Here is a 487,587-nt window from a genome sequence, read left to right as displayed (position 1 = left end):
AAGCTCCACATCATATGAACTGGGCTGGAAAGCACTTGTCATCCCCTGCAATCATCCATTTGTACGGATGGACCCAAGATATGCAAATGATTACATTTCTGTCTGTCTTTAACCTACGACTATTACTGATGTGTTCAAGCAACAGATAGAAATGATAGAAGCGCTTGTGCGTGTTTACCTGTGTGGGCATCAATCACTTTACAGTTGGAGTTCCGACGCAGCTGCTGCTTGCGAGGGGAGATTTATGCGGCTTGTGCATCAAATCATCAGACCTCTCCTGTAAAATATGATTTCATCAATAGGCCTGATCAATAGTGCATACAAGAATGTGTAATTATTACAGGGGTTCCATATCAATAAAAATGTCCTGTGGAACGTTGTGCAATAGGTTGCGGGGGTGGAGGTGAGTGGTTGTCATGGCCGTGAAATCTTTGGTGAGCTACGCCATGACGTCAAATCTTTGATGTGCTACAACAATCGGAAAAACGTTGGGTCAGAAGCCACCCAAATTGGGTGAAATAACGAACCGAGGGCTGGGTTATTTGGATCCACTGCATTGGGTCAAGGATTAAACCCATCAGATTGGGTCAAGATTTTGGTCCAACACAAGATAAAAATTACCTACACTGGTGAGTTGAAGCTAGCAAGAAATGCATTATAAGGTTATCAATAAAGATGTTTTCTAAAAAAATAATAATTTCATGACCAACATTTTCTGAGAAGAAGAAGCAACGTTCCCCTGTCAGGGGTTGCCAAAGCAAATCATTGGCATGATATATTGGGCACAGTTTTTGTACCAGATCCCCTTCCTGATGCAGCCAAACCATTTTCTGTGGACAGGCTGGCCTTCCTGACCAGGATCTGAACCCAGATCTCCCTGCCCCAAATCAGGAGGACAACCCACTGATCCATCCAGCCACCACCAATGTTTTCTAAGAATGTTGCATTAAATTTAGTTCTCCTTCAGTACACCTGTTCAAAATGGTGGCCACCTTCAACTCTGGGCCTAAATAAAGAAAACAACCTTGGACAAAAGCAACCCGATCTCAAAATCCACAACTACCCAGCGAGTGAGGTAGGAAACCAAAACAACAATTTTTAGCGTTAACTTATCAAGAACTGTAAGAATAGGTGGAAAAAAAGTTTGGCGAAATAAGATCCATTTTACCGGCCGACGACATGCGCCAGAGTGCGTGTAAAGAGCGTTCTCCTCAGTGAATTGTGTTTTCTTGCACCTCTGCAGACATTACAGATTATAAATGATTGAGGTGTGGATGGCTGTCTTTACTCGAGTGAGGATCATTTATCCCGAAGCAAGGCAATCCCAGAATGGAGGGAGGAATGTCAAAAAGAAATTTGCATGCGTAGTCACTTCCATATCCACGCGCGTACAGTACAGCAGCGAGAGGGAGAGCGCTGGAGAAAGTGAGAGAGAGAGAGGCAGGGACCAATGAGGCAGTTTATATCGGGATTTTGTCTCACAGCCGCGGCCTCCTGGGAGAGAGGGGTCTGCCAATAACACTTAAGAGACAGAGCAGGAAAAGTAAGTGCTTTTATTACAGCTCATCACTCATGTAATTTCTGGCAGCATTTGTGATTACAGATCAAGTGATTGACTAACTACACATTTGGCAGCTGAGTTATGAACCGGGTTGCCTACCGTTGCAGCCCAGGCAGACAGTGCGCGTCAGCTGTAACTCATCCCTCATCCCGGGGCGCTAAATCAAAGAGCGCACGGCCGCCGGAAGAGTTAAATCATAACATCATTTCTATTGTACATCTGTCAGAAATTAAACCTGCATGAACATCGTCTTGACCCTCATGTTGGCCCTGCATGGGGTGAAAAAGGTTGGCTGTGGAGGGGGGGGGGGTATCAATAGGGGCTGTGGTGGAGGTATTGATGAATGACAGGTCGGTGTGGGTGTGTGCGCGCAAAGGGTTGGTTGGGCTCACCCTGGGGTTAAGTTTAGAGCGCGGCTCAGGGTGTTTAATCGACAGCTCTCACCTTGAATCGATTGGCAAGGAGGCGCCGTGCAGGCCGCAGACATGATACACATAACCCACGCTCATTTACACACCAAAACAAACCGTAAGACCGCGGGATGAAGCGAAGGGACTTGCCTCAAAGTTATGTACTCTTGACAACTTGGTCAAGCCCCCTCGCTCACTGCAAAAACAGAGTCACAAAGCAGAGTCCTGCAAAAGGTTGGAGCTCATGAAAACCATATTGTTACCCTTACGACAACAATAGCTTTCGTTGCAGCATGTCTTGCTTTGTATTGCTCCAATAAGAAGTATAAAGTTGTTGGTACCCTTCCGATAAAGAAAGCAAATCCCACAATGGTTCTTTTGCCTCATGGACAGGTGCCAAAAAGCATCAGAGGCATCATAGGGATCGAATAACAAAAAAAATTCCACATATATTTTATGCCCAGTGAAATGCGTTGCTTGAGGAAAAAAAATAAAAAAATTAAGCCACCAAAATTCTTCATTCAATAGGGAATCACGTCAAAAACAAAGACACACCCTAAATAATTGTTTTTAAAGATTGAAAAAAAAATTAAACCTCCGCACATATTGTAATTAGCGAGTACCGGAGCGTTCGTATGCGGGGGGTCGACTGTACTGAAAATGACTGAATGAGTGATTGCACAAATGAGCTCTGACATACTGTATGTCACAATTGAATGCGACTAAAACTAAAAGTGAATAAAACGGATCCCAGGCTTGAGAAGAACATTCACCACAAGACCGACCAGCAGCTTTATTGCGATATGAAAGTTGATTGTTGCATGATAGTCAATAAAGCAACAGGATTGAAAACCAGTGAACTATTTGTTGAGTCATGCGCCACTTGTGGGAGGCTCACAGCGTTCATTCCGTCATTGAGGCACCACGCTTGGAAATACCGTACCGCAAAATGACAGTTCGGAGCCATTGTGCAGGATGTTTCTGTTCTGGGCAGAATATGTCGTACAAAGACGTACTTTGGACTAGCGGAGACAAATTTATGAAAAACAGAGCTGAACGACACTGAAATGAGACATTATAGCTTTCAAAAAATTACAAAAACAAAACAAAACAAAAACAACTACTGGGTCAAATAATGGTAATCAAAACTTCACTTTCAATGCTGTGGTGTTCCAAGGATTTATTATTACAATTTTATTATTATTATTTTATTTAAGAATCACATTTTTCCTAGAACAGCCTCATCATACTTGGACTTATCCCTGAAACAAATCAATTTCCTGAGCAGAGCTGTAGTAGCATGAGCATGTGATTCCTGCCACGGAGATGTGCGGCCTTGAAAGCACTCCACCGTGAGATGTCTTACAACTGGCCAAGATCTGGAGGGGGGGTAGCTGGGGTGTGGGTGGGGATAGGGGGGTGGGGGGGGGTTGTGATCGGGGGCTTGCACGTGTTTTTTTCGTAAACAGCATACTGTAAGCATGACAATGTCATCAGCGCACTTCAATTGACAGGAGGGCGAAATCAGTCATCTCAAGTGTGGTCAGTTTCACACCGGGCGGCTCCCGTAGACAGCTTGAAGTCTGTTTTTGATGAGGTCAGAGGTCACGAGTCATGACTGGGATGTTGGTCATAAGCGCCGTGCACCATTTGCCACATCAGCAGGAGCCGGGCGATTCTTTTTCCGGGTTGCCGTCCCCCATTTTGTCATTTTAGTGCGCGATTCGCTAATATTATCCGAGCGGCTTCTGTGCCGGTGGTGCTGTTGAGACGATTATTGGAACGCAGGCTGTATATCTTGATTTCAAATAGCACATGCAATTTGACATACTGTGAAGCTTCAAAGTTAAAACATGATATTTTTTCCAGATTGACTACTGGATGGCTGCCTATGCCGAATCTGGTTCTGTTCAAGGTTTTTTCTTCTTCTTTTTTTCCTGTTAGAAGAGAGTTTGTCCTCGCCGCTGTGGCTCGGTGATTGCCCACAGGGCGAAATTGTCAGGGTTTTGTCGAGAACGCAGTTAGCTCCACACAATAAGCACCCATAGAAGACTTCATTATGTTTTGGCATTGTTGGAAACCTAGAATTGATTTTAACATGACTCATCGATTCTTTGGGGCCGTCGCAAGAGAAAGTTCTGCGTGTTGGGCAGAGCTGAAAGGAAGGTGGAGAAAGAGCGTCCTCGGCTGGCGGAGATTCGAGGCCAGAGTGTAATCTCACACGCGAACCGTGACAAGAGGACGCGTTCCCATCTGCAGAACCCACACGTCTCCCAGGAGGTCTCGGTTTGGGCTGGAGAATGGGGCTCATGACAACTTGGGACAAAGTTGGGTTATCGCTTCCAGATTTTTGGACCGACGTCGACAGACATTTTTTTTCTCTTTTCCTGAAGAGACAAAGACATACAGAAAGCAGAAAAGGAATAAATCAATGTGACAGCAGACTTCATAGCGCTACGCCGCTTGGTTGGGTTTGCTGGATTTAGATGAAAACAGTCACATACTGTACGAGTGAACATTCAAACATTCTCAGCGGGATATCTTGACGACGGCACTGAAAATAATCTTGATCTGAAAGACCAACTGTGGCCAGCTTTCGACTATTCTGTCTTCTCCTGTTACAGTTAGTTGATTTTATGTCCTCGAAAATCGTAGCGGCACAGTTGAAGTCATACCTCAAGCCTGCCAAATAGTTCATACAGTGCCGTTTATTTAATCCTATCCAAGTGATTGAATACCGCCTCTAGGTGTACACAATCCCTTTGAAACACACCGAAGGGGAAGGGGCGATTCCCCTTTTGCTCAAGTGTCACAATTTATATGTGTGTGTGTGTGGGGGGGGGGTGTATTATTCAGGAATCGAAATGACATGATGCATATGCAAGGCATGACATGATTTACTGTACATATCTGAAAGTGTAGAGTTGAAGAAATATCGCTGATTAAGTTGCCTTAATTAGCGCACAGTAAAACTGTAATCGGTCTTGTTCAGGAGCTTAATCTCAAACCGGCTCTGTACATTGCTATCGGCTTTGCGAGTGACTGACTCATGACTCATCAGCTCTCGAAGAGAACATATGCACGATGTCTACGCAACACGGATGCATTGGCAGCAATACCATAGCAACTCAATCGTTTTTTTCTGAAGAATCCAAGTGTTTGCCTGGCGTCCATTGGTGGAGCTCAGAAAAAGTTTATGCAACGGCGTCGCAATAAATGACCCCATTTAGAAATCTTGATCCCAATTAGAAGGCTTCGGGCGTAAATAATTAAAGGGCTGCTTCTAGAACACAAATAATTTTACCATCCTGCATATGTATTTGCATATTCGTGCACATGCACCGCCACAATCTCAATCGCTAACTCTGCACGTTCACGCACAAGCGCACGATGCACTGGAAACAGACTTCTTAATGAAGCCTCCGCCGAGTGAAAGTAGAACAGAAATACATACTGGCCCATTTCCGCCTTTGGTTCGCCCTCCCCTGCACTCATCCCCCTCGCTTGTTCTTCTTCACCTTCTCCAAATCATTTGTTTGATTAATATTTCGTTGTCTTTGTCTTTTGTCTCAATGAGTTAAATCACAACCTCTCATTTACAGCTCCAGGCAAATACACTTGCGCAGACAAGCTTGCTGATGAGAGGGATGACTGAAAACATACGCGCAGAGCCGCGCTGTGGAAAATTTAAAATGTCTGTTGAGTGTCCTTTTTATGCGTGGTTATTTACATAAGAAAATGACAACGCGTGCATAAGAATGGCTGTGAAGCCAAATGGGGGGGAAGAACATGCGCACCGGAGCAGAGGCGAAACGAGACAGAGGGAGACGGGTGGAGAGAGTAAATCCAGTGACACTGAAGTGGGGAGCACTCAGGTGTGGTGAGAGGATTATACAAAACCCTGAGTATAAATGACAGTAAACACCTGAATGACAGAGAGACGAGGGGGTGCAGGAGCCTGGGTGAGCGCCGCAGTTTAGAGGTCCTTGAAGAGAACATCATCAACACTTTGATGCTTTAAAGGTGATACTTTAGTTCCAGGACTTGTGGTCCAAAAGATGTCTTTTAAATCGGAACGGCAAAGTTTTGAAGTAAGCCCAGAAGGACACGCATACGCTTTGCCAATCCAAAGGATTCTCTTGATGGACCCGTTGCACTTGGCGGTCATGAGGGGAGTTGGTTCTTTCTGGCCAGGAACTGTCAGATGCTCAGCGCATTGTGAAGAAGCACATTGTCGCGGTGAAGCAGACGTGAGTTGCCCTGCCACAACTATCGCCTCTTGTCATGCTCTGAACAAAGAAACGCCGCAGATGTCTTAGTAGATGCGCTGCTTGATCAGGCCTGGATGGTTTAAAGGGGACAACTTGTAGTTTGGGTTTGGCATATGTGTCTTTTGTGGCAGCAAAACTCAGGCACAAAAACAGACAAATGAAGCACGGAAAACAAAGTACCTGAATATCTTAAATGGGATTTTCTGTGTGAAATTGAAATGACTCCAAATGACAATTTCTGGTGAGTGGCTCATCACACACTCATGGAAAATTTTGTTCAAATCAAAGGAACGTTGACAACTTTTTTTTTTTTTTTTTTAACCCTGGAGAACCCAAATTTGGCCCCCATAAATTCTGCTACTCAAATGCCACCCTTAAATCCCAAAGGGTCATATTTGGCCCTAATCCTAAATGAGGATTAAAGCATTGAATTTTTGGAAAAACATATCTTTTGGTGTTCAGTGAACATATAGCAGTCATTTAATATACAATTCATAATTTTCCAAAGAAGAAAAGGGTTCTTGGGTTCTCCAGGGTTAAATATTTGATGCCATGTGTGGCTTGTCGCTCATAATTATAGGTATTTTCATCGGATGGTACAAACCCATCATAAAAGGTAAGACCTACTTCAAACAACACAAACAGGAAAAAAAAAAAACACAAAAAACAAAGCAACTTCGATGGGCAAGGACAACAAATGGAGAATCAGTTGGGGAGTCGGTCGGGGATTTCCAGAACAACTTTGCTCTATCAAGTCCAAGGAGCGTGAATACGGAATAAAGCGCAAGATAAGGTAGGTGTGTTTTATCTTACCTTGGCTGCTGCTTCATCTTTCTCTGGCAACAGGGAATTGCTGACGCGGTCTCCAAAATCGGTGTCACTTTCTGCATCAACGCAATCTCTGTCGTTCACGCTGCTGCCTGAAACACAAACACACCTAGTCAGTTTCAACGATCTTTTACTGTGTCGAGGCCCACGGATTCAAATGTAATAGATGTGAAGTGCTGCCGTATGTTGTGGTGGCTAACGGAAGATATGTGACGATCGTAACTTATACAAAGAAGAATCAGGGGACGTTTGTTGTTTTGGTGTCTTTTAAAGATTCACAATGGATCTGCTGTCCCAGAGAATCGGATTCTTTCAGAGCAAACCCTCTCCTTAACGTTTTGTAAAATTTGGCAAAGGAATTTTAAAAACGGTGCTAACACACACAAATAAAGCAGAAAACACAGCCAATTGAAGTTTTGAAATTGTCCCTTGGATTTGGTACATTTTGAAGCTTAATAATAACAGTAAAGAACTTGATATCAGGAAACATTGTATAGTTGTTTAAGTAGGGATAACATAGGGTTTAATTCCTGTTCCTCAAGGGGATATTTTCACAAGCGTTAAAAAAGGGCAGTCATAATAGGGAAATGCTGTCTTATTGTGAGTGAATCGAGCATTCAGAGACTGTCTCTAAGCAAACCCGAGGCATGGCAAACTGTATTTCATGCCGCATTGTCAACATGATCCAGCTATTTCTCGCATGGTATTTTTTTGTGCACCATTAGCAGCCGCGCCAACACATTTGCCTCCTCTGAAGGATGCTCAAATGTGATTTTAACCCTTTGGCTCGGGGTTAAATTCCTAAAGAGAGCCGAGCGTCTTGCTTCCGAAATCTGCTCTTAGTTTAATCCCTCACCTCTGGAGCCGTATCACTGTACATCGCCGACTCTACATGAAGCATGACCCTATTCCCCGCCATAACTCTCAGCCCCCCCCCCCCCCAACCACGACCCCCTCTCCCTCCGCCTTGCAGTCTTGGAAGATAGAGAAGCACAGGGGAAAGGCATGCCAAGGCGGAAGATACTTTTAAGCAAAGATTAAAGGTTTTCCTTTTTAATCAGTCATTTGGCAGCAATGTTAGCATTTCACCCCAGTGTGGCTCAGGATCAATTTTTAATGCTGTGGCGCAGCGAGCAGACAGGGTGATTGGCAGAGTGAGGAGCTATTTACAAAGGTTCTATTTACAAATTTTTCCATAGAAATACACTGAGGGCACAATTGACATCTCTCACAGAATATGAAATGAGCTCTTTCCCTGTACTCGCGTCGTCACGAGGCATGACCTCAGCCGTTCCCCCGATGATCACCGCTTCATGTGCGTGCCTGTGTGTTTTTCTCGTACGTCTCAAATGGAGGAATGATAAAGGAGAGACACCTCTCTTCAGTTGCATTGTGTTATACTGTTGGTGTCGCATTGTCAGCAGCCGGGTAGCTCGGTCAATCAAGTCAAGCGTAAACAAATGAGGAGAATATTCCCAATGGAATGCGCGAATGACAACAACAAAAAAATGATTTGATTGCATCGCTCCCTTACAGTTTCCCACGGCATGAAAGGTCAAGACTCCACGATAGCTAAACGTTTTTGGGGGAAAACATCCATCCATCCATTTTCCGAACCGCTTAATCCACACTAGGGTCGCGGGGGATACCGGAGCCTATCCCAGCCGTCTTCGGGCAGTAGGCGGGGGACACCCTGAATCGGTTGCCAGCCAATCGCAGGGCACACAGAGACGAACAACCATGCGCGCTCATACTCACACCTAGGGACAATTTTAGTGTGTTCAATCAGCCTGCCAGGCATGTTTTTGGAACGTGGGAGGAAACTGGAGCACCCGGAGAAAACCCACGCAGGCCCGGGGAGAACATGCAAACTCCACACAGGGAGGCCGGAGCTGGAATTGAACCCGGTACCTCAGCACTGTGAAGTCGACGTGCTAACCACTGGACTACCGGGCCGCCCTTGGGGGAAAACATTCCTGTTAAATTGAGGGGGGGGGGCAGGGGGGGGGGGGAATACAGATTTTTCAACTACAGTCATGTGTGAATTCCCACAAGCGGTATGCATATATTGTGAAAGTGTGGGAAATCATAAGAGACGTCAATAAATCTTGTCAGACTTCAGCTAAATGATAAACACCGCATGCTTTTTGCGATGCCACCACAGACGGGTGAAGGCCGATGGCAAATATGAACCCAAGTTCAAGTCCACAAGTTATGGTGAGCTATGTTTGACTCAATTATGAAAGTCAAATGACAACTGATATTAAATTGCGGATATGGTAAAGGAAATACTTTTATCCTAGATCGGATTGCTTCAATTTCCATGACTTACTACCGAGACTATTTCTTTGAGATCCCAACAATGCAGATTTCCACCAGCATCAAATCTTCTGAGAAGCAACAACTCTCACCATTTATCTATCTACATGTAGCGTAGCACAAATGGACGGATGCTATTCTCAGCATTTTTGGGAGGGGGTGTCGATGTACATTGAACAAAAATTTTCTTGAGCCGAACTCCAAGTGCAACAATCATGCTGTGTAGTCAGCATCTTGATATGCAAGACCTGTGAGGTGGATGCACTATCGCGGCAAAGGAGAAGTGCTCAGTAAAACAGATGTAGACAGACTAGTGAACAAAATTTGAGAGACTTAGGTCTTCGGTGATATAGAAACAAAGTTTTAGATCATTGAGTTCAGCCGGTGAAAAATGGCAACAAAAACATGCACTGCATTTATATTTTTGTGCAGTGCGCCGTCTATGACCGTGCTGCCCTCTGTTTAACACAAGCCAATTCAAACAGTATTCTGTGGTGAAAAGTTGACCTTGAACCAACCTCAAACCACAAAATGTGCTCAACGATCAGTCCTGTTACTGTATTTTACAAAGAGCCGGCTCAATAAGACATAGATTGTTTTATGACCTCGAATACGGATTTTGTTCAGGGGAAAATGCCAAGCATCCATTTGAAGGGTATACAATTTTACACGAAAAAGGGCAGATAATTGAGACCTTCAGCACCTCAGAAGTTCATGTTTATATAGATCTGACACGAGTGTTCCTCTCGATCGGCTGGTCCACAAATCCAACCTTGGACTACTCAGACTCTCTGTCAGTCCATCCAGCCATTCATCAATTCATTCACTCACACAGTCAACGAGCCCTCGAGCTGACCGACACACACAACATTGATCCAGTGATTGACCCTGCACCGGCGGATCAATACTCTCTTAAATGGCATCATTGTAGGCGCTTAGGCACAATAGCCGGGCATTGTTTGTGCACTTCATTTCCGAGGGAATCAAGGCTGTTTAGGGCTCTCACCCGCATCGGTGCTCCATTTTACTCTACTTACCTGTACATGACTGCAGCGGTGAAAAAAACGAGAGTGAGAGGGGAGGGAAAAGTATTTGAGCTCTTGGCGTTGCGCGCAGTGCTAGCAATCCATACAAGACTACATTTAATGAGTCAGAAACACTCAATACCTGTACCAGGAATAATGCACCACACATTTCAGAGAAACAGAATGACTTGAATCATTTCAGCAAATGTATATTATTATAATCGAATTAACTCAAAGGAGTAGCAGTCTCGCAGAGGCTGCGGAACCGATTGTGTCTTTGTGTGCATATCGAAATCCTTTTGGGGAGGTGCCGGGGCCAACATATTGGCATTAAATGACTGGAACTCTGACAAGCCTCGGAGCTCTGTCACTGTGGTTCACAGGTCTTGTTAGCCAAGGTGTCGGCATGGTGGAAATGATTGTGCCCGTGTGTGCTGGGCGGGAGGTTTTGTGGGGGGTGACTTTAGACAGCAGTCCTACCTCCACCTACTCACCTGACACCTGTAATGAAACTAAACAGGGGCAAGGTGATATGCTGTCTGTGTGTGTGTGTGTGTGTGTGTGTATGTGTACACCCCCCCACCCCCAAAAAAAGGAGCACAGGTGCTCCACGCTTGTTGGCGCCATCACCAATTTGTCGGAGCCTCCAGACAGAAGTAGGAGTAAGGTGATGGAGCTCGAGCTTGATAAACACAGAAGCCCGGCTTCGATTTCCCATCCAGTCCACTTTGAAAATACATGGCTCTTCCTGGACACTCTTGGCCATATGAAAAAGGAGGAGGCGGTGGATATAAGGGGGAGCAGAAGTAAAGAGGGGAGCGCCACAACAGAGAATTATGGTGTGATGGCCTTGCAGTGAGATGAATAAAATAATAGCCGTGAGGGGGAAGGTAAAGAGACAAAGTGATGAGTGGAGCACACGGTGGAGAATTTGGAGAAGAGATGAGCACTCTGGTGGTTCGGTTTTGTGTGCCGACTGTAAAGCGAGATCGACAGGAGGTCGAAATATAGATGCCTCAATGGAGGTGATGAGGATGGCGATAGGGAGGGGGTGCGTGTGAGCAGATTGGGAGTTCTAACTACATTAGATGGGTAGACAGACAATAGATAGGGCAAAATGAAAAAAAAATGATGGATTGGTGATAGCTGGAATTTTGGTTGGATGGATGGATGATCGGTCGGTGAGTAGGTACAGAAAGGTTAGAAGGATGAGCAGGCGGGTGGGTAGGTGCTATACTACAGATGGGCTGAACTTTTTAAAATAAACAAACAAATAAATAAATAAAAATGTAATGGCCCCTCCCCTATTTTTAATAAACACAAACAACTAATTCATCTATTTTACAATAAGCAATATCAGATTCATTATTCATAAAGGTGTTGGTGTTTTGGATTAGGTTTACGCTAAAATAAAAGCAACTGAACCGTGAATTAGTATAAAATAAAGTTTATCGACTTCAATTGGGGTTGTTGACTTATTAAAACACTTGGACGTGCAGTCTTTTAAGCGATCACCAAGACAACCAGCAAACAAGTGTGGCGAAAACATGAGCCAGTAAGTCATAAATCAGATTACAACAGTAATGAAACATATTTTAAATCTTTCTATCTTTCTCTCTCTTTGTGTGTGTGTGTGTCTATCTATCTATCTATATATACTGTGTGTGTGTGTGTATATATATATATATATATACACATACACACACACACACAGTATATATAGATAGATAGATAGACACACACACACACAATATATATATATATATATATATATACATATACACACACACACACACACACACACACAGTATATGTATCAATATATGTGTATGGATGAAGGCATTTGCATGGCTGGATGAAAGGCAAGCATATTTTTCTCCTTGCCACAGTATTGCCTTCCCTCCATTTATCCCATTCCTTGGAAACAACTTGCAGTGTTACGCCTTTCAGCTGATATCAGAAGTTTAAAGCCCCGCTCCGGTTGGGTGTCAGCGAAGGAGGTGGGGCACCGAACTACCCTCTGCCCCCCTGGAGAGTTAAGGAGATCACATTTGAACCCCCACCTCCCCGCCATCTTTAGCTCAACCCCACCCTACCGTTCCCCTCCCTCCTGCCTTAACACCAACATAAGAGGACAAGTGTGGGCTCTAAGCGCCAGTGATCAAACACGAGCGGCTGCTGGGTGCGTTCGGCTCAGGACGGTTGGCCTAATAGGATTGGAAGCCCCCAGGTGAGCCAAAGGACACCTCCAATCAGCCTGATTAGCCAAAGGCAGAGCGGTGTTTTTCCGCGCTGATGTAGTAAGCGAGTGACGCGCACTCCTAAAAGGATCACAGGGGTTGTGGAGAATATCAGAAAAGTTGCGAAGACACGGATGGCAGCTCGTGTCAAGTTTGGTGCAATGTTGGTATTAACAAATGACTTAATGGGCCGACATCATGCTAGCTTGAGCTTTGCACGCTGAACTATAGGCATAGATGTGACGGTATATACAACCGTTGGCACAACAGCGGTCTAATTTCTTATGAAATATCAGTTATTTTGATGGCTATTTTTAAAGTCTGGCACACTGGTACACAAGCTCTCCAAATGTGGCTGCCGTGCCCGTTTCACGGCATTGTCCTAAAGCCGGCCGCTAAGCGCACCACTCACAAAACAGTAAACACACAAAATAAAAAGGCTCTGTTGAATCTACTCTGAGGTGGCCCGGTGGTCGAGTGGTTAGTGCGTCAACCACATTATGCAGAAGTCATGGGTTTGATCCGCTGCGTTGGTTTTCTCCGGGTACTCCGGTTTCCTCCCACATTCCAAAAACATGCATGGCAGGCTGATTGAACGCTTTAAATTGTCCCTCGGTGTGAGTGTGAGCGCAGACGGTTGTTCGTGCGTGTGTGTGCCCTGCGATTGGCTGGCAACCGGTTCTGGGTGTCCCCCGCCTACTGCATGAAGACAGCTGGGATAGGCTCCAGCATGCCCAGAGACCCCTGTGAGGATAAAGCGGTTCAGAAAATGGATGGATGGATGAATTTGCTCCATTTTATTTCAAGAGGCTGCACAAAATAAAATCAACTGGATCCAGATCCATATTTTACATGGATGTCCAGTCTATTTAAAAAATGTACCTCATGAGAAACAAAAACAATTACCGTACGAGAGACTGGACAAGTGTCTGGCAAAGTAAAAGTTGTCCAGTGCATGTAAAATACACATTATAATTGGCACACATCAAACTGCTGGGTCCAACTGTGCAGTAATGACGCTTCCCTCTAAAATGAATTCTAATTTGATGAGTAGTGAAAGTGAATGAGGAGGGACTTCAGGGAGCAGAAAGCCTCATGTGAAGCTGTTTTCCGGATGAAGAGTGGCGGAGCATAATACACTAACCTTGATTTTTCATGTTTTTACTGAAGTGCAACACGTTTCACTTTAATCAACAAGAGACAAACACATAAGAGTACCGACCTAAAGTGAGTGCCATCACGTGCCAGGTACCGCAGGCCACATCGGACACCTGCAAACAAAAAATTCAATGTGACCTTACGTGGATAGTCATTCATGAATCCCGACAATCAAGAATCCTAGAGACCATCCACCCGTTTTTGTCTATATAGTGATGGCTGAATGTGAGGTATTAACTAGTCATACAATTTAATTATTGTCGTCTGAGTTCAGCTGGGATAAGCTCCAGCAACCCCCCGCCGCCCAGTTCAGGATAAGCAGAGTTGAAAATGGATGAATGGATGGTAAGATGGGTACGCTAGTATGCTAATAAGGGTAAAATAGCATGCATTCATTAAAACGTTGTGAACTTCAGTCTGAGCTCTGAAACTCCAGGCCTCAACATGAGTCCTTTTCAATGCTCCAGTTGTGTTCAACTGTTTTAGCAGAACTGGACATACTTTTATTCAAAGAAAAGCAAATCTCTGCCAGTTCGTCAGGTGAACACAATGACGTTTCCTCTTTGACTTTTTGGTCCCGAATGCATATAACAGACCGTGGCCCTCTGTGGGCTTTTCACCAACTTCTTCCCAACTTGACTCGAGAAGCAAATGCTTCCCACAGTGCGGACAAGGACTTTTTAAGTATTTCAACTCGAGTGTTGTGTGTTGGCTACCTTGCGCCTTGAAAGCGGGACAAGCCGTGGGATCCAAAATCCTTTTGTGTCCGGGATGCTCACGGAGCAAGCACCCACAGGGGATCCCCACCCCAGAGAAGAACCTCTCCACCTGCTGAGAACAAACATTCAGGCGCGCGCACACACACACACCGTGCCATCTTGCCACAGGGCGTTCGTGTCACGTTACCTCCCTCCCTCATCAGTGTGTCCCCACGTTGATTGCGGGTCTACTTATACAACCCACACAATTACTTGTACAGTAGAAATGGCACAGCTGAGGCCCTACAGGAATTCAGATGGCCGTCTACCTCAAATTAGCTCGTTCCCGATGCTTATAACTTGCCATTTCTTCCGAACTGGAGTAGAAACACTGACCTTGAATCGCAGCAGCTAAATGGAACGGAGAATTACACCGTCAGCTCGGTTTGCTTTAAAAGAGGGAGTTAATGTACGGCTCTGTACTGAGATGGTAACTCTCCTCCCGTGAGAGGGACACACGCGCGTTCACGGTTAGTTGAGTGGGGAAACATGCATGCACACACGCGCTATGTAATCTATGTTATCAACCAAAACCCAAGCATGCCACCATTCATCTCAGCGTGCCTATTTCCGCCTTCCACTAATACATTTTTTAGTAGCTACATGGAGGACTTTTAAATGATGGCGTACGATAAAACCTGACACGTGCGGCTCGGCTCCCCGAGCCCTTTCAGCGAATGTTAATGCAATAGCGTAAGCAATTTTCCAAAGTGGATTACAAATTTCACATTGAGGTTTTATAGCATATTACAATAACTTCACCACATCGAAATGTTCCGCTGCTTAATATGCTATTTTTCTCCTTCCTTTTAAAGACTCCTTTGCGAAAACCCTGCCAAGCCAGGGAGCAGGCTGGTTTGTGTGGTGGACGAGTCAATAATCTTTATGCGGTGGGTTTTAATTACAAGGAGATAACAGAGTATCCTCCTCAAGGCGAACCTCCATCAATCTCTATTCTGCATCGAGCAGTACGGAGCCACAGCGGGCACAAGCATGCACACTTTTTTATCTTTTAATCGCCGGGAAGCTACCCTCGCAAACACACGAGGCAACTGTTGCTCAGCGCCGCCTCCTCCTCTGCCTCCCCGCACACAATTGTCCACTTAAAGAAGCAACACATGCTTGCGCACACATTGACTGAGCGAGGGATGCAGGAACACACCTGCAAACTGGCAGGGTAATCCACCGAAAAAGGTTAAAGCCGATGTCTTCCCAAATGATGACAATCCAGGAGGTCACATCAGTCATTGCTAAGGTCAGGCTTCCCATAAAATGTCTTTGCTTTCATAATACTTCACCTAAAGTCATATGCCAACCATCCCCGTACCTCATGAGGTGAATTTCGACTTCAATCCTTTCTTTTTACTTGTCCTAATTCAGCTTTAGTTGAAAACAAATGCACATTTTGAACGGGTTTTCGCTCATCTTAACTTTTTAACTCACTGAAGTGGCAAGCATTGATACAGAACAGTACTTTCACTACTTTTTCTTTTGTTTATTTTTTATTTCACACAAAATACAGTGTCAAAAGTCAGTTATGATATTTTTAGCCCATATGCGACACGTATCAGATTTTTTCATGCGGTGGGGTGTAAACGGTACAATACACGTCACATCCAATTCTAACGTGGTGCCCCGCAATTAAATTAACCAGGGGGATGATTTTGACAAATGAAGGGGGAGACACAAAAAATGGGAACACCGCATATTTATCAAACAATATTGCTCCGTTTGCTCCATCAATACCTTAAAATGGGCTGCCGGGGGAACGCTTTAAATGCTCTCCCGCCAAATAGCGGAAATTACAATTAATCTGTGGATCCACTTTTCGTGACTTTTTTGGTGTTGAGATTTTTTTTGAATGTAAAACGCGCCTTGGCTTAATAAACGCGCGTAAATAAATGAAGTGATGACCAGAAACTTTGAGCCATGGGTATTCTGCGTCTTGCCGCTTTCGAAATGTGTTGCCAAAGAGAGGATTTGCAGATGCATGCACATGCTCCTGCTGGAAGCGTGTGGATGTGGTCCCATCAGTGTTTGCGTACATTTATGGAAGTGAGCAGTGCCGTCCATACCTGAAGTCATTTTGTATATCTGTGTTTATGCTTGCCGATATGATCCTGCCGTGTGTATGTGTTTGTTGTGTGTGTGTTTGTGTGTGTGAGTGAATGGGCGCTGTCAGGTGCTGCTGTGCGCTGCGCCAGCTGCATCTGGAGCCATCTGTGTCGAGGCTCTGTGGGAGTCGAGCGGATGACTTTAATGTACTTGAACCCCAGACAGACCTTTTTCCCAGACAGTCGTCAGTGTGAATGCAAGACAACTGGGCCCAGTCAAGCTGAACCGGCGGATCTGGGTGGTGAGCAGAAGACAGACGCTTTGGTTACACTGTAACCCCCCAGTCAGACTCACTGGGGAACCTCTGGCAACCAGACACACAAAACATGGGAATCTGTTACAACGATGCTCAAAGATTGTTTTTGTTGTTTGATGTGAGAGGACGCCGTTTCGACAAAGTGTCTCTCCTCGGACAAGTTTGGCATTTAACGTGATGCTTTTTGTCTACAAGCTCCCATTTTTTGCTGTATGAAAGTTGATGTTTTTACATAATAGCTCAAAAATAACAAATGGGAGAGACATTTTATATATACACACGTGTTGTTGTTTTTTTTCTTGCCTGATCTTGGTTGCACCGTTGCCAACTTCTCACCACGAACAACAATTTATGACCATTTATACAACAATGTTTAAATGGTCAAAATGGGGCAAGTTTATTTTATATTTATTTTTGGGTAGTTGATTGAAGGTCAAGTAGTAGCAACCTACATTTTCTGAACCATACTTAACGTCAGTCAGAGTTAGAGTTAGGCAAGTATCGATACAATGTATCGGTATCGGGTAGATACCAGCCTTATTTTAAGGTATAAGGATACCAGCACCAATATTTATGGCACAACCCCCCCTCCCCCCTTTTGTCATTGTGTTAAATGCAATTCAAAAGTACTAGAGGTATCGGTACTCTGTATTGGTGAGTACTCAAAGAGCAAATGTTGTTCTGAAAAAATGTGGTTTGGAACATCCCGAGTCAGCCTAATTTTAATGCCACAGCCCCAGGCAACATAATTGCTTGGGATTTGGAGATTGCTATGATATGCTGTGATGTTTTAACAGGCGTTATAGTCCTCAATGAATTATTTATGAAACATTTCCAATTGGTGAAACATTGAAATTGAATTTTCGGAATGAATGGCAATCGCAAGATCGCACAAAAGGGCGAGCCAAACAGCAGCGAGCGCACACCCGTGATTACCACCACAAAGCAGCGGCCCAGAAACAATATGATTAGTGAAGCACAAAATCAATTAATGCAGCTGCAGAATCAATAGGTGTCTCTCAGCATATATGTCCTGCAGTTAATTAATAAACAATAAAGACATTAAGCGACAGAGCATCAGACTGTGGCAACGACTGTCATCAGTCATGACGTGTGCACCGATGGCATCAGCAGGAAAGCGACGGGAAAACACTGACAGATATAAATGAGGCCAGAGTGAAATACTGAATACACCCACAGGCTAAGATGGTGTGACAATGTACACACACATCCAAGGGCGTGAGCGTGCATAAACTAACTAACTAACTAACAAAAGCGCTCATGCGTGAGCTACCCGATGCTTGGAAAACACCAAAACATACAGTGCGTGGTGAAAGACTTTCAACTCAGCCCTCTCTTGAAGCCAAGCATCTATAATATAATAATGCCAATGTCAACAGATTTGGACTTGTTAGTATTCATTTGGAACAAGCCCAGGGTTTGATGAGGCTTGAACTGTGTTGGAAAACGGCCCACAGCTATCTGTCATGCGTTTTGCTGTATTCTGCTGCCAGTCACAATAAAGACGACTTCATCCGACTCTATCTGAAATCGATCAAACGTTTTCCCGTTCCAAATGTAATAATGTTCAGTATTTATTACCATGAAGAAAGAGGTCTTCATTTAAGAAAATGCCTTCGATTGTTTGCCCCGGTTGAGAAATGCAATGTATCATATTTGGCGGTGTTCCTAGTCAGTACAGAATTTCCCTCTCTCATCCAGCTAAGCAAAATATTAGAAACAGCTCTCATGATGAAATTAGTGCAGCTCTAAAACAGCATTAAGCTCCGCCAGGGCAGATAAATAAACATTTTTGGATCAGAACTAACATGTATGCACAGCTCAAGTCCACAGGAAGCTTTGTCTATTCAGGCTGAGCTCTGTGACATCACTTTGAGCAGACAGCTGATCCATTTGTCACACAGCTGACATTTGGAACATAACTCTAGACCCACGGATGTATTTGTTTTAGGTTTATGGAAAGCATTACACACTGCCTTTCCGGTTAATTCAATAACCCGTGACGACAGCGATAACTGCCAGGTGCCTTTTTTTTTTTTAAACACCGTAATCTGACTCGTGGTACACGGGAGTTTCAAAGATCGCTCCCGTCACCTTATGCTGTGACACCGCTCCCGTATTTATTTTGGCCGTGGCGCGCGCACTCGACATCATTCAAATTCTTTCTCACCTCAATCATGTGACCCAGCGCCAGGCGACCGTCTTCTCAGTCTCAATAGTGGAGAAACAATGAGATTTCTATCCGTAACGCTATTACCGGCTTTAATGGAGTTAGAGTTGCCTCGGTGTATGTGGGGATGGCAGTGGAGAACTTTATTAGGTTTATGACCTTTTTGCTTTTGTCCCTTATTCTACTACGAGTGATACAAGCCCGCCTTTGAGCCCCAGTGAGAGGAAGGTTTCAGCTCCGAGAGGAAAAGTTCAAGATGGGCCAATCATCTAAATTCCACTTCAGCTCCAAACAAAGTGCTATCTTTCAAGACGTGGAACAGTTGTTATTAGTGCTTTCTTTCTTTTTTCAAATGTTGACTGGAGTGGTTTTCAGAGTGGCACTGTGCAGCTGATTACAGGGAGAGTCTTAATCAGGTGGCGCAGTCTGCTCGGGGGCCCCTGGGGCTCGCCGTGTGCTACATCCTGTCAGACTGCGCAGAGAAACAATCCATCATCGGGAGAGCTCGGAGACAGAGAAGCTTGGGCGCATGGGAGAGACGACGACGAGAAAGGGGGTTAGAAAGCGGGGCAAAGGAGCACGGGTAGAGGAAGAGAGGCAGGGAGCGGAGGTTTAAGGTAAGTCGACGAAGAGAGACACAAGGCCGAAGACTGAAAACTAACTCGGAGTTAGAAAGCTGCCCGAGAGACAATCAAGAATTCGGCGAGTAAAAGCTGGACAACAAACGGCCGCCATTTCAAAGTAACTGCGACACTTTTCACCTAAAGACATCTTCCTCATGGTGGCAATCGTCAAAGAAATCTCTTTTGGCGGTTGGTTCAAACGATAAACAGAAGGAAAAAGAATCGAGAGTCAGGGAGCGGAGGGACGGAGGTGGGCCGGCGTTTTACACCGTCTGGGCTCTGTCTGAGGCCGGTGTAATGATGCGGCTCTTTAGAGGACGTCGAAAATGAAAGGCCAGAACAATCCTCCGTGACAGGTGGGATCCTTTATATCTAACAGAGGAGAGATGGCGCAGAGCCGACACGCGCGCACGCCCACACGCACAGACACACGAGTACACTTCTGGCTATTTGCATTGAAAGAGCCACGCACACACAAACTGCAGTGAATTCCACGAGGGGAATTCGCCGCTCTGTCCATGTGAAGAAGAGGAGTTAAAATGGACAAAGAGCAGATCCCATCAAGGTGATTTATAGAATTGAAAAAGATGGGCTTTCTTGGCACACCATGAGGGATATTAAGTAGGGATCGCACACAGATCACCCCGCAAAACCTTTTCATCTTGATTCTGGAAAAAAAAGATCTTTCTCAACTCCCCCAGAAATGGGAGACGTCTGCGGATATTTATGTGCGAGAGCAAGAGACAGCCTTAATGATATGAAAAGAAAACTGGAATCTGCTTCAGTCCTGGAAGGGCCAAAAGTGAAGAGGGTTTGTATTAGCACTTGGCCAATCCCCCAAATGAAGACAACCCTGCCATTTGGGGGGGGGGGGGGGTACGAGAGGAAAAACAACGGCGTCAACTAATAGGGTATAAACAATTTAAGAGAAGTGACACAAACAAGGAGCAAGCTAAAAAGGGTGGGGAGGGGATAAGCAAGGGAGGGAGGGAAGGGAAGGGAAATCCGCATCTGACAAAAAGGGCTCAAGCATCATACATCAAGCACTTGTTACCTCTCCCGGTGCCTGTGATTGCACATGACTGCAAACAAGTCAGTGATAAAAATCTGAAGAAAGATGAGAGCGATCAGGCCGACTTTAAAGACCATCAATCACGGCCCCCGTAAGCTCCGATATTATTAGTTCAAGTAAAGCTGCACTCTTCCATTTTATGGACATCATAAAGGACTTTGGTGTAGGTGGGAGGGGGCGGGGGCAGGAGGGAAGGAGATCCCGCAGTGTTTCAACTAGGACTGGGATGGATGTGTTTGCAAAAGTGGACTGGATAGACGGACAGCGCTAAATGTCGTAACCCGAAAAGAACACACCTCTGTGGGGGAAGGAATGTGCGACGGGAGTGGAAGGACCCACTTTCAAGATGCAAAAAAAAGTACAGTGGAAAGGACTCTCCTCTTTTGGCAGGGTGATATTTCAATGTCTGCTCAGCATGTCAGGAAGTCTGACAACATGAAATGAGCTCGGGGCAACACATGAGAGAAGTTGTGTTTCCTTAGTACACAGACCGTAGGAATTGATTTGGGATTTGTACCGATAATATCATGTGATTAATATAAACCTGCAATATTTTGGGGACACTTAAAAATAAAAAGACTCAATCTGATGAGTGTGAAATAAATAAAATAAATTGGGACATTTTCGTGGCATAAATGTGCAGGGCTGCAAGATAATCGATCGGAATCAGAAATTTGGTTGTGGTTTGGAAAAAATGTGAGTGCATCACATTGGACCGAATCAAATTATTCAAATTTAAAATGATCAATACAGTTCGGGTCGTCTTTTATTGGCGTCACAAATCACTGACCGAAATGCCACATTTACCATACTGACAAATTCATTCCAATGTATGTAAAATGACAACAAGAAACTCATTGCATCATCATCCTCACTGAGCTGTATTATTTGGAATCCGATCGTAACTCTACAGACTCAAATGGACTTGCTTCGCTTTAAAGATCAAACGTCCTTGAATCGTATGGCAGCCCGTGTCCATGAAGACGGGAATCGAATCACCTTTTATTGGACCGATGCACACCCCAAATTGAAAATGTTAATTTTCGACTTACAAATCCAATATGTGAGTGTGCTGCGCTTTTTCGGAAGCACCGACATCATCCTAAAACATTTACAAAGTCGTGCGTTAACTTGCACCGGTTCTTAACCTCCGCAAGCTACTCACGGCAGCTCCGATTTGCACGTCACATTGTGGTGTCAATGATCAGCCAAAATGACTCCGTTTCGACCCTCAAAATTGTCAAATAAACATTCCATATAATGTCTGCAGTGACTTCATTACCACTTGTTGTTTCCTCTCAAAGGAAATTCTGACCGTTTTCTGATTCATGCACCGCCCCCCCGCCCCCAACTTTCTCTCTGCCTGCCCACCACTGAGGACATAAAGGCGAGCGTGAAGTCCATCACTGCCTGCTGAATAGCTGCCCTTTGTGCCTCTGAACGTCATTCACCAGCTGAAAGGACCCCAGAGCGCTCGCTGCCACTGCACCTCTGTGCGCTGCCTGCTTTAAAAGAGCGCCTATGCCCACTGCGACGTGGCTGAGAAACTTCACCTCGTTTCAACGAGTCTCAAAAACGAGCCACAACAACCATATACACCGTTTGGGAATGTCAATTATCCAGTCGCTCATTTTTGGAAACCTTTCCTACATGTTCACCAGTGATGTGGGTGGGATTGGTTGTTGAGAGTATCAACCACGCAGCCATCCTTCACCTAGCAAGTCCCAGAGGCCTGAGCTTGGTTTGTCCGGCCTGACAGTGGCACACCAGTGAACAAAAGGGCTGCCCTGGAATGTCAGCGGGTTCACATTTCACATGCAGATGCGTGACCCCAGAGCCCTTTTGAGGGAAGGTGTGCTTTAACCTCGCCGAGGAGGAGGAGGAGGAAGAGGAGGGGGAAACGGGGATCAAGAGGCACTTTAAGGGGAGCCTGAAATGGGGGAGGGGTACCAAAAAAAAAAAAAGTTTGCACTGCTTGCTTTTCCTCCTCCGATGCTAAAGTTTCTCGGCGTATCTCTGTAGCTCTCCCAAAGCTCTGCTGAATGGTGTTAAAACTCACTTAAAGAATAGCGTAATTGTCGCTATCCAGAAAAACTCGTCAAAAGCTGGCTCCTTTATGTGCGGTCTGTGATGCGCCCTCTCTCTTCCCCTACTTCCAAATACATAAAAGCATTAACTTTTTAAGTGCACACTTAGGGGTTTTTTTTTTCCCGAAATGGTTGAAAAGGCACAACGGGAGGGGTTACGTAAGGCATAGGAACAGCGAGCGCCACAAAAGAAACCAAAGTTACTGTCACATGCTCTCTGTAGGCCCAGCCAGGCACAGTTTCAACTCAAGGGCTTCACACTCCTTTAACATATTCTCCTTCCCTCGCTCTTCTCCGAGCGCGCTCTTTCCTTGTTCTCCGGCTCCCACTTTACTTTGTTTCTGATAGCTCGCGCATCAAAGGCATCAAGACCTTCTGCGAAAGCCTGAAAATTCCATGCACAGTTGTTTGTTTTGACCTGGAAGCCCTTTCCTAAAGCTACGACGCTCCAAATTGTAAAATATGGAAGAGGATAAGAACTAATTCTGGTACTAGCTTTGTTTTTGTTGTTTTTGTTTTGTTTCTTCAACGTGGTGAAGTGAATCGCTGACGAGGTGGGTAAAACTTTGGGGTATTTTTATCCCATCAATATATTCCATTTAAAACGTCACGACCAATGCAAGCATTTTGTGAAGTGAATGAACGAATGCCGTAAATTCAGCTGAATGAATTTTGGCTCCACATCATTGTGCAAAATGATAAGCACTGTTATTTGGACAGATTTAAGTATACCACTTTTTTTCCCCCTGCCAATCAATCGCCGACGGATCTTCTGCCCGTATTGACGGAATGCTGGCTCCCGATACATTTTGTTCTTTTTAAGATCCTATTATCTGTTTTCAAATCTTTAAATGGCCTCGCTCCACCTTACCTCTCTGAGCTCCTCTGACGCTACACCCCTGCCCGGCGCCTCAGGTCAGCGGACCAGACATTATTAGAGGTACCAAGAACTAAGCCTTTTCCATTGCTGGTCCCTCTCTTTGGAATGATCTCCCACTGAACATTCAGCCAGCTGCCCATCTTTAAAACTCATTTGTATTCTTTGGCTTTTGACTCAGACTTGATCTTAGTTTTACTGTTTTGTGCTTTCTACTGTCTTTGTTATTCATTTCTTGTTTTATTGTTGTATATATGATATTTGCCCCATGTACAGCACTTTGAATAAAGCGATGGCTGCTCTATAAATACAGTTGAGTTGAGTTGAGCTTGCGGATGCTTTCAACACTGTGTGTGAGATACTCTGCATTTAGCAGTTCTGCCATCTAATAGTTGAGGCATCTATAGCATCCGCAGGAAGGCCATAGGGAGCAATCCATAGACCTGCGTAGCCATGGCAACTAAACAAGGATAGGCTAGATGTCAGGCCAGCATGGCTAAATTACCCATTAGAGAAAGCAGGGCGGGGAGAAAGGGAATACTGGTCAGGGCACGAGAGGCTAATGGGGAGATAAGATGGCCAACATTTTGATGACAAACGCGCGTGCGCACATGCACACAACGATGTACGCTGTCATATGCACAGACTCATACAAGTAGAAACAAACAAACAAAAAAAACACAAGCGGGTAATCTTTGTACACACAAGGTATTTGCTGATAAGCGGTACAATGAATCAAAATGTGCACACAAGGACATAAAGTGAAGACAAAATGGTTTTAATAAAGACCCCCTCTTGGAGAGCTTGCTCACGAATGTGAGGAAGATGTATTTATAGGAAACCTCCCCGCGAGATCATCTGTGCTCAGTCTCATAGTCACGCATGCAAGTGTGGGTGTGCGCGCGTGCACATGGTCGAAATGTTGCGTTATTGCCTCATTCCTATCTTGTGCCGCAGAGGAGAAGACGTGGCGCGGGTATATGAAAAGCTAAAAGAAATACGGGCTCACTAATTCCCACCGCACTTAAAGACACTTTTGACCTACGCCGCACACCTAAAAGTTACACTAACATGCCCAAAGTGAGCTCCAAGCCGCATGCGCGGGGCCGTGCAACACATGCGGCAATCAGCCTTGCACAAACAGAGTCAAGCAGTCGGGCTCCTCCTGACTTTAATGCCGCGCATTCATTTGCAAGCGCCATAATTAGCGTCAGGCACACAGAGGCTGGTCCCGGGGGAGCGCTGTGATAACCGCTTCCCCTTCTATTAGGGCACTCATTCCAAGAGTGTCAGACATTGCACATCTTCATTGTGGGGCCCGCAGCACAGCAGCAGCGTAGCTACTGTTGAAGCAGGCAAGACGATGGGGACAAGGAGGCAGCGGGGGGGGGGGGGGGGGTTCAATGTTGAGAGTCCATCGGAAGGAAAAGAAAAGACAAATGCGGTTGCAAGACAAATAAAAGAGGAAGGGAGACAAAGGTGGTTGCACATTTTACAGCAGAGCGAAAGAAGAACAGGCTGGACAGAGGTAATGAATGTCGTTCTGAAATTGTTTTAGCCGCAAAGAGGTCTATTCTTACGCTATTATAAAGGAAACAATTTATCCCCACTGATCAGCCCTGTCTCCTTTCTCCTCGCTCTCTTTGATCTGCCAGCATATTGCCTTGATGTGTCCCATTCAATAGCGAATCTGGGGCAATTTTAATGCTTTTGTACCTCGCCACCGCTCCACTTCTCCCTCCCCGTTTAAAAATAGCTGTTAATTATAAGTGCAGTTTAAATGTCTCTAGTGACCCAGAAATGCAGGTTGGAGCCAGAAGAAGGGGCCTGAGCATCTCCAAGTTTCAAAAGTCTGACACGTTATTGCCCCCCCCCCCCCCCCCCCCTTTCGCCATGCATTCTTCAAACTCGTCGTTCACACCCCCCACCACACCAAAAATCCTTTGTCTTTTCTTTTCTCCCCTCCGCCTATGATTCTTCTTCTCCATCGCCTTAGTGTTCTTGCACTTTTCCACATCTCCATCTCATCCTCCTCTGCGCCGTTTGTTGAGCGAGTTGAGAGAGTGAGCAGGGCGAGATGACGAGGGATTTGGCACTTTTTCTCCAGCACACCAGAGAACTGCAGCAAGACATGGGAGACCATGACTGTGAAACCGCTGCAGTCTGCACATTGTGTGTGCGTGCGTGCGTCTTTGTATCTCTCTCCTCAACTTCCTCCTCTCATGGAGCTAGAGGAGTGGGATGTTGAAAGGAAAGGTGTGTGAAGGTGTGCTAAGGTAGCACGCGGCGCGACGCAGAGGCGCTGGTATACCTCTGGGGAAGAGAAAGGACCGTGCGGGGACCCGAGGTGTGCACCTGGGTGTGTGTGTGTGGGGGGGGGGGGCAGTGTTATAAATAAAGCATTAGCCTCTTGAAGGGAACAAAGATGTGAGGGGCTGTCTTTGCAGCTCTCTTTCTCCCCACTAACTCTAACTAACAGTAAACCCGCAGGCATGTACATGTACTGCTTTCATCGCTGAGGGGGTACATGTAACACGACAAAAAAGAGGAAAACTATGGGACTTTTTGTCAAAAGCTGGGCATTTTTGACTACTTGCTGTGATGCAGAACGGATTAAATGGCTGTTGCAAAGCGGGAATCAAATTGTTGGCTTCTATCCATCCAGCAAATGATTTGTCAACTTTAAAAACAAAACAAAACAACAAAACAAAAAAATAACAAACACACACACACACACACACTCATTGGACAGTAACAATTAAGAGGTCAACACAAAATACTACAACCTTTTATCCCCAGTTTACTCGTGTAAGTTTCTTTTAACACAGTAAAAGATTGAATTGTGCAACAATGATGGCAGGGAGTGGTCCAAAAATACACCGGACGTTCTGGGAAATTGACATATTTTCCCCAAATTCCCGATGGCCACCATCATATTTCCCACCAGTTATTAACGGTAAACCAGAAAATGAGTAAAGTTGCAGAAATGCTGTGTCATATTATGAGAGTGTACATAAACAAGCTCATGTGCCGACAGAGCATGTCCACTGTGGATTTGATAACGCCATTAATCCTAGCAAGGAAATTACTTCACTTCCTCTAAATGTGAGTAGTTTGTCATTCATTGATCAAAGCACATTTTAGGAGCATGCCCCTTTCGCGCCTTGCTATCAAAATTAGAGGGTGGGGGGGATATTTGGTTTTTATCTGCACTGCAACCCTACATGCACATAAACAAATCACTCATAATGCTGTGTGGCCATTCATGCGACATATAGCTATGCCCCTTGTTGTGGCTTGGCAATAAAAATGTGCACAAGGAGATGTGCTGACACAGTGCTGAGTCGGGTTTCACTCACTGATGGCAACTGAACACAAGGTGCATAAATGACAGCAATGTATTGCTTAGTTCATGGGTATGGCAGCATTGACTGAGCTCATAAAACAAGTGCTAATGTTAAGAGAGAGAGAGAGAGACAGAGAGAGAGAGAGGGGGGAGTAAATAAAGTGCTATCTAGTGTAAATTTGGGCTCCATTTTTAGACATCACTATCAACTAAAGAATTCACACAGTATCTTAAAAGGTTCACAGAACTCCGCTCGACATGTTCAGTTATGTCATAGATCAAGCTGCATTTGCTCTACGCTGTGTGTCAGAGAGGATCCAGGACTGGTGTCACCAAAGATATTCCAAATCCAAGCTACAGTTTCCCTTGGAAGTCATCCCCCCGGAGTGCAATGCACTTTCCCAGCCTTTTCTGCCACGTCTTGATGCATTCTTGCAGGAATCTTCTCGGCTCCTCCGCAGCTCCGTGGTCACAATTATCTTGATCTATTGCGGGCGTGCTTGGGAAGGGGTCCCCTTTCAGGGGCGGAGCTATGTGGAGCTACGCTTCAAGAAAAAGGGATTATCTAGTAAATTAAGTTCAGCACAGTCATGCTGGGCATCTTATCTGAATAATTTCTGTGTCTGCGCCTATCCTCTTGGTGACCGCCTTGAGTTCGAGAAAGAGGGAAAAGAAATCACACAGCCACATAAGGGAAGTTGGCAGGTTGGTCCAGCAGGGCAATGGTCTTCTTGGACAGGAACTGTCGGATGCTCAGGGCATTGTGAGAAGGCATGTTGTCATGATGAAGCAACCACGATACGATCTGCCACAAATCGTGGCTTTCTCGGGCATTGAACAGACCAAACAATGCCTACTTTAGAGGCTAAAACTGAGTTAGCCTAGCTAAAACGTAGTTTGGGTTTGAAATCCATCTTTTGTAACACCAGTCCTGGAACTTATCCGAGACATCTCATGTGTTTCTCACGAAAGTAAGTTGAATGTATTGTATTTTAAATCCCCAGGTTAAAAAAAAAGTCTGGACAAGAAGCCATCTTTTGTACATGACAGTACAGATTATCTTGTCTGTCAGAATAAACAATCACAACTTCATCAAGATTGTCAAGAAACACACAAATCCGGCGAGCCAGCCAGGTTTCGGTTAGCTTAAAGCGAAGCAAATGGCAACATGAAAGAAATTAGATGACTTTGTGATGATGGTGGTACGAGATAAGAGTTAATGACCTTGATAAGAGACCAGGGACGTGGACAGCCTGAGGAGAAGACGTGATGCGTTGCCGTGATGGCAATGTGGTAGTCCTGGTGACAAGAAGAGATGAAGAGGCCGCACTTCTTGGCTGGTGTTACACATCAGCACTGTTGTTTGCCACGGGAATCAAGCGCAATTGTATGTGTGTGTGTACTGAGCGAGGTCTGAAGGCGCCCCAGCTGAGGCCTTGCATGGTGACAGCGGGAGATAGGAATCTAATGAGATAAGGAATGTATGCAAATGAACCTGGCCACAGTTCATCCTAATCAGCTTAACGCGCAGATAGATATCAGCTTTTCAGAATTTAAAACAATCAACGCCGGATTTTTCATGCCGCGTATAAATACAAAGCACACCGACAAAACTATTCAGACGCGCGGATTATGAAGTCAAAATATCGGACGTGGATATATGTACAGTATGTCATACAATCATGATGGACATAATTTGATCGATACATATGTCAATAGGTACAATTTCACAGTTTACATGATATTTAAATTTTAACAATTGCAAAGACACATTCTCCGATTCCTCCTTTGTCATCTTAGGTTGAAGACACGTACAACAATGCAGACATTGGTAAGAAACGGAGAGCACCTTGCTCTAACTATTTTGGCTGATTGTGGTGGGCTGGTGCCCATCTTTTCTGGCTCACGTCCCACATAGCATTCATCTAATGAAAACCTGGCTGACTGACATGCTGGCTGTCTCATCACGGATCATTGCCAAAGGTTCCTCTTCCCCGCATCAAAGTCACTCTGCTCTAATGTAGCTTTTATCAATGGCCAAAAGAAAGCGAATCACTTCACTTAAAATTAGAAACAATCCACAAGACGAAAACGTGAAGCGAGGATGACTACACTTTAGGGAACTTATGATGGTAACAACCTGAGAAAGTATTATTATTACTGCTGTTTTGACTGAAAATGTCAAATATATATCCACCCATCCATCCATTTTTGAATCAGTTTATCCTCACAAGGGTCGCGGGCATCCTGGAGCCTCTCCCAGCTGTCTTGGGCAGTAGGCGGGGTACACCCTCAACCGGTTGCGAGCCAATCAGTTTCATGCATGAGAAATATGATTGGTACACAATTCACCTTCGTTCACAATACAAGTTGATTTATATATTTTTCTAGTTGCGATTGCCCTGAACACTTGAGCGGTCTCCGACTTTCTGACTCGACACAGTATCCTTTTTCTCTCTTACTGGGAAACATAAGTCGGTGTGCATGAGTTGTACAATGAGGATGATTTTCACCCAGTTCCTGCCCTGCCTCACCCTTTTTGGCTACCCCCCTTTGGCTCTCACCCCAGTCTCACCCCTCTCAAGTTCATCCCTCTCTCCTCTCGCTCTCTCAGCCAGCCTCTCATCACTTGTTCATCACGTCATAGCAGTTGGAGGCAGAGTCCCAGCTCCCATCAAAGAGACCAAGACTTGATATTTTTAGGCGAGGACTCGCTTTGAGCTGTCGCTCCACTGAGAATAAACCCTGTCCAAACACGAATGCCTTGTTACACAGAAGAGTGCATGAGATAAAAAGCTCCCCCTCAAGGGGTTAGCTGCACCATGACTGCACAGAAAGTGTACTCAGGCTGGAGACGCCGACACCTTCACTGCCCCCTTGCTGTCCTCTGGATGTGTGTCAACATAGTGAGCAGATTGGGCATGGGCACATGCCAGGGTATTCTGGGAAAGGCTCCAAAGAACATATTTGTTGAATAGGGAGGAGAGCAGAAATGGCCCAGCGCGTACAGGGTGGTGTGGCTATAAACATTGGGTGATGCAAGGGTGACACATTAGGTGGTGAGTTGAGTCGTTAGGTGAAGCTGAGGTTGAGGGTGGGGGGGAGCTGGATGGGGGGGGGACTCCTGTGTCAGGACTGAGTCATCACTTTGGAAAAGTGGATCCTGTCCCAACTGATTAGTACGAGTTACCATGCTGGTGTCTGGAACTCAGACGGCCTGCTGCAAAGATTTTTAACCTTGGAGGTTGACGGGATGAGGTTATGAGCATAAGGTGCCAAGGAAGATTTGTAAGGCAAGCTCTTTTTATGCCCCCTAGATCAATTTAGAGAGTGTAGTTTAGCAAAGTAAAACATCAGGTTAAAAAAAAACCAACACAATTTCTAAATGAATAAATGTGTGTGATCCACTATATCCACTTGTTGAAATAGTGTACTGTCTCTCTACAAGTGATCGCGTTCCATGTCGTGAGATTGACCTGCGACATGCCATAGTCCAATGTCAGGGGTCTTGCGGTGCCGGTGCTATTTCACACACCTTGTGGAAAATGACTCACTCTGGAATGAAACGTGACGTTTTAACAGTGACGGCTTTGATAGGGAGCCTCTGCTCTATTGTTACATTTTCTTTTAAAACACGATGCCTGTCAATATTTACAGTTTGCAGAAATGCATTTGTATGACCAAAAGCCAGGTGAGGAAATTTTGAATAACACACTGGTTCTCCTGTTGCTCCTGACATTGCATTAATGTAAATCTTTCCACGTGGGATGAATACATTCCAGCATTGTATTCTTAATCAGAGATTAAAAGAAAAATGGGCCTTAGACCCGTTACGGGTCCTGAACCCAAGTATGAGAAGGTTTGGTCTAAAATATCATTGAAATAACTTGCAACTGGAAAATCAAATCGACTTCTACGTTAAAGTTGACAAAGTTTGTTTTCATAATGTTGACAGAACTGTCAAGTCACACGGTGGCCATTCTGAAGTGGAGCGGGTTTCTTCCATAGCCCGCACCGTGACCTCTAAAGAAGGCGGGCAAAAAAACCCCCAAAACAAAACCCTAACCTACTTGACAAATGCCATCATGTGTAAAGTATGCTTTAGTGCCATTCCTTGTCATGGCGCTGCTGTTCCATTCTGAAAGTGAGGCGCATTCAAACACTTTCGCAAGGTCAGAAAAGCAACCAACTAATGGGATCGGACCAACCTTCCTCAATAAAACGCAAACACTTCTTTCACAAAACATCTACACAAAAAAAACAAAACCAGAAGCCAAAAAACCCCATCAGAAATGGCACACGTTTACACGCGGTGGCTTTTAAAACACACATGGCATATAAAACACATGAGCGTAGTCGGCGCACGAGCCGGTATGTGGAGGTCATGCGTCGCACATAAACTGGAAGCGGCACCTTGATGTAAATTCTTCCCCCTTGACAACTGAGGTTTCTCATAAGCTCCAGTAGTCTGCTGGTTACTGCATTCTCCGAGGGGCAGCCATGACATTATGTTCATTTAGTTGGGGGACTCTGACGTATGCGCAGTCATTTTGTGTAAATGCGTGAGTTTTAAAGGTAATGATGTATATCAATGGGGGGAGGGGAAGAAAAGAAAAAAATCATTTTCTGCCCATATCATAAAAATACACTTAACTGCATGAATTATGCTGAAAGGCACAACTTTATTTGCGCGTGTTTCTCCTTGCTATTGTGTGCATGTCTTTTTTATCCATCTGCATCAATCTCCTCCCCAATGAGAGACTACAAATAGACGTGCAAAGAGACTCAATCCCTGTTGCGTGCTTGCCTGGGGAGGCGGATTAGAACCAAATGGACAGCTTCATGCCACAGGGCTGGTCTTGATGCCACTGTAAGCTTGGTATTTCCTGCCCAATGGGAGCAATAATTAAGAGGGCGCACGGCAGGCCGCAGAGCCCGACTCCCTGCAACCTTTATTAGGCTTTTACTCAGCTTGGAAACAAGAGGCCATTGCAGGAAAAATAACATTATGCAGCCTGAAAAAAATGGGAAAAAATAAATCTACACATACTTGGATATATATGTTGTAGATCGGACAACGGTTTTAAAATAAGCCGTTCATTAAAGGTGTGCCTTATAATCCAAAGCGCCTTATAGTGCAGAAAATCTGATACTGATGTTTAATGTAATACAGCAGCAACAATCGACTGATATCCCACATAACATGCACATTTTATATAATTACATTACCACACAGTGTGGAAGACATCTTTTCTATCACTGCTGAGCCTTGAAGCTTAACTTCACCAAAGTGTTTGGAACAAATGTATGTTTGGGCATGTATGTTTGTAATGCCATATGTTACTGTCATAGTGTAACGACATTATTTTTGTAATGCATGACTCGAGACACGATGACACACCTGCCAGTATTAAGCGCCACTCAGAGTCAAGGGGTTACGAAGGTGCTTATACCTGGAACAGCCACTCCTTCTTCACCTCGGCTTTCACCGATTGTTTCACCGATGATTCATAAAGCGAGCCCTGCATGAAGCAGCGCAGGGGAGGGCAACAATTAGCATGTTGGTAAACAACTCCATCAGTAACGATCCCCTATTTCGCCTCAGCGCTTAGTTTGCCCCGCCCCGCCTGGGAGGGGGTACTTTGTCAGGGAAGGTGGAGATTGTTAGGCCACTTGAGTGCCACTTCAGAGTGCAGACAGGAGACAGCTGCTCTGTCAAAACTCCACTGGAGGATTTTTCCTCTTGTTTTTTTTTTTGTGTGTGTGTTACAGTACTTTCTCAAATTGCATACACTGATTTTTATCAACATTCAATTGAACAAAGCGGAATGAAACTTCATTACACTCTAACAAGTCACTTGCAGGTAGAGAACAGAGGTGACAGTGGGACAAAGAGCCCCTTCCAACTGTGGCCTACACATCTTTTCATCACTGTCTTTGTGAGGCTGTCAACCTGACGTTGGACGTGCGTGTGCATCAGTGTGTGTATATGTGTGTCGTGCTAAAGAGAGTGGATAGGGCAGGGGGTTCAGGGCAATGTAAAGTAATCCTTTAAGCGGGAGTCTTTAACTCTTTGAGAAAGTAAACAGCCGAGTAGTTGAGGGAGTATTATCATTGGGTAGTGTTACCGAACAGCAAGAGCGCCCTGGGGCACCGTGAGTGCCTGACTTGGGGGAAGCCATTTGTGTGCTCTTGTCTTTTTGTCTTTGAGTGGCACAACCCTTGACATCCCACCTTTATTGTGTGGACATTTCTCTTTGTGTGGACATTTTGCCAGGATGAGCTCCTTTCACCTCATTACACCAAGCGTGTGTGTGTGTGTCTGTATCTGAATTCATGTTCAATGTTGAGTGCAGTCTTGAACAACTATGCCAGAACACAAGCAGATGTCTCTTCACCGGGCTACCAAATTGAAAATACCACTGATTATGTCCCATTTCACTTAAAGGCCACTAACTGATGCATAATGCAATTTGTTTATATGTGCATGATTGGGCTTGTGTCCTTGAGTAGGTCTAAAAATGTGTGTGTGTTGTGTGTGTGCAGGCATGCGTAGCTGGCGTGTTAGTGTTTTGGGGTTAAGGGGGTAGTGGGGGGTAAGGATGACCCTGCACAGCTGACGGTCAGCCATGCAGGACAGAACAACACAATAACACTCTTGTTAACCAGGACATGGCATACCTCCCACCTGTTACCCCCAGAGCCACCCACAGGCAGACATATCCTTGCACATGAGGAGACATGAACCGGGTGCGCACTTTTTTTTTTTTTTTTAAGTACATGCATCCAGGTGCTTCCCCGTGATGGCTCATTTGTGTCCACTTCTTCCATCATTTAGCAGCACTGTCATTTATCTCCAAGGCTGTCAGAGAGGTTCTCATCGCTTAGCCTACTTCCTGTCTGCCTAAACAGGCCTCTCAAGCCAACATGTTTAGTCTGGAGAGCAGTGGAGAGGATGGAAATGGCGTCTTGACGCCCCAAAAAGTGGCCATCAACAACTATTACACACTGCTGGAGTGCTCTCGAGTTGTAACTTTTTTTTTGGGGGGGAAAGAAAATAAGCGAAGGCCTCCATTATACATGCAGGTTTTGCAATCTGTTTAAATTCATCATTCGACAATGCTATTATACTATTTATGTGTCCTTTGCCATCTATTGAATGCTTACCTTGTTTAGACAACAAAGCCATGGGAAGCAGAGTGTAGACTAAATCTATCAAATATTCAGACTCCTTAGCGAGTGAAAACATGAGTGAGTGGACTGGTGACACAGAGCAAATATTGGTTGATTGACCCCCAATGAAATTGGTGGCCATCATGAGGTGAGCAGAGATGATTTCTACTGGCTGCTGGAGACATGGGAACTTTATCTGTTAGAATACAGTGGAACACTTAAGGTCAAACACAATCTAACCTCGGATACAAGGGGGACCATTTTTTTCCCCAAGAAATATTAGAAATGAAAACCGTTACAAGGTTAAACTGCGGCCATCATAAAATCTTAATTGCTGTACAGATATGCTCGATACAATTGACAGTCTGTACAAATATGTTAATTGCTTTTAATTGGAAATCCACACAAATCTCATTCTCAACATGTTCAATGGGAAGGTGAGTCGCAGGTGTGCCTCACACGTCTCATTTTATTACATTGTCGTGAAAAAGTTCAGAGGCTAACCGCTGTTAACGTCAAAATGGAATAAAACAACACCTTGGGGGAATTCTAACGCTACTAAAAAAAAATTTTCTAATTGATTGAAGTTGACAGATCTTTCAATGGATATATTTATCAACATACAGTATATTGTTAAGAGTCGGTTTTATAATGAAAGTTTGGAGAACTCGAGTGAGTAACACGGTGGAAAAGATGCCGACAGAGTGTGCTTGTGTGTGACGAGCTTGGGAGCGCAAAATGGGGGAGTGAGCAAAAAAGCCAAAAACAAATTCACAATGCCAGCTCAACTTCCAAAAGTGCGAAAATCTCTACAAACCAATCAGCTCCAATAACAGGCAAGAGTGAATAGATGAGAAACAGAGTGGGCAGAGTAAGAGGCTGTGCGGGGGCCACAGAATGAACTGGCCTCCCCCATTCACTTTTGAATTTCCTCCACAGTCCCCTGCACACTGTTAATTACTGGCCAGGCATTCCCCTGCCAGCTTTTCACACACAACAAGCGCCTCATCCAGACCCACCGCTGGAATATGCCCGAAGCCCAAGGATCAAGACCAATTATGGCCCTAAGCTGGACCCATTTCTTTCTAGCCTACGGGGTGCGCAGAGGGTGTTAAACCGGGGAGACGAGGGGAGCAGAGGTGGTGGGAGGGTTCTTTTTCCCACAACATAAATGTCTCTGTTTACTTCTGGGTTGCATGCTGAGTTTACATTGAACGTTTTACTATATATCATATATATATATATATATATATATATATATATATATATATATATATATATAAGATAAGAAAACCTTTATTAGTCTCGCAATGGAGAAATTCCCAATTCACAGCAGCAAAGTTATGAAAGGAAGAAGTAGAACAACAAAATATAGGAGCTGCTGGAAAGGCAGCCACTCACGCGGCGCCATTTTGAAGTCAAAATAACAAAAATAACACAACACAACACATAGGACACAGACAGTCGTGCAATCTTCACCACTTTTCTGCATACACTTTGTTGTCTGAAGCAGTTATAGATGAAAGAGGAGAGGATCAAAGTGTCCTTTTACCAGTGGATCAGAGACGTCATGATGAAAATGTGCACACGTCTGCTACAAGCTAAGTTTTGAAAGCAAACACGAAGCTGTAGCGTCCATTGACGAAAAGAGATGAGTTCACTTCTCCTGTCCCACGTAATCCGCTTCAAACTCCAAGCCGCGACTCCCAGTTCCAAATCCGCATCGGCGCTCCGCGCTAACGCTCCTTTCTTCTCATCGTCGGCTCCTCAAGACTTACATCCATCCAGCCGCAGACCGTTCAACAGCACCGATCTCTCCGCTGAACAAAGCGGGGCTGTGAAAAATGCTGCCCATTACAGGCGCAAGACACAAGCGCCCCGGGACTGTCCAGCAACGACATATATATATATATATATATATGTGTATATATATATATATATACACACACACAGTATATATATGTATATACCACATAGCCGTGCTTCAAAACAGAAAGGCACACTGCAAACCTCAGGGTGAGGACTCAAGATCCCTTTTTATCCAGAACGTCTCGTCATAGAACCTGCAGTGATGATGGATAATCAATGAACAACCAAGGTATGACAAATGGATTCACACGGAGAGTGCAGCGGAAAAAAAAATGAGCAAGGGGGGTCAGAAAGTGGAAAGGGAAGTGGAGTGTTATGTTGCAAAAACAATCATCAAGCCTTCATGAAAATGTTGATTTTGTCTGCCTGCAGACCAACACACACACACACAAAAGCAATTGGGAATGAGTAGGTCGACCAACATACAATATGTGGACTGACTGCAGGTCGATCGACGCCTTGGCACACACTCAAGTGCACACTTCTGCACGCACACACACACATGCACAACTTGAAGCTCTAAGAAGTCATTAGTTTCCTACGTAAGGAAGCTAGCTGATGAAAGGTCATAAATGCAGCTATGTAAATAAAACAAATGAAAAAGCCCGAAATGGGAGGTGGTGTGAGGTGATGCTGAGGAGGAACGAAAGAGACCATCCGCTTTTTATTTGTGCTGCGCTCTTTATTTTCACCAAAGCAGGAGTAGTAGATGGCATTGCATAACCTTTCCACATGGCTGAAAATAATAACCAGCAGCAGTCTTCGGGCTCCGAGGTTTGGGGTGAAATATGCATTTAAAAAACGCACCGCAATGCAAAAAATGTCTTTTGGCATTTTTAATAATAGCACTCCCTGGTGTGATGCTGCCAATATGTTGCAGGTGGCCAAATATGGAAGACACATTCTTGTTATGACTCTTGGAACAGCATGACTACAGTCGTTTTTTTTTTTTAAGTTTTTGAGTTAAAAAGTACACACTTTACCTGTAGTTAAAGGATCGGCCAGTTTCCCCGTGCCATTGTGTCATGCTATCTACTTTAGCGACTTGTCACTTCCTAACACAAATGACCCTTTCGTGGAAATAATGACATCCTTCAATTGTTTTAGATGATGCATGTGTAGCATAACAGTTGTTTAAATGAAGACATTTAATCTACCGCTGCAATAAGAAGGTTAAATCAACTGACGCTGTAGATTATCTTTCGAAAGGCCTCATTTTGGAAAGATGATGTGATTCCAGTAAAACCATGATCTGTGTTCTGAACATGTAGACGTCATCTGGGGGCAGATGACAATGAACACAAAGTCTCCTGTGCATTGAAATTAATGAATCCAAAACATTGACACTTACTTGTTTTAACCATCTTAAAATGTCACCTGGATTTCCAATGTTAACATTTTCATTCCTTTGCAAACTGGATCACTGTTTCCCCCCCAGATTCTGATTTGGCGTATCAACAGCACCCATCCATTTTCTATTGCCCTTTTCCCCATCAGGGTCGCATGTGTGCTGCAGCCTATTCGTGCTGAGTTTAGGTGAGAGGACACATACAGACAAACAACCGCTGTGGCAGCCGTGGACAATTTAGAGCACAAGTGTCAAATTCAAGTGTCAAATCAGTATCCTTGTGGCCTTGCGGAGGTATATGTGTTGTACTGATAGCCAATAAAATGCAACAAATGACCTAAAATATGTCCGAGTCTAAGAGTTGGACCGTAGCTGAAGTCCGACGGCCAAGCAGAGCATTTACAGTGAAGAATGACAGTCGTCTTAGCCCCATGACAAGGCTCCACTTCCCATAGCGTGGCATTTAACATAAACAGATGAGCTAATCTCGACACCTGCCTCATTCCAGTAAATAAATAAGGCACAGACCCCCCCGCCCCATCCATCCACCCCCCACCAACCGATGTGCCTTTTCTTGTGCATGTCCATTCCTCTATCCCCTGCTGTGCCAATGCTCTCCATTTATTTCCCCTCTTCTCCATCAGTCGGTTAGAGGAAAAGTGGAAAAAACAGAAAAGGGCTCATATCATCAGCGGGCCAAAGGTGAGTCGCCTGGGGAGGCGGCAGGAATGAAATTCTCCCAGTCCCATTTTAGCAGCCATTCAAAGCACATTACTCCGGAGAAGGAGAAACTTATAAAGCCTCCTGCACTTGAGCACATTTCTGAGTGTTTACGGCACACAGAGAAGGGCTGCCGTTCCCATTGTTCAGTAATAGATTCCCAATTTGGGTCCTCCCCTTGACTCGCTCCTTCTATTTTGCTTTATCACTCCATCACCACCTTACTTAATTCCTATTTTCACTTGCTCTATCTATTTCTTTGTGGGCCCGCTGCCCCGCCCTCCCTCAACTGGCGGCAGGAGACCCACAGAGCCCGACCACAGAACATGTTTGTTTGGGTCGGCTGCTGTAGTAACAACGGTGTATTGATTCAGTGGGGAGGGCTGATGTCCTTGTTGATGCGACTTTCATGTCCATACCTTTTGCAGCAGTTTGCCGTATGATATCTGCAGAGGAACATGCGTTGGCTGTCGGCAAAGCTACGTCTGGACTGCATCACTTTTAATCCCATTTAAATTACGCTTAGTGTGTGGCAAAATGGGGCACTTCATTACACAGGTAGACGATGAGAAATTGGGATCAAACACTGTTCTGAAGATGTATGCAAAGATATAAAAAGATACTGTATATATATATATATATAAATATATATATGGTAATTGTAGAAGTCCTACTTCTTTTCCCATTAGTCACACCATTAATATATTAATATAACAGTGAGAGCATTTTGTAGGTAACCCAATTGAGTTCAGTCAAAAAGGTACGCCAACTAAACTAAAGGTGTGACTCTGCCGCCACCGCAGGAATTACAGAAACATTATCGAAGTCGAAGGGCGACTAAGAAATAATTTTGTTAAATTAGCTGATGTGTTGGGCACAATGGTGATCAAACACCTCCCAGCAATAATAAGAGACACCCAAGGCGAAGCCTTCAATTGTTCTTTGTAGCAAATGCTTTTTTTTTTTGGTTTTGCCTCGTGTGATAATTTGGATAAGGGCGAGTCAGGCACTAAGACGCAGATAACTGAGTCAAAGTGAATCAGTTTTCATATGAGGGTTCTGTAACATGAAGCTGCTCACGGGCTATGATTAACCTATGCACCACTCCTAATTTCACAACCAAGCGGTCATTGAATATGTTCTCAAAAGCTTTTAATTAGGTTACGATGTTACATTTTTTTTCCCTGCATTCCTCTTGGCTGCTTCGGGATAAGCGTATACCATAAATGCCCATTTCACAGCTATACATTTCCTTTTGAGCTAATTCTGTGTAACGGATTTACAGAGGTCATGACATGAAAATCAACATGTCAGTGCTTAGTCTCACGGTTACCATGTGAGGAAACATGACGAAAGGGTAGCGTTTTAAGGAGTGTCTGTTTTCGGAACCATTTAACACACGGTCATACAAAAGGTATAAAACTACATTCAGTGCAAAACTGACAAATCAAAGCAGAGTCTTGAAATTTAAATAACTTGAATTCATTAGTACAACCTTACACACATTTCATACTTCTTTGAATGGGGACACATTGCCACGTGACATGACTTCAATACTTCTCTTACGAAACAAATAGAGACGCGACGGAAACACAAATCTCACCGGTTAACAAAAATCTCAATGCCTTGTCAGAAGCTGTTTGAGGGAGCACAGCACAAACACCGGTGAATGTTTTTGGAAGCCTACGGTTTGGACTGGATGGCAAGCTGCCCATCAGTGACAGGCCCCGAGCCAGTGGACGGACTGATAGGATCTGGCAGGTGAGACCTGGCCTGGAGTCAGATCACGCTGGTCCAGCTGGGGCTAAGCAGCAGCCCGGCAAACAGCAGCACAGTGCAGGTGTGCTGACACAGACATAGATGTGACCCGCCATTGATGGAGTCGGACTGAATTTTGCTCGATTCAAATCACCTTATATTTGGGTAACGGGCACAGCGGGAAGTTCATAGATGTTCCAGAAACCTGCCTGTCCTTGCAAAAAGATCAATTCACACAAGTCTTGTTGGAAAACTAAATATGTTTGTCAACTGGATCTATCACTTTACGTGAGGGGCAGGTCTGGGGCTCAATTTTTCATTGATGTTGGCTTTTCTCAATTTCCCAAAATAGAGGATACAAAAGAGACTTAACACCCCCCGCTTTTTGAGACTATAGGGATGGGGGGTACTTTAATCAAGATTGTGTGCAAATGAAATGTCACGCCCTTTAATGTGAGAGCACTGTGGGAAATGTCGAAAGAAATGTCAAGTGGTTGCGGGGATGCGGGACCAGAGGGACCGATCTCATCCATGGTACAGTAGGCTGAGGGGCCACTGGGCATTCCCAACCTTAACCGTGAGGACAAGAAAAGTGAACATGAATTGGTTTGAACCTCAAAAACAAGTGCCTGGGCTCATTTACAAAATAACAAGAACGCACTACATTTTTTGGTGATGCATTCATAGCTTGAAGGGAAGTTCTCCATGTTCTGTTGGATGCGGTATGATACTTACGGGGCCTGACTAAACCCCTTTCAACTTAAGTCTTTTACAAAATTGCACTGACAATTTAGCCAGCTCTCTTATAAACTCGGAGGAGGGTCGTTTTGGGGACAGGTGAGATCAACACTTAACGGAAGAGAAAGTGAATGTTTACCATGATTGCTTCTGCAAACACCTTTAGTGGATAATATATAATTGCATAGACCTTTAGTCAGTGGATATGCTTTGACTTACAGTCAACAGGATTACCACCACACCTATTTATTTCAAGATATTCACTTTGAAAGCGCAATCAGCTTTGATTAACCGATGCGGGCAGATTTACCTAAGAGGCCTTTCGCTCCTGCTCCTCTGCAGTCGTCAGGCAAATGGTTGAAATTTGACATTTTTAAAAGCGGGGAGGGATTATTTTTTCCCCCTCACTGATATAATGGTCCACCTGTCACAGGGAGTTAAATAGAGTGAGAGATGATGCCCTATCACCGACAGGTACACGATCACCCGAGCCAATATTACGCAGAGGGAAATTAAACTATAGGGAAAATAAGGACATCGAGCGCACCAACTCGGCGAGACATGGCTGCTCATATATTGGTGATGAAAAAAAATCAGACCGCTTGGGAGACAGGGTAAGGAAGAGCGGGAGGGAAAGGAAGAAATGGTGCGTATGCAGACAGTGCTGAGTGTAAGTGGAGTGGCCTGTGGTGGAAGGGAAAGTGTGCTCAGACTCAAATAAAGTGTGTGGCAGACTGGACTGTCAGCTGCAATTACCTGTCTTACATTTCCTGGTCCATCCAGGTAAATCATTTCCTATACCCGCCCGCCATTATTTCCTCTCCATTTCTGCTCTATCGATGGTTGCTCATTCTTAAAAGAAATAGTGGCACATGTAAGCGGGTCATTACAATGAAAGTGTGATGTGATTTTAGAATCGCTGCTTTCCATAAGTAAGACAAACTTCCTTACTGGAGCTCTTGAATTCAAATTTAGGAGCCAATCAAACACATTTGGGCTCGAAACATCACAATCGGATTACTCCCAGCAACATGAGCATCAGTGAGTCTTATCCTGTCCAAGGGTTGTGAAAGTCAGCTGTGTTAACTGTACAATTACATTCCCCCAGGACAGTACGTACTATTATGTACAGTGATTAGGATAAGTTGAATCTGTTTGTATTTGCTGTGTACAGGTATTTTCCTGAAAATGGGCAAGTACCAAATTGTAAGACCTCAGAATCAGAGCTTTAGAGGTTCCACTATCTCTAACAGAGAAAAACAACTTCCTCAATGCGATCCTCAGGTACCGGTATTTGATTTTTTTGGGACTAAGAGCTATGCATTTTGTCAATGAGATCACAGCAAAAACTGGACAAAATAATTAAAAATAACTTTGTGTTTAGACTACTGACATGAATTTGAAGATGTTAAGAGGAGGTGAGATCGTAAACACGCATGAGTGATCACATTGGATTTAGTTAAAGGAGGAATGTGGTGTTCCTAAAAAACAAAACTGTTTGGTCAAGCACGTTAAAACTGCCTGTATAATCCGACAGATGATTATGAAAATAATCTTTGAGAAAAAACATTCCTCTCTGGCTGAATCTTATGCCTGTTATCTTATTTTAATTATTATTTTAACACAACAAGAGGGGGGGGGGGGGGGGGGTTGTCCGGGGAGTGAATTGAGGTTATATACAAATTTTACTAGCTAATGTCTGTTGAGTCCACTAACATGTTAGCATAGAGCATAAGGGGGTGGTATGTATTTATTTATTTTTTGGTCTGATCTGTGTGTGCGCATTTGTCTGCACCATTGCATTTATATAGTGCGTGCTTGTAATGTATGCATGAGTGTGCTTTCAGTGCATACTTGAATGCTTAGCGAGGTGATTTAAGGCTAAGACACCCCTACAGGGCCCCGTCCACCTCGGCAACATGGTTGTAGTTACAATTCCTGGATGGCAAGATCCCTGAGGGAAAAACAAACATTTAGCCATGATGAAAAATCAAGTCAGAAAAGCCAGCGCTTGGCTAAAGTGCATTTACGCATATTAACACAGCCTGCTCTTTATCCAGTTGCATCATATCATCCCAGGGAGAGTGTGGCAGCCTGGGCAATCCAGCCATGCAGTCACACAATTGTTCAACTATGTGAATTCGTTTTGGGCTGGTGGCCAGATGTAGCAGTCAGTGTAATCATCCTCATATCTTTGCTCCCTCTGATACACAAAGTGCTGCAGTTGCTGGTTCAGAATTGTGAGAGTTCAAAAAGTGGAGAGGTCATATGATCTTTTAAAACTATGTGTGTACCGTCTCGGCCAGATTTGGACAGTCAGCTAAACTCATCTCCTCCACCACGACTCTGAAGACGTTACTCTTAGTCCACAGGTTTAATGATGTATAAAAAGGTGAAACTGTAACATAAAATACGAGGCGAAATTACCTTCAATTCACACCATACACAGATGTTACAATAAAAACAATTTGAATTCACAGCGTATATGAAATGCTTTTTGTTCACAACCAACTAAATACGCTAACATTACCTCAACCGCGATAGGAACGAAACATCGTTGTGCTAATGCGATTAGCAAGCGCTAGCATGAATCTTAACATGTTTTTGCATATCGCCGAGCAGCATTTCGAACATAAAGCGTCACAGAACTGCTCACCGATAAAAATACAAACCTGTACATACCCACGATGCTACCAAAGGCGTGAGATGTATGTGGATTGTGCTGGATTACACTCGACTACCATCAGGTTTCTCTCTTGGTAACGACTATCGCTTTACTTTCTGCTTTCGCGTACGAGTCTTCCGCTTTCATGACGTCACGTCCGGTTGTGAACTACGCTGTTTGCAATAAAATCAATAAAGTTACGTTGCATAAAGAAATACGTTTAACTATGCATAGGAATAGTAATGTTACTTTAGTGTAACTTAAATGCAACATTCAAACTTAGATTAACTGTAAATTGGGGACAGAACAATGTGGGTACATTTATTTTTAGCATTTTGATTTCTATCGCTGTGATTATGTCATTATTTCAAGCCGAACCAAATATGTAATCTTCTGTCTGTAAATATATTATGTTATTTTGACCGCGCATCCGTCAGGAAATTTCACCGGTCCATCAGTCTATCAATCGTCAGTACACCCACCCACCCAAAAATAGAAAACAAACCAAACAAAAAAAAAAAACACAGTCCAACAGATGAAAAATCCAATGCAACTACACATCAGTGTATATCTTAACGGTGCCTACCCAAAGAGCTTTACACACACAAACACACATACGGTTGAACTGTTCAGTACGGAACACCCAAAAGTTTTAATTTAAAGTTTCAAGTTTAAAATGATTGATCTTTACCAGTATCCCGCTCCACATTGAGGCCAATGTTAGAATCCAAAACAAGACTCTCGCACTCCTGCTTCTTTCTATAAATTCCTCTCATCTTTTTTTTTCTTTTCTTCTTTTTTTTTTTTTTTTTAGTCACTAGAAGCAACCCTGCTTGTATTGAGTCCCGCGAATAAACACGTGACTAGTGGAGAGTGTTTCTTTCAGTCGTCGTCAACACGTGTGTCCGTCAGTGACAAACTGAGAGGTCCGTCGGCACTCGTCGGCAATGCATTTGATCAATAGAGGATAACCCTGTTCATAGAACACATACAAAGCTTGAATATAGAAAAGATAGGTGCCCCAATTAGGAGGATATGGCCCATAAGTGCAACACTACATTACTGTTAAAAGTATATACTACTCACTATTGATTTTTGGGGGGGTTATTTTGATGGCACAGCTTTCATTTTATGTAATATATTCTCTCTTCACCATCTGTTAGTTCCTTTGCATTCTTAATAGAATCTAGAGCTCCAAACAGAGCAGTCCAAAGAATAATGAAAATGTAATTTTATCCTTATCCTCATGTGATATTGTCAAGTTGATTTAAGAAAATGACGTGAGAGTATGGATCTTTAAAGACAGAAAAAAAAATGACAATAGTGAGTCAGGAGAGCGAAGGAGAAAGGCGAGGAAGAATAAGAGAGGGACAGATAGGAGGAGAGTGCTGGCTGCACTCTATTTCCAGCTGATGTCAAAATGAATTTCACATCTTAATATGGGGAAAGTGCTTACTCTCCAAAATATGAAAAAAAAAAGCCTTGGTGGCGGCGGCCGTAGTGAGGCAAAGAGAGGAGATGGACTCAAGAAAGGAGAGGCGACGAGGATAACAATGAGAGGGCTATAACGCTGACAGTAAAATAAAGACAAGTGAGAAGTCAATTAAAGGCAGGAAGCTGACAGGGGGGGGGGGGGGGTTGGCTCCAAGGTGCATAGCGGGAGGCACTGATAGTAGGGGACTCGCCTGCCTTAATGAGCTTAGCCCCTGGCCCAGACTCATTGGTTGGCTGGCTAAAAACCGATGGACTAACCGGCCACTAGGATCACTATAACACCACGATTTGTGCAAAAAAAAAAAAAAAAAAAAAAAACCCCTACACAGAACCCGCTGAATTGTTAGCTGGATATTAAATAAGATTTCAATCATAAATTGCCTGCTCGTGTATCAAGCTTGTCTTTCCTCTTTCTCTTCCCTTTCAGGAATATAACTACTCATAAGATGTCTTTCCAGGAATCATAATGGCTGCGGTCTATGCAAACCATGACATCAGCACTAAATTGCTGCCCATATGGGAACAATTCTGAGAATAGCAGGTTACAGGGGAATAATAAACCTATTTGTGCACAATTTTATCTCCATGTTCCTAAAACAAACACAATCTGATTTTGTAACTCTTTTCGTATTTAGATTAGCAAAAAACCCTTGGGCAAGAGAGGCTAATTTTAGCATATTTTCATTTCCATTCCTGCATGGGAACCACTTTTTTTTGGGGGGGGGGGGGGGTTTGGTTTGGTTTTATTCTGAAATCAGTCGTCATCTATCCTGACAGGCTGGAACCCTCACCCACCATACTAAGATGAAACGCGAAGCACCTCGCTTTATAAGCAGGAAAACTCTCCGCTCGTGATCCCGTATGCGTTTTCTTTTCTCTTTATCACCACTTTAACAGCAGGAGTAAAAGGAACGACAAGCAATGAAAAAAAAAATCTTCCAAGATTGCCAAGTGGCAAAGTTGAGCTAAAGCTGGAGCGTGGAATCACACGAAGCAAAGCCCCTGGAGGTAGCGAGTGAAGGAGAAAGAGAAAAAAAGAGAGAAAGGAGATAGAGACAGTGTGATGGGCCGCTGCTGTTCAGTGTTGGGGATGATAAAACACAGTGGGGGTGAATCAGGGCCTTGAGGTATGATCACACACATACACACACATACACACACATACACACACACACACCAATGTCTCAACACTAAAGCACCTGCCTCTCCATGGATGGGGTTGATTGCATAGTCCTGACTCATCCTTGGCTACATGTCAAACCCCGGGGAGGCTCCGATTGGCATGGAGATACTAATGGAGTGGAGCAGGAGAGCAGCTGGGAACAGCAAATCTCCGACTGCGGGATGCATCGGAAGTCTACGCGGGATCAGGCTCTCGCCCGTCAGCCCTGAGTTTTGATCTACAGTGAGGCATGGCTTTTGATGTCTTAATCATCTCCCTCGATCGAGCTCGGGGAGGTTTGGGGATAGGAGAGCGGGGTGAGGTGAGGGTGAGACGGGGAAAGGCTACGACGCGGCGAGGCATTGGGGGCAAGCCTGAGGATGTGAGCCCTGTGTGGGTAGGAGGCCTATTTGTCTGTGATTACAAGGTCTGGTCTGCCTTTTCCATCTAACCCACTTTGGATTTGTCAAAAACTTTACAGATAATTGTTCAACTCATCTGCACGGAATACCTGGAAAACCCCAAAGAAGATGCGCTCCGCTCTGCCAGAAAAAGGGTGCTCCAACTATGCTACAAAGATGAACTTCACAGGAAATGTGAGTCAAAGAGTCTCTGGGATGATCATAAGCATCACAACCGGGAAGCAGAGTTCAGTACGATCCAATTAAGTCAACAAGCAGTGTCTGGAGTGAGGAGCAGAAGGGCAGAAAGAAATAGACAGAGGAGGTTCAGAGGAGGAGACGGCGAGCCGAGGAGAACGAAACAACGTGGGGACTCAAGATTAAACAGTCAGATAAAAGAGGTTCATCAAAAGTTACAGAACCCCACCCCCACCCCCACCCGTGGCTTCTCCTCAGGGCTAAGTGTTCCACGCAGAAGCCAGAAGAACTGAACCAACTGATGAGTTGAGGGAGGGAACGGGGAGGCAGACGACGTGGATTGAAGTCCCCTAAATCGGCGCCCCCATCGAGAGAGCATCTCGGCACGTTGCTCATTCAGAAAGATGGAGGCAATTAATAAGTTAACAAATCAGGGACTCTCCAGCGACCAAATCGTTGTGCCACTGAACAAACTGGTAGAATGTATATGTCAACACCAAGGTATTTCATGAAAATGCAACTGGTATAGCAGGGTTGCAATCCAGTGTGTGTGTGAGAGAGAGAGAGGCTTAGGAGGGAAAATGTGAGTCTGGAACAGACTTCAAAAAAGACTCCAAACACACCTACAGAATGTGCCATCAATGAGCTTGACTACTAAAATATGTCCACTTGAAAAAACTTGACCTGAATGCATTCCATGGCTAAATCACTGCAAACACGAGTGAGTATATTCTAATAAAGTACGCTGAAAATGTGCTGAAAAGTGTTTTATTGGGTTCCGCAAAAGAAAAACTATTTTTCCCCCTCCTCCCTACTCGCTTCACCTAAAACTGAGGCCCTTCAAAAGCACCATCAACACTCAACAATCATTACCAAGAACCACGACCAGATTTTAACCTTCACCAATTTAGACCGTCATTTAGGTCCAAGCCAGGTAAAATCAGCGTTCAGTTCATTTAAATCTGATAATACGGTCAATTCTGATATGTAAAACACTCCAGCAAAATGCATTTCAGACCAGTTCAGACAAAAACAAACAAACAAAGCATCACTATTGTCCAGTCTTTCTTCCCCCCAATGATGTTGCGCATCAACTCCAAAGCCCTAACCACTGAATTTAATCCATCAATTACCCAGAGAGCTGCTGCAAATTCTTCACATGGCTTGCAAATTGTGCCTTTCCACACTCTCGCTCTCCCTCGCACATTTGGTCTCACGGCAGATTTGCCGCTTGCTATATTTATCTGGTACCGATGCATATTTATTTCTAATTCGTACATGGCTGCAGGCTGTGCCGTGATTCGCCATCCTCAACCGGTATTAGTGGCCCTATAATAGGGCTTAGAATTACATGTGGAACCCTGTTGGAGTCTCTTGGCTGGATTTAAGGTAGGATTTATCATGTTCGGAATTATTCACTGCCGAAGCGCCTTTCCGGGCTCTCTGAAGAAAAGCGTCTGGGTTACGAGACCCCAAAAAAGGGGCCAATATAGAAAACGTGGAGGGTGGAAAGGCAAGAATAGGATGGAAGGGAAAGAGGGGAGGAGTGGAGGTAGAGGCAAAAGTATAGTAGGGGAGCGAATTGGATGGAGAGAAGGATAACAGGGATTTTAGGAGAACCTAATTTGAGCTGAGCAGACAAAATGAAGATGAGTTTCTTATGAAGTTTCTCTTTCAAGCAATGTGGCGTCTCACCGCTTTAAGCGCACCTGCCAAATTCCTCTATCGCGCACACTGAAAGTCAAACTTGAAGTTTGTCAAATAATGAACTTTTCTTCCTTCCTTCATTTCCCTTCTTCATTTCTTTCTTTCCATTTTCCAAGTTCCTTTTGGTTGATAAGATAATTCTATTCACCTTACGGCAGGTCTCTCATTCCATCGCCAAAACATGCGATGCATTCCAGAGAACAAGGAATAGGAATGGCTGACATTTGGCGAGGAAAGGCGCATTGGAGCCACACACGTCTTTCCTACTCACAAATTTGGTGAAAATCCATGCATCCTGACAATGCCCATCATTGATTTTCCCCTGATTCGTATTCATTGATTATGTAATATGTCATCATTTTACAACTGAGGTTATGTATCAAACATGGTGTTTGGATTTGTCACGGCCGTAGAGAGTGAATTGATGGCTTGTAAGTCCAGCAACTGATTGTTGATTAATCATGCCTTTGTGCAAAAGTGGATTGCACCAATTGGTTGCTACCAGCAGAAGAGCCACTGATTCAATCTCAATGAGTTGGCAGTCTAAAGAAGAATTCAATGCATGTGTGTAAATCAGTACAATATGTTTAATTTTGATTAAGGCTGACACAATTACATTTGGGCTCAGGACTGCCGAATGGCAAATGATCTAATCCAAGTGCTATTTTATCAGCGGGGGCGTGTTGTTCATCGGGAATTTCAGGAATTTCCTGAAAGAGCTGTATATTTCCCGGCCGCCGCAACCCAAAAAATTTGGAGGTCAGTCCAAGTAAGCACCGAGCTGGATTTTTTTCAAGGTAGCAAATGTAAACACGGAAATCCTATGAATATAAAAACACTGTGGTGGATATGTCTATGCTGTTGACACATTTCAGTTTTCAGAGAACTTGGTTCACAGAGAATGAAATCCAGCAACCGCGGGGCTTCAGTGGTATAGAATTCCCTGCGCACTATCTACTGTAAAAACAGCGTCTGAAACTCAGTGCCACCGTGAGGAAGGTCGGATAGCAACCACCCAAGTTCTGCCCATTCGGCCATTTTCAGTGAGCAGTTTTGTCAAAACCTAATGAAACGATTGCCTCGCGTTTGCAGCTTTGAGTATGGCCGAGACGTACCAACTGAAGCGCAACCTAACTTTCTTTTGCAAACATCTGTGTTTCATTACTTTGCAAAAATTCTTTCGCCATTATGTCGTGTGAGAGCAATCGGGAATCAGAGAAGCATGTGACGACCAAGAATGCGATAGCTATTTGACAACATGTATGATGGGTAGCATCATACAGACTAGCGGGAAGAAGTGAGTTGAAGACTGACCACAGAAGTCCTTATCAGCAAATGAATACGGCAACTTGCGTAATTCTTTTTCCTTCCTTTTCCAGGTGACTTCTCAATCCTTCACTTTGTCCTTTCGACTCAATACTCCTGCGTTTTATTTGTCTTTCATTGACATTTTTGTTCACAGAAAAAAAACGTTCATACTGTTGCTCAGAAAAATCCATTCTGGAAATTTTATTTTACTTTGAAGGGACTCTGAGTAAAATATTGTGTGAAACAATAAAGGTCCAACAAACAGCCGCAGAAGCTTGCAATGGAAATAAACCGTCATTGTTTGGATACAGCTCACACCATCTATCCCCATATGGAACTGCGATCATGAAACATGGATCTGGAACGACTCTCAGGTAACAACAACAAAGAGCACCGAGCAGCTTGACCTTTGCAACTGTTGGCGGCAAACCAATCATGAGAAGCCATATCGGAACATTTGCTCCAGGCTAAACTCACTGCTCACACCGAGGAGGAGGACGAGGAGGAGGAGGATGCCGAATGGAATTTGGCTCAGCCACATGATGCCAGAGGACTTGAACCCCCTAACACCTCCACTGATACACAAATCCGTACTCTTCATCGAATACAACTCTGCAGACATTCATTTTTGCCTAGAATGGCACTCGGCAGACATTGATTGGCAGTGACGCCGGTCACGCATTAGAAAGTAATGCCTTCCTCTCATAACTTTTTTTTTTTTTTTACAACGGCTAACCTATCGCAGCTCACAGGAAACTGTCACTTACGGTTCACCAAATAGTGGCACTGCCCTGAGCTCCCACTTGGATGCAGCAGTGAGTGACATTTGACAACACTTGAATAGGTATTACATATTTTTCTGTCACGGTTTCATCTTATGCGTGTATTTGGAACCAAATTAATCAATGGCAAATATTAAAATGGAGGATACCCCATTCCTAAAGAAAAGCTACAGACCGCTGTACATTGTAGATCACATTCGAAAGGGGAATGACAGTCTTTCAGATTGAAGTGAAGAATTTAATTTATTTTAGAACTTTACGATTTGCATTCCCGTCTGGGAGAGTGGCGCCACGTATGGAGGAAGGAGAGAGAGTCACAGTTTCGAGCCGGCAAACCCGTCTCTATGTTGAGTTTGTGTCCACTGGAGAAAATATGAAGAGACATTGCACACTCTGTGCTGTTGACAAAGTGTTATATAGCTTCAAAAACATCCAGTGCTTCAAATGAAAAACAAACCAAAAAAACCATATGGATGGCAGCACATCCAAAAAAAAAATGCTTTTCTGAAACCGAATAAACAATTGTATATGATATAATCAGGATGGGCACTCAAGTTTCTTTGGTCGACCAAAGCGCCTTGAGTGAAACCTTTCCTGTTGCCCCTATGGATGGTATTGCCCACTACCATGCTGTAGTTCAGTCAGTTTCAGGGTACTGGCTATCTTCTTATAGCCTACTCAAATCATCATTATTTAGAGCAAAGTTTTTTTTTTCTCAGATTCACGGAGAGTTCTTTGACATGAAGTGCTATGTTGAACTTCCAGTGACCTGATTGAGAGAGTGCAACAGTGATAAAAGCAAATTCAACAGACCTGTGGCCCATTCACACTGGAGACCTTGTAACACCAACAGGCCCCCTGACACCGGGAAGGGAAAATGGCTCATTGGACCACTTCTACACTTCGATACAATCAGACTACATCGCAATATTTATTAAATTTGAGCTGCGCATTCACCTTTGTGAGATACTGTGCAAGGAAACGTTTAAAACAAAAACATCCTTGGTGTAAGTGCTATAATGTATGGGAACATGTTGGTCTTATCTCGATCTAAATCAGCTCTGGCCTAGGCTTTGGACCTAAGTGAAAGGTAATAAGTGCAAATAAATAAGCGTGTTGTGGTGAGGATGACATAAGTAGGCCAGCTGTTCAGTAAGTAACCACTATCGGAATAACAGGCCCATGGCCAGCATACTGCAACCCGACCCTAATCTCGTCTCTAATAAAATCAGCTTCTCTGTCCTGCGCCTGTTCATTCCCGAACAGGCCGTTGATACAACAATCCCACGCATGCTTGTACACAATCATACAAATATTCAGGCACTCGCTGACTGACACACCGACACATCCACAACACGCAGGCCTGTGAGGATACAAACAACAGCTGTGAAAATGGATTTCATTGAGACAGCGCAAACTCTGAAAATTCAGAACTGGGCCAACATTTTGGGATCCAAAATGTGAAACGTTGCGAGACCTCAGCACAATGTCATCGGAGCTCAGCTAGCATCCCAATCCACTTTAGTACTTCACGAGTTGCCAAACAGAATTAAATGCAATTTCCATGCGTCACAAATTGGCCCAGTCGGGTCAACATGAAGTTTCATTCCTTTTCCTTTGTATTTCTTAGGTCACACTACCGTCACCTCGGCGACGGATCCTTGCTAGGATGAAAACAATTACAATACGTTGGGTGAGTGTGAGAGACAAGACGAAGCCACAGACTGATGATGGTGAATCACGGGGAGCTTTGGCAAAGACAACATTCATTCTGCACACGTTTAGCGAGTTGGAGGATTCTGTCGTCGTCTGTGCCATTAAATCATTTATAGCGCCTGAGATGGATGGTGTATCTCCCTCCGCGCGTCTCTCACCCCTTCCTTGAAAGTAATCAGTTTAGCTGTGACATTCTGTTTTTCTGTGGTTTCGCTGGATTAGCTGTCAATATTTAATTAATTTGCTCAATGCAGAGGGTAAAGATTAAAGAAACGTATATTGGATTATCAAAAGCAGAGAGAGACAGGCAGACAGAGAGGTTGACTCATAGCAAAAAAATAAAAATTAAAAATCCAACCAATTACAGTGGATTACGCGACTTGTTTGGCTCGAGCTATGATGCTACATCCAATGCTATTATTACATATATTACAGTCTGCATGAGACACTTATGAAAAATAACATTATGTACGCTGGGGGTGCCGTTGCGGGTAAATGTTTAATAGACTGTGAATGATGCTAATCCAACAAAATCCGGTGACATTTGGAACCAAACAATCCATTCACATGAAATGACACGAACATAAAAATGTGGTAATGCAGACAAGAGATGAGACATTTTGCTGTTTTTAATTTGCCATTTGTTGTAAAATACTCTCAAATTGAAGGTGATCGAAGGGTGACGCAAGCAAGGTTGGGTTTGCAAGCATGTGCGAATCACCATGTGTGCACAGGGGTTTGTATCCAATTAATTGGATACGTTGACCCCACTTCCGTCTCTTCCAATTTACCAAATCCACCAGACAAACTATTAATGCGCCCACTGCCAATGTGAAAACTTCTTTAACCCCCATTAAATTCAACCAAGGTCATAGCAAGTGTACGCATTTGCTGGCGTGGACTCAAAACGAGCACGATTAAATATGATTTGGGGCAGGAGGAGGGCTGAGACTGCAAGAAAGTGGCTGGTATGGCAGGGATCTTGTGTAAACAGCCTGTATAAGGGAATTATATTCTAAATCCCACTTAGTGAAAGCTTAAAGGTAACATTGAACAGAATTATGGCAGTACTGTGGGTTTTATTTGGGGGGGGAGTCAAAAGTTCAGTTCGGCACGCCTGTCCCCAAGTCATGCTGTACTTTGACAAAAGTCTCTTCACATGTCAAATGAGACCAATAACCTTTCTTCTCAGGTTAAGTACAGTCGAAAGGATTTTGTGAGTCTATTTGTACAAGTGTGTATGCCCGGAAAGTTAGCTCCAAAGTAAAGACACGACATTCAGGTACTGCTGACTACAAAAAAAACCTGTCGGGAAAAGTGCGCCAACAGTTTTGCTCATTGTCATGTTTGCGAAAAGTTGAAAAGGTTACCAACAGTGCAGTGATGTAAACTCCTCTCTGCTGTAGTATCTTTGGGATTACGTAAAGTGTTGTTTTTGGATAGCGCCAATGATCTATGAAATAATTGTGAGGGAAAGGAGGATTTGTGCAGCTTGCTCTCTCTTTTGGGCAGCTTCCACTTGCTATTTCTGAGCTTTCATCCGGAGTTGGCACGACGGGGGCAACTGAAACTCGTGCTTCTCCACGTTGTCTGGTCCCATACCAGCAGGATTTGTCTATTTGTTTGAACAGGTATGTTTGGAAGCACTCTCAAGAACATCATATTTTGTTTGTGAAGAATCCCACGTTCTCTTTGGGTGGAAATTTGGTAAAATCGTGATGATATCCTTTTTGGAGCTGCATCTGTTGGGTGAGAGAACAACTCATCTCAACTCGAGCATCTTAATGACAGTGGAAGAAAAAGTTCCAATGTTTATCAGTTTCAGCTTTGGAATCCAGATCCTTTCCATGATGGCTTTGGAAAGGAGTCCCATTCCCAGTTTATCGACTGTGTGTATAGTTTTTGTTGGTACAGTATGGATAAACAAGGCCAGATTTCGCTATTTCTATGCCAAGAAGGACAGCTAAGCGGGTTGTTTATTTGAAACATTTGTGGAAACATTAGTTAGTTCTTGCTACCAAACCCCCCCCCCCCCCCCCAAAAAAAACCAAAAGACAGAGGCTCAAATGTGATTTATAGTGTATGTCTAGTGACCACTTCTATTGCAATATATTGCTCCTAAGTTAACGGTCCCGTTAATGTGCTACATCGGTGTATATTGGTTTGAGTTTGGTCCGGCTTCTGCGCTTGAATTAGATTAGAGCAATTACACTGACCCATTCAGTTGTAGTTAAATAGGCTGAAAAGCCGACATTAAAAGTCACGGCCCTGCTTCACTGATTGAAACAAAAAAGCACAAAGCGCACCCGTTCTGAATGGGAATGGTCAATCGTGGAGCCATCAGGGTTGTTCTCTTAACTTTACTGAGCAGATTACATCAGAACTTTGTCAAAGCTACATTGGAGTTTTATGCACTAAAGCGGAACGCTTACAGTAGGCAGGCAGGAGGAATGCTGCTCACTGACAATCCTCTCGATTCCGTCTGAAAAATAAAGGAAGCCCGATACATTTCTGAATTTATGAAACAATCGGTCTGGGATGTGGTGAACTAAACACACTTCATCCAAATCCACAGCCGACCTTGAAAACATCCATCCATCCATCCATTTTCCGAACCGCTTGATCCTCACTAGGGTCGCGGGGGGTGCTGGAGCCTATCCCAGCCGTCTTCTGGCAGTAGGCGGGGGACACCCTGAATCAGTTGCCAGCCAATCGCAGGGCACACAGAGACGAACAACCATCCACGCCCACACTCACACCTAGGGACAATTTAGAGCTTCCAATCAACCTGCCATGCATGTTTTAGGAATGTGGGAGGAAACCGGAGCACCCGGAGAAAACCCACGCAGGCCCGGGGAGAACATGCAAACTCCACACAGGGAGGCCGGAGCTGGAATCGAACCCGGTACCTCTGCACTGTGAAGCCGACGTGCTAACCACTGGACTACCGGGCCGCACCTTGAAAACACAACATTTAAAATTTGGACGTGGGGGGGGGGGGGGGGGGGCTCGTTTCGCACCTTTGAGAAGCACATCGCGTCTTCCAATGTTCAATTTTTAGTACACCATATGATCACGGCATTTATGTTGGGTCCCCTGGTAAATCATTCTTATTGCTTGCTGACTGATTAGTTCCAGCAATTTCAAACAACAAACGCAGGAGGTCATACTTTGAATTTATACCAAAATGAAAAGTTCACAACAGAATAAACCTCCTCCCCTGCAGGAAGGCAAATAAGCTGCAGTAACAACCCGAAAATAAGGACAGATTATGACTCAAAGGCAAAGTGGGAGAACTCGGGGTAGAACAAAAGGGAGGGAGGGAGAGAGAGAGAGAGATGGAGTGGGCATGATGGGAGAGTTAGTCACTTGCTGCACAGAACATTGTGGTTCAAGGCTGTCAATCAAGTGTGCAACCCCCCCCCAAAAAAAAATTCGATCCAAGTCCATATGCACCTGGAGGACTCTAGGCAGCTAAAGCACAGGAGAAACGGTGTGTGTGTGTGTGTGTGTGTGAGAAGAAAGAACCCAGATGTTTCCTCACCCTTGCCTCTCCCGGCTCGCCTGGTGGGGTGTCTGAGGGCTGTGGACGTGTGCACTCTGTTGTGACTAGTACCAGATGTGCTCCAATGACCCAAATCACCTAGGCAGCAGACATGCCACATTGGCCCGAATCTTCCAAGACCCACCGCACAATCACACAATATCACACGTACACACACACACACACGTACACACACACACACACGTACACACACACACACACACACACACACACACACACACACACACACACACACACCTGTTTCCATTCATGAGCCATAAAAAGAGAAGTGCATCCTGGGTAAAGGCTGTCATTTATTTGTGTAATCTTTGTATCTTTTCCTGCTTTTTGTGTACGTACAGGTATTCATTTTTCACTCCGTTTTGATTCCCAAGCACAAAGAGTAAAAACTTTAAACACAGGAGATGTTTTTTTTTTAAACTGATGCTAAATTAGCTTAAGTAAATACACCTGCGTGACCTCAGAGTACTCCAAAGGTCAAAGTCATTCAAACATTTAAAGAATGATAATTGAATTACCCTTGGTGCCGAATAACTTTAATTTGGTCGCTGCGCAAATTGCTTCCAGCTTTTGTGTTCCGCACCTCCTTTAGTTGTGCGTTCATATTTTATCAGGCAGGACTTCTAAAACAAGCAGTCATTTTCTAAGAGGCGTGTAATCAAAGCTAATTCTGGTCCTTTAAATGTGCTCTCACAGTTTGTTATTTTCCCCACACAGGTAAGTAACATGCGGAAATTTACTTGGGAAATTAACAACAGGCGCTGAAGCTCACATAAGCTCTTCACCAAATGACTTTCATCACACTGGCCTGATTGATGACGTTAAATAAAAGAATATATGCTATTGCTGACTTTTTGGCTGTGGGTGAGTTGGGACTTGGGGTGGGGGGGCATTAGAGCCGCCTTCGGGGCGGAAGGTTTTTGGCCGAGGTGGGGCCCCATAATGCGGTTCGACTGAGGTCCACATGAAGAGCGAGCCACAATGCTCTACAAGAACCGCTCATTTTGATCCTGGTCCATCGCCAGCATGTCTACTACCTGAGTCTGTTTGAAGAGCGACACATTGGCCAGGGTATTTAACCATGCTGTTTGAGGTCCTGGAGCTGGGAGCACACAGAGGGGAAAGAGAGGCCGGGAGAGATGGAGAGAGATGTAAAGGGGAGGACAGAAAGTGAAAAAGACTGCAGCGGCAGAAGCAATCGAGGCTTGAACTCTGATGAAATCATCCAGCTTGGAAACTGACAGAAAAGACAGAAGGAGAGAGCCTACATTGCTCATGCCCAAAACATTTGAATGATTTGTATTTATTTATTTATTATGTCCATCTTCTCTCCATGTGCCGCAAACACAACATAACAAATTCAATGAAAGCATTCAGACGCAACGGTTTGTTGTTGTGTTCAATCTCGATTGACCACCAGGAGTGTCCATCAAGCATGTACTTGTTTTTGATTGCATCACAGCCGGCCAATTTGTTTACGGACAAGGAAAGACTCACAGTGAAGGCAAGAGCCAATCACTTTTATTGTGTTTTACTAAACAAAGTGCCAAAAAGCTTGTATCATATTAAAAAAAAAAAAAATCTTCACTGGTATTTATTTATTTATTTAATGTGAGAACCAAGTTTGACTGAGACGCATAGGCAGGCAAAACTAGCCTTCAAGCAGGGCTTGGCTTGTTTTGCCCCCTGGGCGAGACATACTTTTGCACGCACGCACACACAGCTTGGATACATTTATACAGGCCGACATACTGTATATATTCCACTTCATATCAATGCATATAAGATATTGTTTGAATTAGCATAGACCCATGTTTAGCATTCAAAGGCATAACAAGGATGCGATACTGTTTACTTACTACATCCCCAGTCTATAACTTTGTAAACCCGTTGCACTGGCTTAGTTAGAAAACGTGTGTAGCTGTCGAATGGTTAAATTAGTAGCTTGATACGAAGAGAACAGGGTGCCCAAGTGTGGTCCTCGGGAGCCCCTATCGACATCTAAATCAGGCTAGATAGGGGCTCTCGAGGACCGGACTCGGACATCCTCCAACACAGACTGCGCAAATTTTATTGACTGGAGTGTATGTTTTATGTTTGCTCTTGTGTGCAGCACTTTGGCGCAGTCGCGGTTGTTGTCAGGGGCTCGGTGAATGAAGTTGAGAGAGTTGAGTTGGAGTGACTGCGTCACCGCGGGATCACGTTGCTGGAAAATAGTCAGACTATGACTATTTGTAACCGATGATCCCTCTGGGAACCTGTCGGTCAAAACACGCAATAAATAATGTCCTCATTGAGTGAAGAAGAATGAAAGAACATTGTCCGCGGCTTCAATGCGGTAGCCGTAATCGCAAGGACTTTGCAGGGAGAAGAGCTGTGAAAGACCTCTGCTGTATGGAGGGCTTGGCTTTGATATAGTTTCTGGGCTGCAACTTTGGCAGCATGTTAAATATTAATAACGATTAACCCAGTTCAAGCTCTGCAGCTGCGAGTACAGACAGAGTTCAAAGAGTCTTGCGCTCAATGCGGGCGCTCTCTGCTCTCCAGCAGTTTAGCCCCGCTATCAGGAGGCTGCTGCTGCTGCTGCTGCGGCGGCTGAGGCGCTTTGCTCCACAGACCCGACTGGCCTTTCTCACTTCAGCTCGCATATACAGCAAGTGTGATAGGGCACACACAACATGTGTGAACTGTGCGTACAGAGGAGTTCTCACAGGCTTTAAAGACGTAATTAGCCAATAATTTAAAGGCTGCCTGGTTCAACTCTCTTTTCTCTCTCCCGCCTCTCGATCTTTTCTCCTCGCTGGCCCACATACACAAGCCCCTGCTCCCCCCACCTCCTCCATGAACTCCTGATAAACTCAACCTTTCAGAGCTACAACATTCCTCAGCTTGGCACATTCACCCCCCACTAAATGGGTTCGGACACCTCGGAGATCAAACACAATCTCCATTGTGCTGCAATTACCCAGACCTCTGTCTCAGTTCCCCTGCCCTTCACCCCCACCTAAGCACTTTCCTTCCTTCTTTCTTTCTTTCTCTCTCTCATCCCTTCTCTGCTCTCGCTCGACACCCACTCCTTCCATCTCTGGTCCGCATCCCTCTTGCCCTGTGGAGATGACGCTTCTGACGCACCGAGGTCTCAACAAAGGTTGTTTTTATAAAGTGTCTTTGGAGAAAAGTTCGGGGCAACACAAAGCTGTCAGATGGGAAGTGCTTGGCTGGATGCTTCGCAGTGCGCTGAGAAAGCAAGCATGTGTACATTCGTTAACACATGATCCTCTGACCCTTTCTGCTCAATTGCGTCAATTTAGAGCACTTAACTCTTCCCTGCGCAGGTCAGGGAGACGGAATTCTTTGATACAATACGGAATATTCAAGCAGAACATGTAAGCATGCCAAGGTTCAGATGTCGACATGGTTTTTTTTTTCAATGCAGTGGTACAGATGAATTGAATTTAATACACAATAAATGTGATTCCGGATTCAAATGAAGGAAAAATAAAGGAGAAGAGCAAGGCTTAAAAGGCAAAAGGAGCTCAGAGGTGAACAAATCCCACTTGTCATGCAAAAGGCAACAGAAACACAATCAAATGAACTCCAGCCATTCTGTGCCGGGGAGGCGGACTTTGTAAAAAGTTTGCCAGCTTGGGGGAAACTCATGTCAACCTCCAATTAGGAAAGGTTAGAAACTGCTGGTTGAAATAAAAGTGAACGTTTCAAAGTGAAAATGTTACTTTGTAGTCAAGTCGGCACAATCAATTCAAAATCAAGACGGATTAACAGGAAAGAAATAATTACCAACATTTAAAGCCTGCTCGAATCAAGATAACTGTACTGTGAGTAATTTGGGGAGGTCGGGGGGTGAGTCACAAAAATTCCTGGTGTTTAGCCCTTTCCGCCTGATCAAGGCGGAGGCAGGAGCCCGTCGATGTGCAACGCTGGGTCACACTGTCTGCTTTTGTGTCACCCACAATGCATTTGTTGGGGAGTGCGACCCCAACTGTTTGCCATTATGCACCTATTAGCCTTGATTATCTCCCGATAGAAAAATACCAGTTGAATTCACTCACTCGGTCCGACGGTTGCGGCACTTTGTTTAACCTTTCAACTGCGGGAGCACTCGCCCCGAAGCCCCGTCCAACAGGACAAAATAATGAGGAAGGGGAATGGAGAGGATAAAAGAGGAAAAGGATGACATCATCGCGCATCGGTCAACTGTGACGGGCTCCAGTTCACTCTTGACCCGAATGAGGACAAGCCCTACGGAAAGCGGTCACCTGAAGGCAAACAAATGCAATTTTGATCGACACCCCTGATTGATACTCTCTTCCTGTGTTGGAAGGTTCTCTTAAAGAAATTGAGAAAAATGTACAACCAAACCCCGATCGGCATCTGTATCCCACAACAAGCTACGGTGGGTCCTTCCTGGCTAATATGCCACTCTAACATTTTTTTAAAAAAATGGGAATCGGTTACAGAAGTGTTTTTGGCAAAGGGGGCGTGGGGGAATAAGAAAAAAAAAACTTCTTATCTAATCGGCTGCACATTCGTTTCTGAATGTTGGCCAAATGACACAATGTGAACTTGGTCTAACATGCCTCAAGAGTCTTCACAGATCTGCCTGTCAGACATATTCAATTTGCAGTTCTTGCTGCCCCCCCCCCCCCCCCCACACCCATCTGCAGACACCAGGACTTATCTGAGACAGAATGAAAAGTGAGAGTCGGGAGAGAGAGAAAGCGGGCCGGGATAACATGGAGTCGTGCGGCGCTCGGTTTCTGTGTCCCTGCCTTGTGTTAATCTCTCTGAAGAGACAGAGGTGGCCATGTTGGGTCAAAGCCACTACATCAAGAGCCGTGGGCCTGGGCAGCTGACCTTGGTCTGGGAGATGGGAGGTGACAAGAGTGGAGGGAGTTGTCTGGGTGTGTGTTGGGTTACGGAGGGCAAGGGCAGGGGGAAATGTCCCTCTGTGTGTTTGTGGCAAAGAGATATGCAAAGAATGTTTTAAAGTGTGTACGTTTCAGAATCTGGTTTTTTTTTTTTTTAAATGCACACGGTGACACAGAAGACCCCCTGCAGCAAAAGGTTGGTGACATCGTACTGAGGAGTCATGCTATGAGGTGTCAAGCTCGTGTTGCTGTGTGTACATATGTGTTTGTGGTTGCGTGTGTGTCCGTCCTTGTAGCATGTTGACCCTTGATAAGTTCAGTGGAGAGGGATGGACTCCCGCATAGTGACAAACTGAGGGCAGAAGATGTTGATTCACCTTCCTTTCATGGGCTACAAGTGGATCGAGTCTTTTTATTATTTTTTTAAAACATATAAAACAAATTACCTTAAATTGTTTGATTAGCCAATAGTGAATGTCTCATTTATCTTACGAGTTTGTAATTGCCACTTGTAGGTCACTATCGAGGTCTATGATTTTTATCTTTGCTCGTGGTAATCTGAGGTATGAAAGGTGTCCTCCAATGGTGCACCCCCCAGTCAGAGGCAGGGGTATTGGAACCAAGCATCCATCTCGAAAGAGGCAGCTGGGTACGTATGACTTTCTAATAATATAAGACACGCACATACACGCGTGTGCACGCGCGCAAAGATAACAAGACTCTAAATGGACAAACAGCTGCCTATCTTTGTTAATCCCTGACTCTGCTTGGGTTAACCGTGTGTGTGTGTGCATGTGTGTGTGTGTGTGCGTGTGTATGACACCTGATAGGATGTTTGGCTGGGGTTATGAACTCCGAACTCACTTGGCGACATTTTTTTTCTTGACAAGTTTACAAAAGGCCCACACAAACACTCGCAAATGTGCAAAAGGATGTGCGGTATGTGCACCCCGTAGTCAAAGGTGGAATTTGTGCTCCCCTTCATTATTCCACCCATTTGCTATTCTGCTTCTCCTGTTCAGAGTCACAGTTGGGGCGAGAGCCTATGCCAGCTGACTTTGAATGAAAGGCAGACTCGACACCGGCGTGTTGACCAATCAATTAGTGGCTGAATGTAAAAAGTGTCAACAATGCAACTTCATACAAAAATGTTGACCACAATAAAACTGTACTGTCATGTAAAACATCTCTGCACCTACAATGATATGCTTCACAATATCTGTATATTAATGTCGACGATGATTACATAATTTGATGAAGGGATGATAGTAATGAAGTGGTTCCCGTATCTGCTTTCTTCCAGTTGAGTTGGGATCAATGCCGACTCAATTTCCCCACACACTCACCCAGCGAATAACCGCCGCCCTTCTTCCTGACTGAGAAATATCCAAATCGTAAATCTTCACTGCCTGCTGTGATCCTGAACACGATATGCAATGTGACTATATTGTGGTATTGTACACCCGTCACTATGACTGCATTATCTCCATGAAAGTGATATTGCTTGAATGTAGTTCATCTCAAATACAACAGAGTATGCAGTCTTATAATGTCGTGGTGTACAAATACTTCACAAATCTAGACTACCGGTATATTTGTATTTCACAATCTTTCACTTTTACTCCGTCTCCTAAATAAAATGTATAGTTTAAATCTAATAGATGTTTCCTAAAAATATTACACATTAATATGAAATAAAATCTAAATAAATTGTTCGTTGACAGAATGGCTGTACTGATGTGGGAGGGAGGCGCGCTAACATTGTGTGTGTGTGTGCATGTGTTTGTGTATGTTTGCCTCTGTTCCTCCTCCCAACTTGAGGCCAGCAGACACCAGTGTTGCATGATGGGTAACTTCACACAACAGCCAACCAGGGTTCTAATATGTCATTTAATTTTTCATTTTTTTTTCAATTAGTTTTAATTGTTATTAGAATGTATTCATTTTTACTTTTTGGAAATTGAAAATAATTTTAGTTCAGTTTTTATTAGTTTTATCTTGTTTAATATATGAAGTATTTGTCGAGTGCAAGATTAAAAAAAAGTGTAATAAAGTAAAATACAATTCTCTACTGAAATAAATGCATTTAAAATTAAACAAGAAAGTGTATGTATGACATTAATTGACCAAAAATGAAAACATGGGACATTTTTGCTATAATTGTTAGTTTTATAAATGTAAAATGTAGTTCAATTTAGTTTTCATTTTTCAAAAGCATTTTTAAAAATGCTAATCCCCAATTTCTTTTGTTTTCATTGACCATAACCTTGTAGCCAACACACATACTGCTGTAAACTAAATCAAAAACTCCCTCAACTCAAAAAAATCCCAATCATGTCCACCCACTTGGAATGAAGGCTTTTACATTTCATATCAGAAAATTACTTTTGATGCATACGGCAAAAAGAGACTTTTACAAAGACTTTTTCTCATTCAATATTTTACAATGTGACTTGAACTTATATATTTTCAGTTAAGGTCCTTTTCTCAAGTATCACTTTCAGGTATTTAACAGACCGATAATATGTTTTGTAATGACTTCAAGGGAATACACATTAAAAATACTGAACCACCATGTAAGAAGAAAGGGACTTTTGACCACAGAGAAATGGCAGCGCCCTGACCCAATCCAGCTCCAATGTGTCAAAATGATTCTGACGTTGTGAAGGTCAGAGCACTTCCACCTCAGAGGTAACCTCAGCGATCTTGTGAATCAAACCAAATAGAGGCCAGTGATGATGTGAAGCATCAACGTTGACCCGATAATCTCCGAGCACAATGAAGCACAGCTGACAAGTGCCCTGACATAGCCTGTGAACTCATCTCACATCACATTCACCTCATTAAAAGAGTGTCAGGTTTATTAAGGAAGAGATAGAGACACACTTCATTGGAACAGCTTTTTTTTCCTTTCAGGTGGCAATGCTCCATTACAAGCATTGTTTGAAGAAAATTCATGATCAGCCACAAATTTGTCTCTGTCTCTCATTAGCCGAGGTTATGTCTCTTAACCCCCATTACAAGATCAAGTCAATTATTCTATTAGTCTTCACAGTTACTGCAAACAACTGAGTCAAGAATGATGAGATGTTGCGGTATGAAGAGAGATGGATGATTTATCATTGGGGTTTAGTCTTGGTTCAGGATTATTTATTTATTTTATTTTTTTACGCCAGAGTCAGGCTCTCGTTTGTCGTGGATGTGAAATTGTTGGAGTCATGCAGATATTTGCGGTGGAACAAATTACAGTAAAACTCAAAGTCAACTGAATTATAGCAGTTTTTGCACTGTTAATTTCAAATAATGTCTTAATTTTGAATAAAGGGATGGAAATTAAACTTTTTTCTCCCCCAGTCCAGTGATTAATCGTTTGTTTGTTTGTTTGTTTATTGAACATAAAACATATATACAGTAATAATTTGACAGAAAATAAGGTAGATAAAAAAAGAAAGAAATCAATCTTCATTGGTTTGGTTTGGTTTGTTTATTGAACATAAAACATATATACAGTAATAATTTGACAGAAAATAAGGTAGATAAAAAAAAGAAAGAAATCAATCTTCATACAACACAGTTATTATGTTCAAGGGAGTAGGAAGAAGTAAAAAACTTATCTAGTCCTACCCCGTTATGTGATTGTATCTAATAAATCATTTTTATATCAATCAGAAAAGAAAAAAGTAAGAAGAAAGAAGTCTCCATTAAGGCTCATACTTTACCCTTAACCGTGATATTTTTACAACTTTTGGTTTGTATCGGGATTATATACTTCCACACCCTGACACTCTTGTGTCAATTTTCTCTGGTATTCATAATGGATATTTATATACCTTTCTCTATTTATCAACTTAGTTCTGATTTATCATTATATTTAATGTTTTGAATTTATCATTTTAACTCTGATTGATGTAGGTTGTTTGTACTATTTTTTTGAATTTGTTTTTGAACTCAGCAAGCGATTTACTCATTTTCAGGTCCGTTTCGAGATTATTCCACGGATTAACACCTTTGATAGATACACTTCTTTGCTTGATGTTTGTTCTTGTTTTGAGTTTTTTGAATAAATTGGTACCTCTTAAATCATAGCTGCTTTCTCGAATTTCGAAAAACTTCTGAATGTTTTGGCAGAGCAGGTTATTGTGTGCTTTGTACATTAATTGGGCGATTTTAAAGTCAACCAGGTCATAAAATTTCATCGTATTTAATTTGATAAATAGTGGATTTGTGGGTTCCGTATATTTTGATCTATTAATAATTCGAATTGCTTTTTTTTGTAGGTTGAGAATAGGGAGTGTGTTTGTTTTGCAGGCATTTCCCCATATTTCCACACAGTAGGTCATATATGGTAATAATAATGAAGTGTATAATGTGTACAAAGATCTCTTATTTAGCACTTCCTTGGTTTTGTAGAGGATCCCTACGGTTTTGGCTATTTTTCTTTTTACGTTATCGATATGTGGCTTCCAACATAGTTTTGAGCCTATTACTAATCCGAGAAACTTGGTTTCATACGCTCTTTCTATCTCAATTGAGTTTACCATAATTTTAGCTTGGTGTTTGATTGGTCTTGTGCCAAAAACAATTAACTTCGATTTTTTCAGGTTAAGTGACAATTTATTTCTGTCGAACCAGTTTTTTAATTTGTTTAATTCGTTTTCTACGGTTGTCAGGAGCTGTTTCAGATTTATTCCAGAACAGTAGAAAGTTGTATCATCAGCAAATAGGACACATTTAAATTGTTTTGAGACCTTGCAGATATCATTTATATATAAGATGAATAGTTTTGGACCAAGCACTGACCCCTGAGGAACTCCGTGAGTGATTTTTAGTTGATTCGTTTTTTTATTGTTGAGTTGCACGTACTGATATCTGTTTTCTAAATAACTTTTTATCCATTTATAAGCTACACCTCTAATGCCATATCTTTCTAGTTTTTTCAATAATATACTGTGATCTATTGTGTCAAAAGCTTTTTTTAGATCTAGGAAAACCCCAACAGTAAATTCTTTGTTGTCTATATTAGTGGCTATTGCTTCCACAAACTCCATAACTGCCATTGAGGTGGTCCATTTTTCCCTGAAGCCATATTGATTCTCACTTAACAGCGCATGCTTTTGTATAAAGCTATCAAGTCTGCGAGAAAATAGTTTTTCTAATATTTTTGAAAATTGTGGTAGTAGTGATATTGGTCTATAATTTGTAAACCGATGTCTTTCTCCACTTTTATAGATTGGAATAACTTTAGCAATTTTCATTTTTGATGGAAAGATACCAGCTTTGAATGACAGGTTGCATATGTGCGTGAAAGGTCGCACTACATATTCTATAATCTGCTTTATTATTGTCATGTCAATATTAAAGCAATCAGTTGACTTTTTATTTTTAAAAGTTTTTATAATATTTGATACTTCTTCTTGTTTTACAGCAGTAAGGAACATCGTGGAGGAGTTTTTTTCTACATATCTATCTATTTCAAACAAGTTTGTTGGATCAGGAATTTGTTTTGCTAGGTTACTGCCGATGTTGACAAAATACTCATTAAATTCAGTTGCTATTTCTGCAGTTTTTTCCAAAATAGTATTTTTGCCTTTGATAAAATACTCTGGATAATACATTTTTTTAGGACTATTTCTGATTACTTGGTTAAGTATCTTCCATATTTCTTGTGTGTTACTTTTATTCTGCTCTAATAGTGCATGATAATGATCTCTTTTACTGGTTCTTATAATATTTACTAGTTTATTTTTATAGGTCTTATATTTTTTTTCTGCTTCTTCAGTTCTCAATTTTAAAAACAATTTATATAAATTGTTTTTCTTTTTACATGCGTTTTCTATGCCTTTCGTTATCCATGGCTTACTTGGGTCTTTATACTTTTTGGAGACTTTAGTTAATGGAAAATGTTTATCATATAAAGAGATTATGGTAGACTGAAATACTTCAAACGCTGTATTTGGGTCTTCGTTTGAGTAGACCTCGGTCCAGTTTTGTTTTTCTAGGTCTTGCTTAAAGGTGTCGGTGGAGCGTTGGGTTCTTAGTCTTATTTCTGTTATGTGAGTTGTTGACTTAGCTTTTCTATCAAAATAATTATGAAAAACTGCAAAAACAGGTAGGTGGTCACTTATGTCATTAATGAGAAGTCCACTTTCCATTTTATGGTCAATCTTATTTATAAATATGTTATCTATTAATGTGGCCGTGTCAACTGTTATTCTGCTAGGTTTCGGGATTACTGGGAAAAAGCTGTTGCTGTACATAGTATTTATGAAGTCGGTTGTTTTTTTGTGTCCATTTGAGTTCAATAAGTCAATGTTAAAGTCACCACATATTATTCGTGTTTTCTTATCGTTGTTGTAACTGAGCATATCTGTTAGTTTTTTATTGAATGTGTCAATACATGATCCTGGTGTCCTATAGATGCAACCTATGATGATATTTGATGCCTTTTTATTATGTATTTCAATGGTTAGACATTCCATTAGGTTTTCTATTGTGTTTGTCAATCTCTCGATTTTACTGCATTTAAGTGCTTTGTCTACATATATTGCAACCCCCCCTCCTTTTTTGTTTTCCCTATTAGTTGCAAACATTTCATAACCTTCTATTTCCATTTCAGTTGTTTTATCTTCATCAAGCCAAGTTTCTGATATGGCAATTATTTTAAATTTATTGAATTTAGTCAGGTATTCTTTGATTTTTGTGAAGTTTTTATAGAGACTTCTACTGTTTAAGTGTATTACTGAAAGTGCATTTTCCAATTTTATATTAGTGTTGAATTGTTCATCCAGGTAATAGTCAGAGTTTGTTACCCTTTGTTTGTTCTGGAAGAAGTTGTTGTCTGGGTCCAAATTGTTCTCGGGATCGAATGGCTTATAGTCAATATCTTCAAAGGGTTGGAAGTCCATGTTTTTGGGATGTGAATTTCCCGCATCCCACGCGGTCGTCGTTGGTTCCCTCGCTGTCGTCGCTCGCTCTCTCGCCGTCATCACTGGCTCCCTCGCGGTCGCTGGCTGGACGTCTCCTGGGTCCCTCGTGGTCGCTGGCTCCCTTGCGGTCGTCGCCGACTCCCTCACGCTCGCTGGCTGGCTGCCTCCCGGCTCTCTCACGCGCGCTTGCTGGTTGTCTCCCGGCTCCCTCAGGCTCGCTGTCTCCCGGCTCCCTCGCGGTCACTGGCTCCCCTGCAGTCGTCGCTGGTTTCCTCTCGGTCGTCTCTGGCTCCCTTGCGGTCGTCGCTGGCTCCCTCGCGGTGGTCGCTGGCTCCCTCGCGGTGGTCGCTGGCTCCCTCGCGGTGGTCGCTGGCTCCCTCGCGGTGGTCGCTGGCTGGTTGTCTCCCGGCTTCCTCGCGGTCGCTTGCTTCCCTGCAGTCGTCGCTGGCTTCCTCGCAGTCATCACTGGCTCCCTCACGGTCGGTCGTCGCTGGCTCCCTCGCGGTCGGTCGGTCTTGAAAAAGTTATTGTCCGGGTCCAAGTTGTTCTCAGGGTCAAATATCTTGTGGTCAGTAGGGTTGGAAGTCATCAAAGGGTTGGAAGGGTCATCAAAGGGTTCGAAGTCTATGTTTTTGGTATGTGAATTTCCTGCTTCAGTAGGGTCAGAGTTTATATCTTCGGGTGGTGAATAATTCTCAGTATGCTGCTTGATGGTGTTGAACTCGAGCCTGTTGTGTTGGAGTACTGGTGCGGGGGTGGACGATAAGTTTGTCATGTCTTAAGTAGGCAGTTTCCCCTCTGTCACGTGCAGCTTTTAATTTTGGGAGGAGCTCTTTTCTTTTTTGTCGTACGGCATCTGTAAAGTCTTCGTTGATGTAGATGTTGGAGCCTTTTAAGTATTTTGCTTTTTGTAGGATCCTTGATCTGTCCTTGTATTTGAGAAATTTCACCACAACTGGCCTCGGACGAGGTCTTCCAGGTTCTTGTCTTCCTGTGCGGTGAGCTCTCTCCACCTCAATTTGCCCCTGTATCAGCAGCTTCTCCTTGAGGATTTTTTGAACTTTTTCCTCTGTTTCAGTCCACGTTTCTCCCGGTTTTTCCTCAATTCCATCAATTACCAAGTTGTTTCTTCGTCAAAAAAGATCAACAAGTCAAGTCAAGTCAACAGTATTTATAGAGCACTTTCAAACAGCCATCGCTGCATACAAAGTGCTGTACATGGAGCAATTTAACATGCACAATAAACAGTAAGACAAATCGGTAATAAAGGCGGTAGAAAGCACCAAACAGTAAAACCAAGAACAAATCTAAGTCATGCTGAGTCGAATGCCAAAGAATACAAGTGAGTTTTGAGGAGGGTTTTGAAGATGGGCAGCGAGGAGGCTTGCCGAATGTTCAGTGGGAGGTCATTCCAGAGAGAGGGACCAGCAACAGAAAAGGCTCGATCCCCTCTGAGCCTCAGTTTAGTTCTTGGTACTTCTAATAAGGTCTGGTCCACAGACCTGAGGCGCCGGGCAGGTGTGTAGGGGCGGATGAGCTCAGAGAGGTAAGGTGGCGCGAGATTATTCAGAGATTTGAAAACAAATAAGAGGATCTTGAAAATAACTCTAAAATGAATGGGGAGCCAGTGAAGGGATGCCAGAGTAGGAGTTATGTGCTCCCTCTTACGAGTACCAGTCAAGATTAATTAAATAATAAATAATTAAATAAATAAATAAATAAAAGTACAGATTAATCGATGATTAAAATAGTCGTTAGTTGCAACCCGACTTGATTTTCATCGACTTCTCCCATGTCAGGCATTTATGGTGATGATTTCAAAAAGCACTTATTGCCACAATGATTTCTATTAAATATGACTTAACCTCACTCGGATTGTGGCTGTGCTAAAGCCTATCCAGACTGGCTTTAGGTGAAAGGCAGGATATTAATTTTCACCCCCCCCCCCGCCAATTCTACAATTCTACCGAAAAATATTTTGACCATATGTTTGCCATTACAGTGATATAATAAAATGTTAATGTACCAGCGAAACAACCGCACACTTAAAACTCCAATTTTCATGTCAGACGTACTGTAAAAAAGCTAGCCAGGATTCTTGACTTCGACTGGCACATCAATGAAGTATCGGCATCCACTGAAGCAAAACAAACAAACACAAATGTCTTTAACATCCCAAACATACCGAATGCTTTTCTCATGGCAGCATCTTTAAGGTCCCCGCATTCTGTGACGTACTTTGAGCTGATCATCGCCCCAGGAGGCCATTAAGTAGATTAGGCCTGATTAAAGTCGCATCAGTGGAATTTGAGCAAGCGACCGAGACACGGAGCGGGACACCTAAACTCAACCTGCTGTTTGTTTATGACCCACCCTGGCACCAATCCAGAGGTTTGTCATCTGTCATTCATCACTCACATTCTTTAATTTATCCATCCATCCATCCATTTTCCGAACCGCTCGATCCCCACTAGGGTCGCGGGGGGTGCTGGAGCCTATCCCAGCCGTCTTCGGGCAGTAGGCGGGGGACACCCAGAATCAGTTGCCAGCCAATCCTCTTTAATTTACATTGTTACAATACAAACCGTTAGTACTGAGCCAGACATGCAACCAGGCGTGTATGTATACAAGTGCTTACACAAGTGAGCTTGTCGTTTGACTCCAGAGACTAATATCACTCATCTGCGATTTCTTCAGAGTCACCGGCATTAAACAAGACAACACAACAAATAATTACGTTCACTTTCTCACAAGTTCGACATTGCCTGAGGGATTCAATACACCCACTCGGCATTGCACACAACACTGACGCTTCGATTTCCATTGCAGGTTTGACTCACAGTTCCAATTTAGCACTTGCATTCATTCTTTTTTTCTTTCTTTCATTTTCAAATTCCATAGAGTGTATCTGCAAGTAACGGCTACACAAGTGTCGACATGTGGCAGCGACGTTCAGTAAGCAATAAATACAAATACAAAGGTAAGGTTTAATTGTACATTACCCCAATTGGTTTAGACACATGCAACCTCAGCATTTATCCACTGGCTGTCTTTTGAATTCATTTTCACGATTTACTAGTCTATGTAGCTCGAATGTACTATATTTAGATAGAAGCAGTCTATGTATCTGATTCATAAGTTTCATAGGTCATTTTCATCAACAAATGGAAGAGGTCTGATTCTGCTCTGGGGACATCTGATTCCAAGCATTTTTTTAAGCTTTCCAGTGCCATGACCCATATCCGAATTGAACCACATGGGAGAAAGAAAAATCCCTTTAGTGTCACTAGAAGCATACAGTGTAAATCTAGCGCCAGTAACACTCACTTTTTCTGCTCAGTGAGAGTACAAGAGGGGGAGTGTCTGGGAGAGTGGTAATGGGTGGATGATGAGCGACAGCAAGAACAAGGGCAATAAACAAATTAGCAAATGTTGATTTGGGCCTTTGTATGTGTGTGTATGTGTGTGTGTGTGTGTGTGTGTGTGTGTGTGTGTGTGTGTGTGTGTGTGTGTGTGTGTGTCTCTCATTCAGAATGCAAGGTTGACCTTGTGAAGTGAAGGTGGTGTTAAGTTTTCCTTCCCTTCGCAAAATGATTGACTTTTGAAGCAAAACAAGTCAAAAGCAGACGTGTACGATGTTTGGCTGTGCCTTTTGTCTGTATCTATATTTTCTGTTCGGTCAGTTGTGTCTCTACTCTCTCATAAATGAGGGCATGTCCGCTCTCCTTTTCTTTTACTAGGGGTGGAGACATCTCATTGTGCCAGGCCATGAGAGCTCTTCAAGGATGCCGTTCCCATATCTGAAAGCACATGCTCTCTGTGCAGTGACAGTCATCCACACAACAGTGCAGTAAAACCCTGGGGGTGAATTCTTAAGTACCGCTGGACCATCTGTGGAGGTGGGCTTGGAGCTTTTTAGAATGACAGAGTTTGGCCACGGGGGTTTTCACTGACAGGCGTATTAGCACAATGCGCTTCTCGGTGTATCACTCGCTCTGCGTGGGCTGGAAATTAAGGGTAAGACCAAGCCAGATCAGACGAGAGTGGGCCAGATCTGACAGAAACAACCATCATTTGCTCGACGTATAAATAACCCCCCTCTCGTGTTTGTCTAACCTCCGCAGGCGCCTTCTGTTGGAGTAGCCATTCACATTATATACTTGGAAACATATTTTAGAAAAAGCTGCCGAGCAGACACACGCACGCCTGCATGCGCCAATGTCTCTGGTCCATTTCTCATCCACCGTCTAAGCCCTGGAGCCTGTTAACCTGACTCCAGGAGAGAAAAGGTCACGGTTAGGGGCAGAAAAGGTGTTTCTGATGAACCGGGCGCTTGGCTTACATAGACACACTGAGTGATGTTCATTTGTTGGCCTCGTGAATGATGAGGTTGAGGAAATTAAGGCAATGTGTAAGTGAAAGCGGCCATTTTCTCACCTGGGTGTAAGGAGTTCAAACTTTTGCTAGTCACCACTGAACCCTGTGGCTTGAGGTTTTGTTGTACGCCTCAGGCATATCAGACTACACTATTATAGGTGTATGGTTTACTTAAAAATATTTATCTGGATCCAGATGATTTAATTCTGTGCAACACGGCTTTTTTTTCTGCGTGTGCTTCGTTTGGTCCTAGTGAAACTCATTGAAGTATGATTGTTGGGGAGGTCATTAGAGTGCGAGTATGATGGCTGAGACAAGGAAAATAGAGATGGATAAAAGGAAAGTACTGTGACAAGTAGGAGTAAAGCTCTCAGTTGATAGTTGGTTGAAATTATATTTTGTTGCGGCTGGCCAACTGGTAGTCTGTCAATCATTCCTTGTGAGCATTAATTAGGAGCTAGAGGCAATGTTTCGGCACACTCCCGGCCAGATTCTCGCAACCTTCGGTTGAGCCAATGACCTGCAGTTGACCATTCGAACCCTTGTCTTGGGGTCAGGTTAGCTCCCATCCTCCAGGGTCACGGAATGGTCACTTTGCACGCTTGGAACACTTCTGTCTAAACACCCAACCTTTTTATCATCCTGATTTGTGTCATTTGGAGTGAGAGGGAAATTTGGCTGTGAAATGAGGGTTTATACTAAGCAAAACACAGTCAGGCATTCATGGTCATACTTCCTTGACCCCTTCTGCCACACCTAATATACTTCTGAAAATAAGAACGGGTCAAAATCTCCCTTATACTCACAAAAACAATCATGATTTTTTTAACTGAGGATGAAAAAAACATGTAACGACATGTTAATTTACCAACGAAACAATGAAAAAAACCCAAGAAAAAAACACAAGTTCAAGGTTAAATTGTTATCTGTTCCTATCAGGGTTGGTATCAGATCTTACCCATGATAAAAATGTCTGAGATCTCAGATAAAAAATAAAAAAAAGATACTGTGTTTGTCCAAAACAATTAGGGATCCTTAAACTGTCCTAACACCCTCCAGGGAAACGGTTGGCCATGAAGTCCGAAGTGTTCTCCGCATTGGAAAGTGCTAGAAAGTTCTATCAATTCTGTCTCCCTCGTTAACAAAAAGTCTTGCTCCTCGCGCTGCGGTGCGGTCAAGGTCCATCGGAAACATCAGTATCGTTAATAAACCTTAACAGAAACTAACAATAAAATAACGATCTGAACAAGTTTGGGTTACACATTTATAAAACATTTTCATGATATTTTTTTTTGTTTTGCTTCATAGATGGAGTGAGAATTGTTGGAGCTGTAATAATATAGCATAAAATCCATAAAATTGGATTCAAATGGTGCATTCATCCATATGAAACTGGCTCAGAATACAAGCTAGATAAATATTATTGAACATGAGTTGAACAGAAAGTATCATTGCTCTGTTTTACTTTCGGTAAGTGTGGTAAAATCCCCACGTCTCTTTTAAGTCCATGTAAGAAAAATAAAGGCTCAAAGGCGCACGGAAGTAGACTTTTTTTTCTCCAAATTTAACCATTGCAAGTGCATCGTCATAAGGATGAGATTACAGTACAAGTGAATGTGGACACCGATGCCCACGTATGCAATTTGTGCTTTCGGAGGGTGACCCACTAACATTTGCTAATCCAAAGGCCGCAGCCACTCTTAGATAGCATCTTCATGTCTACCGTGCGAAGCCCACTCTTATTACCTTGGATATAATCATTTCCCATCTTTTTTTGTCTCTGCCGCTGGCTACACACAGGAGCACCTGTCAATCAAAGTGACCACTAATTCGCTCCATATGAGACCCAACGTGCGGGGAATTCTGGAAATCCCATATTCTGCCCTTTTATTTACCCTCCTGGTAGGTGGACAAATTTCCTTATTGACAGGAGAAATGTGGTGATCGCCGGCAGAGGAAGGATCTGATCCGGTTTGTTTTTTTTTTCACACGTTCAACATTGCTTATTTTCTTAGTAGTGATTCTGGAGCAATAGATGGGGTTGGGGGGGGGGGAATGATGTCATGGATCTGTGGGGTCTGCCTGAGTGCTCTTGTTTTGAAATAATTAAATGTGATCTCTTGTGCCCTTGATCCTGGGGGGTAAAGGACCACTAGCAGGTGAAATGAACCACATAATTGAAAAATCCAGAGCGCAATCCAAAACTAAGTGGTCTTGTGAAACCATAGCACGGTGGGCACAACAAATTTAATAAATAACTGCTGGGCACTCTAGGGGGTTTGTGAGAGGGGCTGTCAAAGGGGCCCAATGTTTCCAGGTTTGCTGATCGTCCGCCGGGAGCGGAGGTGACACCGAGTGTGTTGTCAAGCGTAAATCCCGATGCAGAAGGCCCTTGCAAGATGGGTGTCCATATATCAAAGGTCTCACTGACTCGGGCTGCCATTTGATCTCCGCTCAGGAAATTCAAAATTCCAGGCAGATGAGGGGTGAAACTGAGAGGCCCTTAAGCCCAGCTTGTGCTGGTGATTAGAGGCAGCTGTTTCGATTCACATTTCGAAGGACTTGAACCCTGCAAGTGGCCACGTTTTTACATGGCTGACTGGAGATTCGACCTGCTCCGACGATTGTGGCCATGACCGTGGTACTCGAGGCGCGAACATTAAAAAAAACAAAAAAAAGTAAATGATTCAAAATTTGGATTTGGATCTGTTGCGGCAAAAACAAAATTTCGGCCTCTCTTCTGCCATGGTGGACTAGATATTATCCCAAGGGTGACGATGACTTTGGTAGTCTTTGTTATTGGTAAAAGAACATAGAAAGCGAAGGGTGAAATAGGTGAGGCACACAAAGGAGAGACACGGAACGAGTAGAGTGATAAAAGGCGAGACAGTGAATTAAAGAGATAGGGAGAGGTGTGTGACAGACACCCAGAGAATGAGAGAATGGGCGCAGAGTGGTGCAGGCACATAAACGATTAGTCCCCAACACAAGCTGACAGCTGGATGCATGACCTTGGCTGGATTTGAGCACAACAACCCACAGCGTTCATTTACATCCTCTCCATGCCAAGTGATTTAGATACAATTCTCATTCCAGCAAACGGGAGGATGAGGAGGAGGGGGAAGACATGGGAGCCGAAAAGACCTTCACCAAGTTTAGAGGCGGAGCCTGAAATGATGTGGCATTAGACACAACCTTCACACAACTCAAAAGTCCTTTTGGGCACATCGACACATTCGCATGCCGAGTCGTATTACTGAAAGTCAACGTTGGGACGCTTAGAGGTGTGAGCGTGGGGGTTCTAGCGCCACTATTTATATTGCCATGGAAGTTGGGGACATGCCCCTCTTATTAGAAAACGATCTATCTGCTCTCAAACAGACTTGGAGGTCATACAAGTGTTGCCATCTGGGTCAGAGGTGAGCAGCTGACATGTTGGTGAATGACCGCACTCGGAAACTACTCCATATACATCAATTCTGACCATTTCGTAGTCACGCGGACGCAATATCTGCTAACGAACACTATGAATATAGAGAGGCCTGAGACAAATGGTCAACAAAAATAAGTACGAGCAGAAAGAGAGACCACACCAAAGTGTTGACTGTTGTCAAAATCCAAATGATGTGACCTTTCACCCCTATTTAACCTTCTGAACTCTCTATTCTGCACCTACCTGTAGATAATCCTAAACTAATGACTCCCTTATCAGGAGGCAACAAGAGTGGCCCGTGAGCCTCTCTGACCTTTCTCTGATACCTAATACGTGATTATTTGAGGACACTTGAAGAAGAATAGATACTTGCACCGGATGTCATTAGGGCACAGCTAGCCAGAGGACACATGCTATTATAATCAGTCAGGAGAAAACCATTTCATAATTGATCGCAAGCCGTTACGGGCGAAATGCGGTGCAATCACACAAGGACCATTATCTGTAATTGTCAACGTGGATATAAAGAGAATAGCAGAAGGCTATGGAAATATAAGAGGCCACACGTCATTTTTGACCCATGCTTTGAAATTCATTCAAGTTTAAGAAAGAACTTTGCGCCAGGTTTTTCTGCCACCCCTGCGTGCTGTGGGCCATGCCCCGGATTTATGGCACATTTCACACTCCGCCACCATGCATGACGAGTCAGTGATCTGGACCTAGCGCTGGAGCGATAATTGGTCAACTACTGCCAAAAAGTAAGACCAAAATAAAAAAATAAATAAATAAACAAATAAAAAAATCATGACTGACTAGCCTCTGCAGAAGTATTGAGGTTGTGTATGCATAATTCTTTTGAGCACACCGCTGCGGGAACACGTTTAGGTCCTCAGCTGGGGAGTAGCTGCTCAACTAGTAAGAAATTCAGAACAATTCACATATTACCATTGACATCCATTGGACTCACATGCCCATAAGAAAACTGAGATCTGCTCTCACCGACGACATCAAACTCACTTGTTCTTTTATAATCTAAAAATAACACAAACGATTTTGATTCAGTGTTTCGCCATCACGTCTGAGAATTTATTTTAAAAAAAGAATGCCATGTATTAACCCTTTCATGCACCATGTACCCTGATAACATGATACACTGTCCACTGTAGTAACCACTGTCCCGAAAGGGTTGAACCAAAAACAAAATAAAGTTGTTTTTTAAAAAAAAAAAATTTAAACAATGAGGTTTTTTTTTTATGCGAGCAACAAGTCAATGGATGGATATGGAGCTTGGTTAACCAGCACAAAGATCAGCACAGCTGAAATTCAGCCCAGCACCCTAACACACTCCAGTCTTGTGTCCGTGGATTTGTTCTAACTTTATTGTGTTGGGGATAATTATATTTAACGTGTTGTGTTGTAAACCACTTATTTTAGGAATACCTTGTTCTAATCACCCATGGGCTTGTGTATATAAACTGCTAAATTGGTTAACCCCACTGAGTCTGCTCATTTAGCGTGGGTTTGGTCAAAGAGTGTCTGTGTGCTTGCAGATGGGCAGTAAATCATGCTCACTGTAGCGTTAGAGCGCAGTCAAGACGGAACGAGCCACACTTCACTTCAAAAGGGCTTGTCACTAACGTTGATTTTACAATTACCAAACGTCCATTACACGGGTACCTGACAAAGCTACAGTTTAAGACGTTTCAAACCAGCAACACATGTTCCGTTTGTTGCCGTTTGTGTGGTTTCAATAAACGGCGAGTGTGTCAGCATGTCGAGTGCAGGGCGGACAGACACGAGGCAGACTACAATTGGATCTAAAAATGCATGCTTTGTCTACTTCTGGCAGACTTGCTGCTTCTCCATTGACGTCAATGTCACTGTGACAAAAAGAGCTTTTGATATAATCTTTGACCATGACAAGCATTAAAGGGCCGTAAATCTGCCCGCTTCTGTATTAAGCAACCCTAAAGCTGATTTCAATTGCCAGCTCCCCAGTAGGGGAGGGAGGGGGGCAAGGAAACAGTCAAGAGAGGAAGGAGAGAAGTGAGGAAAAATCTGACTGGCAGGCAGAGTGGCGCACCAACCCTCAACCCATAGACCCGTTTACTTAGATTAGGGGGCGGATCAAAGACTGGATTTAATCTGGGCCACTGGGCAAGGGTGGGGATTATGGCACAGTGGCACTGTGTGGTACTTTGCCATCGCTAAACACACCTTGGTGTGTTGGAATATGGAAAGGCTCACACTGAGCCAATTTGTAGCGCACAAAAGACCCGTACGTTTTTGCAATGATGGATTTTAGCAACGTCAAATCTAAAGACCATTTCATTTTTGTTGAGATTAGCCACTGGCAAGAAAAGGCAGTTTGAGGAATGTGATGTTGGGGGGGAAAGGAAGATTTTGCGAAAAGGGCTCTTTCATTAACATGAAGGGTTTCCAAAAAGGCTAATTGCACCGCTCACTCCCACTCAACACAACACATCCAAAACATATTCACACGGCCACAAGTGCAAAAAATAAAAAATAAAGATAAATCACCAATTTGCTGTCTTGACCTGAAGTTCGTAAACCTTCCATTATACACCACAAGTTCCATTGCTTATGTAACTGTAATTGATATATATTGGAATGCTAGCAGCATTAGCATGATGCAAATAATGCATTGTTTGATTTTTAATAAGCAGCATTTTGAAAAAAATATATATGTGGCAAGTCATGGAAATAATCGCCTGTATAATTTATAATAACAAACTGGAGGTCTACCAGCGTCCCGTGTTGTTAGTCAATAAAATAACGATCTAAAATTATTGTAGGTTTCGTTATTAAAAGATATTTTCACCTGAGCCACGCAAGGAATTTTCTCTTCTCTTGTCTCACTCAAGACCTCTCCTTGGTGGAGGTGAGCTTCACAAGTCGTTTTGATCACTGAATGAGTTTTTAAAGTGCCTTTGGGGTAAATGTGAGTTCAGCCTTCCCCCAAATCTACCCACGTACCCCTAAGGCAAAGCTCTGAACGTCTTTAAAGGAATAATGGGGAGACGTGCCAGAGAAATGCAGTCGGTTGACTTTTCTTCAGTCCTCCCCAACTTCTCCCACTTCTTCTCATGCTTAATGCTACTTCCCTCATACGTACACACGTGGAAGAGTTTTTGAGTGATTTTACTCAGAGTCGAACATCGGGATCTCGCCCGTGGGACAAAGAGCAATATCTGTGGGGTCTGCGCTGCGCTCAAGGACTCAGAGAAAGAGAGCTGGGGGAGCACCGACCAGCTCAAAGGCCAAGTCCATTTATCATAATCGACCGAATGAAAGAACCCACATAGCTTTGGCTTCCATCTCCGCATCTCTCTACTTCTTGTCCATGTTTTTTTTCCTTCTTTCATCCTCTTGTGTCGCCTTTGTGCAAATCCGGTGGGAATATGGTAATCGCAGTTTACTGATGCTGCTTGTACCAGCATGGAGATTGTTCGTTTGGAACTGGGGCCCTCTCATGCTGGGAGCCTTGCGCTTATTTTTTTTCCATGTTGGGAGATGATTTGTCAGGCCGTGGTGGCAGAAGTCGAGCAACTGAGGGTGAAAGGCTACGACCCCAGGATTGCTGCTTGTATGTTTGTATGAGTACGAAGGGTCTGGACCTGAGCGCAAATGAATGGCCAGCGAGGGTTAATTCACAAAGGCTTCATCTGCATACTTCAGGTAGAAACAGTGTTATAGGCGCTGACATGGGCCTGACAGGCTCAAATAGCGGTGGGGCGCATCGGAGGGGAGAAATTCAGTGTCAGTTCCCGCGAATGTTGAGGAGAGAAGCTCAGGCCCCGAATGGGAGTGCTTACGACTCGTCACCGCTTTTCCTGTCTCTGACAGAGAAAAATCAATGACAATTAATCCTTCCCAACATAACAAAACAACAAAACGGCAAACAACGACTTTATTTACCCATCTGTGTGCATGTCCCCCGTACACTTTGGTGTAGGCTGCTGGCCTGCATACGAACAGGGCAGAGGGCATGCACACACAAGAACACGCGCACACACAGTCACAGACACTGACAACTGACACATTGGGCTAGTTCCGAGCCGCGCTTCCTGGCGTTTCTCTCACAGTCTCTCCCTTTGTCATTAAAGAAGGAAACGTGTTCTCGCTCGGTTTGTTTGTTTACTGGTTTCCACGCCTCCTCGGGGAGTTAAGAACAAAAAAACAAAATTTGTTCTCAGCTGGCCGCCTGCCTTGTCCCTGAACAATTCTCCTTCCCGACTTCTCCTCCTCTCGCTTTCTCAGCATGGATGAGTAGATTACATATGCTTCCTTTCTGAATGAGTTCACTTGTAAATAATGGATTGATTTATTTTATGTTTGCGTGACTCTCAAGGATTTCTTTTTTTTTTTTTTCCCCTCCATCAGAGAGTCACAATCGGGGCTTTACTTTGTCACAGCGGGACTGCTGTTAAGGTACGATTGGGTATACATACAGTGAAAGCATATTGGGGGATACTGTGTGTGGATGTGATGAGAGAAGACATGATATTAGTTGACTATATACTGTGTGTGTGTGTGTGTGTGTGTGTGTGTATATATATATATATATATATATATATATATGAGAGCTTAACCCTTTCAGGGACAGCGGTTACGACAGTGGACAGCTTATCATATTATCAGGTTACAGGGTGCATGAAAGGGTTCAGTCGACTATTTTCGTCTTCTCATTTATGGATTGATGATGAGGTGAAGAATCGTATTAAACATACACACTCACCAGACAGTACTGAACTGTACCATGCTTGTCATTGTAGTTTGCAGCGGTAACATTTTGCCCCTCCATGTAGATCAACGAGCTCAATAAAACACCTCTCAACATGACGCACACAGAGGTGGAATGGATAAATTGGGTGTATTTGTTTGCTGCTCGAAGGTCAAGGTCTAAGGTCACGCAGTGCTGAGAGTCTTGTGGCAGAAATGTGGACGTACGTCATTCGGCAGCAGCCAATGCTCAAATCGATGCAGTTATGAAGCCAATCTTCAATGAAAACCACGGTGCCGTTGTTTGGATAGGAACAAAAGGATAGAGAGGGTTAAGGTTAAGACGGGATGGATGAAGAACAGGGAGTAGGACAGAGCCGTGTCCCGAACATGCGCATGTTTGTGTATCGGTAACTAGGGTATCGGTAACTAGAGAAAGACTGATACAGGACAGCAAGATCCGAAAAGTGGGGGATGGGAACTTAATGGAAGATGAATGGCCTCGAAGATAAATGCACGTAGGCCAGAGCGGGCCGACCCCCCACTCTATTCTGGCCCACTACCATGACATCAAAACAGAAGGGGAAAACATCTCCTCTTTGTGGAAGAACCTAATTTAATTTGTACCTTCCAAAGAGGGGTAAGTATGTTTGAACTGTCTCGCCGAGCCCACGGTGGCCCGATCGGGTTCTCACGGGAAACCGCCGCACGCAGGATATCAAGCCTGCCGCATCACAACTTCACTTTCCAAACTAATCTAATTTCTGGGCTCTTCTTTTCTTTCACTGCCCTCCCTCGCTCCATCTGTTCCTGCGCTGCTTGTCTCACGAGGACGTCACTCCCTGCTGTCCGTGCTTCGTGTCATTCCGGCTCCCGGTGTTCCCCGGGGATGATCCCTATGACCTTCTCGCTGTCTTACTGGAATTTGACGTCAAAGGTCTTGTAGCTGAGAATGGAGTTTTGTTTAGTAACAAGAATGACCCTTTGACTTTCCCGCTAGTCAGTGACTCACTCGCGCACGTAGACTCCTTCTCATTTGCTCTGCCGCCTTCTCTCCATTCGGTGGTCTGCTCTCGGCCTCACATCGCTGGATCTTCCTTTCTCTGCCCCTCGCTCTCGCCTCTGGTCTCCCTCCCTGGCTATCTCATGTATTATTTCAGTCTACAGCGGCTCAGGGTGGAAATGAATAATGGTGGCGAAGCCTCAATGGGCATGCTCATATTCTGTGTAATTACCTCAGGCCGAGGACCGGGGCCCGGCTCGGTATCTATAAATCTGTGCTTCTCACTGGCCCCAGCCGCCTTTTGAAACTCTACCCTGCCGACGCTTGGCGGTGAGACTCTGACCCATGACCTTTCACACCGCCAGGACTGCTGGGAGTGACCTGTGACCCCACGTTGGGCTCTCTCAGAGGCTGCTCGGTCTGACCCCTCTGAGCCTCGTGACCTGCTAAGTCACAGCTGTGCCTGATCTGTCCTTTGGGGCTAGAGAGGAACACGTCAAATGGGGAGTTTTTTATTTTTTAGGGGGGGGCGGGGAGAGTCATGAGCGAGTGTGCGTGCGTGTTGATTTGTGCGACCAAGAGTGCGATGACTGACGACATGTCTTTACCTATCTCTTCACGTGAATTTACAGTAGCTGGGTTCGCAAAACTACGTGTGTCTTCGTGCCAGGATTACAACATGTAGACAGGGTCAGACAAGCTATCAATCAAGCATACAAAGGTCACGGACTCCCTAATGGTTGTGTGTCTGTATGCAATGCTAATGTCATGTGTTAAATGCAACTATGTTGGGATGATTTATCACAGCGTATCGATCGTGAAGACACATCCAATCCACAATAAAGTTAAAAGTCTGAAATGTCTGATGATATGGAGATTTGATGAGACGCATGAGCACGAGGGGTCACTTTGTGTCCGTTGTTATTATTAATGGCTGCGTTTTGATCCTGACCTCTAAATGTGTTATCCTGTTTCTTACCGCTCTCGGATAACATTATCTGATGTTCTTAGGCTACCTCGGTTGTGTCGTTTCCACTCAAAGGGTGTTTTCACATGAGCGTGACCTGGTGAAAATGGGAGTTTTGGTCTCTTTTGCATTGTTGCACATTCCCACTAAAAACAGTCTTGCCTAAACAGACATTGAGTGTAACGAATAAACGTACACATTCATGTACAACCATGGAAACGTCTCACTGTTTAACTCCCTCCGTCAGTCTCAACAAGAGGGGAGGGGGCACGCGCTGGACCAAAAGAGGAAGATCCTCTTTTAACTTTTCCACTTTAGTCCTATGGTCTCTGTGCAAAGAGTCTTGACCTTTCGTACCGCCGTCCTTTTCCTGCATTCATTCCCTCTCTGTGTATGTGCACTGGGTCCGCTCCCCCTTCGGCCTCCAGATCCCCATGTCGGACCAGAGCGAGGCCTCTGTGACCTGCAGCTGTGTTTACTGTCAACACAGACTAGTGTTAGGACAGCTGGGAGAACAAGAGAAGGCCAGACAGGAGAGCGCATGAACGCACATAGCCAGGGCAGCATATGCTAAACATGTTCATGCATACAAGTGTTTAAAAAAAAAAAAGGACAAACGTCAACATGTGCTCCCAGAATTAATCGCTACAAGTAATGATGCGATATGTTATCGAGTGTTATGACTACTCAGAGCCACCCAAAGGTAATCTGCTTATATGGGGCCGGAATGGGGTTGCGTCACGACCACCTTTTTCTTTTGGGAGGGGGGGGGGGGGTGCTGTTTTAAAAGAGGTGTTGAAGGCATCAAAGCTCTGGTGGCACACCTTAGGAAGGTCATGCCCTGCTTCATTACACTCCACTCAGCAGAATAAATGTAAGATAACACTTTGTATTTATTTGCACGAGTGCCAGTAGGAATGTGAGAACATCAGTTCATTTGGGATGGCGATCTGTTTGCACGCACCGAAGCAAACAAAAAAAAAAAAAATGCATGCGAACACATTCATCTGACACGTGCAACTTTTTCAACTTCAACGCACGCAGACTATTCCATTTTGTATTTATACAAATCTAACGCTCCCAAGGGAGGAAGACAAAGCTAAGCGAGGGTCATGTTTGGACAGACAAGCAAATACATACAGTACGTGGAAGACAAACATAACTACTTCAAAATCGGCAAACGTCATGACAGTGGCATGAAAATGTGCGCATCTACTTATCAAATAGCTATTGTTTTACATTTGGAATAATAGACTGAAACTAATGCTGTGTTTTGCTAGTCCAAAAAATGTAAAAAATAACGCAAGTACATAAACATCTTGAACTCATTACTCCAATGAAAGTCGATACAATCATACGGGTATTGACCATATATATATTGGCATCCGGTAATTACGATAGGCCCTCTGTGGTATTGTCTTGTCAAATTGAGTTCACACACTCAAGGAGTAATCTGGAGGAAAAGAACAGAATAGTAACCCTGTTGTGCATGTAAACACTCACTGACATATCCGGAATGCTCTCATTCAACCAACATCACCCATCTCTTCCTCGTACACGTCTGACTTAAGTGTGGGACAGACCGCGATTCACACACTCTGCATCCTGCCTTCTATGACCAGCCAAACACACACGTTGTGCTCGGACCGGGACTTTAATGCGTTCATGGGAGCCTCCAAACCGCATCCATAGTTGTGGTATGGCTCTCCACATGTGTCGTGTCAAGCCTGCGAGAGAGGAAGCTCCACCAGGAAGGGGAGGAATTCCCATCTCAAGCATGCCTTATCATCACATCATAAACAACAAGGCCCGTGGCTGTTGACCATTCATTTGATGGTGGAAAAAGATATTGACATCAGTACTGCACAGAGGCAGCTGACTTAATATGCAATCAGACCATTTTTTTCTTCAACATTCCCATCCAGTTTGCCAATCTAAGACTAAAAATTCAAAAGATACACACACACACACACACACACATATATATATATATATATATATATATATATATATATATAAAACAGGGGGTGGGGAAGAGGTTGATAAAATATACATTATTGTGATAAAAATGGTTCAAAAGGGGGAGGAAAAAAGGTTTATATGTCGACAAAATATCTCCGCATCCTCAAAAGGAAAGGAAATGATTCACTCCAAAAAAATATAAGCTGGCGTCGGGTCAGAACCTCCCCATGTCACAATTTGAAATATTGTTTCCACAAATCTAGACTATTATTTGTACTCATTATTGAGTAATTGAGGGGTCGCCAACCTTTTTAAAACTGAGAGCTACTTCATAGGTACGGATTGATGCGAAGGGCTAATAGTTTTCTCCTCACTTCTGAAATAACAAATTTTGCTCAATTGACCTTTAATCATGTTATTATTTTAAGAATGATAACCATGAACGTGAAGACACTCACCATTGAGTTTTTACACTCACTTCTACAGTATTCCTTAAACGGTCATAATTCGAGCCCCATATAAGAAATGGCTATTAAAGTCTGTTTCTCATTGTTTTTCAACTCCATGTCTATGCTGCATTGCTTTGGAGAAACGCCATTCAGCAGGATGGAGCTCGTCAGCCCTTTAAAAAGGTATTGACACTTCCTCATTGCTATTGACACAACTTATCAGGCGCCAGGGAGAGCCATCCTGAGAGAATATTGACATCCTGTTTGTCATGCCATTGATGCACACGCTGACATGTCCACACTGTCTCTCATTGTTCACCGCATACACGTATAAAGCCACAGATAACTCAGCCCACATGCCTCTCCGTCACCTGTGAAGGAGAGCTCCCGTGCTCTCCTTCAGTCTGTCTCAATGCATACTCAGTCACTTTCACTATGGTATGGTTTCCATGGAAACAGAGCTTGTATGTGTGTGCGAGTGTATGTATGTGTATTGGGAATACTGTAACGAGTGTGAGTTATTATTTATTTTTTTTAAGGCTACAATTTATCTCACACTTGTGCTCTTGTTTCTGTCTCTTGCTCTCTGGCCCTCCATCACTGAAAGTCAACCAGTGTGCGAAGCAATCAATATCATTAATCAACACAACTCAACAGCACTCAGCTCTGCAGGGAGAGATGAAGAGGCACGGGGGAATGTCAACATGCCGGCCCGGAGTCGTCCTAAGCAATGATACATATCACACATCACAGGGATGAGGGCAGAGACAAAGAATGGGAGACGGAGCGGGCCTGGCGAGGCAGATTGAGCGAGACAGATCGCGGCGGGATAGAAGGATGCATTGTGGGAACTGGTGGAAGGGAGCAAACAAGCCAGCGCCGGAACAAAACAAATAAATAAAATAACTCGAGCTGGAGAGATATAGGAGTTATTACTCGGTTGTCACCTACAGTATAAAATCCCATATGACATCAGAAGTGGAGTAGTGACGCTCATTTGTCTGACTCACTGTGAGATAGCGGTATAGTCAATATGCAGTGTGCAGTTCCTATTACACCATCTACTGGAGATGCAACCACACATACCTTGTCATTAATGCACACCGAGTGACCATCATCACCAGATGTCGTTCATAGACATTCATAGGATATCATAATATGAAGTGTTTTTTTTTCAAGGATTTGTTGGAGGCGTCTGTATCACCAATTGAGCACACATTTGCCCCTGTGAATGTCGTGGTTCACTCATACTGATCATTTCGCACTCAGCCGCGGTGTGAAAGTGTGCATAAGTGGCTGTGTGTTTGTAATGTGCCCTGTGATTGTAGTCTGCCTTTCGCCTGACCTCGGCTGGGACGGGCTCCAGCCCACGTGACCCTGATCAGGATAAGCGGGATAGATAACGAATGGCTGCATGGATGAATGTTGTGTATCGTGACACAAATTACCTTGGATGACAAATTTTGTATGTATCGCAGAACCTGCCTTTTAAAATGACGTCTACTCCACGTCTATTCCAATCAAGCAAGATGAGATTTTGCAGACATACAACACAAGTATTTAAAAATATATATTCTTGGAGCAAACAGACACAGATTAGGAAGCAAAGCTGAGTTGTTGCCCTAAATTCTTGTTGTGTCAGGAAAACATCGTAAACATTCATGTAAATGTCACCCAACATTTAGGAAATGTGATTTCTTGGCTTTTTGGCTTACTCTTGCAAAAGAAAAAACAACAACAACACACTGGAAGGATTAACGGATTATCAAGTGTCTTGCCGTAGTCGCTGTAGCGCTGAAGCACACTCCTTTGACACATCACTCCCACTTCTTGACATAACAGCACTTGGCAAAAAGGTGACATAATAGCGCAAATTAGGGGGAGTAGAAAAGAAAATGGGAACAAGCTAAACTGCCGTAACCAAACATCACATACTTTTTAAAGTACTGTGAGAGGGTTTTTGGAAGGCAAGAAATAAATGCATCAAACAGCGACAGTAAAAAAAAATAAGGAGCACATCTCATGATGTTCTGACATGCGGATGAATGAGGTGACGGGAGATTAAAAATGGGCCAGTCCAAATCAAGGCAATATCACTGATTACATTGTTTGTGGTTTTAAAACATTCATGACATTGGAACCTTGTTTTAAAAAGTTTGCATGAACAGGGTCCAGCAAGCTACTGCTGCCAATAGACACTGCCAAATTGTCATTCTTTTTATTTGGTTTGAGTTGACAACTGTGTCCTTCAGACCAGCTCCAGAGGCAAATCCCATTTCAGCCCTATACCTTTCGTCCCCTCCCTATTCAAGGTGGAGAGTTCTGCTGCACCACTCTACTTTTCTGCCCAAGCAAACTAAGGCAAAAAAAAAAAAAAAGGGCCGTGTCGATGACAGCGTTAGTGTTCCCAGGTGGTAGGTTTAGGTGGGAGGGTGGGTGCAAGCATGTCAATAGTGCTTTCGGCAGCGGGCCGTGCAGATCAACGCGGTCACTTAGCTCCACTTAACCACTCTGAAGAAATGTCGATTTTTGATCCTTCACTTGAGTAATGTCATCCAAACATATTTCAGAATGCTTACATCAATTATTTCATGAATTCAAAACTTATCATTTGGGGGGAAAAATCCTTGTATGCAGCCATTGGTAGTGGTGTGGTTCGATAAAAATGGGGTTAGGTTTAGGGATTTGGGGTTAAAATTAAGGTTAGGGGTTAGGTTTAGGGGTAGCATGATGGGTGACTGATTAGCGCGTCGACCTCACGGTGCAGAGGTACCGGATTCGATTCCAGCTCCGGCCTTCCTGTGTGGGGTTTGTAGGTACTCCGGTTTCCTCCCACATTTCAAAGACATGCGTGGCAAGTTAATGGAACACTCAAATTAATTCCAAGGTGTGATTGTGAGCAGGAATGGTTGTTTGTCTTTGTGTGCTCTGCAATTGGCTGGAAAGCAGTTCAGGGTGTGCCACGTCTACTGACCGAAGACAGCTGGGATAGACTCCAGCACGCCCCTTGTCCCTTGTGAGGATTAGCGAATCAGAAATTGGATGGATGGATGGTTAGGGGTTACGGTTAGTGGTTAGCATTAGAGGGTTAAGGGTTTGTGTTAGGGTTGGGGCTAGATATTAGGGTTTAGGTTCGGGTTAGGGTTAGGAGATGGGTTGGGGTTTGGGTTTAAGGTTAGAGTTGGGGTTAGGAGGAGGGTTATGATTAGTATTGGGTTAGGGTTCGTGGGATTGTTCCTCGATGCTCAGCCAGCCTTGACAGAGGTCTGATTGAGCTTTCATCATTATGCTGGTTAATAATCAACTTTGACCGTGGAGCCAAAAGTTCACATCTGCACGATTGGACTACACCTGCTACGCATTCTCACGGAGAGAATACAGTGCTCCCGGTCAGGTTTAGAGAACTGTTTGTTTACTTCCACTAAAGTGGGCGAGACCGCTTTGCCGAATTAATATGCAGCATCAACACGGGGAGGGAGAGGCGGGGAGCCGGAGCAGGAGAAAAGGGAGAGATGGAAGTACGGAGACAGACCTTCTTGCGCTGCCGCTCCGCGAGGAGGCAGATTATTTTAAGACTGATTGAGACGCCAACGTCAGACGGATTGGGAGCGTGAAGGCAATCAGCAAAAAGATAAGGTGCTGTTACCTGAAGACGCAGCACCGTGCCGGCTGTTTGGGTAGTCCTCCCTGCACGGTCTGATAACAGCTTACTTTTAATGACCAGTGAAAGCTGGCAGGAGATGGACACTAAACAGATCAACCTCTCCTCCCCTCCGGCTGCGCCTGGCTCTGCTCAACAGATCTACCCCCCCACTCCCTTTCTCATTCCTTCCATCCATTTCTCTTCTCGTATATCTCTACATCCTACCATCCAGCTATCCTTGAAGCAATGCTAAAAGCAAGGCTGCCAACATCCGCTCCAGCCAAGTGCCATAACACATGTAAATACATTCAAAAAGGCAGCACACACCATCAGAATTCATTCAGTCACTGGAAAATAATTTTCACATATTTTCCTCAGGGATGCTTCCTTTGCAACCATTAGGCGTACATTCAAAGTCATAAAACAACACTCGCACGCATGCTTAGCACGCTCACAAAAGCATTCTCCTAAACCTCTTCACGTTAAAAAGGTAGGTACTTTTTGAGTTGGCCTCGTCTCGGGGGGATTACAATTACACAGGGATTCTCCTGCAGGGTAGAAATGTGTTGCTTTCAGATACAGGGATCCATTTGCCTCTCATGTAATTACTGTATGGGAGCTCTTGGTGCCCTCGTCGGCCAAAGATTAATGCGGCTCTCGCCCACCGCTTGCCCTCACCTTTAGCTTCCTTCCCCTCACCTTAAACAATACGAAACGTTCCTACAAATTTTCTTCCACTGGCTTGCCGAGCTCCGATGGCATAACTGTCAGCAACACCGCTCAGCCCGCAGGCCAAGTAAGCCGATAGGCTGTCAAGGGTCATCCGGCAGTGAGCGATTGGCTTCATGGTTGAGGCCGAGGCCTGAACTGCCAATGAAGAAGAGCGGTCTGGTCTGTGCCCTCTCGTGGACCCTCATCACATCGCAGCAATGATGACACCCCAAAAAATTGACCACAGTAAATTAATGGCTTTCACTTTGCTGTTTTTCCATGTTGATGAATACGCATTACTTTTAAAATGAAAAAGGAATATGGAATTAAGTCAATCGTGTTGATGGGGGAATTCTGGGAAGAAATACACAGTATAGTTCCCCTAAGGGTTAAAAAAAAATCAGGTAGACATACTAACAACTGCAGATAGGTCACTTTCTACAAAAATGACTACAGACAAAACCAAATGAAAAAAATAGATAGAGGAGCTAACGACACTGACAAATACACTTTGAGATTATACATCTGGCTGACTGAAGATTCTTGACATCCCTGCCACCTATTCCACTTCTTTTTCTTGATCCTCCTTTCCCCCTTATTCTTTCTGTGCCCATAGCCCCCCTCCCCCTAACCCTGTCTTAGTAAAACACCCTTCTGACATCAAAGAAGCAGAATTATTAATCCTACCAGAGGTATCTGCTCCCAGTGTAGGGATCAAGAACCAGGTCGTGATAGAGGGGGGGGCGAGGGGATGAAGGTGCGCTGTCGGTGGGGGAAGTGGATGAGGAGGAGAGGCAGAAAGACAGAAGAAGGAAAATGGATGGGGGGATGTAAATGACAACATTAAGCAGCTTGAGTGGGGAGCGGCGGTAGTTGACTCATCTCCAAGAATAAAAACCAGGTCTCCCACACAATGGCCTCGCAGTTAGCATCATAGCACATATTGCTGCCACCTCAATGCATTTTAACACGTGAGTTTTAACGTCATGGTCCTCGGAGGACACTCTTAACACTATGGAAACAATACAAACCACAGTTATATGAGATAATGAGTCACAAAAACAGACGGGTAGTGGTGACACCTGTGCCTATGCAATCACACGTAGCATTTAGCCAACAAATAATCCCCCACTGAAATGACTACACCATACTTTGCCAGATTTTCCATATGTGGAGTCAAGGTGTAGGCGTTAATGAGTTGAGGAACACATGGAATAATGTTGCCTGCTCCATCAGCGGCTCCTCAAAGTTTAGTTTTCATTAAACAATGCTCTGAGGTGCATGTTCAGGTAAATATCATTCAGAATTGGAAATTGGAGGAATCAGAAACTGAGGTAAATGTAAGATTGGCATTGAGTCCTGCAAGCAGCGCATCTAATCCGGAAAAACGTAATTAATAAAAAAAACAAACAGACGTGATTTGGCCTGAACACACAATTAGCTGCTTTGGTTGGAACTGCAGCAAGATTGGTTAGACCGACAATATTTACGCATCGTGTTGTCAGTGCAGCTGCACTGTATTAAAATCTTGAACCGAAAACAGCACAAACTCTCTGCAAGGTAAACGAAGTTTGATGATGCGTGTTCTCTTTTAAATGGGAGTTGCCACCAGTTTTTTTTTCTTTAATGCTAAAACTATTGTAAGTTGAGGACATGTTCGGGAATGCAGCCGGCTTTTTCTTGAATTTAGTCGGAGTTCATGCAAAAATGCACCACAATACAACAAATACAGATGTATTGTGGTGTTTCCATCAAGGTCACTTTTGGTTTGGTTGCATCATGCCAAAATAATGTCAATTTTTTCAATATCTTGTCATTTGCACACCAAGACCAAATAGAGTGTTAGCTTCAACAAGGAATGTTAAAATAAGAACGTTAGTAGAGGAATATACAGTACATCGATTAATAGGGGAAGCATGTAGACTCACAGTCAAATCAGCAAGGCAACAACATTGTTTAAAGGGGAAGTCAACCCAAAATGTTTCTTTCCAAGAATGTGTCCTATGTAGCCCCACTAGTCAAAACGCAGCATTCTGATAGATATTGCCTTTGTGGAATATGAGTTAAGCAGTAAAATCCACCCGTTATTGTCCATCTCAGGGGGCGGCCATTTTGCTCAGCTTGAGAAATCAGGTGAGCTGTGATTGGTCGTTACCGGAGCCCTGAGCAGCTGCCATGTCATTTTCAGTCGACAGAAAGTGTTAAAATGCCCCCCCTCCCCCGACATGGACAAAAACGGGTGCATTTCGCTACCGAACGTCTATTCCACAAACACAATACTAATCAGAATGCCATATTAAGACTAGTGAGGGCACACATCACCCATTATTGTGAAGACAATTTGGGGGTGACTTCCTGTTTAAGTACTTTGTGCTCCGACCTACCACAATAAGCTGTATTCTCCTATTTAGTAAAACTGAAAAGTTAGGTGTGCTTTTCTAGCTGTACACATTTTCCCATTGACTTAAATTAGTCATTTATGCTCCTACCTTCCAGATATGGGCTCTTATTGAGGCTTTTACTTCAGAGCCATAAGGATGACCCGGTGACATAACAACATATGACTTTGGTTATCGTCTTTGGGTTTTTGCTATTGAGTTACAGACAAAAGTTGTGGACTGACCTCATGAATCTGTGCTTTGACAAGGCTGTAATGCATGGGAATACATCCCCTACCAAGAAATGTGACACAACAGGAAATAGTTTCTTCCTTCAGGGCTTGAGGGGCAAATAATTGTCACTTTAGTTTAGGCCCACATGCTTTCAGCCCTCAGTGCCGGGTCAACAATTTGTAGAAGGGGACCTCTCTACTAAATATTGTTTTTAATATAGGACCGAGTGTAATGGAGTGGAGCGACATGCACGTTTAGGAGTATAAGGTATCATCATCCAAGTTGCTCCAGGTTGGCTTTGTGGGAGTCTAATGCTCCTAAGCTCTTTCTAGCCCTTTTTACTGGTTTTGGCATTTATTAGATTTTATGCTGTGCACTAAATCTTTATTGGGCTTTACACAATGAACTGACCGCGACTGACTAGCAACACGGGGAAACTTAAGATTGGCCTCTTGCTCTTTCATGACTACAAAATCCCCGTCTTGCGCTTTATGAAGATAATATACTGTAACATATGCAAATGAATTAAACTGCTACAGTCAATGCACACATTCAAGCAATTACACAATTATCTTTTTCTAATCCAGTGTTTAAAACTCCTGAAACGTATAATTAAGCAATTTTTATTTGTTTTTTTTTTTTTTTAAATAAAAAGTCCTCAAAAGTATTCTGGGCTACATTTCACTGAAACTTGTACATATGTAACAAAAGAAAGTGCTGTACGGTGAAATGCTTGAGAATGCTCTACAAGGTGGCGGCATGCAGAAACTCTAGTTCGAAAGTGGTGATCTGGTCACGAGGCGGTTTTTGGGACCATTTTAAATGATGGTAATTGGTCCTCAGCATCTATCGTCTCTACCCACCTACACAAAGACAATTACACACACACACACTCACACACACACACACACACGCACACACACACACACACACACACACACACTCTTTTAGAAACCTGCCAACATGAATCGTATTCATGGTATTTCCACAGTACTGTAAATAACTTCTCCCTAAACTTAAAAAGAACCATGATATGTATTTTCGAGAAGAGTCTCCAAATTTGTGAAGTTTGTCTCGTTTCCTATGTGTTGTGTTGTGTTGTGTTATTTTTGTTATTTTGACTTCAAAATGGCGCCGCGTGAGTGGCTGTCGTTCCAGCAGCTCCTATATTTTGTTGTTCTACTTCTTCCTTTCATAACTTTGCTGCTGTGAATTGGGAATTTCTCCATTGCGAGACTAATAAAGGTTTTCTTATCTTAATCAATTGATGAAAGAACATCCAAGGTTAGTCGACTGAAAGTGAATAGCATACAATGATATATGCACAATTAACAACGGTTTCTGAAGAGGTATTCACAAATCATTTTCATATATATATATATATATATTGGTGTGTCTGGCATTTGTAATTCACCTTGTGTGTAAATGTATGCATTAACGAGGGAGAGCAAAGTGAAGGAAAAACTAACAGTGAGGATGAGATGCAGGCGGAAGCCTGTAAAGCCTGGTGACCGAGGTCAACGCTCTCAGATACACATCACTAAGAGGAGCTATAAAAGTTCAAGAGGAGGTGTCTTTGTCAGCCCAGAGAAAATAAACCCGAGCTTGACTATACAAGGACATCGGCATCGAACGCACGGGGGCCGCGGCGGCGTAACAACAACAAGCAACAAGGACAAAATCGACATCAATCACTCAAGGGCATATGCAGTACATCTTCCACAGAGCAACACAATTTGTCCATGAAGGTTTGCATTCGCGCACGTTTCAAAGCACATGCTCACAATAATCACTTCCAGTTTCTCAAGCCATGCTCAACACCGACCGGAGAAAAAGGGGATGTTTGTCGAGGGATTTCACACCATGACGTGTCCAGATCCAACAACATGTTCCAGAGAGCTGAACCATAATGAGAGGTTAAGCGGAAATGACTTCTCTTTGCTCTCCGGGAGGTGGGGGCGGGTGGGGGGGATCAAATCATTTCACAGGACTCGCACCTTTCCTCACAAGTCCAAATATTTGACACAGGCACAGTGAAGCACATGACCACATCCTTGGAAGAAAACCTCAGGGACTCCTCGCAGTCTCTCATGCGGCCAGCATAAATAAGCACCAACACAGGCTGTTCATCATGGCTTATTGGTGTATGTACATGCTGAAGGTTTGCTGGAACATGATTGGTTAGTGCATTCATCAATCTGATAGTGATCAGTCCCATATAGGGGAGATAAATCATTAGCTCTGCAGGGGCAAATGCGTGGCACGCTAGATAGTGATTATTGATGGGTTAATCCCGAATCGCGGGTTTGCATTCAGGCAATGGCATTCGGGTCTCTCACGCAAAATGTTATTATCGCCTTTGTATTGAGACTTTTTAGCATACTAATATTTCAGCAGGGGAAAAATTAGCTTCATCTCATATCTAATCATATTAATTGTATTCTAGCAGTGACCCGACAAAGAGATTTCAGCGTCCTCACACATGTCCCACATTATGTTTTGACGGTGTTGCATCGAAAATCCCATCACGCATGATTTTTTTTCTTTCATTGAATCGCTTCTGTGTGTAGCCAACCATTCACCTCGCTCTCTCCCTCTCGTCGTCGAAGTGATGTTTTGCAGAAGTGCTTTTAAAAGCCCCAGAGGGTAAATAGTGCTTGAAAAGTAAACAGAAATGAGCTGACCTTGCCAGAGTTTTTGGCTCTTGACAGGAGGACTGCTTTAAGATTTCAAGCAGCAAGGGTCACATCTATAAACACATTCATTCCAATGCCAACAATTCCGAGACAAAGAGAGAAAAGCAAACAAGTTCCCGGCAGAGGAAAATAATGAAAACTCTGGAGAGAATGGGAAATAATAAAAATGAACGGAGACAGTGGGAAACGTTGCGTGTGTGTGTGTGTGGGGGGGGGGGGGGTCTACTCATGCCAAGTCGTGTAATGACAGGAAGATGAAGCATCAATATGTTTGGAGAAAATGGGTGAAAAATCTCACACAAATCTATTTAAAGGAGGATATGAGTTGCCTCACCTGGAATCTGGTTTGGTTTCGCACGAAGGTCAAAGATCATTTTTTTCAAGGTTCTGAGGAACCAGCCTCAAGTTTCAAAAACAAGATTTTATAATGATTTCAGTAATTCTACCTGAACTTGTTTTTTTCTATGTCATAGCATTTATGTCATGTTGTCTGAAACGGTGACCAATCGCCACCAAATGTCATGCAAGTTACTACTCTTGTCAACCGATGAAAATATAAAAGCGTTCTGCACAATATTTTACATTTACATCAAACACAAAAAGCACAATTATCTCCGCAAAGTTCAAAATACCGTACTAATCTCTTAAGAGGACATGAGCAGAATGCTACAGCTTTCTTACGATAAATCTCAGGAGGCAGCCAGGCATGGATGTTTCTCCCCCACGGCTAACAGTAGCCGCTGTGGTGGTGTGAAAATTAACTCAAGGCAGCAAATAGCTTTTGGTTGAGAAAGAAACAAGGTTAGCAGAACAAAATCAGCTTCTTATCGCACAGACACGGGGCTCCGTGTCACCGCTCATGCTGTCCAGAAAGTTTGCATCTGCCACCGCTTGCTGCTAATGTACAGCAAGGGGAAAACGGCCCACAGAGTGGCAAAAGTGATCGGCAATCTGCTTCAAGATCAATTTCCGGTTCTGCCGTACCAGAAATTCATCCAACATTCGTACGACTGGTCGGAAGCTACCAAGCATTCCTCATTTCCTCTTGTTCACAACACAATGGCCAAACCCACGTTTTGAATTCAAAAGTGAGTCAGCCAACTAGAAATCCGGAAGGAAAGTGGCTTATTCACAAAGTGTGTGTGAAACACCCGAGAGACAAAGTCATCACAGAACGCTTCAAAATAAACAGTTGGATGCAAAACTCATTCAAAGATCCAGAGGTGTTGACACATACTCTGTTTCAGATTGTCAGATGCAATGTAAATTGACACTGGGGTGACCTTTTCGTGTGGAAATTTTGTGTAAACAGCACAGCACAATAAGAGGCTCACTTATGCAGCGATGTTACAAAATGCGGAGGTGAAAGAGACTTTGGACACACTTATGGTTTGCTGGAGTTTGCTTTCTCTGTTCGGAATCACTCGACAGGTTTGTAAATTTGGCACATTTCCACATTTCTTTTTGGTTGTTTTTTTTGTCGAAGATAAATGTTTCAAATCAACCATTGTTCTTGTAGTCATCTGGACCTTGATCTTGTGCACTTGAACAGAGACCATCTCGAGAACATGAATGGTTGATTATCTCAACTCAATACTATGCAATGCCTACTACAGCAGAAATGAGCTAGAAATGGATAATTCTAACCAAACGGGATATAGTACATGTGAATGCAGCCTTAAATAATACTTCTCATGTTTGTGGTGAAGCTCATTGGGGCGGGGCATAGGTAACACCGGTAATACAATGAGTTGACAAAAACCAGAAAGATGAATGATTCTGGTACAGACAAATGGAACTAGGCCACATCCCGAAACATAAAACAGTGACACTGCATAAACAAAAACGAGCTTCCCTCCCTGGTGGCCTTGAGGACAATCTTCAAGCAGACAACCAAGAAGCGCAGTCTGTTCGGTTGTGGTCTGAGCATGATCGAGTGGGGAGCAAGTGGGGCCTCGAAGCTCAGCCCGTCAAGATGCTGTCCTGTAAACTTCTTGTGAGCTCTTTCCCTCTCCCTTCCTCACACAAAATGCTGATGGGTTCAGCCGGGGATGGCAACAGCTCCCGCGGCTGTGTTTATTCAGCTTTAAGAGAAGGCAGTTTAGCAGGTGCATGCTGCTGTAAGTACAACCGCAATCCAGCGCTAAGAGGATTAAAAGCTAGGATGATATCTTTCTAGTAAATAACGTTTCACTGGAAAGAAAATACGGCAATAATGGAGCTCTTCTCATTCCCTCAGCTTCATCCTCTTTGCATTGGAAGACAAAAAGTAAGTGAGAAGGAGGGAGAGAATGAGTTTATATGAACTTGAGGGGGGGGGGGGGGAGGAGACACAGGTGTTAAGCCTCTCCAAACTAGCCTGAGTAATGGGGTTCTGTTTGGAGGGTGTGGAGCCGGCGGATAAACACCATGCTGGTCGATATATTTGCCTCCTCCTACTCTATAATCCCAACAGCGTTACCAAAAGGGTCGGCATTATAAGCATCTGAAGCGTCTCAAATGTATACTAACTTCTCACACGGAACTCCATTCAGGGTACAAGCTAAGCTTCTATGCACTATCGCTTTCCAAACTGGCAGGGATACTCATAGCTAAAGTAGAGATGAATCATTGAGGGCTTCATTTCCATCATTTGAATGGGCCCAAGAATCACAGTATGGAGGATGCCAAGGCATAAAAATTCCATAGATTTTATTCCCTGTCCCCCACTGTGAGTTGTTGCTCAGTAACAGCAAGATGGTATTGGACTTATTGAGGAATTTATCTGCATCAAGCAACGTAACAACAGACCTCAATTAAAACAAAAATGTCTAACTGTCTCATCCTTTACCTCTTAGGTGTTATTTTGTTTAGGGCATTATTTTACATAGGTAGTCTACAAGTATGAAGAAGAAAGAAAAAAAATTGGTGTAATCTCTATTGTGGTGTGTTAAATTGTAATCGCTCACAATTCCGTCACAATTAACCAGCATCAAAAAGCGATGTTGCTCTCAATGAAAGACCAAGTGAGCACAATAAGGATTTTTATGTTGATTGTTGGTGTGCATCTGTCAAACCTTCATTCCTTTAATTAATAAAGAGTTAAATTAGAATATTAACAACAGGGCAAACCAACTTTCCCTCACACCACAACATCAATATCAAATCCAGTCAAGTCAAGTTTATTGTCAAATGTGCTACATGTGCAACATATAGCACGGATGAAATTACACTCCTCAGGCGAGAGAGGGGAGCCGCTGCGGGTGCCCGCGCCACCATCAAAAGAACAGTTAACATAAAATGACAAAATAGTACAACACAACACATAAATGAAAGCACTGCTAGGAGACAAAAGTATTTCTCTGCTAAATATACAAGGGCTGTTTCTAGATTTTTCCGGTCATTAGTGGATATTTTTTTTCCTTCCAAAATATCAGTTATAACAGCATTGCAAATTGCAATACCATTGCTTTGTCCTCCTATCCCAACGCAAGTCACTCTATGTATGATTCCCCCTTTCTTCATCCTGCTCGCGAGCCCACTCATGAAGTGCTGGATGTTTACACCTGCCAGGCCTCACTCAAAGCCTCGGGGGTGGTGAGTGACCTGCCTCCTCTCTCCTCCCCACTCCTCCCTTTCCTAAAGGAAACAATCGGGCTGTTAAGAAGGCATCAATGGCTCTCACAGCTGGAGGTATGTATGTGTGTGTGTGCGTGTGCATGTGCATGCGCACACCCAGTGTTGTGATGAGCACCGCTCACAACACACTCCAAGACCTTAAGTGGGTGGGTGGGGCATTGGACGGTTCTCCACCTCATATCACACAATGACACCAATTCTCTAGCCTGCTCAAGTGGAGTGAGAAGGAGGATAGTGTTGGCCTTCAGTGGGTATAAACCTTGAGATCAGTGACCTGGCTGGACAATGGGCTCTCTCACAAGCACACCCCTTTGCTAGATCTCAAACAGCACTAAGCTAATCCCCTGAGCTGCCATTCGTACCCTGAAAAAGTGAAGAGTGGTGTTAGCCTAATTACATACAAAGGGTGGCGAGTTTTGGCTGCTCTTGTTCCGTAACTTCTCATTGCAAATGTACTTCAAGTAGCAGGATGGTGTGGAAAATAAAGAATCGCCACAGAATGGATCGCGTTTTGACTTTGACAGCCTCACTTTACATGACCACGTGACCCTGTTCCGTTTGAAATCAATGAATCACTACAGCCATGATGGCAATGGTTAGGCGTTTATCAAATTGCTTATTTGAATATTTTCCATCAAATATGAATATCAAATATTTATAAATACCATCTCTATATCCTGCCCCCCTTGGGAGCGCTTATTTCAGATTAGCCTTGTGAAATGGCACTACAAAGTGCGCCCTTTTCTTCCCCTCTGCTGCAACCTCTTCGCCCTCCTCCCACCATCGCCTTTGGCTTCCAAGCTGACACTACGCAGCGCTTTCATCCCAAAGGTTTCAAAGGTTCTCTCCTCCTTGAATACAAAACACTGCCGCCTCCTGAACTTTTGATGGTGGCTGAAAAGCAAAAGAAAGTCAGAAATGCCTCTCTATAAAGACATCACAGGCAAGGTTCAGGTGTAGTTCACCTGATATCTATCCATATTCAATAGCGTAGCGGTGAGCCACGAATCCCTCTCGATAGCTTTTTCTGCTGCTGAGGAAAGACCTTTTGAATAAGACGAGCCCGTTTCAGGTCCACGGGCACCTGTGAAGAGCAATGTAACGACGGCCGACAGTGAGACAACCGAAGGCCTGGTGAAGTTGAATTTAACAACATTGCTTGTCGACTTGTATCGTTAATGTGACCATCTAAGAGATTGAGAGATTGTACTAACATACGGTAAACGTACTCCTCGTCCATTTGTCTGTGAGTAGCGAAGGCTCCAAGGGTAAGATAGCATTCAAGAGTCTGTGGAGAAGCCATTGATTACAGTGCACTTTTATCAGCCGTAATGACAGTCTCGCACCGCTAGAGAAGGACACCCTTATTGTCTTCAAGATAGAAAACATACAGTTTAGGGGGGTCCATATGCCACGCTAATTGTTTATTGACTGTTCACAGCAAGGAGCGAAGATAATTAGGGTCATTAAGTAGTTTAACTAAGCAGATGCAAGTTGTCAATTCCAGATCCCACCAGGCTCGTTCACTCGATCGTAACAAGCTGTGTCGGATACCCAGTGCTCTTTCCATGGGAAAACAGCTGGAGAAGTATGGAAAGACTTTTTTTCTGTTTTTATTATTCGTCTGCCTCATCCGTTCTGCCTCCTCGCCGTTCCTCTGTTTATTTTTCCAGCGACAGAGGAGGTCAGCGATTTTTTTTAAAAAATAGATTTGTGTCCTGTGTCCTGTCAATGTTGGGACAAAGGAAAACATCTTTGCACAAAGAAGTTCTTGGTAAGACCTGAAGGAGACCGCTTAAGACCGACATGAACGCAGGTGGAGGGAGATGGTTCCAGAAGGTTAAATAATACTACTTGAGTGTGAACAGTTTAGTGAGATTTACTCATACCTGGAGGCAGCTGTAGATTCAGGCAATAAAACAGACACACTTTCAACTTTAAGTGTCCCCAATTGTACCCTCTCAGCCATTTATGTAACAATATGCATGCATTCTTGCCGGTGAGGTTCTTTTGAAATTGGAAGCTAAGGTATCTTGAGTATCATGAGCCTTGGATGACATTCTCTGCTCACTTTTATAGGATCGCTGAAATCCCAGGATGATCTGCTCTGATGCCTTGATAACCTTGAGGGTTTTTTTATCGAATCGAATCACGCTTCCCTCTTTTCTCTCAATTCGGTCTGATTTTAAGTTTTTAAAAAAAAAATTTAAATCCAGGAGGCCCAACTGTTGATGTTAATCATAAAAATGTGTTTTTCTTTTCATGTCTACAATCACTACATTGATTGTGAAACAAACAAACAAAAAAAAAGTCATTAATATTTAGGCATCAGGAATGCTCTCAGTTGGAACTTCACGTCAAATATCAGAATAAAGTTCCACAGGCGTAACTTCCCCCTCCCAAGAGCAGTCAAGGTGTCTGAGGTTTCACTCGTGGAATTTGTATTAAGCAGGTGTCGAAGAGGTGTTGAAAGGCTCTCAGGCAGAGAAGCCCTTTTTGTGCAAGGACGCCCACGGGGTCCCGAGGCTTTGGAGCATGTGGGCAAAAACCATTACTTACTCCCAGATGTGATCGGGTCAGCACAGCAGCTATGCTTAGCCTCCCCTGAGACATACAAACACACAGCTGCGGAGAACATTAGGGCACATGGTATAATCCATAATCAGAGGCAAAAGGAGAAAAAAAAGGGGGATACAGTACCCGTATTCAGCAAGTTCAAGAGTGTGCATTGTGCTCCTTCAGAAATGCCTGTCAGAAGATTTCGGTTTCGAGAATCACCTTGACAATATTTCTGGTGAGGAACCCCACTTTGACACTCCAGTGAGAACATGATTACTTCTATCGCCCTTCATTTGAGGTGCAGGGAGACTCTTTGCATTTCCATAACAGGGAAGGCCAATCAAATGGCAGAGGGGACCCTTTGTCAGCGACTGTCAATGGAGGCAGGGGCCGCCCGTGTCAAAAGTGCTTATTTGGGGTGCCACTCGGACACAACTGGGCCTCAATGAGCGGGCCAAAGGGTTACGCTAGCTAACAACGTGAAATGTCACCTTGGCCTCACTCCTCCACAAGGAACAAATAGAAAGAGGCCTGGGTTACACGTTAGCCGATATATCACACGTGGTGACTTTTATTTTGGTGATCTTACAGACGCCTTGGTATGACACAGTCATTGGTGGTTGCCGGTCGTGGCATTTATCGATGCAAAATGAGATGAAACATTGATTTAAACAAAAAAATATATATCCAAACGTCATGATGCTGAGCGAATTTAACAGGCTGGTTTTTATTTGACACAGCTTTAAGCAGACCTGCGCTTCAATGAGGCAGCTGGCAAATGTTGATGTTTCCTAAAAGTGTGTCTCCACGCACAGTTTTCATCCCCTTTCTGATTCTTTAATAACGCTGCTCATTTAAAAGTTGCCCTTTTCATCCATTATGGATCAATACCATATTTGATTTTGTTTGTTCTGTGCCAAGAGTCAATGTGCACAAGTCAAAGGGAAGCAGCCCTTTGTTTCATCCTGTTAATAAACACTAACGCATTGAATATTTCATCTTCTCCAACATAGACCCTCAGAGATGTCTTTGTGTTTAACACCCGGTGTCTGAGAACCTCACAACACTTTTGCTCTCTCTGCACTTATGCACACCCCCACACTCCTTCAAATCTTTTGGGTTTGTTTGCAACTCAAATGTCTGCGCACGAGTGTGTTGTGTAACTTATTTAACAAGGGTTCATTCTCTTGGAAGCAGTTCTACCCGCAGGACCAACCCAAGCTTTGACTTGACTTTGTGTACGTGGATTAATAAATTAACCATTCTGTCACAATCTGAAGTAAAGTTTTAATTATTAACAAAAGCCAATGCATAATTTCATTAATCATGTTTCAAGGCAGGGGTAAAACTCTTTTCTTTTTTTTTTTGCCGTTCCTCTTTGACTGATTAAAGCTGTAAATCTCTTTGTAAGCCATGTAATGGTGGTCACTGACTCAACAGTTCATGTTCTAATTATAAAGAAGAAAAATCAGCAATGGTGAAGCCATTTTTTAAAATGAGGTGGCAATATTTGAAATACAAGAATATGGAGAGCTGTTATCACAAGAATAGGGTCGTCATAGTCTGACTCTCAGTATTTGTCACCTGGGTCTTTGGTGGGGACTTACCCGATTTAATCCACTTAACAGCAATGGTCCCAATTATCACAATCACCAATACTATAAAAACAAATCAGGACGATAAAACAGCACGCAAATGAGCCACATATATCATCTGGAGCTGTACAGAAACAATATTAATCTAATCAAATGAAAAATAAAGGGTCATCAATACTCATGAGAGATGCTGATTACTCACTGTATTACTGTGTGGAGATTGTGACAGACAGTGTTTCGCTAGTCTAACTTAGCGTGCTCTGACCAACCAATCAGAGGACAGAAAAATGCTTATGGCCACCTTGCTGGATCTCTACGATGAAATGTGATCGGCAAAAGACACAGTCCCAACCGTTCATTTATTTTAGGTCCCACTGGCCAGCATAATTGATTATTTAAGGGCTGAAATCAGATTGGACAAAAATAAGTCCATGAGCATCCACATATAGCGCTGGAAACAGTGTAGCCAAGGCACCAGATAGTTTTGAATAAATTCTGACAATTTGATAGAACAAACGTCAGAATTTCGTTTGTAAATGTAGGCCAGTGATAGTGTTCAGGGCAGCAGAGACGGAAAACACGTTGGTTTGTCAAATAAAATAATGAATTTCCACCTTATTGGCGTAGCATTCCAGTATTTATCTTGTAATATGACACTTTTTCTTGTATTGTTATTTTCTTCCCACCATGGTCCTAAATAATGTACGAATATGCATTTTGCGTTAAAGGTAACACCCACAATCCTAATATAGAGCACATATTTATTAGCAATCTTATCTTTGCAGGACTGAGAAAAGACAGAAGAAGAAACAGAATTACTGAAAGTATTGTTACTGTCGTTGTGGGTGTGAGAACATTGCTCCCTCCACGTGAACACTCAGTATGGTCTCACAGCTCCGTCGCCATATGTCTCAGCTGAGACAAAAGTGCCTCATCGGGGCTTTATGCTCCCCCACCTCCCGTCCCTCCTCCTTGCTGTGTTTTCCCTCCACTCGCCCCTGGTTGCTGAACTAACCCAATTAACAGGAAGCCAAAGGCTCCCTCGGGTCAGATAAAGACACAGCTTCCCAACACACATGCATGCACCCCCCCCCCCCCCCCCACCCCCACCACCCACACACACACATGTATGCACACACGAGTGAGAGGGCTCTCTGCTGCCCCTGCTGACCTCGCTGAACCGTTCCAACATAATAGCTGCACACCATCTACTTACATCAATATGAACAATGACAACAACGGTCTCGGTAGCACTTAGCAGGCGTTCTCGTTTTACGTATAGGGATAAATGGAAAAAGTCATTCGTCATTTCAAACAAAAGCAAACACAGTGTATCCGCTTCAATTATTCTCAAAAGAATGCTATCTCTGGTTGTCCAAAAATCTCGAGTTATCTTTTATTAATATCGACTTAAAGAAAATTTTTAAAAATCAAACAGAAAGGAAATGTAAAAGTCATGAACGTAAACATTCAATGCAACTGAACTCTAATTGGGTAGTCATTAATATGCTTTTATATATGCACTTTGTATTTATTTATTGATTGATGTATTTATTTCTTTACATACTTTCTCCCTTTCATAATTTTGCTGCTGTAAATTGGGAATTTCTCCATTATGAGACAAATAACGGTTTTCTCGACTTATCTTATTATTTTGCGTACCACTATTGGGAACATGTAGACCCTGAGTGGTACGGGTACCACACTTTGAGACATACTGGTGACCATATTACCAATATGAGATAACATAGCGCAAGGCCAGATTATTATTATTTTTTTATAATGGCACACATTCATGTACATGCATCAGGTACAGTCTCACCCACGCCCCTTGACTCCAGTGTCACTCAGGCGTGTGTGACCAATAGATGATGTCAAAGCTGACCCTGAAAGGGAGCAAGCCGGAGAGTGTAAGAGAGCACGAGGCCACAAAAACAGGATGACTTGTAGAGCCACAAACACATCAATCAAGCCCTGGCCAATCCCCCTCCTCCCCGCCCCCCAATCACTCTCTCTGTGTCACATTCACACACATGCGTACACGGGCACATCCAACCAGGCTGTCTCAATTAACCCGTGCTTAATCTTGGACCTCCCGTAGCAACTTTTAAAAGGGATCCGGGTAAAACGGGAGATGGTATCTGCCAGGAAGATTACAGTGCGACAGGCAGATCAAAGAGGGCCGGACTTTGGGCCCCAGCGATTAGCGGTAATTAAATAAAGTATGTCTGTTTAAACTTCATTAGCAGCTGGGCGTTTGCTCCACCAGAGTGGGCACAACTCAACCGTCCTTAATTAAAAGATAATCCACAGGATGGCCCCTTAATCTCCTTCCAAAATATGCTCTCTTCTACCCCCCCACATGCAGTACACAGGCAGGTTTTTAGTCCATGGCTACTGGAGAGACAGACCGGTGGGTGGAGGTGAGCATTAAAGCTGCCAAAAGCCTGAATAGCAGCAGCCAGGCGAGTGGGTGACTCTCCTCTCGCCCCTCTCCAGCACCACCCCCCCGACCTAAAGAGGAGTGGAGAGGGGGGAAAAGGAAAAACTGCCCCCGATAACATCAATTTAGCATGCCATTATCTCCAATGCTGGAAAACTACACTCCGGCAAAGTCTGACATAAATCTTGGAGAGCTGGGGGGACATTGAATATGCATGAGCTGAAACAGATATGACACTGCTGGCACATTAATATTCTTGTCACTGGAGGTTTTCAAACTTTCAAGTCGATGACTTGAGTGAATCCAGTCTGGAGTTTTCCATAAAACAGGGCCAAAAGACTATTATACATAATTAAAGAGTGACAAGCTTCTGAACACCGAGGGTAAAAAAAAATAAAATAAATCAAAAGAGGGAGACAAATAAAAAAGAAAAATGTTTCTGCGGATTCCATAGAATCCACATGAATCCTCAGTTTGGATAAGGGTTAAGGCGTTTGCAGCCAATCCATTCTTAATGTAACTCCGTTTCTTGATATTCAGGACCAGAGAGAACATGTGCTCCGTGGTTTTGCCAAATCTCATTTAAAAGTGTGTGTTTTGCGTGTGCGTGTGTGTATGTGTGCGTGAGAGAGAGAGAGAGAGAGAACAGAAGAGCTATTATAAAAATCAAACACACCTTCAGTATAGTTAAGTTTTCAAAGTCATTAGGTAGTAGGCAGGAGACGAACAACCATCCGCGCTCACACTCGCACCTAGGGACACTTTGGAGTGTTCAATCAGCCTGCCATGCATGGTTTTGGAATGTGGGAGGAAACCGGAGGACCCGGAGAAAACCCACGCAGGCATGGGGAAAACATACAAACTCCACACAGGAAGGCCAGATCTGGAATCGAACCTTCCTGCACCTCTGCACCGTGAAGTCGACGCGCAAACCAGTCAATTAGCGGGCCGCCAAGGTGTATGTGTTATTAATACAAATTATTGACCGATATGGTTGTAAAGGGCTTGATCTTTTTTTTTGAAGATGTAATGTCAATTGTTGAACAAACATGCAATTTTGTGGGCCCCGATGCCAGCGAGTATGGACTATTGTAGTTTTTTTTTTTTTTTAAATGGCAGGTCACTTACCTACACACACACACACACACACACACACACACACACACACACACACGCACACACACACACACACACACACACACACACACACACAAGAAAAATGCTCTCTCCTTGCTGGAAAAAAAAAAACGGGGGTTCAAACAAAAACAAACAAACAAAAAAATTGTTCAAGCAGGTTCAGCATTATGCAAACTGGACGTAATATTTGTGTGCTTAGTTCTAGGTTGTAAAAGCTCATGACTGTGCTTACTTCCGTGGATGCATCAAAACGGCGCACTGTACCGCTGTGGCTAACTGATCAATCACGTCAAGAGGCGTCTTAATAAGTGTCAACTTCCATTTGGTTGATCATGTTATGCGAAATTGAATCCAAAGCAATGGCCTGCCATATGAAAAGCAGAGACGCAAATGGGCTGCACATCAATTATGCGACATGGGCAACGAGCACGGTGCATAAATACAATGCTGAGTAGTGTTTATACAGTAACAAATTAGTTTAAAAGGTGGTGATCAATCACAATGCATGCTGTACTACAGCACCGGAGGAGGACTATAAATGGATAAGCCAATGATGTACAATTGGAATGTACACCGCTTGCAATTGATTTACAAAAGATCTCGCTACGGCCCGGGCTATTAAACAATAAATAACCATCCCACGGCACAGGCAAACACACTCCAACATTGATACTGCCATCACAGCTGACAGAGACTCACGGCAAGAGAATTACATTTGTCACGTTTACTTCTTCAAAGAAAAATTATAGTGACCTGCGATCGTCCTCCAGCAGCGTTACGACAGTCGTATCAACAAAGGTGAGGTTGCCATGGTCACTGCAGACGTGCTGGCTGCAGGAGGAGATGAGGATGTGCGGAGGGGAGCGAGTTGTCGAGAGATTACATCAACATTGTTAACAGACATATTTCTAGGATTGATCCGGTCCACATAACAAAGCTGGGGAGCAGACATACAGCCCGACCTTGACCATCTCCAAAGTAGACCCACAATAAATAAATTCAAACTTCTCCCTTTGACAAGAGCAATCTGTAAGCCCCACCGCCCCCCTTCCTCTCCGCTATGCCCCCCCCCCCACCCCGCTTCCTCCCATCACCTCACTTCACACCTCATCGTTTGTGTGGAGTAGCCCAACACCTTCGGGTTATTCATCATTCACCCCAATATATCTGGACTACGCTCTCTGTTGCCGTATACCTTCTTTTTTTATATTTATTTATTTGTATCTCCAACAAATTGATTTTGCCCTTCACAGGGCTCAGCCTATGTTGTGACGCTGGACACCTTGCGTGAGGCCCCTTCAATGACACTCGGAGATGGATGTTTTAAAACCTGCCCGGACAAAGGTTTACCCCCAACACCCAGTTTGTTGAAAAAAAAGCAGCAGTAGAGGTGAGACGGAGGAGAGTGAAGAGTTATCCAAGGACACATCAGCCCCGTCACACATTTTAAACCCGCTTTGCCGATAGTATTGTTTTCCTCGCGTTGGTGTTATTTTCAGCTAACCCCCTGGGCTAGGTGCTTGGGCCGGGTCTCGAAAGACGAAGAGACGCTTCGCCGCGCTCTCAGGCTCCTTCCCGGCTGACGCCGCGACTCTCATTTCCCGCCACTTGTTACCTTAATTTGGCGACAAAGCCGGATCGTGTCGGTGTCAGCAAGCTGGATGAATGGGCAAATGTCATGGAGTTATAATGGCGAGGAGGAATTGTCAAGCATCTTGTATCATACACGACAGCTGCACAGCAAGATAATAGATTTATTTCAGGAGTGTCTGAGCCCTTCAGCGCAATATTGCTTTTTCTTTCACACGTCCCAGTCACACCAGAGTGTCACCTCACACCCGTACACGCATTTAGTGTACATTTTTTGGAGAACACATTGTCCTGTTGACACACATACATGCCGTATATCGGTTACCCTCTTTTTGAATTTGCTATTTATCCTGACTGTTTTCTGTGTTTTAACAGGGCCATTACTGGAATGTTAGTTTAGGTAATTGTGCCAAAACTTGATTTGATGACGCTACCTAGGTGGCTATTTTCACAATCCTTCGCTAAACTTTATGTTCGAAAAGATGCCACCCGCTCGAGAGAAATACAGTAAGTAGAAATGCGGAGACGGCGAGCTGTAACACTGTATCCGTCGCTCTATGCCCTGGAGAATTGTGTCTCTCTTGCACAACAACATGCATGAGACGATGGACCGCTGGGCAATCACCTACACTTTCCATGAACATATGCTCCCATCAAGAATTACCAGAGCACAGCATATCTTCTCTGGTGCATGCACATGTAGAGAGTAGACAGCAATTAGGCAGACTGACAACGTTGCTGCATTATAATCTGTGCATTTGCGAAGGTATGTGAGGGGAATAAAAATGCGTAAGTGTATACATTTCACAGCAACGTGATCCCGGCCGCAGAAACAGACACATTATTTCATTCGTCCGTGTCCTTACTGGGTAACCGCGCTTTCTTTCACCTTACTCGACATGATCATCTGTGATGTCATTGCAAAGCTCAATGAAAAAAAACCCACTTTAATACAGCCCACCCTTATCATTTTGGATCGACAACCCACACCGTCTTTCAATAAATTTTCCATCTCATGATGGAACATTTTGGAACAAATTTCAACATATACTCGTTGCGTCACACAAGAACAAAACAATAGCATCCAGTGCATTGCTGCTGCTTGTCGTTGAGACATACCAATAAAATGTACAGCATTATTCGTGAAGGCCCGCTGACTGAAGTCCAATCTTCTCACGATGGTCTGCATAGTTACTGAGGCTACATTTCCGCATAAGAGTACATGCCAGGAATTCCTCCGGGCCGCCTACTCGGACATTCCATCCTAGCAAACAGATATTGGTATCTATAATGTCACGACCTGCACAATGGGAGGTGGAGGGAGTCTGGAAAGTTATGTGAATGTGTTATCCAAAGAAATTCTGAACATGTCGTCATATAGTGACACGCAGAGCTAGATACGCCCTAACCTGTCAGTCCAAAGGAACCCCACACTAATGATTCTTGCGTGTGTGGGAAAGCCAGTCCAACATGGGACCCGATGGCAGAATTGGGTGCTAGCAAGACCGCACTGAATGCTCACAAGCATTCGCTTGCCTCTAAGGCTGCAAGGGCCTTCACAGGGGGGCACAATGCAGCTGACACAGAACCAGGAAAATGAGCAAGACAAAAGTCTATTCAGGCCTTGGCACCGCCGAAAGAATTGCCCATCCCCCAAGATGCAAAAAATAAAAAAACAGAGGGCAAGAAAAGCAGAATGAAATTGAGTGAGTAGCGAAATGAATGGAAGAAAAGCCAGCCTGTATTGGTCTCCATTGCCTCCATCAAATGGGACGTCTGACAGCTGGCCTTAATGAGTGTTGTGTTCTTTAGCTTTTGTCATGGGGGTCTGTTTCGAAAGCACCATACACACTGAAGGCTTGTTTCTTCTTCTTCTTAAAAACCACAGCCAAAGATTTAGCAGAATGATAGCTTTTTAACCGTAACACTTCACAAGTTGCTCTAATTATGCTGTTGTACGAGGAGCTGGTTTATGTTTGTGGCGTGTATGTATTAAAGTGCAAAAATACTGGAGTGTAAAAAAAAAAACCAAAAAAAAAAAAACGAAAGACACAATAGTAACCTAATTGGACATGTACATCAAACACTTATTTCCATAATTGTCTCCCATTGAGAAAAGGATCATCATCCCCCCTTCCAAAGAAAACAATTGCTGTTCCTTACCTCCTTCAGACTCAAAGGCTGCGGTTTTCTTTCTCTTTTAGCAGGAACCACCCCTTACAGGAAGATTTCCAGCAGGAAGGAATACAATAAAATGTTGGGAAAGATCTGGATAAAGAGGTGAAAATAGACGCCCTTGTCATCTTATGAAATTTCTACCCTTTGGACCTCAGTGCCACAGGCTACTTACACATTCTTGTCCTCTTTTTGGAAAGTGCCTCCCTCCATATTCACAAACGTGAAAGAGACCTGAGCAGACACAAAAAAAAAATGATATCAACACTTATACGAAGTGACTGCAATGAGAATTTGGAAAACACACTGTGGGAGCACGTCACCCACTAATTGCCACATTTGAAAGGATTCCTCACTTATTCTTTTTTTAACCCCTTCTTCATTTCCCCTTTTCACGCTTCCATTTTGTTTAGCAAATAGCTTTCCCTAATCCTCATTGAATCAATTTTCAGTGTCAAAATGAATAAATTAACTTGCTTTATTTCGAAATAAACCCTTAATACAGGAATGGTTGGTAATTAATTTCTTGTAATTGCCCACCGGGATTGGTGTCACTAAGATCCCTTCGTGCAACCCGGGCTACATTTACATAAACATGCCACTAAATTGTGGTGTCGTCGTATGATTTAAGGAACTGTCTTAACAAGGCAGGTAGCTCTGCAATTTGCATTCTTGCCCATCTTAAACACAGACAAAGAAAATAAATACATGTATTTTTGCATATGATAAACTCTAATTGACGATACTTACCTTGGTCCTTACTTGGATCTAACCCATGCATAAACCTCGGCTCTAAAGTACCTAAAAACACATTTATACTTGTCTAATTTGTCATTTTTTAAGGGAATATCTGGTGAGCAAAACCACATTTCCCTCTCTGGGCTTAGTTCTCTTCGTACGTGAAGAGGATGTGAGTGAGATCAGTTGGTCCGGGTAAAATAACCTCACTATGGCTCCATAACAAAACATACGAGGGGAACGCTACCTCGTGACCCCCATACCCGACAAAGGTTTTAACACAAAACCTTGAGACACACCATTCACATCCACCTTACGAGGTGATTTCGGTCTCCCCCATCAGGTTCATCATGTGCCCTCAATTTAGAGGCATAGTGGTTGCGATGTTGGGCAAGGTGGCAGAATGCTGCCTGCTAAGTATGTCAACGCCAGCTGAGGTTGGGGCACAACGGGAGCATTTCTCTTCCCCTCCTCCACTTTTTTTTCTCTCCCCACTCCCCCTCTTCTTTTCTCTCCATCACTCCCGCTGCAACATCACACATGAAATGAGGGCATGCCCCCAGTGAACATCCAGCAGCCGTTAGTGGGCCTGGAAGGGCTTGACTTAAAAAGAAATTCTCAGCAATAGTTGTAACACATCAAGGGCCGCAGTAAGCCGCAAACCTCCACTGGTGCGCCTAATTTTTTCCGTTAAAGAGGATGCGGTGATAAGCGTCGTGAGACTGGGAGGTAGTTATGGTGCTTATGAACATCAGATAGACGTTTTCCCAGAGCTAGAAACTATAGAAAAAGGCACTGGCATCACGAATCTGTATGTTATAACGGTAGTTTAAAAAACAAACGGGAAATTTATTTAAATCAAATTGACTTGAAATGATCTGTATATCGACACTGCCAACAATGTCAACATGTGTGCTACAGAGTCTATGCTGTTAGGACATATAGTAATATAAAGAAAAGAAGAAGGCCGAAAATGTGGTATTCGGGAGTGTGAATCGTCAAAAAAAAAAAAGATGGCAGGATTGATGTGAAAATGACCTGTCAGAGTATTGTGTTTTAAGTGTGCTTTCAAACATCTAAATAGAGACACTCCATCAGGATCAGGGCTTGAAGTTGAGAAATAAAGTGAGGTCCAAAGGGAATCAATACAGCGGCTGTTAGACGGGTGGCCACCTGCCAAAGAAACTGGCATATCCAATCTTTCTTTTGGTGGACATCAGGGATGAGTAGTGAGTCGTTTAAGCAGTCGACTCCTCATTGTAAATGTCCTCTAACTCTGGGCACTGTAACCCTGACCTTCCTTTTTGCAAATAAAAGAAAAAAAAAACCATGCTGTCTTACCAGCCCCAAGGAGAAAAAAAAACAACCCCAAAACATTTTGTCCAGTTTTGCTTTTCTCAACAGCAAACCACGCCGCTGACAAAATAACACAACAATGTCACAACACGGTAAGGCAACAAGTGTCTCTCGTTGAGATGATCATTAATATGTGCTCGGATTGACCTCCGAACAATCCTGGGAACGCTCCAAAAAGTCTGAGACAAATAAATCCACTATGACAGAAATGGAGATAAGGTTGTAGAGAAAGATAGCGAGAACAGCAGTGTGAGATCTCCAAAGCGACGATAGCGTCTTGGGGTAGGGCACTGTCATGGCTACATGTCTTAAAGGGTTTCAGCCTCTTGCTCTCCGGGCATTTTAACACACCATAAATCACTCTCCCCGCCCAACCTTGCATTATGTGAATGATATATTTTATTTACACTGCAGAGGAAAACACACATGGTTCTTATAAATCATCCCCCACCTTTAATAATGAGTCAACTTCCACTCATTCATCACCACTTCCAAAGGCTTTCCTGCTGTGAAACGCGGAGGGAGGAAGGAAGGAAAACAAACATTGTTTGCTAACAAGGAAAGTGCTTGAGAAAGGATATGTAAGCTTCGGAGGCAACCGTCCCATTTTTTAAAGGTATTAGAAGCCAATTGTGTCAAATGCTGGAGCAAAGACATTTTAGCCCAGGGGATTGGAGCTATTAAGTTTGTCACTCTTGGAGAATAACTTAGCAAGACGACACAAGAACTTTTCTGCTCTTTGGCATGTTTATACAAGCTAGCTTGAGCACCATTAGTCATTCACACTTGTCTCTCTCGCTCTCTGAAGTCTTCTGTAATGATCGAGCGGAAGCAGAACCACAGCCCCATAACATGCGTGTCACTGAAATCTGCTATGTTTTCCAATATGGCCGCATTACTGTCAGAGCTCATCAAAATGAGCCATTCAAAACCCCAAACCTTTCCCCCGCCCTCTTCGCCCACTGGAAAAAAAATGGAGATATGTCTGCTAGACGATAGCTGCTTTTCCGTCTCCGTACTTAAAATAGATATTGCTTGGCTATCAGAACTCAAGAGGGATTGGGCGGACATATGGGAGTGACTCCTCGTGTTTGAAATGAATCAGAAAGCAATCCGTCTTAACAACAGCGTCAGAAAGTGGTACTTTAATATGTTCAGGGTCTTTGGAATTAGTCCAAATCACACAAGAAAGGCTAAGGAAGCTGTTGAACACATCTCCTCAGTGGGAAATATAATATGTCACTGAGATAATAAGTGGTGCTCGACAACTGTAACGGAATGCTTCGATGAGAGAACATAAAGGCTAGTGAGCAGATGAAGAACCGCAAAACACATTGTGGAGCTTTCAGCTGCAGGATGAAAGACGTTTAAAGATTGCTGGCAGAAAACAACTTGTGGAAGGAGCAGCCATTATTGAACCTCCATAAGATCAACAACAAAAATGAATACTGACTCTGCTAATGGTCATTACATGGCAAAATACAAGGTGGGTCAGAAAAGTCCAAGGATTGGTGTCACAAAAGATGTAGTTCAAGTCAAAACTAGAAAGGTTTTCGCCTTCTACGTAATCCCCCTCGAGTTTTAACACACTTTCCAAGCCTTTGTGATGCCTTCTTGCCCAGCTGCAAGGATTCTTTCGGGATTTGCTGCATCGCCGTCATCACAGCCATCTTTAATGTCGTCCAGTTATTCGAAACGGCTCATTTTCATGATTATCTTGAGTTTAGAAAAGAGGTACAAAAAAAAAAATAATAAATAAATATATATATATATATATATATATATAAATAAATTAATTGTTTTTTTTTCTTTCACTCCACATGCATTACATCCACCAGTCATTTCACCAATAAGTGTGGTTCTGCGTACCAAAGAGGTGATCTCACTGGCCTTTTGATTGACAGCATTTTTTTTTAATTAAAAAAAAATACAGTAACAGGCAAAACCTAAACTTGTTTGGAATTCTCTTTTCCTAATCATCAGTTTGTGCCTGGCTAGGGTGATGCAAGCCACTATCACTGGTTCCTACCAAAATGGGCGCCTAAAAGTGGCAAAGCAAGGCACAAATGTACAAAACGTTGACAGTATATCAAAACATTTTTGGTCTCCTCCAACAACCAGTTAACACGAACTATGTGTCCGTTGTCATCCGTGTTTTAAATCTATACATTGTGTCATAAGGTTAAATACCGTTGCTTGTACGTGCAAAAGGTGACAGTACTATTGTGTCAATGCAAAACACTTCTATGTATTAAGGATAGTGCTTCAGTCACTCTAAATTCTAAATGACATCATTAAAAAAAAAAAATAACATAGCCGCTTTCATGAAGTGAGTGAGAAAGTCATAGAAAAAAAAGATTTAACGCTAGGTGCTGCAAAAGAGGTTAACTGCTGTGTATCGTAATAAGCAAATGCTGCTCCTCCCATTAAAGATGCCGGCCCGGTTTTATTGTCTAGCTTGAGTGAATTGTCGCAGCCTGGCAGCAGCTATATAGTATCAATAAACACAATTTTATGAAGCAACATATAATCACTGGCACGTTTATGTTTATTTTGGGGCGGTGGGTGGGGGTCTGTTCATTAAAACAACAAAATATACCTTTGAAATGAAAATCATTTAAATACATTTGCATAGACGGATGGCAATTATGCTCGATGTTGCCTTATGTCAGCTAATTATATCGCCAAGCTAAAACATCAAAACAAAAAGACGTCATTCGACTAAAACCACGAGAACTGCACAACGTAGTGAATCAGAGACGTATTTCACAAATGAATGCAGTTGCCACTCTTTCCAGTCAATATATTTAGTCTATTAATAATGTCCGCTCTACATTTATTTTCTCCTTTACCTCCACAACACCACTTTTTCCTCCCTCTCTCACACTCATTACCCATCCCTTGACTGACCCCCTGTGAAGATTTTCCCATTTTAACCCTTGGGAGGTAAAAAATAAAAAAAAATAATAAATTATATATACATATATATATATATATATATATATATATATATGAGAGAGAGAGAGAGAGAGAGAGAGAGATGTTTCTTTTTGAGTTTATTACAAATGAATCATGGTAGCGTACAATGATGGCATCATCAGATTTCTGTCATTGTCCTCATACTTCTGGAGCTAACGTTACATATAAAAATTTGTTTCCTGGACACCAATGACGGGTAACAGTCCCGGAGGGTGCATAAATGACCCATGTTCTTGTGTGAACCCCACAGAGCAGCAACATTTATTTCCATATATTAGAGACCCGGGTATTCTCCCTAATTGAAGGAAACATTCAGAGTTGTTGAGCACTAGCGTGGATGCGTGTGTGTAGTAAACGTGAAGCAATAGTAGACTTAGTGAAACGTTTATGTGGCACTTACATCATGTGTTGTGACTGATGATTCATTCATCTCCCAGTGGTCTACACTCGTTTTCTTTTGGGGGTGGGGGGCTGGAGGTAGAGACTAAGGTCTGGTCTTTGAACTGCAGCACTCCCACTTTTTAAAACTTAGTCCTTACCAAAATGAAACAATTAGGGGTACCAAACAAATACGGAAATGTATTTCGGAACTTGTTGTCACAGTAAATTGATTCACTTTTTTTAAATGGTCCAAGTTTGACCCTGAAAACGAAAAACTCCAATAGGAGGAGCTTTTCTGCATACAGACACTCGATGAGAAGTATTGTTTGTGATACATTTGTGGATGATGAAATGTCAAATAAGCGAAATGATGAAACGTGAATGTTAATTTATAGTTTTGTTAAGTTTAGTACTGTCTCATACTCCGCTAAATGCTGCGAAGAGATGATTGCTTATGTCGACAAACATTTGAGCCTGCAACATAGATTCAGCTGCAATTCCTGAACTGTAAATGCTCTTGAATCAAAACTACAAATCTTCTCTTCAATCTCTTCTTGACAGTTTTATTTCAAATCTATTGTGGTGTTGTAACAAAAAAAAAGTGCTGCAGTTATGGACTTAACCATATCGAGAAGAGTTTGCTTTTGTGCATCAGTCTCACCTTGCTCAGCATATCGAAAATGAACAACTCATTCTTGAGAATTAGTACAGTGTCTCCATTGCACATAATTGACTCGTTGTGATATTCATGAGAGGCGAGTCGTCATCCAACAGAAGCCACAAAGGAGGATCGAGATGCTTTACATGAAAATCTAATAGGCAATTTACATTTAAATTTCCACTGTCTCCGTTACGGGTGGATTTAAAAGAGCAAGGGCCTGCTTTTAATGCCTTCATGCTGTCTCCATGCGCCCCCCTTATCTTTTCCTCCTTTACAACACCATTTTCAAACCACTCTATCTCCCACAAGGCCTTTCATCCGCACCTTTAATGGTACCCAGTTGGCCGTTGGTTTCTCCATAGGTCCTCTGGAGATTGCACAAAAGTCAACCTGGAGCCCAAACAAAGGCTATTCATTAAAATGTATCCAGCAGTAAGAGCAAAGGTTCAAACTCTTGCCCTCGCCCCTCTGCCAACACAGCAGAGATCAAACGATAGGTATGCAACACAGGAAGATGGGGTCCTTATTTCCAACAATGGGAGACTGTGGAAGAACATAAACGATCTGCATGGAGCAGTCAGACAGACAGAATGTGCGACTGGCTCAGGCCATGAATAAAGTTGTCTGGTCTCTTGAAGAAAAGTAGCACCTCAAAGATGGAACACAATCCATTCAATGATGCAGGGTGACTTCCATCCATCCATCCATTTTCTAATCTGCTTTTCCTCATATGGGTTGCGGGCGTGCCGGTGCCTATCCCAGCTGACTTCGGGCAGGAGGTGGAGGACACCCTGAACCGGTTGCCAGCCAATCACAGGGCACACATAGACGAACACCCATTTGCGCTCAAAAATCACGCCGAAGGACAACAATTTCGAGTGTTCCATTGACCTGACATGCATATTTTTGGAATGTGGGAGGAAACCGAAGTACCCGGAGAAAACCCACGAAGGCACGGGGAGAACACGCAAACTCCACACAGGAAGGTCGGAGCCGGAATCAAGCCCTGCACCTCTGCACAGTGAGACACGTGCTAACCAGTCGTCCACCGTGACGCCTGTCATACAAGTCTAAATATATACAGTATATGTATATACTTTGTTCATATGCGACCTCTGGTTCATTTTGTACTTCTGATCAATGACAGAAAGCGTGACTGACAAGGCGTCAATCATTTGTTTTGCATTCATGGGCCCATTCGTAGCAGGTACACCCCTGTGGTCCTGCGCTGACATGTTGCCTTGCGCATCTGGAGCATTGTTTGGACTATGGCTGAATATCCTAGGCACATGTGGAAAATAAAAAACGTGCCCTTCCCTCATTTGTTAACAGTTGGGCACAACGCTAGCAAAGAGAAGTGGCGCAAAAGGAGATGAGGCAGCTGAGAGGATCCAGAAGTGGCGGAGCATGAGCAACATTTCTGCTTGACTGGGACGTTTACTTTTTTTATTGATTGTACAAAATTAAAAAAATAAAAGTGATCATCTTAAGTGTAATAGTTACACTCCATTATGAATAAGTCATAGTGTGAATATAGCAGCCGTTGCTAATGCTGATTTGAGGAAGGAGGGGTTAGTCAAGTGAGGCTGCAAAATCTGTTTTAACATTCCAAACTGCCCATTTTAGAGTACAACAGCTAAACACTTGAAACGAATGATGAATGACAATACTAGACAGGTAATAGCGGCATGATTTCCCCCGGATCCGCCTCGCGGAATCTTCGTCACGATATCCTGAAGGAAGCGTTGCGTACACTGCGATGCATCACAGCGCACCGCAGCACCTTAAAGCGATGTACGAGAGGACACTCGAGAACTGTGCCGTTTCTGATCTGAGCAAAGAGTGATAGTGACTTGAGCAAAAGGAAAGTTATGGAAAATAACTTTCACCCAAGGACACGGCGCCAGATGTGCGAAGACTTATGGGAGCAATCATAGGTGGCCAAGACTCTGGTGAGGGTCTTATTAAGTTAGGCTGCAACCCAGCACCTTCAACTTATTAAGCTGTCAAGAGTTGCAATGATTAAAACCAAAGAAAGGTCAGCCCCAGACCTTCAGCATTGTACAGACCCTGATATTTGCTTTTAGGCCCCCAGACCTAATGAAGACGTTTTACTTGATGCATACAAGGGGATACGGAAAGGAATGGTTCTTTTGTGACACCTCCTTATTTTTTTTTTAGTCCGCATATTCATCCTGGATGGTGAATAAAAGTGTCAAATACTTTTTTTCACCCCCCCATACATTCTTTTCTTCTCTGTCCCATTTCTGTTCTCCCAGGCTCGTTTGAAATTAATTTAATCCTCGACAAAGAAGAAGATAAATAGGGAGAGATAGTATGAAAAGGAAATTCAGAACCATAGGCTAACTGCTTGCTGTTTTGCACAATCCTCGTCTCTCCATTCAGCACTTTTGCATAACATCAGCATGTGGGGGGATCAAAGGGAACAGGTTAATGGGAAAGGGGCAAGGGGATAATTACAGGGAGGGGACAGGTCGGGAAAGCGGTGGGTCCAGGTAGGCCTAGCCCTGCTAATATGCTCCCGTTATGCTGACAGCAAGGTTCCAATGTCTGAAGATGAGGATAAAAAAAAGGAAAGGGGGAATAATAAAAAAAAAAAAAAACAATCTCGAGGGGTATACTGAAAGCTGTCACGAAGTTCCGTGGATTCTCAGTGACGGCCGCAGCTCACGGATTTATTTTCTTGTCATAGCTGATGATGCCATTCAGATGGAGACAAGGCGGACGTTGGTGGAGTGACAAAAAGAAGCGCACGCACAAAGTCCAGCAGAGAGGAAGGGTTCAGGGATTACAACCCCAGGGCAGGGAATCAATAACGGAGGAGTCAGGTGGGATGATTCGGGATGCAGCGTGTGGTAGGAATGAAGACACGAGAGTGATGCCATCCTTAAAAAGTGCCACTCACTCATGCTACTTCAATTTCAGCCCTCATGGAGCGATTGTGTGGATTCAATTGTGTCATTCTCATTGCCCTCACATTCATTTCCCATTGAAAAAAAAAATACAAAGTTATATACAGTATATATATATATACTGTATATATATATATATATATACTGTATATATACAGTATATAGGGCGGCCCGGTAGTCCAGTGGTTAGCACGTCGGCTTCACAGTGCAGAGGTACCGGGTTCGATTCCAGCTCAGGCCTCCCTGTGTGGAGTTTGCATGTTCTCCCCGGGCCTGCGTGGGTTTTCTCCGGGTGCTCCGGTTTCCTCCCACATTCCAAAAACATGCATGGCAGGTTGACTGGACGCTGTAAATTGTCCCTAGGTGTGAGTGTGGGCGTGGATGGTTGTTCGTCTCTGTGTGCCCTGCGATTGGCTGGCAACTGATTCAGGGTGTCCCCCCCCGCGACCCTAGTGAGGATTCGGAAAATGGATGGATATACAGTATATATATATATATATATAAAGTGTTTGACACACACTCAATCAATCTTGTTCTTCGTGAAATAATGCACCAAATTATTGTTTGCACCAGCCGCATGTCTCTAAAAGCATCAGCACCACAAACAAAACTGGATGCATCTGATTATAAAAGTGTTTATGTTCAGATGCATAAAGACTTAATTGCTACACTACGTTCATATTATGTTCCCGGTGGCAATGGCACCCTTATTTGCCCAAAATGTCCAAATACACAATATTTTTTTCTGAAACGTGAGTCTCAAATGCAATGTTTATTTTCTTTAATTATCATGTGGTGCAGCTTTCAGGTTTATTCATCCATTAATTTTTTTTATTTATTCAAAGAATCGCTCTATAGTTAAGGCATAGCATTTGTGACCGAGGTCAACTTCATCTAGCAATCACATTTCAGTTCCATTCGCTAATTTATGTTTATTATATCTATGTATCCCAGGTCAGAGAACAAGTAGTCAAATTTAATATCTGGTTAAAAAAATAACGCAAAATTTACTTCACGGACATTGGAATAATTAAGAAACCGGTGGAAGCACAGGTCTGAGATCAGCTTTTCCTGCACCTTCAACAACCATGCCGTAATTACCCAAAGACAGTCCTCGTTTCAAATGTGCACTTGGGACTCGAACCCTGATTCCTTTCTTCCATTAACTACTGTACAACATATTCTGTGCCCCTGTGTCCAAGCTGCAAACCTGTCCAACAATCACACGGTCCCACCCGCATTGATGGCGGTTTCAGGCATTATCAGTCAGCCTCAACTCATTAGCATATGTCCTCTAAACCAGAGACATCATTCTGTGTCTCAGTCGACTACAAGACTGGAGGCGACATGAGTGCTGCCTGCTTGAGAAACACCTGTTCCAACCTCTTGCCTCTCTGTCGTCCTCCGTGGAATCCATGCCCTAAATAGACATGTTTTACCTGGGGCCTCTTTCTCATTGTTCCACCACTGATTCCAATGGGAAATAGAATGTGCTTATGAGAAAAAAAAATAACAATAAAACAGCTAGGTGACTATATCATCGAGAAAAAATATATATATTTAAAAGTCATTTGATCATCATTTTGCTGCCTAATCAGTCAATAATTGCTGATAGTCGGTTTATATGAAAGGAACTTTTTTTCTCTTCATGCAACAGCAACGACATGGACATTCAGAAAGTTGACTCCAGTTTTAATTGCCTCACAAAGTATGCTGACTGTATGCTGACGATGACGAAAAAAAAAAAGTCTAAACACCCTATAGCGATCCCGATGGAAACGCTATACTACTGAGAAGGAAGTTAGCATCACATGTACACTGCTGGCTCGCATTGTGCTTGGCTCTCTTACTCTCGTGTCTCACACCTCCCCTCCACTCGAAAAAAAAAGTCTTATCTGTCTATCTTTGCGATCAGTTACATGCTCATTATGTTGGATCCATCAACATTGTGAAAAGCTTGAACACTCTCCTTTCCCCCCCTCTAATAGTTCCCAGGATACACTCAACTGCAGTTGAAAGCTCCAGTTACCTGAAACAAATTGCCTCAAGAAATCTAAACCACTGCAAGTCTTGAAATGTAAAGAGAGAGAGACATACACAAGCTTCAAAACATTAAAAGGCACGATACTCCTGAGTCTTGTTTTTTTTCCCCCTTCCTCTCTCTCTCTCTCCCTCTCAAATTGTCCGCTTAAAAAGAAGAAATAAACTGAGCAGTGTGTGTGCGCATTCACGCACGGCACTGTCGAGTTTGTGCTTTGGGCAAAACATTGTGTTTCCCCCACTTGCCTTCGCATAAAAGAGCTTTGACACAACGGTAAGATGGAGTTTCACAGTGTGTTCGAGTGAATGTAATATGTTAAAATGTGACCAACACGGTTTGCATTACAGTAGAAAAACACATTCACATTTTGTCGAGATAATCACTGAGTTCAGAGCACAGCCTGCTGTGACATACTGAGCATTGCTGTCAACTAGGAAAAATAAAAATCAACACGGATCAGAAAGGACGAGTGTAATATATATGAGGATCCAAAAATAAGTCGTGACAAAGAAAAGGTGGCTTTGAGAGTCTATATATTAGCACAAAAGGAATCCGGGATTGACTAAATCCTATGTTTTCTTCCCGAGGCAACAACAAGACCAACACAAACAGACCACCCTGCGCTGCTCACTGAAAGGGATATTTTTATCTACCATTCTCTCTCACGTGAGCCCCGCAGCCTGGGTTTGCATGTCGACTGCTTGCCTCTAGAGTCAAAAGGCGTGCTTCTGACCGAACAACTGCTTACAGAAACAAAATCTCATTGACCACAAATGTTTTAGATCCAGACTTCTCTTTTTGTCCGTGAGTTTTAATTAATCATATATAAGTAATAATTAATGCACGTATTGTTCGGATTACAAGGCTCACCGGCTTATAAGGCAAACTGTTGATATTTGAGAAAATGAAATGATTTTAAGTGTCCGAAAAATATGATAAAAATATCAATTTGAGTGATGTGGACTCGAGGGTTGTAGCGAACCTCGGAACAACCGGTAGTTTGCTCGGTAGTGAGCAATTCATTCATTCATCTTCCGAACCGCTTCATCCTCACTCGGGTCACGGGGGGTGCTGGAGTCTATCCCAGCTGTCTTGTTAAAAAAAAAAAAAAAAAAAGGTCATATGACAGCTTCAAGTTGTTTATTAACAACTCAAATTGAAGTTTAGTGATAAACTAAAATTACGACGGACTGAGCAGGAGTGACTGTCTTCTTCCTGTATATATTCATGTGTCTGTGCACAATACTGCCTTCTGGTGGCCAAGGTATGCACTACATTTAGTGCTGTACAATGAACGCATGAAGACATAACGCACAAACAATATAATTCTTCATATTGTATTGAAATACCTTATTACTATATGCTTTGACAGGATAGTGATGCAGGGTGCTATTTCACCAAAAATCTGTTGGTGCAAAATAATATCGACATTTGAACAAGTGTGTGGGAAGTCGGTGTTCGATTACTGCACACAATTTTGGACAACTGTATGTTAGTATACAGTAGCAAGAACACACAGGGATAAAACAAGGTAAGTGATCTAGGGTTGTCATGGTAATCGCAGGGATTCTGCAAGTACAAGCCAATGTACCAACCAAATGATGAACGAGTTGTTCTGGTCAAGAAAAATGCACGTAAGTATTGTCAGCACACATCATAGTTCACCTGAGCCTAACCTGGAATCATTTTTTTGACAGCCTTATATTTCATAAACCATCTTTCCTATCAGGACTCTGTCATTCACGTTTGCTGAATTTACTCACTGCTAGGTTGCTGAAATGATGAGCTGCCAGCAATCAGCCGCTAGCCAAATCAGCTTTGAACTGGTCAGGGCAGACTTATCACATGACGGCCAGCCCCGCGGCAGGCCTTGCATAGTGCGTTGGCAGGTGAGACCTGCAATACAGCTTGCATAATTCCCCAGATGGGTGTGATGAGTTCAGAGCAGCTAAAGCAGGAAGTAAATTGCAGGGATTGCTGACAACTAATCGTTTTAGAGGGCTGAGTGTGTGAGTGTGTTGAAGCCAGCATAGATATGGAAAGAGAGGAGAAAGACTAAATGCACTTCCCACATATAGGTGAATCATACATTTCATGAGCGTACTCTCACTAACTAGCTAATTTTGACAAATTTACGCTGGCATATGCTCAGACACGCGCACGCGCATGCACACACTAGATACACAAAGGTGAGTAAGACAGAATGAGGTCAAACGCGGTGGCAATAACCGCTGAGGTGTCCGACCGCTGATGTCTTCGGAGGTTCATCGCTTTAAACCGGCTGAAACAGCAGGAGAGGGCTCTGCTGCCGGGCAGGGACCTCCCCAATTAGGATGAGTCATGTCCCTTACGATGGCAGGGCCATACACACGAGTGCAACTCGGCCCTCACGTTGAGAGAGAGAGAGAGTCCTGTGTGATACCGACAGCCTCCAGTGTTCTAATAAGAAAGGAAGGTTGAGAGTCAGGAATTGTGTCCCAATTCAGGGTAGCACAAGACCTAAACGGACTATGAAGGCCGTGCCTTTAAGAGGCACCTTCAAGGGTGAGACTCAGGCAGTCCAGTGGTTGAAGAATCCATCCTGAAGTCGCAGCATGTCGAATTATTAGCAGGTGTATGAGGAGTTGATGTGAAATTGCTTTGGGAAAAAAAGCGCTACAAGTGAAAGCCCTTATAATACGCAAAATGCGTTTGGGACATTTCTTTGTTTGCGTAACATCCATCCATCCATCCATCTTCTACCGCTTATCCGGGGCCGGGTCGCGGGGGCAACAGCTTTAGCAGGGAAGCCCAGACTTCCCTCTCCCTAGCTACTTCTTCCAGCTCTCCCCGGGGGATCCCGAGGCGTTCCCAGGCCAGCTGGGTGACATAGTCACTCCAGCGTGTCCTGGGTCTTCCCCGGGGTCTCCTCCCGGTGGGACATGCCCAGAACACCTCACCAGGGAGGCGTTCAGGAGGCATCCGAATCAGATGCCCAAGCCACCTCATCTGGCTCCTCTCGATGTGGAGGAGAAGCGGCTCGACTCTGAGCCCCTCCCGGATGACCGAGCTTCTCACCTTATCTCTAAGGGAGAGCCCGGACACCCTGCGGAGAAAACTCATTTCGGCCGCTTGTATCCGGGATCTCGTTCTTTCGGTCACGACCCATAGCTCGTGACCATAGATGAGGGTTGGAACGTAGACCGACCGGTAAATTGAGAGCTTCGCCCTTTGGCTCAGCTCCTTCTTCACCACGACAGACCGATACAACGTCCGCATCACAGCAGACGCTGCACCAATCCGCCTGTCGATCTCTCGCTCCCTCCTGCCCTCACTCGTGAACAAGACCCCAAGATACTTAAACTCCTCCACTTGGGGCAAGATCTCTCCCCCGACCCGGAGGGGGCACTCCACCCTTTTCCGACTGAGGACCATGGTTTCAGATTTGGAGGTGCTGATTTTCATCCCAACTGCTTCACACTCGGCTGCGAAACGCTCCAGTGAGAGTTGGAGAGCCCCGTTTGAAGGAGCCAACAGCACCACATCATCTGCAAAAAGCAGGGATGCAATACTGAGGCCACCAAAACGGACGCCCTCAACGCTTCGGCTGCGCCTAGAAATTCTGTCCATAAAGATTATGAACAGAATCTGCGACAAAGGGCAGCCTTGGCGGAGTCCTACCCTCACTGGAAACGATTCCGACTTACTGCCGGCAATGCGAACCATACTCTGACATCGGTGGTATAGTGACCGAATAGCCCGTATCAGGGGGTTCGGTACCCCATACCCACGAAGCACCCCCCACAGAACTCCCCGAGGGACACGGTCAAACGCCTTCTCCAAGTCCACAAAACACATGTAGACTGGTTGGGCGAATTCCCACATACCCTCGAGGACCCTGCTAAGGGTGTAGAGCTGGTCCACTGTTCCACGGCCGGGACGAAAACCACACTGCTCCTCCTCAATCTGAGGCTCGACTTCCTGACGGACCCTCCTCTCCAGCACCCCTGAATAGACCTTACCAGGGAGGCTGAGGAGTGTGATCCCTCTGTAGTTGGAACACAGCCTCCGGTCCCCCTTTTTAAAAAGAGGGACTACCACCCCGGTCTGCCAATCCAGAGGCACTCTCCCCGTTGACCACGCGATGTTGCAGAGGCGTGTCAACCAGGACAGCCCCACAACATCCAGAGCCTTGAGGAACTCCGGGCGGATCTCATCCACCCCTGGGGCCTTGCCACCGAGGAGCTTTTTAACCCTATCGGTGACTTCAACCACAGAGATAGGAGAGCCCACCTCAGGGTCCTCAGACTCTGCTTCCTCCAAGGAAGACGTGTTGGTGGAGTTGAGGAGGTCTTCGAAGTACTCTGCCCACCGGTTCACAACGTCCCGAGTCGAAGTCAGCAGTGCCCCATCCCCACTGTACACAGTGTTAGTGGTGCACTGCTTCCCCCTCCTGAAACGTCGGATGGTGGACCAGAATTTCCTCGAAGCCGCCCGGAAGTCGGCTTCCATGGCCTCACCGAACTCTTCCCACGCTCGGGTTTTTGCCTCGGCGACCACCAAAGCTGCGTTCCGCTTGGCCAGTCGATACCCGTCAGCTGCCTCTGGGGTCCCACAGGCCATAAAGGCTCGATAGGACTCCTTCTTCAGCTTGACGGCATCCCTTACTGCTGGTGTCCACCAGCGAGTACGAGGGTTGCCGCCACGACAGGCACCAACCACCTTACGGCCACAACTCAGATTGGCCGCCTCAACAATAGAGGCACGGAACATGGTCCACTCGGACTCAATGTCCCCCGTCTCCCCCGGAACATGGGAAAAGCTCTGTCGGAGGTGGGAGTTGAAACTCCTTCTGACAGGGGATTCCGCCAGACGCTCCCAACAAACCCTCACAATACGTTTGGGTCTGCCAGGACGGACCGGCATCTTCCCCCACCATCGGAGCCTACTCACCACCAGGTGGTGATCAGTTGACAGCTCCGCACCTCTCTTCACCCGAGTGTCCAAAACATGCGGCCGCAAATCCGATGATACAACCACAAGGTCGATCATCGAACTACGGCCCACGGTGTCCTGGTGCCAAGTGCACATATGGACACCCTTATGTTTGAACAAGGTGTGCGTTATGGACAGTCCGTGACGAGCACAGAAGTCCAATAACAAAACACCACTCGAGTTCTGATCGGGGGGGGCCGTTCCTCCCAATCACGCCCCTCCAGGTCTCACTGTCATTGCCCACGTGAGCATTGAAGTCCCCCAGCAGAACAAGGGAGTACTCTCCAGCACACCCTCCAAGGACTCCAAAAAGGGTGGGTATGCTGAGCTGCTGTTTGGTGCATATGCACAAACAACAGTCAGGACCCGTCCCCCCACCCGAAGGCGGAGGGAAGCAACCCTCTCGTCTACCGGTGTGAACCCCAATGTACAGGCACTGAGCCGGGGGGCAATGAGCATGCCCACACCTGCTCTGCGCCTCTCACCTTGAGCAACTCCAGAGTGGAAGAGAGTCCAACCCCTCTCGAGAGAACTAGTACCAGAACCCAGGCTGTGTGTGGAGGCAAGTCCGACTATATCCAGTCGGAACTTCTCTGCCTCACACACCAGCTCGGGCTCCTTCCCTGCCAGAGAGGTGACATTCCATGTCCCAAGAGCTAGCTTCTGCAGCCGAGGATCGTCCCCGCCTTTGGCTGCCGCCCAGCTCGCATTGCACCCGACCCCTTTGACCCCTCCCACGGGTGGTGAGACCATGAGAAGGGGGACCCACGTTGCCTCTTCGGGCTGAGCCCGGCCGGGCCCCATGGGTGTAGGCCCGGCCACCAGGCGCTCGCCAACGAGCCCCACCTCCAGGCCTGGCTCCAGAGGGGGGCCCCGGTGACCCGCGTCCGGGCAAGGGAAACTGAGTGCCATCGATTTTATCTATCATAAGGGGCTTTGTGAGCCGTGCTTTGTCTGTTTGCGTAACATGTTTCGTCCATTTCGTTGCAACTCTACATGGCTACATTTGGCATCACAAATGACACCAACACACCCGCACACATTATATTTGTATCGTACGACATGTCTCGTCCGGCATAGTATGCTTTATGTTTGAGGATTGAACAGTGGTGTTCAAATGATATTGGGTGCGCGCATATAGCAGCTGTCAAGGTCTGAAGGACCTTTTTGCAGGCGACTGTATACCAACTTCCACTTAAAAGTTAATTCAATGTTGTTTTTGCTCCCAACCCATTTGCCAGAATTATTTTCCCTTGTCTTCCTTTCTGTCCTTATAAGAGAAAAGACCTGGACAAGAATCAGAAAATAATTCAAGCTAGCCCGGAAACATAGCATTGCCCTGAAAGGAAAACACTATCAAAAGACACAGAGGGAGATATAAATCAGGCTCCATGAAGCCTTTCTGTCGGTGTCCGAAAATGTAATATATCTCGAATAAAGTACTTCACTGCATCAAAGCTTGTAATATGTCTAGGAAACACTTCACACTCCATCCGCTCTCCTTCGATTTGGCCTGTGCATTGCCTAATGCCCTGTGTCACATCAGACTTTGAGTGTGTGAGTCTTGTTTTGGCCTGCTGTCAGAACGCGTCTCACTTTGAATAAACATATTCGCTGTGGCATATTGTTGGGCCCGAGGCGGTCTTGGAGTAGAGGAAGTCTCCTTCAGTATTTAACCACTATTTTCACATCAAATGCCACATGCCCCTTCCTCCTACCAAATCGCACATGCACACCGTCATGACGCACACACCTGATCCTGACAATCACCGTGCCACTTCTGATCTGCACTCGGTTGAGGTCACGGTGGAATGACAGCTGTCCCAGTGTCCCCATTATCCCCCCCCCCCAGCCCCCTGCCCAACCTCCTCCAACAGCAGGGAATTAAAGACAAACAAACTTGAGGCAAAGAGGAGGTGAAATTGTGAGTGTGTGTGTGTGTGTGTGTGTGTGTGTCCTCGTGCCATTGCAATGGAGCTACAGTGTAAGTAGGGGGTTGGCCATCATTCTCTTGTGTTTGAAGGGAGTAATAAGGGCAGAACTCTGCAGTTTTCCCATTTCCACCCATGTCCTTCTTATCTAGCTAGCACCGACCCCGTGGTAAAGATACTGCACCTTGTACAAGAAATTGTGTCAGCAAATGGCCATATGTGCAGCCTCGTGCTACAACAAAAGGTTCCACATCATAGACTACAGAGTTTTATTGAACCATACGCGTAGTAAATACATGTGAACAAAGCCTCCCTCACAAGGAATATAAAAACGGACAAAATATGATGCACTACAGTCTATGCTAAAACTTTGGGAAACTGGAACTTTCTATTATGTATTCGTGACTTTGGTGGAGAAGATCATAGAGTTGAACTTGTAATGTCTGGCAATCTGCGATTTGTTCACATTTAGAACCAATTCGCCCATAGAAAATAATGGAATTTCAATTAATTAGTTTGAAGGTCAAACGACATTGTACAACTGTGAGAAGGAGATAATAATAGAATAACAGAGCTCACTTTCCAATGCATGTTCCATACTATAAAAAAAAAAATCTAAGCAAAGGCAAAACAATCATCACAAAAACGTACGTAAAACCTCACTTCCTGTATCTTAAAAATAAAATAAAATAACTCAACAAAACAATCAGACACTGACAGGTTTTGGTGGTTTCGTGTGATTTTCTCAACAGAGCACCACACACACAAAGATTCTGCTCCAACTCCGGTCCAGAACCGGCTAAGGGTGCGTAGTAAGAAGTCAATGTTTAAATCAAAAAGGAAAAAAAAGTATTGCTTTGGAAAATACAGGTACTTCCTGCTGTCTCGATAACCTATGTGTAGATTGAAAAAAAAAACCAAAACACAATCGACACGGGGTAGGACATTTAGTTTGATTTACTGTCGCCGCCTCATTGGTCAGTCGGCTCTCTCCTTTGATTGGCTAAATTCCATTCACATCATAGTCCAGGGGTCAAATGGCTCGATAGTAGTCAGCTTTTCCCACAAACATCGACATTTGTTCAAATTTTATTCAATTATAACGGTATAAAATCAACTCAATGCATTTCTGACACAATGATAATCTTATTGGATGTCCCAAGCATGCCCCGTAGGACTTTCTTTTCTATTTCTACCTCATTGCTTATAGCAAAGCCTCTCTGTAGTTTACATGCGTTCCGCATCGTTAAGCACGCAGAACAGGCCCAGTGCTACTGTTGGCTTTTAACCCCTGCAGGGGGTTAGGTTGGTCTGTGCCCCCCCCTCAAGGGAGAGCATTGCTATAACAATGATTTAAGTGTAAAATCTGGTCCCTGTGAAAAAGGTCATTGAATCTGCATAAGCCCCTTGAGCCAGGCTTAGGACTCTGTTGGCCTTCAAGAAGACAGATTCAAATAGAGATTTGCTCGTATCTTAATTCCTTTCCATCTAGCGTCATGCCCTGCAAGCCAATACTATTTCAACGTCTTTTGATCTGAGTTTCTTGGCTCTGCAGTGCCACTCGGTCTGTGGTCTGGGCCTTGAGTCACTCAACAATGCATTGAGAGTGGCAATTGGAGTCCTTGTAGTTTTTTCCTCTTCACTTTCCATTGTTTAAAAAACAAAAAAACTCATCTGATACTGTCGTCACTAGGGGTGTAACAAAAAAAACAAAACGGTTTGATCTGCAAAATCATTTTATGACTTTTTATGACCGAGCTGAATCATTCATTCCACTTTCAAAATGTATCGCAAACCCTATTGCATCGTTTTTTGGAGAGCTGCACACCCCTATTTGTCACCGTAAAAATATGCTATCCATGGCCACCAACACCAGATACAACTAAATAGGCAATTGTTTAGGTCCACTGATACAGCCTAATTACGCAGGAACATACCAGTATTTAAAACTATTTGTATGTTCATTCGTCAACAATACAATTGCCGATGATCCAAATTAGGATTGACTTTTTCTGCTGTTACAGTCAACTTGTACCGCGGGCCGACCGAGATGGAGCTTTGCCGACGGTCTTGCTGAGTGGAACAGTGCAGACTCGCGTGCAATTATTTTTTCGAATCATTGCAAATCTTTCGACTTGTTCTCGGTGGAGGCCTGTGCTTGTTAAATTTCGAAATGCAGACTTTTTGCTTCCGCTCTGGTATTGGTTCTCGTTAGACTAAACAAGTGTACTGTAACTGGCGAGTGCACACTGATACATACAAAGTGATACCACCCCGCATAGAAGATATCGTCCATGTGTAATGAATTCAGCCTGTTTGCTAGCAGATGGGAAACGTGCATCTGAAACGAAACGAAGGCATTCATCTGTGGAACCACAATGAAAAAGAGACCTCCGCTTAAATTGTATGAGGGACGATGAGCATATGTTTTTTTTCCCCTCCCATTAGGGTTTGCCTTCACTGTGTTGCTACTCATTGAGGGGAAGCTTTTCAGTCAACTGACGGTACAATTAACTAAGGCCAAATGTGATTTCTTCCCTAAGACTAAATTGGAGGTGTTTACATGGAAACGCGTGAATAGCTAAGAAGGGCAAAAGAAACATGATTCAAAATTGCTGTCATCTTAGCAATCAATTTGAATAACTGTTGTCATTTTGTGTTCCAACAAATATCGTGGAAATTCCAAGTTGTTTTAAATTTGGAATTCAACCTAGATTGATGTGAAACAAAAGTTCTCAATTCAAACCAGGTCTAACGGTACATCACCTTTTTGTATAGTTGACGAAATCATTTTTGAATGTTTTCGTAAAAGAAAACATGCCGCAAAAAAATAAAATAAAAAAAAACAAACTGAATACGAATTTACAAGGACATAAAAAAAAAAAAGAAGTAGCAAGCACGTTGGTATTTTTTGTTGGTATCGTGAGATTAAATTCAATATAATTCAGGCAGTTATGCTAGGCTAATGGTCTGTGTTGTCACATACCGTCATGTAGTGTGTTGCTATTATCCTTTTGAAAATTAAAAACAGTTAATTTATTTCTACAAGTAAGTACCCATATCACACTAAGTGGAGAGGGTTTGTGAGGTAGCTAATTTAGATTTTTATTTTCAGGATTCGTTCAAGGTCGCCAATGGTTTTTTTTCTCTTGCCGGCAAGAAATTTTGAACAGGCTAATTTTTTGTATTTTTTCTTAATTGACAAGGAAAAATTATTGGCGACCATTAAAATTGTGACCTTGAATAAACGCTAATGAAAAATTTATATTTAGGTTATGTGCAAACACTTGCAAACTTTGCTTAAGGCTTAAAAGAGGCAGTCGACCTTCGAGGTTCCATGGTTAGGCTTGCTTACTATAATAACATAGTCTATTTCGTGAGAGCAAAAAAATGAGAGAGACACTCACCAACGCAGTAAGAGGAGGAAGTGGCTATAAAATGAGCATCATTGTAACAGGAGGAAGGAAGTCAAGTTAAACTAAAAGCTCCATTATCATCCGTGGTCGACATGAGCTGATTTTTTTTTTTTTTCACTTTCCATGCAATGCAACACGTTGCAGAACTACGATAATCATCCAGGCAGGGCGAGTCCGGATGGCGTTTTTAAAATCAAAATAGTGTCAGGCTTCATTTACGCCTCCACTGCCACTTAAACAAAGGGGCATTTTGAAGGAGTGCAGGGGGGGGGGAGGGAGGGATGATGACATTGTCTCCCTGGAGCATTTCCAGCATGTTTGAAAACATATGGTAATACTTTCTCTCAAATACATAAAAAAAAAAAGAATAAAGAGTATACTACTCGTCTAAAGGGAAACAGAGCTGCTTTGGCACAGTGTTCATTTTAACAGCTTCTTCCTTCTTTATTTGAAACAGCATTAACCTTGAGGCCGCGAGACCCCTTTTGAAGTGGTCTCAGTCTCGAATGAGAGTATCCAGAGTAAGGTCAGGCCTTCTGTCATTGAGAGCTATTAATGAATGGTGACTTGGAGTTATTTGAATTATTCCAAACGTAAATATGAGGGAATGTCGAATTTGCTCATTCGAAGGAAACTTGCTGCTGGAATTGTAAAAACGTTATCATCTTTTGATTCATCTCGTCCTTAAAAGTAGGCTGGAAAGGAGGAGGAGGGGAAAGAAAAAGCCTGAGAGGCCTTTCGGGCACTATCACGTGGTAAAAGTCAAAATGTGTTACGGTCATCGTAGTTTTTGACATTAAATACTTAAAAGAAAAAAAAGAAACAAACGGCAAAGCAAACACATGAAGCGTGATAAATTGAGAAGAATACAATATTCTGTACCTCCCAGAGGTGGAGAGGAAAGCCAGCACATGTGTGTGAAATCAACATGACACCCCCCCACCTACCTTTCCAACACACACAAACGATTGGCGTGTTGTTGAATGTTCAAATGGTGCATGAAACAACCGGTCCTTCCCAATTAAATATGTCTCGCCATAACTACATCCTGGCACAACATAATCTCATTTCTTTCAACAAATGAATAATGTGAAGGTAAAAAAAAAAAAATCTAAGGCAAATCAATTGAGACAGAATCACCCGACCTTCTTCCCAGCATTATCCTCTCGTATGTCTGCTCTAATTCTTGTTGGCTTGACCCCTGCTCTCGACCCCTGACCCTTGACCCTGAGACATCTGACCAGTCACCACTCTGGGGGAACTAAATTAATAGAAACGCTGCTCGTTAATTGCATGAGGGGCCAGCGAAGAGATTCATCACCTCAGTCATTGCCATTGCTTTACTTTGACTCAGCCGACGCCCCGCCTTCTCCTCCGGTTTCCCAAAGGCCATTTGGGGGCAGGCCCAGCTGTGGTTTTCCTATAACCCTTCCTGTGTTTGCTGAGTAATTATTCAGCATCAGCCCTTATTAATCAAGTCGATGCCCTTACGTTTTAAATGGAAATTGCTGGGATTAATACAAGCATTCATTTTGTCTAGGAAATCTTGATGGCTTTAGTCCACTAATCGAATTGGCATAAAGAGGCTACGGCAGTGGGAGGGGCTTGATTGAATCAAAGGGGAGGCATTAGAATGTGGCCCGACAGCAGCAGGGTCCTTATCCTGACACGCGCAACAGTAAAAGAGGACACTGCGCGTACAGCACGCATTGCAAGCCCATATCAAATACTCTACCCTTTACAAAGATAATAAACAGTCAGTTTTGATTGACACTGTCAACGAGCGACATTCTTCATTGCGGTGGTAGTTTGCAGTCTGCATAGGTTAATATCTGCGATACGTTGTGTTATTTCAAAACCAAAAGGGGAGATTATTATGACACATCTCAGTTCTACAAATCTAGGATAACGCCATCATTATTCATCATTTTGTGCAAGTGATCACAATGTCGTGGCTGCTTAATGGATGGATTATTTTAAGAAAGTAATCAATATGGAACAACTGCCCCCCCCCCCGCCTTATGATTTAAAAAAAAAATGAATATCCAGAACACATATAGCACTTGTTTGTTGCATTTTCAGCCAGAGCATGAATTTAAATACACACTCAATCCAACACCTACACAACATAACACTGACATCACCATATTCATATTTCCACTCATGGAATAAATAAGTGGCATTCCTGTTGTTATATTTCCATACACTGTTTGTTTTGTTATTTTTTTTTCTCCTCAGGTCAGCCAAGAACTCCAACAGTGGACATGATGCCAATTATCTGCAGGCTTCACCTCTGGGTACGTGGCATTCAAACAATACATAGCCCCTATACAAATGTATGTGCTTGTAAAGAAGCTTGCCTATAAGAACAGGTGCACGCAAATGTATTTTACAATTGCATAATTGAAAAAAATATATATTGATATATTCCACACTGACAATGCTATTTTATAAACAATGTGTAGAATTACACCTTGAACATCAAATCTGCATGAAAGTTCTAATTGGCCCGTTATATGTAATCAAATAAATCACATCTCAAAGCTGGCATTTCAAGTATCCCCCCCCCCCCCGCCCCCCACCACTCCACTCCCAGCATAACAGGGTGTTTCAATGTCACGATGATTGCCGGTAGTCAAGAATAGATGACAAGCAAAAGTAGCGGTTTGGTGAAGTGATGTTTTGCGCTGTTAGTTTGAACGCCTAATGCGGATACTTGCAATCGAAGAAGGACTTCTAAATTTGAGCACCCATGAGGATGTATTGTAATGTAATATTGTCAGGGAACCCCTGGAAAAAAGAAGTACAAATTTGAAAAAGAAATACAGTATATATATATATATATATATATATATATATATATATATATATATATATATATGTATGTATGTGTAGCATTTTTTTTATTATTATTTCATACAAAACGTTCACGAGTAGTTTGGAGGGGGGGGGGGATGTTCTGGCCATGTCCCGAGAGCAATACAAGAACTCATCTTTTCCTTCCCTCTTTACAATTCAACCTTTCCATCATTTTATCGTCAGCGCATTTTCACACCCCGCAAGCCAGATTGACAGCGATTAGATGGGCCATAGTTGATGGCCAACGCAATCAGACGGTTTATCGGATTGTTTGTTTGTTTGTTTGTTTGGGCAAAAGGCCTCTTCTTTCTCACCTTCCTCCATAAGAGATGCTACTAGCAACAATCTTGATGGCGATCATCCCCGGTGGAGGTATTCCGACATGTCATTCGTCTGTCATTTGTTTATCAACTGACAAGGGCTCTCTCTCTCTCTCCCTGCTGCATTTGTGTACATGTGCGCCATGTGTGCAAAATTCCACACCGTTGAAGATTTTCTCCCCCTTATACGCCACCCCGCAGCACCTCTTCTGTGGGTATCATCTCCTCCATTTGATATGGCAGTGACAGTTTTTGACAGCATGTAGATAGATAAGATTTGTTGCGCCTGTGAGCCATCTAAGGATTAGAAATACACACTTTTATTTATTTTTTTTGGCAGGCGCTCTCTAGATAGCTTTCTGTCTGCAATGTGAGATTCAAGCAAACAGCTCTTGTGATTGTGATCTATGTACTGCTGCTCGGCTATGCATTGACTGTGACAGCACCAAAAGACATGCATCACTCATACTTTAAAAAAATAAAATACAACTTTCCAATTAGTGGATAGTGGATATTTTTTCAAGGTTTTATAAGAAGGAGCAGTCTCTGCAAAGGGGAGATTAAGTACGTGATTAGGCGAGGAAAACCAAAAAATACGGATGAAAAGCACTTCAAGACTCCACTATCATCAATGTTAAGGTAGTGCTGATTTTTTCGACATTTTCAAATTTTGCATCATATTTTCAAACTTCTGAGACATTTATTCGTCCATGCATTTTCTAATCCCTTTTTCCTCAGGCGTGCCGCCGCCTATCCCAGCCGCAGTAGGCGGCGTACACCCTGAACTGATTGCCAGCCAATCGCAGGGCACACATAGACGAACAACCATTCGCGCTCACACGAGGAGAACATGCAAACGCCACACAGGAAGGCCGGAGCCGGAATCGAACCCTGCGCCTCTGCACTGTGAGGCGGACACGCTCACAAGTCTGAGACATGTAAACTTGTGAAAAATGAACATGCATTTTTGCAGTTTTTATGTTTTAAAATAGCCAGTGGGACAAGTGAGCGCAAATCTCACCAAATTGGAAGGCCGACAGGCGTACTGAAACTGTACTCGGCCAAAACGGTTTCGTTATACACAATTATTTGTATAAATGTACATTCCCTCTTCTCAAATTAGGGACATTTCAGAACACGGAGGCCAAAAACAGAACATTCTCCGGCGTCCAAGCTAATTGAGATGGAATTACACAAACTGACCCTTTGAAACCCTCCACATCTGTCACCCCCTTTTCTTTTTAATCCAAATATACAGATGGGCAAGCAGTGTTGTCTTGGCCCTGGATCCGAGTTCTTTCTATTCATAGCGTACGGGGCGATGAACTGTTATCTCCCAGCCTCTGTCAAATCACTCATGTCCAATTTGTTTATATGGCGGCCCAGAAAAGACTTCGTGGGAGCGCGCTATCACAGTGAGGGATGTGCGGCAAAGACTCAGAGAGTTGCTTATCAGTTGTGTTTGGCCATTTGATGCTTGCTGATGTACAAAAGATGCCACGGTGGCTGCTGAATAAAAAGCATTGCATTTCAACAGCCGCAGTAAGGCGCTCTGTTGTTCCCCCAAAACATTGTACAAAACAGTTGAGGGGAGAAAAAAAAAACATGAATGTGTAACTCTTGTCATAGCATCTATCTCCTGTTAAAATGACCTCGCTTTAGCTCTCTATTGTTCAAACTTACGAAGAAGCTTTTTGGGGCCACAAAGTTAGGGAAAGAAATATATTTTCAACAAAATAAAGTCAAAAATCCTGATAACACGATAAGATGTCCACTGTAGTGACCGTTGTCCCTGAAAGGGTTAAAGCAAACTCAACACAGATTTATTTACTTCCTGTGGCGGCCTACTGGCGTGAAGATGGACAAACACCGAACAAAGGTAGTTGCTTTCAATATTACTTGCCTGAGGCTTGTTGGACAAATCCAGGGTACTTTGCAAAGTCATATTCAAGGTCACAGTCAAGGTCAGCTCCATCTTTATTGTCAAATATGCTCTATGTACAATATTGTATTTACTGTATATTGAAACAGATTCAAATCGCATATTAATTAGATGTCATCTCTTAGCAAAATACCCTGCTGGAGTTAACGCCACGGGGTCGCTCGCAAATCACCGCTGCTGGCTGAAGTGTGGTGCTGGTGGGCAGAACTAAACCGGTGAGCGAGAAGTTTGGAGAATTGTTTCTTTGAGATGAATAGAAGAAAAGCGGCTGTCATGCCCAGTCAGTTTTGATTGTGTTGTTCAACAGCGGCATTTTTACAGTTGATTTGTATTCGAGGATCAATGACAACTTTTGGAATAGTCTTGGAATCTAAATATACTTTCTATTTGAGGACTTTGCATTAAAACCAATATTTTACTCAAGTAAGGACCTTTTATCTGTTACAACAAGATTTTGTAGAAAATAGAAGTGGATCTATTTGAGTAAAGTGAATTGCGAATGAATTAAACTCAAGTCAAGGTACCACTGTATTTATTCTCACAGAATCATAACTTCGTACTTGGAAAATGACGACATGAATGACATTTGAAGAGGCTCGTTGACCTCACATAACGTGAAGGTGATCTCATCTTTCGAAACGATGAGATTCACAGCAGCAGCTCTGAAGTTTTTGCAAAAATTTCAACATTGCTCGGCCTGATTCACGGTTCTATTCCTGTCAATATTGTCGGCCTTGTGCACAAGATGAAAGACGCCCCAGAAAAAAAGGAAACATAGTTTTGTCTAAACCCAAGGACATTCTGCACAATTTTCGGACGGAAAGTCATTCATCACATTTGATATCAACCTTTCCCTGCCGACCTCTTTGGGTGGTGGACCGGTGTTTGGAAAAAAAAAAAAGTGGGCTGAGCTAACACAGATATAGGGAGCTTATGTGAGAGGTTATACCAATCAGTGTGTATGTAACCAACAGTGGATTAATTCCACACTAAAGGGATTAGAGCGGAGCAGTTTACGCCGATAAACACTGGGTCATAGGTAGAGGACTTGATTTTCTACATGAATTAACTCCTTCGTTTTTGTACACCGTGTCGGTCAAAGAAAACAAAGCGTCTGTCTGCCCCCCCCCCCCCCATGTGCTGTTTAGAATGTAACCAGATAGTGGCCCTTGACAGTTTCTAGTAGCACTCTATAATATAATGACGATAACTGAAATTCTAAATGTAGACGTGGTTTACATTTCCCCAAAGTAAAACATCTGTTAAAGTGACAGGAGAAGTCAGGAGGATTCCGGAGACGATGGGAAAAGCACTTGGCCCCATTACCAACTTTAATCTCCCGCCTAAAAGCTTCCACGACGTGTAAACAAATCCCAAGGAGTCAGCAAAGCCTTTCCTCCTTCCCCACATCACCGACTTTGGCCACCCAGCCTGAGCGTCCAGCCTGCGCAAACGGGACGATATCCGCCGAGGTCAAAGTTTAAGAGGATCGTTGAAAACGGAAATGATGAGAATTGAAAAAGTACACAAACAATTTCGCGAAAGAGGGGAGAAGAAAACAAGGGGTGCCTAGTTCTGGAGGTGGCGTGTTAACTGGCAGCCTAAACAGACATCACAGCCTCGGTTGAACCTAAGGTGACTCGGATCTGTTCTCACCTTATCTAATAGAAACATAGCTTCTATTATTCCAACAAGTGTGTTTTTCTAATCTGTCCTAAAGAGGACAAGGTGTGATTTAAAATGCGATAAGTTTAACTGTTTGTTCACCAAACACATGTTCCCGCATAATCACATATGCGGACTGTCACGTGATCCTCATTAAGGTTGAATTTGAACATTTAACGCTTGCAGTCGAGTGATCACTTTTTTTTTTTTTTGGGGTGGGGGTGCATCTTTTCTTCATGGTAAAGTATAACACTCTGTGAATTCGAGAAATGGGTTCATACGTCTGTGGGAGTCAGAACGAATGAAAATAAAATGCCCGGTGGATGGGAATGGTGGTTAGCATCGCTCGCTTCAGCAGTTCCGATGGCCGCTAGTTTTAAAATATTCATGGTAGCTGTACTGCGAGACTGGAGGCGAGAGACAGCTGCCTTCAGGTTAAAGGCGGATTACACCCTGAACTGGTCGCCAGACAATCTCAAAGAACACACAGAGAGGAACAACCATTCACACTCGCATCCACACCCCACTGAGCGGCAACCAATCCCACGCTGCCCACACTCAAGTCAGGTAGTGAACCACTATACACCATCGGCGACTGTCTCAATAGAGTAACAACTGTAAGAGTACTTAAAAAAATTACATTAACAAAAGCAGCAAAACAGCAAAACTGTGAATTGTGAACCCCGATATATCATGTGACTATTGATTCATGCCGCACACAGACTATTCCTGGAGTGCGGCAGCCAGTTTTTTTACATGATGAATTTATTATGATCATCCTTGGATCGGAATTTGTACCCAATTTTTAAAAATATTTCTGATAAAAAATATTTGTACAAAATATCATTTAATAATGAGTGATTTTCAATGATTACACCAAACCGTGAGTGGTTGGCTTCTTTAGACACTTCCAATATCAACAAATATAGTCGATTGACAAAAATAACTCAATTGAACCAAATCCCTTTCGTAAGTTACTGAGTCTAACTACGTCAAATGAACTCGCAAAACCACCACTAGCAGGAAGGCTGACGTACAGTTTCAAACAGTAGTGGTTGGTGGTGAAGCAATCGCTAACATGACATCATAGAATCCATCAAAACCGAACGTAATCATCACATGAAAGGCGGAATTTCATGGCCGAGCTGTCGTACTGGATCTCGTTGGATTGTACGAGTGGACCTAATGAAGTGGCTGATAACATCATGACACCATTAGGGTTATTTCCCCAGTGCATTTCTCATTATAAACATCATGCTCCAATATCGTCAGTATGCAGTTGTTGATATGAAGTCACAAAATGACGCCATGACTCAGAGGCCCCATTTATTGATTTTTTTAATGTAAAGCTGTGATCCACGTGTGTTTAGGTCTATCCCTGATTTAACCAGCCCCACATGTGACACTGAGAGATGGTCTGATACCCTCACTCCTGCTGGGACCCCGTACTCCCCTGTTCTCACTGAGTTTCATTTCGGATTCAGAGGGAAGTAGAAAATAGCAGCAGGAGAAACAAAAAAGCGGCAAGGAAAATAAACACAGAATGTAGGATAATACAGAGCAAGTCAAACCATATGTTTCTTTTGCAAGTAAACAACAGCAGCCAGACTGGGAAAAAAAAGAGGGTGTACGTGTCGACTCCTGTGAGAAATTATAGACATTCGCAGCATTTGCTGAGTCTTATAGAAATCATGATCTAATCCCAGTGGTCCATCGCAGGTCAAGAGTGCTAAAAATAGTAAAGAGAGAAGAAAAAAAAAAGAGGAAATGTTCTTGTTTTCAAACGGTCAGCAACTTCATACACCCTCAGGAACTAGTTACACTTGGAACCAGAAGTAAAGGCTCGCCGGTGCTTCAGTAAAAGATGTGTACGAGGCAATGCGTGACACTAAGTAGTGGCATAAATCTTGAGATCAGCCACTATTGATAGGGCTTTGGCTACTGATTTGCTAACACGTGTGCATATCCATTTCCCTGACAGAGACATATTGCAGACGACTGGGGAGGTAATAGAATTGTCTTTAAGAGGCTGGACGTCATTTATTAGAAGCAGAAGGTAGGTTACACCTGCAGTGTGTGTCCCATTACTCCAAATATCATTGCTCCGCTCCTCAGGTACGCCCTTCTTCTCTGGGGGCTAACTCATGGCAATATTGGAGAAGAGGTCAAAATATCTCCCGGTTTAATAAAACGGCGGGATCGGGTGTACGTTTTAAGTGCAATTGTCCATTATGGAGGATACAGCACGACAGGCTCCCGTGCAAAATGAACGCAAGATCTGCACTTGAATGTCAGTGCCAGTGCTAACGATAAATGTGTGATGTATGCGTGATTGAACGTTATAGTCACGGGAATAAAATAAGGACCTATTTCTTGCCCATGATTGCTTACTGCTATGGCATCAGATCAGATAATGTTAGAATACACAAATAATGACAAGAATGGAACTTTCTCAAGTTTCCAGAGGTTGCACAATATGCATTTCGAGTTCTGCAGGTGAAAAAAAACTCTGAAGTCACACAACAAAGTTAAGATTCCAACTGTCGAAGTTTATAAAGCGCAAAGACAAGTGAAGAACACGAGTGAAGGAGAAGAAGAATTGAAGTAGAAGTAAACAAACTCATCGAAAGCTGAAAGACTGGAGCATTAGCATATGTGACATCGCTCGATGTTAACGAGTGAAAGGTCTGAGGATGAACTAGAACGCGACCCACATTATGCCTCGTCATTTATTGAGTACTTTATAGTTTGATTGACTCACTTATTTGGTTCACTAATTTTGAGAAGTCTTCATCCACTCAAAGACTGCATGAGAGGAAAAGTCTTTGTTTGTTTACAGGCAGTTCATGACCCTCAAATCTAAGTTTCAGTTGGTATTTGTCAATCTGACAGAGAAGGGGAATAAATGCGCTGAACAAAGGCTGAACTTGACTTTCGCCAATAAATAAGTTATGTTCTTGTTTGAAATGTGCTCTGTAAGACTCCAATGACTGGTACAAGGAAACCAACGGAAGGGAATAAAAATCAAATTCTACTTCATTCACCCAGATTCCCAAATATTTACTGATCTATATCCCGTCCTGATTTCCGACCATTCTCATCACCATCAGTGCTCCAACTCTATTCCTGTCTTTCATTATTTCCGCAGAGTTTCTTACGGAGCGGAAAACAGCAGTACGACCGACTTGGGCGGCACCCCAGGGAACTTATTACCCAGAGAGAACGAGCAACACAATGTGCTCTGCATTCTGTCTACCTGTTGGATTTTCTGCCATTGATGTGCGAGGCGGGTGTCAATATTGGCGGGGAAGAAAGGAGGCACGAGATCATCATTGTTAACAAGAATTGGGCGCCGCACTGGTGCGGTGCCGCATGTGACAATCCACTTGACACGCTATTTAGTTCTCTGTCTTGAGTTGAACTGTTGACAAATACGAGTTGTTTTTTTTTTTTAAGATGTAGATAAAAGATATCTGTGAGTATATTGCAAATGATACATATACAGTATCCCTCCCGAGACAGAGCAGCATTGCGCTCAAAAGTCTAAAACCTAATTTAGCACTTTGTATGGTGATATAGGATGCAATGGTAGACAAGCTAATACTACAGCTGGCTGAGGTAAGCAAATCATAACATCCCAGCTGTCACACTTTTTTTTCCCCTAGTGGTGCTTCAGTAGCAATAAACATCGGTATCAATGTTGTATTAAAATTGTCTCATCAAGACGATACAATAATTTCTTTTCAACAACAATGATGTACAGCGAAAAAAGAAATAATCATCATGCTAGTAATTCTCAGCTTTCACTAGAAATGCATGGGCATAGATGACCACAAGGTACCCTTTGAAGGATAAAAAAGGGAAAAAAAAAAGAAAAAAAAGGGGGGGGGGGGAACTGAGCTAAATCAAGCGAGCAGGATTATGCATCATATCTACCTGCAGCACATACCATAAGACTGACAGGCCAGAAGAACACGACACGTGTGGCAGGAGGCGAAGGTAAGGCTGATTGATCCCTTCCCCTCACCTCTCAACAATGACTGTTTTGCTCTGCAGGAAGACACCGCTCTGTCTCGTACGAGCCCCTCACTTGCATAAATGCCTTTGAAAGACGGGGAAAGAAAACGTGTTCACCCGCTGACACAAAGTACCAAATGCACGGGTGCACCCGTCGCACGCAAAACCACACAGGCCCGTTTGTGGATGTGTTTGAATGGAGAATAGAGACGCGGCTTTAAAACACTGTCTCTTTCAGACAGTACTTTCTACTTTACAAATAGGAAGGATATGCAAAACCAGAGGAGAGAGAGCGAAATTGAGTTTCAGTCCAAGGTTAGCGTGTAGCTCTCTGAACAAAAGTCGTAGATCTCGCCAAAATAGTATCTATCAACTTGAGGAGAAGGCGCCCTTGTCCCGACCCCTGTGGGGTTGCTGGAAAGATGGTTTCCTGTAAAAAGTTTATCTGAGTGTATGGAAGATTAACGAGGGGGTTTTCATTGGCTGCTTTAAAGACGACTCGCAGTATTTAGAGATGATAAGATCGGAATATTTATCGAGCCTCTTCTTCGGGTCATTTGCTATGTTAATTTTATGAGCTTGATGCTGCCTTTGTTTAGCGGTTATGTGTTATTCCTCTCCAAGCCTGGAGCAAGGAGAAGAAAGGGGGATTTGTATACTTAGCATGCAGTGTCTTCAAATTAGTCACCCGTGCATAATTATTTATGTTGTGCAACACGATGCAGTGGAAAAACTCATTCTGCTTGCTGCGTGTGAAAATTTAATGCCATTATTTTTCAATCTGATCAGCGTCTTGTTTCCACACCTTGTTTTGGCTTTATTTTATTTTTATTTATTTTTTTTGTGGTGGAGCACAATGGATTGTTGCAGGCAAATATCGCCCATTACTGATTTCTCACGGCAAAGATTTTGGGTTGCTTTTAGTTCGAGACCAAAACAGTGAAACATTCAAATGAGGTCTTTCCTTCTGTTTATCTTAATTAGTAATTGAAATGTATCTATACATTCACAAGTGACCATAAAGAGTCTACTGAGCTATTCCTGACCACAAAATAGCTTCTGGTCATAAATTCATTTCTAACGTGACATTGATCAAATTACATTGAAAAGAAAAAAGCAATTTTGTTCAGTAATATTAGCATTAGCCGTGGCAATCCCTAATCTGTGTGAAACGTGGTCAGCATTTTATTCTATTAACTCTTTTCTTAATTCTTTGGATACCTGGGCAAATCTTTCCATTAATCGAGATGAATAGAATCGATTGGGTATTTCGAGATGATATCCTTTTGAGACCACTGTCAAGTTGATTACGTGATTGAAGTGAATGGACTGAAGCCCATCAACTTGTTGGCAGACTCCTGTGATCATGAATCAAAAGCGGGGGGAGTGGCAGGACATCGCGGAGGGCTCGCATCATCAAGCCCGAGCATCTCAACTGTGACCTCCATCGCACAGGCCCGATGAAATATCCATTCACAACATTGAGCCAAAAGACTAGAGGATATGATGATGTGAAACAGGACAAAAGTGGGCAACTATTACTGTGATAAAGCGCAGAGAATTCCCATTTTGTGACATCTGTAAGGTTATTCATGTGGAATGAGATGAATCTTTCAAAACGCGTTAAATCATCCTCCCTCCTCCTCTCAATCCTCAAGCACTCACCATTAATGCCGACATCAACCACAGGAGCCAATTGTTCAAGAGAGGTTCTAAGTGCACGGCCAGATCGATATTGATAACGCTGGAAATGTGCAAGGAAAGAGAGTGAGAGTGCGGGGGGGAGACAGAGACATTAATCTGGATGTGGTGACGAGGGGAGAGCAGCTGTTGTGGCCTCTGAGTTGTCCCCCCCTCACCTCTTTGGAAACATCATCGGCACTAATCAGGGCCCCGCGAAAGAAAATGCTTCAGCTTGATTTACACTTACTACCTTCTGCTTTGTAGCAGCGGGGGGATAAAAAAAACAACAACACAAAAGAAAAAGGTTGAGTGGTTGATAAAACAGCATTGGAAAGCACGAGGAGTGAAGGAAATGAAGGAACGAGATGAGTTGCAAGGTACTGATGACAGCAGACCTGGAAAAGCAGGGAGCCACATTCCTTCAAGGTCAACTTCAGGTGACGCAAAAGGTTGTCTAAAGGTCATGCGGGATGATGGTCGCGCAGGCCTCAGTGACAGACAATAACACCTCCCAGTCTGCTGCACCTCCCAGTCTGCTGCAGACATGTGGGGGTCGCCCTTGCTCTCACATCAATTCGCCAGGCATGGACCACGGCAATAAAAGAGATGGAGGGAGGACTGAGCCACTAGAGAAAGGGTGAGAGAGAGAGAGAAAAAAGGAGAAAATGTACAGGCAGATTGTGAAACAGCTTGCCTTTCAACTACTAACTGCTTTTCATGTAAATGTCTTGGACTGACACTTCTTACACATCCCAGCCCCAAATCTGCTGGCTCCCCCCCCCCCACCCCCACGCCCTCCCACCACCACAGAACTCCCTCGCTTTTACTCGAGTGTACTCTGTCAGCAGAAGAATAAAAGCGATGGGAACGCCAAAGCAGGGGCATGAAGAGAGATGGGAGTGAAGGAGGAGGGAGGAGAGGGAAGAAAAAAAAACGGATTCAGGAGAAATCGGACTCTCGCTGGGGTTGGCGAAAGGTCAGTGGTGACAGGCTCTGAGGTTAAACTGCCGAGTTAAAATACTGTTCATTATCCTCTGCAGCCTCTTCCCAAATTCCCCTCTTTTGTGTCACAGTCAGTGCCCGGCATCAATGTTCCCCACCCCAGGATTTATTAGACATTGTTGGGCAGCGAGAAAGGGGACCTTTCTCTGAAATAGTCGCGCTGATCCTATGGCAAGGACAATACTGCTGCCAACACAATTACAGAGCTTGACTTGAGTTATAAGGGCTTTAGCGCTGACCCAGTGGTGTGTATCTGTGTGTGTGATTTTTTTTTTTTTTTTTTGTCGAGGCTGACCTCATCTCCAAAAAGCATACTGAGAATTAATTCCAAAATAATTTTCATATTTTCCGCACATTCAAAGAAAGCTTCTTATTTAATTAGCGCACATGAGGGGGAGTATCCATAACATGAATGAGGCTGAATCACTGCGTCCATTACTCATGAGACTGCGGTGAGATGTGGCGCCGAGAAACAGAAGCGGACAAATTAAAAACAGCACTAATTAGCGCGATGCAAAACACGTTGTTCGTGCATTACCTGATTTATGTGGCCTCCTGTTTATAAGGGCACAATGAGTTGGTCATTCATCTTCAACTGGAGAGTTTAAATGACTTAATAAGCAAATAAATCTGCGCACACCTAATTTGCCTAATGATATTAGAAATGACTAACTGTACAAAATGTGCAAAACATAAGCAACAATTAACCTGCAGCCCCTTTCATTTCACTGGGTTCAAACATCCATCCGTTTTCATTTGTGAAAAAAAAAGATTGAATTGATTCAATTCCTGATGCGACAAAATAAAAAATGCTGAATAAAAACTAATCCGATCAAAAAGAGGGTCAGACGTCAGCGATACGCCAAAGGTGACGGACTAAGGTATTTACCCAGACAAAACAAAGCACCACAAGGCTGCTCGCAACCCCCCACGAACTCCAAACTTTCTGCAAAAGCTCCCTCCTGCAGTGCTTCTGTCAGAATCTCCCCCCAGCATTGACTGAATTGTATATTTCGATTTAAGGAGAAATATTATTTTCATCTTTTGCCCCCCTCGACTCCCAAGAGGAATGAAAAAAGAAAAGAAAAAAAAAGCGAAGACTTTAAATAACAAGAGAGTGCCATCAGTTCCCCTGCTAGTCAGCACATTAGCTTCGCCTGTGACGGAGCGTCTGACACCTACTAAAATGTTTCAGCTCTATGTGCGCATAAGAGCATAAATAATTCAGAATTAATCCCTGCTGAGGGGGACTATGGGAATCATAAATTATCAGAATGTGGTGTCTGGCGCAGGCGGAGGATTGAAATACCCACGGTAACAATCGAGCGGAGGTGCTCATTACACCTTGTGAGGAGACTTACGTTAATAACTTTAAAAATATAAAGGATGCGCACAACGTCTGGGGTCTCACGTGACGCAAAGCGCTGCGCCGTACACAAGCACAGGCATTGGATGTGACGCTGCCAAGTAATATGAGTACAAGTCAAGAATCAGCATCGGTTCATTTGAAAAAGGTCGACAGCATAAATCACACGATGAAGAGGGGAAACAAAAAGAAAACACGGACACCCAGCGGGATATTTTGTTGACATTTACAGCAAGCTTTTGAAAAGATTAGCTCATCGCTCGACACCGACTGCAGGCTGGTCACGGGGCAGTGATGAATGGCAGGCAGACAACGCTGTTAATCAACCTCAGAGGGGACGGAAATGATCATACTTGCTAATTGACATCGTAGTAAAAGTACTGTCGTGTGCAGAATGTGCATTGTGGCTCCGTCCGATGTAACCAAAACCTTTTCCCTGCCAACCTGAAAACTGTAACAAGTAGCTCAAGAACCCATTACCGTAAGATCCATTCACAATTCACAATATTTCAGATGGTGTTCAGAGTTGTGGGAAGCTACAGTGTATAGTTGAGAGAAAGTAAACCTAAAATTGAAAAAAACAAAACATTTTGCTAAGGAAATGAAAATAAAAACAAAAATGAAACCTAACTGAAACTGCATCTTATGTTTAGAACTAATTAAAGTGAAACGGGCCTTCTTTTTCATCAGTTAATCATACGTGAGCTTTCAGGGTGGCTTTCGATTGTTTTAAGTTTAGTATTGCTGTACCTCCATGCAGAAGAAGGAAGGTCAAACAGTCATTTGAGAATAGCAGTTTATGTTACTTAGTTCCTCAATACTCGATTACCATCATGCAGTCAACAAAAAAAACTGTATACTAAAAAACTCAAACTAATACTCAAACTAAATAAAGATCTAAAACAAAAATGAAAAAAACCTGTAAATTTGCTCTACAAACTAATTAAAACTAACACCCCCCCCCCAAAAAAAAATCTAAATGAAATAAAAAAAACGAAACAAATCCAAAACTATTGTAACCATGAGGCAAACCTGACTGGTCCCTAGTCAATCACAGGATACATAGAGAAAGACAACTTTTCAGGCTTACAGTCATTCATTACATTCCCTTGCTGCCGACACGGCAGTCCAGCGAATGCAACATTATCAACCATAATCTTATTTATGCCAATTAGGAGCCTAAAGAAAGTCATTCAAGGAAAATCTTTACATAGACAGGGTCAGAAAGGCTGAGACTGTCAAAGAAATAAGCATTCTGCCAGAACGGTGAACATAGAGTATTAACCGGGCAGACTGAACCTTCCTTCACAAATAAAAAGACGTCTATGAGATGCCAATGAAATACAAACAAAGTATGTGAAAATGCCGGTCCACACAATATCAAAGCCACGATACATGTGTCAACTCTGGTATGGCAAAACGATGTAAAAACAAACTGATCCTCAGTAAGAAGGACGACTGTAGCGGGTGGCAATGGTGGAGCGGGGAGGGATGAAAATATCCGATTTGAGAGTGGTTGGAAATATACATATCAAAGGAGAGACATGGAGATTTCCTTTGCCTGTGCATCCTATCAATGTAAGCCCCCCCAACCCATTCCTTGAGTGAGACGAGAGGGGTCTCGCGCAAATTCCCAGGTAAGAGAGCCAGAAACCTACTTAGTGTGCGATGCCGTTCCTAATCCATAGGTTCCATCAGAAGATTACGAGAAATAAAGTGTTGGGAAAGACGTAAAGTAGGACTCAGTGCACCAGTTGAGACAATGAAGGTTTCACTCTGGTGTTTGTATCATCAACAGCTTGTTTTGACCAAAAAATTAATACATGTGTCGGCGGGAACACTTTACAGTAATGCTTATAAATTTACAATCCACATGTGTCAGGCAAAGTGAAGGATTGATGTCACAAAAGATATCCTTACTACAAATAATGATTTTTCCTCTTCAATGTGGGCCAGACGATCAACCAACAAGATCATGTGGTGTTTGCTTTGTTCAGTGACGCTGGGACGAGTCACGACTTTTGACCTGGCAACTCATAACTGCTTCAGAATGACAACCCGCCTTCTCACAAAGGACTGAGCATCTGACAGCTCCTGGCCGAGAAGACACTCGCCGTGCTAAAGCCACTTTGTCGCTCTTGTGCGATTTCCAAGCTTAACTCATTCACTCCCAAAGACGTTTTTAAGCGTCTTTTCAACTTGACCTAGAATTGGATGGTACTGAATGAGTTTTAAGGGTGTCATCAAGGAGATTTGGAAAACATTGAGATAATTGGCACGGTGGTCCACTGGTTAGCACGTCCACCTCACAGTGCAGAGGTGCAGAGTCCGATTCCGGCTCCGGTTTGCATGTTCTCCCCATGCCTGCGTGGGTTTTCTCCAGGTACTCCGGTTTCCTCCCACATTCCCAGCAGTCTTCGATCAGGATGAGGGGTACGCTTTGAACCGGTTGACAAACTCTTCATACTCACAATTACTCCTTGGGCAGAATTTATAGAGTTCCATTAACCTGTCAAGCGAGTACCCGGAGAAAACTCACATAGGCACGGGTAGAACTCCACACAGGAAGGCCAGGACCTGGAATCGAACATTGGACCCTCTGCGCTGTGAGGCAGACATCTAAATCAATTTTCCACTGCGCTGCTCACCTCAGAAGAATCATTCAGGAAAATCTTTAAAAACATCCAATAATTGAGCCGTTGCTGGAAAAAAAGGGAAAATGCTCAACCTTGGTCGATTGTTTTTATGTGTGTACACAGCTCAAGTAGTTTCTGTTTCATTCTGGCATCAATATTTCATGAACCACGGGATGCAGTGGAGAAAAGCAAACAACCAATTTATATCATCACAAAGAACATCTTTGAATATGATGTCTATCATATCGGATCCCTCGCTTTGACAGCTGCTAATTTTCTGACTTTCCACCCTCGAGGGCGCGCGCTAGATGTGTGGAGGGCAATTAATTCGTCACACGGCTTTATCAATTAGAGGCGGGCTGCTAAATGCTTCACCTTTTGATTTTGAGTAGGAGTAGAGGATTTGTCAGGGGAACTGGAAGGTGCTTTATTGCTCTAAATTTCATCACAATAACGGCTTATGGGGAAGGTGGCATAATCGTTGCCCTATAAATGTCTCAGTGTAAATTACATGCTTCTTGGTCCACTAATCCCTGTAATTGATGAACTTCTCTGCCGATGATTTTTTTTTTTTTGGTATATTATTTGTTAATTTGTTTATTCATTAAGATAACACTCATTTTGGGAGCTGGACCAAATAACGATTATGTGCTCTGCGGGCTTGACGTTTCCAAAGCAGCAAGCTGGCTGCATGGCAGGCTGCTGCTTGCCACCGCCAGGAAACGTCTTATAGCCTTCCACGGAGAAGTTTCATTCATTTTTCATGAAGCTAAAAATAAACATGGCCACACTTCATTGGTTAATTGAATGTAAGCATTATGAATGCTGTAAAAAAAAAATCATAATAATTATACGCCAAGACTGGCCATCCAAGAGCTAAAATATGTTCGGCATACAGTTTCAATTACACACACACACACACACACACACACACACATGCACACACACACACGCACACACACACAAAAGGGAATACTGATTCATGTGGCCAACTTTTTGAATAACCACCAATGTTATTTCCAGTTTGACTGGTTTGAAATGAGATTCTGAAGAGAGATTGCGCTTGCTCTATTGACCACCTATAATTACAACATTCCCTTCAAACAATGTTGAATTCATCAAAGTTGGATTACAAAAGATTTATGAGATACTTTTGAATATTTTCTATCTCGCTCGGGTTCTCTCGGGGTTACTGTCCTTGGACGAAAACAGTTGTGCATCCTTCAAGTTTATGATGCAAAGGAACTTTGAGCCAGGACGGGGGGGAGGGATGGGATGAGAGGGGGAAGGAAATCAAAAGATTACCATAAAAAAAAAGGAATAAATATGTGCCAGCGATACAACAATTTGGATTTACATACATTAGCCTTTTCTATCTCTTTGGGATATGTTGCACTGCTGATGTGTGAGGCGAGCTAAGAGATAAACTAAATATGACCTATGCTCTGCAGGCTGTGCCAAACAGAGTGAAAGCCTGTAAGAATACTCAAGGAGAAGAGAAATGGTTGACGACCAAAAGTTCAGACACGGCGAAAAAAGAAAAAGAAAAACGACAATAAGAGCTGACTGATGCTCCGCTGTGTTTGAAGATCAGGGACAAACAGCCTTGTGGTCGGAAACTCAAAGGTCAGTGGGTGTGTTTGTCCCCTCTGTGTATGTATGTGCAAGTATTTTTTCCAGGCTTGTGAGGGCAAGTAAATACTCCAAAATCATGTGTGTGTGGATTCTCACAAAAGTTAGGAGGGACTTGTTATAAAAATGTCAGGAACTGTATTCCGTTAAAGTTTCACACACGAAGGGCGTTATTTTCGTGCCTAGCATAGGTCTCTTGCAAAACATAGTCAAACTGTGCGCATGGCTGGAGTTTTCTTTCTTTCGATATTTTCGTACACAGGAAAGGGGAGTTTGTGCCGTTGAGAGAGTGAACACAATCGGATGATTTTGGCAGAATAGCAGGAAAGCCAAAGAAAAGCTGAGGTGCACCATAATACACCTTCATTTCACTTACTGGCACTTAAGTACGTTCTGAGTTTTCATCAAAGCTTCCATATTTCTCGGACATTTTAAAAAGTCTCCATGCAGGCATGGTGGGTTCAGTTACTTGCGGCCTTGACTAAAATTTACATCTCAAAACGTATCGCTATATGGGTGGATGTTTTGAAAATAAATATAAATGAGTGCCCCAAAATGGATTATTTAAAACATATTTAAGTGGCGGTATTGCAAGCGGAAGAGGTCATAATTTAAGGAAAGGATACACCAAATTAAGCAAAGATGCACAGACAATGCACGTAAATCCATCCGGCCTACTCTCCATTTTTACGACCAGCCAGCTTCTGCCAAAGCCCGCTAACCTGGAGTTACCATTGACTGTTGCTATATTGGCAGCATGTAAGCTTGCAGCCTGGAGCTTTCAGTGCAACACATTTACACAAGCACAAGCCTCCGCACTAAAGACCTCCTTTCAGCTCGTGTCGAGGGAAGTGGGCTGGCGAGGTTCTTTGATGTGGGAACACCGAGGTCAGACAGAACCGTCTATGTGCATCGCTAAATTCCATCCCCCCACAAAGGTTCCTTTTCACTTTGTTACTGGCTTCAGTTTGGGAGAAAGAATTTAGCACAGTCTAAATACGTAGGAGTGCAGCCTGGATGGATACGTGCCATTTTTCAGCGTAGACAGTCGCACTCACTCGCCTCAAAAGTCTCGAATGTGAATTACGAGTAAGATTTGAACCGGCACACATTTATTTATTTTGTTTTGTTTGAGGAAGTAAAGTGGAAAAGTCTCAAAAGCCACGTCTTACTCGATGCAAATGAGAGAAAACGGTTGGCGGAGTCACAGTGCAGAGTCAATGAATTTGTCAAATGTTCACGATAATTCATTCAGTTACTCTTTAGACATTTAAATGATGCGGGGAAGAAGGGAGGGGGTGAGCTGGGGAGAAAGGGCGAGTGAGAGGGATTGGGGAGTAATCCCGCTCTTGATATTACACTCCCTCCAGAGGCCTTTTAAGGGCTCCATATCATAGTGTGCGAACACCCCCAGCCCCCAAAGTTCTCTTTACCTACTTAGCAATTTAGCAGCCTGCACCCTCCCCCCCTTACCCGCAGGGGACAAAATTTAGGAAGATCGTAATTTACTCATGCATGCAACCAAACTCATATTGAACGTATTCATATCATGTCAGAAAGATATTTTACATTTCTATAGTCAAAGAGATATATGGATTTTTACCCCTCTTGTCCTCTCTGATATATATATATATATATATATATACACACACACACACACACACACACACTCTCTCACACATGCACAAATATGCTCCCTTTTTAGGATCAAGGGAGAATGTCAATAAAAAGGCCCGTTGCTCTTCTTGACCCTTGACCTCTGATCTCTAGAGGTCTCCCACTGCCTGTGATGGAGGTGCAGGGGGGCGCAGGGTGTGTTGGTGGGCGGAGGGAGGATACAAGGCATGGATTTGGAAGGGCTCTGAGAACAGCTCCCTCTATCAGGGCTTCTCGAAGGCTGCATCATGGCTAAGCTCCCCCTCTAGTGTTCACTGGCCACTCTGATCATTTTGTCTTCACATGGCTAAGACAAAAGTTGCACTCAGTTGAGTGAATAGCAATCCTAAACATATAGCAGAACTAACAGAAATATACTGCAATGGCAAACCGGGCATTTCAGAAGCAAAAAAAATCATTCAGTACACTGATCAACAAATGTTACTATTTTAGTAATTGTAGTATTTTGCACTGATTCTTAAACCTGCCCTCATTCTTTTTCCTGTAACACCTCAGGTTTGCATCATTAGAATATAATAATAATCATATCATAGGGAATGTAGCAATATTTATGAATTGAAGCTTTGATTCAGTTTTTCTGAAACCTCATCGCTATAAATGGTAAAATCCTCAAACTTTTATAGGTCAACAAAAAAATGAAAATATGTCAAAAACCAGAATGTATGTGCTGGGAGAAACGAGACTTTTTTTTTAATCAGCAATGAAAATAACAAAAAACAAAACAACCCCATCTTACTGCTAACCGGTGATAGTATCAAAGAGTTTCCAGATGTATAAAAATTTCTGCAAAACTGCATTTGACATCAGACTCATCTAGTAATTAGCATCAAGTTACAATTTGCCAGTATAGCGACGTTGCCCGGGCGTTGCCTCGCCCTCTGCCTCGAGCACAGTCACAGCATCTGGTCACGATTGCCTCCGAAATCAAGCATGGTGTTCCCATTCACACGCAGGCTATACACTAGTGCCTCCTATTCTGTCCTAGCCACGCCTGAGGGGATGCTAATTACCTTCTCACTCTGCCCAACTTTCACTGGGACTCTGTCGCCACATTCAAGCGCGGCGTTGATAGCAGACGGAGGGGAGGGAAAGAGTGCGGGAGAGGGAGGGAAAGGAGGGAGGAGCGGCGGGTCCAAATAGAAACAAACCAATAATCTTCTACACTGCCTCCTTAAACGAGAGCCGCTCCGTCCCTGATGTAGACAAGTCATTTTGTACAAGCCATTTAAGCCCACAGGGCCTGCCTTCCATGCGGCGCAGGGCTGCCTGTTTCAACGATCTTTTGCAATCAGTAACACAATGACCCCCCCCCCTCCCAACCCGCCCCCACCCTTCATTTTATGCTGCTACATCATAAAAGTGCTCCTTTTGTTACATTTCCATCCCTAAAAGAGTCTTAATCCCCATCCTTTCAGGCCGGTCTATGGCAAATTCCACAGGGACATCCCATTCGCTGCAAGGGCTGGAGTGACCCACTCAGAAACCAGCATGCGGGGCTTTGAGCTTTTCTTCTGCTGCCACTCTCTGGAGAACATTAAATCGTACTTTTCATCCCCCTCGCCATAGGGGGAAGCCCCTTAATGATGACAGAGAAAGAGAAATTCCTCCACTTGGTCCTATGACACCATTCTACTGTCAAGCAAGCGTCTCGGTGGACAGAGAATCAAACATGGCTTCCTGCAGGTGGAACGCCAATGAAGGTCACGCTATAGTCCAAAGAGAGGCGAGGACGAGGAGAAGAAAGCAAACCAGAGAGAGAGGAAGCTCTTCAGAGGGAACCCGGCTTTTCCTGTGCAAATTAAGTCATCCAATGGGGGGGGGTGACTTGCACCTTTCATTCCTTCATACTTCATGGCTTACTCAGATATTTCTAGATGTCTCTTTAGCCCTGCTTCACTTTAATGCTTACCCCACTCCTTCCATCCAACTTCCAAAGAGATGTATAGAGACCGACAATTCAATATGCCTGGATAGCTCTCTTATTCTGCCCTGGCCTGTTAGGTTTGTGTTATTACATCTTATTCTTTTTGTTTCCAGGATTCTGGCTGTTAGGGCTGGTCTCCGCGCTTGCCTGCAAGCCCTTTGTGAAGCCATCTCACTGAGAGGGTGGATTTAATCAGGTTGAAACCTCTGCCATTGCAACCCCCTATACCGCTTCACAACAGACTCAATGAGAACATTGTACCAAAATAAATCACGTGTCAATCAAGAGCTAAATATTCATCTCAGCCAACCGGGCATTCAGCAGCCTGTGATGTATACAGAGACAAACCCCAAATGCACTGGAAACGGGGTTTGAGTTACGTTTGAGCCAATGGGAGGTGAGCGTCATCAAGGCGCGCCTGAGCATCCCCCGCCCCGCACCTCCAAAAAGATGCACATTCATAGATCTGCAAATGATTCCCATCGTAATGAGCTGGCAAGTCTTACTACATTTAATCGGTGGAACATTGCTTATCTGGTAAGACGTGGAGAATTTTTTAAAAAATTGACGTTTTTGGAAAAAAAAGACTGCAATTTTGGAATCCGTATGCCAATTTTAGTTTTAATCATGATTAAAAATCCAACAACAGATTTCCCCAACCCCTCAAAATGTTACCCAGTGTTATTTACATACAAAGTAGTTTTATTATCCGACATGAAAGCAAACACTACCTGTTGTAGCTTTTAATTGGACAAAAACCACAATGCTAATATTAGCATATATAGTAATACATGAAGTTCAGACCTCCGTCACGGCCAAACAATCCTTATTTCAATGTGTGGCAAAATTGGGAGCCTTTTTGCAATCTGCCATATATTCCAGAATATTGTCCCTAAGATTCAATCAGCCATCTCAGGAAAATTAAGAAAATGGCCTGAAATGGGAGGAAATGGATCTGCTCCTTCGAACATCAACTGAAATGTATATTACATACATCTTCCCTGGTTTAAAACTGACTGCTCAATGAAGATTTGAGTCATTCCGTCAAGTTTTCTCTCTTTCACTTTCTCCTAAACCTAACTAAGAAACAATAGCTCAGCGGTGAAACTTTAACCTCCTTGGCCAAGTCAGTCATCTAGAACAAATCATTCTTTCAAAACTCAATCTACACCCTCGCAGGTCGTAATCTTTTGCATTGTGGTGTACGTCTCGGGCTTGAGCCCCTTTTTTGTGACTGCGGGTCAGCCAGTTGAGAGGCTAATGCTGCTGGATTTGACCTGGCGAAGATGTCAATGATAGTTCCCAGCTTGCCACTAACATAGACGGCAATAATCCATAATCCTCCGGCTACAAGTATTACCCGTCTGTAATGGCTTTTTGGACCACTCGGCTTAGGCCCACACAAAAGCAACGGAATGGAAATGTGCGTGCGGAGGACACAAAAATCCAGCGCTAGTTTCTGATTCTTTGTGTTGCTTTCGACATGGGTTCCGGAGATATTAATCATAGTGAGAGGTCATTATTAGTGCTCTTTGTTTTAACCTTTCTCACGGAGAAAAAATAATTACAAGCGTCACAATACATGCATGTTTCACAGGGAGCGCGTACTCCGTACGCAAGTGGGAAAGTGAAATGCAGACGAAGCCATCAACAGCTGTAATTACATGCAGAATCGTTGTGGGGAGCTGTGGCGTTGGGTAATATGAACCAATAATCACAACCAGCGCTGGAGCTAAAATCTGATTAAATTACTAATGACCTGTCACTCAAAAATGAGGCAGATGTTTATAGATGCCCGGTACCAACCGCGCAGCTCATCAGTCAGAGTCAAAGCCTTGAGAGCCATGTCACCTACCACACCCAGTGGGTCAGCATCGCCGCCACACGACACGGCGCGGCTTTTCGGGGTAGCGACGGTGATTGTTGACCCACTTCAACCCAATCAACAAGAAATTAAATCAATCAGATTTGTAATTTGTCATTTGAAAATCCGAAAAGTCTCATCTGGTCCATCGTGCAAAGCCACTGGCGATTCTTCCAGAGCCATTGCGCCCCCCCCCCCCCCTTCTGTTCTTCCATTTGTGTTGTGGAAGTAGCCATTTTCTTGCAGCGACTTCCTCAGCTTTCATCTTGACGTGTGACATTCATGACAAATTGGGTGTGGAAGTGAAGGTGATGGGCTGTGAAAGCAATGTCCCTGCCCCCACGGTACACACAACGCTCATATACACAGAGGCACACAGACACGAACGTGCGCAGATTCCATTCGTGTGAGTTGCGCAGTTGTGTCCACCACTCAGGTTTGCAAGAAAATAAGGTAATGTTACAAAGCACGTAACAACATGGGTGTAAAGTATACAAGAAAGTGACATTGATTTTGTTCAACTTTGACTCTGGAAGCGTGAATGATATTCTTTTTTTTTTCTTTTGGCATGTACTGAACATGTAGAGTATGTTTTGAAACAACTCAAAACATTCGTACACACAGGAAACTCCCATTCCTCCATTTTCTAAACCTCTTATTCTCAGTAGGGACACGGGCGGGCTGGAGCCGATCCCAGCTGACTACGGACCAGGGGCAAGGTACATCCTGGAACTGTCACCAGCGAATTGCAAGGTACATTGAATAGAAGAACAACCATGAACAATCACAGTGACATAAAAAAAAAAACAATTTAGTCTTCAATTAATCACAGGAGAGCACAGCAATTAATCAGTTAATCGACAACTAATCGAACGTGAACTTAAATGACTATTTTGATAATCGGTTGATCATTTAGAGACCTTGTTTCACTTCAAATTGTGCAGTTCTTTGGAATTTCAGCCTCTCAACCGTAAATATGTTCAGATATTGGTCCCCCAAGAAAGAATACAGACTATCTCAATGTAAAATCCAAGTAAGACACTTGCGAAATCCTTCATAAATGATCATCAACATTTTTGCCTACTTTCTGGCATGTTAGGGAACCAAGCAGGGTCAATTTGAAATCATGTTCTCTTTCTGAATAAAGGGATGGAAATTTGAAATCAGATTTTTTGATTCAACCAAAATAGGTTTTGAGAAGCTAGAGAATGTCAAAGAACAGCTTATTTTCTCATACAGTGACTGCTACACAAACGCAAGGAGCGCCAAAGCTTTTGTTGTAATTAGTTGTGGTTCAACGGAAATGTTGAACAGCTTCTACCAGAACATTCTGCGCTGCAGACAGCTGCAATTTCTCTTGAAACTCTATCGTGAAATTAAGCTTTACAGATACGTCTGTTCTGCAGCAGGTATTTGTCATAGTAAAGGTAATTACAGCCACCAAGCCGTAGAGACAGTTTTAAAGAATGAGGTGTCTATACAAGGTGTGGTGTGTATTTCTTTTTCAAATGGACGACCCACCTGCTCATTAATCGGGGCCAGTGGTACCATAAGCAGGAGAAAGTGATCACCGAGTTAGGACGCATGACTGACAGGGTCCAAAGAAGGAGTATTTTCAGTTTCTGGCAAACGGATTTTATTTTTTTGTCCGTCTGTCCATTTTCTGATCCGCTTATCTTCACGAGAGTCGCCGGGTGTGCTGGAGCCAATCCCAGCTGTCTTCAGGCAGTAGGTGGGGGGCACCCTGAACCGGTTGCCAGCCAATCGCAGGCCACACAGAGACGAACAACCATTCGCACTTACACTTAAACCGAGGCACAGTTTAGAGTGTTACATTAACCTGGCATGCATGATTTTGGAATGTGGGAGGAAACCGGAATACCCGGAGAAAAACCCATGCAGGCACAGGGAGAACATGCCACCTCCACACAGGGAGGCCGGGGCCAGAATCGAACCCTACACCCCTGCACTGTGGGGCAGACGTGCTAATCAGTCGACCATCGTGCCGCCCTCCTTAAAATGTCCTTTACATAAATGATATTGTGATCCAGTTTGAAATATGTTTTCTTTCTTGGTATCGGCAACATCCCCCAAGTTGCGGAAATTGTTTGCGTTAGTTTGGGAAAATTTTGCTTGGCAACCAACAGACTGACAAAATGTAACTTATGGCCTTGTGCTTTTCACACGATGCTGAAGATCAATAATAGAATGTTCTTCAGAATAAGTGGTTCTGCCCATCCAGACTATTACTTTAGAAACTGAAAGAGACATTGCCAAGCTCAGCAGAAATGAAGACACTCCGATTATGCCATCATTGTACAGTAACAATCCAATTTTTAATCACATCGGCCATTATCCTTCATACACTGCATTGTAAGTGGAATGTTTTCTTCGCTAAGATGAATAGGCTAGCAAAGTCTCCGGTGTTGCTCAAATAAATGTACAGCATAATACGGCTGGAGGCTCCCATTATCAATGTAATATCAAGCAATCAAAAAGCTTTCTATAATTAGGGGTGCTGTTGACAAGACGAGGAAGAAATGTGAGCCGCACAATGCACAGCGGGCTATATATTCTTTTACTGCCCCTACAGGCATCAGAGAAGAGCCATGATGCCTTTGATCGCACAACCCCGTTCTTTATCGAGGTTGTCGAGATCCCCAAACCCCTTTATACCACCACTAACTTCAATTATGGTGCCAAAATGCAAGCGAGAGGAGAGTCATTGTTATGTGCTTGCATGACATAGGAGGCTCTTATTAAAACATCGAGGTAGCATATGTACCACAGCGTTCTCGGTTTAGGGGATGGCTTGTGTATTGCGTGCAAAAGAAAGACAAGAGAAGCAAAGGTTCGCTTGAATTTCACAAGGATCAAATGTCGTGTGTGGCAAATTGTAGATAAAAGTCTTTTTTTTGGGGGGGGGGGGTGAAAATGAAAAGGGTTCAGCTTTACAATTGCGTTCAAGCCCATACATAAATCTAAGGTTTAAAGTAAACATGGAACTTTTAGCATTTATTTTTCATGTACAAAATCTGCTACTTATGGCTCACAGTACGCTAGATTTTTTTTTGTCTCTTTGTTCTTAACACATAATGTAACATGTAAGAGGAATCAATAACCCAACTACAATTTAGACACGTGTCCGGCTTATGAAAGGTGCAACAATATCAAATCAATATCTAGTAAATAAAAATAAAAAAGACAGAAAAGCTCATTAAATAGACTAAAAAACCAAAATATATTGTGGGTTACAGATTGAAGCATTATATGATAAAATAATAACGATCATATATAATAATATATAATAATATATAACAACAATAATATATAAGCTATACTGGCAATAGCTGCGGATGATATGAACGACTTCTTAAATGTTAAGGCCCGATATGTTCAAAAGTCTTAACTAACACTCTGACGCAGGGCACTTCAAGCACCAAATCTATTGAGTAAGTTACTTTACTTGCCAGAACTTTGCTAGTTAGTTGATTATTTGCCAGTCAATCCTACCTAAAAGACAGGCAGCAATTTTATTTAAAAAAAAAAAAAAGGAGTGAACCTATAAAATGTGTTGAATGCAACATTTTGTGGCTTCATAAAAATATATAAAAATAGATTCCTCAATTGACAATCACTATTAAGTAAATAATAAAAAAATAAAAATGAAGAGTGATAAAGGTTGTAGCATCATCCCATAGCATAACATTTTTGGGGGCTAAAAATGCAATCCAGTCCAGCTCTGATTGGCATTGTCGAGTTCAACAACCACCTCTTTGCTTAATGTTCGGTGTACTTCCACATCCTCTGCAAGACAGCACCCACCGAGCTGCGCATGGTGGTCATTGTGTGCGCGTATCAGGCGAGGAGCTTTTTGTATCTTTGTCTTCACTGACGGGCCGAATGAAAGGGCGTGTTTCTCGAGACGGGGATATTTAGGAGACACCTGCTCGGCCCGGGCTGCATCAGCCTGTTCTGCCGCCGCATTTGAACATCGGTTTGAAGTTGATTTGAGTGAAAACCATCACTCATTAAAATACTGTCAACTTGCCAATGCCGCCAGTGGCTATGACATTGAGGCATGATTACTCCGTGGCTTCCAAGATGAATAAAATTTCCAAAAAGAACAACCTGCATGGCAGTTTTAGCATTTCAGCTTGTCCTTTGTATGCCTAACATCTGTCTGTCATATTAAAAAAAAAACAACAACTCTGCAGAACAGGGATAACGCTTGTGAATACGTATAAATCAAAGTGAAAATGTGTTTTGCACGTCCTGCCGCTGGCAAAAAAAGAATCACACAATCTTCCAGGGTAATGAAGCATCTCTGCACTGTTGTTTTCATTAGTAGGTATTCTCACCAGTTAACACTTCACTGCTCCGATGGTGGCGGCCAACGTCGGCGCACATTCCGAAGTAACATGAGAATACGGTCGAGATTATTTGAATGGGGGTGGCCGTGGTGCAAATAATAGGGATGCTCCAGGCACGGATCGATTGACATCTGCTCAAATGTTTATTGACAAAAGGAAGAAACAATACCAAGAGAAGGGGGGGGGAACGCAGGCGGGTGAGAGGGCGTCTATAGAGCGGAAAAAAACATTATTGCTCTCATCACCTTATGATTTTCTGCAGGCAGCTTTCAAGGAGCACACGCTGACCTTTGCCTGTATAATTTCTATGCGGTAAAAACACGGGAGAGATGATCAGTGAGGCACATAATTACACCCTCATCGATACATGGATCTATGGGATGGGCTGTGAATGCAACCCAGGGATGAAAGGGACAATACACATCTGCCCCCGCTCCAATCCCATCCTCCACATACACAATAAGGCAGCAGGACCCAACACGCGCACGCTATAATTAAAGTCGTGGCACATATTTCTTTCTGGATGCAAAGTCAATGTGAAATGCATGGTGGGTAATGATGATGTGAAGGTTTGAAGCTGCGAGCTGGATGGGGGAGCCCCATATGGCTCTCTCCGTCCGTGTCATTACCTTGTTACGCCTCTGACTTTTATTCCGAGAGAGAGAGAGAGAGAGAGAGAGAGAGAGAGAGAGAGAGAGAGAGAGAGAGAGAGAGAGAAGGAGCTAGGATCACCCAAGACCACGGCGCAAGTGAAACTGTCTGGGGTCAACAGTGCCATAATTACTTGGAAATGTCAGCCAGCAATAAAATACAACAGTTCATCTGGCAGAAAGCAAATTAGCTTTGACCATGTCATAATTACCCTTTCCTGCAGAACCATTAGAAGAGATCAAATCTTCACATTCTCCGTTTGAGGAAAGGCCATCAGAGATACACTCCACCTGACAAGGATGCACACTTGCCATTTTGCACTGGTAATTAATTGTCCTTATAATAGAAATTTGATATCGGGCTTTGAAAATGGTACGAAAAGTGTAATGACCTGCCAGTTGTGTCTTAACCATTGGCTAACATCCCACGCCTCTGGCTCTCGGCGTCACTTGTTGAACTCACATTAAAGCTAAAGAAGGATGTCTAATCTCGTTGGATTTCTTGCCCGAGAATATGTCAACATAGAAATGCTCAGCTAGAAAAAAAACTGGAATGAAAATGGTTTCCTCACTTTAAGACAGTACAAGATTGCTGTACTTTGAGCAACGGTGAAGTTTTTATATTTGCATGATAGTTCAAACCAGGGCTGCATATTGCCCAAGTGCGGACTCGATGCATTTTTTTTTTGTCTCTGACTTGGCCACTAGCCTCGCTAAATATTTTTTGCGATTTGTCCAACTATGTTTTTATTCCCCCCCATGACAAAAACGTGAGAATAGCTGCAGCAATGTCTTACATGAGCAGAAATACCACGAATAATAACGAATAATAAACTCAGATTGATTTCATCGTTGAGTTTGAATTTTTTGGAATTTGTTTTTAGAGGTTCTGCATTTTAAGACTTTAAAGTGAAACGCGATTCGACAAAGCCAGGTTAATTTCTTTGCTTTCAAGTCATCGGAATAGAAATCGGGTGTGGATTAAGGGCACATACAGTCGACGGGAACCCATAGTCATCAATTGGAACTGCATCTCAGGTGGCGGTGCAAGGGGATCGACTCACGCCGCTGAGCCGCTACAACTGCTGAATTTGAATTCCAGCTCTGGAGTACAGTAACCTTATCAAATTAGCTTTGGGCCCGGTCTGTCAGCCAGTGCTTCTGGGTTGGCAGTCTCCGCCATGATTAGTCATATTGAATTATACATTCAGAGCTTGTGCTTCCACATCAACACAACACGGTGGGGAGACTCTCACACGCGGAAACATAGACAGACAGTAGTCATTCACACACACAAACACACATACCGGGGTGAAAATCGACGGGAACGTATGCATCCGCATGCACGCACGCTGCGCAAATAATAAGAAATAAAAATAACATAAAAATACACACACACACACACACACACGCGCGCGCACACACAAATTGTGATTTCGGTACGGGGTGATGTGGATGTGCGTAAACAGGATTAAGAGAGTCGGTTTCACTGTCACACGGACCTCCGGATTGAAATTCTCATGCCTTTCTGACAGCTTGGCACTAAGTCACCTAACGCTTGCCTCGACATGAAATGCAGACCTGGGCACGGATGAGGTTATCAACGGGGGTAGATGAGTGGGAGGACACGCGTCGAGTCCTATTGGGGGACCCGCTCGCTGCGAATGCACACTTGACTGAAGGGGGCAGCGAGAGAATGGCGCAGGATAAGACAATATCTGTCATTAACTGCCACTGGAGCTGCCACTTCTCCGCATGCCACATATCTAAAAAGTGGCCGGTATGATTAGAATCCTCTTCATTAAATTTATCTCCTACGACATAAACTTCTAATATGCACACCGGCACCGCGTATGGCACTTGCAGGGTATATCTTAAATCACTGCAACCTGTAATTACTGTGCCCGCACTTGATTAGAATAATCTGATTGCAATTATTCAGTGACTTTAAAACACAAGCCTGGAGCTACAGAGCAATAATTCAAGGGCAGTGATTGGGAACGCGTTTCTTTTTGGGCAGTAAAATGACGTCTTAATCGACGCCGACTAAAAGAGGTTCCCTGCGAAGGAGTTGGCTCGCTCAATTAAAGTCAGTTTATGCAGCAAAGGAGAAGAAGCGCCGTGATGGGAAGTTAATCGCCAGACATTTAAAGGGTGCTCGTGAATCCGGGAACCGACCCCTCGTTTGGGTAAACACAATGTGAGATGCGCGTGCACGGCACGCGGCGCTCGCCACGTCGATCCCTCAAACGAGTGGAATAAAGAACGCTACAATATCTCGACATTTAAATCCGAAATTATTTTGTCGTCATTAGCAACATGAGGGAGGCATGCCAATTAGCGCCCGTCTTCTCGCGCAACAAAAAGCAAGATAAGCGATTGCGTTTAACTAATGCATCTCGTCACTCTGAAGAGGATATGCTCCAATTAATATTATATAGATAATACAGCACGAGGGAGAAGTACTGCATCTCGGGCACTGTTCATGGCCCAGTTGAGGGACAAGCGTAGCAATAATGATATTGATATTTATACAATATTTACCCAAGGAGAAGTCATTTATGGGGTGTGAAAAGGATTCGTACAAGTTTGAATGGACCATCGATGGGAAACCATCGGGTGCAGATACCATATAGAGCACATGCATTGACGATGGAAGTTAATTTACTTTTTCAAATTTCGACCCATAATTGAGTCTATATTATGAGATACCGAGAACACATTGAACAGGATTACTCTGACTTAACCCCCAAGACGTGGCACAATAAGAGACATGCCCTTTCTAATCAGCCGCGTTGTGTTCGCACTAACTATATCACAGAGAGTTCAAAGACCACACGCTGCACGGGATTGCTGAAACCATCTTTAATCAGCACCATTGGTCTTTGTTAGATCGCGGAGGTCTGGGTCGTAATGAAAACGCCAGCTACCTCTGATAGCGGCCTAATTGGGAGATAATGAGCCAATAGCGTCAACGGCTAATGACACGGTGAGGCTGAGTCACAACGGACCCTCCCCCCCTCAGGCCACACAGGCTCATTCGCCACTGACGGAGTGCGCCGGCCGCGAAGTCTGACAGAGCGCGGCCGTCCTCTGTACAAACAGGCTGTCGCGATAGCTTCATTAAGCTAATGAGACGAGGTGTGTGACGCTTATAGATGGTTTGGAACACCGGCTGACACCTGATCTCTCTTACTCTATCTCAGTGGTTCTTAACCTTGTTGGAGGTACCGAACCCAACCAGTTGATATGCACATTCACCGAACCCTTCGTTAGTGAATCATAAAAATATGATTCAAGAAGTGTGTTCCTTCAGTTTTGCCGGTGCGAGACTAGAGTTGCTAAACTCGGCATAACAAATCATGCAGATAGGACGCTGAGTACCATCACGTTCCGTAATGCACATGATCCATGTTGTATATATTCGTCCGACCACTTTCTTTTTTTTTGCTCGACATAGCATGGTTCTAAAAAAATCACACCATGTACTATCACGACAGTCACACATTGACGAATGAGCGAACTAAATTTCCTGCAGCACTGATTGGACAAGTGATGTCATGTGACCATCTGCAGCGGGCGTGTCACAACTCATTGACATGTTGAGTCGAGTGTGTCGTAACCTCCGAGGCAGAGGCTCCGTCGAACCCCTGAGACCGATTCACCGAACCCTGGGAACCACTACTCTAGCTCTAAGACATTAAAAAAAAAAAAAAATCAACATGAGTTGTGGACTTGATTTACAATGCATTTTTTTCTCATAACCTCACCTCTGACAACACCTCAGTTTTGGGGGAAAAAAACCCCTAAAATGTATAGTGTATTGCTGTTGAAAAAGTACTTGGTGCAAGGGATGAGCAGGGGATGTTGACAGTTTAAGCGGAGTATGAGTGTTTGGGCGTAGGCAGCAGCTCGTGGGCTGAAGGGGGCTGAACTTTTGTCAGGTCTCCACAATGAGCTATCTAACCGTAAACAAGCTTGATGATGTATAATCACATTAAGAAAAGGCAGCAAGCATGGAGGAGCGACCCCACTAATCCACACTGTGCTAGCTCCATAACCTGAACATAATCCTCCAGAGAGAGAGGTTAAGCGACGAAAGAGGTAGGAGGAAGAAAAAAAAAATCAAAAGGAGGACCTTTGGAGGCTTTGGAATTGAATTAGTGCATGTGAGAGCTTTAGGCCAATGAGCCTGGTGTTGGGAATATCTTTGTTGTTGTAGCTTGAGTAAATAGATTTTTCCTTCGTGTTATTGTTATTCGGCATGTAATAAACATGATAGCAAATAACATCAGATGACAGAACAGGTTGGTAACATCGGGCAAAGGCCTACGTGCTCAGCTTGACTCGACTTAATTCAGTTTGGAGCAGTCCAAAGAGTCGGCCCCGATTGAGGCACGCTAACAAACAACAGCTGGGCATGATGGAGATTCTGCTCTGAGTACAATTGGCATGCGGGCATTCGTCACAGTAAGGAGAGACATTTAATTAGAGCAGAGACTGAAGGCAGTGAGGAGACGGAGCGCCGCCGCAACAAGGTGGAGACAGTTGACTCTAATACTGCAGCGCCCAGAGCGAATACACAATAAGAGGATGACCTCACATTTCACTTGTGTGTGCATCCGATCAAATCGGGCTGTGGCGAGTCAAGTGCATACCATGCGGTCAAAAGGGGACATTTAATCAAGATCAGCAATATGCAGTCCATTCAGAGAAACAGAGTCAAAGTGCACACAAATGCAGAAAACATGCAGCAACATTTTGAGCAGTCCGGTGCAGTTGTGCTGAGGGTGGGAAATTTTTAATTGCAGGAGCCAACGTGAGGAGGGATTTAAAAAAAAAAAAAAATGGACAAAACATCTCCGAATTTCAAGTCGAAACTATGGCTTCTACAGTAGAAAACCTATGGAAAAAAAGGTAATTCCTTAATTTCCTTCTTGTTGTGGCATGTTTCAGATTATGTCCAACATAAAAAAAAAAGACCAAAAACCCCCCCAAAACAAAACAATACTTTACAACACCAGTAAATCTTTGGCCCAAGCGTTTGAGGCACTTAACGGTGCTATCCTGCAGAGAGTTGCATCGCGGTTACACTGTGAGACCTAAGTGAATGGATATGGTCCAACGGCAATACTAACATATGCTGGGAAGTTCATGCTGAAAGCGAAACAGTCTCAAGACAAGCAATAAGTTCACCAGTCGGTGTGGCTCAAACCTCCTGATTATAAGTAGCCAGCCCTCATTCAGAGTTACTGCATCGATATTCAACCTCACTCTATTTAATGAGCAGTTGTATTTCCATTCAAATAACTTTAAAGAGAAGACCTGTAACTTCAAGAGCGTTGTAACAAAAACTACAAAAAAAATCTAATTCAATTAAAGAACATCTTAAAAAGTACCTATGCAACATGCGTGACAGATGTGGCATGAGGCGAGAGTCGCTGTCATCGTCATATGGACAGTCACGTTGAACTTGTCCTAATTTCGGAACTATCTTCACTTTCAAAACTTGGCTGCTCAAACTTTTTCTGCCAAATCCTGGAGAGCTGAGGAAAATTCATCATTATCAGCCACTAGATCAAATATGGAAAGGCGGGTTTAAAAAAAAAATGACAGCGAAAGTAAAGGAGGCAATGGTGGGCGGAGATGATGTGGAGAATGACGATACGCAACGATTGGAGCCAGACAATGAGACGTGGTGGTGTGTTACTGTGTGCACACATATGGAGGAAATGATGGGGGAAGAGTAAGTGAGCATGCATTAAAAAAAAATAATAATAATAATAATCATAATAATAATTCCCTCACACAGGTCCTGGGAACTCGGGGCCCAGCTGGACTTTTCTTCACCAGAAACCCTTTTCTGACTCTCACTGACTGTCTTCTAGCAATATAACAGATTCAAGCATATTTATTTGTCAGATGTTTACATTGCAGCCCTCTTTGACATAATGTGCATCTATATCTTGAATAAATACACCCATTACATTTTCTTACCTTTACAACAACGGCGATGAGCACGTAACAATATTCAATCACGTTCTTGGTCATTGTGGTTTTGCAGGTCATAACCTTAAAGTCGTTGAGAAAAAGCTATTACATAGATGTGGAAATGATTTCTGAAAATTACGGCTGTGTGTTATGGATTTGAGATTTGAAATGCCAACAAAGCCCTCCGATACAAATACAAGTAATTATCCTGAAGAGAGCATTACATATGAAATAGTTGGTCATTAGGACAATGATCCTATTACATACTGATGATCACGAGAAGGGCGCAAGAAGCAAATAAAGTGAAATGTTGAACAATCGTCACTGGTCTTTTTTATGTCTTTGGGGTAAAAGCAATACCAGAGGTTGGACAAAGTTTTAAAAAAAAAGCGTAACTGTTGAGGTCTAAATGATCAACATGGATGATTCTCAACTGTTCTCACCCTGCGACCCACGTCTTCTTATTTTTGCAAAGTCGCGACCTATTTTGACAATGGAGCAATGAACCTTTTTTGTCTTAAAAAAGTTTAAATTAAATCAAAGGCAAAGGCTGAGCTGCACTGTATTTGTTTACAGAGTAGCGAGTGACTTGAGCAGAAGTGACATTTCCTGACTCAATATTGGATGTTCTATGTGGGAAGTTGGTATGCCTCAGTACTGTTCTGGGAAAAAAAAAAATATTTATATCAATTCATGTGTTCTCTGTGACCCACTTTTGGGTCCGGACATACCAGTTAAGAATGATTTGGAGAATCACTGAGCTAGACAAGCCTCAAAGGTGAAGGTACCAGAATAATTGACGTACGAGATGTGAGCAGAAGTGGGAGTCTGGGGAATTTTTTTTAAAAGATCCTTGAAAATGAATGGGTTCCTCATCGAGCCAAAATTACAAACTCAAAAAGTCTATATTGAATTGGAAGACCGGAATTCAACAAAAATGGCGTTAAAACGGCATGCTCCACCTGGCAAAAAGAAAGTAAAGAAGAAGAATGTGAGTTGGTTTTTTTGACCTCGGTGGAATCCTGGAGCCTGCAGGGTTTCCTGGTTCTCAGATTTCCTTCTACAGACTTAAAACATCTGGTTTTGCAAATTTGGAAATTGCTCTTAAGTGTGAATTTGACTGAAAGCTCGTCTGTCACTCTTGATCAGCCATTTGGCGAATTGGCGATTGGTTAAGAGTATGCGACTTCCTCGTGCGCAATCTCGGTTTGGTAAACTCCAATTTACTCTTGTCCCAGAGAATGCTACAGATACACTGTATGGATCGATGGATGGTTGCTATAAATCACTTGTGTCAAAGTCAAGGCCCGGGGGCCAGATCTGGCCCGCCACACCATTTTAAGTGGCACGCGAAAGCAAATCGGGCGTGTCAGGTTCCATGATGCTTGCTAAAGTCTGAACCAAAATGTCAATTTGTCATATCTAATCCACAATAACAGTCATTATTCTTGACTTCTGATTTTAAAACTAGTTATCCATCAATTTGTTGTGCGCTGTATATGTAATATGTGGAGGTGATTAAACATTTATATGGTTTCCCAAAATTCATAATGGCCCTAAGTACAATGTGGCCCGCGACAAAAATGAGTATGACACCGCTGCTATACACACACAGAAAGATTTTAGTGGAGGGACGGAGAAGGGTGACTTCAGATTTTTATTTGATTTTATTTTATTTTTTTAACTTGACGTTGCGTTGATGAGAGTTGAATCCACGTCGACTAATCGTGACGCCATTAGTATTTTAGCTGCCCGTGGTTGGACTCTCGCCACCCACTGGCTGGCTCTTCCAATCCCATTCAGTTGGAACTTGTGTAACTCTAACCTTGCAGTCGGGTTTCATGGATTGTTGCAACAGTTTTCAATAAGTTCCGGCGGTCTGTGGGGCCGTGAAGGTGTCTGACTGTGATTTACGACTGAACGTGTGAATCTGGCGGTGGAGGGTGAGTGTAGTGCTGCACTTAATTGTGAAACCGTATAATTCACAAAATGTGGCGTTTGACTTGTTACTGTCATCGATCTCAGAGATCAGCAGGGAGTCCGACAAGAACTTTGCCAAGGTTGTTCATCCTTTGTCTGGGCTAGATCGTGACCTAGAATAAGAAAAAAACAGGGGAAATAAAAACCCGATAGTATGAGGAAGAAAAACACGCCCATGATATCTGATACAGAATTTCAGTCAACCGACCTTGGTGATGTTGTCCACTAAATAAAGTTTTAATACAAGAAACACGCTAACACACTGACCGCCCTTGCACGGGGAACTATTGATCCTTGGATGAGCAGGTGAAATACCGTTGTGAAATAATAACATTCGATTCATTACTGATGCATACAATCAACACGCCAACTAAATAAAACATTGAAGCGGGACTTTACAAATTTAGAGATGCGCACACCCTCTTGATGACCTGGGCATTAATCTTGCATACTTTCTTTTTTAGATGCTGTGCGTTTCATCACAGACTTCCATTAAATATACAGTAGGACATAGCATAACGTAGTTCAGTTTGAGGTTAGCGGTAAAAAAAGAAAGGAAGAAAAAAAAAACCCTCACTATAAACTCTGCAATTAAACTTGATGTTGCATTTAACTAGCTCTGTGTCAGCAGTGTTTGCCAGCGATTTACGCCACTGTGTCTGAGCGGTCCACACAAGCGAGAGAACCAGAAATGGGACACAACCAAGGTTGCCAAAAAGCCACACCTTCAGGTGTATTGATCCAGCCCACGAAAGCTCAAAAGAATTCAAAAGATGAGGGGAAAATCATGACTTTAATGAACTAAAAATAAAACAGCGAGAGTGGAGTGTGATAAATTGGTGTGCAGTTCATTTTGAGGTCGGAAATCGAGAAATTTATGCCTGGCAACGTGTGCAGAGGTCAAATCCAAGCGCCATTTTGGCAATGTGAGCGGATCGCTTTACATGGTACATCAGTCTACAGGGACACGCTGCTTCCACTTTCCCACTGTTACATTCACTACAACTCCTATTTCTTCCCCCTCAGTATCAGTTTATCTTTGATCAGAAAAAAAATAATGCTCCACTGACAAGTTGTGTAAACATCCCCATAATTTGAAGCAGGGGCCTTCACTTCCTGCAGTTATACGTACAGTATGATTATGATGATGACGACGCTCAAAGGGGAATAGGTAATCACGGCCTCGGGAGATGGAGGCTGCTTCCCCCGCAAGGACACAAACGGCAGAACACTTTAACCCATATATCAAACCTACTTAAAGCCATATTTGATAAATAAGTAACTCAATGATTATGGGCAATTTCTCAAGTCAAGTTAAATACAGAAAAATGCAGGACAGTCTTCCACTCCGTGGCCTTCGATGGGACAAACGACAATTGGTGTTGATCAATCCGTGTCAAATTACAAATTAAAAAAATAAATAAAATCATATTATCACATAACAATCCAAAATTAAGCCTCTGTAAGGAGATCTTTGTCACTTATCACAAATATAACAAATACAGCCAATCTGGAAGGAATGGCTGTTCTCTTCTGTTCAGGATGAAATTCGAGATGTGAAATCTGGAAGTTGTGAAGTGATAATAGCTGAATATTCATTTTGGTGCAAGCGGAAGACAAACATTCCCATCCCTAATGACATCTCCTGGGAGGAAGTTCATTACACAAGTTTGTTACACAACAAAAACGCCGGTACTTGGAGAGGTCGGGAGGGGTTCACACGGCTAACATTAGCAAGCACCAAATTGCATCGGGGTTATGTACTGGAAGAGAGAGAAAACACACCCCAAAAAAAAAAAAAATCTGAGAAACACATTTTACCAATTCGTCAGATAGACATGATGAGACAGCAATAATCCCGTCCGCAGTAAATACGGCACCGTCAGGAAAACAAATGCGATGCTTTTTTGACTGGAACACGCATTAGAGTGTCTATATGGGAATATTCATCAAAGCCATACTTACTGATTTGATTTGTGGATTCTTAGAACACACACACACACACACACACACACACACACACACACGCACACCAACATTTGAGAAAATTAAAATGGAAGAAGACATGGGAGACACGATGAAATAAAATTGAGTATTTTTTTCCCCCATTTGGTTAAGAGGTCAGTCTGTACGGGTTACAATAGTATTTGATTTTTCAATGCAGTTAGTTTTGAATTCGTTTCGATTTTTTTTAAATTCAGCTAGTTGTAATTAGTTTTTAGTGCAGGTTTATTCGTTTTTATTCATATTGATTTTTTTGTTGTCGTTGTTGAACTAGATCCACATAGACCTCCGCTATTCTACAGCAGTAGTCTTCCCAATACAAGGCAAAACACCACAGAAAGGGCTGACAAATGCCATTGACTTTGCAGTGTTATAACCCTTTAAGGAACAAATGTATGAACACAAACGGTCCAGCAACACATGTAGACAGACATGGGAATACGCACAAGCATAGATTTTCATCTTCTGTGTGTAATACGACTGCAACCGTGAGCATCTTCTTCGTATATATCTGCATTTCTATATTATACTGCCCCCTGGTGGCCCTAGTGCATTTCCCAGAAGGAGCACAACGTGTGGCTGGACTGGATCTATGGCATTTCAGGGAAATTTAAAGGTGAACAGAGACACATGTGTTTCGATGTAGGAGCATGGTCACAAAAAAAATTGAACTTGCACGTCAAGACAAACCTGCAATATCAACTAAGGGAGCTGAGAGGCTTAGCCCAAACCCTGATATAAAAATGTAGGTAACTGTAATATGAGCAACATCGGATAAAAGCCATACCCACATTGCAGACAACTGCAGGCATTTGTACCGAATTGCTTTTGTTCCGGAGGGAGTGTGTATCTGTGAAAACACGATGAGCTAAGGTGGCACACAGCGCGGGCCGACATTTTTCCACTAGATTGGACTCATGAGCGAAGACGAGATGTGGAACTTTTTCACTACAAACAACAGCATTACTCTTTTGCCGCACGTACACACTCACCCCGGTGGAGCCACACACACACACACCCACACACACACACACACACACACACACACACACACACACACAGACTCACTTCCCCACCTCCAGCGCTTGAAGATCTACCTGCCAGCTGCTGCCAGTCGCAAGGAAAGATGGGCTTTGTTGGTTTTGTGAAGCCCACCGACAAGACCCCCCTGGAGACTGCGGGTCTCCTGTAGCACAAGCCTCAGTCTTATCCACTCGGCTGCACAGGCAATCTGTTTTCTATATTACCAGCCTGTATCACTGTACTATGCACTATAGAACAGCAATTGAGCAGGAAATTAAGTTAAGGGATCGGTATTTGGCGGAGGAGAACAAGCTGGCTCCCTTTCCACATACAAGGATCATTAAATATCACACCCGTTTCTGGATGAATTCTCTCCCGCTCTCTTTCTGCAGTTGCCATCAACTCCCGTCTTTCATCTCTCCTCCTTTCGCTTTTCTTGCTCCTGCCTATTTTTGCCTTGCCTTCCCGGATTGGTAGCGCACACGGAGTGAAACACCCTTAATGGAAGTTTGAAGAGCCTGATGTGTTTTAAGCAAGCCGCTGCGTCTCCGAGACAGGGAGCTCCGGCAAGGGATTGAGACCATTATGAGGGAGAATGGAGGAAATTGTTCTTTTCCACTTTGTTTATTTCCGTTCCTCTCCGCCGGTCATTCCCCATAGCCTCCACTTTCATTTCTCTCTCCCTCTCCATTCTTATCGTTCATTATTTCTCGGTGCACTCAAACAGAGGAAAGGAGCCCAAGAAATCTTTTGGATCAGCAGATGCAGCAGGTTCAGTTTTTCCTCTGCCTAAATTGTCCATATTATGTTCTCTTCTATTTTTCAGCTTTACTTGTTAGCATTCCTTATAGTTACTGAGGGGGTGCAACAGAGTACAAGACGCAAGGTCGGGACATGAGTGCTCTTGTTTGTAAGGACTGACTTTCCCGAGGCACGCACAAAGACGACTACGCGCACCCAAAATATTGCTTTTCTCAACCATGAACTTCTTACAATGAATTCATCATGATAAACTAGGAGTTCTGATTAAATTGAGGTTGATTTGGGATATTTACAGTACCGTATTTTCCATACTATAAGGCGCTTCGGAGCATAAGGCGCACCTTGAATGAATGGCTTATTTTAAAATTGTTTTCGGATATAGGGCACACCGCTTTATAAGGTGCATGGAATAGGAGCCACTGTTATGCAGCCACTAGATGGAGCACTGTCGGCTTTTGAGAAAATTAAATTATTTTACGTGTGCCTTCTGGTGCGGAAATTACGGTACTTCCCCTACATCATGGCATCCATTCGCCCATTTGTATGCTCAGCAAAAATGACGTCATGTCAGTTCACGACGTTTAGGCTGAAGAAACGAGTGTTCCACCTCATAGCGTGTTGTTTCATGATGTTAAATTCAATAACATGCAGTCCACTTCTTAAGCGTAATGGATCAGATAAATGAATATTGAAAAATCAGTGAATGATAAGAAAACAAAAACTTAGTAGGTTAATCATTATTGACAGAATGGCCGTTTTAGCGGAAGGCCGTCAGAGTGATAAAATCCCTCCTGAAGAGGACCTGATGGACAGGTCACTAGTAACAAAGCACTGCGCTGTGAGTGAGACCCTGGCATTTGCTGTGTTAAGAAGTGGCCCTTAAAGATTTCTTCACTTCCAATAACTTTGAGTTATCTCGAACCTGTCGCTCGGTCTGACAATCTCCGATTCTTGTTCACCGAGGCGGCAGGGTGGATATTGACAAAGCAAGCCGGAGTGATACAGCCAACGCATGACGAGACAGTAGACGATTCCACAGTACAGCTGTAGATGTGTAATAACAACATGAAAAAAAAATAAGAATCAACAGATAGAAAATATAAATAGATACAGTATATATATAATTGAAAACAACATAAATATTAAGGCGCTGTTAAGAATCTATCGCACCGTGAGAGCACTGTATGCACTTTGTGTTGCATATAGTGAACATCGTGCATACTCCTAGAAAAAAAAAAATTGACAGTGCGCTACAAAGTGCTCATTCATCTTCAGCGATTGCACAGTCTGGTGCAACCTAATAGTAACTACAAAGAGGAGAATCTCCTTTGTGTATCACCACTTTGCAGCTGGCATACAGTGAGTAAAATGGATTTGTCAAGTTCCACGTGAAGCAACGATTCCAGTCGGCGGTGCTGTGACACCGAAATGACTGCTTATCCGATCTTTGATTGGCTCACTGCTCCAGACAGGCCCAAATAGAAATATCACAACACCTCCATTGCTCCTCTCTATTCGGCACGTGGTGCACAAGGCTGCACTTGGTTTGAATTATTAAAAGCGACAGATTACAGTGCAAAGCTGGATGACTGGAGGCACGGTGGAGACGATGCTGAGCAAAACCTTACATCAGAAGTGTTTTGTACTTTTTTCCTTTAAGGTAGGCTATACACGGTGTTGTGCAAAAGCCAAAGGAGGCTTTGAGGTTAATAACCCGGTAAATAGTATCGGCGAGTTAAGCATAGCACATGTTGAAACTGTCATTAGCGTTCAATGCATGTTTTTAACACATTTTTACAATGGAGTATGAGACAGAAATTAACTTCAGTTAATGAGTAACTTTTAAATACATGATGATAGAAAAAAAAAGTACTGTATGCTGTAAGAATAGTTCAATACATAAATACATAAAACATTAACATTACAGCTAAATAAATACTGACAGTTCTGAAAGATGAATTGCAAGTGAATCGAAAGTTAAATACAACTGAATTGTACTTCAGGAATGAGTCCTTGTGTCCGCTTGAGGGAGCCCACGCACATACTGACGGCTTTGGACATGGCAGGTTTTTGTGACATGAGAGGACAAGATCAGGATAAATCCTTTCAAACATATTTCCACCATTAATCTGATCTATGACCTCTAAAACTCGATTGAAAAAAAAAAAACTTTAGACAGGGAACGTCATTGTAGTCTTACCTATTATCAACCAGAATTAAATCAGAATTACATGTTCTAGGAGGCTTTTCCTGTTTCTTCTGTTTCATGGTTTTGTATCTGGACCTGCTCATAATTCCTTCCACCTTGATTAAGTCCCATGCAGTTCCGACATAAGAGAAACGATCCCAAAGCACAATGCAATGCTTCACTGGTGTTCTTTGAGTAGATACCATAATTTAGATGTGGCATATCATTGCTAAAACAACGATTTTAATGATGAGTTGGGCTGACTCTGGCTATGTGAGTATATGCATGGACAAGAGCAAATAGGCGGGGTGTGAGACTGTGAATGTTTTGTAGAGAGTGCAGGGAGGGTGAAGGGCATAGTGTCAGGGCTTGTCTGACATGTGGCCTAGTGGGCTGGCTGGATGGCTGGCTGGCTGGGTGCATACCAGCTCTAGCCTGGCAAGTGTCTCCTTCCCTCCCTCCCTCCCTCCCTTGCACCCTCCCTGGAGTGACGGGCTGAGACATTAAGACAGGCGTTTTAATTAACTGTGCCACTCTTCCACCTGCTGCCCTCAATATGCTCTGGCCCAGGCAAGCTGTCTCTCACAGCACTCAGGCGCATGTTCTCTTCTTGCTCCATCTCCTATTCATTTCTCTTCATTCTTCTTTTTTTTAAACCCCATTTTAAAATCTGTCCCTTTATCACGAACCTATTTTTTTTTTCTTGTCCCATGTGCTCTGTTTGACCTCTATAAATGAAATTCATACCAGAATGATACGAAAGGCCATGCGGCCCTGTGACAGAATTCGATAATTCCCTTTTTTTTTTTTTTTTGGCTTTTAAATTCAGACAGACTGAATTCCTTCATGTGCTCCAATGACCCTCTAACTAGCCATCACACACATACATGGACACACACCCGTGCTCTTCAAATTTAACCGGTAATTCAGTTCTGCCCGACACTCATCAGGCTATTCATTAAGTCCTTATTGGAGATGGATATTTCCCTTCCCTCATGACTGGATGGAGCCCGGGCGCGTGACAGGATTGAAAGAGCAAATGTAATACAACCTGCACACTTGTTTGAGTGCGTTTCTGTCCACTTGGACATATACGTGCTCGGAAATGTTTGTGTTAATATGGTTGATAATTAAGAAGCTCATTGGGTGCCGTGACTCTCATATATTCACTGAAACGATCCTCTTTGAACCCTACCGTTCAATTGCATTGTGTTTTTCGCATTGTCAACAACAGACGGCATAAGCAACACGGTAAAACAATCCGACAAAGCGTCGTAGTCAAAAGGATTCACGTCCTCGCCTTCAAGTCATGGCGGCGGAGCCGAAATTAACAAATGGCCAAGCTCAGGCTCTGTGATGGGTCCTTATTCGCACCGCTACAGTTTGACGGCGCCAGCAGCAGGGGCCCATATATCAGCCGTGCAGATGGTGAGCGTTCATCTGCTGTGTAAGGAGAGGTGACTTTGAAGTCTTCTGCAGTGGGGTGAAAGAGCAGAGGTGTCCTCAGCCTCTGTGTTTATATAGCCTCTCTCGCCCTTGGGAGCGCTCTTAACGAATGATGTGAAGAGATGGACGCCGCAGATAAAAGCACACATCTGTACGAGGGCCGAGGCGCACCGAGGATTTATGCATACTTTATGCAACATGTCAGCATATATGTTTAAGTCTACATATGGAGCAAAGATAGTGCGGACTTCAGTCCGCACGGGGGGGAAAGTTAAAGCATTAAATTGAACTGAGCTTAGCCACGTGCCGACCCGTTAGAAGTAGAGTACGCCGGCACCCTGCAGCAATTCCCTTCACTGGTGAGCTTATTGTAGTGGCCTCACTTGTTGTGGACAGAGATTTGTTTTCTAAAAACGTGTCCATGTCCCTACTGAAACAACAGCCCATCACCGCGACGTCATAGCAAAAACACTCGGGAGAAAGCGGCGTTCAGTTTCAAAAAAGGTTTGTCAGAGGAATATTCACTGTCCCAAATCAATTCAAGCACGTTTGAAAGCCGATCATTTGATTATTATTATATTATATACAGTATATATAATATATATACAGTATATATTATTATATTATATTATCTTTCTTGCTGCCATTTGTGTGTATTAGAAATGACTTTTGTTCAATCTTTTCAAGGGTGGGGCAGGTGTTTCTATTTTGGTGGCACTGGAAGAGGTCTGCGCTCTCTATTTTTGTTATAATTGCGGTACAAAGTGTCAGGGCTGTACAAGTGCAGTGCACCGTTGACATACACGTTATTTATATTTTGATTGTCTGATGTGGCTAAAAGCTGTAAATGAAAACTTTTGACATGGTGCACACGTTGGATCTCGTTCGACTTTGCAGAAGTACCCAAAGAAGTGCGCGCTGAGTGTACACTAAACTGAAAACTCCGGAAGGTAAGGAAAACCTATCTTCGTTAGCATAGCGTTGAACGCAACCTCCAGCACACCTCTAGGAGCAGGTTGTCCTTGTTATGTTGCTAGTGCACAGGGCCTCCGGGTGATAAATTATGGATGCAACTCAAAAGCTGTAAAATTTGTTGTATCTTCTATTATCTTCATGTTAAAGGCCACAAAAGCTCTTCAGTGAAGTCAGCCATTAAGAAATGACAGGTATTGCTATCTGGCTTCTTTATAGCCTATTACCTGCAATGACAGCAGCTGCTGCTGCACCACTGTACGGCCTATCACATTATTTGCAGCTAAAGTCAGCTACTGTGTCATTTCGCCTCATTTTCTTGACAGTGCTATCATAAATCCATTGGGCTGCAGGGGAAACTGTCGACTACCTCGATTATCTTCATAGCCTGAATGAATTCTGAAATGTATGTAACAGGCAATGACTGTTATGGATCAGGAGCCATGGCCATATTCTCTCACTTCCTCCCCCCTTCTTTTTTGACTCTTGCATGTGATGTGTCCATGGAGGGCTGGGGGCCTCTGACGCTCACAATAAATGGAGTGAAATAGGCCAACTTTGGTGCAGAGTGAAAGATTAAAGATGCAACGATTGGAAGAAAATAATGTCAAGCCGGTACCTGAGATTGGAAGTTTTGCTTTTAACTTTTCTTTTACGTGTTCCATATTACATGGATTTTCTGCTGCTTATCCTATCGTGGCTAAGATGGAGGCGATGCTAGCTAGAAGCGCTAGCTTTAATTTTATACTATATACTGTATATAAACACACACACACACACACACACACACACACACACACACCTGGTCCAAATCCTCCAAAATGTGAGTGATGATCACCTTCTCATCCGAACTGCTGCCAATTTGTCCATAATGGTTGTTCTTGTGGGGAGAGCACATTATTAAAAAACATAATTAATTACCTGAGGGCGTCATCTTCTTAAAGTTTCATTATATTTTATAATATACACAAAAAGAGTTTGTGAGCATTCGAGTATCAAAGATCCTTCATTTTCTACAGGGTAATGAAAATAGTCAAATTAATTAAAGTGTCGCAGTGATCGCGGTCCACAGGGGAATGCGGACATACGTGTGTTCCAACGCATCCTCTTTTGTGACAATAACCACAATAACGAGGCCCTATCAGAGGAGAAAACACCTCACTCACTAATTAGACTCTCAGGGTGCATTCTGACAAAATAAAGAGAGAAAAGTGCTTGAAGGAAGACTCGGTCTCCAGCAATTTGCATCTGCCACTTTTTACTGCATCTCTTCCAAGTGCCATTCAGAGCTCTCGTCCTCCTTTTGTTGGGAAGTGTTGAGGCCCAACTATTTAAGCTCACCTCCTACCTACCCGGAGCTTTGTTCCGGCTCCCCTGCAAGCCAGTAATGAGCCAACTGCCACAAAACGGCTTAGAAATTAATGACTCATTACGTGCGGGCCCTGGACTGCTCCACGGCCTCTCCTCCTCCCCCACTCTACCACACATGTAATGGATGCATGTAATCTCTCTCTCTCTCTCTCTCTCTCTCTCTCTCATCCCATACAGAAAGACCCCCAACACCTCCCTATAAATTAGAGCCTATTACAAGGCTCCCATGTTAGCGGGGCAAAGAAAGAGGGTCTTCACAGCTCAAGAGTGTGTGTAGGAGAGATTGGGGGAGTTGAATGTGGAGCCTTAAGGTGCTCTTTTCACACCCTCACCCTTATCCATTATGCCAGTGTGTCGAGCCCCCTCAGAGAAATGTGCAGGTCCAAAAAGACTTGGGGTTGGAAATAAGTCACGGGAGGGATTCTCGGTCACACCTTTTCCCTCCTCCTCCTACTTCACTGTCAGATTATATCATGACTAGTCCTCCAGACGGCAACGTGGCCACAGAGTGCTGAATGACATAAATTAGAGCTTTCCAAATTTACGACGGGTACGCATATTTTGGATTGGGTTGCAGATTATAAAATGTTTTTGTTTTGTTTTGTTTTTTTAATGCACCTTCAAGCGGGCACACCGGTTGGATTACCGTATTTTTCGGACTACGACTCTCACTTATAGTTCAAACTGGCATCCAACTTCCCTCTTCTGATCGTTTTATGGTGCATCACCGCCAGTGGAACAAAGGTGGCATAAATTATTTGACAACTGCTATCAATCAGTCGAAGCAAGTGAATGAGAAGATGGTGTCGAGCGTTACCGCCATTGGCCACCAAGCCCACCAAAAGTGGATGTCGACTGCCAAAAGAAAGCAGAAGAAGAAACGCAAGTGGGAAAAGAACGAGAAGACAACAAAGAGTTGTAGTCATGGTGACTACTGTGTGATGTCACTCTGTTGCCGCGGCTAGCATGTGGCATCCGTTAAGTAAAAGATACTTCCGGGCTTCACGATGGTCTGTTTCCCTGGTGGTGTTTGTCTCGAATAAACAACACGGAAGCACAACTTTGGTATCATAACACTTTTTCCTCACGCTTTCAGTTGACTTGATTTTTTTTTCTCGGAAAATTATAGCTGTCTGATTTCAAAACAACACTGCTGTCTCATTTGTACGTTTCACACACAAAAAAAAAAACAAAGGCCACAAAAAGTAAATGGTGAACAAAATGAGTAGTTCTACATTGCTGATATTTTGGATTTTTTTTCTTCCCCCTCGTTGGATATGTATCAGGTTTCCATTGGAGCAATCTTTTGCTCATTGGCTTTTGAAGATACAGAGCATTTTAAGGCAATCCCTCTGAGAATGAATGGGTGAGATCACATGAGCTTGAGGTGGTTTAGAATGGCAAATCCTGCAGAAAGTGTCATTTCTAGTCGGAGACATCAACTCGGTGTGTGAAACGAGGCCCCAGGAGAGCGCAATAGCCTGAGAGATTCCTGAAAAGAGCAAAAGGGCCTGGGGATCAACTCCTACTCACCTGGATAAGACTGGAATTTCACAAAGCCCTCCAAATACACATGCCAAAGTGAGAAAAGAGGAAAAAGAAACATGACAGACAACAAAAGTGCTGAGTGAATCTAAATAGAAAGGTATATTTATATATTTGTTTTTGTAGTAACTGTGCAGCAAACAACATTTAAGCGTAAGATCATTCATATTCTGATTTTATTTTAACCAATTAAAAGGGATTTCAAGGCGGCCCGGTAGTCCAGTGGTTAGCACGTCGACTTCACAGTGCAGAGGCTCCGGCCTCCCTGTGTGGAGTTTGCATGTTCTCCCCGGGCCTGCCTGGGTTTTCTCCGGGTACTCCGGTTTCCTCCCACGTTCCAAAAACATGCATGGCAAGCTGATTGAACACGCTAAATTGTCCCTAGGCGCGAGTGTGAGTGCGCATGGTTGTTCGTCTCTGTGTGCCCTGCGATTGGCTGGCAACCGGTTCAGGGTGTCCCCCGCCTACTGCCCGAAGACGGCTGGGATAGGCTCCAGCACCCCCCGCGACCCTAGTGAGGATTAAGCGGTTCGGAAAATGAATGAATGAATAAAAGGGATTTCCCTAAACAATGTTTATTTATTCCATAAACGGTTTCGGAAAAGATTCATTCCGATTTTCCCGTCTAATGAATGGTCCCCATCTGTAGTGGCTTTTTGAAGCTCATAAGTATGGTTGATCGGTAGAAAATAAAACGCTGGCATGTACAAATGACAAATTCTAAATCATCAAAACGATCTCTGCTGGCCCAACATTTTCGCAACGGTAAAAAACAGCGAACGGTAACATAAAGCCTCAATTACCTTAAGTGAGAGCAAAATGGCTGATAATTATTGCGCGAGCTCATTAGATTTGTTTTGACACTTGAAGCACTTAAATCACGACACAGCCATATGCACGAAAACACGACACACGTGCAGATGTTACAGTTTATTCCCAACATAATGAGGCATCCACCGCACAGGTTGGGCGTCACTTGTTGAGATGTAAAAAAAGGAAACATTTTGAAACGACTGCAGAGTTTATGGAAAATTCCCTTGCCGAATCAATGAATGCAACCATTTGCGGGATGCGTGATCAAGCATGTCATTCATACTGTAGATACATATTAAAAAACAAATAAATCAATAAAAATGGTGTTATGCTCGCATCAAATGTGTCATTGTCTCCAATGTCTTCCGAAGGTCTCAAGAAGCAAATAAGTAAATCAAGGCAGTTGACTATTCATTCCGTCAAAATGTCACCCATGACATGGCTGAGTGCAAAAGCAAGCCGTTCATTTTGCCTAATAACTTCCAAGGGATAAAATCCTCGGGATGGCCGTGAACGTTGAAGCCTCAATGCGGTAAAATACAGCGCGCTGTAAAATATTAATGGATGTGGTAAAATTATGCTGGCAGTAATACTTGAGATTGTGGCTGTCTGTAAAAGAGGCATATCTGTATTTATTTATAAGCAGGCCGAGTATATGAGGGGCTTTGTTTGAAGCCATGTTTATGAATCTCGACTCAGGCTCCAAGGTAAGTGGCCATAAATCTGGTAGAGGATCTTTGTAAAGTTCCCTTGGAGGACATAACTTCAGGTCTAACTGCTGCCTCCCTTCACTTGACTTTTAAACATTTAGATGTAGTCTGGCCAGCAGCTTCTAAATTATGAAGGGTTCCCTTTGAGTGTCAGCGTGTTAACCAATCAAAGTTGATGAACTGGAACATTTTGGTCAATTTAAAAGGTTGTAATTCGTCCTTGATCTGGACTGTTTATGAGTTGGGGGGGGGGGGGGGGGGATACGACGAAAACGTATACCATCTCCTCTCCCCCTTCTATGTTCCAAGACGGTGACGACGATATTGTTTGGTAAATAATGACCTCACACCCTATCATGTTTTTAAATACAATTCAATCCGAAAAAAAAATATGGACCGTTGGGGTTCAATCTGTCCTTGTTCTGTTCATATGCAGCTGCGAAGTGAGAATTAAATGCAGAAGAATGACTTGATATGCGGTACATATTGGACGATTCAGATCACTTTCATCACCTCAAGGCATCAAGGCCAGCTGAAAGACGTATTCCATCGATGACCCGTTCGTGGATGACTTCTTCCAGCTCGGTTTTTCGCCAATATCTTGGACATTTCTATTTATTTGTGTTCAAGGCTGTGAACATCGCATCACGGGGGTGACCGAATTTGTAATGGCGCTACAGTTGGTTGAGTGGATATGATGGATACGCAGGTCTGCAGCCTCTGGCAAGGATGTTCCCTTCAGAGCCGAGGGTCCAGGATTACAGAAACACATTTCTCGAGTTCAATCAAAGGGTTTCACCGCTGAACTCTTGCTTTTCCGCTTGGAATGTGTGATCAGAATTCAAGGTTGTTCAATTCGTATTCGAGTGTCATTTAGCAAACACGGGCACAGTTTTCAAACCCCCGCAGCAAAAATAACTACTTGGTTTTACTATACTTAAAAATCTGTTCTTGTAAAAGGTAACAGCTCCTTTATTTAAGGCACGCAAGGAACAGAAAGAGAACAATGGTCTCGAAAGTGTTTCTGCTCATTAATTGTTTTTATTCGATTCGACATTTTCAAGATCGAGAGAAGCCAAAATGGAAATCACGATTACATTGCAGTCAATCGCCCAGCCCTACCAGATGCACACCGAGCGACGCAACCAAATTTGACTGCACTCTTATGTGCTGTGCGCCGTTTAGCACGTTTTCATGAGTGGCCGACCATCGGCTACTGGTTTTAGTCTGATTCAAAATGTGAATCGTCGGTGAGTGTTTTAAATTTTTTCACGATGGCCCACTTCAGCCACGTTTTCCTTCTGTGTCCACCCAAGCTTGTTTTGTCCAGTCTGGTTGACATTTTAACTTTAAACACAAACTCACCGAGTCAGGTATGCAAAATATACTTTTGGATAAAATGGGACCCGGCCTGCATCGTAAAATTTTCAGTCACTTGTCTGTCCACAGCCAGCACTGAAATTAACACTGTTCCAGACACGCAGGCAACCTTTCAAAATGAGAAGAAACACAAAGTCCCATTTTCCCCTGTTCATTCGCATCCGCCAAGTTTCTTGGCCATTTTACTACTTTCCCCCACCCCAGCGCGTCTCTTAACATCCTGTAGACTAATCCTTAACGCTTTGTTGCTTATGTACACCTCTGCTCTCTGTCTTGTGCCATTCTGCCCCTGACACTGACTGACACTGCGTATCAGTTCACACCCGCAGCACACACAGAAAGTGCTAAACGAGGACATTGAGAAATGTCACAGTCCACTTAAAAGAGGTTCTCGGTGACACGACAAGCACCTCACGGAGACGGTGGGGGGGGGGGGCATTTATGAAAATGTGGTAACACTACGCTCAGGAGGTGTGATGACATTAAGAGACGTTAAGTGCCTAATCAGCCTTAATACCTGATGAAGTCTGTAAATAAGCAGCCCTCGAGGTATGACCACATACATTAGATTGAGGACCACTAACTTAAGAGTGCATTTGAAATGGAGGAGTAACGAGATGCAAAATGTGTGTTTTAAAATTTGAATTTAAAAGAGGTTCATCTCATAATTTGTCTCGCGGGTTGACTGATAATGATGTTTGTGGTAGTAGTTCACATTGCTGATTTGAATGTACTTGGGCCGAATCCCAGCAACATCCCAATCACAATTTGTTGTAGAAAGGACACCCCGTGACCCTTAACAGGCTACATAGAACTGTAGAAAATGGATGGATGGATTTCGAGCAAGCAAGTGGTATTGATAGTGTAGTGGTTTACAAAGCTGGCTTTGATGTGGCCTGCATCGGCTTTATTCCTGGTCAACACCGCAATCACATTTTGACGTGTATGATAACGATAAAATCCCAAAGATGACATTCCATGCCATTTGGCAGCCTTCGGCAAGTGCTCTTCAAGAGCCTTGTTTTTTTGTTCTTTTTTTGTTGGTTTTGTCTTTTGTTTTGTCACATGTTGTTTGTTGTTTCATCGTGTGGACCTGATATGGACTGTTTTCAGCGTTTTTTGGCCACGACATTCGTCAAAGGAGAAGTATCTGTGCTTGGTGGTTGCGCCTTCTCGGCAGCACGCCTGTGCCAGCACAGATTTTGATTGGGAGGAATGTCGGCGCCATTGACTGTCGGTGCTGGACAGACCTGGGGCGCTTGTGTTTTTTGCGCCTGTAATGGGCAGCATTTTTCACAACCTCGTTTTGTTCAGTGGAGATGTCAGCGCTGTTGGACAATCGGCGTTGGTGCGGCGGGATGGATGGCTGCTGAAGTTGAGGATGAGGAGAGAGGAGCGTTGGCGCAGAGCTCCGATGCGTATTTGGAACAGAGAGTCGCCGCTTGGAATTGAAATGGATTTCCATGGGACAGGAGAAGTGAACCAATCTCTTTTTTCGTCAATGGATGCTACAGCTTCTTGTTGACTTTGAAACTTAGCTTGTAGCCGACGTGTGCACATTTTGAGCATGTCGTCTCTGATCCACTGGTTAAAGGACACTTTGATTCTCTCCTCTTTCATCTCAAACTACTTCAAACAACAAAGCGTGTGACGGAAAAGTGGTTAGGACTACACGACTGTCCATGTTTTATGTTATGTGTTATGTTTATTGTTTTACTTTGTTAACTGTTTTGTTAAGCGCTTTGTTACAGCTGCCGCTGTTGTGAAAGCGCTATATAAATCAGCATGTATTGTATTTTACGGACAACATTTGACCTAGCTTGAAAGTGCAATCACACATGACATCATTGGTGTCGCTTCCTGTTTTGTGGCCAAAATTCGAGCCGGTATTTTGAGCACCGATGTGGCTGTCGCGTTTCCAGGAGGCTAGCTGTGTGATGCCTTCTTTCTTCATTTAGCCGCAAGGCAGCGCGCGATAAGACAGAATGACGACTTCCCTCATACGGAGGCACATGCCACGTCTGACATAATCCAATCGGGTCCATTTTCATCAGCTTTTGTCTTGTGTTTTTTGCTTCTCGTTTGGACTTTCCTTTGGTTCCAACGCAAGCTCAAAAACCTGAAATGACACAATTCGGTCGCACTTGTATGGCGACGGGGCTGCGATCCAAACGGCTTTCCGATAGAAAAATCCTTGAAGACCCACACACATTTAAATCTGGCCCTGGGGGCAACAGACTCTAAACCGCTGAGATAAAAAGACATCCAGGCCAAAAGCAAAAATATATATTTTAAGGGAGGGCTTACCATGGCAACAAAAAGGCATGTCAAACTTGTGGAAAGGAGGCATTCTGACTGAGGAATAAACATAGACCGGCAAGCCCGTAGGAAAGCCTCGGAACAGCTCTCCACATATTAAAGGGCCCAGCCTCACACACGTATACAACTCAGGGGGAAAACAATGGCAGTAATAACAGGCGAGGCGTCAGGGTTCGCAAAAGACGGTTAAACGGTCATTTGCGCAGCAGAAACAAAAACGGGGGCCTAATAGAGGCTGCGCCATGAGATGAAAATCACATTCAAATTGCCGATTGCTAACAATACAGTTTTGAACGAGAAGACTAACTTGCTGCAGTAGTTCGGTGAGAAACAGAACAGCGACCTTTCTTAAAGTCGTTCTCCGTCAAATAGTCTTGAAATTATGACCAAAAAAAAAACCTAAAAAACGTTTCTCATTTCATCTTTGCAAGAGCAATAAAAGCGCCCCACAGCGGCCTTTTACAAAAATATTTAAAATTCCTTTGTGGCAATTTACTAACGAGCACGAGCACGTCTGCCGCCTCACACTTCTCTGCCTCATTGTGCGTTCTTCGCAGCGATTGCTTGTATGTCACAAAGAAAAAAGAAAAAGGTGGGAGTCTCATAAATAACATTGCTGCATGTCTTTTTTTTGCCGTGTAAACACAGGCCAAGAATGCTTCGATATACAGTTGAAGTGTAATCAGCTTGGTGCAGAAACAAAGACAAGGCATTTTTCTCGTGATCGGGGAACATAACAAGCTCTCGCGAAGCCATCGATTGTTCTCAAATCGTAGATCTTTGTAAGAGGGCTTGTGAAGTGGAGCTAAGTCTCATTACAGTACACTACGGCGACGTTGCTTTTGATTTTCCGTCAACATCCCTCTTAACCAGGTGCCGCATTTTACAAATGTGTGTGGGCAGAGGGACGGATTGTAAATATCGTTTGTCGGCGTCAATGCGCGAGCGTCCGGATCAGTCGGGATGTCGCCGGTCTGTTACTTCTATCTTACTATGCAAATGTTTCGAGATCCTGTAGGACTCTTCTGAAGAGTCTACGACAATCCGGGTTTAGTTGATGCAACGACACTCCAAACGCAATTTAGGCGTGAACCGCGCGAGCAAGTCGGTCACTGTCGCAAAGCTTTTAAGGATTACACAACACAAAGAAAGCTTTGCGTCCTCAATTTCCTTCCCATACATATCAATGCAAGTACGCCGATTTTAAAATCGTGCGCCGCTTCCAGATGCATTTTTCTTGTTTTCCGGCAGCTCCAATGTGCAAAACGTGATTGAAAAGGCGGCGTGAAAGCCGACGCTCTCCGATGCGGTGTCGTCTATTTACGGGGATGTAGTAATCGCTCCAACGTTACAACAGCGCGACAACAGGGCTTGGGTGGAGTTGCTGCGAATGAAAGGAGGAATTGGAACTTAATCAACCTCTGCTACAAATTTCATTGAACCAAACACGCGCAAACACGTCTCGAGTGTACGCATCATCATTGAAACGGTTTCCAAGCATTCGGTCGCAGTCAATGTCTTTGTTGCTGTCTGTTAGAAGTCGGTCATGCACTCGACTCTGGGGCTTCGATGTCCCCTCGAAGCACCCCCAGGAAATTCAAATGTAACGCTCCAAAATGTAGATCGCTTACGTTCAACCGTACGTGTCATTCGACACGTGGCCTTCATTAAGAAATTGCTCTCAATAAAGTGGCGGCGGGGGAGCCCTCGTGAAGAAAGGAGGGCTGTGAGGGGCGAGGCTGGCATACACGTCGGATGAGGAGGGTTTCACTCCTCCGTTAAAATGAGTGGACGCAAAAAACACCAAACGCAAAGTCCACTACTAATTAAGCCCATTTGTAGTGACTAATAATTGTCTGTCGTCTTCATGCATAAGAATAAAGAATAAAGTGTGGGTGGTGGGGGGGGGGGGGGGGGGGTGCCTGTAATATTGTGTACCGTCCCTACCTTAAGGTTGAATATAACCATTGTTAAAAATTCAAATGAAGCTTTTTTATTCCTCACAGATAAAGCAAAGAAAGGAAAGACCCGCTTTAATTTCTTTTAATAACAGCTTCATTATAATAATGTATTTTGATTAATGATGTTTACGGCACTGCTGCTGGTGGAAATTGCCTTCCCATAAATTAAACCAATAAAAGTTAGGTGATGAATTATTGTAAGAAATAAAAACCATTAGTCTGATCAGTCTCATCTTACTATGCAAAATCTAAAAAATTGGAGATTAAATTAACACAAACTAAATTAGTTTAGGGATTCCCTCTACAAGTACAATCATTTGATAATCTCTTTCCAATCATCACAGAACAATTTATTTAATGTTCACTCTACAATTTGAGGTGAATCAAAAATGAGCAGAAAACACAAATAGATCATTTCATTCGGACATAAATCCTATGTGGAGAGTCATCCAACACACCAACACATTACAAAATGGGGTGTTTATATGTATACAGTATATATATACTTTATGAACATGTATTTGTCAAGCAGCTATTTCCAATTTAATTCATGAAATACAATTTGCATTTAGTTTCATTTAATGGGAATCAATAGCTAAATTGTACACAAAGTATCACAAAATGACAGTACCGGTACATATCGAAAGGATTACAATGCATTCACAGATTTGGCACACTTTGGCTAGCTATCTAGTTGGAACGGAGTATGTTGCACAGTTGGACATGCCCGCTATGAAATGAATAATTAGGACTATTACAGTATATCGCCACATGTGGACATTTTACACACATATGCCTGCAGTCATGCAAAAAAAAAAAAAAAATTGAGGATGAAACCATGTCTCACTCTGATTTTCTCTATTAATTTGGGATTAGATCAAAGTATAATACATGGCATTTTTTTCTGTTCTCCTGTGATAATTCATTGTAAATTTCAAATGTGCTCTGTGTGGCTCTTGTATTCAGAGCAAAAGGCTGCGTTCCCTCAAGGTAAATTTACTATCTCGCAAAATAAAAAGCGGCAGGAAAACGGAGAAGCTTTGTGGGGCAAGTCTAACATTCTAACATCTCTGTGTTTCATCTAAATCACTGACAACAAAATAGCCTCTAGCATGATTCGCTCTCGCTCTCTCTTTTCTCTCTTCCTCCCTCAAAGTTAACTATGACATCTGGCGTGGGCTCTGAAAACCATGACAACAGACACCACGACTGCAAATCCCACGACAGCGTACAACTGTGGTGCAACAAGAGAGGTGAAGGCAGACGGCTTGCTAATAGGGGAGCATGCAATGCAAGAGATCACTCAGCACAACCATTTGAACCACTTCCGATATCAAGTCAATTCAAGAAGAGCCTTCTCATTTCCGCACTGTTTCCAATTCGAATCGTCATCTTTTTTGGACCGCATAAAGTGTGTGCCGGCACAAGTGGATCATTGTTTCGAAATGTACAGTTTAGATACATTTAGTGTTAATAAATGGCAGCATTTTATTTGAAGATGGAATTCAAAGCCCCTCAGTTTGCTGGAGGATCAGTTAATCCCATGCTGGGCATCGTGAAATGGCAAGGCTGCACTACATCGGAGAAAGACATGCGTCACGATAACAGGTCTAAAATCGGCGACCGTAAGAGAGACTTTTTTTTTTTCCAGGGAAACCTTGGTGGGTTTTATAGCCTGGACTCTGCCAGCCACTTTCCCTAATTTATAATCTTAATAGACATTCATGAAGATTAATTATTTCACATTTTTCCTCATATCGGTCAAGACCCCTCTCCATTCATTTCTTTTTTTTTCTTTTTTTTTTTATCTCTGAGACACATTTTTGTTCAGGAAAAAAAAGATGGATTGACAAAGCAAGGGAAGTCATTTTTGCCTGATGTCCCTGACAGCTTAGCATGTAATTACTGTCACACCAGCACAATAGCGGCACTTGAAAAAGTGCAAGGACAATCAATTTAACTTTTCAGGGTGGCAACTTAAGTATAAGTACATAACTTTTTTTTTCGTCTTATTATTTTTTGAATGCCGAAGAGCGATGGTTGTTGAACTGGGCATGAATATCTAATAACGTGACTTTTGGGGGGTTTCTTCCCATTCTCAGACTGAGGCATTAGAATGGACTGTAGAGCAGCACCCTCTTGTGGATCCAAAGTGAAATGCAACCTACATTCCGGACTGCAGCTTTGATGCTTGTTTGATGAATCCGCCTGCTGCATCGCTTTCTCAATCTTCCCCTTCTCTCTTGGCCAGAATGCCGACTAGAATTATATTTTTTATGTATTTCTCCTCCAGCCGGCACAATGTGAGCAACCTCTTGGTTTCGATGTTCCATCCCAGGCCCTATACAGAACTGTCACGCCAACTCTCCTTGCGTGTATTTGTGCGTGGTTGGGGGGAGGGGGATGCAATGAGTTCAAATGCCAGTGAAAACGTTCAATTATAAATAGAGTCATCGAAGGGCTGAGAGGAGCAGAGTTGAAAAAAAAGGGGTCTGAAGAAAATGTATGCACAGCCATAGAGTTGCTATACATATGCATATGGGTAGAGAGGGATTACACAGAGGGATGAGCAGAGACACTGAGAGGGTTTAAAAAGAGGGTGAGCGCTCGAAACACAATGAGGCATTTATGTTTACCAACGGAGGGGGTGGGAGGAGTAAGTCGAAGGGGGGAGCCGAGGGATGAGGGGCCACGTATTTAGTACATCATTGCAAAAATGTCTCCGATACTAAGGACGGTGACCTCTCGTCAGGGCCTCGAGGTGAGAGGCTGCATTGAGGAATGCCTAGTCGTTAGTCCGGCCTCATCTTTCCTTCTGGGAGGGACGCCGCACCAAGTAGGCTGGACAAACCAGGGCATTAATATCCTCCCGCAACCCCCCGACCCCCTGACAATACCCCATTAAGTATGTAGGCCTCTGTATATTACACACCTTGAACCAGAAACAATTGCAGCCTTTCTTTCGCCCCCTTCAGCATTTGAACCGCCGCCAAGAAATGCAAGGAGCACATTTCATTATCCAGAATACGTTTTGTTTCATGGACAAAAAAAAAAGACATGCACTCACACACACACACAATAGTGCACTCCACCACTGTGTTCTTTACATAATCGGTTACATTGTGACACCTACTGTACCTTTACAGCAAATGACTGTTTGCCTTTTATTCTGTTGTGTTTTCACCTCCATCGCTCCCTTCCAGCCATGTGTATCATCTATAATTACAGTTCACACTGATTCCAGCAAAACCCGCTAAACCCAGCCGACAGTGGAAAATAAGAAAGCCACTTGTAAGGTGCGAGAGGAGAACTCGACACAAGGGAGTTTGAGGGGGCGGGGGTGGTGGTGGGGGGGAACACAAGCTGTGGCTGTGGGGTAACAGCATCAGCACAGCATTATTATGTTTCTAAATGGGAAGCGTGTCTCATGACGCCGGTCCCTGTCCAGATATTGATTGCTCCTGTGGCTGCAACACTAACAGCCATGGAGAAGCATTGAACTTTAAAGCAAATAGTCCTTCTCCCCCACTCAGTCTTCGCTCCCAGGCGATCAATACTGGTCGGCCCAGCATGGATAACACCTCTATCTTGAATAATGCCCTTCTTCCAATACCCACTGACCAGGTAGGAGACATGGACAAGCTGTGACGCCGCCGAAGGTAGATCAAATATGAGATAAAACACAAAGAACCACGGTCAGTATACCATATAACATTAATCCTATTTTAATCTCACACGTGTCTGCTAAACGGTGTGACGTAAAACAGCAAGTTCCGAGATCAAATTCATCAAGTTCCGCAGTCGCGTTAATAGAAAGATGGGCAACGAGTGGAGAATTATGATGAGCGATTATGAGCAGCTCAGACCGCTGTAAAAACCACTGGCGCTCAGACCGTCCTGCCTTTGGTCTTAAAAGTGTCTTCCATATACATGCGGGCATAATACTTTGGAGGTGGGCCGGTCATCTGTTTGATTCCCATTAGCCCGACATTAGCCGCTCCGACCCTTATGTTATCCAGTCCATTACTCCGCTGCAAGAATAGTGGAGGGGATGATGCTTTTAAGAAAGAGGAAGGCCACACAGGTTCAGCATGGTTGGGCAGAGCTGGAGTGTGAACGCAGAAACGCCCATCGCCTATTCTGGATCACAAGGGGATCTCAAGGGACACCCGGAGGGATACAGCCTGTATTCACGTTGGGCTGGTCCAACACGCTCGAAAACACGATAGGAATCGTGCTCATCATGTAGAACACGGTTATGAGAATGGAGCATCTCCTGTCAGGTGGGTCTTAATTTTATACTTCATCTACAGTAAACAGCACCTTAAAGCCAATGGATTCATTCACAAAACAAACGTTGCTTCATTTCAAATGTGTTTGTACTTTGCAGGGTTACAATTTGTACCACCGGAATAAATATTGGTGACTAAAATGTCATTCACACGGATTAGCAACAAATTGCACGTGCATATAAAGAATAGGTAGCCCCTGCAAATGTGTGCAGGGGAATTGTGGAAAATTAACATCAGCCACAGAAAAGTTAAGAAGAATGTCCAAATGCAGCAATGTTAGCCAAAGCGAAATTGACTGAAGTAATAATGGTTTGTTATTAGGAATGGGTTCTTCCCGGACTTCTCAATTTGATTCTTTGCATGTGCATACTACAGTGGAGGGTGGGGGGGGGGGGGGGGGCGGCAACATTGATGCTGAGTGGAGGATCATATGGTTATCTTGCACCGTAAGCATTGATACGCCTTTTTTTTTTTTTAATATGTAAACTATGGCACAGATCCCGTACAGTGATTCTGTATCCCAAATAGATCAGATTGTGAATTGCTCTCTAAATCCTGCTGCCATGGAAAAATAATCCCTTTCGATGCCGAATATTTAAAACAAATCGTGTCTCAAGACAGGGGAAGGACACATTTGACTTGCGGGAGTGTATAGTCGAATATGGATCTATGTTGATGACCACAGATTTGGACCTGAAAATTTAGTCAGCAAAACGTTACTGTGCAGCGAATTGTTGACTGTCAGTTGGAGATTGTAATTTCAAGGATTATGGGGAGAATCATCATGGCGAAACATTTCTTAGTGAAACTGCGCTAAACTGCGAACATGACTACGATGTGTACCGTAGCGTACCTGCATGCGTTACCGTGCGGGGTGATCTAGGCCTGCTGGATTTCTGGTAGGCATTTTGAACTATAAACGCACGGACACAAAACAGTTTAAAACGAAATGCTGGCATGACAGATTATATTAATAGCAGCGGTGGGCTGTTCCTCTCGCTGAACTCAATTAACCCAGCATTAGCTATAGTCCTAATGTCCCCCACCCTATTACTCTGTTGCTATGGCCGTGAAAAGAGATGGAGTCCAGGAGGTTCAGCATGGACGGGCATAGCTCAAGTGTGAACGGACGAAACGCCCCTTCGCCCATTCTACTTGTCCCCAAATCCCTCTGAGACCTCAAAATGGGCACCAGCCTCTATTCATCGCACCATTGTCAAAATCACACGAGTGAGGAATTATGATTGAGCGCTTTTGCCCCCGCCGTCACACAAATTCAGGAGCAAGTTATTTGCCAACAGCAACATATGGCACTAAAACTGGAATGTTACGTCATTCCTTTTTACATCTTCACAATCATGTCCTACCCCCATAAATTTAAAGAATAATGTTGATCTAACTGCTGCAACATGTGCTTGTTATGCTCAAGTTTTTGTTACCGAGCATCCCTTTCCTGTTTTTCCTAGTAATCCCCGATGTTATTAAGTCCAGTTGTACTAATTGCTGCGAAGAGCGGCCATAGGATATCAGTTTTTGACAGCAGTGAACTGTGCGTGCGTGTTGATGTCGGTACCAAGTGGTACTGTCCTACACTTGAACCCGGGAACCGCTCTTTCACATATCTCACCTTTCATCCCGTGACACCATTATTTCTCCTTCCATAGTAACCTCACTAAGCAGAAGATGGTTGATTGCCCGGACCCTCGGATTGCGCTCCCTCTCATAATGTTATCTTAAGAAATGTGGAAACAATTGAACCTCCATTTGACTTTGGCAGCTAAAATGACTACCACATTGGCATCCTCCAAGAACGAACATACACTCGTGTATGTGTGCGTGGCGTGAGTGTGGCGAGTTCCCTCCCGAGAGATTCCACAGAGGGATTTCAAGGGCTGCGTGATCCAGTGCCTCTCATCATGGCAAATTGACCATGTGCACTTGATGGCTAGTTGAGTAATCTCCTGACACGTTGGCTTTCACACACCAGTCCGCAATCACAGAAAGAAAAATAACTTTGGCGAAGAAAAGTCATAAATAACCGTGGCAGAGAGGGAAACTCACTCTCTCTTTGCCCTTTGAACCTGGTTGTGAAAACAGTCAATAAGAGAGAGGAACCGCATGATTTTCACCGCAGTTGTAAGGTTGTAATCATTAGCAGAGCCATTATATGCCCTCAAGTGCTGTGCTAACTGTGAATGTTCAATATCGCGAAGAACAACAAATCATTTGTAGCTCAAGGCAACATTGAAGGTAAAAAAATAAATAAAAATACTGCTGTTATCCGGATGGGAAGTGACACCACCATACGAATGACAATAAATTCCTGAAAGAAAACGATAATGATAGGAGAGAGTATGACAGCCTCAATAAAAGAGACAAACAATAAAGACCTAAGGGTTCGCAAGTATTTTTTTTATAAAGATCATTTTACATCGGCGGCCAGTGGTTAGCGTGTCGACCTCACAGTGCAGAGGGCGTGGGTTCGATCCCGGCTCCGGCCTCCCTGTATGGAGTTTGCGTGTACCCCCCGGGCCTGCGTGGGTTTTCTCTGGGTACTCCGGTTTCCTCCCATATTCCAAAAACCTGTGTGGCTGGTGAACGGAACACTCTAAATTGTCCCTCGCTGTGAGTGTGAGCGCGGATGGTTGTTCGTCTCTGTGTGCCCTGCGATTGACTGACAACCGGTTCAGGGTGTCCCCCACCGACTGGTATGAGAAATTCTAGAATACAGGTAATAGAAAAAAACATCCTGCTGGCATCGTTGGAGTGGGTTGTAATGTACTGCTGTGCTGCAACATATGTATGGTTCTGACTCATGACCCAGCCAGAGGCCTGTCTAGGAACGTAATTGTGCGCATGAAGCAGGATGTACTCACAAGAGAGGTTGGAAGGAGCAGAGAGAAGACGGGTAAGAGAGCAAGGGGAAACGGGCAGGGTGGGGAGGGGCGGGAGTGGGGGTTGAAGGGTTTAGGGGGAAAATGTGGTCATCAATTGCTGGCAGCAGATTCAGGGAGAAGATTATTGGACGGTAACCCAGTGGCAGATGTCTGATGAGTATCTATTAACCTGCTTCTTACATCTCGGCGGCAATGTTACTGATGAATTCAGACCAGGAGGCCTTGTACCGCCCAATAGGAGGGGTTGCTAATCCCTCTCCACGAAAGAGCTGCCAGCGACCTCTGGACCTGATTGGCTGTATTTGTACTGCACTGGCGCAGCAAGCTCAGGCAAGATGGAACCGAGGCAAAACGAGTCAGCCCCTGCTGGGTCCGCTCCATTGCTCCTCTATCATCATCACTCCTGGTTTATCCCCTTTTCACCTTCTCTACCGATCTCATTCAGGTGTTATGTCTATCAAGACCACCCATCGCCCTATTTACTTGTCAATCCTCTTAACCTTTCATATGTCCTTGCCTCCTTCCCTCCGTCGATACATCCCATTCTATGCCGCCACAAGTGCCCAAGGCCTTCCCGGCTAGTAGATGTTGTATAGACAGTTTGAAAATGAAAACAGGCTTGATCCGAATGGCGCAGCTGAGAATATTAGCCCTGTAATTTGCAAAAATCAACACAAAATCGGCAGTGGCATCGAGGAGATGGAAGTCAAATATGAAGTTTGAGCTGCTTGACCACAGGTGGTTGAGAATTAGCCTCTCACTACACATGGCCGAAAATCTGACAGGCTTGCGGCCATCCTGACGTCGGATGGGTTGGATAAGCAAAGAGAGAGTTCAGGGTTCTTTGCATCACATCTGTTCCTCTATTAAAGGCATATGGGTCGAGCTTGGCCAATGACTCATGAGCAAATATGGAAGCTCCATCCTGAGCCCAATCAGTCTTGTTGGAGTGGGGGGGGGGGGGGGGGGTGTAATGGACCTGCGGTGGCCTCCCTTTTCCTTCCAAGCAAAGCTGAACAGAAAGATCCGGCGTAATAGACCCGGAGCGCCAGGTGGCTTTCAACACCTGCTGAAGGCATACAATGGACCCCATGAAGAGAAAAATTGAGGAAGTACACGGAAATTGTACAAAAACGAGCTGTCGGAGGTTCTGAGGGATCACATCCACCAAGACATACAAGGTGGTTAAACAGTGTATAACAAGCATTTTTATTTTAGCAAACCTTGCTCCAAAAGATATTTAGTACAGCGTTCCCACACATACTGTATTGGTGATTCGCTATTCGCCTGTTTACAGATTTATTTATTTGTAACGGGTCAGGGTGGGGGAGGGCAGAGGCAACTTGATTTAAGAAAGGACTTCATTTTGTTCATTAAAAAAATAAATAAAAAAAGGACTTTGCCTTTTGAGCAGTACTTCTCAAATAGTGGGTCCGGCCCCTTTAATGGGGCGCGGTGAATTGCTTTAGTCAGTCGCAACAGGTAAGGCAGCGAGGTGTGGTCTGGATACCTGACTTGGTTGAGTAACTGTCAACTTGGGGAGGAAACGGACTTGAGTCCAAGTTTGAGGATAAGGTATCGTGACTGTATGGTGACCCATGAGCTTGTCTCAGTAGATGTAATGAGTTCAGATTACAGGCCAGTCCACAGACTGGCTGTAAAAGGTTTGCCCGTAATCCCCGCAATCATTAAAGGAATGCTTTGTTAGAAGAGGATGGAGGAGAGGTGAAAAAGACAGACAGAGTGAAGAAGTAGGGGGAGAATGGAAGAGGTGTGTGTATGGGGCTGGGGGGGGGGGGGGGGGGGGACTCAATAACACTTGATTCGATATGAAAAGCCTCTTGTTGCCACCCAGGAGAAGCCAGGCTAGGAAGGATGTGAGGGAAGCCGGCCGAGAGACTCCAACAAACGGGAACAAGACATGCCTTGTTCCGGGTTTAAGGAGCAAACAGATTAAGATGAATTGATGCAAGCTTAGTGACTTTGGAGAATGGGGCAGGGGAGAGAGAAAAAAAAACGCCCACGGATCAATAAGGCTTAGGAAGCAAGCAGCCAAAGCCAGAATCTCCACTCACATTCGGTGGGGATAACACTCGATGGAAGAAAGGCTTGTGTCTCACTTTTATTTTTGTTATTATCTATAAAGGTCAAACAGATTACATATTTCACATTCTTTTGAATTGATATGGCTGACATAAAAACAAAAGAAATATTTTGTGTTTCATATAAACATATATACATATATGTGTGTACATGCATATATATATATATATATATATATATATACATATATACATATATATATATATGTGTTTTGGGTTTTTTTGTTTTTAAAAGAAAATGAGAAGGTCTGCAGCTAGTGTGCGCAACAAATATCCGGGGAGTGAAACTAAAGCACATGAAGATAACACCAAATCATATTGCTTGTAAGCCACACACATCCAGCGTCCCACAGTGCACTGTGACAGATCCATGCCTAAGCCAGCCTGGCGAGGCCCATGCCCCGATGTTTGCACAGATCAGAGAGAATCATTTAGGTTAACATGGTATTTATATAGCAAAGCCCCGCTATCCGAGGTTGGATCTGACACTGTTATTCTCATCTGTACCCGAAGATCTCAGGCCTCTTGACAGGAGTCATAGCAGAAGCTATTTTCTGTCGCTAATTCCTCAAGAGGTCTACCGGCAATGAAAATGAGCGCGAGGCGAGCTCATGCATTCGATTACACAAACATATGAGACGAGGTCTTACCTCTGTACACCACATATCTACTGTGTCAATATTAGCATGGTTGAGAAGAATGTCAAAAACCCTTCTCTGCGTGCTCAAGTAATGATTAAAAAATGCCGTTGCTCAGTTGCTGCATTTAGACTAGGAGGAAATGCATTGTCAGACGACTCCAACCAACTTCATGATTCCCGTCTGAAAAGCACCAAATAGGTAATGCAACACCATTTGATGATATAATTAATTTTCATAACAGTGAGCACAGATAACGGAGCTGTTGAGCTCTGTGAAAATGAATTTCAACAGTAAGGGTTCGTCACAATTATGTATTCCACGCTGTTTGGTGAAGCAGAAGTGTCCGTCAAATCAAAGGATTATTATTATTATTATTACATTTGCATGATAACAGATATTGTTCAATAAGGTATTTATTTAGCTGTCAAAAAAAAACAAAAAAACATTTAAGACTTTACAGGTCATTGTGAAGACACTGCATCCAAGTCATATTCGCCCGAGTTTGAATTTGGAAAATGTCTGACACCATTTATTTACAACCGAATAGTGAGTTCCATATTATTCTCTCCATATTTATTAACCCCACGCATGAGTTCAAATAGGTCAGCTGACTTACTTTAACTTTAATGAATACAATATGATAGCGGAAAAGGCTTCACTGCATTCCATAACATGTTGACCTCCAAATACCATGTTTTATGAAACTCTGGCATTCTCAAATAAACAGCAACTGACACTTGCAAGCGCTTTACTATCAGTGCGGCATTCGTTGCTGAACTATCATTCAGTCCAAATGAGAAACTAATTCGTAGCGTGTCGTAAAATACACTGCACAACATAATACAATCAGCGTATAAGTTTCAGCAAAACGAAATGTCGGCTTGGGTGAAGACCAGCACTGGCCGTTGTTTCCCAGTGTTCTGTATTTATTGTATTGTGTATCATTTCTGTGACCGCAGGTGTGCCCTTCAACCCCAAAGTCATTAGCCTTTCCAGACGTGGTCCGTAAACTGCCAGCATGCCTGGTGGAAAATATGTGCAGAGAAATACAGGGAGAGAAACAAGAGAGATGGACAGAGAGAAAGCAAGAGAGCTGGAAGGCGAAAGAAGGCTCCGGGGCCAATTACGGAGCAGAGAAAACAAAGGGCTACATTTCAATGGTTCCTCCAGCTGTGCTGTTTATGAGCTGTGTGCTTAGTCGCTCTGTGACCTTCACCTCCACACTTGGCCTTCTCCGAGGGAAACCAAGCTAAAATGGCCCTATGCTCAATCTTTCATTTCCCCTCGTTTTGCCACAATTCCTGTTTTTTTTTAAATTAAATCGTTTGATATATTATTTGGGTCCCCTACCATTTCGACTATTAATATTTGTGATTTCATATCAGCACAACTGTGACCCTGACAATGCACCACATGTTAAATGGGCTCACAAGTAAAAGTTCACAGAAAAAAAAAAAAGAGAACTATTTTCAGGCTTAATAGCAAGGTGTATGTCATATGTAACCCTTATAACCCGCCTGTCAGTCAGTACCTCCTGTCGACACACACACACACACACACACACACACACACACACACACACACACACACACACACACACCTATTATGGACCTCATAAGCAGAGTCCGAATATCAGTCACTGTGGTCCTGTGACAGGTCTAACCTTCCCAAGCGGCAGGAGACATCGTCGTCATGGCAGTCCTATTGACCAGAGTAATAAGCCATTCTATATGGTGTATTAAAGTCATTTCCCACATGCTGCCTCAGCACGATCCATTGTTCATGCAAGCTCCTGCTGACCATGAAGAGAGGTGGCAGGCGAAAATGACCCTCATGTAGTCAAACGCAAAATGACAACACTTGCATGGTTTGCGTCATTTAAAGAGCCATCCTCCTTGGGAATCCTCCTTGGGAAGGGGGCCACTTACTTTCCACACACAAAGGTGTTGTCATTATCACAGTGACTTTTGCAGCAATTTTGGACTCTCAGAAGGAGGCCTTGGTTGCAGAAACAGGTCTTTGCTCAAAGGCATACATGTTTTCAGTCCATGCTTCCATTTTTTTTTTTGCCTTCTCAAATTTGCAAGGGGCTTTTGTTGGCAAATGCCGCATTCTAATATGTTCGGGCCATCTGCGGAATCCAGTGGCTGCTCTCCCTTGTTCCCCGTGTCAGAGGTTGTGTTGGAACCGCCATGTACCTCATTCCCGTCTCTGCTGAAATCAGCGCCGGTCCGGGACCGAGTGACAAATGATTCCAATCTAGCCTGAGTGCCCTTGACTTGACCCTGACCACTGTAGACAATAAGGGCAAGCTCAGTGACTGGAAAAGATGTTCTGTGCTAATAAAGCCGAGTGCGGAGCAGGGGAAGCGGTGAAGAGAAGCACAGCTGGGGAGGGAAACGGGGGTGGGGCGGGGGGTTCAGGCTCTGACCTCTCAGGTGCAGGTTGATAATGAGTGTCCCTGTTTGCTCTGTGAAAATGACCACGGAGAGATGAAAGGCACGGGGCACAACAAAGAGCCTCATTCTCCGCTGTTCTGAAATGCGATCATTGCCGAGGATTGGCTTATGAAAGCGCCCCGTTATGCTGTGTCTAAAAGGACAATCAAGCCAAAATACAAACGTGTAAACCTAGTTGGACTATAGTTGCCCACACAAATACCAGGCACACCTCCGTTAACGGACCCCACACAGGCAAAGTGAACAAAGAAATAAAAGCAGATGTTTACTTGAACACATGCAAGCACAAACATACAAAGACATGCTCAGACAATATCCCAAATCCCGCATTCTGCTTACGGCTCCCCTTGTCTTCTTAATAAACCCTATAAAATGAGTGTGCTCTTGCCAAGCACGGTGCCATAAACATGCCACTCTCGAAAGGTTCTGGGCATCCTGCTAGTTATGCTAATGAAGCCCCCGCCCTCTGTTTTCCACTCGCTCTTATCCTCCTGGCACAGCCTTCAGTCTTTCGCAGTACACCACTCCATTGTCATCCCCTTACCCTGTTCAGCTGGCATCAGACTAGATAATACACAGCAAAATGAAGATCCAAGAATCCTTGTTTAAAAAAAAAAAAAAAATGGCACGAGAAAATGTGGTTATTATTCCTTTGAACTCAAAACCAGGCCATTGTTCATTATGCTTGTGTCCCAATTTGTTGCAAAATGTGGAACAAAATATAATTATCTTTAAAACGTGTATGAGTGTATGAAGCTAATTGCGTTGATACAAACACCTCAGGAGTCAATCATAGAAAAGAAACACGGCACGGTCATAACTTATTGAACGAACTAACCTTCACTTGTGTCTCCTGAGCTTTGAGCTGGAAAGTGGTTTTGAGGCAAGAAGTCGAGGCGTGACTTCTTGTACTGCTGATTCTGGCATAGCGGAGAGCATGAGTGAGCTCTTTGTTACGGGGGGGGGGGGGGGGGGGGGGGGGACTTAGAAGAACTTAGAAGTGTGGCGAGAGGAAAGTGCTGGGCACAACAGGAAGTCTGCTGAACTCTGCTGAGCGTCAATGCAGTAGCCAGGATTATACCCTCCATCCTTTGGCTGCTCAGTACATAAACCAGTTGTCAGCCCAAAGCCCAAAGTTTTGTTCCTTACGAGTAAGGTGTGCGGGATGCACCCTGGGTTGCTGTTTGTGCGTGTACATCATGACTTGTTCAGAAGGTCGGCATTCTGACACATGGATCCATGGCTTCCCTGCAGAGCGGTGTATCGCGGATACTTATGAAGAATGTGTTTGGGTAAGGAACAAACAACGGACAGTGTGAGCTGGCAGACTTGTACAGCCCGGGCTTACACCATAAGCCTTTTATTTTTCTTTCCTGAGGCCTCTCTTTGTTCAAAGGGCAGCGTAGAAAATAGTTGGCTCATATGACACATGCATGTATTTTTCAAACACATTTTGAGTGGGGCAAAGATCAATCTTAACCGTTGACAACATTTGATAAACCACCTGGTGGCGCTACAATCCATAATTGTAAGGCTCGAGAGAGGAGCCGTGCTTTGTGGCGTAATTGCGTCGATCAACCTGAATGTGAGACACACAACAATCAACTAAACTAGGGATGAGAACTAAGCAATATATAGACCGTGTGGCAGCATCATTCTGCTCAATACTACGATGGCATTCAAACAGGAGTGCAGAACTGGAGCAGAGGGGGTCCATGGTCGACAAAGGTCTTGACCTACAGTGTCATCTAATTAACTAGTTAACCAAGCACAGAATTAACATTTTTGGGGTTACGGTTTTTCATTATTTTATATTTATAACCCACAAGTGTTTGTACACTAAGATTTCCTCCAATTATGACTGTCCTACGACATTGTCGGTACGACAAGAAAGATTCCGTGAGTTCTGACTAATGTACACAAAATCGGGTTATGTCTCCGTCTGTGGAAGGCAACTCCGCTATCAACTGAAAACTCGAAACTTCACAAACCTACTATATAAAATGATACTCAAATAAGGATAGCCAATCAATATGTGCATTTGTCTATACCGTGACTGGCAGTGAGGTAATCCACAGAGACAAACAATCAATCACAATTACATTCCCAGTTGAGGAAATTAAAATCTTCAATTAACCCAAGAAGCATGTTTTTGTGGTGTGTCAAGAAAGCCGGAGAAAATCAACACAACCACGGGGAGAATATGCAATCACCAAACAGAGGTGATGCAAAGAAGATTTGAACCTGGAGCAAAAAAAAAAACCATGCCATGCAAGTGAAACAAGTATTTGAATCCCTGAGCAAAAGGTGTACTTGGTGAGAGAGACACCCTTTGTAGGGCAAGCACAGCCATGAGACCTTTCTTGTAGAATAATACGAATAATAAAACCGTTCTCCAGCCACCGTAAAATGATACAATACCAAAAGGGAAAATGGTGCAGTGCTACTATAAAAACAATTGAATGGTCTACCACTGAAATGAAAGACACGATATACTTTGTGTGTTTATAGGCGCAGTCAGTCATACCACCACCACAAATTTCACTTGCAGGGATCAACCCGCCTGTGAAGCAGGTGAGGGTTTAATTCTCTATTCCATATTACGGAGGGAACGCTGGGACCACTGAGACGCATTGGTTCCTTCCATTCTTCTCCACCATTAGATGGAAATCATTTCTGATCAGTAGCGAGCAGGCCCTGAATCGAATGAGTGACCTCAAGGTGAACATGGCACTATATAGCCCCCATTGCAGGCTCACTCAGCCATCCATCCACTGTAGACATCATTACTTCCATATTTTACAGGTGTCAAAAAAGATATGGCTGTAAATGTGCGTGAGCTGGAGAGACCGGGAGGCAGACAGGGGAGAGAGGATGAGCACTAAAACGGGTGAAGCGAGTGCGCTGGGTTGTGTTTTTTAAGTGTCGCGCCCATTGTCTGTAGTCCAAACGTTAGCAAGACCGTACTGGCCTATTTGCTTCGTTGGTGAGGATCCAGGGAGTATTCACTGGCGCTTCACTGTTTCCACAAACTGGAATAAAATTCACCTGTGGTGAATTCAGTTGATAAGAGGTACACACAATCACTGATCGCTCAGTGGTGAAGGTTCTTAGCTCGTAAGGTGACCAAGTACCCAACGGTCACTCTATAAATTTACAGCCTCCAGCAGCAAGAATGTAGGCAGAAAGAAGAAGAAAAAAACAAACAAACACCGTTCAATTAAGTGCAATATAAATACAAAATTTATCCATTTTGTATTTTAAGAGCAGCTGGTAATCTTGGAATGAGGAGAAACTTTCAGAATGACGTCCATCTCTAAAAATCTGCCCAAATCCCTCGCAAAATCAAATACTATACATGGTACTTTTTCTGGTTTACTAAACTGACTGATGATTTGTAAGGTTGTTGGCAGAAAGCTCCTCTTTGTACTCTTACAAAAACAGAAAAGGTAAAGGAGGAAGAAAGTGTGAGAGGATTCAACTAAAAATCCCCTGAGACAAGAACATACATGACTGTCTGCCGAAATAAATATAGGGCCATCACGCTTTTATTTAAGTCCCTTTTTTTCTTCATGCAGTCATCAAGTGCACGTAATTGTACAATTTCGATGCAATGAAATGTATCAGCAGGATATCAATACAGATAACTGGAAACCATTTCAGAGGTATGACATGAAGTCATACTGTATAGAGATCAGTAAGAATGATTCCATATAAGACATTGAGGGGAAGTCTAGCCACCCGTCTCGGTATTCCCCGCTGCACAGTCATACTGCAGCAATTACTCCAAATGTTTGATCATCCTCACAGAGGCAATCACGGCTGAAAATTAATTTCAGGGACATCAGGAAAAATCAAAAAGCTAGACCCCGGCCAATGAGGCCAAGGGCCTGTGTGAGAGAAGAGAGGATTTCCCCATCGCACCCCCCCCCCCCAACCCCATCATCCCTTTTCCATTGCAAAAAGGTAATCAACCAGAAACACCAGAGCGCCTGCTGTTAGCCAGAGCCAGATCCTGATCCTATTCAGAGCCGCTAGTGATGTGGAGCCAGGTAGCATCCAATTAGTGCTCAATGTAACTTAATGCAAAGTGCTGGCAGCTCCCCCCAAATCCGAGTCGTCATCGTCATGCAATTTCCACGCTTCTGCTGTCAAATTTGGGAACATTTGATTTGGCTTTCATGAGGCACCATGAAGTTGAAGATACATCTCCATCAATGCTGCGTCGCTTTGTGGAAAACAACTGTAAATAGCACTGCGATTTATCCATTTTGTATTTATATTGCACTTAATTGGACGGTGTTTGTTTTTTTTTCTTCTTCTTCTTTCTGCCAACATTCTTGCTGCTGGGGGCTGTAAATTTCCCCAGTGTGGGACTAATAAAGGATATCTTATCTTATCTTATCTTACTGACATTTTCTTGGTGAGACAGATTGCCCAGATTACTAATGAGACTGCAGACATGGCAGCAACATTTGCTTGTTGCTTTGGATAAATGTATTTGAATACCTCATTTTACGTACTGTGAAATTAGCTATTTTGCATTGGCACATGTTCCAAAATGGATGGCAATAAATTAGTTTAAAAAAAAACATTCTCAGATTTCATTGGATCTGTATTTTAAAACCCAACACCGACCGAGGTTGTAATGCCGATATGCTAATACGGCAACGTGCATTTGGTCCGTGCTCTAGGCAACCCAACTGCACCAGAGTTCACTTGCAAGCTGATGAAGCTCACCACTTCAAGCGGCCTCAATCTGTCTTGACACACACCAAGGTTTGGATGACATCGTTCGGTCTTGATCCAACAATCCGCACTGAGCAGAGCAACAACTGCGGTTTTACTTTTGTCTAAACTCAACCAAACCTGACAAGTGAAATGATGTGAACGCAACCAGATGTTCAGATGCAGGGTTGATCGTAAGGATTTTGAATAAAGCCCGCTGCACATGGAGGGCTGTGGCCAAATGTGACTTAAATGGACCCATTGTGAAATAATTACAGATGGCGCTTAGACCTGCACGCCACCACACGAGGGATTGCAGCACTGCGCACGTACCGATACTCTGCAAACCGTGACCCTGTATCAAGTTTTCGAGCTTGACCTACTGTACACTGTATTGTATTGATTTATTGAACCTTAAAAACATGGCGAGATTGTCAATAAACGAGGATATTGCCACAAAGAGAGTAAACGGGCAAATAATCTACAGGATGTGGATGTTTTTACAGACTGTAGCCAATGATTTAACACCCCATTTGTTGATTGCACCCGTGTAATTCGGTACATCAGTACGGTTTGGTGGAACTGGTTCGAACCGTAATTTTTTTGTTTGTTTAACTCATGGATTTTGGGTTGGCTGCTTACATCTGAGAAAATCAGTAGGTGCTTAAGGACACAGTGTCACGATAAACATCATTAAAACTCATTCAGTACCAGCCAATTCTGGACCAAGTCTGAAAAGACGTTTAAAAACGTCTTTGGGACTGAATGAGTTAAGGTCTTAAATTTGAAAACTCAAAGTTACAGCTTTTTCAGGGGGTAGGGAGGTAAAATGGGCCCCATTTCATGTATTTCCTTTTTCTACGTCTTTCTGTCTACTCACTTTCCCCTGAGAGTGTAGACAGCTGTGAAGAGTGTCCCCGCAGACCGTGGTCTCTGGCAGAGGGCAGACAATTGGGTTTTGGAAGCTGCATGGAACGAGACAAAAGGTGCCTGAGGTAGCTTCCTCCCCGTTTCTTTCTCCATCAGGGTTCCACGGTCTGCTTGCCCACTCTTCCATAACAGCAATAGCAGACATCAACGCAGCGACAGTGGAAAATCCACTCCACCGTGTTTCCTCATCAGAGATGTCTTCTGGGTGACCTCTGCCTCAGGTTTAGTGACTCGCATATGAAAGATGAATATGTGCCAGCCTCTGAGGTCGGGCCAAATTCAACAACAGCTTGTCGACCATGAAATCATCTTTGCAGAGCTAGTGTGGACAAATTTGGCTTTCTTACAGGCGGTTTCGTCGGTGGGAAAATTCCTGACCTTTTCTTGATGTTCAAGGCCATAAAGATCAGGTTAGATTCGATCAAAATAAATCACACAGAGGAAACATGGTCTATCTTATAAAATGCATCTCTGCACATACCTCAGAATCTCGATTTTTTTTTTTTTTGCCCTTTGCTTGGTAATCTTGGTAATCTCCAATGATATATTGATATATATATTGATATATTGAGCGGAGCTCTTTGGGGAGAAAGAAAAAAACAACAACAACACTGATTGCTCTCTGCCCTCTGAGGACCAACAAAAACATTAAATACCAATTAGGGTTGGGGTTGACCAAGCCGAGTCTGGAGATGTTACAAGCCGTCAAGAAGGTTTCTGGATAATATAACCCAGTGTGTGTGTGTGGTGTGGTGGGGTCGAAAAACGTGCACAGTCGAGGTCCTCCGCTGGACCCCACAAATTTGAATAGCTCTTTGAGAGTTAAGACCTCATTTGACAATGTGTTTGATTTAGAAGTTAGTCGTACTATAAGAGGATGCTTGGGTGAAAAGAAAAAAAAATATGAATGTGCGTGCATTTAATGGCCATCAGGCATATACATTATGTGAGAACATGTTTATGTAAGAGGATCATCAATGGCGGAGACGAATCTCCCCACGGACAAATTCCAACTTCAAACACGCCCTCCACATCTGGATATTTGATCAAACAGTGTTCACATGACCTCTGTTCTCATCTCACTGAAAAGCATAGTTTCTGTCGACATTTGTTTTCTATTGGCTCATAGCAAGAGATTGGTTCGGCCGCAATTTGCCTTCTGTGTATTGTTGATGCAGATGATTTGATGAATTACAATGAGAATTGAAAACCAAATAACTGGAATCAAAATAAATGATATTGTCATAGCGGACTGTAAAATCATGAATCTTTAGTCAACCCTAAATTTGTCATGATTCGGTTTAGGGACCAACAGGTGGCACTGTAGGGCTCGCCCGGCAGCTGCACACTTGTTGGCCATTTGGTAATTAGTCGTATAAAAGGACTCCTGCCCGATCACTCGGTGTCGGGTCATTGTTGCTTCTTGCTACTGTCATGTGTGTTGCTGTTTGCTCTTAGTTTCTGTCATGTTTAGTTCATTGTTATGTTTTAGCTTTAATCATGGTTTTTGTTTGATACTTTGGACTTTGTTTGTTTTGGATGTAGTTTTCTTTGTTTTAAATACAATTCTTCAAATGCACCCTGCTCCTCCCTCCTGCCTGCTTTTTGGGGTCCACCACCACCTCGCAACGTGACAAAATTACGGTACGTTTGGGCTTATTCTATCCATTGTATCTCTTTATCTTTAATTATAGTATTCAATTATAATGATATCATTGTATTACCACTATATTCTTTTTGAAAATTTCGAGAATTACGAATATATTTTTAGCTGATTAATAATAAATCCTGTAGGGCAGACTAATGGAAATAAGAGGCCCATGCATCACCTGTCAACGAACCTTCGTCGGTTCTTTGACAAATTGGTTACTCATTATTATTATTATCTTTTTTTTTTATTGCACTCAATTACTACACAACCAACAAATGTCACTCCAATCACGACCTCTCACCTGAGAATTTCACCCGTGTACCAGCAAAGAGAAAGATTGCCGTCGCAGTCATGATGCCACCATCAATATGCTTTCATTTGACATTTCGTAAACACTCTTCAACCTCTAAAGATAAGATAACATAAGAACATCTCCATTTGTCTCACAATGCAGAAATTCCCAATTTACAGCAGAAAAAATATGAAAGGGATAAGTAGAAGAACAAAAAGTATATAAATAAATATAAATTATAAAATGTTGATATCAGCAAATGGGAACACAACATTTGTTGTTGCTGTATTCATTGGTGCATTGTACAAAGTACCAACATTCCCAGTTCGAGTCCCTTTCTTCATAACGCCTTTGGTCAGATGGGTGTCAGAAGTAGTAACTCAATATTATACTCAAATCTCCAGACGGTGTGTCATGATGGGCTGCTGTTATCTGGTGGTTTTGGAGTCATAACCTTTACTGTTCCTTTGCTATGTACCCAACCGGTGCACATAGCGTGATAAATGTTTTGTCTGACCTTCTACATTTGTTTTCTTTTCCTTCAACAGTGATTTTTCTCCCCCGTCTTGGACCAATCAGATTATATCTAAATTCTGCTCAATATGTTTTAGTGTGTGTGTGTGTGTGTGTGTGTGTGTGTGTGCGTGTGTCTGTATATGTGTGTCTATATACTGTATATGATAAGTCATGGTTTAAACAGAGAAATCTTTAATAGATTATATCATAATACAGCCTATTATTTGATACTTATATGGGTAAGAAGCCGTTGGGAAAAAAAAACAGCCAATTTGAAAAATCTGAGAAACAAGAGCATTCGAGCCCGGGCCAAGTACAGTACGTCCGCTCCAGTTTGGCAACGGGCAAAGTCACCACAAGCCAGAGCAGAGTCAACATTGGACACAGCTTGGCTGGCCTACACGTCCAGATCAATATCGGCAAATAATAAATTAGCTCCCCAGAGGGGTCACACTACACTTACGGCAGCGAGCTGCCCAGGAAAAGTCCACAATTGGTGTGTGAGACTCAATAAGCAAGGTGAATGACTGTGCAGGGGCACATCTTTAGCACTCTATAATAGAAAATTAATGGTGCTCAAATCAGTGCTGAGGGCACCCTGAGGGTTGCCTAATAGGCCTTGTTGGAACTGTCATCCCTCACGCCGTCTTCTAAAATATCACATGCAAACAAAGCGAGGATAGGGTGGGGGGGGGGGGGGGATTGGAGAGCGGTTACATGACAGGTGAGAGGAATCGGGGCAACAAAAAAAGAATCAAAAATAAAGGATGGTGAGCGGGAAGTCTTATATTTGGGATCCAATAATGAAATGCGAATATGACATACTGCACGAGGACTTTTGTGCATCTGACAGGAACGAAGCTTGTTGAAATATTAAAAGGGCAAAGGACAACTACCTGCTCTCAAAGGTTTGTTTTTGAATTGTTATTGGGACGGAGTAGGACAGATTGATATGAGTACATTAGATTTGCTTTTCTACTGTACAGTAAGGCCCTCTGGACTCTGAAAACAGAATTTTCTCGGCAAAAAGTAATCTATTTTGTGTGACGAGGGAATCGAGTGAAAACCTCGAGCATGTTAAAAGACATCCACAGTGTGTGGATATCCAATCATTTTCTATTCCGAGCGTAAACATCGCCAGCCCGGGCAGTTATAAGTTGATCTTTGTGATCAAAATGTTCCTTAAAAGCAGACCACACATTTCATTTATGTTGTTCGCTTGCAGCACAAACAACCTTTGGAGTCAATAAACACACTTTGTATCGATCGTTGCCTCTCGGCAGCACGCCGTCCAACAATATTTACTGTACTTATCTCAAGCGCAGACAAAAAGAACCACTTGTGTGCCAAAACGTTTCAATTACTTTCAATCAATTAAGAATCTAAGGTATCGTAAAATTCCTCATAGTAATGAGTGTACAAACAGGTTAATTTGCCCAAGGAGTCATATCAGGGGTGTTAACTACGTGAGTGGGGAGGAGTTTCTCCACTCATCTCCTCTCCTAGCCCAATCACATCTTGTCCTCTGCAAACTGATACTGAACTCACCCACAAGCCGCTCCTCTGCCGTCCTGCGGCGCAGGCAGGGTGTGTCGCTCTCCACAGGCCACTTGAGATATTTTCCAAGATGATGGAAGACTCCGGAACAGACGTGGTGCCAGCTGGGGGAAAAATAAAATAAAATTAAGAAAAGTTTCCATAGAGGTAAAGGCGCACGTAGAGTATTGTCACAGAGGCTCTCTAGCTGAGTTGATGTACTCCAGTAGTCTCGCAGCCATGCGCGGTTTATGCAGATCCTCCAAGATGAAGACAGAACATCGTTGACAACACAGGCAACAAGAAAGAAACGGCATAGTCCTTCATGGCGCCCGAGCTGTGTAGATCTGATGCTTTTTGCAAGTCCCCGAGAGTACGTCTGTCTGTCTGTGTTCATGCCAGTGCCACAAAGGGGGTGAAAAAAATGAAACAGCCTATGAGAAGAAAAGAAAGCCTGGCTCCTCATCATGCGCTTGTTAGCTTGTCCAATCTATGGCAATCAGCACAGTCCCAAGGGTTGAAAGACATAAGAAGCTGGGGGGGAAAGGAAGCCGAGTCTGAGCAAAAGATCAATACTGCTGTGAAACAAGAAGTGTGGGCTATTTACTCTCCATTGATCTGATGGGGCTGGAGAAACACCTCACGCCACTATTAAATTGAGGGTCTCACTCTACTGTGGTAGGCTCGCTCTCTTTTTCCAGCCCTCTTTCTTCACCCCCAAGGTCAAGACAAAGCCACAATAGCCACAAACAAACAAAAATGGATTGCTCTGGCCTGGGAAAGTAATTAATCGGCATTAAAATGCCCAAAGCCCTAACAGCTTACTTTAAGTGAACCTTTGCTTGGAAAGAGAGCGGACCCATGGAAGGACGCGCTGATCTATACATATAGACTACAGCAGAGAGCCACTAGCACAAAACAGAGTCTGCTTAAAAAAGATTTTGGCAGATATCTCTTTTTTTTTCATCATCTAAACCATCCATCCATTTTCCGAACCGCTTGATCCTCACTAGGGTCGCGGGGGGTGCTGGAGCCTATTCCAGCTGTCTTCGGAATCGGTTGCCAGCCAATCGCAGGGCACACAGAGACGAACAACCATCCACGCTCACATTCACACCTAGGGACAATTTAGAGCGTCCAATCAGCCTGCCATGCATGTTCTTTTTTTTTGGAATGTGGGAGGAAACCGGAGTACCCGGAGAAAACCCACGCAGGCCCGGGGAGAACATGCAAACTCCACACAGGGAGGCCGGAGCTGGAATTGAACCCGGTACCTCTGCACTGTGAAGTCGACGTGCTAACCACTGGACTACCGGGCCGTCTTTCATCTAAACCAGTGGTTCTCAATTATTTTCTGTCATGCCCCCCCCCCCCCCCCAAGGGAGAGGAAAACATCTCACGCTCCCCGCACGACTATAAATAGTATCATTTGTCTATAAAATTGTTATAAGTACACCTTTGCACTAAATGGGTGGACAGGCATTCGGCAAACCTTTTTTTTTTTTGTATACTAGCAATTAAAAAGTGAATTTTCCACAAATCTCCCTTTAAAAACACCTCACCAATGTAAAGTTACATGCGCAGTGCTAAAAACTTCTACTTCATTCTCCCCTTGTAACTGAGCATTATTTCCGATGCTGTTCTTGTCCTGGATTTCTTGTGCAGGTGTACGGTACACTGTCATCTTGGGCTTCAAATACGTCAGAGCTTCAAGCATTTTTACTTTTTTTCACCTTGTTAAGTTCTCTCTCCATTCAGCTCATCCGTTGCCTTGCTTCCATTTCTCTGACGAGTAGCCTTATTGACTGTGTGGCTGTATTACAACAAGCAGCCTCTAATGACTCCCTGAAGACCTCTCGATCCCAACTGCCGGCCTCCTTCTCCCGCTGTCCCCCCCCCCCCTTTGTCCCTTCTGTGCCTGCTCTTCAGGAGCCAGTTCAGCAGCTAATTAACCCTCTCTAATAGCATAGATTACATTAGCTTTGAGCCGCTCACACCCTCCACCGGATTCGGCCCAGCCACACAATGAAGGCAGCCTTGCTTTACAAATCTCCTCCTTCACAAGAGCACAATTATGAATTCAAACAACTTCTTATCCACACTCACTCACCCAGGGACAGAAGATCACCCGACCCACCCCACCGCCTGCCACCCTATTCCGCCCCTGCCACCCACCATACAAGCCTTCACGCAGCGAGGAATGAGACAACAGAAGAGAGGAGAGGAGACCACACAACATGAGAGGAAGATGCGGATGAGGAGGGGGGAGGGCAGGCGACCCCTGTATTGGGTAAATCAGAGAGGTCACTCAAGGTGTTTCATTTGGGGAAGCCAAGAGTGGCCCGGTGATAACCCTCAATCTTAACATTCCTATTCACAGCTTAATGAAATCTTAATTGGAGCGGACAGGGTTGAGGGAAGGAGGTTAGCAGGACGTGCGCTGTGAGCAGGCCACGGAAGGAATTGCAAGACTGACTGATCTAAGTGGATGCTCTTCGTTTCACATTGACCCAATTTGCAGTAAAGAACATGAAGGTTAAATTCCGATTGTTGTCCCATAACATGCATAAAACCAGCGGTAGTAAAGTTTGAGACGCCTGAGCTCAGTCAGTCAACCAAGATCCATTCCGTATTTAAAGGAGGTCAGAGACTAGCTATGACACAACAATCAGCCTCTGCCTTAAAAGGAAGGAAGGCAATCAAAATGGAAGAGTCTTCGTTGTCCATAGTTGTGAACGTGCGTATACACTGTTGCCTGGTAGAGTGCCTCGATGATCAATCCAGGACATAGCCAGTCCAAATGGATGTTTGATACTCTCTGCAGTTGAGTCGGCAACTACACTGAAAAACAGCAGATTTGATATTTTCCTTATTTCAAATCTACAAATTACAATATGTTCAGTGTTTCGAGCGCTCCTGCCAATGGATGCTCCCTTTCAAAAACAAAACCAGCACTAGAATAAATTGAATAACAATGTTCATGTCTTAAGAGTTAAAGTCTGCTGCTTTTCGGTTTGCTCTTAAGTTTGCCAAAGCAGCACTTTCAGCAAAACAGTGCGCCACTCTGCTTTCTATTTCTTTTCAATAGGACAGCTCATTTGCTACACACTCCTAGCTCAAACTGCTGACAGTGTTTTTCAAGGCTGAGGGTGAGCGCACGTGCGTGCGTGCGTGTGTGTGAGTGCAGTGCGACGCAACCGCATAAACGAATAGTCAAAATGAAGTCAAAGAGTCGGGGACCAACATATCCTATCATCAAGCTACTCAGAGATCATTAGAGGTACTGTATATGGGCACAGTTATGCAAGGTCAAGGCTGCTGTGTTTTTCTATGTCAGCAGAGGAGCAGTAAAAGCAGCATAATAAGCTGCTTCCTTTCTCATCTCCAACCTGAATCAACTCCTTTTCTCTTCCAACTCCAGCCAGATTTATCTATGTACCATATGTACTGTATTTACCGAAATTAAAGATGACAGAGCAAATCGCAGGAAAGACACGCAAAGTCTCATGTTGAGGTCAAATTGTTGGCTATCAGACGTGGACGTCCAAGGCCCCGCACTAACTAACAAGCCAGTATTTTTTGATTTAAGCCACTCGTTTGAAAGGAAAGAGTTGCAACCCGACTCAGTCATATGTACGTATTACTTGGCAATGGCTGTAATGGTCCCTTGATCAAAACAAACAGGGAGTCAATATCAGTCGCAACGGGTCAGAGAAATAAATCTTTTTCATCGAGGCATCTTGGCAATTTAAAACACGACATAATGTGTTGAGTAAATTCAGATTTTTTTTTAAATTAACCATGAACATCTAACATATAAAATAGGAACAGAAGCTGCCCAACAATATCACTTTAACTGAAACAACGATCAATTAAAGTTGATAAAAAAAGCTGTTGGGGGTTAGCTATGGTTTTCAAGGAGGAAACATTCGTCCTGATAATGATGGATCGCTTTAAAACGGAGGCATGGCTTTATATAGATGAATGTCCTGCTCGCTCTCTTACTCAGCACTTTGGCCTTTACCCATTCAATGAACCCTTTATCACACAAACAACCTCACCTAACCTCCGTTGGATATTAGCGAAGGCTGTCTCCGAAATGGATCCGACTGAAGCCTATCCAACAACCATCAACCACGGTGGTGGCCCAATTAAAGGACACCATTTTCTTTGCTGCAGGTATCTGATTGGAAACACTGAGGCGGATGGGGGGGGGGGGGGGGGTCTCTTTAACATCTCATTTGGTTAATTTTTATTCTTAATGTTGTTTTATGAGTACAGCACTTCACATGTCAAGGCTTTGGTGAATTTAGTGTGAACTTAAATTCCATTTCCTGCCGGGCATTAATTGCTAAGTGAGCAAAGGAATTCTCCCCTTGGGGGCAATACAACTCCACCCCTCCTGTCATCTGGCTAACTATTCTGTCTAGACTAACTTAGCGGGCAATAATCCACCACAGGGATCAATAAACTGCACATAATTCAGTACCAATAATGAGATTTCACTTCAACACAAGCGCCGACCGCGCTTCCCGAGGAACAGGCAGGGGTGTAAAATGATAATGTAATTATTAAAAGGCCAGAGAAAATGAGTAAGCACTTCACACAGAGAGGGAGGGTTGAGCTAGCGTAGCCTCAATTAGCCACACTTAAAGCTATCATTGTTATTTGAGACAAAGCTAATCAAGGAGGAGATACTTTGGTGTCAATTTCAGCAGGTAATAGAATGATGCTAGCTAGCTGGCTGGCTGGCCGATGGATTCTCACACCCCCCCCCCCTTCTCCCCCGCTTGTAATGTCAGGCGAGTGTTAGTTGGTCGTCATTAAGTGAAAGCAATTTATGCAGATTCATCCAGCAATGAGAGGCGCAGAGGATTGGAATTGAGAAGTTCTCATCCTCAGTCAGCAACAATCGTGCACCTGTAGTTTTCCATTTGTGCAACTAGAATACAAATGTTGCAATAGAAAGCTTTCAGTTACGATATCTGCTATTCAAATTCTTTAATGCATTTCGCGTCAGCAGAATTGGTGGCGGTGACCTCCGGTGGATATTTGGGTCAATGTGTGATTTTTATTTTCCACTTCAGTTCACATTTCTGAGTGAAAAACACACAAAAAAAAATCCAAACATTAGCAAGAATGGTGAGTGCTCCACATCCACTGCTATTGTATTTGACTCCTTTAATTTCAATTGGCCTCTCCGTGAGCCGTCACCTTACCGTGGTGGAGGGGTTTGTGTGTCCCAATGATCCTAGGAGCTAAGTTGTCTGGGGCTTTATGCCCCTGGCAGGGTCACCCATGGCAAACAGGTCCTAGGTGAGGGACCAGACAAAGCACGGCTCACAAAGCCCCTTATGATAGATAAAATCGATGGCACTCAGTTTCCCTTGCCCGGACGCGGGTCACCGGGGCCCCCCTCTGGAGCCAGGCCTGGAGGTGGGGCTCGTTGGCGAGCGCCTGGTGGCCGGGCCTACACCCATGGGGCCCGGCCGGGCTCAGCCCGAAGAGGCAACGTGGGTCCCCCTTCTCATGGTCTCACCACCCGTGGGAGGGGTCAAAGGGGTCGGGTGCAATGCGAGCTGGGCGGCAGCCAAAGGCGGGGACCCTGGCGGTCCGATCCTCGGCTGCAGAAGCTAGCTCTTGGGACATGGAATGTCACCTCTCTGGCAGGGAAGGAGCCCGAGCTGGTGTGTGAGGTAGAGAAGTTCCAACTGGATATAGTCGGACTTGCCTCCACACACAGCCTGGGTTCTGGTACTAGTTCTCTCGAGAGGGGTTGGACTCTCTTCCACTCTGGAGTTGCTCATGGTGAGAGGCGCAGAGCAGGTGTGGGCATACTCATTGCCCCCCGGCTCAGTGCCTGTACATTGGGGTTCACACCGGTAGACGAGAGGGTTGCTTCCCTCCGCCTTCGGGTGGGGGGACGGGTCCTGACTGTTGTTTGTGCATATGCACCAAACGGCAGCTCAGCATACCCACCCTTTTTGGAGTCCTTGGAGGGTGTGCTGGAGAGTACTCCTGCTGGGGACTCCCTTGTTCTGCTGGGGGACTTCAATGCTCACGTGGGCAATGACAGTGAGACCTGGAGGGGCGTGATTGGGAGGAACGGCCCCCCCGATCAGAACTCGAGTGGTGTTTTGTTATTGGACTTCTGTGCTCGTCACGGACTGTCCATAACGAACACCTTGTTCAAACATAAGGGTGTCCATATGTGCACTTGGCACCAGGACACCCTGGGCCGTAGTTCGATGATCGACCTTGTGGTTGTATCATCGGATTTGCGGCCGCATGTTTTGGACACTCGGGTGAAGAGAGGGGCGGAGCTGTCAACTGATCACCACCTGGTGGTGAGTAGGCTCCGATGGTGGGGGAAGATGCCGGTCCGTCCTGGCAGACCCAAACGTATTGTGAGGGTTTGTTGGGAGCGTCTGGCGGAATCCCCTGTCAGAAGGAGTTTCAACTCCCACCTCCGACAGAGCTTTTCCCATGTTCCGGGGGAGACGGGGGACATTGAGTCCGAGTGGACCATGTTCCGTGCCTCTATTGTTGAGGCGGCCAATCTGAGTTGTGGCCGTAAGGTGGCTGGTGCCTGTCGTGGCGGCAACCCTCGTACTCGCTGGTGGACACCAGCAGTAAGGGATGCCGTCAAGCTGAAGAAGGAGTCCTATCGAGCCTTTATGGCCTGTGGGACCCCAGAGGCAGCTGACGGGTATCGACTGGCCAAGCGGAACGCAGCTTCGGTGGTCGCCGAGGCAAAAACCCGAGCGTGGGAAGAGTTCGGTGAGGCCATGGAAGCCGACTTCCGGACGGCTTCGAGGAAATTCTGGTCCACCATCCGACGTCTCAGGAGGGGGAAGCAGTGCACCACTAACACTGTGTACAGTGGGGATGGGGCACTGCTGACTTCGACTCGGGACGTTGTGAACCGGTGGGCAGAGTACTTCGAAGACCTCCTCAACTCCACCAACACGTCTTCCTTGGAGGAAGCAGAGTCTGAGGACCCTGAGGTGGGCTCTCCTATCTCTGTGGTTGAAGTCACCGATGTGGTTAAAAAGCTCCTCGGTGGCAGGGCCCCAGGGGTGGATGAGATCCGCCCGGAGTTCCTCAAGGCTCTGGATGTTGTGGGGCTGTCCTGGTTGACACGCCTCTGCAACATCGCGTGGTCAACGGGGAGAGTGCCTCTGGATTGGCAGACCGGGGTGGTAGTCCCTCTTTTTAAAAAGGGGGACCGGAGGGTGTGTTCCAACTACAGAGGGATAACACTCCTCAGCCTCCCTGGTAAGGTCTATTCAGGGGTGCTGGAGAGGAGGGTTCGTCAGGAAGTCGAGCCTCAGATTGAGGAGGAGCAGTGTGGTTTTCGTCCCGGCCGTGGAACAGTGGACCAGCTCTACACCCTTAGCAGGGTCCTCGAGGGTATGTGGGAATTCGCCCAACCAGTCTACATGTGTTTTGTGGACTTGGAGAAGGCGTTTGACCGTGTCCCTCGGGGAGTTCTGTGGGGGGTGCTTCGTGGGTATGGGGTACCGAAACCCCTGATACGGGCTATTCGGTCACTATACCACCGATGTCAGAGTTTGGTTCGCATTGCCGGCAGTAAGTCGGAATCGTTTCCAGTGAGGGTAGGACTCCGCCAAGGCTGACCTTTGTCGCCGATTCTGTTCATAATCTTTATGGACAGAATTTCTAGGCGCAGCCGAAGCGTTGAGGGCGTCCGTTTTGGTGGCCTCAGTATTGCATCCCTGCTTTTTGCAGATGATGTGGTGCTGTTGGCTCCTTCAAACGGGGCTCTCCAACTCTCACTGGAGCGTTTCGCAGCCGAGTGTGAAGCGGTTGGGATGAAAATCAGCACCTCCAAATCTGAAACCATGGTCCTCAGTCGGAAAAGGGTGGAGTGCCCCCTCCGGGTTGGGGGAGAGATCTTGCCCCAAGTGGAGGAGTTTAAGTATCTTGGGGTCTTGTTCACGAGTGAGGGCAGGAGGGAGCGAGAGATCGACAGGCGGATCGGTGCAGCGTCTGCTGTGATGCGGACGTTGTATCGGTCTGTCGTGGTGAAGAAGGAGCTGAGCCAAAGGGCGAAGCTCTCAATTTACCGGTCGATCTACGTTCCAACCCTCATCTATGGTCACGAGCTATGGGTCGTGACCGAAAGAACGAGATCCCGGATACAAGCGGCCGAAATGAGTTTTCTCCGCAGGGTGTCCGGGCTCTCCCTTAGAGATAAGGTGAGAAGCTCGGTCATCCGGGAGGGGCTCAGAGTCGAGCCGCTTCTCCTCCACATCGAGAGGAGCCAGATGAGGTGGCTTTGGCATCTGATTCGGATGCCTCCTGAACGCCTCCCTGGTGAGGTGTTCCGGGCATGTCCCACCGGGAGGAGACCCCGAGGAAGACCCAGGACACGCTGGAGGGACTATGTCACCCAGCTGGCCTGGGAACGCCTCGGGATCCCCCGGGGAGAGCTGGAAGAAGTAGCTAGGGAGAGGGAAGTCTGGGCTTCCCTGCTAAAGCTGTTGCCCCCGCGACCCGGCCCCGGATAAGCGGTAGAAGATGGATGGATGGATGAATTTCAATTGGATTAAATTTCGACCAATTTGCTTCTGTTTTGACTGCCCAGATTGAATAAAACAGTCTCTTAAGGTGGGGCTTTTCTTGTAGTTTATCTGCCGGTGACATTTGCAGCGCATCCCCAGTAATTACCACACTAAAAAAGAATCATGGCTGGCAGAAACCCGTGCTGCAAAGGTTGTAGGACTCAAGGCTGTAGTCTGCTTACAGATTTTATTGACTGGCTAAGAAGTTGGCTTATTACCATTATCTTATACTCCAGGTGTGGCCCAGAAGATGGGTACAGAACTCGGAGCAATACCGTATACAATTATAGATGTACAGTTAACTGCATGCACTTTCCCCGCCACAAAGCACACTTCAAATGCCACACTTCTTATTCAGGATCGGGTGAGGAAACAACCTGAATCAGTTGGAGTGGATAACGACTCATGTCCCTCCTGTGGAGTGAAATTTCTCGAGAAAAATGTAAAAAAAAGAAAAAAGATCTTGATTCTACTCTATTCAATTTTATAACATGTCAAAGCATCAATTATACAAAAATATCACAATGCGCAATAACATTTCCCAATTACATCAACGAAAGCAATTTTTAAAATACATATTAAAGAACAATTGACTGAAATTTCCGCTTTGTAAACATGTGAATAACCATCTCATTTTATCCATCAGCTATTTTATTGTCGCGTGTTGAAAACAACTTCTCATCGGCAATTTGTTTTCCCAGTGTGCAACTTTACACACCATCTTATCCGTGGTGGAAAAACTGCACGGATGAAAATGACAAAGCGATACTTGGCTGGAGATGAGGATAGGAATGAGTAGCGCGCGGCTTTTTACGACGCGCTTTTGGACGGCCTCTTGCGACGCAAAAAAGCGGCAATCACCGCTGGACCATCTGCAACACGGCGCATTACCATAATTGGTGTACATTACATGCTTATGGAGAGCATTTCGGCTCACTATTCTTCACTCTTAACAAGAGGAGCTGCGAAGATACACTGCTGATTAGACGCAGTGAGCGGGCACGCGCAGCGGGAGCTGGAGACTTGCGGGAAATAAATGAATTGACAATTAGAGTGTAGTGAGCGAACAGGTGTGTGGGCCAGAGAGCAAGTAGGCCAGTGCAGCACTAACTCGCGCGCCGTTCTCCACACCTGCAACTGTGGCCGCGGTGATTGACGGCCTGGCCGTCTCAGACAGCTCGCAGACAGTCGGCAAGCACCGCTTTGACCTCTTCCAGCTGCTCACGCTGAATAAATTCAACTCGATAAGAATTAATCTCACGTAACTGTTTGCAATTTGCAAATCTAGCCAAAAATATCACACGTTGCTGAGGTTGGAGTGGAAAAACAAACTTTGCGCTAGATCTGTTTTGGCATTGTGTTCATTCCAGCATGGCATTTGCTGAAACTTAAATCAAATGCATCTTAAAGGGAGTGGAGCCCATTCTGAAACAAAATAAGATGGTTGTTTGTCTCTGTGTGCCCTGCAATTGGCTGGCAACCGGTTGAGGGTGTCGCCCGCCTCCTGCCCGAAGACAGCTGGGATAGGTTACAGCATGCCCCTTGTGAGGATAATGCGGATCAGAAAATAGATGGATGGATGGATGTACAGATACCATGGTACCAAAATAAGACTCTTTTGGTCGTCCAAATTCATTCAGGTTTGTTCCATTAAGAAAGTCAGCGTTGCTTGTCTACCTCCATTTAGACCGCGGAGAGATGACATATGCACACGGGCCTTATTTTAAACACGTATCTAATTGTTTCACATCACCGATCCAGGCCATTGTTGCTTGAAGAATAAATTGGGTAATTCAATTAAAGCACTTTCCTATAAGACACATCATAAGTGACGGAGAATGACTCTAACCCAGGGCTGAACTCCATGGCCGCCCCCCCTCCCCCCATTCCCCCCTTCCATCACTTGGCTCTCCTGACAAATGGATAGCCGAGTATAATTGAAACACATTGCTGCCAGCGTAGGTCAATAACATCACTCTCTCTGCTCACCAGCACCAGATTAACAGACTATTTTATCTTCCCGCAGCCTGTCCCAGCTTGACAGAAGGGAAGCGTCAGCTGCTTATCCATAAAAGAGGCCGCTTATCTCCAAAATAAACAAATACATTAAGTGCAACTGCCAGCTGTCTATCCAAACAGTTAAGGGCTACTTGGTTTAAGGCAAACATGTGGGCAGTGTTTTATTTAACACAATCATGTGGGATGGAGTACCGCTGTCACTCGAAAAAAGTCTCCGCAGACCCGTTCGGAATGTCACAGGGGCCGAATTGAAAATTCACGTGTTGCAAAAAAGATTCATCGCCACCACCAAACCAGAATGAGCATCTACGTTTCACAATGTCAATATCAAAGTCGTTCCTCGGCAAGTGTTGACCTAAACGCAAGGACACAAACAGTGTTCATGTCCCAAAGTGATATTTGGGCAAAACTGTCTTCCCAGAAGATAAACACAGTCACGGAAATCAAGTCAATCCGCATTGTTTGTGTCCGACAAACATTGGAGATTAATTAGCTTAAGCTCAAGTGTAATGTGAGGCTAAAATGGCTGATTATATCTATTTAAGTATAAGTATATCAAACCTGCCAGCTTAGACTCATTTGATAAACAAACAGCATAAGAAGGGTATATTTGTGGTCCAGCGTAAAAAAAAATATATATATATAAAGAGCATTATCTACCACCGCACACACTTCCAGGTAATTAAACTGTAAGTTAGGTTAGTCATAATTCCATTACTCGTTACAGTCCAGTTTTTTTTTGTTTTTTTTTACCCCCTGATGGAAATGCGTCACTACTAATTTGATAAACAGAAGTTGAACGTATTTTGTGTGGCCTCATTTTGCACTTGAACAATGGCAGAAAACCTTCTCTTTGAAAGAGAAATGCAAACATCTGGATCTATCCAGGTACTTTTTTTTGGGAGGTTGCAAAACATGCTGCAACCTTCCATTCAGATTTAATGGCTCTTGAGTGTTTGCAGTGAATTGAGAGTTTGTTGCAAGAAAGTCGCGCACAAGCTGGCCTTCGGTTCGACTTTGAATGTTTGTGCTCAAGTGGCGGCAATGTATCTAAACTCCGGTTAATACAACTCGGCTCGTAACAATAAATTGTAAAGGGTCCAACTTTTTACCTTATTGTTTTAGGGATGCTCGTCAAGTTGTCTTTTGGCTCCTTTTAACCTCACCCACTCTGCGGTGCGTCGACTTATGATTTCATCAGCTGCTAGCATGCCACGCCAAGGCCGCGATTCAACAATAAAATGTGATGAAATAGGAAAGTACACACAAGGAGCAAAGAGCCTTGTGACCAGCAGAGAATCGGGAGGCAAGCAATGAATAAAAGGGTGTCCTATGACATCAAACCTTTCTTACTGGAAATGACGACAGCTCAAAGGCAAATTGAACAAAATGTAAAGCTCAGAAAAGTGAGGTGAACCTGTTTTCATTTGTGGCATCGGACTTGACATTATAATATCCCAATGAATGCGCATTGTATGCTTTCAGCCTTCCCCTTATCAGTCGACGGAAAGACTTGAGTGCGTGGGTTGGAGAGAACTCGTGTCAAACGGCTCGATTGTGTAAAGGGAAAGGATTAAAGTCATTCTTTGCAGTGGGAGAAGAGGTTCCCAGCTATAGTCGTCGCTGACATCTTCCAGTATCGAGCAGCCCAACTGTGGCTTAATCTGTTGGTTTTACATGACTGCAAATAATTTCCATTCGTCAGACTGACAATAGAAGCGCCACCTTGTTTTGCATCGTGGATTACTGTACAGAGCATCCCATCCTGCTCCTACATAGACCCCTGACGAAGGATTTAATTGAATATCCACCCGTAGCTAATTTGTGGTGCGCTGTGTGGGAACACGCAGAAACAAAATGCGACAAGCCCAAAACGCACACACACACGTGTTGTTGTGGTTGTGTGACATGCGTGCTCCTTGCTGTTTGAATATTCAACTCAATTTCGGTTTACGGTCAGCATGGTGAACGACTCGTGAGCACGTTCGCCTCACAGTGCAGAGGTGCAGGGTTTGATTCCGGCCTTCCTGTGTGGAGATTGCATGTTCTCCCCGTGCCTGCGTGGGTTTTCTCCGGGTACTCCGGTTTCCTCCCACATTCCAAAAACATGCACAGACCACTCAAAATTGTCTCTAGGTGTGAGAGTGACCGCGAATGGTTGTTCGTCTCTGTGTGCCCTGCGATTGACTGGAAACTAGGTCAAGGTGTCCCCCGCCGACTGCCCAAAGACAGCTGGGATAGGGGCAAGCATGCCCTGCGACCCTTGTAGGGATAAAGCGGATTAGAAAATGGAGGGATGGAAGGAATGTACCAAAAAAGTACATTTATAGCTCAAAAAATGAAATGACCATTGTAATTGTGCGAATTAAATTAACATGTGAGCTCGGCACATTCAAATACCGCTACTCCATGTTGACATGAGATTGGGCCACCGTTCGTGTGTGAACCAACTCTTGTAATCAATGCTCAGGCAACTTCCTCAAATACCTGCACTGCATTCCCAGAAGCGTCTCCCAACAGCTGTGTGTTCTCGTGGTAAATGCCTATTCTCAATTTGCTCAAGCACAAATGATTATTACCCATTAGATGCCCATTAATTGTGCAAGAATGGGCGGCTGGCATCTGTTTACAAAGAAGACCGCGTTGGTGTGTCCTTAAACCCAACATCAGTCTTCCTCTGACAGCCATAAAATAAGAAGAACAAACTTGCCATGCATGCTCGGAGCTCTGGAAATCGAGATTGCTTGAACCCGACCCCAATTCACCACTCCAAAACAGTAAGCTGGGACCTTCAGTTTGAAAATACAGCCTTGTACAGTAAATGATAAACGCATCCAGTCGCGGAGGCAAGTCTTTCTCGTAGCGCCTCGCTCTAATTCCCACATGCCCACCCAGGCCCTGCTCAGCAACTATTCATCGCCTGGGTCATCAGTTTACCTTCGACCCTTTCCTCAGCTTGCCCGATGAGAGAGCACAACCCTGTCCGCCGTCTGCTGAGCTAGCTCAGACGCTAATTGTAAGTACACCTGAAGCCAGAACACAGGAAAAGAACTAGAAATGAAAAACAATTCACCATTACTCAACCACTTAACAATTCCCCGCGATGATATTTGCCGACTACACTTCCTTAGTATCATACAAACAGCTGTGACCAAAAAATAGAAAATAAAAATAACACATGACAGGACAGATAGCATCAATTCCGCCCAGAGTAGTACCACCATCTCTGGTTGTATCACTCATTCAATTCTCGACAGCAGCTTCAACAAACATAACCCATTGCATTCAGAGGACCAGTGAGAAGCATAACATAGCAGATGAGAGCAAAAACAAAAAACAAAAAAAAGACTGTCATGATTTCCCTGTTACTGTGACGGATCAGACTGCTGCTGACTGCTCTCAGTGTGCTTGAATGTGTTTATTTAAATTGTACTGACTGACTGACTGTTAAAGATACACTTGGCAGTCTATTGAGCTCTAAGATGTGAGTTCAAAATTCTTCGGGAAAAAACGACTTTACAAATGAACCCTATTTGCGGTTAATCAGAGGCACTTTAAATGTTGGCGGGCCTTTGCTGACGTAGAGCATTTAACATGAGTTTCAATGTGATTCATGAGTTTCATCTCATTGCGCTTGTTTGTTTATACTTCCTTCTAATGGTGGAAACAGATTTGAAATGTTTGATCTTAGTCTCATTTTTTGATATCACAAAAAGCTGGAATTCGAAAAGGGTTGTGAAGACTTGAAGACACTGTGAAGACACTATCTGACAGCCTGTATGTACCTGCCTCTCACCCAAAATCCAGCAATACGGTACTTAGAGTAATATGGAAGTCCAAATATGGACAAAACTGTCGCTTCCGTTGGGAAGGTACTTGGCATGCTCCCATTGGGAGCCACGGTGTTGCTGCGTTAGTATCAGACCACCTCTGAATCGCGAGAAGTGTGGTTTGTTCCACTGACTCAGGCCTCTCCCTCGTGACACAAGGTCCACTCGACATAACTGACCATAATTCAACCAATTTGGCAGTTTGAGGTCTCGGAGGCCTGGGGATAAAAAGTTTGGAGTGGCTTAATGACAGACGGAAGGGCCAGATGAGGGCACTTCTTCCGAGAGCTCCACAGGAAAACATTTCCAAAGCAGACCCTAGAAACCACAACCATCCATTACCTTAGGAGCGAGAGGAACAGAGAAGGCTGAAAGGAGAAAGCCAAGGAGGGACAGCGGATGATTCACATTTCAAAGCAACACTAATCTTTGACCGTGTATAACGCAGATGCAATGTCCATCTCTTCACTCAAATCTCTGTTCAAGACACAGTGCAGTGCCAGTCTTAGTTTCATGGAAATGGTTCTGTGTCAATTTGAGGTGGTGACTCCTACGACACCGCAATGTGCGTCCTACAACACAGACACATCTGAAATAAAGAGTTTGTTCAAGAGACACTCTTTGGGGACCGTTCACCTATTTTTCATGTTGCTAACATTGCCTCCAAAACCTGAATCGTATTCAGATGCTTACTTGGAGTCTGCAAATATTGGTTGTCTATTACAAAAATAGATTTATAATGTGTTTAGTTGATTTGACTTTATTACTATATGGACGCCTGAACCCCCAAATTTATTCTCAGCACAAAAGAGTTGACACAGATGATTACATATTTTATTTGTATTCATTTACGTATTTAAAAATACATTATAATATTAATATTGAAATATGTGACTTCCTGATATCCTTATTTGAGTGTACTTGACATCATCTAAGAGTGGATTGTCTCCAAAATTTCACAGGAACAGGCTGTGTCTATGAACCATCAAAAAAACAAAAAATGCTTATTAAATAAACCTACTGTAGGTTGATGGATTGGATGCAGGTAAAACAACTCAAGCCTCTCATTTGACGGCAATGAAATTGGAATGCTAAAAATAATTTTAAATGATTACATTTGTCAGGTGCGCTTTCATATAAGAAAAGTTTCTGTCCTTTCAGTGGTAGACTCAGCAACTACAATGTGCTGCACGGTGATAGGTCACCTAGAGGCTATTAATTGAGAAGTGGAAAGAAATGGTGGCATGGGACCGAAGGGGTGCACAATGTGTGCTTGATGGGGGGAAAAATGGGCTTTTTCTTTTTTTTTAAGAAAAAAAAAACAGTCTGGGCATGTTAGAGAGGTGTGTGATTGTGATAGAGTGAAAGGAGTGTGTGAGATGCGAGGGGTGTCTTTGTGTTGTTGATGGGTCTCTTTGTAAATGAGGGAGAGCCCCTCTGACCCCACGTTGGAGTGTTCTCGTCGCACAATTAAATGGTGTTGACGCATGAAAATGAATAATCAATCTGCTTTATTATCACTGATGTGAGAATTACTGGTAGCGGTGAAAATGGAAAAGGGAAGATTGGAATATTTCTACGTGCTCGCGGAAGCCTTGAGCAGTTACAGTACGTGCATCTTATTTTGCATTTGATGAATTTAAACTTGAAGAGAATTAATAGCTATACGTAGCTACATTTTCCCGTAGTTGAAAGATATTTCATTATAAAATATCTAAAAGGGAGCATGTGGGAGATTTTTTTCTTTTTAATTAGACAGACATTGTGTGCTGGTTTTGTGATTATGCACAGGACGTGAAGGTTGATTATTGGCTACACTTTTGTCGCAACTGTGCTGCAGCGCAATCAGCAGTGTAAGAAAATAAATCCCAGACCCTGATTAAAATCACAGTCATCATGGTGCAGCTTCAGCTCCAATTTGGTGAGGTTCCCCAACATCTGTTCTCGTCAAGAGGAACACGTATGAACGAAAACAGACACGAGGCTGCCGACATTGTCCACGGACCAGCACGCGTGTTTTGCATTTGTAATGTAGTGTACACACAAACAGAGCGAGAGCCACCACTGGAATACTGTAGAAGAAATTGGATGGATTTGGTCTGCCCTTTTGCAGCTTGAACAGCTGTTGTGACAATAGCGCTTGTTCATCTCAAATGTGTTTGATGGGGTTGAGGTCAGGACACTGAGGAGCAGTTGAGTCCTTCTTCACCAAACTCAATCCAACCGTTACTTTAAATCCTTTCCCAAACTGTTTCCTTAATGTCGGAAGCATAAAATTGTCAGAAGTGGATTTGTGTATTTACGCACGACGCAGTGGTGTCGTGCGATACGAGTTTAATTTATCCTGAAAGGAAACTGAGTGCTTTGAATACATTGCAGTGCCCCCCCACCCCCAAAAAAACCCTCAATTTTTGTCATTGATTTTTTTTATCCCCACTCCGCAAAAAATAGCACTCTCTAATACTTTTACTCTACTAAATAAAAGCATACAATCGTGCTACAATAGAGTTAAAAGAACTAAACCATCTGCACACATTTTTGCAAGATTTCAATGGCCATTGTGCTGGAGCCAGTCAGAGTCTCTCAGTAAGCCACACTGTGATTAGTTGTTTATCACAGAGGATAAAGAACATATGCCTGGGAGTAATGTCATGTTATATGTCTACATGTGTTGCTGCACGGTTTGTTTTCAACTACCCATTGCTTCAAAATAAATGCTGTTAGCCTGTTGATGGCGTTTTGCATCGTCTGTTGGAATTAACCCAAACGGTCTTTCCAAAGGCACCGTGTCAGTTGTTTTAGTTCCAATATGTAATTCTTTTAGTTTTGCGTTTAGTTTGACAATACACTTCAACTGGGAGTGGCAAAAAACAGGTTGAAGCCTCTCTTTAGAAGAAAAAAAACACACACACTTGAGTCCATCTGTGCGCGGTTACATTTATTTCAGAGATTGCATTCCAAGGCACAAACAAATTAGACCCGTTAAATTCATAAATCCGACCTTGCTCCTTCTAACGTGTCTTCTAATCTGTGTCATACCTGCACAAGCAATAGATTTTCTTTTTATAATGCTCGTTTTGGCCATGGCTCATGGGGAAAAAGGTCACGTGATGGGCAAAACAATATCCATTCCATATAAACATTTACATGGAATCAATATGTTGCGAAATGGCAGGAGGAAAAAAAACCCACACAATTTCAAGAGGTTATTGACTTGTTAAAGTAATTTAGACTTGCTAGTACAAGACAGATCGGAGCAATATTTGTATGGCAAGCTGGCGTCAGAAATGATACAGCAGCTGCTGCCAGATGCCGGTGTTATAATGCGCATCCATCATGCCATCACCCTGCTACTCCCTTCTTCCTCCTCATCTATGTAGTCGTCCTTCACTTCCTTAAAAACGTCCGGCTTCATTTTCACGGCAACCTGACAGTCTTAACACAAAAGTACGGTCTAATTACCGCCACATCTGTCTGGCAGGTCATGTGCGGATTTTAGATGGGGAGTCGCCCATTGTGGACGACACTGGAATGATGTCATGCAGGACAATATTTTATCCCGCATAACCTGTGGTCTGGTGCAAGTGGAATAACAACGACAAAGTGACAACATCGATAAAGAGAGCGTTGTGTTGGTTGGAAAGTTAACCGTGGGTGTCAAGCGCTCAAGCTGTTGAACACTGTTAATGTCAAAAATATTGGTCAAATGTGTCCTGATGAAACTCAGTTCAAGGAACAGCTAACAAAGATTAGGATTAAAGTTTAGATGCGATATATTTTCCAAGTGCCAACTCAGCAAATTACAGCTAATGGCATAAATGTGATGTTGATCACAGATCTGAAAACGGAATGGTTGCAAAGTAAGAAAGCTGCACACCTTGCCTGTGCTGTAGCGCTCTAATAATACATCTAAAATAAAAAGTCTAATAATAGACGAATAATATATGCACCTTCGGAGTAGTCATTGGTAGGACCTATATGGATTTTTTGAGGCCGATATTTGGCAGAATACAATTCTGATAACCAATTAACTGGCCAATGAATTACAAATATATTTAATGAATAAAATAAATTCTTTTTTGGTACCTTGATGCTTACTAAATTAAAAATATGAATTACAGGCTGTTTTACAATAACTGTACAATCGGGAGAAAAATCTGAAAAAAAACAACAACACGGGGGGGTTTGAACATGTTTAAAAACAACATCAACAACAATCTGCAAAAATTGGCTAATTTATTTTTCATCTTTTTGAGGATTTTAATGCGGATTAAATCAGATGGCCCATTATTCTGAATCTTAATGTTGAAGCACAATTTTCAAACCAGATACTTTGCCAAGCATCCAACAAGAAAGAAAGGCCTCAGAGTTTGCCCTCGACAATCTTGACTCTCACTTTCCATCTATATTAGGAAAATAATTTTGATGAAAGATGCCTTTTAATTTTCAGCTCAGCATCATTCTGACATGTGCAACTGATGAATCGCCACAGGATGTAATACATCATTTGCAGATTTCCTACTGTTTTTGATGAAGTCGGGATGACCGGGCTTAGTCAGGCTCATTACTTTTGGGCAGCCGATTGCAAGCACGCCCAGACACGCTCTCTGTTATTGTCATTTTAAACACCCGAGCGCCAGCTTCTGCGCCACTGCAAAATTATCACCTCCAAATTCACACACTGGGACGTCAGTGTTCACACACAGACGCACGAGGAGCGCTTATACATTTGATCAACATCAAACGGAAGCACAATGCTGAGGTCACTCATTTCCTGTCCTAGGCCTGATTTTAGGTCAGAAAACAGAAACATGATCCTGGCCTTGTCTATAGATTATGCTACAGGGCCCAAACAATTATGTAAGCACCATCTAGTGGCTCTGTGGTATATTACAACAGTGGTGGTCATGTTCAGGGAGCATTTTCTGATTATTTACAACAAAATGAGGAGTTGCAGTCAACGTTTTGCTGTGTACCCAAATGAAAACTGTTTAAATTATGATGATAAATATTGGAGCATGTCTATGTGAATTAAGGGAGTGTTGGTAAGGTTGGTAGATAGTGAAGGTTCACTCAGGGTACCACAAAACACCACCCACGCCACCACAGCGCCACCCCTCTCCCGCCGGCCGTGCCACTAAGGAACCGCCAGGTCCAGAGGGAGAACAATCAAGAGAGAAAGATGTATGGAGATGGTGAAAGGAGATAGAGAGAGAGGAAAGGAAGGATATGAGAAAGAAGGGAAGTGCATGGAGAGCGTCTCTGCATTCACATCTTGCTTCCTTTGCCACAAGCTCTTCAAAAGCAACGCCTTGACTGCAAAACATCTGGGAATGATGGGAGAAGTTGAGGAGTTCCTCCTTTTTCATTGCTTTTAAATGCTCCCAACAATTGTGTTGATTCCTTTTATTTTCCAACCTCCTCTCTCGTGCTTTCTCTGTTTAATGTTTTTTGTTCATCTCTTCCTTCTTGCAGAGCAATGTCACTTTATATTTTTTTTCAAAATGTTGCATTTTGTTGTGCTCAGTTGAGTTGTGTTTTTTTTTTTAATATGTTGCGACTTGTGAAGGTCGTGATCAAGCAGCAGCTCATTATCGTATTTTCCAGACTATAAGGCGCACCTTAGAAATTCTGATTTGTTGGACCTGGTATTGTAAATGTTCTGTAAAGTGCTTTGTTACAGCTGCTGCGATTGTGAAAGCGCTATATAAATAAAGCTGTATTGCATGGTATTATAGTCCTTTTGTGTAGCTCTATCTAGTGGATGCATAATGCAACTGCAGCTACTATTGTTGCTTCTATTCTGTGCAATTTATAATGCGGTGTGCCCTATACTGTATATGAAAACAATTTTAAAATAGGCGATTCATTGAAGGTGTGCCTTATACGCCGTAGTGCCTTATAGTGCGGAAAATGTGGTAATCATTCAGAATTCAGACAATTTTGTGGAAGGAATCATATCAGTTTGAATCCAAAGTACTCTGCAGCAACCAGCATTGATGCAACGTGAACTAGTCGACAGTCTGATGTCAGCAAAGGTCTCTCCCATCCCTCGTCTGCAGAGAAGCTCGAAAATTGAATTTGTGTTCCTATTTTCTAAAAAAAAGTTTAATAGTTTGTATTTTAAAAATGTTTTTGGAAATAAAAGGTAGTCCAGCAGAGATGCATGTCTAAAATCGATGTAAAAAATTATTCTGATGATTGCTCTTTCGTTTTCAGAGAGGTAAGCTGGAGCGAGGCGATTTAAAAAAACTCAATGATGAAACTCAAAATCACCTCTGCTGGCTGTCAAAATAATTTTAACAGCCGTCAGGATAACGCAAAATCGCTCAATCAGTGACCTATTTATTTAGTTTCTTTAATTGAACTGAATTTCCAGAAAGTGAATATCTGCACTAAGGTAATTCTAATACTTGAGAAGAGGTGATTCCACTGAAAAGGCGCCAGCAGGTTCAGAAGGTACTTATTTTCTCGATATTTTTCTGTTTTAGTCACGGCGGTGTCTTTTTCCCAATTTTATTTTTCTTCTTCAGCTATCTTCCTTTCTTGCAAAGGTTTATCCCTGAGGTGTCCTCCGGGGATACCTATGGGATAAGCCATTTGAAAGGCATTTTCGAAAAGAGCCTTCCGTTCTATCTTTGAACTGCTGCTATCGCTCCAAAATGGCCTAAAAGAAAAAGTGTAAAATGCAGTACAGAGTGGTGCCAAACACAGCAGTGTTTTTCCTGAACGTGTAGTTTAGTCATTTGGAAAAGAAGCTCAGCCCAAGGACTGTGATACAGACTTGTGGGACTGTGACGTGTGCTGGCAGGTCGAGGAAAAACTGGAAGGAATAGTGGCCGGGTAGAAGACCCTGCTGAGTGGCGTTGGTCTTAATGAAAACTGGTGGGCCGGCCAAGAAGAGCTTTTGACGGGAATTTTCATGAAATGTTTATGCAGCTTCAGACGCGACAGTACTTTTCTGCAAGTATTTTAAAAGCACAATCTGCAGCCCGAAAGCCACGTTCACTCAGTTCTTACAAAGTGCATCACCGTGGCACATCACGGCCCGCGCCCTGCTCCATCAACCAATTATGCCAATTATGAGCAGAACCCCCTGTGGTGTTTTGATAAGACTGTTCATATTTTCTTCCGATGAAGTAATTTGTTCCAGTATTTGTTTACAGAGAGGGGCTGTGACTCGCAGCGAAAATAATATTTTCTATCTCACTTTGCCATCAAGAGCACAGAGAATCGACCACTGGCTAATCTTAACCTGGCTTTCTCACTCACGTTTAATCTGGTCACGGCCGCTTAGCATCCACGAGAATGGCGCGCGCGTGCGTGTGTGTGCCCGTCAGGAGGTGTATGTGATTAAGCGTACGGATTCGAGGCGAGCGCGTAGGAATAGAGACAGACAAGCCAAGTGGTTCCCATGTCCCCTCTTCCTCTCCGTCGGTGTCAGGAAGCAATCACGTGTGAAAACTTGCCTCAACTTCGCTCGCCTGTGCGTCTATGCGGCGGCGAGAGTTTGACAGATCTGCGCGCCGCCGCGGCGTCTCTCCTCCATTTGGCATGCCATGCGCGTCTGGCGCATTGGAGACTGCCTGTCAAACGCCTATGAGTCGATGGCGCAGTCAGGGACCCTATGGAGCACCAGATGGGCCATTAAGGGAGTATTAATGTAGATGCCATCGCTTTTTCTCCTCTGACTGGGACATGCTCTCTCGAACCGCGAGCAGCTGCTGCCATTTACGAAGACAGCATCCTGCTAACTTCAGCCAACTCGCCGCTGACTACCAGTCAAGTACGACTCTCGTCTCCATGTACCTTTATTTGCCTTGGGCCCTTTCCAGAAGTTGGGCTCGAATACAAGCGAAACCACCAACGTTGAATGCAATGCATTCCAATCGACAAGCCTGTCGTCGTTTCTCCATAACGTCTCATAAAATTTGAATTGCAGTGGTGCATTTAATTCGTTCCATGACTGCGCTCTCAAAAATCGGCTTTCCAAATTGAAATGAATGGAAATGCCTTTGATCTGTGGTACCGCCGCCCCCCCCCCAAAAAATAAAAAAACTTTTGCAAGTGTTTTGAATGACAAAACTAGCCATCTATAATATTGTAATTTATAAAAAACACACATTTGATTCCAGCTGCGGCCTCCCCGTGTGGAGTTTGCATGTTCTCCACATGCCTGCGTGGGTTTTCTCCGGGTACTGCGGTTTCCTCCCTCATTCAAAGAACATGCATGGCGGGCTGATTGGACACTCAAAATTGTCCCTAGGTGTGAGTGTGAGTGTGGATGGTTGTTCGTCTCTGTGTGCCCTGCAATTGGCTGGAAAACCAGTTCAGGGTGTCCCCCGCCTACTGCCCGAAGACAGCTGGGATAGGATCCAGAACGCCGCGCGACCCGTGTGAGGATAAAGTGGCTCGGAAAATGGATGTATGGATAAAAACATGCAGTAATTATATAGTAGTAGAACATAAAGATATTACAGTTTTTCCCACAGTTTGCTTTAAGTCAAGTGACATTGTGTTGCTCATCATAACCGTGGTTGGCTGTTTGGGTTTTGTGAGAGCTCATCGACTGGTTGTTGGGTGTGACACGTCACCGCACAGACTGGAAGACTTGTGATAATATCAAACACTTTTGACACGGTCGTAAGGCCAAGACGAGGAACAGTCTGTACTAAAAGAGACGAAATTACCAACTCACACTAAACAATCGAGATGTGTGCTGATGATTGAGACTTTGAAAGTCGTTCGATCTGAGGCCTTCTAAAGGCGCACCTTTGCAATAATCACACCGTCGAATCAGCATCGGGATATGCCACACCTGAGAGGTTGATGGATTATCTTGGCAAAGAAGATGTGTTTTTTAAAGGCAGATTTGTGAAAAACATGAGCACTCCGAGTACAGAAAGAGAATCCATCTGTGCCCCCCCCACCCCACACACTTTAAGCTCATAATCAAGGCATGAGATTCAGCAGCATACAGTTATTTCTGTTTATGCCCTCATGAGTGCTAATATCATGCTTTAATTGAGAGGAAATTGGCTGTTGGCAAGAAAGTGAAAAGAAGGTTACCAAAAGCCCTACCATGAATAAGTGTTGCAATCAGTAATATTCTATTTAGTTAAGTAGCCTAAAATTGGATGTTTTGAGATCATTATTCAAATCATATTGACAAAATCCTATTATGAGAATTTGTTTTCCAGAAGGAAATGTACAGAATTATTGATGTGCTTTAAATGTGTGTATTAGTCTCACATCCACCAGGGACATATTAGGGAACAGTGAGGCGCATGGCTCAAACCGAAACAAGGTCACAGAAACCATATTCTCTCATTAACATAGAGGATAAAATGCATCTTTCACGCACCGACTTTGCAATAAAGTGAACTGCGAACAATTTTAAAAAAAAAACATCCACAGAGAGTTCTTGTGTGCCGCGGAACTATACTTCAACAACGGTTGCTAAACATGTCACCCGACGGGGTGCGTACTCAGCGAACACTTGTCTGGGTGGTGTTAATAGGTCTCCGAAGGGGGCAAGTTAGGCTTCCTACACAGCTGAGACTACCTCCCGACTTCACCTCTCTTCACTCACTTCTGAGCAGAGCCCAGGGCCTGAGAGGAGGAGCAGAACAAGCATCTTTTTGAAGTCCCCCTGAGGGATATATGCGGAGAGAAGTTTAGGTCGCAGTACTCCCACACTGTACTCTCACATTGCGCATCGCCTCCAACTTCTGCGTTAACAATAAGGAAGTTCGAAAAAGTGCACACTGTACTTTACTTTCCTGGCATCTCGCACACTTCTCCTCCGATGCCTCAGTTTCCGTTTTTCCTCAGAGTGTCTCGGCAGCGAGATGTCGGCGTGGGGGTGGGGACGTCTCAGGAGGCAGATGGAATGAGGACTGCAGCGTTGGCATCACCGGTGGTCAGCGTGGAAATCAAATGCGTCGCCACCGAAGCGCGGCAAACACTTATGCTTCCGCAACAGCCGTTAGTGAGCGCGCACCCCGTCAAACTGACACCTTCTCCCTTGGCTGCTCCTGACAAGGAATTTCCTTGTCTGAAAATTTGCCGTTCCGAGCCACGAGTGCGGTGGCAATTTGTACAGTTATGAATAGATTTCTGAGTCGATGAGATAAACATTTATCGTGTCGCGGAGCAATTTGGGGAGGGGCGGGGGGAGCTGAGGGACACAATCGCACGGCGGCACACAGACTGTATAGTTTATGATTAAAAACGGGGTTGTTTATTGTTAATCTGAATGAGTAAAATGGGATTCTAACTAGTGTCAACGCTTCCTTGCGCGATAATCTGACGAGCCTTGCTTATTTTTGAATGCAAATCAGTTGCTCCACACTTGTGTTAGTCAATGAATTGGGCCAGGCTTCTATCTAGAAATCGGATGGCCCTATTGAGTGAATGCAAAAAAAAAAAAAAACACCCCAGAATATTCTGTATGCCTGACAAAATAAAGAACGAGGGTACTTGAGTACTTGAGAACCAATCACTGTTTATCCAAGACAAGATGTTCCAGCGCAGAGATTTATCCTGGAAATCCAGCAGGATCCTTCAATTTACAAACTTGAGATTTCTTGCATTGCCAGGCAAACGCTTTCACGAGCACTGTGATGCCATCCTGCTATTGTGGCGGAATGAGCGCCGCGCTGGGACACGCAAGCCAGGCTTTGATGGCGGCACAATAATGGCGTGAAAGAGCTCAGCAATGTGCGTGTGGGGGTGTTCAGCAAATAGGTTATTTGGAATGTTGGGGGGGGGGGGGTTGTGTTTTTTTTTTGAAGAAGAAGAAGAAGAAGAAAGGAGGCATTAGGGTCTATGGTGAACTAAGGTATACTTTAAACCAAGGCGATTAACGTGAAAGGGAAATACCTAATGTTATTTTTTCCGCTGCTGTGAGCCGAGTGGCAGAGAGAAGCCTGTAATCACATTATTATTTGTACGGGAGATGAAGATCAATCGAGGTTCAAGCGTGTCATGATGTTTAGCAACAAAGGATTATTGTACGTGCGGCAAAACTGGAGGTGGGATCAAGTGCGGCTCGTCGGGTGAATATAGGAGCAAACAAAGACCACGCCTCGATCCCTTTTGTTCCCAAACTGTATATTTCATACTATTTGGTTTTGGTAAACTCCACATAAATAGCACAGGCACAGGATTGCCGCAGTACTGACAACTGTAAATGTGATTGGTGACATTCCCTCATAATATTCAGAAAGAGAAGGAGGGGGGCACCATTTGAAAAGAAGACAAAAACTCTTTGGGTTCCTCGGAGGCCTGGACTGGAAACGAGGCCCGCGGAGGACTTAAAACACAGCCGATAAGCACAGAGTCTCGAGAAAACACTCAGTGGCACAAAGTACGTAAAACTCTTTTTCTGCATTGTGTACACTGCACAACAAATGCTTTAAATATAAATGAACCGCAGAATTCACCATTCCAGCACGTTTTTATGCTCCCTCGAGCAAATAGGTGCAGCAGAGTGATGGTTTCCTGCAACGGGGCCGTCTACCAAGTAACCCACGCCGCAATTTATTTTCCTGGCGTGCGAGGAAAGGGATGCGAGGGAAGCTCGAACTTAATGAACGCTTTGACAGCTTGTGCGGCGAAAGGAGGCGAAGACAGCCAATGATTAACGGAACACTTCGGAGTACAAGGCACAGCGGTGCTCAAAGAAAACAGTGATGATCTCCACTTAATCGTGGAGAAGCCCGGAGCATCTGCCGCCAGAGCAGGGCAGCGGCACCGGCGAGCTCGCGCTCCGCTAGGCTGTCATCTCTAGAGAGCCGCGGCCATATGCTCGGCTCTGCCAGCAAACTCACAGGAAGTCAATTTCCTGACAAAACACGGGAATAAATATGACATTCAAACAAGTTGTGCTCAGCCAGGCTGAACACGGATGCCGTGCCAAGCTTCGAGCCTCGAGCTGCGTGAGCGTCGCGCGAAAAGGAGTTCACTCCTGAGCTCGCTTTCATCGGTTTTGGACAAACACACTCGATAGGTGCGACATTTTCAGCAAGCCGGCACTAACGTGTTAAAAGCCTGAGTCACGTGTTACAGAACGAGACCGAAACGGCTCAATCAATGGTTGAATGAGAAGAAGGTGTCAAAAGAGACTGCACGTCATTGCCGCTCAGGCATATAACTTCCCTCTGCGTGGCATTAAAACAAAGCCATCAAACCACTGAGCAGGAGCCCTGTCTAACCTGTCTGTCGTTGAAATGTCATTGCAAGCCTGAACTAAGAAAGACGTCGGGGGGGAGAATATACGGCGGTTGCCCTGGGAAACAAGTGGATTTGGCTCTGTGAATATGCTCATAAGTCAAAACAACCCCCCCCCCTGCCTCCTCCCCGCTACAAATCATCTTTTGTCGGCTCACCGTACAACAAATCGACTCCTCAAATTGAACAGTCAAATTCCTACTGGTAGAGTCGTTCCACAGCATGAAAATTTGAACAGTTACATAATGTACGTGAATGCATTTTAGAAAAGGTGGGTGATGTGCGTGACCTGTTGGCATACTTCCAAAAACCCACAGTACTAAAATAAATAAATAAATAAATAAATAAGAAAAAGTCACATGGGTGCCAAAATTGTTTTGGTTGCGAATTGAATAAATTGACACGAGCCACCGCGACACTAAAGTCTTCCGGCTAATTAAGACTTAAAACGAGTGTAAGCCAAAAAGAGTGAAGAATCGCAGTGCATGCATGTTTTGAGGAAGAACATGCTTCTTTTTTTTTAATGGACATACTACATGCATGAGCGTCATGTTGCATCCATTTTGCTGGACAACTAATCAGCCCCATTCCATTTGAAAAATTCTTTGAAATTAGACTTGCGGAGTATAAATCAGAAATTCCACATTACTCTTTTAAAACTCTCAACCTGCCACCTTCTTATATGCATTTCATTTTAACAGTTGGTGATCAGTATTAATAAATTAACATATTCATAGCTGGTGTTCAGCCCAAAGGAAATCACAGCCAGGCTGAGCGTAGAAATTGTTCCCAAAACTGTCGGCCAGCCCACTTTCAGTCCATATGAGGAATCTTCCACATGCAACTGCCGCTATTTGGATCATCTGAACATTGCCTTCCAATCCTTTACAATTCCCTTCCAGCAGTAATTTGATCACCACTGGTTGATCTGTGAGCATTCTTGCTCCATCGCCCAACCTTTAAGAAGCAGTCAGAATAGACATTTGACATGAATCGGTGATCTGCAGGAGCCTGATAACCATCCCGAAAGGAAACCTGCAAGAGAGTGGCTCTCAAGGAACAGTGTTTGATACCTGCGGTCTATACAAAGCGACTAGATCTAACAGTCATATTTTAGAGAGGAAAATCATGCCCATGAAAATGATCAAATACAGATGGAAAACAAATTTGTGACCGTTCAAAGTACTTCACGCGGGTCTCAGTTATTGGCTTCAAAGTCCCTCCGTGTGAGTGAACAAAGTACATTCAAGAGCACTTTTTAAGATGAGCTGGTCAAACCCCGGCTTCAGCGCCCCCGTGACCTGCCTGCTCCCTACAGCTTCCAACTGAACTGTGCTGTTTGTTTCATGATAAAGTGTTCCTCTTTGTATTTGTTTCCCTGAGCCAGCTTCATAACCTGCAATGCCCTGGCCATATCTGCTAGTTTGCCACATGTCTGGGAAAAAATAACAAACAGACTTCTCCATTATTTCCGCAAACGGGGGAACGAAAGGTCCTCGCCTGCCGTCCCCGCGAGAGCCTGTATTGATTACAACAATGCTTCAACTCGAGACAAGACCACTCTGGGGTCAGTGCCGTTTCCATCAGAAAGTTTGCCAGTTTAAATTTACACGGCTTCCTCCCATCCATTGCCTCCAGTGAGACACACACGAAAGCTCCAGACGTTTCAGATATCTGCGTGCCAGTTGTACAACGGCAATGCTCGCCCTCTGCTCCATAAGTGGGTGTTGCGGAGCTCCAACTATAGGTTCCTCAAACTATAAGATCTCACTGGTGAGCCTCAACCTGCTTGGAGAGGTGAAAGTGTCACTGGATTGGGGGAACGAGACAGCGCTACGGTGCAACATAATGAGAGGAGGTGACAATGTGCCATAGTTGCTTTTGCACATTTCACGGAGGTCTTCGGCGTTGTTGTCGGATCACTTAGGGCCACCGACTCCCCAATGTCTCAAGGCTAGAAAATGTCATCCGAGCCAGATTGTTAAAGAACCAGAAAAGTTTCAATGATAAGGGTTATATAGAAAACAAAACAATTTGTGAATAACTTAAATTTTTTCTTAACACCGATTGAATGTACTGCACCAAAGCTACTGGAAAGGAAAACAGTTAAAAAAAAAAAAAAAGGATGCTTGACCATGAGATTGAAGTAAATAATCAAGCATTAGAAAGTGAATGTATGCAGATAAATAAATATAAAGCAAGCCATATACGTGTATACCAGTTTGCCATACGCTTTATGAACTTAAATGACGCTTATGTGACTCTGGATGTGATGGGTGCACGACTGATTAAGGAGTAATTGAAAGTGAAAAGAACATTCTTGAGTTGAGTTCAACGATCAGAGGGAACAAGTGCCATAAATACAGCCAACTCGTGTTATAAAGTGGAGACCCGCAGTTATTCATACGAAGCGGCCAATGTGTATACAATTTTTGTTTTTGGGCACAATTTAGCTGTTGCAACTTTTAATGAGGTGTGTTTTGTAGTCCGGAAACAACAGTTACTTGCTTTTCAAAACTTGAACCTGCAATGCAGTGTTCACTATCACTACTTGAGATTTGCATTTGATATCAACAAGAATGAGACAGCATCAATTGTTTCCCTGACACTTTGGTGGATGAATTAATTGTGAAGAATTATGTCTCTAGGGTGGACTTCAGTGATGATCGTGCCTTAATAGGTCTGACTGGAGGAAAATTGAGTCTACATCTTGGGTGCAACCAGCGGAGGTGCTGTTAATTTGGTCTCAACTTGAGTGTGGACAACATAGGAAGGTCGTGAGCTATGGGAGGTTAAGTGACCTCAGCTGTCGCAACTCTTAAATATAAATGAATAATCAATTAATTCATTATAAATATCTTCTACAGTCGATCAAGGACTATGTGTTAAATACACACCAGGAGTGCCTTGAATTTGCATTTTGCACAATCCCTGACCATTTTCCTGCACTAAAAAAAGTTGTTGCATATGTTGTCATTAGGAAAATGCACTTTTTGTCCACTGGTACTCTTTCCCCAAACAAAGACGTTGTTACAACTGTAGAGGCAAAAGAGCAGATTCAATTGAACATGAGAAAGGGTTATCATTTCAGAAGCAACAACGACCCAGAATTCGTTTGTCCCCATTTTCTGCACAGACGTGTTAAACTATCTCACTGACAATTTTTATTGGCTGTCGCGGTAACAAAACAAGTTCTGTTTCAAAACAACGGCTACAGTACCGGGTTTTGTCACAAACACTACTGGAGTGTGGTATGAGTGGATGAACCTGTGCAGTTTGATTAATACAACCTCGACACAAGAGTCCGGAGAGCGAGGCCGACCCTCATCGCCGCTGCCTGAAAATAATGAGCCTTCAGCATGAAGAAATACTATGCATGTGAGAAGAGGGACACTTAAGAATCCACCATGAATATATTCAAATGATATGAGAAGAGACCTTTCTAACTGATTAGGTTTGTCTCAGAGAGAAGGGGAGGAAATATGTTTCTACTTCTCCGTGCGCGTGTTTAACTGTCACCTCTCTCTGCTCGAACGGTCCTACGTGGCACTTACCCATTTGTATGGGGTTGCTATAAATACCCGGACCTCTACCTGTTCCGGCGTTGATACCAGTCATGTTGGAGTACAGACGAGCCCTTATTGGTCTTATGGGAACACAAAAGCCTCATGGGAAACAGCCAATAGCAACAGAGCGTACTCATCAAAGCCGGCGGAGTTCTCATGCATTATAGAGTAGGCTTTATGATTTACCTAAGCTTGTCAAAGGAGAAAAATTATCAGGCAAATGCGGGGTAATAAATTGTAATCCGTGCTGCATATGCTTGACTCGTGACCCTTGGCATTTTAGAGGTTGCATGGAGGAGTTGGAGCACACTGGAACACAGGGAAGGTAAAAAAAGTACTGTATATGTACGTGTGTGTGTGTATGTACTGTATATATATATATATATATATATATATATATATATATATATATATATATATATATATATATATAAAAGAAAAAAGAAACAGGCTTATTATTTATTCAAATCGAATAAAAAAATGTAACAGTGTACAATACGTAGGTATGTTATATAAGTAGTACATTTAATAGAAAATTAAATGACACTTTTCTATAATGGGGTAAATATTATATACAGTAATGGTGCATTAATGTGTACAGTGATGGGATTATTATTATTAGTATTATTATTACAGTGATGTGTTAATGTCTACTTTATTAAACTCTTGGCTTTTTTATTAAAATTTACAGACACCATAGAAAGATGGAATTTAAAAAGTGAAACTTACAATAATAATCCATTACGGCAATAGGACAGAACAATACTTGCTGGCTAACTGCGAGGCTACAATTGTGGTACGTAAAAATACCCCCCCCCCCCCTGGAAAAAAAAAGTGCAGGAGCCTTGCCTTTAAGTTTATTCTTACGAGAGCCCTTGCTGAAATTTTGAAGGGAAGATGAAGATGAACATCCAGAGGGAATAAAAAGCATGACTGCTCCTAACGTACTGTTGTCTGGTTTGTTTTGTTTTCTGTTGTTATTGTGCTCTTTTGCGTTTGGATTCTTTTGTGACACTCAAGAGAATTGCGGTGCGGGATTAAGATGAATAGCAATGCTTGGAAAGTACACCGACCAAAACAAAAATAACGGATGCCGTAAGTTTGCTGCAAAGTTCTTCGCTCAAACACGTTGAAGATACTGTATCTTAGTAAACTTGAGACACTGAGGAAAAGACTGTTAAAGAACAACAAATAAGCGAATACAAGTGAAAATAAAACAATGAAAATTGGTATATCACTCACCAAACCGTCATTCGCTGAAGTGTGAGGGTAACACGTGCACATACTTTTGATTGCCATTTATTGGTTGGCCAGTGAGCCGGAATACGCAAAAACATGCAGCAGATTCTACAAATGTTTGTGAAAGGATGGCTCACAACGGGAAAATGATGGCGACAATCCTGGAATGCTGCTGTGTTCTAGACAGGGCTGTAATAGTTTGGGATTTTTCATTTCACTCTAGTTAGTTGTGACTTTTTTTCATGCATTGTTTTAGCTTAGTTTGATAGATTTTAGTGTTAGTTTTAATTTTTTAATATAAGGAATATTAGTTGAGTGTAAGAATAAAAAGTCACTCAGTATTGAGTAGTACAGGAAATTTCAATTCCCAAATGACTGCTTAACCTTCTTTCTTCCGAACGGCCAAAGAGTAATACCGACGTAATCTGAATACATTTATAATTAAGTTCAAAACTGACAAAAATGAAGAAGGCTTTCGCAATAACTCGTTACGTTGAGTTAGTTTTATCGACGTAAAATGTACTTCAGTTTTTGTCAACTCCTATAACCTTGGTACTCGAAGGGTGCAAATACAAAAGTCACATTTTGCAGGTGATCAAATCATGAGAATGTTCTCTTTACTGCAAAACTAAACAATGACAACTGATTAAACACGAGTGGGGGTGGGGGGAGGTTCTGTTATCAGCGCTCATGAAAGTATTAAGATGCATCATTTTACTCCCTCTCCTTGTGTGTTTGTGTTCTCCGTTATGGTGGCAGATGTTTTGCCCTCCACCCTCCACCCCCTCCACTCACTCCTCTTCTGTGGCAAGGGCAGCGGCTGGCACGGGGGGCACAGAAGCCACCGGCGGTGAATCAGGCTGACATACAAAACTGATGGGCAGGGTGGCACGACTGGTTGAGTGTTCACCCTACTTAGCCAACCACCACAAGCCCTCTGCTCGCCCCTGCTGCGCCACAACAGATACCCAAGCACCAGCATCCCGGCGGCTGGTGGCACCCCCATAAAAATAGTCCATCCCATTATTCTTCTGCCTCCCCCAGGGGGCACAAGGTCTCCAGCATCATTACCAGGACTAAGGATCAGACTCTGGCGCCACAATTTGGCAACCGGCCCCTCCCCTAACTCCATCCCCCTAATTATAGGTCAAGTACTCTGACTTTGTAAATGACGAAACCTTTGTTCTTATCAGGAAAACTCAATGCAAAGTAGTGATGCAGTACATGCACGAGGGGCACGGAATAAAGTGAAATAAGATGAAGAAAAGGGAGGGAAAATGATGTAAAAAATCGATAGGGTGAGGGTTGGGGTGGGGATTTTCAATTATAAAACCAAGCTAATTTGGTATGACCAGTGACTGTCATGCATGGTGACGGAGCGCTATTATGCAGTCATTTGAGCTCTTTCAAATTAGTTATGTTAATGTCCTGCATGCGAATGTAACACTTGGATGGGACAAGATTTCGGCAATTAATTTCTACAGTCAGCGGAGAGACAAGCAAATTTATTTTCCTGCTCTCAGGGAATTGGTGGTGGAGGCAGTGAGGAGGAGAGCGAGCATTCTGGAGCAGGGAACAAGCTAAACACAAGACCTAAATAAAGCCTGAACAATGGGAGCCAATGGCTCCTCATTCATTCAATTGACAATGTTTTGCAGCTTAAACCTGTTTTATTAATTATGTTTGACATTTCCTTAATTAGTTTCATTTACACCAAATCAATCCCTGCTGCTGTACAGCATCATTTATCATTTTTAAAAATTTGCATAGCCGGTGCTGACTTTTTCTACTTAATTATACATTAAAAGTGTCAGCCACGCTTGCTGCCTGGCATTATCTGAGGCAGAAAGGTTTGTGGCTGGACAGGGGTGGCATTAATCATCAGGGCGGGCGCGGGCAAGGGGTGCTCCCAGTTGCAAGCGGGGAAGCCAAGCGGGGCTTCTCATTTTCAAAGCGTGATGCTTCGGGAGGGGGGGAGCTGTGACCTCAGTGACCTACAGGGAGAAGGAGACAAATCAACGACCTCCAGCCCCAAAATATCTCCAGCCAGTTCAGAGAGGAAAGTGTGAACATCCGTGGACACGGTTCGAGGTGAAGCCCAATATCCTCCTGCGGTTCAACACATTTGGCGGCATATTGCGCCTTGCTTCCCAACGCTTTAAAGATTGATGCGGGTCGTGAAGTCGCGGCAACGTTTAGTCGAGAGTTATCGCAGTGTAGTATATACACAGTACGCATCGGCTGCTGTTACGCTACCCATGAGCAGCTTTGTGACCTCGGACAGTGGTTGACAGTTAAAGAGGTTAGACATCAGAAATAACTTGGGGTAATGAGCCACATGCTGCTTCAGTCCAAAATAGACTATCTGATGAGATGTAGCAAGCCTTGAAGGAGGAAGAGGGACATCACCGGTGCCACGTGCTCAAACTGTTGAAGAAGTGGAAATTTCACTTTTAAGATGAAGTAGAGGTTATCACGTTCGCTATAACAGAACGAAGCACTTTCTCCCGGTTCGGGTCATTGGCGGAGCCTTCCAGCAGGAAATTGGGACACCGCACCTTTTCGAAATGTTCGCTGTCGACAATGTTTGTTTGTTTGTTTGACATAAGATGACATCATGTCATATGAATAAATGATCTTCTGGACTTGGATTCAATTTTTGTCTGAAGATGCAATATTCAAATTCTCAACACTCTAGGTGTGAGTGTGAGCATGAATGGCTGTTTGTCTATGTGTGCCCTGCGATTGGCGGGCACCCAGTACAGGGGGTTCCCCACCGACTGTCTGAATACAGCTGGGATGGACTCAGGAACGCCGGGCGACCCTCGTGAGGATCAGCGGATTCTAAAATGGATGAATGGATAGAAAATAAAATGCAAGTAATGTGTGTGTGTTGTTGCGCTGGTTTCATAATAGGAAGAAAAAAATAGAAGTGACTCATTCACCGCATCGTACTTGATTGCCGGTTGCCATATAAATCAATATTTACAACCATATCTATTTCACCATAAGCACAAAAACAACCCTGAGTCAATTTGCTGAACCTGGCCGTTACGTTCCCTTCGGCAAGTTTGTGAACACGGTGCGAACTGACAGCTCAAACACCCTGGCACGCTCGCTCCTGAGTAAATCTTCTGAATGTTGAGGTGAACATGGCTTTACAAATCACCCATTCAGGAGGCAACACAGAAATTGGCGGGTAGGCTGAGCCGTGGTGTCAGGAGTGAAAATGATGCTGAAATGAAGAACTGGAGTGAGTGAGCCTCTGAATGGTGAAAGCTATGGGTGCGAGAATGCACTATGTACAGATGGGCAATCACATCCGTTCTTTCGTAATAAGCTACAGAAGATGGGTTGGTTTCACCGGAATGACAAGATGATGAAGGAAAAGCAGAAAAACGAGTTTTTGGTGAAAAGGAGCATGTCAAACAAAACAAAACAGGGACTTTGAGGCTAACATTGTACACACACACACACACGTCAATGGCAAGGACGTATTAAAAATGGTTTGCTTCATGTAAAAGTTGTACTGCATTTTAGAATACAGTACCTTGATTTGTGCAAGTAAAGTTTTCCAATAAAATTTAAATGATCTAAGCTAGAGTCAGCGAGAAAGCAATGTCCTGAATCCAGGTTTCATGAATAAAAAATAAAAAAAACTGTCAAGAGTTTTTAATGTCTCTGAGTGTACATAAAAACATCAACAATACGCTGAATGCATACAATTGCATGCAATGTCCTCAAAAAGGCGATCAAAAACATCAGGTAAGAAAGTCAACAATGAAGTGGCTAACGCCAGACATGCCCCAACAGGAGCAGCAGGGGGGCACCCAGACAAGTGCATGCATCGCTGCGCCATATGGCCCCACACAAAGTCTGGGCTAAGATCCCGAGGTCCTTAGATTAAGAAATAGAGACGCAGGCGCTATCTGGAACTGGTCAGATCAATCAAACGGAAAAAAACCCCAAGGCATCTTCATAGCTAACAGACGAGGGACTCCGCATTCCTAACATGATGGAATACAGCAGTCTGAGAATCAAACATTCTTATGGTGGAAAGTCCCTAATCAGCATATTAATGTTGCCACTTTGGCTGTCAAGTTTGAAGCATTTCAAAAGAGAGTAGTTTAGATATGCTAGGGACTTTTCCGTCATGAAAATATTATAATATAGACAAGCGATCACTCTCAAATGAACTTTTCTTTCGCTTTTTGCTACCTCCCCCGCTCCCGCTCCAAACATCGGCATCGTTTCACCCGACCAAAAGCAGTCCTTTAAATGCAAAACATTTTCCACTATCAAGGATTAGGCTTCCTTTCAGGATGTATGAAAAAAAATAAAAACCTTTGTGGGAAATATGATAATGAATTCATGGGGCCTAAAACTCGGGGGTAGTTTATACACCCGTGAAAAACGGGAGGGAGGGCTGGGGGAAAATCATCTATTTGGGCAGCATACATTACCATTAGTCTTGTCTTGTGTCTCCACTTTTTATAATGACACGGATAAGTGTCCCGCTCTCAATGTGTATCCGCCGACAATGGCAGCAGACATTACTTGGTTAAAAGCTCAAGCTCCTGTGGGGTAAAGAGCCCCACCCCCCTCCCAAATAAAGTGCATCCGTCACTGGCTAACGAGCGAAAAGGATACCACGTTGCCTTTATAAATCACTAGATCTTGCTGTTTATTTAAATTCATCGGTGCCTCATTATAAGTGAGCTACGCACCTTTCGGTCTGAGTTGATTAGCAGCGCCATAGCTCAAAATGGCTTTTAATTCAGTGAAACGTAGCTCTGACCTTGGTGCCGTCACCCTGACTAAAACGCGCGGAGACTCCCACATTAATAATGATGCTACCTTTACTGGGCCATGGAGCCGTGCCGCCGCGACTTAAAATATGTATTATTAGTGAGCAACGAAGGCAGATTTATCACAGCAAATTACCCTTCGGTGCAAAACTGCTTAATTCTGGGTCCCTGTACCCCTCTGCACTATTACCTGCTCTTTAGAAAGGCCTGAAATTAAATGTAGGGATGAAATGTCAGGGAAATGGGGAAGGGGATGTGGGTCGATGAGATGCACACTTGATCATTCCCTCGTGGCTTTTTCTCCATGTCCTCCATATACCACGAATGTCTCTCTCATAACATGAAAGCTATTTGCGCCCTGCATTGCAAACTATGAAAGATGTCAATGGTCGGTTCTTTTATCTATTTATTTTTTCCCACACCTATTTCCCAATTGAGTGGTACCTCTACTTACGAATGTCTCTTCATACGAAATGTTCAAGTTACGAAACGCCCCAACAGGAAAATATCGCCTCATGTTACGAAATAAATGTCAAGATATGAAATTAAAAATACAGGATGGCCTGCTGCTCGCAGCTACAAGGTTCCTGAATGCAACATATTTATTGCTGCTCTGCCATTGGCTACTACCGAGCATCATCCTGGCATCCCCATTGGCTAAGAGGGACCTCTACCGTATGTGTCGATGTGTATTGATAGATAGAGATGTGTTTATGCAGCGTCCTTATCATTCGCTCTTCGGCGATGAGGCGGTCTGATCGTTTTACGTAAATGTGAATCACCCATAAAAAGTGTTCACCAGTCCGGCGATCGCTCACTATGCTGATGTTTGCCTTGGACATTTTTAAAGGATTGTTAAAAGCCGACAAAAGCAAACGTCCTTGGATCAGTTCTTGACGAAATGCCAGGCAAAATCCCACTTCTGAGAGAGAACATGAACTAAAGAAGGCAAAAAAAACGAGGTGGACGCAGTTAAAAGTTTAATTTTTATTCTTTACTCAATTCTTTGTTTTTTCCTGGATGCACAAATCTCATGAATTGTGCAATTATCTAATTTGTAACATGTACAGTATTTGTTTCATATTTTGCTATAGTTTTATGCTTTCGAAAACATTTATGTCTGAATTTTGGGGGGGGGGGGGGGGGGGCTTGGAACAGATTATGGCATTTACATGGAAAATGCGTCTCTACTTACAAAATTTTCTAGTGAAGAAATTTCTTCCAGAACTAAATCATTTCAAAAGCAGAAGTACCACTGTATTTAAATCCTGTAAAATATTGAGCATTCAGTAAACTTGAAATGCAAACTTTGTACTCTAGGTATCACCTAATATTTATCCAGAAAGTGAAAGTTTTGATGAGCATGGTAAACTATGGTAACCCAATTCGACAAAATGTTTTTCGGGAACACACACCCCAGTGACTTGGAATATGCAGCGAGAACAACCACTCCTTTGAGCTTCATTTTGCAGACAAAGAGACAATATACGGCCGCACGTCGTACACGCTCGTTATTGACATCTCATGTGGCTTCCTGTAGACCGACGATCCAATCACTTTGTTCCTTCAGAGTGGACGCCACCTCCAGCCTTTATGATGTTTCTGAATTTTTCCCAGTGCAAATAAAACAAGACAATGGACCAGATGAGGAGACGGCAGGCGTATAGATCGCAAAAGGGAAGGAGACATTTCAACTTCAAGAGATGAAAACAGAGGCATCCCCACTAACGCGCCTCAGGAATCCATCTTGTTTATGCGGTGCAACATCGCAAAATTGTGTAAAGACAGTATGAAGTGATCTAACAGATACATAAATAAGCGTATGTTGAATGTTAGCCACGTACTGTAAAACCCATTGTTACCAAGCCAATGGGAATACATTTGGCATACGGAATTTGTTTTCTCCAAGGGGAACAACAATCATTCCGATTGCCAGGGACACAAAACTCGATGCGGGCTTTACAAAGGAACATAGACATCGCTGGCATCAACACATTTCTCCTATCAAACACTGCCATATACTACATAAATATATGCACAACACATTAATGGTTGCCGCTCCTCTGAGCAAGTGGCAAGGCTGGAGCGGCGGCGGCGGCAGTGGGGGGGTGGCGAGGGAGGAAAGAAAGAGACATTACACACGTTCCATCAGATGTCGAATCAATTAATCACGACCATCTTCTGGAGTCAGAAATAACCACTCGTCCTCCAGTCTCCAGGGGAGCCTGCAAAAAAGGCCCTGGTAACGGGAGGACAGATGGGAAAGGATCCAGAGACCCAAAGGGGGGTAAAAAGGAGTAAATGAAAGAAAAGGCGAGCGATAAATAATGCTTTCTCTTGGAGAGCATCTCCATTTTTCCAAAACGGACCATTCGGCATACTCAGCAGAAGTGTTTTTTTTTTTTTGCAGATCAGAGTGCGTTCATTTTCACACAATGGTCATTACCATGCAATGACATTATCTCCCTAATCACACTTCAGAGGGTTTACTTTATAATGTACACAACTGCAGCACTGACTCAAACCCCTTTTTTGACAATATCAGCCTTTTCACTGGCCAAGGGTTGGCAATGGCTACCGTATGTTTTTTTTTCTTTTCCACCCTCAGCGCAAAGCCTTTAATCTCTTAATCTGAAGAATAAAGCAAGTGTAAACAGCCCAGAGATCATGTGACCATCTCTGCAAAAAAGGTAAAAAGACACGCTTATTTCTGTGCGAAGGCAGACACAATGATGATCCTTTCCCCGAAGGCTAAAAATAATCTAATCTGTCACGAAGGACAACAACCGCCTTACACCTGAACAGCAACCTATATTACCGGGATTCTCAAATTTGGGAGAGATTTGCCACACTGGGGCAAGAAAAATGAAAGTAATGGCCCAGATTCCCAACTCATTTTGGGAATCTTGCTGAACCAACAGATAACAGTGATTTGTATTCCTCGCAGATAAAATTGAGGAAAACATTGGACAAAATCTTTCAAAGTAGCCACATTGTATTGAAAGCAACAAATGAGTGGCGACCATGTCGATGTAAAAGATGGAGAACTATTTAGGTGAAAATCAGAACATGCAGAGATCAACAATGGCGAGCACCAGCGAGCATTTCTTCACTTATTGGACAGTCACATCCAAACAAAGGCAAAACTGATTTTCTTTCCAACTTTAAGTTGGTTAGAATGGATCCTCCTGTCGGTATACATATTTTCTTTTTTCTTTTACTGTCTGTTGACTTATGCGAGAAGCTCAAAAAGCTTCGGTTCCCGTTCTGATTCCATCACATTAGATGGTTTGTGCGTGTGTGTTTGTGCCCCGGGGATCACGGCGGCTCAGCCTGTGCTTAGGGTACTTTGTCAGATGACTCAGTGTGTGTGATTTATGAGCTCTGGAAAGGTTGCATTTGCAGCACGCGTGGACGTCCGCCGTCCGCATGGTAAATGGAGAAATTCTGAATTTATTAACATACAATGAATGATGATTAATGTTTCGAGATAGATCATGCTCTCCTTTAGATGACTTAGTGTGAAGGGTGATATGTGCGGCGATAAAATGATATGTACGTACTCAAAAGAGCATTGGATGTGTGTGTTGAGTCCATGACTCATTGACGGAGCGCTTTTGTGATTACTGGATCAGAATCCCCCCCCCCCCCCCCAGTGGCATTCAAACGAATGAAAGTTTGTATACATACACATATATATATATATAGCAAGAGCATCATTGCTTCCTGCATATATTATGTTCTACATCAAGTGGGCTCTCTTTGCAGCACCTTACGTGATCATCAAGGGAAGGTATGAATTAAATCACAAAAAAGTGAGAACCTCAGAATGCAATTTAGACCGACATCAGAATATGTTTAGAGATCCATTCATCAAAATCCACACCGTTATTAACTTTGGAGTTCCACGACATCTTGTGTCTCCCTCGTCAGCGTTTTCAATATCTTCTCAAATATATTATTGCCAGTGTGGAGCGGCAATGTTCAACCTTGGCCAATTACGGCAGTGAACCAGAAAGCGAAGCACTTGGTAAGAAGTTTTTTAATCACCTATATTTGCCTGTGTGTCACAGTCGGAGCCCACAACGGTAGGTGGGAAAAATACTCTGGATCCCAGATATCATTCTTGTTATAACAGCAAGCAAGTCTTCAATATGCAGCCACATGTTTCTGACAGGATTTGGGACAACCTTTCTGTGGGTGAAAGTGAGCCTTCCATGTTTGCATCTTGAAACGGCGAATCGAAGCCGACTTCTACTTCTACGATGACCTTATCATTGTTATCAATTCACCTTGGGAATAAGGTGAAATATTGCTCTGTGCTGGTGGGCGGCTCCCTGCACTGATTGCTGTGTAGCAGAAAAGAAATAAAATATGCACATGCATATCTTCAAGAGCTTCACAGTTTATGTTCTCCTAGATCTGTATCTGGGTGCATTCATGCCTGTGAGTGTGAATTTGAGCGCACACGCATTGGATTTTGGGTTAAGTCGAGTGGTAGGTGGCTGCAGTTCAGAGAAGCTGACTGGCGATGAAGGATGAAGAGAATCAGAAACACATTGGGCTGGGAATGGGGTGTGAGCCGCAGGGTCGCCCTGGCACAAAACACAAGTGCCTCGCACATCATTACCCTTATCCCTCTAATGTGCACAACACTTAGAGCTAGCTACCCGCAGCCGCAAGTTGAGAACGAGAACACGTACCAGCAATACACTTGAAACACACCAAAAAATTATAGATAGATAGATAGATAGATACACACACACACATGCATTTGTATTTCGATGGGTGGCACGTTAACAAACTGGTTAACACATTGGCCTCACCGAACAGAGCTCCAGATTTCAGTCTTGTGTGGAGCTTGAATGTTTGCCCCGTGCCTACTTCGGTTTCCTCCTACATTCCAAACAGGCATGGTAGGTTAATTGAACATTCTAAGTTGGTACGTAGAAGGCCACGGATGGAATCAAAACTACTTCGGGGGAAGTTTTGAAGTTTTGTTTTTGAATCCACCTATCTATTTTCATTCATTCACTCATTTATGTTCCGATCCGCTTTATCCTCACAAGGGTTGCGGGGGGTGCTGGAGCCTATCCCAGCTGTCTTCGGGCAGTAGGCGGGGGACACCCTGAATCGGTTGCTAGCCAATCGCAGGGCACACAGAGACGAACAACCATTCGCGCTCACACTCACGCCTTTGGGGTGTTCAATCACCCTGCCATGCATGTTTTTGGAATGTGGGAGGAAACCGGAGCACCCGGAGAAAACCCACGCAGGCCGGGGGAGAGCATGCAAACTCCACACAGGGAGGCCGGAGCTGGAATTGAACCCGGTACCTCTGCACTGTGAGGTCAATGCGCTAACCACTGGACCACTGGGCTACCCCCGCCTCATCTATTTTGAATTTTAAAAAAAGGATCACAACGTCAAAATTGCAACGCACTGCATAAAGCATATTATTCAACTGTAGCATCACCAATAAAACTGTTACAGATTCCGCCCCCCTTGTGCAGGATGAGAGGTTCATAGGAATGCCGGAATCGGGGGAGCAGCAGGGCGAGAAGGCAAAAAAGAAAAACGAAGAAGATATGATGCGGAAGAGTGGATGAGAGGGGTAAGCCAAGCATAAAATAACTTCAATCTTACATGCTCTCTGCGGGGCGGCTGGAGGCAAATAGCAATCCCGCCAACGTGGCGTACTCAAGGGGGTTTCCCCCCCACCTCTCACTGACCCATAGAGAAGAGGATGATAGGAGAGCAGGGATGAGACAACCCCACTTCAATTAAGGCACAGCATCGTCTCGTCAGCACACCAGATGAGGTGTCAAAGAGTTCAGACGTGGATAGATCACACGGAAAAAAAAATGGTCCTGGGTCAGCACAATTAGGACTTTTCCTTCGGTCCACCTTCTGTTTTCAAGACTTCCTTCACATTCCTTCAACTGGTCAGCAGATATTTTCGAATAATTTTGGGGGTGTTCAGCAGGTTGACCGTGTTTGGAATCCACTTTGGTCGCTTTGAAATTCCTGAAGAAAAATAATTATTTTCTTCTTTCTGATAATTTTATCAGAAAAGGGATGAAGCGATGCATGTGTCATGTTACAAAATGTCAAAACCCAAACAGAGATCAATGAAGAATCCGAAAGTCCAATCCCAAACAAATGTGACTGTGGAGTCGATCTTTCATTTTTAGTACAGAAAAGGACGCTCATTTTGTCCCGTTTTAACATTGTGCATGTCTACTAGTCCTGTAGTTCTCAAGAACCAGTCTCAAGACCATTTTTCAAGGGTCTCGGCCTCATCAAAGTTGTTTTTAATCGGTCTTGTATAGAGCGGATTCGGGATTGCTGATCTGAACCAGTGGAGACCAGGCCAGTCCATCCGCCAAGCAAGCAATTTAAGCATGATTCCTGACTTTTTCTTGAGAACTTTCCTTGCCATGAAAATTCAGCTTTAATAAGTATGATTCTGTGAAAATTTTGTTAAAACTAAGTTCTGGAACACTTTAGCTTAGATTTGACATTTGTTTGATTCAAAAAACACATGGCAGAATTTGTTTTTGCTGCCAAAAAGAAAGTTCAGTTTTTGTGTATTCGTGTGCTTTTTCTTTTACATATATACACTCTTGACCTTGTCTCAGTCTCGACTTCCTCAAGCCTTGGACTTGACCAAGATACTCTCTAGTGTCGATGTCTTAGTCTCAGTTGGCGTGGTCTCGAGTACAACGCTAATCTCAAACATATCATGTTTTGAGTTATGGCTAAAACAATCATGTCCGAGCGTCCTGAAGTCTTAACCAGCAAATTGTAATTTGAAAGCCCACTAAGAGGACGCCATAAAAAGATTCCACCAAGGACTCTTGGTCAATCCTTCACATGAACGGAATGGATCTCACGTCATTGGGATTTGGCCGTAAACGAGCAAAATAAAGTACAAATTGATGTTCATTGAAAATTTGTAAGATGTTAAATACGTGTTTAAAAATGGTAAACATGCTAGTCATGGCGACCACTGACGTAAAGGAATTAAGCTCATTTCGGTTTGCAATTCGTGAAACGCAGTTTAGAAGTGAAAAAAAAAATCTGAGAAGCTTATGAGGTGCAAAGGAGGGGAAGGGACCCACTGAGAGACCAGAGATCTCTTCCAAGGATTTTATGGCGATATCCCTTTCGGTGATTAGATTGACATTACCATAAGATGGGCTTTGTCACCACACAGGCCAATCGCTAAGGAGCATGCCATCCTTTCCACGTTTGCCATCAAGCAGGCAGGCAGGAAAACATTCCAAGGTATTGGAGACACTTTCTCCCCTCATTTAACCTCACAACGCCCCCACCCAGCCCAAAACCCTTCCTGTGAATCTCCGCTTTGGAGATACAAGCTGGATTTGGCTCACATCCTTGCCTCTTCCCCAACACTCCCCACAGCTGCCTGGCATGTGAGCGCCAACCCTCCCAGCCCAGCTGCACTGATTAGCTCAGACAGATTATTAGCCAGACATGGCATACTTCTTATTTTAGCCACTTTTTTTTCTTTTTGCCCATTTCAATGACTGAGCTAACAATATATGTGACAACTGGCCTCACAAGGATAAAGGGGACGCAGCAGTGTTAATAATGCAAATGTGTTCGCTTTGTGGCTTCATCACCAAAACGGGGATTCATAACACTCGGAAAAGAGCTCTCGTTTTTCGTTCCTCGAGCCGCTGCCCCGCTGCCAATATTTCACCTCTTAAATCGCGGCAAGTGGGCATCCTGCGCTGAAACTTGTGCACTACCTTATCTTTACCCCACACACAAACATCCAGCAACTGAGGCTTCCTCCTCTCGCTGTGCCAGAAATATGCTTGCATCTCTCTTCCTCACACCACATTCTCCATTCTCTCTCTCCCTCTCTCTCTCTCTGTTTTGCTCTCTCAAGCTCTCTCTCTCGAGCTTTGCATTTGAAATTGAACAGACACGCAGCCAATTTATCATGTGCTGACACATGTCATGTCCAAGGCCTAACCACAGGGACTTACAGTAGGCATTTCATTTATCCCCTTTGTTGTCAGCAAGGACCAAGACAATAGTAGGAGTTATTAAAAAAAAAAGCAGGAGCGGTAGAGAAAGTGGGGATTGAAGCACAAAACATCAGCAAGGTTCGCATATGTCTTACTTGTGCCCTTTGGTGAGGTTACATACCTTTGCTGAATTGAAAGCAACATATTTTCCTGACCCATAATCAGGTTAGTGGTAAAAACACAGGGTTCACACTCAGCATAAGATGGGAAAATTGTTTTGGGGCTCAAAATGCAATATCACTGTGCAACACCCATGAATTGAAAGACAGTGAGGAAGTTGGAAAAAAAATAAATGCACTTGTTAGTGAAATATATTTAAAAAATAAATAAATAGTGGCCCCCACATGCCTTGCTCAACAGCAGAGAAATTGAGTCATTGACTTGATGCGAGACATTTATTTGTTGAAGTGGACCCAACCATTATTCATTCACATTTATTCAGGCTTGTTCATACTGCGGTCAAATCAGAAATTATTTGCAGGCTGTATTTAAATAACCTGATGCTATGGTAAAATGGCGTCAAGAAACCAGTTAACAGTCAGCTGCTAACCTGAGCTTTTAACAGCCAACTACACACTCTCATCCACTGTCTCCCACAAACCTCACCAGGCCAGGGCACACTTTTTAAGGCCACACACACCCAATGTTACAATATTATCATGTGAAATGTGAGCCATTATATTTTCAAAAAATTCAAAATAATAAATAACAACAAGCCGCTTATGTGAAGTTAATTTTGAGATGCGAGCGGCTTTTTTTCTCCTTCTCGGATGAGAAGAAAGGGTAGCGGTGCGCACTAACTCCGGCATACTTATACTGATGCTTTTTGTTTTGTCCCCCACCCCTCAAAAAACAACAACGAAAAAAAACACATGGTGCCAGTGGGTACTTGTTAGCCCCCAATGGACACCTTGAGTAGCTTCGGGGATTCAGTGTCATATTGAAGCTTTCATAAGACACAATAAAAGAGTTAGAGCCTTATTTAAAGCTAATGATTCCTGAGACTTGAACGGGGACAGACTGTTAATGTGCATTTAATTGGTTTATCGCTGTATTATCACTCGTCTCTTTTAACAAGCTTTTTTAAAATAAACGTCTATCGTCATACGCTGTGGAAAAGGCAGCAGAGATGACCCTTTGCCTGATTAGACTGTCACTTCAAAGAATGTATATATATTTTTTTATATACAGACTAGGTGGAAAAGATAACGAGAACGGGTACTAATGATAATGTGTGTGTGTGTGTTAAGTTGTGAAACCGGGGTCATTAATTGGCACTTCTCACTTCTATAGGCTTACATTTACTCCACTCTGACATAACACTATTTGGCATTAATGTTGAATAGGCTGCCCCAACGAGATTTCAATTCCAGCCGATAGCCCCGACTTGAAAAAAAAAAAAGTGGCAGACAGCGTTCGCAGTGGTCAAAGGAACTTCAAAGCCAAAGCCAGTTCCTCTTTGTCATCTCAACTCAAAAGGCGACGGCCACGTAGCGTCATCGGGCAGCTTTAGCCATCGGCGCAACGCTCGAACAGCGCACGATCAACTTGAGCGCCTTGGAGACTGTTCATTACCCAGTGGCAAGTGACCTTTCACAAAGTAGCTTTAGAAGCCATTTTGGCTCTTCCAGTAATTAACAAGTGGTTATGCATAGGAGACAATTAACGGAAGGTCAAGCGTTTCGCCCGATACCCTTTTAGAGGGACGCCATTAGGCCGCAAACGTTGAATGTGAAGTTCAGAGCCAACCAGCTCCTGTCTGGTTTTGAGAATGGAGCTTCACGCCTGGGACTAAGTCGGCGGCTCTGTGGTCTCGAGTAAGAGGCGGCATCCGCATTTGGTTCTTTGGTCGACTTGAAGAAAAGGAGGGCATAATGTGGCTAAATATCAGATATGCATCTGAGAGCTGCTTGGAGAAGAAAGGACCCTGAAAGAAAGTACGATCATTGAGTCATCGCCATGCATATACGCTGAGGGTTTACTTTTAGGGCACAGCATGAGTAATAACTGCAATAACGGCTGCCAATGAGTAGTGAGGTCCTGCTGGATTTGTGGAAAACATTCTCCCCACTTAAATATCCTGATTTCTGCCACCGCATAGTCGAATTATTTCACTCTCAAAGCAATGCGTTTACCCTATTTTTTTACTTTCAAAGGCCCGGAGGCTGATGTTGACTGCTATTAAATTTCCCCCGAGGGCACATTCCTTCAGTCACATGCTCCTATCAAATGAGCCAACAAAGCATATCAGGGTGTCGTGTTTGTAAAACACAGCATCACCTTTGTTCACCCTTCATCAACCCTCCGCCCCCATGCTATTACCCCAGGACTATTCCCTATTCCCCGCTTAACCAGGACCGGTGTCACGCAGAGCGCCACACTCTGCCGCTCTCCACATTCCGCAGTCGCTCACCTCTGCTGACATCGAGCGTTCGCTTGTCACCCCCGGACGTGCACGCGTGCATACAAAGGCAGACGAGTGCACAGTCGCAAACACCAGGAGCAAAAAAGGTGCCGCATGCAAACACACACGACGATTTAACAAGGAAATGTGCCGGTGGGTGATTAGCCTCCAGGTGGCGGGTTTGATTTTTGACCAAATCTCTTGAGTAGATGTAGCTTGATAGCAGCATGACATGTCATTTCCATTTTAAAAAAAAGTGTCTCTGTGTGCTCTTCGAAACAAACATACATTGAATTAGTCGGTTACTTTTGAATGAATAAACTGCTGAGGAACATTTAACATCAAGAATGCTTGTGCATTGTTTCCAAGCACCTTTGGGATGGCTTCGAGTTTGAGTTGATGGCTCTTCCTTTTTAATTAGGGTTTGGAGGTGAGTGCGGGAATGGAAAATGGGCAAAATGTTCAAAAAAAAAAATGCTGTGCCAATTCCCACTTCCCGTCACTCTCCACCTTCCAAAACATATGACCCATATAGTGGAGTACTTTTTGAAAGCAAGTGGAGCATTCCAGCCATTTGAAGTTGTGGGCTGCTGCGTATTTGTGTGCTCGTGCCAACACCTGCTGGGCGAGTCCAATCACACTACTAATTTAAAATGGAATAAAAAATCATTTTTGAAAAAAGTCACACAAAAAAAAAAACAAGGGAGTGTTTAGTCTTTAATTAAATGTGGATAAGTAAAAGTATTTGTTTAAACGCTGGTTTTTAAAATGCAGGGAAAGTAACACTGCCTCCTGCTGGTGAGCAGACGCGACAAGACAGCTCAAGCAGCACTGCCGAGCTAAGTGGTGACTTATAACTACGTACTGTACGTTGTTTGAAAATGGAGAAAGGGGTTGAGGGGAAGCATGCAGGATGGGTCACTCTACCCCTACAATCTAATGCAAGTCACTTTTACAGCACTACCGGACCCTTTAAACAAGCACATTTCACTCTGGTTTACTGCGACCAAGAGGGCAAAGAGCCCATGGCCAAGCCAGACACAAACTGATAATAACAACAACAAAAAAGTTCTTTCACAGCTGGCCTATCTGACATTCCTGTCTCTTCTCTGTCCTTTACTGCCCATGCAGTTTGTTATGCTACTTTCGCTTGTTGTTTCTTTTTTTTCTCTCTTACAATGTTGTATATTTTTACTTGCCCTATCAGTCTTGTTACACCTATTGCAAAAGTAAAATGAAAGTTGCTTTTAGAAGTTTTAAGACTCCTGGGAGGCATAAACAGAAAAAGACCACAAAAAGATCAGAATAACTATTTGTTTTCAATTTGGATCAATAAAAGACTTTCTTCAAATCCAGACAAAACAGTCATTAGAGTCGTTAAATGAATTCTCTCAACCCATTTGAACTCTGCAGGACCCAAGGATGCTAATGATATTTCAGATGAAGAGTGGAGACTGACCATGTTATCGTTCCAGCCTTTTATGATTCAGCGTTCGTGAACGTATTCAGTCAGCCCAGTCTGCCTTGTTTTCTTTTTCAAGTTTGCCAACGTAACGTGACATCAACGTAACCGTGTATGCCATATTTTAGGAGTGTCAATAAACGAGTATGAAGCGAGTTCAGGTTGCCTGCCAAGCATGCTCAGGGAGAACAGATTAGTTTAGGACAGTACAGCATGTGACCTCTGGAAACGTGATATCTATCAGCTGTGGTAGTATACGAGTTGGGATGTAGAGTATCAGCATCGGGATCGTCCCATTCCACTCTTTCAGCGAATATCTTTAATCGGTCGTGTGTATTCCCCGCACAATTGTTCAGCAGTCAAACCTGCTGCAGCAACACGAGCGGATCTCGGACAAAAGGCGGCCGTAAGGTTATGGCATGTAGATGATTGGCTTTCGAAAGGGAGCTGCCACATCCCAGCGAGTGGGTGTCATAGCCAGATGATAGGGACAGGGCACCGGGGACTCCCCGTGCAGAAATAGAAAAGGGAAAAAGCGACTGCATTGTGCGTGATGAGGTATGCGTTTGCATTTGTATGCGCATGATAACACGGAGCATATAAGTCTGCCAAATTGAGAAAGGAGATGTTTCAAAATCATTCAAATAATGCTGAAATGTTACAACTTGTACAAAATCCAAACACCACTTCATAAAGGTTTTTTTTTTTCTCTCCACGTCCAGAAAGTGGGTTAGGATCTCTTTGTAGACGTGCTGGTTGGTTGTCTGGCCCACATTGAATCGGAAAAGTAATTGTTTGTAGTTTGGGTTTGAAATACAGCTTTTGTGACACCAGTCCTGGAATTTTATTACCGTAATTGCTCAAATTCTTGCCTTTAAGTTTCTGCCTGCTTTGTTCTTAGCTTGATTAACATGGATCGGTCTAAGACAGGTATTAACTTCAAATAATAAACTTAAGCGTGGTTTTCATTTTTGCTTTGTTTGTTTGCTTCGTCATCACACCTACACTCACCGTTTTAAAAAACGTCTGCTACAAGAGAAAAAAAAGACTGCTGTATTTGCCTTGTTTTTACATAAATTATGAAAATAGAAAACAAGGAAAGATTGCCATTTTAAGGAGGCAAAGGCCTTTATTTTTTGGGGTGGCTGTGTGTGTGTGTGTGTGTGTAGAATCCGATTGAAGGACTTTTTTAAAAATCTGAGGACACTTTGTTGGTACAATTGGGTACTATATAATTTGACTAAATATAGTTTTCCAGAAGTACTTCAGTTGTTATTATTAATGTTAAAGGAGCCCAAAGATGAAAGTTCTCAAAACGTTTGACTGGACATTCGCAACTTATGTGGGCTGAATATTCAGCCGACTCTTCTGTCAAAGGACAAAAAAGAAAGCGAGGGAGCCAATTTCAGCTGCTTTCCCTGACCTCACACTGAAAACCAATCAGCATCCAGAGGGTGTATGTGAAGGCAGCGCAGGGTGGGGCTTAGATGGCCCATGACCTGAGCCCCCTGAGGGAACCTCACACATTGATATCTTCCAAAATGCATATTGCCATTTCTTTTGTAAAACTTAAAACTCAGAAAGATACTGATGAGAAGCAATAATCAACGATGAAAGGCAAAACCTCCAAAAGTCAGGTGTGTGTGTGTGTGTGTGTTAAATAACAGAGTCTGGGAGTGTATGAGGGTATTTAAGTGAGGGGTTACAATGGCTTTGATCAGCGCCACTGAGCTACGATTATTCAAGGCATTCGACACGTCTGAAAATGTGCGTACTGACACGACAAGGCGATTTATGGCTTCTCCTCCACAGCTAGGGGCACTTTGCCATTAATTTGGAATCAAGAAAAATCTAGTCCCACAGGTAATTCTGCAGCAAAAATAATAAATGAACGTAGGACAATGACATTAAAAAGAAGTGTAAAAGAAAAGAGAGATTTTCACTACTACAGTTTATCAGTAAATTATTATTCATAATCACGAATCTACATTCAACCTTGGCAGTTTGGAGAAATATTTCTAGAAAAATTGTTTTTGATACATATTTGCTTTTAATTCACATGCTTCAAATCAAATCAATCACAGGTAATTGTTTTTTCTTTGTTTTTGTTTTTTTTAATTCATGCTTCTGATTGTTTTTATTCATGCTTCTTTGGGTAATATGACCCCAACTTTTACACAAGTTGCTTCATCTGAAAAGAAAATGATTCCCTTGCACCACTGTCAAATGAAATGTCATCAGAACGCCAGGGTGAGTTTGATTTGTCTAATAGGCTTGTCAAAATTTATTAAAATATTTGCAGGGCTACTTTGTAATTCCTTTTTACTCGACAACGTGTTTTGTGCTGCCAAAAGCTGAGGCTGGGAATCCTTTCTTTTGGTCTCTCCCATTTGGGAAAGAGATGAAGTCTGCTGTTCAACATTGTGTGGAACACCGGTGCCACCTAGTGGACATTGTTTGACAAGTACTGGATTTGACATTCCAAATTCATAAAGCGATTGAAAATGCCAAGTTGGTGTGAATGTATATTTATCAAATTATGTTTCAACCAAAAATGTTGACTTTTATTGACTTTTAATGCCCTTTTTAAACGAAACAGTTCATCAAGCTTAACTGAATTTGCACATTGAGGCAGCCACCTCATCTCATTGTCAAACTTAAAGCTATGCATTGGTTGATTCTGGCAAAAAAAAAAAAAATCCTCTCAAGTTGAAGTGTATGCTTGTTAATATTTTGGCTGACTTAGTTACACGAGAGAATCCTATTTTTTTCCAAAACAGATTAAGTATAATGCTGTACAGTTGCACACCACCGATAACTACAACCAAAAGTACATGATGAAAACATTAAATCTGAGGATATTTGATATATGTTTTGAGTTGTTACGAGGCAGTTTGATGTTTTATTGACCCAACCCAACATATTAATTATAAATATGTTTGTTCACCTCAAAGTCACTGGGTGGATGTAAAAAAATGTCACATAAAGTGTCAATTCATAAAGTAACCCAGATGCCTGCACATGTATTTTTCACATCTTAAAGCATTTTTTCCATGGTTTTCGTCCACAATTATTGGAAAGCGAATGTGTGGTAACGAAGATATGACAAATGCTTGATGATAATTGTCACCATTTGTGGCCTCTTTTTCATGCCACATAGACCCTGTACTAAAGTTTTTTTTTTGTCCTTTTGCCAATAAGAGAGACTTTTATCATGAACTTCGAGCCTCAGAGCTCCTCTCTTTTTCTCATGTCGAAATGTCGCTATTCTCATCCGGCAGTCCTCGCTTCTTGCCTTCAATCCTCTTGATGACAAAGACGCCATCAAGCTTAAGATATGAAAGCGGCCCACAAACGAGCCCGAGCCGCCCGCCAATAAGCATGCCATGTTTCATATGCAAATGGCCCAAAGAGAAGCGAGTACAAGTGGAGTTTGAAAGAGTGAAGAGACTGTCTCCACACGGCTAATTTCTATGGGTCATCCGTGGATGGGTGCGGGCTGCCAATCATTTTTACATGTCACAGAATTTCGTCAAATCCAGATACTCAGCCGTTACTATGGAGACTAATCCCTCGCTACACACTCTCTGCGTGCTGACACTGGCAAGCAATGCTTGGAAGTCCAGTTGAATGCCCCCCCCCACCCAATTTGGGGTTCAAGGTTCTAAAAAAATATTATTCAAAAGTGATACAAATGCTCAACATCCTCACTGAGCTAAAGTCTCAAAGTTTATGCGCATGTGAAGCAGAGTTGGAGAAGTTTTGGGGATTAACGTTTGTTTATTATTACATACAATGACCGTTTGGGTCATACTTGGATAGGATTTACGGAGCAATGATGTTTGTGTTTATAGGCAAAAATTAAAAGTGTGACGATAACCACAGAATGAAAATGACTACAAATCGAATGAGCTCCGGCGGGTCGGAGTCATTTAATATCAATGAAATGCCGACGAAACAAGCACAAAGAACTGGATGCATCTGTGACAGTATCACTTTGCTTGTTTTAAATAACCGTTTTGATTTGGTCCTCAAAAACCATTTTAGTAACAATTTTAAAATTTGTCAGTGTATCCCCATGTCCATTAATGTTATAAATACAGGATGTTGTATTTTATTCAAAATAGTGAAAACAAACCTTTTAAAAAAAAAACAACATATTTGCATGACGGAAAAGCCTAAGTATTTGGACATCCAAGAGGAATATGCTCATTTGTCTGTTTAAAATGCCGTGCGTAGATGCCATACCTTCTCCCGGCAAATCAAATATTCATGTACTACCTTGTTGTCTCTCGTCCTGAGGGTAGAGCTGGAATTACATATGCCTCACAAGCATCTTCATGAATCATATATCACTGTATACCTACACACCCTCGTAGACGCCATTATGGGGTCCTCATGCGCAAAACACACACGCGCGTGCACGCACGACAGGAGTAAAGCTATGTAGGAATGCATAAATGCATGTGAAAACAAGTTTATTGGAAGCTCCTGGTCAGGGATTAATGTGATATATGAAACTTGTAGCACCTCGACGTGGCGAAGGGGCCAATGAAGGGAAGACAAATGAGTGGGAAAAGAGGAAGCTGAGGGTGTGTGTGTGTGTGTGTGTGTGTGTGTGTGTGTGTGTGACATTCTCGGGGCAGTGGCCTTTCAGTATGTGGGGTTTGGTGGGCGTCATAGGCTCGGCAGCCCCCTTCAATTAAAGTGGAAAATTGATGTGTGTCATTAATTATGTCAGTAAGATCATAAATCATCACAAGGCACAGTAATTAATAAATTTCATCCGATGTGAAGAACATGACAGAGTGGAGATAAATAAGGGGAGAGGAGGCTGGATTTGAGGAGTGGTCCTTCAGTGATTTGGGACGGGGGGGAGCGCACTCACACGCTCTATTTACTGGACCATTGGGATGTGACGCGAATCTGACAGCACCCCAAGAAACACCCCTCCCACACCGGGCTCACTTACCAGCCGTCTCTTCATTTTGGAAGGACAATTAAGGTTGAATGAGACACTTCCCGGAAGAGAGGCTGGAGTTCTCTGTCCGGCCTGTGTTTGAGGTATGTGGTCCGGAGAAGGAAAAAAAAACAGGAAAGGCAACACATATCCTTGTTCTACTGGATCTTTTATCTTAAGAGATCAAGCTTAGGAGAAAGTCGAAAGGCTAGTAAAGATTGTTTGAAGAGCGGGAAATTGTTTTTTATTGTTTCAGGTGTTGCCTTCCATTTTTAAAAAAATGTATCATGTTTGGGGGGGGGGGGGGGCATATTTTAGTGTATCCCCCAAGAACGGCCACCCCAGGTCTGCACCAAGTTTCTCTTCAGGTGGGAGTTTTTCTTTGCCTCCGATTTCCCGCTCACGCGTGGTTCAGTTGGTCTTTCCGTGAGAGGCGTGCTTTAAGACATGCTCATGCGGAAAGTGCCCTGAGACAATTTCTGTTGCCGTTCTGGGCACGATAAATAAAACGGAATTGAATTTTAGCACAGCTATGATGTACACAGCGATGCAGTCAAGTGATTAAAAATAATATGAAATAGAAATGTTGTGATGCTGCACCAGTATTAAGGTATCGACAACAATTCAAATTTGACCCGTCTAAATATCGTCACATTTTGTCGAACACAATAAACACGAACCGTGTTTAAAAAAAAAGTAACACTTATGAAAATGAACCAAATAAGTAAATTTATTTGTATTTAAGGAGCGCCTTTTAAATGGTTTATAGTGTACAATCTTGTCACCACTGATGCCAGAGGCACGCTAAATCGACTTCATGATGTCTAAAAAGTGCAAGGGGAAGCGAAGGCAGAGCTCTCGCTGAGAGATTTCTATTCTCTTGTCTTTAGCCGTGTTAGTACAAGTTGTTGTTGACTGCGTCCGTTGCTGGCGTGGACCTTTGTGGATGCACAATATCGATCGGGAAGATAAAAGGGAGGGTAACCTGCGCCGCGAAAAAGCAAACACCGCTCCAGATGACAAAACACAGATCCACCCGCAGATCTTTACCTCCCCTACTCCAGTTGTGACCGAAAGCCACGGCCGCGCGCTATCTGTTCGGATGTGTGTGTTTACCATGCGTGCAGGAGGTGACCCTGAAGACTTGAAGATTTGCTACACATGTGCGAGTGAGACGCAATCCGCCAGCAAGGAGGGGATTTAAGGGGAACACACGCAACTAAGCGAGTGTTTAATATCAAGTGTGCCTGACGGAGTTTAATCAATACGAGGCCTCTTTTGTTCCCCGCCCGCTGAGGAGATCGGCCATTCACGCCAGAAAGGTTAACGCTCGGGGTCAAGTGATTTCACACCCACACCAGGCTCCGCCGTGTCACCACAGCGACCACGCCTACAGTCGCCATGACAGCAGCATCCTGATTTATGGGTTGTGAGTGGGGGTGATGGGATGGAGAAGGAGGAGGGGGCGAGTGAGGCAGTGTTACCTTATGATAATAGTGAGTGTGAGACATGAGGCGAGAGAGCAATCTCAAACTCTTATGGGCGTTTGTTTTTTAGGGGTGTTGTATATTTATTTTATTTTTTTGCCTGCATCTTTGAGCATACGCTTTTTTAATTCAAGCCAAGTGGCGTTTCACAGAAACAGAATCGTAATCCCAACGGTATCTCAACTTGAATGTCAATGGTCCTGATGGGACTCACTCACAGAATCTCACTAAAACCAAAAGAGGACGATTACAAATGTGCAAACTGTTTGTGTTGCCTTTCAAGAGATTTTTAAATGAAAAATTTAAAAAAAAATAAAGAGGCTGTAAATCTCAGTTGAGGGCTCGCAGTGCCGATGGCTCGTTTGAGAAGGTGCCCTGAGAGAAAGAGGCACAAGAGGAATTAACATGAGGACTTATCTCACACAGGCCATTATTTAAAGGCTCGCTATTCTAAACACTCCCCCCCTCCCCCCAATGAGGAGGACAATAAATAATCTTTCCAAATAAAATGTATTCCCTGCAAATTCTCCAGGATGCAGCCCATCATTATCAGTCGGAAGGGACAGAGCGCAATTAATAACACAGCCGCCCATCTCTCCGAGAGCATCCATCTTGTTTTCATTAGGTCTATTGCTGCTTGTGCATGCGTGTGAGGCTGCGTAAAAAGAGGCTGGAACGCTGTATACATCCATGTCATGTTTAACTATTCCACACTGTTACAAGTCGAGCCTTTGCTCGTTGAGCTGTTATTGTCTGATCCCGACTTTCATTTTTTTTTCTTCTTCTTCTAATACCTTATTAACACTCAATCCGGAACCACCTTTGATGTGCTTCCTCGTGTTTGGAGGCAGTATTCTCTCCAAAAGAGCAATTGCGCGAGGGTCTCCAGGGTTGACAATAGCAATTAGCTTCAATGACGGAGCGATATGAGAGGTTGTTGATTGACAGTTGCCCCCCAGAGAAGGCGCTGACTGAGGTGACAGCTGGGCCCTCAACTCTCCCTCGCTGCCCCAGGCTCTGGCCCTGTGTCATCCCAAGCGTCAGCCAAAGCCGCCCTCACATACACGCCTACAGTCGCATGTGAAGTTAGATTCCGTGTTGGGGCCAAAGCCTTCGCCATCATTCGAGCTCACTCATTGTTTCATCTCGTTTGTCAGCGAAAGCCCGCCCCATCGCTTCCATGCCTGCTTCTTGTTATTCATACACAGCTGACTGCGACAGACCTTGCCCTTTCACCCCACATAGGGTACCACGAGGGGCCTTCGTCTTCATCGGTGTGCGCATTCGCTAAATTTGCTTTGATCGGTATCAATATTTCATTTTATTTTCAGATGAAAGGTGGCAAGTCATTTGCAAGTCCATCTCACGGTTGAAGGTTCAAATCAGGGTTGTAATATCAGGTTGTAACACGCATAGTGGACAATTCAGTCCACTATGTGTGTCTTAGTTCGTATTTTTCCTCATAGCGATAGCTAGCTGGCAGATGTCTAAACCGAGCTAATAACCCCTTCGTATAACCCCTTATGGTCAGCCAATAAATCAGCGTATCATGTCCGTCGCTATTGTGCCTACGCCAGTCCACTGTGTGTGTCTAAGTTCGCATTTTTCTCATAGCGATAGCTAGCTGGCAGACCGGAAAAGATCATGTCAACAGTTGACCAGAGATCTTCATTCGGAATGACAAAAAACAAAAGTCCCTGTCTAAACCAAGCTAATAACTCCTTCGTATAACCCCCTTATGGTCAGCCAATAAATCAGCGTATCATGTCCGTCGCTATTGCGCCTACGCCAGTCCACCGTGTGTGTCTAAGTTTGTATTTTTCTCATAGCGATAGCTAGCTGGTTTGCTAGCCGCTCTGTGTCAAAGAAACAGCCGCGGCAGGCAGGCCCTACACATCACTGAGTGTTTCTTCAGTAAAAGCCTGAGGAAATGAAGCGCCGCGCGTCTATTGATCCCCCTACACTCCGCTGTGCATCAGGGAGACTTTGTTTTCACTGCCTAACAGAAACACAGCTCCATCAATACTGTACAGCTCTCCTCGGCACAAGCTCCTTTCCTCACACAGGAGTGTCCCGGGGGGCTTGTGATAGACTCCACTAACTCTACACAAACTGTACAGAGAGAGAATACAATATGTTTGTGTGTGTTGTGATGCATTTGTCAACATGTTGAGGGGGGCTCTGGGATGGCAACAGCAATTTAAGGAGTATAAAAGACGAATTGGCAACAGTGCTTTGTGAATGATGCATTATGTAATCGGCCCCAGGAGTACATGTCTCCTACTCCGTCTCCCTCTCTTCTGTTTTTTTGCCCCCCTCCCCTTCCATTTCTCCATTGCCATTTTCTCCATTTTTATCTCCCTCATTCTGTGAAGTGTGCGAATGTCACTGGCAGCGCTTTAAAGACTCACACGTGCGTCAAAGTAAGTGGCAATAAACAAATCGCTGCGCTAAACAGCATCAAGGTCACATCAATCAGACACATACGACACTGACTGGCTTCACCTCAGTTTATTAGGAACAAACTGTAATTTTGTGTGTGCATGTGTGTGTGTAGTGGTACTGGGGGTACTTTCTAACAAGGATATATTGCAAAACACATCAGGTTGTCACCTCACAGTTAGCCAACAACACGGCATCACTGTCTGACAAAACTGTCAGATCCTCTTAAACGCCAGACTAAGCATACTGTATCGTAAAGGAAGGATTAACTGTGCTCTTTGCGGGGGCTGATGTAGCTATCACCAGCCCACGCCATTCCAGAAAGAGAGTTTCCATCTTGAGAAGTGACACGATAAGATGGACAAACTCCTTCAACGTCAGGCTGCACATGGACAGTACGTATGTAAATGTATACATCCAGAACATGACTACATGTTGTATTTGTGAAGCGAATGTTTTTTTGAAATCCCTCCGTTTGCCTTGCTGTGTAGACCGTAATAATATGAGATCCAAACACGCCGTTCAATGCGTCACTTGTCGTGACTGCATCTGTCGCGAGAATGCATGTTTGATGGACATTTATGGCAGCCACTGGAGTCTCATTAAAAAAAATTTAAAAAACGATTTTGATTGGTTGTTATGCTACGCAGTATCGACAAGACTCTTCAAGAATGTTGCTCATGAATCGATTTGTGGATTAATTCTCTGTTAACGATTCAATTGTGTGGAATTTATTGTGGATTGTGTGATGTTACCTTTCCCCAAGGCAATCAAGGAAATGTATTATGTTCGTACGATGAACATCTCAGCGCCCAATTTCCTGCAATCAATCGGTGACGGGATGAAATCACCTGCCTGTACCGGTGCTCAAGTGGGGGCTCTCAAACTGTGATGCAACAGAAAATGTCTCGTTCACAGCTGTAGTCCAACGGACTACTCATTTACAGGGGCAAAATGCATTCCGAAAAAAACAAGCAGGCTCATGCCTGAACTTTCACCTCAGAAGCGCCTAACTCACTCACCGGGCGGCTCCAGCCGTGCTCCACTTCTGGACAACAACACGATTAAATTACAGCACAGAGGCTATCAATTTAATCAACGCTGAAGCAGATCATTTGAATAAGGACAGTATTAGTATGCTGGCAGTGCTCAACTCGGAGCAGCTGACCTTTTTAACCACTGAAGAAATCCTTGAACACATCCAGCGGAATCAGAGAACACCATAATAAGGTCGTCAATGTTTAACAGTGTCAAGAAGAGGGATTTCTTCTCAAGCCCGACACCTCCGCCCTGTCTGACAGTAATTATTACGCTCTCTCAAGCCAACTAGTCCGCAGCAATTAAAGCTAGCACTTTCAATATGTTAAAACAGATATATAATTAATTGTTCCATAGTTGTGATTGCGCATTGACTACATTTCTTTGACGAAGGAGAAAAGGAATTATTGATTGATTGTTTTGTTTTGTTTTAAAAAGCACAGGTGGGCCTCCCCCTAAATGCCCAGTGTCACATTTAGAAGAAAAATGCTGCCCACCAGAGCGGAGGGCTTTGTCGAGCGTGATCGACAAAAACTTTGATGATCGATTCATTGATAATTATGCCCAATCCTAGTCTTGAAAATGGACATATTGTACAGTATGTGCACGTTGAGCTGTAGCCTTGAGCTGTGCATAGGGCTGACTGAAAAGTAGATCACGATACAAGTATTTCATATTGGGCGGTATTGATCTATATTGCCTTTTTTTTTTTTTTTTTTGGAAAGACCAAAAGAAATGATGCCGGGTTTCTGGCATAGCTAACGCTGGTGCTACGGCACATCAAAGACTTGGAATTCATTTGTTTGTACACCACCTCTCCATCCAGCGGTGGGGTTTAATCTGGTTAGTAAGAAAAATATCATCTTATTTGTAAGAGTTGTACTGAGTCGACCGGTCATTTATTTGAACCAAGTTACGCCACACTCGCATCCTGAGTGAGTATTTACATCACTTTGTTGTTGGTTTAGTTACTGCTTCATTTTTGGAGTCCATTCACCATGTGGGTATTGTTCCACAGAACCAACATGCCTAGAAATGAGAAACTGATGTCTCCGTATCCGCATCAGGCGAGATGTTAATCGATAAAGGGCCGTGAGCTCACCAGGCTGAAGAAGACTCTTGGAAAACAAAGTGTGCGACCGGTCATACAAGTGGCACCGCTTGGGCTTCATCCAGCCCTACAATAAATAAACAATACGGCACCTCATTCAATTACCACACAGCACTTAGATGGCAAGGACAAGAAAGATCCATAAATAATGGGGAACTTAGAGGATAGATATACGCTTGCCCTGGGAAATGGCCGCCGCTTTTACAGGGGCTACTTGCAATGTTGATGAATATTTGCCGGCCTGGAATCATAGCTTAATGTCAGCCCGTAATTTGTTACAATTAGCCGGCTGATTTATAGGCGCGCCACGGTTGAGTCTATGGTAACAATTAACAGAGCTTTCTCAAGGCTTTTTTTATTATATATTTTTTTATGATTATTAATGGAGTGTCACATGAGGGGTAAGGCGTCCACCACGTCGCCAAATGTATAAGCCGCTAGGTGTGTGGCCGCGTTAGCAGAGGAAATGCTCGGAAGCAAAAGCCAGGTATGCGGCGTGAAAAGATTTCATTTGTGCCTTGTTCAGTCGTTCTAAACTTCTTTTTTTTTCGTATCTTGAAAAATGAGTACTTTATTTCCCGATTGTTTTTCTCTGGCATAAATTAATACTTCAATTCATTCGAGTATCCAAGCAAGTGTTACATTGTAGAAATATTGACATTTCAAAGACATTACATTTACATTTATTTTAGGTAGCAGCATTTGGCTTTTAAAAGCAATAGTTAATAAGGAGCCAAACATCTGTTCCGTCTGGCAATAACAGGGTTCAAGTGGAGCAATGTGCCCCTAAACGGCTAATAAATGGCACAAAATGGGCCTGCAATTAAATTTATACACTTGATTGCACTGCTGTCATGTCCACTACAGGCTTATCGAACACCTGGGATCTATTTCCTAATAGAACCTTGGGGAGAGTGGGAAAGAGGAGAAAGCGAGGGCAAGGAATGAACAAAGCTGTTTTGTTTTGTTTTGTTTTGTTTTGTTTTTGGTCCTGGTATGTTGGGCTGCCGCTTGAATTGTTTGTAGACGATCCTCAGGGGCTTGAGATTTTAGAGAGGGAAGAGAAAAGAAGTCTGGCTTTAATCGACCGTGTTAAAAAGCAAATGTGTATTTCCTTACAGCGGCCTTTTGTATTCACCGATGTAAAAATATGGACTGTTTCGGGATTCATTCTGTCTCTCTGGGTGACATTTAGCGTCAACGCGCAATTATTAACATTGTTGCCGAGCAAACGAAATGACTGAATCCGTAAGCGTTGACAAAAACTGCAAGGCCCACTCAACACTTCCTCTCATCAAAAAAAAAAAAAAAAAGGGTGTCAGCACAGCAAATTATAATCATTAATAAACCTTTCCTGAAAGGTGTTTGACAAAACTGTGAAAGTACTCACACACATCAATCACCCTGAATACATAAATAAGCACCTTTTTTTTTTAATGCGCACCGAAGTACACCCAAAATTAATTTTTACTTGGCTCTGGAAGGGTACATACAAATAACTGTACAAGCCTGATATATTTTCACTCTGCAAATTAGGGGAAAGAGTATTAGATTTTTTAAAAAAATATTGTTTTAAATGGCGTGTCTTCATCGACTTCTTTCTTGAAATAGCTAATTCCACCCTGCAATTTATTTCATAGACCAGTCACGTTTTAGGGACTCCGGACTCTCACATCTGCCGCTGAGTCTGTGGCAAAAGGCCAACAATAATTTTGCTCACCCTTTCTTAATTATGAGAGGGTCACTTCGCCATGCCCAGCAGAAAGCATGAAGCCGATGAACTGCGACTGACAAGGGCAGGTTCCCCACCGGCACAGGGGCACCTTGCTAGCGGAATAAATATGGACGGTAAATAGCTCTTTAAATCAAAAAAAGTTCAGAATTGTCATGCAATAATTAGGGAATGCCCACCTTTTTCTGTTTTAATTCTAGTTACCTGGTCCGCTAAGAGGATGGTAGCTGAACTTCCTTTTCATCAAGGCGGACCATTTTCTTCAATATGTGTTTCAGAAATGAAAGCAAATATTTTCTCTTCGCGTCAAGCTTATTTGAAGAATGCAGAAAATGAAACTGATAATTTCACTTCCTTCCTCCTCCGCTATTTTACCCCAAATTATCATATTTTTGGACAAGTGGCACGCCATCATCATTAGAGCCGGGAGCAGTTACCTGCGAGAATGGCCATAAATCTTGTTAAAGTAAGCAAAACCGTCTCTTGCGCCGTTTCCCCCAACAAGAGGCAACCTGTCTGTAAGCACACGCCATCTGCACATAGTTAGCGCCTTTCGCTCGCAGATGGCGGCCGAGCTCTCGCAAAGTTGCGCCGTCCGCACGTCTAACCTTACAAAGCAAACTAATTAACAGTAAAAACCCAGCACAGAGTACGGGTGCGGTTTGGAAGAATTTGTGATGACTCTAATGAGGAGAGCGAGACAGACCGCTCATCAATATGGTCGTGCAAGAGGAACAAAGTGAGGGGTGGGGGTGGGGCTACTAAGTTTAGTGGACTCTTTAGGAGCCTCAATGAATGCAGACCACTTAGTGCCAAGCCTCTGTCCAAAAACACAAGACTTTAACAGCGGGGCGCTGGGCAGAGGGCATGCAGCTTAAAGATGGGAGCAAAGCTTTGGTGGAGTGGGCGGGGGACAAAATGGCTAGAGGCTCCCTCCGTCTCATAATTAGCCAAAATGAAAGATACAAAGCCTGTCACATTTAAAAAAAAAAAAATCGTCATGTGGAAAGTAAATGAAAGTTAGATGTCAGGTTTTTTTTGTTTTCTTTTCTTTTCTTTTTGCTCAAGGCTCACTAAAGACTGCTGTCAACCCTACTTTTGCATTCACCTGTTGTATTAATGAAAGACTAAATGTGGAAACCTTTGAGCTTGAAAAATACGCCTTGAATAATAACTGAAAAATATGTCTTGAACCAGGGGGGCGGAAAGGCATTAAGAGAAGAAGGGGTAAAAAAAAAAAAAAAAAAGGAAGAATAGTCATCACACATTGCCATCGAGTACGCAGGGTCACGCTGCAAACAGAAAAGGACACCAGCGGTGCCCAAATACTTTTTGTGAGCCTTACTGAGTGTTTCGGTGCCATGCCAGTTGAATACGGTCTGCCTAATGGTACCCGGTTTTAAGTTGTTTGTACTGACCGACATTTTGTCAGCAAAATTCTTCTATTTGACTCATTGCAATATGCTTGGCCCTTGTCATCGAAAGGTGTGTTTTAGATTTTTAGATTTAGAAGAGTTTTCAATGACATTTGCAGGTGATTCATTTCACACTTGCCAAGTTTCTTTGAACATGGAAGTAGCAAGAACGTAGAAGCAATTTTGAGCGACGAGCAATCACTTAAATGAACTTGTGTACTGCCCTGGAAATGTGCTCGCAAGACCAGCGAGTGAAGCACGCTTGCAACGGCCCCATCCTTCAAGCCGAGGGGGGGGATAATAAAAAATCACTCGGTGGAAAGGAGGACAATTCCTTAGAAAGTTAATTAGTGAGGAAACAAGCAAATAGGGGGAAAAGTCGGCAACGAGAAACGACCCAGCTGCCAAAAAGTAACAACGGGTTCATTATTTATTTCATTATTCATTTATGGATGTCTTCAGACAGAATTAATAATAGAAATCCCTGAGAGAAAATGTTTGCTGCGGAACCCTATTATGAGCTGGCCAAGTCCAGTGGCACACTTAGTTAACATGCGCAAATGTACGGCCCCCGACAAATAACATATCAAGGTTATAGTTTACGCTTCCCAAACCTCTCTCTCTCTCTCTCTCTCTATTTCCCTCCATCCAACCTTAGTAATTAGCTACAGTATTACCTTAGCTCTTAATAACAATAGTTATTAATTCGATTTATGTTGAGCAAAGTAAAGCCGTCCCGTTAAGTAGACAACAATGCAGAATCAATTAGAGATCCCTTTGGAGAGCCAAATTTGCGCCGCATTTCATCTTTTGAGTCCAAGCATTAGTCTGCACAGTATTCCCTGAACTGGCCTGTGTTTGCATTTGCTCGCTGTTTACTGCAACACTTCCAGGCCAACTCACATTTGATTTTCCCTGCTGACATCAACCCAGAACTCGCTCCCAATACGCGCTCGGGAGAAAATGAGGCCAGAAAGAGAAAGAAAGAGTCGTGGCGAATCATTCAAGGCTGTCCAAAGATCTCGATTACAAAAACAGATTTGATATTTGCTTCCAACGCGGTGTGGCAAAGGCAACTGGGATGACTGGTTTTTCTCTTGGCTTATTATTTTTCACTTATCAAACGCGCTTCCCTCACCCAACTTCCCAAACCGCAACCTGCCCGCCCAATTCCTGGCTTTGTCGTATGGAGTAAAATTGGGAACGGATGGCGAGTGGCACGTTGACCGTGGGGTAAAAGTAAATTGGTGTAATAAGAATAACCTTGCATCAGATGAGCATTTTTACATTTTCAGTGCATTTCTTTTTCCTCTCTCTCTCGCGCGCACACACACACACACACCTATTTGCAGCTTTAAAATGCCAGGAGCATGTGTGAATAATCACAGGGGTGGGCCTTCGTCTCCTTACAAGATTTTGGGAGCAAGGGCAGATCAGGGTGGTGCACGTTGAAAGAGTCTTGGGATTGGGGGACGGCTGTGAAAGTTAACACTTTTTAGGGTTTGAAAATCCTCACAAGTTGGTCTCATTAGCTGCTAATAGGCAAGACAGCCCTCTCACCCAGCCCCCGCATCTTTTGTTCTACATAACTTTGGTTTCATCAGTAGCGGGTGGCTGAGTGTTGCGGAGAGAGTTTGCGGGGAGGGGGAACGCGGTCAGGTGGATGGCAAATTGCATTTTTCAAGTACTCTGCTGAGGGTGTTAAACCCTTATTGTGGCAACAAACACATCTGCCCAACCATTAACCTGAAAACGCAAGCGAGTGCAAAACTGAACTCTCAACCCGTTCGCGCCAAGATCAAGGGGAGAGTCAAATAGGAAGCGAGAGGGAGGGCGAGAGCTTATTTTCCCCCTGTTGCTGTTCCTTCACCTTTCCCAACCAGGAAATCATCGAATAAAAATAACACAGTTAAAGTGCAAATTGTTGCCAAGGTTCCTTTCGGTTGCAGTGCCAAGTGGACATAAATACTTGAGTTGTCATGCAAAAGCCATGGCCGGCACTTTTCTATGATTGCGGCACATTTTGACAAACATTAGAGCAGACGATAAAATCTCGACGTAAATGTGATTGGGCCTATAAGAAAAAATGGCTTGAAAGACAAGACGGGAGGAAAGATATTAGCAAACTGACTTTCTGACAATAAAAGTGGATTTTACATTTACAGAAGTAGCCACTTAAGTGTATCTGAATGCGATCCTAAAGGCACATCCTGGCCCTGATTTGAAAGGCAGAGTCATGCTCTGGAGAGTATATGCTTTCAGGATATATCTTATGATGCCATTGTCTGTCCTTGAATCAATTTCCCCTCTTCAAATCTTTTTTTTTTTTGTGGGCCCCTGTGATTTTTTTTCTGAGCTATAAGTGTCCCATGAATGTCAATATTCATCATTCAGATCACAGGTCATGCGTAAGTTCCTGATACTTTCTAAAGACTTGTCTTTTTTTCTGTTTAAAAAAAAAAAAAGTATTGAATTTCAAGACGATGTCATTCGGCACAAACGTCAGCAGTGATACGTTTTAATGTCCTTCATAAAAGTGGTCAGACATGGATATAGTATACATGTGCGAGAGATATCCAGGACAGAGTGAAGAATAGCGGATGTGATTGGAAAAACATCCACTTCTCAATGAAACCTCCTTGTTGTAGGGAAAAGATAAAAAGTTAACTTAAATTTATTGTCCTTTGGAGAGGTGCAACAATTACTCCATTTGTCGACAAATAATCCATCAGCCAGTTAATCAATAATGACTGTTGATTACAATGCTCAACAACTTTTTACTACATTTTGTGTATGCCTATCCAGCACTGATTCTGAATCTGACCGTGTGTTTTTTTTTCCTACAGCACATCACATTTTCATAATAAAAATTTTAATATATGTAATTAGAGATATATTTAGTCAGATTTATTAAGGACAGGATCAGCAAAAGATTGATTTTTTTCTGAAACGTTATAAATTAATATGAAAACGCATAGCAAAATCTGTATTTATTACAACAGCTTTTAGAGGTCAAACTTTAAAAAAATAAAATGCCTCTAAAATCTGATGTGGCTTTAAAAAAAAGATATTCGACCTCAAAGATACATTAAGGGCCGTCTCTGATTAAAATTTGCTGTTGACAAATCGATACATTGTTTAGATTTTTATACATATACATATATATATATATATATACACACACACGTTTTTTTTTGTTATGTCCAAATGGCCCATCCATCCACTTTCATATTCTCAAGAGTAAATGTTATGCAATTTCTGTAGTCCCCCTTGAAAACTATTTTAATGTTGAAACAGTGTCATGTTTTTTAATAAAGGCATGGAAATTATTTTTTAATCCAATTTGTCAATTAATAAACAACATTTACAGCTAATGAATTGTCAAAATAATCATTAGCTGCAGCCCTCATATATTGTACATGATTTACAAAAAAAAAAGCTTATTGCAAGTTACCATAACACAGCCTAATTTCTAAACTTAAGCTAAAAAACAGCTAACAATTTTCCCAAGAAATAAAATAATAATAATAATAGATCATGCTCCCTGTTGACATTACCAGAATAAGTACATCCAACACACCAAAGATTCCAGAGCGAGGCGGGCTCTCAGTAGACAAATTAGTAGTGGGTCATAAACAGCCAACATACTGTCGTTTTGTGCCTCAGCCTTCATCCCGGAGATCAGGGGCCTCGAACTAAAGCACACTGACCTCGCTGAGACCCGGCAACTGAGAGCGCTCTAACAAGGCATTAGCGGGCACCTCAGCTATCCCTTATAACTCTGTTCCCAGCTCAAAACACAGCTGCACAGGGCAGTTTTTCAGGGTGCGGGGCAAACCTGCACGCAACACGCGGTCCTCGGGTGTGCTCAAGGGTGCACCCAAAAGGTCAAGAATTCATTCAACGCGATGGGGTGGGGGGGGGGGGGGCGTTTACCAAGACCATGTTAATTATGTGATTCATATCACCCTAAAAAGTGATATGAAATGAATTCTAATTGTGGTCGTCTGAAGAAGTGTTGTGCGGTGTGAGGGCACGGGTGACTGTGGCCATCGAGAGGAGCGAAGGAACCCCCAATTGCTAAGCCGACTGACCCTACCGGCCCACCATGTGAAGCAGAAAGACAAGGTGTCGACATCCTCGACAGTGATGGATGCCCTAAACTCAGACGGAAAGTCGTCCAATTGAGCACATTAAACAACAGGCACCTGTTTCCCACCAGTATAAATCTATTAAAAGATAACAGCAACGGCAGCCCGTTCACTATTAATAAATTATAGTTGTGGCTGTGAACAGGCCCAGCACAGGCCTCCCTTCTGAAGAAAAAAAATCCGTCCAATGCCAGTTAGGTCGATATTCTTATTGGCAATCTCACAGTGCCACCCAGTGGCTGATATTTTAAATGTTTTGGGATCAAATCTGAGCCAGGAATTGATAGACATGGACCCCAAAGTAAAGCTAAATGGCTTGATGGAAATAATACTTTGAAAGGTCTTGCCTGAGAAAAGACACTTTGAAAATAGACATGTAGTCAATAATAGTAATATGAAAACAATCATTTCCATTTTTTGGGGACAAACTATACAATTCAGCAATGCAACTTTAGCACTGTGACAGTACAGTGAATAGAAATGTTTTATCTTACGGTTAAAAACTTCATAATGATTTTTCTGTGAATCGCAGTAAATCAACTGGCGGATGTAGAATATTCTTCATATTACTATGGAGCACATTGGTTTTGTTTTTCTCTTCTTTTTATTTTATTTTTTCTTGTTCCGGGCTAGAGAGGAGGCAATGTGTCCAATCGAAAGCCATTAGACAGAGTATGGACAAGTATGGTGGTTTGGCATGTGTGTGAGGGGGACCAGTAAATACATTTATAGCAAGCAATTTGTAGCATTGTGTAAATGTCTCCATTTCCTAACAGAACTGGTGTAAAATTTACAACCACTTGGGAAGTCACAACGTACAAAAAAAGGACCACTTTTTTACACTCGCTCATCTCCCGCAGACCACTAAAACCTCCTCATAAATCTCCTGCGGAAGTCTGCTGGTTGTCAGATATCGTACCTCGACAAAGCCGTCCAGCGCCATTGTCTTGACAGAAATATGATACGCGAAACTGCAATGTCACATCACTTAACGTGATTTAGCCGAAGCTGGAGCGCACCATTTTAATCAATCAAACGTGTCACCTTTCTCCTGTAATGATAGTCGAGGTATAGGGTGATCTACTCAGACTCATCCTGGCGACTGATTTATGTCTTCTGCTGGCAAATGTACTCAAAGAGTCTCCACTCTTCCCGTCTTTGGAGGTTTCTATCAAATTGGCAAATAAGTAGGGCAGGGCAGCAGGATATATCATGTCGGAATCCCACAAATAAAAACTCACAACCGAGGCAAATTAAGTCACAATGTGTCCACTAAATATTCGCAAACATAGCCAGAACCAGTACGATAATATGCTTACCGTTCCAAAACTCAATATCAAGCATGGAGAGTCACAAAATGAGCACCTCTCCTTTGTCAAGATCATCACGGGTGTAGCATATCAAGATGCCGATTAGACAGCACGATTATTGCACAGGTGTACCTTAGGCTGGCCACAATAAAAGGCCATTTTAAAAATGTGCTTTGAGTTCCAAAACAAAAAAATGCTACATGATTTGTATTGGTGGTTTTATTTCCACACTTGGAACCGTGCAAGCAAGAGAACATAAATAATGAAATGGCCGTATGTTAGGAAGTCAAAATCATCATTGAGAGGAAACGGTGGCATTTCCGTTTGGAAATCTTATCTTGGGAAAACAACAGATGCAACGTATCATGAAAGGCAACTAAAACTTGAGCAAAATGCAAAAATGCAAGCGATAGCGGTGCAACATAAGACAAAAAGGCTTCTTTTTTTTTAATTGCATGCTTTGTGTGTCCAAAAATCCGGATGATTGATCTAGTGTCACATTTTCTCGAAGAATATGCCTCAAAAGTCAAACAAAACTTGCAGTTCGAACCATCATCATCTTACAGGACATGAGCATATTAGCAATATTACACAGAAATATTGATTACATACACAATTGAATTGAACCAATCAGATGCTCACAGAAATGTAACGATGCACAACTTTTAAGGTGGTTCCCATATTCTGCCACTCTGTGACATCATCGCTCCACAAATGATAAATCAATTAATTTGAGTTTATCTGTCAGAATTATTCAATAAATTAATACAAAATGTACCCAAGTGTTTTAAAGCCATATCACCCAGGCCGAATACATTGTCGAACTTTTGGAACTTAGATGCTAATGTCACGGACTGGAATATGCTTGACTTTTGAGGATCTATCTGATCTGTGATTTGCTGTGCCAATAAAATGAATTTTAGTATTTTTAATTTGAATTCAGATCCAGTCGACGTACAGTAATAATGTTCGTGTCTTTAGAATTTGAAGTTCAATGCGATCAGAGTCTCTGATGGCAGTCACCAAAATTTTTCCAGACATGTCATCTAAAATCTGCCCTTTGCTCTAATTAGAACGTGACCTTGCATGCATCTACAAATACATACAGGAGCCGTGCAAGTGCGCGCACCCACACACACTTACCCCACAGCAATAAACCCAACACAATTCCATCCGACTGATATTGGAATTTTACGAAAGAGCAAACCAATAGATAACCCATTACAAAACTATAAGAGATCAATAGCTAATTTCTTGGAATTGATTACCCCTTGGACATTTAACATTCACTCTGCGGCCGGGATGTGTGCTCCACCAGCTTAGATCCCCATTGGCTCTTCCAAGTATTAAAATTATTGATTCGGACAGAGGACTAAAAATGTCAAGCTGTTCATTAATCTTAATAAAGACTACACTTGACCACATCTTTGCTTTTCCTCCCATTACGGGGAAACAACCTGCCCGGCCAGTATCACATACACATACGTACCTGTACATGGGCTAATGAGCTTCTGCTGCGGATTGTCATTTTAATTTTCACCATAAATGGATTCATTGAAGAGGAACAAGTCTTTTTTGTTTGTTTGTTTGTTTGTTTTCAACACCAAATACACTTCCCACTTCATATTGATTGCCTGCCTTAAACGTGTAGTCGATTACAGTCACACACATTTTATGTTTACAAGAATGCAAGGCAGTATTGCATCTTGATAGCGGCGAACTTTATTGCCATTTCTTTTAAATGTCTAAAATTATTTTGTTGGTAAATGCCTTTAACTCTCCGATTATCCTTGGGGTCAATTAGACACCATTCAATGTTTAAGCATTCAAAAGTTAAAATAAGTTAGTAATATTTGAGGACATTAGGGGGCTGAAATGTTTTTTGTTTGTTTTTGTGAAACACGTTGAGCTACCTTGTGTATGGAATGTGCGACATAAATAAAGCTGTCTTACCTTGCAAACACAGAGTATTCAAATATTACAAAATATTTTCTGTACCTTCTTCTCCCTACTGCGGTACAAGACTCAAATGACTTTAGACTGACCTGTGCCAACATCTTTATACGCAGACTCCCTTTTCTTACTTAATACCTCCATTAGAGGTCCCTGAAGGACTTTCTTCTAAAGTTGGTATGGTTGTCCTAACTCTATCCATTCATCCATCCATCCATTTTCCAATCAGCTTATCCTCACAAGGGTCGTGGGGGGTGCTGGAGCCTATCCCGGCCGTCTTCAGGCAGTAGGCGGGGGGACACCCTGAACCGGTTGCCAGCCAATCGCATGGCACACAGAGACAAACAACCATCCACGCTCACACTCACACCTAGGGACAATTTAGGGTTTTCAATCAGCCTGCCATGCATGTTTATGGAGGAAACCGGAGTACCTGGAGAAAAACGTTCTACTGTAGTTAAATATCGTTGTACTTTACTAATCACAAGGCCTTATATTACAATCTTTGTAAACCAAATTTGTGGTTCAGCAAGATTTAAGTGCTTCGCACGTGCAACACTAAAGTTCCAAAAAACACAACAACCAGTGGATTAATCAGCGCATGTTTAAATGTTGGGCCCACGGGCCTTTTTAGCTCTCGCAATTAAAATACCTGATGTAGGAAAAAATCTAAATGCTGATTAAGTTCACAAAACATCTTAGAAGCTTTAATTGTCACTTACTGGCTACTCCTCGCTCTGTAGGCATGCAGACAGTGACGAACGAATTCCCAAGGTACGGATGCACGGCCCACAGCACCATGACGGCGTTTCGATCGTGACAAGACAAACATTTTGCGAAGTGACGGGAGGCAACTGCCTTCAGGGTGCAGAACTCCATCTATCCAGCGAGAATGGAACTGCAGATTCAAAGAGAGGAGCGACGTGAGCGATGTGAAGACCGGTGAGTTTTTTTCCTGGAGCCAGAAATAAAAATATGCAGCAAAACTATACTAGCCTCTACATACATGTCTCAAATAAAGTCAAAATTTATATATATTTTTATTATATATATATAGAATATTTGTTTTCAAATCTTACGTTTCATTTGCATAGGTGTCAAACTCAGATCATCAGCAAGCTCTGTGGAAGCCTGACATTGAACCTGTTCATTTGAATCAGGTGTGTTGTAACAGGGAGACTTGGAAAACATGTAGGACAGCGGCCCTCCAGGACCTGAGTTTGACAGCCCTACATTTGATTCCAAACTGTTCGACAAGATTATAGCAAAAAAAGCAAAATAATATTTAGGATGAAGTCAAGTTCATTGGTGTGCAGTTGTTGTTTCGGGGGAAAAGAACATTTCATCTTCCCTTTGCATTTAAAATGTAATACAAGCCCTGATTATAAGATTTCCACTGTATCGGGTATAGCAACTGCATGTGTGATGTTTCTAACTAACCAATAGGTGGAAAAATCGGAAAAGAATTCGAGAAGTTTTGAATTTATTGAAGGCAATCTGTCATCTCTGTACAATTGAATGGAAGCGATTGCCCGGTACTTCAAGATGGCGACTAAAGTTGCACGTCCCTAACCCACCAAGCGCGTATTCAAGTTATGTATTTTGTCTATGGGCTTCTTCGTCGCATTGCGCCAATAGAGCACAACACTGCCACATGGTGGCTGTTTGGCATGTGTACATGTATATCATATACCTTATTATGCAATGACATGTTTCTGTTTGTTTGTTTGTTTGTTTATTTGTTTGTTTGTTTTTTGGCGGGGTGGGGGGTATATTTTTTATGACATTTAAAAATATTCTGAAAATATTTTAAAAAATTCAAACAATAATATTCTGGGGGGGGGGGGGGGGAACGTGAAAACAAATTTAAAAAAACAAAACAAAACAATTCCAAAAACAGGGGAAAATGGAAAAACGAAAAAAAAACCTGGAAAATATAGGCGAAACAAACAAACAATTGACCGTTGGGGATTTTTTGTATTAATCTGTCCACCCTTTCTGAGAAGATCAATATGACAGTATTACAAAATGGTTTTTTTGTTTGTTTGGTTGGTTGGTTGGGGGTTTTTTTACGTTTACTTTCGAGAAGGAGTTCAATTCTACTGAAATCGCAATGGCGTTGACGTTCTCCCTCGGTCTCTTGCTTGAACGTAGGATGGCAGCAGAGACCTTGGCATGTCTGGACAGCGGACACATTGATAGGGAGTGGCCTGTTCAACTTCCAAGACGGTGAGTGAGGGTCGTAGATAAAACGAAACTAAAAATCTCGTATCGATCGATTGCGTGACATTTTCTTTGTTCCTCTAAATGTGGCGCTTTTCCACTCTTTAACTAAATATGCCCGCTATTAAAAGCTTAACGGTGCTTTACGACGCGCTAAACGAGGAAGGGACGTTCTCCGAGGGGGATACCATAAGGGGGAAAGTAACGCTGGCCGTGGAAAAGCCGTCAGCCGTGCAAAGCTTCTTCGTCAAAGTGAAGGGGGACGCCCAAGTACGCTGGACGACGAGGAGTGGAAACCACAACCACACGCACTCGGCGAGATGTCGATACTTCAAACTCAAGCACTTTTTAATCGCGGAAAGTGCCAATGGTAGGCGGTGCAGCATGTCTCGATGTTTTAACATACAGTTTTTACTGTACATTATTAGTAGTTGGTAGATTACGTTTACACCAATTAAGTCAAAATGTATCATTTCCCATCCTCCACTGGTTAGGAATCACTGCCCTAAGTGGTTCTGTATTTGTCATGATTTATGTAAGGCAGCTATATGAACAGTATAAGGTCACGGTGTGTCAGACTACTTTACTCCTCTTCCCTCAGTTCCCATTTAATGGGATGTAAATGTCAGTGAATAGTTGTCACTGACCTGTGATTGACAGCTGAGACCAGCCCCAGCTTCCTGCAGTCCTGAACAGGATAAATTGTACATTATATATACCAAAATACCTCATATTTCTTTAGATTAGATCGCCATTGTGCCAAAGGTAATATATAATTATATATATACAGTATATGCCTATAATTAACTGCGGGAAACTGATCACTGAAAAATGATATGGCTCCTTTCAGATGTATTTACAATGACTTGTGTTCATATTGCACTTTTCATAATTTGATTCTTGATTTCCATATCAGTATAATCTCTCAATCTGAAAATATACTCTCACTCATGAAATCAATTTCTTCTCATCTACAGAGACTGTTCTTCCCCCGGGTGTCCATGTGTATAACTTTAGCTTTACCATACCATCAACGTAAGTAACATAATTAGGGATGTCCCAATCCGATCACGTGATTAGAAATCTTGATCGCGTGGTTTACACTCTGCATCTGCTGCTCTTCCATGACAGGAGCATGCCTTCAAGCTTCAAGGGCACCCATGGAAAAATTGTCTACATGCTTGAAGCCAAGCTGTCTCGAAGTTGGAAAGTTGACAAGACTGCTGACAAAATCATCATTTTTCACTCCAAATCCTTCCCACATCTACAATCTCTGATGGTTTGTTATGTCCATCCATCTATTTTCGTTTGTCCTGAAGAGTGAGCTGGAACTTATCCCCGCTGATTTTGTGTGACAACCAGCACTGGTCGCCAACCAGGTCACAGATAGAAAAATGTTCACACTTGCTGTACATCCAGACTTGTAGGCAGCCTTCAATTATCCTAACAAACATGTACCTGCAGAAAACTACCAACTGTTTTTTTTCCTGGTCATTCTTGGCATTACGAGAAACGCATTCAAATGCCCCCCCCCTAAAAAAAAACACACACACACACACACACACACACACGCCCAGCATTAATCCTGCGAGGCTGATGTGTCGCCGCACGCAATGTGCAGAAGAAATTGCAGTCGAATTCTGACTTGTGCCACTTCAGGGCATTACTCCAAAATCTTACTCCATATTCCTAAAAGTTAATTACAACTGGCCTGGGGAAAATTGTGACACTATTAATCTATCATTATTAAAATAATGTTGAAAATGTTGTTGACTTTGTACTTCTTTTTTTTCCTAGTTAAAACAAGTTGCGGTCAAAGACAAAGAGTTGGGGATTTTCTCAAGTGGAAAAGTGCACATGGAGGTCACTGTTGATAGGACGGCTTACGCCCCAGGTCAGTCATGTGGACGCTCCTACACACAAGACGCCATGGCTGGATTTTTTATTTAGCTTCACATTTCCAGAGAAAGTGTCAAAGTTTACAAAGTATGACATACAAGTCTGCGCCTTTGCCCAAATAAATCCTAATCCTTTTATGTTGTGGTTACGTCAGGAGAAACAGCGGTGGTTGTTGCAAAAATCAACAACAACTCTTCTAGTGACATGACGCCCAAAGTGCGTTTGTCTCAGGCTATTGTCTACACCGCCAGCGGTCGGACCAAACATGAAAACAGCACTGTCAACAAGATGGCCGGCCAGAATATTGGAGCCCACTCGGAGAAGGAGGTCAGGTGGGCTGTGAAGATTCCCACTAATCAGGAGCCGACCATCAAAAATTGTGATATTATCTCCGTGGAATACTTCTTAAAGGTAATGTCTCGAAACAGTTGTGACACTGTTTGACCCCAGAAACTATTCATGATTTGTACATGTGCTTTGAAAAGTCTTTTTTCCCCCTTTTAACTGTGAACGTATTTGATGCACTGATGTCACTTTTGGACTGGAATGTCTGTTTTCCTCTTCAGACTTCCCGGATCTTGAGGTTTTCTAGCTGTTTTGTTAGTCCGCCATATTTTAGCAGGGTGACTCACAGTGTATGACATTTTTTGTTTTTCCCCCTCAGGTGTATCTTGACATCAGTTTTGCCTTTGACCCTGAGGTAACCTTCCCGGTGATGATCATACCTCCAAGCCTCGCATCTGCATCACGGTCGGCCGTTTCTGGGCCTAGCTGGGCCTCACACAGTAGTGACTTACACCCTGCAGCAGCCAGCGCACCTCATTATCATCCATCCCCACACCGATACTCAGGGGACCAAGCGTATTCGGTAACTCCGCCTTCTTATCCAGCTAATCCGTCGAGCCATGCTGGTCCACCGGCCATGAATCCCGGTCCCGCCGCGCCCATGGTGTGGGGTTTCAATCCAGGAATGTCTTCGTACGGCTCTCCGTTTTTACACTCATCGTCATCAAGTGTCCTTCACCCTCCGCCGAATCCACAAGCATTTCAGCCACCCGCTCCAGCATTCCCCCCGCATCCGTCTGCCCCAGCGGCCCATCCGGGTCCATCAGCACCACCAGAATCACACCCAGCTCCATCTGCACCATCGTACGACCCACCTCCTTACATGAGTGCCACCAATTTCCTGTCGCAATCGGATGAACCTCCTCCAGCCTATTCACTTATTTTCCCGTCCTCTGCAAATGATGAGTCAAGGGAAACCAAATAACACAGATCTGACTATATGAATCACAAACGCTAAAATGTTGTCAATGTAAGAGTCCTCATATGTCCATGTATTGTTTTGTTTTGTTTTTAATATAGAAATATATATATATAGGGCGGCCCGGTAGTCCAGTGGTTAGCACGTCGGCTTCACAGTGCAGAGGTACCGGGTTCAATTCCAGCTCCGGCCTCCCTGTCTGGAGTTTGCATGTTCTCCCCGGGCCTGCGTGGGTTTTCTCCGGGTGCTCCGGTTTCCTCCCACATTCCAAAAACATGCATGGCAGGCTGATTGGATGCTCTAAATTGTCCCTAGGTGTGAGTGTGGGCGTGAATGGTTGTTCATCTCTGTGTGCCCTGCGATTGGCTGGCAACCGATTCAGGGTGTCCCCGCCTACTGCCCGAAGACGGCTGGGATAGGCTCCAGCACCCCCCGCGACCCTAGTGAGGATCAAGCGGTTCGGAAAATGGATGGATATATATATATATATATATATATATATATATAAGTTGATATGTGGAAAAAATCTTGAGGTTATAAACTGTATCAGGGGGGACTGTTCTTAGTGGCCTTATACTGCTTTAATGCATTTCTTTCTGCCTTTTGTGTACAGTTATGCCTAAAATTATTCATAAACTGGACAAATTTTGAGTTAAAGTTACTTTTTACTTGCTGAGTTGGCATCTTTTAGCTTGATATGACATAAGTGACAAGAGGTTGCGCCTTATTTTATCTGACTTTTTGGAGGAAAGAATCATTTGCAACATTTGGGGGGTGTGACTTTGTCTCTGAATCATTCTCTAGAATCAAAGATTTTTTCTACCACTTATCCAAAATAAACCGGAATTGTTTTGTCCTGAACTGCACATGCAGTACAACTTCTTGAATAACACAACAGTTGTCACAAACGGAACCACATTTTTGTGTGATTGTTTATAATGATTTTAAACTGCAAGTTCTGTTGAGACTGCCATGTTTTTTTTGTGTCACTGCACTATAAACCGATTTGTTTTAACCAACTCTTGTTGTTGGTTTTTTTTCCACAGTTCACATACAGCATTTTATTATACCGAAGACTGAATTTTGTAAGGCATAATATGCCACAAAGTAGCACATTTGGCATCGCTGCTGAAACCTCTCCATTTAGAACAATTTTGGAAAAGTGATGTAACATTTTACTTTATGTGCGTCTACTTCCTAGTATATTTTGCTTGACAGCGCAACATGCCAGCATCATGTTGCATTTTGGACGACCAGGGATTTACAAACTGAGAGACCTTTAAATAAATTTGGGTAGAATTTCCTGCTGAGTTGACCACCTTTCGTGAGTAAAATCAAATCATAATTACTTAATTCATCAAAATTATTGCTAAAATCGTGAATATGAGATTTTTCCCCCTTTTTTTTTGGTTTGTTTTCACTGCTGTATGTGGTATTTTAGTCAAGCTTCACAACAGAGGAAAAACATCATGTGACCACATCGCCCTCCAGAGCTGTCCCATTTTTCACCATAATGAGTGGACAATCCTATTCAACTTGGAACAATGTTCTCTTCTATTAACAGATTTATGCCCCACTGTTGGTCATTTGCATGCATACGGATTAGATCACCGACTGCTGTGAGTGTGGTCAGAAGGAGGAAAACCAACTTGCACACTGGAAGGAGATACAGTACAGAAGAAGCATTCAAACCAATCAAGAGATACTCAACAGTATTAAAAAAAAGGTGGGGCGGGGGGATGGATAATCTGTGGGAAGTGGGCCAAATACAGTCCTGCACAAATATTGCATACACGAGCCGTGCAATTTCAAAAATGAATACCATTTTTCAAAACTAGTAATGCTTGAACAGCAGGGGTGTCAAACTCATTTCACGGGCCACATTTACGGTTTGCCGAGGAGGGCCTTTATGAATTTTGGGAAATCATATAATCATATGTTTAATCACCTCCACGTGTTACATACACAGCGCACAACAAATTTATGAATAACTCGTTTTCAGAAGTCAAGAATATTGACTGTTATTGTGGAGTACACATGACAATTTGAAATTTTGGTTCAGACTTTTGCATGCATCGTGGAACTTTACATGCTCAATTTGCTTTCGTGGGCAACATAAAATGATGTGGCGGGCCAGATCTGGCCCCCGGGCCTTGACTTTGACACCTGTGTTTTACAGTATTTAACAATAAAGTAACATCAAGTGAATTTACTATGGCTCGAATAGAATTGAGGTCAAATTTCTACTGGGTGGTAAAAAGAAAGTTGGGCTGCGGGCGTGTAAATATTCACGCAATGGCTCACACTTCATCGGGCAACAATTTGCGCTTATAACTGAAAAGCGACGCGGGGAGTGAATGGCGGTCCCTCGGAGTTGAGGAGAGGAATGCGGAGAGCCCCCACCGCCTCCCCCACCCTGCCTCCATTCATCCACTCACTTCAGTAATTCACGCAAGAGCGCCGAAGAGGCAGCATGAAGTCAGTCCACTTCTTTCCAGCTGCCTGCACTTGTTCTATCCGAGTGGCCCACTGAAGTCTTTGCAGCCATGGGGAAAAGTCTGAAGTCTGTTTCTCTCCTTCCACTCATCATTTTCACTGGTGAGGCATGACAAGAGCTTGTTGATCTTGTAATCGAAGCTGTTTGTTGACCGAACTGTTGGCAGTTTGTTTTTCATGAACTTTGTGTCTCGCTACTCTTACCAACATTTGCTTTTGGCGTCACGTCACGGTGTTTCGACCAACGCTGCTGTCTTTAGTCGTTCAATATCACAAAAAAGCTAAGCAAACAACCGTACTGTTTGTTTGAAATGTTACTTCTTTGCATCTTTAGTCGTTCAATATCACAAAAAAAGCTAAGCAAACAACCGTACTGTTTGTTTGAAATGTTACTTCTTTGCACGATGAGCTTTTCCAGGACTCCAGTTTGAAGAAAGCTCTGCAACATTTAGACACGTCAATTGCCAACTAGTGTCAAGCATTTTATTAATGTACTTTTTTACATTAACTAATTTTAATGTACAAAAAGCGTTAGCGTCAATGCTAATGCTTTTTGTACATTAAAATAATGCACGTGCAGTACTGTCATGTGCAATGCTGAGAAGCAAGCATGTTTCTCTCAGCCCTTACATACTACATCATTTTGATTCGACCAAAAAACAAAGTTTTTAAATGCAGCGAATCATTCTTTAGGGTTGTTATTGTGAGTCGCCCGCCGTCTCTGTGAGAGAAAGACACCTCTGACGAAAAAACAATACTCAAGATCATTTTGACTCGCCACATCTTTCATGTATACGCTCATTTTGAAATGAATATAAGCATTGTACTGTGTAAACACATTACTTTGTCTTTGCTGAGTATTAACAGTTTTCATCTCAATTGTTTTTGCTTCCCCCTACACAGAAGTCTCTGGTCTAAACATCCGAAACAAGCTGCTGGGCACATGCCTTCAAGTACAGGATGGTTCCCCTGGAGTGAGGGTGTCGCTGGGACAATGCGACACGCATTCAGCCTTCCAAGAATGGCTGTGGCTGCCTGAGAGCAAGTCTCTCCGAAACCAGTACACCGGGGAGTGTCTGACTGCTCCCGAGGAGCAGTTTGAGGGTGTGCATCTGCAACCCTGCCACTTTCAAAATGAAGAGGCTGGTGGCCAGCTAGCGCAGGCCTCAAAGATGGGCGGTGATGCAGGCAGCCAGCAATGGTCTTGTTCCAAGAAAGGCCACCTGACTTTGCTCGGTAAGGGGCTGCACCTCAGTGCTACGCAAGAATCCACTTTGGTCTTCCTATCACGGGAACATAAACAGGTGAGGATTTACTCTATTCAAGCTTCGTTCTGTGTTTTATTGTTTTTGTTCCTGATTGTAAAGTGTCCTTGGGTGTCTTGAAAGGCGCTTATAAATAAAATTTATTATTATTATTTACCGAATGTCGTCATCACAGCTAGCGACAGTTCACAGCAAAATGTGAAGTGTAAAAATATGCGAATCGACTCAGAGGGCGGCCATTTTACCTCGCACGTACTCTCACTTACTGTTGACTGAAAAAGCCGAAGGGCTCAGGTAAATAATTGGAATGGCTCGCCTGTTCGCTTGGTTTGATCACGTGGCGTTCGCGAGCTTAGTGCTTAGGCACTGTGATGTCATCTAAAGTCGACAGCAAGTGTCAGTAAATGACCGCCCCCTTAAATGGATACAAGCAGGTGGATTTTTCTGCTTCATTCATATTCCACAAACCCAATAATAATCCGAATCCCATATTAAGACTAGTGGGGTCACCTAAAACATATGATTGCAAAGAACACCTTTGACTTGACTTCCTCTTTAGGTATTTTGTGAAAAAAGTGTTTGTCCCATTCTATTTGGATCCACAAGCAGGGCAGCAGGTGGAGGACGCTGGACAACCAAACATTGTTGTGTGGAGGGAGGGACACAAAACACCACCAGCACCACTATCAAAACCACCAAGCACACCACCCTCTGGGGAAATCAATGGAACCGATCCTCTTACCAAGTGCTATCTCGGATATGGACAGAAAAGCAGGTTGTACATTGTACATTGTTGTACATTATAGGTTTCTCGATAGCAAGCGAGGAAAATAGTAACCGACGGAAGCCAGTAGAGTAATATGGAAGTTATCAGTGGGGGGGAAAAGAGTGAATCCAATGTCGGCTAGAAGGAATCTCTTTTATATCAATCATATTGAGATTACTGTAGCGTACAACAAATTGTACCTTTTGACTGTCGGGGCAATTGTTTGCCAGTTAAAGCCCACAATAAAAATATATATATTTTTTTAAATCCTTGTTATTTACACGATTGGTATATTTTGAGTAAAATGAGTTTCAAACTCAACATATTTTTTTTTCTGTCTATCAGATTACATTGTTTATCAATGCTTGTTAAATGGGAGCCATTTCAAGTCGTACCCTGGCACTCAATCAGAGACAAGAATGTTTCAAGTGCTATACGACAGCGAGGATTACATCCAGTGTACTGTATACTGAGTATGAAGGACACCGAGAGTGGCCGCTTGATATTCCCCCCCCCCACCTCCAAAACAAACGAGGTCAAGAATAAGGCGTGGCTTGATATCATAAAGCAAGTCCAACAATTGCTGGCGGCAGACAACATTGGTAATCAACTCTGTGAAATCTAATCTATTTGTGTGGGGGAGGGTTGATTTGACGTGGCGTGTGTTGTTGCAGATGACCTCACCGGCAGAGCTATTTTTATTCAATATGGAGACATTTTAGTCCCTGTATTTCTCTGTTACCTGCTTATCAGGGCTAATTGCTCATCAATATGGCTAATCTCTAATCAATGTACAATATATAATTCTAGTGGGTATGATGATATGGTATTTTTCAAACGCAAATGATTGTTACAGCAGAGGTGGCAAAAATACATGGAAGTACAGTTATTTGGACTGGGAGTACTGATTCAGTTACTGATTTGTTAAAAAAAAAAAAAAAGACGTTTGTGACTTCCTACCACTCCTGTAAGAAATCTTTGGCTGTCTCAAATTAATATAAGTGCACTGTTGCGGCAATCGATATTTTCTTCTCGCTGGCACTCAGCCAGCTGCCATTCATTTTGTCATGTCATGGAAATCCAGATTCCTGTTGTGGTTTCACATAAATCTAGACGTGAGCATCCACTCCCTTTATCGGATGCAGGGCAGCCATTTTGTCGCAATCTGTGATCTATTCAATTTGACGTATGTATTTGTCTTCTCCCTCCCTGACAGTTGAAGCTGCATTTAGTGATGGAGTCACCGAAGAATTTGCAGTCAGAGATGTGTCTGATGTTTTCTCCCAAAGCACAAAGTCCCCCGAGGATCCCACCATGGTTTTCTTCACGATGGACTATGGTACAATCATGAATGTTTCAAAGGATTCCTCCTTGTGTCATTTGAAGAGAGCACATGTTTGATTCAGCTCTCAACTCTAATTTACTGTAGCAACGAGATGAACTCTTGCTTTTTCACCACTAGACGGGGCTATAGCAAAGAAAATCAAAAGAATCTTTCCTGCCTGTGCTTCTCCTGAGTTTGAATATCCGATTAGGCCTCCAGAGTTCTTTGACAAATCATTTCTTAATTGACCAGACTAAGATATAAAACACACTTCATAAATTATTATGATTTTATATTGTTATTTATTTACTTTGACGGATACTTACATGTATATTATCCAGATGAGCTCAAGCTTCATTTATTTAGTTGTAAAGAGAGGTTTAGAAAATATGTACAGTAATATAATGACATTACATTCATCCATTAATTTATGTGATTTGAATTTATATTAAGAAGATTTCAAATTAAATTAATCTACGAATAAAACCCATCTCATTTGCAATATATTAGTGACCATAAGAAGTAGTGAAGTTCATTTAAGTCACATGAAAGAATCACTAAACAGAAACTGCGTAATGTGAACAATTGTTTTTTTAATTTTAAATACAGTTCAATTATATTAACTTAAAACTAAAGTACATTCGGATGATGGTTGTTCTTTTGTAGAACACATTCATGAAAACATTCAAACATTTATATATACAGTAGGTCGAATTTTTATTTAAATTTCATGTGAAGTAAATTTTGTTTGAAGCGTCTTTTAAGGACTTCTTTTTTTTCTTGAGAGCAGTGTTCATCCTCAGTCTTTGAATAATGTTACGGTGTCTTAAAATATTATTAGAAATACTTTTTATGAGTAAAAGCTCTGCCTTGTTTTGATGAACACTTTGGCCTACTACACTACTGTAGTTTAATGTTGGTCATGATGCTGGTAATTGGAGAGCCAAGTACTTTTCTTTTAGAAGCTGCTTGTTGTGAAAAGTTTGAGAACCCACTGTTGTAAGTATGCTGCATCTCATAGAAGTCGATAAAACATGTGCAAAGAGTTTAGAAAAGTTAACGAGTCGTTGCTGGAAAGTAATGATGTACCGCTTATGTATCTTTACAGGCATGAGCTGGAAAATAACCATGTTGGTTTTAAGCTCCTTGGCTCTCGTGCTTGGAACGGTCATTCTTATTTTCAACGTTTACTCCAATAGGTGAGTGTCGACACGCCAACGTAAAGAACTGTGACTTGAAGCCAATCACCTCACACTGTCTCAAATTTTTCATCCGGGTGAGCCAGAAGGAAAAAGGTGGTGTGTGTTTTGAAGTCGTACACTCCAAAGCCAGAGGCGGGCATCCCGGGGTCCCCCGTGCCCTGTGAGAGAGCCCCGTTAACGGAACACGCCATGCGCTACCCGCTCTCCTCCCCAACAATGCAGCGAGGAGAAATCCTGATTGAGTGGAAAGACGGCACGGTTACGCCACTGTATGAAGCCTGATGGTTGTGCGCGACATTCGACAGCATGCTTACAGAAGGGAACAAATATAAGAATTGAGTTTTGTTTGGTTTTTGAATATTTTGAGTCGAGTGTGTTTGGAAAGTTGCACACGGTTCCCATATGGGCTTGTGGTTTTAGTGCAGCCACCGCAGCAAAACAAAAACAGTAGCTTGGCAACCTTGAAACAGTTTGGAAAACTGTGTTTTTTTGTTTGTTTTGTTTTGTGTTTTCGTAGTTGAAGCAACATTTCGTGAATGGCCGGAACCAAACGATTGTTTTATTTTTCATTCCAGTTTGCGTTTAGCTAATTAAGATATCCTTTATTTGTCCCGCAATGGGGAAATTACAAGATTATTAAGAGGCATTGTTTGACTTGGAAATCCAATTGTAGTCACCAGTTAACTAAAAAGGTCGAATCTTGTTCTCATGTACCATAATGGTTGTTGCAGTTTCAACATGTGGTCATTAACGAACGGGGGGGAGGGGGGGGGGGGGGTCAAGGCAAATCCATAAGGAAGACGAAGCACTGGAAATGATTATCGTAGGTTAAGCATTTTGATGTGTTTTTAAGAAAGTGAATTAAGACTGAAACAATAATTGCTTTAAATTGGGGAGAAAAAAGTTCTTATGACAAGTTTGCAGCCCCAGGCAATTTGGTGTGTTTGCCTCATGGTGTGTTTGTTACTGGTTTTGGTTAGTGGAAAAGTTTTCTCCACTCTCTGTAATAAAATGAGACCGGATTAACATTTAGTTCTCATGTTATCCATTTTTTCCCCACGTAGCTCATGCACTTTTTTTAATGCTAATTATTTTCATGACAACTTTTTTACAATCTGTGGACATGGTTACATATGTCTGTTGTGGAAATGAGGACATTAAAACATTTTGTACTGTACTAATATTTCATGTTCATGTGGGGCTTGAAGAGCACAGTAGAAATTAGTGAGATCAATTAGTTTGGCGCCAATGTGCTTAGTCAATGTATTTTTCTTCCAAAAATGAAAGCACTGTAACTTTAAAAGGAAAAAAAACCCTTATATGAATGTATTAAAACCACTGACTTTGATTTTGTGGATTCATTAAAGATTGACGTATTCTGGTTTGGTACGGTGGACGACTGGTTCGCGCCTCCGCCTCACAGAGGTGCAGGGTTCGACTCTGGCTCCAGCCTTCCTGTGTGGCGTTTGCATGTTCTCCTCATGCCTGCGTGTTTTTCTGGGTACTCCTTCCTTCCTCCCACAATCATGCATGGCATGTTGATGGAACACTCTAAATTGTCCCTAGGTGTGAGTGTAAGATCGGATGGTTGTTCGTCTATGTGTGCCTGACTATTGGCTGGCAACCAGTTCATGGTGTATCCCGCCTCCTCTCAGAAGACACCCAGGATAGGCTCCAGCACCCCCTTGTGAGGATAAGCGGATCAGAAAATGGATGGATGGATTTTTTTGGTTTGCCTATAGATGCCGTACCTTAAACAAATAGTGCGTGTGCATGCATGTGCATTAGATAAAGTATGATTTATTGCAAAATATCAGAAAGTTTGATTGCAGTGCCATAAATGTTTTGACCATCCCAGTCGCCCATGCCTGCTCCGGTTACTTGGAGAGCATGACATTTCTCAAGTGCACAACATCAGCCTGCAGCATGGAAAATTCCCAGCAGGTCTGTTTTGGAGTCTTGGGGGGGGGGGGGGGGGGGGGCGGTCCAGCTTTGGCGGTGGGAGACAGATATGGCCGCTCCAGGAGTGTTAATTGGATTGCATTTTCACAACAATCAGCAGATGTGTGACAAGGCAACATGGTTTGTTTTTGTCATGTGTTCAGTTGGAGCAAGTGTTTCATTTTGGGGCATATTTTAAAATGTATTTCTTGGCGTCAGGATATAAAACGGTCTTCCCTGATGGCAGTGTTTAAACTAATGAGAGGGAGGCAAATTGAATAAAGTGCACACTGCACATGGAAAAAGCCACAGCACCTCGACGCAAACCATATGCGCATGTTTGAGAAAAACAACGTTTTTGTCTTTTGTGAATAGAGAAACTTCATCTGCCCTCCTATCATTATTGGATAATAATTCATTCTCCTTTTTCATGTCCTTTAATATGGCTGCATTGTCGGAGTCTGAACTATAGTAGTGGAGTAGAGACCTCTTTTGTTTCAGCAAAATGAGCGTCATTCTGTTCGATGCACTCATCAGCTTCGCTGCCACTCACATGCTGCATTCATCATTATCAATAATGATCAAAAATAATACTGATATTTTGTGTCCTCAAATGCGTTTCGTTGACAAAGGTCCAGAAGTAGATGTCTCTCGATGAACCAAACGCAGTCGTGTTGTCTATTTAGCATCTGAGACTTTTTCACAAACAAAATAGTAGATGGTTACAAGTTGAAAGTGACATAGCACAAGGATGAAGAATGCCAGGAGCAAATGTTTGGGCTGAGACTTTGGTATGTACGACGTGGCCTAAGGGGGCGTAATACAGACTTTAAAGCCATGATCCGGAGCAGATTTTGTCAAATGGAATCTACTTGGTATGTAAGATGCCATATTGAGGGAATTGTTCAGTTTAAAGCATGAAAGTAAGGACGTGGGCTTTCTCTGCAGCAGACCTACATTTCCTCCTTTCTGCGACATGTGCACCTCAAGGTTCATGAATGTAGATGGGGAACATTTTGTTACCCCCCGCAAAGAAATAGACAACCATGCACTTGTGCAAAACACAGTATGCAATGGATTGTAACTTCACACAAAAAAATGGTGGGTTGAATTTACTCAATTTTGCCAAGTGGTGCAGAAAGGAAAAAAAAAATCTTCTGGATCCAGGTACATTTTTTAAATCAATGGACAGTCAACTTTAAAAATGTATTTGGATCCAGAGGGTTTTATTTTGTGCAACCACATGACAAATTAAAAATGAGTACATTCAACACAAACTTTTTTTAAGTGTGTCAGGTTTTGCGTGATGGTTGTTGTAGGACCCCAAAAAGCAGGGAGGCAGGGAGGAGCAGGGTAGATTGACCAAAATGTATTTAACAAAAAATACACACAGGAGTACAATGGAAAAAACACTAAGTCGAAGTACTCAAAAAAATGCCTGGAAATCACAAGCATCAAACCAAACTACAACAGGAAACAAAACATGACAGGAGCACACGTTTGCTCACATACTCACAGCTCACAATGACCCAACAAAAACTGGCAGAAACTCAGGGAACTAAATACAAGCTAAGTGACGAGACAACGAGAAACACCTGGACAACACACAAAGGCTTGAGGGAGCTAATTGGTTACACACAAGGAACACTGATAACGAGAACAGGTGGCGAAAAAAGGGCACATGAGGAATCAAAACCAAACGTAACCGGATCGAAACATAACAAAGTGTAGTAAAAGCGATTCCTAAATGTTTAAAATTCCAAATAGCGCTGAGCCCCCCCCCCCCCACACCCCCCAAAATGGCTTTTCTCCATTGTCCTTCTTGATGACCAACTTACATATCAAACACAACATCAACAGTTTTAAATTAGCATTTTTAATGCGATTTTATTACCGTCTTGTTTTATCACAGTTGTATTTTTAGTTACTAATAATTATGCTCTTAAATGGTGTCACTCAACATACCGGTACATGCAGCCTTGTTACGAAAACATTTTTAGCCACATATAGGGAGAGAAAAAAAATGGCCGCCACTTTTTGAGTCATACATGACTCAGCAGGAGCGCCATCGAGCTAATTGCTCTGATCAAAGGTGAATGTAGGGTAATTTCCACTTCTATTTCTCAGAATTATTCAAATGTTTTGAGTTGTAATGGGGTGCAGCAATCAAACCACAGCAGCCCTGCGACTCAATACTCAGATCATGAAAATCAAAACACACAAACTATATCTGACAAAATCTCTCCCAAAAAGTGTTCCTTTGATATTTGAGATGGCCCAAAAAAATGGAGCCACCAGCTAATCCAAAAAAATGAAAATTATGTATGTGGTGAGGGACGATGGGCAGACAGCTGGAATTAGAGATGATGCAGAGAGCAGGGAGACGAAGAAGGGTGATTCACTATGGCAACCCTCGAATTGAGCCGAAAGGAAAATATGAACACCTCGGTTGACTTTTTACTGTTATAATTACAAAACGAAAAAGCCCCGCCGTGGAAAAAAAAGGAAACTGGTATTCTGAAACTCAAGACCCACATTTGAATTATTTCAGCCGACCTCACAGTCAAAATAGAGCCGAAATGTCAACACTGTATGAGGTACACCGCAAAATGATGCAGTAGCTAAATTTAATTTTGCAACTAAAAATCATTTGTTATTCTGAGCGCACAGCATATAGTACGATCAGTGCGGCCATTCTTTCTAGCTTAACTGAAAATTATTTGAATAAAAATTCTCAGAGGCACAACCCGCGACCATTGCCACATTTGTGCGTACTGACGGTATTCAAGGTAGTAAAAAGGGAAAAAAACTGCGAGGGTTGTTAAATATTAATGAGTACACCATTGGATAGAGACAGTGACGTCATCCACATATGATAAAAACAACTTTTATTGTATCAGTACAAAAAGAATCACCCAGCAACCGACATCGAAAACACAGAGGCTCATATTCCAAGACGGCACCAAACAGGTGCAGCTTTGTGAATCAACAAACATGAATTGTAACAATTCATGATGGAGGAAAAAAAGTGATTTGTGACATTACAAAAAAAAAAATGTCACTGCCAGAAATTGACAGTCAGCGTTGTGATTGAATTGTTTCCCCACAGTGAAATATAAAGTCTTCTTCAAACATCACGTTTTAAATCTTGAATTCAAAGATTGAAATTGCCCGGACAGACTCGGAAACTAACTTGGAAACCTTACATTCTAAGTGCATGTTTGGACAGTTAAGATATAAATCTCTCCATTACAAAAAAGGTATATAAAACTACATCGGTACCAAGTATAAAATACTGTTTCAATTTGAAGACCAGGGGCACAACGTCAACATTTTCATCTCTTCTTAAATGGATGGTTGTGTTGTCATGCTTCTCCCCTCTACCGTCTTTTCTTCTACAAACGCAATATAAACACAAAGAAAGTAAATTAGCTTCATTTCATGATCCCAACCAGTCTAGCAGTTAAACTGCGGAGAAAAGTGGATCACGCCTGGTTTGTTTTCAACAAAACGCCCAAAGAGGCTCAGTGCACTTGTTTGGTGGCCTCTTTCGACTTGTCGTTGGCGGCGACGTTGGTGAGTCGCATGTTCTCCTCCGCCTCGGCGTTCCTGCGGTCACGTACTTCTCCCTCCTCGTGGAAGCCGACCATCATTTGGTAGATGACCACGCCGATGAAGGTGCCGAGGAAGGGGGCGAAAACCGGCACCAGGAACCAACCATTTCTGGCACTGTGAAAAGGACAATTGCGATGCTTTGTGAGCATTTCAGGTCAACAAGCGCTCCCAAAAGAACTGACAATGATCATCATTCGCAGGGAAACGTGCGCTTACGTGAAGACTTCTACTCCCCAGCCGGCCATTGCGGTAAAAAGACGAGGTCCGAGGTCTCTGGCGGGATTGACTGCGTAGCCCGAGTTGAAGCCCATCGACAGGCCAATGACCAGAACCACAAAGCCCACAGTGAAGGCCTCCAAACCTTGTGGGATGGGATTATTGTAGGGATCAACAATGGCCAGGATACAAACGATCAGTGCCGCCGTGCCAATAATCTGCAGAAAAAGGCAAGGATAGAAATGCTCAGTTCAAGGAATCACGGCGTATTCTATGACAGCTGTTGCTCAAATATCTTGCCTGGTCAAAGAAGCCGTTGACAAGAGTGAGATGTTTTCCAGGATAGGTGGCAAATATTCCAGCTGTGGCATTCGGGCCAGTGACATTGAACGCACCGGGACGGTCCCACAGGGCATCTGAATTGGGTTTTAAAAGAGGAAAAAATAACACGAGTTGAGTATTTTCATTCCGTAACTTGGTCAATAAAAATCAATTCATACGAAGATGTACAGTTTGGTGCCGAGCCGATATAGAATTGTTTTGCCTTTATTGTGGGTTTTGCGCGCCTATTTCGTTTTTGGGGAGCTTGGAAAATGAAAATACTGAATTTGTTTATTTTAAATATTGGCATAAAACTGTCTACAAACAGAGTGACTATTTTGACAGACATGGCATGTGTTGATTCCGATTAGGACTATTGAGACCTCCCAGACGTTTTCAGAGCAAGACAAACGTTTAATTTGATCACTCCGTGAAGTATAATTTAATGATAAAGAACACAAAAAAATATTCCATGAAACAAAAAAAAATCCTTCATGAATGAAATTTCCCTTTTGGAAAGCCCTAAATCGACCGAATAACAATAACAATTCATTCTTACCATAGTACATGCCAAAAATGATGGCGGCACCCAAGAAACCGCCGATGGTCTGAAAGAGGAAGTACATGGGGAACTTTCTCCAGCGTTCTCTCCCGAGCAGGCAAAGGGCAAACGTCACTGCGGGGTTCAGATGTCCTCCTGTGATGAGGACATAGACAGTGACCCTCGGTACCGCATTGAATGCAATACATTTGAATAAAAAGATAATGACATACCCGATATTTGGCCACAGACCAGAATCCCCAAGGTGGCCGCAAAGCCGAAGGCAAAGTTGACAGTCAGAAACAAACCATGAGAACCACTACTCAGCACCAATTGGGCCACGGCACCGCAGCCAAACATCTGCAAAACAAGTTGACCTGATCAACTCCACAGTGCAACCTTTCAAAAGTTCTCCAGAATTCATCCAGCAGAAGAAAAATATTTTCTCTATACTTAAAAAATATATACATATATATGCAAGTCTCACTTTGGTCTCAAATGAGTTCAAAATGTGGCTGCTCCCCTCTCAACTGGAACACGTAAGAGGGAGCACATAACTCTTATTCTGGCCACTGGCCGACTGTCCACTTTGAAGTCCTTTTTAATTCTACCATTTATTTTCAAATCTTTAAATGGTCCCACCCTGCATTAAATCTCTGAGCTGCTCCATCTGTTCAGTCCTGCCCGGTGCCTCGGGTCAGCTCAGCAGCTGTTTCTGAAGCTCCCCAAGTCTAAGCGGAAGCTCAGAGGGGTTGCCAAACGATGGAATGACCTCCCAGTGCACATTAGACAAGCCCATTCACTGCCCATTTGTAATTTTGGGGGCTTTCAGCACAGGAAGAGACTCGCATGAGAGACTGCCCTTGTTTATATTCTTTTTGAACTTTGCTACTCTTAATCTTTTTTTTCCTCAATCACCACCTTGTTTAATCTGATTTATACTAGTATGACCTATCAATGTTTCAAAATGGTTCATTAGTCGTCGAACTGTTCCTTCCTTCCTATTTATTTTTTCCTAAATCAGAGGTCAATCAGCATATGGTAATTTAGGTGCTGTGATTATGTGATTTGTCAGCCAGTCAAGGTCAAGCCAAGGTTTAATGATCATCATCATCCAGAGGAGGAACAAAAAGCCCATTCAAAAGAGTCTTCTTAGAATTATAAAAGCTCCGTTGTGTCCATATCATCATGTCCCTACAATCAACCAAAAATGTCATGAATGTTAGTTTGGTAGTGTGTCTTGAGCAGATTTTCCAAAATAGTAATTTTCCGCACATCAGGAAACATTAAAGTCTGGCACTTACTGTAAAGATTGCTTACTGTGAATGTTTTTTTTTATGGGTAGGTGAAAGAAATGTGTGGCCTGAAACCTCTATTTTGCAATAAGACCACAGGAAAGAAAGCATCCAGACTCATAGCACCTGGATTTTATCATCCCAACACCCAGATGGGGGCGCTCATTAAAATACCGCAAAAATGTGTGGGGGTTTTTTCCTGTTGCAGGCTGATTTGTAGCGTTTTGAAAGCTTTAGAATATTCCACTGTGAGTGTGTAACATTCAACCTTTTTGTTTTCAAAATGTGGTTCGCTCAGAGGACCTCACCTCTTACCAACCAAAGTTAAAGTGACCGATTCAGAAAGTTGCGCAACAGTGCAGTGCCAGACACTGGACAGGCTCATAAAAAATACAGTGTGCCCAACCCCCCCGCCCCCAAACATCTGGTCGTCTTTTTTTCTTTATTCGTTCAGTAAGTTTAAATGACTACCTCAAACTGCCCACACAAGGTTGACACAAGAGATTTGTGTTGCGTTTGCATTACGTGTCAGCTTTTTAATTCATCTATCCACTTATCACGGTAAATCTGTTGATCTAGCCATATACTGCAAATGTGGGGTTTGGGGGGGAAACTGGCTTTAGAAAGGCTCTGGGGGTGTGGGGGGGGGGGGGGGCAGCACACTCACACCTACAGTGTCCACACCCTGACTTGTTCCTGATGCACTCGGTTGCTTTGTCACCGGCTTAAACTCGAGTTTCATCACCAGAGCGAGAGGATGTTAAGTGACACTCAGAAGTCAAGTCTTATCACGCGTACGATTGTTCTGCCTCCACACGTTGTGCTTGCGTTAAACCTGTGCCACACCTTGTCATTGTGCTGTACACATTGACCAATTTGATTAGCTAAATGCTCATTCGATTTTTTTAACCTTATCTCTCAAGTTTTGTTTGTTTTTTAATGTGTGCGTTTTAAATTAGTGTGACAGTCTAGCAGGCTTACTTTGATTCAATAACCCCATTGCGGCCACCACATCAGGCTCAGGGTGGGCCCTAATATGGCCTAAGTGTAGCTTTTTAAAATGTTAACCCATAACAGCTCCCCTACACTGGTTGGTCCGTGACTCAATAATAATTTTCTATAGGTGATAACTAAGACAACTATAGGGAAACAGTCGGTGGTGTGAAAAGCATGGATCAAGATGTCAAACTCAAGGCCCGGGGGCCAGATCCGAAACGCCACGTTAATTTTATGTGGCCCGCGAAAGTAAATCATGTCTGTTAACTTGCATGATCCTCGCCAAAATTTGTACCAAAAAGTCAAATTATCATGTGTACTACATAATGTTGAAATTTTGCAATTATTTTGTTCCCCTGCTTAGACTCACTTGAACAATAACTGAACTATTCTAGTTGACTGATTTAAAAAAACAACAACAACGTTTTGGACAAGTAATGTGATGAGACAATTGAAACATTTTTGTGGATTTTCTGTCATAACGGCCCTCCAAGGGAAGACTTAATTCCAAAGTGGCCCGTGACAAAATTGAGCCTGACACTCCTGCCTTGGATCCTGTTTCCAAGTTTGCTGCGCATTGTATATAATACATGCACTTAAGTCAATAGTGAATGCAAACCTAACATTGACACAACCCCCCCCCCCCAAAAATGCTTGCTTTGTAGTGTGCGCTTGGCCTCTACATAACTTGTAAATTGACTTTACAGCCTTACTTTGCAAATATTGCCACAGAAAGGTGATTAGAAAGTAACACTGGCATTTAGCTAGTCACTGATTATATTGGAGTATAATAGAAAGTGTAGAAAAAGGACTCTTGAAAGGAGGTGGAGCATATAGAGTTTAAACATTCGTGACCGATGTTCACCTTGCCATTGATTGAAAGCCTGGCGGTGTTGACCACACTGATACACCCCACACGTTTTTTTTTCTTCCGAGTCTTTGATTGCATCTTAATGCTGTTCTCCTACCCTCTTTGTTTTTTTTTAATGTTTCTTTGTTAAGAGTCTACTCTATGTGTGTGTGTGAATATTTCTGCTGTGACAATTCCATTTCCCCCTCACAGAATAAAGTATCTGTCTATCACCGCCCCGTAGGCTCTTACCACGAGGATGAGGGTGCCCAGACATTCTGCCAAGGCCTGGCGAAGCAGCAGGTTGCGGATCTGGAAGGTCGTGGACAGTTTCTCCAAGTAGATCTTTTGTCTGCCCATGTCGTCTTGTTAGCGGGCCACTGGGAAGCGAGGAGCAGGTTTCAGCGAGCAGATGTGAAGCTGCGGAGCTGGAAGGACCAGACCGGTCTTTATAAAGAACAGAGTCTCGGACTGGGTCGCTGCCAATGCTGAGGTCTGCCACACCCCCTGCCACACACGCCTACTTGTGGCGCGTCACTATGTGATTCACGCAACATGCTTTTACTGGCATGCATTTCGAGCAGATATGTTATCCTTGTGCGGTACGATTTCCTATGCACAGCTTCATGTTAAAGCGCGGCGGGTTAAGTAATTCTTTGTTATACACTAACAAACGCTACAGAGGAACCAATATTGCCAACAATATTACCATTAAAGTACTTTTGGAAAGATTTTAATAAACCTGGAGTGCCTCATTTTTAAAAGGTCTTTGACCTCTGCAGATTTGCTTATTTATGTTTATATATTTAATGGGGATTTATAACTACTTCGAAAAAACAAAACAAAAAAAATGAAAGCATGAATAAAAATACTTAATGTTCAATGTCAATCTGATGGTGATAATTGATTTAATCAAATGTGCATTATCACAGTGAGGGCAAATAGATATCCTGCATGGTATCAGATTGACGGGTGTATCTAATGTTGTGGCCAGTATATGTTGCACTCCCTTAAGAGAAGCTTAATCAATCTGTAATTTCCACATTTTTAAAAATTTTTGTTCATTAAAAAATTATGTACAGTATATATTTGCTATCATGCTCACCATAAAGGCAACAAAAAAGATGCAATGAAAGAAATATATTTGTATATCATTATCAACACTAATTGATAAAGAAGCTTTGGAAGCAAACATAGTCTTGTATTTATTGTATACATAATTCAAAAAGTGGCAAAGACTTCAACCTGCCTCCATTCATTCCGCATCATTCTGTTCCTTCCGTGGCTTGACGTGACCTGTTCTTTTGTGTGCCGTCTGAAACTTCATCGGCACACATCATTCTTCCACGTCCTTTCTCTGATTTCAACCAAGCTGTGAGAACATGCCAGCGTAGTTCATGTCGAGTTCAGCTGAGCTCTTTTACTCTTCCCTTGTGTTTCGTAGTTCATGGCTGTACCCATTTAATGGCCCAACACATAACCGAGGCGGATTAGAAGATTCAAGTACACTGAAATATTAGTACCATCTAATGGGGAAAAAAAATTGCATTTTCAAGTTTCTAAATCATTGAAACGTTCAATATTAAATCTATGTCATCGGAATTGAGAGTACCTCTGTGAGGATTTTGAAGAGAGTTACGTAATCACACTGCAGTGTCATGCATCACCTCTAAAAAGCCCAGCAGGCATATGAATCATTTCAGTCAGTTTACCTGCGTCAGGAATCTTGCTTGCGTTGAGATGAGCTGATTCAGCCGAACTAGCAGAACAAGTCGGAAGTACAGGAGAAGTTACAAAGTTCTCCCCCCTCTTATGAAATATAACAATGGCAAGAAGAATGAGATCAGGTGGCTTTGAGGAAATTCTGCGCAGGTGTGAAACTTGACCTTACGCTCATCACATATCAGGTCGGGTAACATTTAAGACAGTTCCTCTCCCACATGACCTGAGGTGAGTAAAGTAGCCAAAAGATGTACTCGAGTAAAAGTATTTTTACTTCATAATGACTTTAGTAAAAAGTAGTGGCTGCATAACAAATAATCCTCTAGATCCAATTAAATCAGACTACTTAAAAAATGTATGAAAAAAGGTTTTGTGGGATTTAGCCCTTTTTTTTTTCCAAGTGGCCGCACAAAAATAAAATCAATTTCAAGCCAATTCAAACAATCTTATCTTTGCGCTTCCAGTTTATCTTTCTCAGTTAGGATAGGAAATTTCCCTGGCAAAAAAACTGAATTCGAAAAGGCACCGTGTTTGAAGCCCATCTAAATGAAGCTCCTCCTTGTTACGTCAACATAGTTTAAAAATGGGACCAAAGCAATACTTTGATATTAGGACTTTGGCCTGAGCACTTAAGCAAATAATGAGGGGGAAAGTGGCGGGGAGACCGCTGCATAGTAATTCCTCATGTTTCGGTTGGTTTCAGCTGTTTTGTCCCAACTCATTTTAGCGCGGGCTATTTTTAGTGTTGACCGTCAAAAATAGAGACTCCATTTTGTTAAGGTCAAACGCATTGCCACCATTGTTCTTTGCTCTTTCCCAGGAATAATTTGGCTCAACAAGGACAAGAGGCAGTATGAGAGTGAAAACAATGCTTGACTATTTCGAAAAGCGCAGGTGCAGAACAATTATGTCTGCTTAGGCGTCGCTTGATTTGTTCTGAAAACGGTTTCAAAAGATTGCTGAACACATGGAGCATGTGTCAACCAGATGTGCTTGTCTGTAGGTGGGGGGCGGGGGTCTAGATGTTTTCCATTGTCCTAAAAAGGCGAAATGGCACATGGCTTCAGGAAAGGTAAACAGCTTGAGCAACACATTTTTAATGGCAACAAAGTGTGTGAAAGGTAACACAACTGCGAGTGACGATCGGCGTAACCGCAATTCGTGGCTGCTTCTCATTCCCTTGACACATGTGCACAAGTTTCAACACTCATCAAGTTTCAACACTCACTCCGGGAAGCTTTTTTTTTTTTCTAAACAGTTTGCATGAATATGAACACATTATACATTGTTGCCCAAGACAAAACACGATCACGCAATTGCGCAACTCAGCCATCGTCACAAAACTTTATAGCATTGTTGATGAGTTGGGTCGCGAACACGTAAAGCGTGCGTCTAGTACATTTCCACTTTCCCTATAATTAAGAGGTGCTGCTGCAGTCAAAACACACTTTGCCTGTCAACAGCTGCACATGCTTGCACACCCCATGACATCTCCATGTGTCAGCATGATGAGAAAGGCTCTTAAGCTGTTGAGCAATTAATGACCTGCCTCAGCAGCCAATCAGTCTGCTATCATTGCCATAAAAATGCCATGCTTCCTATTTTATCAAACGCGCAACTTTGTTTTAACCCGGTTTTTTGAAACATCAATGCACCTCAGCTCGCAAAAGTGCAGACCGCCTGAACAAGGCCAAACAATCTATTGCATGCGCACAAAGTGAATCCACAGGCAATATCTTTCACAAGTTTATGAAGAGTCAAACCACTCACCCCTTTTTTGAAGACTCGACAGCCACAGAATGGAGGGAACGGCAAGACGTTTTCAGCGCAGCAATAAAAGCAGGTCATGATCTTTCACTTGATATTCACAGCTGTTGAACGCGCAGCATCTAAAATTGAGTTGCCCTTTCACAAAACATGCAGAAGCTTTTCAGGTGATCTCTTACACCAAAGGATGTGCCATCCAGCTGGAGAAAGTCACGCTTAAAGCTTTTCCGCCACACAACTTGGTGCATTCATTCATTTTTTTTCTCCACACGGGTTGTCCTCATGATGGCTCATTAGGGTCCACATGGAGGTTCGGCGAGCGGGCCACCCCAAAAGTGAACTTTTGAATGACAAATTTGATGTCATCTCTGAATTTCTACCTTTGACACAACGAAAATGTTGTGTCCCATTGCTGATACCCCAAATGTTGAGAAATTTCACAACCCTGTTTTGTTTCAGGGATGAACGCTTGTAGAAACAAGTCAAGACAAACTGCTGGTGAAGCTGGTAGAACAAAAGCAAGCTGGAACTGAAATCAAGTCTATATTATTTATTATACGTGCTTCACCGTGATTGTAAACTTGTTTTTTGGGGTTTGCAAAAATGTAAAATGGTGGCAAAAAAACTAAAATGACCATCTTTCAGTCCTGGCCTCCACGGATTTAACCAAATCCTTTCCAATGATGCTGAAGTCCTCCAGTATAGCTTCCACATTGGGAACCGTCTTTGCTTCTTTGCCCGTTACCTCCGCGATCCTGGCAGACATCTGGGACGTCTACAGGAAGCGGAGAGAAGAAACATTTGTTGTCTTCTGTCATCATCTTTTTTGGGGGGGGGGGGGGCGATGTTCAGAAGGCAAAAATGATTTGATTTCAGCTGATCCATTTGGGGTTCCCCCGGTCAGCAAAATTTATAAATTACACGTCAGTCTAGCTGCCAAACTGTCATGAAAATGTCCGCCTGCCTTTCTCAGCTTCAAACGGCATAGAACTTTGGGTGAGAGAACAGCGTGAGGATTCTCTTGGGGTGTGGACCTTATACAACACACTGTACAAAATCCGACTTAATACCCAGTGCTTCGTCGGTTAACATGAGTCACTTCGACACAGAAGACCGTCTATGCCTTCGTTTGCTTGTGACTAAAGAAAGTTTTACCTTGAAGGGAAGCGGGGCGAAGGCCTTTGGCTTCCATAAAACGGCGATCACAGATCCTCCGTAGGGGTCACAGAAGAAAAGGGCCAGGTCTCCGAATGCGTCCTAAACATGATGATGATGATGATCGATGTCATTTTAAAAAGTCATGATGCAAAGTTCTCATTGGGGAAATTTCAGCGACACCGTAACATCTTATCAACATTATACCTTTCCGATCAATGTAAATGGATTAAGAAATTTAATCTTGACAACGTGCCAAACGGACGATTTAAATGTCATCGTGGTTCATGCCGCAAGACCACTTTAAGAGCAGGGGAAAGTTGAAGAATTGCCATTGCTCCCATAAAGTTGACATGCAAAGGCTCATAATTGGTTTCATGCATATTTTTATTGTTTGCGCTTCCGTTTGTTGGCAGGAGGCCGCTGGCACTTTCCAGAGCCCAGCTTGCAAGCCGCCACCTTGTCGGAGCACAAACTGAAAAGATGACAGGATGACACTCACCCGAAGCTCTGCCAGGTAGAGGGCCACAGGGTTGTAGTCGGTGACGGGCATCTTCGTCCCCGAGCCGACCACCTTGCCGAGGACCACGCCCCTGCTGAAGTTGACGGCGGGACGGTCCACTGCCTGGTTGAGCAGTGGAACCTGCTTGGGGTTCAGGTGGATCAGTACGTCGTACGCCTCCAGAGGAGGACGCAGGACCACCTGTGGCATTGAAAGGCGCGTATTAAAACATGATCTCTTCAGTGTATGTTTGTTTGATTTTTTTTTCTTTCCACTAACCCTGACATCTTGGATCTGACTGCCATCTATCAGCTGATGTTCCAGAACTTTGAGACTCTCGGCAGCCACCATCACCACCCGCTGCAGCATCTGAGGAAATGCACGTATGAAATGGGATTTACGGTACGTCGTAATACTCAAATTGAGGCACACAAATGATTCCAACGAACTTCCCGGGATGAATCAACTCTGATCAACCACTGCCTGATTTGTTTCAACTTGTCTAGGGAGAAGAAACACAGAAGCATTTGAAGAGGTGACTTAATTTGGGCTTGAGGCGAAATGGTATACAGAGCAAATTCTTTAAGTCAAAAGCTCTTAGCGTCACTCAATTTATGAAACGTTTATGGCTCGAGAGACTCAAAAGATTTCAGCTATTGTGGCAATTGTAAGCATGTGTTACTTTTGAGTTGACTGGAATGTGTGTTATCGGAGCAGTGCAGTTCACGAGGCTTCTGCAGGGGCAGTTGACGTCGCGACTCTATCGGATGATAAATGTCTTTTGGGTGTACACAAGAGTATATGTGGCTTGTTAATATGAGCCATAACCTGTGTAACGACGTGTTATTTCGTGACCAAACACAGGAACGTGACCAAACACAAAGTTCCTGCCCTGCAGCCCCCCCCCCCCCCTTATAAGAGGAGGCCACTTGGAGGCTCCTTGTAATGTTGTGGGGAAGAGTGAGGTGGAGCACGGATAGTTTATCTGGGTCAGCGACGCATCATGAGAAGCTGCTGTGTGTACCTTTTCTGCACATTGCTGTGCATCACCAAAAACTTGGACGCCGACGCTGTGATCCAGACGGAGGAATACACAGCTAGACATTTACGATATTTTATGACCGCGGACGGCAACGAAAAGCAATTGGTGAGCGCAATCTTTCAGAGCTCTAATCGTGCACAGAAATGTTATTGGCACAGGAAAACTGCTGAGCTTGCTGTTTTGATTGTTCAAATTTTTTTAATTTACGCTTATCCAGATCAACGATTTACATGAAGTTTTGGACAGACTTCAGAAAAATCAACTTTCAGCCCTGAGGAAAAAACACGGCCACTTGCCCATGGTATGTGACATGACGAAGCCTGTTCGAGAATACCTTTCACCGTAAGATAATTTAACTCTGGCTATATCATGCATTTGCTTTTTCAACAGTGTGATCCAGGAGACCAGTGTGCACTGCGGAGAGGCTCCAGGATCGGGAAACTGTGTGATTGCTCTCTGCCAAGAACATGCAATTCTTTCCTACATCGATGTTTATAATCCAATCGTTGCTATCTAACCTCGAAAAAAAAAATCTTGTCTGTTGGATATTGTACTGTAGCTATAAATCTATAAACATATTTTTTATAGTTTTATAGTGTGAAAATATTTATACTTCATTTAATAAACGATTTATACGAATGAAGTGCTAGTTTCACTTTTTATTTGTTGGTCCACTGACCTGGACATTGGGGGCTCGCTTGGTCCACATCGAAACACTTTTGTCTTTAGGCGTTGCTATAAACATGACTGGTAGGAAGTCCCTGGAGGCCATGAAGTCATTCTTGATCTCCGTGTAGTCGGCCGCTACACGTGAGGAGAGGCGCACAACAATCACAACGCAGCAACGGCGACGAGCAGGATGTTAAAAGTATGTCAGATGTGTAAATAGAAAGAGGTCAGCAACTGTTTGCTTTGCACGGGGATGTGTGAGAGTGCTTGCCTGTAAACTGCTTGTTGAGGTTGACGATCAGCGGGTTGTTCCTCCAGTCAAAGGACGAGAGCAGATGAAGGAAGCGGAGGAAGCCCACCTGAGGAGAACTGAGGAGGACAACGAAAACACTCACGTGACCGGCATAGCGGGGGGGGGGGGGGGGGGGCAAACCAAAAAAAAAAAAAAAAAACAGGGCAAAGCAATACAAACAAAAGGCTTATGGCGTTGAAAAAGATACCCAGGAGGGGTGAACGGTGCAGGCTGCAGGAAGAGGTAAGCCACCAGAAGGTCCGCTGTGTCCTCTGGGATATCGTCACTGAAGAGTTGGGCGCCAAGCCAACGTTTGGCCAGGCGACACGCTGCCCCGAAACATGGGTGTTGCTGCTGGAGCCTGACAACAAGGACAAACTGTAAAACGTCCATCTTCTCCACCGCTTGTAGGCCTTAATTATGCATTGAGTCAGATGAAGGCTGCCGCACACTGAGCACCACAGCCGAATGAGACTTTGCAATAAAATTACATTGGTCAACAGCAAATTTTAATCAGAGCTGTCATTATGTGTTTTTTTAATGTCTATTTTTGACATTGATTTAAAAAAATAAAAATAAAAATAGGGGCACAAATTCAATTGGTTATTGTGATAAGTGAAGGTGGAAAAACAACTTGCGAGATTTTATTTTTAAGGCCATAGTGCCCAGATCTAGAGAAGAGAAGCTAGAGTGAGAGACTGGGGTGGGGGGGAAATGTATTACCCGTGCAGTGTGCTGGTAAGTAGAGGTTTGTGTATGGTGTTCATCTCCAAGATCTGAGCCTCCTCATTGTCCCTGACGATCAGGAGTCCCTCGGGAGTCACTCGCTCCCTCAGTACCTGGGGCTCTCGATGGTACGCCACCTGGATGCGGAACACAAAGCCGTCCTGGAAAAGACAAAATAAATAAATAAAGCCATTCATGGCGCAAACCTCCAGTCAAATTCAAAATGATATCGCAGAGATGCCTGTTCCTTACGAACAAATACAAAGCACCTTCAAGACATCCAAGTGTGTGGCACAGGGTCTGCACGTGTAATTATGCTGCATCTTGAGTAACTCCCCCAGCCGGATGTGGAAGGCAGCTCGGATGTGGCGGATGGCGAGGCGATCGTGAGGCCACTTTCCGCTGCCCTCCATGTGACAGATCACTGTAGGTTACCAAGGCATCAATCATACACCGCGGCGCTTCGACAGACCAGTGAGCAGGTGACGGTGGTGATAAGAGCATCATGTAATAGTTTGCTCAGACAGCTTCAATCTTGTTCAAAAGACTATGGTTAACAAAAACGACAACGAGATTGCATACTAACCTGTGATAGGGTTAACATAAGCTGGGCAAGGTTTACCCTCCTTTGGTACCAGTAGTTGGAAAGACTTTTGTTTGCCAAAGAAGGAGTAGTCGAACTTCAGCGACAGAGGGGGGAAAACCTGGAGATCCCGGGTTGTGAATTTAAAATGAAAACCATACGAAAAGCTACCACTGAACATTGTACTCGTATTGCGGTATGCATTCCTCATCGTACGAGTTTACCTGCGTGTATCTGAGTGACGGATGTGCTCCTTGCACTGATGTAATGGACAGAGGAAGACCCTCCAGTTTCCAAAGTTTTCTGCTCAGGTCATCATAAGACTGAACCACATGCAAACTTTCCTCCTCTCCAGTACTTGACTCCTAAAGGGCAATGTGGGGGTGGAAAAAAAAAACCATGAGGTAGACTTCAATGAGCTGTAACGCAAATTGTGCGTGTAGTTTTTAGCACTGTGTCAAATCTATCTGACGCTTTAGGATGTCTCCATAAGCGTATGTAAAAAATAGCACAAATTTAATATGGAAAATTAACTGCAAAAACACAGTACAAAACTGTATTGATATTTCTTTTTTTTTTACCTTGCTTCCCGTTTTGATGACATCATCAACAATTGCCCCAACATGTCGCACACACGACTCAGGGATGTCTGCATGGCTGTCGGGATAAATAAGACATTTAGGAGGAGCGGGACGTATAAAACGATCAACTTTTGGTTTGGTTTTACACTACACTGTAGTTGTGCCTCTGCAGATTTGCGAGGAAAATGTGAAGTCACGTGGGTGAGATCAAACATGGCGAGCTAGTTTCTCAGGATGGGCACAAGTATTGTGACAGTCATTAAGTTCATACAAGAAGGAAAACTGCCATTTGGCCACTTCCCTTTTGATGCACTTAACACTGTATTTCAGAGATTTTTTTTTTTTGTTCATCCAGAAAAAAACATGAAAAGTCAGATGTCACCGAAGTTGGAGACTAATGCAGGAAAGTCACAAGCTCTTCCTGCAATATCACTTTGAGTATACAAAAATTACAAACTACTTGACATCAGTTCAAAGTCGTGGTCTGGAAAAATAAAGTACATACAGCTGGAGTAGGTGTGTAATGATGTGCTGCGGTACCAGCCGTTTCTGGCAGATCCTTTCTCCTTCCCACAGGACGGCCTCAGCGATGCCGCCGTCCTGAAAACGACGGAGCTCCGAGCGAGCGCCCCAAAGCTGTCGGAACTCAGCAGCCTAACAGAAGAAACACCACGTGGGAATCGCTTTGAGCGGAAACATCCCCGACACACAAGCTCGGGAAATTCACTCTTAGTCCAACTTCATCTCACTGGGTATGGTCAAACAATTATTCACATTACAAGAAATGGGCATTATTTACTGGAATCATTCGGAGTGTCTCCTTTGACTAGGTGGACGTGCCTTAATTACATAAGAGGGCAAAGTTACCTTAGGGCTGTCTGCTGGAGGTCCTCGTTCTAAAACAGACATTGCCAGCTCAGGTCGTAACAACAAACCAAAGGTGAGTGGCGGCTGGGCTTTGTACTTGGGGGGTTCGCTCTCCAGCGACCACTGTCACAAAATAAAAACAATCACGGGACAGAGAGTGGGTTTGATTCTTTCTGATGCGTTTAATTTTATAGTGAAGTCCAACATATCATTAAACATAACGATCTCTGCATTTTGAATACTGAGCAACCAGTCATGTGTGGAAAAAGACACGTAAACCCACCTCAGGCTCAGGGGAAAGTGAGTGGGTGAGGAGGATGATCCTTTGTCCGAGTCCCCTCTGAAGCAGCGAGAGTATAAACGGGAGCACCGTGTGCACATAATTTCCACTATGGTCCATCAGCTCACTGAGCAAGTTCAGCTTCTTACAGCTGGACTGCAGCTTGACAAGTTCACACAATCTAGGGAGGACATCCAGACTCAACATGGGAAGTTCAAACTGAGAAAATCAACTGGTATTTGACAAGCCATACTGGAATATGTGGTCACTGGTCCTTATCATAGGTTTGGCAGTCATGAGAAGGCTGTGGAAACCATCCACCATGGGGTCGTCCCAGAACTGCATGGACACCGAGGCCTCATGCTGTAGCTGAAAGATTTGTTTCGAGCGGTTAAAATTTAGACCCGTTGGCCAAAGATTGCTTTTACGGTACAGACTTTACCTGCTGGTAGGTGCAGGCCGTCATGTCCGCACACATGTTGAGGTGTCCAGACGGATCAATGAACACAACCTGGAATGCATCGTGAAAGTCTGCCAGTGACGGCTATGGGACGAAGAAGAAAAGGGCATGATGTCAGAGTGTGAGGGCTGAATGCACAAATGTGAGTGTTGAACACTCACAGCCGTCGAGTCGGGATCTTTGGCTAGGCTGATTCCATTCATTGTCAGGTCTGTCGTTGCTGGGAGTTGGAGCACAAGAAGTTGAACCAGATCTAAAATATGACAGCCTGGTTCTGATTGTATCTTTGCATTAAAAAAAGCATACCCAGAAAGTTCAAAGTGTTTCGCAGCAGCTGATAGGCAGTCATGGTGTTGCTGATTCTGCGTGCGGTCAGGAGGTAAGCCAAGAGCATGGAGGCCAGAAATCCATTGAAACACCCTGTGCCCTTAAATGGATACGAAACAACAGCGCATTTGGACATCAGATATTTTCAAGCCATCCATTTTTTTTTTTCCAGAAATCAAACTTGAATCTCAATCAACCATGTGGACTGAAGAGACAACACACCTGGTCAAGATCTCGCTGACGGAGCCAGACCTTGAGCAAAGCCACCCCGTCGGGAAAAGCGGAGCATTGAGCGCTCACAGCAGACAGAAACTGGAGGTGAGCCCTAGGCAGCAGATCACCCAGAAGGGAGCTATTGTAATGGGGAGTGGGAGGCTCACTGATCTCTGCAGGGAAGAAAAAAAAGGGGCCAAAAAACATTTTGTCACTTTGTCTGCATGTGGCGGCTGTGACAATAATACAGTAAAAAGTCATGAGTCTCACCTGATTGTGAATTGTTCTCTCCAGTGTACCAGCCTGTCCTGATGTTATTCATCTGAGGGTGGAAGCGTCTGGGCTTGAAAAATCCAGGAGGCGGACAAGCATGAAGGCGGACGGTCAAGATGGATGAGTCTTTATCTAAAAGATACAACAACATGGATAAAATATTTGACATAATGGGAAAGATTCACATTTAACTCAAGTCGGTTGTTGGTGTTCTGGAATAAATTATGAGTAACTTTTTGAGGTTTCCCTGTATCCTGGGATGCAAATTCATCGCCTACCTGGAGGACTCAGCAGCAGAACGGGTCGAAGTCGATTCCCATGAAGGCAAGAGTAGGACATGGATCCTATGTCTGAGGAAGCTGTCAGATACTGAGCCAGACCTGCCAGGTAGATGGCTCTTTTCCTGGGATACCTCTGGTTTAAGAAGTCTTTGGGGTGGAGGATATCCTTAAAAAAAAAAAAAAAAAAAAGGAAACCAGACACATGACTATCCATAGTCAGACATTTAAAAGAACTGGCTGTACTGTTCTACTCTGAAAAGTGTGATTTACAGCCGGGATAGTGACAGCCAGGTCCACTACGACGCGTGGTTTGGTGCAGGTTCCCAACGGGTAACTTCCAATCAGATCAACAGAAGCAGGAGATGCCATGTGGAACTTCCCCTTTTGTGTTTTGGGTAACAGGAGGATAGGAACCTTTACATCATTGGATAACCACGACAGGTTGTTGATCTGGGGGAGAGAGAAGAAAAAAAAGAACATGGAGTCAAAGGTGTGTGGAGGAAATGCTCATGTAAATTTCCATGGGAAGTTAAATTTGGGGGTAATTTTGGAAATATTTCAACTTGGAAACATGAATGGTAATGTATCATCCTCAAGCATATAAAAACAATTTATTCTGTCTTAAGCAGACATTCCTGCAAAATAATACATTTCATATTTCAACAGATCTATTCTAAGTAGAACATTACCAAGTTACAATCTCAATTATGTTCATTGAAGAACAAAAACTTGAAGGTTGAGTTTACATTACTAATCCCTCCAACCGAACCAATTTAAAAAATGGGGGGAAAAAGAAATCACTCGCCCCCTCATTTACAAAGAAAGTCAAGTCAAAATGTATGAAGAGAGCCCCTCTGCCCCAAGCTACCTTGTACATTATTGCTCAACTCTTTCAGGCAATGAGCTGTTTAGATTCAACTGTTCTTGCATGTTCTTTTGAAATTTCCTTATACCCTACACACAGAACCACATTGGGAAAAGTATGACGCACCTCCACCTCAGGTGAACTTGGTACGGCCCTTAAGAGTTTGGTGACCGTTGCAATAAAAGCATCGATTTGCAGTTTCCTGCGTTCACTGAGGGTAACTTCTTTCAGCAGCTCCTCCATCTGTTAGCAGTGATAGAACAGATAATTTAAGGTTGGTCTTTCCCCATCACATTGGCATTGTTGAGTCTGAAGTCTTACCTGCATTTTGAGCAAGCTGCAGTGAAATAAGCTCTCTGCCTCTTTCAGCTGGTTGAGCTCCTCCACTGTTGGGGGTCTGTAAAGGTCACTTCTGGACAACTTCACCGGGCGATATGCCACTTCCTCAGAGTTGCTCTTTTTCACTTTAAGAGGGGGCTCGTTTTCCTCCTTGCCCCCCACATCATTGGTCAATTTTGTTGAAGTCATCTAGTGACATAAAGAACATATCGCTGTACAATAAAAGGGCTTCACAAACCCTCTTCAAACATATATATATGCACTTGGGCCATTTGTGTAGGCCCACATGATATTCGTATGTAACTTATGACTGAAAATTACAAACACGTCTACTGCTTTTCTAAAACAGCATGTTGCTTTATGAGACATACTGCAGCAATATAAGGTGAACTTTAAAAAGGATCCAAGGCGTGTGACTATTTTCCTTTACGTGTGCAGGACTGCATGTTTGCCGCCGCTCAGTAGAGCACAGTACAATTGCCGTGTGTCGAGGTCATTTGGTCAGTAAAATGAAATGTGGTCTTACCTCGTTTGACTCCGGATTTACCCGCTTCTTCTTCATGTCTAATACACACGAAAAATTAGGTTAAATCTTAAATTTCGTTTGGTTTTCGTGTCACTGCGACAGACACATCGACGTAATACCACGTGTGCAAGGGTCATTGAAACATGCTTGCTGGCAAAACATTATCCGATTGGTCCTCAGTGGGTAGACGTGAATGACAATTGGTCCGGTGCTTGTAATTTCCGGTTGGTTTTTCTCAAGTTAGGTTGAAGAGTCACACCAAAATAATGTTCAACAATACTGTATTGTACAATAAAACACGCACACACATACACGTACATTTGAGTTATACACTTTTATTCGTAACGCACACATTTAAGTTATACACTTTTATTCGTAACGTTCCATCCAAGCATACACATATGAATAAAGTCAGTGAGTCATACATGCAGAGCGGACTACGTACGTCGACAAATTAATAGTACCGGTATTAGTACGCCACGTTTAATTGTATTAATAATTAATAATAATTAATACAATTAAACGTGGCGTATTAATTTCATTTAATAAGACTACTGGAGGGAACCAGGGATCTCCACTCTAGTGGATTTCAAAATTTTATTTCTGTGTCTGAACTTTAATTTTAAAAAATCGATTTCCAAATGACACGTAATTTATGATTATTTTGTTTGTATTATCAAGACTTTGATTGAAAAACTCAACCGAGAGAATTTACCCCCCCCCCCCCCCCACACACACACACACACACACGCACACAACAAAAAATGAAGAAGGTGAATTTATTCATAATTTGAGTCATAAATAAATCAATCAAAAGTTAAATTTGTCAGACGGCAACAAGTGGGTAACCTGAGGTGGACGTTGTGTCGTCAACTGATCCACGGGGAAAGATGATTTTACACACTGACTGTTTATCGGCCTCAGCGTGGGACACTGAGCTTGTGATTTGAATGGGAGTGGGACCACCTGTGTTCTCGGGGGACCCATGACAGAAACACCTTTGGCCAAATCTATGGTGTCCATCCTCAAAGCTCGTGCGATCATCCTCTCATCCTTAATGGGAGACAACCTCTCTGACTGATCTTGGTTGGCAGGATTCCAAGGCGTTTCCATTACACCACGCTGCTGACTATTAGGCACGGGTGACATTTTGGCTTGTCCACTTGATTTTTTGATGCTAGATTTTGTGCATTTGTCAATCTCATATTGAGGAGTGATCCAGTGTTGAGGCAAGGAAGAATGATCAAGCTTAGGTATAAATTGATTCCACTTTGGTTGTTGTGATGATGTGGGTATATATTTAGAACCTGAAGGGACTTTATTTTCACCCTTGGTTTTCCGTTTTTCTGCATCACATGGCACGGGTGGCGAGACAGTACTTTGCTCAAGCCTTGGCAGTAAAGAAGCTTTTTGTTTTTTCTTGGTGGAAATGTTTTGTTTGGGGTAAGGACTTGGTTCTTGGCAAATCTTGTCACCGACATCCCTGCTGGCACTTATTTTTCCTTCAGACTGCTTGGGGGAGATGCTGGTTTTTGGTGTGAGAACATTTAGTTGATTTTCTTCAGTAGGTGCTGGTTCAAGGTCCTCGCAAGTATTTGCTTCCTGGGTGATCTGAGAATATAAATGGTGACATTTATTCTAAAAAAACAATCCACAAATTGTGCTCTAGTAAGAGTACTGTTACTTTGGAATAATATGACTCGAGTAAAAGTAAAAAGTAGTTCTCCAAATAATTACTTCAATAAAATTTAGTTTTCAGCTAAAAACAAACAAACAAACAAACAAAAAAACTACCGGTACTTAAATATTGAGTAAGTAGTGACTGATTTCTGATTCACAGTACTGTTTTAATCAATGCATGAATCAATGGGAATGTGCAAAATCAGACATCGCCCAACAAGATAACTTAAACAATGAAGAAAAACAAATAAGAAAAATAAAATGAAGGCAAATTTTGCCACAGGAAATGGTCTTTCTCTGTCGACGCTCATGAAACTGCACAATAGGCTCACCAGACTAATTTTGTCAAATACAAAAATCTGGAATTTGAACAGGCTTGTGTAAACCTTGTGTCAAACCACTGCATATCCATTTAAAATCATTTAAATGCTTATAAGGCTCACATTATGATTTAAATGGCATGTTTTTCTTTTGACACATGGAGTTCCAAGTTTTGGGGTTAAACTCCAAATGGCACAACTTTTGGGGTGTTTGATGACTGAGGTTACGCTGTAGAGACTTTTACAAGAGCCAATTAAAAGGTACCTGAAGTGACGCAGGCTCAGAGGGGGGTGCTCCATGAATGACAGGAAAACATCCTTCTGCCCAGACGTCTGGAGTGATTGGGATTGGTTCTGAGTCTTCTGTTGCGGACAGTTCCATTGCATCTTCCCATCTATCTTGGCACATGAGTTTCTGCTCCACCGTCTGTATGAAGTAATCCTTGGCCCAGAATGCAGTGAAAGATGATAGCTGGGGGAAAAAATATTTAATTTATTTGTTTGATCTTTGATTCTCTCACATTCCCCAAAATTCCGTGTGAGGTTAATTGAAGACTCTAAATTGTGTATAGGTGTGAATGTAAGAGCATGCTTGTCTGTCTGTTGACCAGTCCAGTGTGGGCCCTTCCTCTTGCTCAAAATGAAATGGGGCAGGGCCCACCTTACCCAAGATGTCCCTAATAAGGAGAAACACTAAATAAGATGGATCAATTGATGTTTTACCTGTCTTTCAATGTGGACACTATAACATCCTTCCATGACATTGGTCATCAGATCAGCCATTATTTCCCCAACTACATCCTCCGCCTCTTCTTGGACCAACATGTCCATCCATTGGCTCTGAGTCAGACAGCCAGGGATAATGTCTTCCTCTTCCGGTTCTTGGGAAGGCGGTGGGGACACTCGAGCAGGTGCCTTACCTTTGTCAGCTTGGGCCTTGGATGTCGAGCGGGACATCTCGGTAGTGTTTGGTTACCTTATTTTAGCTAAATGAGAAGGCACAAAACTTCAGAAACACTACTCAACACAATGCAGTAAAATATGTCAAAGAACCGGAACCCCCAAAATATCGTATTTGTTTGTACGCATGTACTGCACAGTGCCACTGTGTATGTCAATTTTGATAAAGCCTTATTTTCAATGAAAATATAAATACAGAACAGTATACTCTGTGTTCCATCCCGTTGTGGAAGTCATAAATCGCATGGTGGCACACCCTTGTGGCGTTTTCTAAAACTGCAACGGGTCGTGCAATAATTTAGCAGGCGGTAAACTTTGCATTTTGAGGGTTTACTGTACTTTGAAGTCAGAGACAGTTAATCAATATGTCACTTACATTAACATATAAAGAACACATGCGAGCCTTTGCATTTTTATCATGATGCGCTATCTTGTAAAACATACTGTACATTTTGCATTATCGGTCAAGTTGATTCAGTCAAGCGGATGGTGTGCAGCCAGTGAGAGTCATTTGCGGATTTGAAGAAAAATGTTTAATTTATATGATGCGTGTATTTCTTTATGTGAACGGAACAAATGTTGTCTTTTATTTTCATTTGCTAATATAATTTATTTTTATATCCACGCAACAATTGTGTGTGGAAAAATAAACTAACAGTTATTAATGTTGCGATTAGAATCGCGATCTGTTAACGTTTTTTTGACGTGTTGATGAAACCGACTACTTACAACATATTGTTGCCATGTGACTGTTTGTTTTATTATTTACACAGTTTTCCTGTTTAAAATACATAAAAATATAAACACACCTTCAACTACAAGGCCCGAGTTTGTCTTGAGGTTGCTGTTTTTATCTTCATCGAAACGTTTTCGACTTCTTGGCGTCGACAACTGTTGCTTAGCTACTGAACACGTGGTTTTGACGTCACATTTTCGTCTCTATGGCTGCGCGAGACGCCGAAGAAATCCTATCGGGATAAGCGCTTAGATCAAGTCAACTCTATTAGTAATGACTGGGATCAGTAATTGTTGCATAACTGGCAAGTGATCGCATGAACGTTTTGCAATCCAACAATGACATTGTTATTGACTCGAATTATTTGACTACTTAGTGGCAGGTGGCTTGCTCGCAGCTCCCTGGTTAGCCTAGCTGCTAATGCTAAGTACCAAGCTAAGCATAATGCCGTTTTGCCGAAATGTTCCAGTCTGCTTGAATAGGGAACACGTCTAGGCTTGACATACTTTCAGACCAGTAAGTGACACCGAATCAAGCCGTTCGATGTATCACAAAGAGAAGAGCATCCAGATTAAGAACAGCGCGTCGGCGCTGTACAACAACCTGTGCGTGCTGCGTATCGCCCCGCGGCGCCTCACCTACTTCACGGTGGTCCACGCCAATGTGGTCAACATGGTCAGCGCGTCGTGGGACGGCCTCAATTCCTCCCACCGTCAGCTGCAGTCCAAGGAGCCCAACGTCGCAACTAATCCATCGCTCATCATGCAGGTCAGGCATTATCCAGCAATAGAGATCATGACAGAATTGGAGGACCCCATTTGAGAAAACAGACCATCTGTCTTATGATTTCCTTTGACGGTTTTCAAGAAAAACAAGTAATAAAGTATATGATTTCAACCATCATGGAATGACAAATAAACTCTCCCGCTTTCCCCCCTTTGATTCTCTTAAAATGACCGTTATATTTGGACTGCGACTGCTAAACATTTAGAGAGATTAAACAACATTTATTTGTGTTTTCTTGCAATAGGCTGCATTTTGTGTACTGCCCTCTCGCGATCTGCTGGTAGTGACTTCACAGAAAGGCATCCAGGTAACACCTGATTGGGGTATATTTTAAACTGCATTTGAATAAAAGCTTTGTCACGAATTGTAATCACATTTTTGTGTTTTTCTTTCAAGATATATGAATCAGATGGCTCCATCATGGTGTATTGGCACGCACTTGATACTCCTGAAACACCAACAGGTGACATTAACACTGCAAAATCCTATTTCACTTATTAGAGTATTACCTCAACACTCACATGTGTCATGAATGTGTCATTCGTCCCCAGCCCAGGCTGTGTTTGCTCGGGGGATCGCTGCAGTGTGGGAGAATTACATATGTGTGGGTAAGTACAGACAGCGCGAAACAAATTTGTTTTGAGCTAACAATAATATTTTAAAATACATGATGAAATTCATTCACAACACAGGATGACTAACGCTACTCTGGGTGCTTCCCACATTCCAAAAAATGGTGCCCCTTGATTGGCTGGGAATCAGTTCAGTGTATATGTCACCTCTCCCTCAAAGTCAACCAGGATAGGCTCAGGCTCACCTGCGACGCTCCATAGGACAAACACTGTCAACAATTCACTCGTCTCTTGTCTCTTCCTGTCATTCCAGGACTGTCCTCTTGTGGAATCCTCGTATTTGATGTTCCCAGTAAAGGCAGTAATATCACCCTGTCTGAAGTACTGGAGGAACACAAGGAGCCCATCACCGACTTGGCCCAAGAGTGCTCAGGCAGCCAGGTATTGTTATTCACTCATTCAGTACCAGCCAATTCTGGACCAAGTCTGAAAAGACATTTATATACGTCTATGGGAGTGAATGAGTTAAATATTATTATGCTCATTTGGAGTTCATTGTGAGATGAAAGTGAGTGATCCTTTCATTGTTACTGTATCTGAGAGAGAGAGAGAGAGAGAGAGAGAGAGAGAGAGAGAGAGAGAGAGAGAGAAAGAAAATATAATATAATATATGGACAGTCATGAAGAATGTCTTCTAAGTGTTTACATTGTATGAGCAATATTTATCAGTCAGTCAATAACATGATGTCTGCGGCTCTCCGCCTTCCCTCAGGATTGCATCGCTGACCTGGTCAGTGCCGATGACAGCGGCACCTTATGTGTGTGGAAGTCCGGCGAAGAGTTTCAGCTGCTCAACAAGATTGGTGGATTTGAGTAAGAATGAAATGTACTTGTCTTGTCGTCGACTAGTCACGAGTTGTTCCTCCATTTTGGAGCCGTGTGAAATACAGAGGAGTCATTTTGAATATGTTGTGCAAATCCGCCGAAGTTTAATCGAGGCCGCTGGACTCTCCTTGGTGATTGAAGGTGTTATCGCTTTAAGCCGTTAGCGTTCTTTAGGTTGAAATCTTGGGTGTTGAGTTACAAACAATTAAGCATCGCTTTTTTGAACAACTATCATGGTGCATTTTACGTATCATTACTTACCGCCATACATTGGTACCTTTCCGACATCGTCCTCTTCCTCCGGCGTACTTTATTGTTTTGCGTCACTACCGAAGCTGTTTCTTTCCTCCGTCTCCTCTTCCTGATCACTCACTCCTCTAATGTAATTGCGACGTTTTGTTTCCTCACTGCAATGATCCTCAATCTTCATGTCAGTATGAGCTGCTCATCCGTGAAGCTGTGGAAAGGTACAGCGGTGGCTGGTTACGGAACAGGCCAGATCCGTCTGTACGAGGCCGTAACGGGAATTCTGCACGCGGAGGTCAACGCCCATGCCCGCTGGATCTACTCAGTGGACATTGCTCCTTTTTCTGGGCTGGTGAGTTAAGCAATGTGGCGTATATTTGCATGTTATAAGTTGGCATGTGTGATTTGAAATGTGCACCACAGCTCCTGTCTGCTGCTGAAGACTCTTTTGTAAGGGTGTGGCACCTGACAGTAACCCCAGAAAGCAACACTGTGGAGGTAGAGCTTGCCAAAAAACAAAAAAAAACAGAACACACAGCTCATTTTGTAGTCAAAGGGCACTTTCTCTCCATAAATGCATCCATTTCTTTCATCTCCTCTCAGGTTGCCCATCTACACAATGAGTGCGTGACAGACACGCAAATCTGCGGCGCCAAGTTCTGCGATGGAGATGGCTACGCCTTCGCCGTGACGGGATATGACCTCAATGAAATTATACGCTACACGCAGACATAGGACATCACCCTTAATATGACTAAGTGTACGGGTATCAAACAGATGGTCATACAATATCTCCGCAATGCAATCCGGATATAGCGCACACAGATCAGACACTCTGGAAGGGCGGTTGGCGTCAACTGGCATCACTCTTAAGATGACGTGCGCATTATCTTTAGCCGGTGTGTCTTACGATGTTTGTTAGCTAATACAAGATGATTCAGATGTTTAAATAAAGTCTGTAGAGTTTTAATGGCAAATGTTTACCCGTTTATGAACTTTAAGTTCAATCACAAAATAGTATTAAATATAACTATGACAAAGAAACGCCACTAGAGGACAGCATGGATTTTGTTCATGGATGAAAGCATAAGCGTTGGTATGTTTTGTGGTATTTTTTCTAAATTTCATGAAAAACGAATGGAACCTACTCACTGACAACTTTTCACAATTTCTTTTCAAAGCAAAATACATGGAAGCGCAATAGCTAAAACAAGACTCTGGTTCATGTATTTATGTAAGCCTGCGGTAATTCTGCTTAACAATGAGCAGACGCATATTGAGAGTTTATTAATTCTTCATACATAAGGAGTGCTACTGCTTTGCATACTTTTTTAAAAATTCCAATTTATTAATAGTTGCTAATTAAGGATATCTTTTCATTTTTACCAGTTTAATACCAACGGCAGAACCACAAATGACCACGCACTTCCTCACTAGATCTATGATAAAAAGTAAATATGGAAAATACAGTACGTGCAAAATATATACTCTTAATATGTTTCCTTTTTGCTAGTACATTTTTCAGTACGTGTATGAAAGATCCCACAATCGTAAGCCAACAAAAAAGGTTTTGAGCAAACAACAACAAAAAAATCACACACTGAATTATTATTTTTGTAAAAAAAATAAAATTACCATTCAAAGACGGCACAAAACTGCTGATCAGAAGACCAACATTAGGTGCAAGAACTCATTTCGTACTTTTTTTTTCTCCACAAAAATCAACTCACTCAAATTGTGAATCTTATTAAGGTACTATTTTTGTCCTTCATATCATTCCGAATCCTCTGAAAAAAATATTTTGCCTACTCGTGCTGTAATATACGGCAGTGGAAGTGCAACTAAGTCATGTATGCCATCGAGTGGGGAATTGTGATATTACAGCTATCACCTTTGCACAAAATAAAAAAAAAAATCATCTGTGTATATTCTAATGGTTGTTATGAAGGTGTCACTTAGTGAGCAAACTACTTTTTTTTACCCGGTGAAAAAGTGTGAGAACCACTGTGCTAAGCCATCACTTCTGATAGCTGATATGGTCTATGTAGCTGTATCACATGCAGTTTTTATTTTTGCTCATATCATGCAGTGAGGTATCACAATAATCCGTCCACCTTATCGTGACGAGATAAGAAGAATCAGGTCAGTGAGGAATTGCGTGCTGTTTGTCAGTCTGCGGCTAAACTAAATCCCAGAGTTGTAGTCCTTTATTTTCTGGTTTGCAGTCAACACTGATCACATAACATCAAGTGACAAGACTTGTTTTGAAGCCACACACTCATGACATGTTATGTAACTTAAATTTGCGAGGTGCCAGCTGACTCGGGGGGGTCGATGCCGATGCCCGGGCCACATGTATATTGGCGCACAAGCGCTTGGAGCCACGTAAACATCGCACGTTCGAATGGAGTCGATACATTTTAGTAGGTTGTGTTGTGTCACACCTCGCGATCGACTGGTGCGTGTTGGATTGGGACGGAGGCAGGCTCAGCACAAGAAACATGGCTACATTGAGGTCCCCAATGACACAGATGCATATGTTACATAACTTTCTGGAACAGTACAATACACATCGGAAGAGATTGCTGAAATGAAAAAAAAAAGATGGATTGATGGAGCAGAGAGCGGTCGGACCTTGTCAAACAAAGTAACGAGACGGTGATGTGACTTTTCTCAGAAACGCAAGACAAACTAACATTTAGTCTTCATTGGATCAGTCAATAACGCTGCATGACATTCTGGCCCTTTTCTCAAGCCCGGGGCCACTTCTGCAATACTTGTTGACGCTTGGCTGTTCCAGCTGAGCACACAAAAAGGAGAGATTAGAACATGAAGTGCAGTGCACATGCTACTTTGCTTCCACCCCCCCCCCCCCCCCAAAGTATAGCACCAATGTGGCCCATTCCTTTATTTTTACTCCAAACATTGGGGTTTGAGATCAACAGATGATTTAGAAACAAGATTATTTCCATCGGGAATGGATATATACCTGTATATAACTTTAGCATTATTTGTAGTACAAAGTGTGGTAGATGCTTGCATGTTAGTGTGTTCAAATCACAACCATGCTGAAGAGTGAGCAGTTTATCCCGTGCCCATCCACGCTCGTGGCAGCAGCTGGGCCTGTGTGGCTAAGCCTGCCGGGATCGAGCCTAAAGCCCCTCCAGTCTGCTGCCATAGATGGTCCAGTTGACTGCTAAAAAACAAACAGCCAAGCAGCTCCATAATACGTGTGTGTTCGGAAAGGAGGACTTCAACCTGACCGATCATCAACATCTTGCACTGAAAAAAATGTTTGGGTTGAGTTTATTCCATTTAATTTCATCATGTGGTTGCGCAAAACAAAATCATCTCAATCCAGATGCATTTTTATGTAGATTTATAGTTCACTTAAAAATCTGTCTGGATCCAGGTGATTTTCCTTTGTGCAACCTCTTGACAAAATAAAATGGAGTAATTTCAACACATTTTTTTTTCAGTCTAGACAAATGTATGATGGAGCCTTCACTCCCCAATTAATTTTACAAAGACACCGAGCTAAATTTGCTCAATGAAGATGCTTTTGCGTGGGAATGCAAAGTTGTTTTTTTTCTTCCATAAATGTCATAAATGCTATGGCACGTGTCAAATTCAGGCCCAGGGTCCAGAACTGGCCCATCACAAATAGCCGCTTAACACTGTATTTTTGCAATCCACTGACTATGCTTATTGTAGATCCTGTAAAAATTTCTAAACAGGTCATATAGTTTTGCTCTGTACTTATTTACACTGACACACCCAACCCTCGAAAAATATAGTTCACAAATGTCACTTTTCTTCTCTGTTGCGTGAAATGTATGCTCTGTTGAGTTGAGATCAGGCCACTGACCTCAGTGAAGTCCAGCCCTTCTTTGCCATCACAATCTCATTAATTCCAAACCGACATTGTCCAAATACTTGTCGACCAGACTTTATATTCCCTGTTGTGTCATCTAGGCGGCATGGGTAGGAAATGGGACTTAAGTGCATTAGATTAGAGCAAACTAAACATCAGAGCCTGCCATCTGGGATGGCATTGTTGCCTAGCACTGGGCAATGTTTGACGTTGGTGTGCTGACGTTAGCCAGTGCGCATGGTGTGTTGAGCCCCGTCTTGTTTATGTAGCCATATGTGCATGTGGATGGATGGTACCACTGCAATGTTGATGGATTCATGTTCCAGACCGGTATTCCACATTAAGTCAGATTCAATTCTCTCTCTCTCTGAGAGTGAAAGTAGCAGAGTGATTCTCACAAATGAAGACAATATGAATATGTGGGGGGTATTGTAGTATGGTTCTATTTTTATGAAACACTTACTGTAGCTGGCGTCAGATTTGAGTCGATTGGTTGCCAGGACAACTAAAATATAATTTATTTAAGGTTGTTGTTTGTGAAAGTGTGTTTGTTTCCATGTGAACCTTCATATTTATGGTTTTCTTTAAATCTTTTCAAGATGTTACTTGGAATGTTTTCTCGTCGATCATTTCCGGTTCAGGGTCACGTATGGCGGATAGTGAGGGAATTAGGGAGCGAGATCGAGAAAGAGAGATTGCTAGAGAGAGACGAAACGATACCGTCTAGTCGACTTTATTTTAGATGCTCTACTTTCGGTTTAACATAGTGCACACGGTATATCATTTCTGCTTATTTATTCAATGTCCTGTCAAACAGATTATTGATTGTTGATGTTGAAATGTCTTTTTAGTTTTCACGGTGTTCCACGAATAAAACGTTTTTGGACATCAGTTTGAGGCGTGAGGCCGCCATACTCTGAGTGATATAAATTGGCCTCTTCATGGCGCTGCAAGGAAGTCTGAATATACAAAGATCTTCGGCACAAATTTAATTGTGTGTCTTCTTTGCTCTATCAATCTTTTTGAGGGGGTTTTGGTAGCTCATGATCACATTCACCTGCGCGTACACACGCCCTGACAGCTAAAGGACATACAACACTCCGAGTCTTCACACCAATTTTCTAGCTCACAATAGGTGCGTGGCAAGGGACACAGTATGAGATGGAATCATCTTGGGAGAAAACACTTGTGCTTGCATCTGGGGTAAGAAATAAATGGAAAATTCCGCAACCTCTATAAAGTAAAAACGTTGACAGATGGTCTCTGTTGCAACCCAAACAGAATTAATTGTGGCAAGCTTTGTTTTGACTCATTCGAGAAACCTCCAGGAATAGGGGCGGGATGGGTTTATCACATATATCTACATTTCACTGACAAAATGGAATGCTGTGACTTTTTGGACTGGGAAAAGTCAAATTGCCAGCCAATGTTGAGTAAGGAAACCGACAAAAACTCAAGCACAATATTACACGCACTAACTGAAGCATTTCACAGGAATATGAGCCTCGCGAAAAAAATAAGCAGTGTAAAATATATTTATAGGGGGGCCCTAAGGACCCTATTTGCCCAAGACATTCCTCAGCTCCTCTGTCACTCTCATGAATAGACAAATGTATCAAATGTGTTCTCAGCATACACACCCATGCTCACATCTTCAGTTGATGCAGACGGCCCAACAAAATAACCGCACTCTGGTGTTACTTTTCATCTAACTGCCTTTTATAGCTGGCTATGAACTCAGCAACATTTGCAATGCTTCTCCGTTGACGAATCAACAGACTACCGTCCCTATCTCCACAATTATACGGCGATGCCATTAGTAGGTACGCCAACAACGAAGTGTTTGTTTCGGACAATTATTGCACAGGTTTTGTTAACTGAAATGCAAAAATAAATCTTCAACCTGTGGAGGGTGTGCTGTGGATGCGACCTGCAGGCGGATGACGAAGGCCACCAACGTGTTGGCCCCGCCCTCTGCACATCCTTGTACCCATCCAACAATCCAGTCACTGTGACAAGATTGGATGAGTTGGTTAAAGCTGTGGTGTGAAGCATCGTTGAGGAAGCATCGTGGTTTGTGACTGTATCGCTCCCTCAGGACCTGGACGCATTGCTGTCATTGATGAATAAATTAATTTTCAAGTTCATCAGGAGAACTAAAGACGAACTGTTTGCCAGATGAAGCTTCACAGCAGTTTGGTGATGCAACGGGTAGTAAGAGGAAGTAAATCAACAACATGAATGTCTTCCGGAAAGAAAATCACTGACAGTCTTCTTCTCAACTAGCCTGAAATGCTGTAGAGACCTGAAGAGAGTGATTCACCCCAGGCATTGCAAGAATATTGCTGTATTGAAATAGTTTTGGAAAACGCAATGGTCCAAAATGATTAGTTTCAGAAAACCGATTTTGTAAAATTGGTGTCGCTTAAATGAAGGGCAGATCACATTTTATTACCGCTTCATGCAGAAATGCAGAAATCCAGGTCATTCCAAAAGGTTCAAAAACTTTTATTCCCCCCATATTTGGCACATGCGCTCAGGTGATGAATGACAGGAAAAAAGGCTGAGGATGCAGCTGAAGAGTGCCGTCTGCCCTTTGCTTTTTGTTTCAGTTTGTTCACCTCCTACCTGACATGCCATATGGCTTCCTGCCTGCCCATCAATGCAGAGTAAATTCTACATGATCAGAGACAAAGTGGTAAATGGAGCAGAAATACAAACACCACAATCTGCTCATTTTGTCCTGCGAAGGTTATGGAGCTTTTGTCAATTAGGCGGTGACCCGTATACCTCTCCATTCGTTTCTCCCACACCACACAGAGAGAGAAAGTGGTGGGGGAGGAGATTTGGAAGAAGACACATTTTGCGCTTTAGCTAAAATGACTAGATTGGTACCAAAAAGTAGAAGCTGAATAAATATGAGGAGAAAGCCACACAAGGAAAGAGGAACAGAGTTTTCTTGAGAACAACAACTAATGATGTCAGGGCAGGGGTAGCTGTGCTCATTCCTGTTTCCATGGCAACGCCAATGTGCTGCCGGTGCGGCGACACCAGCGAGGAGTTCTGCGCCGTGGTCGTGCTGACACGAGACACACGTGCCAATGCCTAGCTGACAGCACTGACGATACGCCAGCGTCTATTCATAGCCACCTCGGTGACGCCAAACAGGGACACGGGCGGCCCGTTAGTGGGCTAAAGAGGCCGGGTCCGCAATCCGGGCAGTACCGCGAATGCGGTTGTCTCATGATGAATATAGACAGTGTGATGCTTGTGGAGAAAGACGTTACGGCTTATGTCATCTTTCTTCTGATCGCTGTCCAGACTGCCCAAGAGACACCTGGTCACACAGCGTCAGACTTTTTGTGGGATCATTCAAGGATCAAGAGCCACGTCAGTCACCCTTAGCACTTAGCAGACTTGCTCACCCTGCTTTGCACAAATCAAGTCAATTCTTAACGATCTTCATTGGATTGGCGAACACCAAAGTTTTTTTTTTCTGCTTTTGGGACAGTTTCTGTTTCTCTTAGGCTACAGGATTGCACAAGTTTCAAAGTTAAATGGTAAAAAGATGGACCTCTATCTTGCCTTCATTTTTGGTCCTTTTGGGCGGGGTAAACACGCACGGCCCATTCAATTATGTTGTGCGCTTTTTCCTGTGAGATGGACTTTTCTCTTTTTCGTTGAATTATTCATTCAAAATTCTTTTAAAGTCAAAGTATGCAGGAGGTGAATAGCTGAAGGGTGAAGTCAAATGAAGAGTGTTCTGTGGTCTGACTGGCTTTCAAGATATCAACCCTTTTAAAAAAAAATCCCTTGCCCATGAAATTCCATGAAAGTGATCCAAATTCCTTGCTCAAAACAATTGGGAACCATCGCTGAAATCACACCAATCATTTCGATTTGAAAACAACTCTTGCTGCAAAACTGTTGACAGTGTTCCGTCGCACACGGACCCGTGATGTTGTCCAGTTGTCAAAGAGGACCACAGACACCAAGTCACTGGCTCCTTTGTGAGCGATTGTTCAAGCTCAATTGGGACTTTTGTCATGAACTTTTGTTCCAGCAATCATCAGAAAGAATAACAGAGACTCTGGAGCAAATAGAGGGCTCATTGTGGCCGCTCAGCTCCCGAACGTGTGTCATTGTGGCGGCTCAATGGCTGGTGTCAAACACCGCTTTGGCTCCTCACGTGCATCAGTGAAAGTGATCCAAACTAGACCCAGATCGCTCCTTTGTGTATGTCAATATTGTGTTGTGTCTATAGTTAAAGGCGCTGCGCAGTCGCCAACTGTTTGTTTTTTTTCCCCACCGTTCTGCTGATGCAAGCCTTTTGCCACGCACGGGATCAGCAGTTTGCCCACTTAGACGAGAGACTGATCGAGAATCTGGTTTATGTTTACATGTGGACGCCCTCCATTATGGAGCTATTGTGCCCATATTGCTAAATCAATAGCATTGAAAAGTGCTGTCGAAGACATTTTGAAATAAAGGTGAATGACACCTGCGCGCATCAGGATGAAGGGGCGCGGGATGCTCACGTACTCACATGACCTTGGACCACAGCGTGTTCATTTCATTGGCCTCAAACTTAAGCAAGTGGAAGACCAAAGCTTCGTTTCCCCCCTGCGGTCGTTCTCGATGATCCAGATGTTTTGTTCACATTCTTGTGGCTGCACCGCGACATGGCGATTATTGCCTTGAACCTGGCGGTTGCACGCCGACAAGGGAGCGAGCCTGGGGAGGCTCTTTCTTCCCTTCGTGGGACAAGTTTGAATGCTTGGATGAACAAGAGTCATGGAGACGCTTTCGTCGCCTGGCATTTGATGTGTTTGGTTGAACTGGTCAAGGGTGCAATGTTCCATATGGTGTCAAAGGAAGTTTGGTAGGGTTTTGTTAAGAGAAATCCTTTCATGCACCAATAATGATAACTTGTAACCTGATAACATGATAAGCTAGTAACCGCTGTCCCTGAACGGGTCAATGATATATCTTTTTTTTTTTTTTTAAATAAAACCAGCACAAAACAAATGTTCTTTATGATATAAGATTCAATATACTCTCCTCACACAATTTTCGGAACATTTGCACATGGCATGTACCTTTAAAGATTTCCAACTTTAAAACTTGATGTACAGTATATGCGTTCATTACTTTTGTTCAACACTGCCGATGATTCATCTATCTCTGTACGATATATCTCTCCAGAAGCTGACTGAGGAACGTATTACAGTTGTACCCACTGGGGTTGTTGAGTGAAGAGGACTCCTACAAAGGTGATGCAATCGTCTGCAACTTTTATAGTAGCTTTAAGAAGCATATTCTTAACACTAAGAGTCACACTGAAAAGTCACAGATGTAATAGTCTACCATGTATGCGCTAATTCCAGTGACATAAACAGATAAGGGCAGCTGCACAAACTAGCGGCAATGAAATCCAATTCAAGAATTGTATCCCAAATTCTAACAAGACAAAGGTCAACCAATGTTGTTAATTGAACAGTTTACTATTGTGGTTTTGATGCTCTGAGTTACAATCTGGGCGCCTTTTGAGAGCGAGGAAATACTCGAAGCACCTCACTGTGATGCAAAGTACAACCACAATAATAATCCATTGCTCTAAATCTCTGCAAAAGCAGGTAATCTCATCTCTGCTTCGTGGATTGGACCGCACTAGATTGCGCAGGACTACTTAGTGTTTCAATAGAAGTAATTACAGTACAGGCTGTCTTTTCAAAAACAGCTTTTCTTATCTTTTGTTTCTTCCATTGGATCGCCCGGTTGTGCAGAACTACTTTATGCTGCAATACATTTACAGCGAGTGGTGTAATTCGGTGTCAACTGCTGTACGTATACGTGCGCGTGCCCATGCACGAGCACCGACTGGCACTCTCTCCACTTTATGAATGAATGGATGGGTGTGGCTCGAAGCGCACGAGAGATGCGGCTGACGTCGGGGCGCGCGGCTGCTGCTGCTGCTGAAGGCTGGCCCGGAGTGGAACATCAACATAAGTGGGCGCGACCACGGCGAAGAGAGGGCACGAAGAGCGCAAGGGCAGGGATCCGCTTCCCTTAGGTAGGACTTTAACTCGGTGAGGAGATGAGACACAAGAAAGAAACAACAATTTGACTTTGCTGCAGTTTGTGATCAGATGCGTTCAGGGTAACTGGGGAATGAGGGAAATCGGATTTTTTTTTTCCAACCACGCGGATATGTAAACCGAAATAAGAAAGTGGCGGCATGCGTTGACTTCCCAAGAGAATCTGCTGTGTCGGTGAGACAGGGAGACACGGGGGGGATTTGGAAACAAACAAAATAGCACCAAAATAGCATATTTTCGGAACCTGAAGAAACCTTAATGACTATGACTAACTATAGACGTCCACTCGGTCGACCGGTCCTAAGAAAGGTTCTGATTAGATGTCATCCTCCACCTCCTCCTCCTCCTCCTCCTTCTCCTCCTCCTCATCATTGCATGTGTGTGCGGCTTGCAGGGAGAAGCAGAAGAGCAATCGGAAGGTGTTAAAACTGTAAGTGGACGTCGAGGAGAAAGAGCCGCGAACTGATTCCCGGTGGTGGATGTCTGTATAAAGGTAAGGATGACGTTCTTTAAACACACGCACACACACACACACAGACACACGCATGCACACTCACGAAGACAACAACAACAACAACAACAACAACAACAACAACGTGGTTTTGAGCTTGTGCGCGCAGCAGAACTTTACAGAAGGCGGGTGGGAGTTGCGTAACGGTTCGGCTGTACCGCTTCAAAAAAAAAGTTGTGCACTTGTCAGAATAACTTGTACTTTATCTTAACAAAACATCTGTTCTCAACATCTACTGTATACGGCTTTCCAGTAATCATGATGAATAATTGTGTTGAAGATAACCAGAGGAAAACACATTTAATCAAACTTTAGTGGGTGTGTCACTTTAAGCGACTGACTAACATATCATGTGTGCGTCCTTAAGGCGTTTGTCTTAACAGAAGATCAACAGAGAATGCCTTTTGTAATTTTTTTTATGTAGCAATTGTGCCATTTGAGGCATACTTTTTGAGTTTTTATACAAACGCTTATGTAATGAATATGAAAATGGTCAGTCAGGGAAAAAAAGGGAGAGAAGATCTAAAAAAAAACAGTGCGTCACTGTACTTTTTCACACTTTAGCTCGTGGTGTCGCATCGCTTTTGCACCATTCAGACACATTGAACTTTTAATGTTGAAAACAACCCATTCCTGCACGCCGGTCATCTGAATGTAAGTGTAAAAAGAAGTTTAACATTTGATGAAGTGACACCATGCTACTTATTATGTTTAGGAAATCTGCCTTCTTTTCATGACCTTTCGTGTACACAAAGGTGTCTTTTAAAAATGTGCTTCACTACCCACCCCGTCTTGAGGCTGCTTCTTCTTTTGTAAAATGTGTCAAAAAGATGTCAAAAAGCCAACGGTGCACTGGCACCTCGTGTGTTGTTAACTTGAAAGCTTTGTGTGAATTGCATGAGGTTATGTTCAAAATCCAAAGCGTTCGACCTTTGGTAGGTTCAATACGTTTTTCTGTATGTCAACATGAGCAGAGAACAGACGATGGTGGTGCTCCATGGTAATCTGATGAAGTTGACATCAGTTTCTCCGTTCCGTCTCGCTCCTGTCTTTTTCTGTCAGCTGTGGAATTTGAACCATTCTTCCTTCAGGGTGAGGCCGTCCCGCTGTCTGCCAATATGCAGCAGTGCAATCGGTTCAGGAGCCTTGTGTGTGTCTGTGTGCGAATGCACGTGTGCAAGAGCAAACTAATCAAAGTCAAAAGCAGGGTTCTTGGATGCAGGACATGTGCACATTAAAAAAGAAGTAACAAAGACGTTACACAGCATGACCTCCTCTTCCCAGAACCACATGATGTTTGTCTTCTTGGGAAAGTTTTACAGAGCGAGAACACCAAGTCGGGGGTGCAGAGAGAGAGAAAGAGAAGCCGGTTGGTGTGCATGGGCAATGTCAATGAGCACAGCAATTGGGAGCGTGAAAGAGATGAGCAGGATGGAGGGATAAAGGATGCATATGCAAATTCGAGCTTTGGCTGAGGTCAAATTGCATGGAGCAATGAGTGGGGAATAAAATGTAGGAGGAGGAGGAGGGGTGTCAACTCCGAGATTACGCATGGCCATAAACACACCCAAACAAACGTGGATTCATCCTTACATATTGCTCGGATATTTTTACATTTGAAAGCAAGAAAAAAAAAAGAATCGGACACCCTCGATGCCTCGGCTGCTCTGAGAAATTCTTTCCATAAAGGTGCTGAACAGAATCGGTGGTAAAGGGCAGCCTTGGTGGTGTCCAACCCTCACTGGGGACGAATCCGATATACTGCTGGCACCACTCGAATTCTGATCGGGGGGGGGGGGGGGGGGGCGGCGTTCCTCGCAATCACGCCCTTCCGGGTCTCACTGCTGTTTGATGCATAGGCACAAACAAAAGCCAGCACCTGTCCCCTCACCCAAAGTCGCACGGAGGCTACCCTCTCATCCACCGGTGTGAACTCCAATGTTCAGTCACTGAACATTGCCCACATCGGCTCTGCACCTCTCACCATGGGCAACTCCAGAGTGGAAGCGAGTCCAATCCCTATAGAAAGAACTGGTACCAGAGCCGAGGCTGTGTGTAGAGGCAAGTCTGACGATGTCAAGTCGGAACTTCTCTTCCTCACACACCAGCTCGGGCTCCTTCCCTGCAAGAGGGGTGACATTTGGCCCCTCCCAGTGGTGGTGAGCCCATGGGAATGGGGACCCATGTTGCCTCTTCGGGCTGAGCCCGGCCGGGCCCCTTGGGTGTCGGCCCAGCTACCGGGTGCTCGCCACAGTAAGGTGATGGCTTTTGTACTGAATATAAATTGTGGTACTCGTTTAAAGGCCTCTGTTGCTCTAAATTGTGCTTATATACAGTCTGCTCAGATCACTCCATTAACAGCTCACACAGCATCAACAACCGTGTCTGTATGTGCATGCGTGTCGAGAGAGGTGGATAAGAAGGTGTCGCCAGTGAAGACAGGAATGGGCAGGGCTGGGCAGGACTGAAGGGGCAAGGGGAGATAAGAGAACCCACAGGAATAGTGAGCAACATGTCTGCTGACCGAGGACCGGAGAAAGAGAGAGATAGAAAGAGAGAGGCGGAGGAGACTGTCGAGTGATAGAGGACATTAAACAACTTCACTGTTGATAGAATGGTGAAAGAGGGCAAGGTTCCAGGACCGGAGGTTGACCACATCTGGAGTCATCCACTTTATGCACAACTTTAAGTTTGCTCTCTTCAAACCTTGTGGTGTATAGCATACAATGGTATACATTAGCATCAGTGCTTAGCAGTGAGGACAGTAATGCATTACATTGCAGGAGCCTTACATTAATATGACTTAGTTTCTTTGGTACACTATAAAAACAACCTACCGGTATATAATCTAGCCACTGAATGTAGGGGAACAATTTGCAACCACTTTGATTGACTAAGCGTTCTAGCTGATCTTCTTGGCCTTGATGTCTTAAAAAAGTGCTTCAACCCGAGACTGCATGTCTCACTATAACATTTGAATCTTCTCCGGCTTTTGCAAGATATTGTGATGAATTTGTGTGGTTGCACAGGTGGGTGCTCGTCTCTGACTGAACTGCACGTTGACCACTTCACTTGTTTGTATGAAACCAAACTGAAAGATAGCAGCTCGAGTGTGTTCAGCAATGTCACCACCGTGTCACCTCCTGCAAATTGTCATTTCTTATTTGCCCATTTGTTAATTTGCTTTCCCACAATCATCTCGTCCTCATCAACTGGCTTCCATGAATTGAGACATAGGAATCACTCACTCCCCACCCCCAAAAAATTTAATTAATAAATAAACAAATAAATAAACAAAAAAAACAAAACAAAACAAAACAAACAAATATATATATATATAAGATAAGATAAGATAAGATAAGATAAGATAAGATAAGATAAGATAAGATAAGAAAACCTTTATTAGTCTCGCAATGGAGAAATTCCCGATTCACAGCAGCAAAAAGTTATCAAAGGAAGAAGTAGAACAACAAAATATAGGAGCTGCTGGAAAGGCAGCCACTCTCGCGGCGCCATTTTGAAGTCAAAATAACAAAAATAACACAACACAACACATAGGACACAGACAGTCGTGCAATCTTCACCACTTTTCTGCATACATTTTGTTGTCTGAAGCAGTTCTAGATGAAAGAGGAGAGGATCAAAGTGTCCTTTCACCAGTGGATCAGAGACGTCATGCTGAAAATGTGCACACGTCTGCTACAAGCTAAGTTTTGAAAGCAAACACGAAGCTGTAGCGTCCATTGACGAAAAGAGATTCGTTCACTTCTCCTGTCCCACGTAATCCGCTTCAAACTCCAAGCCGCGACTCCCAGTTCCAAATCCGCATCGGCGCTCCGCGCTAACGCTCCTTTCTTCTCATCGTCGGCTCTTATATATATATATATATATATATATATATATATAAAGACTGTGGCTGGCTGATGTAATTTCACAGTTTTCCTTAACCAATCGGATGTCATATTTATGCTCAGAGTGCCGAAGCGCTGGCTCTCGATTATTTTTATGATGATGATTTATATATATATATTTAAAATTATTTTTTTGTCAGAGCAAAACTTTGATTCACAAGACACATCTGTCGATAATTTTACAGAGAGCGCTTTCATAGATTGACGTACGTTAACGCTCACTGCAAGGTGCTTCCCGTCGTATAATCTGTTTCCATACAAACACATTGTTGTCGGGGTGAAGGGTTGCTTCTTTGCAGTTTTAGGAGGCTGATGCAAGCCGGCTGACACACGCTCTGTCTCGCCAACACACACAGACGCACACGCGCTCACATGCACGCGGGGACGCACACAGATATGGGAGAATCGGTATGTCGGGCTGGGTGCAGTGTGACAAGTTAGAATGAGATCTGCCGTGATCTTAGTCAGTGTTTGTCTCTGTGGTTCTCATCCCACATGGAAATGTGAAACTGACTCACTGCGTGCTGCACAGTTCGGTTTGCCACTCTCAGCCCATTTGGATCCGTTTGAGTCACTTTTACTCCACACTTATTTCATGGAGATTTATTAAAATAAGCGGCCCGTTTTTTTATTTTTAGGAAGTGAGAGTTTAATATGGTGACATTCAGAAAATCTGTGACACAAAACAAGAGCGGGGTTTGCAACTCATTCACAATGTTAAGACACATGCCTCCACATGTATCCATTTTTTTTTCTTAAATACAACTTATTCAGTTGAGCTCGGGTGAGCTGAAGTCTATCCTAGATGATTTTGGGAAAGTGGGGGGGGGGGATATGCTCAGACTAGTCACCTGTCAATCACAGGGCACATATTTTTTTAAAGAGCCATTGACTATCACGTTCACACTTACGGGCAGTTTTCAAATAACAATTACGTGCATGTTTTTGGAATGCAGGCAGAAGCAGAAGACGCCGACATGAGAACAGGGAGACTACATAACCTTTGACCCTGACGCCTCACTACGGATGTTTAAATAGGTTGTCCCAAAACTATGGCCCACCTCCACATCTTGCCCGGCCCCCTGAACAATACCAGAGGTGTATTATTATTTTTTTCTTTGAGATTTGGTTATGTGTGTTTTTTTGGAAAACAATAATTGTTTACTTTTCTCTGCGATCAATTTTTTTTTTTACAATCTGACCGTGGCGTGAGAGAAGGGAAAAGTTATTTGACCCTCACAGGGAAAAAAAATTGGGTACATCTTTGTCTGTCTCTCTGCCCCTCACATGATTACCGTGCTCTCATCTTAACATTAATAATTAACGTCATCAACGGTTCTCCAATTTATGAAGCCGGGACTTCTTAATGTGAATGCATTTAGGCTGAGATCTGTGTGCTGTTATGCCCCATTATTGTCATGTAGATATATATATATATATATATATATATATTTTTTTTTTTATTGCCACTTATGTTCCTCTTGATGCAATAATCAATCGTGCAGCCGGGAGATAATGTGCTGCATATCTGGACTCAACATTGCAATTCAAAATTGTGCATGTGATTTTGAAATAACATCGTGAATGACCTCTTTTCACTGGCGGATTAGCTTGGATCATGCACCATCCCAGAGAGCCTCTACCCACTTGACCATTGACCTTACTTGGATACTTTAAGCCTTACGTGGCGCAGCCAGGCCAGTGACTGACATGTGGTCCCAGTGACCATTGTATGGCAGTTGGACAGGCCACCGCACATGCAGCAGTCGGGCGGATATAACCCGACACCAGTATAGATTTTTCCATCACTCTATTTTTGGACACCTACTGTGCATAGATGAGCATGTGTTGTTTAATCATATTCCTGCAAGTCCTGGTTCAAGCAGTTTTCATATCAGTCATATCTCTAAATTTAGTGCTTCAATCAAAACGGAACACATGTTCCCTGCATGGGGTTGAGGAATTACAATGTTAAAAGTGCGTTCGCCACTGAGGTATTGTGGTTGCTCTTTGGGGAATACCTCTTGTTTTTTGATTACTCGACCGCAATACAATGCGATGAACAAACAGCGGAAGTGGATAAACAACATGCTATGAGGCTATTTGAAGTCAACACAAAGCAGCAACTTCATGCAAAGCCTCGGCTCACGGTAATGTGATTTATTTGTCCATCTGCATCTGTCTCGGCCTGAGATTTTTGCTTTTACACTCACGCTCGTTCCCGCCCTTCCTTTTTTGCCTCGCTGTTTCTGTACGTGTGAGCAACGTCTAAATAGAGGCAGACACACACTGCGTGTCGGAGCCTGGCGGATGCTGGATTTTAGCACGAGGAAATGAGGCTGAGTTGCAACATTTTATTTGTCAGAGTGACACAAGTGGTCCTCAAGCCGGTAGTAAGAATCACCTTGAGAAAAAAAAAAAGATGGGAGTAGTTAAACTGTAGTTTGGAAAGAAGCCTTCAAAGGATAATTTATTCCTGAAAGACTGTGACGACATTTGCCATAATTTATAGGGTTTGTTTTAGGACAGTTAATGTTGCAATTAGAGGTTACTCCTGTCCCTTGGGGTGTATTTTGCTCTTTATGGAAAGATTATAAAGGCCATATTTTAGGCTGGTCTGTGAAGTCTTGTCTTTCTGCAAACATAGCCTCGCCTTCATATAACATCTCCCCTCAAAAGGAGAATTTGTCATTTGAACAAAACCCACCATATTTACGAAAACAGTCAGTATGACTTTGACACTAGTATACGATAAAAATGATCTGTGAACCCCCCCCCCCCCCCCCCCAGCTGTCTATGGCCTCCATCTTCTTCTAATTTGATTTGCAGGAAACCACCGTGCGTGACGAAAAACAACATAGAAAGACAGAAGGTAGGACTTATGAGTTGTCAATCAATTGTCAATGTATTCGTAGTCACCGCCGTGGCCTTGCAAAAAAAAAAAAAAAGGTAAAAACAATCACGTTTATAGTCGGACTTACGATGAATGAGGCGCTTTTCTGAGCTATCAAAATAACGGGTCGGTGCGAGGTCGCAGGTGTGATGAGTGTGCCTGCGAGTGTGCGACAACTGATTGACATTTCTTAAGTGACACCTTCTGTCCTCTTCCTCTCCGGTCCAGTTATTCCCTCCGTCATCCCATCTGCGCCCCAGGAACCACTTAACATTCCCGACATTTCCTTCCATCACGCCCAATCGTCACCCTGGTTGACCATCTCATGTGGTCGTTTTCCCATCAGTGCTTAAAATTCTTGGAAATGCTCACATTTCTGTGTGGCCTTTCCCATATTTGGTAAAACATTTTGGATAAAGTACCGGTACTGGAAGGCTATTTATTTATTCCTTTTTTAAAAACGCTAATCTGCCAGATGTTGATTTAATTTTGTGTTGTTTTCAAGTTAAGCTTATCTTTTCTGTGTTGCTGACTCCTGTCATGTCTTGGAGTAGTTACGCCCGGTCTGTTTTGTTTGGCTCCCGTGTCAATCTGTTATCTCCTTCCGTTGCCCTCTGTCTTTCCCTGCTGTATTTTTGTTCTGTAACCAGGTTTCGTTCACTTCCTGTTTGTTCCTTGTTGTGTTTGTGCATATACCCATTTCCTTGTCCCTTTGATATATTTGTTTATTTTTGGAACGAGTGTCTTTTTACCTGCAATTTGAGTTTAGTTTGAATTGTTCCGAAACCCCAACAACACCCCCACCGCCGCCTCTTGCAGACATTCAAAAATTGCCATATAAATCCTGCATTTAGTCATTTTACTTGACTTAGTTTAGTCTTTGCTTATGTTTTTTTTTGCCGTTGAGTTAGAGGCCATTTATGTGTTTTGACTGCTCATAACAAAATGCATTTAAAAGAAAGGAAGTATTTTCCTGCGCCACTCATTGCTCATGGGCCTTCTTTGTAATAACTAATGTGTTTTTCGCAAGCAGGAAACAAGCCTCTCCACTCCACAAAGAATTAAAGCCTAACAAATAGCCCATTGAGGAGCTCTCTGACACTTAGCCCTGCACTCTGTTTTTTTTTTTTGGGAGGGGAGGGGGGTGGCAGAAATAACACAGCGATATGTCTTCATTAGGTTATAATGAGGAAACAACATCTGGCTACACGGGAGATAGGACAAGCTACATAAAACATAACAAGTCAACAATATCTTGTCCTCTGCTACAGGCCTTATCGAGCCTTCAATGTTTTTCCACTTAGACTTGCACTCATGACCATTTGCCAAATAGTCGGGTCGTTACGACACACACTCCACTTCATGTAGCTCTCTGAGCTATAGTCAGTGTGAGAAAAGATTAAGAAGCAAGGCAAGCGATTCGAACATTCCACTGAATGTGCATATTTTAGGAATGCCAGTAATACCGTTTCCCACAAGATCACTTCTTTGTGTTGCCCTTCAGTCATTCCATTCATACCCTTGAACTTTGACCCGCTCAGGGGAGGACATTGAAATTCCAGCTTTGTCAGCCAAACAAATAATCAAACACATGAGCCAAACTCCTCTTGCATAACAAAGAACTAAATGATCCCAAACTGTAGTTATGCTCGGCAACATGTCCCGTGTAATGTTTTGTATTGTGTGTGATTGTGTGTATTAGAATTTAATCCTTGATACTGTTATCCTGAACATGGTGTTGGAACTGTTTTGAAGACCCACTGCGGCTCTGACCCACTTGCGTCAGCGCACAGGGGATACATGCGGACGTTTTTCTTCTCCTCTTTGAGTGTGTGTGTGTGTGTGTGTGTGTGCGGGCGTGTGTGTGTGTGACGAGTGTGCATGTTTGTTAGCACACTTGTTGGTGTGGGTTGAAGGCAAACGCTCCGCGGACACGTGCGGTGTGAGAAGCTGGCTGTTTGGACAGCTTTAGGACTATTGCAAGCCAATTGGATATGGAATCAATGGTGGCAATGACATGGGTTAGAGAGGAGAGGGAATTATCAGAAGTAGCAGAAGTACCTCTGCCTCACACATTTGTTGTGTGGAGTTTCAACAAACTAAGTGCTGACATGTAATATATATGAGACTCTCCTGCTCTGTTTGTACTGTACTCCAATGATGATTCAAAGTGCAACGATGTACAGTATCTTTTGATCAGTGCGGCTCAAAATGTTCTGAGGATGTCCCGGGAGGGATTTTATGTGTTTACCCTATGTAAAGGACACACCTTGTCAAAGACTGCAGAGCAACGGGAGCAAACTTCCCACGTGGAAGATTAAAGAGTGAGAAAGTTCATAATTGCAAGTGCGCATTCCACTTGTTTTGTAGAGCCGTGGTTGAAAAGGCCAGATGTCCCATCAGACTGGGCTGCTTGATAGTTCTCTCACAAGTGTCCAAACAAAGGGGCAGGCTCTCCACATTTCTAAGCCCTTGCAGTGCCAGTGCTCTTGAAGCCCTACTTTATCCCATGGCATTCCTCACCATCTTTCATGCTGCTTCTTTCTGCCCCTGCCAGCCGGGTCAGGGGGGCACTGTTTTCTCAGGGCGCAAAAGACTAAACTGGTCCGGAAAAAAAAAAAAAAGTCCTAGACGCAATTAATCATACATTCATTGAACTGCTGAGCCCATTTGAACTCTGTAGCTAACAAAAACAGCAGCACGGAAGTAGATAAACAGTCTCTTGGGTGAATTCAAGAGTGAAGTCTTACCATAGTTTAAACGGTACCATTGATGATGAGTATTAATGATGTTACATCATGTGGAGGCAGCGTCTTTATCTGGATTGTACATGTCGTATGACATTGACGTGATTGTCAGTGATGTTGACATACTGTAAGAGTGGGCCTGGTGCCATGCAAATGTGTTGCGTTTGATTTCAAACATGTTTGATGGGTTTGGGGTCAGGGTTCTGTGTCAACTTCTTTCATACCAAAGTCACGCCATACTGTTCCCACTCATATTAGGGCATGCATGACTAATAATGTAAACTGGAGAAAGAAGGGAGAGCAAACCCATGACTCCTTTAATGACCAGTTGGGAAATGTGTCCCAAGACTTTTTCGCCTTTTTGTATGCGAGAGCAGACGTCGTCAACAGAAAGAAGCCTTACCAAAAGGTTAAATATTTAATCGCATTCTTGGCTTTAGGCCCATTGGCAAGAAACAGATATTTGTAGCCCACTTTATGGCACAGTTTATGACTTTCCTGCTGCTGTGGTCTTGAACGACTGCATTGACATAATCGAAGGGTGAGGGAGTTGATTGTGTCCTTTGTTTTCAGAGCTCAGTACCAGGACCTGCCAGTAGATGTCTGTCTTCAGTCTTCCACAAGCGCGAAGGAGATCTCATTACATGGGCAGGGGGAGACTGCATAATGTCCCGGTTGAACAAATAACAAAGAATACTTTGCATCGATTTCCATCACAAATTCCATCGAGGCAAAGGTGGGCTGAAGTAATGGCCTTATCTGAGCAAAGTGACTTACTATCACGCACACACATGTGTGTGTGGTGGCAGCTTTCAGCATTTCATTTGACATACTAATATATATTGATGAATCGTTTTTTCGGCCTGGTTCAAGAACAGGGAGAGAAAAATCCTGGATGCCGTCCATAGTCCCCTCAGTTTAAACCCAGTGTTCATGTTCAAACTGTGCATAATCTTACAGTGCATTAAAATGAAAATGAAAAACATTATTTTTAGGAATAAACCCGCTATTCTATGAGAAACCTGCACTGTAAAAAACCATAACAGGCATGCCCGATTTTGCGGCATGTGCGCGTTTTGTACGTGAGGGAGAATCACGTTCACTCCGTAGTATGTGATTTTTCTGACAGCACGTGAACGCCGCACGGCAGGAGTTGGGCGAGTAGTGCCGCGACGTCACTGCGCGGGGGCGTGTCTTTTGATGAAATCAGCTGGGGAAACAACAACAGAAAGGGAGGTGGCTCAGACTGGAACCGAGTGTCTGGGCCAGTAATGTGTACATTTTCAAAGTATAAAAATGTACTTCTGAGCTCCAAAGGCGTCTTTTGTCACCAGTGGATGATTTCAACTGAACCGAGGCTCGTGAAGCTTTGACAAGGCGGCCACGGAAAGCAGGAAAAGAGGGTCCTTTTTGTCCCCTTTCAGATAAACTATCACATGCTCTTTGTGCCAAGTGGACCTGAATACGACCAACTATTTGTTCTCCCTGCGTGTCCTTGCCCAGTTTGCAAGACCGGCACACCATCAGAGTGGCATGTGGGTCAATTCCGGAACCGTCGGAAGGTAGGGACCCCCTTCCCTTCCGCCCTAAAAAAAACCAAACAAACAAAAAAAAAAACCCACCACACGTTCCCAATTCCATCCCATCACTCACTTCATTTGCTCCAAAAAGTTAACGCCGTTTTCTTTGTATCATGCTGACTCCCCTTTTTGTGCACTCAATGGGGCTTTAATCTCCTTTCGTCACTAATACCCCCCTCCCCCCCCATGGATGCATCGCGTCTTTTTGCAAGCAGATATGTTTACACTGGTGGGGTTATTGGTGCCCTGTCTGCTTTTACTGAGGTGTTACATGTCTTTGTGCAGCGGATGGGCTTGGCGTGTTATGCAAGGCTTATCAGCCGCGTCCATTAGGCATGTGGGATGATATCTTCCCTTTGCTGCCTAAAGATGTGCTGATTTTTACAATTTGAACGTGCTTTTTTTACTGTACGGACCCCAGGATCCTTTTACCTTGGTGTGCACGTTCGGTTTCCCAAAAAATTATGAATGAGTCAGGTGCTTATGAATGGGAGGGGGTGCTTCATTGATAAGTGGGATCTCATTCTCAGACAGGACGCGCTAATAAATGGAGAAGCGTGTGCGTACCCGTCCCAGTTGGGATGTGACGAGGGCAGCCGCATTTTCTGCCGGGAAATGTGAGTTTGATAGCACGTGCTTGCGCACACGCACAGGGGTAATGTGGAGCCTGTGGCTATGACGTCAGCAGATGGCTTGCATTACGCAGGTAGCACTGATGGTGACAGGGCATGCATGCTAAGTGAAATGAAAGGCACCTATTGAAAAAAGAACCCATTAGTAGTTCATCAATTACATTCATTTTTCATGGAAGTAACAGATTCATATTTTGCAGTCTTTGTTGGTTGACCAAGGCTTATATTTGCCCGATCATTTATTATTATTATTTTTAAGAGGTGCTCGGCTCTATGTAATTTATGTTTGGTCATCTCATCTTTGCGACCCATGTCTGTTGACAGGCAGAAGAATGAAATCCTCTTTCTCTAGCTGTCGGTTTAACTGTGTAAAGTACCCACTTTTTGTGACATTTTGTTTGGTGGTCTTAGGTTGGGATTTTTTTCTGATGTGAAATGCATGTCTTGGCTCACGAATGTTTGGGAAACGCTACAGCTGAATCACAATTGGTCGGCTATCATATTCACTTTTTAAAAGATAGTAACGTGACATATTCTGGTTAGTTCAGCATTTGTTGTCATGCTTCATGAAAATGAAGTATTTGTCAGTTCAAAGGAATTTGGCCTCCCATTACTTGCACTGGTATCTTGAACACAACTAGTGGTACCTACTGTGTTGCACAGCCAATATGCCAGTGACTTTACTGTGATTTAGGATAGCATAACACAGGATTACGTGACTGATGTGAATGTCCTCAATGCCCCTATATCAGGTCGAGGTGGAAGGGCAGCTCAGGTAATGGAGCGCTGATGTCATCGTTGGAATGAACACACCTTGTGGTGGCAGGGATACATAAATAATGGTTGTTATAAGGGACATGTTACGTTCTAAAATGCTTTATGAAGTGCCTGTGGAACAATCTGTCATTAAGGTGCCATGCTAAAAGGGGAAGTAAAATTATTCTTGACAATAATATGTTCTATGCGCACCAACTATTATTCAGATGAATATAGTGTTTTGAAATATGAACTAAAAAGAAAAATCCACGTTTCCTATTCATTTTAGGAGGCAGACATTTTGCTTTGTCGTGCCACTTAGTGTCAATTGAAAATGACATTATATTTCCGAAAGCTTATGAACACATGACCAAACCCAGAAAACTGCAAAATGAATTGAAGGGAACGTTTAGACTACTGGGAGCACATTTTATTGCAAATAGTTTTTTTTTTTTTACTTGACTTCCATTTTCAAGGCACATGCCACATTCTTAGCCAATTCGCAGTGGGCACCTGATGTCAATTCAACATCAATGTGACCTCAACATCCAAATTTCAACATCAAATTGATGTCACATGACTGCTAGCATGACTGCTATTTTCTCCCTCCTACTTTTACTCCTCCTTGCACATCTTTATTTCATAGGCAGAAAAGAAAATGCCGTCTAAGGGACGTCGACTTCAAAGTTCAGAGGTTTGAGGTTTGAATATCTGCTCCTGTGTGAAGTTTGTCTGTCCCTGCGCTTGTGTTGTTTTCTACGGCTAGTCCGGTGTCCTATTGTCTTAATCGAAGATTCTAAATTGTCCATGACCACGGCTCACTGGCGGTTCTAGACAGGGGTGGGGTGGCCATTCGGGAATTTCAAGGAAAGGTTCATTTTCATCAAAACGGCTGATGTATTTCCGGGCCCGTACTGGGAATCGCGGCAGATTAACCACCGTCGTCGATCATCTTTCGGCACGTGCCTGCATTTGGTGTCAACGCTACAGAGAAGAAACAAGCTGAGAGCTGGACAAGGAATCGGTGGCAAACATAGTCGTAATGAAGGCCAAGAAAGTAAGGCACGAAGAGCATGTTACTATTGTTGTGATGAGAGGAAAGCATGGTGGTTAGCGCTGTCGTTCATCGGGACGTGTGCATTTTGTGTGCATACCAACACCCGTGCCGTCAGCGGTGGGCCAGGCAAGTGTGCTTGCGTGTCTGCGCCGTGTCTTTGAGGTCTAACGTCAGCCATCGGGGGAGCCAAGCAGAGGCTACAGACCCGATTATGTAAGCAGTCTGTGACAGCTGCGCCTTTGGCACTCACTGTCTCCCAACACCTCGATAACACAAACAGAGGCGAGTAAAACACTTGCCACCAAATTAAGAAGAATAACTTGCATATGCGTATAACACGGCGTGAGCCCATTTCCTCCAACAACGCTTCCAAATAGAAGTCAAGCCTGGGTTGTTTTTAAGCTCTGGTAATCGATTCTTAGCATAATCATTGGCAAGTGGGGTCATATCTTCCCAAGCAGAGACGCTTAGACTTGGTCATGTGATCAGGATGAACTCAAGGCCGAAAAAATGGACCCAAAAAAGGAGGTGCGTTTTGCGATGAGTGCTTGCTTCCAGTGGGTCCCGAAAGGTGTTACATAACGGAGAGGCAGACAGAACGGGAGGGGTTGGGGGGGGGCAAAAAATGGGCGTGGGAGCGGTGGGTGATCAGCCTAATGCTGCTTCTTGGCTCTCTTTCAGTAAAGTGGGACGTCCAGAGCTAGATTTATACATCTGTAGATGGATGTGAGTGAGCATCCATCAGAGCATTACAATGACAAAATATCTTGAAGTAAGAAAGAAAGTGGGGGGCGGGGGGTGTCATATATGTGTGTGTGTGTGTGGGAGAGGAGGAGTGGTTGAGTGGGCACAGCTGGGAAGAAGCCAGACAAAGCTCAGCAGCAGAGGAATGAATGAAAAGACTGAAGGAGGAAGTAGAAGCACAGGAGCAACAAGATGCACAGCTGTGTCACCCCTCCCCCCACCAAAAAAATAAAACACATTGAAAGTCAGATATATTGTGCATGTGAATTTTCACACATCTCCGGGTACTCCGGTTTCCTCCCACGTTCCAAAAACATGCATGGCAGGCTGATTGAACACGCTAAATTTTCCCTTGTTCGTCTCTGTGTGCCCTGCGATTGGCCGGCAACCGGTTCAGGGTGTCCCCCGCCTACTGCCCGAAGATGGCTGGGATAGGCTCCAGCAACCCCCCGCGACCCTAGTGAGGATTAAGCCGTTCGGAAAATGAATGAATGAATTTTCACACAATGTCAAAAACAGGAAATTCCCAGAAGTCAAATTTACACAGAATGTTTAATGAATGCACGTTGTCACTAAATGGTTAAAAAAGGAAATTCTCTGCATTTTTTTTCCCAAGATGGTATTTGAGTGTAAAACTATGTAATCCTAAAACACAAAGTTATGCATATTATTGCAGAAATTTGGCAACGCCCCCCCCCCCCCCAAAAAACCCCCAACCCACCACGCATGCAGCAACTCAACCCTCATTTTAACATCTGTCGCTTTGTGCATGTCCATAGGATCCTGTTTGAGCATTCAGTAGAACAGAGTGGAAAATTTGCCCTTTCCCTCATGGCTACGGCTGAAAAGATTCTTCTTTTTTGTTGTTGTTGTTGTTCCTTTTTCCTTCACGCATCCCAGCAATCATCATTGCTGCCTTGCAGAGGTGATGACTTGGCAAAACAGATCAAATCTAGTTCACGACAGGTTATTGGCTCAAACTGAAACCGGAGCTTCACGGTTTTGCTTTCCGCTGCACTGCTGCACCCTTATAACTGCTCAGCTTCTCCCAATAAATAATTGTGGTTGCCTGGATAAGCTCATTACCATTCAGACACAGACCAGATAGCAGGCGCTTAACATGTCAGTCATGCGCCAGGAGATAATAAGGTTGGGGCTGTTGACCCATACACACGACCGGGGAGATGTAAGACCACATGGGTCGCTTGCTCCGGATCCCCCATGAGCGTCTCTCCGCACCGGCGGCTCCTCCTGCTCGTAGCGCTTGCTTTTCACAGCTCAATTACTAACCAGTAGGCATGAAGCTCGCGCAAACAATACATGCTTCTTCTCTTCTAGTCTTTCGTTCCTCTTACTTCGTCTCTGCAAGCCCTGGGATGATAAAGTCTGAATTCTTGGTGTGGTTATTGTTGCTTTTGCACTTTTGATCCCTGTGGCATGACCGACTGATTGTAATAGCGGGTGACAGTCCTCTCCTCCTCCCTCAGACTCAAATAATCCCTCTCTGGCTCATCTCTGTGGAAATCCCATTCAACACATCTGATTTTTGGATTGGAAGCCCTGAGAGCTATAACCTCAGGCTTTGGTAGATTTGATTTTTTTTTGTCTTTCTGAATTGATGCCGTAGATAGCGTATCATCAAAATCCATGCAGTCAAACTCATTTTACTACACTTTCATCATCTTGTTTACATTCCGGTGGTCAAAGTGAAGGCTGGCACTAGCTTGTTCTCGAGTCGTTGAGGCCTTGGTGTCTTTCTCAAGGGCACTTGGACAAGCAGATTCTTCTCAGGCCGCTGGTTTTTCAACATTTACTGCTTTGAGCTGATGAACCTCTTGTCCATCGCAAGTACTTTCCAGATAGAGTAACTACCAAGATGCAATGTATGAAGGTTAATACAACAACAACAACAACAACAAAAGATAATCACAGTCCTTGGATTGGTCAACTGAAATAGGGACACACACACAAATCACTTTGTCTTGAACAAAACGGGTCTTGAAATATTTTTTTTCCCCACAACTTCCAGTGGAATCACAAGACGGGTGAGGTTTTACCAATTTCAATTCTACCTTCGCAAAAAAGTATCTCCACCGCCCTTTGATGGAAATGCGGCCTCCCGCTTGGCCATCCACTCTCCTTTTTCTACTCTGTTACTTAATATCCAGCTAATCTTTCAGGGATGAATAAGAAGTTTTGAGAGAGATTATTGAACACATTGGATTCATAGTTGTCTCACCACCCACTGCATCTACCGAGATTCTTTGTGAACAAAGCATGAGTCATCGTATTTAGATCATGTTGAAAATGTGATTTTAATCCTACTTGAGATCTCAACACATGCACAAACTACAGTATATATTTTGCTTCAAAACAGAGCGAACAATGTATGGAAAAAAACTCCTCCTTGGATTTCTTTTTCTTTTCTTCTCTTTTTCATGTCAAGATACCCGATTATTGGATCCACATTGAACAACTGAAAACATATCAAAAAGGGATGGCAGGTGTGAATACATTAATTGGATGCCACCATGCATTATTCGTTCTAAAAAGACAGACAAGCGTTCAGGGAAACAAATTAAAAGTCATTCGTCAACCTCGCAAAGACACTTGGATATGGGGACAGACGGAGCGGGTTGCCCTCCGCCCCGACCGATGCAATGGGTGCCCGCTCTGTTTATAAATGAGCATATGTATGGCGGAACGGTCGTGGCGTGTCAAGCAGGTTGGAGATGTGTGACCACACAAAGTGCAGGTCAGGGCTTCCGGTGTGGCTCATGTCGTGAATGGATGCCATTTTTAGCCGATCGTAACTAAAGACAAGCACGTCAATAGAATACCGAGCAGCGGCCTTTTATGAATGTTTCATAGGTTCTATTTATGAGTCCCCCCGAGTGGTTGTTTGAAAAAGTTTCAGGGATTGTTGGATCGGTAAAAGTCTGTGCGGGGGATGGTTATGCAACAGAGAAGATTCTACAAGGGCTGTGTGTACAAAATTGGCATTCAAATATTTGCTTTGTGGCTTGGCAAAGGAGAAATGGCCACGTTGTCTTCAGAAAAATTATTTTGAAAGTGAGTCCCGAGAGCAACGGATCTGCTTTGTTTGCCTAGTTTGTTGATGGTTAGTCAAGATCGAGATCAGCAAGCATTTGGGCAAAATGGCAGACACTTACCAGGAGGAAAGTAAACGCCGATAGTTCTTTTGGCCATTGTTCACTGTCTGCAAGAGAAGAGTGAAACCTGTCGATTCACACGATAACCTCAAGACCCGCCTCTTTTTATACATTATTCAATCACAGTGGCAATCGCCTTTCTTCCCTTGGACTCACTGTCAGCTGATTTGTGCATTATCGCCGACAACTGGGCTGAAATGTGAAACAGAAGTTTCACAGCACAAAAAAAAAAGTTTAATTATATATATTTGATGGAGAAAAAAAAATCAGCAAATTCATTGGTTGCTAGATATGAAATGTGCACTCTTGCTTTCTCATATTAGGGACATTATACATCTAAGGGTGGGGTCAAGCCCTGAAAGGTAACTGAAATATTAGAAATGTACCACAAAAAACCCCCACCACGGACTAAAACCCCAATTTTAAACATATCGTCAAATGAATACAATCTTGACCTCCACTATATTTTGAGCATTATTATCTTCTCTTACCTCGCCGTTCGCTGCGCTCAGAGCCATCCTCTACATTTGTACCTCTGTATCCGGTACGATTCAAAAACATGCTGTCCAGCATGCGCAATGTGACTAGAAATGAGGTTAGATATGCAAGGTGATCAAAGGACAGCGCGCTCGGACGACGTCATCTCTCTTTTTCTCTGTCCTTCTCTGGCTACTGTTACAGAAATAGCTCTGCGTTCCCTCCATGTGTTCTGGAGAGGAGTTGGCAGAGTCCTCCAAATACTGGTCAGTGACGCTCAGAGTCTTGACAAAGCCTCTCTAGCTTGGCTCGCATCTAGAAGCCACTGTGCCTACATGCCAAGAGCCTCGACTGTCCCAATGATGACTCATTCCCCTTTTGGAAGCCTTATCAATAGAATTCTCTTTTAAAAAATTGTTTTTCAATATGATGTATGTAGAATACACATGGAAACTGACCTTTTGCCCTTCTTTCGCCTTCTCCCCAGGGCCCTCTCCATGGATATAGACACAGACTATGAGCGGCCCAATGTGGAGACGATTAAATGCGTGGTGGTCGGGGACAATGCAGTGGGCAAAACCAGGCTCATATGTGCCCGGGCTTGCAATGCCACCCTCACACAGTATCAGCTGCTCGCCACCCACGTGCCAACAGTTTGGGCCATCGACCAGTATCGTGTATGCCAGGAGGTGGGCACACACATACACAAGACACGCAGGATCAAGTGTGGAGGAAATGAATGCAAGAAAAAGTTGCGCCGAAGAAAGTCACATGGTGTTGAGGCTTGTTCTGCGCGTTTGCCATTATGCTACAGGTGTTAGAGAGATCTCGTGATGTTGTGGATGAGGTCAGCGTGTCCCTGAGGCTCTGGGACACATTCGGGGATCATCACAAGGACAGAAGATTCGCCTATGGCAGGTGAGACCAAAAACACGCACACGCACACACGCACGCACGCACGCACGCACGCACGCACGCACGCACGCACGCACGCACGCACGCACGCACGCACGCACGCACGCACGCACGCACGCACACACACACACACACACACACACACACACACACACACACACACACACACACACACACACACACGCCTACTCTGTTCCGACAAGCCTAAAGGGAATACACGTTAGTGTTGTTGACATCATTGTGACATAACTCACCCGTCAATCCAACGCCAACAGGGTCAGAGAATTTACAAGGTATTTTCTCTGTGACCCAAGCACCAGAACTCTGCCCTCCGGCTGTTGCGCCCGTCGTCCAGCAGACATGATTGGATCATGGCTTGATCCTCTTACTCGGCATGCCGGGATCAAAGCTGCATTATTGGCATGAAATGCAAAAGCCATTCTGCAAAACCGGCAAAGAGAATGTCAAATTACAGCGAGCAATCTTTGATTTGATACACCTTACTGACAACATTGTGCAGCGTTTCACTTTTGGCAACAGCAGGTCGATGGACTTTGCGTCGCCCTGACACCTTTTGGTATAGCCAAGCAACAGGCGTGTGCATCTACAGTATTTGTGGCACCGGATGCCTCGCCTCTGTTGTTATTTCATTCTTTTTGAGAGTGTGTTTACTCGGTTCTCTGTCCCTGTTTGTGTTTCCACACCTTCCCTAATGTTCCGGATGCTTTGTCAGCCTGCAGTCAGCTGATAAAGACGCAGCGCCAGCTCAGCTGTTTTTTGCCCGCCTGCCCGCCTGACGTCTGCAGCGGCAGGCATCAACCTCTCCTCCTCCTCCTTCTCCTTCTCCTCTTCCTCTTCCTTTCCTCCGGTCTTTGTGCATTCACTTGTTCATTGCCGCATACGGCACCTGTCCCCGCTCATGAACGCATGACTAAGCTCATGTCGCACATCATCTTCCGCTCTTTGTTGATACCAAAACTCAAAACATCACATCAAGCATTGTCACATGCCTTGTTAGGCGTGGAAAATTCAGGTTGGGTGGTGGGGTGGGGGAGCACAATCATATCCTGAAAATAGGCTAAGTCACACTTCACCTTAGCATCAACTATGTGATTTTAATTTCAATCTGTGCCGATATAATTAAGAAAGAAAATGTTTCTCCTGCTAATTAAAGCGATTTCAAAAGAAGCATTGTTCTCGCAAGCTGATTTAGAAGCATGCCTTTTCTGTGCTACATGGAGGGGCATTATGTCACAGTAGACTAGTACACAAGTGACGTTTCTCTTTAGAAAAATCGGAATTATTATTGGACATGTTGTACGTGCCAATATGTTTGTGTGTGTGTGTGTGTGTGTGTGTCTCCTTACATAATCGGGACACTAGTGACCTTTGTAGTGTGGATGCACTACATAAACACATGCGATGCTGACAGGCCCATTTATGTCACATAATAGCCGGCGGTCGATTATTAACCATAACGTGGTCTTTAAATCCACTCAAAGCATTCCCATTATTCTTGAAAAGTCACAACCCAAACAGACACACCGTGCAAAACATTCATCAGCAAAGATCAGCATAGTTGAGCTGAATTTTATGAAACAAACGTTTCTTATTGGAGTCACAATTCCTCATTACGGCCACCACTGTAGTGTAGTCGGATGGCAATGCGGTGATCCTGTTAGTGTACAAATCCAATCCGAGGTGGTAAGACTTGGCTGCTTGTCCGTGTGTGATGTAATGGCTTGCTAGTGTATTGTATGTCAAAGGGAAAAGGAGCTTAAGATAAGATAAGATAAGAAAACTTTTATTAGTCTCCCAATCTTAGGTGAGATTGCAGTGTGGAAAGTAAAAAAAACCCCCAAAAACTATCAAAACTGTTGCAGGTCTTATTTTTCTGATATCTCCTGGTTGATGTTCACTTGACTGCCTGTGAACGTGTTTTGCTGCAAACTCACCTCAAAGAATGTCTATAAAAATACCTGTTTACATGTGGCCAAGGCCTGGCTGAAACACACCAATGTACACTAGACGAATGGGAAAAAAAAACAATTGTGCATATAATGAAGTCAAAGTGAGTAGCCTTTTCTAATAATTGCATATGTTTCTCTGTTAGTCTTGTAATGTATTACTAAATGATCTAAGTCACTGACACACAATTCTCTTAAACATTACCAAGAAGTCCAAACAGAACCGTTTTTTCCCCCACAGATCAACCGCAGATGTGTGTGTATGTGTCTGTGTGAGCTGGTGTGCAAATTTGTGTCTGCACATATTTATCCTTCGTCACTATTAGCCTTCTTTTGAAGTGCTTTAAGAGCAAATACAAATGGTCACCAACCGTCGGGTTGTGTACACACACACACGCACACACACGCACACCCACGTTGCAGCGTCATTAACCAATAATGCCTTTGTTAATACAAAGCGACAATGTACAGCGCTCCCTTCAAGGGCCTGTCTGTCATCATCTCGCCTGTCTTATCTCTGATCCCAGTTCAGTTTAAGCAGATGGAGCAACGGCTGTTTATCTTCCTTCCTGATTTCCAGGTCGGATGTGGTGGTGCTTTGCTTCTCTCTGGCTAATCCCAATTCCCTGCGCCATGTCCGCACCATGTGGTTTCCGGAGATCAAGCACTTCTGTCCACGGACGCCCATCATCCTGGTTGGTTGCCAGCTGGATCTCCGCTACGCTGACCTGGATGCAGTTAATCGTGCACGCCGACCCCTCGCCAAGTGAGAAGCCTTCCGTATCCGTCCTTAATGGACAGATTTTGATCCGAGTTGAACTTTTTTAGGTCTTTTTAGTGGTGTTAGGGGCGTAATCCCGCCGTCATTCACATTGCATCACTAGCCTGAATACCGTCGTGATCTCTTCCAACCCACAGACCCATCAAACCGACGGATATCCTGCCTCCCGAGAGAGGCCACGAGGTGGCGAAGGAGCTCGGGATACCCTACTACGAGACGAGCATCGTCGCCCAGTTTGGAGTCAAGGATGTTTTTGACAATGCCATTCGAGCCGCCCTCATCTCCCGCCGTCACCTGCAGTTCTGGAAATCCCACCTGAAAAAAGTCCAAAGGCCACTTCTCCAGGCACCCTTTCTGCCTCCACGCCCACCACGCCCCATAGTGGGAATTCCAGACCCCCCTCCCTCCGACGGCGAGGGCCCCGACTCCCTCTTCTGCCACCCACTCTGTGCAGATGTTGTTTTTCTGCTGCAGGGCGGCTCCACTCGTGTTTTCGCACACAAAGTATATCTGGCTACTTCCTGCTCCAAATTCTATGACCTCTTCACCCTTGAACTCGATGCATCCCGCACGGCGCCACAAGGGGAGCAGGACAAAAGCAAGGAAAGCTCGGACAGTGGGGAGGACGACGAGCTGAGCAGACGGGGAGCCAAGGAGCAAGCTGGGCGCACTAAGAGCCTAGACATTGATAAAGACGGGGTCGACGGCGGCGTGCGGGGTCTGAATCGACCCCCGCTGCTCCAGCGCGGCTCGTTACGGACTTCCCAGAGTGATAATGCACTCCCCTCTCGAGCCCAATACTCTCTTGGAACTCCTGTGAGTGGCCGGGCACTTTCGGGATGGGGAAGAGGGTTCTTGAGTGTTTGTCTGGAGCATGTTGATGACCCCATGACTGGACGACCACGACTAATGACTGTGGTCGTCATGGATGCGCTCATACAAGAGGAACCATTCAAGGTGATGGACTTCAAATTCACTATACACAGTATTTACTTGCATATAAGCCTTAGTCCACATTCAGTCGCCAGAGAGGGCAAATCCAGGTCCAGAAAGTAAAAAAAAAAACCTGCCACAATTTGGCTGAAGCCACAGATACTGCTTCTCAAATGGGAGGTAAACCTAATGCTAAATTGTAGTCGGGTTTTTCCACTTAAAAAATGATGTGTTGAATTTATTCCGTTTTATTTCGTGGATGCATGAAATGAAATCTTTTTTTTTAAAGTAGTGTACACATCTACTTAAAAAAAAAAAATCTAAATCTAGATGAATCTTTTGTGTGCAGCCACTTGGCATAACAATGTGAGTAAATTCAAAATGCCATTTCTTTTCACTGTACTTTCCGGACCTGAATTTGCCACCTCTGTCAATACAACTTCATTTAGTTTGTCGAACGCAAGGCTTCAGTCTTGGCACCGCCTGAGATGCATTTATTTGACCCGCTGCTCTCGTTCCAGGCCGTGCTGCAGTACTTGTACACTGGCAGCCTGGATGAAGGTCGAGGAGACCTGATGCAGGTGGCCACCATCGCTGAGCTCCTCGAGGTGTTTGACCTGCGGATGATGGTGGCCAATGTTCTCAACAGGGAGAGTTTCATGAACCAGGAGATAACCAAGGCGTTCCACGTCCGCAGAGCCAACCGCATCAAGGAGTGTCTTAACAAAGGCACCTTTGCTGGTAATCTTCTGTGCTCGCTAAACCTTCAGAAGCACTGGTGACATCGCAGATGTGTTTTCCATGTATGCATCCGTTACTGTTGGGGAGTGAAACTTGCAAAAGTCAACTGCAAGCATTGTCTCCGAGTCTCCAACAATGTACATTAACATGTACATTTGATATCACTGTATATTCGACATTGTATTTCTACAAAAGAATATGCATTTTGTATTTGCTGGTTTCCCTGTAAGTGCATAAGTCATCAAATGACTTGATGACTGACTGACGCTTCACTCTGCTCGGTTGCCCCCCGTCTCAGTCTTTTCGTGCCGTCTTTGTCTTTGGTGTTGTCTGTCTCCCCCCCCAAGCCGTTGGGCTAGCATGCTATCGCAGCCAACGCCATGCATCTGCTGTGTCTCACTCCTTTGTGTTCATTCTCAGTCGTCTTTATCATCCCAATGAAGGCAGTCTTTCTCATAATGCTAACGAGAGCTTCCCTCACTGAATAATTATTTAGTGAGTTGTTCAAAACGATCTGCTTTGTCTATTTCGAACTGAATCCAAGAGATCAAGGAAATGATACCACAATTAACAGTTGTTTGGATTAATATCAGCACGGTTTACTCCATTTCCTAAACCTTACGTCGTCTGTTCTCCTTCCCTTGCTCTCAAAAGTTGTTTTGTCCCTCTGTCAATTTACCTTTCTGTTTGTCAACATGTGTCTGTCTGTTTGTGTGTCTTTCTGTCTCTGCCTTTGTCTGCCTCGTCCGTCTTTCCCCTCTCTGTAGCTTGGGCTTCTGTGGCATTCCACGAGATGAATGCTCTTTTCCCACCCCGGTTTTAGATGTGGTGTTTCGGCTGGACGATGGCTTCCTCCCGGCCCACAAGCCCCTGCTCATCTCCAGCTGTGACTGGATGGCGGCCATGTTCCGTGGCTCGTTCATGGAGAGCTACATTGAGGAGGTGAGGCCCAACAAGCGTAATGGAGTTGTTTTAGTACGAGGGAACTTTTTCTGACAACGGGAAAAACTGCATGAGTGGCGGGGTGTTTGTATACTCGATTGCAGTGCGCAGCAGTTGTTAAGTCGGGGTCAGATGTTGAGAGTAAGAGTTATTATTTAGAATGTTGAGCACCTTTTGCTTCGCAATGCTCCGCTCTACCCAACCGTGCTTTGAAATATCCTTTTAAATGAAGCTTTACACTAGGTTATGGTGAATTTGGCGATCGGTACTAATGTCAAGCCACTTAATTTCAGTGTCAGTCTAGCGTCCGGCATCCTGAAAGATCATTTGAGAGTTACCAGAGCACTTTAAAAGATGACTGATGCTGTTGTCATCTCAATATATCGGGACAAAAAGAATGATTATGAGGTCGCTCAAAACCAACTTCGCAAGACTCGTTGCATTGCATGCGTGATGTTTCCTTCCTTTCATTGAGAGGAAGTGATCTTGTGGTCACTTGATCCTCCAGAACCAGACCTCTCAATCCTGCAACACAAAACATGCTACTCTTCAGGGTCTTTGATTTCAGACAGCAAATTTAGACCCTCACAGAGAGCTTCTTTGATATATTTTCCACATTATGCCTCTGGGTTTTATTCAATCTCAACCCATACAACGTGAGCGGCTGCAAATATTATTTTGAAGGAAGAGAGTAAATCTATTCTGGGAGCCGCCGCAGTGAGGTTGTTAGTGAAAGTGCATACAAATCAGTAGGTGACATGACAGCAAAGTACACTCAAATTCGAGGGTGGAGCGGAGCATCCCCTCAGGAAAAACTCCTCAACCTGTGAAAGCGGCATGTGATCAGCCAGTGTTGTTCTATTTTCATGTTCATGTCACACTTCCTCCTCTGTATTTTTAGCCTCGCGCATTTCACTGCGTGATATCATGACTTCACGCCATCTGCGCGCAACAGTGTTAATGGAATTAAATTTGAAACCAATTAATTGTTGGTGAATGTCTGCAGAAATGAAATGTGATACAGTACTTTTAAAGTCTACACACTCATATTCTAATGCCAGGTTTTTATATAAAAGAAAGAGATCAAGATGAATAAAATCTTTATTTTTTCCACTGTGACCTGTTTATTTTTTTTCCCCAGAGAGAGGAAGTAAAAAACCTGGCATTCGAAGAGGGGTGTGTAGACTTATATACAGGAGTTATACAGTATATTGTCCCCTTTTTTCTTTTTTTTTTGGTGGACATTTAGATTCACAGGATTATGGGCCCAGAGCTCCTGTCAATACAGTGCCTACAGTTACTAGCCATGAATGTGAGTGCAACCTGTGATTAATGTTCATGAGCCTCAGCTGGGGGCTCCAAGCTCCTGAGACCACCCTGGTCTCGGTGTTGTGACTTTTAGTCATAACGAGAGGTCTTGCCAAGCTGACATTCTCCTAATTGCTCTGAGAAATGGAAGTTGAAGAGGGCCACAGTAGGTATACTCAGTGGTTTGGTTCGGGTGCAGGTCGCCTCTTTCACCAGGAGATAGTTTCCGGTTGTGTTGCATACCCGGAGTGGCAGTAATTAAAAAACAGCTTCGCTCATTTGGATTTATTTGCTTTAATGGGTTCTGAGTGGCACCCAGAAGCCATTGTGTACACTTGGAAGGACATTGGAAAATATACTGAAAAAGGTGAACACTCCAAAGTGAAGTTCAACCATAAGTTTTGAAATATGCTTCAAAAGTCAAAATTGGATACTTTTTTTTCTTTTCAAAACTGTTGGTGTGCACTCATTTCCATGTTGTTGTAAGCATGCTAGTCACAAATGTCCTCAAAATTCCCATTGTGACGGTGCTTCCTGTATGCCATGCATGCTTTTGTATTTTTTTCCCCCCACACAACACCCTCGATTACCAACCATCAATGCTTCAAATTGAGCTGCGATCAAAGAGAATGGCAGCCAAACCAGAACAGGATTTCCTTTGCCCTTTACCTTCTCCTTTGTTTTGTATCGATTCAATTCAATTCAAGCACCCTTGACCGTGGGTTGCACGTAGACACCCTTGTAGATAATTGTGAGAAATATCCATAGATCTGTTACAGTTACAAGGAGTATTTTGATGGCAGTGGTTTTTAAACTTATTACAGTAAATATACCTCAGAAAATACTGACCCCTCCAAGTAACACCATCATGACGAACGTTGAAACACAGTAATGTAGTAGGCCCAAGTGTTTATGAAAGCCACTGTGACATTACACTCAGCAGTAAAACAGTGCTTACCTATTACAAAATAAAACGCTTTGTAAATGATGTATATATGTGTATACATACAGTATATACTGTATATATATATATATATATATATGTATACACACACACACACACACAGACACAAATTTTTAAAAAAGTTTCAAATTCAAATGTATTGTACATTCATAGTGGAAGCAATATTGACATACTGTCTTGCTGCCTCCAACTCACCTTGTATATTTTTCCTCATGATGCAGGTGCCCATCTCGACCACGAGTACCGCGTGTATGCGAGGCGTGTTGGAGTTCTTGTACTGTGCCATGCTGACACCGTGTCCTGATTTGGAGGCCATTGAACTAATAGTGGTGGCCAACCGGCTTTGTTTACCACGCCTGGTCGCCCTCACGGGTAAGGATACTCGGCAGCCATCGTTCAAGGGAGGAGAAGGCGAGAGACAGCAAATACTAACGCGCTTATTTATGTGCCTGTGCGTTTTCAGAGCAGCACGCTGTTGATGAGCTTCTGCAGTTGGTCGTGAAAGGAGTTGACATCGACGGACACGTCTTGGCCTATTTGGAGCTTGCTCAGGTCTGTTGAATGGAATATTGGAGGGCATTCATGAAGTCAACTATGTGTTGAGGTTGGCTAAAGTTCGCTTTTGTTTCATTTTGTTTCCCCTCTTTCAGTTCCACAATGCCAAGCAGCTATCTGCCTGGTGCCTCCATCACATCTGCACTAACTATAACAGCATCTGCCGCAAGTTTCCCAAAGACATGAAGGCCATGTGTCCAGGTAAAGCCACATGTGCTGCCGTTCTTGCCTGAGGATGATCCGTTTGGCAAACAATTGGCTACGGTGCTTTGTAGAATTCTTTCATAAAAAGTCTTAATAAGCTATTTAGCTATTACGAGTCAGTTGAATTTATAGCCACAAGGCTGGAATTGCACTGCATGGTTCCATATGACATTATTTGGATTGTTTTCTCTCTAGTGGCAGTGTGACTATGGAAAAAAACATGGAGTAAAATCAGATGGTAGATTTTTTTTTTTGCCTCAGCGAAGGTGCAGTGCTCAGGGACTTAGCAGGGGTCCTCAGCCATGAGTGGGGAGGTGGGCTTCATTCACTTTAGCCCATACATATTTTTTGAAATAAATAAATTTGAGTGACCCAAAATACTGAAAAATATGATCCTTTTGTACAGTTGCTCCAAAGTTTGAGCACCTTTGTAGGAGTTATGAACAACACATGGACAGTATGATCCGTTTTTAAACACCGTTTCAAATGAGTTGGACATACTACCAAAAACATATTGTTAGCTGTGTCGCCAGCTAGCCAAAGGCTGAGCTGCTCTGTATTTGTTTGCAGAGTAGCTCGTAACTGGAAAACAAGTGAGTAATATGTTATGATTTTGTAGATGTCCGCGACCCACCCAAAATGGGTCCCAACCCACCAGTTAAGAATCACTGCTCTAAAAAATTGTCAATCATCCATTTCTTCATCATCCATACATAATTACAGTATACTGTTACCGTATTCATGGCTGGGGTCAAAATTGAGCTGGAACATCTTGTGCGTTTCTTGGAAAATGAACAGAATGTAGGGGATAACAGCTCCGTCTACTTGTTTGTGAATATACAGAGAACCAGAAGCATTTTGAGAAGCAGCGCTGGCCCCCCGTTTGGTTCCTGAAGGAGGAGGACCGCTACTTGCGCTCGCAGAAGGAGCGCGAGCACGAGGAGGAGATCTTGCGCAAGCAGCACACCAAGCGAGGCTGGTGCTTCTGGAGACAGCCGTCCTCTTCGCCGCACGTCTCCTAGGTCGCAACAGAAGAGGTCCCAGTTCGACCCCACCTTCCTTCCCCCAAATCTCTCTCTCAATGCAAACCTGACTCAGTGGTAAGAGGGAATGTACTGTATTGTGCCTCTTTACAACCGCGAGAGTGCAGTTCTGCCTATGTAATGGCGTCGCTAGGCCCAAGTGCTTCCCTGACCCACGAGGGCCCGTGTGGAGCAGCAGCACACTTCCCTGGTCCCCCCGCCCCCCACAAGAGCTTCATCTCGTCCATCTTCTGATTGGACTGGGAGCAAGGGCTGTCAATATCTCCTCGTCACAACCTTCTGTCTTGGTCAGCTCCATTTTGGTTTTAGTTTGACTTGGGGAATCGGTTTTGGAGGCGAGGGGGCAGCTCACTTTTGCCTTTCACTTCTACTATACAGACTGTTAGCGTGCACACACAGACTCTTTGCCCATGATCTACCTTTCTACAACCAGCACTGGATATCCAGGAAGTGACACAATGTAACTAAGTATTTTGATACAAGTCATGCTTTTTTTTTTTCTTTTTTTTTTGTAAATCCCTTGCACCTTTTTACACGACTCTCATTCGAGGGAAGTCAATCGACTTCCTCCGAGGAAGGGTCCATGATTGTCTTGACAGTTGAATTGGAGCACATTTTTAAAATTGAGAGCAAACCATGAAGTTCACATCATCTGGTTTGTCTACAACGTGCACCTTCCACACCCCTGCCCCCCCAAAAAACAACAATAAAAAAACAAAACAAGCTCACCTTGACGACTCGCCGAGCTGCACTTCAGAGACTTTCCAAGTGACCACTCAATTGCGTTGACGGGGATACGGAGCCTTATTTGACGCCTCTTCCTGGAGGAATGACGGATACAGTATTAAACACAAGCATCTGTCACATCCATCACCGCCGCTAGGCTGCATGGAAGTGTCTCAGCAAGCCTGCCTTTACACCACTGCACCACTGGGGGCAGCACTGCTCAGGGCCCCCCGGCACTACACAGGAACACTTTTTCTGCCTGTGACTTATACGTTGTTGGCTCTAGTATTGTACAAGGAGTTTTACGGCCACACGGAACAAATGCTATTTCCACTAAAATTTGAGTAAAGTCGTTGTATTTACCCACATAAACATTTTTAATGTTACGGTTTGTTTGTTGAGACATTCTTGTCCCAGCATGCCACATTTTTTTTCTCCCAAAATAGACTTTATATGTTTCCGACGTCTATCTCAAATTAAAACGTTTTTTTTCTCGTAGTATGACGTTAATCCCTACAACGCAACTTTTTATCTCGCAATATTACGACTTTATTCTCATCGTCTCCATTTTGTTTTCAGTTTGGCCCGAGTACTCCTTTTGTTGGTATTTACAGTATTGTGAGGATTGTTCAAAGGAAGCAAGAGCACATGCAACACGTTATTCAGTGCATTTATGAACTCTGTTCACCTCACTCTGAATGCCAAAGCTGTGATTCTCTTTCTTCCCCACTTTTCTTCACTCCTGCTTCTCTTGCATCCTTGTTGCAAAGACGGCGACACGGCAGATAAGTGGTTTGTAGTGCAAGGCACAGGATGGTGTATGAATCCCTCCTCAGGAGGGGGGGGAAAAATCACTTTGCCTTCCGTTCCCTTTGCTGGAATCCAAAATGGTGCTCAAGACACAATACAACACACAACCACATTAGTTTTCAGTTTCTAGTGTGTGTCCTCTTCAATGAAAAGTGCAGCAAGTTTCCAACAAGTTCATTTAGCTGTATGTGTTCTTACTCTGTGTTTAAAAAAAAACAGAAAAAAAGTGAATTGATTTTTAGAATGTGTAGTGTTCGGATTTTACGCACGTTGGGAGATTGTTTTCTCCATCCAATGTGTTGGTTTGATGTATACACGCAAGTGTGAGCAAAGGGTGCTCATCTTTGGACTTTCAGTGGTCGTGTAAAGAGAGATTTCTTTTTCTTTTTTTCTGGGCTTTAGCTTGGAAAGCGATTTTGATGTGACGGTTTGAGTCACGTGGGTCGCATGTCCCTGTTCTCCACAGGAGCCGCGATAAAAGTCCTGAAATAGAATTTGAATTGGATCTCACGAGAGCCAAGTGAGAACCAAGCCAATTTTTCTGTGAGGGGAGAAAAAAAAAAAGCAGAGTAAAAGGCAAACATTGCCTTGCATCTTTCGTGCTCATCCTACTAGTTCAGGGCTTTTGGGGAATTTTGAAAGGTGACCAAAAGAGTTTCGAATTGAACAGATTTTGATGGCTGCTATTTGTTTTATGAATTATTGGTATGGCCCAATTATCCTCTTGTCTCAGTCCATGTGCCTTATATCGGACAAAATGAATCAACATTTGGGTAGCAGGCTATTTCTGTCAATAGATTGTGGGTCAAACATTAGCCCACAGTAGAATTGCAACTTCATTTTCCAAGCAGATGATTTTTGAATTAATCTCTGCGGTGAACTCATGGCCCCAGATTATTGTTTTTATGTGGATTATTTGGATGGAGAAAGATTCACAAGAAGGCCATAGAGTGGTTGTGATTTAAAAAAAATAGTGCCAGGCTGATTCCTGAAGTGAATTGATCATATATAATCTACACTGTTATTGAATGAAGCCTGTGTTAGGAGGGGGCAGCCACTTCATAGTATCCAATAATGTCACTTAGCAAAGGAAAACATCTCTTTGTACTTTGTTTTTGTCTGTGACCTTTCTGTGCTTAGCATGACTCGTTCCGGATGTTTGTAGCACACGTTTTTCACTTTGGATTGACCTAAATCAATGACCTTTTTTTACAAGCTCTGACTTTTGTACACTTTCACTCGGCACGTTGAAATACGTGTTTAACGTTGTCATTAAAAATAATAACATGCAGGGACATTTATAAACACATCTCAAAAAGTGAGAGGCAATCGTCAAAGCAAACGGTGCAGGTGATTTATGATATTTCAAAGTTTTCTAAACCAGGGGTGGTCCACGAGAGTAGTAGATCTGGCTCGCCGTCTGATTCCTCAAACACACACACACACACATACACACACACACAAACACACAAATAGGAGCTGTTTTTCAAAAGTGTATTCTGGCGTCTGAGCCAAATTCCCTTTACCCCTTTTGTAAACAATTGAATGGGAAGTACAATTGGATTTGCATGCAGTCAATAATAGTGAAATTGTGGGATCGCATGCATTTTTCTGGGTCTCCTCTCAGTATACAGGAGTGTTTTTTTTTCTTGTTTTGTTTTCCATCAGGAACGAACGTCACTTAATTATGCTCATGGGGGGAATGTCTATTCAAATGGGATGAGTGTTAATTGGAGGACAGAAAAAACAAAAGTAAAACGTTGTGAGTATCAAGTCAGCTATCTGACAGGCCAAAGTTACACTGTACACGATGTCATGTTGTTGTCATCGCGGTTTTTACTCTGAGCGCAACCACCTCGTTGTGTGTCTCCGTTCATGTGCCTTGAGTGAAATGTTCACACTTGTAACCCTAGTTTGGGGACCGCTGCTGTACAGGCTGACCACCACTACCATGCTCCACTTCAAGTTAATTAAGCCAAAAAGTAACCCCACGCAGACATAATGTGCGGCAGCTTGGAGTATTTTATTATATTTTATTTTTCTTTTTGCAAAGTAAAGCAGCAGAGAGGACAAGTTTTTCTTTCTTGTTGTTGTTGTGTTATCTGCTCGAGTTACGCAACAGTTGAGTGGCGAAGCAACCCTGCACACCAGCAGTTCTCAATTGAGGTCTCTGCACTCCCTATGAGGTGCCTGCACTTTTCTATGATGTAGCCTATAATGAAACCTTCTGTGATCAACATGCTCAAGTCTTTATATGACAAGCTTTTGCCATCAGAACCCATTAGTTTTGACTTTGTCATCCGCATTCAGTACAGTATTACCGTAGCCCTGCTCCAATCTTTAGATGCGGTGTGACTTATCACGTAGGATTTAAATGCAAACATTTTCTGTGACAACTATGTATAAAATGATGCTTGCTTTAACAAATTCAGATAGTTGTGATCCAAAGTGAAGTCCAGTATTTGGGAAGAAGAATGTCATGTGAGAGCTGCGGAGAATTGGCTGAATAGTATTGTGGTGCGCATTTGTTCCCATGTGACTTTTATTAACCTCCACTGCTCATATGTATCCCATAAAAATAAAGAGCACACGCACCACCTTCACTTATGACTGACTGTTAAGGGCTTTCAAAAAGAAGAAGAAAAAAAAGAGTTAATTAAACAATCATAATGTTTGCTACTGTTTGCAAAGATGTTTTGAAACGGTTTGTTATATTTTTTGAACAGCTATGATGGTTTGTTATATTTTTTGAACCGCTATGATTTGTACAAAATTACCTTTTTTTTTTTTTTTTGGCCATTTCAGTATTTTGATGTTTGACATGGATTTTATTAAAACGGTTAACCTTTTGAACTTGTCTCCTGTGTTATTGGTTCGCTGCATGTATGATCCAACACTCGATATACTTGTAATGTCTTTTGTAAAAATACAATTATAAATCATATTTTTTGAGCATCAGAGATGCCTGTTACATGTTATTCAGAAATACACTGCTGTTGTCATGATTCGGTTTGGGACCAACAGGTGGCACTGTAGGGCTCCCCCTGCAGCTGCACACCTGTTGGTCATTAGGTAATCAGTGCTTTAAAAGGACTTCCTGCCCGACCACTCATTGTCGGGTCATTGTTTGCTCTTTGCTACTGTCATGTTCGTTTGTTTGCTGTTCCTTTATTGCTGTCAGGTTTGTTTCGGTCATGTTTTGGTCACGGTTCTGTTTTAGCTTCACTTGTTATTTTTGTTTGCTACTTTGGACAGTTTGTTTTTGGATTTAGTTTTCTCTGTGTTTTATCAATACATTTCTTCAAGTAATCCCTGCTCCTCCCTCCTGCCTGCTTTTTGGGGTCCACCACCACCACGCAAACGTGACAGCTCTACCCTGAACTGCTTGCCAGCCAATCGCAGGGCACACATAGACCAACAACCATATGCGCTCACACTCACACCTGTGGACAATTTAGAGTGTTCCATTAACCTGCCATGCATGTTTTTGGAATGTGGGAGGAAACCGGAGTACCTGGAGAAAACCCAAGCAGACATGCAAACAGCACACAGGAAGGCAAACCCTGCACCTCTGCACCGTGAGGCCAACGCGCTCTAACCAGTCGACCGCCTATGTCTCAATTGCGTACGTTAAATCCTTTTTTCATAAATATATTATTGGTCAGTCCAAACGTGGGGTTTTTTTGTTCAAATATCATGTTCATTTAAATGTCATGAGGTGCTGTTATACAGAAATAATAATTTAAAATAAGCTAAGGATTGTTATTGTCCCTTTTTGCTCACGCTGCTCCTTCGTCCTAAAATTGTGATGCAGCAGCTCTCTCTAGTGGATAAAACGAGTCATCAAACCAAAGGACAACTGTAACCTGTTGGGTGATTTTTTTTTTTTTGGGGGGGTTTCTAAACAAAAATAATACATGGATGCACTCATTTCTCAACTGCCACAATAATAGGAACTCTTGCTTTATGACGAGCCGTATTAAAAAAGCCTCCTTCTGCAGATCTCTCTCTCTTTATACATATATATTGGCGAGTCTACTTTTAACCAAAACTGGACCAAAATGAGATGAAAACAACATCAAACATAATTTTTAACATTGTAAAAGTGTCCACCAAAAGCCAAAGTCGTATACCAAAGTGTTACGAGTCAGCAAAAAAGGTGACTCCCTGAAGTGATGACTCATTGAGCCGAGCGCACGGTGAGCTGGAACTTTTAATCAAGGGCTCTGTTGAAGGATCAGAAGAAGCCACACGGGGAACCATGGTCGTCATGGTGACGTCTGTGATGTGGTCGATGATCATCCTCTTGAAGCGGCTGAACAAGGGATGGTCGTGGTTACGGGATGTGGAATAGTTACTGATGTATTCCACGTGCGCAGGTCAGTGAGGCCATGAAGGCAGTACTTAAGAGTTGTGAAGTAGATTTTTCAGGTGTCTGTGCTTCACTTGAGTATTTTTCTGATGACCCAACTACCTTCTGTACCTTTTATTCCCACTTTCATTTCAATCCAAGAATTGAAGAGCTGTAGTTTTTGCAACTCGAGTATCTTTACTTCTACTTAAGTCCAACGTCATACTTTTGCCAACTTTGCATTGAGGCCACGTGACACATAAATCATTATTTATCCGCTGTTTGTCGTCGCCACCTCGGCATCTTTCACGCGTCTCTGTTATGAACATGGACTGACTGACTCGTGCTTGACAATGTCGGCGGCCTCGTGCTCAAGCTTTCCCTGCACACATGTGGTGCTGTGACATCATCACATCTGGCTCTCATTACCAGTGGTTGACTCGGCAGGAGATGAAAACATTTTGACTTTGAGGGCAAAGAACCAAAGAAGGAAAATTCATGATTTGAACATGCATACAAGATTATCAGTCTTCGCTCTTGGGACAGCCGGACACACCTCCTCATCAATTCATGAATCGATTATGTTTCTCAACTTTTCTGAGCTATTGTTATGTTATCTCAGTTTCGTGAATTATGACTGACAAGAGTTTAGGTTTACATGTCGCGGCGAATTTTGTCCCGATGGGCTTTGCTGTCATTTCATTGTTGATGTTTCTGACAACGTGATGCAGACGAATCTTTGAGAAACTCGGAGGAGGAAATATGAAATCACATTATTTCCATTAGATGACGGCTTCACTTCTCCCATTGATATGAATGTCCGTGACAAGAAATACAAGATGCCAAAGGCTGATTGCTAGTTTAAGCAGTTTAACAATTACATGTATGCCATCTTCAAAACTGGAGTTGTTAATGCAGTTGCCATGGAAATGCTCATCTGACAAATGAAGCGATTGTATTCAAAGGAGGGATTAAGTGTTTGCTCTGGGTTCATTAATCCGGTTTCACTGATCTGTCTACAAAATTAACAATACAAATACACTGGATTGTGTCGTCCTTTACGTGCGTGTATCAATTGGGAAGTTACAGACACACACACACACACACACACAAAGTCATGGCCCGAGGGGAAGATATCTCAAGGTTGTTGTCAAGGCACATAGCTGAACACTCACCTCATCTGGAGGCCTGCTGCGAACGCACACACATTCACACGTGCCGACCCCTCTGTCACTCAAACACCCACACACACACACACACACACACACACAGACATGGACACACATTGTGATTCAGTGTATTCGGTTTATTTATGCAGTGGATTTTTCATAAGTCATCATACCATACTATGTAACAGGATAAACTGTGATACCATACATTATTCAAGATTACAATACAATATATCCTGATTTATTGAGCGCTTTCACAACAGCTGCAGCTGTAACAAAGGGCTATACACAGTTAACATAAAGTAAAAATAAAAGATTAGACAATACCATAGGCCGGCCGTACCGTCCCATGCAACATCGCCATACCGTAACATCATAGTACACATACCGTACGATGCTGTACCATAATAACACTGTACTGTACCATATTATAGATTAACATAGCATAACATAGCGTGTCACCTTAAATGCCATACTATTTGATTAAAAAAATATAATAATATGATGCTCTGCAATACAATCCTGTTTAAAAAAAATGAGACAATTGATTATGGTAAGATGTCATATGGTCTCATGGTTCACTCGCCTGGCTTTGGTGCCGGTGATATGTTCCCACTGAGTTACTGTGTAAATGAGAATAGTTGATGTGTGGCCGGTGACTGACGGTGTAATTTAATCTCAGACAGGACCATTGAAAATAGGATTTAACAAAATATGTAAATTTATGAGTGTTTGAGAAATTTGGTACAGGCAATTAAAATACCTTAATTTGGTGAATTTGGAGTTTTTGTTAAAGATGACAAAAAGGAATAATCATACTGTAATAAAGACAGGCACCGCATTGAGTCCAAATAAAGCGAAAGCAATGCTACATCCAAGCAGCTTACATATTTTATTGTTGCTGATGATTAATGTGTGAAAAGAGTAACATGGATAACAAAGAACTTGATGTTCAGACTGCAAAAGCAGTCATTTACAAATCCGTAACGCCACAAAGGGAAGGTTACATTCATACTAACCACCTCACACTTAGCCAAGATGAGAGCAGTGATCATTGGGTGCAAGCTGATGGAGACCATATTATTCGTGACGACTCATGACAACAACAAAAAAGGCTTCAACACGTCATTGACCTTTTCAGCTCCCCCTCGGGTTAAAATCACCTGCCATGCAGCACTCAAGATGCTTTAAGAAAACTTTATTTGCACCAACCCTCCAACTGGTTCACTGAGCGCTTGGGAGTCGGATTTGTCATTTTGAAGCTACAAAGCCTCCAGTCCTAAACTATCGGAGCATATATCCGCTTGAGACAAGTCATTGAACGATCTAAGAGACTTATTGGTGAATGTGCGGTGAATTAAGTGAACTCTAAGAGGCTAGGAGAGGATTTTGTGAGCTAGTGGAGCTCTCGACAAGCTGTCAAGCACAGGCTGTTAGTCTAGACTCTCAGGAAGGCAGGGGGCTGGATGAAGAGCGTGTGGCAATTAGTGAAGGACATATTTAGAGGAAAATGGCTGTTTCAATACACACACACACACATACACAGGCACACACGCACAAGCACACGTGTACAAAGCCCCACTGGACATCCCAGCACATTCTCATATTTTGACCTAATGGTCAATCACTGCCGCACCCTTGCAGAGGAAATGCCAGAGTCCTCTCAAGTGGAGTCCAACAGTGCCGCAGTTCACATGTCCAGATATGGACGAAGAGCCTTGGAGGGGCAGGAGTGCCTCTAATAACAGGAAGTTGTAAGAATAATAGCAGCATGAGTTTGTCACGGAAGCCCCCAAACCTCCAACACTCCCCCCCCCCCCCCCCCCCCCCCCTGACACTGCAAGTTTGATCCAGAACAGCACAGTGCATGTGGATGTGCCGCATTATTTGTTTCATGTGTTCAAGCACCACACAGCTGAGAGGAAGTGAATATATTTACTGTATGTAACATACCAGCTGAATTTTTATTGTATGTATGAATACATCACTCTAAATCCTTCCTGTGTGGAGTTTGCATGTTCCCTTCATGCTCGAGTGGCTTTTCTCCCAAACCTGAGAGAGGCTCTTTCTCATTTGTGGCCCTAATGAGGACAAGCTGTGTAAAAAGTGGATGAATGGATAAACATAGTCCTAAGGGCTCTATTTTGTTGGTCATTTAGGAGATGAGCAAAGGCTGGTGGCTTTGCGAAAGGGAGGGCTGCGCCGCTTTGGGAGTTGTCCCAGCTGACTTCAATCATGGCGAATCAAAGTACTACTTTTATTCCTTTTAAATGCTATCATGCGTTTGGGTCTCAACTTGATGGAAGCATTTTTGTGCCGTGAAAAGGGCACTTTGAGTCCACCCCGCCCCTCCTTTGTTTGTGGGCCCACCCATAGCTGTGCCACCCACTGTGGTCCTTTAAAAAATACAATCATTTATTCTGATGCTTGATGTTCACATATTTTTTTGATGAAATAAGTCACGTGACACCAGCTGTCTAAAGTTGCAAACTCGCGCAGGGAGTCTTGCACTGATACGAAAATCAGTACCCACCAGCGTTTCTGCTGTCCTCCCCAAAAATACATTGGCCAAAGTCTTCAAGCTACTTCTATGCATGTTTTTTTTCACTGTTTGAAAAACACTCGATAGTACAGTGGATGAAAGACAAAAACATGATTAAATCTCTGCCCACATGCAACACAGTGGCGACGCGCTGTATACTTATTTTACATTTTCCGTTCATCATCACCTTTTCTTGACTAAAGGTGATGATTATGAAAACGTTCATTAACCTAATGCAAAATTAGGCACATCGGCAAAAATGAATGAGGCCCAAACCAAGATTTGTGTCCAAAATTGAGTCTATACAAAAATAAGAATGGTCAGTTTTGATTGACACAGCACCCTAGTGATTCGTGAGATGATGTGGTCATTGCCAATTGTATGAATTTTAGCAAACTGTTATATCCTGTTATCACATGGCTATAAAATCAAAACTGTCATTTGAATCCTTGACTTTTGTCCCAGATTGTACAAGAATGATCTCAATAGAGTTCCAGAGGTCATGAGGGTACTTCAAAATGCACAAGGCGCACGCACAGGCCCATTCAGAGTTCTGACAGTAGTGTGTATGGTTGTGTGTTTGCTTTACTTTGCCCAGACTTCAGTCTTTGTGCTCAAGATGTCTGAGCATCAATGCATGGCAATGTTTGTGTGAGATAGTCCACGCAGTTTTCTTACGCATGCGTCACAATCAGACAGCCATACAACCTCCCTTTGCACTTTGTGTTATGCCACAAAAGGCTTCTTCATACTCGGTTCCCATGAAATTGCTCCTTCTTTTGCAGTAAATGGCTTCATTTGGGCACGTGTGTGGAGTTGCTGTGGTGGTTTGGGGTAATAAAAAAAAAAAAAAGAAGCCAGGAAAAGATTGGCAGTTCAAAAACGCCACATTGCCACCATCCGCCTCCTAAACCACATTATTATATCACGTGACAGAATTTTTAGACAACTTGATTTAACAAGGCATCACATATTGGATTGGATTAAATTTATAATACAGAGAGACAAAAATATTTGATTTGATTGGTTGATTCTTAACTTGACTTGAAGCCTGGTACTCACTCACATTTTTTTCCAAATGTAAACTATTAATGTAAAAAAAAAAGAATAGAATGTGGTAAACCCCCATACAGGACAAGAAAAAAATCCATTCATTCATACTTGGAAAAAAATGGTATCGGTGAGGGCCCATTTAATTTTTTGTACCGTTAAGTGTTTTATTTATCAGGTAATCCGTAATTTCCTATTTAGCTTTTGTTGCAAATTGGTGCCATTTCAATCGAGAATGCATGCTGACACGGTGCTCAGGTTGGCTGCGAGTGTGCATGGTGCTACCCAGCCAGTGAAGTCATTCCGCTTTCCACTTACTCAACGGGAGGTGGGGCTTTTTTGTGTGTGTGCCGAAAACTTATTGAGCTGCCCCCTCTCTGCACAAAACTCAGTGTGCACACTACGGTCTCATCCACGCAGGGAGTGCGCAGCGCTTGCACGACGGATCGTTCCACTTTGAAACTTGAGCCCAGTTTGCGTGCAACCTGCATCTAACCCTTTTGGTGGACTGTTTTCGTCTTCTTTTTTGGGGTCTTATTTTCCACCGAATACCGCCGCAGTTCTTTTTTTTCTCCCCGCTGTGGCTCACCCCAGCAAATAGTCACACCCCGAGCACAAGTAGGGGGACCAGTGAAGAGACGAGCCTGCGGGAAGAAGTCTGGACACTTAAAAGCACCATGAGCATGCAAACGGTGAACCTTGATACCTACAGCCTGTCACTGCTCACGGCCAAGGAGGATATCCTCAACCATCGCTCCTCCACCAACTGGTAACAATTAATTTCTGTTCCGTGAAAAGTCCGTAACAATTCTGTGTATAAACGCACCAAGTTTCATGTAACTGAACGAACAGCTGTTGCGCAATCGGAGGCTTTATTCCATTAATCCAATGAGCAAAGTGTTACTCTGCAAGACAGTGCACGCAACGTGGGCTATTTTTACCACGCCATTGTCTTATACTCATAGTGAGACACTTAAAAGTAGACCAGAGCTTCTCACCTCCCCCTTGAGCGAATACGAAAGGAGGTGATGTTAGTCCATTACGCACGCAAAGCGCAGCCACTACATGACTCACTGTCACTGCCTCAAAAATGTAATACCAAAGTTTCCTCTGCTCAAAGGTAACGTGAGGCTTGTGTTCTTTTCTACCATGATCAGGTTTCTTCTGGTTCTATGTTTCACGAAGGCACGCTTTCATGAAGCAGGCACACCACCGCCACCACAAGATGATCCCTTGCTTTAATATCAGTAATCTAGTTGATGCTGAAAACAAGCGATGTTCACTGTACTATTTAGTTTGTTTTGTGAATCGAGTAAATGTAAAACCTAACTGTGACTTTAAGAAGAGCACCTGCATCAGATCAACGAACGCGGTGGCTCTCAAACTTTTGACGCCAACGACCACATGCAGTGAATAGTTCTCCCAGTACCACCATCGTGACCTGCATGAAAGTACAGTACTGCGTTAGGCTGAAGGAAAACAAGAAAAGACAACTGTACATTGATTGCACAGAGGTCAGAATGCTGGAAGTCCTGCAAAAGATACAATGAACAGAATCCACTCTGGGACGCTCTTGTTTGCATTTGGAAACAAATGCTGTATATCCATTGCAAATACACGTCATGTAAATGCACGGAAAGAAGATCACCACTGTAAGTGGAGTCGGCTTACTTAATGTGATTTCTGCTGTTTATTTGCGTGTAATAAGGCACTTGCGTCTTTTGGAATACGTGCTGAAAAAAAGGGACTTAAAAGCCAATGAAAAACAATGTATACCGTGGTCTCAAAATATGCTGACCTCTTGTGGGAATTGAACTCTTGAGTGCGTGCAAATGGAGAAGTGTAATTTTCAACAACAACAAAAAAAAAATCAGAATTTGGCAATAGACTTTTTAATTTTGGTAGTGTATAAGGTAATACTCATGCGCATCTCGAGGCTAATTAACGCTAGTTTGTCTGCAATATACTCCCGTGCAGAATTAAATACACTGTGCCATTGTGTCTGCTATGACGGATGACTCATGACATGTCAGCTGGGACGACTCTGGGCATATTGGTGATGATTGTGTACATGGGATTGTTTGACGGGCGGCAGATTGCAATCCAAAGAGAGACTGGGTGGAAGTTCAAATACAATTGCTGCACGGGATTGACGATCCGACATGATGATGGGCGTGGAATTTGGTAAAGAAGATCCCAAATGCATTGAAGAAAGGAAACTGGGAAACCGAGAATGGATGGGAAATCCCCCCCACCCCATACGCCCCCTCCTATTCCCAATCCAGCTCATTCAGATTTGAGCTGGGCAAGCTTCATTCATGCAGCTGGAGTGTGCATCACGTCACGGAGCGACGAGGAGGAAGTAGGGAGATGAATAAGAGGTGGCCGTCGCCCATGCTCGTCCCCCACACGAGCGCATGAGTGTTGTGCAGTTCTTGGCTGAGCGACAACTTGTAATTTGGGTTACTTATGGTTATTAAAGAGTGGACGCATGCGAGGAGAAGCTGTGTGTGTGTGTGTGTGTGTGCTGGAAATGCTGCATTCAACGTGAAAGGAAAAAAAAACAACGGAATGAGAGCGTGGGACAGTATGAGAGTTGGGTGTTGTTTTGATGTGTCACCATGGGGATGCGCAGGTGTCAGGTGGTCAGGTTGCAGACAATCGCACGGGATGGTCTGACATATGCTGCGGTCGACAATGAATCTAGTTGAGTCTCATAAATGGTCTTTAATTACACTCACTTGACACTTGATTAGGTACACCTGCATAATTTAAGGTAATCAAGAAAAATAGACCACTGCAGCAAAGTGGCGACTGCGGGGTATTACATTGAAATGTTCAGAACTGAGAGTCAGCAACGTGGTAAGCTAACTTTAGCATGTATGCTTTTTTTTTTTTTTTGTCATTTCTATCTGTGTATCAACATACTCAAAATGCTTTCGTCAACAGTTAGCAATATACTGAGTGCTACTGTAGCTTCGATAAGGATCTTGGGGTCCTCCAAGTCTGTTTCTCTACTTTGGGTATCGTGCCAAGATGTTTCAGTTGTATGAGGACAGCAGCGAAAGGTTCGTGCCCAGGATTCAAACAGTCCCTTGTCTTTAACTTTTCATGTCTCTGGAATTTCTTGGGAAAGCACTTTGGTTTGCACATTGTATTAATTTTCATCTGACCCGCCAATAAAACGACATATTCCTGCCAAGTGTAAACCACTCAGGTCAACGCCAGATTAGCCAGTCCTAAAAAAAAAAAAATGCGTATGTGTGAATCAGCTGAAAGAAATGTTTGCAGCATTGTGTCGGTGCTAAGCTGATTTAAGGCCACTGATTAGCTTGACCTGGTATTCATCACAAATGGGGGTGGGGGGGAAGCTGTATCGAGCCAAATGTGACGTGATCACTGTCACACTTTCTTTTTGACAATACAAATACGCACGGCCCACGGCACACTTGTGTTTCACAACGCCCCAGTTACAGACGCAGGCAGTGACAGGGTAATCAAAACAATCACTACGGTGCCAACTTTTGTCTTTTGATTGCTGTCTTTTTTTTTCAGCATACAATATAATTTAGAAAGCAGTCATGAGATTTCCACAACACTTTGTTGAGAGGTGACGCTTGAGCTCGTGAAGAACCCATGAAATCCTTAAATGAATGTTAGTAATGCGTCAATACAGGATTTCTTTTTTTTTTTTTTCATTCACCAAATGGGCCTGATTGCCATGTGCTCTCAGTAAGTAATGTCTGACTCCTTTTTTACAATGTTTAGCTATTCATGTTTGAAGAATATCCCACTAATCGAGCAATCGGGTCAAAATTGACAAATGGTTAAACAAAATAACCTGCATGTGAGGTACATTTAGGGGTCACCATACTCACATTGTACTGTAGTATCTGTGAATTTGAGTGTGTATGGTTTTAAAAGGGTGCCCTGACCTGGTGAGTGACGTGGGTGTCAGTGAAGGCTATCTTGGCAGGTTTATTGGTGAACCCGTTCCGCGTGAGTTGTGGCTTTTAGCAGCATGGGTATGAATGTGGCAATTACGCATTTGTAACCTGACGCGATTGTAAGTGTACCGGTCTATTTTTGACCACTTGCGAGGGCATTCCGGTACGTTCTGATTCTCGATTTTAAAAGAGTTAGCATTGATACGTTACCTTGTGTTTGTGATGATAGACATGCAATTTGCGTACCGTTGTACACGTTGCGCTTCACACTTACAGTATGTAAAAGGTAAATTTAAATTTGCATGATATTGTTTTGGGATAAATAATAAGGTAAAATGAGGCCTGTGTTTCGATTACTCTACTGGCCAGTATGTTGTTATTCTAGCTGTGCAGTGCTCCATGATGCGGGACAACCCTGCCAAATCCATTAATCATGCACACATTCATAAATAATTTTTTTGTTGATGATCCCCATGCATGCATTTAATTTACAAGTTTCTGTCGTCTTTTGTCCTCCTGTCTCCAGTGATGGCGCCCTCACATTGGAGCATTTCTTTGAGCTGAGGTGTTTGTGTGCCAGATTTTCCACATCTTCATGCATGAGTAAGCGGGAATGGGTGTAAAGTTACGGGTCAGATGAACACACACCTGCGAGGGAGGCAAAACCCAGTGACACCAACGGTTTAGCTTGCACACATACAAGTGATTTCCTCACTTGAGGGGGAACCAAGTGTCGAGAAGAAATGACAAAAACTTCTGTTTTGTGTCGCTTCCTTATGAATCCACCTGTCAGGGGTGACATTCATGACACTAAAGTTGGTGAGTTATTCGAAACTTTTTGCTTCAAAGGCTGCAATATGTACTTCTGATTGTTTAACTATGGGTCAGGCATGACAGAATGAGGTGACCTCACCATTTTTTTCTATTTATGGTCAATCTCAACACACCCCAAAAACTTTATCCTGCCTTTCTGTCATCCCCTCATCTTTGCCTGGACGCAAACATTCTCAAATGTGATTACACCAGAGCTCAGAATACGGTGGTCACAATGCAGTAAGAAAACAGGCCGCGGTCTCATAAATGACTTTCATATTTGTGCATGGAAAAAAAAGGAAAATCAATGATTTGCACTTGAAACACGTGAACATGTTTTGCATTCCTACAAGCTGCCCTTGGGGCTGTTTGTAATAGTTGACACTCCTCGTATAAGGCTGCCCGGCAATAAACTCCTCATAGTTTTTCCAATGCTTGCATAGGCCCTGGTCCAACTTGTATGATGCATTGCTTGGGGACGATGGTTGAATTTAGAACACCTTAATGATGCTAGCTCCAAATCCATTGCTGTGAGCCTTAAGTTTGTAGCCCCCCCTACCCCCAAAAAAAGTACCACAAATCATTAAAAAAATTGCATGTCAAGTAAGGCCTACATCTCCACTATCACAATACAAGTTCCTTGCGCAAAACATTCAACTTATGCCGACCCAGCTGCTTGTTTGAGCCTGCCTGTGGGTGGCATGTTGCAGACGAATGACAATGAGTGATGGCTACAATAGCTGTTATATACATGTCAGTTTATTTGACGTGAGAGAACGGAGGAAGCAGTAATTGCCAAACAACTGCTTTCTGCACTAATTACGCTCATCTGGGCTCTTGAGATGAAGGTGTGCGGTCTAATGACAGGCCCTAATCAGACATAGTTATTGTGCGTGGATTGCATATGTCCGCGTGGGCGAACAGAACGTGAACTGATGTGATAGATTTGACAGTGGACAAGTAGCGTGCAAAATGGTGAAAATCAGTGTGTGCAACACCCAAGCATTTTTTTTTAATGGCAAAATACGGCATACTTGAGGCAGCACGGTGGATTGGCTAGCGTAGCGTATGTCTTGCTCAACCCGTCCGTGTTTCCTTTTTTGGACAACATTCAGACTGAATCCACATTCTTAACAATCAGTCGATGATTATTCCCATCCTTATTCATTGATGTTGTTGTTGGATGAATATGATGTTCCACATTGTACTATCTGCTCATGAGAACGTTGCCTTTTTAGGCCGCCACCAGTGATATACAACATACTTTATTACTTCCCTTTTATAGTGCGATACAATGTCTCATGCCCTCTTTGAATTTTGATTTCCTGTCATGAAGATTTGACTTATCTAACATTACCAACTGGCCACTGTTGTCTGTGTTTTTTGTTGATGGTACAGTTTCTCCCCAAACTGGCAAGAAATACAAGTGGTTTTGAGTGTACCGTGTGTTTGCATGAAAACTATTTTTTAAAACCGTTTTATGGCATCTCTGACCAACAATATGCTATTGCACAGAACCTGTACTCACTGCAGTGTCCTCCAAAGACAGAATCGATTCTAGTGCATATATATAAAATTAGCATACACAACTGGAGGGCAAACTATGGCCTGGGGCTCTTTTGCGGCCCGTTTTTATTTTTTGTTTTTAGTTGTCAGAGGCAGAAACAAAACAATAACATTTGACTTGGCATGCAATGCTATTAAAAAGGGGGTGGGGTGTCTGCAATTTTAGAAGCTATCTGTTAAAATGTGAGGGATGTGCATATGTCACATCACAAATCCCAGAAAAACATTGTTACCTGAGCCTGAAGTCACTGTGATGTTATTTTCAGTCGGCAGCAAGTGGCAATACAAGAAAAAATGGCAGCCCCCTTAGATGCATAAAAATGTGTGGATTGTTCTACCTTATTTTCTGTCAAATTATTACTGTATATATGTTTTATGTTCAATAAACAAACAAACAAAACAAACAATTCATAATTCACGAATGCGATACTAAGCAGATTGTTTTTCTACTGTTGGTGTTTATCTTTATCAACCATCTGGACTGAGATATACTTTTCAAGTAGATGTACAGTATAGTCTCATTAAAACATGTTTCTGTATCCAGATTATTTGGTGCAACCACTTGACAAAATAAAATTGAGTAAATCCAACACGCTCTGTCAACTGAAAATGACCTTGCAGTTGCTCAGCGAGATGGACCAAAATTGGTGGATTATTATATAATTCCACAAGCGCAATAGTCATCAGAATGCCTTGTTTTGACAAGTGGGGCTCCACAGAACGTAATTGTAAAGAAAATGTGGGGGTTGACTTCCATGTGTCTGCTATCGCCATTCAAAATGTTTACCAAGTGGCTTTAAAAGGCTCGCGCTCTCATCACCATGGTTACAAAGGGCCCCACCTGTCATCATGCAGCAAAATCAAACTTGACCGGCGTCTCGTAACTTGCTGCTAGTGAAAAGGGTGGGATTGAGGGTCTCTGTTGTTGTGGCGACCTGAGTGGGGAACATTAGGGTTGTTTGTTAAGGCAAATTGAACGAGAGCAGACGTTGGCAAAGGTCGTAAAATGAAAGCACACTCAAGTCAAATATCTGGAGAAAAGGACCGCATGTGAGACGAAATGCTGGGTGGTCCCTCAGAGAATGTGAGGCTGATGAAGAACGAGAGGAGGAGAGCACAGGTGGAGGAGTGACAAGGAAGGAAAGATTAGTTTGAGGGAGAAATGTAAACATTGGTCTTGTTTATATGGAAATGGTTAAAGATAAGATGTTTTAATGATTCAATTTCCAGAGGATGCACGTGTGTGCGTACAGTGTGAGACAACATGTCCCGGAAATGCCTGTGTAATCCCAGAAGCCGACGATTATAGCGAATTTATCGCTCCATTCTCCCCTTCCTTTCCCTTACTCATCCCCCATTTCCTCTTCTTCATCACGCCCCGTTCCTTCAAGGTATTTTGCAGCGCGGCTTTTAAAGCCAAACACAATCCGCAGGGAGATGGGTTGACGATTCAAGACTATTTTGAAAACGAAAGTAATCAGTGTTAGAGTCAACCGCTCACTTCAGAGCTTTCGTATCTGTACGGGTTTTTGTTTCTGATGCGACATATGCCCAATCACTGTTTCTTGTGCACGTTGATTATGTTCTGATGATTCGTGCCGGATTGTGATGTCATCTCAACATATTGGATTTGTTGGTTTCTCATTGATTCCCACCCCTTCTCACAAGCTGACCTCCACATAAAAGCATCAGAACAGTTCGACCCAACAAGCACATTCTGCTTCGCCCCCTTGGCAACCATCCATTCACTCCGCTGTCAGCTTTTCCATTTACATCTTTCCATCGCCCGTTGGTCTTCGTTTCCCCCGGGGTGAACTCAGTCATGAATATAGCCCCTCCGAAATGCTTCCACCCCCTCATTGCACCTCCTGATTCCCAGGTTTGACTGTTGGACACTGCCTCCTTTCCAAGACCCTCAAGTCGACCTTGCCAGCGAGGCTGAGGAATGTGTGGTTGCAAAGAAACTCTCTTGCCACTTTCGCAGAGACGGGGACCACCACGTTGTTCTGCCAGTCAAGAGGAACCATCAACAATGTCCACGTGAAGTTGCAAAGGTGTTCCGACCAAGATGGCATGGCAACATCCAGAGTCTTGAACAATTGGATCTCGTCCGTGCCAGGAGTCCTGCCACGAGGGAACTTTTTAACCACTGTGGCAACTTCAGCGCCAGAAATGCCAAAATAGGGCAGGCGACTCAAGCAGTTGCCTTGAGACCCGAGCTGATGGGGTATCCAAGAGATGGTGGACATTGGCCTATATCAGCGACAAAGCAACGGGACTGCTTCATGCATAGCAACGACGATTTGATGATGTGGACGTTTGGCTTAAAAATCGCATGCCGAGAACTGCTTCTTCCCGTTGCATTCGTCGGCCTTATTTAATCATCTCTACAATGTCCCAGTCGTCAATTCTGCCTGAAGGCCAAATATGCTGTTTTCTCATTAGATTACTCAGAAAAGAAACACGTCGGCTGTCTAATTGGTCTTTGTGATGCTACTTTTACGCAATCACAGGCCTCCACGTAAACTGAGGATTAACTCATTGCTAAAACACAAGCGCCACTGTTTGAACAATCCGACACGGCATGCCCAGCCTCAGAATTGGTCACCTACTTACATCAGTAAGTATAGATTATATGTCGCATCCGTATTGGCAGCAAGTTTGCATACATTCAAACACCGCATCTATTCTAACTGTGCATTCCTTCTGCCTTTGCGTCCCCCCCCGCCGCCTTTTCCGCCTGCCCCAGCATCAAGAGGACTGTTCTCCTCTCTGCCAGACCTTGGCACTCAATTAATTACTTATTTGTTTTCTTCGTCCACCACTAAACACGGAATTTCGCTGAGAAAGTCTTTCTTCCTCCCTCTATAAGCATTCCAGGCAAGGCCCTTTCAGTACTTCAGCCCTCGCAGCGCAGTCATATCCATTTTCGGCTCTCAACACATGCTCTTCTTCCTTGCAATCTTGCATCCATTTTCTCGTCCCTGCCCCTCCAAAAAAATAAAAAATTACCCTTCTCCTCAAATAGCCTCTGTGGTCTGTTAATCGTCTCCAGGGGATGATGTTATGGACTCCACCCAGTCAAATATTGTGCATATCAGCCACTCTGAATCAATGGGTGGACCACAGCCCGTGTGTGTCATGGAGACATGTATACAGTGCTTAAAACAAATTCACATAGTTATTCGTAATCTATTTTCTTATTCATATGAATGCAAACGAAGGAGCCTTTTCATGTTGGTAAAATACACAGCCGGTGTCTGACCTGTGACGTTCAAGAAGCTTTTATGGAAAATTGTTTTTTCAATGCAGATGACTGAGCTGACTTGAGACAGTCCATTTAAAGAATGTGCAATTTTCAAGAATTTTTTTTTAAACTTCTGTAATGTTTTCCTCCTGATTCTTATGATGGCGTATTGTTTTGATATGGTGGACGTAGCATTGTTAGTGATTTTTTTCAGTCCGTTTTTGAAGTTAGGTCAAAGCATGTGAAGCTTCCTGACATCAGACAACAGGACATGCTGTACTATGTACATCAAGTTTCTCAGTGAGCGGCAAGACATGAAAGGGAGGTTGTATTTTGTGCCTCCTTTGCTGACTTCTTGTGACTTGATGCATGTTTCATCATTTTGAGCTGTCCTTTGGGAGTCCACGGCGGTATGTTTCCACTCATCTCAGCAGCTTTCATTAGAGAGGCCCCGTTCGTTGGCTTGGGAAGATTACATCTACTGTACTGTGTGTTTGCAGTACACCTGACTCAATGCTAAGAAGGCCCAACATGCTTCACTTGTGGTCTCTCTTTCTCTCGCTCTCCACTTTACCTGCACGGCCCGTCCATCCAAATTGAATTAAATCAACGTCTTGTGTAATAACGCGCTTGCCCCCTTTTACACTCTTGTCGATTCGACTGTAACTTACTTGAGTTGAAAAGAAACAAAATTTTGCCACAAATGAGTCTGCTCCATTCCTCTGTTATCGAATCTCACTCTTCGCATTTCTCCGACCATATTTCTGGATAGTCCAGACAGAGGAATGCATTTGCCGCGGGGCTGGCCACATAGACACGAGACGATATGACTCGCAGGGGGTATTATGTGAGTAACACACTGGACAAAAAGAGGACAGACATGCAATGATTTAGACGGGACCTCTTTTGGAGAGAAGGAAATGAGCTCTGTGTGCCGTTGGGGACGTCTCAGACTTCCACCGAAACACAGACGGCGAGGTAGACTGCCAGCTAAAAATAGCACGGGGGATCTCAGGTCGGCACTAAACTAAGACTGAGGGGTAACTAGGTTTGAGGGTGAAAGTAGAAAGGGGGGAAGAATAAACATCTACCGTCACAGAAAAAAAAAAGACACTTATGGAAAGGTTGAGATTGTTGAATTTGTAAACACATGAAATATGAATGCAGCGTTTCAATGATAGTTTTGAAACAATGGCGAAAGGCAACTGTGATCAAAATGTTGCTTATGTTAACAATTCAATGTGTTTCAAATGGAAATTTTCCAGGAAATTTAGCATTAGTACTGCATAAAAAATGTGTTTTATAATGAGCAGACTGCTGTTAAAAAATAAATAAATAAACCACATGACATTTCAGCGGGTTTATTAATTTATTAAATCGAATGTAAAAATGCACCTCAGCACATCCGAAAATAAAACGCAAAATCCCATTCATAATCATAAATGAAAAGAGTATATTTAGGTTCTGGCATGTTGTCCATTAAGTTACCAAATATGGTTTCTTGGCGTCAAAGGGAATGAGTGATGCTCTTATTTGTGATGGAGCGGCATTCATTTCCACAGGTCTTTCTTTTTACCTACATGGAATCAATCAATAACCCCAGACCTTTCTGTCCCTCCCCTGCTGGCACAGGCAACATGAATGAATAATGTGGGTGAACCTGGATGATTTCCCTGTCATAGAGAAATATGTATTATGAGGATTTGCTTTACTTGCGCAGCGCTACCATGTCGAAGTGGATTAAATACACGTGGTGGTCAAAGTCGGAAAACGAATACCGGAGTGTCATTTATGGACAGGAGGCATAACATGAACCATAAATCTGATTTAGTTCCTTATGTGCAGAGAAAGGTTTAGCCTTTTGTTTGTTTTGGATGCCTACACAGGTACTACAGTTGACCATCTGTTTCTGTTATGTGCATTGTGAAATTGTTTCCGAGTAGCGTGCGTGGTTCTCATCTGACTGTGTGTACATGTGCTCATGTGCTGTGTTCACGTTCTTTTTGCCACTTATTTGTTCATGGCTGTTCGAGTCCAAAGAGTCTGCCGGTAGCAGCCATGCGTGCACACAATTCATTTATCATTGTTCAGATGATGACATCATGGTGTGTTCCTTGCCTCGGCCCCTCCCTCTTTTCTTCGGTTCTCTGCTCTTCTTCCTCTTTTCTGAGGTCATAGCTGGCTTCGGTTACACGGATGACTCTGTTTTTCCCATCAGCAAAGCTACATTTACATCTCCCGTGGGTGTTTTTGGAGGGAGATTTTGCAAGTTGCATCGCCGCGGTGGCTTCTGCGCATTTGCAGTCACGGACGCTAATCATCGGTGGTGCATAAAAACGAAACAAACAGCAGCTTTTATATCAATAAGGGGCTGTGAATCGGCTCAGCGGGATTAAGCTTGGCAACAACTTTTGACATTGTCAATTTGTATAGTTATAGAACACTAAAGGAACGGAAATATTTGATTTATTGCTGGGATTTTTCTTGCCTGGTTGTTCGTTACATGTAATTTCTTTTCCAGCATGCCCAAGCCTGCTTTACATCTACATTATACGGCCAAACTGCATGGCGGCATATTTATTTGAGTGCTGTCAGAGATAAAAACAGCTGAAGCATTTTTTCCATGCCATTGTCCAAAAAAATAAAACACACACATTCCTTTTTAATTGGCTATTGCATAATCAACCATATTATGGAAGAGCTTTGCAAGTCACTCGAAAGGAAAGCAAGTAAAGGAATGATGAAATAACCAGACATAATGTTAGCTTCAGTATGTAGCTTAACAAAAGGATGTGTAACACTCGATTAATTGAGTGTTAAGAATTGTGATAATCGTTTTGGTATTGATTGTTGATAAGTTGAACGCACTACTTGGCTGCAACCAGCAGAGGCTCTGTCAATGACCTAAAACAAAACAAAACAAACAACGACAACTAGTTGTGATATAAGAAAAGGTAACTTGTTTAGCCTAATCCATGTAATGGCACGCATCCTCCAGGCAGGAGTTCGCAACTTCCAAAAATAGAAGGAAGAAAAATATAGATTGTTTTTTCCCTGTTGTTGTTTTTAAGACCCATCCCTACAAGATCCACATTTTCCCTAAGATTGAACTGGGAGGCCGGGCACACCCCGGATTGGCCGCCAGTCAATCACAGAGCACATACACTGGAGACAAACAATTTTTCACACTCACGGTCGTACGTACGGGCAGTTTAGAGTTTTCTTTAACATGTGGGGGGAAGCTGAAATACCCAGAGAAAACCCACGTGAGCAAAGCCCACACAAGATGTGAGCAGACATGCTAACCACTGGCCCACTGTGCTTCCGCATCAATGATCCATGTAGTTTAAATCCAACTCTAATTGCCCCACGGTCATAAATAAAGTTTTCTGAATCTAAATCTGAAAACCTTAAATGCAAGAAGGGCTTGGATTTCATTTTGGGAAGATATGCAATTAGATAGGAAAGAATCTTTTCACATGTAATTTTGATAGAAAAATTTGTCCCCGACATCACATTGTTAACTGTGGGTGTGGAATGCGCTCACGGGATTTTAGACTCTCTCAGATGCATGCTGACCTTTGACCGTGCCTGCTTGTCGGCAATGACCTTATGGAATGTTTCGAATAGCGAGGATCAGTGGATTGGAGTCTTAATTCTGGCTCATACATTCGTGGCGTGTGTTATTTTTTTTTTATGGCTGATCTCTAGAAACATGAGATTAGTTAAGCTTGCTAGAGAGTCTTGGACAGCGCCGTCTGGAATTTGCGAGACGACGTTGAATGACTAGAGGCTGATCACGCAGTTCGTAACCTTCAACGTGGTTTGAAAGTCAGCTGATTGACAGCTGGCAAGATGCTTGCTAGCGTCCCACTGTTATCAAACCTCCAACACGTGCTTGCGAACGAACACCAACATGATCAATGTTGCACTTTCGCCCGCACCCTTGCCTTATTGACTCTTTCGGAGACCTGACATACACCAATATGTCTTTTTACACTGAGGATTCCATCAGTGTCTTTGTCTGTTTTTAAAAGCTCATTCAACTGTTTGGCAGCGCCGCAAACTGCCATCTCCAAAACATCCAATAAGAATGAATCAGCATCTGCCACTCCATTCAAATGAACATCGCACCAAGTCGCAGAAGGCAAGATTTATGGCAGCGCTATTGTGTAAAAGTACATTAGAACTCTCCTGCCCTATAAATCTGCGTAGTCTGTAAATATGAACAATTAGCAGTGCAGTGAAAAGAGGCTTGTGTTTTCATGCTCTGTGCATGCTTTGTAGCGTAGCGTCTTTGGAGAGCAAACAACATGGTGATTGTGCTTTCGGTGCACACACACACACACACACACACACACACACACACACACACACACACACACACACACACACACACACACACACACACATGCAGTGATTGACTTTGGTCAGCCTTTGTCCATTGTGCTCCAACTGACCTTTTATATCAGGATGCTAATTAAACCGTTGTAGGCTGTTATTGTGTGAATGCTGAGAGGCAAGCATTCACACTAGGACTCTTGTCTGTCAAAAAAATGTAACTTTATTTCCTATTATTATTGTGATTAAAAAAAACAATATACAGGTATATATACTGTATTTACAGTATATATATATATATATATATATACTGTATATATACCTGTGTATATACCTGTGTATATATATATATACTGTATATATATACCTGTATATATATATATATATATATATATATATATATATATATATATATATATATATATATATATATATATATATATATATATATATATATATATAATGAGAGACCGCGGTTAGGTCAAGAAAATTGTGCCTTTCGGGTAAAATCGGAAGCAGATTTTTATGGTCACCAAAATGTCAACGCAAACCTAGCAACCTAGTTTGCACAGAGACTCTATCGGCCATGAAAGAGTTCAACCCAAGTTGAACCCCTAGGTACACATACACCGCCATTCTTTTTTTATTTATTTTTCACAAGGACTGTTGACAGTTAAAGTGCGTGAAAAATTGCTTAATTTACGGCCTTGGAAAAGATAAGAAGATAAGAAAAACCTTTATTAGTCTCGCAATGGAGAAATTAACATGGATATATTCAACGCCGAATAGTGTTACAAAATATATATTTATATAATCTTTGTAATTTTGTCATATGTAGCAACACATTTTCCATTAGCTTATCCATACCGTTCTAGTTTTTAGAGCAGTTTTTTTTTACAGTTTCATAAGGCAAAATAGTTCATAGAAAGATTTCCACACGCGCACACACACACACACACACACACACACACGGGTCCTTCACCTTTGACCCCTGGTAATAGCTGTTAGTGGCCTTGTGCACTCACTAGGCAGCTCCAGATGTTATTGAAATTCCCTCAGGAGTCAGAGGGAAAAATTTACTGACAAATGCAGACACGCACATTCCCACCAGCTCAGGATTAATGCACCACATTGATATTTATGCTCTCACTACATGAGACATACCTCCTGATTGCACATTGGTACAAACACAGGTAGAGTTGTGTTCGGGGTTTGACAGCTCATTTTTCTGCTTTAAACCTTACCCAAATAAGTCGGGTTTGGATGAACGCGTCCTTGTCCGAGCGTGTTCGTGCCAATTTGATGATGTCTAGCTGAACATGTAGTTGGAAAGAGCATTACAATCCTCGCCAAAAAACAGTTTTGACTACTTTTATACATTTTAATGCCTAAGTGCGTCTCGTCTCTGAGTGTGGACGTGGTCCAAACACGTTATTACTTGCAAAATGTCCCAACCTGCTTTTTTACTCTGATCGGCTTCTCAGCTATCGAAATGTCACTTTGAGCAGTCATCAAAGCAAATATGATGATAGATGGCTTCACTTTTGCCACGTATCTGTGCTCAGCGCCAAAAATGGGTTCAATACATTTTTTACACAACTTTTTTTGTCCGTACTTTTACCGGACGCTTTGCGATGCTCCACAATAAACACGCGTTGAGCAGAATCCGTGCACATCAGTCTGCAACAGACAAAGCACGTGTTGCGTCAGTGTTGCTTTATTTTCGGATGTGACGGCGACACGTGATGACGCTGATCATTTTCAAGCCGTCAAGATTCTCTCATCTCATTGTCAACACGACGGATGTGTTTGGCATGTCCTTGTGACATAGTCTGACCTCTTGTGTGTCTGTGTCCACAGGGCTTTATTTGTTTACGAAGGCCTCACCAACAAGCTCAAACTAGCTGACTCAGGGGGTAAGTCGTATCTAAATAACTCAGAAATACACATTTTGAATTCCTAAGCAGCTTTGGTTTTGGAAGAGTTCTTGTGCCCACATGTGTTACAAATGTCCGGCTATTTTAAAAAAAATGTTTTGCGAAAGTGGGCGGTGTTGCAGAGTTGGCCAGCAAGTTCCATGCATCCAAGCCACAATATGGACTGTGCAGAGTGGGAAGTGCAGACACAGGAGGCCCCCGCATTGCTATGATCGCCTGGGTAAAAAACAAAAATTACATAATACACACACAAAACTGGGATGTGGTGTTTTTCCTCATCGGTATATGGATTCCAATTTTTACAACACACACGTATAGTCCAGAAAAAAATTAATTCTGATGATGGAGCGTCCGGAGGTATTCATTTAACAAAAAACGTCTTTAATTATGGTGTGCAAATATACAGCATCACACTTATGATCTAATATTTAGGCGACCTGATTTGGCTACTTTGCACAAGACAGCAAATCCCTCGTATACAGTGATGCCTTGACTTAAGAGTTCAATTTGTTCTGTGACCACGCTTGCAACTCAAAATATTGCATCTCAAGTCATCTTTGCCCATTGAAATGAATAGAAATGCCATTAATCCGTTTAAACCTTTGTGCTGATGACGAGCTTCACAAATAAGTGCGACATTCATTCTGTATTACTTGCTTTTCGCTGAGGAAAAAGAATATATGCCGCTGAGTATAGTTGTTTACATGTGTTTTGGTACAATTTGGAATCATTAAACCATAACAGCACAGCCACAAATATGCTATTTGTTGCACCATCTGTGACATTTTGCAATGTGTGTTAGCCTTATGCTAGCAGATAGTCAAAGTGACATTCAAAAAAATAGTACAAACAACCTACATCAATCAGAGTTAAAATGATAAATTCAAAACATTAAATATAATGATAAATCAGAAATAAGTTGATAAATAGAGAAAGGTATATAAATATCCATTATGAATACCAGAGAAAATTGACACAAGAGTGTCAGGGTGTGGAAGTATATAATCCCGATACAAACCAAAAGTTGTAAAAATATCACGGTAAAGGGAAAAGTATGAGCCTTAATGGAGACTTCTTTCTTCTTACTTTTTTCTTTTCTGATTGATATAAAAATGATTTATTAGATACAATCACATAACGGGGTAGGACTAGATAAGTTTTTTACTTCTTCCTACTCCCTTGAACATAATAACTGTGTTGAATGAAGATTGATTTCTTTCTTTTTACTTTTTTTATCTACCTTATTTTCTGTCAAATTATTACTGTATATGTTTTATGTTCAATAAACAAACAAACAAAACAAACAAACAAATAAACACATTGTTAAATCCTAAAAAAAAAAAAAAAAAGACATGGTTGCTTTAAATGTAGCTGTAATTGTCTTTTTTTTATGTTTAGTTTGACAGTAAACCTGTAATGGTTTGGAATGAACATAAGTGTTTGAATCCTGCGTTTGTCTACAGGTTGGTGAACATGTGGAAGAATACCGCCGGACGGAATGTGCCAGACACATTCCAGCCATCAAACACTTCTTCAAGGTTCAGTAGAGTAAATTGCTCTTAATTTATAAATATTTTTGCCGGTGAGCATCAAACCAATTTAGTAGGTTTGTGTCTTTGTGTTTTAGAAGCTTTGCAAATGCACCAAACTGCGCTCATTTCCCCAAAATTCCCTCCAAGGAGAGACATTTTTTAGGCTTTGTTCTTCTATATTTACACACTCAAGTCGACTGGGTATTGTTTAGTAAGTTTCCTGTGTCGACTACACTTCCTGTCCGATTCCTTTGTTGGTGGTATGTGGCCATCAGTGATACCAGAAGAAACTTTAGGCTAGCCTTGGTGCGAAAAGATTTATTGTTTCTCCTCCTCACCGAGAAGGCCAGTGGTGACAGGACGGCGAAGAGCAAGCGAGGAAGCGCCGTTATGAGGCAGTCGCATCCGAAGGGACCAGTAGTCCTATAGTTGCTATAGCATTGCGTCTCCTCTGTGTCCGTGCGTCTTGATCAGTGTTTGTTTAGTCGTGAAGGCAGCTGACCCCGAAAGTTGAGGAGTTTCCATACAAAGGAATCACCAAGTCGACTCTGTGGAATGTTTGTTGTTGTTTTTGTCAAGTCTGGACCACTGTGAGCCTCCGTCTGACCCCCCCCCCCCCCCCCCCCCCCAAGCGTCTTTTGTGAGAAGAGTGCGCGTGGAAGACTGATACAAATGATTTACAAATGTGGACATATTTCACTGCACAGTTTGGGAATTATAACCTTTGACCTTTTCCCATACATTGTTTCACTGCCGTGACTATAATCTGAGGTGGTGGTTATTTTTCCCACAGAAAATAATCCCACAATCCCACAAAATTCTCAGTACGAAAATGTACAAATCGTGTACAAATATTCTGGACAGCATTTACTGAAATATCATCCTTAGCGTCTATCTGTAGCCTGTTAATTTGCAGCCATATATTTTTACGATAAGGTTGTGAAGGAGTTTTAAAGTTTCATTCCATCTGAATTATTTTTTTTTCCTCCCCATCTTCCTTTCTTTCTTTGAAGACTGCGTGTCTCAGCTGGCCAAAAAGGGGGGTTGTGTCAAGGCGAGTCCTGGGTGTGTTCCATACTTTGCTGCAGTGAAAGCTAACATGTGAATAGGGTACAGATGTTTCCATTGTTGCACGTTTCAACTCAAATAACGCACACAAGGCCAGGCACAATGATTGCAGATGACAAGGTAGATACAAAAAGGCTAAAGAAACAGCAAGTGAGTACATGGGACAAGTTGAATGTTTTCATAACATTTGTCTTTGACTTTATTATCGCACTTTTGGGACGAGGCCACCAGGTTTACAAGGTGCGACAGGAGATTTTGTACTCAACAAAGGACAGTGCTAGTATTGTAAATAAGGAGCGGGCATGAAGCCGGAAGCACTTTGACGAGTCAACTCGAGTGTCCCTTATTGCTTCTTTGGAGCTTCAATTGACAAACTCTTGTGTAGTTTTATTGCCAATTGTTAATTTGTTGGTTTGTGACATGCAAAACTACTTGGCTGGTTTTCAAGTGGTGGCTCGCAGGTCAAGAAATAAATTTGACAGTGAACAGAATCAGAATCAGATTCATCTTTATTGGCCAAGTATGTAGAACACACGAGGAATTTGTCTCCGGTATAACACGCTGCATTAGTGTTATACCGGTGTTATACAACAATTTTTCCCTTGTCAATCGTGATCGTCCTTATTAGTGAGCTATTAGAGAGCCGGGGTACTGTCTGGATTGGTTGTCAAGCCAGTCGCAGAGCACCCCTAGTCACACCTACAGGTGATATAGAGTCTTCAAGTATCAAACTCAAGGCCCGGGGGCCAGATCTGGCCCGCCACATCATTTTATGCAGCCCGCAAAGGCAAATCAAACACGTCAACTTCCACGATGCTTACTAAAATCTCTACCAAAATTTAAAATGCTCATATGTAATAAATAAGAGACATCTTGTACACATTTTCTTGTTAGCAAACCCCTCATGACAACAAAAGTTGAATAAACCGTTATTGACTTTTTTTTAATATGGTTTCACTCCAAGGGAAACTGTAACTAAAATATGGCCCACGACAAAAATGAGTTTGACACCCCTGACATAGACGAACAACAATCGTTGTAAACACTTTGCATAATGAGTGGTTTACGATAATAAATATATATTTTGGGGATTAAAATCACTGCCTCATGTTCGATGAACCTAGCGCTAGGCCTCTCTGTTTTGTAAGTACAATTCTATGACTATATTTTTCCTTACTTGGTGTAAAAGGAGTGAGTGCCACTGCTCAAAGTGAATATTATTGTCAGGTTTGTGAACAAAAGCGAACAGACACAATAGTTAAGTCCCGTATGAAGCATCTGATATATTTTTTTTCATCACCCTCTGCTGTCTGTAAACATCCACATCCTCACGGTCAAGGGAGACTTTATTTTCGCTTTCCCTCCATCCTTAGTTGCACAACACTTTGGCTCCGAGTTCGCATAACTTTAGATTGGTCCAAGTGAAAACCACCAAAGGCCTCTTTTGTGCTCTGGTGGGATGGGACTTTGCTGTGCGCGCATCAGCCGCGATCCTATGTAACATTATATGCGCATTTGTCACACCCTAATTGCTCGCCCTCTATTCTCACATGTAGGAGGCGCACGCCTTCATTAGTGCTCACAAAGCAGATGACGTGACAGAGGAGAAGATAAGAGCCGAGCTCAGCAAGACTCAAGCTCATCCTCAGTGGGCCAAGAAGAGCTCCAGGTTCTCAGAAAAGGAGGACATAGTTGTGAGTAGCTAGCAGTCCTCCTCATGACCACTAGATGGTAGCAGAAACTTACTTTGTAATTGTAACTCGCTTTTATTGATGCTTTTTGCCAGAATATTTGAAAGATTCTTTCAACACATTTGAAAATAGTTTACAGGTCATGCCGACCAATATTGGATGTTTCTTATGTAATATTATAATTTCTTAAGTTGGAGGATTTTATGTTTGTGTCCGCGACACTAGGAAGCTAGTAACGAGTTTTTTGTATAGGCAGATTATTATTATTTTTTTGATATAGCTCTTTCATGATGATGTATCTAATGTCATGCGATGTAGATATTGCATATGGTCTTAAGTCTTTATTGTTACTCTCAAGGGTACAAACTATAGGAAGACCAATGCTGCCATGGAGATGCGACTCATCAACAGAGACTCTTTTTGGGCACGTGCAGAGGTATTTGAAAAGCTCTTTTTCACCTACTTTCTTGACTTAGCCACCATGCATCGCTGGATGAGTTGTCACATAAGCAACCCATATAGTCTTCTCCTTCATTTTGTCAGCGGGAAGAAGAACTGAGGAAGGAAGAGGAGAGAAGACGAGCAGTTGATGAGAGACGGCGGCTGGAACGAGAACGAGTTTTGAAGGAACGGAAAGAATCAGAAGAGAGAGATCGAAAAATGAATGAGAAACTACGGCTGATAGAGGAGCAAAGGTGAAAAGAAGGCCTGCCTGCCTCCTCGCATTGCGGCGCCGAGTGGACGATTTTTTTCCTTTTGTCTGTGTGCGGCCGCTGTGTGACTGTGGACACTTCAAATGTTGAACCGTTTGTCATGTACGTTTACCGTCATGCAGACGAAAGCAGGCAGAGCAAGAGGAAGAACTGCGCAGAAAGGAGAAATTTAGATGGGTGAGTAACATGGGGTTTCAATTTTCTTTCTGTATTCTATGAATTAAACATTTTAAAGGAAATATTGAAAACCTCCCAAAACACATTTTGTAATAACAGCTTGAATATCGGAATGCGCTGTAGGTGTGACCTTAAATACGGTAAAATGAGGTTTAAATCTGTGTCCGTGCGAACAGGAACAACAGCAGAGAGAGCATGAGGACGACATGAGGGCTCGTCTGAGAAGAAGCGAGTCCATCGAGAAGGCTGCAGTAAGTCAACAGCGATTCACATCAGCGTCAACGGATGAACTGGTCAATTTCGGCAATCGGTGACATCGTACGTATTTGTAGGAGGCAGCGGTGTTAGTGTCCCAGCGCTCCATGAACCCTCGGGAGTTCTTCAGACAGCTGTCGTCGTCGTCATCGCAAAGTCCAACAAGCCCGGGATCGTCGCGTGCTGGTATACACTCAAATCACAGTGTCCATTGAAAAGTCCCACCGAGGAAAAAGTGCTAGGACGGGAGAGCTCCAATTCATTTTTTTGGAGCCACTTTTGCAGGACACAGTGGAAGCAGCCGGAGAGCAGCACATGTTCAGGACAATCTATCGACATTGCTAATTGCTATAGCAAAAGTGAAGATGCTTGTTTTGCATTTAACACACATTCAAAAATTCTCTTTATGGGAACCGGGGAAGATGCTGTGGACGAGAGCCACGCTACACACACACACACACACACACACACACACACACACACACACACACACACACACACACACACACACACACACACATTACACACATACATTTGTGAAACAAAAGTTTGTTTCCCACTCTTGGTGGAAATATGTGACTGCTCTCCGCTGCTGAGGTGCAGAGAGCCACTTAAAACGGAGTTCAGATGAGTGTGGCATGAACGGTTGGTGGCTCACCATGTTGGGATCGTAAGCTGGCACTTCACCATGTCAACCTTTCTGCTTACTTCAGGCAAGCCATTCCGACGATACCAGCGCAGCCTGACCGACACCGCTTTCATCTTCTCTAAAGCAGAAGCCAGCACGCCAACCTCCCCGCTCAGTTCTCCCTTCGTTTCCCCCTTCTCTCGAGCCCCTCCCTCCCCCACCCGCGCCACATCTCCTCCCACGTGCCCTGTTTTCCATCCTCTCACCTCTCCCACCAGGACCAAAGTCTCCCCCGTGTCACCGCCCACATCCCCATTTCGGAATGCCCCTTCGACCTCAGCGCCAGTGCCTGTAGTGCCCCCTGCTAACCAGCAGCCCGTTGCTGAGGCCAAAGCTCCATCACCCATCGTGCCCTGTGCGCCGCCAGCCTCCATTAATCTGGACGCCTCCTTATTCTTTGGCACGGAAGCAAGCATTCCTACTGAGTCACTCCCCAGGGTTCCGCCCTCCTCACCCCCGAATACGCCGGTCGAGCCAGAGCCTTCCACTTTTGACTTCGAAGGTCCACCTCCACAGCCTCCATCATCTCCTCTTCCTCAGATACCGCAACTTAACACTGGTAAGGTGAAGATTCGTCAAAATGAAAGAGTCAACCACTTCTTGGGCTCATGACTTAGCCCAAAAGAATCATGTCATCTATTTTCATCTTTCAAAAATGAATGAAGTTACACGGATGCTTGCGCCAAAGTCAAATCCGCAACATTCCAGACAGTGAGCACTGCCAACAGACTGGATCGAAGCTCTGTTACACACAGCCAAACTGCTACAGGCCAGGCACAATTAAAAAAAAAAAAAGAAAAAGGCATTTCAAGCTTCACTGTGACGCCATCTTAAACTTAAAAGGCACACTTGACTTTTATATACCGTCCGTATGAATGTTCATTTTGTGCCACAATGTTTCTCCATCAACAGACCTCCACACCACCATGTTTGTGCGTACCGACACTGGCTACAAAGCGCAAGCCGTACTGCTGGAAGTAGACGAGGAGGAGGACGACGTAGAGGAGAAGGAGTTGCTCGAAGATGCGGCGGTGAATGAAACGGAGGAAGAAGGTGCGGAGGAGAAGAATGAGGCGCAAGAAGACGAAGGGGAGGAAGCTGATGTACAACAGCAGCCTTGTGACTCCACTGAGGAGCCAGCCCAGGCTGAGTCAGAGGAACAGCTGCAGGTGAAAGAAGGGCAGATGGTGCAGCAGGAGGACGAACGGGAATCGAAGCAAGATGGTGAGCGTGCAGCAGAAGAAAAAACGGAGAAGGTGTGTGACGATGAAGAGGAGGTCGATGACGATCAAGAGCACAATGACCAATTTGAGGACATCCGGAGGCCAGACGAAACCGCCGATCTTTCGGAAAAAGTCAAAAAGTCTGAGCTGACAGGTACTTTTGCTTCACTCTGTCACAAACATGCTCAGTGTTCTGATGCCAAACAAGGAATTACTTCATAAAAAGATGAAGGTCAAATCATCATTTCAGATGAGGACCACGTTTGTCAAACCGTCAAGCTTGAGACGGTGGTCCTGCCAACTAACGGATTCACGCATGAAGAAGAAGAGAATGGCATTGGTTTGTTTGAAGTCCAGTACAACACAAAACATCATTTGCGCTACTTTAAATGTCAGCAGTGATTCCTTCGCTGTTGTTCTTCAGGGAGATCTTTGAGCCCGTCTGATGCCGAAATCAGCTCACCGGAGCTGAGCGGGTGTTATGACCTGCACAACGCCGCAGAGAGCGATGGCATCGACGAAGAGAAGGAGACGTCAGAAAATGGGCAAAAGGTAATACACTGAAGATGATTGATAAATCCTCCCACACATGACATTAAAAAAAACAAAACCTTTCGGTCCACACAAAAACATATTCGCAAATCCCAAACCAGAGGCTCTGAAGCCATCAGTCCTTCCATTTTCGACCTGTGTGTGGGTCTTTTTCAGACATGTGAAACTGTTGCAAAAGTTCATCATGATCATTTGTGATGAGTTTCACATTAATCCTCTAGATGGCAGCAAATGCCCTTTTCAAAATGCTGCTTCTATGTGAGAAATCATGGAGACAAAGATTAAGAACTAAACACAAAGGAGGTGGTGGTGGGATGGGGGGGCGTTGAACCATCAATCATATTTTCTTCTATACAGCAAATACTGTAGTTTGCACCGATAGTATCATTGGTATGCATTTGCAAAAGACTTATATCAATAATAAAATCACTTTAATTTGCATTTCCCTAAAAAACAAAACAAAACAAAACATGTCTCTTATTATTCTCATACACTGTATGTTTCATATTTTCTTTGTACACTTCTGATGTTCTGTTGGATGGTGTTTTGAATTGGTTTCTATAGTTCCACTTGGTTTTCATATTCACAGCTCTATTTCTTTTTTATTTATTTTCTTTATTAGGCTGAACAGCCCTCATATTCCCTGCCTTGCTCCAACCATCAAATCAACACCGAGCCTCCCCTTCGTTTTTCTCGCTGTGTCACCTGACCTGCGTGATTAACAAAGCGCAATGCTTCTCAAACTTTTTACACCTCAGTACCACCTCAAAAAATACTTGACTCTCCATCACACACCCCATTAAAACACATTAGGCTAGTACACCAAGTGTACCACAACAAGTGTTCGAAAACATGGCAAATGTTTTATTCCCAACAAGTATATTTAATGTTATTCTCAGCCATTGAAAGATCCCGCACAGTTTCTACATGAAAACTGTGCTTCAAAATAAGAAAAAAAAATGCACTTGATCACCATTCAATCAAAATATATTATACATCAAGTTGCACCGACAAAAAAATGAACATAAACAGTTTCAAGTTAAATACAACTGAACTGTAGATAAAAAAAAAAAAAAGGTACTGTACTGGATTAAAAAAAAAAATCTACCACTGTAGCCACAGATAGCAATGGGTAGGAGGCTGGGACAGATCAATGGCATTCCTATTCATTTTAATGGGGAATGATGATTTACTGTAAAATACAGGCATTGTGAGTTCTTAGCATGCTCACAAAATGAATTAAATTGGTTTTTCAAGGCACCAACATAAAAATAAAATCATTCACTTATGAATTTAATTTCAAGGGTTATTTATTGATAGATTTGTATTTCTAATTGCAATGTGATTTTTCTTTCCCTCTCCACTCAAGTTATTATCTGAGCAACTTCTATGCGTCAGAGCGCTGTACGACTACCAAGCAGGTAAAACGCCACTTAGGGGATAATCTCTCTTGAGCACAAAGTGTCTCCACTTACCGTAATGACTGTGTGATTAGCGGGTTCTCACAGCATATTATCTTGCGGTTCCCATAGAGGACGCATCTGAGATCTCTTTTGAACCTGGTGACATCATCCGGGACGTGGAAACAGTGGATAAAGCTTGGTGGAGGGGGTGGAGCAAAGATGGACGCCAAGGCTTGTTCCCTGCCAATTACGTGGAGACCATATAGCACATTTGCGCGCGCGCGCACATACACACACACACACTAGCACTCTCAGGGACGCCATCATCCCTCACAATTTAACCTTTATGTTCCCATCCACTCTCTGTATTTTCCATAAAGTGTGAAGAGAAATATGATTTATGTATCGTTATGTTCCTTGATTTCAAAAAATAAAATACACACAAAAAAGGAAAAAAAAACTACAATATTTTCACACTTAAGTGATAACAAAGCCTCACATTCTCAAACAAAAGAGTCGGGACCTTTTTATTTGGGACCAAAATATCATGCTTCCTCAGGAGTTACTGAAGGAATGTTGGTGGGCGGGATCACATCACATCCTAATGAGAATTGATCACAAACTTGCTTTTTCTTTTAAGAAACACAAAACAGATTTTGTATTGTGTGTGTGCGTGTGTGTATAAGTTTTCTTGTGGAATCAAACATATAAGAAACATTCATTCCTCATTACAAAAACTTACTTCACTGCTCATAACTACACAGTATAATCAAAATATACATGTAGACTTCAACTTATCATATCCTCAACTTTCCTGAGATATTTTACAGCACTATATTTGTTACTGACAGTCTTTTATATCTTGATTAACTGCTGCGGAACACAGCGGCAGAGTTGAAAGGCTCTGCATCAATCTTGGAGGCTATGCTGTGTTTTGTTGTCATGGTGATGTCTATACTTACATCGTTTGATTAAGTTGTCTTCTGTTGCCCCCCGCTGGATTTTAATTAAGTCACATAACACCGAAAACCATCTTCAGACTGGAATCGGCTTAAATACAATCATACCCTGTATATAAAAATGTACAGCGACAACAAACATTTCCTTTTCGGGTTGTATATTGAATGTTGTATGGTTATTTTTTGTTTGTATTTACTCCAGACTTAACAAAGCTATGCAAACTGTTTTATTAAAATGTTTCTCTCCCATCCATTAATGACTGTTTATCAAAACGAACGTGTAAATTTGTGGAACTGATCTGAAACATTTCCATACAGGAGTAGATAATGCAAGTCAGGCACAACGCACACAATATAAGAATGAGAGTGATAACAAGCTGCGTATGAAGTCAATTTGTGATCACAGACAAATGAGAACATAATAAAAAAAGGATTTGAAAAGCAAAATCTTTAATTACAGTCGCAATTATATGCCACTCAGACTCATTCCAGAATCATCAGATTTTCACCTATTCTGTGTACGCCAATTGTGACAAGGAAGAGTACAAATACTTTCTTCCTGTAGATTTTCTACATGTAACTGTAATTTACTTGGGTATTTATTTTTCTGGTGATTTTTAAATGTTTTTACATTTTTTATTACTCACCAGCATGTTAAATTGCTCCATGTACAGCACTTTGTATGCAGCGATGGCTGTTTGAAAGTGCTCTATAAATACAGTTGACTTGACTTGACCAGATACGGCAACAAATACTTGGGCACTTTTGTTGCTGTCAAATACGAGATTATTTTGATACATTTTTACCGAATTACAACTCTGAATCAATACTTTTATTTTCATCTGTTTTTAAGTATCTGTACTTTTGCCACATCTGCTTTCGTCTGTTTTTTTAGGCCAGTAGACTCAATTTGCCTTTCAGGGGACTGTCAAGATTTCCAGGTGTAGTTTCTTATCACTGCCTATAGGTGGAGACAATGGCTTTTCCAATATGCACGATGTCACCCACTGAGCCTCAGTCAACTGACTTGAAAACATTTCCTCAGAGCAAAACAAGCAAAATATTTTGACAAGCAATAAAAGATTCTTTTTTGTTGGGCACACTTTAGAAGTGGTACATCCAGACGATCTCAAAGCTAAAAATTCCTAATGCCGTTAAACCTTAAATAGGACCCCCCCCCCCCCCCCCCCCCTCCACACACACTCACACGCACTTGGGTAATAATGATTGATTGAATGTGACGTTAATATTTCTTAAGCGCACAATTTTCACATTTACGGGACGAAGAGAGGTGGGTCGGCTTAGGTTACGCTCCTGTGCTGCCAGTTCAATAAGAGTGTTAACAGATGCGCCGGTGTTTGAAGAGAAAGTCAGTGTTTGTTTGACATGGGTCTCATCCTGCCTGAAATGATACGTGTTGACAGACTGAATACATCTCTTGAGCAGACTACTCTGTCACGCTTATTCCGCAAGGCTAATCATCAGTGATGAGTGTGGAAAGGTGATGCGCTTTATATTAAATACTAATTGGGTTGCAAGAAAATCACAGGGAAACAAAAGTCTGAGATGAATAAGATGGAGTGATTTGGAATTTTTTTTATTTTTTTCAACATGTTATTTTTAACAAGGCTTCCAAAAACACAGATATGATTTCATATGCTCTGTATTGGTGATCCGCAGACAACTAGCTTCTGACTTTGAATGAGCAGTTTGGGGAGGGCCCTTTTTCTGTTCCAATACATCAACCACAACGGAGATTCCGAGCCAGGCATCTCTGTCAGGAACCAAAATGTGCGACCCCATAAATGCTCTTTTGTTTTAATAGACAGAAAATTTTGTTTATTTATTTACAAATGAAAAAAAAATCTTCAAAAATCCTGATTAACATCAAACATAGGTTTTCCACAAAGAATGGAGCAGATCGGGGGGAAAAAAAACCAGAAAAAAATGGGGGGTGGGGGGGGAGAAGAAAAAAACTGCAAAAAAGTATATATAGTTTTATATTGTTGATATACAGTAGTTTATACTGGATCGTTTATATGTGCATTGAGAAATGCATAATGAAAAATAATACATTACAAAAATGTATTTTGAACATCTGCACGTATTTTGGCCATATTTAAAATTGTATTTTTATCATACATCTGGTTAGGAAGTGCGTGGTCCTATGTGGCACTACCGGAGCACTGATGAAAAATTGTGCGCTCCAGCCAACATTTAAATTTTTCATCCCTATTCTTGAAAATTGTCTTATATTTGCAATGAACAAGTGTTCTGACAGTTTTATTTCGGGAAGCAGTGTTATTTGAATGTGTGATCTCACAAAAAACAGCCCCCCCCCCCCCCCCCAAAACGAAACAAAAAAAAAAGCGTTCTCCAATTCCAGCTCACATTGACCAAGTAAATTACTTGGGATTGGAAAAGTCAAAACAGGGAAATGTGCAGTTGGGTTGGTTGATGGTTCACCCATGATCCCTAGATGGCAGTCATGAGCATATCAATAAGCAATACTTTCACCCTGTCGACATGTCCACTGTCAAATATCCGTTGTTTCAACAGCTATAACACCGCAACACAGATTTGCATTGTCATCGGATTAAGTGAATGAATTTGATGGTTGTTTGAAAAACATAATGTGTAATTCTCTTTGTTTTATGTTTAGTTTGACAGTACTTGATGTGAAGTGAGTTGAGCTGAGTTTGCTGCCAGCATCTTGCATTCATATCTCACATTTGTGTGCGCCACAAAAACAAAACAAAACAAAACAACAGAAACAGGCTCACTGCTCATATTTTGAAAAATGTGCATTTTGGGTCACAAATATGTAAACCGATGTATATATGCATTTCTAACTCTATATAGGGAGCGAGAACCCCACGTTTAATTGTCCTAGCCTATGTTCCTTTCAAGACAACAGAGCAGGGGGGGGGGGGGGTCGTTGAGACAAGGAAAGCAAATTGGTGTGGACGGCTGTGTCCTGCTCCTGCGTATCCGTGTTCCTATGGTCATCCCCACAACCAAGACATCCCTTGTCTCTTCTCATTAAACCCGCTGATAGGGAGACACCAACTAATGTGCCAGTCAATTTCCCCTTCCCCTTTTGTCCGAGGGCTCTTCCCTTCATTCTGTGACCCTCATCTGTTACAAAACCCCTTCAACTAAACCGCACACACAAACCCCTGACTTTCCCTTTATCTCTTACTTAACTGTCAAAGCCTATCTGACCGGCGGAGGACTGACAAGTGTGGGATGACCCGGGTGAAGTGGTGGTTGGGAGGTGCCACTCATTGCTGTGTTTATCAGCACAAAGGCCAACGACAGCAACCTAATCTGACCTGGCTGCTGATGGCTCGTGGCTCCCTGGCTGCGTCTCCGCTCTCCAACACAGCCCAGGAGCCTCGAAGATACCCTCAAGGGAAAGGATAAGCATATACGTAGACACATACACACACAAACACACAATATGTACACGCGACCGCAGACGCTCCTATTCTTAGCTCGCATTTCAGATGCAACCTCCTTCTCCTTGCCGCTCCTCAACCCCGGCCTGTCATTGTCTTTGTGATGTTTTGCTGCAACTTTTGGTGATTAATTATGTTTGGTAGCTGCGTCAGCGATGTCTTCCAACGGCACGCTCATAAGCCAGTGCTCATCCTCTCTTCTTCGTCGGGCGTGTTTTGTTTGGGCCGGGAGAAGCAAAGGTCAGCGTTATGTTGCATCCTTTTCAATATTTTACCCCACTTCCTGAGTCGTTCAGGAAGAGGGCCACTCTTTCCCACCCACCAATTCAAAGTGCTCTTGAATTTCCCCACTCTACTTGGTTGTTGTTTGGCACTAGCATACCATTCTTAAAATACCTACGAAGTTCCTGTTTTGTTCTTCGCCTTCGCAGGAGTAAAGGTTGGCATTCGCAAGCAGGCAACCTGCATATGCTCGCTGAGGAAATTTGATCTCATTTTCTTTTTGGCTCCCATGTTTACCTCAGGCAACATGTCATCCAGTGGATCAAAGATTACCCAGCCAATAGGAGCCGCTATTCAAGCGGTGCCGCTGCAAAATCCGCCGCTGAGTTTGTTTACTTTTGACACCCTCTCAAGGCTATGTACCCTGGGAAGAACATTGTCCAAACGATCGTGCCTCCTCGACACAAATCTGCTTTAGCTTGATGATAATTCCATGTGGTTTATGGCTTGATCAAACCTTTGCCGTTTAGACGTCTCTCTTGTACTTCATGTTGCCATTCCTCTACGTTCCGTTTAAAGATTATCTTCAAAACGGCTGAATTAGATAACGCTCCGCATGTCTCTATAGCCAAGAATTTACTGTCAGCATCAAAACCGGCCCCATTAACTTATGAAGCCCTCTTTGGCAAACCTCCCTTTTCCCCTCCATCGCCATCAAACACATTATTATCCTCGGCCGGTCTCACATAACTCTGACAATGAAGAGAGGATTAGAACATCTCGCTATCTTCAAGCGAAGAAGAAAAATCTCCTTTTACGAGTCCACGGTGAACACTGTTTGGCAGTATTTTCCTCTTCAGATTCCCGAGAGGCTTTTTTTTTCTCTCTCTCTCTCTCTTTACGACACAATTGCTGCGCTTGCAATCAGCCAACATGTGGCATTGTGATCCAATCACAGGATTTCAACCCCCCCTTCGTGCTTTACATGGTTAAGTCTCTTCTTCTATTGTGGAGGAATCTTCAAAGCAGTTGGGAACCACAGGGGAACATTGGGAGTTGTTAATTAATACAACAGACTCTGTACAAGTGATTTATTTTCCTGATTCCAAAGATGAAAACAAACATTTTTTATTTTTTTTTGCATTGAATCCATAGACATTCCCCTTTATCCTGGATGGTGTAATTTTGCTCCTCTGAGAAGACTCTGTTATGGTTCCAGAAAGCAGCAACAACAACAACAACAAAACGTCTGTTTGGGGTTATTGGATTTAATTTGATTTTTGTTCATAGCAATCCTTTCCATTTCCATCCAATAAATTGACAATAAATGATTTTGCCGAAATTATATTTTCGAAGATGGCCCACTGAATTGGAACGGCGTGGGAAACATGACGGTCACCGCGACAATGACTGACAGCCAACAAATGATTTGTCTAAATGGCTTTCAACCCTGAAATTGTTCTACAGTGAATCACCTGCGATTATACACTGTGTATAGCAGCCAAATGAAAGCCTCAAGAATTTCAGGTTGAAGTCAAAATCCATATGTGAACATGAGTACAGCCTTGGGGCTGGATATGAGGGTGAATTGTGAAAGACCAGCAGGGTTAATCAGCCCCCTGCCTTCCTTGTGACACACCAACCAAGCCTCATACGTAAAGCCTGTGGCATCACAATCACTGCCAGATGCTGTGACTTTCGCTAAGACAATTCATTTCACAAGTACATCCGAAGGGGCGATGCCGGCGGTGGCATTGGAGGGAGACAAAATGAACACAAACAGGCGTGTGTATAGTGAATGATGGCCATGCGCCACTGGCGGTGCGGGAAAAGGACACACTTGGGATGAGGTTGAGTTGAGTCTCATTCACAGCCTTGCCCGAGGACGCGCGGATAATGTGAGACATCTTTTCTCACACCATTTAAGCGACGCCCAAGGGGACGCATTGTTTTATTATTTTTATTTTTTTATGAGTGAACTCAATGACCTCGGGCTGTATATACAGTCTGAGTACATACTGTATGTTTTGGAAAATAAAATATAATTGTGTGTACCAAATACAGAGGGTAAAACAAATCACAGAAACATGCTCTTGATCCCAGCAAAGCTCATGCGAGCTTATTTCTGTCATCATGAAATGATCAACTAAGCTTGCTCATTGGCTTTTTGTCCTGTTAGTCGTTTTTCTCTCCCAAAAGAAGGGCCATCCTGAACAAGAGAAAAAATGAGTGTAGTTGATTGCTAATATTAGCCATTTGGGCCAGCTGCCAGCTTACTAGCTGTCGACCGGCCAGCTGAGCATACTTGCCATCGCTTGTTATCAAACTTAGTGTTTTATGACCACCGACTTTTACCAGGTCCTCCACAATCGTCTTTAAAGTCAAGAGAGTGTTTAAAGACTGTTTTATTGGGAAGATATGAAGGTAGTTAACACGATTTAACACCTCTTTGGATAACGTTACCTGAAAACTTGCTTGCACAGTGATGAACGGTTTAACGATGCTAGTCCTGGAAAGGATGGGTGCCGATGTTTTAAGACAGAATTAGTATCAAACAAATCAATTAAATGTTGATTTGAGTGATTTTAAAAAAGCAATGATTCGGTTAAAATTCATTCATTTAAAAGTTGAATGAAAGAGCCCAGAAGTGAAGGTTCAAAACCAAACACATTTTTAACAATATGTGCAAATGCAATTGAACTGTGCATTGGATTATTATTATTATTATTATTATTATTTGCATATCGGTACCACACTTTGAGAATCATTGCCTTACAGGGCATATTTGTCTTGGGATTGCAATGCTTTTCTGTGACGTATGAACCCGAATTAGCTCTATTCATTAATCTTCATCTCCCACTTTTCGCAGACAATTTCACGCGTTGCATTTTATAGTTCAATCAATTGTAATTGTGTTAAGAGCCGTGCTTGGCTTTAAGCTGCCGTGGTGGTGATATAGATGTTAATCGTGCAGATTTATAGTGGATAAGACACGCGAGGCAAGGCCTTGGCAGCCCCGGCACGGTGCCCCGCCCCTGGGGAGTCGGATGATGGAGAGCAAACAGCTAATAATTAATACCCTGATTACACAGGCTGCATCAACACGGGGAGGCAAACCTCCACATGGCCGGGTGGGGACCTGAGCAAGACTGATAGTGCAGGAGTATGCAAGTAAACACACAGATGCACAAACACACACCTCCTGAAAGCAATCGAGGGCAGCCAGCGCTCACACGATCATTGCCGTGACGGCTACATTCCCACAGTTAGGAAGTATGAAAGTGGAACATGGCGTAATAAACGCTTGCCTATCGTTTGTTGACATGTTGTCGTGAAGTGCTGTTTGAATTTTCACAGTGAACACAGTGAGCTCGCGCTGTCAGCTACTGTGACACATATCAGGAAAATAAATCGAGCAGAGAAAACCGGCAAATCCACGTTACCTTGTACCCAACTGATACTCATGATTCAAAAGCGAAAAGGAGCATAAAATGTGATTAGGCTGTAAAAAATACCACCCCCTGTGCGCGTGTGGATGAAGCCCACCACCCCCTACCTAAGCCAGGATAACAACGTAAAAAACGTCATGGTCACCCTCATTAGCGCCCAGTCAGGAGTTGCTTTGATTTGGATGTGTCCGCACAGGCTCCGCAATGGCTTCCATATGGACACCCCTCCACTTTTTAATATAAGCAGCATCGTGTTACTCTCAGATGAGGTGATCCCAACTTCTCGCAAACCTCAAGTATGCTTCTAAATGTGCTCGACATGTCCAGGATTTCCTCGCATTTGAAAGGATGCAGGGGCGATGTGTGTTTTCACTACAGTGCGGTTTTCCTACCTCATAATGGCCTGTGTGGCTATGTGTGTGTGTGTGTGTGTGTGTGAGCGTGTGTGTCAGCAAGAGAGAGACAGGTTGTGTCTGAGTAAAAGAGAGTAATGAGATGCCAACCGTGGAGGGACCATCCAGGGCCCGGGGCCCACAGCTCCTTGGCCAGCGCTTCCTTTCCTCCATGCCACATTGACTGTTTCCATTACCACAGTGGAAGGAACAATAAAGAGCTGACGTGTGGATGTGTGGTCTGCTCGCAGAGCAGAGCAGAGGCCTGGACACGATAGGACAGATTGGACTACGCTACTGGAACCTCCACACTTTGAGTATGCTGAATTTCCGCAAATAGTGGCCCGGGGGCATTTATTTACTCAACTGCAGATGGCAGGATGCCTACTTAGAGGGAGGCCTTTATTTGTTCAAATGACTTTTTTGGAATGAATCAATGGTACGTGTGTTATGTTTGATTTTAACACATTTCGAGTGGAACTTGAATTTAAAACTAAATATAAATGAACGTGATGGAAAAATTTATTTCACTGCTTGCTACGGTGAGTAAGTACACATGCTGCAATAACTCAGCCACTTCCTACCAACCGGCTAACTTAAAGCTCTTTAAAAACCACAGATGTCACACTTCCTAGACATGATAATTTATTAGTAAATATCCTTGAGGAATCCTGATAATGTCTCGAGGAGGGCGGTGCAAATTTACCACACAAAGTCAACGTCACAGTGCCGAGACCGTGGGTTTGATCCCAGCTCCGGCCTTCCTGTGTGGAATTTGCATGTTCTCGCTGGGCCTGCATGGGTTTTCTCTGGGTACTCCGGTTTCCTCCCACATTCCAAAAACATGCTTAGCAGGCTGATTGAACACTCGAAATTGTCCCTCGGTGAGAGTGTGAGCGCGGATGGTTGTTCATCTGTGTGTGCCCTGCGATTGGCTGGCAACCGGTTCAGGGTGTCCCCCGCCTACTGCCCGAAGACGGCCGCGATCATCCAGCAGATCGGAACATGGATGGATGGATAAACCTACTATTATTTTCTTCACCAGAATCCCATTCCATACGTGAATTGAAAAAATATGAGGATCTTTTTTTTTTCACGAGATTTTTACACAAAGCCTTCACTGTTGACCTCTGAATATTACTTGCATATCAAAAAAAACACGTCAATGGTGAAAGTAATTAAACAGGTAGAAAAAACACTGACTTGGCAAGGATGTTCCAAGCATACGTTTGCACACTGTTTGGAAAAGGGATGTCTCATTTCTTCCTTCCTTTGTTCGAGAAGACGATGACACATTTGATCCCCGTCTGGTGGCGTCACATGTCAGCCTCCTCATCCCCGTCGGTCTGACAGCTCACAGCCCGCCAGGCAAAGGATCATGGGTGCTGTGTCAGACACAACGGCGAGGTCGGAGGACGGCAAGTTAAATGCAAAATGTGTGTGTGTGTGTGAGTACAAGGGTGTCATTCTGAAGGGATGGATGCATGCCAAAGGCAAGAGCAACACCATGTCAGAGTGATAGCAGACGATGCCCATTGCAAATAGACTAATCCAAACAGTCAGCATCGCCATGGAACCATTCCCTCCCTTGATTCCTCGACTCCCTTCCTATGTGTGTGCGTGCATGTGTCAGCAGGATAAACCCAAAGTACAGCATACCTTAGTCTGCGGAGGCCACATTTCGTTTTATTCTGGGTTTTACCCTGTTGGAGCAGCCCAAACTGAGGGGAATATTGACCTTTTCAAGTTTTCATCAGTCCTGTCAAAAAGAAGCACATTGACAAAATTGAACTGTGCTGTCCCATAATACGACACACATATGCATATACAGTACATATAAGGAATGCATAATTGTGTTTGTGTGTTTTTTTAAAAAAAATATTATGTGCTGTTGCTTTTAGTTCACTGCCAATCTAACTGAATTATATTTACGGTCCTTGTAATTTTGCGTGCCGCCTGAGGTGCTACCTTCAAGAACAAGAGAAGTTCTTTGATTGAAATACAACAGCGTGTTTCTGTTCGAGACCGCTCGTCTGCAATAGACGTTGCCTTAAATCAGGGGTCCCCAACCGCCGGTCCGCGGACCGGTACCGGTCCGCAGGGCATATGGTACCGGGCCGTACAGAAAGAACTTGCCTTAATTCCGTTTTATTTATTTCGGAATACATAAGATGTTTTATTTTGAAAAATTACCGGATTCTCCGTTACATCCATCTGTGTCACGCTTGACTCACGTCAAGCCACGCTTCTCTGTCACGTGACCGATTACGCTAAAAACAAAACGTTGGAGGTCGCAAAATGAGTTTAAAAAACTGCTGGAGATCGCAAACGACGGCGGCCTTAAAAGTACGTTCGAGACAACTGGATTAAAGTTATGGCTGAATACTCGGAGATCGCCACAATAGCACTGTTGCTATTTCCGACATCCTACCTGTGTGAGGTGGAGGGTTTCTGCAGCAACGGCGACTAAAACAAAATTACGAAGTAGACTGGACATAAACCACACACTTGAGATGTCATTGTCTCCTATTACCCCGAGATGGGACCGTCTAGTTGCAGAAAATCAAGCTCGGGGCTGTGGTGAGTCGTCATTTTCATGCACTTTGAATTTGCGTTGTATCGTATTTTGAAGGCATTAAACATTACCATAGCAATAAGAGTGTTGCGACCAGATTAGACGCTCCTTGTGTTTATTATTATATTTCGAAAACACCACAGTTTTCATGCAGCTCATACCATATTATTTTGTTGTATTAATCCGCCACATCTTAAATGCCGGTCCCTGAAAATATTGTCTGACATAAACCGGTTCGTGGGGCAAAAAAGGTTGGGGACCCCTGCCTTAAGTGACACATTTATACAGAATTGAACTCGCTGCATTTGTGACAGCAAGTACTTCCAATGAGGGTGCTTGTAATTTTGCGTGCCGCCTGAGGTGCTACCATCAAGAACAAGAGAAGTTCTTTGATTGAAATACAACAGCGTGTTTCTGTTCGAGACCGCTCGTCTGCAATAGACGTTGCCTTAAGTCAGGGGTCCCTACATACTGAAGTCAGGGCTTCAGTATGTTTTATGTCGTCTGGCATTATTTGTGCTTCAAGCAGAATATATATTAATGTGTGTGTGTGTGTATACTGTATATGGGGGGAGCAACATGTGAAGTCCAAGTTAACTGTAAAAAACGTTTCAGTCAACAAAGCTTGATGTGGATATAAGATTACAGTATATTGCTTTATCCAATATATTCCATCTGTAATGTTGTTTAAAAAAATATAAATGTCATTATTCATTCATTTTCTTGACTGCTTATCCTAATTGGAGCCCATCGTGGCTAAATTTGGGTACACCCTGTGCTGGTCGCTATCCAATCGCGGGGCATATATAGACAAACAATTCACACCCACAGTCACACCCCAGCGGGCACGTGAGATCAATTTGACATCAATTTGATGTTGAAAATTGGATTTCGAATTCGTGTTGATGTTGAAGTGACATCAGATGCCCACTGGGATCTATGGATCTTCAATCAACCAAACATAGACCTTTTTGGAAGCCAGAGTACTCGGAGGACGGCCATGCGGAACATGCAAACTATCCACTCTCCCCAGTCCTGCCTTAATCATTTAAGAATATGATAACAATATGATATCTTTACGTACAGGTATGTATTATAATTTTACCCCTCGAACGTGTCTTGATAAGGGAACTCACATTTTCGAGCTTTTGCATGAGGTCTGTAATTCTGCCCAGTCTAGCACAGGGGTGTCAAACTCGTTTTTGTCGTGGGCCACATTCTAGTTACGGTTTCCCTTGGAGGGCCGTCATGAATTTTGGTAAACCATATAAATGTTTAATCCCCTCCACATATTACATACACAGCGCGCAACAAATTGATGAATAACCAGTTTTACCATCAGAAGTCCAGAATAATAACTGTTATTGCGGATTACATATGACAATTTTAAATGTTTGTTCAGACTTTAGCAAGCATCATGGAACTTGACATGCTTGATTAGCTTTCGCGGGCCACATAAAATGTTGTGGCGGGCCAGATCTGGCCCGCGGGCCTTGACTTTAACACCCGTGGTCTCACGTGATTGTCAAATGAAAAGAGTTCTTGTCCATACCTGCAAACTCAGCCTTTTAATATTTCCTCAATGCTTCATGTTTTCATGCGAATCATCTTTGTTGGTGAAGTCTTGCCGCTTGGGGGACAAAAGAACCAAAGGCGCCTTTTCTTGGCAAATGTGTCGATTTAGACGCCATACTCAATCACAGCATGCCAGTATGAATGTGACAAATGTCATTGCCATGGCAGCGCTGGTCTTAAATAAATAAATGACTCTGTCTGCAATGTAATTGCCCATCAGCGCTCGGAACTTTGCATGATTTTGTGATCTGCGCAACAAGGAACACGCTGTATTTTCGAACTGAGACCGTTTTTTGTGTGGAAATTGTCCAGAAGATATGAATAGTGGCCCTATAATAGTTGCGGCTTTTGAAGCAGCAGTTGGTTATGGGGTTGCTTTCAAATCCCTTAAACTGTCCACTGCTGTCAAGACCAGAAGCGCCCCGCATACGTCCAGTGAGTTCTAATGCGTTTTTCAGGCTGTAAAGGAGTCCAGGGATAATTGGTAATAGTCAGTGGCAGCAGGCCCCCCTCACGCCACCTGGAGAATCACACTACTCCTTGCTAACCGCTGCCTCTTTAGTCCTTGTACACACACGCACGGCACGGAAAGATGTTCCTTGGAAACAGAAGCAGCGAAAGCTGGCTCTCGGGATGGAGATGTAAAAATACTCCTCACACTGCACAACATGTTCTGTTTTGATGTAATTATGGTGCGGGGAAAAGCCTGGTTTAGGAGGGAGGGCTCTCGGGCAACTGTTAAGCTCTTTAACGGGGGGGGGGGGGGGGGGGTTGCTGTTGCAAACGGTTGCACCTGGCCTTCCGTGATGTGCTTTTGGACCAGGAAAAAGATGAGGCTACTGACATAAAGACGTAGACAAAGCGAGCGCTGAGAGATGGAGACGACACACACTCCAACACAGTTGCCAGGAGCACCTGAACTCGATGAGGGCCAGATGTTGGAACTTCACTGCAAAGAGGAAACAACCCCTTTGTTTCCTCTTTACACAAGTTGGGTCAGGGAACCGAGTCTTGAGATCTATGGAGACCATTTCGACCGCCGCCGTAAATTATGGTCTCTGTTTCAATGCTAACCGTTTTCTAGAAAGTGATTTTGCATCTCTGTTTTGGAGGAGGAATCGGGTAATGTCCTACTGTAACCTGTAGCGCTTTCTGGTGACTTCTCTGGTCATCCACTGATGAAATTTCTTTGCTACTTATCCTGTCAACGTTCCACCCTTGACTGGTTTCTGGTTAATCTTATTCTGGTCATTACGGTAGTCACGCAGGAGATACACGGACCTATCAGGAGCTTTGTAACTCTTCTCACAAATGTAATTCATGAAAGGCAGTCAATCAGAATGCTCATAATTCTTTGTTTCTTTAATATGACTAAATATGAAATCTTCGGGAAATTTCAGGTGCTGTTTTTGACATTGAGCTCAAATTTTTAACCATTGAAGGTTGATGTTTTACATTAATAATAAAGAATTGGTGACTGTAGGACAAAACACACATTGAACGCAAAATTTATGAACAAATAGCACATTCGAATTTTACAGACTTTTTTTTTTACGTGTGATCCAACCGGTTGCACTGGTCTGCAATGAATGGTCAAAATGAAATCTCTCTGAAGCAGGGGGAAATAATAAGTGCTTGGATTTGTAAACACAAGGGGGCGCACTTATCCTACACAGCCGCCGCACATGAGCTGTCACTGTCGAGCAAAGCAATCTTTTCCAGCCTATTGTTCCACTTCTAAATCATGAAGTCATGAGTGTGTCTCCATGTGAGGAAATACTGAACTCAGTCAATAAAATAACACTGGCCAGCCACCTTGACACAACACACGGGGGATAGTATTGTTTTAAGAGCAACACTGTACCGTTGGACAAGTGTCCCACAACTGACCGCTGGATTTGTTATGTTTCAAACTTGTAAATACTGAAATGAAAACATTATCCAGTCATGTGAGGGGGTCGGTCCTAATTCCAAAAGACAATAGTGGTCTAAATCATCTCTCTTAACACTTGTTCACGCCCGTGGCATTGAATGATTTGAATTCTTACTCTGGTGAGCCCCCCCCCCCCCCCCCCGTGAATTAATTAGTCTTTGCCAAAGCGAGCCACATTTGTCATTTGAATTTATGCTAATGAGTGCCAAGATCTCATGGATGAGCTGATAGGCCAGAGCAGCTGCTCTGTCCTTGCGGGGCCTAACTGTCTCCCCCTTTTTAACTGCTCCATCTCTCCATCTTCTCCTCTGTCTGCCCCCCCCACCCCCCATCCCATCTTTTGGCTCTTTTCCCTTCCTCCTGAGCGCCATTCCCTTCAGCTTCTTCTTCTCTCTCTCTCTCTCTCTCTCTCTCTCTAGCTCGCTCTTTGCCGCTTGTCACTCCTCGTGTGGCCTCATCATCACAACACCTCCCTTGCTCCTTCGCTCCTGCTGGTCCTGGGCTGCATGACCTGTCAGGAGAGAGGACAATGGCCGTGTCCCTTGGCTGATAAGGGGGCTAATTATCCAACATGTCTGCACAGCGAGGGAAGTGGATGAGCTCACACAAAGCAACACTCATACAAACCTGCGCGGCCTGTTGCAAGAACAGTGTCAGACATGCAGTAGGTGCAAACCAGACAGGTAACTCGGTAAAAGGAAAGGACAAGGAAAAAAAAAGAATTCAGCGGTCTATTATTTGGAGTATATGAACCCTCCAGCCCTGCTGGCTCCCCATTTGAGCCAGTAGAAATGAGCACTTTGGTGCTCTTTCGGCAATGTCCAGTTGCTGGGAGGGAGAAGACTACCGTCTTTTTCTTTTTTTTTTTTTAACTGTGTTTCAAGTCATGGTCAAGTGGTCGAAACAGAATGATTTCTTTTCTAATTCGGTACCAAACTGCAAAACGAAATTCTGGTTGACATATGTGTTAGTAGTTCAAGTCTCAGGATAAAGCCACAAAAGGTTGCCTTGCAAGGACTTTGAAGTCTTTCGGGCCCGTTTTTAAGTGTGCACCAAAGTTAACATAAGTTAATGTAGAAAAGTGCCATTTTGACGACTGAGAAAGTATCCCATGAGCCCAAATTCAGTTACTGTAGGACCCCTAATTGGCTTAGCATGGCATCCCGAAACGATGCTATTTTTATACTTTTTAGACGTAATCAAATTACATTAGGAACTTTGTGTTTATCGCATTGCTCCCAACACCCTAGAGTGTGTCTTCACTAATTTGGCTCGGATACATCCCACCTACTCAAAGAGGAAAGTGAGGACTAATGTCATTTGGAGGGGATTATTGCGATCTTTCAACGCATCTTTGCACGGTGTTGACGAGAGGAAGGGAAGAGCACGAAAAGTGATAGAACCACACCATGGAGTCTCTGTTTTAACATTCACATATTCTCTCTCTTTCACTCTCTCTTCTCCACTCTTGCTCATTTCTCCCTCACAGCACCAAAAGCCATATTATGTGCTTGTCAAGATGGATAAACCCCTCAGCCAAATGTTCAGATGAAAACAAATAAGTAGGAGACGTTCATGTAATCGCTTCTGCCAGAGAAAGGCTTTAAGAGGAACATAAACACTTTCTGGAAATGTGCCTCACATGCACTAATTCCCTCCTGCTTTTGTTTGAGTCTCATTCAACTTCAGGACCATTTTATACTGTGCTGTGATGAGATGTCACTGTTGGAGACACGCTTCAAACTACTTTGCAGCATGGTTAGCATCACCAAAGAAAAATACGAGCTCGTATTACCTTGCTGCTTGTATAACAGCCATGGTTCATATTCAGGGGAATTTGGATGTGAAAAAAAAAAATCTTAATTAACTGCATGAGGAATACAGCATAGGAAAAAAAAAAAAGGTCAGGGGGTGGGCTCTGCCCCTACTTTTTAAAATGATCAAACTCCGAGTGCCCTATTATCAGGTCACGGTTGCTCTTTGTTTGGAGTGCTGTGTTTTTCTATGGCATGACTGGGTCGTTTTCACATGAGAAAAGTCCCCCAACTGTCACTGCACTCCCACAATCCTTCGAGCCAAGCCTTCGCGTAAAATATTCCCATGGTGGTGGTCCTTGGACGGCTCACAGACACACGTTCCAACTTCCTCGGCCAGATAAAGAGTTTGCTTTGCTTGTCACACCGCGGTGCGGGTTCCAGCTATGGTAAGGATAGGGGAAATACAATGAAATTAATCTCAATCCAAATGAAAATTGAGTGTCTGTCAAGGCAGCGGTCTATTTTTTTTGATCATCTGATATATATATATACTGTATATATATATATATAAAATTGGAAATAATATGATGTAAAGAATACAGAGAATAATTTTGTTTACATATTTATGAAAATAAAATAACAAATTTATGTTATGTTATTATTGAGAATGTTTAGGCCAGCAGAGAAGGCCTTACTGGCCCTGACGGAACGCCACTGTGTGTGTGTATATATATATATATGAGCGTTCTTCTATCAGGAAAAAAAATGTCCAAAGTGTCCGGAAGGATGCTCTGAAAGTTAGAGAGAAAAAGCTCTGGTCTTTTTAAATATTGAAGTATGAGGACACGCAACTTTCCCGACAACCACTCAGCTTGCGAGTCCATTTCTCCTCTCAATCGTGGACTGGGAACTAAAAGGTCTGCCTCTTTTGGTCCACGGTTAAAGCTTGAAAGCAATGTTTCGGCTTAACGTCACATCTATGACAACAAATCACGTCGACCTCAAATGACTTGGCAACACTGAAGACGCGTGCCCACCGAGCAGTACGGGCCGGTTTCACATCGATCGTATCGCTTAGCTAGCATTGCAAGCACGCGAGATGTTAGTGGTATGCAGATAGCTGCGTCCGCTCTACAAACAGTGTGCAAAACAAGGAAATAGCACTTTTCTCTTCTGTGAGCTGCGTTGAACATTTCTAAAATGTTCATTTGTTAAATCAAAACGATCACCGCCCAAGATGATGCGGGCAGTCATTTAAGGCTTGCTAAAGGGTCGAAGCACCAAAATAGATCAGCATGTAAGGACTCCGGGCCAGCTGGCACTTTTCGAGCGGGGAAGTCCTGACGACTGTAATGTGAGGGCAGTCGAAAGGCCAACGAATGACCAGGCCTCCTCCAGACTTGGTTGCTCCAACTAAATGGAGCAGATCAATCACGCTGGACGCCACCGTGACAGTGTGTTCAGGATGTGTGGCACGGCGCGGTGTTTTTGCGAGACCGGCTTGCTGACTGGCAGATGCACACGGCCGTTCCTGTCTCTTTCCTTTGGCCCGGTGAGCAGATGGCGACGGCAAGGACGATGGCAGCAAAAGCCTGCTGTCAAGCTGTAGACGCAAGTGATACGAGAGCTTCGGGTGAACCAGATCTCAAGCAGCTGATGAGGAAGGAGGGTAGACTTGTCAGCCGGGTCTGCGCTAGATCACAGGCCTGCTCTGGCCTGAGGCAGGGTCTATGAGCTGCGGCTCCGCGTAGCGGTTTGGGGATATAGCGACAATGGAGGTTCCAGACAGTGATGCAGTAGGCTAACGTGTCTGAGGCTTCCCTGGCTCAACATCTGTCAGAGTGCATGCGTGTGCCCCATGAGGTAGTGCAAGCTCTGTGTTTAGTGGCATTCATAAATTGGGCAAGTCTAGCCTCACAGTGAGACCCTCGAGACAGAGTTTGAGGAAAACGTGACCTACATTACCCTATAGGAGAAATGCCGCATATTTGGGCAGCAGGGAACATTCATAATTTTATAGATCTCAATTCTGTCTGTTCTGGGAGAGGCTACATTTGACTTCCAAGTTGTTGTCATTCCAAAACAATATTACACGTGGGAAATAATGTTGTCGGCGGCAAAATGTGGCAATCCTTTTTTTCTGTTGACTTCAGTTGGTCGAATTCGAAATCCATGTTACACATAAGAAGTGAAGTCATGTAGGCAGCAGGGTGGAGCTGTGGTTGCAGTGTCTGCCTTTGTCTGCCTTCATATACGCGACCAGCCACAGTCGACAAGCGCTGGGTTCTAATCTCGGCTCAGGCGTCCTATGTAGAGTTGGCCAGTTCCCCCTCCGGCTTCCACTCAAGTTCCCAAAACATTTTTATTGAACCACAAAAACATGGCATGATTGTAAAGGAAGGAACGGATTGCCACAAAGAAAGAGACGAGTGAGAATATTGGCCACCGGCTGCCGAGGTCTCGCTTAATCTTAAAACTAGGAAACTTGTAATTTTTTTTTCTTCTTCTGGCAGCTCATTTTTGTTTGGCTTTTACGATCGCGACGTTATGTCGCTATTCCCAGGATTATGAATTGCAGCAAAACCAGAGGCCAAGCTGAACCACTTCTGAAAACTATAAGCTGCCAACCCTTGCACGCTGCGTCACCGTTCAGTCGCTCTGGGCCACGTTGGCTTCGGGTTAACTGAAGACTCTAAATCGCCCAAAGTTGTAAATGTGAGCATGAATGCAATCTAGTCAGTATTACAACGTTACATTATTTGTATCTTTTTTAAAAAATACCAGTGTCATTGTGGACTGTATGATTTGGCACAGCCCTATTGCTCGTACGCCTCACTTGCACTCTGTTATTGTCAATTCTCTTCTGTGGAGGTATTAGAAACCCCAAAGCCGTAGCAAAAAAAACAAAACACACTCTTTGAGTTGACCTTTTAATGCACAGGTGTCGAACTCCGGTCCTGGAGGGCCGCTGCCCTGCACGTTTTCAAAGTCTCCCTGTTGCAACACACCTGATTCAAATGATCAGATCATCAGCAAGCTCTGCGGGAGCCTGAGATTCAACTTGTTCATTTGAATGAGGTGTGTTGCAACAGGGAGACTTGGAAAAACATGCAGCACGGCGGCCCTCCAGGACCTGAGTTTGACACGACTGTCATGGATGCTTGTTTTTTTCACAGTACTTGCCCTAACTTTCTTTCAATGCAGGTCAGTATTCACTGCATCATGATTTTTTTCAGAATGAATGTAACCATTGAACATGATCTCGTCTATTATTATAGCCATGTGTACTGTGGCGATGCTTGCAATGGAGGGTCCACGTAAAATGCCACCAGCAGTTCATTCTTTGAGTCAAGGCACAGTTCCATTTGTCATCTTTTTTTTTTTTGTGTTACAAAAACAGAAGTGAAGGGTACTAGCTCGTCACAGCGCTTTGTTTACTCCGCAACAGTGAATCCTCCCTCTTACTTTAATGCTAGTGCTTTTGAAATCAACGGCTTCAAAGTATCTTTATCGAGGTTTTTGTTAAGGTTTGCAATGTTTCCATTTTATAACACGGTTTGCAGTGTGCCTTAAATCGGCTGGAATGGTTTTGTATGAATCGAGACGAAAAATCATATCCACGTGCTTAACTAGAATGAAGCCCTACAATCTGAATAACCAATATGAATAAATCAATTCGGTTATGTTTTTGAAGTGTTGCTAAAATCCATATAGGGTCGTTTTTTCTGTTCATTTTTGGCAAGGACCCCTGTCTTTATTTGAATATTTCATTTATTAAATATAATGTTGGGTTCTATCTCCGAAGTCGAACACAATCTGTTGCATTCCGTTGGTTGACTTCCAAGCCACACTTCAAAAAAATTACGTGGCTGGAATGGATTAATTGCAATTACATTTATTTCAATGTAAAACGTTACCTCGGTTTGCTAAACGTTTTGGTTTGAGAACAGGGTCACCATTAGAAATTAAATTTGTAACTCAAGGTCCCACCGTACTTTGTTACAGTACAACAAAATCACACTGTTTGCCCTTTGACGGGTATTTAATCAAACTAAACCTTTCATGTGCCTCTCTTGCTCTGCGAATTTTACAACCACTGGGGAGACCCGATGAACAAATATTCAACTAATCTTCTCCAATAACCTCGGACGATGACCAGCGCCGGCCAATGACTCGTACAACTGCTATTTCTCAGTGGCTTCACTGTGATCACTGTCTCGCCAGTACTCTGGACACTGTAACTAATTGGAGATCCTTTTTTCTTTTTTTTGTTATCACTCCTCTCGTGGTGGTTGAAATGTAAACAGGGATGTGATGAAAGTGCCCTTATGGCATGGAGGGAAGCGAGCGAGGCCACTCCGGCACTTACACGGCATGCCTTATGAATAAGTAATGGTACTGGACGTGTAGCGGTTAGTCAGAGAGGAGCAAGGTCCGCGCATCAACCCCACCTCTGTTTGCCTTGTACATATTTCATAGGATTCAGGGGTGGAGGAACATTATATGGAAGGGGGTGATAAAAGGCAGCTCACACAGACTCCTCTGTTCACTGTCATGGGTCTGCAATGCTGAACAATACCGAGTTTGCTCTTTTTCTGATACAAGTTCATGTTGTTTTTCTCCTTCGTGTCATCCTGCACGAGACAACAAAATGAAGCAGACCGCCGATGTGCTCGCTGCGAGCCGCAGAGAACACAGCGCAGGTTGTTAGTGTTAGTTTTAACAATTAAGACAAGTTTTCCTTACAGAGTCCAGATGACCCTTTTCCTCGAGGACTCTGATTAAAGCTGGCATGGAAAAGTACACACAAGCGTTCACGCTTCAGCCTAAGAAATAAAACAGTGAAAGTTGTCTTAGCTCGAGTGTTTATATGATGTCACTCATTACCTGTTTGATGTTTTGCATTAGCTGTGGAGCTCTCTTGAAACAAGCGTTATATAGAATCCATCTATCTATGCTCCGTGTCGTCAAACACTCCATTGACGGCCACGTTGCTTATTAAAATGAGCCGCCTCCGCCGCATATACTTGGCAGATGCTGATGGTCCGCCATCAATCGATGACCTTCATGATATCATCATGGAGGTCAAGTTATCCAATTAGATCTGGATCCTGTTTACTCACAGCTCAAACAACACCTTGAATTATTGATCCAAATGACGGAAAGCTGTCCTTCGGAACAATATTACACACAGAAGGCTCCTTGGGTAGTAACGAGCACATTGTCGTCAATTAATTGCCGTGTTATATGTTCACGCCTAACCTCTCCCTGTCTTCTGAGAGAAAATAAATCATTGAAAGAATGATAGGTAGATGTGCCTTACAATTAATATATTGTCAATAAATGAATTTGAGCCACATATATTGTTGTTTCCGTATACAGTAAATATTCCCATCCCCGGAATTCTATGGAAAGGAATATCCTTCACCCGGAATAAAATCCTATGCATTATTGTATTGCAGTTTTTGTTATATAAACAGTTTTTGGCCAGTATATTTTTGTATTTTATTGATTGTGTTGTTAGACGTGCATTTTGTCAACATACTTGCAGGTTCATAAAGGACATGTACCATGCTCATTTCCCAAATGAGGAATTTCTGTTATCAGGACAAATTGGACAGCGCAAACACGAGTCCGTACTAGAGAATATTTACTGTATTTAGTTCCCTGAGTTTCTGTCAGTCTTTGTTGGGTCATTGTGAGCTGTGAGTATGTGAGCATATGTGTGCTCCTGTCATGTTTTGTTTCCCGTTATAGTTTGATACTCTTTTTTTGAGTACTTTGACTTAGTGTTTTTTCCATTGTACTCCTGTGTGTATTTTTTGTGAAATACATTTTGGTCAATCCACCCTGCTCCTCCATTCCTCCCTGCTTTTTGGGGTCCTACAACTACCATCACGCAAAACGTGATAACTTGAGCGTAACACCTTACTTCAAGTTCAATGAAAACAATGGTTGACATGGGAGCTCTGCTCCAAAAGACGCGACATCATTCGGCTGATTTCATTGAAAAATACAAATCATAATTTTTTGGACGACCAGGAGATTTTAAGGTGACTCCCTTGGTGTGAGCCATGTAGTTCCGAATCCTCTCATTTGAAGAGAATCATTTTAATTTGTCTCAGGTTGGCGGGCCTTAGAGGCTTGCTATTAATTGAGTAAATTGGCTTCATTTTACCCCGAAAGTACTGTCTGTTTATCAGCCATACACTAGTCTGACAAGAGGGAGGAAGAGATGCGTGGCCGCAAGCTTTCTCGCCTGTGGCAAGTGAGCACCCAACAATCACCTCCAATTAACCGGCTCCAAACAGGAAAAATACCGCAAACAGACAAGGACTGGATATTTTATATTTAGAGCTGGACATGCAAGGCTCTGCGAGTGACCTTCTCCATTCATGTTCCACCTTAGAAGGAAGAGCTTGTACAACGGCAGCATCCCGGCAAGAGGTTAGGCACACTTAATGTGTTATTCTGTTAAGAAAATATTTGCCCGTGCAGCACAGTTCAGGTAAGCTGCATCTCGGGGAAAATGGTTGAAATTGCCTTCAACTGCAGAAGTGAAGGAGGGGGGGGGGGGGGGGGACCCGGAGGTGAAAGGCTCATTAGAGCACTAACTTTCCTTCAAGAAGAACTGGAAGGAAAGAGGGAACCTTCCTCGCATTTACCCATGTGACCAGTGTTGTTGAAGCCATGGCCTGAATCAGCACTTGGACGATGTGCTTCCTTTTCACTTTGCACCCCCTTTCTTCTCCACTCAAGATCAATGTACTATGCGTGTATTGTATGGGAGCGAGGAGTACTAGAGGGCGTAAGAAAAGCTCTGCTTGCGCAGGAAAGACTTGCTCACTACATTTGTCTGCCTATGATCATTTAAGGCTCAGTGCCATCAATCTTTCTTCAGGCCTGACCAAACAGCATTTGGGGGGAAACTCTTAGGACGCAACCGCACAATATTGTTTATTTGTGTGGATTGTGACTCAAGATACACCAAAAAGGAAAATTCTCGGCCGGAACCGAAAAGTGAAAATGAGGAAATCACGTCTGAAAACCCAAACAGCCAAAAGAGGTTACAAACATTAATTCAAAAAAAAAAAACAACAACAACAACTCCTTGGCTGTATCATTTTTTTGCAAGTTCTTTCCATCGATGCCTACGCTTTCACCTTCATCAAGAAGCAGTCCTCACCAACCAGGCGAGTCTCTCACGCCTGGGCCACCCTCCTCCACTCAGTTCAGCAGCCGTCAGTGCATGCGTGGCCGAGCAACGTGCACTGTGGGCGGCCCCGATACCATGATGCACTGCTATCTTTTTCTTCTGAATCTAATCTTACCCCGAGCTCCAAGGTAACTCGCCCTGCGACCTGAACAGTAACAGGGAGGTTTTGCATAATTTTCGCGTCAGATGTTTTCGCTTGGGTCATCCCAATATCGTCACTTTTGGGCCATTTTTTTGCCAAACATTTTGTGTGACCGAACATTCAGTGCAGCCTTACTTTATGTTCCCAGCACTAATTGAATTTTGAGGTCATTTATCTCAAGGCACATTGTATTCAGTACAAAAATCGTTTTGTACGGAGTAAAATGTGCACGAGCCAAAAAAAAAGTCACAAAAAGTACTGCATAGACAAAAACGCAAAAAGGTTCTGCCATCTGGTGGGACAGCATTAAATTTTTCATGTCATGATATGTCGGTGACATAGGACAAGTAAATGAACAAGTTGCTGCTGGCAAAAACCTAGTGCTGCAAAGTCTGGTGTTTGGATTCACGCAACGTTTTGCAAAAATGATCATATAGCAAATGGAAGCTTCTTTGTTCGAACCATGGCTTTCTCATCTTGCTTCAAGTGTTGTCGTTAATCCCCTGATTGCTCTTTAGTGTTTCCCAATCATAACCGAGCAAAGGCACCTATTTTATATTAGAAAAATCTCCTGGCACACCAACAAACAAAAATGTAACTCAAGTCTATACAGTAAATATTCTCTAGTACGGACTCGTGTTTGCGCTGTCCAATTTGTCCTGATAACAGAAATTCCTCATTTGGGAAATGAGAATGGTACATGTCCTTTATGAACCTGCAGGTATGTTGACAAAATGCACGTGTAACAACACAATCAATAAAATACAAAAATATACTGTCCAAAAACTGTTTATATAACAAAAACTGCAATACAGGTGTATCCCAAAAAAATCACAACAGTAAAATACGTACAGTATTTTAATGTTTATTTTTTTTCTGTCTTGGGGAAAAAAATGTGTATTTTGGATTGTTTTGTTGGATGCATTCTTTGGTTTATGACAATGTTTGCCTGCGTGTCATACAGTTTTCTTGCTAGTTGCAAGTAACTGTGCTGTTGATCACCGATGTCTGGTAATTCTTGTGCATACTGAAGGATTTTTGTTGCCATTTGCAGTGCTTCCTTGCTGGATGGTGGCTTGTCATCAGGAGTTGAATCGATGCCTTGTTTGTTAAAGTTTCGTAGATTTGCGTCTTTCCGACTCCAAGTGTCTGCTGGATCTTTTTAACTTTGTGTCCAGCCTCGCTCAAACGGATGCATTTCACTCGCTCCGCTCCAGTCGTTACAGTTCTTCTACGTTTCGATGCGATGATCTACACGACGTAAGTGAATAAAGTTAAAATCTTTTGCAATTACAGTGAAACGCACGCCAATAAAAAGTCGCTTACACATCTTCGTTTCGAATCTGATGAATGAAAACGGCGAAGCGAACACGTTTCTTCGGTCATGTCAAGTGGGTGCTGCTTTTAAGCTAGTGCCGCGTTCTCCAGGACGTAAGTGAATAAAGTTAAAATCATTCACAATTACAGTAAAACGCACGGCAATAAAAACTCACTTACACGTCGTCGTTTAGAATCTGATGATCGAAAAACGCGAAGTGAAAACTTGTTTCAGCATTGTGTCTTTTCCGTCGCATCGGGTGAGCGTTGCGTTTATTTAAGCTCCCGCGGCATTACACCTCCATCCGGGTTACGGGTAGTGGAATTTCCGCTTACGCAAGTTCCGGTAACACGTAATATCGTAGTCAAAATGTTAATGCATAGGTTTTTATTCCGGGTGAAGGATATTCCTTTTCATAGAATTCCCGGGATGGGAATCTTTACTGTACAGGCTAAGTGACGAGACAACGAGAAACACATGGACAAGACTGATTGACTGATTGGTTTCACACAAGGAACACTGATAACGAGAACAGGTGGCGAAAAAAAACGTAACCAGACCGAAACATAACACAAGTGGCTGCACCACACTTCCAATGGAGTTCTATGTGGGTCAGACTGTGTTCCTGGAGGCCAACTGCAGGCTGCTATTGAGGGATTTGGCTGAGTCAGCATGTCCGCAGGACCAGGATGCAGCGCTTTGTTCCGCTGTGACTAGGCAACCAGCCTCAATGTTTTGTGCATGCATGCAACTGCTGTCCCTCTCTTTAATTTAAGTCCGCCCGCGTCCCACTTAGAACCCGTGCAGTCGGGGCCAACACACTTCGCATTATGTCCTACTTTGGCTCGGCAGTATGTCGAGTTTTTTCCAATGTGGCGATGTGTTTTCTGTTGCGATATTGGATGAGACATCCGATGTCGCTTGAAATAAAAAATGGATTGCATTGTTGTATTAGGTTTGAAAACGCTTACTTGGGTTCTCCTGGGAAACTGTGCAATTAGGAGTGTTGGCACTCAGGCTTCCTTGGCACCCTACCCTCTTGTTCTGCTCCTCTCTGTACACCAAATGCTTTTGTAGCGAGTCCTTGTACATCAGTCTTCACCTATACTGGAACACCAGAAGAGACTAATCTTGATTGGAATAAAAAAAAAAATATATATATATATATATACTGTGTACGGTATATATATATATATATATATGCACACGTCAACATTTTAGGCTTTTTTTTTTTCTTCCGATGATGCCCTGTTTTTGCTATTTGTACAGTTGCATGTCGATAAATGCACTTCATTAATGTGTTGTGAAGAAGACAGGAGCTTGTTTATTTATTATATTTATTATTATTTTATTATTATATTACTATATTTGCTATGTATTTTAGTTTATGTGATAATTGCGAAGGATTAACACAGTTACATATCTATGAAAACACAACAGACTGAACGTCCTTATAACCAATATTACGGAAGCGCGCAGGTGCCAATGTGGAGTAAAAATACTTTTGACTGGCAAATACTTTCAAATGTATCCGCAAGTACTTTTGAATACGCTCGAACGTACTTGGCTAATTCAAATTTTCAAATTATTTGCTTTGACTTCGTTTTTATTTGCACTGTTGGACATTTAGCAGGAAAGCAAAGCCTGTAATTGCGGCCCAAGGCCACAGAACCAAGATGAACCCAATCCACAGTTTTTTTTGGTTTATTTTTTTACAGTTGCAAGTCCAAGCAAACGGCCAAACAATAGCTTGTATCTTGGCACTTTTGCATTTATTTTACATGTTGTTTTGATGACAATAGGGAGTGAAACTGTACCACTTTCTAATTTCAAGAATATATATAGTTAAATCAAAGATATACATTGTGTATTGTCATTCAGCTAAAAATATTGGGGTTGATTTTCGGGCCATGCATCCTGGGCCATGTCCGACTGCTTCTCTTATAGGAATGGCATGGAACACATTTCTTCCTCGTCATCACTTATTTACCGCATCTACACATTTCCTCTTGTCAGAAATTGAGGGCATAATTATATGTTAATTTAAATGTACCAAACTCCGAAGGTATGTGATTCATTTCCGTCAACTTGTAAATCATGACTTCAAGATGGACTAGATGCCAGATGAAAATGGCCTGAAGGCCAAAGAGAAGTCTGGCATGTCTTCACTCCATTCCTCATTGACTTCATCGCGGGTTTACCAGTTATGACGCCCAATGCTTATGATTTACTACTATATAGGAATAGAAATATTTTCAATCCCAGCTACATGGTCTGCTTGAACATTATTATTCCCGACATCTAACCAGCATTTTCTCACATTTGTAACTAAGCAAATTTATTTTCAAAATTCTTTAGTGGTATGGTTCTTCAATGGAATAACTGTATAGTTTGGTGTACACAAACAAAAACAAAGACCCTCCTCCCGCCCCCGCCCCCCTCCTGGAACAAGTCAGTCTGAAATGAATACGTTCTGCCTTGAGACTGCTGAGATTCAAAAGGTGTTGACCAGGACAGCGCTCAATTCTTAATGTTGGCAATGACAGACGACTGAGATGTTCGGAGCATGCAAATGGAAATATTGTGTTCCCTATTTCGCGACGCCAACCTGGTGATAAATAATAAAGTCCGATTCATTTCTTCCATCTCTGGTCCGATGTGACGAAACTCCCTTCGCTTTTTCTCGGGTGTCAACAGCATTGCTGAAGTTACACAGATGTTCGCTACGAAATCCATTTGAGGAACCAATCATGCAGCCGTTTTATGTGCGAGGTAGCTGAAAAATAATCATTTGAATTCAAACAATTGAACAAATACATATTTAGTGACCAAAAAGGGAACTATATTGCTCAAATTTCTTCGCTTCAGAAAGGTAACTGGATACAAGGCTATTTAGTCATTCAGCAAGTGTCATTCAGAGCTGCTGCTTTTTGCTCCTGCAATAACTCAACGTCAACAATTCCATCCATTGACTTCACATGAGGGCGGCACGGCGGTCGACTGATTAGCACGCCAGCCTCACAGTTGCGGAGTGTTGAGCCACTTTTACGGACAACAAAAGTGACTCATTAACAGAAGAAAACCAGGTCGTTTCCACCACTGCAGGGACACAATATCCCATATCATTAGATACACCATAAAAATATTTGTTGGACAAAGACAATTGCTGTCAACATGATACAAGTGAGCATCGAGCGTTCAGGCGCCAAACCGGCGTTGTGGAATTTTTATACATCCAGATGTCGTCCCATTTTCTGTTGCCGCTCTGATGCTACCGCCAAAAGCAGAAAATGATCAGGTTGACCTGCTCCTCCTGATTGCCTCTCAGTGCCGTTAAAACGCAGCTCCATTTGAGGAAAAAAAAGGAGGTTAAAGTGCCAGCGTTTACAGGCAGTGTAAAAGGTTGGTCAAAAGCGGGTCACCCAGCCCGATCTTTGTGACTCTGGCTTAAACCATCCCTAATTAAACACAATTAGACAAATCTAGTGGACTCCAGCGTAATCCTCTGGACCGCAGTGGGAGCAAGAGAGAAGACGAAGAGGAGAGAGTGGGTCTTGGCAGGAGAATGGACAACACATCCCAGCAGAACAAAGCCAACCGGAGCGTCTAATGTATCAAACACATGGATTAGCGGTTAGCTGGGCGCGCTGGGGCCGAGTGGGAGCCTGTGGTTTCCAGCTTTTTTGGAGGCTGACTCGGCCCTGGGAAGGACAGGGGCCCCCGTTTGGTCTTGTGGGAGCCTGCAAGTGTAAATTGACATCTGTATAAAGATAAGTAAATATGTTATAAATCTGTCAGAGTGAATTTCTTTTTTTCTTAACAGACAGGTGCCATGGTTATTACCGTTTTTCACATCCATGTAACCAGAATCCCTGGATGAAACGCAGAAAGGGGAAACTGAGAAATAAGGTAGAACTGTTCTGTGCATGCCATGCGGAACAGACTCTACATTCAGTCAAAGTCAGACCATTTCTTTCTTCTCTGTCATACGTGGGTCACTTCTATCCATCCATCCATCCATTTTCCGATCCGCTTATCCTCACACAGGTCGCGCGGATTGCTGGAGCCTATCCCGGCCGTCCTCGGGCAGTAGGCTGGAATTGAACCCGGTACCTCTGCACTGTCAGGTCGACGCGCTAACCAGTGGACCACCGGGTCACTTTTACATCAAAGCTATTTTATTTAGTCTTTTGCATTGTATTTCATGCTCCTGGAGAGATTTGTTGGTATTAAACAATCACAGGGCACACGCATTCACTCCTTTGGACAACTTTAAAGTCTTCAATTAACCTGCACTTGCAGGGCGGGGATGTGTGAGGAAATTGTACTCCTTGGAAAAAAAAATCATCGGCCGTTTCTCACTTTGCGTTCTTGTCCGTTCTTCTGTCCATGTGATCTCGTGAAACGCCATCAGTCGCGACCCAAGTCCCGTTCCAAAGGAAAGTACGCATAAACCAAGAACGCACGGAATACCCAGATGTCGTTCTCGTCTGCATCGATTGGCTGGCTACTTGTGAAGACTTGGCCGGGAAAACATCCCAAGATGCATTTTATGCTGCTGTCAAAATGGCTGAGTAGAGGACTGTTGTCCTTTTTAGCATTTTACAGAAATACGTCAGAGCCAAATGCGAGTTCACAAGTAAGCAGGGATTCCACTTAGAAAGGGACTATCGTTCTTCGGGAATACATTCTCAGGAAGAGACTTCACAAGACCGTTGTCTGCATTCTTGATATTGAGAAGCAGCCACGGCAAGCACGGGGAGCTCAAACTCCACCCAGATCTCTTGTTGCTGAGACAAATGTTCTCACCTGGCTCATTTTAGAATTTCATCACACAAACTGTGATTAATTGACATCCCACTGGTGCTTTCAAAAATAAAATCAAGTCATACAATTTGTAGCATTTCAAGACTGAACCTCAATTTGAGATCCTTTGCTAGTGCTCTCAAATTGTCATCAGATTAAAGTTGGTCTGTCCCTGGATCACCTCAGGTTAGTGTTTGGAATCTTTGTACTCATATGACTGAGTTCTCTTAACCCGGTCCTCTAAGTCCTGAAGAATTAGTTGTGCAACATCACAAACTAACCGTAATTCTAATGATCACATTTGTTCGATAAACAAAAGGTTGAAGGCCACTTGAGATCCCATTTTGTTGTTGTTTGACTGTGACAGTGTTTTTTGTTTTTGTTTTGGGCCAACGGCACTCGTGTGAACCGGATCACTAAGTGAGTGACTCAGCATAACCAGAGTCCTTAAAATGAACCACCACTTCACCAGGACGACCGTGTCATTAAGTTGACTTTGACATCAACAATACAAAAGCTAGCCGTGCATAATGCTTGTTCAACATAAAAAAAAAACCCTGAATGGAACGTTTGTGTGAAGCAAGCTGACTTGTTGCCATAGAAGGATCACAGACGAACTTTATTCTCTCATCTTCTCACGTTTCTTTTTGGGCCATAAAGGCCGCAATATTTTCATAACCATGGAAAGATAATCTTGCACTTGATTCCCTGTATTGAGTCATTTCGACAGACCCACTTTTGACCATGTATTATTCACGTGTATCGAAGCCCCACTCCGGCCCAGGGAGGAAGTGCTCTCTCCCAGTCTCCGTCACAGGATATCAGCCTCTAATTCATTATTCAACGTGCTGGAGCATGGCCACTCAGTCTCACTCATATGCTGCTTGGACAGAGGAGCACAGTTTGGATCTACAGAAATTTGTTTCAATCTCTTTATGCGTTTTTACTGCATCTTTTTCCAAAGTTGGACTGGAAGTCAACGTAGAATGTTCTGATCGGATTAATGACAAATTATACGGTATGTTGTACCACAATCATTTTTTTTTTTCCATACCCGGTGATGGCAACTTTTAGGATAAAGACGAAATTGCTCAAGTAGTAATTGTGGCCGCACAAGCATGAAAAAACATGCAACATACTATACAAAAATAAACGTGTGTTACTTCAATAGCATCTCGAACGTTCACGTAAAATGTGATGCAATGTCATGAGGATCATGTTGACGGTAACTACTGTTTGTTCGTCAAACGGAGTGAAATTGGAAAGCGACGTCTCGTCTAATTTTGTACTGCAGTATTATGGCCGGAGTTTGTGCAGGCTGAGCAAAAACTGACATTTTCTTATTTATAGTGCGGTTCCAGCTGTCTAGTACAGTTACATGATGTGGCAGGAATTCTTCTCTAAAATAACATGCATTTTGCTTTCCAAAACCACCTGATGCAGCATTTTCTGAAATGCTATGTTTCCATTCAACGCAATTAACCTGAGGGATTATCATGGAAAAAACTAGCACAAAATAAAAAAAAAAAGAAGACAAATTACATATTTTGGGGATTTTGTTTTGATCTGTGTTCATTGGGACTTTAATCAATGTATAAAGTTACAGTCCAAATTTATGGGGGGAGTGAAAAGTGGCGCAGCGATCACATCGAGAGTCTGGAAGAAGATCAATCTTTCATAAAGTGGGTCAGCGGACTGAAGGTCTCAGGAGATGCACGACAGCAGGGAGAGTATCTGGTTTTGGGTCACTTGTACCCCTGACACCGTCAGCCGCAGACCAGCGGGCAAAACAACTAAGCACCATCCGTTTCCACTCTCGCTTTCTGCGAGTTGCCTTCCACTCCTCCCCATACAGCTTCCCTGACGCATATCGTCAACTTTTGCTGCTTCCCTTTCTGATTTTCTCCTCTGTAATCACTCCTATTCAATTTTGTCACTTTTGCTACGAACAGACCAAATGCGTGCTGGGCATTTCTGGCCGTGCGTTTCCATATCCTGTCATAAAATGGGACAATGAGTTGGACATTTTATCTTCATGCCAGTTTACCACATCTGCTAGCCAAAGGGAGCAGATGAATGGAGGAGGCCACGTATTTGACACTGAAATAAAGATAACCGTCTACTGTTTTCTCCAAATTGTATCACTGCTCATCCAAGAAAAAAACAAACATTGTGAAGGAAGTTAGACCCTGTGGGACACTTGACACTCTCGTCAAATGCACAGAAGAAAGAGTTAAAAGATGATGTGTTGCCCCCTTTATAATAATAATAATAATAGATTTTATTTATAAGCGCCTTTCAAGACACCCAAGGACACTTTACAATAACAAAAAACACAAAACAATACGGGTTGAGCAGCGGCAGCCAAAACGCGCCAGCGTTCACTCAACCTTTAGTAACGAATCTAATAATTAATACTGTGATAGTTAAACAATGTTTTGGATTAAGTGCAAATAGACTGCGAAATTATATGAGTTATTTTCCTCCCCATAATTAGATACATGAGCCAATGCGTTAATAAATTGTTGACTTGCCTTAACAGGTTCCTCTGTTGTGCTAATAGGGCATGACAGATTTTGCTTGTTAATAATTGTGCCTGTTGCTTGCTGGAGATGATAGATGGGGTGCAAACAGCTGTGGCATCAAGATGCATTTCATGTAAAACAGGGACGTGTCGATGCGCGTGTGCTTGCACGGCGCGTTGTTTGGCACATTTTTTGTGGAGGGGTGTACGTTATCCTTGTCTTTTGGAGTCAGACCCCAGGCTACGTCTAATTGGAGTCTTCACACTTTCAGGCTTGACTCGCACTGACACACTCGACCTTGGCTCTTCTCCCTTTGCCATGAAAAGGGAAAACAGTGACACAGAAACATGCCGCCTTCTTCGCTGAGAAGAGAAACTTCGCTGCCTGCGTCTTTCTCTCTTACTTTTTTTTTTTGGGCATTTTCGTTCTCGCTGTCTTTCTTCTGCCGCTGTTCTCAGCTTCAAGAAAAGTCGTCGACGTTCTCGGTTCCATTTGTAGAGATGAACTTTTCAACCACGGAAAGATGATTTCAAAGACAAACAAAAAGGTCATATCTGTCTCTCGGTGATGTTAATGCTTGACACATTCTTATTCATAATTACATTCGCCAAAGGACGTCATTTTTGTAAATGTACGGTATTAGACTAAGGGGAAAGTGCTACAGGGTCCGCACCTCCACTTCTGGGAATACAGACATCAATATCCCTCTCTGCACACATCGCAGCACTTTCTCCCTCAGGTCTCGCTCCTCTTTTAGCATCCAAGGGCCTGTTTATGGGCTTGATTTTCTCTTCCCATCAGGCGGCATTGATCAAACAGCACACTAAGAGTTGTTCAAGGTGGACATTACTACTGATGGCGACCAGCGTTGCAGACTCTTGTGGAAAAACCATGGCCATTATTCACCTGATTGCCCTCTCCTCCATCCCACGGTAGTGGACATTTCATGATTTGGCAGGTATTTATATCCCACCCCTCATGTCAGGTGTGAAGTGCAGGCTTTTTGGTGGTATCCATTTTGTTTAGTCCCCTGGAAGCATGATATTATGATATTATGATGATGTTGTGTGTGCTTTAGCAAAACTTGGGGAAAAAAACTGACTGGGTTGACTGGGTTCTGAGCCTTAAGGTTTATTTGGACTGCAAATATGAATGGTGAACATAATGAGTGCATCATCCCAGATTTTGTACTGTATACCGTATTTTCCGCAATATAAGGCACACCTAAAAGCATTCGATTTTCTCAACAGCCGTTGCGCCTGATAATCCGATGCGCCTGATATATAAATAAATAGATAAATAAAGCTGTATTGTATTGTATTTCCTTTAGCCTAGCTCCATCTGGTGGATGCATAACACTATTTCCGCCACTATTGTAGCTTCTATGCGCCTTATAATGTGGCCCGCCCTACATATGAAAACAGTTTTAAAATATAGCATTCATTGAAGTGCCTTATAGTGCGGAAAATATGGTGTGTGTGTGTGTGTGTGTGTTTTATGTATATATATATATATATATATATACAGTATGTATCATGTTAGTATGGCAAGCCAAGCCATCCATTCATTCTCTGTACCTGTTAGCTTTTAGCTACACAAGGATCACACTTTGAAATGAAATGCATCACATAGAGTCTTCACACAGAATTAGCTAGGGAAGTAATAAAGCAAGCAATGTTAGGTTGCGCGTGGGCCAAAGTGTCTGGCCAAGCATGTGAGGTACTTTTGGTCTCCAACATGCATAAGGTACAAAACATTTTCTACACCACAGAGAAGACAAACTATACATCAACAACACGATGCAAAAATTGGGGTCTAATTTTTGCCAAATGATGATTGTCAACTTGATGGAAGGCACTGAGGGACAAAAGTGTGACCCTCTTTTTTTTTTTTTTTTTTCATCAAACTTCACACTCCAATCCATTCAGAGTGAGTTGACTCTGTAAGTGAAGCACCACTGTGTCCATGCATCTGTGTAAGCGACGGTTGGCGTAATCGGCTCACCTCATTTGTTTCGTGGGCTTACTGTGACACAGTTCAGCGTGACCTCAGCCTCTCAAACATGCGCCACGTGCTGTTCTTTGTAACAGAGGTGTCCTCTCCTTTCAAAGGGCAGTATGACACATATTAACACGGCAAGGCTTTGTTAGTGTCGTGCGTGCTGAGCAGGCCGTGTACAATACGTGTCAGGACATCTGAACAACGATCCCTGAGCGCGCTGCGCCGTACAATAACTGTAGGATCAGGACGGTTTGGCTACCTCATTTTAGATGCGTTGAAGGGGACATATGAAAAAAAAAATTCATATGGTCTCTGGAGCGTCTTCTCACCACCAATCGCTTTTATTGTGGGCTGTCAAAAACATGTATTTCAGCATTAACTAATAATTTTCAAACAAATTCAGTGAAATTTTCCATGGCACCCTTGGTGAGCTCCCACCTCTCCGTGGCAGTTTTATTTGTGTTAGGTGAGATGTCTGCTGCATGCACTACATGCACAGATCCGCTCACTTATAGTTGTCTTGGTGATGAAGTCCCGCTTCAACGAGTGAAAATACAATCAATGCTCTCACATACTCTATGTTTGGTGTGGTAAAAATGTCAATATGGGTCTGAAAACTACTCTGCCACTTGTCCAACAACTTTGAAGTCTACCGGCAGCACAGACTGAGCTCCACTTTGGACGTTCCATTGCCATCAAAGGCCGGGAATACTGTGCAGATCCGACTGCAAAGGCTTCATTTTTTCCCCCTCAGAGAATTGTGTTAACAGTGTCTCATTACATTTGCGAGTCTAGCAAGAGACCTTTGGGGCCTGATCCTGAGATGAGAACGAGCCCTCTTGTTGAGTTGTGTTTCAGAGATGCACAGAGAAAAGGTCCTTAAGAATATCTTTATCACACTTAGACAGGAAACGCAATTACGTTTGCCACAGTTTCAGCAAGAATGCGCAGATACCCGTCATGTTGAGTGGGTTTGAGGCTGTAGGCGGCGTGCCAGGGGAAGGTCAGAGCGTCCATCTTGTATCTCGATTTGTCAGCTCTGCTCCTACATGAGTTTCGTCAGCGCGGAAGGAAAAAAAGTGGAAAATGTTGCTGTGATTGCTGCACCGCCGTATCACAATATCTTCAGAGTTGATTATAGACTTTTTCCACAAAGCATTTTTTTAATATATCGATTGCATAGCATGAAACAGAAGATGATCACAACAGTGCTGTGCTACGGTATACCGGTTGAGAATAACAACACCACTTTTTTTTTCATATTCGAAGCCACTGTTGCTATAAAATAATCCGACCGCTCGCTCTTAACTTTACATTCATAGCGTTATCCAATGCGTGCATTTGTAATTCATACAGAGTAAGGCGACAAACACACCATGAAAGTGGGTGCCAGAAGAAGGAGGGGGCTCCCAGGGGACTTCCTGTTCTCATTTGTAACTTATCCATATCTTTTCTCTGGTCCCATCTGTTTGCATGCTCAAATCCCCCTGGCCTGCACTTACCACGGTGCTGTGCGGGGAGAAACGAATGGGCAATATTTGCGATTTAAATGTGGCCTGTGTGATGCCTGCAATTGCTCTTATGAAGCCGTGTCCCCGGAGTAACATTTAGGTACTGCTGAGCGTGTTACACATGCAACTGGGTGAGGCGGCGGCACCCACACACCGTAAGCCGAACGCAAAATGAATAGGATAAGCGGTTAAGAGGGAATAAGTAATGCTCCACCAGCAGGCTCTGCTTGTTGTGCGTATGAGTTATTTTGTAAAACATCCCACCCCCCCACCCCACCTCAGTGGATGCTCATTTCCTCATGACTCACTTCACTTGTCAGGCAATTACCCTTTCCCCAAACCGCAAACAGCCAATGTCGTGAGCCGTAGCACAACGAAACACAACGGTACGGTGTTTGGTGTCACGTTGAATGAATGATTATAATGTAGATCTGAAACAGAAGCCACGATGATTACTGTACACACACACACCTCAGGCAAGGGGCGTGTACAGAGTGCCACGTCGTCAAACTGAGTCCCCATTGTGTTTGACAGGTGCATGGGAATTTGTGCTCGCTAAATCCTCAGTGGGGACTTCGGACCTCGGAGCACGCCCTCTGATCCCGGAGTGCATCCCCCTGCCGACTGGCAACTCACACTTGACAAGTGCCTCTTAAGGCCTTCTGCTCCCCCGGGGGCTTCTGTCAGGGTGTCTCACCGACAAATAGCGACGACTTGTTTTACGTTCATTAATAACGCGGGGGCAACTTGCTCACAGGAGCTTTGTTCACAATCAGAGCAGTGAACTGAGCATGAAAAATAAAATAAACACGGACTGGACTCATATTGCCAGCTACTTGCTTCATCTCAACTGGTATTTGGGAGGAAACATTTCAAATGAGGGATTTGCGTTTTCTCAAAGTAATTCTTGAAGAAGTCTTTAATATTTTGCATTTGTGGGCACGGCAGTCTTCCAAACGTCTCTTTGCGCTGCAAAATCACAAATAATAGCATGAGTCAAGCGAGGTATCATTGATATAGGACTGGGAAATTAATGCATTCATTTTTGCAGGGCAAATTTGACGAAATTAATTTTTCCCTGTCGTGGCCTTCGTAGCTCGCTGGCATGCACTTAAGAAAACATGACGGTGGAATGAGAGGAGCTAGTTTACTGAAGAGGCATTGTTTCATCAGTCATTTGGAATTGGGTTGGATTTGTAGCATCAGACACCGTGCAAAGGATGGTCTGCTTGTAAAATGTCTTGAAGGCCTGCTGAACCCAAAGCAAGTCGCCAACTGCAGACAAAGTCAATTGCACCGAACATTGTCCAAGACTACTGGTTAATTGCAGGAAAACTGCCCTCAGTGTTTTAGATTTATGATATACTGTGCAATGAGGGGAAAGCTACAAAAATTCCCTTCTCTTTATACCTGATTCTTAGTGGTGCATTTTATGCGGGCTGTTCTCATTATTTGAGACGAATTAGAAAGAGAAATTGGGTTTTTGCTCGTCTCTCCTATCGGCCTACTAGGCTGCCTGCGTCGGCTGCTGGAGGTTGTCACGCTGCTCTGAGCTCCTGATGTGGCGCATTAGGCAGGACAATCATTATTAAGCACATTTCAGGCTCAATTACCACTCAAATGCACAGCCATAAAGGCTCCACCGCGGGCTCCCAACAGATGGTTGTGGGTGTCGGGTAGACAGCCCTGGTGATGTCTCCGTCAGACACGGAGCTGTGATGTGAAGGATCCAGGATGCACACTGGCAGCAAAATGTGCTCAAATGCGATCATGTGTGTAATTCAGCCACTGTTTCTTAAAATAATATTTTGCCGAAAAATTAAGAGAGCTTGGCATTAAGTTTTCTATAAATCTCTGTGCTGAAAAAAAAACCTGCCAATGTTGTTGAAAGCGTTTCAGCTAAGCGAGAACATCAGCATTTGCAAAGCAAACAAATCGCCAAGCCAACCAACTTCGGCACAATAATCAGTCTTACTAATTTGGAGTTTTAAGTTCTTCCAAAATCCACCACTCCACTTCATTTTCACATTTTTTAAAACAGATTCCAGGCAGAAGGAACAGCAGACTCCGATGCCTATTTTCCCACTTCAACATGGGCCGCAGGGAAACACGGAATTCCTTGGAGTCAAGACGCTAACTTCCCTCTAATTGATGGCTATCGATTTGTAAGAATGCTGGAAGCAGACCCCAAAATAGCTCTCTCCTGTAAATGAGAAAATAACAGTGGTTAAATGAACTTATGGTGTTTTGTTTGCCCATTTCGTGCGTTGGCTGGGAAGGCACACAGCCAAACACATTATTGAGGTTAAAAAGTGATTTGAAGAGATCTGTCTTGCATGCAAATGGACACTATTCTCTTGAGCCTTTTTTTGTAGTGCCCTTTATCAGACAAAAACTATTGCATCTCTTGTTTTTTTTTTAAATAGCATTTTGTTGAAATGATTTTATTCATGTCAACCAAAACATTGAGTTATTGTAAAATGGAACATTAATAGCATTGTATATTGTGCCATGCCAAGGTGAACAGCCTGTTATGAATGAAGTAGTGCTTATCTTTTCGAAGGATATTGTGGCTCACTGACTCTTCTGGCATTTAAGAGTGTCCTCACATGAATTGTGAGAGAAAATGCGCAAAGATTTTTCGGGGAATGCGTGGATGGAGCGGGGGGCAAAATAGGTCAGAGAAATATACCACCAATGCTCATCATAATTTATCAACTAATGTAGCGGTACGATTTTTCCTCTCATGCGTCAATCAAACTCTTTGCTGAGAATTTTTTGGGGGCCAATAATGTTTTTAAAACTTTATCCATATATTGTCAACGCTCAATGAAAGTAGGGATAATCATCTGTTGTATTAACAGCGCTGCAAGTATTTACTTGTGCCTCCACAAATGGAGATTCTTGTTGTCAACACTTGCAGTTTTATAATCTTTTCATTTGTTGGGTTAGGGTTAGGTTTAGAGGTTAGGGTTAGGGTTAAAGGTTAGTTTGAGGGGTTAGGTGTAGGGTTTGGTTTACTTTTAAGGTTGGGTCAGGGTTAGGGTTAGGGTAATGGTTATGGTTTAGGGGTTAGAGTTAGGCATTAGGGTTAGGGTTCAGGGTTGGGGTTAGGGTTAGGCTCAGGGTTGAGGCTAGGTTTAGGTTAGGGGGTTAGCATTATGTTAGGGTTAGGGTAAGGGGTTAAGGTATGGGTTAGATTAGGCGTTTGGGTTAGGGTTGGTGTTAGGGGTTCGGGTTTGGGGTTAGGGTTAGGGTTAAGATTTGGGTTTAGTGTGAGGGTTTGGGGCCAGGTTTAGGGTTTAGGTGTAGGATTTAGTCTTCGGTTTAGGTTTAGCATTTAGGGTTAGAAGTTAGGGTTACTTTGAGGTTTAATGTTAGGATTTAAGGTTTAGGGTTAGAATTTAGGATTGGGGTTATTTTTAGGGGTTAGGGGTTGGGTTTAGAGTTTCGGGTTAGGGTTACATTTCGGATCAGGTATTAGGTTCGGGTTAAAATGTGAGGGTTTGGGGTTAGGGTTCAGGGTTAGGGATTAGGGTAAGGGGGTTAGAGTTAGAATTGGAGGGTTCATTTTAGGGTTAGGGTTACACATTAGAGTTTTTCAGGTGTGCTCAATTATCCACTTTCACTTAATTGGTCCAAAAACGATTTATTTTCTACAAATAATGAAGTTTCTCTATTAAGTGTTTTCACTCCCACCACTGATCATCATTTTTTCAGTTTATCTTGTGTACATTTTTGGACTTTTTCAAGCACATCAAGGATATTGTCTTCCATGTAACAAAATATATTGTCTTTCCGCTTGCGTTTTTCTAAAGCAGTAAAACCATCCTCCTTTCACTTGATTATCAATATAGAGAAAAACTGTCAGTCCAATATAAAACTGTCCAGCCAAAGGCTTTGTGTTATGTGTGGTTCAGAGAAGAGACGTTCCATAGCCCTCAGATAGTGACTCACTCACTGCTTTACAAACAGCCAAATTATATAAAGATAATCACATTCAAAGATAAGCCAGTTGCAGTTCCCCTCGGAGCACACAATGTTACTTAGTCACTTGAGCCTGCCAGGGAGAATTACCCGTGGCACATATGAAAATCTAAGCCTATAGGCCAACTGGGGGCACATTTAAAAGCTCTTCACTTGCTTATGGACCAACAGTGCCTTCATTTCAATTGGGTGTACTCCAAAACCCTACAAAACAACCCCCCCCCCCCCCAAAAAAAATGGTGCCCATTCGTTTCATGATGCCAGCTTTATATTTTGTATCTTTTTTTTTTCCACAAGCGCGATTTGTTTTAATGCTTTTGAAGTTTCTCCACAGCCTCATTTCACCCCGGCTAATACAATTAGGAAAGCATTTGTACTGTAAACATTTTATGTCGCAAATATGAAAATAAGAAGCACGTCATGGATCGACTGATTATGATAATGCTGATTTGCTTGCGCTATTTTGACTCTGAGGCTGCAGGAGCTAACATAACAAGTCGCAGTTTTATTCCAGCACATCAAATCGAGAGCTTTGGTTTGCCTCCAAAACAACCTAGAGATACAACAGCAACGATCTTTGAACTGTAAATCACATTTGAAAGCGGTTCGCATCTCCAATTTGCCGTGTTTCAGCTACTCATCACAGCATCTCCCGAGTGAAAGTGAGTGTGTTGAAGATGCTACACTTTACTTTTTTTTTTTTAAACACCCACCTGTGCCCGTACCACCCACCTCAGCATCTGAGTCACACTCAGCCTGCCGTCTCTTTCAGATGGGCTGAGCGGGGAGAACCGGCAGTACAGCACAGGACAGCTCAGCCAACGTGCGTGGGCGGATCAGCCTTATGGCTTCAGTCATTCATCCGTCCGTGATGGCATCAAAGACACAAAAGCAGAGAGAGAAGGTGAGCGCGCGAGAGAAAACAACTCAAACGAGATGTCAAGCAGAGAATATGAGTGGGAGGTGAGGACGCAGAGACAGAACGTGAAATAAGAAAGGCAAGAAGGAACAGGACAGACAGGCCAGGCATGCTAGCGGAGAAGCCGCACGGCAAACAAAGCAAACATGACAATTGTATCCCCGACGTCCATCGCCTGACACACCGGAAGAGCCGTAATATTACCTTGAGCGCAACTCATGCCCAGGAACTTCCTTCATGGCATGAGCGCGAAGGCTTTTGTTCTAGCTGCCACATAACATTAGCGAGTGGGCAGGCAGAAGAGACAAGGCCTGCCTCTGAGATGTCAGCAAAGAACGCACGAGACCAGTTCCAACACAAGCAGAGCAATTGTACAGAAGTGACACAGGTGACAGTGAAGCTTCCCCCCTACTTGACACTAATGCTATTGAGATCCTGTCTCGTTTGCATGCGCGAGGAGATTTACCCGATGTCATCGCCGTTGAAAGCCAACCGTGCGATTAAGGTTCTCTTAATTTGTCATCTTCTCAAAGCAGTGTTTTCATTGAATCAAACAAATGCCCGCTTCATTATTCCCGTGTTTATGACAGAATGCAGACTGTCGACACCTCCTCGACTCTCTTCTTCCTGCCTTTGCCTCAAACTGCATAATTCTTGAATACATTAAGTCCTTTCTCCTTCGGCGATGACAACCGCAGTTCTGAGAAGCTCTCCCCCACTAAGCTCCTCGACATTGAGCCTTAAGATTGATCTTACTTAAAGACTTGACTGTCGGCAGATTGTCGCCCTTCTTTACATTGTCTCTTGATTCGCAATTTCCCCTAGCGCTAAACAGATGATCTTACTGCGAGACCATCGCCGCTAAATAGCACTCCCTCATCCCATCACGAAATCTTTGTTCTTAAGTGCTGACGCTACAATGCTTGCGCCGGAGCAAAAAGCAGACGGAGAGTCGTGTTGCTCCATCCCCGTGATTGGGTGTGCGCTGTGCGTTAATGTGATTAGTGAGAGATTCACGCCTCCACGCTCAAGCAGGCACATACCATAGAATAAGTCCCTCTTGCGTTGCTTTCTTTCTCTCATGTTAAAGATGGTTGCTTCACACCCCGTGGTCATTCCGTGGCTTATCTTAATCCTCGCAGGGTGGGGAAGGAAAATCGAGTCAAGCAATGCACATACTGACATTGGCCTTATGATAGCCAAGGCCCATTATTATTCATGACTCTGGTAAGACGTTTTTTTTGTGAAGGCCACTAAGGTAAGAGTCTAATGAGAGAAAAGTTTTGTGTCGATGAGTGTTTTGAGTTAATGGGATATTATTTTCATCTTCAAAGAACATTCTTTGCTTTTTCTGTCTCAAATTTTCCACATCAAATGTTCATGGCGATGTTGAACTGTCTGTACGTGCTTTGGAATGCAAAACGACAATACTCGGGGCGGACATTTGAGTACGAGTCTTAGCACGCCATGTCGTCTTTGACTGCACGTAACAGATATTTTTACCTTCCTACTTATAATGACATTTAAAGTGTGACTTATTTGATTAGAAACCCGAAAGCACCCGTATCCCACATACCCCAAATGAATCTTTAAAAAAAACAACAACAACAACAATTGTCATTTAGTATGGCTCTTCAAAAATTGTCATTTGAATGCATACGATCTAAAACAAATTAAGCAAATAATTCATAGTGGGGTATACTCTCCCCTTTGCTTTATCAACAACGTTGAACGTTATGATGCTTGAGGTGCTGAAGTAAAACAGTTCCAAAGTGAACCCCTCTTCCTTAGATGAGCACACTTGGCTTTCACTGCCCTTCTCTGAGGACGATACACTCATAGCTCCTTCTCCTCCCACTCCTCCTTATGCACCATCCCACCTTTTTTTTTTTTCCACCCATTGCTTTGCCTTCTGTTCCATTTTTCAGCCCCCTCAACCTTCTGAGCTACAGTCGATGCCCAAATATTTTGCAGCACAAGCTAGAGAACAGTGAGAGTAGACGTGGTGTAGTTGGACAAAGGAGTTGCAGGGAGGTCCACCGAGACTGGAGGGTGTAGAGAGGGAGAGCGAGAACGAGAGCTCCAGAGAAGGGAAAAATGAGTGAGATGGTAAATCAGCCCAACCAAAGTTGCCTTGGACGTTTATCCAGTTCCATTGAATGTGTCTGGAAAAAAAAGATTACATCCAAAAAAAAAACATTTAACATCAATGAATAGTCATTACTTCAGGATGTTTTTTTTTAATGGCATTTTTGATTTGGTGGCGTGTTAATAAACAAGATATACAAGACTAAGTTTGTAAAAGAAAATCGCTGCCCACCTTTGTGGGAGACCTGACCGTGGGAAACACTTTTGTAGCGTGTTCAGTGCAGAAACGTCACTATCATAGCTCACTGTAGCGTTTTAAAATGCTGCTGCTGGCGCTCCGGATTCCAATTCTTTGACAATGCCGTCCGTGAATTGCAGATTAACAAACTTTGAATGAGAACAACCAAAATATAGATGTAGCTCCATTCCCCCCAGTTGCTAGGCCACATTTGCAGAATGCTGACCCCTAACAACTTCCTGTGTTGCGGGTCATGCACCACCATAGGTTAAAGGTGATGCACCTTTATTATTTATTTAGTTATTCAAAATATTTGTTGGTGAATCTTACAGCATGGTTCGGGTGCAGCGTACACAAACACAAAATATATAATATTAATGACACACACACACAGAGACACAGATCTTTTTTTTGTTTCTGTTTTTTTTTTTTTTTTTTGCCTCCATTTCCCTCTACACCTCTTGCGGTCAACTTTGGACCAGTCCGCAGACTACTGGTCGATTGCGATTGACTGTTTGGGCACTCCTGTGTTAGCGTGAAGACCAGTGCCCACAGTTTGCCATTTGATTAATGCTCAGAGGCTATCTAGGACGGCGAAGAGGGACCACCAACAAGTCAATCGCTGAACACGCTTACTTTATACAGAATGTGTACGCTACATAAGATCATGTGCTGCACCTTCAAATTGCTTTGAATAGAAGTATGCTCAGAATGTGTATGTGTGTGTTTGTGTGTGCGCATGTTTGGAACTGATTCAGGGAAAAGGGTGAAAGCATTACAGCTGTCTCGTGGCTGTGGGAAGGAGCAAAGCGTTTCTTCCCATTGGCCATTCCCATGAACCCTTGCACTGCAGGGGCACGGTGGGAGGCAAAACTGAGGACAGGGGAGTGTATCGCCGATGGCTCCACGATGAACAGTCCAACTGCCAGCCAAACATTTAAGAAAAAAAAAAGGGAGATTTGAGGCCCTTGCTCATAAATTACTGATGGCGTTAAGCGGTCGATATTTTTATTCAAATAGATCAGTGTTTTAAGCAAGCTCTTAACTCTTGAGCTTTTCCTCTGAGCTCAAGACTAAATTTAGGGCATCACCTTTGCTATTGCATCGGCCCACTGTCAACAGGTTTTGCACATGTGAGCTCTGCCAGACACTCTATGGCGGGCGCGATGATTAGGACAAGAGGGGTTGGGCATGCCACCCCAAAAAGCAGCCAGAAAATAGAACCACACTATGACAGGAGTAGGAAAATCCAGAACACTTCATGGGATTTACAAGCTTGTCATGGTTTCACTCCCCTATCACAGAGAAAAGCACATTTACGATGGAAGGAAACGGTAGAAATAATCATATCAAGGAATGGTGCTCAGGCAGCTTGTGGATCCTACTAAACTTCCAATTCCTTCACTGTCACAGCTTGAATGGATAACTGTGCGGAAATTTTCCTGGAGGGGGGAAGAAAAATGCCTTTTGCTATGTGTTTCACATGCTGGCACTCACCAGTTGGATGTCTTTGTTCAAGAATACATTCCATAAAAAATGTTTGAAATATGTTGCAGAATTGTTTGCTGTGACAATTTTTGTCGAGTTGGGTCTATAGCCAGACCACAGTGGCAAGTTTGTGTATGAAAGATGAAGCTTGAGATCAGCATGGGGCATGCAAACTCCTCACAGGAAGGCTTTCGAGTCCCTGACCTCACAGCTGTGAGGCGGATGCCGTAACCATCAATTAATCACCATGCCACCTTGTCACTGAAATATTGAATTAATTCAACCGCTGCAAAACATGAAAACATAAAACGGCGGATTGGGATTAAAAATGACTAAGAGGAGTCAAGTTTTATTTAACATACAAGCATTTAACATTCAACAGTTAGCAACACCCAAAATTAAAGCAGAGCTCGTAAAATAAATAAATAAATAAAAGAAATTACAATAATACATGTATTTTTATTTGAATTTTTATGGTCCACACATACAAATTTTCCATGTGGAACATAATTAAGTGCCCGGAAAGCTGACTTGAACTAGTTTACTCTGTGGACAAATACAGTGAAGCTCAGCCTCTGATGAGCAGTCGTTATGTTTTTGGAGGTACTATACATGAAATACATTTGAAAAAATGTTTGAAAATATAATATAATGCACGGTATAATATTTTTTTTCAGATGCTATTTTTTAAGCAAAACGTTAATGTCTACAAAAGAGGGTCACGATTTTGCAGCAACTACAAAATACAGACAGATGAGAAGCATTATTTTAGATCATCAGGCCATTAGACTTGACGGCACTCTATCGGGAAGATTGACTCGTACCCTCTCATTTAATGCATTGTATTCTGTTTTTTTTTTTTTCTAATTAACACTCAACCTTTCCAGAGGTTGGGTGTGAATACAAAACTCATAACACAGATGACTCAAAAAAAAATTGGCTTTCACATAGAGGTCATTAAAAAAAAAAAATCATGAAAAATATAACATGGACCCCCCGCGATATGTATTAACACTTCGCAATAATTAAAAAGGGGGTGCATCACACAAGAATGTGTCAGCTTGGTTGGTTTGGTTTTGGTTTGGTTTGTTTATTGAACATAAAACATATATACAGTAATAATTTGACAGAAAATAAGGTAGATAAAAAAAGAAAGAAATCAATCTTCATACAACACAGTTATTATGTTCAAGGGAGTAGGAAGAAGTAAAAAACTTATCTAGTCCTACCCCGTTATGTGATTGTATCTAATAAATCATTTTTATATCAATCAGAAAAGAAAAAAGTAAGAAGAAAGAAGTCTCCATTAAGGCTCATACTTTACCCTTAACCGTGATATTTTTACAACTTTTGGTTTGTATCGGGATTATATACTTCCACACCCTGACACTCTTGTGTCAATTTTCTCTTGTATTCATAATGGATATTTATATACCTTTCTCTATTTATCAACTTAGTTCTGATTTATCATTATATTTAATGTTTTGAATTTATCATTTTAACTCTGATTGATGTAGGTTGTTTGTACTATTTTTTTGAATTTGTTTTTGAACTCAGCAAGCGATTTACTCATTTTCAGGTCCGTTTCGAGATTATTCCACAGATTAATATAGCTGTTGGCTATGCTTGAATTCTTTGTCCAAGACACAAGACCATTAGACTCAGTTCAGCTTTATAGTCTTTGGTAGGTTCTGCTTTACAGATAACCGGGCCAAAAACACATTAACAATTCAAAACCAAAACAATCAAATGTACAAATACAGTTCATTCCATTACACATTTTAAATAAAACAAAGGTATTCATTACTTCAGTTTTCGCGAGCAATTCAAGTCACACCTAATACCATGTTTTTGCAATGTAAATGCAATTTGTGGGCCATGTATCATGAGAGTATAATTATAAAATATTTTTGATGAACCACATTCAGAATTCATTTGCACCACAATGTACAATTGTGTATTTTATTTTATTTATCTTTTTTTTTTTTTTTAATGAAATGTGGAAACTAGCTAACAGCCTAAGGTGGAGGATGGAGTGACTCAATGTACGTGGTTGAGGAGGCAGGAGGAAAGTCCAGAAAATTACCGAAGATAATGAACAGACCCATGCAGAGAAAACATTAAGCAGAGCCCAGTTAATGAATATTTTTGTAAGCTGTCTTTGAGGCCCCATATTGGGCTTCTTTGGTTCTTTTTTTTTTCTATCCCAAAACGGAATATAAAGACCTGATAGTCAAAGCTTTAGAAATGAGAATCGAATCTGACAAGGAAAAACAAAGAGGCCTATGTCTTATAAATCATGTATTTTAAACTGGGAAAAAAAGAGTCAATTTCTTACCTTGCTGTACTTGAACATTTGATGTAATGTGCGACTTTTGTCACACCCTTAGTTGGACTTAAACTTTAATCACTCATACAATGGAACCTCCTCATTACATACGCCAAAGACTGAAAAAATTAAAGTTGAATGAACATTTTCTGAAAAAAAAATGCCTCAAAAGTCAAACAAAAATTGGGGTGAAGCATCATCACTTTGTTATGTTCGCTTGTCCGGATTTGATTCGTAAGCAGTCTACCAGGAAGTAGCCTGGAGGTTTTTCCCGCTCTTTTGGACTTAAGGTTGACTGCAACTCGGCCATATGAATTTTGATTAATATGGTGAAGACCTTCATTCATCACTGTTAATCACACCTACATCAGCCTCTGGACACCTGGACACTGCATTTATTATTATTATTTACTTCATTCTCTCCATGTCTTACTGGACAAGTCTGCCAATCTTTTGCTGTTAGCGCTCTGAAATCACTCAACCAACCCCTCCCCTACTACATCCGCTTTCAATGCTCCTAATTTGAACCTTTTTAAATTGGTGGATCGGCGCTTTGATGGGCCAAAACTGACAATTACAGAAATTATTTGATTGCAATGATTGCTTCAACAGGTTTTGCAATAAAATATTATGTTCAGGACACCGTGATTTTTGCACAGGACATTTCCATTTGTTTGTTTTACGGGTAAAATTGGAGCATGGAAATGAAACAATTCCTGAATTGTCTTGGATAATTTTCAGTTTTTTCTCATGTGTTATTTCTTTTTTTTTTTTTATATGAGTTTCTCCATCATCACTCGCATCTGTTGCTGTAGTTTCTTGCAAGAAAAACATCAAACCTGCTGTACGAGTTTCAGAAAAATGTGATAATGGGGTGTTCCATTTTTCAATGCGTTGTCGGAATCAAATCTCAAGACCAACACTTAGAATCCAAATACATGCTATTGTGACAGATGATACCTGAGAATGTCACCTTTTGATTCTCACCATCAGCCACCGGGAGAGAGCGACGTCACTGTCACCTTTTTTTTTTCCTGCATCAAAGAGGTCTAGACCCGTTGAACTTTGAGGCAATACAAATTAGAAAGAGAGAATAAATAAAACTGTTGACGCAAGTCACATGAAGAGAAGAGCGCGGGTGTATCGTTCAGCAAAAGAACCTCGTGAGACGCGTTTTGTTTTCAGATAGACAGACAACTCGCCCCTCCCCGCCTGTGCAACCTGACTTCCTGTGAACAACGAACCTGCGCAAGGTATATTTTGTTCTCAGGATGACTTGGCAACCCCAAGTGACAGATTGCAGAGTTAAAGGCCCTCTCGTGCTTTTGAGCCTTAAAACATTTCACTGGAAATTTTACTCTGGGGAGTGAAGAGAAAATCAAATGAAAAGCCTGGTACAGAGCCAAGTCAAAGCAGACACAAGTATTGTAAACCCGAATATTTGTCAACATTTTTCAAGTTGGACCCTCTTCAGCTTCAGTACTTTGTCTGTGTAAAAAAAAAAAAAGTACAGTCCTGAGCTGTTTCTGGCCGATTCTTATTTGGAGGATGGTCTCCACTGGCGTATCATTTCGAAGGCCATCAAATCTCAAGAGAATTAACATCCCTTTACACACCACAGGTGGAGAATAATGAGTCACACTATTTCACTCGCTGACATCACAAACCGAATGGCTTTTGTTGAATTATGAATGAGTCAATTAAAAGTGAGATGTAGGTGATTTGTTACATGGATGTATTCATGTTTGTACAGCCACTCCTGAATTTATATCGTGACACATTTTTGATTTCCAGTAGAATTAGGCATCAATTACACTTTGATTTTGTATCCACACATGACAAACAATAGTTTGCATGCAACTTTGAATATTTTCATCCCATTTCTTAGAGTGAGAAAATGAACTATCCATCCATGCATCCGTCCATTTACTGATCTGCTTATCCTCAAAAGGGTCGTGGGGCGTGCAACCCTGAATCGGTTGCCAGCCAATCGCAGGGCACACAGAGACAAACAACCATCCACGTCCACACTCACACCTTGGGACAATTTAGAGTGTTCAATCAGCCTACCATGCATGTGTTTGGAATGTGAGAGGAACCCGGAGTACCCGAAGAAAACCCACGCAGGCACGGGGAGAACATGCAAACTCAGGAAGGCCAAAGCCGTAATCGAACCCTTCACCTCTGCACTGTGAGGCCGACATGCTAACTAGTCAATCACCGGGCCACCCAGCAAATGAACTCATTGCAGATTTTCCAACTACGATATCTTGAATTGGATTACTCCCTCAATAAATACGGTTCACTCGACAGTATTGTGAGCCAAGTTCATGATTCACATAATTTCTTCATCACTGTGTTTTTTTTTCTCTCCTGCAGTCATTGTAAAACATCACAGTAGCACGGAAAGCATTTTTATGAGCGGCAAAATGGCGCTGACTCAGGCTTTTTTTCCCCCTCAGCTGTTTTCTGCCCGAGCGAGCAAGAGTCAGCCAAGTGATTGTGACGTGGTTTGACCTGGGACAGTATTCTCTCAGCACGTCCAGTTCCACCTCAATGGGTGCATATTGCCACTTACGCACTTAACAGAAGCACCCCCCCCCCCCCCACCGCTCCTCATCCTCTGTCGATCTTGCCGTTGTCTCAACATTTTTTGCATCTCACACTCCTCCCATTACCCACCCTTTTTACTCTCTCTCTTTACTGTCTGTTCCTCCAGCTCTGTCGATTTGTGCTCATGAATTCTTTATTCTGAGCCTAGTTATAATTTAATGATCAGAAGAAAGAAGCTTAGGGACGCTCTCATGCCTTTTTCTTTTTCTTAGATTTGCACTGTCATGCCATGTCGGAGTCACACAAGCTTTTGAGCATCATTTAATTTGACTTAATTTCAGTTACAGTGATACCCACCCGACTTTGACTGGAGGCTCCCGGGAAATCAGTACAAGGCCCGACATTACGGGCATCTAATAGATACAATTATAGTCTGTACGTATCACAGTGAGTGCCTGCGCACGAACATCTTCTTGCTGTCCTGTAAAATGCGAGGTCGCGTTCCCACTCAGTGGAGGAAAGGGCAAAAGCAAGACATGTTTGAATGCATCTGGTGGCATCTTAGGGCTGATCGACAGAGCACAACAGTTTGTCAGCAGAGAAAAAAAACGACAATAGGTGAAGTCGTGAACACCGAACCATGAAGAGGCCGAGGGGACACGATTGTCGTTATTGGCCATGCATACGTAAACCAAACAGCTTGTTGTTTCTTGTGCTTTGCTTTGTGTGCATTTTTAATATCGAAATTGAGTTTGAAGACCGGGACACCGTGTGATATACAGTATGATGGAATGGAAATATGGCAATTTATGAATTAATTATGGCGATTTATTTGGAAGATGCTACGAAGACCTGCAAGGAACTATCCCGGACCCCTTTAAAATGTGGCCCCACCTGTCATGAAATATGGCTGGCCTATGGCCAGAACAACAAAAAAAAAGTTGTCAAAGCAGACATTGGTCTCACTTAAAAGAAAGTCCTAGCTTTTGATTGTCAGAATTTGTCACCTCTGCAATTAGGTTCACAATAGTCGGTCAGGTGAAATGCACAGACAGGAGAAATGAAGTGAGCTCGCAAATGGCACGTCTCAAATTTAAACCAATGTAGCACAGTCCGTCGCACACGTCGACATAAACGTGAATAGACCACCTTGACCTGATAAAGACACGACAGTTCCGGCCCTCGCGGCTTTGATAAGGGCCCCGGTGGCTTCTTGTTGAGCATCAGGCTAATGGCATTAATATTTGGGCGGGCCATAAATAATGCTAACAAATAACCGTATGGAAGGAATTAACGAAAGGCAAACAGAAGTGGAGCAGAGAAGATGCATGGTTGTACAGGATAACGACAAATTACCCTGCGGGGAGGGTGGGTGAGGACGAGGGGGCTTCATACCGTCATTACTCTGTACAGAGAGTGCGGTCTGGCTAACACCTGTATTTCCCTCAGATCGGCTTCACCCTAATTAGCCCACACACACCCTGGGGGATCTTCTGACACACAAGCACTGCAGGGGGAGGTTACGCGGGGAGAAAGTGGGGAGGGCATACACAATTTAGACGAGAAAGCACAGCAGAAAGGCAGAAATTGGCAAGTTTCATTTGATATTGAAATTTCAAGGTTGTCATTATTTCAGTGAACTTTCCGTGTGATAATAACACTTCTTTTTGAATAAGTTGTAGAATTTTTCTTTTCACAGATCCTATTTATCATTTGGTACCTCCATTAAATGAGAAGATGCCCTCTCCACCCTGCCCAAAAGCCTCTAAGTGCCAGATCCATTTTTACCAAAACCCCAGAAAAATGATAGAAAAATAAATAAAGAAAATAAATATAAGATAAGATATCCTTTATTTGTCCCACACTGGGGAAATTTACAGCCTCCAGCAGCAAGAATGTAGGCAGAAAGAAGAAAGAAGAAAAAACAAACAAACACCGTTCAATTAAGTGCAATATAAATACAAAATGGATAAATAAAATAAATATGAATAAAAATGAATGTGTGAAGTCTGAATAAAAAATGTCATCTTTCCACAAGCTAACTTCAATTATGTAAATTCCTGGTTTGTTTCCATTAATTCCTATGGAAAGTTTCCAACTTCCCTATTCCTGGAATTTTGTACGTGATTAAAGAATGCTGCTGGCTTCAGCGGCGAGGCGAGTCACTCTTGAGCAGGCAAGCCGTGAACTGACATCTGCTGACAGCTATGAGAACTGGAGGCTGGAAGGTGCAGGAGTCAGTTTCATTTGCACTCACCCCATGGTTCGGGAGTGTGAAATGAAATGTTTGTTCATTTTCGATGCCACTTTGGTTCTTGTTAAGAACACGTGAAACACCTGCCCACATTATGACATGCTGTGATGACACAAACCGACTGTGCTGTCCTTGACAGATACTGCGCACGGGTCCATCTCTCGCTGAGGTGTCTTAGCAATACCTTGTGACGCGTTTAATAATGTCAGAGTGCTCCGCCGTCTACGTTAATCAATGCAGTCATGATTTTTTTCTTCTGGTTAATTCTTCATTTTAGTTGACATTGGAGGTATGCATCCATTTTCTATACCGCTTCTCAAGGTGGAAGGAGAGACTATCCCAGCTGACTTGCTGACTTGGGACGAGAGGCGTGGTCCCACAGTCAGTGAGTGGGAATTTAACCCACGCCACCTGTATCAAAGTCCGGCAACCAATGTACCATAAACCATCAATGACATTTACAGTACACTTTCTCTTTATTCTCTCAGAAAAAAAAATCTATAATTTGTCGATTAGCTACACAACTCTGCCGGGAAACTGCCAGTGTGTGTGTGTGTGTGTGTGTGCGCGTGTGCGTGCTCAAGCATTTGTGGTCCTGTTTAAGTTAGTTGTATGGGAGGCACTGATCTCACACATGCTGACTGTACAGACAAACATACCGCTAGATCATATGACATGTTTTAGGACCACACACACTTAAACATTTTTTTCCCAGTGTAGCAGTAACATTGGTCTTTAAAATTAACAGGACAAACAAACCAAAAAAATATTATCTACTTCTTTTTTTTTTTTTTTTAATTGTGGCCTTTCCTTTTTCAAGACCATAATGTTATTCGATGATACTGTTCGGGCGACTTCACACATAGTTTCCACATTTGTGTGCGATCAAGCTAATAACTGCCACATCCACACTGTACATCCCATTGCTTGTTTTCTATGTATTTGTACATCTAAAGTAATTTCCAGAAACCACATCCATATCCTGTTTTAAAAGACAATATTAGTGTTAACTAAATCATGAAAAAAGATGACTTTCAAACGGACCTATAGTTATTGAATGGAAGCAAAGGCTCACGGAACAAGATGTAATGCAATTCCTTTGTGGTTTATAAACACGACGTATGTTCAATGTCCATAAATAAATGTCGATGCCCTCCGACGTTCTCAAGATGGGTGGTTTGTGGCGAACGCGGGGATCCTATTTCAAAACAGACAAGGTGTTAGAGCGGGTGAAAGTGTGTTGACATAGTCGTGTGTGTGCAGTCGGAATGATAGCCTTCCTTTTCCGTAAGAAACTGCAACACTGTGGAAAAATACGCCTCCCGGCGTTAACGTTACGAGCATTTGCCGCGCTGTGTTGAAAACGTAATAGATGAATATAATACAAAATATCATCAAGTAAATTAATTAGAAACGGCTTTCATTATGATGTATAACACAAAGAGAATTAAAACAACTAGGTAGCCTTGCCATTGTCAAGTATGATTAGCTTAATGCTAACAAATTGGGCAAACAACTAGCGTCAGATCAGATTTTTGAACACAAATGGTGGAACAACACATGTAGACAGATAATATGAACAATATTCACTGGCATATTTTTATTATTCTCTGCAAAGAATGATTATTATCGCAGCTTTCTAAGCTTTTGTCACCATCTCATGTGTATCTGTATGTCTGTATTATACTGACCCCGAGTGGACAAGTTGTGCAAGTCGGAAGGAGCATCACCATGTCTATCGAACTGAAAACAAAAATGTGACAAACACGGTTTAATTTTTAAGATTCAGTTCAGTTATGACATTACTGCGAGTAATTTTAAGATAGAATGAAACAAATTATTGGAATTTCCATCAATTGTAATTGGGAAAGATGATTTCAGACGAGTCTTTTGAAATACAAGTTTGGCCAGGGAACAAATCCAACTCATATTTTAAGGCCCCACTGTTTTAAATTAAGACCACTTTTAACAAAGTCAACCCAAGTGGCCCTTTCCATTTTTTTTGCATCGGCTGAAGATTTGATGCAGCTATGCTATTGGACAAAACGATTGTCTGCAAGTGTAGTAGTCATTTTGTGCTCATTATTTTTGCATTGAGGTGTTATTTGTAAAAACGTCCCGCGTCCTCTTAAAAATTCTCCCCTTCAAAAGCATGCTTCCTTTCACTCGTAGTTTTTTTTTTGTTTTTTACCCCACCTCTCCTTTGCCATCTCCATCTCCGCTGAGAATGATCTGAGACTCCTGTCCCGGTGACAGAAGTAGGCTGCGCTTGCCACGGCGTCGGCCCAATCAGTGACAATCTGCATGGTAATATGTGGCAGGGGCGGGATAATGAAGTTCCCAGCTTGCCGACTGGAAGGCTATCCTCCGGTGTGCTGAGTGATTTATCTCCTCTGTCAAGAGCCAGGACAGCCAGGACTTGTCCTTCCCCACGGTCCCTGGGAACAGGAGTAGAGCCGAGCCAGATAAGAGATGGAGCAAGCAGAAGGTCCAGGGTGCCAGCAAAGCCTCACAAGCATGCATCGCATATTTTAATCAACAAGAACATATCCATAAATGCACCTAAAACTCTTTAAGTTCTGTTCCTTTTCACACGACGAAAGTGGAGAACAAGCGCCGTATAATGGAACCTTTGCCTCTGTCCGTGTTTCAGCCATTTGTCCTCTATCTACTTTGTCAGCCTATCCATCACAGCCATCCCGCCCCAAGCACAACCAAATGCAAAATAAATCCCTTCTATGATTTATAACTCTTTTATGATGCCGCCAAAAACAATAGATGCTATTTTTTTTGTTTGACAAAGTCAAACATGGGGAAGCAGCAACGGTGTCACCCAGCAGGATGGATTTAATCGGACAAAAAGATGAATGTCAGTTGTGCGGAACTGATGTTAATCGCGTTGCATTAGCTGAAGCAAAAAAACCCCTAAAAAACAAAACAGAAAACCCCAATAATAAGTGCACTGTTTTGCTGCAACCAGCAGAGGCGCTGTTGAGTTATAGTCCACAGTCAACTGTTTGAATGGCTACAAAACAAAGTGACAAGAGTGAGGGTAAGTTAGGCTCCATCCACAATGACCACCACAACGGCACAATTCAATTAAAATGCTACACTAGTCTCAAATCTGGCCTTCCTGTGTAGAGGTTGCATGCTCTCCCCATGCCTGCGTGGCGTTTCTCGGGGTACTCCTGTTTCTTCCCACATTCCGAAAACATGCACGATACATTAATCGATCACTCCAAATTGTGAATGGATGTGATTGTGAGAATGGATTAAATGTAATGCATATCATTAAATCTCTACCCGGAAAAACACACAAAAAAAACACTGACATATTCATGCACCACAATTTTGAAAACTTCCACAACTTTCTCTGTTCACACAGTCCACACTTTTTAAATATCAATGGTGCCCCGCAAAGCCTCCCCCTGCATGTTTTGGTTGACTGATCCTTGTCTCCAAGGTCTGCAGATGAGTCAATTTAAATCATTGTCAGATGTGACCTTGGACCGAGATTTAAATTAGTGCAATGAAGTACATAATGTGTTTATTTAGGCCATTAAACATTCAAGTGGGATCGTGTCTGATTGTGCGAGGGCTTCTTACATATGGCTTTGTGTCAAAACTATGTGATGATTCCATTGAGATTTTTAGTGCCTCCAAAATTTTCATAGATTTCTTCAGAGTTACAGAATCCAAGACACCTTTATACAATTTTGAAATGTGTTCTATTCCTTCTCATCTCAACATAGGACCAAAATCAGCAGTCAAAATAATTGGATTTGTCCAGCACCATTCCCAATGAGATGAAATCAATTGAAATGACCGTTAGTTAATCCGACACGAATGGCTGTCCCTGTTTTTAACGCCGTTGTGTTTTGGACTGCTCTAACGAAACTCAAGTAGTTAACATTTGAATCCAAACATACACCTCACTTAATGACCGTATTTACTTCTAAATTACTGAGGGCGTTAGCCAAATGAAACCGATTTTCTTTTGTCCGTGACAAAAGGCTATGCCGTGACCCTGTTGTTCACTGTCGCACATTGTTAGCCAAGTGTGACAACCGTGTTCCAGCACAGGAAGACTAAATACACGAGTCAGTGACTCCTGGCCTCGCTCATTGGTTTCGAGGTCCGATAAATAAAGCGGTGCTATTGAGTGATTTGCAAGACCACTGAGGGGCTAACATCTCTTTCGTCATCTGACCCACGTGAAGAAGGCACAGGAGTTAAACCGTGAATCTCGCATGTCCCAACAAGCGTGCCGCGCGTCGTTTTCTGCCGCATTTGTATGGCACGGTCTCGCAGCCAAATAACACGCTAGCATTCGAGTGCATACAAATATATATATATACAGGTATATATATACTTTATATATATCGACGCGCAGCATAGCCGCAACCTGCTAGCAGCCGAGGCTGGCGTGTGTCTGCGCTGGCTCCTTCGAAGCGGGCAAGGGTGACAGCGTCAGCTTGGCTTTCTTAATGAATGTCTCACTTCCCCCGGCACACTTGCTCGGCTCCTCCTTGCAGCCACCTAGCACCCCTCCGCCTACGGGCCCTACATCTCACCAGTCGACAGCGAGCGCCGTCATTGCAATGACCTCACGGCCTCCCAACCTCGCCTGCAGGGTCGGTGTCACTTTGGTTATGGCAAAGGCTGAGGTTCTGGTGCTGGTGTCAGGGCACTGAAGGGTAAATGGATTAATAGAAGCTAATGAGAAAGAAGAGTCATAAACTTACAGAAAATCTCCTCATGGGGGGAAAATCAAGCACAATTGCTCCTGACATCCATTCTAGTTTATTGATTGATTACTTGTCAATTAGTGATTCTCTAAAAATAACACTTTCAAAATCCGTGTTTTTTCAGAATTTGAAAATCCGCTTCTGGTCAAGAATATTCTATCCCCCCCCCCCACCTCCACCCTTTATTGAGCTTGTCTTGAGCTTTCCTGTTCTGTCACTGCATTGTGGAAATCCACCACCCATATTTCCCTTTCGCCCTCCTTCAGTAATGTGACAATTACTCGGTTTCCAAGGTGAGAGCAGACACCCACCAACATCTATAATCTGTGAGGACCCGTGCACACACTCAGACACACGTGCACATGACACATCCATGCTCGACCATCCTCCTTGTGCATCTTCTTTACCATGAACATGTGCAAAGGCGCGCACGTTGTTAGCCCCACGTTGTCCCCCTGCTGTTCTTCATTCACAAGAGTGAAGAGAGCAACTGCGTGACAGACAGACGGACTTTCAGACATATCATTATCCTTGCCTCTCCAGTCGTATGGCTGAGGGCCATCGCTTTCGCAGCCTGAAGCACCATATGAAACTTCCACCTTCTCTACCATGCCCTTAATGCAATACTGGAAGGATTCTTCCTGGATCCTCACCAGTTCCGCCGTCACTGCCATCTTGATGTCATACATGTCTTCAAAACGTATCCCCCCGAGGACCTTTTTAATCCAGGGAAAGAAGGGGGCGGGGAGGTAGGGTGGGGGTGGGGTTAAAAAAGAAAATCATCCTGATCCAGGGCGGGTGTGTAGAGCACAGCAATGTGATTCTTGGCCTATGAGGAACTGTTGGATGCTCGGGGCATTTTGAGCAAGCGCATTGTCATGGTGAAGCAGACTCGAATTGTCCCGCCGCAACTTTTGCCAAAGTGTTAAATGAATGATGCAAACGCCACAGGAACGCTTTGTCTACAATCACAATAAGAATGCTGACATTGTCCAAAAGAATATCTCTCCGCCTTGCCAAGTGTGGTGAGAACGCAACTATCTTTAAAACAAATAAAAAAAATTTAAAAAAATAATCGCTAGGTGTTTCGCAAATGTGGAACTTTGTTTGTTTTGGGAGCAAACAACTTGAATGCTTTTGTTAAATGTGTAAATGTCAATAATTCATATTTAAAACTTGTTCCAATATGAAAATCTCTTTCAGCACCCCCAAAATACAAGTTGTGTGTTTTTATTTTATTTTTTTTACTACCGATTGCCAACTCAATGTTTTACAAGAATGAAAACTCTGCTTCTGAAATGTTCCCTATAAATTTGTGAGACTGCATGGATGTCAAAACAAAACCACAACAGTCTGAAAGCTGCACGGTCACACCCGGTGGGATCCCCGCAAATTATGTTATTCCAACCGACGAGTCACTGACTTTTCCTCTGCAGCGGCGCCCTCCGCTATAGTTGCCATTTGATATGTTGCTTTTATGAACGTAAAAATATACATCATGTCAGCAATGGAATTGTGAAGGTGTACCCTGTAATCTTTTTTATTTATTTTTTTGTAATTGACTTTGACAACGTTACAGATGCGTCACCGCATTTTAACAGGATTAGAGCAACTGGTACTTATCGGGTTTAAGCACATTGAATTATGCAACTCCATCAAAAACGACAGGTTTGGTCGAATTGAGTAAGGTATCAAGGAATTGACTCAAAAAGGAGAAAAACAGAGCCAGTCTCAAATGATTATTTTTTTTTGTGCGCACCAGTCCGGGGTGGACCCCACCTCTCGCTTCAATTCGGCTCGGAGAGGAAACAGCACAGCCTTGACCCCAACGAGGATACGCAGTATTGAAAATGGACAACTGGATGAATCTTTTCGAGGACGGAATCATCTTTGTGAATGTTCTGAATATATGTCTCGAAGCCGGCGTTAGACAGATTGTAACAACCAAACAGTTCAAAGAGTTGAAATGCTTCAAAGCACGCCTCAACCATTTTGTGTTTGTTCAAAGAGCGAGTTGTGAGTGTCGGAGCTGTGTTGTTTTTTGGCTGGCCTCTTCTCAATCTCAAAACACCTTTCTGCTGCGTTTGACTAGTCCCCTTCCTTCTGCTTTAGTTCTTGACCCAGCCCATATCGGGAGCTAAACAGGAAGGGTGTGGTGCTGAGGAGGCTCACCAGGGTCGCGACCTGGCCTCCCTCCCGTCATTAGAGCCTCCAGCTAGGCCAGGACTTCCGTTGATGTGGTCCACCGAGGAGGGGAGGCAGGGGAGGGACGTCTCCTTAATTGTACCCTAGGTCATAGTGAAAGGAATGTCTGAGGTCTGAGGCCTTGTTCCACACACACACATACACACACATGGACCGAAGCGCCTCTATGCGCACACACTCGCTCTCGCTGCTTTGCCTCTGTCTTGCGGGCTTCTGTGTTCTCCACCTCCTATGCACCCACCCCTGCGGAGAAGGCCACTAATTGGCACATTGGCTGCCAGTGTGGGTGTGGAGGGAATGTCAGAGCACTACGCCATTGCACAAAACCCACAGACGTCTCTGAAGCAATATGGGGACCCTGGGGAGAAACCGTAGAGATGAAGAGCACCCACCTCGCAGCTTTTGACCACTGCATAATAAATGCTGTAGGTAAAGAAATATAAGATCCAGCGTAGTGGCTTTGCATGTTTGGCTTTCTTGAATGCGACCAAAGTACATGCCTCAGTTTCAGTGTCCCTCACAGCGCTGTGCCGTATCATGTCATCCACAATGATACCAATATGATTTCTATTTGGACGCACAAAAAAAAAAAAAAAAAAAAAAAAGTCAAATGTTACACATTTTAAAGTAACTGCGCTATTACCGGTACATTTAAACTGCTTATTTTTAGACAGTCTTGCCAGACGTTTCACTTAAATGTAGCCTGTAACAACTTATCACACCATTGCTTACTTCTCTTTAATTCCAAAGAAGCCCGCCGCGACTTGCAGTTCATTCTCCATTTTGCAGATGATAGTTTGCAGTCGGCTAAAAGTGTTGTCATTGGTGTTTACGTTAAGGTATCTCAACACCACTAACGTGACTCCAATCCAGAAAGTGCATATGTCAGATTGGAGAAGTACTACGGGAGCATTTCTACAAATATGTACAGACAGTATCAACACCAAAACCGATGTTAGCATCGGTATTCTTAAATAGCAACTAATTCTGCTCCTGATGTAAAATACCATCGTGAAGTGCAGTCAGGCTGAGGAAAACTCTTCAAAAGGTGATGATTTGCTCCTTTCAAGTCACCAAATAACAGCGCATCATGTTGGGCCACTCTCCGTCTGGACATGGACTTTACAACTGCAGAATGATAGTTTTTGTCCTGTTGCAGACAGGAGAAAAAAAAACAAAAAAAAGTTGATGAGATGCTAGTCTGCTTTTTGAACATGCCTGCATGTGTGTGGTCCGGTGTGGTGTGCAAGAAAAATGTCGAGTACAGTCGAATTTAAATGGAATTTCACCTTGGGGGATTCTAATCATTTAGTGTAAAACATTTCACTCCATACTAATGAATGGGTAAGAGTTCTCGGTCCATACAGAAGCATTTCCACAATAACCCCGAGGCAGAATGGCTGAAAAATGGACCACTTACGCAGCTTTTACTGTTAAAAAAACAACAACAACAAAAAACGAAACTGGCTCAATAACAATTGTTCACACCAGATCTGCAGAAAGCGAAACTAGGTGTGTTTACCCCTAAGATTGACTCATTACTCGTCCAAAGAAGGTGACACAATTGCAAGTGATGTCATTTGAGCAAAACGCTTCAGACTCAAAATAGAGGCTTAATATGTAAGCCCGTTTCAAATGATCTGAATAGTTCAGATTGATCTTCGGTACTCAGCAGTCTTTAGCCTCCCCCACCCCCACCCCGTGCTAGCTCGTATTGGGCAGTTCATTGGTTGCACTTGCCATGTATGTGGCGACATTCATGTGTTCAAGAACTCCCATGTTTTAATGCTACAGAAGACATTAATTCTGAACATTTTGTAAAATGCTTTTTGATTTTATTTTGAGTACCACGTCTGTCATTTTTTTTATCATGTGCACATAAAAAAATAAATAAATCTCAGTCAATGGCAATGTTGTTTTTGTTGTTGTTGTTGTATTCTGTGCCACAAAGGTGTTGATTTTGAAACCTGTTGGAGTGAATTTATTATTTATTTATGTCGCGCATGCAGAGGAAAGGTAAAGTAGAGGAAATGGGGAATTTTATCCAGACCATATACGAGACTTGTTCATCGAAGCCCCGTTACAGTCGGGCATTCCCCCCAACACACCCTTTATGGTGCCTCATCTTCTTTTATTGCCTACTCATGCCATCTGGAAGGCTCCAGCTGTGAAAATTCAATTCGATGTAGTTCTCTTTTCTTTTTGATCGGACCGTGTTTCCACTTACAGGATCGTTTCACGCGCATGAAAAACGCACATGTTCGTCCCATCGATTGCCATGATTCACACACCAATTTCCAATTATTACCAACATAAAATAAACGTTTATTTTTCCTGTATAAGTCACTTAATTCTCTACCGAGAACAGTAAAAGCCACGTATTATAACCGGTGACGACTCAAGAGCTCTCCAATGTGCCGTATTGCAGACATTTAATGGCTACTTTATTGGATTACAGAACGATTCTTTCACACATAAATTGATTGACTGAATTTTTAATTCTAAAGCCTGACAATCTGGCACATTTAGCTTCAGATGCCTCATAATAGTCGATGAATGTATGCAAAGGAGTTTGTCTAGGCATGTTTGTTTTTTTTGTGGGAAGCATCCGAAAGCATCTAAAGCAGTGGTTCTTAACCTTGTTAAAAGGTACCGAACCCAACCAGTTGATATGCACATTCACAGAACCCTTCATTAATGTAACACAAAAATATGATTCAAGAAGTGTTCCTTCAGTTTTGAGTTGCTCAACTTGGCATGACAAATCGAGTTTCGTCATGCATGTGAATCCATGTTGTACATATTCGTTTGACCACTTTCTTTTTTTGTCCAACATAGTTAGCATGTATTTAAAAAATTCTAAAAAAGAAAAAAAAATCACACAAAGTACTATCACGACAGTCACATGTTGACGACTGATCGAACTAAATTTCCCACAGCACTGATTGGACAAGCCATGCAATGTGCTCATCTGCAGCGGGCGTGTCATAACTAATTGACATGTTGAGTCGGGTGTGTCTTAACCTCCATGGCAGAGGCTCCGTCGAACACCCTGAGACCGATTCACCGCACCCTCTGGGTTCGATCGAACCCAGGTTGAGAACCACTGATCTAAAGTGTCATTTCAGATTACTACATTTGAAATACATGACTGTCATGTTATTAGCTTTCTTGTTGTTTTGTAGGTTGCTCTTCTTTTCTTCGGGTGGGCCCTCATCAGAGCAGGTGACAGATACCGATCACAAAACCAATCGCGCGGCCTCAAGCCAAACACGTGACGTACGCCAAACATGAGCCAGCCACCTGCCTCCTTCAAAAACAAGTAATCAGGCCTGATTACTCTTACGAAACTGCAGCTGAAGGTCACGCTGAAACAAAGGGCAAGTCTTCGTTTTGGCTCGGCGGCAGGACTGATAGAGGGACAAAATTAGAAAGGTGACGGAGGGTGCTTCAAGTGGCTGGGCGGACAGTGCAAAGTTGGCGCCGATCGACGCGTTTGGACACACATTGTGGGCTGAGGCACGGGGGCTGCAAACGGAGGGAGGGAAGGTCAGGGACCGCTAGGCCGTGCGGCTTGTGGAGCCTCGGCCCATAGAACACGGAGCCAACTTTCCAGTCAACACATGAGTCAGTCAGCAGAGATGCGCCCAAAATAAATGGCTTCCCTGTTTCAGGCGGAACCACACCCTCTCGTGGTTTCTTGGAGGGCGACGTGGGCAGGGAGGGCGAACCGCCCCTCTGGGGTTTCTGAGGCTGGGGGTGTGAGGGCGGGCGGGGGGGGGGGGGGGGCGTAGTAGAACACTGATGGTATGAGGGATGGGACCGAGTGGGGGTTGGGAGTATGTTCCCAAAATGGCAACATTAGGCCGAGTAGCTGGCAATCTGTCAGTTTCTTTCCTTGTTGATTGTCTACCCACAACATGGGCTGTAAGCAACGGCACCGCCCTCTCTTTGGTATTTCTGTGGCAGAGTGCAAAGTGGGCGGGGCTTTCTGCACCTCCCAGCCACTGTTCCAATACAACAATAATCTCTCAATGACTGTGTCTCCGAAATGTTTGTTGCTTGTGAGCCATTCCACCAAATCCTTGCCATTTGCTAGGTGCAACTTTCTCAAAATAAACTGACAACTGAGTCTTCCACCATTTGATAATACACATATTGAACTACTCCAAATATGTATCGGGTCATTTCAGGAAGGAAACGCCGTCATTTTCTTATTGTTCTGAAATGCCTCGTTTGAGTAACAGGTCTGAAAGGAACAATTGAGTTTTTAAGCATAGAATTGGCGAATACATGCCATATAATCACATGGCATTTGTGCTAAAAGCATGATGACACTCAGTGATTCAGCAACTAAAAAAAAAAAAATGTATCTGAAAAAAAGAACAATTTTAAGAAAAAGGGAAGTGGACTGTGCCGAGACTTTAATCCACCCAGAATATGCAATATCATCAAATAGACCGAAAAATGATGGAGTGATCTTATTTTTGGCCTTCCAATGGCCAGTATCATATTTTAATGATGCAACTTTCAGTAAACTGTGGACTGACTTGTATGTGGGGGGGGGGGTGGGGGGGGGAATCAGGAGTCATGTGTCCGTGAAAACCAATGTAAATGACAAGAAATGTGACTTTAAACCAAATTGTTATATTTTCAACACGCAGAGAACGTAAATTTATAGTTGGGATAAGGAGTAACGCAAATATGTAAAAAGTATTTTATTCATTTCATGGCACATGTAACCGATATGGAAGGCTGTGCAGGACATTCCTTAATTATGATCAGATAATCTACAGTTCATTTTATCATCAATTCCTACAAGAGTCACTTCTGATATTAAATGCGCAAAACTACCGAAAGTAAAAAGGGTGGTTACAATTTTAAATATATTTCTTCTTGTTTGGATGACTCCCGTGATGTTAACGATCTCCGTGTTGGCTAATGAGCGAGCTTAGCCTGGGCAACACGTGATGCTTCCGTCTGCTGGCCTCAAGTCGAGCGACAGAGCGCAAGAATTGACACACTGCTGGCGGTGTGCCCATATCAAGAGTTCCTGATTACCTTTCGACCCCCTCCGCTGGTATTAAGCGCTGCGTGTTTAACACATCACTCTGACGAACAATTTCTTCAAACTTTATTTTGCAGGAACGAGTAATGAAGATGATTGTCGGAGTAAAAGCAGATGTGGTGGAGTTCAAATGAAATGACAAGAATGCAGTAAAGTACAGATAGATACGTGGGAATTGTACTTGTTACATTTCTAAACTTGGTTCAAAAAAGATGATTCTGATTCAAGATGATGTTTGGTATTGATCAGATTAATTCTAATCCCAGTTTTCCTCTTGTTACATTTCAGTTGATGGTGGCATCGCAAGACCACAAAATAACCTTAACCTTAACCTTTGACTCTCTTCTGTTTGACATTTTTGGTCTCCGAGGCCGAGACCTCTCCTTTATTATTTTGTTGTCTCTCTTTCTCATTCAGTACATCTCATCCCCCTTTTCCGTCCCGCCTTCTCCTACGTACGCGTGCGTGTCTTCGCCCGTGACGACTCTCGTTAGCTGTCAAGTGTCATCTTTATTAAGCGCTGGCTGTGAGTAAGAGGGGTGACAGGACAGGCCTGGAAGTCGGTCTTTCATTACCCCCGGCTGCGGAAGTGTCATTGCGTTCATTTATTATTCATATTCTCTTTAATTTAACCTGGTGGAAGTGGCCTTGCAGCCCACAGCTCAAATTGAGAGTTTTCATTTTATTTATTGTTTTTTTTACATTTATTTTTTTTTAAAGCTTGTAAGGAGTGACAACCTGCTTGTTGATTGTCAGGGGACAATGCAATTCCTATTCACGCGAGACTCCAAAATGGATATGCCATCTGTTAATATTATAGTCTGAAGTTGTTATGAGCATTAAATATCAGTTTGATTCATGTCACGACAAACTTTATTTTTATGAACGCCGTGCGTAATTGTTTATATGAACATAAAGGGCTTTCTCATGCTAATCATTGCCCAATTAATCACATGTATATGATGCAATTGTTGTTTTTTTTTCTTCTTTTGTTTCTTATTTTTCTGTTGTTGTTTTTTTTTTGCAGGCAATCCTCAAATTTGCTCTGGGAAAAGAACAAAATCTTTTGGGATTACCACCTTGCCTGCATTAGATAAAAAGATCAAACTGAAAGCATACGCTCTTTAATCTGAAACACACACACACACGCTCACACACCGACTAAAGCCTTTAGGAGCTCCAACTTCTCAAAGTCGAAATGATAAGAAGCACGCGGAGAGAAGGAAGGAATGAGACAAAGAGCGAGAGAAGCATTACATCTGCTAGCCTCGAATTAGAGCGGGAACGTGTTGTCACTCAAGCGAATGTCGCAAACTCGGGGTTCTCTCAAAAACAGGCTTGTCTCCCTTGCCGTCACCCCCCTCCCTTCCCTCAAGGACTAGGTGCGTTTGGGGAGATAATTGACGAGTCCCCTGGCATGCAGAAAGAATGAGCCCTTCACAGCTACACTGTGTGTTCATGTCCCTGTGCTCAGCCTATACCGTCCTGTGTGGTGTGTGTTTATCAGAATAGCAGAAAAAAAAGGGAAAATACAGATGATTATCCATTTCTTTGTGCACCATAATCCAATCGAACTAAACTTGAGAGAGGAAACCTTTGGTAATGAGAGAAGAACCTCAAAGAGTCGTCTCCCGCAATCCTTTTCCTTTGTGACATCCTCCCTTCCATGTTTCCATCCTTCTGGGTGTGACAAACAACTGTTGTCGGAAGCTTCAAGCTTCAACCGGAGAAATTGTTGGTATCGTCGCAGAGAACGAGTCCCCAAGTTTTAACGTATTTTTAAGCAGGGAACTCGGAGCCGGCAGTAGATAATTAAATATACATGTTGGAATGTATTTAAAATATATATAAGTTTCAAAATTGTTATTACTGTATATATATATATATATTTATCTTTTACCGATGGGGATTGTTGCGTCTTGCCGCCTAATCTGCACCCATGTTGTCAAATGGCTGTGCAAGTTTATTTTCGCAAAGAGAGACATGCAAAAAGTACATCTTGAAGCAGGACGTGTCTGTCTGGAACATAGTAAATTAAAAGCTGTAAGCCTCAAGACAGAGCTGCCAAACTTGAGCTATAAATACCCCGAGGGGCAGTCTGCTTGTCTATCTGCTTCCTTGGTCGACATTTTAGTGCCGTTATTTATTCATATATTTTACTTGTTGCATAATGCCCCCACCACGATATATATTTATTTCTTACCTTTTAGTTGTGTTACATTTTATTTATTTTTTTTAGCTAGATTTTAGGTCAATAAATTTAAAAGTTCGTCGAAAATCATAATCAAGACTCGAGGGTATACCCATCACAAAAAAAAGGAGAACCCAGAAGACGTGACGGGGGGGGAGCAACTTCCGCGATTTTCTGACTAACCGGAAATGCTTCCGCTTCTCGTGGCGCCTCCTAAGAGGGAAGCAGTTGATGTCGTTCAATGCAACGCTTCCCTTGAGAGAAATACTCACCTCGTCCCGATCGACTTCGATATCTTGCAAATGATCAGAAACGACATCGACAAATGTTTGCATGATAGTGGCTTCGTGTTTGCCTATGGACATATGTGCGTGAATGCGAGTCTGTTCCGCGCATGCCAGGAGAGTGTGCGACCAGCAGCGCCGTCAGCTTTTTTTGCACTCAGATTTGTCCCCGCTGTGCGCACTCCCACCCAACACCTTCGTTCGCGAACCCCCGCAGAAACCTCTGATTGCTGTGGAAACCGCACTTAAGGAGCAAATTAGTATCTCCTCCTCCTCCCTAATTTAAAAGTATGGCGTAATTGATTTCATTTGTTGCAGATGAAAATCCAAAATGAAAGTCGGCTTGTTTGCCTCGTGATGAGGTGATAGATCAGTTTAAAAATAGAAATGTCAAACTAGATGGAAACCTGTTACTTCAATATCACTTAGGACAAATGAAAAGGTGGCGATGCTGACGCCGTGCGGAAATGAGTGCTTGCGTTTCCGTACCTTCCGTACAGCGAGCGTCGTGTAGAACTTTAAAGTGAGTAAACAGCCTTGAAAGCAGCTTCAAGTGGACTGGCTGGAAAATGTGGAAAATTACCGGGCAGATCCAACCAGCTTTGAAAAAAAAAAAAAATCAAGTCTTCAAACTCGGTGGCTTTTGCAGGTATGTTTCTCTTTTGTGGTGATGAACTTTTGCTTTTGTACAACATACAGCACATACAAAATAATATACAGAGAAAAAAACCCTCAGTGTTTAATCATGTGGACTTGTATGTGACTCCATGTATGCATCTTTTTTTTTTTTTTTTTTGCCCGTCACCATGGACATGCCTGGCGAACATACTCACACAAGGTTGATGTTGAGAAAAACAACACCCTCTTCCTCTCGCATCGTCCCCCAACATTCCCTGGAACGGCGCCGCGTATGGTTCCACGAGTGTGCGACAGTGGCCAGTGGTCACCTCCCGCTCACTGACTACTTCTGTGTTGAACCCAAACCACGCTGTCGCCGCACGACTTGCTGGGGCCAGGTGAGCATGCCACCTTCCAGGGCACAGGACAAACATCACTCCGGTCCTGTGTCTGTACATAAGCCCTTGGAGGGGAGGGGGGTGTCATATGAGTGGTTAATGTTTATTTCTGAATGCATTCATTATATAGTGAAAGAGTTGCAGTCGAAGCACTGCAATTGTGGCGCCAGCGTGTGATTGTGGCAAGACGGCCTGACCGCCTCAAAATGGCTGAGCTAACAGGGAAAAGAGGGGGAAAAAAGAAAAAAGTCCACTTTTATATTTGTACTCAGTAGCCTTTGGTGAGTCGAGTCTCCTCATGATCCTCATCAGTACGCATTCATCAAAATGTGGAACACTTCAGCTGCTGCATAGTTTGTGAGTTGGATAACTGCATGGAAGGCCTTGCTGAAGAGCGAGGCAGCGATCCAAAGTTAAGATGAAATCTATCAGTTTTACATGATGGCTTAAGAAGCCGCTCAGCGATCTTATGCTCATCTACAAAGTATAAACTCCCGCCAAGGAGCCATACCAGTTGTCCACCTTTAATTGCGATTTTGCAATTTATGCTAGATCTGAGTCAGGTATCGCACTTGCAATATTACGGAATATTTCTGACTCTATGTGTGACATGGGAAGCTCCTGATGCATTTTATCAACTGTTTCAGAATCTCCTGAAACATACAGCAAGGGGATATTTTTTGGACACTCGAGATTTGTCCCAAAGTACAGTCAGACTTTAGCTTCATTCATATGTTGGGCTACTATTGGTCCGATGTTAAAAATGTTATGTGTTGGGTTTGGACGACAAAGATCCACAAATGTGCCTAAACATAGCCTAAAATTCACGTTGAAATATGAAGTTTAAAATGTCCTAACTTATGCTTTGTAGAACAATGTTTTGCAACCTTTATTGAGCCAAGGCACACATTTTACATCAGAAGAAACCTCAAGACACACCACAAAACAAAAATATCACAAAAAGTTAAAACTATACTGTATATAATAATAATAATTAATTATGTACCTTCTGTCCCCTGGTGGAAGAGTATTTAATTGTTCTGCCGGTGACTATGTTGCTGGCCTCGAAATAAATAAGTAAATAAATGCTACATTGGTAAAATTAAGTGGAATTCACAAATTCTCCTGGTGACGTCTGATGATTTCTCATGGCACACTGGTTGCGAATCATTGTTTTAGAAAAGTAAAAATAAAAATCATGGCTTTTTGCCTTTCCCGATCCGAATTTAATGGTTGCCTTGACCCACCCACCCCTCTGTAAAGTTTTATGGACGTAGGTTTAGTTGTCTTTCAAGACGAAACAAAAAAAAATGCTCCAGATTTGAATGAATTGCTCCTCCACTTATGTTTCTAGCAGGCTTCCACATTCCATCTCAAGTTCCTCATTCATTTTTATCCATTTCCGAAAACAAATGCCTACACACTCACATAAACGCATACAACACACACACACACAAAAAAAAAACTTTTCTGGCTTTCTGATCAACTTCAGAAAGGGTGAAAAGCCGCCATCTTGGCTGCACCTTTTGCCTTTGTTTGACCAATGTTGCTTCTTTAATTTTATTTGGTGATGTTTGGTCGGAGTTTCATGCAGCACCTAGAGGAAGACCGAACGTGTCATATGCCGGTAGCGTTCCTCTGTGTTTGTTTGTCTTAGAACTGAAGGAGGACAGAAAAAACCCCCTCAGACATAAATTTAGTGGTGATTGAAAAGGAAGCGCTTGAACACCTGCTGTTGCAAAGAAGCACCGTTTAAAAAAAAATTTTTTTTAGCAAAGATGAATCCAGAGGGTGAGTGATTGTGTGCCCGTGTGATCTATATTATAGTATTTACGAGGTGGGGGGATGTGTGTGTGTGTGGGGGGGGGTGTTAAATGCACACATGCGTACAAATTCGCTGATATTCAGTGCTGCGTGTGGTTCAAGACGATAAATGCCATCCCGTTCCTTCGCGGCGACAGCTCGTCGTGGCAGCAAATCTGATGCTGGCCTCCAAAATCAAGACATGTGGTTGAACGGAGGCTGTGATATCGGAGGTTTGCAATGCCTCTCAAAGAGAATGTCTGAATGGGCCTTTTGATAAGAAAACAGCTTGAAGCCATCCCACACAGGCATGAAAACAGCATGCACCTCCCGGGCGAGAGCCAAACAGATTGGACGGGACGCAATGCTGGATCGCTTCCGATGAGCCACACAGCCAAATGCGCGGAGTGATTGACAACGATTAAGTGTAAAGAGGGGATGCTCGTGTCACTGCTGGAAACATATTTGCAACGTACCGGTGTGTAGGAGGGCTTGGCGAAACCCTGTCCAACAGAGAGACGCCGACTCCGTTTGCAGTTCTTATTACTACGAATTACATCAGAAACCGGACACTCGACATTTAATCCGACGGTTTTCTTCCGAGGCGTAGATTCAACGTGAACAATGAAGTGGCGCATCGTCTTAGGAAAAAAAAAATGTATAAAGAGGAGAATAACTCCTGTATTGCTCCAAGTTTCGACTTGGAAACTGTGACGGAGCGCTTGCCAAATTTCAGGCAAACAGAGCTTGTTGACAAGTCGGTTGAATCGTGATCAAGGCACCTGCCACGTTCGAAAACCTGAAACAGGCACCATTTGGCAGTTCACAAGGTCGCTTGTTATGTGCTGAGGAAAGAGCGCCTGTGCCAGACTTCTTTCAATCATGTCACACGACGCTTGTTGAGAATGCTACCAAATATTTCACATTTGGCTTGAGATCAAACCTCACAAAAGAGAGAAAAGAAACCAACTACATGTATTTGTTCGTCGCACGGAATGCTCACCGTTAGCGACTTCTGAGTATGAGCTAGCCCTGCTGACTGGTTTGCGTGTTTATGTTTCCCGTATTGCTTTGCAATATTGTATATAAAAAGTTCAACACCTGTCAGGTTGTACAATTTGTAATTCTTTTTGGGCTGAAAAAAAATTACACATTTATGGAAGTTGTCAACCCAGTAGCTTTGCTAAACCAGGCAATATATGCGTGAATCAATCAAACAAAAATTGATTTGGACACTGATTTCAAATTAGATGTCAGCAATCTTTGCACAGTGATTATAATTATGAATGCAAGAGTGCTCAAATAATACATATTTGTCCTATAATTAAGGACGATCATGACGAGTCGCGTATTTCAAAGGTTATTGGGGAAATGATCGATTTGTGATGTCATGTTGACTGAGCATGTCGCTGCCTGTACAATAGTTAAGTGAACGGAATGTGATCACCATTGCTACTGTTGTTATCCTAACGCACGGAATACTTTTACGGCTGCACTATTTAATTGTGAATTTTAAATTTAAAAAAAAAATGTGACGCACTATCCAGGGAGGATAGGAAGGAGATTGAAGAAAACAACCAAGTGCAGATCCTGAAGTGGGAACAACAGTTGCAGACAGTGCATTATGATTTTTTTTTTTTTTTTTCTGTAGCGGCTTCCTCTCAGGTACGCTGAGCAGCGGCATGCAGCAGCAACAACAGCAACAGCGTGTCTTTGGCTGACCTATTTAGGTAATTGCGCTCTTCATTAAAAAAAAAAAAAAAAAAAAAAGAAAAACTCCATCTGCAAGAGAAATTACACCTCCCCAATGGTATCTAGGTAGCATAATCTCCCTCCGGCGTACTAATTGCGTGGCATGATAACCTCATCGGCTCGCCTTGTTTAATTTTTCATCTCTTTTCAAATAATTATGGATCAGTGGAGAGAAGTATTGGTTTGATTCATTAACTTCATCCACGGAGCCAAGGTTAAGAATGAACACAGACCCCCGGTGACATGGTAAAGATCCGCGAGTCTCTTTTGCTTTGATTGCCCACCGGTTTTGTGCCTCACTTCAAAAGCGTTCTTCCTCTTAAAGTGAGTATGAAGGTTGGTCAATTTACGGTCATTAAATTCCATTGACAATTTTCATCGCAATTAACTCATTCAGTACCAGCCAATTCTGGACCAAGTCTGAAAAGACGTTTAAAAACGTCTTTGGGAGTGAATGAGTTAATATCCCGTTTTTTTTGTGTGCAGTAAGCGGGACTCGGGTTACACATCCAAGCCTGGAACTGTAGCGCGTTCTGTTGACAAATTGCCAGCCTTTCTCCAAATGTCTCACAACGGGAGCCACATCTCCACCTTGCACTTTGCTCAAACACCTCGTGTGCTCCACTTGTGAGCAAACAGGTTTTAGAAGATACAAGGCCTCGGGCGGCTGAGCAGGCAGAGGCAACGGTTCAGGCCTTGACTTCAAAGTCTTTGACTGCGCAAAAGAACAGTTTGAGGGTATCTGTAAAATAAGGCCTAAGACATTTTTTTTTCTTTACACTACATGGCTTCGTAGCCTTACAATGTTTTGCTTTATATTATGTATTTTATATTCCAATGCATTTTGGATATCCATAGTAGGAAAATAACAAACGCAATTACCAATGGTTTTATGTTGAACACGATTGCACTTCACGACCCCCCCCCCCCCCCCCCTTGCCAAAAGCGCCAGACGAGAGTGATTATAAACCGACATGAGGACATTAAAATGACTGTAACGTCTAAATGATTTCCTCCCATTAAGTTCCCCGCCGCCGCTCCGTCCATAATCTTTTCTCTTATTTCCGCCACCTTATGTTTGAAAAGAGAGGAAGTCGGTCTTCACTCGTCTCTAGATGAATTACATTTCTCCTTCATTACATCGAGGTTGGGGGGGGGGAAAAAAATAAAGGCAGGAAACTGTTCCAGAAATGTTCCTTACTCGTGCATGTGCCGTCCTCAAAGTGGTCGACGCTCTTCTAATTTCAGATGCTTCGAGGCAATTTCAAGCCTGTGCTATTACATCTGTTTTATTTTCCTTGCCCGACTTTATGTACCAATCCAACCCCTGCTACTGCCTTTAATTTCATCTAAATGGTATGCGCCCAAAAGCATGCACTCTTTGACTCATAATTTCATTTGTGCGGCACAAATATGGACTGTTTGTTTGAACGACAGCAACATCATGTCCGTGCTGTGTCCTTGTCTTCGGAACAACTTGGTTTTGGCGATCTCAATCTTCAAGGGCGTTCTCTTGTGCCAACACAATTATTGTCAAAATAACGCTGGCAGACAATGGGAGCTCTTATCCCACAACCCCTGCTTCACCTAAATGACTACAATGCTAGCGTCTTTTGAGAGCTTTACTCTCGCTCTTGCCTTTCTCCTTGCCCCACAGTTTTCTGTCGATTGATTTGACAATGGAAACCTCATAGACATAGGCTAGAGACTTTCCACTGGGTACTCTCCATCCTGGGATCTTTAAGGGGCCCAGAAGGGAACCTAGCCAACTACTGCTCTGTCATTGAGGCTCATGTTGCCTTTCACCGTCCATTTGTGGGCAGGGCGACAGCGTAGACAGGCCGGGCGGCTTTTCTTTGCGTAACGTTCCAACTCGGGTCGAGGAGGCTTGCCAAGGTTTCACAGGTAGTGGTAATGTAAGCCTTGGCTTCTGGGGTCTCAGTAGTCTAATTTAGGAGGTTTAGACAGCAGGTCAGCGGCAATGGAGTGTGTCGGTTGAATGGCTATGACTTGGGTCAATCTCTATCTCAATCGGAGCCCAGCAGACAAGGGCGGAAGGAAAGTTTTTCCTTTGGCCACGCAATTCTATAGAGCTTATAGTGGTAGAAGCCCCAGAGGGGTCGTTCTTTGTCTGTTTACATTGCAAAAAAAAAAAAAAGAAGAAAGTTTGAGCATGTTTAAAGTAAATGGATAGGGACACGGTTCTGTGACGCTGGATGTTTGGAGTGTTAACAGGGCCCTGGGTATGGCTTAGTAAAACATATGAAGGAGATTTAAACTGACACGCTGGCAGAAGCCTGATCATTGTGCTGAACATTTTTTTTTTACCACTATAGCCCCGCCTTAATCCAACAACACAGTGCAGATTTTCGGTTAGTCAAAGCCAAACTTTGTTTTTTAGTACTGGTTATTGCTCTCTGATTGAAGCCTCTAAAATTATGAGTTGGGGCAAAATTGGGTACTTTAGCAAATCACCCCTCCCGGTACCTTTTCTAATTTCATTGGTGTAGGGAATGATAAAAAATAAAAAAAATGCGGGTGAAACACACAGAAAGTAATTCCTGTTTTAAGTAAGAACCCAATTACACCGCAGCAGACCCGGAGAGACACTTGGATGGGGTTAATTTGAATAATGAGCGTAAATACTCTCCATGGAATGCTCGGCAACAACCCTCTTTATTGCCCACTTCATGGGTCCTAATGGTTGCATGTTCGCTCATCTGTCGAGTTTGGATTTTTATCGCCGATGAATTTGATGACCCGAACTTGCTTACTCTTACGTTGACTTTGTCGGGTTATTTGAAAGCGTAGATTAATCATCAGTCTCTTGCCGCGAATGTAGCTAGTTAGCCACTACCATTTCAAATCATAAAACCTCCACCGCAACCAGTAGTAGTTTCCAGCATCAATGATACCAAGCGTCTACTTCTGTCTAGATTGTAAGCCTCCAGTTGATCATTGATCTGATTCCTGAGCTCTTGTAGTTCACAATCACTCCGGTTATGTCCCTCCCAAGGTCTGTAAGAATCAGTTGAGGTTACTCCCGGCACACCTCAAAACCACCTCTAAATCATATCTATGACATCTCTCCTTCATTGGGTTGCTGCCAGTTTACCTCATGGCAAAATCCCATTTGAGTTATAGCCCACCTATCCCCCCTGGCCCCCCTCATCGCTTCCTCTTCCAACATTGGGCAGCCCCTGGAAGGGTGCAGTTCAAGTTGTTTTCTCGCAGACATTTCTCAAATGCACTGTTAAGAGAATACCCTAAAGACACGTATCGGTTTTGGCTAAAAACAAGATGCTCGGAGCAAATCGTCCCGAACCCTGTTTAAAATATTGGGGAAGAAGTGCAACTGACTTCTGATGATTTTTACTTATAAAACAATTTGCCTGGCGTGGAATTCAATTTTCGATCAGTTTTTGGTGGTTTGTGGCATGTTTATTGAACCAAATGGTGTGGAAGTGGCCGCCCCACGTTTAGACCCCATGAAAGGAAAACATTAATTGTTGCTGCTACACATCTACAGTATGCGCTTTGAATGCTAACCTTGCCACATTTTGAATCAAATTTTATGCAAAAAGACATTCCGTTCAGCTCGGTTCATAAAATATATACGGATGCTTACCTTATCCTACATTAACTCAGCTGACCTGTATTTGTTGATAACTTAAAAAAAAACTACCACAGTTGCATAGAAAGTACTGTACTTTAAGACGACTGAAGAGCGGGGGAATTCATGAAGTAGGTCCACTGAAGATGAAGTATTTTGAAGCAATTTTAGAATTGTCATTGTTTCTCTAAAACCCGGATCTTCCCTCCTCCACACATATTGTCAATGTGCTCAAAGCGGAGACGTTTTCTTCCTCTCATGCGATGAATTGTTGAAGGCCCCAACGTATGCACCCAATCATGCTTAACCTGAATAAACAAAGCCTATTACGAAGCGTTTTGCTGACTGCAATTAGTACATGCTAACCCCGGGCTACTGCTATAAACAGAAGCAGCGACTGTGACTGTGTGTTGACGTTCACCCCACACTTCGGTTGGCCAGAAAGCTGGATCAGGAATGACATGGCGGCGCGCGTTCTCTGTTCAAATTGAAATAACAAATATTAAGGTGCCATTTGGCCTTCCGCCTCTTTTGGCGGAAGGCCAAGTGGCATTAAGTACATCTCCTGATGAGATTGACGTAAGGTTAATGGCTCCTTTCTGATTTTGATGTACTCACTCAAATGAACACAAAACGGCGACTGTAGTCTGCGTCTCACATTTGCTGTTTTCTACCTCCCAAAATAATCAGCTTATTTAAATCGATTATGCTGTTACAAGTTGCCTCTGAATTGTATAAGGTTTCCAACTCAGACCACACTGACTGACCAGCAATGGCAGAACCACGCGCTGTGTTGTGTTCCTCTGCACTGTACACGCAATAGTTCCTGTATAAAAAGCTGAAATGTTAATAAAGAATCCAAATGAACCAGTGGTTGAGATGCCGTCGTTTTAATAACAGCCAGAACTACTCCTTTCCCGAAATTGTTTCTTACAAAAAGATTCTGCACATTTTAGAGGAGATGTCATTTCATGTTTAGGTGTCCACTTTAAATCCGCATTTTTAAGAGCTTCTATTTCCAAAACACCACCATTATGTCAACAAATTGCCAGAATGTATGTTTTGTCATTTTACATTTAACCTGCAGCAAATTATGGTTTGCTTTAATTTTTATTATGGGCATTTGTGTGAATATTGCTTCCAGTATCTGAGATAATCAATCCAAAAGATAGTTTTGTACTAATTGCATTTATCTGAAGGAATGAAAGAGTGAGTGGTAGTTTTTTTTTTTTTTTAATAACCTCTCGAAGAGTTTGGAAACCCCCATTTGAATTTTGATGGTCTGTCCAGCTGTGGCGTGAAACCGACGTGTTGAAAGAAACACTTCCTGAAATGCAGCAGACGTCGGGCTCTGACAGCAAATATTCTTATTGCGTCAACGTAATCGTTGACGAATTGTTGGACACAAAAATACAATACAAATATTGCCGTGTTTGACCATAACAATTAATTTTTTTTTACTCTTCCTGACTCACTCAAGTCCTTTTCGAGAAAACAGCTGCAAAGTCTTTGGGTAGTTTGCTTTTCAGTCATATCACAGTGAATATTCATACATCTGTGGCAGTGGCACATGTGGAAAACTCACAAATCGCCACTTCCCTAAATATAACCCAGACATGAAATCAAGATATGAAGTATGTAGCGTGTGGTTTTCCCCTCCATTTTAGGGAATTTTGTGCTGTTGGTTGTTGTAGCATCTAACTGGAATTGTAGCAGAATCTGAACATGTGTTGTGCTGCGCATTGCGTTTGCATTGTGGAAATGATGCTCGTGTGTAGCGTGTTTGTGCGCGCTTACATGTGCATTCAGATGACGGCGCGGCTGCTACAGTACATGTATGCACGCGTAGTGACGAGACAGAGACAAGGGATGCCCCGCAGCTGCGAGCTTTATCTGATGAGGCCCGAGTCAAGCTCTGATAGATTCTTTCTACCTTGCCTTAACCTTAATTTGCCAAGATGCGGCATGTCAAACAGCCTCAGGACCAATGTAATCTGTCAGCCAACTTCAAAATATTTTTCATTGCATTCCCTGCGTAACGACTGAGTTCAAATGTGCATCCAGTCAAGTAGCGTGCATTTCGGATTTCGAAGGCGCTCAATGACGCCAGCTTCATTTGGACGCACGTTTTGCCATTGTTGAGACTTCAATCTGGATTTCTTTATTAAAATGTTGTTCAGTTAGAATTCATTTTGCAATGTTATTGTATTTTCGGATGGAACGCTTAACTCAAGGTGGAAGGGATTATGGATAGTTTGAATGGGGGGAAAAAATGTTTGAAAAAGACTACTTGAACATCTGAAATGTATTTGGGGATAATTGATGGCACTTTAGATGGGGGCAGGTGTGTACTGACCTGACCCTCTTTTAACATGAGTTTAAATGTAACTTGCGCAAGTCGAAGCAGTCACTTCCCAACTTTAAGAGTGTGCGTAATTGTGCAACCACATTTTTGCATTTTTATTTTTTATTTACTTCCACTCTCAAACAGAGTTGTGCAGGTTATATATAGGTCATTTTAATGGTGGAATAAGTTTTGGCCTTTTTGATCCTGATCATTTTTTTCCCCAAAAACCTGGCATTTAAACAGGGGTGTGTAGACTTTACATAAACTGGCTGTTTTACTTGATTTCATGAAACCGAAGCTTCTATTTCCATTGCACAAAATGGCCATAACATCCACCTTTTATTTATTATTGTGGTTTATATTTATTTTATATTTGTATTCATATTACCGGTATATACTTTTTGTCTTCTACTTTCTCCCTTTCATAATTTTGCTGCTGTAAAATTGTGAGACAGTGGCAATTGTTTTCAACAACGTAGGGCAACGCAGGCAGTAAAAAACAAATTTAAACACTGTGATATTTGAATATCCCCCTTTGTGTTTTGCTCATACAATGTGTGATTTGAAAAATGGTAATCATTGAGTGACCAAAAGTTTACAAATGGATAATCCTAGTTTCAGCATACACATTTTTTTCAGCCTGGTTTGTACTAATCTAGCCAGAAATTCCATGTATAAAATAGTTGTACCCAAAAGGTGAATTAAAAGGCAGTGATGCATTGATGTCTGCGTACACATTCGATAGACTAGGGGCATAAAGTTAGTGTGCCTTCGTGCAGCTGTTTGTTTCTTTCCACAAACTGTCTCTGCGGTTGCCGAGCTGGCCCATAAAAACCCGGAAGTCCCCCTCCAATCGCTTGTGACATTGCTTCCTGACACCCGTGTGTTTACAGTCAGTGCAGACGGACACGGTCCCCTCCAGAAACATTTGTCCTTAGTCAAAGAGGAGGTGTTTGTCATTCCGAGACTCTTGGGAAATTGTTCCTGGCTCCCGTTTAGCGGCGCACGACCTCACACAAAACACAGCCCTGTCCACAACAGATGTTTGTTTTGCATCAACAGCTTGGTTGCACAATAATAGAACCTTTATGGAAGCTTATGTCCACGTTTACTCTTCTGCTGGTTGGATGGCTCCAATGGAAATCTGTACAAAAATATCTTCCAATTCTAAGCCTCACGTTCAACTTTGTATGAATGTACGGCAACTGACATGTCTATCTATCCATCTATCCATCCATCCATCCATCCATTCATCCATCTAGCCAGCCAACTAGCTAGCTAGATATCTGTATAAACACAAATATATGCACTACACAAGTTACGTTTTACTGTGTGTAGATTAATTGCCCCCCCCCCCCATTTTCTTTTTGGTAACATAAAAAAACAAACAAAACAGTTTAGACTGCAGAAAAGTTCTACAATGGACGAATTTGACACTCAACATATGACAAAAACGTCTCTGATCACTGTTTTTGGGGGAAAAATGCATATGTCGTCCTGCTGACAAAACTTTAACATATTATGCAATTCCCTCCAAATTGTTTTACAGTCGAAATATATATTTTTTTGTGTGTGTAACCTTTGCGTGATCTTCGAGGTCTTTAAAGAATGACCCAAACGCGAGACAGAGGAAAAGGAAATATAGCAAAGAACATTACCACCAGCCGGGTCATTAATGAGCATTGCTCATGCTGTCATGGCAACTATTATCACCATGATGTCGCTAATGGCATCAGAGACAGGGTATGAGAAATATGTGAAAATTATTGTCAGATTCAATTAGGATCCTTTCATCGGTACTCAGCTGGTCCTCCCCGAGGCCCCTCATTGATTAGCTATCAAACTCAAAGAAGAATGGAAACGGTGTAACCCAGACACCCTGTTGTGAGAGTCATCACCACATCCTGACACTCGCTGATAGAGGAAGGCTGACCCTAGCCAGCAACCTTAATCAGCATCATTGCTGACATATTTCTATTACTTGTAGTGCCAACAATCATCTGCACGCATAATTCTTCTGACATCGCCCGGCATGAGTCCTGCAGTGCAGAAGTTTCAATGCATATTTCAAATCAAGAATTCAGGACTTTACACTGGCGAGCTTTGTCATATTTTCTTTCTTTTTTCTTTCTTTTTTATTTCCACAAACTCTCTGCACCCTCCTTTTGAAAGAGCGCCTAGCTGAAGAAAATGGACGGCCGTCTTATGAGAACCATCTTGTCCTGGCGGGCAGGTGAAAGGCAAAAAGCAAAAGGCGATGCGGATGTTTAAGAGCAGTTTGCAGGAATCATCGGGATTGATGAGTCCCATTTGGTCAACATGTTTGTGCGCTTTGGAATGCAAGAGGCCGCCTTGGCTGGCCACATTAAGAAAGGCCGGCCGGCATGGCCGGATTCCTGTGGTCAGACGACGACAGAGCTTGTTGCCCCTGTATAAGAACGTTTAAAAAAAAAAAAGCCACTGAAAACCTCCCTCGTGTTTGTTGGCCGGCTTTCAGCAATAAAAAAAGCACACGTGTAACCAAACTCTCGGACGTCTCGCAATTTTCACATATTGTACAGTCCTGTATTCTGATCTAAAATCTCATTATGTTTCTGAAGCGGAACATCGTCCGCAAATTTTGAATGAACGGACGTCAAAAGACAATTTCTTCTCTTTGGCGTTGCTGGATCGGTCGCATATTTAGATTAATAACCGGCCGTGTCTGCGATGTCAAAATCGACCGCAGACGACTGCATTGCCAATGTCATGATGCCAAAACCAACCTTTTAAGTTGCAATATCGGTCCAACCCCTTTGAATATCGGATAGCAACAGAAATAACAGGTTATCGTTTCCATGCCTCGGGGGAATTGCGTACAACGTAGTTTTATTTGTGCAGTATCACGGCGTGGGTTATCACGGAGCATTTGTCTTGAAGGAACAGACAGTGCAACGCCAGACAAAAGTGTGCATACACTTTCTTTTGCGGTTGAAAGGAGTCTGACATTTGCCGTCCGTTAGGAGACCAACCTTTTAATCATCGACAACTTTGAGTAGAACCAGACCCCGATGAAATGTTATTTGGAGAAAATTCAAAGGATTTTTAAAAGTGTCAACAAAAGTTGGAGTTTGAAGCTCGCGGGAATTGAAAGGAACATCGTGCATCATTGATGAGACGTTCAGTTCGAGCATCGTCTTGAGATCATGTGCCTCCCCCCCTGGAATTTGGTGGTTTATTATCTTTGGTTCATTCATGCAGCCACATTTTGATGCGATTGTCCCGTTTGTTTGGGTGGCGCTCGGTGCAGGATAGGCTGTGGACACAGCGGTTGTCTTGACCAAGAGGTTTTGGATGGACTTACGTTAACCCTTTCAGGGACAGCGATTACGACAGTGGACAGCTTATCATGTTACAGGGTGTATGAAAGGGTTCATGTTATTTCGTTAAGTGGTTGTACAAAATATAACCCAGGAACATTTGTGTAGAGTCCACTTAAAAAAACAACAACAAGAAAACGCACCTGGACCCAGATAAATTTATTTCGTACGACCACCTGACGAACTGAAATGGAGGAAATTCAGCAAACCATTTTTGTCGTGATGGTTCATAAGTCAGGTTCTGTAGTAACCATGACATGTTATGATCCACTTGTGAAATTCTAGTCTGTGGCCCCGTGCTTTGGAAACTTTCAGACTTGATGGTGTTTACTCATGGCCTATTAATAAGTTCTTCTTTGAATAACCGTGTATGTCCAGAGCAGACAGCTTATGTCAGTGATGAGAGGGAGACTGAGAGAAGAAAGTCGACTGGGCCGGTGAGCCTGCCACCTAACTATTATTATTTGTTGAGTGAGTCTACTCGGTGCACTTGTTCAGGGAGGCAGTCACCCTTTTTTTGGGGTGGGTGCTGCCACAAACATCCAGCCGGTTGTCATTCTCAACTCATTAAATGCTGCAAGGTCTCGAGTCCAATGTTTCAAAACGGATGACACGCTTGCACATTGTCAGTTCTTAGACGCATTTAATTTGGTGGGGGTGGGGTGAGGTTTTGTGCAGTGGCTAGAAAAGCATACCTGGCTAGAGTTAAAGCCAAAGTATACCTTTTAGATGTTTTCAAGATTATAGCCACTCATTGGTTACATCAATAGGAAAGTCACGACCAGGCATGAAAAAAAGACACAAAGAGAGCATCGCTTGCAAAGTCTGGTGCTTCAATTGTGATTCATTATAGATGTTGCAGAAGTGATCGAACAGCACCTGGACGCTTGTTCGTTTGATTGCCGGCTTTACCGGGTCACTTAAGTATGGCTGTTAAACCATCGCTTGCGTGATGATGGACTTTGTTGTTTGTTGCTCCAAAGTCCACACTTTTGATCAGGATTAATATTTGTCTTTGAGTCTCTTAGGATGCTTTCCCACTTTTCATTCCGATTTCTCTGCTTGGTTATCAGTTGATTCGCTTGTGGACTTCATCCGCTTCAACACTGCCATGTTATCACTTCACGTATTCAAGTGAAGCATCTCTCAAGAATGAATTCTTTCCCTTACACGTGTGCTAACCATCCAGGCTTGCATTCCGGCAAGCCCCTCCAAATACTCCGCCCCCAGGACAGATGCGACCAGGAAAAAAAAAAAAAAACAGTCCGCTTGTACACAAGTCATGGTAGAAGAATTCAAACCATCACAATTGCTTACCCCCAGTGCTTCCCTCATTCTAACAGCAGCAGGATGCACATTCCCAAAGTGGTCTGTGTCAGTGGTCCCACTGTGGCCTTTAAGGTTTGGATCCGTTCCTGCTGCTCTGTGGGCATTTCAAAGCTAAATGTTACTAAAATACAACTCCATTTATTTGGCGGTCGTTAAGCCGAAAAAAACAAATGTTTCTTATTTTTCCCTCCCCATCAAGCCAGTGACTAATCAGAGGCCACCACAGCAAGTGGCATGGAATCTGGCACGTATGGTGACCTTATAGCACGGGAGGCCGAGACGTACGGCTGTGTTCGTCCACTTCCGTCATTTCAGCTATTCGCATACTAACAATAGACCACACCTGTCGGTCATTACTATCGACAGCAGACACCAGGCTCACTCCTAGAAAACTCACACGAGGGGGCTGCGCAGCCGCTCAGGGAAATATGCACCCTGCTATAACCAAAACGATTTTATGCCCTCAAATGGGATCACTCAACAAAAGGCCTTCATTTTGTTTCCGTTTCGGTGTGTTTTCGTTGCGCCTCTCTTTGTGTGGGATTGTTTTTGTTCAAAAGGCAATGGACATAATACCAATCCGGGTTAGCATTCAAAGCAACATCTTTTTTTTTCTTATGTAATGTTTGATTTAATTGGATTTAATTTAAAATGTGTTCAACTCATTGCGTAGCATGACAGTAGCCAGGAAGCAAACGACCAACTCTTTTCCATTGATACATTAGTCCTCAACAAGCCTCAAATCTTGGCCCGCCTTACAGAAGGACGGCAGTCCAGCCAAAACTGCACTATTAAACCTTTATTGGGTTGTAATTTGATGGCGTGTTCCACAGTCACCCTTCACATTTCAGCCCAACGCCCCATCTTGACTTTCTTATTCTGCTGTCTTAAAACGTCATGCTAGATTTCCAAGTCCCATTTTCCATTTTCCATTTTCCGAACCGCTTGATCCTCACTAGGGTCGCGGGGGGTGCTGGAGCCTATCCCAGCCGTCTCCGGGCAGTAGGCGGGGGACACCCTGAATCAGTTGCCGGCCAATCGCAGGGCACACAGAGACAAACAACCATCCACGCCCACACTCACACCTAGGGACAAATTAGAGCGTCCAATCAGCCTGACATGCATGTCTTTGGAATGTGGGAGGAAACCGGAGCACCCGGAGAAAACCCACGCAGGCCCGGGGAGAACATGCAAACTCCACACAGGGAGGCCGGAGCTGGAATCGAACCCGGTACCTCTGCACTGTGAAGCCGACGTGCTAACCACTGGACTACCGGGCCGCCCCCTATTTCCAAGTCCCATGTTTGACAAACTAATCTATGAAGACTATTAAAAAACAAACAAACAAAAAAAAAACAATCCATGGAAGATGTGAATTTGTGGGTATATGAACAAAATCATGAAATGAATATTAAGAAAAATAAATACATCAATTTAACAAAAGGCTGCTTACACCAAAGTATTTATGTTAGCTCTGTGGCTTCACAGATGCTAATCAGCTCGCCCGCCGGTTTATCTCCTCATTTGTGGGAGCTATGAAGACGCTTGCTAACCTATGGCCCTTGGGTAAGCAGGTGACAGGTGGCTCTTTCAACCAACTTTGGCGGGATGCTAACAGCTGTTATACTTAAGAAGAAAATGCATGAATCCACAGAAGAAGCGAATGTCCCAATGCTACGCATAGAAAAAAAAAACGACCTCTTACAACTACTGCATGTTTTATGTTGGCTGCTTTCTTCCCAAAAATCTTGTATTCCTAATTTCTGGCAAGAGTAAAGACACATTTCTGAACAGGCGGGCAATGCAAGTAGTCGACCGAAATCACAGAAACATTCAAATATTGCTTGATTGTCTATGAACGTTTGCCAGCTTAGTGCTCACAATTAATTTACAGTCCATCCACTTACAAAAGCGAGCCCCGTCTTCTTTTGTCATCGGCAGAAATCAATTTAGCAACCGCAGAATGGCCTCTCTGGCCCACTCATTATCCGGGAACATGATGTTGCATTTGCCATTCTCGTGTAATCAAAATTGTCATTGATGTGTGCTCCCCGTCCCTCTGGCAAGGCAATTCATGAAACATTGAGGTAATCACAATAACTGTGTAGTGACAGAATATGTTGATTATGTGATTAAGTGTGCATGTAATTGGTATTATTGTTATTTTTAGTGAGAAGTTAATTGCTAATGGAGATCCTAGTAATTGGATCACCGAATGGCAACGCTGCAAATCTATTAGCTCCCAATAATTCTTGCAAAGTGAGAAGCGAATAGTGATTGGAAGGTGTTTATTGGGGGATAAAGAGCTGTCTCTGCGTGGTGGAGGGGATACATACTTACATACATACTGTACATATACACATTTCCTTTCTTTCTGGTTTAAAATTAACCAACAGTCCATTTGTTATGAATATAACGTTAGTGCCTTTATTCCATTTATTTTTTAAATGAAATGTTACTACAAAGTACTGTCCCAGTCTAAAGAAAACCAATCCGACGATTCAAAAAAAATAACCTGACTCTTAATTTACAAAAGAACACTCCAAACCTTTCAAGCTTTTAGTTATAAAGAGAAGAGTCACTCAATTTGGAGTTGCATGTTTTTTGTTGGACAGCGTTACTATGATAATTTGCTGAGACTAGAGTAGGCTGATTGGGAGGCGGCGGGTCAGGTGGAAGTTGCGGTTAAGCAAAGAAGAGGAAAATGAATTTCCGCTTCTTTCAGGCTCACGGTCCAGCGACGGAAAGGCAAAACAATCAAATTGATGTCCAGGCCGGGCTTAGATTTTAACACAATTTCTCGATCTGTGTGTAAAAGAAGCTCGACAGACAGAAGTGAGCCTGCGATGTGTCATTTGACAGCGGACTTTTAATGCTATCAGATGGAGGCGTCAGAGTGATCAGTCTCTCACGCGCACACACACACACACACAGACACGCACACACACAGACATGCACACCACACTGCTTCTCTGTCTTTCCTCGTGTCTCCTTCCCAAAGAAGGGACCAGTCGCTTGCTGATAGAACAGGCCCATTAGGATCCCGCTATCGCCTTCCTCAGCGGAAAGATTGAAAGACTGTGATATCTGCGCTCCGATCCCAACAGTCCTGGGAAAATCCCTCCCTATCGGTCATTGGATCCCCGACTCGAGACAAGAGTGAGAGTGGGACAATCACAGAAAAAGGGACATTGAAAGGCAGGTTGGACACCTATGAGAGTTAAAGGGACAAAGGCCAGAAGAAGAGCAAAGGGAAGCTGTCAAAGAGGAAGAAAACATATGGAGAGGGATAAAAAGGGAGGAAGACACGTGCGGGTCTTTGTCTTACGTGCTGTGCACCATAGTCAGTGGTACTCGGACCTTAGCAGAGTCTGACAAAGGAGTGCCATGATCCAACACGTGACATTATTATTTTTTTTTTGGATACATTGTGCTATGTTGTTGCGAAATCAATTTTGGCTTTGCAGTAGTCGAGAATGTCCAACGCTGCGTTGAGGATAAGGCGAGCAGGGTACGAAGGCATGCCCTTGTATGGGCAGACATGGAGTGGCATGGCCCGGGCCAGGTCAACGGTGCTAAGTTCTCCTATCAGTGGGGACACAGTGGCTGCCAGATGCAGAGCACTTAGTGGATGAGCTCCAGAGCAGCAGCTCGGATAAAACTTGGTTCGAGGGCTCGACTGTGTTGCAAGAAGTCTCGTCGAGCGGGTTTAATGTCGCTACTACTACATACACACTACTAATGTAGTGTGTATGTTCTTCTACATGCGATGGATTTCAAGTGTAATTTGAAGTTCATCTGAGTCACATTCGTGTCATCAAGCGGGAGCAAATGACTGACGGAGTTCTGGAGGAAGTGCCTGTCTGGCATCCGATTGTGCGGAATGAGTCATGCACTTTGAAGTCTAAGCTTGCCTTGGCCGAGTCAACGAAGTCGGTGTGCTCGTCGCTCGGTTTTTGGGAAATGCCTCGTGGCAGTGATTATGCTGCGTTTTCCAATTTATACAGCACAGCAAAGCCGTATAAAATAGACAGGTAAACAGGCCGTTGTGCAATTTTTATTTCATTTTCCAGTTGATCCAGAAGAGCATTGATGATGTTCAAGGTCACCGAATTTGATCGAGAGGGCCCGACTTTGTTGAGCTTTGTCTGAGCTTCTCACCTTTGAGCACTAGGTAGGGGTGGCGATTTTGCCTCTGTGAGGTGGGGGAAGCTAAAACATCCCAATCAAAAAGCCTGAATGCATACAAAGTGTATGTATTTCTACAAAGCGCCATGTGGATGCGGCCGGCTATTTAGCTCGATAAAATTTGTGAGATATCAAAGGTTCCATCTGCCTTCCGAAGTTAATGGCGTCGGTGCCGCGGCATTACATGTTACTTGCATCCGCAAAAGAAAAATGTAATGAGGTGAGAATACCACCAGAACGACACTCAATTCCCAGCGGTGTAGCTACCTTCCACCGTAAGGGTCCACGCATTTGCGGTGTCGAGACGTCAGGAGGCCTCCTAAACCGCACAGGGAGCCGATGAGGCTTTTCTGTGAGCCCGTGTAATGTTTTGAAGCGAGCAGCTAATGCGTTACATCCCAGAGTCAAGCCAGCCAGAGTAGCAATTCCCCAGTACGGTAGATTTCTATTAATTAAACCATAATTGGGTTTTATATATTTATTTGGAAGACACTGCCAATGAGAAGAGTAAGATTAGGCAGAGATTTGCATGCAAAATGTACGAGCTTCATTACACTACCTTGGCAAAGACGGAATAATTCGCCTGCCTGCGGGGCACACAGATGGCTCTGTGTGTTTGCTAATTTTCTCTCCTTTCAAGGTCATTAGTTCTGTTTGGGAAATAATCGAAAAGTTTATTAGAGGTGCACAACTCTCGAAATGTTTCCATTGTGACGGTTCCTTTGGAGAGGGGTGGAAGCAAAACTGCTGGCCGACACAAAGCTTGGCTGCAGTACTGAGCCATACCAATAAAAGAAAGTGACGGATAAACCAGAAGACAACTGCTATTTTTGGGTTGCTGTATCTTTTTGTCATACGTAACTTTTAAAGGCTGCTTTCCTTGCTGTGCATTAATGAGTACGATGCAGTGCTAGCCTGGAAGATCCCGTATCCAACCCCCCCCAACCTCATTACTCAGCAATGGTGACTGAATCAATTTTTCAAAGTGCAATATTCACCATTTTCTCTTCCCTCTTCTGACGAGCCCTGTTTAGTTTTATCGTGCAGGAAATGAGTTTTGACATCATGGATTTTTGCCCAGCATTACATAAACATTGACAGTACAGGCACAGTGCTCACTGCAGCCTTCGGAAGGCTTTGTTTGACTCGGCGGTCCCTCCAACACGTCACTCACTCGACATGGTAAATAATATCTAAAATTGCACGCTGGTCAATATATTTTGAGGAAAATATTTGCTTGTCAAGGGAGCGCTCGAAATCGTGCAGCAATTTGTATTTTTCATTCATAGCTGGTGATGCCAAAGTTTGTCGAGTATGAGAAACATATGGGGCTTAAAGTGAGAGGCTGAGACATGAATGAATGCTTGTAAGGCACACAGGGTCGACTACCCCGCTAGTGTGAATTGATCATTCAGCTCTCCTTTCCAATATGTCTGTTCATATGATGAAACAAGGCGTGACATAAAACCATAGAGAGAAAGAGAGGGAGAGGAAACCAAAATTAAAAAAAAAAAAGTCTGTCCACAAAAATATAAGCCTTGTCAGCAACTTGTGTCGTTTGAGCAAAACGTGCGTGTGCGGTTCTGCCTCGGTCACGTCTTGTCAGGGGAATTGATTTCCAAACCCCAAGAACACAATAGGATTTATTAACTACAGAATAAGAGAGATAGCTGAGGCCGTATATCTTTTGAGAATATGTGCTACTGTAAGTGTGATAATTCCAAATCAGCATGTCAAATTGTCCGTCTTCTGAGATTGGCGATCGGGGCTGCGTCTCATAGACCCTACGTTTCATTTCAACATGAAATAGCCTGGTGAAAAAAAAAGGAAAAAAAAGTTTAATCGGGCTCGGTATTATTGGGGATATGGAGCGAGACAGTCTCGCTTAGTAGACGTAGAATAAAAAGAATCACTTTTATGACTATCTAACCGCAATTAGTTTAACCCTTTTATCTGCCGCCATTTGTAACGCTATTTGGACCATTTCACAGAGCCTGGAAATAAAAGTGGAATTGATACAGCGCGGGAGATACCATCAGCCCATGGGGACGGGTCGGCTGGGGGGCGGGGAGGCCCGCTTATTTCACAGTCTGCAGCTTTAATCCAGTTTGCGGCCAGCGGTGTCACTCCTTCACGTACGGAATAGAAGTGTCGCCTGCGTGCAGTTTTGTTATGTACGACAAACGCCACAAGTGTTCGCGGAATCATTCTGTCACTAAGTGACGGAATGTGTCAAAAATGGACAGCGGCTGACAGTTTCTTATTTTAAAAGAAATATAATTATAATAATTACAAACGTAAGACTCGGGAGATGAAAATTAAAACAATCTCATTCCGGATAATAATAATAATAATAAAAAATAAATAAAAATCTGACAAAGACACATTAGCATACAGTGCAGGGAGGAAAGCTTTAATGAAGGTATCAGAAGGATCTTATTGTCTGGGGATTAACACTTTCTTTTCTTAAAAGCCATTATTCAACACTGGCTAATGAACATTGTATTTATTTGTGTTGTTTTTGTTTCGTCTTCGTTTTAATTGGCGGTTTTTCACATTTCACTTTCCCCAAAAATAGGGCATTGCAATTACTTAATTTATTTTGCTCTTTACTAGCAGTGACGATTTAAATGGTGCAATGTTACATACTGAAGACTGACAACACGGGGGAGAAAAAATAATTTCACTGTTGCTAATCAATGCAATTATCTTTCATTTCATATCAACAAATAAAGATGTGATATCAAGGTTTATGTCAGACATGATTAACGCCCTTCAAAAAAATAACAATCAGAAATGATCATGATAAAAATAGTCATTTCGATTTGGTTTCAGGTTTCATTTGGACAGACCGGAGGCCATCAGCATTTGAAAATTTCGGCTTTGTCATTTTTGTTGCCGGGCAAGATGCTCGCTTGTCCCTGACTGCAGTTCAGTGCAATTATGAGAAGCTCAATGGCCGTCACACTGCCCCAACATGCAGTACAATCTCTGCAATTTCAAAACAGAATCCCGCCACGACTGAAAACACGAAATTCCTTGAGCAGGCATTCGCGCAAAGCCAGTGAAAGTCATTACGGGGGACTGCAGTGGACCGAACTGGAATCACAGAACAAATAACATCTCGGCAGGCGAAATCCTTTGCAAGACTGTTCCAATCTCAAATGGCGCACTGTGGGCAAAGGAATGATATGATTGCAAAAATTACAAAGCCAAAGATGTTTGATGCTGAGGTCCTCACACCTTCGGAATGATACCCTAAACAAAATAGAAAAAAAAATAAGTCCGGAGTGACCTCTTTTCATGTGATGTCTGTTTTTGTTTTTAATTGAACAGCTAACTGCGTGACAAAGACGGAAAAAAAAAAATCTCATTGTATGCGCTGAAAAAAAGTAATAGTTCATTTTTAACTTTACATTTAAAAGAAAAGAAAAAAAAACTGCACGGTTTTGTCTGGCGTGCGCCTCATAGCAACTAAGTTGCATCCAAAGCAAAAATGTGACTTTTGAAGGTGTGACATTGAATGTCCGGGGATGTAACACAAATGACAAGATTTGAAAGTCTTTCAACCAACTAAGGAGAATGTGTGGCGATTGCTGGCAGGGAAAATGAGCCCGGCACTGTGCCACATGGCCCAAGACAGGGAGACAAATGTTGGCAGTCTTCACACATATTGGCTGCCATCCAGTCGACATTCACTACTTATTATATAGTGCCTCCTACAATGTCATCAAAAAAAAGAAAAAAAGAAGAAAAAAGTCGATCTGAATTTTGAGAGGTGATTGGTGAAATTGTCCTTAAATTGCAGTTAATTTTCAGAGGCTTAAATGGACAAACCACGTGCAAAAGCACACATGTGACAAAGTGGAAGCTAAAACAATAAGAGGGCTGCAAAAATAACTTACTAGTGGAGAGCGGCTGCTCGCAGTTTAGATGTCAATGTCTATGGTTGTGTCACGGAAAGGTTCCTGTTTTTATTGGACTATACACAGTACTGCTTGTGTGGAAAATGATTTTTTATTATATAGTGTAGAGATCATGGGTCCAAACTTTCAATTACTGTAAGGTTTTTTTTTTTTTTTTTTTTTTTTTGCTTCCAAAAGTCAGACTGTTTGACTTTTGTGTTGAAAGACTGCCCCTGTCACAGTCAAGACAGAACCCCCCCCCCCCCCCATTTTTGGGGTAAAGCTATTTATTGAGCTCCAATAATGAAGGAAAAATTGGTCCTCTGCAGGGTTATAATAGTTTTTGATTTTTCATTATAGTTGTATTTCTTTATTTGTATACAATACAATACAATACATGCTGATTTATATAGCGCATTCTATAATATATATATATATATATATATATATATATATATATATATATATATATATATCTTTAAGTTTAGTCTTCATAAATTTTTTATTAGTTTTTGTTTTATTTCATTCATGAAGTACAGTATTTGTCAAGTGTAAGATTAAAAAAAAAAAGGCCACTAAGTATGGTGGTATGGAAAAGCAAATTGCAATTTTCAAAGGAGTGGATATTTTCACAATCATTATACTTAATCAGTTTTGTAAGTGCACGATGTAGTGTCAGTTTTTAAAAAAAAAAAGCATTTTTATTTCATTTTTTTTAATTACACCTTTTTTAAAGTCTTTTTTTCATTAATTATGACAATGGTCTTTTGTTAAACAAATTAATCCAATGGAACACCTTACTTTTCAAATGTCTTTTTTTTTGTTGTTGTTGTGCATAGTGAGCAGTAGCCAGCCATTTAGATGAATAGCTTGCTTAATACTTGAGTCGTTGACTACAGCTGGTTGGTTTCTGAGTTAGTGAACAGGATTCCGCAAATAATTTGCCGCTTATTTAAATGAAACATTGGAGATTGGCAATGCAAGTGTACATCAAGATGTCATTCAATTTGCTCCAAAGTACAGCTGGGAAAAACTAATCTTTTTCATCATGTTGCTACTTGCTTTCAATGAAATGATCAAACTCCCCACTGGAGAACATAAATCGTCTGCTCTCATCCTGTACTGTATGTTGAAGCTCAACTTAAAAAATAAATAAATAAAAATAAAAATCTGCTCCTGCCAGCGCATGGACAGGGGCTTCATGCTGGCATGGCTGCTTTAGTGCGCCTCGTCGTTGTGGCATGGAAAATCCCCGCGACAACCTGGTGGGATGCAGACAGTATAATACCACATTTCAACATGTTGCTATGTGTCGACATAGGCGATTATTCCAGGTCGTTGCGGTGGTATTTCATTGACACTTGACGGTTTGAGCACATTCACCCGACTCACCCACGGCATCTGAGAACGTAGACAACGGCTATATTTATTGTTTTTATTATTGTTATTTTTCTCATTTTTACAATTTTGAAACATCATTTTTAAATACAGGACGACCATTTGTTTCTTGATTCATTTAATTTTGGCACGGTTCTTCTCTGTGGTGTGCCAAATTTGCAAGACATTTTTGTTTTTAACTTCACGGGTACTTTAAGAATAAACTATTGTACATGTAAGAATTTGAATGAAAGGATTTGTTCTTTGCCAGGAGTCCCACAATGACACGATCTTGGCAACTGTGTGTGTGTAACTGAGTGCCTTCACCGTGCTGGAGTAAAACAGAAATATCCATCCATCCATCCATCCATCTATCCATCCATTTTCAACACGGCTTATCCTGAACAGGGTCGCGGGGGGTGCTAGGGCCTATCCCAGCTGATTTTGGTTTGATGTCAGACGACACCCCGAACTGGTCGGCAGTCAGTCACAGGGCACCTATGGAGACAAACAACCATTTGCATCCATACCGTCACTGAGTAGGAACGGATCCCATACTGCCCGCTCACAAGTCGGCTGAGTGGACCCCGACATCAGTGACTCGCATCATAATTATAAGCAGAAACAAAAATATTGCATACGTCTTATTTAGTTTGGGATTACTTGTTTGAATGCACACAAGTTGTGATGTAGTTACTGCAGGCATTATCGTCTTCTAGACGTCACGGTCATGTTTTTTCCACTTTGGACTAGAGCAGAAAACGTTTTTTCTGCTGACCGAGAGCTTTGCCATTCGGAAAACAAAAAGAATTGGATTGAGTAAAACAGACACAAGTGAAAATGCCTCTAATCCAAACAAACTCTTTGGTCTCGCCAAGCCACGCAGAGGGAAAGTGGGAGAATCGTTTTGCCCGGCTCATTCTACACTCTGCGTAATAAACCACATCTGTCTATTGAAAAAAAATGACATTTCTCAATCTTGACAGAAGCTCGCTCAATGCATGGCTGCAAATCGAGATGACAAAGCAAATAATAGACACACTTTTTTTCTTTTTTTTGGCTTTGGGGAAATCCCCGTAACGTTTTGTCACATGGGAAAATAAAGTGATTTAGTCTTGTCTGAGGTCAAATGTTAGCAACTGAACCAGATTCCTGGTTTGTGAACAAAATGCAAAAGTGGTTCTCAGGGAACATTTTGTGTTACTGAAGTCCCAAGTAAGTGTTTCGAATTCCCCCCATTGTTCCTTACAAGCGATATCTACACAACTTTAGCCAAGACATAATCCATTCTGCATGGTGCAGATCCAGACTGTTATTTTTCATCAGTATATTTTACTTGCCTGGGGGCCAAGTGGGTTAGTGACCCAGCAGGTCCAGCTTGCCGGTCAAGGTCCAGTGGAGAAAAAGCTTTGCTGTGTGTGCCAGTTTCCACCCCAGCCCCCCCTTTTTTTTTTCCACCATTACGTTCACTTACAGCACTCAAGTTGAACAGTATCCATGTAAGGCCATGTAAACACACACAAACACCCAAATATGCTCATATTTGGGTCTTTAAAAACCTGAATTACCCCTTTTCTAACCAGAATATTTTTTTATAAACGGAATGGGAATATTTTCA

General features: G+C 43.1%; 10 protein-coding genes and 3 long non-coding RNA genes across 23 annotated transcripts; 6 read left to right on the top strand and 7 right to left on the bottom strand.

Moving 5' to 3' along the window:
• Window positions 1-1,538: 1,538 nt before the first annotated feature.
• On the bottom strand, window positions 1,539-109,456 carry LOC147205309 (uncharacterized). 2 transcript variants are annotated; one of them, XR_015101047.1, is made up of 6 exons: window positions 109,445-109,456; window positions 109,258-109,362; window positions 14,529-14,643; window positions 13,877-13,925; window positions 7,056-7,162; window positions 1,539-4,358 (listed from the first exon to the last, which is right to left on the bottom strand). XR_015101047.1 is itself a non-coding variant. In XM_086112528.1 (4 exons), exons 1-4 carry the CDS (start codon window positions 14,655-14,657, stop codon window positions 4,305-4,307), a joined length of 339 nt encoding a protein of 112 aa, XP_085968654.1. In that variant the 5' UTR covers window positions 14,658-14,981; the 3' UTR covers window positions 1,539-4,304. The 2 variants fall into 2 exon arrangements, 1 of the variants encoding a protein (XP_085968654.1); XM_086112528.1 differs by lacking the exons at window positions 109,258-109,362; window positions 109,445-109,456 and having other exon boundaries at window positions 14,529-14,981.
• A 15-nt stretch (window positions 109,457-109,471) lies between these two features.
• On the bottom strand, window positions 109,472-279,502 carry LOC147205308 (uncharacterized). The gene is made up of 3 exons (XR_015101048.1): window positions 279,333-279,502; window positions 208,811-208,923; window positions 109,472-109,503 (listed from the first exon to the last, which is right to left on the bottom strand). It is a non-coding gene; the product is annotated as an uncharacterized LOC147205308 (long non-coding RNA).
• A 1,351-nt stretch (window positions 279,503-280,853) lies between these two features.
• Window positions 280,854-285,015, top strand: LOC147205307 (arrestin domain-containing protein 3). The gene is made up of 6 exons (XM_086112508.1): window positions 280,854-281,203; window positions 281,811-281,868; window positions 281,965-282,112; window positions 282,631-282,727; window positions 282,887-283,143; window positions 283,397-285,015. The coding sequence occupies exons 1-6, from the start codon at window positions 280,948-280,950 to the stop codon at window positions 284,000-284,002; spliced, it is 1,422 nt and encodes a 473-aa protein (XP_085968634.1). The 5' UTR covers window positions 280,854-280,947; the 3' UTR covers window positions 284,003-285,015.
• A 1,374-nt stretch (window positions 285,016-286,389) lies between these two features.
• On the top strand, window positions 286,390-292,427 carry LOC147205306 (uncharacterized). Of its 2 annotated transcripts, none has more exons than XM_086112495.1 (6): window positions 286,390-286,594; window positions 287,396-287,796; window positions 288,367-288,532; window positions 289,740-289,862; window positions 290,956-291,046; window positions 291,133-292,427. In XM_086112495.1, the coding sequence occupies exons 1-6, from the start codon at window positions 286,543-286,545 to the stop codon at window positions 291,329-291,331; spliced, it is 1,032 nt and encodes a 343-aa protein (XP_085968621.1). In that variant the 5' UTR covers window positions 286,390-286,542; the 3' UTR covers window positions 291,332-292,427. The 2 variants fall into 2 exon arrangements, with proteins under 2 accessions (XP_085968621.1, XP_085968620.1); XM_086112494.1 differs by having other exon boundaries at window positions 286,392-286,594; window positions 288,364-288,532.
• A 3,463-nt stretch (window positions 292,428-295,890) lies between these two features.
• On the bottom strand, window positions 295,891-301,259 carry LOC147205305 (aquaporin-3-like). The gene is made up of 6 exons (XM_086110983.1): window positions 301,077-301,259; window positions 297,917-298,043; window positions 297,702-297,839; window positions 297,122-297,237; window positions 296,822-297,039; window positions 295,891-296,719 (listed from the first exon to the last, which is right to left on the bottom strand). The coding sequence occupies exons 1-6, from the start codon at window positions 301,182-301,184 to the stop codon at window positions 296,515-296,517; spliced, it is 912 nt and encodes a 303-aa protein (XP_085967109.1). The 5' UTR covers window positions 301,185-301,259; the 3' UTR covers window positions 295,891-296,514.
• A 3,589-nt stretch (window positions 301,260-304,848) lies between these two features.
• On the bottom strand, window positions 304,849-314,441 carry nol6 (nucleolar protein 6 (RNA-associated)). Its single transcript, XM_086112192.1, has 26 exons — window positions 314,295-314,441; window positions 313,751-313,957; window positions 313,556-313,672; window positions 312,835-313,014; window positions 312,562-312,730; window positions 312,281-312,415; window positions 312,020-312,183; window positions 311,777-311,897; window positions 311,632-311,690; window positions 311,453-311,554; window positions 311,264-311,379; window positions 311,014-311,191; window positions 310,731-310,853; window positions 310,369-310,517; window positions 309,864-309,939; window positions 309,507-309,647; window positions 309,286-309,403; window positions 308,969-309,123; window positions 308,697-308,860; window positions 308,182-308,334; window positions 307,953-308,050; window positions 307,692-307,816; window positions 306,250-306,339; window positions 305,971-306,171; window positions 305,469-305,570; window positions 304,849-305,088 (listed from the first exon to the last, which is right to left on the bottom strand). The coding sequence occupies exons 1-26, from the start codon at window positions 314,328-314,330 to the stop codon at window positions 304,939-304,941; spliced, it is 3,429 nt and encodes a 1,142-aa protein (XP_085968318.1). The 5' UTR covers window positions 314,331-314,441; the 3' UTR covers window positions 304,849-304,938.
• LOC147205304 (cocaine- and amphetamine-regulated transcript protein-like) lies at window positions 306,928-307,551 on the top strand. Its single transcript, XM_086112193.1, has 3 exons — window positions 306,928-307,117; window positions 307,230-307,313; window positions 307,403-307,551. The coding sequence occupies exons 1-3, from the start codon at window positions 306,974-306,976 to the stop codon at window positions 307,508-307,510; spliced, it is 336 nt and encodes a 111-aa protein (XP_085968319.1). The 5' UTR covers window positions 306,928-306,973; the 3' UTR covers window positions 307,511-307,551.
• Window positions 314,442-315,058: 617 nt separating the features above from the next.
• On the bottom strand, window positions 315,059-318,195 carry c20h2orf81 (chromosome 20 C2orf81 homolog). Its single transcript, XM_086112557.1, has 4 exons — window positions 318,064-318,195; window positions 317,018-317,280; window positions 316,560-316,766; window positions 315,059-315,905 (listed from the first exon to the last, which is right to left on the bottom strand). Exons 2-4 carry the CDS (start codon window positions 317,249-317,251, stop codon window positions 315,105-315,107), a joined length of 1,242 nt encoding a protein of 413 aa, XP_085968683.1. The 5' UTR covers window positions 317,252-317,280; window positions 318,064-318,195; the 3' UTR covers window positions 315,059-315,104.
• Window positions 318,196-321,456, top strand: wdr54 (WD repeat domain 54). The gene is made up of 9 exons (XM_086112558.1): window positions 318,196-318,758; window positions 319,021-319,083; window positions 319,173-319,239; window positions 319,328-319,384; window positions 319,662-319,789; window positions 320,121-320,221; window positions 320,669-320,831; window positions 320,903-320,977; window positions 321,083-321,456. The coding sequence occupies exons 1-9, from the start codon at window positions 318,534-318,536 to the stop codon at window positions 321,212-321,214; spliced, it is 1,011 nt and encodes a 336-aa protein (XP_085968684.1). The 5' UTR covers window positions 318,196-318,533; the 3' UTR covers window positions 321,215-321,456.
• Window positions 321,457-322,193: 737 nt separating this feature from the next.
• Window positions 322,194-349,519, bottom strand: LOC147205300 (uncharacterized). Of its 5 annotated transcripts, none has more exons than XR_015101050.1 (4): window positions 348,947-349,283; window positions 348,612-348,647; window positions 348,456-348,502; window positions 322,194-323,279 (listed from the first exon to the last, which is right to left on the bottom strand). It is a non-coding gene; the product is annotated as an uncharacterized LOC147205300 (long non-coding RNA). The 5 variants fall into 5 exon arrangements; XR_015101053.1 differs by lacking the exon at window positions 322,194-323,279 and adding an exon at window positions 347,579-347,758; XR_015101052.1 differs by lacking the exon at window positions 348,612-348,647.
• Window positions 330,277-363,674, top strand: rhobtb4 (Rho related BTB domain containing 4). Of its 4 annotated transcripts, none has more exons than XM_086112554.1 (12): window positions 330,277-330,426; window positions 330,846-330,944; window positions 349,420-349,621; window positions 349,747-349,850; window positions 352,395-352,580; window positions 352,733-353,552; window positions 354,050-354,269; window positions 355,093-355,211; window positions 357,705-357,855; window positions 357,947-358,035; window positions 358,134-358,239; window positions 359,086-363,674. In XM_086112554.1, the coding sequence occupies exons 3-12, from the start codon at window positions 349,430-349,432 to the stop codon at window positions 359,262-359,264; spliced, it is 2,166 nt and encodes a 721-aa protein (XP_085968680.1). In that variant the 5' UTR covers window positions 330,277-330,426; window positions 330,846-330,944; window positions 349,420-349,429; the 3' UTR covers window positions 359,265-363,674. The 4 variants fall into 4 exon arrangements, with proteins under 4 accessions (XP_085968680.1, XP_085968682.1, XP_085968681.1 ...); XM_086112556.1 differs by having other exon boundaries at window positions 330,307-330,442; XM_086112555.1 differs by lacking the exon at window positions 330,277-330,426 and adding an exon at window positions 330,453-330,625.
• Window positions 363,675-370,323: 6,649 nt separating this feature from the next.
• On the top strand, window positions 370,324-396,298 carry LOC147205298 (uncharacterized). Of its 2 annotated transcripts, none has more exons than XM_086111880.1 (16): window positions 370,324-370,702; window positions 385,708-385,763; window positions 385,892-386,004; window positions 387,248-387,322; window positions 389,941-390,078; window positions 390,434-390,511; window positions 390,619-390,770; window positions 390,911-390,965; window positions 391,142-391,216; window positions 391,298-391,406; window positions 391,934-392,467; window positions 392,821-393,285; window positions 393,382-393,471; window positions 393,556-393,683; window positions 395,053-395,104; window positions 395,216-396,298. In XM_086111880.1, the coding sequence occupies exons 1-16, from the start codon at window positions 370,611-370,613 to the stop codon at window positions 395,350-395,352; spliced, it is 2,349 nt and encodes a 782-aa protein (XP_085968006.1). In that variant the 5' UTR covers window positions 370,324-370,610; the 3' UTR covers window positions 395,353-396,298. The 2 variants fall into 2 exon arrangements, with proteins under 2 accessions (XP_085968006.1, XP_085968005.1); XM_086111879.1 differs by having other exon boundaries at window positions 393,364-393,471.
• A 33,995-nt stretch (window positions 396,299-430,293) lies between these two features.
• Window positions 430,294-436,762, bottom strand: LOC147205297 (uncharacterized). The gene is made up of 2 exons (XR_015100970.1): window positions 435,629-436,762; window positions 430,294-430,462 (listed from the first exon to the last, which is right to left on the bottom strand). It is a non-coding gene; the product is annotated as an uncharacterized LOC147205297 (long non-coding RNA).
• Between the last annotated feature and the right edge of the window lie 50,825 nt (window positions 436,763-487,587).

The sequence above is a fragment of the Hippocampus guttulatus genome, chromosome 5 (assembly GCF_054856545.1).
Source record: "Hippocampus guttulatus isolate MCC_2025c chromosome 5, RoL_Hgut_1.0, whole genome shotgun sequence".
Classification (NCBI taxonomy): Eukaryota; Metazoa; Chordata; class Actinopteri; order Syngnathiformes; family Syngnathidae; genus Hippocampus; species Hippocampus guttulatus.
The sequence above is the reverse complement of the archived record's forward strand: the minus strand, read 5'-3'. Positions and strand labels throughout refer to the sequence as shown.

Coding starts and splice junctions, on each gene's coding strand:
- LOC147205305 (XM_086110983.1), bottom strand. CDS start 301,184: ATGGGCAGACAAAAGATCTACTTGGAGAAACTGTCCACGACCTTCCAG. Junction 298,044..301,076: donor TGGGCACCCTCATCCTCGTG/GTAAGAGCCTAC, acceptor CTTGTTTTGCAG/ATGTTTGGCTGCGGTGCCGT. Junction 297,238..297,701: donor CATTTTTGGCATGTACTATG/GTAAGAATGAAT, acceptor AACCCAATTCAG/ATGCCCTGTGGGACCGTCCC.
- LOC147205307 (XM_086112508.1), top strand. CDS start 280,948: ATGCCCGCTATTAAAAGCTTAACGGTGCTTTACGACGCGCTAAACGAG. Junction 281,869..281,964: donor AGCTTTACCATACCATCAAC/GTAAGTAACATA, acceptor CTTCCATGACAG/GAGCATGCCTTCAAGCTTCA. Junction 282,728..282,886: donor TAGGACGGCTTACGCCCCAG/GTCAGTCATGTG, acceptor TGGTTACGTCAG/GAGAAACAGCGGTGGTTGTT.
- LOC147205304 (XM_086112193.1), top strand. CDS start 306,974: ATGAGAAGCTGCTGTGTGTACCTTTTCTGCACATTGCTGTGCATCACC. Junction 307,118..307,229: donor ACGGCAACGAAAAGCAATTG/GTGAGCGCAATC, acceptor ACGCTTATCCAG/ATCAACGATTTACATGAAGT. Junction 307,314..307,402: donor AACACGGCCACTTGCCCATG/GTATGTGACATG, acceptor CTTTTTCAACAG/TGTGATCCAGGAGACCAGTG.
- LOC147205306 (XM_086112494.1), top strand. CDS start 286,543: ATGGGGAAAAGTCTGAAGTCTGTTTCTCTCCTTCCACTCATCATTTTC. Junction 286,595..287,395: donor TCCACTCATCATTTTCACTG/GTGAGGCATGAC, acceptor CCCCCTACACAG/AAGTCTCTGGTCTAAACATC. Junction 287,797..288,363: donor TATCACGGGAACATAAACAG/GTGAGGATTTAC, acceptor TGGATCCACAAG/CAGGGCAGCAGGTGGAGGAC.
- LOC147205298 (XM_086111879.1), top strand. CDS start 370,611: ATGAGCATGCAAACGGTGAACCTTGATACCTACAGCCTGTCACTGCTC. Junction 385,764..385,891: donor CAAACTAGCTGACTCAGGGG/GTAAGTCGTATC, acceptor GTTTTGCGAAAG/TGGGCGGTGTTGCAGAGTTG. Junction 392,468..392,820: donor GATACCGCAACTTAACACTG/GTAAGGTGAAGA, acceptor CTCCATCAACAG/ACCTCCACACCACCATGTTT.
- LOC147205309 (XM_086112528.1), bottom strand. CDS start 14,657: ATGTTTGTTCTCAGCAGGTGGAGAGGTTCTTCTCTGGGGTGGGGATCC. Junction 7,163..13,876: donor CGTGATGGCACTCACTTTAG/GTCGGTACTCTT, acceptor TTTGTGTTTCAG/GCAGCAGCGTGAACGACAGA. Junction 4,359..7,055: donor AAGATGAAGCAGCAGCCAAG/GTAAGATAAAAC, acceptor TTGTCTCTTCAG/GAAAAGAGAAAAAAAATGTC.
- wdr54 (XM_086112558.1), top strand. CDS start 318,534: ATGTATCACAAAGAGAAGAGCATCCAGATTAAGAACAGCGCGTCGGCG. Junction 319,240..319,327: donor TACTCCTGAAACACCAACAG/GTGACATTAACA, acceptor ATTCGTCCCCAG/CCCAGGCTGTGTTTGCTCGG. Junction 319,385..319,661: donor GGAGAATTACATATGTGTGG/GTAAGTACAGAC, acceptor CTGTCATTCCAG/GACTGTCCTCTTGTGGAATC.
- rhobtb4 (XM_086112553.1), top strand. CDS start 342,047: ATGTGGGTCAATTCCGGAACCGTCGGAAG. Junction 342,076..349,419: donor AATTCCGGAACCGTCGGAAG/GTAGGGACCCCC, acceptor CCTTCTCCCCAG/GGCCCTCTCCATGGATATAG. Junction 358,240..359,085: donor CATGAAGGCCATGTGTCCAG/GTAAAGCCACAT, acceptor GTGAATATACAG/AGAACCAGAAGCATTTTGAG.
- nol6 (XM_086112192.1), bottom strand. CDS start 314,330: ATGAAGAAGAAGCGGGTAAATCCGGAGTCAAACGAG. Junction 312,184..312,280: donor AGAGAACAATTCACAATCAG/GTGAGACTCATG, acceptor TCTTCCCTGCAG/AGATCAGTGAGCCTCCCACT. Junction 308,051..308,181: donor GCACCGTTCACCCCTCCTGG/GTATCTTTTTCA, acceptor TGTCCTCCTCAG/TTCTCCTCAGGTGGGCTTCC.
- c20h2orf81 (XM_086112557.1), bottom strand. CDS start 317,251: ATGTCCCGCTCGACATCCAAGGCCCAAGCTGACAAAGGTAAGGCACCT. Junction 316,767..317,017: donor GTGTCCACATTGAAAGACAG/GTAAAACATCAA, acceptor TTTTTCCCCCAG/CTATCATCTTTCACTGCATT. Junction 315,906..316,559: donor CTGAGCCTGCGTCACTTCAG/GTACCTTTTAAT, acceptor TTATATTCTCAG/ATCACCCAGGAAGCAAATAC.